Source organism: Pan troglodytes, chromosome 13, assembly GCF_028858775.2.
Source record: "Pan troglodytes isolate AG18354 chromosome 13, NHGRI_mPanTro3-v2.0_pri, whole genome shotgun sequence".
Lineage (NCBI taxonomy): Eukaryota > Metazoa > Chordata > Mammalia > Primates > Hominidae > Pan > Pan troglodytes.
In genome coordinates, this window is record NC_072411.2 from 91,079,266 (window position 1) to 91,592,432 (window position 513,167).

Consider the following 513,167-nt stretch of genomic DNA (forward strand, 5'->3'; position numbering starts at 1 on the left):
GCTACTCTCCCCATTTCAAGGTCAGTTGATAAGCAACCTTAATGCCTGCTGCAACCTTAATTGCTCCTTGCCTTGCCAAAAAATGTAATATATTTACTGGTTCTGGGGATTAGGGTATGAACATATTTGAGGGAGCATTATTCCACCTACCAACAATAGTGATGCAAAGAAGTAAAAAGAATTAAAAATCCAGTTTGGTGGTGATCACAGCTACAGTTGGGGCAGCACCGCCAGATATCAAAAGAAGCATGGCCAACAGTGCCAGAAATGGCATCCAGTGTCTTGTGTTTATGATGGCTTTGCCAGGTTGCTTTTAGGGTATGATTTTGAAGATGGCTCTGAATGTCAGCATTCACTTCATTTTTTGTTGATTTTATGCACCTGGATTCTATAGCTTTCTCTGAATTCCTCTGAATTTCAGATAAAAATCCATAAATTACATTTTTACTTCAGTGAGCTAAAGTTGGTTTAGATTGTTTACAACTAAGCCTGACTAGGCCAGCAATTGGTAACAGCAGGGCTGGCAGGAAGCAGAAATGCAAGCAAATGGAAAGACTCTGAGATCAAATGTTTGTACTAGTTAGGGGTAAAAATAGAAAATCCAGCTTGTATCCGGGAATGAGAATTTGGAAGTCCATGGAAATAGGATTAATCATTTATGATTACATTGAGTGATTTGCACTTTAAAGACAAGGCTTAAGGAGATAAGTGGCCTCTACTACACAACAGTATGTTTGAATTTCATGAGAAATTGCAGGACTGCATGTGAATGTGGCTGCTGTGAATGGTGATGAACAGAAAGAGAATGACGAGTTCAAATCCCTAACTTCTTGATTTAAGACACAGAAGAAAATCTATGCCCTTTCCCTGACTATGCTAAAATAAAAGCATACTATCTTTCTGGAAAAAAAGAAAAAAATTCATATTTTTGCCAAAGGTTTGAGATACTAAAAACCAAATACAAATCTTAATTCTGCAGATCACCAGACTTCAACATAAATCTAAATGGATTTTCCAATTCTCTATTTGATTCTCTATAATTGGGAAACAGCAAGACCCTGGAAATTTAAATGGGGTTTATGGAAGAACTCTCTTTAAACATTCCAGTTTCACATTAAGTTTCTTTAGACATCTGAAATGGGATCTGCATTCCTTGCCTGGTAATTGTTCCCCCATTCTGAAAATGCAAGCTGACTACAAGAAAAAGCCAGTTCTCTTCAGACCTCATTCCCACCACTGCTTATTGTCTCCAGATTTGTAACTGAAGTCAGATCCCAGAATGCCTCAAGGGGTAGCAATTTAAAGGTCAATCTCAGGAGGATGTTTACACATAAAAAGAATGGAAGGATTTAACTAATTTATATTGTTTAAAATCTGAGAAACGTGTGTAGGAGTGGATTTTGAGATACTAGACAAAAAAGAACAGTGAAATTTGGATAAAATGTATCAATATATGAATGTAACAAAGAGTTATAGGAACATTATAATTATTAACATGGTTGAACTGAACTCAGGCCTCAGAGGTTGCCCAAACTGAATGAATTTGAGACATTACAAACTTTCTGACAGGTGGAGAATGTAATTCAGAAACTTAAGAAGATAGAAATATTGGAATGAATTCATCATATGTGATACAACCATTCACCTTCTGAGTATATTCTCAAGGTGGACCAGTACGGTTTTGAGAAACACGTGGTGGCCTGCATGCTGGCACCTTTGAATAATCTCCTTGTGTGTCTGTAGTCTGAAGAAGGAAGTAGAAAAAAATCTAGCTGAAATAGGCTTCTTGATTCAATGGAGATGACAGGATCCGAGCTTGCAGAGGACAAAGGGCAACTCTAGACTGCCGGAAACAAAGTGAGAATGATATTGTACAAGATAGCAGGACTGTCATGGTAGAGAAAATAAAATGGCATAATTCAGAAGTAATGTTGTCGGTGGCTGATTGATAATGAGAATGATGAGATGTCTGGGACAGTCACATTTATGTCTTTTATAAACAATAATGACAAATATATTTAGTTCAGGTAAAAGAGACCTCAGATCAGCAACCACACAGGCCTCAAGACTTTCTTCAATTCCCAGACTATAAGATGGTTAATAAACCTAGTCTCCTTAAAGGAAGCAGAAGTTCAGTGCTTTGGAGGAAATCTCCTGCAATAGAATCACAACTGATAAGCACTTACCATGGGCCAAGCATTGTTCTAGTCACTTTAAACTTATTAATTTGTGTATTACTCACTTGTGGCATCTCATCTATTTCCATAATGCTAGTCATCAATTAAATTAAAGATAATTCACAAATTGACTTCTGGCTTTGTGGAACTAAAGACCCATATATTCTATGGACTAATTGAAATTCCCATCAAAGTTTTGAATATCTGTAATGTAACAAGTAATATAAAGCTTTTAAAGAGATCATTCCAGGAAGAGAGAAGAGCAATAGCATGAGGAGAGGAATGTTCTGGATGTGTTCAAGGAAAAACAAAGTGAATATGGTTGTGACAAAATCAGTATCTGGGGGAGGAGTACAAGAGAAAGCCATAGGAAAAGAGGAGACAAATCATGTGGAGACCTATAAGAAGGGTGACCATAGGAGCAGCTTTGCCTTGGAAAGTCAGTTTATGCCTATGTTCCCAATGTCTAATAAGATTTAGTATTGTAGAACTCAGAAATATCCTGATCGGATGACATTATATGGTCACCCTAATTTTATCTGGCCACTGAGGATATTGGCTGTTGCCTCAGTTAGATGAGAAGCCACTGTGATAATGGATGACACAATCTGGCTTGCAGTTTTAGAGTATTTCTGTGACTGCTGTTTAGAGATGACTGTGTGTTAAGAGCAGAAACCATGAGAACAGTCATGAGTCCATTGCAATAGTCTAAGCCAAGGATGACGGTCGTCTCCACCAGGGTGGTAATAGTAGAAGTGATGAAAAGTAGTCATGTTCTGGATACATTTTGAATACAGAGCCAACAGGAACTGCTGACAATTTGGATGTATGGTTTAAGAGAAAGAGAGATATCAAGCATGAATCCAAGGCTTTCGGTCCAAGTAGCTGGAAGAATAGAGTTGCAACTAAGATGGGGAAGACTAAGGTAAAAAATTTGAGGAACTCAGTACTTTGAAGCTGGGCATGTTACATTTTGGATGCTTATCGCTCTTTTAAGCAGACTTGCTGGAAATCAGAGGAGAGATCCAGGCTAGAGAAATAAATTTAAGAGTTTCAGCATATGGCTTTTACATCCTCAGAAATAGAAGAGATCAGACCAGGCATGGTGGCTTATGCCTGTAATTTCAGCACTTTGGGAGGCCAAGGTGAGAGGATCACCTGGGCCAGGAGTTCGAGACCAGCCTGACCAACATGGTGAAACCTCGTTTCTACTAAAAATACAAAAAATTAGCCACAGTGGCATGCGCCTGTAATCTCAGCCACTTGGGAGGCTGAGGCAAGAGAATCACTTGAACCCAAGAGGTGGAGTTTGCAGTGAGCCGGGATCGTGCCATTGCATCCAGCTTGGGCAACAGGAGCAAAATTCCGCCTCAAAAAAAAGGAAGAAAAGTAGAGAAGATCATGAAATAATAGAGTGTAGAAAGAAGAAAATATGAAAGCCTGGGATACTTTAATATTCACAAATTGGAGAAATGAAGAGGAAGCAACAAAGGAGAGAGAGAAAGAATGAAAGGAAACCATGAAAGTGTAGTGACTTAGGTGCCAGGTGAAAAAGTTTAAATTTCAGAATTGTGGCATTAAGGGAAGAAATGAATTTAGAGTCAATGTATTCCAAGACCACTAATTATAGATTTTTAAAAGCGAGGTCAATTAAGGTTATATCAGTTTTTCTGTCTATAAATGGCAGATAGTGATGCAATGCAATCCTTTATATCATAGTTACATTATCTCTTTATTATCTCTTTCATGATGGAGGATTAAATACAACTTTCTTCACCCTCAAACTGACATTTTAACAAAAATTATTTTACTTCCTTGACTAAAATAAAATGTATTTTATAAAGATTGAGGATGAAGTTAATGCAGCCATTATAACATAGTTAGAACATGCAGGAAACTAAGAAGAAAAATAGAGTATCCGTGTTCCAGATCAGTGGCTATTTCCTTCAAGTCTTCTAAGCATATTCTAACATAATTGGGATAATACTATTTATGCAATATTGTATGCTGCTTATTTTACTTAACATAATATTATTTTATCCATAAAAATGTATTTTTAAATTTTTGGTCAAATTAGGAGAAATATAGAGGAAACTGCTCTTACAGGATAATGGCTCCAAAGTTAGAAATCACATCAAAGGGAACTTTCTTTTATCTAGTGTATACTAAAATCCTATTTTTCTGGGTTCTGTCTTAGAGAAATGTGCCTATTTTTAAAAGTGAGTCTGAAACTATGAAAAAATATTTTCTTTTCATACGTAATTCTTCACTGAGTCATAACTCACTAAGATAGCTTGATACAGTATTGGTGAAAACATTCTGTACAACACAGCATACTTGAAAGATCTCCCCAAATCTCCATATTCTCTAGTCTGCCCCATTGAAGGTTTTCAGAAATCTTGCAAATAATCACTTGTTGAGTCAATGCCATAAACAAAAAGACTATCATCTATGGCTAACATTTTTTATTAAACAAGTTTTTATCTGATATTTTGCTCATCCTTTTTCTTTTCATTGCTTTAATCTTCCTGAAAAACATCTTTACCTTTAAAACTCCTGAATGTTTTCACTAAAATGCATTGAATTACTTTGCATTTTTGGACAATATCTGCTATGATATTTATTAACAGAAATCAGGTTGCCCTTTGAGGTCCATAAAATTTAGAAATAGGAATTATGATATTTCACACCAGTTTAGTGATTGCGTGGGATATACTTTCCATTATCTTTAAAATGAGATACCCCATAATGGAGTAGGAAAAGAAGCAAAAGTTAAGCTCTGTCTCTGGTTGAATTCCCTGAAAACAGAGTGTAAGGCAGCTAATGATGAGCAGAAGATTTACTGGGGAGTCATCTTGGGAGATACATCTGTAAGGAAATGAGAAACGTAGGTTTAGACAGAGGGGGAAGCTGACCCCATGCAATTGATGGAGGTTTCAGGGGACTCTGCAGGAAACTCTGGAACTGAGGTGGCCCTTCAGAGTTGCTATAATTCACAGTAAGAGGGATGGGTCTTTTTATTCCTGAATCAGACAGTCATTGACTGTGGGCTGAAATTTGGAAGGGGTGGAGGTTACATTTGTAAAGCAGTCTTCGTGACTGAGGGCAATTCTATGTGAGAGACACTGCTGTAAACTCTCAGTAACAACTATTTTCAGTGGCTGCTATCAGCTGCTATCAATGTTTTGGCTTTGAAAAGGGCATACATGTGGATTACCAAATTATAAGCTCCTCCTATATGTTCAGTACTCTTCTAAACACTATAGGGAAATATATCACATGATTGTCTGTCTTTAGGTGTGTGTTGTCTAGGGTAGATAGGTTGAACCCAAATGAAGTGGCACAAAAGCATTCAAGGCAAGCAATTAAGTGCTAAATTGTGCTGAGCTAACTATAAGAGATAAAGATAGTAGATGAGAAAAATAATTGGTCAATGATGATTATATTTTCAGGACTGTCTTCTTTAAAAAGATAAAATGTACAATAAAAAAGAGTGTTATTTGAGTAAACACTGGAGGAAAGGAAAACCACTTTGGACTAATAAACAAAAGAAGAGAACAAATAGAAGAATGATTATCCTATGTCCATAGCACAGTGAAGAACCCAGGCTACCTAAATCCATTCATTTTAATTCAGTCACAGTATTGAGCAATTACTAAATGCAAGGCTCAGAACCAAGTGCCCAAGATTATTCAAGGAGAAAAAGAGATCATGAAATTTAGTAAAAGTACAATGACACAAGCATGTCACAAGACTTAACATAATAATTTGAATTAGAGAAATACAAGGTACTAGTGACGGCAGCAGCTGTAGCCATCATGCAGGCTGCAGCAAGGAGGCACAAGGAGGCACGGCTGGGGCTGCACACTCCATGGAGCTGGTGGGAACCCTGCCCCTTCTGAGTTGGTGCAGGAGCTCCCCAGGTGCCACTGCAGCTGCCCAAACTGCAGCTGCAGACCCAGGTCTCCCACTCTGTGGAGCAGGCAGGAGCCCTGCCCTCCTGGGTGAGAGTATAGTCACCAAAGCTGTGGCTGTGGATCTGAGCCTCCCTGTGCTCTTCGAGGGGGCATGAGCTTCTCAGTTGCAGCTGCAGCTGCCCTCCCAGGCCCAGGACATGGACATCTCTGTAGCCTGCATACTTGAGGTCCCGGGAAGTTCCCCATCGCACATCCCCGTAGGCTTGAGGGTATCTACTCTGGCTGCTTGGCCTCTGTCCTCTGCTGCCGCAGCTCTGATCTCACCCCCAGTTGCAGCTGAGCCCTGGGGTCATGAATAACAGTGGGACACAGAGTACTGGGCAGAAGTTGGTGGGTCCCTGGTAAGGCCCCACCTTCAGGCTAGAGAGGGCCTAAAGGTTAGGGGCCAGGCTGCTTGTCCCATGGGCCAGAGTGGGGACTCGTGGTGCCTCTCCCAGGCCACCCATGGCCATCCATGACAAATCGGCAGGCACTTCCTCCCCTGTGAGGTCCATAAAAGCCCTGGGCTCAGCCAGAGCAGGGCAGAGGATGGAGAGGACAGAGAGAAAACAGGACAACCAACTGCAGAGAGGAACTACCCCTCTCTGCTGAGAACTTCAGAGACCTGCAGAGACGTCTGAATGATCTGCAGAGAGGAGCTACCCTCTCCAGGGCTTCTTCTCTGCAGAGAACTGAACACTCCACAGATGACTTGCCTGCGGAGAGAAGTTACCCACCATGGGTCTCATCTGAGCTGCTGTAATGCTCAATAAAGCTCATCTTCGTCTTGTTCACATTTCACTTGTCTGTGTACCTTGTTCTTCCTGGATGCACAACAAGAACTCAGGCCGAGGCACCATGGCTACAGGGGTTTCCAGCCAGAAAACTGACACCCCGAAGATCCCGTAACACGAGAATGGCACAAGGAATGAACAGTCATGTCCACTTGGAGGCTCTCAAGACAGGCTACATGAAGCAGATGACATGTGGGATCAACTTTAAATAATATAATGTTTTTCAGGTAGCAAGAGAAAGGAAGACCACAGAAAATACTGTAAGGAAAGAGGTGCAGAGTTGGGAGGCATACTTGGCAATTTAAATTATCCCAGTTTCAGAGGGAGCATGGGTGTCAAGCAGTGGTGTTGTGAGAGACGAGGCTGGAAATACAGTCTAGACATAAGGCCTTAGAATAGCAAGGTGATGACTTTTTATTTTGTCTGCTTCTCAATCTAGAGTCATAAAAAGGTATTAAATATTGAAAGGCTGTTGCTTGAGGAGAGCACAAAATCAAGGGAAACATGGGGAGCCATGGTCAGATTTACAGGCAATGAAGAGATACCCATTGTGGGAAGAAGGAGGCAGATTGGATCTCCATTTTAGGAAAGATGAGGATGAGACAAAACAATTTTAGCAGGGAATCAGAACACCGTTTCTTCAAAGACTAGACTGAAGAAAGAGTCACAGAGTGTAGACATACTTGCTGGGAAAATTAGGTTAAGGAGGGAAATGGGGTCAGGCTGAAGGAGAATATCAATAGTCAGGCAAGAGACGTTTCCATTTAATAAGGACTGAGTGGAAATTTACACAACTTCAGGCTTACTCGCAGCTTTCTACGTGGCAGTTAAACGTGGCTGTGATTCATTTGGAAGGGTGGTTGAACATGATAAAATGTGTGACTGATTGGAGAATACTAGGTCAGAGGCAGCTAAGTCTATTTGGAAATTATCCTTCTGCAGATGGTGGATGAAATCATCTGGCTCCAAGATGAAATCATCAGGGAGAAAAATTTCCAAAGGAAAGGGGAAAAGAGCAGCATGGTGTGTACGTGGTGAGAAGGAGGATGTGGAGGAAACGTCACCAAGGGTCTGATTGGGGATACTGTAGCTTTTAATCGTTTTTAAAATGGAGGATTCAATTTTGAGGGCTCAGGTTGTGATTAATCCAGGGCTATGAGGAGAGAGAGGAAACTGAACAGAAGGAGGGCTTCATTAGTGCTATTGATAAAAATGCTTTGGGACTGATTTTCAAATTTTGTCTTGAATTTAAACCACCTGGAGACTGTCCTCAGCAGAGTCAGCAAAAGCACAGCTTTGAAAGAGGCGATCACTTTCTGTAAGAACCCAACAAAGCACAGCATTATGCAAGGAAACATGTCAAATGTCTCTGGGAGGGGCTTGTACTTTAGCTTCCTTTGAGTCTTTAGGGCTACAATTCTGACTACAGATGTTTTCAATTTATGTTGTTTTTTTTTTTTCTCATTAAATTGGCTAACAATTGTGATCATTCTGTATCTCCAGCCGCCTTTCATTATAGGATCTCTCGTAACAGTTTCAACTGCTGGGAAAATTGTTCACATTACCAGTACAGTTCTGCCTTTCTCTATTTATTACCACTTGAATCTGCATTTGTACTTCACATATATGCAGACAAATTTTCTGCCATATCAATGGCATTTAACCATAACTGCTTATATGCATATGCTTTTGGTATGCACTCTTTAAAATGAGGTGAATCATATTCTTTGATTAAAATTAAATGCATCTGGGAGGTGAAGGCAGGAAGATCACTTGAGGCCAGGAGTTTGAGATCAGCCTGGCCAACATGGTGAAACCCTGTCTCTACTAAAAATACAAAAATTAGCTGGGCATGGTGGTGCACACCTGTAATCCCAGCTACTCAGGAGGCTGACACAGGAGACTTACTTGAACCCAGGAGCCAGAGGTGGCAGTGAGCCAAGATCACACCACTGCTGTTTAACCTGGGCAACAGAGCAAGACTCTGTCTCAAAAGAAGATATACAAATGACCGAGAAACATAGGAAAAAATGCTCACCATCACTAATGATTAAAGAAATGCAAATCAAAACCACAATGCAATACCATCTAACTCATGCAAGAAATGGCAGTAATCAAAAAATCAAAAAATAATAGATGTTGGCGTGGACATGATCAGGAACACTTCTACACTGCTGGAGGGAATGTAAACTAGTACAACCACTGGTGGAATACAGTGTGGAGATTCCTTAAAGGACTAAAAGTAGAATTACCATTTGATTCACCAATCCCACTACTTGGTATCTACCTAGAGGAAAAGAAGTCATTACACCAAATAGATACTTACTTGCGCATGTTTATAGTGGCACAATTTGCAATTACAAAAATGTGGAACCAACCCAAATGCCCATCAATCAACACAGTTTCTTTATTCACTCGTTGATATATATATGAGATATATATATGATGGAATACTACTCAGATATAAAAAGGAATGAATTAATGGCATTCACAGCAATGTGGATGAGTTGGAGACTATTATTCTAAGTGAAGTAACTCATGAATGGAAAACCACACATTGTATGTTCTTATAAGTGAGAGCTAAGCTATGAGGATGCAAAGGCATAGCAATGACACAGTGGACGTTGGGGAATCGGGGGAAAGGGTGGAAAGGGAGTGAGCTATAAAAGACTACAAATTGGGTGCAGTGTATACTGCTCGGGTGATGGGTGCACCAAAATCTCAGCAATCACCACTAAAGAAGTTACTCATGTAACCAAACACCATCTGTTCCCCAATAACCTATGGAAATACAAAATTTAAAAAAAAAAGAAAAAGAAAATCAAAATAAATGCAATCTTCAGGGCATTTTTTATCCTGTAAGATAGTCACATATGAATGAAATATCATTTGAGGTTTTTGTTGATGATAGCATCAAAATAAAATCCAGCAGAGAATTATGAGCAAATTTTTATAGGATTTTGCTAAATTTTTACAGTTTTATCTCTAGAGCTCCTTATTATGTCTCACTAATGCTTTTGTCTAGTTCAATTTTCAAATAGAATTTTCATTTTCTTTCATATTTCATTCTGTTGGTTTTATTGAATTTAGTCATTAAAGTATAAAAATGAGAATAAGAGATGCATTATAGCATTAGACATGGCTTCAACCTCTCTTTTCTGACTTCAGAGGTACCTCTAACATCCGAGGTTTAGAATTCTATGACTAAAAAGTAATATTCATATAATATATATTCCTCCTTCACTCTTTTCCTCTTGAACATCAGCATTCTCCAGTCGTCTGTTCCAGGCTCACTAGTCTCCACTTTTGTGAATGATTGCACTCACACTGAAATCTCAAACAATTACTGGATGTGATGGCTCATCTATCCTTATGCATAACCCTGACTATCTCAAGCTAGATGCCCCATGGACATAGAACACATGTCCTCAGGCTGCCCCCTTTGCTAGTCCCCATCTCAGTACATGCCAGCACCTTCCTTCCAGCTACCTAAGCCAGAAATTTGGAAATAATCTTAAAATCTTGGTTCCTCACCCTCACTCTTTCATCAGATTGCGTTGATGCTTTTTCTTAAATATCTCTCAAATCCATCTCTCTCCATATGCAGTGACATGAACTGCTCTTTCCTGCTTTTTTTATACATTGTTCGACTAATCTTTCTCTTTTCAGTCTTACTCACATTAAAAATTCTTCCTTCAGTATTGCTGCCAAGGTGATCTTTCTAACATGCAAATCACAACGTGTCTTACTTGCCAAAACACTTCAATATTTTGCAGTGAAACTTCTATTGGTATTTTGGGTGGTTCAGATTTTGTTCTAAGGGATTGGCCTACATACAAGAATTTCAACATCCTGGGCCCATCTACAAAATGCCTAAAATATTCCCCAATCTTTATTACAACCACTAACACCCCCCTCACACATTTCCAAGGGTACTCTAGAGGGTATGGTTACACACCCAGCTAAGAACCACAGATACTTTCCTTAAAACACCTTCAAAATAATTTTCAATCTCTTTATTTCTACACACAAGTCCCTTTATGAAACCTCAACCTGCTTCTCTAACTTCATCTCCCACTAACCCCTCGTGTGCAATCTATTACAGAAACTGCCCACTAGGGGCTCCCCAGGCAAGGCCATGACTTTTAAGAACTCCATGCCTTGATCTATGCTGTTCTTTGTGTCTTACCTTCTCTCACTGCTCAAGACGCTGTCTGTCTTTAACCCTCAAGACTCATTAAGAAAGAGTGTATTCCAGCTACTCTTCCTTGCTTCCTCTCCTCTCCAAATGCCAGCCTAGCTTGAATTTGGCTAGGTCCCATGCTTCCCATGTACAAACCTAATTAACATTAGTTATCACCATGTATTTATTCAGCTTAGTTGGTATGTTGGTCTGTTTTACCCACTAAATAGTATAAACAGCATATAAAGCATGGAGTGATTTCCTGTACCATGTGCTGGGTAATAATTTTACATTCCAAAGCAAAAATACCAGTATCTGACATGAAATCCACATGAAAAGCATGTACCCACAATAGATTCTTAGTCTGTAGTGTAAATAATCTGGCACCATTGTGAAATTGTTTTTGTCATGTTAATTTTTAAGTTCTATTCTCTTATATCTATATTTCTTATATTTACATTTCTGGAGCTGTTTTGTCTTTTGTTGTTTTTTGTTTTACAAATAATGTTTTAAGTTACTTGTCATCAGGTAAAATCAACAGCCCAGAGGACATCCTAGTGTGTACTACTCTATCCTCCACCTCTGGCTCACTTTTGGGCCTGCTACCTTCTCACATTTATGGGAACTGTGAATAAACCAATTAGAGAAAATGACTTTAACTATTCTTTCCACATTCCAGGGGAAAAAACAGGGGGAAAAAAGTGTATGTGAGTGTTTTTCTGCATCTTCTTTGACACTTAATAGTATCAGGTATTTTAATGTTTGTCAAATTCTGATAGAATTCAATATCTTATTGTTTCTGTTGCATTTTTATTTCTAGTGATATTAAATATCTTCCACATTTATCAGTTTTTATATTGTGGCTTTTGTAAATTACCTGTATAGGACTATGCATATTTTGGAGGTTTTTACAGAAACTGTATTAAACCATTTCTGTAATATATATTACATAAATTTTCCCAATTTGAACATGCTTTGAAGCATACTACTGACAGTTTTATAATACAGTTTTCTTTTTTTTTATGGTAGGATCTCACTGTCTTGCCAGGGCTAGCCTTGAACTCCTGGACTCAAGTGATCCTCCCACCTCAGACTACTGAACAGCTGGGACAACAAGTGATTAGTATTGTGCCTGGTTATGATACAGATTTAAGATGTATTATAGAATCTGATCTTTCATCATTTTATTATTTATATATTTTTTTCATTTCCATTCCAGGATTATTCAACTACTCAATAATTTTTATGCAAACATATTTAGAGGTTTTAAAAATTAAATTAGTTCATTTGGGAACTGTTTTGGTATAAGAATTAAAGAAATAAACATGCTTTCAAATGATAAATAGTTATAAATTTACTTTAATAGCATTTACTGGAAAAATGGGAATTTTTTTCTATATTAATTATAATACAGGTACATAGATTCATTTCTAAATATTTTTTGTTCCCTATGACTGGTAGCTTTTTATTATTTTTAAATATTTACTTGGACCAGGGCCCACCTTTATTCACCACTTCTGTTTTGGAGGGGATTTTCTAATCACTTTTCTAGCAAATTTTTTATTCCAATGAGCTTTAGAATAGTTTTGTCAAGTTTTCTGTTTTTATGATCTTATAGGGATTTTCAGTGGGAGTATTTATTAATTTAGGAAAAAAATTACATTTTTCAAATATTGAGCTTCCCTATGTTAAGGTAGGTTTAGCCCTAATTTTAATTTACATGTCTCAGTCAAGTGTTATGGATGTTTTCAATCACGTTCTGCAAATTTCTTGTCACGTTTAGGTATACGTTGTATGTTGCTATTGTTACTGGATAATAATCCCTTCTTCAATTGTGTTTCTGTCCAGTAGTACTAATAGAAACAGTAACATAATATAATGGTAATAACGATGTATGCTTCACACTAGTACAGAAATCAAGTATGATTACTCTCTGAATGTATTTTTCCAGTTACACATAGTATACAATTTTTTGTCATTCAATGAATGTATGTTGAGCATGCACAAATACTAAGAAAATTTTTAGATCCTGTGTAAACAATCCATGCCTTTGTAACAAATACAATAGAAAAGACTGACACCTACCAAATAATCACACCCTTTATAAAACATTCTAATTTGTGCTATAAATATAAATATTTATAAGAAGAAATACAGCGTGCCAAGAAAATTTAACAGGGACTATCTTACCTGAGTTGTGGTGAGGAGTGAGGAGCCTAGTAAAGATTTTGTGAGGATGAGGCATTGAGAAGAGTTCTGAAAGGTAAATACAAGTAAACTGGGCAAAGAGAATACACATACAAATGGTTTTCAGCAGGACAGGGAATCTAGAAGCTTTTAGAAAATGGACAAAATCCCACATGAGTGGAGCACAGAGTAACGGAGATAGTGGTGTAAGGAAGCCTGGGAAGAAGGCAGGAGTCAGGTCATGCCAGTACCTCATAGTTTGAAGATTTTTGTCTTTATCCTAGAAGTTACCACTGAAGCTTTTTATAATAAGATGAGTGCGTGTGTGTTGTGTTAGCTAGGGTGGCGGGGGGAGTGGGAGGTGACATATTCAGATTTTTATTTCAAATTGATTTCTCTGGCTGTAGTGAGAAGAATGGATCAGAAGAGGGCAAGAGTGCATGCCTGAAAACCTGTCGGAGGCTATTGAAAAAGCTCAGGCGAGACATAATATTCATGTGGACAAGGATAACGGCAGTGGAGATCAAGAGAAGGATATGACCTTAGGGAATATTTAGGGGACAGAATTAGAAATATTTAAGAAGGACAGTACTCTGGCATGGTCTGAGAGAGAGAGAGAGAGAGAGGTGACAAAAATGACTCTCAGGTTTCTGGCCTGCCTAAATGGATGGATAATGACGCTGCTGTCTTTTTTTAAATTTCTGTTAATTTTGAGAATTTTCATTTGTATTTTTTAAATAAACCAACAATAAATGTATGCCACCATCCTCCCCAAATGTAGATTATTTCACTTTTTATAGTGTAGAATTTGAGGTGTCTATGGGACATGAAAGTAAAGAAATCCACTGACAGGTCTAATATATAGGCAAGAAATTTGAGAGTTTTGGAATGGTCTGGGCAGGCTTTTATTGATAGCATTCCCAAAATCCAAATAAGAACTGTTATTTCTATAGTTGGAAATTGTTAGTGTTTGTGACTTAATAGTATTACCACATATTTCTGATTCATCTATATGAACTTATATAATCTTATATAGTTTGGACTTGGAAGTCAAACAAAACTCACACATGTATTTAGGCATATAAATACTCAAATTTAAGATATACAGGTCAAAATATAACCAGTTTAGGGGAAAATGATGTTGTAAACTAAATATTGAAAATGAAACTGAAAACAATTAGGCTAAATTCATATGTGATACACTTTGAGACGTATGTTTTATTATTACAGTTTATTCAGTCATGAAAAATCTATTGCTTGCCCTTTTTATCAATAATACTACTCTGACATTTTTAAGGGCAGAGGCAGTGATAATTGGTGTCATGTTGCCTTTGTGGGTAATGTTGTAGACAGATTTTCATTTATAAGCCAGTACATACATGATAGAAGGTATCTGTTGTATCTTTTAAACAAATGGCAAACAAAGTATACCACCACATCTCCTTTTCACTATTGGAAATGAAATAGATCTAATATGGTCAAAGGAATTTCACAAAACAAAAACCACTGACATGACAAAAGCGTGCATTTAATTTGATGCTTTGCAGAGATACATGACCAAAGTTGTATGCATGGCTTGTCTTTTGGGATGGTCCCAGCTGTTTATTTTAAAAGAAAAAAATTAAAATAGAGCCAACAAATGCAATTAAGAAAAAAAAAGTCTTGAGACACAAGGGGACCTACATGTTCTGGTCTAAGAAGCATGCTAGTATTACAAAGCATTCCAGATACAGTATGACAGAGGAACAGTGAACAAGCATTGGAACGATGCTCTTTCTTTCAGAAACGGGAAGTCTAACAGTTACGTTTTCACAATGGTAGTGATTAAACCATCTTTATTTTTAAGGAATTTTATAGGAAGAATTTTAGCACCATCATTAAAGGAAAAATAATAATACCTTTTTAGCCCTGCCTATCTCCAGTCTTGGAATAATAACAGAAGCATAGCACCTTTCAGTATCTAAAATATAAACAAGAATAGTAAGTCCATCCCAGCTTCTAGAGATGAGGTAGCTCATGCTAAGAAATGTTGGGTCATTTTTCCTATGAAAGTTCAAAGGCCAAATGGTCTAATTCCAATCATCACATTTGATTAGAGTCAGCTCCACAACTCAGTTTCTAGATCTTTTTCTTCATTATAGGCTTCAGGATGATGAGATTGTACATGTGGAAGAGTCTCAATTTAGAGTCCTTGGACATATGTTTGTAAAGTTCTATATGTCAATTATTTTGCATTCAATATCTTCTTAAATAAGAAAGTGTAAATGTATTAAATGGTATATACTAGTGTGACTTCTATCAATATTGATAGATTGATCAAGAGGAGAAAGATATCTTTAAATTTGAATGAGAAAGATGTCTAAACTTATAGTCTTTTATAAAAATTTAAGAAGTCGAAGTAAATTCACTTTGTTCTCCAAAATGCCACTGAATATATACTATTTAAAAATTCTATTTAAGACAGTGAGAAACGTTTTTTTTTTTAAGATTCTCCTTAAAGAGTCTCTATTATAGTTACACAATATCAAGACATGCATGTAGGTCTCAATCACAAGTTAAACATTTTAAACTCATTTTTAATTGACAATCTTGGAATGAGAGGTCACAAAAGGGCACTAATTTCTATTTTTCAACTGCAGCCAAGCAAAATAAACATGTGTTGTGGCTCTATATACCCCACTCTTTAAGCTACCTGCCAGGAAGAAGAATTTCCTCATAAATACTAAGCAACTTTTTCATTACACTGAAATAAATTGAAGAAAACGGAGATTTATTTATTCAATCAGTTTACTTTCTGCAAAGGTGGTCATTGTCATTGGTCATCTTAAACCTAAACTGTTGTATTGAAAAATATTTAAAATCAATTAAAACTTGAGGATTGTGAGTAAAATAAATATTCTGAAGGATAAGGAGGCCAGGCACTTAAGACCATATATACAATGCTGATGCAGGATCAGCCATTACTTCAAGAGTCTCAGGATCAACTTCAAACAGTCAAAGTTCTTGTGAATGGCGGTGGTCATTGATGGTGGTGCTCATTGTCGATGTGTCTTGGCTTACTTTACACAAAACAAACTGGCCCAATTTCAACGCCGAATTCCTGGTCTGTGCCGCCAACATCCACAGGAGCAAGATCTATGATGGGCAAGCGTGCCACATTCTGTGTTCTATATTCAAAGACAGTCTTGCCCACATTTCCATTCCGCTTCTGAAATTAAATGATGCAATGGGTTAAATGTACATACAATTTTTTCCAAGTATGTTAGACAGCAACCTTCCCAGACACTTTTATAATGTAAAGGCAATGATTTTTAGAGTACTACTTAAAAAAAAGGAATGAAAACATAAAGTGAAATATTAGTGTACTTATGTAACAGAATTTCTTTCATGCTTTAAGTAAATTTCCTTTGTTCTTCTGCAGCTTCCCAAATGGTCACTAGCAACATAAATTATGAAAGCTTTTTTGTTTTTCACAAATGAAACTATAATTCACCATTTAGTATTATTTTCGTTTTATATCTCAATATGCAAGCGGGGAGACTTACAAATTGGTGGAAAAAATAAAGTATCTTGGATTAATTACGCATTTTAGAAATAAGGAATTTTAAGCATGGGACTGAGATTCAGTAAGTTAAATAACTTGGAAAAGAACCAAAGAAAGTCTGCAGAAGAACTGGATCAGATATTAGGGATCCAGTTCTTTCTTTACTATATGGATTCAAACCTCTATCATGCTTCATGTGCTAACACACACACATTTACCCTAAGGAATGACTATAAACAAACTGCTATTATGCTCATACACAAGGTAAAATTGCCCCCAGTTCTAGTGCCGTAATAGTATTTTTAACAAAAATAATTTTTTTCCTCAACCAGATCAATGTAGATCAAAAAGTACTTACAGAGCAAGTGTCTTGAAGAACGATATACCGGAATCTAATATTTCCCTCTGCTTTGATATCTAAGTCATTTGCCCCTTTGAGAACCACAGCTTTTTTGAGGTTTTTAGCTTGATCGTCCATGTATCCTACACTGTTTTTACAGATGTAAGTGATGTTCTGGGAGGCTTCTTTTGATAAAAGGCGCAAAAAAGTCATCTGAGTAATGGCTGTATTAGGTGATTGGTGGTCTCCATAAGCGAACTAGAAAAACAAAGAGTCTTTGTCATACACAAGACTGAAGGGTTTCATAATGCCTTACACATGTATAGATAAATATATAAATTGATTTCAGATAAATCAATTTTGAAGAGTATTACTTTAATTCTTGTCATAAAGTAAGCTATTCTAGCTGTACATCTAAACATATCTTAAAATGTCTATGAATACTCAAAAGAACCTCTGTCCTTATTAACCCAAAGGGTAATGAAACCAATAATAACAATAATTCACGAGAACAAGCATAAGTATTTTTAAATCTGCTTCACTCACGTATCAAAAATAACTCATTTTTATTGCTAATTATAATAAAAATTAGAATTAACTAGTAGTATAAAATCTTTTGACCCCAACTATTACACAATTGTAGGAAATACATATTAAAAGTTTTCCATGTGCTAACAAAAATAAATAATCAAAAAAATTTTTCTAGAGACTCTTTCCTACTCACCTTCTACTTTAGCTTTGGTTTCAGCACTCCCATTTGGGGGTTTTATTTTACATATTATATTAGCTAAATTATATTTCAACTATTTATATTTAAAATTTAAAATTTTGTGCTCATTAAATAATGACAGATACTAGCTTATCTTGTATACACCCATAATGTTCTCATAATGTTTATTCTGAATGTGATTTCTAGGAAAAGGTCAGAAGCAGAAGTGAGAAGAAAATTTCAATTAGGCTGCCATAAAGAGATGCAGAATGAAATATTCACATTGCAACAGGCAGTGGAAAGGCCAGACAGTTGTCTGAACACCAGACCATGATAGAAACAGGGTAGACTGGGACTCAGAAAAATATCAATTGACTTCATAACATTACAAAAATGCCTTAAGTTAAATAATATTAAAAATTTTACAAAATGATTCAATTATTTAGACATTATTATAGTAGTTATCTAATATTAATTTACCATCTATCCCATAGTACAAGAGACCCTAAACTAAGAATTTTATATCCACATGGAAACTATGGAATAAATATTATCACCCTTAATTTAAACTGGCAAAACTGAGTCTCCAAAAAGTTCAGAGACTTTATAAGGCCCCAAAGTCAGTACAAGATCCCCGTGAGGTAACCAGATCTGCTGAAGCTGAATATACAGAAATAACTGTTTATCAACTATGGCACTATAGTTTATCACTTCTGGTACACTCCATAGTCCATGTCACATACATTAGAGGAACTTACGGTAAAAATAATTACTTTTCTATATTTCATCAATGAGAAAATTTTTAATTCAAAATTTATGTTAACTTCACTCATAGCAAAACCTTGTTTATGCAATGGTATTACAATTGTAACTAATGAGACTATATCACTTCGAAATAAACATGGTAAAATAAGCCTGGTTTAAAAAAATAGCAAAGTCCTAAATAAATCAAAAATATGTAATAAGTAGTAAAAAGTAAAGAATACAATTTTAAGTAAACATATTAAATTACCTGAGACCCTCTGTTCATATCAAGACCATACCAAACAGGTTTATTGTCAGGAGATTTACTGGCCCACCAGGTTTTACGTGGTACACTGGATGGGTTTGCTGAAATACATGTTTCTCCTGTTTCCATGTTGCAGTAAACTTTGATTGCATCTTCAACAGATCCTTGGTTAGGATCAATCCAGTATTCACCTATTTTTCAAAATAGAAATTTTACTAAATAAAGACAATCTCAATCATGACTATAAGTCTCCAAAAGAATTAACAGAGGGTTTGAAAATATACACTTACTGATTAAGGATTCTTTTAAGTGAGAGTGCCCCTTACGAAAAAAGTAACCGGTATGCATTGGGGGCCTTTCTACATTCTAGTCGCTATTGTAAGGCACTTTGCCAAACCATGTACTTAAGGCTCAAAACATCCATATGAAGGAAATATCATTACCCCCATTTTATAGATGAGAAAACAATACCGAAAAGAGAAAATCTATAGTAAGCGGCTTTACCAAAATAGATGTGTTTCCAATATTTTAAAGCAAATTAGAATGAGTGTAACAAAATAATGTAAATAATGTAATAAAATAATGTAACATCAAAACTATGAGTAAAGTGAATAAATAAGTTGAATTACAATTAGAATGCTATGAATCATTTCATTAGATCTTTTTAAAATTACTCTTCTCATATATAAGAGATTCTTAAAATAGGAAATACCAAGGCAGTGCCTGGTGGTAGGCATACAGTCAAATACACAATTTAATATGCATTTGCATACATGGGTGTGTGTATACATATATTTGTGTGTATATTATATAAATAGTATGTGAGAATTGCATTTTAAATGAAAGTGTCGGAATGTAATGTATAGAGTTAATAAAATTGCCCTTTCTTCAATGATAATAATTTTAACTATTCCTGTCAATGTCATTTCAAAGTTAACTTAAATTCTTAGGCTCTTTGTAGCTCATTGGTCTCCTGTGACTTAGGATCCCTCTTCTCTAGGTCATATTGGATTAATTAAAATGACAGAATAAGGTAAACTTTAAGCCTGGTACATGCAACTAGGGCAGAACAACTATTTGATTCCAAAATGTCTTGGAACCTCATAATAATATAATCCTGCCAGCAGAGATTCCAAAAGTATGACTCATAGAACATTAAACTACATGAAAGGAATTACATATTTAAATGTGGGAAATATATGCTTGATGATCCAGCAATATGTTAACATTAAGACACTTATAGGTCATGCAAGTAAATAAATATTTTGAACAATACTTAAGCAAGCATTTTCCACATTTCCACGAAATGCTTTTATTCCACAAAAATATCAATATTTTAAGATTTCTGGATGAAAATGGAACTACCATCATGAAACTGGATTATTAATAGGCTATATCATCTATTAAAGTACATTTTTTTAAAAGTTAACATTTATTTTAGATACAAGGGGTACCTGTGCAGATTTGTTACATGGGGATATTGTATGATGCTGAGGTTTGGGGTACAGATCCTGTCACCCAGGTAGTGAGCATAGTATCCAATAGGTAATTTCTCAACCCTTGCTCCCATCCACACCCTCCCCCCTGTAGTAGCCTGCAGTGTTTATGGTTTCATATTTATGTCCATGTGTGCTCATTAGCTCTTACTTATAAGTGAGAACATATGATATTTGGTTTTCTGTTTCTGTATTAATTTGCTTAGGATTATGGTTTCCCGCTGCATCCATGTTGCTGCAAAGGACATGATTTCATTCTTTTTTATGGCCACATAATGTTCCATCATATATATGTACCACATTTTCTTTATCCAATCTACCATTGATAGGCATCCGGGTCAATTTCATGTCTTTGCTACTGTGAGTAGCACAGTGATGAATACATGAATTCATGGGTCTTTTTGGTAGAACGATTTATTTTCCTTTGGCATATACCAAATCACAGGATTGCTGGGTCAAATGGTAGCTCTGCTTTAAGTTCTTTGAGAAATCTCCAGCTGCTTTCCACAGTGGCTGAACTAATTTACATTCCCACCAATAAGTGTATAAGCATTCCCTTTTCTCCAAAGCCTTGTCAGTATCTGTTGTTTTGTGACTTTTTTATTTTTTTGAGACACAGTCTCGCTCTGTCGCCCAGGCAGTGGCACGATCTCGACTCACTGCAAGCTCCGGCTCCTGGGTTCATGCCACTCTCCTGCCTCAGCCTCCCGAGTAGCTGGAACTACAGGCACCCGCCACCACGCCTGACTAATTTTCTGTATTTTTAGTAGAGACGGGGTTTCACCATGTTAGCCAGGATGGTCTTGATCTCCTGACCTCATGATTCGCCCACCTCGGCCTCCCAAAGTGCTGGGATTACAGGCGTGAGACACCGCACCTGGCCTGTTTTGTGACTTTTTAATGACAGCCATACTGACTCGTGTGAGATGGTATCTCACTATGGCTTTGATTTTCATTTCTCTAATAATTAGTGATGCTGAGCATTTTTTTCATGTTTTCACAAAATTGACTGTTTCCACCATTAAATTATAAGCTCCATGATATGTTTACTATTTTTATCTCAAATCTATCACTAAGTAGAAAGTCAGTAACATATTTTGGAATGCAGTTGAGAATAAACAATCAGAAACAACGGGTTTTGCTCAAATGGGCTGCTGTCTACTCACCACTCTGCTTTGCGGAATGGCAAAGCTTTAGGTCATCACACGTGCGGGCTGGGTGCTTTTTCGAGCCATCGGGGCTGCGCATGGTTTCAATCTGACTACTGAGTGACTTCAGGGTAGCATGAACCCCTGGGTCCGTTTTGTTTTTGTCATCAGGAGCCGCCTGATCTTCAGTAAACTCAGGAAGTGGATCTGGCATGCTTTCATCGTAGTGCCCCATGATATCCCCAAGAGCAGCTGTAAGGTGGCCAGGGGGACCCGGAGGGCCAGGTGGGCCAGGCTCACCAGGAGGGCCCTAATTAAAAAGAGATTGGAAAGACATTTAACACATTGTTTTTGTTTTACTTAACTGGTAGAACTTGGTTCATAGGGAGTTCCAATGAGACACTCCAATTTGACAGTAAAGGGAGATCTATGACTCGTGCCCTTTTGTAACTAGATGGGGGTGGTCTAACAGGCTGTAACATTCAAGGATGAGAAATGATGCTCAATCATTTTTCAGGAAACATATCTTCAAGTCAGCATCCAAGATAAATAAAGATCAAAGCACAAAATATTTGCTCAGGTGTTTACCTTGAAGATACAACATATTTTATGTTAATAGCATGCAGATATGTGTGTTCATTTGCAAACTATTTTCGTCAAGGTACAACCAAAATGTTTTAAAATTATTTTTGGACGAAGCTGAACAAAGCATGCAGGGGAATAGTGGCTGCTGGTTCTATAAGATTACATGTCAATAACAAGAAAATACCCACAGGAAACACCCACAAGAGAATCGTACTCCTACTTCTAAATGAGAGGGAGAGAAACACAGGAAGTCCTTTTATGTGCATTAATTCCTGTACAGATAAAAATTCTCTGTCCTAAGAAAAATTGAAGAAATAGTATTGGTTTTTAGAGACAGGGTCTTGCTACTATGTTGCCCAAGTTGGATTCAAACTGCTGGGCTCAAGCAATCCTCCCACCTTCACCTCCTGAATAGCTAGAATTACAGGTGTGTGCCAAGGTGCCCAGTATTCCTAGCCTTAGCCTTTGAATTGACATAAATAAGGAGCCCTCCTGCCCTTTTTTTTTTTTTTTTTTGCCAAATAAGACACACTGAAATGAGAGGGAGATAAGCACAAAAAGTGGCAGAGACTACGAAATGGATCCTCTCTATTAATTCCCTTCTGCACTTCCCCAAGGAAGAACTCAGCAACTTGAAAGAACCAGGTGACAACCTGAAGAGACACATAGTCCACATCTCATGTAGAGAGCAAGATCTGGGAGCAAGAATTCTCCAGAAGGCTGGAGTTCTACTATTGGCTCTGCCACTTGTTATATGGCTCCAGACAAGTTGCTTTTACCTTCAGTGCCAATGTTTCCTCACTCTAAAAGGGCTGTTACATAATTTTTTTTTCTTTCTGTCTCTAAGGTCATATACTGAGTTCATGCATTCCTTTACACTAATTTTAAGAGAAAAGAAAAGACTTTTTTCTAATATATCAAGGCCCACTGAATCACAAAGTAAAGTCAATCAACAGCCACATAAGCTGAAGGTATTCCAATTTTCTAGCTGTTTCCTATTCACAATTAGAGAAATAAATGAGTAGAAAACATATCTCTTGTCCATAGGAAATATAAGACTATTTGATCCACATAAGAAGTAAATATCTGGCTTAACAGTATTGCTAAGAAGGGCAAAGGAAAAGTAAGGAAGAGAAGGTAAAGAAGACCAATGAGGAAGAAACACCAGAGAGAGAAGCATAAGCTCATATACAAACACGCACATGAGTACACCTGTGCATGGAAGATGTATGAAGATGTTTCCCAGACCTGAGAAGCAAGGATCTAACTAACATAGTATACAGCTTTGTATCATCCTCAAGTCAACACTACTGAAACTTTTTACAAAAAGTTTTAATCAAAGTCCTCCCTGAATGTTTTCAATGGAGAAAAACTTCAATTTCATACTCTTCATTGTCCAGCATTTCTATGGAGTTTTCATGAAGTAATAACTATACCTCACAGACATTTAAAATATTGCCCTTGAGAGCAAATCAACATTTTCATAACTTTAATTATAAATACAATTATAACTTGTTCTTTGCTCTTGTTAGTATCATATTATGTTAATGTCTGGGTAGGTTGGACTCTGATTTTATGTGCTCTAACTTATCTGTATTAAAATACTTGAAATAGTTACTTATACTCTTGTGTGACTTCTAGGTTTGTTTTCAGGGTCCCTTAAGTCTCTTGTCAATCGGGCTGCACAGACATTTCTTGGACGGAATCTGAGCTATTGAATAAATAGCATTTCTTGCATGTAAACCTTTGTGACTTTACCTCAGGTCCTGCTTCTCCTATACTGCCTCGTACACCTGGAGGTCCAATTGGCCCAAGTGGCCCAGGGTTTCCTTCTTTACCTGAAGGACCAACTGGGCCTGGAGGACCCTGCAAGAAACAAAGACTGTAGTTTAGATTCTATGAAGGAAAAATTTTACAATGCCTTTCTCTAATCAAAGAACTATTTTACATATGGAGCTGTTACAGTGATTTCTAAGATTCATTTTCTTACTGATTAATAAATGAACTTCTGGTACTTTGTAACATTTAGGATTTCATCACATAAGAATTTTCCATCATCCATGCATGGTGAAAGACAAATATGAGTTTACATCTTTAATGGACTAATCACCTACTTTTATTGGTAGTAACTTTCATTAAACCTCACATATTGTAAACTTAGAAATTCAATTAACTTGAAATAAGAAAATGACAGAAGTTGGAGTGTTTAAGTGAAATTTCTGTGCTTATGCCTCAGAATACCATCATGTACTATTATTCTCAATTTTATGTATGATTTGTTTACACTGTATTCAGATATACCAAGATTCTTTAAATTATTTTTTCTAATTTTTTCTACAAAATATTTTCTATTTTCCTAAATAATTATGTCCACCAATTGTCTTATGCCATCAATGACTTATTACAAGCAACATTAATACTAATGGAGAATTTCTAAAAGCTTCAAATATTGGCTTCATTTTATTATTTACTTCCAAATTGGCTTTATGTAAACTACTTCTGAGGAACTATCACTATTACTTAAAAGACAAAATATATTCAGCTTCAAAATCTGTCTCCACTTCATAGTAAATGCTATTATATCATCTCAAAAAGTGAAAGTTGAATAGAAACTTAAATTAACACAATGTAACAAAATGAACTAACAGAGGAATATATCCAAACCCTAGGTAATAAATTTTATTGCGGGCCCATGAGGTAATATATCATATTTCAAGACATTTCTACTTAAAATTAATTGCTAAATAGCTTGTGTCATATGTGTGTTGCCAACCTCAGAGAAGATGAGCCAACTCCAGCTTCAATACCAGGAAAATGATACTCAAGCATTAGCAGTACATCAACAAAGGCATTATTATTTACACCTGCAACTTACTACTTTTTGTTACTTACTCTTGGGCCAAATGGTCCAGGGATTCCAGCACTTCCTTGTTCACCATTTGGACCCTAAGTAGGAATACAATAAAAAATGTTGCCAAAATATTTGGATCCTGCATTGTGCCATTCTCAAAAATGTGCTATCATTGACTTTAGCAGCATGAACTACTTTGATAAAGTCACCAATCTCTGCAATGTCTACATGAGTTGACCAATGTTAAAGACACCTGTAGGAGTAACAGTGCATATAGCTTTTGATTTATTTCCTCCCTACAAAATTATAGCTTATTATTGGCAATTATCACTTGTTATTCATCAAGATATTCTTTGAACTGAAAATAAGATACAAACATATCCACCTATTTTACAGACAGATAAATGTTCATGTCAAGATACCCGTGTATTTTCAACTACAGGGCAGAATAATACTTAAAGGAATAACTTACAGGAGGGCCAGGAAGACCCTGAAGACCAGTAAAGCCTCTGTGGCCCTTCTGACCTCTGTCGCCTCGGTCTCCATGATCACCTTTGTCACCACGAGGTCCTTGGGGTCCCTAGAAATAGAGATATGGCATGAAAATTACTTGCTACATATCATTGTTGAGACTAAAATTTACTAAAATTTTACTTTTTATAATTGTATTTACTACAATTTTGAACTTGGTATTTTATATGGATTAATATATTTACTTATCTAAAAATAGTATTAGACCTAGAAATTTCTGTTTATTTTTCCCAAAGAATGGTAGGTGATCACTGAAAAAAGATATAATAACAATACTTTTCTGAAGATTTATTTTTTAAATGTTTATCTTACATTCATACTAAAATTAGATATTTTTGTTCGATCTAGCCTATCTGAAATGTTTTTTAAAGATTATGCTTCACATATTTAGTTGATATTATTATATAAAAATATTGCTACCATATATAGATTCTTTTAAATTAAAACATTTCATACTTGCCGTGTGTAACAATGAAATGATTTTAAATTTACATATGCAAATAAACTAGCTGGATATGACAGCTGCGACTATATTAAGAAATTGGCAAAAACTTGCTTGAACAAATTAAACAGAAATATCATCTTTAAGCCACTTTCCTCTAAAGAACAAAGCAACTCTAAGTTATCCCATATCGGCAATATCTGTAACCAAATCCAGTGATCTTGATGCTGAGCTTGATCTACGGCTACAAAGAAAGCCGTAGTTAGGGATCTTATTTTGAGATAGAAGCTATACCCAGAGAAGAGGTGAAAATTATCTGATCAATCTCAGATGTTTTGTTATTGTTGGTGGTGGTGTTGGTTTTGTTTTGTTTTAAGTCCTGGGAAATTAAAAACAGCTCCAGGGAACGAGTGGTTCACAGTAAACTGACAAGTGGCATAGAGTCATCTACTATAGAACTGGATTCTGTTGCTTTTAGTGTTTTCCCAAAAGATAACTGAATCCCTATTTATCTGACTTTGGAAGATGACTGCAGTCATCAAATCAATTGGCTCTCAGGTTAATTTTTCCCTTATTGTTTTGATTTTGAATTTATATTTCCTAATTATCATACAGTATAGGAACCCATTTATAATAAAAATAAGATGATTTCAGTAGCTTTTGCATATTTTATATAACAATATAAATTTAAATACTATCAAAATCAGCCTGAAGTTTTTCATAATGTTCGAAAGGTTCTTTTATTTGGGGGATGACCCAAAGTTTCATAATTAAAAATAAACTAAATCAGAAGGCACCTATTTGAATTATTAACTACAATGTATTTATTCATAGAAAACAAAATTACAATGTTTCTATAACTGCTCAAAACACTGTTCACTTGACATGCTATGCAACTATAAAATATTTGCCAGTCAAGCTCAAATTAAAGAGGAGAATTATTTAATAATATGGCCATGATTTTCAAAGTATAATTGTTCTTTTTGAGAACAGACATTGATTTACCTGATGGGCATGAAAAGCATATGACCTATTAGATTGGGTGAGATGATTCATTCATGGTAAGACATCTATATAATAATGTTAACCTGAAAGTCACTGATTGCAAATAGCACAAAGATCAGAACATAGAAAGAAAAATCTAGTTGAAAATGAAACATAATATTTGAATAGTGCTTTTCAAGTTTACAGAGAGCTTTCAAATCCATTTTCCTATGTAGTTTTTAGAATAGCTCAGAGAGAAATGCACTATAATTCCTATTATTTTAGGAGAAACCTGTGACTTTAAAAACCTCCATGATTATTGATATAATTCATGGTTAAATTCAGAAGAATTGTGTTAAAATTATAAAAATAAACTCGTATTACTTTAAAAAATAAGAGTAAACTTATAATTTTTAATTAATATTTTTGTTCAAGCTTGAGGAATTTCATATTTTTCAGTTATGAATCTTAAATTATACTTCTTTGGGAGTATATTTTATATAAGAAAACATTTTTTAAAAAACAAAAAAAGAGAACTTACAGGTAATCCACGTTTCCCAGCTCGACCAGGTGGTCCTATAGGACCCCGAGAACCCTAAAAGAAATTTACAACAAAAAAAAATTGGCATATAAAAAAGATATTCACATATTACATAGATACAGGATGTCAACAATACGTTTATAGTTGGATGCATATATATATGTGTGTGTGTGTGTGTATGTGCATACTCTTATGATTAATTGAAATCAGGCAAATGTCCATGTGTAGATAAGACTGTGGTCACTATAACTTCAATGACACTTTTACGGTCAATTTTATTAATTGACTTCATTGAATAAGTATCACCTTAGTTGAATACAGTAAGACCTTATTCATTGACATTTAACATGATGCATACTTATTACATTCTCAAACTACAGCATTTTCAGATGATGGAAGTCAAAGCATCAGTATCTTCTATTCCCTCTTAGAAATGAAATTTTGCCTTTCAGACTAAGAAACATATAGTAGTTCATAATTAGCTGTTTACCATTCATTATTTAGAGTCCTTAACGAAGTGCACATGTATGACTATGTGTGTGTGCCTATATGCAGCTTATAACATAGCATATGGGTGTGCAAAACTGTCAGTGTGAAATTGACTCCCTCCTTACCGGATCTCCTCTTTGTCCTGCATCTCCTGGAGCACCCACAGGGCCAGGAGTTCCAGGGGCACCCTGAGAGCCTGGCAGACCTGCAGGCCCAGGGTCTCCACGATCACCCTGACAAGAATAACCATGATATTATTTTTTAACATTTATTCTAAAACAACAATATTCCATATGTTCATGTTATTCTTATAGTATTAATGGGAAAAAAATACCCTTTAAAACTTATTTTTACTTATTATTTTAACTATTTTACTTATATTTATTAATTAATAAATCAAATTGAAAAGAATAAAGTTATTTCTTCCTAATTTCAAGTCTCATCCTTTCCCTCACCTACTCCCTATTGCTCGCACGTCAAGATCATTGGAGTATAGGAGTGATCGCCTCCAGAATTTAACATGTTTTCTAGAGCACCAATCTTTAAGCTGGAATACTGGTATACTTGGAATACACAAAGACTTTCCAAAGACTGTGAAAACAAAGAAAATTTTAAGGAAACCACCTTCTAGATTTTCCTCTCCTTATGTATTCTTTCAGAAAACTAAATTTTGATTATCCTTCCTTACTTCCCCTAAATAATCCACCTTCTCTCGTTTTGTAAAAGAAAAGCAGAAATCATACCATCTGCAATCTTATTATGATGCAATGTCCCAAGGAATAAATACCTCTAGGCACTGAACTAAGGGACTTTTCCAGAATGCATAGTTTACTTGAGTATAAAGCTACGAAGGATTTGGAAAATAAAGAGGCTCCTTTTTATTTTATCCAGATGACACAATTATGACAAGGCTCCAAATATTACTTGTCTCCTTAAGAAGTCAGAGGTGAGATAAGCGTTATATGAACATGTCTAAACATAAATATTTGACTTGAAAAATTGAGTCAGACTGTATTTTCTGACAAAAAATTGTCTTATTTGACTGATAAATTTATCAACCTAGATAAACTTTGGCAATTAGGTTATAGAACAGACACATAATACATTGAATAAGCTGAATTGGCAACTTCAAGGTTTTGGAAAAAAAAAAAAAAAACTTGCCCGGGCACAGTGGCTCACAAAATGGGCTGTAATCCCAGCACTTTGGGAGGCCAAGGCGGCCGGATCATGAGGTCAAGAGATCGAGACCATCCTGGCCAACGTGGTGAAACCCAGTCTCTATTAAAAACACAAAAATTAGCTGGGTGTGGTGGCACATGCCTGCAGTCCCAGCTACTGGGGAGGCTGAGGCAGGAGAATCACTTGAACCCAGGAGGTAGAGATTGCAGTGAGACGAGATCGTGTCACTGCACTCCAGCCTGGCAACAGAGCAAGACTCTGTCTCAAAAAAAAAAAAAAAAAACTTAAAGCACTTGTACATTTAGAATTTACCAGGAATCACCTCCTTTGCAACTATTTAAACTTGTGATTTTAAAAGGGCGATGGCAACTTAAAATAAGTAGAGAGATTTACCGATTTTCATAATTACTTCAGCAAAACCTTTGAAGATGGTTGCACTATATAGTATATATTGACAAAGGAAAAAGCCCAAGACGCCAAGAGAATTTGCAGTCTGTGGATTATAGTAGATGAGCGGGCCTTAGCCCAAGCTTCCTCCAAATCCTTTCTTCCCCTTTTTTTTCAATATGAGGTTGAGTGTCTATCCTGTAGTGGAGTGTTTAAACATGTCATTTAATATACAAATGCCCAATGGCATATGTATTAATTATATTTAAAGCATTTGAAAATGGAGGTTCAGAAAATCTGCTTAAGATTACACAGCTAATTACTTAGGGAAACAATATTCCAAATCAAGTCTGACTGGCTCCAAAGCCCATTCTGCTACATGATGAGCTTTAATTACATCATAACAGACTTTGGAGTGGGGAGTGATTTTGCCTTTAGTGGCTCATCTCAGCAGCATGAGATGACTGTGCAACTACCAGAAGGGACTGGGGCTTCAGAGAAAGTTGGGGACATGTTCAGTTCAGCACATTCTAATTTAAAACACATCATGGAATATACAGTGTTTAAAAAGCCACATGGCTTATATTCTCATACGGCATTCACTTTAGATGGTGAATGGAAAAATTTAGACATTACACAGCACTATTTTGGCTTTCATGCTTTTGTTAATGAGTTTAAAATTTAGAACACTTCATATATATCCTCATCCAAAGCCTTTATGTTAAACCAAAGATGGAATCAATTTTATCTTCCTGCTCTGAAAAAATACCATCTTAATTTGTTGCATATTCAAATATCATTTCATTTACAAGATATAAAAATTATGGCTTTACAGAAACAGTTGTTATTCAGAAAAATCAGAAGTGTATTGGAACTATCAGGAAAAATGACAGTTTTTAGTGTAAATTAAAAAGATTTCAGATTTGCATGACTTTAGATTTTATAATAAGTGAAATGGCTCTTACACGTTCTCCAACAGCACCATCCCGTCCTGGGGTACCATCATTGCCAGCTGGACCCTATAAAGAATAATGGTTTGAAAAACTACTTAACTGAGTAATGAAAAAAATCCTCATTCCAATTGTCAAAAAATGACAGCATGTTTTACACCTGTGTTTTATAAACTGTAAGTTAGCATTTATGCAAATGTCAGCAGAAGAACGGTTTCTACCTCTTTTTCATTATTTTGAATTACTGTAAAATTAACACATTCTTACTTAATCCATATTCTTCATTTATATTTCTTATTTTGAAAAACAAAAAACCCACAAATATTTTGAAATAGATAACAATTACATTCTTGCCACTTTATGTTTTGCTTGTATTAACAATGAAAGGTTTTTCTTACATTTACTTCTTAAGATTATTCAAATAATATCCTTAAAGTTTTGAAATAAAATAACTGTTTCAATGATATTAAACTACTTTAAGAAATAGTCTTCCTTTTCTATTTTATTGTGATTTTTTTCATAAATATGTCTTTACTATTTGATCAAAAATTGTTCCAAAGGCTATTGATTCTTTCTTTCAATAAAATGTTACATTAACTGTTTGATGATTCACTCCTTAAAATCCTGAACAGAGGATATTCCAACCTTTAACTTCTCGAATTGCCTATCAAAAACTGATTTCCTCCCAAAAGTGCCTAAAGGAACATGATATCCATTATGTTACTTTATAGTGATATTTAAGTAAAATGATCTCTACTAACTTTGCCCTTTTCACAAGCTGGAATAGCTATATTAATCCTATCACCAAAAAACTTGGCAATTTTGATAAATATGCCATTACAAAATGAAATAATAACAAGGGGAAAGATGAATGGATGTGTCCTTTCACCCTCAAAACAGTTTGGCAACAGCTTAAATGAACTAAAATACTTAGCTCCAGACTAGATGAAGGTCAGTGCAAAGACACCGATCCTATTACCTTTTCTTTATGTCATCACTTAGCCAACTCTCTAGGGAAGTAGAGTACATCAAATAACATTACTAAGAAACTTTCTTAAGGTCAAATATGCAATAAAATTCTAAATCAATTGCTAAATGAAAAAATTGTTTCCATGACACCAGATAACAAGAGAAGAGTTATTTTCACTGTAGTACTCACTTCTGGTCCAGGTTCCCCTACAGGACCATTGGAGCCTGGGGGCCCCACAGGTCCAGGTGGACCTTTATCTCCTGTTGCACCAGTTGGTCCTACTTTTCCTGGTGTTCCCTGAAATAGAAGTATAAATGTCAAACACTTGTGAAGCAATTGAAGAACGCTAGTTCCCATAAAGGCTAAGTTTTCAAAATGGTGCCTCTGGGCTCCTTCTATAATAATAATTTTGCATTATCTTACAACACTCATGTAATCATAATGCTTTCTTAGAGGCCTGCCCACCTCCTATCAGACTCCTCTTGATGTATCTAAGGGACCAAAAACCAACCATCTGTTGCCACCAGCATAGGTGTGCATTTTGGGTTCTAATCATGTGTACCATAGGTGATTCTGGCTGCCCTTCTGGAATTTGCATCACTTTCATCCTTTTTTCCCGCTCTGCTTTGTCTGTTCATTTTATTTCTATATTCTGATACTTTGATGTCACTCTTGAGAGATTTTACTTTCACATCCTTGGCTCACGTCTGATAACAATAAGACATCCCTTAGCTCCTACTTTGTTGGTTTCATATTTCAACCCACATGTCTCCCAGTTCTAAGATCCCATACATCTCTCTGTCTACATTCCATATGAAAACATCATTAATTTTTTTCAAGCACTGTAATCTTTTAGCAATAAAATTTAGTCTCTTCAAAGCTAACTTTGAATCAAACTTTTATCCATACTCCAGGGAATATAAAATCCTAAAGCACCCTCCAGGGAACAGGAGATTACCTTCAGATCCTTCTTCAGCATTCCCCCTACATTCACCTCAAATATTACTTTAGCTCAACTATGTCTTCCCTTTGATGGTTTACTGTAAAATATGGTATTTTTGTTAAGCATGTTTACTTAAAAAGACACTACCTATTCACCAGGAGATTATCCCCCTCCTCTAGCTCCGGGATCTTTTTAATCTTTGAAGAAGGATTTAAAGGTCACCAAAAATCCATATCCTTATTTGCCTACTTTTCTAGTCTCAGGGTTAAACAAATATATATTTTCAAAGACTTTGTAAGGTAGTTAAGGATTTGACATTTAAGATCAAAAGATTTTTAAGAGACTCAAAAATTAATGTCCCTACAATACTGTTTAAATCTATTCATCAAGCAAAAAAAATAAAATCAATTCTCTAAACAATTTGTATTGCACATATGAGATAAAATATTGACCGATGCAGCTACTCACCGCTGGGCCTGGTAGGCCGGGCATGCCTCTCTCTCCACGTTGCCCAGGCATGCCAACAATTCCTCTCTGCCCGGTCGTTCCAGCTGGACCAGGGGGGCCATCTGGACCCTAATGTTGAGGACAAACTAAAATCAGAAACTATCCAGGGTAAAACTGTACCCAAGGAATTTACAATAAGTTGGGTACAGCTTTACAGGTTTTTCAGTATGAAAAAGAAGTTCTCTGTTTCTCAAAATCATACTGCATATGAGTAGTCATAAATTGTAATCCGCACAGAACCTCTAACATTATTTAAAGGTGAAAACAGCTCATCCGTTGGAAAGAAACTGAAGATTAATGTGAATACTGACTCAATAAAAGAGGTAACTTCAGAGAAATATTTTTTCTTCTTTATAAAAAGACAAAAAGAAAGTTTAACAATAAGGAAAAAAGAGTTATCTAAACACAATATTTAAAGGCATTTGCATATAAAATATAATATACATATATTTTTAGAGTTATTCATACACAATGAACATTTAACAAATAATTTTTTGGGGTTTAGTTTTTAGATACCATATCTATTACTGCTATTTTTAAAATCTATATATATACATGTTTTTCCTAAAGCCTTATAGATTTGTAAATTAAAATCTGTAGGGCATAATGCACTTTAAAATTTTTAGGAATGTGCCCAGCATAATATTTAAGCATTTTTGTGACACTGATCATTATGGGTTTCTATCTGTAAATATCTCAGTTGAAGGTGGTCTGGAACGGATACGCCAAACTTACAGGTTGCCCATCTTCTCCTGGGTCCCCTTTGTCTCCTGGGCCACCAGGGGGGCCAGCTGGTCCTCGATCTCCCACACGCCCATGAGAGCCAGGGTCCCCACGAAGACCTGGAGGTCCCTCCTTCCCGGGTTCCCCTAGGGGTCCCGCAGGTCCTGGAGCTCCCTAGTATAACAAAGAAAGAAACACCAAGGAGGGCAAAATGGAAGGCAAGTAAGAGTGATTGACATAACGCTGTCTGCCTCAGAGGCAGATGTCCAAGCCTCGCAGGTTCATTTTACCTGTTAGATAATCAGTCATTCTATAGGATTTAAACAAAACAAAACAAAAGAAAACACAGCTGTAGATTCATTCCCCAGGGGGAAAACTAAATATCATTTGCAGTCAATTCCCTTTGAATAATTTTTAAAGAGTGGTGCAACTAACTTGAATTTTCAAACTTATTTAAAGCTCCACTCCAATGATGAATATATAATACTTTATTCTGAGATAATTATTTATTCTTATGATTTGATCTTATAATGAATGACATTTATTAAAGAAAGTTTCATAGTTGCATCTTAACTGAAGAGAATGATTATTAGCACATAATACTGTAAGTATTCAGTATTTAAACAGAATAATAATAAAACATTTGGGCTAAAAAGAACTTGCAAATTAGCTCCTCCAAGAAATACTAGATTATTAAGGATGATTTGTTTTGCTGAAATACCAGCATGCATTATTGGAATAAGAGTTGTTAAATAAGAAAACATACCATTAAGAAATTAAATAAAATAATAAATTTAACTCAAATGTATACGTGTGTGTGTAATTATTTCATTATCAGTGACTTGACTCACTAAGTTGACTTACAGCAGGGCCTGGAGGTCCAACTCTGCCCGCAGAACCAGGAAATCCTGTAGCACCCTAGAACCAGAATATCATATAAGCAATTTTTAAGGTAATATAAATTAGTTACATGTATTTTCCTGGGATTTTTTTTCACAGGAAGACTGAAGCCTTTAGATTTCCTTTCATGTTGTAAGCAATATTTTTTTTTCTTCGTACGAATCCCATATTTTGGGGAATTAATCTAGATTAACTGGTAGGAAGGGCACTATTTTCCTTTTTCCATGCAGGTAGTACTAGAATCACATTGATATTTTATATAATCAAATTAAATAAAGTGCTTTCACATTGTTTATTTACTCTTTTATATAGGTAGTATGTTACTTACATTACAGGTGAGGCACCTGGGTCTCCAAGATTACAAACTTGCTTTTAACCCAAATCTCCATCTGAGTTAAGTGCCCTTTGCACTATAGTACAGTTGATACAGGTAATAATTTGTTATTTCAGTCTCAGATGAAAATTATCTTTTACATGACCAGGAAGCACTAGGTAACTAGAATTAGCTGTGCATACTTTGCAGAGCATCAAATAAACTTACAGGCGGACCTTGGGTTCCTCGACCACCTTTTAGTCCAGGAACACCATTAGGACCCTAAATAGAAACAAACAAAAGAGCACTACAGTGAAGCAAAAGAGGCTGAATGTACACTCCAAACATGGGGCACTTGACTCAAGTTATGCCTTTTTCTTGTTAACTTACATGAGGGCCAGGGGATCCTGCTAACCCTTGTGGTCCAGGAGAACCAGCATCTCCCTTCTGTCCTGGCTCTCCAGGTTCACCTTTCACTCCAGGCTGTCCGTCAGGACCCTATACAAAATTATACAAACAAGCAATTGATTATAAGACTTATAGACAAATTACTTTAGAGTAATTATTACTAATGTATCAATTAATCATATATTGTGAAACAGTGCTTTATAATCAGTATTAAAGCATACTAAAGGAAAAAAAGTACTCTGATGAGATCTTTCAAAACAGCCTAAAAAATAAGCTATCCCACTGCATTTTTATTGTAACAAATAATTATAGAAGCTCAACTAGCACAAACAAGTTTTGTGTCAGTCTATAAAAAAAGTATTGAAAATGAGAATATTGTCTAGAAAACTGTAAATTTTCCAGAATACGACTTCAAAACATATGACAATGATCATTAAACTTATTATAACAAGATAAGTGTTTATTTGTAAATTAGGGATATTTGAAAATTATACCTGGGGTCCGGCAAAACCAACAGCTCCAGTTGGCCCATTTTCACCTCGAGAACCCTAGGAGGAGACAAAGATTACTGTAGCTTTCACACATTATCCTAAACAGGAACAGTATTTTAAAATATGATCATATAAATCTGATAGTTAGACATGTAAATATAGAAAAATTACACATATTGCTTAAGGAAGGCCCTTAAGGATTATATAAAGATATAGGTCATAGAACAAAATTCCCAAGGTCAGAAGTCTCAAAGGAGCCTCCAAATTAGTTAGTAAACAAGCTGCCTAACTACACTTAATAGATTGTATAGCAGATAATTTTTAAGTTTAATTAGAAAAGCAAAAGCTAAAAACCAGGAAGTTATACATAACCTAAAACCAATAAGCATTGTTTTATATAAATATCAAAACAAAATGATTAATTGTTTTATTGCTCAATCTCACACTAAAGAACACCAAAATACTGTCACTTACAGGATTGCCCCGGGAGCCAGGAGGGCCAACTAAACCTCGAGGACCAGGTTCACCCTAGAAAGCAGATTTTAGATGGTTACTGTCCAAAACAGTAGCTAAACATAATTTTAGGACATTGGTCACTGTGTAGGAGGAGATAGTGGAAAAGAACTCTGAAATGATCTTGCTCAGATACCATATGTTATAAAATGAAAAGATTTATGAAAGAGCCAGCTATTCAGGACTCATAATTTTGAGTGTACAAATTAACAACTTGTGACTTACCTTTTCTCCAGTAGGACCTGCCGGACCTGGAGGGCCCAAAGGACCTGGAAGACCCTGTCAATTAACAGAACATAGGCATATTGAGGTAAAAAATGCACAGAAATCTTCATGCTTAAGCAAATCAACAAACAAAAAAGAAACGACTATTTTGTTATAATTTGGCTGCTTTTGCAAATCATTATCTATAATAAATGATATAATCTATATATTTTCAAGAGTTTTCTGTCTAGTTTAATACCATTTCCACCATATTTTCTCCACACAGTGTTTTAATCTCTTTCATGCAACTTAATTCATGCATACATAAAACTGTTTTCAGGCATTAGCACTACATTAATGCTAAGCTACAAAAATGTTTCTATTTCTTAGCATAATTAGCTTTGCTAATATTTATTCGGACATTTGACCACAAATTGAAAAGAGGCTTTCCTTCTTTTGCATATAATATTATATTCTTAAATTATAATAGCAAAATATCACTTTTTTACTTTTAAAAATTGAAATTGTGTTAAGGCATTTTAGGTGTTTTTTTTGTTTGTTTGTTTTTGTTTTTTGGCACAGGGTCTCCACTCTACGTTGCCCAGAATGGAGTGCAGTAGCCATTCACAGATGTGATCACAGCACATGCATCTTTGAACGCTTGCCCTGGATCACGTGATCCTCCCATCTCAGACTCCAGAGTAACTGAGACTACAGGCACAAGCCACTATGCCTGGCTTAGTTTTCTTCATTTTTTTTTGAGACGGAGTCTCGCTCTGTCGCCTAGGCTGGAGTGCAGTGGCGCCATCTCGGCTCACTGAAAGCTCCGCCTCCCGGGTTTGCGCCATTCTCCTACCTCAGCCTCCCAAGTAGCTGGGATTGCAAGCGTCTGTCACCACCACACCCGGCTAATTTTTTGTATTTTTAGTAGAGACGGGGTTTCACCATAGCCAGGGTGGTCTTGATCTCCTGACCTCATGATCCGCCCACCTCAGCCTCCCAAAGTGCTGGGATTACAGGCGTGAGCCATCGCGCCCAGCCAGTTTTCTTCATTCTTTTGAGATGAAAAGGAAAAGTAGCTAAAGTTTACAGCCTAAAACCCCAGCTACTTTGAGATTTATGGGCATAGGAGAGCTAACACTTAGAGGACAGTACAGCTAACACATGGGGACACAACCTGAGTCTTCTTGACAGGTAATCACAAACTTGAAACTGTGGGAATATTGAAGTCCTCTTTAAAACAAGTTCTCTATCTTATAACTGTGTCTTGCCTCTTCATATGCAGCCCAAATATTCTTTCATCGTTTAATTTCTGTATGTACAACTGAAGAAACTTAAGGAACAAAAATGACTTTAATTTTATAGATTTGACAAGAACATAAGAAATCTGTGTTCTTATAGTCTCTGGATCTACAATGGAATGATATCATTCCAATAATTTATGTAATATACTTCTTTAAAGGATTTGATGAAATATAAATATCACTTCATTACTTATGTTTATAGATTTTTTATACAAAGAAAACATGTTATTCATTTTTTCCCTACTATGAGATTGCAGTAAGTGCTTTGCTCTGCTTCTTTCCTGCAACAATGTAGTGTCCTCATTAAAAATAAAGCAGTCATTGCTTACATCTGGTCCTATCACATTGCAATTTCAAAGTTAGTTCATAGGCACAATTGATATGTATTTTGGATTTTCCCTTAAAACAAACTGCCAATGCATCGTTCCTATAAATAGTACTGCACTACTTATGCATTCCAGGACAACCATGATGTAAAATATTAAAAATATGCCAGATTTACTTGACTATTTTTGAAATATTAAATTAAATATTAGATTTAACTAAAAGGCAAGGTGTATCTTTTGTGCATAATTTGTTAAAAGAAGTGGTGCATCCTTAATTAAATTTGCATAAAAAGGACTAATTACCCTTAAGATGAAAATTTTCTACTACATTTCACTATATTTCCTTAATCTAAAGCTATTATAACCAATGTATTAACAATGACTCAATGTGCAGAACCAAATAGCAGTTCTCTTTTATTATGTTACAACTGTAATTGCCAGGGCACACATGACAACTAACAGCAAACCATGTCATACTGAAACAGAAATCATTAGTCAAATATCAGGTACTATTCCAGAAAATGATGGATGTTTAAGCCATTGTGACTAGCCACTCTTACATGAGGAAATCATTTATGTCTGAAAATATATTGTCCTTCGAGTCTGATTGTCCTTGGAATTGTAAATGCATTCTAATTTCAAAGACCTAACGCTTGTTAAATGTCAATTTCTGACATGACATTAAACAATGCTTTGCAGTTGACCATCCTTCTGGACATTCTGCTTGTTCAAACTCTTTATTAATGATAACATTAATGACGATTCACTGTGCAGTAAATTTCTCACCCCAACATCCAATATACTGAGAAACATTTATCACAACTTTGGTGACTCCACAAAGCTCTACTTGTCTATGCTGGAATGAAGTATTGGCCAGCTCACTAGATTAGCATTTTAACAGAAATAAACCTTGTGTATGAAATAAAAAGATGATAGAGAAAGATAAGGAGGGCCCCCATCCCCTTAAGGCACTTATCTCATAGGCACAATAAATATGTTTTTATTTAAGTTTCATTTAATTCAGGGTAAGCAAAATGAATAACCCATGGTTGAATCACAGCAGATCTCACATGCCATTATTCTCCAACTCCTGACTACCAAGGAAACATGACTGACTTTATTTTGGAAAGTTCAGGGAAACTCATATGATACTGTAATGTTGGTTCCTAGCCCAGCTAGAAAAGGAATACTTTCACTTACTCTCGCACCATCATTTCCAGCTGTGCCTTCAGCACCTTTTTCTCCTATGCCACCCTGGGAAAACACACAAAATACAATTGATTCATTTAATTGTCTCTTTCCCACACTTGTGTGTAAGTTTCATGAGAGTGAAGGCTAATTGTCATTTTCCTAGTCGTATCCAGGTGAGCCTGGGATGGTGCCTCACACTGTGCATTTTCTCAGTAAATGTTTATTAGAAGAATGAAAAATGAATGACTAGTGACTCAGGATGGCAGAAATAAAAGCCTGCTCAGGAAATCATTTCATTTTCAGCAGAAAGTCTGAATAAATGAACTGAAAAAAAAAAAAAAAAGGACTTACTCTGTCACCCTTGGGGCCAGGAGTTCCTGCAATTCCTCTTTCTCCCGGCATACCTTGAAGACCTGGTGGGCCTGTATCTCCAGGGGTCCCAGATGGACCTGGACTGCCCTAAAATGAACCAACATTAAGTGACCATACCAATAATATTAAGATTAAACTAATGAAATTGCTTTTTAGTGGGTCAAAAGTAGTTGTCAGCAATTTCATGTAGTTCAACTTAGTGCTTATATTTTTCATCTGAGAAAGTTGTCTCTGAATGAGTTGATATTTTGAAATTAAAAAAACCAGATTTTGTTTTTGATTGCTGCTTTATATTTTTAACTTTTCTCTTAAGAGGAAATTGAACGCTATTTCAAATAAAAAGGATAGAGTTGCCTTTTTTTCCCTCTGTTGGCAACATAATGGAACATATTAAGAAAGAAAGACATTACATTTAGAGAAATATTTCATTCTCTCTTTAATGAAACTGATATTTGATATTAACCTGGTTTTCAGGCTAATCTAGTGTCTAAATTGTAGTAGACTGCATCAATCACTCTAAACCCTGAAAATAATAAGGGGTCTCATGTCACATGACCATGAAAAATTCTACTTCAATTGTTTATACTGAAGTTGGCCACATTATTTTCTACCAATCACTAAATGGCACACATTTCTGCCTTATGATGCATTATATTTTCAGATTTTAAAAGTTCCATATTTTCACATATGTAGTAAGCAGAATTGTGAAACCTGAGACAAGGAAAATGGAGCATATTATTAGAAAAGCCTCCTAATAAATTATGCAATTTTCTATTTCTTTCCTCTGCTTATTCATAGAAGCCACTAATAAAATGTACATAAACATTAGAAATGTGTTTGTATATGGAAGTCTATCACCATGTGCACTAAACTACAATCCCCATCAAAGAAGAGAGTCTTCTTTTTAGCTGACACTTTGGTTGCAAGGAAAAAGCCTAGTAAGCGCTCATTAAATATTTGTGGAAGAAGAAAATGATATAATCAAATTATCTTTCAAAAACAAGACAAATGCATTCTCACACCATCATGCGTTTATTGAGCAGTAATTTTAAAGCATTTTAAAACACTGAGATCACTATGACACTTACTTTTGGGCCATCAGGACCATGTCCTCCAGCCATTCCCTTCTCACCAGGGAGTCCAGTTATCCCAGGTTCTCCTCTTTCCCCAGGATTTCCTCGTTCTCCCTAGCACAAAATTGGGATGTCAAATAATCTCAATACTTGATCTAAAAATAGGTCAAAATGTTTCTGAGAAATGGCTTCTACTGCGGAAAAATTCAGAAATGAGACATTACTAAATCTCAAATTTCTAATTTAGTGATAAGAAATAAATTTGAAGTAAGGATATGCTAGTTTCATAGCACAAAATATTTCTCATAAAATTAATTTTTATCCAGTCAAAGAATTTATAGGTTAAAATAAATCCCAGTTTAAGATTTTAAAAGACACCTTTTAAAACTGAAGCCAGTGGGAAACAACATTAATCATGAAGATTAAAATACTTACTCTAGGTCCTAACGGGCCAACTGCTCCGGGATCTCCAGGAACACCCTATAAACACATTTTTTTTTAATGGAACAAGAGCTTTGAGTTTAGGCATTTATCAGAAAACTTTCCAGTTCATACACCTAGTTTCTATTAATGTGCCATTAGAAGGCTGCATAAGCCAACAATTTAAAGAAAGAAAAGTACGTATATTTTTATAAATGAGGGAATATTACATGTTTTAGATGAAAACATTTTTCCAAAAAACTTTGTATTATACCTGAATGTTTGATTTTTGGCAATGAGAACATGCAAAGTACTATTTCACAAAGATAGAGCATCAGTTTTTTAGAGGCAACAAAATACATACTAAATGTCTTTTTTTAAAGTAATGGAAGATGAAAAAGCTTAAATAAAGAAAAGTTATATAAAAAGGGCTAAAGAGTTGGTCTTTTAAATAGAACCAATCCAATTCTACTCAATTAAGTAAATCTTTCTTGAGCCTATAATATGGACAAAGCACTCTACTAGGTATTGTGCATTCAAACCAGTGCAGTCATGTCTAAATTAAAAGTTTGTTTGTTCTTACATAAAAGAAAGTTTGTCAATTTGAAATTTCTTTCTTTGATAAAGATGATAACTTTATCAAATAGGCCTCCAATCTTATTCTCCGAAATGGACTGTCCTCACTGTGGCCTGATCTCCCTAATCTTATCATATTACTCCTTCCTTAAAAACCCTTCTTTTTTTTTTTTTTTTTTTTTTTGAGACGGAGTCTCGCTCTATCACCCAGGCTGGAGTACAATGGTGGCATGGTCTTGGCTCACTGCAACCTCCACCTCCTGGATTAAAGTGATTCTCCTGCCTCAGCCTCCCAAGTAGCTGGGAATACAGGCATGTGCCACCATGCCCAGGTAATTTTTGTATTTTTAGTACAGACGGTTGGCCAGGCTGGTCTCGAACTCCTGATGCCAAGTGATTCACCTGCCTCTCCCAAAGTGCTGGGATTACAGGTGTGAGCCACTGTGCCCAGCCTAAAAACCCTTCCTTAGCTTCCCATTACTCTAATGATGAAGAACAAATTAGAATCAAATTAAAGCCCTCCATAATCAGGCCCCTGAGTCACCCTGCAGCCCCCTTTCTATTTTCCCCAAATTACATTACCCACTCTGATTTGTAAGCTTGTCTCATTTCCTGGAGGTTTTTCCTATCTTCCCTCCTTCATCATTACCATCATTCATCTCTCAGATCTCATAAAAGATATTACTTTGTCTGGAAAACCTTTCCTAAAACCCCCAAGTCTTATTTAGGTGCATCTTTTTTGTTTCCATAAACATAGTACCTCCCCTATTATAGCATTTAGAGCATGCTATTATTGTAATTGTCCTATACTCTCTGAATCCTACTACACTGTAAGGACAGCAAGGTCCAAATCCATTTTGTTCAGCTGGTTCAGGCCAGTGCTTTGTAGAGGCAAGCACACAGAGTGTTCAGCAAATATTTATTAAATAATTAAATGAACAAATGAATCATTCAAAGAAAAATAAATAAATCTATGAGCCAGGAAAATGACAGAATAAAATTGTTAGTATTTGTCCATAACTGTTTATATAAAGTGGTTAAGAACACATCTTGGGAAGCAGATGACCTGGGTTCAAATCTATTAACTGTGTGACTTTGGGAAAGTTATCTAACATCTGTATGCCCCATTTTCCTCACTACAAAATGGAGATAATGATAGTACCTAGTACATAGGGCTGCTTTGAGAACTCAAAGAGATAATGTATGTAAAGGAAAGCACAACAGAGCCTCACACATAAAAAGTGATAATTGAGCCAGCAATGTATAGTGTTGCCATTATTATTATTTAAACACTTACTTGATCACCTGGTTTTCCACCTTCTCCAGGAGGCCCTGGAGGACCAGGAAGCCCCTAAAACAAAAGTAAGAAATAAAATTGTGAATCTGTGAAAGTTTAACAGGCTACCAGTGTTAACAGTTTACCTTTTACAATTCATGGGGTCTCCAAGACTATATTTTCAATGAAAATATATTGTTCAGACATTTTAAGTAAAAAATATTGTTCAGAAGCATTAAAAAAAGACTACCAATAAAACACAACAGCTAGTCAATTTATAGGATTGTATTTTCATCTGCACATCACTTAGCAAAAAAAGAGATAATGTAACAGGAGCTTCTTCATATTTATAGAGTTTTTATGGCTCTGTGAACAATATTTTAGACTGCTAGAATATTATTTAAAGTCAGTCCAGAAAGTTTTTTTTACAAATTATGATCTTCCTCCTATTAAATAATGTACATACTGATATATGTAGATAAATTATGAAACTTTGTTCAATAAAAAATTCTAGTCACTGTGCCGATAAAACTAAATCAGCCTCAAAATGGTTTCATAAACTTTGTTGAGCTATCAGAAACATTTTATTCCTGATATCTTTTTATTACTTTTTTGTTATTTTTTATTTGTTTTATTCATAATTTGCAGGTTTGATCAGTTTTTTTAGAAGCCCATTCCTTTACTTTGAACAAAAATGTTCGATTTTATCCAAATGTCTATACTATCTACTAAAAGAGGGATGACTTTTTGAAAACTGTAGAATTTCAAATCTTCTGACCATATCTTTTTTTTTTTTAAAGCATTTTAGTTAATGGAAGATGAAATGGAAAACCGAATTAGTGCATACCTGAAAACCTGTGGGGCCTGGAGGTCCTTGTTCTCCTCTTTCACCAGCTAGACCCTAAGTTGTGAAGGAGAAAATAATTGTGAATATAACCAGATCTTTGTCTGCTTCCTCTCTATGTGAACCACTAGAAGTACTGATATTTATTTGTATTTCTTCCAATCACATGTTTTTCTCTTTAGCCAGGTAATAAACTAGTATTAATAGTAACCAAATGGTATTGTTTGAAGTCTCTGGAGGTGAGAAAATATCTTCTAAAGCCAGTAACTGATAACATGTATTTATTTTTTGATCCAAACTTAAATGTCTGGAGCCAATTGTAAACTTATGGGGAAATTGGATTGAATATAGGAAAACCCATTACTTTTGTATATGTAATCTAAAAACATAATATTTTTATTAGAGTTTATTTCTGAATGTCTTAAGAATTATTTGTCAAGACTTCAAAAACAGAATGACTAAAGAAAGCAAAGCTAACATTTTAGAAAGATTTAAACTGTCCCACCCCCAAAAAAATAAATATGCCAAAATATTTCGGATAAACACTTCATTTGAAAATCCTAAAATGAAAATAGACCTCAAAGAATAAGTATTATTCCTTTTACCTCCTAAAAAATACCTTAAATAATTTTTTATTTTTTTTGGAGATGGAGTCTTGCTCTGCCACCCAGGCTGGAGTGCAACGGTGTAATTTTGGTTCACTACAACCTCCGCCTCCCGGGTTCAAGTGATTCTCCTACCTCAGCCTCCTGAATAGCTAGGATTACAGGCACATGCCACCATGCCTGGCTAATTTTTGTATTTTTAATAGAGACAGGGTTTCACCATGTTGGCCAGGCTGGTCTTGAACTCCTGACCTCAGGTAATCCACCTACCCTGGCCTCCCTAAGTGCTGGGATTACAGGCGTGAGCCACCATGCCTGGCCTTACATAAATTTTTATAAGATGCATTATTGAGAGAAGGTAAATAATTGAGTATTTAAATATTTTAAATAAAATATTTTATAAAATATTTGTTACACACTGTTTTCCTCAGTTGATATAGTCCTTAACTGTGACATATAAAAACCTTTGCAGTCAGAGTTTTACAGAAGTTTAAAGTAAAAAGATCAATCATTATATTTAAAAAGGCAGAAGACATTATCTCACAGAAATCAAAAGAGAAGGTATAACAGAAATTCTTCATTCCCATACATTCTTATTCACTTTCCCTGAAACTTACGCATAAGTCTTGAAAAAACATCATTGAAAAAATGCAATGTGTGTATATATATATATATTCTCTCACACACACACACACAAAAATCACATACCGGCGGGCCCACAGGACCAGAAGGACCAACTTCACCATCTTTTCCAGGAGCTCCCTAGTATCACACACAGATATTTGTGAGGTGAGTCTATGATAATTTAAATAGTACCTACATTATTTTTCTTTAGCAGAAAATGTATATTTACCCTCTGCCCAGGAACTCCAGCATTTCCTGCTTCTCCAGGTTTCCCAGGGTCACCCTAAAGAATAAATGAAACTTTTGTATAATTCCTTCAATTTGTCAAAAACATACCTCCTCCAAATGAGGATCATGATGAGGTGGCCAACGTATTATACACTGTACTCACACTGCTACCTTTGGGGCCTGGAAGGCCCATGCTCCCAGGCTGCCCTCTGATTCCTATGGAGCCTGGAGGACCTGGACGGCCATCTTCCCCTGGAGCACCCTATAGAATTGACAGGAGCCATGTAAGTTTCATGTAAGTTGTTTCTAAACATAGCATCACCCAAAGTGTCACTTACCTTTGCTTACTATCATGTTACATAAATTTTAAATTATCTTGCATTTTCATGTTAAAGAATCAGGACAGTTGAATGGGTTTTTTTTAAAAACACTGAAGTATTTTAAGTAACTAGAAGAGAGATTTTATTCTTATTCTAGACATGAGCTTCCTCATGATGTCTCCTGACAGTCATATTAATAGGGGAAATCTTCTTTCATTTACTCTGGTTTGTGGTAATGAAAATTCAGGACTTCTATTTCACATTGCAGGACAAGGGAAGATCTTAGAATATATAAGTTGTCAAAATTCATACCTACTTATCTCTTAAACATATAAAATTAGAAGGATATAAAAATGAGAACATTGCTAATAGACAAATTTCACCAACATTAAAAACTATATCATTTTAACATTTTCCCTGATGTCAGGCAGGGAAGCAATTCAATCTCAAATATTTATCTTAGTAAAAATTTGATCTACATTTTTGTCAACTTGAAAATAGATCCTAAGAATATGCTTCCAGAAGTTGGTATAAATATGTCAATATGACCAGCATCCATATAATCAAAAACATTAACCTAAATAAATATCATTTAAGTTGCATGTCTATTGAAAAATATTAGTGGTTGTGGACTTCTGTTTAAATTACTTACCAAAGGTCCAAGTTTTCCTTCAGGACCTTGAACACCAGGATTTCCTGTCAAACCCTGAAAATAAAAAAACAACTGTCAGTTTGTTGCTGATATGCAGTTGAAGTAAAGATTCTTAAGAGTAAAAATAGTGTTGCATTTTTGTCAACTGAATAGAATGACATTTCTGTAAATCAAATAAATTTTTAAGTGATGTTAAAATTTTTCAGAATTTCTCTGCCAAAATTACTTTATTTGCTATATTGCTATAAAAGTATATTTACAAATATTTATAAATTCTTTACTTGCTAACAAGTAAAGTTATAAAATTTGACAAACAGGATTTTTTTCTCATGCCAAGTGATAAAGCTATTAATACATACTGCTTTGAGAGAGACTAGAAGTTACCGTGTTTTCTATATATGATAAAAATAACAAACCAGTATTTTTTAAAATAATGAATTGGATCAAAACCATAAAAACAAAGAAATGTTCTAAACTGTAAAAACAAACTAAATTTAAAAACAAACAAAAACCCGACCAATGCATGCTCAGGAGCACTTCTCCCCATTGATGTAGCAAACACTTGCTACATTCTTACCCGAGCACCTGGAAGCCCAGGTTCCCCTGGACGTCCTGGATCCCCCTGGCTTCCTTTGGGTCCTGAAGAACCTACAGGACCCCGTTCTCCTTGAGCACCCTGTACCGAGGCAAAGCAGATGCATGAAGAAAAAGAGTATAGAAAAACAAAAGCAAGCAGAAGTAAAATTATCGTTTTACAAATCAAGGCACTAATATAACATACAAATCAAGGCACTGATATAACATATAAAATTTTGTCACCACATTCCTCCAACTAGCATCCTTCCCCCCTATGCCTCTTAATACAGGAATTACACAAGAGAGGATTGGGGTTAGGCCTGGTATTTGTATCCATCTCCTTTCTGGATCTGAGCCCATGTAGGCCATAGCTAGATCACCGTGCTGAAAAATGGCATCTTCTGGAGCACCCCCCACATAAGTATCAACATTGACAGGGCAACCTCACCTTTGGCCCAGGTAAACCATCAGAGCCTGGAAAACCACGATTGCCAGGAGCACCCTACAAATGACCAAAATGTGATTCTTAATTGTTGTTGATATTTTTGCAATATGTAATGAATAGGTGATTTTTATTTTTAGCACTATAAAGTTTTAGGAGCCATCATCAAGCCAACATGGCTATAGATATGCATGAGAAAAATCTGACTCGATGGAAAAAATTTAAAATTTTGAAGAATATATAAGTACTGAGCCAAATAATTCCTCAAATCAAGAAATATTCTGCACTTTGGGAGGCCAAGGCAGGCAGATCACCTGAGGTCAGGAGTTCAAGACCAGCCTGGCCAACATGGTGAAAACCTGTCTCTACTAAAAATACAAAAATTAGCTGGGTATAGTGGCAAGTGCCTGTATCCTAGCTACTCAAAAGGCTGAGGCACACGAATTTCTTGAACCTTGGACGCAGAGGTTGCAGTGAGCCAAGATGGTGCCACTGCACTCCAGCCTGGACAACACAGCAAGACTCTGTCAGAAAAAAAAAAAGGAAGAAAGGAAGGAAGGAAGCAAGGAAATATTCTAACAATTCATAGTAAAATTAAACAGAGAAAACTGATATCTAGAGATGAGAGGCATAGGTACCATCTATAGCAATTAAAATGTCAACAATGACATGCATTAGTGACATTTTTGTGAAACGCTTTGCGTTCTCCAAAGCTCTAGATAAATGTGAGATTACTGTTCTTCTTTTCAGACCTGTCTCACTGTGCTCCAGTCACAGCTACCTCTTCTGGTCTTTAAAATCACCAGGTCCTTTCTGCTCTCCCAGCTTTGCATTTGCTTTTTCCTCTGCTAAGAATGTTCTTCCTTCCAAGTTCTCTACTGGCTTATCATCATCTTCAGGTCTCAGCTAAAATGCTATCTTCTCAGAGGATCCTCTTTCCTAACCACCTAATCTAACATTACAACACTGACATATATGTGTAGTTACTCTCCAATGTGTCATGCCTTTATTTAGTGTGTGTATGGCACTTTTTAAAGTGTGTACATATATTTTTATTTACCCATTGACTTGTTTATTGTTTACCTCTCCACTAAAATAAACAACTATTTACTAGTCTCCACATGAGGACTAGGACCATAGCCTTCTTGTTCACTGATATAATTCCAAGCACAGATGGCTCAAATTGGCATAGACTAGTGATTTAACCAATATTAGTTGAATGTATGAATAATGATTAGTCAGTTGGCTCTTTCTATTTGCACATAACTGTACTGAACTGTGCAAGGAACCTGCAAGCATTTCTCTTAACTGTTCTAGTTTTCCTTACTGTTCTTAGACTTACACACATAATTCCCTCACAACTATAAGAATGTGTTGTATTATTTAAATTTACCCTTTCTCCCACTGGCCCTGGAGGACCAACTGTTCCTGGGTCACCTCTGGGACCTCTTTTGCCTTCTTCACCAGGTGGGCCTATCGGACCCTGAATACCATGTGGCCCCTGTTAAAAACAGAAGGACAGTTACCAGAAAGACCCATCCAACCAGTGAATTATAGTTGGAAGCCTAATTTAACGAAGTCAGTCACAAATTTTAAAGTATATGGAACAATGAGATATTTTCATCTCAAGCTATTATAATTCTCATTATTATTTTAAACCCTTGAGCATTTTGAGCTGTACACTTCCAGACAATACTATGTTCTACTTATCATTAAAACAATGAAACCTTACTGGTTCCCCTTTTGGGCCAGCTTCTCCTTTGAAACCTGGAACTCCTGGATCACCCTGAAAAAAATATATTGATATTTGTAAGAACCAGGACATTTAGCTAGTCCAATCTGCTCAAATTAGTTACAATAAATAGGCTTTAAAAATTCTCTCCAGTTGAGTTGGTTTTGCATCAGTAGTATAATATAATCATTTTTAAATGAATGCATGTGAATATGTTAATATGTGTAAATTTTTATAAAATTCAGTATAATTTGGAAGCCATTTAATTTATAGTGGTCTTTAAGAGATTTATTTTTAACATCATGTTTTTTATCATGTGTAGTAGAATAAATAGAATTATTGAGTTATTATTCAAATTTGAAAATTAAAATTGGAACTATCAATGACAATTTCTATAGATAAATATATTTAGGCTGTATTTTAGGATGTGAATTTGTTTACCCAGAATCAAAATAATTTTATATTTATGCTGTATTTATTGAGAATTTAGCAACTTCAAATAGGGCATTTCACTCTTGGAATGTTAGAGGGTTTTCTGTAGGTGTGTCTTTAAATACCAACTGAAATTTAAGTTGTAAGAACTGGATTGCAAAATTCAGAACTTGGTAAAATCAAATGTGACACTAGCAACACTAATGATTTAATAAATCTGTCACCAGCACTTTAAGAGAATTTATCAGCATGACCACATTACTTGGAACAGAATTGTAAATATGTATTTAAATATTTATTTTTATACATCAAGCTAAAAGCTATTAAGCACAACTTCTCAATGTGTTTATTTGTTATGGGTTCATCAAAATATTTTTTCTAATAAATAATTTCTGTAAAATATGAAAACATTCAATCTGACATTCAATCTGATTAATATATTTGAATCACTCTTTAACAATAACTCTGAAGAAACAGTTGTTGAACCCTAGCCTAATTGTCATTATAAATTCCTATTGAAGCTCCATATTCCTCACACTGGCTTGCATAATATTTTCATAATATTTATTATTCAATTATTCATAAAATTCTATGAGGTGAACCATAAAGTTATAACCTTATTATTTTAAATAAAAGAACACTAAAATTTAACATACTGCAATAATGTTCCACTTAGAATTTAAACATCTAAGTTGTACCTCAACATTTAGCTTTCACTTCACAAAGACTCCCATCTTCCCACATTTGGATAAGTCACGTTATCTATGTTTCATTGCATCACATGACATGTTATTACTCTTGGCCCTCGTAGTTAGATTACACTAAAGGATGATAGTTCTTTCAAAGGTCATTACCGGTTGGCCTCGAATTCCCTGAGGACCAGTGCTACCCTGAGGTCCTGGAGATCCAGGAGGCCCTGCTGAGCCAGGAGGACCAGAGGTACCCGGAGAGCCCTATTAAACAGCAAGAGTGATGTGGTAAGTAGAGACACAGGTAGCAGTCTGGGGCCAATGTCTAAAGAATCATGCCCATTTGAGCTCCACATGCCATAAATGCAGTACTCACCGTTGGGCCTTTGGCACCAGGAGTACCATCAGTTCCTATTGCACCCTAAAAGGTACATTAAAAGTATGTAATGAAATATTAAGCAATATATAGATACAAATGTGCTAGTATACAGATGTCCAGCCATCTTCAAAAAGGAAGTAGAAGCATTTTTTAAAAATCAACCACCATTATATCATAAAAATTACTTTTTTGACTACTTCTCCTTTACATAAAATAGGTAAAACTTACAGAGTTGACAAGGGAAATATATTTTTTCACAGTTGTAAGCACTCATTCAGAATTCAGAGAATATATTAAATTTTATATTTCAAAATAGCTAGAAAAAGAGGACTTAAAATGTTCCCAACACATAGAAGTGATATATGCTCAACGGGATGGATATCTTAAATACCCTGACTTGATTATTACACATCTTAGGCATATAACAGAACATTACAGGTACCCCCTAAATATGTACAAATATTATGTATCAATTAAAAAAATAAGTTGAATTTGTTCTGATGTTACAAGAAATGTCCAGCTTTCTGGGCTGGTTCTTAAATATGCTAGAAACTTACAGGAAGACCTGGAGAGCCAACTGGACCTGGGGGCCCAGTTTCACCTCTCTGCCCCTGAGGACCTTCAGGGCCTCGCGCCCCTGTAGGACCCGCTTCTCCCTAAAAGGGTGCAAAGGGAAATGTTAATTTAAGAAAAATACGAGAGTGGCATTGTACAAAGTTGACCGCTTATTTGGAATTTTACATTTGAAACCCAAATACTGAAAGAGGCCAAAGAGGATTACAAGAGATGTGTGCCCAACCAAGCTTAAGGAGTGCACTCACTTTCCCACTTCCTTCTTAAGGGATGACGCTGGTGGCCTCTTCACTAGGAATATTCTCCATATCCAATCTCCAGTTGAAGAAGCCCTACACCAGGGTTAGCTTAAGTTCCCTCTCCTCTGAACCTCCACAAAATCTGAAATTTTTCTTCCCACATCTATCAGAATTTACACTTATTACATATTAAACAGTTTAGATAATCTAAGTTCATAAAGAAAAACTAGAAACAGCCCTACACCTCAGGCACACTGAGTCTACTCAAAGAATAAGATAGTCTTAAATATCTTTTATTTAAGATATTTATCAAAGAATAGATATTCTTAAATCCGCATGGTTTACTTTTAATATGTTCTTACATAAATACTCAGGTTATTCAAGCCTATTTCTGTATAAACAGTGTATATATTCGGACTCTTTAACACAAATCAAATGAAGGAGAAAAACTGACCAACCCACTGTGCTTAAAGAGGTTGTTTCTGTTCAATGTAAAGCTAGATATTTCAAGTCTAGAAATTTACTACAAAATTAAAGCTTCATGCAATCATCAGAGGATAAATCATATTATTTTCCAATATTTATAAAACAACCTAATATCAGCTAAAATGTGCTGCAAGATTAGACAATAGTTTTCCAAATCTGTGAAACTCACTGTAAAAAGTCTACATAAAATTTCATACCATCATTACAGAACAATAAATTGTTTCCTTCCTATATAAGCAATATAACAAATCATATTTCAGAATATAAGATTTGAGTTGTAAAAATTCAGTTCCACTGACCTTCAAGAAAGCATTTATCAGTAAAGTGAAAAACATCTGGGCTACAACTTTATTTAAGTCTAATCAACTTAACTTTGGGCAGCATTATAAGCAAAATACCATCTATTTTTAAACCAAAGAAACAATACTTCTTTGATAAGAATTAAAAGATACTTTTTAAAGTGCAACATTAAGAGCAGAGTGAAGTGGTTAAGGTAACTTAATGGCTCCCTTTATTTCAAGCCAAGATAGTGAGTCCAGCTGGCAAATAAAAATGCCTAGTTGAGTTTTCATTCATATAAACAACAATAACTTTTAGCATAAGTTTTTCCCATGCAATATTTGAGGCATACTTACACTAAACATGTATTCTTTGCTCATCTGAAATTCAAACTTAACTTGGTTTCTGTATTTTATCTGGCTTATTATGTACCTATGTGGATCTAATCCTAAAGAGGCCTGGAAAACTAAAATTCTAAGCCTTAGGAATCTCATCAGTATCAGTAAAGCATATTGAATCTCTGTTTCACTTCATTGAAATGCAAAGAACTGGATTTGGAAGTTTATTCTTTAGTCAGAGAGCAGAGACCATGGCAGAACTTTGTAGGAAAAGCAGGATCCTGTCCAAAAACAAAGATTCAGGAATTTTATGGTGGAGAGAAGCAAGAAGGAAAACACAGAAAATTTCTAACAGAAACAGTTTGCTAGATGTTTGAGTTTTATTGAGCAGTTTTCAGTAGCCAACAACCAGTACCACAAACACCCAGGAGGAGAGAGAAGTAACCAGAGTGAATGGTTGTGTAAACTATGATTGCTAGTGAAGTTAAAGTAAACCCCATGAAAGTTGCAGTATAAACCTCTTTCTGCTAATTCATAGATTTGTGAGTATTTCCTTAACCAGAACTCAATTTGGGGACGCAGGGTCTCACAAAAAGAGGGAAGGGATTTTGCATGTTTTGATAGGGGTATATAGAGAGTCTGGGCCAGAGTCTGTGGTAGTGACATTATTAGGACTTCAGGGAGCAGATCAGATTCAGAGGAGAACCCAAGAAGATCCCACCCATTTGAGTTCACATTGAGTTCTCAGTGAATGCAGGGAAAGGAATTAAGGCACTATTTTAAAGCAGCGGCATCCCCATAGCCCAGTGTTTGAATATGTCATTAGAGAGAGCCTACAGAATAATTTGACTTGGTGATTCTCACATTTTCAAGGAATATCTGAAATGTCAGCTACAGACATTTTTCTTCTGGTTTGTTTCTAAGTTTAAATCCAATTTGAGTATCACAACTAATAAGAAGCATGAACCTACATTGAGGGTGTCCTCTGCATCAGGCCCTATGTGATGGGTTTACATAGATGGTGTCACATAATCCTCAACAAAATTCCATGAGAAAACAAAGTTTAGAGGGGCCAGGTGACTGTCCGTGACCGCAGTCATTTTTGTACAGCATAATCTTGTGCATAATCTCTTCAGGATTAAGAATGTCTTTGCAAAGGGAAACATGGCATCAGGGGAAATCAGATGTGTTATATTGCTTACAATTTGAAAGAGGTGTTCTGAATTAATTCACCAGTTTATCTAATGTAATCCTAATGTCCTTCTACTGTCATCCTTGAATTTATCCCAAAGTACTGAGAGAAAGAACCAATTGTGACTCACTACAAATGCTAAGTCATCCCACAGAATACTTTAATCCATTCCCACATGAAGAGCCAAATATTCTCCGTGCCCACTCCTTTAATGGCTGCATAGAATTGGATTGTGGGGCTGGGGGAGTGCAGAGTGATAACAAATGTTAGGTGAAAATGTTAGATGCCTTTTGACAGCATCTAATTTATTTTAACCTCCTAACCTCCTATTGTTTGGAACATTCTGCTGTTTATTACTTCCAGGTACTCTATTCAAGAATAGAGAATAGAGTTCCTATTCAGTTTAAAGCTCCTATTCCTTATAGTTGTTTTGACTGGCTGGCATTAGAGTCCTAACACATCAGGTTCTTTGATATTATAAGGGTACAATTATAAGTAATTCTCCTATAATTATATTTATACAGTTAATTTTATTTTTTAATGTATCTTTTTCCATGTAATAATGAAAAATAAGCATACTCTAGGCTCTTTCCTTAGTTAAAAGTAACTTCCACACTTTTCAATTAATTAAATGTCATTCTTCACTTTGGGACTCACGTAATCATGTAGCGTTAAATACTGTATATTAACATTAACATCTTACCTTCATTCCAGGATTTCCTGGAAAACCAGAAGAGCCTGGTATCCCAAGAGGACCCTATTAAAAGAAACCAGAAAAGTAATCAGACATGTATTCAATTAGTATCTAATTAGGTCATTTTTTAGAGTTTGGCGTCATTTTGTATTAGACACATAAGAATAACCTGCCTTTCACTTTAAAATTACAAAGATAATAGGCTAATTTCATTATAAGTACCTTCAACATCAATCTAAAGTAATACTAAAAGACATATCCAAGGTATTAAACATAATTGGATTACTCAATTAGCATATAGGATTAAGTCAATCACAAACATAAAGTGTTTCAAACAATTGCCTCTTGAGAGATGTACTTTCTTTGTGTTAATCAAATAATATAGTTTTTAGAAAGTTATGTTTTATATCAAAATCTAGTACTTCATTCTATAAAAATGATGCTTAAGAACCATCTGGAGGCCAGGCATGGTGGCTCATGCCTGTAATCCCAGCACTTTGGGAGGCCAAGGCAGGCAGATCACCTGAGGTCAGGAGTTCGAGACCAGCCTGGCCAACGTGGTGAAACCCAGTCTCTACCAAAAATACAAAAATTAGCTGGGTGTAGTGGCTGGCGCCTATAATCCCAGCTACTTGGGAGGCTGAGGCGGGAGAATTGCTGGAACCTGGGAGGTGGAGGTTGTAGTGAGCTGAGATCACGCCATTGCACTCCAACCTGCAGTCAGACTCCATCTCCAAAAAAAAAAAAAAAAAAAAAAAAAACCATCTGGATATTTTAGAGAGGTTTTTCAGGCAATAAGTGGATATTTATGGATATTTATATTACCCTACATTTGGGAAGGCATGCATAGAATTTAAACCATTGATTAAAAGACTAAATTTAAAAGAAGTGAGTATAAGAGGAATTCTAGTACAGATTACTCTAACTCCAAGGATTGTACTTTAGTCTCATCAGTTTTGAATTAATAGAAGCCCTTTCAAAGTGTACATATTTTTTCATCCTATGTTTTGTTTCCTACTTATGAGAAACAAGGGAGAAAAGATCCTTGGGGCAAATGATTTCAATTTCTATAATTATACTTTACTTTTGGCTAATAGCTTTAAATTTATTTTATTTTATGATCGTTCAGTCTTGGTCCACGTTGATCATGAATATTTCCTACAATACTTTCTCTCTTTCCCTCATAATATTTTCTTTTCTTGGTGTTTTGTTAGCATAATTTACCTTGTAGAGCTTGACTCAGTTTTTCCTGTTGCAGCAAAATAAAATTGTTCCATGGACTATTTATTTAGGAGCATTTTCAGTAACAACTTTGTGCTCAATTACTACATTAAAAAATGGCTATAGAAAACATTTTATAAATATATTTGTGCTATTATAAAACACCACTTCTTGGTTTCCTGCAACAGCTATCCACATTGATGACCCTGTGAAATCATCTGTAGAGCTTTAAAAAATACTGATTTCTGAGTCTACCTCTAGAGATTACATTTAAATTGGATTGGACATCAATATTTTTAAGTTTCCAGGTAATTCTAGTGTATAGCCGAAGTTGAGAACCACTAATTTCATGATGAACAGATAAAGTTTACTACATGATGCCTACAATATAAGTATGTACATTTTACTAGCAACCAGTGTTAATCATATACGAAATAATTTATTCTAGATATCATTACATCTTCCTTTTAAAAGTCAGGGCACCACTATTAAAGTCACATAATTTGATGGGAAAAGCACATGTATAATAAGTTGCTCTAAAGTTCAGAAAATAACTTTATGTCTTGAAGCTCTTTTTAAAAATTAAATTAGTTTTGTTTTGCTTGTAGAGATATAATTTAAGTGTCCTTGACCGAATAATAGTAGAGACCTTGATCCATAGCACTGTTACAATTAAAATCTACTTCAGTTCCACACATCTCTTAGGATCCTTTGTACCTCTCGGTAACGCAGCAGTTAATGGGCAGCAATTGAGGCTATTCACAAGGGAGAACTATTGCAAGTAATGGAATTTTAAAAAGGTAATATGTTTGAAATGTGTCAAATTTAAAATATTTGCCTTTGTTTATAATTTACATTTGATTCTATGTTTATAATTTACAGATGATTCTTTAGTCTTAGCCATCTTCATTTCATCATCCACATTACCTGGAGATGATCTTTCTGGTCATAAAGTTCCTATGTTTAAAATCTCTGCATGATCTCACATTAATTATTACAGAAAAGAGCTCAAAAACCCTTTAAATGGGTAAGTAAGTATAGCCCTTTATGATCTAGATCTAGTTATAAGTATTCAGATTTTCATCTTCAAGCGTGAATTAAAGGTTCATAGTTACAGAGGATTACCTATGAAATAGTGCAAGATGGTCTGAAGCAAAATACAATAGCCTTGTCCATACCAAGCACAAAAAAGCACAATGTACAAAATATTGGTACACACTGAGACCTCATCATTTCTCATTCCATGTTACATTTTTACTCCCACAGCTGTATTTATTGCCTGTATGTTAAAAATTTCCAAAACTACATTTGAAATTCAAATTTCTATCCTGAGCTCCACTCTTGCATATCTAATCACGAAATTGAATTCATTTATTCCCATTCTAAACTCAAACCCACAAACGGTATGCTGTTCCTCTTTCTTTATTTCCAATTTCAGATAAATTACATCATCCATCAAACACTTTAAACCAGAAATCTACTGGGCCATGTCCATGAGAGTTCTTAGCTCATTGACATGCAGTCGGCCTCTGTTACTACCATAATAACTTTAGTTCACATCTTTGTAATTTCTTTCTGGAATTATGCCAGTGGTATTCAAACTCATTCTTTATTCTTAGCTATCTTCATTTCATCTTCAACATTACCAGCAGATTATCCTCTGGTCATAATGTTCTTATGTTTAAAATCCCTGAATGATCTCACATTAACTACTATAGAAAAGAGCTCAAAAACCATTTAACATGGTAAGTATAACCCTTCATGATATAGCTCTCGCCTCTCAATCCAATTTTACCTTCCTAGAATTTTCTGAGCCCACTGTGTTTTGTCATCTATCTATCCTATGGACAATGCTATATTCTTGCCCATTTTATATATTAAATACTTATCTTTCAGGACTTGGCTTGAAAGTTGTTCCCATAACTGAAGTTGTATACTGTATTATGGAGTTAACAATTATGTTATACAACAATATTAATATCTCTCTCTTCCTTAATAGAACAGTTTTGAAGAAGTACTATGTGTCCATCGGCTTTTTATTCCAAGTGTCTGGCATGTGGTGAGTGCTCTGTAAATGTTTTTGAATGTACAAATGGAAGAATGCATGAATAAATTAATGAATTAATATGAAAATAATATAACTCACCATTGGTCCAGGTTTTCCAGGCATACCATGTGCACCTCGTTGTCCCTAATTAAGAGAAAAAGAGACAAGACAGGATAAGATTACATTTTAGATTATATTTTCTCTTATTTGCCTTATAAAAAACTTCCATATTGCAAATTGAAGAATAAATATTAAAGTTAACTGACAATAACCCTCACTCAGTTAATAGCAATATAAATACATTTACACAAGCTGATATGGTAGTCATAAATGCATCTATCCTTATAGCAATAAGAAATAAAATCAAGATTGAGAAAATGAAACTGATTAAAATGATTCTTTTACTTTAATGTATCATCTTCTAACATATGAACTCAGAGACAATGAAAATTTGAACACCTCAGTATTCTTAATAGCCAGATTAACTCAGAGAAGCAATGTCCAGAAAATAAAATACACAAGAGAGATAAATTAAGTTATAGTGAATTCTGTAGGTTTCACCCAGAGCTCCCTTAAGTACTGAAGTATTCATCCTGCCAGCTGGAAATATAACCTGCTGATGGCTCACTATTGATACATTCCCTAGGAATTGCCCTCAGCTAAAGGGAATTAGCTCTCTCAAGACTGTGCTCTTTCCTTGGTCAATGCAGGGATACAAAGCATTGGCCCTTATTTGACACAAGTCTGCAAGAGCCATCTCAGCTCCATAGTTCCCCTGAAATTGACTGAGATCTCTGTTGCAATTGCAACACAATTCAATTTCTCCCTCTGAAAAACCCTGCTTTTATTCATTCCTTCCTTCAAAAATACAGTTTCTAAGAGTACTCACCAATAAATTTCCTGTACTGTATACAAGTCACTTTTTTGAGGCTGTTTCCTAGGAAACCTGACCTAAGACCCTAAGACCATTAATGCCAGAGTGGTTACAAGAAAGCAAACTCTAAAATGGGATTTGTAAGCTGGATTTCCCACTGGTCAGCTGGTGACAGTTGGAGTATGAATCACCCTTGGCATGCCGCGATGGCACAATGGAAAATATTGTCACCAATGGTGAACAGAGATATTTTAAGGGAATGGGCTAGTAATGCAATATCTCGGGCATTTGAGAAGAATTAAGAAAATAACAATTATAAAGCTGATGGAATTGCATGGGTCTTGTATAGTGCATCTATTGGAGAAAGACACTAAAAGGCTGATGGTGATTAATCACCAAAGTAAGACTCCTTGGCAGCATTTTTTTTTAATTCTCATCTCCTGCAACCAGAGAGAAGAAAAAGCTGAATATCAGGCCAAGCACAGGGCTTAATGCAAGACTATGAGAGCTCTTGGGATGGCTGAATTCTCAAACCTAGAAAGTCTGTTACGTCACAGTCAGGGTCCTGGATTGGGAGGAGTCGGATTCTGAGATTTGGCAATAGGATATGTGGGTCAACACACTGAAGAACTTCAGCTGGGCCCGGTGACTCATGCCTGTAATTCCAGCACTTTGGGAGGCTGAGACAGGAGGATTGCTTGAAGCCAGGAGTTTTAGACAAGCTTGGGCAACAATGTGAGACCCTGTCTCTACAAAAAAAATTAGCCAGGAACGGTGGCATGCACCTGTAGTCCCAGCTATTTGGGTGAGAGTATCACTTGAGCCCAGGAGTTCAAGGCTACAGTGAGCTATGATTGTGCCACTGCCCTGTAGCCTGGGCAACAGAGTAAGACCCTGTCCTCAAAATTTAAAGGAAAAAAAAGAAATTTAAAATCTCAGGTCCATCTAAAGTCACTTGGCCTAGAGAAGTGGCCCATTCCCCCCATTAATAGTTGGTAGTTCTCTCTTGTTGAAGATGATACCTAAGCCTCTACTTTGGAAGACAACTTAAGCCTCACTTCTGGACACCACACCAATAACTAACACTACTCCTGATTTTTAAAAAAGATATCATACACCAAAACACCTATAAGACCTAAACATCGGGTAGAGGCGGGATCTGAGAAAGAATGTGTGGGTCTTGGTCCTGAAGACACTGTATCAAGAAAACAGAATACAAAGTTGGAAAATTTTAATGATGTGGATACACTGTCTCGTGATATTGCAATTTAATACCCTGGTAAGAGCCCTGAGAAATAGTGCTGACATGGGAGACAGTTCTTAGAAATGTGGGAAGAGCAATAGCCCATGCTGGGGCAGAAATGTCAGACCTCCCTTGGCAGACAGTAGAAGAAAGCACAGAGAAGTAAGCATACTATATTGATAGACGATGTTAGCCTAGATAAGCCAATAGCTGACTATATTCTATAATATTCTCTATATCCCCTTAGGACACTCTGCTTACTAAAGTGATAAAGAATGGCCTGGTGAGAGGGTCTTACACTTTCCAAATCACGGCCCTGAATTTGGTATTGTTGAGTAGCTCTGAGGTGGTTGCCCTATATGGGCTGGAGGTAATAGCGGAGACAGTGTAAACCCGCGATTGCTAATAGTAATGGGGATGATCGGATCTTGAAATAATACAGGAAAGGTGGCAGTCCTTAACTATCTAAAGCAAGGTAGGTCCAAAGTAATGAACTATAAGTCTGAAATATTAGTCAGCATAGCCTGATCTTCAGAGAATTGCGAAAAGAATAATTAGAATATGCCTCCTATACAGGTTCAAGTTACATAAATAGTCTGCAAGAGTATTTCTCAATCTGTATAATTAAAATGAATCAAGGACGGGTGATCAGGAGGCTCACATCTTTCAAAGAGTGCACTCAGAGTAACCACCTTTTAGGAGTATGAGGAACATAAAATGCTTGGAAGAATTCTTGGCATATAATAAGCTCTTTATAAATGTTTCCTATTATTGTAATTTTATTAGTATATGCAAGTTTGTGTTTTTCTATGGACTATATTCCATGCTGTTATATGTATTCATTATTTTCTTAATTTTTGTATTAAAGTAGATGACAAATGTACTGTGGCTATATGTTAACATTAAAGCAAAGGGAAGGTTGTTCAAGAATTCTCTGTACTTTCTTTTCAACTTTTCTGTAAACCTGACTTTATTCCAAAAGAAAAAGAAAAAAAAAAAGGTGACCAGTACTATTACTTTCATTTAAAAGGCAAGTTCAGTAAACCAAATCTGAAAATGAATTGAAATACACATCTCAGCAGTATAAGTAAAAGCAGATATACTTACAGGAGCACCCTGTGGCCCAAGTCTCCCTCTCTCTCCTGGCATTCCCCTCGGACCCTATAGACGATAGAGAAGAAATGTCTCTTGAAGCACCTAATTTGAAATGTAGAGTAGTCTGACTACCCCACTCAATCCAATTGAGATTCAAGATAATTGGCCACCAAGCAGTAGTATTTCCAGGGGCAATGTTGGGTTTGAAAAACTATCCCCATGTGGAGATAAATAACCTATCACCTCTTACATAAATAGATTTCACTTAACCTGGCTTTAATGGGCTAAATCTGCGATAATCTTGATTTGATCACTGAGTATAGAAAAAGAATAAGGGCATTCAACCGTTAAGAGAAACAATGAAATGTGGGAAACCTTTTCTGTTAGAAGGGCTCAACTCTCTTGTGCTTGTCTATCAGCTGGTAATCAAGATTATTTTACTAGCCAACATATGTTGTCCATTTATTTTTATTTTTCATTTAAAAAATCTCTTGTTATAATCTAAAAGGCAAGGAAATATAACCTTAGAAATTTAAGAAACAAGAAAACGAGCACATACCAGAGGACCCATGGCACCCATTGGACCAGTGGGGCCAGCTTCACCCTAAAAAAAAATGAGAATACATTACAGTATGAGAAGCCTACAACCGATACATCACTTTGTTCTGTGTGTGTAATTTTAAAAGCATATTTTCAAAGAGGACATATGAAAGATGTACTTTTGATATAGGATCTCAGAATGTTGTTTTATTACCTCTTCTCAAAATGCAATAGTAGTGTAGTTTTAAAGAAATACATCTAAAATAATATTGGGGACTTAAGATTGACGGAAACTATCATACCTAGCCACAGTAACTAGTCTCAGGAAAGGACTTATCTGGCTATGTCTGATACGTCTCAAGTAAAACTTTACAAAGCTAAAATTGATTGTAATATTATCTTAAGATCTATTCTAGGAGACTTAGAAATAAAAAAAATTTTAAAGCCAAATGATTTTCCACATTAGGTCATGATGCTTTCCACTAGAAATTCCTTTATACTTCCTTGATGTTTTTTTTCCCTGTAGAAATACAAATAAATTTTGAGAAGAAACAATGAGGAGAAGGTCTTGGTGTTAAAGGGGTACTCAGTAATGGGACTAATGAACTATCTAAACCTTTCAGATATTTTTTAAAAAGAAAAATGAATGATTGTATTTTAAAAGATAGATTCATAGTGCCATCTTCATATGAAGACAACACTCATCCTACACTGGCAGACACCCAGTGCCATGGAGGCTATTCTTGGAGGCATATCAAGTCATGTCATGGTAAAGCCATTGCCACTCATCTTTGAAAAATTATGTTTATTTACCTAACCATTTGTTTGTAGCCCTCTGTCCTGCTGAATTAAGGTGGTTCTGAAAAATGTGTAAACATTTGAAGCAAAACTAAGATGCCAAAGTGAGGTTACAGTGAGATAATTACAAGATTACCTTGGAACCAGGTGCTCCAACTTCACCTTTAGGGCCTTCAAGACCTTTGTGTCCCTGAGAATAAAAATGTAAATTTGTATTTGTATCCTGTTTTTTTCAATCCTCAAAGGCATAAGAACCAAAAATAAGCTTGCAGAAATTGCCTTATAAAAATGAATATCAAATTTAAAGTTGTTGCTCAAAATACTTTCAAATTCTCAAACTTTTCTGAAAGCTTATTCAAGGAAAATTAGAGTTTTCACCTTTAAATAACATTTTCAGCTTGCAATATTCTCACCCTTCAAACACTTGTGATTTTATAGAAATTTAATCTGTAGCTACAAATAAAAACCTTACAGTGGCTTTAGAGGAAACACATAACTACAGAGTTCATATTGTTATAAAATATCATTTGTATTCAAGGTGAATGTTCAAAATACTTAATAATGAGTATAGCAGCAGACATCTTAATCAAAATCTCAACTACTCAAAACAGAGGCCAGTGTATATTGATTGAATATCACTATTTGATATTATGATAGTTAGATAGATGATAGATAGATTCTACATATGTAAACAATATACAATAGTTACATCGTAATTATCTTCAGTAATAAGGAAGGCATTCTATTGCTTTCCAAGTCTAGGTAGACTGGGTCCCTTCTGTGACCTAGTACTCTCTATCTCTACCATGTCACCTATTACACTATACAGGAATTGCCTACCTTTTCATCCATATCCCCCATTAGCCTGAAGCTTCAGGCTAGAGATTTTTCTCATTCATCACCGTACCCTCTTTTGTAGCATAGTGTCCAGTACATAGTAAGAATTCAAAATATATTTCTTTATCAAATCAAATTAAACTCAAAGGAAATGTATTAAAAAATTGTGATTTCAGTAACCACAGATGAATACTGCAACCATAGACAGTTAAGGACAATTGACAAATTGACTTGTAAAGATTTTGAAGGTAAAGCTCCCCAGAGCCTGTTCACTAAACCACAGTATCTGAGAGGATTACAATAGATTGAACTTACTCGGTGACCCTTCAGACCTGGAAGACCAGGAGCCCCAGGAAAGCCACGAGCTCCCTGGGAGGAAAACATAGATAGGGCATTTTACAGTCATTAATAAGGATGCAAAATTCCTTAATATATCATTTTTTCCCCAAAAATAGCTAGTACACAGTTTTCCAGCAACATATTAAGAAGAACAAAAAAAGCAGTATACTTTTATCTGTCAAAATATATCTGGGTGATCAAAATTAGCAAAGTAAATATGCTATTAGAAATGGAAACATGACTTATACAAGGATACAAAGTAATGCCAGGTATTGAGTTCATGACATTTTGAATTTTTCACATGATATCACTGTGTTATAATTAGTAGTGAAAACAAAACATGAACATAAGCATGAATCAATATGTCCAACATGAGAATTGACTATACCAAGGTAGAAAAAAAATATTCAGGAGAGAAATTCAAGATAAAATATCCTTTTCCTTCTTTACTGTGCTTTATTTATGGTACAAGATTAAATGTCTTTGTAGCAAACCAATGTCTTTATTTTCTATGAATTTCTGAATATTGGCAGCAGAATATGATGGGAAGAACAGTATTATAATGTGGTCAGGAATTTTTAAAATAAATTGTTTAGAAGAAACTTTGTGGATTTATGATTATTTAAAAAACTAAATGAATAAACAAAATATCCAACAGAAAAGAAAGTCAAGAAATATGAGAATGCTTGGTTTCTTGACTAAATAATTACTTAATTTCTGCAAATTCGATGTAGCTTTCACCTAAACACATTAAATAAAAAACAATAGAAATACCACAGAAAATCAAATCCAGTGGTACAACTATTTTGAAATGATGCTTGAAACTTTTTCCTTATACTGTCTTAAAAGATACTAAGCTAATGACTTAATTATTTACTTATTATTATGGCCTATATTAATTTGATTTTGCATTGAATTTCCATTACCACTGCCACCAGTATATTGAGCACCTTGATAGCATTGATTGATGTGATCACTTATTGATTATTATTCTTAATTTATGTATAGCTGGCACTTAGCCTTATGTTTGGTTAATGGACATTCAATGAATAATCATTGGATAAACAACTAAATAAAGAAATGGTTTGATATTTCTTACTCTCATAGCACTTTAACCTTTCCTAAGGAACTTCTCTTGGCCTAGCATGATCTTATACAGATAAAAAATCCTTCTGCTCTGCAAATCATAGGTTTCATTCACTATTTCTAAATGGTTGAATAAGCAACTCAATGGATGAAATTCATATAACAAAATCAAAGCAATAATTCCTCTGTGACCTCTTGAAAGAAAATTATTTCTTTAGTGTTTTAGAGGGTTATCACAGTAGGGGTAAAACAAATCATGCTCTCTGAACAAATGAAGTCCCATTAATTCTTCTGTTTACACAACCCCGCTCAAGAATTCTTTCACATCAAGAACTCCCTTTAAGTGTTCAACTTAATGCCTCATTTTACAGAGATTTGTCTCCTCTCCATCCTTAGCAGGCAACTTAGTGCAGACCCGTCTAAGCCTATAGGGGAATTGCTGAGCTATGTTATTTCAAATAATTAGTTAACTTCAGTTTTTATGGTCTGCAAGAGAAATTCTCATGTGATTACATATCCCTAATGTAATAAGAAAATGAACCAGATGTCCTAATGCTCATAAAAATTCTCATTCTGCTGACCCAGGACTGTCATTACAGTGCAATCACACATTGCACTGAGCTTGCACAGTGCATCTGTGGTGTGCTGGCAGGGCACCCTTCCTCCCCATGGAGGGCCCACACTGTGAGCATGAGCAAGAGTGCAGCAGGACATGGGAAGTTCAAACCTGGATGGGTTGAAAAGGACATCTGTGCTAATGACTAAACCTCATGTCTCTGTCTGCATTTATTTCCCAGGCTGATCGAGGAGGAAAGCAGGGAGTTGGGAAATTGGTTTATATTTGCAACCAAATAATCCTTTGAGCCTTGCAAATTTCCCTTAAAAGATAAGGGAGCATTCATTTGTTTAAAACATTTCCTAGCATTGAACCTCATCAATTTTCAGAAAGTAAACAGAAAGTAATGTGGTACTGTTGATTGTATTGAGTGGCAGAAACATAAGGAAATTATAGGAAATATAATAAATGGGAGAGTGAATGTTTAGGGGCTGTTGAGCAGGAGAAACCCAAGAAGTAGGAATGTTTGAGGAGGACTTTTGCTTGCTTATCATACTCTAATTTTCCCCATGGCCAGTGTAACACATTCTAGAAGGGGGCCTAGCAAAGCAATTTGAGTGACAAGAGACAGGTGGGTTCAGAGAACGGCAAAGAGGCCAGGTCTTGGATTCTGGTGGAGTAGTTGCCAGGAGTCTATTCTTTTAGGGAGCCAAAGGGGAAGAAAACAGCTATGTTAGGAGAGCTGGAAATCAGTGTAAATTGTCATGATTTTAGGACCCAGAACATTAATCAAGAATTTCAGCCAAAATTAGGGTTTGGGGAGCAGCCAAAGAAGCATCCCATCCATAATTTACTGTCTCTAGTTGATAAAAAACAAGGCAACAAGCTTTTCTTCAAGCTATTATTTAGACATATGTGACAATATAAAGTAAAAATATTAAAAAGATTTTAAAGAGCTAAAATAGGATTGAAGTGTGAATTGTAAACAGGTCAAGCTGGTAACTCATTTTATGAAAAAAAAAAACTATTTTTTTCTGAATTTTCTGAGGATTTTAAACTCAGTTTGGAGAGCATTCATGTTATGTTCAATATACTTCTCTAGCTCCAGAAGGCTTATTTATGGTGCCAATGCAAAGCAGACAACTGGAGTTAACAATCACTCTGGCAAAACGTCCTGTGACATTTTACATTTTTACGGAAACAAACAATGCTGTTTGTCTCCATTTACTTAGTGCCTGATACATGTGCATACAGAGAATTGTGATTTAATTCAATGTTCTTTATTTTTTAAAGTTTGCCTTTATGTTGAGTATAAACTTACCGGAGATCCTGCAAATCCCACTTCACCAGGATTTCCATTTCTGCCAGGTTCACCCTTTATGGAAAAAAATGTAGGAGATTGGGAAGGCAAAAGTGATTAAAAGGTTCTTCTCTGAAACTAAATGATAAATAAATTACTAATAAAACAGTTTTCTTTAGAAAGCTAATGTACAATTCTCTAAACAGTGCAAAAAATAAAGTAAAAATAGGCTCTATTCCTTATATTCCTGATAGTACTCCATTCTATCAAGTTAGTCTGTGGCTTTCATTAATTTACCCAGAAGAATAAATTGTTGAAAATTTTCTTGGTCTGATGTAGCTCACTATTTTATGAACATCAAAATTTATACACATAAACATACATGTATGCTATAGGATATATACTATAGAATTCTATATGATCACATGACACTGAATTAAAGTATTGCTTCTTAAAATACTACTTTCCATTTCTTTCCTGTGGTTAAAAAGAAAAGACTACCAGAAATATGTGCTCTATGGCCAAATTTAATGTAACCTGTTTAAATAAATCTTATGACTCATAAAGAGAAAATATTGATTAATACTTGGTTTAGTATCATATAGAAATTAATGGCCTACCCATAATTTGATCCTCAACTTTGGTACAACTAAGAATCTAGAAATGTAAGTCTGCTATTGCACACTGTTCTCTGATTACATGTTCTTAATGTTAAAATCTGGAGTTGGGTCTTAACTTTAATTAAAAATCCAATTGAAGAAATCATTTTTTCATCATTGGGGAGCCATATTGGCACTATACTACTAACACGTTTTAAAAATTCCTTTTAAATAAGACCTCATAATGATGTATTGCCATCAGAGCAACATATTTTTTCTTTCAGGTAATTTCAGTGGTTCCACTAGGAAAAGTTGTTGCTACTGTGACAACAAGCCTAGCATCTAATGGAGAAATCTTAACAAAAACCCAGGGAATTCAGGAAGAGACAGTAGTACCTAATAACATAATACTACGCAAATTAAGAGCCCTTTTAGATATTTGTAAAATTCCATTCTGAGTGCTCCTGTTTACATTGAATTTAATGCAAGCTAAAAGGGTGGGGAAATGTAATGGAAATTAATACAGAACATTCTTGTTAACATTTTAACCCCTTCGCCTCTTCAAAACCTGAATGGAAAATGAGGAAAGGTAGCTTACATCTTCCCCAGGTTTACCAGCAGGGCCCTCTGGTCCACGTGAACCAATCGGACCCTAATAACAGAACAAAACAAAAGGAAAAAAAGAATATTTACCTTTACTTGCCAGTAACACAATTCAAAACATTATTGAGACAAATGAAATGTCAAACTATTATTGAAACAAATGAAAATGATAAATATTGTTGAGACAGAGAAAATAGTTTTATTAAAGTTTTGAATTTTATGTTGCATCCCCAGATCATGTGCTCAACAAGAAAAGAAGTATAATTGCACAAAAGCAAATCGCTCAGCACTGTCTAATGATCATAATCTTTGAATGTAAATATTCTTTGAATTTTTAAATTTAAATTTAAATAAATAAATTTAAATAGTCTTTGAATTTAAATATTCTGCTATGAGAAACATATAGCTTAAGAACAGTTCATAGAACAGGACTCCCAAACTGGATTGTTATTTCTTCCTACATTAGGGAGGACCTGGGAAGATAAATAACTCAATATTTGACATCATTATAATGGTGGACCCAAATGTAACTGGGTCTACATGCTTACTTGACATTTACCATTGGTCCAGGATCACCAGGTTCACCAGGAGGTCCTGTAGGTCCTGCACCACCCTACAGTTGAGAACAAAGTATATATACAAACCAAGGAAAAATAGAATATTAAACCCTGTACTCTGTCAATATACAGTGTAATTGTTTAGACAGTTGGCTCTGCCATCTTCCAGCTGTGTGACTTTGGGCAAGTTACTTAATCTGTCTGTAACTGTTTCCTAATGTGTAAAATCAGAATAATATTGGTACTTACTTTATTAGGCTGTTATGGCTGCTGAAGTAATTAATGTATGTTAAGAACCTAGAATAGTGCTGGCACAGAGTGTGTGAGTGCTCCATCAATGGTAGTTCTCCTCATCAACATCATCATCATCACCATCATCAACTACATTTTCTAGTCACTGATAGCTTGAAGTAAAACTCCACACACATGATAATGACAATGTGATAACCTTGACTGAACTAAAGGTTATTTTCATTCTTTCTTTTAAAATATTATTTCCTGATGCCTGTTAAATTGCTATAATAAATAAAAATAGTTCTACATCACTATTTTACTGGCATCTGATAGGCATTTTAAAAGCATATTGTATTATGTTCTTCCTAAAGATCCCATGGAACAAACATCTTGATTCTTATTTCTAATAATACCACACGGGGATTGCCTCCTATGATCTGATTTCATAGCTTCAGAGTTGGCATATAACCAATTGTGAACATTTTCATGACATAACATAATGAATTTCTTACTTCAGATGCAAAGGCATGTAATTTTGTTATCGAAGGTCAGTCACATAAAGAAATCAGATGATAAAAATTTATCCCAATAAACTTTGCAAAGACATGTGGCATATATTTCTAAATAAAAACTATTTAATATATCCTGTTTGAAGTGAGCATTACAATATAAAATTTTAAAACCAGCCAAAAGCAGTCATGTCACAGAGACCTTATGTAATATATGTGTGTGTGTATGTTTTTCTTACAGCATGTAATTAATTATAAAGAGACTTACTTGCTGTCCTTGTAAACCCTGTGGTCCCCTTGGGCCAACAGGACCCTTAAAAACAAATGAGGAGAAACGTTGCAAAGTACTCATGACAATTAGGTCAAATATTTCAAAAATGTTGACTCATCTCTAGAATCTGGAAAAGTGAAGTTTTGACAAAGGGGGATGATGACATTCTCCATCTGTACTCATTTGGAAGGCAGCTAAATTCAAGGAGATTAAAGCTTGGACAACATTTGGGATGATTTTATACATAACTTCAGTGTTATAAAGAGAAATGAGCCATATGTCTGTACACACCCAATGTCTTTAGAACAAGAACACTTGCATGTTTAATGGATGGTTCTGTTAAGTAAGAACATCCGAATAAAGAAAAATCTTGGCAGACATAAGTTAGTTCTCAAACTTCCTATTTAATTCTTCAGATTCACAGCAGATAATTCTTATAACTTAGATAAATAAGTTGAATTAAAGGTTTATGAAACATCAACAATAATGACTAGATTATATTAAATGTGAGTTGAAAACGATCTGGGGCACTGAGTTTCCTGGGTGATTTCTTTCTTTCACAACATAGATTGAAACTATCCACACAGGCTTTCCTCATTTAAACATGAAATCGTTCCACTGAGGCATAACAAAAGGAAGAAAACAAAAATGCGATTTTAGAACATTTATTATTATATGTATATTACTATTTTTTAAATATCATACTTTAAAAAGTAAAATAAATTAAAATCAAATTTATTCTTTTTGGATTTTTTTTTAGACGGAGTCTCCCTCTGTCACCCAGGCTGGAGTGCAGTGGCGCGACCTGGGCTCACTGCAAGCTCCACCTCCCGGGTTCACGCCTCAGCCTCCCAAGTAGCTGGGACTACAGGCGCCTGCCACCATGCCCGGCTAATTGTTTTGTATTTTTTTTTTTTTTTTTTTTTTAGTAGGGACAGGGTTTCATCGTGTTAGCCAGAATGGTCTCAATCTCCTGACCTTGTGATCCGTCTGCCACGGCCTCCCAAAGTGCTGGGAGAACAGGCGTGAGCCACCGCGCCTGGCCAAAATCAAATTTATTATTATGGCAAGATTTTAATTTTTTATTTTGAATGGAACATATAGTAAGAAAAGCTCCACTTTAAAAAAAACAACACATATGTAATTTAAACTCCAAATGGATAAAAACATGCAACTCAAAAAAAATTCCCAAAAGAATCACTAAATGATGCCATATTACTAGTAACTTTAAAAATATACAAATAATATTTAAAATGCTCACAACGCTGGCTTTAAGGATGGATAGAAGGGGTGGTTATCTATGAGGTCTGATTTTGCACTTCTTATTGCCTGAAATGCTATTAACCTGGAATTATTTTGAACTATGCTATGAGCAATAAAACATGGGAGAGTTGGTTTTAAAAGTGTTAATTTATTCAATAAAATTGTATTGCTCCAAATATCCAGGAAAAAAATGGGAGTCTTTCTGATGTTGAAGAAATTCAAAAGAAGGTAAGAATATTGAGAAGACTCAGCCAGGAAACCATAGAGCTGTTGGAATAAGGCAGCCAGAGGATATTAAGTAGAAAATAATAAAAATGAAAATAGCAAACCATCTCATTTCCAAATTTTACCAAACCACTGTTTCTAAGAGCACCATAAAATAGTTCTGCTTTTTATTTATAAAGGTTTAGGTTTTATTATTGTGGCTGTGGTTGTATGTCTTAAACTCCTTTATTTTCTTCCAATATTAAATAAAATGTACAGATAGACCTTTATTAATGTCAGCACTTTGCATAATTATGAATGAAACACACTGGGCTTTTAACTGGCATACAGTAGAGTAAATAAGTTAATTAAATGAATGGATGAATGAATGTACGACTGTGTTTAAGAAGATGCATGTTATTCTTTGACTAGTTAACTCTAGATTCTCTTTTTAAAATAATTTTTTTCACTGAAGTACTTCAATGATCAGTAAAATTTATGCTTACCACAGAGCCAGGCATTAGTCCTACTTGACTCCCAAGTCCAGATTTTTCATCCAACCCAGCCATTTGAGCTGAAAACGGCTGTAAAAGCGATATGTTGACATCATTTCTACAGTAAAAGACATACATCAACATCCTTTTCATATGGATAAATGTACACTCTCTAGAATTCTTATAGAATGACTCTTCTGAGAATCATTCTAAGTGCTTGACTTTAAAGCCTGGAAAAAGACTTAAGTTGCTTTGATTGTTTGTGCTTTTGATTGACCATTCTTTCCCAGAGTATTTTATAAGTATGTTGCTCCAGAGCAGTTTCTGAAACAGGGCAAATGTCTGATACTTGATAAAAGCATGGATTGTTCTGATAAGCACTAGCCAGTCTAATTGATTGCGGGTTTAAGTCTCTTTAACTGATTTCTTCCCACAGTTAGAGATGCCAAACATCTAAACAAAGCCTAAAAGATGCCTTTAAAACATTTGTCCTAAAGATTCCAGATTCCATTTTGGACTGTTTTTGGATGATATTCTTTCTTTGTTCAATGCCCAGTAAACTTTAAATTACATTTATGTAAGTTGATAACACTTTTATAGTCCTTTTAATGAATCCCTGAATGTTCCAAGTTTGGAAACAGTTTGACCTACTCTCTTTCACAATTAAAAAACCCTAGTAATCAAACTGACCAAAATTGTTCATATACATTTTAGTAGTCACATTAGTTTCCAAATTTTGTTAGGAAAGAATGTGTGTACTGTTTATAAATAAATTGGCAATTTATTCTACAATCTGTTGAGAAAAATGTGTATGAACTTTTGTAAAGCAAAAATCATATTCAGGCTTCATATGTTTCCTTGTTAAGGTCTCAATCTACAGGCATGCCTCATTTTACTGTGCTTTACCAATATTATGTTTATTACAAATTCAAGTCTTATGGCAACCCTGCACCAAGCAAGACAACCGGTGCCATGTTTGCAATAGCATGTGTTCACTCTGTGTCTCTGTGTCACACTTTGGTAGTTCTCATAATACTTTAATATTATTATTGTTCTTATTATATCTGTTATGATGATCTGTGTTCAGTGATCTTGATGTTACTAAAGTAGTTGTTTTAGGTGCCTTGAATGATGCCCATACAAGACAATAAACTTGATTGATAAATATTGTGTGTGTTGTTCCACCAACCGGGTGTTCCCCATCTCCCTTCCTCTCCATGGGCCTCCTTATTCCCTGAGACACAACAACATTAAAATTAGGTCAATTAATAACCCAACAATGGCCTCTAAATGTTCAAGTGAAAGAAAGAGTCTCACATCTCTCACTTTACATTGTAAGCTAGAAATGGTCTAGTAAGGAAGGCATATTGAAACCCAAGATAGGCCAAAGCTAGACCTCTTGCAGCAAACAGTCATCCAACTTATGAATGCAAAGGAAAAGTTCTTAAAAAATTAGAAGCACTACTTCAGTAAACACACAAATAATAAGAAAGTAAAACAGCCTTAATGCTAATATGGAGAAAGGTTTAGTAGTCTGGATAGAAGATCAAACCAACCACAACATTATCTTACCCAAAATCGAATCTAGAGCAAGGCCCTAACCCTCTTCAATTCTGTGAAGGCTGAAAGAAGCAAGGAAGTGGCAGAAGAAAAGTTGGAAGCTAGAAAATGTTGGTTTATGAGGTTAAAGGAAAGAAGCCATCTCCATAATATAAAAGTGCAAAGTGAAGCAGCAAATGCTGATGTAGACACTGCAGCAAGTTATCCAGAAGATCAAGTTAGCATCATTGATGAACGTGGCTACACTCGACAATAGACTTTCAATGTACACAAAACAGCCTTCTATTGGAAGAAGATGCCATCTAGGACTTTCATGTTTAGAGAGAAAAAGTCCATGCCTGGCTTCAAAGCTTCCAAGAACAGGCTTATTCTCTTGTTAGGGGTTAATGCAGCTGGAGACTTTAAGCTAAGACCAGTGTTTATTTCTTATTATGGAAATCCTAGCATCCTTAGGAATTATGATAAAACAACTCTGCCTGTACCCTATAAATGGAACAACAAGGCCTGGATAACAGCACATCTGTTTACAGCCTTTACAGCATTGTTTACTGAATATTTCAAGCCCACTATTGAGACCTATTGCTCAGAAACAAAGGATTCCTTTCAAAATATTACTGCTCAGTGACAATGCACTAGGTCACATAAGAGTTCTGATGGAGATATACAAGGATATTAATGTTGTTTTCATGCCTGCTAATACAAAAACCATTTTGCAGCCCATGGATCTAAATAAATTTCAACTTTTAAATCTTATTACTTAAGAATATAATGTTCAAAATAAATTGAGAATCTTCTGGAAAGGATTTATCATTCTAGGTGCCATTAAGAACATTCTTGATTGATTGGTGAAAATATAAGCCTCAAGAGAAGTTTGGAAGAAGTTGATTCCAACCTTCATGAATGAATTTTAGTGGCTGAAGACTGCATTGGGGGAAGTAATTGCAGATATGATGGCAATAGCAACAGTACTAGAATTATAAGTAGAGCCTGAAGATGTTGCTTAATTACTGTAATCTCATAATAAAACTTTAACAGATGAGGACTTGCTTCTTATGAATGAGCAAAGAAAGTCATTTCTCAAGATGCAGTCTATTCCTGGTGAAGATACTGTGAATATTGTTGAAATGACAACAAAGGATTTTGATATGGCAAACTTCATTGTTGTCTTATTTTTTAAATTACCATAGCAATTCCAGGCTTCAGCAATACCACCCTTATTAGTCAGCAACTATCAGCATCAAAGCAAAACACCCCATCAGCAAAAAGATTATGGCTTGCTGAAAGGTCAGATGATTATTAGCAATTTTTAACAATAAGGTATTTTTAATAAAGAAATATACCTTGTTTTTTAGACATAATGCTATTACACACTTTATAACAGACTATATTGTGGAAAAACATAAGTTTATATGCACTGGGAAACAAAAAAAAATTCACATAACTCACTTTACTGCAGTATTTCACTTTATTGAGGTGGTTTGGAACTGAACCCACAATATCTCCATGGTTTGCCTGTACTTATAAATCCCCTATGTCTGACACTAACAATTCAAAGAAGTCGGTATTGAAAGGCTTTTTGTTTGACTTTACTTCAAGTAAAAAAACTAAAATTGAAGAAATAATTAGGTGTCATTTTTAGTGTCAACTCAATGGCCTTCTCATATCCCTCATCATGGATGTGTCATCCTGTCTTGTGGAGGATATGGAGCAGATTTTGTTGGCATTCTGAGCCTAGAGAATAGGACAGATAAATCTCTCATTTCATTTAAAGAGGGGGAAAGCAGTGGTTCTTTAGAATCAATAGAAAAAACAAAGCACATAGAGTCTAGAGCTGACATTGAGAAATACAAACAATTTGAAGCAGTACTTTAGAAAATACTTCTTCAAATTTTTCCAACAATTCCCTGTGGGTTTATTAGTTCTACTGTCCATAGCAGTGTTGACCTTATTTAACTGCTCTTACAGTCAAGTGTCAATATCTGAACAGACACAATTTAAAATCCTAACAACATATCAATAATTTAAAACCTGACCTGTACGTGACATCAAACAATGCACACAACTCACCCTGCTCAAGCCATCGGGTCCTGGGTGGGACGGATGTCCAGGAGGTCCTGGAGCACCAGGTTGACCAGGAACACCTGGTTCTCCATCAATTCCCTGAGGTCCACGAGGGCCCTGGAAAACAAGCCAGTTAAAATTAGAACCCACTGCCAAATATACACTTAGTAGAAAGCTAAAGGCACAGACTTCTTAATGGCAAGGGAGTGTTTATTATTTTAAAAATACATGGCAATCTAGCCACTTAGAGTAATTTCATCAGCCATGTCACTACTGATTTCAGCATAGGTCTGAACTTCTACCATTCGGATGTGGTCTGGGTAAGAATTTTATGTGGTGTGTTAAATACCCAGAAATCAGCATTCTTAGAATAATTATTTTTAAAATTTTCAATTCAACAGTATTCTAAAGTGAACTTCCTTATTTGATTGAGTTTTTGCCGTGCAAGGGTATTTGATCAACAATTATAAATTCACTTGTCTGTCACTGAAATTACAGTGGATTGTCATTGGATTACAGTTAACTATGTATACGTCTGCTTAACTTCTCCCTTCCCCCCAAAATTCAAGAATCCCTTGATTGGAGTTTGTAGAGATTTTCTGTCTAATTGTTTAATGCTTTGCATAGTTCCTGGTACATACTAGACACTCAATAAATGCATATTATATTGTTACCTTTCAGTCCTCTTTAATACTTTAAAGCCTGGCACACTTTATTTTCCTTTCCACCCCCAGAGGAAGACTAGACCATTGAGAAATTAGAGGCAAAGGCACTGTGACCCAGCCAAGTCTAAGTTCTCAGAGAAGTGAGCAATGATTTCTAGCTGCCAAATTCCACCCTTCTCCTAACCCACATTCTGAAGGCAGCTTGGGGAACAGCCACGTCCTCAGTTCTGGAAATGCTCCGTCCTCTAACCTCATCATTCCCACAAGGCTAGTTAAGTATTTTCTGGCTCCTTAACCCTAAAGAATCTTGACAGGCTTCAAAAAGAAAGGACCAAAAAGTCATCAGGCAATATGCTTTTTATAATTATAAGCAGGGATCAAGGGAAATATGGTAAATGAAGTTTAATAGTTAAAAAAAGAACTCCCATGCTTAAACATGAGAATACCTATGGGACCACAGTAAGCAATTCAAATAGGAGCTGATAGTGCAGAGGGAGCAAACACAGGACAAGCTCAGGTGGCGGAGGTGGCAGTTTGTATATGATGGTTTTGGGGAGGGTGGCATCATAGCTATTCAGAAATTTAATTATTTTAATATATTTAAACATTTATATAGACATATTTACTTCTTGCAGTAGTGGGACAAACAAGCAAATTTATCTATTAAATAGAAGTAGAATACTTAGCCTGAAAAACTTATATTTAAAAATGATATCTTAGAAAATTATTCTCAGTTTTTAAAAATCAAAACTTTTCTGACTCCTAAACTACTAACAATTTACTTCACACTTCATTATACACAACAGAGGCTGATTTCAATTGTTCTCTAGGACTCCTGGATCATATGAATGAGAGTAACATGAACTGGATATGTATACGACAGCACAGACAAAATAATAGTCTGGTTTATTCATACAGCCTTGTGTAGAAAACTCTGATTCTGTTCTTGCAATGCTCAGTTGCTAATTAATAACCAGATATTATTATATACAAAAAGTGAACTAATGCATAATCTCTGCTCCCAATGAGAGTTCCAAAGAGACATACACAAAACTACATTTATTGTCAACAGGAGTGGAGATAAGTTTGAGAAATATTCATTAGTTCTCCAAAGAGATTGTGACTTTCTCCATTCTTCTGTAATTAACACTTCGTATTTCAAAGTCTGATCCTAAGATTGTTTTCATTGACTTCAGATTCATTATATGCCTCCATGGAATGCCCTCTAAATAGCTTATGAAATTTACTGTTGCACAGATTAAGATTAAAATTAATAAGAACGTCTATAAAAATTATCTAAAATTAAGTGAACACAAGAATGTTTACCGGTAAATATCAAAAGCAAATTAGAATTTGGGAGCTCATTAAAAGTATCTATTTTATATCTCCAAGTGAGCTGAATTACATTATTCTTATATTAAGGTAAATGTTACATTTATTATAATTCCCTTCCATTTCCAAGATACTCAAATATCTCCGCAGTAATCTACAATAAAAAAGTACTTTGAGGTTGCCACTAGGTGGCGATGTTTAAACATCCACAAGTAGAAAAGACGAATGACCAGGAACTGTCAAAGAACTTCATTTCTCTCGTTTCTCTCTCTCTCTCTTTCTCTCTGACACACACACACACACACACACACACACACACACACACACACACACACACACACACACATAAATGTTATAGATGTTAAGATCTAGTATATTTCCCATTTTACAGATCAAGAAACATACCAATAGTGGTTAAGTGTCATGTGCAACTAGAACTTAGCACATCATTGACGGTCCATCTCCTGACAGTTTGCTAGCTTGTCACTATGAAGTTATCTGAACAATACACTTAAAACTGAGGACGTGTGATGAGAGACAGTCATGAAAATCATTGGCTAATCCTGAAGGTCTTGTAGGAGTATCTCATACTGAACTACTGACATACTAGTTCTCAGTCCAGAGCTATTTTGCCTGGATTTGGCAATGTCAAGAAACATTTTTAACTGTCACAATTGTATGGGGGATGGCAGTTTCAACTGGCATCTAGTGGGTAGATACCAGGAATGCCGCAAAACTTCCTACAATGCATATGGAATTATTTGGCCTAAAATATCAATAGTGTTAACAGTGAGAAACCATGCTGTACATTGTGAGCCTTCCGTACTGTTTGATGGTAATATAATGGCGGAGGCGGGGGGAATGCTATTTATGATATTGTGACAGCCATAATTTTAGTCCAGCTAAGCAGCTCCCAGAAGGCTTGAGACATGAGGCAAAACATTCTACCTATGGGCATTCTGTTACATCATGCCCATCATTTCATATACATCATTTCATGCAAAGCTATACATCATTTCATATCTTGAAATCGGTGTAGGCAGGCATTAAAAGATTTGTTAAACACTTACCATCACACCAGTTCTTTGCTAGGATTAAGAGAGGAACAGATTTCCTACTTGGATATCTGCCAGGGTTGTCTCACTTGATTCCTCCTAAAAATCTACCCCCCTTTCTCCCTCTCTCTCTCTCGCTCTTTCATACACACACACACAAACACACACACACAACGCGCACACACTTATACCCAATTCACATTGATTGTCTCAGGCCTAACCAAGACAGGAAATTGACCACATCACAAAGTCAAATAGGGAAAATAAGTGAGAAGGGTTGGGGAGTAGATTCTTTGGATCTTAACCAGGAACTCTGGAAGTCTGGTCCTACAACAACTTCTACCTAGACTTAGGACCCAATGTTATCAATTACTTACAGTGTACAAATACACCAATGCAAAATCTTTTTTTTTTTTTCTGTCACGACCACCCATCCTCCACCCAACTGATGTTATTTTCTACCTATTTCTGTCTTTCTAGATCTAGGACAGACATCTGGAGACCTACAGCAGTGTTTAAGCTACCAACACTAGTGAGAAAACTCAATACAACCACAGTGAAGAATGGGGCATATAATAATCTGGACACACCCCAAGATATGGCCAATCTCTTGGGGCACTGCTTTGCACCTACATGCCTGCAAGTAACATCCATAGTGCAGCCCCGTTTAAGAAAAAGTACTGACATCACACTATATATGAGGTGAAATGAGTAGAAGGATAATGTAGTAACAAGAATGAAACTAGTGGCAAGAGTTCCTAGGCATATGATCTAAAATATATTTTATCCTCATTTATATATTCAAACTTGTCTGCTGTTTGCTTATCTTCTAATCCTCCCATTTAAATATGGATAAATATATATTTAAAAGGATAAAAATCTACTGAGAGTTTTAATAGATACATTAGAGAAAAAATTAAACAGTACAAACAAAATTTTCTAATTGAAACATGGGATAATGGGAGCAATATACAAATGAATACAGTTATTTAGTATATGAAAGACATTAGATTTTAGAAGTGATACATAAGAAAAAACGTTGTAGGGAGGCCGAGGCGGGTGGATCACATCCTGGCTAACACGGTGAAACCTCGTCTCTACTAAAAAATACAAAAAATTAGCTGGGCATGGTGGCGGGCAACTGTAGTCCCAGCTACTCGGGAGGCTGAGGCAGGAGAATGGCGTGAACCAGGGAGGCGGAGCTTGCAGTGAGCCGAGATCACGCCACTGCACTCCAGCCTGGGTGACAGAGCGAGACTCTGTCTCAAAAAAAAAAAAAAAAAAAAAAAAAAGAAAAAAAAAGTTGTAACTCTAACACTTGAGAAAAATATGTATTCTGTGCAGATAGGTAACAAAAGAAAACCTCTGGTATATATTATATAATATCCTCATGTTTTATCTCAAAGATATTGAGGTCACTATTTTATTGTAAAGGTATTTCACTTGTCTAGTAATGGGATTGCTGATTTTTAAAACTACTCCTTTGCTATCTCTGCAGTGGCTGCTGAGTGAAAAAGGCAGAGTGCTACCTGGGAAATAAACTTGTTGTGCAACCACTTGAAAGAAAATTTTATCCTCTAACAATTTTTTCCCGTATCCAGCTTGGTTATTCCTGTGGCAACCACAGATCACATAACTTGGATGTTTTATCTCAACAGTGCATTCTTGGCATTGCTTACTCATGAGTGAAACTCATGATATGTTAACTATGCTTCCTTAAGTTCTACTTTATTTTGATTTAACCTCATAAGGGACAAGGAAATATCATTTGTGTTATCTAATAAGATAATATACAATTATTATTGTATTTTTGTAAAATTTAATGGAGGTGAAAGAGGAATAGTGCTCCCAGCTTCTTGCTGCATTCAGAGAACACAGTGTAAACTGACTGGCTGTACGTTCCCCACAAGGAGCCCTCCTGTCAACTTACAGGTCTTCCTTTTGGCCCTCGCTCTCCTCTTGGTCCCTGTGATCCTGGAGGTCCCTAAAACAGAAAATGATGATTATGCATGCAAAAATGTATACTTCCTTATTGAATTTTTAAAAGTCTACTTGATAAAAGAAAATTGGAAAACAGAAATACCACACTTAATTCAGTTCAGTTGAAGACTATAGAGAATAAAGCCATGTGCATATAAAAGTTCTGTACGCTTAGAAGCGTTGTTTATGTTATCAGTGACATTTAAAGACCTATGAAGAACTAGGTGCACATTATGGCATCATGGAGCATAGTGAGCTAAATAGATTAGCTTGACTAGTAATTGCAAATTTTTAAGGATCATATTTGCTGTCTTCTCCCAGGTAAAGCCTTTGCCACTAAACTCTGAGCACAAAAACTTACAATTCTGATTTTGAAAATTACATAAATGTGCAAAATACAAATTATCAATTATTCCAGGGACTGTATGAAATCAAATTGGTACATGATACCCCAAAATGTTCATCACTGTTCAAGTTGCTGATAAAAGCAATGGAAAGGAAAGCCTCTTAGCCTACTACAGTACTGCTTTATGTACACTCAAGCATCTTTTCTTTTTACTTTACTTAGAATATTGCATTACTTCCCTTGTATGTTTAAAACCCACTTAGAAATTTCCAAATCTTAATTACAGTTACTTTTCCCTTAAATAACAAATGATTATTATATTTCAAAAGTGGTGTTATTGTGCTGATATCTTAAAATGTTCCCCCCCCCCCCCGCCCCGGGAAATGGCTGTTGCCAGGGGGACTTTGTTTCTCTTTAAAAGAGGATTTAAACTGAGTTATGAAGATTATATTGTGTATTTACTCAACCCAACATATAGCATCGTTTAAAAGTGAGGGCTTCAGAAGAACCAGAGTGAGTCCATTAAAGCTGACTTAGTATTTTAAGCTGATTTGATGTGTTTAACATTTACATGAAGTGTGTGTATATGTTATGAATACTGCTGATAATCCAAACTTGAAAAAATTAATCTTTTATACTAAGCCATAAATATGCTCTCCTGCTGTATGATTTCTCAAATTCTACTGCAATATATAATTTTATTAAGCAGATAAAACTAGCCTACCATTAATCATAGTCAAACAACACACAAGTATGCCCTAATTTCAGTGAACAAAGTCACACTAAAATTAACAAATGTAACAATAAAGTGTTTTGTCTTTTACATAACCAATAGCAAGACTAACATAATGTTTCTTCAGTTTCAGAATAAAATGATCCCTTATCTACCATTCATTGCTGCAAAGCAATGTCTAACTTGAAGATGGTTTAAGACAAAATGTTTTAAGAGACCAAGTATCATTGTTTAATTCTTTTATCTTCTCATGGATATAATATCTGCAAAGATTTTCAGTATCTCAAGGAATACAAGAGTACCATGAATATTGGGAGAAACTACTTACTGCCGGTCCTGGACGACCACGTATGCCTGTTACCTAAACAATAAACAAGAAAATTTGTAAAGGTAAAGTTTCTGCAGATATTCAGAGAAGTCAATAGTAACAAATAAGAATAACAACAAAAACCACAGTAATTTTTTTAAGAAATGGATGTTGTCAATTGATGACCATTTCCTCCTCTCCTTAAGATTTAAGATATTATCTAGTTTTAACTAATATAGGGAGGCAGTGCTGGCATAATGATAAAGAGCACCAACACTGGAGCCAAGGGGCCTGGGTTCAAATCCCAACACTACCCTTTACCAGATGTGTGACTTTGGACTAATTACTTATCCTCTCTGTTCTTAAGGATCTTAAGTGGAAACTTAAATGTAAAATGGTAGTGATGATTAGGTAATTACCTCCCTCATAGAGTTATGAAGACAAATAAATAAATATTTGTATTTGTAAAGCACTTAACACCTAAGACATAGTAAGCACACATAAATGCTTTTTAAAATTAAATAAAACAATATGAATTATTTAAGTTTTAGGTAATCTTCGTTAAAAAAAAAAACAAGCCAATTAAAGGCAAATAGAGAATGTAAACACTGCTAAATAAATCAACATGCATATTCTTCTTGTCTTGACAGACTGATGATAACACCTTTAAAACCTAGGAGAATGAGGCCAAGGTGGGTGGATCACTTGAGGTCAGGAGTTGAAGACCAGCCCGGCCAAACTGGTGAAACCCCGTCTTTACTAAAAATACAAAATTTAGCCAGGCATGGTGGCTCTTGCCTGTAGTCCCAGCTGCTCGGGAGGCTGAGGCACAAGAATCACTTGAATCTGGGAGGTGGAGGTTGTAGTGAGCTGAGATTGTGCCACTGCACTCCAGCCTGGGTAACAGAGCGAGATTCTGTTTCAAAAAAATAAAAATAAAAAATAATGAAACCTGACAGAATGACAGTTGAAGAGCTTTAATCCTGTTTAGTAACATACTTCTTGATCCATTTACAAGTTTAAAGAAGTCTTAGGAATTCTTATGCAACAGGGAATTTTGCTCAGGATCAGGGCATGATGTATTTCCAGAAGTGTGGAATAATAAACTACTATACTAACTAGTACTAATATTAACTATCAGTGTATATCCACATGTAATATATTTAACTTTTTAAAACAATGACTTTCTACCTTTAGTCATGAGACTATAAAAGTCAGGAACACAGAATATCAAATATTGTATTAAATAACTAATCTGTTCTGGTTTGCTTGTGTTATACTAAAAACTTGTTTTTAAAATAACTAATTTATTTTTGAAAGTATGTACATAAGCAATAATATACAATTATACTATAAGCTAAGTTTATTTAAGGTACAAGGAAACAATGATTATACATATACTTACAACAGGCACTAATCCTGGTTCTCCCTTTTGTCCCTGTGACATTAAAAACAATTCAAAAGTTCAATTAGCACAATATAATGGCTTGCTGGGCAAAAACATGTCACCCTAGAATATGCCATGTAAACACAGGGAATTTCTATGTAAGAAATGCAAAAAACTACAAAAAGAAAGTTAACAATTTTTAGGATATTTAGTCAGATATTATTCATTAAAATATTACTGCTCACCTGAAAGACATAAAAAAATCCAGCATGTGAAATATGTAAAGCTATTTTGCTTCAGTTTCCACATAGATCAAATCCAAAGAGTTGACTAGAGCACAAAATAGTTGCAACAAAAAGATGTAAAGACAAAGCACCAGAGGAAAAACTACTGAAAGACTGAAAACACAAAAAGAGCCAGAAATTGTAATACATAAAAATTAATATAAATTAATATATACAAATTTTCACACTTTTATCATATGACACATAGTTTTCAGGATCTAATCAGATGCCATTCCTGAACTACTAGCACCCTTTTTTAGTACTCATGGAAGGGCATTAAAAATGAGTACATGTGCTCATCTTTAATAAAAAGAAAGAAAAAAATAATAATTCCACTCAGATGATTCTCAATACCTGAAGAAAATCTAGGAAAAAAAATCAATTGACTAAGAAAATCAAAAACAACATAAGAAACTATCATGTAAGTAAATAGGGTCAGGTCAATATAATTGCTTTTATAATAGATATAGCAAATGTAATAGATGTAGATAGAATTTATTTTGATTCTTAGAACTTTTCTCAGAAATGGAATCCTCATTGCATGATATCAGGTACACAGATTAAATAATATTGGATGAATTGTAGCTTTATCTATTTCTACTTAATCATTTACTAATTTGTATTCTTCATTTCAAAATTTGTCTTCCAACAGATTTTGGTCTCCTCAAAGTCATGGTTGTGTCTTAGTCTACTTCACATGCTCAGCATAGCAAATGGAAGCATTCAATGAATTTTTAAAATGTATTACTTTCCATTAATATATTAAGAAATAATGCTTTTTACCGGGCAATTGTGTAGGATGAATATGAATTTAACATCTCTAAAATGTAGAAAAACACAAGAAGAATGAGTTCTAGTTTATTTTATTTCTCCTTTCATATATATTATCCTTTAATCTTATTATAAAAATACTATGTGTTCATAGCAGGAAATTTTGAAAATAGAAGAAATATTTTTTAAAAAACCCTAAATATCCTACTCAACACCCCGGAGATAACCACTATTAATGTGCTGGCATTCTTAGTTTTCCACCATCTACATGCACTTTGAGTATCTAATCAATGCCTCATTATCTTACTCTTAAATTTTGTTTTCATTTTTAAGTTTAAGAATGACATTAAAATGAATATCTTTGTTTATAAATGTGTCCATGGTATCTCTGATTAATACCTTATGATATGTTTTTAGAAGTTAAATTTGTGGACTAAAGACATTTTAAGTTTTTAACCCATATCACCAAATTGTACTACTAAAGATACAATCTACTTATATCCTTCCAATACTATCCTGACAAAACTTCATGAAGTGAAATGATGGACTTAAGGGCGGAACTAATAATAACTCAGTCACAGTTGCTGATTCTAATGTTGAAGCAGCGAATACTCTGGAAGTCAGGAATAAATTGAGAATCCAAAAGAAGGAAAGGGCTCTCCAGAAGCAGGAGGCAGTTCTATAGGGTAAGTTCAAGATTGAAACACTAGGGACTAATAGCCAACCTACACAAAGCCTAGGACAAGAAAGAATCAACATATATGGGCTTCAAAGTAAAATAGGCTTATTTCTGCATGTTCACATCCACTAACTTCTAGAGTCTTTCTATTTTAAAAAATACAAAAATAATAAAATTTAACCATGTAAGAGCTATAATAAAAGATATTTTTCAAAATGCTGAAAGAATTTGAATTGTTTAGAAAGGGTACATAAATTTGTGTGCAATAAACAAAGGACTTTATGATGCTGAAACAATGTTCCTTCTAGAGGAAGACTAGAAGAACAAATAAAAAGAGAGGACAAATTGTTTCAGTCAGAATGAGAAAAATGGAACAGCCTGCTAAGAATAGTTGTGAAATTTCCATTCTAAGAGACCTACAAGCAAAATGCACTTTATACTTGCTTTATATGTAGGGGAATAGAACTCTCTGATACCTGTCTTACCTAAATTGTAGGCTTTTTGATATATGACTGTTCTGTTGCTGCACAATATTTTAAAGGGGTTAAGTGTTCAATTATAAGTTTCTAATAATAAATTCCCTAATGATTCTATTCTTATTTTGGATATAAGCCACAAATGTAAATATTTGTTTCTATTGTTTGTATTAATATAGGCTTTGAATAAGTTAATTTGTATGGAATAATGGTTTGTCTAAAGTTTTACTAAATTTAATTTTCATATCCACTGAGAAACATAAAGTTCATGTACTCAGATCCAGATGTGCATTACAATTACTTGTCATTTAATACCATGTGGACATGCTTTGTAGAATGTCATTACCATGGAAGCAGTTATAGTGTTTTTCTCGCATTTGCATCATCTATACCATTTGCCTCACAGCCATATAAAAAAGGTTCAGTAATTATGTTGGAGTTAACATGAATTAATGAATGAATCAATCGGTCAATGAGTTGTAAGTAAATATCAAAATGGATATAAACGAAGAACAAATTGCATTTTTATAACATTGCTTTGCTCTTGTGTTTCTGATGATACCTGATGACAAATGAAAACAAGTCATGAAGATAGTGGCACATAACTACAGTCTGCTACATTGGCAGCTGCTTTGAGTATATTCTTCACCCAGCTCTCCCACACTACTTTTGGAGAAAGGCAGCAAATGACACAGCCTACCAGTTATCTCTCTAAGTCGGGTAACTGCTAACTGAATTAAAATGATTATTTCATGGCAGTACTCATTGTTAGGATTTTTTGTTGTTTCATAGATTGGTCTGTCTCTCTATCTGTCTATCCATGCATCCATGCATCCATCCATCTATCTTTCACCTATCTGTCAAGTTTGTTCAAGGCCTATACCAATCTGCTAAGTTTCAATTTATTTTCGTTTTCACAATAAATTAAATGTGAAATAGCATTTGCAGCCCTTCTCCTTTGACATATATTCATATCTAATTTATTCCAAATGAGACAAATTTATGATATCACCCTCTGAATCAAAATGTGTAAAACTGGCCAGGATCTCCCCTTGATAGCATCACTCTTACTTATCATGAATGTGTATTATTGCTTTATCTGTTATCTGATAAATCATTTTATTAAAGTTCCACTGTGTGCAAAAGTAAAGAAAATTTATGGAAATTGGGACCAGCAACAGTTTCTACTCCCTTGATCCCTGTGCCCATCTCATCTGGATACAATTGAAGCAAATGCCATAATTTTCAAGATAACCAAAAAACAGAGAGCACTCTTGGGCAAAAAGAACTATCTTCGCTTCGTAGGATTACCTTATTGATGGCAAGTGACCAAGCTGACCAACTATACTCGGGTCATGGATGCAGCCTACCCTGTTTTCAAGTGTAAAGCTTGTGTCCAGAATTAGATTTTAAGCTCTCTGAAGGTGAAGGAGGGGACAGGAGGGGAAGAAATGTCTGTTTGGTAAAATGTTCAATTAATTCTGGATCTTTACTTCCCAACCAATGAGAGAGGGGCTATAGGCCCATTGAAGTCAAATTGACATTCTTCATTCCTTCCTTCCTTCCTTCCTCACTTTCTTCCTTCCTCCTTCCCTTCCTCCTATCTTTTCTTTCTTCCATCAAATGTGTATTGTACTTCTAATATGTGCAAAGTATGTACTATGCAATGACAAATGCAAAGAATAAAAGGTTAATAAGACATTTTCAATCCCTAAAGATGTCACAACTTTCTGGCAGAAACAGATATACAAACAGAAATTAACCATAAAGTGAATGGTTAGAGGCATCTGTCCTTTGGAAACACAGTAGCTGAACTGTGCTTATATACTTGTCACAATGTATTTGTATGGTACTTTGTACTTTTCAAAAGCTTTCAAACGTTTCAGAGCACAGTTCTGTGTGGATAGTATTGGATATAAGTCTGCTTATGAAAAAGAAAATATGCAAAGTAACACTTACCTTTCTTCCTCTACCTGTAAAAAGAAAAGAGTAAATGTGTTATTTTATGAGGAAACAATTATTGAGAATCTGCTAAATATTTACTTTCAATAATAGATTTCTTCTGGAGTCAGAATTACAGTGATAGTGATTACACTATCAGCAGTAAGCAGAATTCAAAAGGTTTTGGATCAATACTTCCATAAAAGGCAAAAAATGCATCTTTTTGGAAAATTCTAACATGATATTAATATTCTTCACAACATTTATATGACATTTAAAGTTCATTAAATTATTAAATTAGCTATTAAAGCTATAATGAATTATCTTTCATCAATATTCTCCATTTTTGCTTTTTATAATTTTATGAGCAAGGCTGTTTATTCATATGGTTCAAAAGCAAAAATGTATTAAAAGTATACAATTATACACTAAAAAATGTCATTCCATCTGGTCCTGTGTTCCCTATTTCCACTTTACCCCCACCCCCACAGGAGGCCACTATTATTGGTTTCTCGTATGTTGTTCTCAAGTTTAGTTTGGAATATTTAAGAAAATTATTACAGACTCATTTCTCTACTTTTTCCATACTGTTCTTCACTTGTCTGTATATCACATAGATCATTAAATCTTACAGATCTTTGCTCATCAGTATATAGTTTCTTTATTGTTTTTCTTAATTTTTTAATAAGATTCCACTGTATTAATCTAACACAATCTATTTAACTAATTTTGACCTTTACCCATTAGGGACATTTGGATTGTTTCTAATCTTTTGTTATCACTAGGATGTACTTTATCATCTAACCAGGACACTTTTAAGGATGAAAGTGAAAGTTATTGTTTATTATGCCAAGAAAATTGATGTAATTTGGGGTTTTCCTGGGCAAGCTAGAATGAAGGTCATGCTGGCTATTAAAAATAATATTGTAATGAGTAATTGTTACGTATACGCTACATGCAAGTATATTTGTAAGATAAATTCCCCAATATCCTTTTTGAGTTAAAGGTATAGGCATTGGTAACTTGATAGATACTACCAATATCCTTTCATAGAAATTATACCACTTTACACTCCACAAATAATGGACACATTTCCCCACAGACAATATGCAGTGATACCCAGTATGCTATCAAACATTTTAATTTTGGCCAATCTGATAGGTAAAACATGATAGCTCAGTATAGTTTTCATTCACATATTTTATTATGAGAAAATTTGACAGTTTTGTCATATATTGAAAAATCATTTGTATTTCCTTGTTCGAATGATTAGCTAATTTCCCTTGCCTATATTTTTATTAGGTTATTGATATTTTAATTATTTATATCTAGTATTTCTTTATATGTAAAGAATATTAATTCTTTGTGAATTGAGTTGCAAACATTTCTACTTTGCTCATTTGTCACACAAATGTTTATTATTTTTGTACATTTTTATGCCTTCTGGGCTTTGAGTCAGAATTCATAAAGTCATATATTTTAAAAGACTATAAAGAAATTATCCTATGTTATCTTTGAAATCATTATGATTTAATTTTTCTCATTTAAATCACTGCTTTATTTAGAATTTGTGCTAGTGTAGAATATATTTTTATTATTCAACTTCATTTTTTTCCAGATGATTGCCTAGCCATTCCAACAAGGTTTATGAAATAATTCTTCTTTTCTCCACTGCTAAGATGCCATCTTTATTGTATTCAATCTGACCATGTATATTTGGATCTACTTCAAGATTTTATTTTATTCATGTATCTACATCACATTTTTTAAACTAATGAATCCTTTTTAAAATCTTGTAGGGCTAGTCATCCTTAATTGCTCTTATTCTTAAGGATTTGCCTGATTATTCTTTCTTGTGTAGTCTATGAAAATTTTAACTTACAATATGTCGAATTCTCAAAGAAAGTGTGCTATGTTTATATTGAGATCATGTTAAAATCACTAATTAACTTATGGAGAATTTATGTGAGTGTAATGTTTAGTCTTTCTAACCAAGGACATTCAGTTTTTTAAATACTTAGTTTGAATTAGCAGTATTAAAAAATTTTCATCAGATCTCATACATTTTGTGTTAAGTTATCCTTAAGTGTCTGTTGCTATTACAAATGAGGAATTTTTATTCCTATTATTTCTTCTATGATGTAATTGTTTATACATAGTAAACCTATTAATTTCTGCTTGTTAATTTTGCACTCTCATGTCTTACTAAATTCTTTTATTTTTTGTAGTTTTTTTTTTACTCAATTTAATAGGTTTGTAAGCATACAATTGTATTTTCTGCAAATGGCTAGTTTTTGCTCCTCTTTTTAGATTTTTGAAAACTCTGATTTCTTTTTTTAATGTCAAATTATTTATTCAGGCACATTCAGTACTGTTAAATGGTAATGGTGATAATGGATACTCAGTCTATCTTTGTGTTTAGTAGGGATGCTTTTAGTATTAAGCATAATGAAACTTTTAAGTTGAGATGTAAATATTGTATTATGTTAGTATCATTTATTACCAAGTTAGTAACTGTCTTTATCAAAAGTATTTACTGATCATTGTCAAATACTTTTACTTTAATTATGAAAGAATTCATATACTTTCTCTTCATAGATCTGTTAAGATAATTATTTTTATTAATAGCTTCCTTAATAGTCAATTATTTTGCACTTGTGGAATAATCGCCACTTTTTCATGAATAATTACTCTCTTAATATGCTAATAGACTTAATATTTTATTTAGAATTGTAAAAAAAATTTATGAGATCAGTTCATACTTTTGTGTGTGTGTCATTGTTATTACTTTTGCTGTAAATAATATACTTCCTTCATAGTAAAACTTTGAAAGTTTGCTGTCTCTTTCAATGTTCAAGAAGAGGATTTAAAAGCATTAAAACCATCTGATTTCTTTTTAAGACCTTTTAGTTGTTTGACACAACTGTGAAAGCACCTGGACTTGTTGCTTTGGGAATCTAGCTGCTTTGCAAATTTCTCTGTTTCTTCTAAGAAAATCCATGTTCTAAGATTTTCTGTTTCTACCAGAGCTAGTCTTAGTAAATTACATTGTCTTAGAAAATTATTCATATTAGTTTTCAAATTTATGACGATACAGTTGAATAAAGGGACCTCTTAATGATTATTTCATGTTGTTTTACTTTCATTAGGTAATTTTTTCTTTATCATTTTTTGCTTTAGGTTAGATCTTTTGGTTGGGTTTTTATAGGACCATGTTTTGGATTTACATATTATTTCTACTATATTTCAGTTTTCTCACTTTTCAACTTCTGTTTTTATCTTTAAAATTTTTTTCTTCCACTTACTTTCAGTTTATTTTGTTGACTCTTTTTAACTTTTTGAGAAAGATGCTAAATGCACATACTTTTATTCTTTCTTTTTATTTATATAAGCATAGAACTATGATTTTTCGTTAAAATTTTAAAAATAAAATGTTTCACTATGTTTTCAAGTATCTTTGTTTGGTGTGTTAGAACTTCTTATGTTTAAAAAGATTTATATATTAGTTCTATCAATTATATTCCATATTCTGTTAAATTATGTTAACATTCTTTTACATTACTCATAGATCTGTATTTGTTTAGACAGTTTCTATTAGTTCCACTAAAATGAGCAATGATAAAATTGACAGTGTTTCTTTTTTCTTACATGCCGCTCAGGTTTTCTTCTAGCATTCCATTTTAACAAGGAAATGTTCTTTTTAGCATTTATTTTTGTAGTGTTAAATGTGCCACTACTTTGTTCATGTGATTTGTCAGGTTTGAATGATATTATCTGACTTTCACCTTTAAAGATGAGGAATTACCAAACTCACTCTAGTTCATACTTTCTTTTGCCTCCCCCTTTCATTATATATGTTTTATAATTATTTCTGCATTGTCAGAAGCTATAATATTTACAATCCCATCTGTCACCCTAAGTTACACTTTTGTTTTAGTCTTTTTCTAGATTTAAATATAATAAATGCTCACATAAGTTCTTTGACAGTTTCTTCAATTAACTCTTGGTTGCCTTGCATTTAGCCGATGGTAGTTTCCCTGAGAAATTTATAGAAAAAATAACCCCACAGAAATGCTTTTACTGTAGCTTTTATATTTGAAGGAGAGAATGGATTTATATTTAACTTTAATTAACCATATTATCTCCTTAAGAAATATGTATATATTGCTCCACTGTCTTCTGACACTGGATACTGTGGAGAAATTTGTGACCAGTCTTAATAACTTTTCCCTTGAGAAATAATCTGTTCTTATTCTTTGACATTCTAAAGAAGTATTTATTTATCTTTAAAGTTTAATGACTTCATTAAGTTACATATGTCTCTGTTAACTCTTTTAGGTCAATTTTTCAGACATGTGGTTGCCATTTCAATATTGACATTAAAGTTTTACTTCATAAAATTTTTCTTGTATTATATTGTTATTTGTTCTACTCAATTGTATTAATTTTTTCTTTGGGTGCCCATCTTCAGGGTTATCCCTTGCTTGCCTTCTACATCTATTATTTTTTAACTCTTTAAAAATTGTAATTCATTATTTTCCTATTCTCATGGCCCTTGCTTTATTTTGTGTGATATCAACTTTCCTTATGATCCCTCCTATTTCATCTTCATTTCTTTGTGATGATTTGATTTTCCTTCTATTTCTTTTCTGACCATTACTTTTTTCTGCTTTATAGCCTTCTTTCTTAAAGATAATTACTTTATTAAGTTTTTTTTTTTTTTTTTTGGTTCACGGTAAAATGATAGGTCAGAATTTTCACATGGTCTATAGCAATATATTTTCTGGTGTGTTATCTCGTAAATTTAGCTGAACTCAACCACTTTTTATCTTATGGCATCTGTGCATAATGCAATTGCCAGCTCCTAGACCAACTATTTGAAGGAGACTGTACATTTTGGTGTGTTTTCTGATATTTGCCACCATTGTTCCCATTTGCTATTCACTTATCCCCAAGGATTTAATTTTACTTTATTCCGGGGCTGTTTTGATGATTGTATTTGCTTTGGGTAGCTCTTATATGTCTTGGTTTTAATTCTTTCTTTTATATATTTCTTATTACATTACTGAAAAGTGAGTGTAGGTATTTACCCAAGGCACATTGTTTCTGTTCAAGAAGCAGAGAAAAGGTAAGTTGCTATCTATTTCCATATACATACTGTTGAAACCTTTATTGTATTTGCTGTTTTTTGCAATGAAATTTTGAAAAAAAAATAAAGCCTTGATATTGTCTTGACAATGATGAATTAGAAGTCTCATGACTGCTAACACAAATAACCTGAAGGTTTAATATTGCTCTTACCTTGTTTATTGAAACCTATAAATATAAACTTGTTTCCCTAACATGTATCTTTAAAATATGTACTCATACTGAAATACATAATATCTGTTAAACACAGAAACTTTTTCTTCAAAGAAGTTTTAAAGTTTTACTTTATATTATTTTTTCTCCTGGAAATCTATTTCATTCTTTACCTAGCCAACATGAAAAGCATTCTGCATTTAAAAGCCAATGTAATACAGGGTGCTGTGGCACTGAATTACATTAGGAATAAGTATTCCATTCACTAGGACAAAGTTGGCATCATTGTAGATAAATGTGTTTTCTAGATCTTCTCTCAGGCATTAATGGACTTAAAGGGAAACTGAAAAATAACTTGGAGGCACTCATCATGCATATGGTAACAAATGATCATCTTAAGTGATTTAAGAAATTCTCAGATTAGACATAACCACCAAAATTCAGCCCCAAATGCTTCAGATATTTAAGAAGACAGGAAATTACTGTCTGCTTCTATCTAACTTTAGATAAAGTGAGTGAGCAAAATCATTAATCATTAACCCCAAAAGCCACCAAAAAAGCTGCTTAATTATTCTCTTGAGTTGCTGAATGCTGTAAGTGAAAAACACTGCAACTATAAAGGTGAGTAACTGGATCAATTATGAGTTGGCCCTAAACATTCTTACCAAAATTTGTATTGCCACCTCCAGGTGTTTGGGAACAGACAGGACAGCATTCCCCAGGGGGCGTTACAGGGTCGGCACAGTCCAGCACATCCTGGCATTCTATCTTGTCACAGAGAATGGCTCCATTGTCACAGACACAGATCTGACAAGGGGCAGGTTTCCAAATGTCCCTGTTTAAGTACATCTGGCCATTCTGAGTGCAGGCTATTTCTTCACCATATCCTTCTAAAATAAGAAGAAAAGAAAGAAGAGGTTAGTAATCTGAAATTATAGAATTGAGAAAATAAAAGGTGAGCCATCTTGTGGATTCTAAAAAATTCTGGACTAAGAAGTAACCTTCCAAGGAGCCAAACACAGATGAACTGATTTCATTTCATAACAAAATAATATGTAATTCACCATGAAATAATGATAATGTATCCTTGCATGATAGGGGAAGAAATAAAAGTGATACAATGGAGGTATATTTTTTAACCAGATAATGCTTCCTTCAAGATTTTATTCTTGAAGGTATGAATGATGAAACATGAGAATATCAATAAAGAGGGATAAAAGAGAACCATCTGAAAATGGGGAGAAAATGAATAGCTCAAAGGAGAATATATAATTTGAATGTTTGGTGAACCCTATTATGACTTGCAACTCACTGGAAACTTTAGTAAATTCCACAACAGGAGACAGTATGTTTTCATTTACCATAGAAAAAAACTTCAAAAAAGAAAAAGGTGTATATTTTTATTAAAATTATTTTTAAATGTACAGTAAAAAAGTATAACCATGTCCCATTTCATGGAGTAGAATTCTATTTGATATCCTAAATTGATGGTGTTTACTCAACTGTGGCAGAAATGCAAAACTTATGCAGATAATGAGTGAATTATGTTTGCATCAAAATTAATTAAGGAAAACCATAGCCAAAATAATACAGTGAGTTAATATATATTTGTCTAGTGCTTTTCTACATTTACAATTTAAGAAAGTTTGGGAAAATACACACACATATATGTGTGTGTGTGTGTGTACACATATTGCTCAAGAGCAGTTCTATTATACATTTACTAACAAGTAAACACATATATTACATCATTAACTTTGTGATTTTATAAGAAATACTACAGAATTTTAAAACATAATGTGGATCAAATCATCCTTGCTTAAATACATCAAGAACTTCCCAACTACTTAAATTCAAAACTTCCTTATAAAGGCTAAAGACCTTCTTTCCCATTTCTTGCACAACTTGACCACTTTTGCCCAGCACTACCTCTCCTTCCTTCATCCCAGGCCCACATGGCTATCTATCATTACTTACTTCAATGTCATCTCCCCGCGAAATTCTTTTCTGACTACCCTGCAAAAATTAGACTTCCTTTACCCAACAGATATTTTTCAGAGACCTTTTCAAAGAACTCATTCACTCAGCCATTCATTCATTTATTCATTCATTCATTGTGTATTATATGCTAGGTAATTGAAGAGATACTAAAATGTGAACAAATAGGCAAAAATCACTGCCCTCAGGAAGTTTATTAGAATGAGTATTAATTTTTTATTTTTGTTTAGTTTATCTCCCTCACTAGAGAAAAACTAGATGAAAGTAAGGACTAGGCATCTTGTTCATCACTGTATTTCTTTTCTTTTTTTTTTTTTTCTTTTTTAAAATGGAGTTTTGTTCTTGTCGCCCAGGCAGGAGTCCAATGGTGCGATCTCAGCTCATTGCAACCTCCGCTTCCTGGGTTCAAGCAATTCTCCTGCCTCAGCCTCCCAAGTAGCTGGGATTACTGGCACCTGCCACCATGCCCAGCGAATTTTTGTTTTAGTGGAGACGGGGTTTCGCCGTGTTTGCCAGGCTGGTCTCCTGACCTCAAGTGATCCACCCACCTCAGCCCCCCAAAGTGCTGGGATTACAGCCTTGAACCACTGTGCCCGGCCTCATCATTGTATTTCTAAAGCTTGATGCTATACCTTTCATAGAACAGCCATTTAATAAATTTGTCTACTGGATGGATATAATGAATGAATCTAAACTATGGTAAACTAGTTTAATTGCACAGCATGAACTTTGTACTTCATAAAAAGATGTTTTAATGTAGTTGTAATCAGTTTATGAAAGATATTATCATTTGGCATATAAATATATTCAAATGATAATGCAAAGCTACATACGAAAATTATTTTAGTTTACAATACAGATATTAATACAAAAATCTGCTTTATATAATTATTATTTGTCAATTATATCTTAATAAAGCTGGAATAAAAACATTTTTCTCACTGTCCTGTGGAATATTTTGCTTTATGTATTTAGTCTTTCATCACAGATATTTGGCAAATGGAAAATTGCTTTCAGAGAGTAACACTACTATATCCTAATGGTTTGTGTGCTGTTTTATAAGATGAGGACACAAGTTTCTAATCTGTTTTATCTTCATTAAAAGACTTGTATCACATAATACATATCTAATCAACAAAACAGTATTAGCTCTATGTCCATAGTGCTATTATAGTCATTTAAAACCAAGGTGAAAATAGAAATTATGTTTTAATATGCTTTTCTGGAAGATTATTTTGAAAAAATGAGAAATGTATTCATCAAATAAACAGTGTGACTTTTAGATGAAATATCACTTTAACACAGTGTAATTCCATGAATAACATTTCCAAAGACACAACCTGTATAAAAATGGGCTTATGTCTATAGTTCACTGAAAAATTCCATTAAGTAGATAACTTAAGGGTAACTTTGCTCATTAAGTTTTATGATTGAGAAGGAAATATCCACTTACAAATGTTAAATGCTATTACCTGAAAATGAGATACTACTTCAATTAGCTTGTTTCTCTCATTACACACTCTTGGGTGGGGGTGCTGGGAGTTAAGTGCATATGTGCCTAGTACTAATTGTGCAAAATATTGAAAGCATATGTGGCTGGGTGTAGTGGCTCACACCTACAATCCCAGCATGTTGGGAGGCCAAGGTGGGAGGATTGCTTGAGGCCAAGAGTTCAAGACCAGCCTGGGCAATATAGTGAGATACTATCTCTGCAAAAATTTTAAAGTTAGCCAGGCATAGTGGCGCGTGCCTGTAGCTCCAGCTACTCTGAAGGTGAGGTAGGAGGATGATTTTAGCTCAGGAGTTCTAGGCTGCAGTGAGCTATGGGAACGCTATGCTACTGCACTCCATCTTGAGCAACAGAGTGAGACCTGGACTCACAAAAAGAAAAGACAAGAAGGAAGCATATGTGTTCCTTTCTGTCCTCAAAATATATATTATTGTGGAGTATTATATATATTATATATGTTACACATATAACAATATATGTATGTTTTATATATATAACATTGTGGAGTGCTATATTTGTTATATAATAGATGAATATAATTAACTTATTATATAATTTTAATTATATAATATATGTTTGTTTATTGTATAAATCTTGAAGGAGCCATAGAGAACAGGATAAGTTATCCCCTGAAGATTTATAAAATGAATTATTATAACAAAATATGTTATTATTGGATATATATTATATATAAGGATATATATTGCTGATGGGATAATTAGATATTTGGAAGCAGAGAATATGAAAAACAAAAACAAGATGACACGTAATGATGTCAATTAAATATTAAAATATGTGAGGAACTCTTCAAGGAGTAGCTTATCTTCTTCCTTGTGGCTCCTTTAGGGTTGGAATAAAAAGACACATTGTCTCAGTCTTGTGTTAACACCTAGAAGAGCAGTTTCTTTCTGAAAGTTTAAGACAACATAACTTCAACTCAAGGGGCAAAGAAGTGGGCCACTGGATTACTTTCTTTAAATGATAATGTTAAAGGTTAGTTTTATACTCTGAGTCATCATGGCTTCCCTTCTCCTGAGAATTTATAATTAAATTTAAGATGATGTGGAAAGTTAGTTGGAATGCTTTTAAATAGCAAGGAGATGAAAAACCACATTCACTGTTAAACCTTGTCTTCTCTTCACTCAGACAAGAATCCATACACATCACAGAGGGCTCAAAAACTCAGTGAACTCTCATTGTCCATGTCTGAATGAAAGACATGTACAAAGAAACAGTGGGTAGAAAATACAGGGTGTCTTGCAGTTTTCACGGATCTACATGGTAGTTGTACACCATATGATTAAGTTGTCCCTTCTGTTTTCTACACAGACATTTACTTAAACGAAAAGAAAAGTAAAATAGAAAGCAAAATTGCAGCCAATTTGTTGAAAAATATTGCAGTAAAGTTGTCATAATAGAATTATTTTATAAATGACAACAGTATAAAATAACAAAAATTTTCAAATGACATTCTGAGAAATTCAATTCTGTCCTCCTGATTTCTCTATCCAAATCATAAAATTAACCCAAGCTGACGTCCAAAGCTTAGATTCAAGGCCCAGGACTAAAAAAAAAAAAAAAAAAAAAAAATGTTTCTTAAAATACCTGGATATTGGGGCCGGTCAGGGAGTAGGGTGGGGTTGCGGGAGGGAGAGCATTAGTAAAAATTAGAAAAAAATAGCTAATGCATGCTGGGCTTAATACCTAGGTGATGGGTTGATAGGTGCAGAAAACCACAATGGCACACGTTTACCTATGTAACAAACCTGCACATCCTCCACATAAACCCTGGAACTTAAAATAAAAATAAAATTTAAATTAAAAATTAGATAAACAAATATTTTTATATAATCTAAAAAAGAACGCCAAAACTATAATTTTGCATTACTTGTATTTTTTGCTGTTTATGTTTAACTTTCCTAAAATTGATTAGGACTGGTAGAAATCTGATAATATCATCACTATTTTGTAATTTTCATGTTTATCTCCCAACCTACAAGATTCTTTTACCCTCACCAAATGTTCCAATAAATTGAATCCATTGTGAAGTCATTCCCACAACAATTGTGGCACTGATATATTACAGAAAAGAGATATATTTTATCTGATCACATTTTATTTGAAATCAACTCAATTTTTCTGTTTCTCATATATCCTCATAGATTTCTCTTCTCATAAATCTTAAGTGCTTTTAAATTTAGTTGTAAGAATTCAGTTCTTAATCACTAGATGGCAGACCAAATCCACCATCTTATTATAACAATTAGAAACTAAATTATCACAATTGCAGCTTGCCAACTATATGGTATGCCCTGCATCCACATTTTTTCATACAATTACACCTGTGGGGGGGGGAAAAAAAAAGCCTGCATAGAAACGGCCATATTGAAACCTTGGACTGGCCAAGAGAGACGACTGTATTTGCATATTAAATTGTTGGAGTCTACTTACAGGCTTTGAAAAATATATGAAATAAAAGTCCCTAAAATTATGTTAGATATTCTCTAGCCATTAACTAAAGTTCTTTCAAGCAGAAATAATACACAGCACACACGTGTTATAAAAATTTTAAATCTCTTATTCAGACAAAGGTTTGTGCTGATCATTTTCCCCTGTGAGCTGTGAGACTGTGAGCTCCTCGACAGCCAGAACTGTGTTTACCTCAGCAACCTTCACATTTAATGTTATATAATCCGTCTTTGATAAATGTATGTGTAGCATCGATGAATGCAGATGTGAATGAGGAAAGTAATGAACTAGTTCATTGATATGCCTATTAAAAAGATAAGCACTTTTAGCTCTCTTTCCTCCTTCCCTAATCTTTCCAGAGAGGATGTGCTCTTAGGAACCCTTTTTTGAATGAAAGGGAATGGTCACTTGGTGGTTCTTACCAGGTGTGTCCCTGACATTCAGGCCTCTGTGTGACCAGAAAGGAAGAAGACTGTGTCAGTCACAACAGTTCATATTTTAGAACAACCTTCAGAAAGCTACAGCAACCCTTCAGCCTTCCTGACCCAGCAGATTTAGGTCCCTTTTGGGATTGTGAAGATCTGGGCTACCATTACTTAAAGTTTCTCTGACTGTAAAGGTCCTTGAGGGACTATAATCATGACACTGTCAGCTGGTGGCCTCATGAAGTGGAGAGAGAATGCCTTGTGGGACAAAGGAGGAGGTAATAAAGCCGCCCACGTGTCAGTCTGGATGCCACAGATGCTGCCTTTAGTAATGCACAGCAGAGCGTGGGCTGCTGGATGAGGTTCCAGAGAACCTACCAAGGAAATCCTTCCCTTCCTTCTGCTCTAGGGCACTGTTTATCATTAGAAGGGAAAGACGAAGAGGGACAGCATTCAATTCCTTCTTTAGACCATGCAGAGGAGATGCCAAAAATTCCACATTCCTCATTTTGCTTTCCTTAAACAACTCCCAAATTTTAAAAGTTAGATACATATGAAGCCACCAGGGATACCTGAGGGGGATCTATTACATACTTTGACAATTTTTTTCTATCTCAGCCTCAAGATCTATGGGATGGTGGGAGGATAAGTATGTATGGGGTAGGCCTATGGGGTTTTACATCTTCTGTTCTTCAATCCACTGCAAAGACTTTTACTTTCTAGTGAGCCCCGCAAGCTTAAATCTGGTTTTAGGATAGTTATCCAAATTATTACTTTTTCTGTGCCCTGCTCCTTTTTTTCCTTGTACCAACTGAACAAGAGTAGGCATTCAATAATTATTTGAGCTGAGTTAAATTTTTGTTCCACTAAGGACAATCATGTTTTATATTCTAAAGCAATATAATGACAATTTTGAAAATTTTCCTTGAAATCTGAAAAATTGAAAAGGAGATGACTCATAGAAAGCTTCATTTCAATGCATTTCAGTGAGCATATGAATTTAAAAAATTTGATAAACTGTCTGTGAAGGTGGTTGGTTTCTTCAGTGCAACCATTAAATGTTTTCCAATCTCATAAGCAAAGTTTTTCAGTTAACTAGTAAAACTGCTGTTTTTACTTTACTTAAAATGGAAAAAATAGAAAGGAAAAACTCTCATATTAGGTACTACTTAAGTTTTTTTCCATGTATCATTGTGAAATCTAAATGACTGTGGCCAAAACGTGAAACTAAAACTACACATACTGCACATGCAATGCTCATCTACAGTTCTGTCTGGAAGAGCAGATTTCAGTCTGCTAATGCATTTGACATAGATTTTTTTTTCCCACATACCTCAAACTACTGAATAGCTGCAAAATAGCACAAAGAGAATTGAGCCAACTCTATAATCTATACACTAGAAATTTCAGCAGTAATTTTTATAGCCAACCTTAGTTCTAATCTTAAATATTAATCCTCAGTGAATAAGTTTGGTACAGAGCTATGCCAAATGTGTCTGCCTACCTAAATACATGAAAAATTTGTAAGTGTTCTGAATGATGTCTACTTAATCTCTCCTAGCCTAATATTGCTTGAGATCAACAGGAGAGACAAAAATCTGCTTAACTGTTTCTTTTTCAAAGGAGAAGTAAATATTCAGTAATATATAGTATCCACATTCCAGATTTCCTTCATCTCCTTCCGGTCTTAGCTCAAATGTTACCTGCTCTGGTTCACCTTACCAAAAAAATTGCACATGACTACACACACATACAACCATAACACTCTCAATTCACTAATTCTTACTCTTTTTTTTCTTTTAATGTAGTAGTTACCACTTTCAAGCCTACTATATATTGAATTTATTATGTTTATTGTTTGTCACCCCATGATAGAATTATAGCTCTGTGAGAACACATATAATTTATTTTGCTTCCTTTGTTGATATATTCTGATATCCTAGAATAGTGTCAGGATCATAGTAAATGCTCAAGAAGTATTTGTTGAATTAATTTATTGAATATTAGTTGTTTGCTTAAGAAGCTTTATATGGTAAAGTCATTTCATAATAATCTTTTGTATATAAAAAGGGATTTTTATATCTAAAGTCAATTGTTAAGAATACCAAGTAAGAGATCTAGGCCATATTGAATACAAAATGATATGCTTCAACCCTGGGCTATTACCTGATTTTTAGAGAAGCGCCATTTTAGCTGCTTATTTAAATGTGGGCCAAACCTACAAAGCTTTAAAATACCATGAATTATAGGAATATGATGTATTATCATTTATTCCTGACATTATATCCTAAGAAGAGCATATATTTTTACTCATTTTTGTAATTGAAAATAATTATTATTGTATTTTAAGAGAATATTCATTATTGTATACTCAATGAGTATAAAATTAAATATTTTACATAAAACATTTTAGAATCAATTTAACTCTGTATTTTATTATGTCTTTGCAGCTGCATTTTGCCTCCTTTTTCAATTTTCCCTGATACAGAAGAATATTTAGGGCCTCTAGAGAAAATCCAGACATTGTAGTCAGCTTATTTCTTCCAATTCATTCTTTATTCTCTGCCCTTGCCTTGAGCAAGTTGAAATTTCTTTTACAATCCACCAAACATTCCACAGTTCTCAATGGCTCTTTGATCCCATTCATTTCAGTACCAAGGATTCTAAAATATTTTGAAGAAAATTTTTCTAATAGGAATTTAAAGGGATGCCTCTTTCTGCATTATTCCCTCTGGAGCTCAGTTCTGGAGGCATGGGTGAAAGGAGACTAGTGCTGTCATCCCAAAGGCCAATTTCTAATTTTATCCTCTTGGAAATATCTAGTGACTTGAATTAGTATTCAGTTTTGTTCTGCTTCACATAGATTTAATTTACATCTATTTTCTAGCTATTAAAAAAGTAAGTGATTTTGCTGAAGAACAAAACTAAAACTAGATTTTACTCTTCTTTCTGGCATTCCTTTCCAAGTCACTTCCAGAACAGGTAATAGAATCTTTAAAAAAAAAACTGTAATTGTTATTTCAGAACCTAAATTCATCTCTTAATCTTCATATTTAGTTTATCCCTTATAATGTGCATAATTGTATGGAAGCCAATTTATTTATTGCATGTTTAAGATCAAAACTCAATATGCTCTGAATCTCAAAACCAGCCAAATGCCATAGTCATACTTGGTATGAGAAAAAGAGTTGTTGCCTTTATTGGAAAATTATATCAATAACTTTTTAGATGCACAGCAAAGCTCTTCATTGGGTAATTTCTCTACTTGTAGGGAGAACAAAAGACAAGAAAAGCAAACAGACAAGGAGGATGAAGAGAGGAAGGAGGGAGAGGGGTAGAGGAAGGAGGATGAGACAATCATCTTCTTTCCATGTAACTTTACTACATCAAGAAGGAGGTTTTACAAGTTTCTTTAGAAAACAACAGAATTAACCTGAAGATACTTCTTTATCCTATTAGGGAAAATACAAAGAATGAATCGGAGATTTTTCACCTACAAATCCATGTGCTTCTAAGGAGAAGTTGCTATTTTCCTTAACAAGTAAACATGGGCAAACTTTATTAGAATTTCAAAAGTTTTAGATTATTACTTAATGTTATTCATTCAGTTTTTTAAATTCTGAATTTTATCATTATTGTATAATTCACATTTTAATTTATTTAAACATGGTGACTATGAATAAAGTATCTATAAAGGAAAACAATACTCTTGTCATTTTCTTTAAATACCTGTGGAAAGATTTAAAGTTTCTAAAATCTTTCAAAAATTTGCTTAACTCCAAGTAACTACAGAATACTTATTTCTTGCTAATACAGTCACTAGCACATGCTGAGATCAGAGGAGAAAAATATATAACATTTCCTAAACTAAGGAGTATAAAATTTAGTTTGGACAAAAGATTAACTAAGTTGTTTACTAGTCAACTGGTTATTACTAAATTAATAAATGAAAAGTGTGCCTCAGTTTTTCTACTTGTTAACATATAGAAAAAGATAAAACATGAGCCTTTACTTTTGCGGAAAAGAAATATTTAAAGATGTCATAAAGAAGTTTGCTTTAAAGTGTGTTTGAAAGCTCATCCTAAATTTGTCAATCTGGAAAAAGGAATAGAGGCATTAGTTAATCCATTTAATTGATAGTTATTTATCTAGCAAATATAATAACAATTTTATTAAATACTTGTTTAGTACAAAAGAAAACTTTGGATCAGAGAATGAGACATTTGGAGTTCAACTTCCTTGCCAAAAACAACCAAAATATACAGAAGCTGCAAAAGATAATGAATTTTTTGTAGAATAATTTTGCTCATATGTGTATTTCACTAGTGCATTCTGGAAAAATTACATACACATTGAAACTTCATAAACTCATTCTATTTTTTCATTTCTCTAACCTATATGTATCCTGGGGCCTTTTGAATTATTGGTCCTTATCTTGGAAATCTTCCTCTGTGTTTTGAGAGGTTTTGTCTAATGCTGTTTATTTTCATTAACTACAACTAAGTCTGGGGAACATCAACCTGAGGATTTCCTAGAATCCAAAACAAAAACAATCTTCAATCATTATGGAAATATAAAATTCTGTTTACAAAAGCAAACTCCAAATTAGTAAGGGTGAACAGAATACAGAATAACATTACATTCACTTATGAGTACATCATCTATTGATTCTCCTTTGGTGTCCTATTTGATAATGAAACATATTTTAAACCCTTAGACACCAAGACAGTCTGGATACATAGGAGAAAGTGGAAACCCATAAATGCAAATCATTCAATGATCCCTCAGAATATACCAGCCATAATAATGGCTAAGGCCACAGTTTAGAGATCCTCTGTGTGAGTTTCAGTCCTCCCTGTATGTTTTAGTCTTCCAACACCTTTGGCATTAAGAATGTGTTCAAATCATAAAATAAATACACTTATTCTTGAAGCAAACATCAAAATAACATAATGTATGCATTTTGATAATATTGTTTATTTATTCAACAAATCTGTTATTTTGCCAAGCACTGGGAATACAGTTAAAGTAATGAATTCCTCTCTACCTTTACGGAGTTTACAGACTACTGAGAGAACCAGTGCAGTAACAGATTATTAGAACATAATTCTTTAAATACAAAATTATAGGCAAATCTTGGTTGTTGTGGGAACATGTAGGAAGGGCATATCATCTAGGCTGGAGGTCAGAGAAGTCAAAAGAGTTCTGGGATTTGAGTTCTTTAACTTCCTTATTTCCTTTCTTTAATTTATTGTTTTGGGGGTTGCTTTTTTTTCAAGTGAGAAAATTAAAATCCAAAGCAGTTTTTTCCAAAAATTCATTTCCAAGGTGTATAATATTGTTACTCCTGGCTCCTTGCTGGTAATTGGCAACAGATTCCTTCTCTCTACCAACTGGCCAGGATGGATCTGAAGGAGCCCAGGTACTCCCTCTCAACCATGACTCTGATTTTAACTTCTTTACCATCTCTTCCTTTGCCTGAGGGTAAAATAACAGCACTCTTGTTTCTAAACCAACTGGTATGTCCATGGGAAGGTGCCTTTGAGGAGGGGTGGGGCTCTTGCGGTGGTGCGGGCCAGCAGTCCAGAAGCCAAGACAGTGGTGCACAGCAACATGGCAGGAACCATTTGTTGCCGATGACTAACTCACTCTAGCCACACTGGGACAAACTATAAAAGCATTTTTCAGGAGAATGGCATGAACCTGGGAGGCAGAGCTTGCAGTGAGCCGAAATTGCACCACTGCACTCCAGCCTGGGCGACAGAGTGAGACTCCGTCTCAAAAAAAAAAAAAAAAAAAAAAAAAAGCATTTTTCTAGGTCCAATTCCACAGTCTTTCTTCAATTGTAGATACAGAATTCTGGATTATTGTGTTTTGACATTTTAGGAAGTCAAAAAAATAGTATAATGTCTAGTTTGAAAGAAGCTGACTTTTGTAATTTAGAAAACACTGTGAAGTAAGATATTAAATACCCATACTAAAAGTTTATTTTACTTATACTTAGCACATCCACTTATACTCATTTTCATAGATTACTTAAGTATTTATTGAGTCTACTTACTGTATGCCTGACTATATACCATGGAAGAAAGATACAAAAGTTAAAGATACACAAGCTACTCCAGGGGAGCTTAGAGGAAAGTTTATAAAGTCACTCTTTTAACAAATATTTACTAAGAACATTCAAAATGTAAAGTATCTTCTATCCAGTTGTTTCTTCAATGACCACAATTAGTTGAGGTAGCAAATAGTTTATATAAGATACGAGGTTTGAGAATTACAAATAAGAAATCTGAAAAGATGGTATCACTATAAGCTGAAATTATCTGAGAAAGGGTGAGTAGAAGTGGGTTCTTAAGCAGGCCTTGAAAAAATAGAAGGTATTTGAGATGGTGGGGGTAAGGAAAACTCTGCCTGGGAAAAAGGCAGGGAACCACCTAAAACAGGAATAGAGAGGGAGGAAAACATGTCATATACATAGCTTCAGGAGGGGATGGTTTAATTTATCAAAAAAAGGAGGTGATGAGAATACTTGGTACATGTGATACCTCTTCCACTAGGAAAGTTTTAACGACATGCCCACATGGAATTTGGTCATTCTCTTCTCTTGCTCTCATCTCACCTTATCCGTACACCTGGCAAATACCTGCAACATTCTATTACACTTATTGGTTTGTTTGCATGTAAACTCTACTGGGCTGTACATTTCTTGAGAATGAAAAACATGTAATTTCTCTCTATATCATGAGTGTATTAAAGTGCCTGATACATGAAATGCTTGCTGAATAAATGAAAAAAGGTAATAAATAAAAGAATGTATAAGAAGCTCTCAGGAATATTAAAGTAACTACCTAATTAAAGATAAATCAGAAATAAATGAGACCAAAGGCCACTAGTGGAAAATGTTATACTGGAGTTAGGAGAAACAGTAGTTATGAGAACAGAGGTAAAGCCACGAGACACTAGGTAGAAAATACGAAGGGTTTGATGAAGTTTGGGTGGGATAAAGTATTTAATTTTTTTTTTTTTGAGATGGAGTTTCGCTCTTGTTGCCCAGGCTGGAGTGCAATGGCACAATCTTGGCTCACCGCAACCTTCGCCTCCTGGGTTCAAGTGATTCTCCCACCTCAACCTCCCGAGTAGCTGGGATTACAGGCATATGCCATCACGCCAAGCTAATTTTGTATTTTTAGTAGAGACAAGGTTTCACCACGTTGGTCAGGCTGGTCTCAAACTGCTGACCTCAAGTGATCCACCCACCTCGGCCTCCCAAAGTGCTGGGATTACAGGCGTGAGCCACTGCGCCAGGCCTAAACATTTTTAAAGATAATTTCAGAGTCTCAGAAATGAATGGAGGAAGAAATATCTACTGGGTACTTTGGGTTAAATTGTGCCCTGCTAAAAGATATACTGAATTCCTAATCCTCTGTACTTCAGAATGTGACATTATTTGTAAATAAGGTCATTGAAGATGACCTAATTAGTTAAGATGAGGTCATACTGGAATATGATGGGCCCTTAATCCAATATGACTGGTGTCCTTATAAGGAGGGAAGAGGGGAATAGATACAGAGACTCAGACACTCATTTCTGTTGTCATAAGCCACCCAGTTTGTGGTACTTTGTTATCAAGCACCCCTAGGAAAGTAACACAGGTGTATGGTCTAGACATCGAATGAAATAAAAGTTTTGGAGAGATAAACAAATTTTATTTTAAAAATCCTAAACTCTATTTAAGGCATTTTGGAGTGAATCTTAAGGAAGAATAACCCAGTAGAAATATTAATGGCAGCTATTAATTGTGTTCTAAAAGTTATGTTAAGTGCGTGATAAAAATTTTCCACATAGTCCTAACAACCATCCTGGTAGAGGCTTGGAGTCAATCATGATCACAAAGCTAGTGAGTGGCAGAGCCAATATTTAAAAAAAATATACGCCCATAACTATTATACATTGTGTTAGACAACCAGATTGCTATGTTAGAGAAAAGATAAGGGGATGGCACATTTACATGTACAAAAGTCTTAAGTCACACTCTAAATGTGGATTTTGACTAAGAGAGTGGAAAAGTGACAAATAGAGCTCCTGTGAAGAATGAAGAGCAATAGAAGCCTGGGTTAAAGAAAAAACAGGTAAAGCATGGTTTACCTTAGAGATGAGAAAAGGAAGCGATTAAGAAGGGTGTTTTAAAAGAAAATGTGTGAGAACAAGAAGCAATTAAAATATACTAAGATTGCAAACCCCATTCTTTCTATTCATTTCCCAACTCTAAATGGTGGAAATTTCATTTCCTGGTGTTCCGCCTGTGTAGCCACCAAATGTTACCATGCTAATATCCGGTGAAATTTCCCCTAGCTTTCCTGAGGCCTCACAGGATATTGATGGGGGAAAGACTATCTCCATGACATGAATAAGTCTTTCAGGTATTTTAATGAGTAGGGATAGTAAATGATTGCATACCAACTATTATTTAGTTCTGTTTAGATTAGTTTATAGGGCGCAGGAAATGAAATTTTTCCCCAGAATATTCAGCTTGCATTATATAAACATGACTCCGTTCAGCAAACAGAATGCACTATGCTTGCTATTTCACTTAAACTAAACAGGGGATGATAAAAAAGTCATTGAGGAAAAATTCAATAAAATTCAACATTATAAAATGCAATTTAAAGAAAACTATCAACTTCTGCTTTTTAAATTACATTACATTCATGATTTCATTTTCTTTCATTTTTCTGAAGTCTGAACTAGTATTTTAAAAAGTTCTTAACTGTGTTTTCCTTTTTTTTTTTTTAATTTAATCTTTGCTATAGATTTGAAAATGGAATCTTCCTACCAGGACCAACTTATAACTTCAATTTTTTCCTGTTTAGTAACGGTCAGGTTAGTCACAATAGATTTGACTGGCAATAAGGATTAGAAATAAAAGCAAATAATGAAATAAATGTAATTGCTCATTTTGTTTTATAGCAATAAAAGCATATGATCTAATAAAAAATTCTAAGTATGATCCATTTGCATACTGATTTAATGGCAGATAACTGAGTGAATCTGGATATTCTTATAGTGTTAATGGAATAGCAATGACTAAAAATTATTTAATGGAATTTTACGGGCTAAATATCAAGTATAAAGAACTATGGGATTTATTATGAACTCAACCAAACTTTTCATGACTGGACCATATTATCAAATGAGATGACAAGATGTGCTAGATACAAAAAGAAACTCAAGGTATGTATCCACCAATAGAAACTTCTCTGATGTTGTAGAGGTTCAACCATAAGGGAATAAGGCCATTCACAGTATCTGAATTGGTAAATAAAACAGTTAAGTAGATTTAGAGGCATTATTTTATGTCCAGCTGCATTTACCAATGACTTCCCTGGGAATTAGGAATTCTAAGGCATAGACAAAATTATTCTGCATATCCACACCAAATTGCACATACAGCAGTATTCACATACAGTTGAATCTTGAGCAACACAGGTTTGAACTGCATGGGTCCACTTATAAGGGGATTTCCTCCCACCTCTGCCACCCCTAGACAAACCCCTTCTCTTTCTCCTCCTTTTCAGCCTACTCAAAATGAAGATAATAAGAATGACTACATTTATGATGATCCACATCCACTTAATAAATCATAAATATATTTTCCCTTCCATATGATTTTCTTAAGAACATCTTCCTTTTTCTAGCTTCATTTATTGTAAGAATACAGTATATAACACAAACAACATATAAAATACATGTTAATCATCTGTTCATGTTACAGGTAAGGTTTCCAGTCAACAGTAGGCTATTAGTAGTTAATTTTGGGGGAAGTTGAAAGTTGTATGTGGATTTTCAACTGCACAGGTTATTGGCGCCCATAACCCCCATATTGTTTGAGAGACAACTGTATTCAACATGATTCTTCCTCATCTCATAAAATTAAGAGAAAGTTGCTTATTTCTTATGGGATCCAGGCTTTGGATTCTTTTAACTATAGACGGATAGGTGAAGAGTTTAGTCAAAACTTACAGGAATATGAAATCTGCAACAATAACCCTCTCTCAGCCATGACTTTATACTACTTTATACCAGCCTACATATGATAAATTACAAACTCCACTATATGTGTTCTAAAGTTTTCAGAAATTTAAAAATTGATTTTTACACAGGAACTATGTTATACTTAAATTTATTAGAGATTAATTTCACTTAACAATCATTCAGCTTGTTCATCTTAAGATTTAAATATTAGAAATATTAGTAAAGAAAAAAACCAATATGATAAAGTAGCAAAATGCATATTACCTAAAAGTCAGTATATGTGGATTCTTTCCAATGGTAATATTTTGTGTAATGAGAAGAGTTTATGGAAAATTTCTTTAAGTTGTGATTAAACCCAAAGTAATATTTTTATTTTAAAATGTTAATATCTAGTGTTTATTACCAAAAGAAATTATTTCTTTTTCTTAAAGTTATTAAAAATAAGTTTTTTTATTTCTTTTCATAGTGCTAAACAAGAATGAATTTCAAGAAAAGTGACAAGGCACTTAGAGCACATCAAGTGGAACATTCTGCAGAATTTCTTAAGAGGAAAGAGGAAATCAGCTCTTTGGCTTCTAAAACTCAGGAAGAATAAATTAGGCTTTTTAGTAAAGCATGTAAGTCAAATTTAATTTCCCCTACAGAGGTAGCATTATAATAATAAAATGCATTCCAAATCAAGGGACTAATAACAGCATAACAAAAATGGCCACATTTAGTAAATGAAATATATGCAGTCCAGTGTGCCATGTAGGGGATTTGAAGTAGTCTTGGCAGGGTGAGGAAACAGACTTGGGTCTCCAAAGAAATATCCACAGAAATACAGCACTGCATGGAATGCTAAGGCCATGAGCAGAGACAATAGTTTTCCATCCAACAAATACTGAGTACCTATTATGTGCCATTTCTTCTTTAGGTGCCAAAACTGAACAAAATGAAATCCCTCTAACTCCAAGTAGCTATATCCTAATTAGGAAGACAATCAGATAACCAAGGAACTAAAGTGCAAAACGATAAGCAACTTACAGAAATAAATTCAGAGTGCTAAGGGAGTGTGTACAAGCATTGCTTAGCCATTGTAGGGGGATTGGGATACCTTTTCTTGTGGAAGTGATGTATGAACTGAGAATTGAGAAAGAAGTAGAATTTATCCAGAAACGATTTGTAATTCAATACAGTTAAAAGGCAGGGAAAGAGAAGAGACAAAAAAAAGGAAAGCAAAATTGAGTGGTTAAAAAGGGACAGGGTTGGAAAAAATGGCAGCATCAGGTGTCTGGACCACAGATTTCTGATGGCCTTCAGTCTTCTTTCTTTGGCTTCATCTTCAGAGTGAGTAGGATTTTGCCAACCCAAATCAAAAGAATGAGAAGAAATGGAGGAAGAGAAAGCAAATTTGCAGCTCTAACTAATAGCCTTTCAGATGTATTTTGGCTCTTAATCTACTCACTGGAAACCCTTAAGAGGCAAAACGATGCAGGAGGAATGGAAATTGAGTAGTTCAGAAAACCTAGGCTTTTTAATTTATCTTACTTTTTCACACCAACACTGAAAATTACTTGCTATGTAACACTTGACAAATTACAATTTCTTTGATTGTCATGTATTTTCACCTAAAAAATAGGGATAATATACCCCCTTCCCAAGGTTGTTCTGAGAATCAAATAGATGTGAGAGTGCTTTGAAAAATAAGTATGTGTTATTTAGACACAAACCATTATTATTTAGCACAGAGGTTCCCAGATTTCTCTTGCCTGATTCAAATCCATTTACATGTGTATCAAATGTAGAGTCATGCTCACCTGTCTCCTCCTTATAGGGCCTATCAGAATCTGGAGTAGCATGAAGCAGGAGAGAAAAATCTACATTATATTGACAAAAATCCATTTATATAAGGCTATGATCATAGTGAAGGAGTGCTGCTTCTTCCACAAAACGCCCTGAGGTCAAGTCTGTCTATATAAATAAGGTCATAAAACAGAAGTGCACTCAGATTTCAAGAACAGAAATGGTAAGTGTAGGAAAGAGGGCAAGATAAATTTTTCTGAGTAAGCATATAATACTGCACAAATCCACTGCAGCAATTAGTTGAGCCTATTAATGCCACAGTACCTGATGTAGCTGCCCACAGCAATACACCTGTATTTAATGGAATCACAGCTGGAAGGCTTTTGAAGCTAATTATAAGGCACCTTGACAAGAGGCATTTTAAGCCATTGAAGTATGTTTTGTGACTTCTGCCAATATAACCCATACATACCTTGCTAGTTATGTTTGTAAAAAGTAGGTGGTATTTTGCTTGCAGAATTGGGAGGCAAATCCCAGTAATTATCTTTCCAAGCCATCCAAAGCTTCAGGTTATTTTTGTAACCATATATTTATGATCTTTCAGTTCTTCTGTAATTCAAATATTTTATCCAAAATCAGTTTCATAAAAATTATATGTAGTTTGTGATTTTAAATGCTGTGTATCCCTCATATTGAAGAGTTTGTTGTTTTTTGTTTTTTTCTTTTTAATTTCAGCCGTGATTTTCTTTTAAGTTGGTGCTCCTCAAACCTGGCTTTGCATCAGAATCACTCAGAGAATTTTTTTAAATACTGATTCCTAGACCCTACTTCTAGTGACTCTGATTTTGTTTTGAAACTGGAAACTTGTATTTTTTAGAAGCATCTCTAGTATTTTGATGCCAGATTCAGAAATAATTACTATCGTCTTCACAATAAGCACTCCAATGATGTGCAACAAGAAAACTGTTGTTCTTTAGAATGATCATTCCCAATTAGGCACCTTTCCTTCCTTACGTCCAGCTGTTAGAGAAGACTATATCTTCTGCTTCTTCCTTATAATAACAGAGAAAAGCTAAATGGGGCACTTGCCTCCTTAGGAAAGTTTATCACCGAAAACTACCATAAACCTGAAATCTCTCTCAATAATCATCTGTTGTAAGGCGAAAACCCTCTTGAATTAAAATTGCTTTAATCAATTAGGACTCTGGTATTTCGGTAACAAATCTCCATGGAAAAAAGTCTCTGATTTAGATTAGTAAAGTGAGATTCTGGTGTGAATATAAGAAGTCTCAAAGTTCTCCCAGATTCCATTTGTGCCTTTATGGTCCCCTGGTGAGTTTTATTACTGGGTAGAATTCACAAACCAAAAAGAAAAAAAAAAAGAAAAACATTTCACACAGGGAACTTAACAAGAAAAAACAACTACCTTATAGAAAACAGATGGCTAGCGATACTAAAGCCGAAAGGCTGTCAGCTGTGTCTTCAGCCTGTTTTTCTATGCTTTTATAAATTGGCAGGAAAAACTCCTTACATTTCACTAAAAGGGGCCCAGCCCATAAATGATTTGCTAAAGAAATCTGAAAATCCATGTTTTTCAATATGAAATATGTAAAATGTTTGAAAACTGATTTTTCAATGAGGATTTTTCAAGCTTCTATTTTGAGAGATGATTCTGGGACATTCCTTGAATTATTCAGAAATGAAGAGAAAATGGTGTAAATAAAATAATAATTTTATGTCAAATTTCCTTTTTTTCTCATCTTTTAAAATCTCTCTTTTACGTGCAAAAGCTACTAGGTACTAGGTGACATTTACTTTTGTAAATCACCTATTTGATTTCAAAAGGGACAAGTTATAGTGTATGATTTAGGAAATCATTTTCAAATTAGGAATTGAAGAGCAACTTATCTGTATCATACATCCATTTAAACTTCATCCATGTTAAGATTTAGGGGAAGAGGTTGGATTATAATTCAGCCATTTACCAAATACACATATTATGCAGCTACATTAAAGACTGTGTGGTGGGAGGTTTACCGTAATATAAAGTTTATGCCCTCATGTGGCTTACACTTGTTTGAAATTGTGCTCTCTTAATGGTTCTGCCTGCAGCAGTTATAAATTATATGAGCATATGTGACCTTGAAGCAAAGGAAGATGAAATAAATTAATAGTTAGCTAAAAATGTCTGTATTGTGATATTCTAGAAATCTTTTTGGCCATAGAACTAAAATCTTTTTCCCTCCTTATATTCCTTCAGTTTGATTCAACAAAAATGCATTTTCTGTCTTCTCCATGCCAGGCACTGCCCTGGATTGTGGTGATAGGGCAACGGACAAACACATTCCTGAATACTTTTATTTCTGAAAGAAACAGTCTTGTCTAATTTCACATGAGAATTTTCCTTCCTTTAGTAATTTGTGGGAAGATGGAAGTATTTTGTGGTTAGAACCTATGAGTATGCTTTTAGACTATTTACTCCAAATCCTTTTAGTCACTGAGATATTTTAAGAGGTGAGTCTATGAAATAGACTTCTAGAAGTAAGTGTCAGGATTTGAGTTTTGATATACAGCCTCTTTACAAATTTATTTACTGATTTATTTAACAATGATTTTTGAGCACCTAATATGTGCTCAATTTAAAAGGGCATTTACTTGTAAAGACACTCATCATATTTATTCCTAATTTTTGCTTTAATAGCTAGGCTACTCTCCACTGAAGCAGGGTATCTATGTGTTGTTCATAGCTGTACCCCTTACACCTAGCAAGGGATCTAGGACATAGTGGGTCTTCACTGTAGCCACATGAACTAAAAGGGAAATGAGGAAATAAAATCAGAGTATTGCCACCATATTTAAATAGCCACCTTGGCTCTGAAAAGATTTCAAACAGATCTAGCTAGCATGTAGTATCTCTTCTACACAGATAAGTTTCCATTCCATTTTACAAATGAAATGTTAGAGTATAAACCAGTCTACAAACCTACCTTTTACACAAGTGCCTGTGAAAAATTTAGTTTATAAAGCCCAAGTCACATCACAAATGCTTAATATATTTATTTTTATTTATTCAACACATTATTGACTACCTTCTATATCTTAGGCACCATATCAATGTTAGAAATATAAGTGTTAACAGACAGAAAAGATTTAGTCCTTAAAGAGCTTATACTCTAGTGGAAAGAAACAGGAAACAAGCAAATATTATACTTACTAACCATACAATATGTCTAGTAGCAAGAAGTGTTACCAAAAAATTCAGCAAGGTAAAGACAAAGAGCGCCAGGAGAAAAGTGAATTGAGAGGAGAGCGGGGACTGAGCTTAATTTTGAATAATCAGGGACAAGCTCACAAATAAAGTAGAATTTGAGCAGAGACCTGAGGGAAACAACATAGTATTTTCAAATGACAATTCTTATTGGAATAAATGTCATCTTTAAGTCCTGTCATCATAAAAAGTGGTATCAAGTTCTTTCTTGGGTTACCGGAAATAACTTTGACAGCTAAGTGAATTGTAAAGTTCATAAAATGGAACAATAAGTTTCTTTGCCTAGGTAATTTCCCAGCAAATAAAATTCAAAGCATCAAAAAGGTTTTTTTCTTCTTAAGCTGCTCAAGCCATTGTAAAAATTTCACGAAAATATGAAATTCGCTGAGAAAATTTAACATTTGTTTAATTTCTTGGGTGAAAAAAATGTCTTAATGAATTAGATAGTCTTAAGAGACCACAGACAATCAGGATACGTTATTGGACAAAAAATTTAGGGTCCAAGGTTTACTTTGAGATGCCATTGGACATTGAAAATTTCTTTGAGCAAAAACAGCAACTAGGCCTGGAGCTCAATAACAGCTCTGTCTGGACCCAAAGGAGGGAAAATATGTGATAATTTTTTGTGTAATTAGGCTTCAGGAAAACACATTGATGGTACCCTAATGAAATATGCATTAAAAAACTGAATTGTTGAAAAGAACAAATATATCAAGTATGATTCAATTAGTTTTAGAGTTCCTCTAAGAGAATTTCTTCATCCATATACATAATTTTTAGCTAAATTTACCTCTCATACTTGTTAAAACAAATTAGAGGAGAAAAAGAAATTATACGTGTAAATTAGTAATTATGTATTTCTCATAAGAATACCTAAATATTTCAAACAAGGCAATTCTATGTAATATAATTGATAAAATGTGAATACTGAACTTTGGGTTAATTCAGAGGCTGACAGATTTTGATTATAAGGTATCAATTCATCCACTGAGGTTCATATTTTGATTGTCTTGTATTAAAATGTCTGTTCTTTGAAAAAATAAGTCATTGAGTTGTATGGACATGTAATTAAACACAGTCATGGCAAAGTTCTCTGACCTCAAGTGGCCAGAATAGCCACGTTTTGCATCTATTTTTATGATACGTAATCATGGTCTAGTTTTTAGAGACATAAGTAGAAGTTTCCTACCACATCAACATTCCTAAATAACAGTATCATTTTGGTACAGACAACTTCAGAAAATCAGAGAAGAAAAAAGGGAACTTGTTTTTGGAAAGGTTACAAACCTGATTTTACGTTTTTCTTTTAATTTCTGTTAAAACAGAGGAAATGAACTTTGTGTATTTAAGGGAGCTGCATAGACTTATTAGCCCTGGCTGCAGATATTAAGTAAAAACTATCTTAACTTTATAATAATTTGAATGTACTTTTATTTAAATCAAGTATCTTTAATATCTTTGGAAAAGAAGAATAGTATTGAAAAACAATGAGTGAAATTCAAATAACCAAATCACAATGTATAAGAAAAAAAGATGCATTTCATGTAGTTTTTAACGATTCATCTCATTTATTGTCAAAATTAATAAAACAGGCTGGGTTCAGTAGCTTACGCCTGTAATCCCAGCACTTTGGAAAGTCGAGGTGGGTGGATCACTCAAGGTCAGGAGTTTGAGACCAGCCTGGCCAACATGGTGAAACCCCATCTCTACTAAAAATACAAAAATTATCTGGGTGTGGTAGTGCACACCTGTTGTCCCAGCTACTTGGGAGGCTGAGGCAGGAGAATCGCTTGAATCCAGGAGGCAGAGATTGCAGCGAGCTGAGATCGCACCACTGCACTCCAGCCTGGATAACAGAGCAAGACTCCATCTCAAAAAAAAAATTAATAAAACAATATTAATTGAGTGTTCCCTGGCTGAGTGTTCTGGAAATAACAGTTGGGGAGATATAAGCAATTTCTCAGAGATAAAGAAGTTGAATATAGGATGTTCTTGGGCAGCAGTGTAGAGATTAGTTTGAATTCATTAACAGGCAAACCAATCTCTACACTACTGCCCAAGTACAACTTTTTTTTTTTTTTTTTTTTTTTTGAGACGGAGTCTTGCTCTGTCGGCAGGCTGGAATGCAGTGGCGCCATCTCGGCTCGCTGCAACTTCCACCTCCCGGGTTCAAGTGATTCTCCTGCCTCAGCCTCTCGAGTAGCTGGGACTACACCACCTGCCACCACGCCTGGCTAATTTTTTGTATTTTTAGTAGAGATGGGGTTTCACCATGTTGGCCAGGATGATCTCGATCTCTTGACTGCGTAATCCACCCATCGCGGCCCCCCAACAAGTGCTGGGATTACAAGCGTGAGCCACCACACCCAGCCTATTCAACTTCTTTATGAAAGAAAGAACTTCTTGTGGAATACATGCCAGAGGGTGTTGGCTGCCTTTAATCAGACATCTTGAACATCAACTAACAGCATTGCATTTACTTGGTTGATAGTGATAGGGATGGCATGAAGTCTTTTCCTTTGTTGAGCTGCGAAATGGAAAAAGGAAGACTGAATCTTCTGAGATAACGGAATGAACTAAGAGCGTCAGGCAGCAGGGAAAGATTCCATGCAGCAAGCCAGTTAGGTGTTCATTACTCTAGGCCTAATGTAAATTGAGAAGGGTCCATCCTTATGACAGACGGGAAGCTAGAAAAAGAAGCTAGAGAGACCACTTCACCAACCAAGTGTTAATGACAGAATCAGAGGAGTTCAGAAGTTATGTTTCACACAAGAAAAAGATTTTTAAAGCACCATATCCTGCTTTGAATGACTACTTTAGTTTTCCTTCAGGTGTTTATTTCTGAGTGAAGGATTGGGAAGACATACATGAAATCGCTGCCACACCCTCTGCTTGAAAATGACCATGCAGTCCAGGGAGGACACAGCCATACAGAATTGCTTGACCCTTTATGAAAGCTCTTCTTTCACCAACAAAAAAGAAAAAAATACTAAAAATGATATGCTGATTGATTTCTTTGGAATCAATACAGGTTGTTAGATCTGTCATCCTCTTCATCCCACTCTGAGAGTTATTGGTATACTTGCCCTCCATTCTGTATTAAAGCCAGTCATGCAGAACCTTATGCATTCTCACCAGCCAGCTGGCCTTTACAGAGTTAGTTATAATCTAAGCCTGAAAATTCCTCTAAGGTAGTTGACAATATAAATATAACCTTTTGGCAATTTGCTAGACTCTATTTTTAAAGTACATCATTATCAGCTGGATGTGGTGGCTCACACCTGTAATCCCAGCACTTTGGGAGGCCAAGGCAGATGGATCACCTGAGGTCAGGAGTTCCAGACCAGCTTAGCCAAATGGCGAAACCCCATCTCCACTAAAAATACAAAAATTAGCCAGGTGTGGTGGCACGTGCCTGTAATCCCAGCTACTCGGGAGGCTGAGGTAGGAGAATCGCTTGAACTCGGATGGCGGAGGTTGCAGTGAGTCAAGATTGCGCCACTGCACTCCAGCCTGGGAAATAAGAGTGAGACTCCATCTCAGAAATAAATTTTAGAAAGTACATCATTGTCAACAGTTTTTGCATAAAGCAAATTCAAAATTGATGAACTCATAGAGTAAAAAAATCCTACATGAAAATACCTTCCTGGAATTTGAGGGTCAGCAAACAACAAACCAAGGGCAAATTTCAGGAAAATGAAATAAGTTATGTCATAAATGCCATTCAAAAGAGTTGCACATACTTCTCTTAAGCTTGGCTAAAATCAGGAAAATAGGGTGGACAATCAGTTTTTATTATTTAGAAAATGAAATTTCTTCTAATCCCAATTAATTTTCATTAGTAACAACATTAGCTTCTGCATGCCTTATTAACCACATGAAATTAGTACAGACTGAGAAGTTATACAAAGCATTAATTTTAAAGTTTTGAAAAGTTATCTTGCCTTTAAGGATAGTATTCATATCTCCAGCTCATAACGTTGGGTTGGCTGGACTACATATAACATATGTAATAAATCTTCAATTCAAGTCACAACTTTTCTTCTTGTTATTTTTCTATTCCTATTTTCCATTTCAGCTTACATCATGGCTGTAGTCAAATAATAAAAAATGACTGGCTTAATTTAAAACCATATACATTCTAATTCAAAACAACCAAATTATAAAAACAGAACTTACCACAGATGGTCATGGATTACTGGACTATTACCTCAACCCTATTAGCAACTTTTTTCTTCCTAACCTGGATATTTAAGTAATACATAACTTATAATGGAGATATTTTATGAGAAAATATTGCCACACAGTCAGTTGTGAGTTATTAAGAGTAACACATGGGCTTTGAATGCTCTATGAATCTGCAGAGTACATATCTGGTAAAAGAAATACTGCCTAAGCTTGAAAATGAAGTACTGCAATGATTTCTGACAAATCCTACTTCTCTGTGTCATAAATATTGGTTACAAACAGTGAACTGAAGAACAAAAGATAATACTCCACATGGCAGTTTATCATTCATAATCCGTAGGCTAATGTCTTTCAATTGTTTTGGCTTCAAGTAGTTGCAAACACTATGCTTATATCTACACATTTAGGAAATCTCCAGATTAATGAAAAAGAACACATATTTTATAAGAGATATTAAAAGATCATTCAGTTTAAAAGGATTTTGTTTAAATTGGTAGTAGCTATAATAGTGGTAATAGGAGAGGCAGCAATAGAAGCTTACATTCATTGAATACTTAATATGTGCTATATATTGTCCTAACTGTTTTATATTCTTGATCTCACTTAATCCTCAATAAACAGTATCATTCCCATGAGGCAACCAACGGTAGCTCACAGCAACTCCCATCCCTCATAAGTGATAGGCCCTGGATTTGAAACAAGAGAGTGTTATTGCAGGTGTAAACCTTTCATCAGTAAGGAGGATCAGCAGAGAAAGAGGTCCACCAGTCACATTTATTCCCTGGATGGGCTGTGTTCAGGGAGGTGTTAGAATAAAATGATTGCGAGTGGGATGGGACTTACTGAGCTAGGCCTGACTAATGCTCTGTTTTCTCAGCACTGAAAGTGCAGAAACTTAATAGTTAAGTCACCTTGTATTTATCAGATTAATTTTTAATGCTAATCTATGCTACACATGTTCATAGGAAATTAATTTGTGTATAAAAAGACAACATATTATTCTGCAAACCAGAAAGTTTCCAGTGAGCTAATCAGCATCTTCTAATGAAAACTTTATTGCTATGTACACAAAAATACCTGAGTACAAATTTACATGTATATAAATACATATTTATATATATGCTTATATATGTATATACTTATATATATGTAAAAGCTTCATATGTGTGTACTGAGGATATAGATATTTTCTTTTACACAGGTGTGGTTACACAGGTTAACCAGGAGGTAGTTATTATACACTCACATTTGGCATCTGTATTTTTTTTTATAAATATATATATGTATATAAAAATATCATACATGTATAACAATGGAGAAATCTTGTGTTTGTATGTTTACACAGACAGACATAAACACTATGAAATTTTATGATGCTAACAATAATACAATGATATGGAGAGTGGGGAAAAGAGATAGTCAAATTTCCAAACCTGATCTTTCTATACTTTTTAATGTTATATTTTATAATAGTTATTATATTTTATCTTACATTTATTTTTAATACTTGGAATTAGACCTAAATTCAACCTTATTCAAGTAATCACACTGCTTTTTTCCATTTTCTTGCCACAAGTACATTGTCTTGCCAAATATATTTAGTTTGGTTCAGTTAGTAAAACACGGCAAGCTATAAACTTGCTTCACTTTCAGCTACTTACAATCTGAACTTTATTTTCATTTTAACTGTTGATGGCCCAAACTTTTTATTGTCTGATAATATTCATCATTTTGAAAAATAGAAGCCAAATGTCAAATAAAATGCTGAATCTAAATTCCATCTCTTCAGTGTAGTAGAAATCGATATTATAGGTTCTATAATTACAATTATTAATCTACAATTAATAAATGTTTTCTTCGTTCGTGTTTATTCTGAATAAAACTAACTGGACCAATCTCTTCAAGCAAAAACACAAACATAATACATTAAATATAGCAATAGAATGTGATTTATGGATCTTGAGTGAATTATCATTGGTGTTTTATAGGAAATGACAAGAGGTATAAAATTATCACAGAAAATGAAGTCCTACTCTTACATGAGAGATGTCTTCTGAAGTTTTGAAATCTAATAATAACATATATATCAAGGCCACGCCTAAATCCAAATTCTGTATTGGCTCATGTTACTTGATGAAGTCATTTTGTACAAGTAGCAAGAAGGAAGACTTATGTTCTGATCACTATTGAAGAACACAGGATTAGAGAAATCCAAATTTGGTAAGCTGGGTTGATTTTGTACTGAAATTTTAAGTAATATTCTTTTGATGTAGTCACACATTGTGTATTAAACAAAAAATGATACTTTTCACTTAGAGGAAAATGCTTTCTCTTATCTTATTAATTTGTTAGCCATGGATCCAGGAAATATTTTCCTTTCTTCTCTACAATAGAAAAAACAGCAGCACATGGACTAGAACCTGAGCTAGCTTCTAACTGTGCAGAAGACAGTGAGCTGGGGGCGGGGGACGGGTAGACGGGCTGTTGAACTGGGGCTTGTGCAATACTCATGAAGGCTTGAACCACCATTCAGCGCAAGGTGATGGGTGCATAAATGATGTGTGCCTAGGATTTCTCAGACCTGGCAAATTTTAAAGAGAAGATAGAAATCAATATTTGTGTTTGACATCTCTCAATTGTTTGATGTTAATGATGTAATTCTAATAGTTTTTCCAAGCACTGTTTGAGCCCAGGAAAATATCTGTGTGGGCCTAATCCAGTTGAGGACTCCAGGTTTAGGATATACATATATAAAATGGAATCTTGCTCAGTCACCCAGGCTGGAGTGCAGTGGCGTGATCTCGGCTCACTGCAACCTCTGCCTCCCAGGTTCAAGCAATTCTCCTGCCTCAGCCTCCTGAGTAGCTGGGATTACAGGTGCACGCCACAAGGCCCAGCTAATTTTTGTATTTTTTAGTAGAGACAGGGTTGCACCATGTTGGCCAGGCTGATCTCGAACTCCTGACCTTGTGATCCACCCTCCTCGGCCTCCCAAAGTGCTGGGATTAGAGGTGTGAGCCAATGCACCTGGCCCGGTATATTTTTAAGGTATTATTTCCAGCCTCTGTCTAGCTCTACCCTTATCTTACTTATTAATATGTCTTGATTTGCTTCTGTTTATATATCACATATAGGAAAAATCTGAGAAGAAATGCTCAGATTTCTTCTCAGGCGATTCTACTGTCTCTGCTTCCAAATATTAACTCACACATGCTTAATTGAAATATATATAGATATTTGTATATACAACTATTAGTACACACATATATATTTCCTTGCTCTGTCAGCTGACAGAACACAGAAGCAACAACTCCCAAGTAGCAATGAACACACCTAGGTCCCAGATTGTGGTTTCTGATAGCATTCTCCAATATAAGGAACAAGAGCTCTTTGAATAAACAGCTGATTCTAGGACTGGGCCAATAAATATACAAAATGAACCTAGAACATCTTACAGTAACCGAAAGTAAAAAAGTACATACACACAAAAAAGCCCACATGATGGGGATATATCAAAGGGACACAGAATACAACTGAAAGACTTTCCAATGGCCAAAACTGAAACAGTTTGACAAATAAAATAAGCAAAGTAGCATTCAAATATCACCAAAAATGTAAAATAAATATCTATGAGTCCATACTGATGTAAATACATACAAAATATAAAATAGAATAGGACAAATCTCCTATGCAGAATTGCAAATGATTTATGTAGCTACCCCACCCTTTAAAAGTTGAAGAGTAAGTCTCCACTCCTTAAGTAAGAACTGTATGTACATAGTGGCTTCCTTCCAAAGGGTACAGAATGGAAAAGGGAGGAAATAGCAAATTTACAGTGAAGACACAGGACAAATACCACCCCAGACAGGTGATCAAATTTAACACCAGGCTTGGCGCGGTGGCTCACGTCTGTAATCCCAGCACTTTGGGAGGCCGAGGCAGGAGAATCACTTGAACCCAGGAGGCAGAGTTTGCAGGGAGCTGAGATCACGCCATTGCACTCCAGCCTGGGCAACAAGAGTGAAACTCCCTCTCAAAAATAAATAAATTAATTAATTATTAAAGTTTAATATCAGTAATAATAATTCATGTTGATAGTTGAGAATGGCACTTTACCTCCTCCCAACACCCAGAACTCCAGTCTAATCATGAAAACAAAAATCATACACATCCTAATTGAGGGACATGGTACAAAATATCAGGCCAGTACTCCTGAAAAATTGTCAAAATCCTAAAAAACAAGGAATGTCTGGAAACTGTCATAGCCAAAAGGAGCCTAAGGAGACATGCAACTAAATGTAATATGGGATCCTGTGAGGGATCCTGGAACAGAAAGAGGTCATTAGATAAAAACTAAGAAAATCTAACTAAAGTATGACTCTAGTTAATAGTAAAATATCAATATTGGCTTATTCGTTGTGAATGTAAGATGTTAAGAAGAGGGAAAATTGGGTCTAGATTATTTGAGAACCCTTTGTACTATCGGTACAATTATTTTGTAAATTTAAAACTTCTAAAATTAGAAAGTATATTTTAAAAGTGACCAGATATTGGCTGGGTGCAGTGGCTCACGCCTGTAACCCCAACACTTTGGGAAGCCAAGGCAGGCAGATCACGAGGTCAGGAATACGAGACTAGCCTGGCCAATATGGTGGCACCCCGTCTCTACTAAAAATACAAAAATTAGCTGGGCATGGTGGCGCGCACCTGTAGTCCCAGCTGCTCAGGAGGCTGAGGCAGAAGAATCACTTGAATCCAGGAGACAGAGGTTGCAGTGAGCCAAGATGGCGCCGCTGCACTCCAGTCTGGGCGACACAGAGAGACTCTATCTCAAAAAAATAAAAAAAAAAAAAGTGACCAGATGTTAAATCATGTTCAAAATACAATTGGTTAGCATTTCTATAATTCTCCAGTTATAAACATCAAGAATAAAAATAAGAATCAAAGTGTAAAATATGTATTTATAACAAAATAATCACACTTTAACATATGTACATACATGATACGATACCATATAGGGCAGAAAATAAAACTAATATTTTCCAGCAATTGTAAACAGAAAAAACATGCCCAGGGCCTCAATGCAGAACACAGCCCTCTGATTCTACATTGCCTTTTTCCCTTTACCTTGTCTTAAGCAGATTAGAGGACTCTTCTGAATATTAATACATTTTAAACCTGGAGGCACATTTGGCATTATATTATAAAACAAAGATATGTTTATAGACCAGAAATTTAAACAAAGAGACACCACTGTGCTTCAACAAAGCTTATAATAAAAATACAGAAAAATCTATGTATGTATATGCACATATATATATAGAAAGGAAGAAAGAGAATAGGGAAGTTGATCTTTATTCAAAATGTACAAAGCTATAGTTACAGCTTTACATTTCCTTACTATTTCCCTTTTCGGTTATTATCTGTATCCCCTCCCCTTCTTTTTATTAAATCTTATTTCTCATTGTAGAGGCTTAATGTATACTAAGAAAAATAGTTTCTAGTATCAGAAGACATAGCTCTAGTAATTACCATAGAGAGAACTTGAGTAAGTAATATATTTTTCTAAGGCTCAGTTCTTCCAAATTAAAAATTAGTTTTAATAATTCTTATTGCAAGTGAAATGGATAAATTACATGAAAAAAGCATTTTAAACTATTAAGCACCACACAGATATTACTTGTTAATTAACCTAGATTCAAATATTTTATTCTAAAATATACTAAAATTTTCACCTTGCCCACTTAAGATTTAAAAATACTTCAATGATAAAATCAGCATTCTTTTATTAAAAGGAACTATAAAATAGCCAGATGTATTCCTTTTAATAGAGATGTGCTTTCAGTGAGGTATTCTGGGAAATGAAGCAGGACTTTGACAGGCAGAGATGGGGCTGGGCAATATGAGCTGAGGATTCCCCATGGTCTGGTAAGGAAGCCGACTTGGAAGTTAGCTGGAAATATAGTGTGCAGTAGACCAGTTAAAAACATTGGTGAATTAATATGCGTAAGGTTACCATTAATAATAATAATAAAGACCATCTAGTGTTTACTTTATACAAGGTAGTTTTCAGATGTTATCTGATAAATGCTCACGACTATTCAAGGTAGAAATTATTTGCCTATTTTGCCTTATTACATATAAAGGGATTGGGGTTCACAGGGGCGAAATGATTTCACAGGCAGTGAAAAGTCAGTTTTCAGAGCCTTATCTTTGCAGATGCATTCTTTCTATTACTGTAACCAAAGACTATGCTGAGTATATATTAATATATACAATTATCTGACTGGGATAATTTATTTATGGCTCCGGTTAAAGATTTCCTCTTACCAAAAAATGTAAAATAAGTTCATATAGTCACATGGGTCATGTAGTTAATGCAAGTTTTAAAGTTAGCACGCTCATTTCCCAACTTCCCCCGAATTCTTGAAATTTACTAATGCTATTTCAAAATAGCGAAATGCACTGTTAAATTTCTTCTAGATTCTTAAGGTGTATTCTGACCTAAAAAATTAAGCGAACAGTCCTTTTAATAGGATCAAGGAGTTTATAGAGTTTAATAGTGAAGCCATCTCTTTTTCACTTGAAGAAATCCAATTCTGTATATTTCGCTTGCATGATTTGATAACGAAATGTATGTCAAGGATGAAAGACTAAAGGTTGAGCTTCATCAAACTAAGGAAAAATATTTAAGATGTTTTATGGATAGTAATTTTATAAATAATGTCAAATTATTTTCTGGAATGTCCTATGCCTATGGTGAGAGATAATATAAATCTGATATAATCAAGAGCTAGATTTTTCCCTATTATATGTAAATGTTAACATTGTATAGACTTGATAAGTTATCATTGGAATGGATATAGATTATTCCAAAATATTTAAAGTTTAATCTATATGTTTTCATGTTATGATTGACAATAATTTTAAACAAAAATGTTTTTAATAATAAAATACATTTTAGTGCAAAACAAGATTACTCTTCGAACTAGGTATATTTAAACATCTATACTTCCCTTGAAAATCCTTGTTTTTTTATTTCTAAAATACATACTTAACATTTATGATATATGTATACCATAGATTATATTTTCCATACTGCAGCCAACTAGCTCACCATAATTATAAATTTTTTATATCTGTGCATATCATTTACCAATATTTATGTGTTTTGTTAGACTAAAATCTAACATTATTTATACAAATGTACTATACATAGACTTAATAATGGAATGCACTTATTAAGCACTCAATAAATGGTAGCCTCAAAGTAATGATTATCATTATATTAATGAATGTCCACTAAAGAATATAATTTAAATGCTTATTATCTTATGCCCACTCTTATATAAGGTCAACCAAAAAATTCTCTCCATATTTTACCTTAATTAATTCCTGTTCATTCTGCTTTCAATAGGACAGACATCCTTCAGATTTCTTTATACTATGATTACCCTGCAATCTATCTTAAACATAGCTATCGAAACGTCTTCTTAAATGGCCCTTCAATTGTGTCACCTTTCTCAAACCTCAGCAATTGCCCTGAGTCGCACTCTGGCCCAATAAAAACTTTGTCCTCACCTTCAGAATTGTGTCATTTTTTTTTTCACTCTGGTTATTGTTCACACCTTACAAATCTCATCAACTGCTTTTTGACCTACTTGACTATTCTCTGGGCTATTCATTCTCTTAAATATTATTTTTATATACCAATGAAAAATCTACATTCTTAAGTAAATATTTTCCACATCAGCCATGATTGTTCGATCTCTCTCCTAATGTGTAACAAATAAATTTCTAGGTGCTTAGCCTCTAGCTTCATGCCACACAGAGTATGCAGTGTCAGCTACTTCATAAGCCACCAAGCTGCCTTGACTTGCCTGCATTATCTATATCACTGTTTGGAGGGCTGTTGTATATTGTTTGCAGTTTGTACACTTCACAAAGACTCCAACTGAGGGGACCAGTGGGAAATGACATTCAATCCAAGCTCTCCTTGTCATACTATGAACCCTAGCTTGGGGCTGTATCTACTGGAAGAAGGAATGCCTTTTATTTTGCTCCTGTCCACTTGCCTAGGGTCACCTGGAGGTGGCACTGTTTTCTATTTCAGACAGAAGTCACCCAGAGGTGGCACTGTTTTCCATTTCTATTTCTAATGTTACTTCAGACAAAAGGTGTATAAAGGCCTACTCTAACCCTGTAACTGAGGTCAATATTTCCCATTGTAAAATTTTCTGCCTAACTTAATCCCATCCTAATAAAGTCTCTCTCATATCCTCTATTAGAATGAGGCTTCTTTGATGGCATTAATGAAGTATTAATTCGACAACTAGGTTCTAAATATCCATTGTGTCCATTATACTATGATTACAAAACATATGAACAATCTGTTATTAAACAACTCATACTCTGATTAGGGAGCTAAGCCCATGCATGAAACTTTTAAACAAATATATACCTTGCTTTGGTGTGAAGTCTTCCAAACAATGAAAGAGAGACGTGTGGAGGTTAGAATAACTAGAAAAGACTTCACAGGGGAAACAGGTCTTAAACTGGACTTTGAAAAAGGAGTAAGATATTACTAGACTGTAGGAAGAAATGAAGACATTATAACAACATAAAAAAATCCTACAAGTGGTATATCATACATATTATGTGTTCAGTCTTTAAAAAATACATAGCTGCAGAACTGGAATTCTTAAAGAACTAGACATGGTAATGAAGATTAATATATTGAGATCGCCAGGGTAGAATTTTAAGTTCAATCTGTTTCCCAGATCTTTAGAGGAGGAAAAAAAAGAAACAACATAGTGTTTGTATTTATCATCTGCAAACCAGATGGTTATGGCAAGGGGTGTGGACATTCAAACACATTCTTCCCTGCAAGAAACCATGTTGCTGTGATGCAAGACTCTTGGGCCTCTGAAAACAGTGAACATAAAAGTATTTAAGAATTTTCTGAACAATTCAAAAACTCAAAAGACAGACAGATGAAAGAGAAAAAAAAGGTACAGTTTGACACACAGTTTCAGTAAACAAGTACATAGTTGGGTATTTGCTTAGTTTTACCTAGTTAGGAGAGTACAAGTTTTGTTTTTGAGCAAGAATCTTCTCAAAGGAGAGGGGAGAAAAACAATCAGTGTTTATTTACTGTAAATTTTGAATTAGAGAACTGGTCTGTGTTTGTATAGTCATGTATGTTAGCTTCATAAGGACACTGTAGGTTGCAGTATCCTTGTTGTACCCATACAATGCTGAATGAGTGAGAACAAACAAAAATATATGTGCATACATACATATATATGTTATATGTATATATTATATTTATATATTTTTCAAGACTGAAAAAATCCATTTGCCATCTTCTTGAATTAAAAAATACATATATTTTATATATATACTTTTATCAGAGTTTTTTAATCCTAATGAACTGGGAAGATGATAAGTGCTTATAATTCCAACAAATAATGTGAAACACCAGATGCACTAACCAGTCAGCGTGAGTAGAACATCCTGAGCAGTAAGCACAGTTGGGGCACTAAGCAGGCCTGACTTGCTAATGTAGATGAAGAATTCTCCATTTGGTTCTGAGTGGGAACAGATGCTTCATATCTTTTAGAAAGGAAATTACATTCTACATAAGAGGAACTCAACACTGCCAAATTAATAAGATGAGAGATTTCATCATCTCCTGGAATACATTAGCATGCAATTTTCCTCTTGTTCCAATGATCCTTTCTGAACTAGCCCTTCTTAGAGTTTAGAACCTCATGGAAGCCCGAGCTGACCTAGTCTACAACCAGAATTGCCTTCAGAGCATTGCAAAATACTTTCTTAATTCCTATATGTATGAAACAGTAGAAGCCATGAGTGTTTCCATGTTTGTATAAAAACTTTCTTACTTCAGACTCTGAGTAAGCGGGATGTGAGAACACAGAAGGATTCTTGCACTTAGAAAGGGTTAGAAATATGACATGGGAACTATACTCCAATAGAAATTTTACTTAAATGAGTAAAGTAATGTGAAAAATTGCACACGTCAGGAATTAAGAATGATACATTTCTTGACCATCTCTTTCTTCTTGTTTATTTTTTACATGGATTCAAGGCAGCGTTCACTGAATTTCCTATTTAAATAGTAAAATACAGTAATGCAAATATACTATAATTCCCTAAGATAATACAACTAAGCTGAAAATATAAAATATTCACTTGCATAACCCCAAATATCTATTGAATATCTAATTTACAATTATGTATTGCTATTTGGATCACACACTAAAACTTTATGAACACAAAAACCTGACCTGCAATTTTCTTGTTATATAATCAGTGTCTATTATATTGCCTAGATCATTCTGGGCTGTTTAAAAACCATGGCCAATTAATGAGCTGAAGAAGATCTTATTCAGAAGGATTTTTATTGGGCAAGTACCATATTTTAAAGAAAAATACATACGTTTCTAAGCTACTTAGAGTATAGGGGAAGACCCATATAATAGGTGAAACCAGGCTACAAAAGTATATGAGATAAGGCATAATTATTATTTTCTGAAAAGGAAAAAAGGAAGAAAATAGATAGATAGTCCTTAATACTGTGATCCTTCTTTAGAACCAAAAATCTTCAGTTAAATTATTAAATTTCCAAAAACTTGACATGAGTGGAGTTTGCCATGTACATGAGTGAGGTAATGACTCTCACATCTGGACTCATAAAGAGCAAGACAGTAGAATTACATTGAAGGCAAGGACCAAGGATTTAGGAAGGTTACATGCAATTTAACTGAAAAGGCACCTACAACTAACATCTTGATTAGAATGATGATATCTTCATGACATTGATCGGATGAACAATGAAGGAAATGGGAAAGGTATTCCAGAAAGATCTGGGAGAAGGTACAGTTGTGAAATTTTACCATTTAGTAAGAATTGTACTGCAAAAGAAAAGAAAAAGTTCAGTGGGAAGTGAATGAAGATAGAATAATTAGGGATCAAATTATGAAAGGCATTGGTTGTTAAACTAAAAAATATGAACCTTACTTATTCTATGGGCTACAGGGACACTATTTAAGCAAAATTATCGAAATAGTGTATAACAAGAAAGAAAGTGAAAACATTGGATAAAGTATAAATAAGGTGAATTTATATTGTAATCCCATCATAGACATACAGAATGCACATTGGAGTACAAGAATACAGATGATTTCAGACATCAGTTTGCCAAAATTGGATTTTCCGAGTCTAGGCAGACTTGAGCAGGAATTGATGAAGGTTGTATCATGGGTGCCCACTTCTGTCTACACAGTATTCAAAATGATTAAGCCTAGCATTTGGCAAGAAAAAAGGAATGCCATATAAAATAATTTAATTTTAGTAAAGGGAACTTAGGAAAATCTGGCCATTATTAAAAAAGAAGTAAAAAGAAATAGTTTAAAATAAAATGAACCACAGGACGTCTGGAGACTATTTTAAAATACATCATTAGAAGCCCAAGATGAATTTTTTGTCATGAATCATAAAAACAAGCCAGATGCATTAAAAAATGCTTTCACAGCAAACTATTACAGTAAAAGCTGCCTTCATAGGAAGAAACAAGCATCTAAATCAAATTTTCCCATTCAAGGAAGAAAGGGAAGCCTCTAAAATTTGACACATCAGACATAACTGGAAATTAGACCAGAAAAAGATTTGTGAAACTATCTTCGTGAAACTATATTTGTGAAAAAGATTGTGAAACAAGTAACTTCAAAGCCAACAATAAGAAGACCCTTAAAAATGTCAAACAGAGGAAGGAAACCAATTCCGGAATCCAAAGAAATCCTAAATATAAAATTGTATTATTGGGGTAATACTAAAAGAGTAGTTAGTTCTTTTCTCTTTTAATGTATTCTTTTGACGATTTCAACACCTAAACTACATATTAAATTATGTGTGTCCAAAATACTGGATCAAATTGCCAAAAATGCGTTGTTATATTTGACACAGATAAATACCTAAGATGCTATAACATCTATACGAAAATTATGAAAAAACTTAAGGGTTAAATGTTGAACAGTAAGCCAAGACATATAACCTACCAGTAACAAATTAAGCAAACCAGAAAAGACAAGTTGTCAATATGATCCCCATTCATAAAGACAGAATTCAGCGAAGACCCTGGAAATCTAAGGTTTACTTTCAACCAGGTGATCTGGTGGAATCTGTTACAAAGGAGAGAATAACTATCTTCTTAACACAATACAACTCACAGAGGAACCATGGTCCTGGGAGGGAAAATGATGCTTGAATACTTGTATGACTAGGTTCATACAAAAACTGCTTGAAGATTGAATCACCATGGGATTTGCAAAGATGTTCTAACATGCATAAGGAGCTGTCTTAGAGTCAAGAAACAAGTAAAGACCAAAAAAATATTTCTTCAGGTGGAAAAATTCAAATACTGAGGGCTTCCTAGGACTACAGTGCTATAACGTCTCCAGAAAAAACATTACCCAGAGAATGTTCTGGGCTTACAGATAATATCAGAGTGCTTCTTTACCTTGCAGGCCATCTACATGCCTTAACTAATACCCCAGGGCCCCAGCAAAGTCCCAAGGGTAAGGAAGTAGGTGGAGAAGGAGGAAGAGAAGCTTTATCTCCTCTCTGATGGTCCCGGGACTCTACCAAATGAGTTGGTGGAGAATTTCTTGAGGAGTCTATCACAGATCCTTAGAACCATTTCTGGATTATCCTAAACTTCAGACATTAAAAAAATGTCAATGATTATCATTAAAAAGCGCCATGATGCTCTTAGTATTAATAGAAAGAGGACAAATGAACTTCTTTGTGGAAAATGCACTTGCATTCACAAAAAATTATGTTACTATTCACTGGGGGGAGGGAAATCCAAATTTCACTTAGATGACAAGCTATATTATGATGTGAAAGACCCAGAAAATGATCTCAGAGTTTTTGCACAGTCATACTTTGAGATAGCCAAGCAAGATGCTAGTTTTACAGGCCAACAATTATTTGTCAAGAAAAAAATATGCATATATATAGTAGTATCTGACACTTAAAGTCATAATATGGGCAGGTTAGAAAAACATCATGTGGCATAAGTTGATACATGTAAGAAAAGACACATAGAGGTGGAAAGAATCAAGCAAAGGGCAACCACAGACCCAAGGGAGGTAAGGACTCTGGATGAATCCATGCAGAAGACACAGGTCTTCTAAGCTGGGAAGATGAAACCGAGAAGAGTGCGATAGGCCAGGGAAGTCTACTAAACTGTCAAGGGTGTGAATTGAGACTTAAAAGATGTAAAAAGAGGATTAAGAAGAGAAAAACATTATAAAGTTAGTAATAAACATGAGTCCATATTGCCCTCCAATAGGGTGTCAGAAAATTATGAAATGCTATAACAATCAAAAAGACTTAGCTAAACCTAGGAATGCATATTCTAGAATCATAGATTTAGGTGAATCTTCATTTTTCCATAAAGCACAAATTTAATCTCATATATGGAGTTACAGACCATAGCCTTAACCAAAAATGGAAATTCCCAAAATATATTAGTGGTCATTAAGCTCATTTTAATGTTGACATGGTCTTCAACATGAAATACTGATTATGGCCTGGTGCAGTGGCTCACGCCTGTAATCCCAGCACTTTGGGAGGCCGAGGCAGGTGGATCACTTGAGGTCAGGAGTTGGAGACCAGCTTGACCAACATGGCAAAAACCCATCTCTACCAAATATACAAAAAATTAATTGGGTGTGGTGGCATGCACTGTAATCCCACCCACTGGGGAGGCTGAGGCAGGAGAATGACTTGAACCCGGAAGTCAGAGGTTGCAGTGAGCCGAGATCGCACCACTGCACTCCCACTTGGGCGACAGAATAAGACTCATTGTACTCCAATAAAAGTTTTGAAAAATGAAAAATACTCCAGCCAAAGACATTTCAACTTCCTTCTTATCAAAAAGAAAACTTGATGTGCTAATGTTAGGTGAAGATTTTCCCATGATAACATCTTATATGTCGCTTCAAAAACTAGTGAAAACAATAGAAATAAGGTTCTATAAACTTCAAACAAAATTGTTTTAGAAAGTGAAATAAATGAAGTAATACTTGCTGATTAATAATATTGGAACCTTAATATCCGATTGATAACTAAAACTTTGGCCTCCACCATCTAAAAGAAATTATTGGTAAATATATTTAATATTGGCTCTATATTCCATTAAATTCTGAAAGTCTATGATTTCTTAAATAGTCACATAGAATGCAATTTCATTTGCAGAGGTCTTGTGTATATTTTACATTTTTAAAAATCGACTACACTATTAACCAAAAAAGTCACATATGAAAAAGGTTAATTATAAAATTAAATTGAACTTGGCTAAACATCAACATTATTCTGAAATTTCAAGAATGAAGAAACTATAAGTGAATTTTAAAAATCACTAATGTTTTCAAGGGGTTAAGATCTAAATTCCACATTTGCATTTTCCTAAGTGTTTAGTGGTTTCAAGACTGTTTGGAAGCCTAGCATTAGAAATTTCTATCATCAAGTCATTAACCTCCAGAATAAAAACAATGGCAATCCTCTTTCTTAGCCAAGTTTTTCTAGAGAAAACCTCCATGGTAATGCTTATTAAAATAGAACCTTTTATTTAGTGTTCTTTGTAAAGTCTTAGTAGAAACTTAAACATACACTTTTCAAAAATGATATATGTGTCTTATGGCAATATAATTTCAAGCTTGGTACAATGCAAGGGCTTTAAAATCTCTCTGTGAAGTGTATTTTATGTGTACCCTCAGTTGTTATGGTTTGCTTTAATTTATGTAATTATGTATGAGGTCAATATGGAAAACTAGCCCTCACTCATTACTGGCAAACATTCCTGAACAATGTGTGTGCCTTCAGGAATCAAACTAACAGGCTCACAGTCTATAATAAGGTCAAATGAAAGCAAGCAATTGTTCAAACACTAAACAGTTGTGATTGTTTACTGTATTACAATCGTACTTTAGAGATGACTTAACAGGCATTAAATTATATCCAGAATGCTCTCAGATGACAATCAACTGAGCACACAAGGCAAATAGAGCTCCTGCTAATTGCCAAATATCAGGACACAAATGCAACTCTCATTCTGTCATATCAATATAAAAGTCCTTAGGACACAGTGCTGAGGTGATTGCTGTTTGGAATTTAATCAACTGGAGTTCTCTTGGACATGCTAATTTTTTATGTAAATTCTATTTTTAAAAAATTCTCAAAAATTAAAATGTTTAGTGTGAAATGCCAGTGTCTCCATGGACTGCTATTATTTTCCATCTTATAATAAAATTAACCTAAATCAAGCTTGGATTTCTTGATATAACCTCCTACTCCCATTTAAAAAACCGTGAAAGATAAAAAGTTTTCTGTAGACAATAAATGTTTCTTGATGTTTATTGGAACCTCTACTATTTTCAGATCTTTGTTCTAGAATGAACTTAGGAAGCTTATCTTTGGTTCCTCAAACACTAAATTAATTTATACAGAGCATCAGAAGAGAACAAGAAGCTATTTAGTCCAATTTCTTAGGAATTTCTTCTATAGCATCCATAAGTGGCTGTAAAGCTCCTGCTTGGTTACTTCCAGAGACAGAGAATTCATTACCTCAAAGGGAATCCATTGTATTCTCAGTTAGGTCAAAGGTTAAAAAAGATTTTCCACAGGGAATCCCACATAACATTTTAGAAAGTGTTTCCATGCATAAATATGGAGGACAGTAGTCTGTAACGTAATTTGATGAAAAAATCATGGATTACCTGGCAGCCAAAATTGGCTTATTATTCTTTCTACCATAAGGAGCTACCATGGCCTATAATAAGAAATAAATGTAACCCATTTCCACACAGATAATCACTGCAAACATTTTAAGACACACTAACCCCCAGCATCTTACTCTTACATTCTTTGAAATGAACTCATGCCCTTCACCCCTCCCATTAAAATAGAATAAACACATTCTTACCTGGATATACATCCAAAATGTACCTTCTTTAAAGCAAACTAATTTCTATGGCAAATGGTGTTATAGTAGGTCTTTAAATTGTTTATGTTTTATATTTAATAAAGGCATAATGACAAATGAAGCAATCTTCAGAGCGAAGACAATCTAGATAACAGATCTTCACAAGAAAAGCAATAGTGATAATAATTGGGTTTTGAGTGTCTTTTCTGTTGAATCCATGACTGAAAACATACATGACGGTAAATGTTTAAACAGTAAGGATGATCTAGATAACTGGCAAATCAAATAAACACCTGACATTTAGTTTTTGCTTCTATACAATTCATTTCAGTTAGTTTACCTCTCTTCCATGATAAGTTGCCAAGGTGTGTTTAAAATATAAGCAAGGCCATAAAAACACATATTCATCTGTAACTCTTTTTCTTACCTTCTTCACTGTAAAACCCACTAGTGTACCTTCTCTAATTTTACTCTCTATAATTATTCTTAAAACTCTGCTGTAATGGAGCCTCTTCAACTGACTGCACACACCTTATATACTTCTCAATAACTTTGGTTAAACTCTATCCTAGTAAGAAATTATATACAAGCTATATTTATTTAAAAGCCACTTTACTTTAAAAATCACATAACCATAGAGTTCACTTCAAAGTGTACTGTTGGGTCTAAGACCCCAGTAGTTATATTAGAAAGATAACTATTATGCTATGTTGCTTACTTCATAGCTTAAAAAATTAATCTCTGTTTTTGAGTCAGTAGAGGGAAAGAGTCAAATAATTACAATGCAATATGAACAGAATTCTTCAAAATCTCAGAGGAGAACTAGGAAGGGAGCCATCTACTCTGCTTTAAGTACTTCAACACACATGATTTCATTCAATCCTTACACACTGCAAAGTAATCAGAGCAAGTATTCTCATCCTTTACATTTTTTAGATATAGAACCTGACACTTACATGTATAATTTAAAATACAAGATGATGCAGCTCATAGATGAAAAATCTAGGATTTAAGGTGAGAGTTTCTAACTTCAAGTACAATAATAGGTAAGGTCAGCACTGCATGCCTTCCGGGCTACAAGTTATGATACCAAAAAGTTCTAAATTGTATCTCTGTGATGTTTCCTCAGAGAAATTAAGATGTCAAAGGGCATGGACAGATAATATGGTAAGTTGAAATGGCAAGAAAGCCAACACACAATGTAGCTCAACTCAAAATACAGACTTCAAAACCTTTCCCAGAGAATTCACAGTGGAACACAGTCAGGTGTCCAGGTGTGGAATGAGCTAGTTCCCTACAGCGATCCCTTCCTGTTATCCTGGCTCCTGTTGCTCCACCCCCTGGGAAAATAGTTGCAGTATGAATTAGATTTTTAGGTTCCAACTCCCACAGAGGCTGGCTTTTTGGAAGAGCCTGGCTTTTTCTGGACCAGGACCAGGCCTAGCACAGAGATTGGAAAAATCTCTTTTTCAGAAAGGAGCTAGGGTGGAGAGCATTGTAGAAGTAAGTTGGGGGAGGGTGGCGAGGAATCAAAATGATTTAGAAATGAAGGTCAAAGATCTCACCAAGATGTGAAGGCAGATGGGGAATTTTATTTATCTTGAACTGCTTGGAACTGGTTGGTTTGGGATGGCAGTTAATAGTCTGCACTGTAAAATCAACACGTGTTTAAAAAAAAGTTGGGGGAAAAGAAACACTGCAGATATTCAGAGTGTAAAAGGACATATTCAATCAAGGTTGGATTTTTATTTTTTGTATTTTCTCATCTTTTAGAAAACAATCCCAAGTGGCTGCCTGATTTGTAGACACAGTATCTGGTTGCCTATATGATTCTAAACCAAGAGCCCACAAAAAGTCAACCTAGCTAAACATTTTCAATCTGTGAGTCTGCCAACATTACACGCAATTCTCAGATGTCTTCTGAAAATGTATTTTTCCTAACTGGGCAAAAAACGTAATGTTACTTCTGGAAATTGGTTGGAACGAGTCAGATGGAGAAGAAACCTATTCTTGCATGCTCTTCACATACATTATTTCATTTGGTTCTCACAACAGCTCTTTGGTAATAATATTATAACCTCCATTCTACAGATGAAGAAACTGAACATTCTAGAGCTTACATGATTCAGTCAAGACCATCCTGGTAGTCAAGAATGAACTCAAGATTTGAAGACAAATCTGCTTAACCCCAGTCATGCATGCTTCACTAACCCATAATATCTAACAAGCATATTAGCCAGGAAGAGTTTTCCCAATTAACATAATGACATCAATAGTTACAGGAAAGATAATGAAGAAAGCACAGGAAAGTGTAAGTGGGGTGCACAGGGGTGTTAAGCTTGGGTGTGCATCCTCATACAGAGGCAGATATGCTTTTACTACATGTAATTACTGGGGCTCTAAAGTTTGTTCTCTTGGCTCAACTATCTCCCCTCTCTGGTATCTCTCTATATACTCTCTGGTTTCTGCTTGCCTTGCTTTCCATGGCCTGATCCCTCTTACATCAGTGCTTCACATCCCTTTTGGTTGTTCTGGCAACACGTTTCAGTTTTCTGTAGCAGTTGCCAAAACAAGCATTTGAACATCTGGAAATCATCCTCCATCACTTTCACCGGTAAGACGCATTTTCCTTAAAAGGTAGTTCCCGTATAGACCCCCTAAGATTCTGCATTGCCTTTGAATAACAGCTTTCCAATATTCCCTGGCTATGGAAAATTGCAACCTACTGACTGCAAACTCTGGCACTTTCAGTCATATTAATAACTACACATTTTATGAGTCAATGTTATAGTGTCTTGAAGTAATACATTTTTAAAAAAATTAAGACAAGCAAACAAAAAAGGCACATACACATACACACATATGCATGCACATATGCAGACAACTCACAACTCTTTGGATACCTTAAAGGAGATTACTATATCAGAAACTCTATTTTTTATTCTCTAAGACATGATATTTGAAAGTCAATGTCATTAATATAAACTACACAGCAGTAATGAAATGAATGCATAGCAGTAACACCAACAAAACTATAGTATGAAGTTAAAGTTCTAGCTCAAAATTTATTCGCAGGACTTAACAAGGTTTAATAAGGATGCGCTCATTTGCTAGGAAAATCATAATTCATGACTCCTGCTTCTTCTTCTTCCACAAATATGATGTGGGTTGATACCAGAGTGGAATCAGGACCACAAAATGACCTGGCGAATGGCTCTGATACTGGACAAGTGGGCAGTCCCCAGCATAGCAGAATCTTGCTGGTTTCCCTCTTCCCTCACCCTCCCTAGCATGATGAGAAATTGCAGTTTAATTCTCCACCTACAGAATCAATGGCCTCTGTGGCCGTCAAAATGAACCATAATTTTTATTTATTTAGTTTTTTAGATGAAATCTCGCTAGGTTGCCCAGGCTGTTCTTGACTCAAGCAATCTTCCCACCTCGGCCACCCAAAGCACTGGGATTTCAGGAGTGAGCCACCGTGCTGTCCAAAATGAACCACAATTTTTAAAAGGAGAATTCTACTAGACTTTGGTTCTATGAGTTTAGCACCTCCATTATATTCACTTTTGTATATATTTTACCTGGCATAAAACTCGAAATAAAATTAGGTTGTAACTAAATGCTTGATGAATGAATGAATAAATTAGTGGTTATGAGTACCTTGAAATAAAATAATAATAAGGTCCCTAAAGTATCCTGACAGATTATTTATTTATTTATTTTAGAGAGAGGGTCTCACTCTAATGTGCAAGCTGGAGTGCAGTGGCACAATCAGAGCTCACTGCACCCTTGAGCTCCTGGGCTCAAGGGACCCTCCCACCTCAGCCTCCTAAGTAACTGGGACTAGACGTGCATGCCACCAAACCTAGTTAACTTTTTTAAATAATTTTTTTTTGTAGAGACAGTATCTCACTATGTTGCCCAGGCTGGTCTCGAACTCCTGGACTCAAGCTATCCTTCAACTTTGGCCTCCCAAAGTGCTAGGATAACAGGCATGAGCCATTGCACTAGGCCTTTGGGAGATTTTAAAATGCTTTACATCACATCTGTTTCATTTATTTTATAGCACATACTGCTCTACATTTTGCTCCTTTGGCCTTTCACCTACCTGATTCCTTCTCAGATCCTCATACAAACTGAATCCACTCTGTGTGAAGTAGTACCATTCTCCAGAACAGCACTGTCCAAGACAAGTTTCTATGATGATAGCAATGTTCTATTATCTGCATTGTCCAAGATAGTAGTCACTGGCCACACTAGTAGCACTTAGATTTTAATTAATTTAAATTTAAACAGCTACATGTGTTAGTGTATATTATATTGGACAGCACTGTTTCAGAATCCTATCCCGTTTTTAATTCCTTTATGGCACTTATTACTGGAAATTATCTTTTTAAAATATATATTTTTGTTTATTTATTATCTTTTATTTCTCTGTATTAGTTTCTGTCATAATAAACTAGCACAAACCTAGTGACTTAAAACACCAAAAATTCATTATCTTCTAGTTCTGGATGTCAGAAGTCTGAAACGGGTTTCACTGGGCTAACATCAAGATATTGACAGGGCTGCACCCCTTCTGGAAGCCCCAGAAGGAAATCCATTTCTTTGCCTTTTCCAGCTTCTAGAGGCCAACTACATTCCTTTACTCATGGCTTTCTCTTCATTTTCAGAACGAGAAGAGTGGTATCTTCAAATCTCTCTCTCTCTCTGGCTATGATTCCTGCTTTTGTCATCACATCTTCCGCCTCTTTCTTTTTTTAGAAGGATGCTGGAGATTACATGGGGCCCAGCTAGTTAATCCAAGATAATATCTGTATTTTAAAATTAGCTGATTGGCAATCATAATGTCATCTAAAAATTTAATTCCCCTTTTCCACATAAGGTAATATATTCATAGGTTACAGAGATTAGAGCATGGACATCTTTGGGGATGGCCATTATTTTGCCATTCGCACCCTGCAGTAGAATTCAAGTTCCATGAAGCTCAGAGACTTGTTCATTACTGTATCCTCAGAATGACAACATTGCCCTTAAAAATAAATATTTATTAAGTAAATAAATTTCAAAATTTCTTCTTTGGGGAACAAGTTTTGATATATACTGACAACTGCAGAATTTTAAAAATATAAAAATTACATTTGAAGACAAACTCATATATAAAATCATTCTTTTTAATATATTACTTTTTCACAAGGCTTTGTCAAGACTTGAAAGTTTCAATTATGCTCAGTTTACTGCTGTATATTGATAGTCTTGTCCTCATAAATTAATTTTAAAAGAGTCTGGCTATCCAGCTTTGTTGGAGAGACTGCACCAATAAGACATAGGCTTTTATAAGCAGAATATTATCACACATTGATGCTTTAGTATGAAAAATTAATATTATTTTTCTATAGCCAAAAATATGTATTGACATTTCTCAACTATGTTTTTGTGCTGAATATTTGAGTCTGTTATCTGATAAAAAGTTCCACCAAACTCACAGTGTAAAATCACATTATCTTCTGAAACTTCCAAAATAGCTAGCATAAAATCCACTATTAATTCACACTAGAGAATATAATAAGCATATATAGTCTATTCACTTACTCTAAGAATTTGCAATAAAATAGTGGAAATATGGCTGAAGATTAGTTGCCACAGTAGCTGAAAAATAATATCTATTGACAAAATGGTAAATTCACTCTAGGCAACTGTTAATATGACTATGTAATAGTTCTAACTACCTGTCTGTGTTTTTTACTCATCTCCACAATGGATAGCACTGAGGCTATACTGAAGCAAGTAGTTAAATATTCTGCAAAATTTAATGAAACTTCCAGCTGTGAGATAGATATATCTATATATCTATATATCTCTATATATAGATATATCAGAGATATATAGATATATAGATATATCTCTATATATAGATATATCGATATATCTCTATAGATATATCGATATATAGATATATCGATAGATATATCAATATATCTATATATCTTCATGTGGTAAGCATATATATATATCTATATATAGCTTAGCACATGAAGCCCCAAATACAAATAGTGCTAAGACTTATAGATCATATTTCACATTAAAAATGAAAGTTGTATAAATTTGCTTTATTTTTTAAATATATTTCTTCCAAGTGTGTTAAAGCATATACAAATAATCACACGTCTGGAAGTTTAACCCAAAACAAAGTTAAAGGCAAAAAAGAAAAGAGTGGTATAGAAGAATTTAAAATATTCATTAAATTGACAGAGCATGCTAAGGACATTTAAATAAAGAAGTCTAAAAAAAGCAAGAATATGATTTCATCATATATCTTCAACAATAATTACAAACACATAGTTCTGTTATCTTCTAGAGAAGGTGATATTTCACTACTCTGCAAACCTGACTGGACAGAGTAGACTACATGGAATCCCAATCCAGACTATTATCTACTTCAAAGTGTTTTTCACACATACCAGTAAAAGGAAGATTGGAATGTAATGTTTTTGGATGACAAAAATAAAATGTGGGCTAATTCTTCAGTGGAACTAAATGTTTTGTGGTATTCTTGTTTGAAATAAAACTTAAAGGCTTTGGTCAAAATGTTCTATTTCCTCTGGTATGTCTTGGTTTGAAGAAACAACTTAATATTTTTACTATCAATGAAATCACTGCAATAATAAACTACAGTATTTTTAATCTGATATTAGTCATACATATATTATTTGTTCTTGATCTAAACAGGAAATAATATTTTTGTGGCAACTAAATTTTCAAAACATTCCCATTCTACACATCTGTGTTTTTCTCTCTCTAGATAGACTTCAATGAAGGTAGAGACTGTGTCTTATATACTGTGGTATCCCTACAGCCTAGCACAATACCTGAAACATAGTACAGGTCCGATAAATATTTTCTGCATTTTAATTATTAAGTCATAGTGTTAGGTAATCATACAGTAATCAGTAGATGAGTTACTAAGAATCATTACAGTAATAGCTACAGATATGTGCAATGACCGACTCCATAGTAATGACTTTTATGAGTAATTTATGGAAATTTGGGGTTATTTAGGTTAACAACCAATATTATTATTACATAAAGGATTAAATATTAAGCCAAAACATTTTTGCAATTCTTTACTAAAGCCACTGATCACAGTCCTCTATTTTTGTAGTGCTTACTAGCACTATGAACATTTATTAGCACTAAAAGTATTAACACAGTGCAAATACCAATAGACCATAGCCATCATTTTATTAGTATTCAAGAGGTCCCTAACATTAAGAAACAATATAAAACTAAAAGAAATTAGCTGAGTACAATTTAAGTCAAATATATGAACCAAATGGCTACTGCGAAATTAGTTCAGAAATCAATATGTTAGAATATACAAGAGATTTAACCTCTGGAAATTTTACTTTGGTTCTTAACTGTAAAAACATCTACTCTCTCAAAAATAGTTAGAAAACACCACAGTACCAGATTCAGTATCTCTTCTTCATCCTTCCTTGGATCTCTGTGATACAGGAACTGTCAATCTCTTCTAAGAGTATCTCTGATACCTTCCATAACACTATATTCTCCTATCTGCTTCCTCTCTGAAATCTTTCACTCATTTCCCAACAACTCCAACTTTTCCCCTTTCCTGAACTGACTCTAGACTTATTACCAAAACTTTAATGTCTTTTTGTTTGGTGCTTATATATCCTACTTCTTAGCCTAATTATTTCAAGTGTTTATTTTGCAACTAAATTTGAAACTTCCCAAGGTCAGGAACCAAGGATTCTGCTTCTGAATTTCTTACTAAATATATAGATTGATTATTTGGGGCACCGAAGTCACACAAATATTTATACTCTACGGATTGATTTATTATAAATAGGCAGCATTCATACAAATTGATAAAACATTTCTGCAGATGATTACATTTTTAACTCAATTTTAACCACCCTCAAAGAAACCTGAACAAAGGTATTGATCATCTATGTCACTACATCAGGAAGAAAAATATTTTCTTAGCAAACAAACATTTTCATTAGAGAACCTCCTACTGAAAATATTTGGTTCAGATGTGGTCTCTGCTTAAGCTGGTCTACATGCATGTTGTTAGTTATATACCCATTGGTTCTCTTCACAGGAATCTATAGCTAATTGTATCTCTCATATTAGGTATCTAAGTAAGCCCACTTCTAATTCTTCTTTCTACTTGTAATGTCTAACATGGTGCTTAGAATCCAGAGACCCAGAAAGCACTCAATAAATATTTGGCCGATGACTGTTTCATTGATTTTAAAATCAGCAGTGTATCTAAAGCTAAGGCAGAAAATCTAACAATTAGGATTGTCTCACTGAATGCTGAACAAGCATTATATTTTTCTCAAAAGTCATTTTTGGCTCTTGCACTGTCACACAGCCTGTGATTACATTTGTTTTCAGCTCCAGATTCCAGCTACAATGTTGCTGCTTTTATTACAAGTAAATGTATTAGTTGAGTAAATTAAAAGTTGTGTGGTTCTATCTTCCTCTTTATGCATATTCACTGAAAAAATTATTTTAAAAAATCTAAACTTCTAAAACACTAAATTGGCCAGGCATGGTGGCTCATGCCTGTAATCTCAGCACTTTGGAAGGCCGAGGCTGAGGTATGAGAATCACTTTAACCCAAGAGGCAGAGGTTGCTGAGATTGAACCACTGCACTCCAGCCTGGGTGGCAGAGCGGGACCCTGTCTCAAAAAATAATAATAATAATAATTAAATTAAAAATAAATAAATAATTGTTTTAAATAAAACATTAAATTGTATTTTTTCCTCATTATTGCCTGCCACAGGTTTGGTCTCACTGAAGTCTCTAAGAACTCAGCACTGAACACAAATAATTTTCATGTAACATAGAGTGTTGTTCTTGGTGACTAAAATTGCCATCCTCCCTTTTTTCTCCTCTCTGTAAGATACAATTGAGAGAGCCCTGAAATAGAAGCCAGAAAACTGAAGCTCTATACTTCTGTCCAACACCCTCTGCATCATTCATTCCTTGTAGATTCAGTGTCCTCATCTTTAATCTGAGGTTCTGAGAATGTATGCATAAAAGAAGTGGGAATGCTTCATGAATTGTATAATACTACTTATATGTAGTGTGATATTATTATTTATAGAGGCAGAAGACACCAAAAATAAATGTCAACAGAGTATAGACCACTAGCCAACTCAGAAAACCCTGACTTTGTCTCTAAGAAAGCCTTTCTATATCTTGGGCAATCTTTATCCCCCCTTTTTTTCTATCTTCAACATCTTCCTCTTTATGGAGCTTTTTTCTGAAGCCTATAAACAGCCTACTCTGCCATCTGAAAATAAAATAAAACAAAAATCCTCACTGGACTCTACATCCTGTTCTGACTAGGGTCCTATAGCTCTTCTTCCCTTTACAATTCAGCTTTTTAATGCACAGAGAAGGAAAAATAAAGGTCTACACCCGCTGTCTTTCCTACTACTGAAGACTGAGTTCATAATTAATCAATCAATAAATTGCCAAAAAAATCAAAACTCTAATAATAATGTCTTCCTACCTTCCATTCTATGCTCTAAGACATTAAAGTAGTTGTAGTTTTCTGCAAAACAATGCTAATTAATATTCCTGAGAATTTCTTCATGTACTTTTTCTTTTCTTTTCTTTTTCCTTTTTTTTTTTTTTTTTTGAGATGGAGTTTCACTCTTGTTGCCCAGACTGGAGTGCAATGGCGCGATCTCAGCTTGCTGCAACCTCTGCCTCCCAGATTCAAGTGATTCTCCTGCCTCAGCCACCCGAGTAGCTGGGATTATAGGCATGTGCCACCATACTCAGCTAATTTTGTATTTTTAGTAGAGATGGGGTTGGTCAGGCTGGTCTCGAACTCCCAACCTCAGGTGATCTGCTCACCTCGATCTCCCAAAGTGCTGGGCTTACAGGTGTGGGCCACTGCGCCCGGCTGAACTTTTTTTTTATCTAGATGCCATCCTCTTGTCCTTCCTCTTGTGTCATTTCTGCTAGTTACTACACATCTATCCTTTACGTTTTGGATACATCTGCAAGAAACCAACCCATGCTCTCAAGGGTGGGCTGGATACTCCTCTTATGCCATTCTTTCTCACTGTATTTATTACACAGCATTATAGTTATTTGTTAATGTATCTATTCCTCTCATTACGTATTCCTTAAATACAAGATAATATGTCAATCATCTTTGTGTCCCTATACTCTGACTCAAGTCACTATAAATAAAACAAGTAAAATATAAATTTAACTTTGTTTCCATTTAATTACAGTGCTTTGATGTATGTATTTTTATAAGGCTTTGGACAAAAAGATGCTAAATATAGCTAAATTATGCATAAGAGCTGGTTCCATGTTTTTAAGCTCAATGCTATGTATATAAAAACTTAGGCAAGGTTGTGCAATGTAATTAGACAGCAATCTAACAACAGAGAGAAAGCACTTAATTTTGAAACGAAGAAAATATATTTTGCTTGAAATATCAGTCACAAACTTTTATTGAGTTTCTACTATATGCATAGCACTGGAGCTGGATCTGACTTTCTGGGTTTGAGAGATGGTCTTTACCCTCAAGGAGCATATGATATAACTAAAAAGTCAATGACATTTACAATAACTGTTATTTAGAAAACAGTGGGCAATAAATAAAAGGATTTATTGTGTGCTAAATGTGTTAAAGAAAGAGGAAGTGCTACCTTTTAGAGAAAAGAGAAAAAATATGTCTATGATGTTCAAAAAGGTTTCAAAGAGGATGCACATCAGACTTGATGGCGGACTTGAAAGATTTGGATGTGAAGGGAAGGAAAAAATAAGGGATAAGGAAAATAACAGAGTTCAGGTAGCGGAATGACTTCTCAGGTGTGCCCTCCACGGGAGGCCTTCCCTGAGCTCCCATCCCAGTCCTCCACCTCTCAGGCAGTATGTGGGAGGGAAGTCTTCTGTTATTCCCCTGATTCTTTGTCTGCCTCTGCCACAGCACAGACCACAAAGTATTATCCTTGTTTTATTTGTCTCATTCCCACTAGACGATTAACTTCTTGGGAGTAAGAATTAAATATTTGTTTCTGTATCAATCAATAAAGAACCTGATAAAGAGCAGGTACTCAGCACATGTTTACCAAATTAATGAATAAATGAAGGTAAATGCCTCATAACTTGCATGGTGGGGGATATACTCCTCTGTAGAGAAAAGCAAGTTGAAATCTCCATCATTTGAGACCAGAGCATCATTTTGTTTAATAAAACGTTGAATTTGTCAGAATCATCCAAAGCAAATTCTAATGTTACTGATAACACTTTAATAATGACTTCTGAAGATAGAATGGGATTTAAATCCCCCAAAGTAGTAAATTATTAGCAAGTGCTTTACGATGACCAAAGTATAACTCATTTATTGAGGAGTACATTAAGCTAGAATCTAACAGTTTTCTCCTACTGGAATCCCTGATTTAAACATACATGTGAGTATTTGTGGGTATACTGGAATTTCTAAAATATTATCAGATTTTTAATCTGAATGTTTCATGCACTTGAATTCCACACACACACTACTTGTAAAGATGTAAAAAAGAGGCTTGTTTTCTGCCCAGAATCCCTGGGAGAGGAATTCTAGCAGGACTTGAGAAGATAAATGTTTGCAGGACTCAGTCAGTACTAGTGAAGGAGGGAAATGGGGGAACAAACACAAAAATGGAGTCCCATTTTCCCAGAAGATAAAGGAGGGCAAGCAGCATATTCCAAAAAAATTCTGTGCTCAAGAAATATCAATGGAATAAATCAAATTTTCTAAATATTCATAGTAAACACTTATGTATCTCCCAAGAAACACGATTGCAAAGAAAAATAAGAAGTCAAGAAGAGGCAAAAAACAAGGAATCGAGAACAAATATGATCTACTCCTCAGGTAAAAGCCCACAACCATTTAATAATAATAATAATAATTCACCTTCTCTCTCGCCCCATTATTCTGCTCCTTCTCCACCTCTCCCATTGTTCTCCTTCTTTTCCTCATTATTATTCTTATTCTTATTCTGAATGAAATAGCAGTTTGGTATGTTCAAGGATTGTTGGAAAAAATAAGCATTGCAAAGATAAATCCACCAGCATCAGGGCAAGAAGGCATGCTGCTAAACTCTGACATCCCTTCTCACCAAAAACATTTAGAGAACACTGAGTCTGTGGTTAAACAGTATAACACAACACATGATGCATTTACATATTTTCTCTCTAATTGGAAAATTCAGTTAATATGAAAAATTTGATAGCAGATTATTTTGAATTTTTTTTACAATCATCTTTTATAACAGTGTCTAGGAACTTTATTGTAGAGTCACTCACTGAAAAGCAGATCAATTTACAAGTTATAAATTGGGAGCTGTGCTCCTTAAATAAACCATATTTAGGGACATAACTACAAATCTGAATTGATCTAAACTTCAAATGCAAACTCACAAGTACAGAAATGTATTACCATAGAGATTATGTGTGATGCTTCCAGTTACCAAAATGTGTAGGTGAGACTTTCCACTGTATTACAGCACAAATATGACTTAAATGAAGTACCTTTATCTAAATATTCTATAGTCATAGGCTTTCAAAGCAGACAGTAGCTCTGGGTAATGTATCACAGGTTTTGCAACAGAAGTAACTGAGGTCCAGAGAATTTAAGTCACTTCCACAAAATCACCAAGTTAGTCCATGACAGAGCTGCAATTATGATGCAGATTTCCTGTGTCCTGGTCCAGTTTTAATTTAGAAGCTTTTCTTTCAAATTATTTCAACAATTCATTCATGAAAGTAACAGCCTATTTAGTCAAGGCCCTCATATCTTTAACTGCATGTTTCTCTCTACACAAGTAGAGAGTCTTAAAATACCAGAATGTAGACAGGCCTGAGGGATGATAGGACTTTTTTCTAACCGTTTGGCTCAGATGCCTGTGGATATTTGTCACCAGTTTAAACTTCTAGCTCTAAGTCACCTTCTGACCCAGAGAAAAGGGATACCATGCTACAAACAGGCTTTTAGCGTTTAACTTTGAATTTGAGACAAGCTTCCTGATGCGAGATGAATAAAGAAAAAGTAATAATAATAGTGATTCAGGCTTCTGCCAGGAAGCTACATTTCACTTGTAGAGAGACTACAGTCCAGTTATAGCAGAAAAATCACATTTTGTTTTTCTATCTGTTCTGTTTTTCCTCAAGTCAAAGCCTCTATTCTTATTTTTTTTTTTTTTACTATTTAATTCCTATTCTGGGGCTTTGGGAGATGTTCTAGATAGTTATATAAGCAGTCTATTTTATTTTGCTAAATAAAAGATTAAAATATGATTTTGAAAAAATACAACTTTACCTTCTTTTATTTCTATGGAGAGTCTTATATTCCTTTTGATTATTATTATTGTTGTTTACTTCAGAGAAGAATTTTATTTTGCATTTAGCTAACTGTTCATTACAGTAAAAGCATGCTAAATAATAACACCTTTATGTAATATAATATATGCTTATGTAATAGGGTTTTACAGCTGACTAAGAATTTCTACAGAAATTATGAACTCTTTCTTTTGAACCAATAAGGTAGAAAAATATAAAGTATTATCTCTGTTTTGTAAATGAGAAAATTAAGACCCCAACACATCATGTTTATAAAGAATTTATAAGGAAAGAGAGCTTTATTGCAGTCATCTGACACAGGGCCAGTTGCTATCTGGACTCTATCCACGTTGAGTTAGTAGAAGTTGAGCAAGCTCAAACAGCTGCTTTCTCTTCATTGACTGCTCAGGCAAGGTGCATGCCATCCCTCACAAAAATACTGCCCCAGGGCTCAAATAAGTCTGTCTTGACATCAGTAAAATATCATTAAAGTAAACACATGTTTCATATCTTAAGCATATTTCCACTTTTCTCAAACAACTCTACCAAAGCCAAATGTGCAAACAATTGCCAAAAACTTTATATTAGAAAGAAAGAATTAAATTAAATGTGTATATGTACCACTTAATTTGCCAAATGCATTCTAATACCAAAGGATAATTTTTGGGGGTTTTGCTGGTTTGCTTTTCCTGAAATGCTTTGTAAATAATCAAGAGCTAAGCACAAACCTGCCCAAAGGGAAAAACATGAGATAAGTAAAAATAATTATGAATATAAATACATAGTAAATGAAAATTTACTATTGTCATTTCAAATCTCCCAGTTATAGTTTTTCCTCTTCCACTCCCTCCCCAATTTTGTCCCAGGTGCCTAGGATTCACTGCTCCCTTATCCTTCCTCCTATCAAACCTAGTAACTGGGAATAATCTGATAAAAATTGTTTTAGTTATTGGAGGAAAAGTCTGTAATGAGCCAATCAGGGAATCCATTCTAAAAGTACTAATAACATCCACATTTCTTCAGTGCCCATAAAGGCCATGCATTTTAATTTAACTCCTCAATATGCAGATGAGGAGAGGAAACTGAATCTTAAAGAAGATCAGGAACTTGTTCAAGGTCACAAGTTTAGCAAATGGCAAAGTCTGGACCCAAAGATGTGAATCCAAAGACCCTTCTTTTGTTAACTGTGTATTGAAAGTAAATGGAAAAGAAGTGCTAACTGTAAAAAGCTCTATATGTAGAAAAATGGTAACAGGAACTCTTGGGAAGCTCCCAAAGTAACAATTTAAAACAAAAACTCATTGCTGAGTCAGTGTCCTACTCCTACTGCCTGTAGGCCTAGTTGACAGAATATGTGCTTTTAGCCGAAAGAATATAGTATTGTGACACAGTTTATTTATTTATCTATTTATTTATTCTAAAATGACTATGTTTTAAAAATAGGGTAAAAAATAGAAGAGTCAAAGAACAAATGTTGAGAGATGTCATCTACTTTTCCAAATTTTTTGAAATTCACTAAATAAACCCCCCAAGACATCACTTAGATATGGTCATACTAAATTAGCATGGAGCCTTACATTTTAGTGCATTTCAATGATGCTATCTGAGCCACCTGTCCATTGGTATCACTTATATACTCTCGGAGAGCCCTTCTTCCCAGGCTCTTGCTGCTCTCCATACCCTCTCTCCTGTCTTCCACATCCTGCAGTCTCCATAGAGGCATAAGGTTCTACCCAGGTGTGACTTGAAACTTGCTTTTGAAGAGAAGAAAGACAGGTTGAATTTTTTTTTTTTTAAATCACCTAAGACAGGAAAGGGACATTACGGGCAGAGAACTACCTATTCTGAAATTATTCCAGTGAAATTGTCATCCTGGAAAGCATCTCCCTGAAATTCAACTGGCCACGTTAGGTCACTTTGGGCATATACCATGGGGCAATTTTAGGGTTCTATCCTGAAGAAACTCAAAATCCCTCTTCAGAAACAGTAGGAATCTGGCTGGCAAATTTCCATTTTGATTATAACCAGACAGCTTTCAGTTTCTATTAGAAAAGACTTGAAGTAATTTTAACATTTGGATTGTGGAACCCTCCGTGGGCAAGTAGAGTGTCTATGACAGCTGAATTTTATTCATCTGTAGTGTGAGCCACGGAGTCCATCTGGGATACTGGGGCTTTTACCCAGAGCCAGTATGTCAGTTGATTCTCGTGGCGAGAAAATATTGAGAAAAAGATCTTAAAAGGCAAATTACCATATAACAAGCTTGTATGACAAGAGCATAATATCATTAAATCTGTGTCCTAGGACACTAACTATAGGGCATCTGGACTATATTAGCTCCCCATGAGGCTCGGAAAGAAAAGAATGCCAAACAGGTAAATTGTGATAAGAGGTCAGGCTGGAAGGAAAAGTCTGAAATTTGAAAGAAAATCTGGGAAAAAGACATCCAGATGGAGCTTAGTGCAAAACACTGGAAAGGCAAGGATGGCCTCCCAATCTTGAAAAATGCCTTTCCTTCAGACAGAAAGGTGAATGAAAGCATATTTCCCTTAAAAACTAAAAATAAGCCAGGTATTCAAAATTTTTTTCTTAGAACTGGACCTGCTCTTACTCCTAGGACTTTAGCAAATGTTGCACCCAAAGAAAGTCAAGAGGCACAAGGTAGCTCAGGTGAGCGGGACACTTGGCAACTTTACAAGACGTATTTATATGCTGAATATACTAAAACTTACCAATTCTATTTTGTTATGTCATCCTTCCTATGCCCCAACACAAACACCCACAGTGAAACTTAGAGCCTATTCACTGATTTATCTTTATAGAACTAATTCTAATTCAATTTGTTGTCATCCTTTACATAACAGAATACATTCCCCCACTCCATTTTTTAAAACAAACAAACAAAAATGATTCTAAGTACTGTATAAGGAAATATTTCTAGGCTAATGAGAACTCCATTGGTTTATAAACCTATGAGTTGTGTCTAAGCAAAATTCAGTTCAGCTACACTGTGCTTAAGAGAGAACAACAAAAGCCACAAATAAAAAACTTGCCTAATCTCATCAACAATTATCAAAACTTAAGGAAAAATAGGGGAGGATTGAAGAAAGAAGTGATTTTTTTTTTTTTTTTAAGTCCTGGGAGCTGCTTTGTAAATCCCCGTGCAGTGAAGCAATGCCTCTCATTCCAAATGCAACCCAGAGCAATGCAGAGTGGAAAACAGGTTTCCAGTTTTTAATAGAGACTTCTATGACTATCATAGTTTCACAAAATAACACCTAGAAGGGCATAACACTGTAGCGCCTTAAAGGCTTGAACACCAGCTCCCTGATAGAATTTGCAGTTGCTCTTCATTCATCAGCCTCAAGTCTCTTTTTTCCCAGTACAAACTCCTATTTTTTTTTTTTTTTTTTTTTTTTTTTTGAGACGGACTCTCGCTGTCACCCAGGCTGGAGTGCAGTGGTGCCATCTCGGCTCACCGCAAGCTCCGCCTCCCAGGTTCACACCATTCTCCTGCCTCAGCCTCCCGAGTAGCTGAGACTACAGGCGCCCACCACCACGCCTGGCTAAATTTTTTGTATTTTTAGTAGAGACGGGGTTTCACTGTGTTAGCCAGGATGGTGTCGATCTTCTGACTTCGTGATCCGCCCGTCTTGGCCTCCCAAAGTGCTGGGATTATAGGCGTGAGCCACTGTGCCCGGGTTTTTTTTATTATTATTATTTAAATTCTTACAACAGAATCTCTCACTTAACATGGAATGGTCAGTGCCCTCTGTCCTCTCAAAGCAAATATAGCCCTTTTTGCTGAAACCTCAGAAGTTTTATGTTTGTAGCCAAAGATCAGAAAACTAGGAACTTTGCAGTTAATCTTTCCATGGTAGTCAGTTAACCTCACTGTCCAATCCACTTCACCAAAAATTCTGGCTGAAACTTCATCACAACATGAAAACCATAGTGCCCTGAATTAAACTGTAACTTTCCATTTATTTAATATAAAAATCTGAGAACGAAAGAATGAGAAAAAAAAGCTTTAAAATACTTCCAAACTAGCATAAATGAATCTGAGAGGTTCTTCTACCTCAAGAGCAAATAAGCCTATTACTATGAAAGCTAAATGAAAATATTAAATCTCTATAAATAAATTGTATTTGCTATGGGAACCATCCATATTTTCAGAATTCCATAATAAAAAAAATTTAAAGTTGATGACCACAGAACAACCATATTGAATATCAAAAATTTAATTAAAGAATTTCATAGCTACAAATTATCTGGTAAAATTCCACCTGCATCTCTCCTTCCAAGTTAAACCCATCATTTTTTATTATAAATTTGAAAACCTACAAAGAAAGAACAGTGCAGCAAAGTAAGGAAAGTGTGAGTATGAAAAATGTGCCAATATCCCATACCAGTTTCTGCTTTCTGGAGTCAATTTCATAAAAATCTCCTGGGAGTGAAGGGAGTGAGGTAAATTAACAGCTTTTGGAAAGTGAAGAGACTTGCTACAGAGTCTGGGAAAAGATGGTCACCCCTACTACTGTATCCAAATAGTCCTGGGAGCTGCTTTGTAAATCCCTGTGCAGTGAAGCAATGCCTCTCATTCCAAATGCAACCCAGAGCAATGCAGAGTGGAAAACAGGTTTCCAGTTTTTAATAGAGACTTCTATGATTATCATAGTTTCACAAACTAAACTCTGAAGCAGACAGGGATGGTAGACAGGCATGAGGTGGCACTGGGGCATGGAGTGGATCATGCTTGGCTTGCTCACACACTGGGAACCAGCACAAAGTAAATGTATGTGGGGCTGCGAAACAGGGGAGGGGCAGCGATGCTTCAGATCATGGGGCCATTAGAAACTCTCCATTGGGAAGTGCCTTTTGTTTTTCTTTCTTTTGTTTTTTGTATTAGTAAACCTACAAAAGGAAATAATACAATATGGCCTTTTTATTTGAACAGTAAAAATTTTAAATGGGTTTTAAAAGCTTATTAACACACAGATAAAATCACTGATATATTACCAAAATGATCACAGTAGAATAAAATATAAAAATTGCGTTTTAAAAGTTTTATGCTAGGCTTAATCTCTCTGAGAGCAAAAGTTGTTTCTTTATTTCTCTGTAATATCTAACATCTTGGTTCTCATAATCACCCAATAAGCATTTATTATCTCTATTATTATTAAATAATAATTTTTTTGAGACGGATTTTTGCTCTTGTTGCCCAGGCTGGAGCGCAATGGCGCGATCTCAGCTCACTGCAACCTCGCCTCCCAGGTTCAAGCAATTCTCCTGCCTCAGCTTCCCGAGTAGCTGGGAGCTGGGATTACAGGCATGTGCCACCATGCCCAGCTAATTTTGTATTTTTAGCAGAGATGGGTTTTCACCATGTTGGTCAGGCTGTTCTCAAACTCCTGACCTCAGGTGATCTACCCAGCTCGGCCTCCGAAAGTGCTGGGATTACAGGCGTGAGCCACCACACCCGGCCTGTTATTATTAAATAGTAATCTAATAATAATCATCTGCCATATTAATGAGTTCCTATTATTAGTTGGGAGTCACTGCTATCATGTAGGTGTTAGATAGATAGATAGTATTCATCATAATTATTTTAAGTATCATTCCAATTTGATAGATGAAGAAACTGTAACACAGAGAAATCAAAAAAATTGCCCGAGAATATGGAAATACAATTTCCAAAACCTAAATTTGAATTCGGATCACTCATACTTGAGTGAACGAATTGTGGAAAAAATTTTTCTAGATTTTCACAAATAGTACTCAATTGGCATTTATGCATGGGTGGATCTAAAATATAAAATGACTTCATGACATAGTCCCTATCTCCCAGGAAACTTATTCTTGGTTAACACCAACACACTTGCAACATAAGGACCATCCCTTGAAAGGAAAGGGGATATTTATTGCAGATAAGAATCTCTTAGTTTCTTAGAGGATATAAGATTTGAAGCAGAACTTGGAGGAAAACATCAATAGGCAGAGGGAAGATAAAAAGAGAAGCACTGAAGTACCTAAATCGCAAAAGTTAGATGTGGGAACAGTAAAAAGTTAGATCTGAAGTGAGAAAGGATGCTGCATGGTGTGCTGCAATCAGTAGTGTTAAGGACAATAATGGAAATCATAGTATTTGTTTAGATACAGTGGAGGAGAACATGAGCAGTCTTGCAAGGCAGCTGGATACTCTTGGCACTCTTAGGTAAAAAAAAAGTCACACAGAAGTAAGGTCAGTATAATGTGTTAAGTGTGATGCAACAGTCAATGGCAGCTTGGAATAAATTGTTAATGTTAATAAATTATATTAATAATTAATAAATAATTAATAAATAATGTTAATAAATTATGTCACTGGAGAGTGACATTATAAAAGTGGGACTTAGCCTAATCTGGTGGGAATGTGTAAAACGGATTCATGGAAAGAAAGCATTCTCAGTATGGTATTGTTCCTGCATGGCAGAGGTGTACTGACTATTGTGAGATGGCCAGAGGAGCACTTAGCTCAACTAATGAGAGAATGTCAGTTCTGGGTGGAATCTGGACAGTAGAGAATGAAAGAGGATAGAGAGAGAGTGAGAGAGAGAGTTTGTGTGTGTCTGTGTGTGTTGGGGGTGGCAGCCTCAAGCAATTCCTTATTTTGAGGCTGAGAATGACAGTTGATGCGACTAAAACTCAGAAATGGGCTAGATCAGCAGGATCTTGAATGTCACACTAAGAAGCTTGAACCTTATTCTTTCTACAAGTTACAGGACCCAATGAAAGTTGTTAAGGAAGGTAAATACAAAATTAGATAGTTTTATATCACACTAGCAACAGAAGGCACCAATATATGCGTTTGTTGGAAAGCAGATACATGAGAGGCAAGGAGATGAATTTAGATGCTATCACAGTAACTGAGGGATAGATGATGAGGGCCTAAACTGAGGCATTTGTAGTAGGGATGGAGAAGAGGTACACTTGAGAAATATTTAGCAGGTAAAATGGTAGATCTTAGTGAACGACTGGAATTGTGCTGATTGAATGACTGACTGAATGACCAGGTAGCATCATGTTGCCATTAACTGGCATAAGAGGGACTACATAAGCAAAATGACCAAGTCTTGAAGGGAAGCCAATAAATTAAGTTTTGGATACACTGAATTTCAAGTGGTTCTAGGCTGCCTTTGGGACAGCTGAATATATTTATTTATCTAAAGTTCATGTGAAAGATTGGGGTTGAAGAGATGTTATAATTATCAGCATTCAGCTGTTAAACAAAACCCTTAATTCTAGGTGGCCTAGGAAGAAAATATCCAGAGAGAACCAATGAACTAAATCTTGTAAGAAAAGCAAAATGCTACAGGAAAAGAGAAGAAGGAGCCCATGGATGAAGCTGAGAGGGAAAGGTCAGGGAGGTGGAGGAAGAACCTTCAGAGAGTAGCATTTTAGGAAAGCTGGAGTGGTCAATGGTCTCCAATAAAGGAGAAAGGCCTGATAAGATAAGATGAAAAGGGACCCTTGGAATATCACACATTTTAATCCTCACCATGCTAGACCAGCTTAAGTGGAAAGAGAGGCCAAGTGAGGGCATAGGAGGCAGAGACAGAAAACTGCACTGCTCCTTTTAAAGCAGCTGGGCTAAGAATAAAGACTGGGTGGGAGCTAGACACAGGCTGTGGGAGAGAGCTGAACTTGTTTACAAGCTAAAGGGAAAGAGCAGATAGAAAGGAAGTGGCTGAAGTTATAGAAAAGAGAGCATGACTGATGGAACAAGTTCCTCAGGGAGATGGAGAACAAATAAGATACAAAAGAACAAGTCCAGGAGGTGCTTCAAAACAATTCAAAGATTTGGTGAAAGCAATTTAAAAATACACCACTAGGGTTTATATCTGTGGTCAGTGAAGTAGATTGTAATGTCACTTTCAGTGTCTCATTTAAGTACTCTAAAATTACTTTTAAGTAAATTTCTTAAATGATCCTCCTAAGAATCCCATCAGATGACAAAGGTGCATACTATTTCCTCAACATTTCAGATGAGGACACAAATTCCCAGTGAGGTTAAGGACCCTCTGCAGGTAGCAAAACTGCTAAATAGAACGAGGACCAGAACCCAGCTGTTCTCTCACATGATGGCTGGACCAAGCTTTATTATACTTGTTATACTACATAGACTACAACGAGGCTATGATGCTTACGTTGCAAGTAGTGTTTCCACCGATAATATAGTTTGCTGTCATCTTAAAGCTGAATTCACAATTCGGATTGGGCATCTCAAATAAAAGGTAAAAAGGGGTACAAAACTGTGAGACTGTCTTTCCTCCTTCTTAATCCTAAACTTAAAAAAAAAAAAGCATGTAAACATTTTTGAGTTTGAACATAACACCAGAAGGCTATAGGAACAAAGTTTGATTAATTAATTAATATTAATTAATATTGTTACCATTTTTCCTCTTCTTTTTTTTTTTTTTTTGAGACGGAGTCTCGTTTTGTTGCCTAGGCTGGAGTGCAGTGGCATGATCTCTGCTCACTGCAGCCTCCCCCTCCCAGGTTCAAGCGATTCTCCTGCCTCAGCCTCCCGAGTAGCTTGAATTACAAGTGCCCACCACCATACCCAGATAAATTTTTTTGTATTTTTAGTAGAGACAGGGTTTCACCATGATGGCCAGGCTGGTCTCAAAATCCTGACCTCAGGTGATCCGCCCACCTCAGCCTCCCAAACTGCTGAGATTACAGGAGTGAGCCACACACCCAGCCTCTATCTTCTCTGTAGAAGGCAAGATTTAGATAGGAATAATCTTGCTTTATTGTAATTTCCCTTATACATTGTTTCTTAGTGAATATTTTAGTATAAGATGAAGCCACCTTGATTTATTTGAAGGGTTTAGTTTTTAAAACATTGATAAAATGAAATAAAAACCTTAAGGTTGCCAATATGGTCACACCTTTAAAGCAAAATTTTCCATAGGATAGAGTACTTCCCATGCAAATGCCAAGAGTAAATAGTCTTTTAAATATTGAATATCACAGCTCATTCATCTTACGTAAAATTTAGATATATATATATGAACTTTATATGGAGATAAATTTAAGAAAACTAGATTATCAGTATCTTCCTGATAATTTCATTCAGACTCCAAAAGCCTACTCAAGCTGTGACTTTTAGATATAAGAAAAGTTCAAAGACTTCATATTTATCAGTAAGTTGATACTGTCTCGTGCTACATTTTTAGTGAAAATTATAGTTTCATGGATATAAATAATAAAAAATATTAAATCAAGGAATATCTTTATATAATTCCAAGATTTGTCTTATATAAACTTGTGTAACTTGCCCAAATTTATACAATAGATCAATTAATAATCAACACTTCCAGTCTTTTCCCCCACCCTTACTATATCTCTAATGTATAAATCTAAGCTTTTCAATGTTGTGATCTCAGAGAAGAAAATCCGATTAAAGATCAGTTGATCCATGTCCATACATTTTAAGAATGCCATGTAAGGCCAGGTGATGATGCATTAATCATTCTTCAAACCAGAGAAAACTGTATGATTTTTAAAAACTACATTCTGTGGCCATAGATTAACATGATTCCAATCTTCTAATTTCCAGCTTCTTAAAACAAAGCTTCCTCTTTCTGCTTTTGCCTCACATCCTGCATTAGGTACCTGTCTAGAATGATGAACACAATGAATTTCAGGCCTGTAGCGATAGTGCTCAAAGTGTGAAGAGCAGAAAGTAAGAGAGAGGAAATACTGAAAATGAAAAACATGCATTCACCTGGAAACACATGCAAATGGCATGTGTCTTCTGCATAGTAGAATGATTCGCCTAATCCACCATGAGGGGTATTTGGGCCTTGAGTTATTTTTCCAGAAGTGATGGTGACTTTGCAATGGTTTACCTACAAACTTCAACTAAGCAGCCTTATAAGTAAAATGAATAACTAGAATAGCAAGTTATTACCAAAATCTTAATATGTAGCCTCGGAACATAAAAGCCAACAGGTCCACAACAAGATTCAGAGTGTCAGTCAAAGATTTAATACAGTGGTTCACCAATGTAAATCAGAGTCAACTGGAGAGCTCTAAAAACATACAGATGCCCAGACCCCATCCAAACTTCCTAGATATTTGGAAAGTAGAGGGGTCTAGAATCTATATTAGTCACAAGATCTTAGGTGATTCTTTATACCATTTTTTATCAACACTGATCTGTGGCTTGCTTACCAACGACCCTACGAGTCATGGTCCAAGTATACATTGTGTTAGTCAATATTAAAAATTCACTAAATCTATGAATCTACCAATGTACATATGTAGAAAGAGATATACTCTTCAAACTAAAGCTTCAGTTTAGTTTGAATAAAAGTTATAGGTGTCAAAATTTATCTAAAGACAAGAAGCAAAGAAAATGTAGCCTAATATTTATGTGCCATTCAGTCTTCTTGGCTTCACAGTCTACTCAGTAATGAACAATAACCAAAGTGGATCTAGTCACACAACTATATTTTGTCCACTGAAACCGTAAGATCTAGGCCACTAAAAGTAGCTGACCTTTTTGCTCACTGAGGTAGGGACCATAAAACTCCTAATAGTGGTGCTTCCTTTTATCCTTCATAGCAGAACTCAATTCAGTAGAGTATATTGCCAGCACCACCCAGGTAAGGGCTACATTTCCTAGCCCCTCTTGAAGTTTTGTGTGACCATATGACTAAATTCCGGCCAACTGTAAGTAAGTTTAAATGTTATGAAGACTTTAAAGTCTTCATAAAAGGGGGCAGGGTGGGGAATGGCTCACAGTTTTTGTTTTCCATCCTCTATCCACATGCCTAGAAAGTACATGCAACGGCTGGAGCTTCAGCAGCCATTTAGGACCATAAAAATAAATTAAAAAAAAAATACCTAGAGATATGGGAGCCAGGAGAGGTAGAAAAAAACCTCAGTCCCTGATGACTTTGTGGAGCCAATATGCCAGCCTTTCACTACCTGCTTAAAAGCATTTCTTTATATTTAAAAAAGAAAACCTTTTTTTTTTTTTTTTAGACAGAGTCTCACTCTGTCACCCAGACTGGAGTGCAGTGGCACGGTCTCAGCTCACTGCGACCTCTGCCTCTCGGGTTCTAGCAACTCTCGTGCCTCAGTCTCCTGAGTAGCTGGGACCACGCCTACCTAATTTTTGTGCCACCACACCTACCTAATTTTTGTATTTTGGGTAGAGATGGAGTTTCGCCATATTGGCCAGGCTGGTCTCGAACTCCTGACCTCAGGTGATCCGCCCACCTCGGCCTCCCAAAGTGCTGGGATTACAGGCATGAGCCACTGCGCCTGGCCAGAAAACCTTTTTTTGTTTGTTTAAACTACTGTGTTCTGCTACATGTACCCACTATAAAAGTCTGAATGTCCTACATGTTTCATAGCATGTATTTCAACAGTAATGAGTTTAAAACAATTTATGAGTTAACATGTATCTTAAGCTATGTATACATATTTATACATATTCTGTACCTCCTTTAAAATGATGTTATCCAAATACTACTGAGTGTTAAATATCTGCTTCCTGATTTTTGTATCGTAACAATGAGATAAATGGCAGACATATCATAAAAATGCAAGAGACCATGACATATAAGACTGTGAGCCCCTCATCTCTCAGTAATCAAAAGTTAGCTTGGGTCCAGGAGGATATCAGTGTAGGATTGCAACATGATGGCTGTAAATTCATGGGCCGGGAGCCAAATATATACTCAGATATATTTTATTTGTCATATGCAATATCTTCTGAAAATGTTAATTCTGAATGCCTTAAAGTGGACATGCACCTTCAGTTCTCCACAGGCCCCATCATCACCTATTGATGTACAAACACTGGCTTGCTTCACTTGTTTATATTACCTGCCTGGCCTCTGAAAGCATTGAGGTTTACAGTATTTGGAAACAAAATGATACATTTCTGCACCTTCCCTTCTCCATTGCTTATCCCATGTTGAATACAATGATTCATAACAAAGATTATTTTCTAAAATTAAGCATGCCTACTTCTAATAACAAGAATATATATAGCTCACTAGATGCTAGGCATTAACTTAGGAATATAAATACACTGTACATGCTCTAGCATTTTCCTTAACACAAATGTGGAATCTTTCGAAGACCACCACCCCAATGCACACACACTCTCACCACACGCACACACACACGCACACACACTCTTTAAAAGCTGATTTTGTCATTTTAACTCCCTGATTTTTCACACACACACATACACCCACACAAACTCTTTAAAAGCTGATTTTTTTCATTTTAACTCCCTAATTTTTGTTACGTTAGTTTTAAATAAAGTCAGCCCAACTCCCAAACTTTCTCCTTTCAGTTTCTTATAAATTTAGAAAATCAAATCAGTTCTTAAAACTCAGTGAGAATGGAACTGATTTTGGCTTAAAATGCCTAAAACTTTATTTATTTACTTTTATCTTCTCATTCATATGTTTCTATCAGGCAGGCACACTCAGATTATATTTTACATTTCTGGTAAATAACCACAGTCAAGTGAAGGGAAATATACCCTGAAGTCATAAAAACAAAGAAAAAAATAAAAACTTATTAATATGCACTTACATGCAAAAACAGATCTCCACATTTCCAAGAAGACATATTTGTACAAAATGTAAATATCACATTATGTGACTGTTATAGATAAAATTTGAAAAATGTACTTGCTTTTCATGTGTGCCTTAGATATTTCTTTAATTTAAAGCATCGATCTAAGCTTACTCTTCCCCAAACTCAAAATCAAATGGAGTTTCTAAATTATGACACCTTTATTAAGCTTGTGATAGGCCTGAACAGGAAAAAGAAAGTATTGCCAAGTATCCATACAATATCAACTTAAACCAAAATATGCATAGTAAGTAAGTACAATATAAGTTAAGCAGCTCTGAATATACTATACTCTGGAATTATTTTCTCTATTATGTTTGATTAGGGCAATGACGACTTTCTTTTGCTGTTGAATTTTTATCACTTATATTCTCTTAAGTTGAGAAATAAAATACTGGAATTTTTTACAACACATATGCAAGCAATTACACATTCTGTAAAATTTGATGTTTGGAATTCCATTTTCTGTGCTATTTGGTTATACCGTTCGTGGGGGGTACTGGGGTTGGATTGGAGTTGGGGACTTTTTTGCATCAAGCATCACATTCCTTACATTTATGTCAATTACTATTAAGAAAAATTATCTGCTCATTTTTCAAAAACACCTACAGAGTAATTATAACTATTTGGGAATGTCTTTTAAAATATGGCTTATTTCATGTACCTTGTGAAACAGTCCTTTCATTTATTCACATATTCAATTATTTCCATACTTTATTAAAGTACTTTATTCATTTTAACATAAATTAACAAAGAAAGTGGTATTAAAGGTTTTAAATTAAAGTTGGTTGTTTTGGTGGGGGAGGGGAGTAAACTGTTCTTTCTAGAGTCAAATTTTCAATTTCTATTGTAATTTTTCTGTGTTTTTCTCCTCCTGTTTTCTTACTTCTACTTTCTATTCAATTATTTTTGCCACCCTTCCAAACAACACATGCTTTTCATGCCATTACAAAGAAACTCAAAAGTTTTTACCTTTTATAAATTACCTCATATTTTAAAAACATAAAATGTAACATAAAGAGCTCCAAGTCTTAGAAAGTGCCCCCTCTATGGGACTCCTGACAGATTGTTGGATATTCATCTACAAATTCGTATTTTCACTTTTTAAGCTTTTTAGAACTTCTGATCTCTAGATTAATTTTATAAACTTTTTGAAATCAAAAACACACAGAAGCAGATATTTGTTCTAAAAATATAGATATATACATAGTATATATACATATATACCTGTATGTATGTGTCTATATATGAAAGTAATAGAAAAGGTTAATGAATGTCCAAAGTTTTAAAAGCTTGAGTTTGATGTTACATGGTTGAGTTGATGAAAATCTACAGTGGCTTATTTTAAAGGAGTACATGTCTGTATTTGAAATTGCAACCCTCAAGATTAAAGATTTAATAGAGGAATCAATTTAAATATTTTCTTATATACTACAACAGCTATGCATTTTTGCTTAACCATACCATATAACCCAACTGTAACATATGAAAATTGCATAGGAAAAAAATGTGGTCACCAGGCAAGATTTATCTTTAAAAAAAAAAAAAAAAAGCTTGTGTCTAAGGGGTAATGTCCATGCAAATATTCCATGCCAAATAAGATATATACAAGACATGCTGATTTCCTGCCTTCCGCCATCCAACCGGGAACCACCACTGTCCTGTTAATCAAGCCAGTAGGGTGGGAAAATACCACTGTTTAAGAAATCTGGCTTCTATCAGCCTCTGTCATGGAGAAACAAACGAGACTGCCTCCCAGTAAGCAAAAGTGATCACATTTTCACAAATGAAAATGGTAAAAAGAAGTTTAAATTGTTAAAGAGGAAAGAATGAGGAGCCAAAGACAAAGAAAAATCAAAGCTATCAGAGTTGCTGCAGAGGTTTTACTAAACAAAGAATTTTATGAAGCAGCTGAAGTTCAGTACAAAAAGACTCCACCCTACCCAGCTTCTGCCGCGACTTTTCCTTGCTCTGAAAACTCCAGCCCACAGAACAGAGCTCCTCTAACTAAAATGCCTTTAGTGCTCCGTTTTAAGCATTCACTCTTTTCTTATTTTAAACGTCCCACTCTCACACTCAGCCAAAAGGACTTATTGTAGGCTTTCCCAGAAAAATTTAGTAGTGTACTCTCTCCAACGGCGGATCTAGAAGCTCCGGATTTACAAACATCCCAATTGTCTTTCAAGTCGTTTTCCAGGTGCAAATCCGTCAGCCCCCTTCTCAAACTTCAAACCAGAACCTCCTCTTCACGCTCTTCCTGAGGCTTAACATTCCACCTATTTCCCAAACCGTGCAATAAACACTACAAGCAAAGCAAATGGCAAACTCACCATCCTCGTCTTCTTCCTGGGCTTTTATTGAGACAAATTGCCCTAATAAAACAATAAGAATGAGGAGAGGTCTTGCTTCCGCCCAGTTTGCCATCATGTCTAAATATTAGACATGTGGGTTCTCCTGAGAGTGAAAAGTAGATTCTGAGGTTATTGTAGCACCATGAAGTCAGCTGTGGGCTCTTCTTTCAGCACCAGCCCCAGGGCAGCCTCTGCAAACCCCCTTTTTCAGCACCAGCTCCAGCACAGTCTGCGAAAACTTTTTTCAAGCGATGCAGCTTTAAATAGGAAGAATGCTGCCTCCACTTCTTTTCCTGCCCCTTTTCAGCTTGTTCAGGCTCATAACCATCCAGTGTCTGCCAAGCAACGGTCTGATTGATGGTAAACAACCAAATCAGAACACGCGTCTCTGTGCCTGAACTTTCCCTATTTCATTTAACTTTTAAGCATAGATGGGGCTTAATAACAGAAACAAACATTTGTTTCTCTTTTCTTTTATTTTTTAAGACAGGCTGTTAGAAGAAAAGGGTTCTATTTTCCCCTCCCTAACCCTTCCCCCCAGATACACACCCTTTAACTTTTCCCCTATAAGCTGAAAAAGACATTCCGAAGGAAATCCAGCCTTTTACCCTAGTTTTTTTATATTTAGATAATTCAAGACTCTCTTCTCCACCTTAAATCTTTAAACAATCACATTTTAACCCTTTCTTTTGACTGAATAGGGAGTATTCTTATCCCCTTCTCAGATTCGGTTTCTTTTCCCATACTCTGGAAGGAGATTATTAGAATGTTGCCCAGGTAAAGTCCAGGTTAGAAAACCATTTTGGATAAATGAATTTGTGATACATTGTAATTTGAATTAAGAAGGCATGTCCTTTCCTAATTTCTCCACATCTCTTGTTAAAGGGCCACATCTTCAGGTTCCTCTTGTCCCAGAGAGTTTTACCATGTTGAAAAATAGTCTACTAAGCAGTGCAGAGGAATGGGAAGTACTCTACCTTTGGATGAAAAAAGGCTTGCTTCTGCCTTTTGTGAGTGGTTCTGCCACTCAATAATTTTGTAAATGTGCATATAGTCCTTTATCTCTGTGCACTCCAATTTTCTCATTTGAGAAAAGGGCTTTACCCTGACCAGTGTACAGGGTTTAGTGACACTAAAATGAGTAAAGTATTATTAATGAAGTTCCAAATTGCAAAGAGCTACATAAAAGCAGATGGTGGTATTATTAGCTTTAAGCCAGCTTTGAAGGGAATATGATAGCCCCAGTTGAACATGCATTTTTAAGGACAATTATCGATGAACTTTTGTGCCACCCTCACACTTGCCAAGATCTTAATGACCTCAGAGAGTTCTATACAATCTAATGTATTTGCCACCTTGAGTCTCCCTAGAATCAGGATGGATGTTCTATACAATACAAGTGAGTCAATTGTTTATAATTATTGGGCAACAGGTGCCTTGCACTGTGCTAAGCACTGGGCAGAAAGGATGACATAAAAGAAATAAAAGACATACCCATCACCTTCAAGGAACATATGTAGGTGTTGAGAAACTGAATTTACAAGAAATAAAGATCTATAAGCCAGAGCATATAAATATGTGAGGGATGCATTAAGCCCGGAGAAAGGAAAAATTATCAAATGAGATTAGGCAAGCAAGACATTATTACTGTTCTTAATAGAAGAAATCCAAGAACCTTTGCATTTTAGCTTTGGAACTAGACTCTGGATAAATATTCCAGTGGAGGTCAATTTTCCCAGTTGTTTCCAGCTTCTAACCCTGTACCTCTCAGTTTATCTTTTCATTTAGACATGTCCCATTTCAATGACTTCTGTCACCACCACACTGTTCTCAGGGGTGCCCTTCCACTTAATGAATGGGCTAAGTAAGGACCAAAAATCACCTTTCAGTTAATTCTTTCTAGAATATCTTAGAGAGGCTAGGACTTGAAATCCATCTGACTATATATTCAAAGATAACAGGAAGATAAGCAAATGTGGGGGGGAGGAATTAACCTTTCTCTGAGCTTGCCAGTCCTATTCTACCATGAGGCAATTTTAGACCAATACCACCCTGATACCGAAGGGCTGGCACAATTTTCAGGCACCTTGTGCAGCATTTTTACTGAAGTGCAAGACGGCAGACATTTATGGAGAATCTACAACTCTCAGATCCTATGCTGGAGATAAAACAATGATTAGGCAAGATTGCAGGACTTGTAGCAGAGTCAGTGTATGGAACACTCAGTGGCTGCTCAGATCAGTAGTTTAGTATCTGTTATCTGTTTGTTAATAAAGTTGTTTTAAATTTAACTATAAACATGGCTTATATAAGAAAGGTTAAAACCACCATGCAGTCTCTCATGGTTGCCACCAGTTTCAATCTCCTCTTCCCACCCTACTGAAAGCTCATGGTATGACAGAAGCATAGCAAATATTTGTCAGAAGACCTGAGATAAGTAAATATTCCATATTGTCCTTGTGAACTCTTGAAATCTTATTGCAATCAAGTCATAAATAGCAAAGTATTTTGCAACTTGGGCTTTTTCTCTATGTCTGGTTTTAGGGTCCCACATTACAATTTGGAAAAGACTAAAATATACACAGGTATTGACCAGGAATATCTGTTTAATATATGTGGTTGAATTCAGAATAGAGGACAATGCCATTTCTTAGTCCTTAAAGAACTGATTATAGACCTCACTGATGCAGTGGGGTACTCAGAAATCTGTCCCAATTCCAGTGAAGCCTATCCTAACAGTGTATGTTTTGTAATAATATGTGCTAGTGGGTGAATATTTTCCAATTCTCACAGCAACCCTGAAAGGTACTTATTATTTTTCTCAAATCATATATAGGCGATTACGGTTCAAAGATGTTTACTTGCTCAAGTTTGCTCACCTAATAAGCAGTAAATCTAGGGTTCCACTTCAGTGATGTCTGACTCCAGAGTGAATGTTCTCACCCCTTTTTAGCTCTTTTTAGACCTACTTGACACTCAAACTTCTATTACCACCACACTGTCCCCAGGAGGAGCCTACTTCCAATTAATGAATGGGCTGAGTAAGCACCAAAAATCACCCTTCAGCTACTTCTTTCTGGAATATATGAGAAAATCAGGAATTGTAAACCACCTTGCTAAATATTCAGGAAGAATAACAGAAAAACAAATAATAAAAATCAAAGGTTCTTGTATTTCTTCCACCAAGAAAAGTGATAATGCCTTACTTACCTAATCTCATTTTCTAATCTTCCCTTTCTCCGAACTTCTGCTGAGCTTAATGCATGACACACATATTTATATGCTCTGGCTTATAAGAAAAATTGTCTCAGCGCCCTTTCAGGGATGTTCCCTCCCTCTGCACTCCTTATCCCATTTCTTCAAATCTCCTTGCAGATGTTACTCTGTCAGTGTCTCCTTCTCTCTTCTCTACCTTCCACCTTTCTTCTTCTGCTAGTACCTTTCCTACAGCCTGTAAAGCTGCTCCTCACTAATAGCCAATCTTGAAAATAAAAAAAGAAGGGGAGGTTTCCCTTAACCCCACATCTTCTGTGGTCTCTTTTTCCCTTCCATTCCTTCTTCTTTCAGTAATCCTCCATCCCCATATCAGGATCTTATTTCTAGCACTCTAGTTTAGATTGCACTGGCAGAGACACCAACATCCCTTTGTTGATAAACCCAAAGATCTTTCTTCTTTCCCCTCCTAACAGTTGCCATTCTGATTACTCCCTTAATACTGAAACTCTTTCCATTCATGGCTTCCCTGGTCTCACATACTCCTTTTATGCCTCCTGCTTTGCTAGTCAAACTTCCTTTTCTAATTCCTCTCAGAAAGTCATCTATGCTCTCCAATCTTGCACTATCAGCTTTTTTCCCTTGTTGCCCATTGACTTGGGGTATATTAACTATTAAATTAAATCCCTTGACTTTATTTCTGTTTACATGTTAATTACTCCTAGTCAAGGCCTTCCTCCTGAGCTACAGACCTATATTTTTCAAGTGCCTCAATTAAACATCTCCCACTGGAGAAGCATAAAACTCAGAATCCAAAATGAAACTATTATCTGCAATTGTTCTTTATACCAATTAACACTACCACCACCATCTTAGTCCCAAAGATCTGAAATAGGGAAGGATACTCTTCATTTTCCCTCAACCTGCATCCTATTACTCACAAAGTCCTCTTGATTTTGTTATGCATTCTTTCATTCAATTACCCCCCTTTCTAAGAAAGCTGACTCCCAGTTACCTACAAAATACAATAACATGAGTTTAAGATAATAATAATAATGCATGCCTATTTCTTGGTTCCAGTCTTCTGCTTTCCTCTTGTTGTTTTATCCGGAGGAAACAGATTTTCCCAGACACATAAAGCACTTTCACACCTCATAATTTTACTCAGGCTCTGACCTTTGCCTGAAATAACCACTTCCCTGGTCTAATTTATTCCCTCATTTAACAAATATTTATTGAGGGTCTATTATTTGTCAGGTTCTAATGAAGGCACTAAGGATATATAGCTGTGAACAACACAGACAAGGTCCCTGATTCCACACAGCTTACAACCTTGAGTGGAAAAACAGCAATAAACAAGTAGGCAAATATACAAACAAGGTGATCTTAGACAATTAAATGCCATGAAAGAAATGAACAGTCAGTTATTTAACAGTTGCTCAGGAGTTGGTGGCAGAAGGGATGCTTCAATAGTGCCATTGGGAAAGATGGCATTTTAAGGAAGCAACAGTGAACTTGAGACCTAAAATTTGAAAAAAAAAAAAATCACCAGAAAACAGAAAAGGAGACATTTCAAGCTAAAGAAACAGCAAGTGGGAATGGCCTGGACTGGTGTATGTGTTTTCTATTGCTGCCATAAAAATTACTACTGACTATGGCATAAAACACTAATATCTTATATTTCAGAAGGTCAGAAATCTGACATGGATCTCGTTGAGACAAAATCAAACTGTTAGCAGGGCTGCATTCCTTTTTGGGGTGCTTGGGGAAAATCCATTTCCTTGTTTTTTGAACTTTTAGAAGTTACCTGCATTCCTTGTTTTGTGGCCCCTTCCTCCATCTGCAAAGCCAGCAACATAGCATATTCCTGACATGTCTTCGTTGTCACATTTTTCCATGGCTACAAACTGGAAAGGACTTTTACAGACCCATGTGACTACATTGGTCCCATCTGGATATTCCAGGATAGTTTCCCTCATCTCAAAGTCTTTAATCACATCAGCCAAGTCCTTTCTGATGTGTAAGGTAACATACTCACAGGTTCTAGGGATTAGGACGTGAGTGCATCTTTGGGGGCTATTATTCTTTCTATACCATAGACAGAAATAAACTTAGATTGTGTAAAAGTAGGCAGAAAGCCATTATGGCTAGCATGATATAAGATTAGACACGAGGTTTATCATTAATTCCTTGTCGTTCATGGGGAAGAATTTAAATTTTTTTCCTAAATGCAATGAGAAATCAACAAAGCGTTGTTATACAAACAAATGGCATACTCTAATATGCTACTTTTTTTTTTTTTTTGAGACAGAGTCTCGCCCTGTCGCCCAGGCTGGAGTGCAATGGCATGATCTTGGCTCACTGCAGCCTCCGCCTCCCGGGTTCAAACGATTCTCCTGCCTCAGCCTCCCAAGTAGCTGGGATTACAGGCACGCACCACTACGCCCGGCTAATTTATTGTATCTTTAGTAGAGATGGGGTTTCACCATGTTGGCCAGGCTGGTCTCAAACTCCTGACATTTTGATCTGCCCGCCTCAGCCTCCCAAAGTGCTGGGATTACAGGCATGAGCCCAGTGTGCCCGACCCTAATATGCTATTTTTTAAAAGATCTGTATGGCATGTAAGAAACGTATTATGTGAAGGCAAAGATAGAAGCAGGGACATCAGTAAGAAGTACTCTTACTACAAATGAGAAATAATGGAGCCCTAAAAAAGGACAGTGGAAATAGAAAGAAGCAGAAAGATTCAGGATGTATTTTGAAAATAACATTTCTGCTGGATTACAAAGAGCTAGAAAAAAAATGAGAAATTGAGGAAGACACTCTGCTGATTGAGTGGATGATACAGCTGGCAAAGCTCAACCATTGCCTCCCCTGACAAATGGGTCTGCTTCTTCATAAAACCCACGAGCATGTTCTGTGTAGACCTCTATTAACATCATGCTATATTTACCTATCTGTTTCCCTTATCATATTGAAACCTTCCTGAGATTAAAGGCATTGTTGGGTCATTGTTTGCTTGATAGCTATTTCCTGGACATACCTTGTTTGATAAGGAATCAATAGAAAATGATGATTGAATGACCATGAGACAAGTGGCAGTGAACATAAATAAATATGATTCCAAGGTGTCAATCCTGGAGAACCAGGAAAATGATTGTCCTAGAGAAAGAAATATCTAAGCAAGGAGGAGAAACTAGTAATAGAGCAGGAGAGCATAGAAATGATTAGGTGCATCTGTGCACATATATGCTTTGAAATAGCAAACCATAATTTTTTTTTTTTCTTAAGAGTGGTAGTCTTGCTCTCTCACCCAGGCTGGAGTGCAGTAGCACGATCACAGCTTATTGCATCCTCAAACTCCTGAGCTCAAGGGATCCTCTCACCTCAGGCTCTTGGGCACGCACCATCACAATCAGCTATTTTTTTTTTAACATTTTTGTAGAGATGGGTCTCTCCATCTTGCACAGGCTGGTTTCAAATTCCTGGGCTCAAACAATCCTCCTGCCTCAGCCTCCCAAAGTGCTGGGATTACAGACATGAGCCACTTTACCAAGCCAACAAACCATAATTTTTGAACAGAAAAAGACTGCATATTGTGAATATACTTTTTTCTCACTGAAACCCACTATGAAAATAATAACCAGAACAATAATAATAATGGTTAGACTGTATTAAGTACTTACTATGTCAAATACTGTGTTAGCACTTTATATGTATTAACTAATTTAATCCTAAAATCAACACGGTGGGGTAAGTACTACTTTTTTTCGTATTCTACGGATGAGGAAGGAAATTGAGGCTAATAAAAAAACTAATTTGCATCAAATTGCACGTCAAGGAATGACTATTAATAGATCCTGCTTTGAAATCCTGGCTGCACAGTTTTTTCTCTTAACAAGGAGGTTCAAAGAAATTATGTGATGTTTATTTTCTTAGCCTAAGCTCCATCACTGCTTTTTTAAAAAATTACAATATTGGGAGACTCACTCAAAATGTCATTATAATAATATCTTTTCAAGGAAAACAAATGCATGTACCAATGAATTTAATTATCAATGCTATCTATATCCAAACTTTATAAATATGTTACCTCTATCTGAAAATCTCTGCTGAAAATATATCTTTAACATTTAGACATTATTAAAGATATTTCCTTTTTTGTATTAGAAATTTTTACCTTCATTCTAACATTCTTACGATATGAATTTTCATTTTAGTCTGAATACTTATATTTTAGCTTAGTCATATTTTGAGAAAAGTTTGCATTTTACATTTTAGAATATTGTGCTGTCTCCTAAGGCATCAATCGTTACATTTAGAGATTATGGAGAGTCTTGTGAGCCAAGATCATAAATAATATGAGAGCTTGGCTTATGTAGCACTCTTTACACACTATTCCAGCTCACACATACTCTTTGAGACTTACAATAACTCAGTGAAATAATATGCACCAGATGATTGCTCCCATTTTATATTGAGATTCAGAGATATTAAGTGACTTGTCAGAAGTCACACAATATAATGAATGGCCTCATATATTGGTTTTCAAGACCTAGCACTCTATCCACTGTACCTTGATAATTAAACTGCAATTCAAATTTTATGAACTAGGAAGATAGCAACAAAAATGTCTGCAGATATGTGGTGGTTATGAGCCAGACAGAGTCTAAATGCTGGCCCCACCACTTACTACCTGGGTAATGATGAAAACATCACGTCTTTTCTGCTTTTCAATTTCCTCATCTGAAAAATGGGGATAATAATATTACCTACCTCATTGGTAATTGTTGTGAGTATTAAATGAGTTGAAATTTATAAAACTCTTGGAACGATTTCTGGCATAGAGGTAATATTACATAAGTGCTGGTTAAATAAAAATAAGAAACTGTTAGCGTTTCTTCTAAAAAACATATAATGTGTCATTAGTTTAAAATGTTACTATTGGCCGGGCGCGGTGGCTCACGCCTGTAATCCCAGCACTTTGGGAGGCCGAGGCGGGCAGATCACGAGTCAGGAGATCGAGACCATCCTGGCGAACATGGTGAGACTCTGTCTCTACTAAAAAAACAAAAAATTAGCCAGGCGTGGTGGTGGGCGCCTGTAGTCCCAGCTACTCAGGAGGCTGAGGCAGGAGAATGGTGTGAACCCGGGAGGCGGAGCTTGCAGTGAACCAAGATCGCGCCACTGCACTCCAGCCTGGGCAATGGAGCGAGACTCTGTCTCAAAAAAAAAAAAAAAGTTACTATTTAAATTTACTTAAAGACCAAAACCCCAGGCTAACTAGAGGGAAGTTTAATCCTGTACCACACTATGTTCCACTCACCCTCTCATTCTGCTGTGTTTTTCTTCTTTTATATTATGTTTATTGAGATGTGGTTTACATAATTTCATCTTTTTAGTTGTACAGTTCTTTAAGTTTTAGCAAATGTATACAATGTATACAATAATGTGACTGCCATTATATGACATTTTCTTCACTGCAAAAATTTCCACCATTTGGAGTCAATCTCTTTCTTCCATTCCCATCCCTGGCACCATTGAACTATTTTCCATTTCTTTAGTTTTGCCTTTCTACAATGTTAGAAAGGCAAATGAAAATGAAATCACACCATATGTAGCTTTTTGTGCCTGATTCCAAGATTCATCCATGCTGTTGCATGTATAAGCAGTTCATTCCTTTCTTTAAAGCTTTTATGTTTACATTTTTAAAATTTATTTCCTCATTCTTAATCATTCATCCATCAGTTATTTTTTAAGCCTAATAAATCTTGAGACATGGATGATTGTTTGTATTGGAATAGACAATTCTCTGTAGCTAAATTGAGAGTCCATGAGTCAAGGCTTCCCCTGAGAGAAGCTTTTTAAATGGCAGGACTAGGCACAGGCTACAAAGGGGAAATTGTCCAGAAATGCAATGGTACCAAAGACCTCCTATAAGAAATGAGTGTGCTATGCTCCACGTCCTGCTTTTAAAAAGTTAAAGGCCTAAGTCTCAAGTTGTGTCTCAACAAATAAGGAGTCATTCATCTCAACAGGATCTGAGTTCTAGCATTGTTCAGTTGACAATTATGTGGCGACCAGAGGTCTGGGAAACGTGTCTTTTCTTGCTATGGAGAGGGCAGCACAGGGCAGGGAAGTCAAAGTGATATATTTTTTTCATATTTAGTCCATCAGTATTTTGTTTAATACTTTAAAGACTTCTGTGTATTGGAGAAAACTATCTCTTCTACTCCTTCAGTGAAATTAATTCTGTTTTGCAGATTTATAGAATTTTCTGTCTTTGAGAGAAGAAAGGAGTTTTTTTATAAATTGGCCCTTGAGAGAAAAACAGAATTTTATATAAATCTGCCATTTTAAGTGCCATTTCTGTTGTATTTTTGTGTCCTGTATTTGAATGAAATAATTGCACTAGCCCTCAACATGCCAGAAGAATTCAATACCAAATTATTTGAAAACACTTTTTTAGAAAATCTGAGTAATAAAAATATTCATCCCTCTCTTCTTCTCCTGATAGAGATGTATCAAATGGGAAATGGCCAGCAGTGATCAAGTCTTGATTAATACTGAAAAACAGAAGCTTGTGCTCACAATCCCTGCCATTACAATTCTTTATAGTATGTAAGTACTTTAATAATCATTATGAAGCTAAAATGGCATTATTGATTTAAAAATATATGATGCCCCTGTAATTCCAGTTACTTGGGAGGCCAAGGCCGGAGAATCACCTGAGGCCAGGAGTTAAAGACCAGCCTGAGCAACATAATGAGACCCCATCTCTAAAACAAATAATAATAATAAAATAAATTAGCCAGGCATGGTGAGGACCACTTGAGCCCTGGAGTTTGAAGTTGCAGTGAGCTATGATCATGCCACTGCACTCCAGCCTGGGTAACAGTACAAGACTCTGTCTCTTAAGTAAAAATGAAAATATGTATGTGTGCATGTATATATATATATTTCATTTGAATTAGAATTTCTATTTAAATATCTTCAAGTAATCAATGAGTTCACATTGGTATAAATAACAAATACGCATTAAGAAAATCTCTGACCACAGCAATTGAAGTCTTAATTATATATTAAAGTATGGTCAGTATATAACCAAGTTTTTCAGTGTCCTAAACATCACAAGGACCCATGCATTGATTATACCGCTTAGAAATCAGCAGCAATCCAAATATTTGGCACTAATTAATTAAAACATGTACATATCCATACACTAAAATATACATGCAAAAAAAAGTTGGTGAAAGAGCAATTCATAAACTTGATTTTGAGTATGTTCTTAAATTATTGCATCTACATAAATCTGAGTCCTTCTTGACACCCAAAGGTAAGAAAACCAAAGGCCCTGTGAACACTTCCTACAAAAAAGGGGGGGTCATTTTTAATACACAGTAAATACTAAAGCAGGTTTCATTCACCAGTTGGAGAGTGTACTATTTTAATGTTTTCTTAAAGTATGTGAGTGATATCATCTCATGAGATTTGGAGGAACACCTGGATTTCATTTTGTTGTTTTACAGAGACTTACTTTTGTTTTCTCTGGAATAACTGCAATCAGAAGATATTATTGGAGGAGTGAGATTTTATAAATGTGCCTTGTCTTCCCTTTCAGCATCATCTTCACTTCCATAATTTTGGAATGAAAGGAATCTTGAAAATCCATAAATACAATACACAGCTAACACACTCAAGGGATACTTAGAGCATTCGGCAATTTGTCTTCCTGTTAATTTACTTTAAAAATAATTTATACACATTTATTTGTAAAAAGAGTTATTTTATTAATTTATGACTTGTAATCAATTTCTAAAGCCCAGCAGTTGACTCCAGAAACCACAATGTACTTAATTTCCTAGATTTTTCTCTGTATTCTACTCCATTTTTATAAATCTGATAAAAACTCTCCAAATAATTTGGGACACTGAAATTATCAATAGCAGGAAGAATTAAGAAGTTACTGTGCTCCTAATGCATGAGCATCAGTCATCACACCCTTGTTTCAAATGTGACTTATTCATCCTAATATGCTCATCCTTCTTAAGATGGGGTTTTGGTATCAAAAGTTACATGATTTATATGCAAATCAATGTAATGCACATTTGTTAGAGAGATTACTTTGAGAATGCAGATATGTACAGGATATAGTCCTGGCCCACCAAGGGCTTACGTGGTTTGGTGGTAATAGACGCAATCACTGATATCTAACACATAATAAAGGAATGAGTTCTATTATACAAACACACAGAACAATAATAGGAGAACAGCGTATGATAAAAGGACTTGAAGTCACAAGGAACTTGGAAAGAGGTTCTGGATGTGATAGGATTTAAGCAGAGCTTCAGAAAATGAATAGCACTCCAACAAAGATTGCCTGAAGGGAGATTAGGGAAACCATAAAAAACAAAAAAAAAAACAACAAAAAAAACCACTCAGGTGGCTTAAAGAAATTGGTTAGTAGCCTAGCAGAGTTAAGACAGCTACAACAGCAGGGACTAAAAACCTATTTTCAAATTCTAAGAGGAAAGCATGTTGAATTTACAGTAAAGGAGGTAAGAAAAATGCCAGGAAATATTTTAAAAGCTAACTGCAATAGGCCGGGTACAGTGGCTCAAGTCTGTAATCCCAGCACTTTGGGAGGCTGAGGCGGGTAGATCACCTGAGGTCAGGAGTTCGCGACCAGCCTGGCCAACATGTTGAAACCCCATCTCTACTAAAAACACAAAAATTAGCCAGGGATGGTGGGGGGCACCAGTAGTCCCAGCTACTTGGGAGGCTGAGGCACAAGAATCACTTGAACATGGGAGGCAGAGATTGCAGTGAGCCGAGATTGCAGTGAGCCAAGACTGCACTCCAGCCTGGGTGACGGAGTAAGACTCCATCTCAAAAAATAAATAAATAAATAAAGCTAACTGCAATGAATCTCAACCTTAACAATACTTTCATCTTTTAATGGTCTAGCCAGTATTTCAAGATAATGTATATATTTATTATTATACTTCAGAGTACTTTTTTTATGATTTTACTAAGCTAACAAACTACTGAACTGGATTCTTCAGAATGCTGTGTCTTGAGGGAGGCACAGAGAGACATCAATAATATCCCCACATCTTTACTCTTGTAAGAAAAAAAAAAAAAGCACTTCTACTACTCTGCATGGTTTTGTTTATTGTAGAACCACACCCATATCTTTGCTTCCAAAAGACATAGCTCAAGAAGAAATGTGGATGAATCAGTAACCATACATAGATTTGAATTCTGCTTTTCACATAACAACCTCAACCTATCTTCCAAGCTCATCTCAAAATAGTCATCTTTTTCAGCAGCCTGCATCAACACAGCAGAGAAGTGGAAGATACACACAGGTAGGTTCCTCATTTATGTAAATCTGTGAGGGTTAACCAGATCTGTAAAGTAAAATGCTTTACTTTAAAGACAACATATAGTTCTAAATTCCAAATCCTGAAGAAAAGGAAATGAATACCTAATATAATCAAAGTAATTTTAAGTTAAAAAAAGGAAACAAAAACTTACCTTGTGTCATTAAGAACCTGAAGTGTGACATTTCTCATAGGACTATTCTACAGAATATTCTCTCTGGAAGTAGGTTTTGGGAAACATGAGCTTTGGTCCTAAAAGCCTCTCACTAACCACTTTACATGAGGACAACCCCCTAGGTCCTTCGAGCCCAATTCCTTATTTGCATAATGAAATGGTAAAAGACCCTTAATATTTCCAAGTATTGTTACAGGAACATTCATGAATAAGTTTTCTAAATTCTATAAATTAATAAAATATGTTGTCATTCTCATTACTTATTTTACCTACATATAAAGAGTGATTCAATACAAATAGAGAAGAGCCCTATTCAATTTTTTGCTTAAGTATGAACAATATGAAGTTTCAAAGCTATTTTTGGACATTAAAAGTGTATTTTCAATGGGTAAAAGGACAAAACCAGTGCTACGGTTTGAATGTCTCCTCCAAAATTCATCTTGAAATTTAATTGCCATTGTAACAGTATTAAGAATTAAGATATTTAAGAGGTGATTAAGCCATGAAGGCTCTGCCCTTGTGAATGAATTAATGTCTTTATCTCAAGCATGGGTTCCTATCACAAGAGTGTGCTACTTATCACAAGAGTGCTACTTATCACAAGAGGATTCCTATCACAAGAGTGTGATACTTATACAAGAGTGCTACTTATCACAAGAGGATGCATTTGGTCCTGTTTTGTCTCTGTCACCCTCTCTTGCCCTTCTACCTTCTGCCATGGGATGACACAGCAAGAAGGCCCCTGCCAGATGCTGGCCCCTTGATCTTGGATTTCTCAGCCTCAAGAACCATGCCAATAAATTTCTGTTCATTATAAATTACCCAGTCTCTGGTATTTTGTTTTAGTAGCCCAAAGCAGACTAAGAAATCAATGAGCAATGCAATGTTGCTTGGTTTGACTTGGTTTTCAAACTGCCTAAACTCAGAAAGATTTTCCAACTTGAGCATTGATCTAATAGGATGAACTAAAAGAAGAACAAATTTGGAGGGAAAGAAAGATAAAGAATAATGAGGAAGACATCTAATATCCTGCTGGGAAAAAAATAGACATTTCATTTGCTTAAAAGTAATATGCAAAATCAAAATACTATTTATTTACCACTTATGACCATAAGAGTTTCAAATATATAAACTATAAATGATCTTTGTTGATGGAACAGTGATAATGCAAAAATGACATTTGTTGATCCTAAGTCTTTGTTCTGAAATTGCAAAGGACTTTCACAACAATACCCCACTGAATTCTCTCAACTGAAATGGGCAGCACAAACCTCATTTTATAGATAACATTTAGTTAAGAGGGATTAAATAACATGCAAAAATTACACAAGTAGTGAGTAAATCACTCAAGACAGAAACCCAGATCTGACTTACAGTTCTTCTTGTACTCCAGAGAAGGGCATAAGCACTCTCAGATGCTCCCAAGACGTTATTTTCTGGGGGAGAGAGGATGAGTTTATGAGATTCTTCCTTTTCCAGCTACAAATCTGCATAAGGCCAGATCTTTTCATATACTTTAACCATACCAATTTATGGCAACAGATTAAAATCAGATGCAATCATGAGAATTCTCATGCAATCACGAGAAAGCCAGATATTAAAGAGACTCAAAAATGAAAAATAATGCCACTCTTCTAATTAGTTGTTTTGATTCAGTAAACGCAGTTATTTTCATAAAATGCATCATTTATATTAATATGTAATGGGTATATTGTTGTTATTTTAAATAAGTTAATAAATGTTTAGAAGTCTTTCATCATTTTTAATTTCTAAAACGGTAAATGCCAATAGATATAATCCACCACAAAAAGTTATTTGGGGTCCTCAATAATTTTAAGAGTACAAAGGGCTCCTGATACCAAACCAAAAGTCTGACAAATACTGCTCTACACTATGGTCCAAGCGAGTCCATTTCTCATCTACATTTTTAATATAGCATTTAATTTTCAAGTTTACCAAAGTAGCACATGCTTTTCTCTCACTCATAGAAAAGGGCTAATGCAGAAAATATTTAAAAAATCATTTGACTAACAAACCCACTACCCTAATATAATCATTGTTAACATTTACAACATTTATTTCTCTCTGAGGTTTCTTTCTCACTTAGGAATACATTTTACATGTGATGTAAATGTTACAAGAGACATTTACATTATGTCTCTTGCTTGACATAATGCTTTTTTTCCAATTAACACTGTGCAAGGACTACTTAATGTGTGATGCTACAAATCCTATGTACAGGTCTTTTAATGGCTGCATAGTATTCTAACTCATATGTATAATTAATTTAGCCACTTCCCAGTTGTTAAATTCTTAAGCTGTGCCCTAATTTAAAATGTTATAAATGAGAGTGGTGAAAGAGGGCATCCTTGTCTTGCACTGGATTTCAATGGGAATGCTGCCAGTTTTTGCCCATTCAGTATGACATTGGCTGTGGGTCTGTCATAAATAGCTCTTATTATTTTGAGATAAGTTCCATCAATACCTACTTTATTGAAAGATTTTAACATGAAGGGATGTTGAATTCTGACGAAGGCCTTTTCTGCATCTATTGAGATGATCATGTGGTTTTTGTCATTGGTTCTGTTTACATGATGGATTACCTTTACTGATTTGTGTATGTTGAACCAGCCTTGCATCCCAAGGATGAACATAGTGCTAGAAGTTCTGGCAAGGGCAATCAGGCAAGAAAATGAAGTAAAGGGTATTCAAACAGGAAGACAGGAAGTCAAATTGTCTCTGTTTGCAGATGACATGATTCTCTATTTAGAAAACCCCATTGTCTCAGCCCCAAAACTCCTTAAGCTGATAGGTAACTTCAACAAAGTCTCAGGATACAAAATCAATGTGCAAAAATCACAAGCATTCCTATACACCAACAATAGACAAGCAGCCAAATCATGAATGAACTCCCATTCACAATTGCTACAAACAGAATAAAATACCTAGGAATACAGCTAACAAATAATCAGAAGGGCTTCTTCAAGGAGAGCTACAAACCATTGCTCAAGAAAATAAGAGAGGACACAAACAAAGGAAAAACATTCCATCTTCATGGATAGGAAGAATTAATATCATGAAAATGGCCATGCTGCCCAAAGTAATTCATAGATTCACTGCTATTCCCATCAAACTACCATTGACATTCTTCACAGAATTAGAAAAAAATTACTTTAAACTTCATATGGAACCAAAAAAGAGCTCGTATAGCCAAGACAATCCTAAGCAAAAAGAACAAACCTGGAGGCATCACCCTACCTGACTTCAAAGTATACTACAAGTCTACAGTAGCCAAAACAGCATGGTACTGGTACCAAAACAGACATATAGACCAATGGATCAGAACAGAGACCTCAGAAATAACACCACGTATCTACAGCCATCTGATCTTCCACAAACCTGACTAAAACAAGCAATGGGGGAAGGATTGCCTATTTAATAAACGGTGGTGAGAAAACTGGCTAGCCATGCAAAGAAAGCTGAAACTGGACCCCTTCCTTATGCCCTATACAAAAATTAACTCTCGATAGATTAAATGTAAAACCCAAAACCATAAAAATCCTAGAATAAAGCCTAGGAAATACCATTCAGGACATAGGCATGGGCAAAGACTTTATGATGTAAATGCCAAAAACAATTGCGACAAAAGCAAAAATTGACAAATGGTATCTAATTAAACTAAAGATCTTCTGCACAGCAAAAGAAACTATCATCAGAGTGAACAGGCAATCTACAGAATGGGAGAAAATTTTTGCAATCTACCCATCTGACAAATGTCTAATATACAGAATCTACAAGGAACTTAAACAAATTTACAAGAAAAAAACAACCCCATCAAGAAATGGGCAAATAATGTGAACAGACACTTCTCAAAAGAAGACATTTATGCAACCAACAAACATATGAAAAAAAGCTCAACATCACTGATCATTAGAGAAATGCAAATCAAAACCACGAGATACCATCTCATGACAGTCAGAATGGCGATTATTAAAAAGTCAAGAAACAATAGATGCTAGTGACACTGTGGATAAATAGGAACACTTTTACACTCTTGGTGGGGATATAAATTAGTTCAACCATTGTGAAAGACAGTGTGGCGATTCCTCAAGGATCTAGAACCAGAAATACCATTTGACCCAGCAATCCCATTACTGGGTATATAACCAAAGGAATATAAATCATTCTACTATAAAGACACATACACACGTATATTTTTTGCAGCACTATTTACAATAGCAAAGACATGGAACCAACGCAAATGCCCATCACTGACAGACTGGATACATATACACCATAGAATACTATGCAGCCATTAAAAGGAATGAGATCATGTCCTTTGCAGGGGCATGGATGAAGCTGGAAGCCATTATCCTCAGCAAACTAACATAGGAACAGAAAACCAAACACAAGTTCTCACTCATAAGTGGGAGTTGAACAATGAGAACACATGGACACAGGGAGGGGAACAACACACACCGGGGCCAGCCAGGGGGTTGGGGTGCGATGGGAGAGAGAGCATTAGGACAAATAGCTAATGCATGTGGGGCTTAAAACCTAGATGACGGGTTGATAGGTGTGCCAAACCACCATGGCAGACATATACTTACGTAACAAACCTACACATTCTGTACTTGTAACCCAGAACTTAAGGTAAAATAAAAAATTAATTAATTAATTAAAAAATTATCAATAAGGGAAGGTGCAAAGAGTTCCTAATGCTATTCCCTGTTTCTGGGTGGTAGATGAAGGCACACAAAAGAACTCGTATGCTTTGTTGTGGCAAGGAAGGATTTGCTAATGCAACTAAATTAGCTTTAAATAATGTCCATTTAGGTTAATTTATTTATTCTACAAATGATCGTTAAACTAAGATTCAAATGACAAAAAAAAAAGTAGCCAACTGTGAGAAATTCCAGGGAAGAACACTCCAGCAAAACTTCATACAAATACATCATTCAGGCAGGATCTGTTTGATATCTCTAAGGAACAGAAATTACCAGTATGGCCAGATGCTTCAAATTAATATTTTCCTCTTACGTGGCAAAAGTTTCTCATAGGCTCTTGTTTTTTTTTTTTTTTTTTTTTTTTTTTTTGAGATGGAGTCTCGCTCTGTCACCCAGGCTGGAGTGCAGTGGCACGATCTAGGCTCACTGCAAGCTCCGCCTCCCAGGTTCACACCATTCTCGTGCCTCAGCCTCCCGAGGAACTGGGACTACAGGTGCCCGCCACCACACCCGGCTAATTTTTTGTATTTCTAGTAGAAACGGGGTTTCACCATGTTAGCCAGGATAGTCTCAATCTCCTGACCTCGTGATCCGCCTGCTTACCTTAACCTTTAATATGATACATATTTAGATCTAGGAGTACATTACCCCTACCTGAAGAAGAGTATGTTAGTCTTTATCCTGGCCATTTTCCACATGGATGCTGGGAGAATGAATGCATAGAATATGTTAACTTTATATAATAAATATAAAGATGTATAAAGACAATTATGAAGATAAGTAATGCACTGACAAGTACAGAACCTAATCTGGCAATCATTTATGTTTTGCAGTACTGTTGGAGTAAAGTGGGATCTCTTATCTCTACTCAGTGATAATTTGATTATAAGCAAAAGATCATATAAATATAAAACCATATATAATTTACGTTTAACTGGATGGGATATGAATAGCAAAAGAGGAGACATTTAGTAGAAGGTACCACTTTTTGAAGAAATCCAGTGGTGAAGAAAAGACAGGGTAGAAAGTTTGTTACAGAGATGGGATGGACAAGAAAAAGTTGTATTTGTTGGTTTGAGACATAATGAACAGTCATTTATCAGACACCTTCATTACTGATATACCTGAGAAATCAATGTAATCAATTTCTGGATGCAGAAATTGTTTTCATAATAGTGAAAATGTGAAGTTAAAAGTGTGAAAATCAACTCTGTACCTGCCCCTGTAAAACATATATAAGTTTTCATTTTGAGGGATATAGTAAGGTAATAACAATATGCAATTATTGGAAATGATGGTCAACATCAAGCCACCATTTCTCAATCTGAAAGGTAAACTAAAAACTTTTCTCAGCAACAGTCACTTGTTTCCATTCCAGGTTGGGAAGCAAGAGAAAGTTGATAATTTTTATTTTCAGACTAATTCTACTTTAACTTACAATTTTTTTCAACCACTTTATATATTCACTCATTCGACCATGCTAACATTTCCTTCCCTAAAATTCTATAACACTTACTAACCTAAATTTTTAATTCCCTACATATCATATGCTGGTGTATACTATTATTTATCCTTTCATATGATTATGTTTATCACCTCAGTAGACTATGGCTCCTTAAGAGAAAAAATCAAGACTAAATCTTTTTGAAACTTTTTGTGAGCTGGATTCCCATAAATATGACTAATTGGTCAGTATATGATCAAAAAGCAACACTGGCCACTTTATTAATTCTATTCATGTTTAGCAAAGATTTGTATAACCTTTATCTAAGTAATAACTAAAAACTTAAATATAAAAGCACATGACTATTGCCAAAAATGGAGATAGATCATGGAGTAAGGCCATAATTATCTAAAGAGTAAGATTCACAAAGGTATAATACCTTTTAGTCAAGAGCTTTAATTTGTTTAGAGGGAAATAAAGCATTTATTAAAGTTACAATAACATATAAAAATGTCCATCATACTTTTGAAAGCTCTTAACTAGGCACAAGGGCAAAAAAAGGCATGGTCACACCCACTACAGGCAAACACATGTTTATAACCAAAGCAGAAAGGGACATAGAGGGGTGGTGGTGAGTATTCTCTTCAAAAGGTTTATCTTCTCTTTAGAATCTAGAACAGCCACAAAGTTGTTTCTTTAAGTCATCAAGCTGTACTGTGGCTAATCAAAAAGTAAAATAAAAGTCAGAACCCTAAGAATCCAATTATAAAAGCCTGTACAATTCAAAGTTCTAATTTTGTAAAAATACAGCTAAACAAAATTTTCTACAGATAAAATACAATAAATGCCCAAAGGAAGCAACATAAGTGTACTTGGTTTTCTCATTTTACTCCACCAGATTTATTCTCCATCCTTCTTTGTACATCACTATATCCTACAAGTTGACCATTACAGGTTGCATCAACAGACACTCTTGTCCTCTGGCTTTTTATTGGGGTTAGGCCAATGGAAAGCACAGTAGGGGATTGAAAGGCAGAAAGAGAATGAGGTCAGGGCACTGATTCTCCCAATCCTCTCTTGCCAGCTGTGGTTAGAGAGTGGCTACAGTCCAGTGAAGTAGCTTTTTCCTACAGTTACATCTCCTCAGGTTCAATAACTTCTCTCTTCCTTGCACCTTCAGGCTCAAGGGTAATAAAGGCAGGCCCTGGGTTCTGTACCATCTTTTTGGTCTTACTTTGATGGCATAAATAATACCTTGATGGTATAAAAAATAAATAAACTAACTAAACAACTAATCCAAATTAAGAGTTGGAGAATAGGGAGGCAGAAAGAAGCGGAAATGTACTAATTTTCACATCTTTAATTGCTCAAAGCTGTTAGATAATACCTCAAAATAAATATGGAATTAGAGGGCTTTTAACTTCTGACAAGAAAGTAGGAAGCTGCTAAGTGAATTACTCCTAGCTTAATAGTAATTAAATGCCAGATAACCTTCAAAATTATAATTTTTCCTTAACCCAGCAGAAAGTTTAGGTTATAGGGTAGCTAAGTAAGCTGGATTCTAACAATATGGGAAGAAGATGGGATTGCAATACAAATAGAGGGAAAAGAGAGAGAATAAAACAGAAAAAAAATACTGAAGAGATAATGACCAAGAGTTTTCCCAAAATAATAGAATATACTGATTCAAGTAGCTCAGAAAATGTCAAGCAGAATAAATACCAAAGACAAAACAACTACACACTTTGTATTTATGCTCCTGAAAGCCTTAAAAAAGAAAATGCAGCCAGAATAAAGAGATATAATACATAATGAGGGAAAAAGAATTACATGAAATTTCTTATCAGAAACATTGCAAGACAGAAGATCAATGGAACACCACCTTTGAAGTACTGAAATAAAAAAAAAGTCAATCAAAAATTCTTTCCCCAGCAAGCTATCTTTCAAAATTAAGAAGAAATAATGGCTTTCTTTCACACAAACAATAACTAATGTAAGTCCTTACTGGCAGTACTGTACTACAAGAAATGTTAAAGTTCTTCAGACAAAAGAAATATCATGGAAACCTGGATCTACACACACACAAATATAAGATCTTTAGAAATAGTTAAAGTGAAGGTAAACATTTTATTTAAAAAACAAAAAAGACTATTATTTTTACTCTAAAATATAATTGAATCTCTAAAGCAACAATATTAGCAATTATATAAAAAGTTAATTATATGATAAAGGTAGAACAAAAGATGTGAAAAGGAATTGGAAAAATACTGTTGGAAAGTTTAACAATAATATGATGATTAACCTTCATTAAAAATGCATATCCTAAAGCCTAGCAACCACTAACAAAATATTAAAAAGAGGTTTTAATAATAAGTCCATGAAATGATACAAAATACTTAGTTAATCCAAAGGAGGCAGACTTAACATATTTAAAGGGAAAATTCAAAAATTGGAAGATCCAAGTTAAGAAAATATACAGAATGCAACACAGGAAAACAATAAAATGAGAAACATGAAAGGCACAAGAAGTAATAGAGATTAGAGTACACGGTACTAACAAATATCTAATTAGAATCCTAGAAGGAGGGAAACAAGAAAATGGAAAAGAGATATTCAAAAAGATAATGGCTAATAATTTTCCAAAGTTAGAAATTACCTTGATTCTAAAGTTAGAGAAATGTAAAAAAACCTAAGAAGGATAAATACAAATAAAATAATCAATAAACACATTGCATTGAAACTGTAGCACATCAAAGACAAAGCATTACAAAAACAGCATGAGGAAAATAAAGACAAACTGCTTTGAAGGGAACAACATATAAGCTAAGAGCTAATTTCTCAACAACAATAAAAATCAGAAGGCAGTGGAATTCTCAAGGATATGCTTTAGGAAGAAAAAAGTTATCTCGGAAAAAACATCTGAGGTACAAAAGGAAAACACAAGCAAGGAAAAGTGATATACATATAGGTAAATCTAAATAATTCATTGATCATATAAAACATTTTTAAATCTAGTCTGTTAATAAAAATAGAATAAAACTAAAATTATATATATTATATATGCACATATAATAATAAATATATATTCATAGAATTTGAGAAGTAAAGTATTTTAAGCTCCTGTTTTAGCTGGTAAGAGATTAAAGATATTATTTTTAGGCTGTTAATTTTAATATGTGTGTTAAAATACCTAGGATAATAATTAAAAGGGTAAAAATTAAATGCAAAAAACAAAATCTAGCAGTGGGGGGAGAATACAATGTGAACCATAAACAAAATGCACTAAACTCCTCCCTGCAAAAGCAAGAGAGTAGAAAATAGGAAAAGAGAAAAAGTAGAATAAATCAAAAGAATAAAATGCAACATTAAATGTAATTCACAGAAAATGTAAATAAACAGAATTATGCATTTAAAGCAACAGATTATCAGACCAGCAATAGACTGTTCAGAATTCTCATGTGTTGAGAAAAGACAGGAGTTGGAATGAATGAAAGAGAGGTGAGAAGAACAAGTGGAGACTAGAATAACCTTGACTTAGTGAAGAAGCAGTAAGTAAACTGGTCAGATGTGGCAGAGTGTTCACATTCAGAAGCAGTAGAAATTAATTTCTCCAGGTTTAGAATTCATGTGGTAGAAAATTGTGAGCTACTGAGCAAAAGAAAGAATGATAATAGTAGTACATAAGTGTGGAGGGTAAATTGACATTGATGGGTTAGAGTGTGAGATTCCATAACTCACTCTGAGGAAGATAATACTATGGGCATGATGAATTTGAGAATCATCTTTAAAATCATTATCTTTGTTGGGAGATTTGGCAAGACAGTAAGGATGAGGATAAGAGGGCAGGAAAGTGGAATCAGAGACATAAAATTCATTTATTAACCTTTTCTAGTTACCAATTTTGATTTCACTACCTATTAAACTTTCTAATCTGAAAATGAACTTATTTATTCTTCAAAAGAGTTCTGCTTAACAGCTCACTCTTCCAGAATGATACAATTACTGATACATTTCAAACCCCTCCTCTAAGTATTTTTTCCTATGGTAGAATGGAAATGCATTAAAATGCTAAAAATGAAGTTCAAATTCAGTAACTTTCCATTGGCACAGATAAAATGTAAATCTGTAATGCAGCCCTTTAATGTATATTTTGGAAAGAAAAGAAAAGATGAGTACTTGAAACATATGTACAGGTCAAAGAAATACAATGAGGATATATCATGACCGTAATATAATCGCCCTGCCTTATTTATTTGCACCCTCCCAAATCTAAAAGTGGCATTGCTTTCAAGTTTTAGCCAAAAAAGCATAGAATGAACTTAAATACAATGTAGTCAAGAACCAAACACCAGAACTCTAACTTATAATCAACACACCCATCCCATAAATACAGGAGAAACTCTAGTGGAGTGGTAGAATTACAGGGAGCAGACCAGTATTTGCTTTGGCAGATGTGGAGTCTGTGCAAATAGGAACACAGCTGTATGCAGAATACTTTAGTGTTTCTAAAACTGCTGAATTAGACATAAAGAAATACCCAAAGTTGCAATGTATCAGCAAGTTTACAGAACAAACTGCCATTTTGATATTTTAAAATTTTTTTTACAGAATCTGTCATCTGTACTAAGCACTTTTGTCACCTTGTTAGCTGTAATGCAATACTTCCAGTTTCATGGTCGAGGCCACGCCCTACTTACATGGTTACAGTTCTTTTCTTACTTTAGAGACTTTATTATTTTCCACAAGTATATTCCGAACTCCAGAGGAACTGGTGACTCTTTAGCCTAAAAGAGACTTAATTAAATGTATAGTTACATATGTGTGAAAATTTCAATAAAAGTGAAATATCTCACACTGAAGTTCAGAAAAGCAATGCTAGAAAATTATTGAGAATAAAATTGGAGAACTCAGTCTGTAACTTTCCCTGTCTAAGAATGAACCATTTTCTTTTTTGTCTTTTTTTTTTTTTTCTTTTGAGACGGAGTCTCGCTCTGTCGCCCAGGCTGGAGTGCAGTGGTGCCATCTCGGCTCACTACAAGCTCTGCCTCCCGGGTTCACGCCATTCTCCTGGCTCAGCTTCCCGAGTAGCTGGGACTACAGGCGCCCGCCACCACGCCCGGCTAATTTTTTGTATTTTTAGCAGAGACGGGGTTTCACAATGTTAGCCAGGACGGTCTCGATCTCCTGACCTTGTGATCCGCCCGCCTCGGCCTCCCAAAGTGCTGGGATTACAGGCGTGAGCCACCGCGCCCAGCCAGAATGAAGCATTTTCACATAAAGCTCTTTGAATTCCCCAATTTTGTAAATTATGCTATTTTATAGAGAAGTTTAGGTCGCTTTAACATTTCAAAAATGAAAATGAAAGAGAAGCACCATTCCATTCATCAAGCAGGGCTTTGCCCAAAGATGTTTGCTAATTGAATAATGACTAAATATCCCCATAGTACCTTACTTCTCCCACTCTTCAAAATTTTAAGGACTTCTTTCTTAAAAGAATCTACTGCAACCTACGTTGTTTCTAAATTAGGAGTTCATGTGTGTCTACTTCCCTGCTGATTCAGCTTTAGATCTGTATGACTCATATTTCAGTAATTCTTAAATTGTCTTACATACACTTTCGAACTAATGAATCCATTTCATCTTTAAACTTTAATTTCAGCATGCTAGGGTATCTCTCTCCTTTAATTCATTTTTCCTTTAGATTTCTGTCCTAATACTATAAAAAATATGGGGACTTAATCAAAGACCACAAACAGGTTTCATCCTGTGGCTTAACTCCTGATTGATTCATGTGACTGCCTGGAGGATTGTAGTGGGAAGAGCCTGAGTACAAGTCTCTATCTTGTCTTGGATTAATTATGTTGTGTTGAATTAATTATGTCTTCTATGGGCTTGGAATGGTGGAGTGAGAAGTGGCAGAATACCTGCGATTTATCTGTGACCCCAGGTCTTGGGATCTCCTGGTAGATATTAATGTTTTATCTCATAAAACTCTAAACTAGTTAAAACTACCACACATCTTTCTGCAGCATTCTCTGTAGTTTTTCACACCTGGAAATAGGGAAGGAGACTCCTAACACCGTTATCCTAACAACAGTGACACTTGATCTCTGTTTCACTGAAGGATTTTATTGATAGTCACCTCTACCTCCCACCTTTATGTTGAGTCATTTATAAAGAAGCAAAGAAGTATAATTTCTTCACACAAGAATATGGAGACTCCTGCCTTAAAAACACAGCTTATTCTGTTTCCCATTTTGTTAGCCAAAAGAGAAGAAATCTTTAAAGAGGCCAAAATATCTGAATTAACCAAAGAACATTTGTGTTCACTCTATACCAGACACTGTGCTAAGTGCTTTATGTGGATTATTTCATTAGCACAGACATTTAGTCCTGGAGATGTTCAGTAATGTGTTCAGGGACCCAGTGCTGGTGAGTAGCAGAAAAGGAATATGAACCCAGGAAATCAAATCCCAAATCTCATGTTCTTAATTACAATGTGAGGTTACTTTTCTAAACAAGGCAATGGCCACTTCTAGTTTTCAGCAAAATAATGGAACTGAATGCTGATGTTCAGAAACAGCAGTTTATATTTGGCCTTGGGTTTGATTCTTATGTTCATAACCTACTTGTTACCTGAGTCACTATGAACCACTCTTCCCTTGAATGGAAAACAGAAGCAATGTTCCCTAAATGGTGAAATTAATATGAAGATTAGTAAAGTAATTGCATATAGGACACCTGGCCCATAGTAAATGTCAGTAATTATTGGTTATCTACATTCATATTTTAATTTCTTGTGATTCCTATAGTAATAAGACCTTTAGGTTTAAAAAAACATAATTTACTAGAGAAGCAAAAATAATGATTTTTTATGAATTAGAAGTTTGTATAACATAATAGAATTAGGATATCACATTTATTAGAAAAATTGGTGGAAGTTTTAAGTAATTATAGAACAACTTCTTATTACCCCACCAAAATCCTGTGTCTTAAAATAAACTGTTTAAAGTAGGAGAGCGAGAAGCTCCTCCCCATTTAACAAACTGCTGTTACCATTTCTTAAGTCTGCAGTAAACTTTTCGATGATTACTAGGTGTGTATATCACATAACAGCCCAGGAGTAAAGGAGCTAAGTAGGGAACAGGAAACTAGGGAAAAAGCTAGTTTAAGTGAATTCAGGCTCACTGGTGGACTCCATAGAAAGGATGTGTAGTTAGGACTATGTCAAAGCTGGGAAGTGGGGAACCGGGAAGGGCAGGGAGTTACCATAATCACATAAACAAATGGCAAGAGCAAGAGCAGCCAAGACTGAACCAACCATATGCTGAAAGAAGCTTAAAGGGGGTAAATTCAACAAAGCAGTAGATGTACAGCATCCCAGACCAAATTCTGCTGTCTTTATCTGTTATGACACTCTCAGAAACCTAAGGGCCTACACTCAGCTTGAACAGAGGGCACATATGCTTTCATGCTACATGTGTGTGCCCTTTAGACCAACTGCATGCTGAGGCACAAATAGTAGTTGCCTATATATCCCTGTATATTGTAATTTGAGAATATAAGAAGTTTCTTCTCCAAAATACACCCTGGGATGGATAGAAGTTCTACAAGCAAAGGAGTGGTCCCCTGTTAAAACCATGAAGGACTAGGGCCAAGTCTGAATAACCACCAGAGGAAAGGAAAATCTTTCCTTATTTGTCATTTACAACTTACCTGAAACAGTATCTGCCCAACCTATTCACACTGAGAGCAATTTTGAGGAAGTTGCTTGAGATCAATAAAATATGGGGGACACGGGGAAGGCATGAAGAGCCACAGAGGACAGCAGGATTGTGAAAGATGACTTTGGAAGATTTGGATAACAATGACACATACTCGAAAGTTGTGTAGAATTGGCCCAAGGTACTCTGATAATTTGTTTCAACTGAATTTTGAGCAGTGATTAAATAAGAACCTGTAAATTCTATTAAATGCAGAAGCCTAAATTAAAATTGTTTTATTTGTCTTGTAACATTGCCAACAATTTTTATAAATCATTCTAATGTACACTTTTAAGAATAACAAATGTACTTTTGTAAACATAACCTTGGATTTTATGCAAAAGACTGAAAAATAACCATGTTTGCACTTAAAAGATTGGAAAATATTTTTTGAAGTAAACTAGTAATACCAATGCAGATCAAAAGAAAATTTAGTTTTCTGTTTGGGTATGCTAAATTGGAATTAAATTAGGATATGTGTATGACTTTTCAAACTTAAACTAGAGGAATGTGAATTGGAGTTTCATATTATGGTATTTTCAAAAATTGGCTGCATTTTCTCATTGACTCCTCTAATCCTTTTTTTTAACTTTTACTAAACAAAATATTTTTGTACCACTGACCCATATGTTCAAAATTATGTCAAAAATAACTCAAGAAAAAAATTAACAAATATTTTAGCTTCCATTCTATTAAATGTAAGTTACAAAGCACTTGCTTTGTTATTTTACAATTTCAATTAATTCCCTTTAATAGCATTCACCAGTCATACAATTCTTTTATCAAGCATCCATTAAATGCCAGTTTCTGGTCTTAGTGCTAAGGTTTGCAAAGATCAATAACCTGCCTACAGGAAGTGTACATGCTAGCTAGTTAGAAAAGATAGTAAATAAATACAATACAATGAAATAAGTATTCTAGGTCACTTCTTCTAGCCAAATTTCTCAAACAACTTCTCCATGTTAGCTGTCTCCATTTTCACTACCTCATTCTTCACTCTACTCCACTTAGCAGAGCCATCACTCTACTGAAAAGGATAAAGGATCCCCCTATGATCATTAATGAGGTCACTAAATCCAGTGCAAAAATCTGTATGATTATCTTACTAAGCCTCAGTAACATTCAAAACTGTTGCTAATCCATCCTTTTGAATTTTTTTCTCACTGTTTCTGTTCCTCTTGTTTCTGATCACTACTCTTGCCATTTGGGGTCATCCTCTTTGACTCAACTTTAATTGTTAAAGTTATTAAAAATTTAGCCATAATTCTCTGTTTTGCCTTGCTCTCCTCTCCTACTAAGACCTTAGAGTGTGCATGCTAGAAATTCCAAATGTATTTCTCCAGTTAGCTATTACTTTTGAGCTACGAAGTCATTTATGCAACAATCCTCTCAACTCCCCTCTTAAATGTTCAAAGGAATATCAAAGTCAACTTGACTAAATCCAAATTCATTACTGCTCCCCTCCAACCCACCCTCCTTTGCCTAGTTACCCCCTTGTTACCTCCAATTCCAGTTCAAAAGTCACTTCCTCAGGGTACTCCACATAGCAGGAACCAAGGATGTTTTGTTCATTGTTGTACAGTGCTTTGCACAATGTCCATTACATAATAAGGAGTCCATACACACTTGATTTGAATGAATGAACAAACAATCTATAGAAGTACAGAGGAACAGGTCATTAATTTTGTCCAGAACTCTCAGTTTAATGAAGGAGTTGACTCTTAAAGAATGAATAGGATTTTGTCAATAAAAAGGATGGCAGAAGAGGCAACAGATGCAAAACAATGGAGGGATGAAATAATTCAGGAGAATGAAACAAGAACTGCAGAGCAAAGGTCATGGTGCAGAAGGGACTGGAAGTTAGGAGGTAGGATAAGGGCAGTGATAAGAATAGAAACGAAGGATTGGGAAAAGAGCTGAAAAATTCTATTTTGACCAGAGTTTGAGGAATCTGAACTTTATCCTACAGGCAATGAGAAGCCACTGGATGTGAAAGTTAAGGAAGAGAGATGATCTGTGTTTTAGAAAGTATACTACATTGGTTATTGAGCTATTGATTCTCATTTTGAATCCATACTTCTGTACCCTGTTCTGGTATGCTGACACAGGGATGCTGCAAATCTTCTTTTATCAGCTGGTTCTTTGGATTATAAAGGGAAACTGGAAGAATGGAAGAAAGGAAAAAAGACTCCCTTTCTCCTGTTTGCTTTGTATTTTTGTCAACATCCTCTTACCATGGCACCAGAACTTTTTTTGGCTTTCCCACAACTGGCCTCATCTGGCCCCCTCGGAGGTACCAGTAGCATGCAGGCAGTGCCCCTTCTTCCAAGTCTGAGCCCTGCTTCATGGGGGTCTTTATTTTAATCTTCTACTTTCTGAAAACTTCAGCCTTCTGCCTCTGTTCCCTGCACTGTATGGGTGGTAGAAGCTTCTACAGTGATTCCTTTTATTTTTTAAGTCCTCTAACAACTGATAATCAATACAGTATCAATTCTCTATATTGAAAAACTCAGTTTGGCTTCTGTTGCTCTGACTGGCCCCTGACTGACATAACCTCTTTACTATGGATTAGAAAATGGAGTGGGAAGAACTAGAATTAGGAGACCAGTTAAAAAGCTGTTTCAATATTCTAGCCAAGAGATAAAGTAAGTCAGTGGCTATCCGAGTGAAGATTGATTAAATGATAAAAATAATAATATCTAATATTTCTGTAGCACTTAACATACACAGGTACTGTTCTAAGTTCCATAATCCCCAGGACAGAGGTACTATACTTATTTCCATTTTATAGACCAGAAATCTGAGACCCAGGAAGTTTTCAAGTAATGAGCCCCAGGTCACACAGATAGTAGTGCTGGAGACAGAATTTAAACCTCAGTCTTTTGGTTCTAAAGAACTTCCTTTTAACAACAAAAAAGGGTTGAATTCTTGAGGTACTTCTGAGAAAGAAGCAACAATATTTGGATGCTAATTCAACAGAAAGGATCATGGAGAGGGAGAAGTCAGAAAATCTTACAGACTCTTAATTTTGGCTGAGTAGATTATGAAGCTTTTAACTGCAATGGAAAACAAAACAGAAAGATCAGTTTGGGGTTCCTGATAGGAATAACTAATTAATTCAGTTTTGAATATTTTGAATTAAAGATGCTTATAAGAGTGATGTCAGCTGAAAGTTAAATTTGAGTCAGGTCCTTTAAAAAAGTTGACACTGGAGATAAAGATTTCAGAGCCCTGAGAATAAAGAGGTTACATGAAGCCATGAAGGCAGATGGTAATGCCGCCCTGAAAGGGAAGCTAGGGAAAAAGAGTGAGCTGAGTTTTCAGGCTGTTAAATATAAATCTTCCTGGTCCTTTTTTCTACATAAAGAATAGCAAACAGTCTTCAGAAGAAATATATATTAAGCAACAAAATGAAGACATGAGGGATGAAACGAAATGTATGTGGCATGACACACAAGAAAAGTATGAAACTATTCAACTGTTTCTTTTTTCTTCTTCTTTTTTGGAGGAAACAAAAAGAAGAGGAAAAAAGGAAATAAAGAGAGTTTAAAATGAAATGCTTTAGTTCCTAACTGAAATGCAGGATCCCCAAGATTGATTATGCTCCTTAGAACGCTTTGGCCGCAGAGACTGGAATGACATCAGCAAACCAACCCTAGCCGAGGAGAATGAGTCATATTTTTGTCTGTTTTCACTTGATTAAAATATTTTACATTTGTTGAGCTTGAAAAAAAAAAAAAGGACAGAGGAAGCCATTGAAAGTGGAAAACTGAAAATCCAAATATGGTGAATTTCTGACTCACCAGAATTGCAGCATCATAGGAACTAATAACTTTGATTTAAAGAGACATTCACAAAACAAAAACCAAAAACTTTTATTCAATAAATAATTCTCCAAATTCCATCAAAGTGCTTTAGGGTTTTCTTTAATGTTTAACTTAATACCAATGGAGAAAACACTAAAAGAAGGTCATCTATAACGTTTTTCAAAGTATGAAGTTAAAATCTTGTCAACTATATTTAAGCATCATCTGGTCTTTATAACTCATTTTGTCCAGATTAGTATAAACTGCTGGTTTTGATGGTTCAAATGTATCTAAATATTTGCTTCTCTGGAACAGAGGAGGCAGGAAAAGCAGAGTGAAGGGGTGGGACCGAAGGTTTGCTTCTTTATGGGGATCTATGCCAAGTAATCTGCAAACAATCCACTTCCTGGCCAATGACTGCTAACTGATTTCCCCAGGATTTTTTTTTTAACTGTAGCTGCTAATACTGACCTTTATCGCCATTAGCAATTAGGGATTTATAACTAAGCAGACTTCACTTGGAAAAGAAATCTATTACTGCAGACTTCAGGCAGTTATTTTTCTAAGTATGTGAATTATTGTGAGGCTCAAATCATATAAGCGAAAGACGTGGGTAAATTGTGAAGCCCTATATAAACTTCAGTTATGATTTGTTTAACAGGCCAGAGCATATAGAGATCATCTAAAATGGGAGTAACACTGTTCGGTTTCATTTCAAATTAAGAAATCCTGATGCTTTCCAAAATTTCATTGTTCTTCATCCTATAATGACGTTCATTAAATATTGTTCATCAGTAAAACTTACCAAACTCTCCAACAACCAGTAGGTGGGTCTCTCCAATATAATCAAAACACATATTTTAAAAACTTAAAAACTTTTCTCACCTTAAGTTTAAAACTATATTGTGCCAAAAAATTAGATGATAAGTACTGCACTGTTAAAAATCATTATCATTATTATAGAAAGTGTAGACCAAGAGTTAAAGTTTATATATTAAGAATAGTTCTTATATATCAATGAGAATAAGGCAAAGACTCCAGTAGAAAAATAGGCAAAACTACAGACAGTCCATATATTTAAAAAATATAAATGGCCACAAATAAATAGATAAGAAAATAATTACCAGCTTACTAAAAATCAAGTAACAAAAACTAAAAAACAATGAAGTAATATTTCTTACATTTCAAATTAACAAAGATTAAAAATGAAAATACTCAGGGGGGAGGGAGCCTGTGAAGATGACAGATACAGTGACTGCATAGTTTTTGGCTCTAGCAGAAACCCTACATTAAAAGAGCAGCAAGAAAGTAAAACCAAAAACTCATGGACAACATTTTTAACAAAACTTGATGGCAATATATAAATGTGTGGGTACAAACCACCAATAGCCTCGAGCCTCCGTGATTTGAGAAGCTGTGCAAAAGAAAGCAAGGAAAGTGCATTTGATAGACTTGAGAAACGACAGGACAACCCCAAAACAGCTGCCAGCAAGTATTCACTTAAAAATCCCATAGCCCACTTTGAGATCAAAGGCTTAGAGGAGGAGGTGGCACAGTGAGGGGATTATTTTATCACTTACGTTGTTTAGAATCACCATTGCAGGCTGATAATACAAAGCAGATCAACCTTCAGTAGTTCATCTGTATTTTACCTCTACATAGACAACGTGGCCTCCTTCCTGCCTGTACCTAAGGCAAATTGCTTCCACTGCCACCTCTATACCTTGAGATGCTACCGAGCTTACTGGAACTAGGAGGCATTTTGTCAAATATGATAGCAAATGAATGAAAAAGGCCCATCAAATGGGCTGGGGCAATCTGTCTCCTGTGAATTCTTAAAACTTGCTGGGCGCGGTGGCTCATGCCTGTAATCACAGCACTTTGGGAGGCAGAGGTGGGCTGATCACCTGAGGTCAGGAGTTCAAGACCAGCCTGATCAACATGGTGAAACCCAGTCTCTATTAAAAATACAAAAAATTAGCTGGGCCTGGTGGTGGGCGCCTGTAATCCCAGCTACTCAGGAGGCTGAGGCAGGAGAATTGCTTGAACCCAGGAGGCGGAGGTTGCAGTGAGCCAAGATCGTGCCACTTCACTCCAGCCTGGGCAATAGAGCAAGACTCTGTCTCAAAAAAAAAAAAAGTATCTGCCAGGGCTCTCCTCCAGCACAGGCCCCTACACTGAGATGACACTGATAGGAGTGAAAGAAAAATTGAATGGTAGATGGGCAATAGAGACAAAGGAAAGGCAAGACCAAGATAAATTGGGGTGGCAAGAGGAGGGGGAAACAAGAGAATCAGGAACTCTCAAAAAGTAAGCTGCTATAATTTTTAACACTATAAATATAGTGTTAAATATATATATATACACACATATATATATTTTTGGAGATGGAGTTTCGCTGCTGTTGCTCAGGATGGAGTGTGACAGCGCGATCTGAGCTCAATGTAACTTCTACCTCCTGGGTTCAAGCAATTCTCCTGCCTCAGTCTCTCAAGTAACTGGGACTACAGATGCATGTCACCATGACTAGCTAATTTTTTAGATTTTTAGTAGAGACGGGGTTTCACCATGTTGGTCAGGCTGGTCTAGAACTCCTGACCTCAGGTGATCCATCCACCTCAGCCTCCCAAAGTGCAGGGTTTACAGGCATGAGCCACCACGCCCTGCCTTAACACTATATTTTTAAAAATCTTAAAGGGGGGAGTTGTATAAAAAGTTAGAAAAATCATCTGAACCAAGCCTCTTTCTAAAATTTCAGAAAAAACAAATTAACTTTAAAAAATGACCAAGAGAAAAGTATCAAGATTAAATGCTATAAAAAGTTACTATAACAAAAGGAGAATACAGAGAAGAATAATATTCCTACAAACACTGAAAGTGTGCCAAAACACGTCATAAAAACAGAGACAGCAAGACATTATGTGCTTCTTGAAGAAAGAACACATCAGCTGTGATCTTGCCATATGATTGAATTTAACTCTGATCAAGTCTCTAGATCCAGCTGTCAATATGCAGGAAATATAGAGGGAAGAGGAACTGCACCATCACTACGCAAGCAGCAAAATCCAGACTGTAGGAAACTACAGGCTATGGCCTGGGTTCCTCAAATTAACAGAAAGGGAGGAGGACTGGAGAGAGAATTTATAGATTAAAAGACTTAAGAGACATACCATCCTAAAATCATGAGCAAGAGTGAACCCCAATGCCTATAAATACATAGTTGGTGATGAAGACACAGAGAAATGCAAGAAAGGGATTGATACAAAAGTAAGGAGAGTCCCTGGATATTTTTCACAGTTCCTCTGCAGGAAAGTAGAGAGGAGTTGTGATCAGGATGGAACACACAGAAAGGCTTCTGGGTAGCTGGATGTGTATGTCTTGATCTGGGTATAGTGACAAGGCTATTTGCCTTATTATATTTCATATACACATATACATACATATGCATGTGTGTTTTTGTATCTGGATTATATTATACAACAAAAAAATGTTTTTAATGGTAGTACCTAGTGTAAACTAAGATGTGGGGTAAAAGATACACCTACTTCTACACTTCTATAATTATTTGTGTACATAGATTTTAAAAAATATGTAAAATGGCATATTAAACATATCAAAAAACCTTAAAAATATAGATAAGCTTATATTCATCTATTCAGCAATTCCATTTCTAAGAATTTATGCCTAAAAATATGAAGCCTGAACAAAGACATATTATTCACAGCCTTATTCTTTATGTCCAGGAAAGTAGAAATACCTTAATGTTCAACAATAGCAGCTTGATTAAATAAATTATAAATCCTATATAGATAATAAATTAATATAATGAAACTAATAGAGATGCCTAATTAATGACATGGAAAGCATTCATGTCATGTTAGACACAACATACTATATAAAAACAATACATATATCCTTATATTTGTGTGCATAATTTTCCCTTTATACATACATACATATAGGGAAAATTCCAAGAAGAAATGATGAAAAATCCTCATAGAGTTTGTTTCTGGGAAGTGAAATTACAGAGTAATTTATTAAAATTTCTCTATCTTCATTTTTTAATATTTATTTTAAAAAGTGTGGATTACCTGTGTAATTTGCGAAAGGCAGTTAAAAGTGATTTCTTCCTTTCTGATGAAAAAGGGAGAGCAGTAGGAGGCCAGGTAAGGCAGGGCAGGCAAGACAAAAGAGTTTCGTGGCAACCTTGTAGCTTGACTAACCAACCAATGTGACTAATTCTCAGTAGTAAATGGTTAGTTTCTTGTGGTAATTTGAAATTCTGCAAAAGGTACTTGTTTTCTTCCATATGGATAATATAAAGAATTCCTTTAGATAAATTTTGTACTTGAAATCTGTATCCAACTGCACCTATTATTATCAGCTTTTGCCAGGACCTGATCTAGATATATTTTCCTATGTAATTTTATTATAATCCTCAGGAACTTCCTGTGAGTTAAGTGGTACTATCTTCAGTTTAAAATTGTGATAACTCAGCCTCAGAAAAATTAATGGAATTTCTTATTGACACGCAGGTCAATAGTAATAAATAGCAGATCTAGCATCTGAACTTAGGTCTTCTGATTCATTCTCTGTTGAGTACTTCAAGCTACAGTGGAAACAAATCTATACATAGTTACACATAATAAAAGAAGAGCTAGATCTCGTAGGGTGATCTAATCATCCCTGTTTACCTGTGACTGTCCCAGTTTAAAAACTGACAATCCCATATACTAGGTACACCCTCAGTCCCAAGGAAACTGGGATGGTTGGTCACTCTAAGAACATGGCTGTCTGAAACAGTAGCCACTAAGCAGAAGCGTCTATTAAGCACTTGAAAAGTGGCTAGTCTGATTGTATTCTGCATGCTGTAAGAGTAATATATGCATCAGATTTCTCCAAAATGTAGCATAATAAAATATAAAATATCTCATTAATAATTTTTATGTTGATTACATGTTGAAATAAGAATACTTTGATATATTGGATTAAATAAAACATATTAAAATTATTTACACCTGTTTCTTTTTACTTTTTTTAATGTGGCCACCAGAAAACTTTATATTATATGTGCGGCTTGCATTTGATATCTCACATTACACATCTTTTGGGCGGTGCTATTCTGAAAAAACAAAATATATATATAGACATATACAGTGTTAAATTCATATCTATTTAAAACATTTTTGAAAGACTCTTAAGATTCAGTTTTCAAACTTTTAGTCTTCTAAAAGTAGTTTCCCTGTCCAGAATTCATCAAAATTCAATTCTACCTCTTTCGCCTATTCTAAATAAAAAAACTAGCTAAAGTAATAGCTAATGACATAGAACTGTAAGGGAATTCCCACCTCTTCCAAAGTAGGAAAGCTCCCAAAATTCAAATGCTTCTTCCCTGTAACTAGCACAGCAAAAATGGTTACAGGTGCAGATTTTTCTTCTTTTCACCTCTCCTCACTTACTTTGTGTGTCTCAATTACTAAGCTAGTCACCTCGGTATCAATAAACTAAACATGCTATTGAGCTTTGAGAAGAACTCATTCCTCCTATAAAATATAAAATAGTGGTTTCAATTATGTGTGAGCCCTGTAACAAACACTTCTTTGGTCACATTTTTAGCAAGTTAAGAAAGCAAGTCAAATTAATTGTAATAATATCAATATAATTTGCAAAATGAAAATAATATTTTTCTTCTCATGATTGGTACTATGCAATGACAGCTATGTGGAATGATTTGAGGGATAACAGTAATGTCCCAAAGGTTCTATTGCCTCCAAATACCTCCCACTTTAGCCTGGGAATTCCATATTAAGATTCATCCCTTTGAGTCAAGCCACTAATCTCTACTGGCTGCTGTTAGATTTATTCAACAACTCACTAACTCATTCATTCAATATTCTTTTCTCTAAGAGCTAGGTGATGCGAATTCAAAGGATGAAAAATCAAGATGCCTGCTGCCTTGGGATTTCAAAATCTAGTATGTAAATTAAAAATATTATAATTTAATTGATATTACAATCAAGGTTATATCTGTCACTAGGGTGAATTAACCAAATTAAATAGCAGTCACATTGGAGGGCAGATAGTAGGATTCAAAAAAAGTAATACAGTCTTAAGGTTAGGATCAAAGTTCAGGAGTCAAGCAAATCACAATTCTAATTCTGGACATTGCTACTTATGAGATGTGTGAACTTGGGTAAATTATCTAGGCTTTCTCAGTCTCCATTTCTTCAAAAAGGAAAAGTAGTAACTAAATAAGTTTAATAACACCCTGAGCCCTTAACATTGTCTTTGGACACATTGTGTATACTCAATAATGTATGATTTTTATTATTAATGGGTCTAATGAAACCTAAATTTGCTGGAGGGGAAAGGCATGGGCAGACCCATGGATACTTCACTGAGCAGTGAGGGACAACATGAAGAAATTGCAAAATTAGGTGAAGGTAACTCTCAAAAGAGGATAAAAAAGAGAGAGAGGGGGAAAGTGACAACAAGCATCGATATGACCATGTAGCATTCTGTCTGCCTGATTTGATAAAATAATTCTCAAAAAAAAAATTAACACTCTGTTTCATTATTTAAGAATGAAGATTCATTAGTTACAGATAATGAAACAGTTCCGTACAGTTTTTGCATTTATTCACTTTCTGAAGTAAGAAAGGCATCAGCATCTTGTTATCATAGAAAGATGCCAGGACTAGAGGTCATAAATTCCTTTAAAAGGACCGCAATCAGTGTAAAAGCAGAGTGGATTTGCCCTTCTGAGCTCTGGGATATGCCGTAGCAATGTGTGCACATAATCATATTTATAATACAAGTATAAAAAAAAGATATTTTAACTGTAATAAATTAAGACCACTCTGGCTTCCTTTTTGTCATTCTTTCCTTTGTGGTCCAGTGCTGTTGGAGTAGCCACAAGCATTTTGGGGATCCAACTAAGAAGCTGAATTGGGGAAACACTTACTTTTGATTTAGTGAGATTTGTGTGTGTGTGTGTGTGGTTCACAGTCCATTACACACATACGTTATGGCTAACAATCCTAGTGTGGGAATGGCTTCCAGAAATGCTCCTACCCATTTTACTGACCGAAGCAGCATTGCAACATAAGAACTCAGGGCTAAGCTTGATAAGAAAGTCTAGCAGAGGCACAGCTTCCAAAAGGGAATTGCAATGTCATTAGTGTAGCTGGGGCATCTCCACGGGTGGTCCAGACAGGCCTGGTATGTTTAGAAGCTTGCATATCCTGTTCTCTCCCTAGCCTTTTCCTGAGTAGCTTGTCACACACCCAGTGAGGAAGGGACTGTGATGATGACGCTCAGAGCACATTCGAGGTGTCCTGCAGAGTTCATGGAATCACATTCAGCATTAATATTTCACAGGCAGATTTTCTGGCAGATTTCCTTCAACAAAGAGCTGTTATTCTCAGGAATTTGGAATCATGGTCTTTTCATCCACGAAACAGCATCCATGTGGTCATGTGCAGAAGTGGTTTTCCTTGTGCTCACTCCACCTTTGCTGTGACCACTTCTGAGGTTTGCTCAGTGGCTCCTTTCTGTGATAGTCATGGAGTCTAAGAACGTTATGCTAACAGATACACTGAGGTGTTTGATGAGACTTTCTAACTAATAATAACAGATATAAGTTGCTGTTATAGGTTTTCATAATGGGTTGAATACTTTCTCCCTCAAATTCCCATTCCCTGGAAACCTCAGAATGTGACCTTATTTAGAAATAAGGCCTTTGCAAATGTAGCTAGTTAAGGCCACACTGGACTAAAGTAGACACTAAATCCAATGACTGGTTCCTTTATAGGAAGAGAAGTGAACACAGAGAGGAGAAGACCATATGACAACACAGCACAGATTAGAGGCATTGTGTACAAACTGGGAAACACAAACGGTTACTAGGAGCCACCAGGAGCTGGGAAGAGGCAAAGAACGATTTTCCCCCAGAGCCTGCAGATGGAGCATGGCCCTGCCAATACCTTGATATCAAATTTCTACAATCCAGAACTGTGAGGGAATAAATTTCTGTTGTTTTAAGCCATAAAAAAGGAAGAAACATCCAGCACCCAGGGCTGGAATTTATATATTAATATGAACATGTCTTATGGTATCTTGCAATGAAAATATGTGGGTAGTAGGGGAAAGATAAGGTTTAAAATGTATAAAACCAGCAACGAGTGTGTGGAAAATTCTTCCAGTCATCAGCTGTGTACAATTGAATTGGAACATTAGGTTCTCATTGACGCCTAGTCAAAATGGAAGTTCTCTAGAGTCAACAGTATGCTTGATATTTCAGTGCACACAATGATAAATGCACTAGATATTCTTTTTGCTCTTTTTGTGGAAAGCAGAAAAAAAAAATGAACTTCTCAGACGCCTCTATTTGAAGGATGAAAACAGTAGTAAAAACCAGAAGTTACTTCAGTGCACAGAAATGCTTGTTTTATGCATTTTGATATATTAGTTCATATTTTACTGTATCTGATTTACCTTACCCTGGCATAGTCTGGTACTTTCAGAGCAAACAATCCACAAAATTGCCACTGATGCAGCAAAAAAATTGCTTGAAAAAGCTAGTGTTCCAATAACAAAGCTAGTGCACACACATGTATCAGTCAACATACAATACAAAATAGCAGCCATTTAAAAATGCATTTAAATTGCTCTTGGTTATGCCTTACTTTAAGGTTAATCTTTTGTATTTCTTACAATTATTGATTATACCAAAATCCATATGTAACAGGAAGTGTTCTAGTAGGAGCCAAAAACATTAACATAAAAAAGACTGGTTAACACTCCAGTCAAAAAACTCTTCTATATTTGTATTTGTCAGGTTTTTACGTTCAAATTTATTATTTATTTTTTCATTCTAAATAAATATTCACTCTCATACCAAATTTATATTTGTAATTTTGTAGTTCTTTCCTTATAGAGAGTCTCTCAAATTGAATACATTTCAGGCCCCACAAAAATCTGGAACTACCTTTATGTAAGGGTGGAAACTGAATGGATTAAAATCATCACATTCATGATGACTTAGGCAAGAAAGTGTAGATTACACTATAAAACACTTGGAAATAACTTAGGTAAGATAGGATTATAAATCCCAGAGTTTCTCCTATCATGGTATTTAGAACTCTGAATGAATGGGAAAAGCACATAGTTTAAACTTTTTATTATAAAGTCTTTGAGATTTAGAAAAGTAAGCAACTTGCTTGAGTTAGTGAAATAAGCTGTGTACTAGGTTTGAACTACCGTGTAAGCCTGACATAACCCCTGGCCTAGCATCTGGGAGCTATGGAACCAGGGACAACTTCACGGATACATGACCTGTGCAGATAGAGTGCCCCCCCCACTCTTAGAAGTGTTCTTCGCTGAGTTTAATACCATACTGTCATCGTGAAATTCTTAATAATTTTTGAACAAAGGGGTCCACATTTTCATTGTGCACTAAGCCATAAAATTATGTAGCAGTTCTGTGTAGAGCACAAATGGCCTATTATAATGTCCCATGATGGGTCGAAATGCAGGCCTTTATGCCCACCTGGCTGTCACTAGCTGCAGCTGCCACAAGAAGGATATGACCTCAGGTGAAGAGACACTCTGCAGCTGAGGCCCACCCTGAAGGGGCTGACACCTGGACAACAAGACTTTTCTTAAAGGGAGATCCAGGTAGTATATTGCTGTGTCCAACACAGTCATAACACCCATTTTCTCTATGTGTGTTAACATCTTATCAGAAAACTAAAAATAATTTTCATTGCCCAATTTTCCCCTTCTTCATTATAAGTGTGTAAAGTTTACCAGAAAGTCTGTCATTTTCCAAAGTCAATGTCTTAGTGAGAAAATTCTTTAGAGAATTCAAATTAGTAGAAAACTGTTTCTTCAGAATTATTTTAATTGTATTTTACAGTTACAGCTCTAATAAGCTCGGTGTATTAACAAAAAAAAAAAAAGGATAAGTGCAAATGTTCTTCCATGGTTTGAACATGCCAATCACTTCCACATTAGCCAATATAAAAAGAAAATTTTTAGTCTCTGATTTTTTTAAATCAAATATCAGATATACATTCCAAATAAACTATTTCAGGTAAATATGTATTTTAGAAAGATCTTGAATTTAGAGGAATCTGGAAAAAATCAACATCTGTCATCTTGGTTATAAATTAGAAAATAAATCACCAGCAGTTACAATACTTAAAATTAAAAGCCCAAAACAATATTTTAGCATCTCAGTATCATTTCTGATGTACTGTGGTCTGTGGCAAGATCATGAGCATGAGGCCCATCACCCAGGCCTCCCCATCACTCGTACCCTGATCATTTTCTTATAGCACTAATTACCTTCTAACTTATTCTCATTTTTTAGTTTCAGTGCTTATCTCTTCCCTCTAAAATATAAGCTCTCTGAGCTCAGGGTTTTTTATCAGTTTTGTTCACTGTCATATCTCCAGGGCAAAAAGGAGTGGCTGGCCCATAATAGGTGTTCAAATATCAGTTAATGAATGAATGAATAAGTAAATCCATAGAAGGCTATTAAAAATCTTTCTAGAATTGCAACTAAAAATACTATCTGTAAATTCACATTTTCACGATTCACAAAGGTGGAGAGCTGTTATACTGGATCTCAACAGAAATCGAAATCAAAATGATAAGGCAATATTCATACTCTTAAACACTCTGAGTTAGAAAAAATAATTACAGCATAAACCAGTTTGAAGTTCAGCTTTTGTTCATGGATGATTACATCTACTCAGAATCATGCTTTTGTTGCAGTCTAATGGTTATCTTAAATAGCTGAGGAAGGTATAGGAAAGTTATTCTAATTCTTTTTGGAAATGGATAAAGACCTAGAGAATTGTATCCTGTGCTGGTAATAAAGCTTGGTTTCTACCTTGCTGCTCAGGATATGATTAAGGTCTTATCATTCACTGATACATAGGAACATAAATCCTTGGGGAAGAGGGGTGGGATGTTAGAATGAAAGGCTAAAATAATAATAATAATAATAACCATGATGTTAACATTAACACTGAAAGCACATATTTGATGTGAAGTCTATATTCAGACATTACAACCTCTTTATTATAAGATAAGAAATGTGACTGAGGTAAGCTTACATTTAGATAAAGGATTGAAGAAGGCACATGGAACTTAGACAGGAGTAGTTCTTGACCCTTGCAAAGAAAGATTTCTTATTCTAATAGATCATGTCCCTAAGAAAAATTCATTCACATTTTTCATATACTTCTGTTATCTACCCCTCACAGGCAGCAAGGGTAGTCAATGGCAATGTTATAAAAGTTAGACTAAAATTTGACAAACTAATAATGCTGGAACCCCACTATAACTGCATTTCTACAGAATGGAGTTTTCTATAATGTGGATCTATTCAAGATTTAAATCTAAGGATATTTGTCTTCTGAAATATGAATGTGTACATAAGACAGTTGTACCACACCCTGAGTCCATTCTGAGTCACAGGCCTGAGGCCTCAAAAAAAAAATTATAGGGCATTACTAGAATTAAGCACTTAAAAATGCATAACATTATTTTAGTTGATTCAGATAAGTCACTATCATTTTGTTGCTGTTTAACTTTTCTCTTATTCTCAAACAGATGCTAATTAGTAGGGTAAATTAGTCTAAATGTGCTTTTGAGTTTAAGCCAGATGTCCACAAATGTTAGTGTACACCAGAATCATCTGAGATGACTGATAAAAGTAGAAATTCTTAGGCCCCTTCCTTAGAGATTCAGATTCAGTAGGATTGAGGGTGTGGTCCACATATTAAGAAGTATTAGAGCACATATATATGAATTTCAAGCTCTTGTTGGTGTTAGAAATCATTTTAGAAACAATACTATGTAGCAAAGATAAGAAATATTTAATGAATAAATATGTTATCAAGTATGATTTTCATAATATATTCTCCAACCCTTGTACGTCAATGAAAAGTATTTTCTATCTCCTGCCAGTGATATCCTCCTATCCAGGAAAGGTGCCAGTTCAGGTTTTTTCTACAGAATCGAAAGAAACAGCTGTGTACTAGCAAATGCCAGAACAGAAATGACCGGGTAATTTCCTTCTTAGGCTACCAAGCAGACTGAAACTAGGCTAGGCACTTGAGAAAGCACTTAAGGGCTTGACTCCCGGCCATTGGACTTTGGCCAAGGCAAACCTGCCTGCTTTCCTCGTCAGAAGGGGCAGTTGTGTTTGTAGTTTAGGAAAGGAAATCACTAATGCCCAGTAGAAAGCCTCCCAGAATCCCAACAGTATAACTCTGTTACAGGCTGAATACAGTATATCACCAAGCAATGAAAAATAGATCTCAAGACTAGAGTAAGCCAGCATTGGTCCTGAAAGCTACTTCATATGAGGCTAATCTAGTCTCTTATGGTGAGAAATTCTCATTCACCCAGTGTGAGTGTTCCCAGGAGTATATTAGAATAATTCATGGATAACATTCAAGGCTATAAATAAATAAATACTAAATTTCAATTAAAAAGGTTAAATATCTGGGTTTTGTCTAAGTCAGTCCAGCTAAAAATGTGTTCCCATATAAATTAGTTTTATAACAAAATATCTTATCTTATGTTCATTAGACAATAAATTTCTTCAAATGACTTACACAAAAAATCTCCACCAAAATAATTACTGAATGAAGCCATTATGGAAAAGCCAGCTTTTCACCCAAATTTAACATTTTTTTCCTCCTCCAGACTATCTCACTTATAAGAGTTAATGCAACAAAGCCATACACTGAACAGAATTCTATGCAAATAGCTAGCCTGGCCTACACCTGCCTAATCCATATCCACTTCCTTTTTTTCCAAATTCAAATCATTCTCCTCATTCACTGAGTCTCTGTGAACACTAGACCAAGCTAGGCAGTTGGAAGCTCTGAAATAAACCAAGAAGTCTAGAAAAAGCCAATGAACTTGTAGAGGAATATGTGTGTTCATGAAAAGACATGCACAAGAATATTTATAGCAGAACAATTCTTAATAGCCAAAAGCCAGCAACCGCCCACGTGTGTATCAACAACATCGTGGATAAATAAATTTGTGGTTATAGTCATACAGCAATGAAAATGAATGATCTATAATTACACACAATTATGCAAAAATCTTTCAAACATGATGAGCAAAAGGAGCTACATTGTTATTCCATCCTGTATATTTCTATTTATATGAAGTAAACTTTGGTGCTACAATTCATAATAATGGTTAACTTGAGGGGAAGGGATAGATGGTACTGATTGGAGCTAGATACTAGGGGAGTATTCTAAGTTGCTCGTAAGATTCTGTTTACTTACCTGTGCCCTAGCTATAAGGGTCTGTTCACTCTAAGCAAATTTATTGTGTGGGTTGTACACAAATTATACATGTACTTTTCTGTATGTACACTATACTTCAATAAAAAGTTCAGTTAAGAAAATTCTGTCACATTGTGATACCTCTAAGAAAAAATACGTAAAATATATTAAATATGAAAATGAGAGATAACAACAGGGAAGGAGGGGTGGTGCCAAAGGAAGCTGAGAGAGAAGAAGAAAAAGATGAAAGGATGCTTTCATAAAAATAACTGCCTATTTCCTGTTGTGAAGAGGTAAACTGGGGATAAAATCTAAAAAAAAAAAGTTTCATCTCCAATGAGCAAAATGTATGTCAAAAATTAAACACAACCAAAAAAATAAATGACACTGAAGTCCCTGACTAATCATGTAAAAAATAAAGTTAGTTCCCTGTCTTACCCCAGGTAATTTTCCAGAAATAACTTACCATTCCAATTTAGAGAGAGGTAAAATATAGAACAAGATATAATAAAATATGAAAGAGGAAACTATTTTTTAAAAACTAGAAAATATGGCTGGGCACGGTGACTCACGCCTGTAATCCCAGTACCTTGGGAGGCTGAGGCGGGCAGATTTCTGGAGGTCAGGAATTCCAGACCAGCCTGACCAACATGGCAAAACCCTGTCTCTACTAAAAATACAAAAATTAGCTGGGCATGGTGGCACACGCCTATAGTCACAGCTACTCGGGAGGCTGAGGCAGGAGAATCACTTAAACACAAAAGGTGGAGGTTGAAGTGAGCTGAGAACATGCCACTGCACTCCAGTCTGGGTGACAGAGTGAGACTCTGTCTCAAAAAAAAATTAATATTAAAAAATAAAAACTAGAAAATACAATTTTGAAGCATGAATAGCAATTCTAAGCATGACATAAGTTTTTCAACTTGAAAAGTCAAAAATTTCTATGCATCCAAAAACCATTAAGTGAAAGTAAGAACATATTAAAAAAAAACTGGAGGAAATACTTGCAACTTATATGAAAGGCAGAGTCAATATACTTGATTTGCTAAGAATTCTTAAAAACCAATTAAAATCTTTTAACAGAAAGACAGACAAGAGACACAGCAGGCATGTCACGAAAGAATACAAGTTAATAAAAAATAAATCAACTGCAATGCATATCAAAACAATGAGATATTTTACAATTATAAAACTGGCAAGGAGTTAACACAGAGATATTACGGGGTATATATACTAAAACTATACTGAGGGACAATTAACCAAGCTTAATCAAAACTCTTTATACTGTACATCCACCAGTGGCTCGATGTTGACTCTCAGCAGTCTTCCTAGAGAATCAGAAGCAGGTGGTTTTGTGGTACGAGAGATAGCAGCAACTCTAGGATCCAAAAGCCTAATAAGGCTGCTATTGGGTATAGCACAGATGAGTGGCAGGTGGCCAGAGTTCTCAAGACCTTTGATACAACAGGAGTTAGTTCCTAATGAGGTAAAAATAAAGAAAAATATTCATATCAAACTGACCCAGATGGACTAGTTGAAAAATGGCAATCACCTCTCCCATCTTCAATATAGTGTTTAGTATTATCTTAACCTAAAAAACTCTTACCACAGCTTATTTTTCACAGTCAGACTCTCAGGGAAATCTGTATTCAAATTTGGCCAAACAACAGATTTCTTCTCTTTGTACAGTTTTGCTAAATGAAAAATCTGGTGAGGGCCTGTTTCATTTTCTCATTTATAACACAGAGAATATAATCAGTATTTTGGAGAAAAATAGTTTTTCAGCAAAAAGAGATATTTTCCAGCTATGAAAAACAAGAACATTAAACTGTTTAAAACCAAAACAAAAAAAAATAAGCAAACAAAAAACACCATTTCATATATATGTTCTAAGTTGAACACAGAATTTGGAGGGTTTTCTGATTTTTTTATTTGTGTGGTTGCCATACTGATTTGTTTTGTTTTGTTTCTTATACTTTTTCACTTGTAGAACAACCAGTGAGTTAAATTACATGAGTACAGAACTAATATGTGCTTTCTCTGACTCCTGGGTACAGACTCTGAAGTTGAACTGCCTGTGTTTAATTCCCAGTTCTTCTATTATTAAGCTGCATGACTTTGAGAAAGTTACATATTATTATTTCTGTGCACTAGTTTTCACCTTTACAAAATTGGAAAACAAAGGCAATATGCCTACAATGCTTTTATGAATATTAAATATCATCACATAAACACTTCAGGTATGTCCAGATGCAATAAAAGTGCTTAATAAATAGTATCTGTCATTATGTCTACATCTCCTAGCTATTTTCTCTACTACAGATAAAAATGATAGAGCATGATTTGTTAGCAATGACATTCCCCAAAACTCGGCAAACAAAAGCATATGTAAATAGCAAAACCTAATAGTAAATAGAGGAATGATTGAGGAGTGGCATCAGCAAGATGTAGTAATAAAAAGCACCTCCTTCATCTCACAAAACATCAAATCAATAACAATATATGGGCTAATTCTGTTTATGAGAAATCCCAAAACCAGTTAAGAGGCACCTGCATCCCAGGAGAACACAAAGCCAGCCACATTGAAGCAAGTAGAAGAATTTTTGTCACCCACTCACCATAGTCCCTCTGCCTGACAGAGCACCATGTGATTGGAGGGAAACTACCAGTTTTGGATTCGATTCTCCCTGGTGAGAGAAAGAGAAGACTAGCCCATACATCCAATGTTCTGACTTCTCAGGGAGGTTTTTGTCTTGCCTGTCTTGGAGCACTGATAACATCAGACATACTCTAGATGCTTGGGGGTCACTGAGAACAGAAAAAGAACTGGGTGTATGCTGCTACTCCAGAGGAACCACAGTATTGCAGACAGAGGCCTCCCCCTCAAGGAGGAAAGAGAAAAGTGGAACACATGTCCAACAGTCCAGCTTTTTGAGGGGCTGCCCAAGGGGCTGATTTCTTTCTTGAATTTCTGGTAATGCAGATGGGACCTAGCATACTCTAGATGCCAGGAGCCAACAAGAGTATAAAAGATTTGAGTGGCATGTTGCTGCTCAGATAGGATGGTCTGACAGCAGGTCAGAGGGCCCACCACAGGATGGCAGACATCAGAGAAAGCAAAAGATTATGAACTTCTGAAAAAAGGAAACTAGCAAATTCTTCTAAACAGAAATCTACACATGCAAAGCCCAGAAAAGACACATCCACAGAAAAACTTCGAGAGGCCTTCAGAATCTCTACTTGGGCCAATTGGTGAAAGTTTTTCTCTATTATAAAGCTAGTTTACAAAGAGTGAGAGAGGTGGTTTGTATTTTCAAATATCCAGACACCAACACAAATGGGGGGAAAAATGGCCCAATCAAAGGAACAAAATAAATCTCCAGAAATTGACCCTAAAGATACAGGTTATGAATTACCTAAAATATAATTCAAAAATAAACATCATAAATAAAGATGCTCAGTAAGCTCATGAAAATAGTGTATGAACAAATTAACAAAACAGCAATAAGTTCTCCTCTATCAGTAATTACTTTAAATGTAAACGGATGAAATTCACCAATCAAAATACAAAGTGGCTGAATAGATTAAAATAAAAAGAAGATCCGACTATGTGCCATCTATAAGAGACTCACTTTAAATGTAAGGCACACATAACGAAAGAATGGAAAAAGATATTTGACGTAATTGGTAACCAAAACAAAACAGAAGTAGCCATACTTATACAGACAAAATAGACATTATGTCAAAAACTGTAACAAGAAGCAAAGAATGATATTACATAATGATAAAAGGTTCAATTTACCAGGAAGATATAATTATAAATATATATGCAACCAATATAGAGCACCTAAATACATAAAGCAAATATTGACAGAAGTGAAGGAAGAAATAGACACCAACAATATAAAGTAGGAAACTTCAAAAACCACTTTTAATAATGGATGGAATATCCAGACAGAAGATTAATAAAGAAACAGAGGACTTGAAGAACACTATAGACCTAAGAGACGTATACAGGACATTTCAAGCAACAGACACAGAATATGCATTCCTCTCTCCAGTATAGATCACATACTAGGTCACAAAACAAAACTTAACTAATTTATAAGATTGAAATCATATAGGTATCTCTTCTGATCACAATAGAATGCAACTGGAAATCAACTGCAGAAAGAAAACAAAAATTCACTAAACAACACATTCTTGAACAACCAATGGGCAAAATAAGAACATGAAAAGTGAAATTAGAAAACATTTTGAGACATATAAAAATGAAAACAACATATTAAAAGTTATGGGATGCAGCAAAAGCAATTCTGAAGGAAGTTTAAAGCAATAAATGCCTATGTTAAAAAAGAAGGATCTAAAGCAACCTAATTCTATACCTTAGGAAGTAGAAATAGAAAAAAAAGCTAAACATAAAGTTAGCAGAGGGAAAGAAATAAATAATAAAACTTAGAGAGGAAATAAATGAAATTGAGAATAGAAAAACAATAGAAAAATCAACAAAATTAATTGGTCTTTTGAAAAAATCAACAAAACCAACACACTTTACACTTGACCGAAGAAAAAGAGTGAAGACAAAAAAACTAAAATGGACATCAAAGAGGAGACATTACAATTGATGCCACAGACAAAAAGAATTATGAGAGACTACCATGAGCAATTATAAGCCAATTATAGATTATCCAAATTGGATAGCCTAGAAAAAATGGATAAATTCCTAGAAACATATAGCCTATCAGAACTGGATCATAAAGAAACAGAAAAACCAAACAGACCTAAAAACCAGTAAAGAGATTGAATCAGTAATCAAAAACCTCTCCAAAAAGAAAAACCCAGCACCAGAATGGCTTCAATGATAAAATCTACCAAACATTTAAATAATTAGTGGCAATTCTTTGCAAACTCTTCCAAAAAATGGAAGAGAAAGGAACACTTTGAAACCCGTTTTATGAAGCCAGCATTATTCCGATACCAAACCTAGAGAAAGACATCACAAGAAAATAAAACTGTAAGTTAATATCCCTGATGATTTAGATGCAAAAATCCTCAAAAATATATGAGCAAACTAAATTCAACAGTGTATTAAAAGGATCACACTATGACCAAGCGAGATTTATCCCTGGGATGCAAGGATGGCTCATCATATAAATATCAATCAATGTGATTCACCACATTAACAGAATAAAGGATAGAAATCACACGATGATAGAAAGACATGTACAAAAAGTATTTGGCAAAAGTCAATATCCTTTCAAGATAAAGACTCCACGAACTAGGAACAAAAGAAAATCATCATAACATAACAAGGTTATATACGACAAGTCCACAGTGAACATCATACTCAACAATGAAAAACTGATAGTTTTTCCTCCAAAATCAGGAAAAAAAGCACAGATACCCACTCCTGCCACTTTTATTCAACACAGTACTAGAAGTCCTACCCAGAGAAATTAAGCAAGAAAAAGAAATAAAAGGCATCCAAATTGGAAAGGAAGAAGGAAAATTATCCCTGTTCATGGATGCATTATCTTGTATGTAGAAAATCCTGAAGATTGCACACACACACACATACACACACACACACACACACAAAACTTATTAGATCTAATAGACAAATTCAGTAAAGTTCCAGGATACAAAAATCAACATACAAAACTAATTGTGTTTCTATGCACTAACAGTGGACAATCTGAAAAGGAAATTAGGAAAACAATCCCATTTACAAAAGGACCAAAAACAATAAAATCCTTAGGAAAAAATTTAACTGAGGGACCAAAAGACTTGTACACTAAAAACTATAAGACATTAAAGAAGAAATGATAAAGGATAAACATGAATGAAAACATATTCTATGTTCATGCATTGAAAGAGTTAAGATTATTAAAATGTCCATACAACTGAAAGCCATCTACAGATTTAATGCAATCTCTATCAAAATCTTAATGACCATTTTTACAGAAATAGAAAAAAATTCTAAAATACACATAAAGCCACAAAGACCCCAACTGGCCAAAATAACTTTGGGAAAGAACAAAGCTGAAGATATTATACTTCCTGATTTTAAAACAAATCGGCTGTATTACAAAGCTACAATAATCAATAGAGTACGGTACTGCCATAAAGACAGACATATAAGCCAATGGACTAAAATAGACAACCCCAAAATAACATTAGACATTTATGGTCAAGTGATCTTTGAGAAGGGTGCCAAGAATACATAAGGGGATAAAGATAGTGTGTTCAACAAGTTATGCTGAAAAAACTGGATATTTTCATGCAAAAGAATGAAATTGGACCTTTATCTAATACCATACCCAAAAATCAATGAAAAATTGATTAAACACAATACCTGAAACTATAAAATTCCTAGACAAAAACATAGATAAAAGGTTTCATGACACTGGTTTTTGCCATGATTTTATGGATATGACCCTAAAAACACAGGCAACGAAAGCAAAAATTAAAAATGGGAATACATCAAACTAAAAAACTTCTGCCCAGCAAAGGAAACAAGAGAGTCAAAAGGCAGCCCACAGAATGGAAGACAATATTTGCAAATTATATATCTGATCAAGTATTCATACCCAAAATACATAAAGGATTACATATAAAGGATTCCTATAGCTCAATAGCAAGAAAATAAATGACCCAATTTTAAACGGACAAATGACTTAAATAGATATATATTCTAAGAAAACTTCAAAGCAGCTAACAGGTACATGAAAAAATACTCCTCACTAATTATCAGATAAATGCAAATCAAAGCAAAAATGAAATACCACCTCATAAGATGCTAAGATGACCATTATGTTTTTTAAAAATAACAGAAAATAACTAGTGTTAGCAAAGATGTAGACAAATTGGAACACTTATGCACTGTTGGTAGAAATGTAAAATAGTGCAGCCAGGATGAAAACCAGTATAAAGATTCCTTAAAAATTAGAAATAGAGCTACCATATGATCCAGTCAGTTCACTTCTGGATATTTATCCAAAACAATGAAATCAGGATACTGAAGAGATATTTGTATTCCCATATTCATTGCAGCATTTTTCACAATAAGCAAAAGGTGAAAATAACCTAATGAATGGATCAAAAAATGTAGGTGTATACATACAATGGAATATTATTCAGCCACTTAAAAAAGAAAATCCTGGCATATGCTACAACATGGATGAATCTTGGAGACATCATGCTGAGTGAAATAAGCCAGTCAGAGAGGAAAAATACTGCATGATTCTACTTATATGAGGCATCTGAAATAGTCAAACTCATCTTAGCAGAAAGTACAATGGTGGTTGCCAGGAGCTAGGAGGATGGGAAAATGAGGAGTTTCTTTTCAGTCATATAAAGTTTCAGTCATGCAAGATGAAAAACTTCTTAGAAAGCTATTGTATAACAATGTGCTTACAGTAAACAACACACTTAAAATTTTAAGAGGGCAGATCTCAAGTTATATTTTTTTTGCCACAATAAAAAATAAATACATGAAGAAAAGAACTTTAACTTTACCAGGGATAGTAGGAAAATAAGAGAATAAAGAAAGAGAAAGGTAAGCCCCTTCTGAAAGGTGGCCTCAGGAAAATCTGGGACTCTCATTCACACCTGGTGCCTTTGATCCTTTCTCTAAAAATGTTTTACATTGGGGAAAAAAATCCACAACATTGCGTTTAAGGCAACTACATACTGATTCATGTAGATACATATTATGTTCATACAGAACAAGCCTGATCCCCCAGCTTGAGTATCTTTTTTGTCTGATAACTTATGATCATCTGGTAACTTAAGAAAAAAGGACATATGTAGATATATATAGACAGAGATGATACAGATAAAATATTTAATGAATGTGTAGAAGCTATTAGAGCATTTGTGTGTATGTTTCTTATAACTAAAGAAGAATAAAAAGAGAAAAAGATACATTTGTGTTATGTTCTATTTTTCCATTCCCTGTTCCAACAAGACAGTCTTTCTTCATTGAGGAGATTTTGCTGTCTCAGGAGAAGGAAGTGGAGGCCTTTCTCAGATCTTCCTGGGAAAGCTGAGGTGGAGAGGAGTTTGTTGGAGGAATTCAGAGGGTGACACAGCAAGAGAGTAAACATTCCACACGACTAGAAAGGAAGAAAGGTCTCTGTCCTGCTCCATTTGGGCATGGCAGGAAAGTGGCAGGACTTTTAGAATGGTTCCTTGGTGGAAGAGGAGACCCTTCTGGGCCTGAGCATAGAAACAGAAGAGCCACTTGCCTTTAAGTAACTCCAAGGGTTTGGATAAGTGGAAAGTCCTCAGTGACCATGGTGACTCAGACACTCTCCTTCCATTTTCTGGGCACTTCGTAAACCTCCTGAATTTTTGTGCAAACTAGAGACATAGATAAGCACCTGCATTTAAAATTATGAGGTTCTAATTTCCCAGGTGGGTAAGGGACTCAGACTCATATTTTTTTTCTTTAATTGTGAAAATAACCTAATAGGCCATTTCTTCCATACCTCACATCGGGTAGTAACATCTATAATCACAACACATAGGAAGCTATTTATGACATAATTATTTTATAAGTGAGAAAGATAGGTTATAAAACACTGTATGATATAAAAGTCCATTTTTGTAAAATAAAATAATATACTGAGTTCCTGCAATAGGCCAGGCAATGAGCTGGTTGAGGCAGATTACAGAGGAGTGAGTTTCAGGGAAAAGGTTTTTCTGGAATATGTTTCTCCAGAACAATATATTATTCATTGCTGCTACAGACTGAATGTTTATGTCCCCCGCAAATTCACAGTGCAATCTAATTTTGAATGCAATTATATTTGGAGGTGTTTCCTTTGGGAAGTGACTGGGTGATGAGGAGGAAGCCTTGTGAATGGGATTAGCCCCCCTACAAAAGAGAAGCCAGAGACTTCCCTTGCCCTTTCTCCCATGTAAAGACACAGAAGAAGATGGCCAGCTATGAACCAGGAAGCAGAGCCTCACCAGATGGCACATCTTCAAGTTCCTTGATCTTAAACTTCCCAGCCTTGAGAACTATGAGAAATAAATTTCTTATGCTTATGAGAAATTAAAGGGTGGGTGGAATCACCCCTGAGAAAAATGCTTTCTGCTGAGTGACTAATATTGAAACCTAGTTTAGCCTTCAAAGCTGCTAAGGCCCAGAATCACTGATACATGAATAAAATTTAAGAGAATAAGCAGCTGGATTTCTAGTATACTTAGTTTTCTATTTCAGAGTTTTATCAAAATAGAGCAAGAAAACTTCCATCAAAAGCAAGCATGTAGTAATAATAGTCTCAGCACCATCAATACATATGGTCATTATACAGAGGGTACAAATCATTGTTTTCCTGTTGGCATCTGTGTCTTTTCTCTCACTGCTTTCATTTTGTTTCTAGGTAATTGAAGGCTGAGATCCAGGAAAGACAAACAGGGTTTTAAATGCTTCCATTAAAGAATAAAGTTATTATTGTTTCCTAAATCAAAGCTACATGTAGCCACAAGTTGAGGTAAACAATGACAATTAAAAATAAGACATTAACATTTCTACTCCCTGTAGCTGCTTGTCAATAAATGTAAATGCTGTAAATAGTCGACTAGAATTGAGACCCAAAGAACTCTAAAAAGTAGTCACCAGAAAAGCAAATGTAATTAGTTACTATAGGATCGTTAAATACAACTTTGTTACTACAGCTTTACCTTGGTATTTGAAAAAAAAAAGTTAAACAATATTTTTCTTTCAACTCAATATTTTCTTTAATGGAGTTTATTCCATTGTTTTATTGTTGGAAGAAGTGTACAGATGGTCCTGACTCACAGTTGTTCAAATTAAGATTTCTCAACTTTATGATGATGCAAAAGTGATATGCCATCAGTAGAAACTGTACCTCAAATTTTAAAGCGAGTCACAGCTCCCAGTCAGCCATGCAATCACGAAGGTAAACAACCAATACAGTGTGCTGTGTTACCAGAATTTTTTGGATATTGTGTTTCTCATGCCATCAGGGCTACAAAATGTCAATTTTTGACTTACAATATTTTCCAGTGGCAATGGGTTTATCAACACATACCCCCATTGTAAGTCAAGGAGCATATGCATTTGCTCTTTCAGTCATCTTATTTTAAAGATTGTTTTATTTTTGCTTCTCATCTATTTTCTTTGTTTTCTCTCTTTTATTTGATGGTCTATATTACCTGTGATATCTACTTTCAGCATATTATAAATCGTGTGTTCTGTTTTTAGTTCCACTAGTGTTTACCTTTGTATCTTTTATAACATTGATTAAGCATATACTTGTCAGTTTATCAAGTTCAAGAATGAAATAACATCTATTAACTTCCTCCTAAGTAAATTGCAAACTATACATCCTCAGCCTAGTCCCATTCCACTACACACACCCTAGTTTTTGTTTTTATACTCTGTAATTTTGAAATCATTATTATGGTATTATTTTATTCAAGAATTTTAAGGAATTATATTTCCCTTTTATTAGATTCATTTCTATGTTTACATAAACTCAAAGCCCACCATCAGCTTTTTCACACCATGAATTTCCCATTCAAGAATACTTTATTTTAGTTTTTCCATATATTGGCTGAATCGCACATTTAAATGAAGATTTTGGTAGGGTAGTTACATAAGTAGTATATTTTCCTGAGTCGTTGGATACATAAAAATATTTTCTTGTTGACTTTACATAGAGTTGACAGCCTGGTTACATAAAGAATACTTGGATTAAACCATTCTTCTCTGAAAATTCAGTAGAGGATGCCTCCTGGTCTTCTGAGAGTACAGCAGGAGGTGAAGAGCACAGGACCTAGAATCATGTAAACATCTAATTTTAGCTCCGCTAATTACTTGCTATGAAACCTTTGCAAATTACATAATGCATACTTTTACTTCGTTTCCTAAATCTCATTGTTCTTATCTGTAAAATGAGACTATTCCTTACTTCCCAGGTTTAATGTAAGGAATTAATGGCATGATCTATATTAGTGCTAATAAAAATATAGTGTAAACCACATTTATAGTTTTAATTTTTCTAGCAGTCACATTAAAAAGGTAAAACTAATTTGGATATTTATAATTTAAATAAAAATAATAATTATACTTAACCCAATAGGTTCAATAATATACATCATTTCAACATGTAAAACATTATTGAGATATTACATTCTTTATTATACTGAGAATTCTAAATATAGTGTATATTTTATACTTATGCCATATAGCTATACCATTCAGTTATAGCATTTGCATGTCACATATATCAATTTGGACTGCCACATTTTATGTCCTCAGTAGCCACATGAGTCCAGGGTCTGCTATACTGGAGAGGGCAGGGCTACATACTATGACTCAGTAGAGTTTCTGGCACACACATTCTCTAAATAGTACATATTTTTAATTGTTTTAATGGCATAGAGGAGAACTATCAGAAAAATCTCTCTTACTTTCTTACTAAATCATCTGTTCCTTCTGCCTAAATAAATATATGCAAGAGTCTTCATTATTTTTTCATGTTAAGAAATGTTTATTAGTAAACTTTTTATTGCTATAGTACATAATATTGAAGAGAGCAAAAATCATGTTTCACCCAAAGGATAGTCACAAAGTGAACATGTAATCAACACTCAGATTCTTAGTCTCCCTAGGTGACTTCAAACATTATGATGTTTAATTTCACCTAGTTTTGAACTTCCCACAAACATAAAGATGCAATATGTGTCCTTTTACATCTTGCTTCTTTTAGTCAGCATTATATCTCAGCCATATTGTTGCACATGTTTTTTGGAATATAATTCCCATTTTTTGTAAAGTAATCCATTGTATGAACATACCATAATTTATTTATTCACTGTTCCATTCGACTGCTCTTAGACTTTTTAGCTCCTAATTAATTCCAGTTTGGAGCTTATGCAGAAAAGAGTTAACATAGCAGGCCATACTGCTATCCCTAGACAAGGCTGCACCCACTGTTGGCCCTTGACTAGCATGTAAGAACTTGGATTTTGGAGTAAGTAACTGGTAATAGTGTCTCATTGTGCCCAAATGGTTTGTAGAAACAATGTGGTTTATGCTGAACACCTGCTTTCCTTCTGGGAGTCTGGAATTCTGCTACGTTCCAGGCAGAGGCTGCATATTTGTCCATCCCCCAATAAAAAAAAAAAAAACACCTGAACACCAAGTCTCTAATGGGTTTCTCTGGTAGACAGCATTTCACATGTGTTGTCACAACTTGCTGTTCAAAGGATTAAGTGTGTCCTGTGCGATTAATTGGGAGAAGACTCTGGGAACTTGCACAATGTTTCCTCTGGATTTTGCCCCATGAGTCTTTTCCTTGCCCTGATTTTACTTTGTATCCTTTCACTGTAATGAATCATAACCATGAGCATGACTCTAGTTGTGCTGAGTCCTGTGAGTCCTATAAATCATCAAATCTGAGTTCTTGGCAATATCTGACACAGGGCCATTACAAACAATGTTGCTATGAATATTCTTGCAGATGCCTGTTGGACAATATATGTGAAATATATATCGCAGAGTAGAATAATTGGGCAATAGGGTATGAATATGTTCATCACTACTAAATATTGACAAATAGTTTTCCAAAGTGGTTATATTGATTTACAACTCCTATCAATAATTGATGAGAGTTCTAGTTGCTAAACATCCTCTCCAACACTTGACATTGTCATTTTAGCCAGTCTGGTGGGTGTAGAGTGGCATCACATTTTGGTTTTAATTTGCAATTTACTTGATGACCAAATAAAGTTGAGATCCTTTTTATAGGTCTATGGGCTACCAAGATATCCCCTATTGTGAAGTGTCTATTCAAGTCATTTGCCAATGTTTCCACTGGGCTATCTGACATTTTCTTACTGATGTGCAAGCATTCTTTAAGTATTATGGATATGTAAGACCTTTATATATATAAGTATTCATATGCGTGTCAAATACATGACAAATAAACTCCCACTCACTCTTTTAATGATAACTTATGATAATAAGTTCTTAACTTTAATGCAGTTTAATTTATCAATGTTTTTCTTTATAGTTAGCAATTTGTGTATCTTGTTTAAACAGTATGTATTACTCCAGAATCACAAAGATTTTATTCTCCTATTCTTCTAAATGCCATACTTCATTACCTTTTACATTTAGATTAGAAAGGATTCTCTGTATGTTGTAAGGTCTTTCTTTTTTCTTGAAGCCTGATAATGCCAGGATCTGGCTCACAATTGAGTATTACTATTTTTATCTGGAATCTGGTTTACTCTTTTGATCTAGAGGTTTACTGTTTACCTGAGTTCAAGAAAGATTTTTTTAAATGTATACCTTAATAATTTCCTATTCCACTTGTAACTGTTTTTTTACTTCAGGAACACTATTTCCTCCACCATATATGCTTTATTTGTTAGTATTTTTTTAGAAGTTATGCCACCCTTCCCATTTTATTCTTTTATTGTTCTTTCAATTTTATCTCTTATTTCACAGAGTTTACAAAAGAGGATAAGAATAAGGTCTTAGAAATGATAATTTTGTAAGACAATAACAGCAAAAAAAAGACAGCTGGGCTCAAGCAAATGAATATAGTAGTCAATATTGCTGGTAAAAAAAGATTTTCTTAAATTATACATGAAATGATACACATAATAAGTGGCAAAGGAATTCATAGGACTGAGGAATGACATTGGTCTAGGGTAATTAAGAAATGCACCTCAGAGAAGTTAATGAGTTTGATGATATATAAGTAGAACATTACTGTGGTAAAAGCTAAAATATGCATAATTGCTGATATTATAGTGATTTTGGCAATATATCCAACCACTATAGACCAAACAAATTTGCAATGACAGACTGTAAGTGTGTACTTTTAATAATAAATGCAAATATAAATTTTTATTTGGCACAAATTTTCCATTTGTTCATAGAAATTTATGAAACTCAAAAAACAACAATTAAATGTGGCGAAGTAATTATAACTCTACATTTGATGAACTTTGGATTTCCTTGACACTATCTCAAGGCTCAGTTTTGTGTTCAATAAACTTAAAAATCACCATTTATATTTTAGAACCATTTTATAGCTTTTATCGGATGGGAAAACAGAGCTAATCTTAATCAGTATTTTCACAGAACAAAATATTTCCATCATAATTGAAATTGTCCATGGGTCTTGGGAATATAATATATTTGCGAGCTATTATAGTTTGCATTCAACATCAAAATAAATATGTATAAAACAAAATTTATTCTAATTTTCTGAAATAGCTTCAGCTATGTTTCTCCTCTTCTGTTTGAGAATTTTGTATTGCTCCAATATAAATGTGATAAATATGTCATAAAGATGAGTATGTTGGTTTATTTCTCTCTTGATGTTTTAAAATGCAAATGAGGCAGACAGCAGGACATCTCCAAAGAGATCCCACTGAGCATCGCCATCTTGTTAATTAATCACTTACCAGGAACTAGACCTCCATTTTGCAGCCTCAAAGACCTGATCTTTCCTGTACATTGAAAATGGATCATGAACCTGAAGCATTAATTCAAAATTCAAAAGGATAAACTTCCAGTAGGAAATAAGATTCTAAACAGAACTAGAATATTTGTTATGTATCACTAAGAAAATACAATATATTAGTCTGTTTTCATACTGCTATATAAAGAACTGCCTGAGAGTGTATTAGTCCATTTTCATACTGCTATAAAGAACTGCCTGAGACTGGGTAATTTATAAAGGAAATAGGTTTAACTGACTCACAGTTCAGCATGGCTGAGGAAGCCTCAGGAAACTTACAATCATGGCAGAAGGCAAAGGGGAAGCAAGCCACCTTCTTCACCAGGTGGCAGGAAGGAGAAGAGCTGAGCAAAGGGGAAAGAGCCCCTTACAAAACCATCAGATCTTGTGAGAACTCACTCACTATCACAAAAACAGCATGGGGGAAATGGCCCACATGATCCAACTACTCTCCACCTGGTTTCTCCCTTGACACATGGGGATTATGGGGATTCTAATTAGAGATAAGATTTGGGTGGGGACTCAAAGAAACCAAGTTATAATCAGAGGTCAGGTTTTAAAAAGGGTAATAATTACTTAGAAAAATAAAATATTTATTATACTCTGTTTAAAATACAATTAGGTATTCTTTTCACACAGAAAATAAAAATTCAAATGCTTTAGAGGTAATATCAGTTAGCAAAGTCATCCCAAATGAACTTTGGTCAACTGAAGTGCAACCAAGGTGTTTACAAAAGGAACTACCAGATATTCAATTCTAGCTGATCATCATCACAGGGAGTGTAGACCCAAGTGTTGACAGATCTTCTGATTTTTTTAAGAGACTCTGGAACTTTACATTTTTAATGTTTATCTTCAGATTTTTTTAATGTTAATAATTATAATAGAATAATGGCCTCACAAAATGCCCCTGACCTATTCCCAGGAACCTGTTACCTTGCATGCCAAAAGGGACTTTGCAGATGATCAAGAACCTTGAGATGGAAAGATTATCCTGTATTCTCCAAGTGTGCCCAGTGTAATTCCAAAAGTCCTTACAAGGGGCAGAGGGAGGCAGGAGGAACACAGTGAGGGAAGGGGACATGGTAACAAAAACAAGGGTCAGAGTCAGAGAGTGCGATCTGAAAATGCAACGTTTCTGGCTTAAAAAACCAAACACCGCATATTCTCACTCATAGGTGGGAATTGAACAATGAGAACACATGGACACAGGAAGGGGAACATCACACTCTGGGGACTGTTGTGGGGTGGGGGGAAGGGGGAGGGATAGCATTAGGAGATATACCTAATGCTAAATGACGAGTTAATGGGTGCAGCACACCATCATGGCCCATGTATACATATGTAACTAACCTACACATTGTGCACATGTACCCTAAAACTTAAAGTATAATAATAATAAAATAAATAAATAAATAAATAAAGACAGAAGAGGGGGCCACAAGATAAGGAATGCGGGAGGACCTAGAAGTTAGAGAAGACAAGGAACTGATTGTCCCCTAGCATCTCCAGAAGGAACAAAGCCTGCTCATACTTTGATTTTAGCCAAATAAGACACATTTCAGACTTCTTCCTCCAGAAATGGAAGATAATAACTCTGTACTGTTTTAAGCCACTAGATTTGTGGTCATTTGTTATAGCAGTGTTAGAAAACTAACACAATATTTTAAAAAACAACAAAAACCAAAAACCAAACAAGTCAAGTTAATGATATACGTGAGCCAAATTCAGCTTTAGGCCTTAAATTTAGTATATTTGAAGAAAATACTGAAGGTAGCCTTACCAAAAAATGCCTTAATTGGGTCAGGCTGCTATAACAAAAGCCGTTGGTGGCTTAAACAGCAAACATTTGTTTCTTATAGTTCTGGTGGCTGGGAAGACGAAGATCAAGATGTCAGAAGATTTGATTCTTAGCAAGGGCCCTCTTCATAGCTTGTAGGTGACCACTGTCTCACTGTATTCTCACATGGCAAAGAGAGAGAACACTTGTGTCTTTTATAAGGGCATGAATTCCATCATGAGGGCCTCATCCTTGTGATCTAATCTAACCCTAGTTACCTCCCAAAGGCTGCACCTTCAAATACTATCACACTGGGGATTAGGACTTCAATGTGTGAATTTTAGGGCTACACAAACATTTACTCTGTAGCAGACAGTAATGTTTAAAGTATTGGATAACCTAAAATGAGATCATGCCTGTAAAGTCCAGGGATGATGCTGTCAGTGTTTTATGTCTTGACTCTGCTTTTTCCTTTCTGAGTTTCTCTACCCAATCAATTCCTCTTGTGATTGCCTGATCCATGTTTTTCACCAGTCCTACTGGCCCAGTAGTCCTCCAGTGTCTTTAAGACAGTTCTGCAGGTCTCTTTTCCAAACCTTTACATGTTATTTTCATAATATAATCTTCAGATGAATAAATCTTACTTTATCTCCAGGTTCTCAGAGGAAGCTTCATGGTGGCTCTCAAGTGCAATCAATAAAATCTAAGACATAAAAGGAAAATCTAAGACACAAAAATGTGTTCATAAAATAGACTGCAAGAATAGAACCATATTAATAACATTTTTTCTTTGCTACTCATTGGTATTTGTTCCCACAAATTGGACTTCAAACTTCCAAATCTAATCACGTATTATTTTATCATTAAAACCAAACAGCTTGCCACGCAAAGTTAACGTGTTAAATCCTTTTCATTTTCATTCTTCAATCTTCTATAATGTTCAATAGTATCCTGTTTTATTTCACATCAGATATAATCAACAGACCCCACCACATATCCTCATTATTCTCTGACACACAACACAGCACTTGTAGACCATCTTCCCTTTTTTCCCTTAATTACTATTTTTTTTTGTAAACTTATTTTTCAACTATTTAAATTGAATGAACAACTACCTATTGGGTACGACATTCACTGTTTAGGCAATGGGCACACTAAAAGCCACTAGACAATATATTGATGTAACAAAACTGCACTTGTACCCCCAGGATCTATAAAAATAAAATAAAATAAATTGAATGAACATTGCTCTGTGTTACTGAAGATTCCTATTTGATTTACTTTCTCTACACACAAGCATTTGAATGGATTTTCCACGATTATCCTACTGTTCAACAATTATGCCTGGGCAACGTATTGAGACCCCATCTCTACAAAATAAATTAAAAAATTAGAAGGGCATGCACCTGTAGTCCCAGCTATTTGGGAGGCTGAAGTGGGAGGATCACTTGAGCCCAGGAGGTTGAGGCTGCACTGAACCATGATTACACCCCTGTACTCCAGCCTGGGTGACAAAGCAAAACGTTGTTCGAGAAAATAATAATAATATTTTCCCCAATATCCTTTATTCTCTTAGCTACTACATTGATTGTCCTATGACTAAAGGTTAAGAAATAAAATAGTTGGGTCCAAAGCTGAGTGATATTTTAAAGATTATTGACCATTATTGCCAAGTTAATTCCACCAAACTATACTCATTTGCACTGGTACTTTGCTGGTACCAGGTATTCTCCCCTACCCAACCTTTGCTAATTTGGCAGGCCCCAAATGGTATCCCATTTTATGTACTTTTCTTTGACCACAGTGAGGGTGAACATTTGTTCAAATGTTTATTGATTATTAGTATTTTATCTGAAAAGTGCACGCTTGAGCCCTTTCACACTGTTGTCTGTTGGGGTTCCTCTTTTTCTTATTGACTTATAAAGACATTTAAAAATATATACAGCCTATTAGCCTTGTCATATGTATAGTGTGAACATTTTTCATCTCCATTTTTATTTTGTTTATAGTGGGGTTTCAGAAAACCATTTGATACCTTTGTGCTTTCTGGCATGTCTTAATTTTCCTGTCACTGACACAGCATTAGATACTTACTATTTATTAAGTAGCTTCTATACATAAAACACTTTTTAGGTGTTTTACATACATGGCCATTAATATTTGTAAATAACCCTGTATGGTAGGTACTGTTATTTTATAGATAAGGATATCAAAGCTTAGGGAGGGAAGCTGTCTTGCTCACAGCTAAATAGCTAGTAATTGGCAGGATTTAAATACAGTTCTAGCCAACATGAAGCCCTTCTTCTTTTTACTGTATAATATGCCTTACACACACACACATGACCTTCTGGTTCCTGCTTCACTGTATTCACCCAAGTCATGACTCTCTAACCTAAAACCCCATCTGCCCAAACCCTATCCATTCTTCATGGTCTAACTCAAGTTTTGCTTCCTTCCATTCAAAGATACACTGTTTTGTGTGTGAGAAAGACCATGATATACTGTAATGCCAAAAATGTTAAGTTACCACATGATATTAAGCATAAACTATATTTTCAAACAAAGTATAAAGTGGGAAGTTTGATAAATTAATGGAGCAGGCTGAACTTCATGGTGTGAGGAATAAACAGGGGATAAGGAAAGAGTCTTTGAAAAGGAACCTGTCAGATGATCTTGGGAAAGCTGACTACAGATCTCTCAGTGCCCAGGAACTTCGAGGGTAAGTAGGAAGGGGCAGCCTAGCCAGTCCAATCCCTCGCTGTTTACTCATGGAGTCAGGGTACCAAATGGGGATACCAGAATAGATGATCAAAAAAATTTCCTGACATCAAAGTCTGCACTGTTTTGATGGGTTGGATGGAGGAGTAGATAATAAAAAAACAGTGAGCCTCTGAATGGACCAAGAAAATATCACCACTTAGGAAGAGAAAGGCAAAGAAAAGAGCAGCTTAGGAATGTTGAAGCCAAGTGAGTGATGAACAATCCTTTTCTATTTGGTAAGAAGAAAAGAGAGTAGAAGAACACTGGAAGCTTAAAGGAAGAAAAAGAATGAAGGAAGAAGGGAAGAAAGTGGGGGAGAGAGGAAGGAAGAGAGAAGGTGATTATCATTTTTAAGTTCAATCAAGAAAAAATCTAACATTGAACTATGGAATTTGTATTAGTTCATTTTCATGCTTCCAATAAAGACATATCCAAAACTGGGTAATTTATACAAGAAAAAGGGTTTAATGGACTTACAGTTCCACATGGCTCAAGAGGTCTCACAATCATGGCAGAAGGCAAGGAAGAAGATAGAGAGCTTGCGCAGGGAAACTCCCATTTTTAAAATCATCAGAGCTGGTAAGACTTATTCAGTATTATGAGAACAACATGGGAAAGACCCACCCCTATGATTCAACTACCTCCCACTGGGTCCCTCATACAACACATGGGAATTCAAGATGAGATTTGGGTGGGGACACAGAGCCAAACCATATCATTCAGCCCCTGGCCCCTCTCAAATCTCATATCCTCACATTTCAAAACAATCATGCCTTCCCAACAGTACCACAAAGTCTTAACTCATTTCAGCATTAACTCAAAAGTCCACAGTCGAAAGTCTTATCTGAGACAAGGCAAGTCCCTTCCGCCTACGAGCCTGTAAAATCAAAAGCAAGATAGTTACTTCCTAGATACAATGGAGGCACAGGCATTGGATAAATACGGCCATTCAAAATGGGAGAAATTGGCCAAAACAAAGGGGTTACAGGCCCTACACAAGTCTGAAATCCAAAGGGTGGCTTGCACCCTCTGAAGCCACAGCCTGAGCTCTACATTGGCCCCTTTCAGCCACAGCTGGAGAAGCTGGGACACACGGCACCAAGTCCCTAGGCTGCACACAGCATGGGGACCCTGGGCCAGGTTCATGAAACCACTTTTTCCCACTAGGCCTCCAGGCCTGTGATGGGAGGGGCTGCCACAAAGGTCTCTGTCATGCCCTGGAGACATTTTCCCCATTGTCTTGGGGATTAATATTTGGCTCCTCATTACTTATGCAAATTTCTGCAGCTGGCTTGAATTTCTCTTCAGAAAATGGGATTTTCTTTTCTATCACATTGTCAGGCTGCAGATTTTGCAAAATTTTATGCTCTGTTTCCCTTTTAAAACTGAATGCCTTTAACAGCACCCCAGTCACCTCTTGAATGCTTTGCTGCTTAGAAATTTCTTCTGCCAGATACCCTAAATCATCTCTCTCAAGTTCAAAGTTCCACAAATCTCTAAGGCGGAGGCAAAATGCTGGCAGTCTCTTTGCTAAAACATAACAAGAGTCACCTTTGCTCCAGGTCCCAACAAGTTCCTCATCTCCATCTGAGACCACCTCAGCCTGGATTTCATTGTCCATATCCCAACCTTTGCTCCAGTTTACAACAAGTTCCTCATCTCCATGTGAGACCAACTCAGCCTGGATTTAATTGTCCACATTATTATCAGCATTTTGGTCAAAGTCATTCAACAAGTCTCTAGGGAGTTCCAAACTTTTCCACATTTCCCTGTCTTCTTCTGAGCCCTCCAAACTGTTCCAACATCTGCCTGTTACCCAGTTCCAAAGTTGCTTCCACATTTTTGGGTATCTTTTCAGCAGCGCACCACTCTACTGGTACCAATTTGCTGTATTAGTCCGTTTTCACTCTGCCAATAAAGACATACCTGAGACTGGGTTACTTATACAAGTTATAAGGGTTTAATGGACTTACAGTTCCATGTGGCTGGAGAGGCCTCACAATCATGGCGGAAAGCATGGAGGAGCAAGTCATGTCTTAGATGGATGGCAGCAGGCAAAGCGAGAGCTTGTGCAGAGAAACTCATATTTTTAAAACCATAAGATCTCATGAGACTTATTCACTATTACAAGAACATTAAAAGGAAGACCCACCCCCATGATTCAGTTACCTCCCACTGGGTCCTTCCCACAACACATGGGAATTCAAGATGAGATCTGGATGGGGACACAGCCAAACCATATCAGGATTCATGACAATAATGTTTCTTATAATTTATAACAATTCCAGGTTTCTTGAGAGCAGTGTTCACGCTTTCTTTTTTTTCTATTTGAATAATTCAACAGGTCACAATAGAACCATAATATAGCAGTATTTCAAAAAAAGATGTTACTTCTTTGGTTTTACCCACTCCAGGCACAGAAACTTCATTGTAACAGTTAGATAAAATCTAATACCTGGAAAAGGTGCTTTAAATCAAAACTTAGTGATAGTTAATTTAAGATGATTAAGCTCAAACTACGGTATGCCTACTATATCTGTTTTATTTTAATATTAATTAAGGTATACTCAAAATTTTTTAAATAACTAAATAATATATAGTTGGGAACCAGTATGAACTTTCATCTTATTCTCCACCAAACAAGACAGTTTCAATCCTTAGCCAGAGTTTTTCCTTTGGAAGTCAAAGGAGAATTCCTCTTCCTGGGTTTCCCCAAAACTTTCTTTGTGTGCAAAGCTTTATTCAATGCCATATGAACCTTTTGGAATGTCACATGTGCCACTGGGATAGTTTTTATTCTCAGACATTCTTTAGGAATTTTCTCAAAGCTTAATTTTTATCAATTGATGTCTTTCAATATTGGCATTCTCCAGAAGTATAATGTCCCAAAGATCTATGCCTTTTCTTTATTTCTCTACAGATATAATCTTTCTCCATTTGGCCATGCTTTGATCTATCACATTCTTTTTTTTTTTTTTTTTTTTGAGACGGAGTCTTGCTCTGTCGCCCAGGCTGGAGTGCAGTGGCGCGATCTCGGCTCACTGCAAGCTCCACCTCCCGGGTTCCCGCTATTCTCCTACCTCAGCCACCGGAGTAGCTGGGACTACAGGCATCTGCCACCACGCCTGGCTAATTTTTTTTGTATTTTTAGTAGAGACGGGGTTTCACCGTGGTCTCGATCTCCTGACCTCGTGATCCGCCCACCTCGGCCTCCCAAAGTGCTGGGGATCTATCACATTCTTAACTGCAATATGGTCAAGGGAGATTTTTTTAAATCCATTTAGCTAAGAAGATTGTTCACCATTTGGTAGAGTAAGAGTTGAAACTGTGTTTCTTCTATTGATGTCATTACAACTTGTGTTTAGTACAACTCTTCTGGCTGGAGAAATTCATGGTATATGATGTTGAACTATTTCACAGCTAATATTGTGGAAGCCACGAAAGCACTCAGTTTAATGATAAAAACAAATTAGACTTCCATAAGCACAGGTTTGTTGACATTGTCAATTTTACTTAGGCACCATTGCAAATACTCACGATTTCATATTTGGTTATTGTAAACAGAAATACGTTATTTTATCTCTGAAAAAAAACATATATTTCAACCTTCCTAGAAAAAACTATGTAATGTGGAACTTTCCAATCATTCACCAATACATGAAAAATTCAGTTCTCACCCAGAATTATAATCCAGATTATGACAGGTTACACATTAGTAAATTACTCATAAGTTCTAGTTGGATATCTTTGTTTCACAGAACAATTTATTAGGAAAAAAAAAAAAGAATGTGATAGATCAAAGCATGGCCAAATGGAGAAAGATTATATCTGTAGAGAAATAAAGAAAAGGCATAGATCTTTGGGACATTATACTTCTGGAGAATGCCAATATTGAAAGACATCAATTGATAAAAATTAAGCTTTGAGAAATTTCCTAAAGAATGTCTGAGAATAGAAACTATCCCAGTGGCACATGTGACATTCCAATAAATTAACCATGCTAGAGGTAACGCTGAGAATTTTAGCAAATGGAAATAGGTGATATCCCAGTAGCAGTTAGCTACATACCTTGACTATAAGAGGCTGAGAAACCTCATAGAAAAGAAATTGAACTCTGTTCATATTTGGGTTTTAGTTATATACAGATGTGATAGACTGCAGTGTGAGAATGTGGTAAAATGTAATTGAAGCCAAATAATGGGCATACAGAGAGCAGGGTTCCCTTGAGAAAAAAATCAGCATAAATGGGGAATACGTTTGGCACAATGAGCCAGATATAGCAAAACATCTTCTTAGTGGGGAAAACTGGTGGTTGAAGACACAGCCTGAAGAAGTGTTTGAAGCCATAAGACTCAGCCCTCTGGACTGAGGAGAGCTGCCTATGGTCTTTGAGAAAGAGAAGACTGTGTAATAACCTGAAACAACACTATTGCTTCTACCCAAAGTTAATGAATTTTAAAATTTAAAGAGCTACATCAAACCAATTCATCTGAGGAGTAATAACTGTCCCTCTACTTCCACACAGAACAAAAAAAGCAAGATTGAGATGGAGGAAACGTTTCTGTCAGATAAAAGAGATTACCTTGGATCTGAGACAGGTAGAATGGTGATGAGGTCCAAGCACAGGTAATAGAGAAAAAACGGCCATGGACCAGCTGTGGCCTGAGAAGAGAACACTGTAGATGCTGCAAGAAGTGTAAAAGTGAGGAGCAAAGTGATGGATGCCAACAGCACAAGTAGATGGCAGGTACAAAAGTAAAGGTGCAGGGATACAGAGCAGATTTTAAAATGTACATTAATACATGCTTATGTTAATAGGTGCTGTGTACCCCATCCTTTCTCCCCAAAAGAAGCCCTGTGGTTAAACAGGATTGTGAAACATGCACCCATAACTCCCCTTCAAGATTCACAACACATATTTGAGTCTGAAAAGTACCACACAGAGAAACCCAACATGACCACATTTATTTGCCCCTGGGGCACTCTTATTTGCAACATGCCCACTGTCACACTGAGGAACAGATTACATGGCATACCAGGTTAGGAAGTCTTTTTCTAAAAAAAAATTTCTTTTCTTTTCTTTTTTTTTTTTTGAGACAGAGTCTTGCTGTGTTGCCCAGCTGGAGTGCAATGGCATGATCTCAGCTCACTGCAACCTCCACCTCCTGGACTCAAGTGATTCTCATGCTTCAGCCTCCCCAGTAGCTGGGATTACAGTACCGAGCTGCCATACCCTGCTAATTTTTGTATTTTTAGTAGAGACAGGGTTTCACCAAGTTGGTCAGGCTGGTCTCTAACTCCTGACCTCAAGTGATCCACCCATCTCAGCATCCCAAAGTGCTGGGATTACAGGCATGGGCCACTGCACTCAGCCTAAAATTTTTCAAGTTTTAAAACTACCACAATATAGCAAGCAACTCAATGTATTAAACAATGATAGGTTCTTAAGAAATGTTTCATGAATATTCAAAAGCTTTAAAGTCAATACATGTTCTAATTTTTCTAGAAATAAAATTAATTGTTATTAATTCACATGGAAATACTTTATACCCAAAATAGTTTAAGCTACACATTTTAAAAACATAGTTCTTACTACTAGCTCTAAAATATTCATTAAAAGGGAAGGTAAGTATTCAAGCCACAAAACGTTATAGTTTCTTTGATAATAGCAATGTGCTTTTTTTCAGTGTCACAAATTAGTAGTTTTCATTTGTTAGATACAGCTGCGTATTTCATAATTTATATTTGTGCAACAAAGTCTGGCATTTCAGAGAAGTTTCCCTTATCTACAGTTATTTCTATGTTTTAAAAAATTGGAGAAGAAACAGATGTTGAATAATGAAATTTATTTTAAACTATTTTAGAAGTATTTGGCAGCAACTACTAGAGTATTAGTAAGAGAACAGCGCTTGTAAAAATGGCAAGTTTATTTTGCATGTACTTTCTTGGAAGAAAAATAATTTAAAATGAAACAAAGAATATTATCAAATGTGTATCATAGAAACATTTATTAATAAGGAAAACAACTTTCAGTAAACACTGTATTTCATCATCATGAGTTTGAGTCCATAAAACTGTGCATCCATTCATAGATACAATATATTGAAGAAAAAACTACAAATTCTTTCTGCTTTTTGTAATATGTGGCTTTTAAAAATAAGCCTGGTGATTTTATCCTTTTTTCCCTACCTTTGAATTTATACTACAGCTTTCAAATTAACCCTACTTCAGAAAATAGACTAATTCATCACCCAATATTCTTCTGCAATGATTTCTGAAAGGTTTTGTGGTTTGAATAATAATTCAAGTTTCTGGAACTATCTGGCCATTTTGCATATGTTCATTTCATTCTTGGTCAACGTATGTTTCTACATCATTAATATAATTTTAAAGTATCCACAAGGCTATTTTTGTGGCTATCTTAAGAGATAATTCCAATAAATGGGAGGTGGTTATATTTCAAATGATTTGGGATAAATTAATAGTTGGCTTAACCCAAAATTGTACAATTTTTTTAATTATTTGTAACAAGATTAGCCAATTCTGCAGTTCTCTTTGGCAGACCAAAAAAGATTTTATTAAAATAAACTTTCAGGAAATGAAGTTAGCAATATATACAGTAGGCATATATTATCTCAGGATTATTTTCTCACTAAAATCCTCTAAGATGGCTATTGAAATTTCATACTAGCAATTATCATTAATTGCAAGCATAGACCAAAATAGACAAAATAGAGATAGTTTACATGTCATATTGAAATAAGGTAGCAGTTTTTAAGCAATGAACCTATCATTAATGAAAAGCTTAAATTCTTTCTCCAGTTGGTCTTGAAGTATGAGGTTTACAGTGTATGTTATGGCAAAACTCCAGCAGTTTTGCCTAATTTATAAATAGGGAGTAGATTGGTTATAGTTTCCTATGGTAATTCAGGATTCAAGTTTCTTTATTCAAAAATAATTTAGAAGTCATTAAGGGATTTGAGTATAATTGAAGTACAATAAATTGTCATTGCAATTTTATTCCAGAGTTCCAAATTTAGGTGTTAAAAGTGGTTCTTTTATCTATGATAATCTTGATTGAGTAATCCTGCTTAATTATTTAATTAAAGCATAAAACAATTCAAATAACACAGACACCACTCAATCCCAAACTGTCAGCTGAATTAAGGCCAGTGTAGTTATCTGTGTTTTTGGTTTTGTTTGTTTGTTTTGAGACGGAGTTTCACTCTTGTCACTCAGGCTGGAGTGCAGTGGTGTGATCTCGGCTCATTGCAACCTCCACCTCCTGGATTCAACTGATTCTCCTACCTCAGCTTCCCAAGTAGCTGGCATTACAGGTGCCCGCCACCACACCCAACTAATTTTTTGTATTTTTAGTAGAGATGGGTTTTTGCCATGTTGGGAAGGCTGGTCTCGAACTCGTGACCTCAGGTGATCCCCCGGCCTCGGCATCTCAAAGTCCTGGGATCACAGGTGTGAGCCACTGTGCCCAGCCTATCTGTGTATTATTCCATGTACATGAGTATGGTTGTAAATGAGGAAGGAAGAATAGCACTTTTCACTTCTGGTCTACAGCCAAGTCATGTCTCCCATGAAAATATTTACAATATGATAAGAATGAACAATATTCAAGATGCTTAAGGTGCTAGGGAAATGAAACACATAGCAGCAGCAGCTCCCACTTAAATAGGGCTTACTGTGTACAGAGTACAGGTCCTAGAACTTTGGATATATGAACTGATTTAATTTGCACGGCAAATTCATGAGGTTACTACTATAACACCCCGTTTTACAGATGAGGGCTAAAACATTGAAAGGGTTAGTAACTTGCCAAGGTCATGAACTTGGTAAATCAAAGAGCCAAAATTAAAACCCAGACAATTTGACTTCATAACCCATGCTCTTAGCCAAGTAACAAAGTTTAACCAGGCTAGAGAGTAATACTTGGCCAATTGTCCCAAATATCTGAGACCAAACAATCTGCAGTCACTTTAGCTAGAATCTTCAATAGAGTGGCTAACATTACTGATATTATTTTCTGCAACCTCCTTCCCTCCCTTACTTGAAAATTTATCTTAGACCTCCACTGATTTCTCTACTTTCTTCCTTCATTGGGGATAAGTATCCCTCTTCCTTTCCAAGGCTAACTGAACGTTCCACTTTAGCACTTAATTCCATCCCCTATCATACTCTTTAAATAACCTTGATTCTTAACTGCCCTGACCCTACTACACAGTACCTCTTTCTTCACCCAAGCCTATATATTTCCATCTCTACCTCTTTGAGAAAAGAAATAATCCCACAACCCTACTCCCCCATAGAGCTACCATACCATCTTCATTCCTTTACCCTTGATATTTTCATTTTAAGGAAAAGCGGCTAAAGTGGGTCCAAATCAATCACCATGCTTTAGTCAGAGACTAAAAAGGAATCATGATGTGAATTTTTCAATTTCTGTGATGTAAAGAGAACAGAACTTGGAGCCAGAAGTCTACTCTGCTTAACGGTATGAATTCTGGGCATCAATCACATGCAAAATGGGAATAATGACACTATTTCACTGGGTTCTTGTGAGGATTACATGTGAGCAAGTGTAGAAACAGCACTCAAATTGATGGGGGGCATGGCTTTACACAATAAAAAATTTTAAATATTTGTTGAATATGAATTAGAAGGATTATAATAATAAAGTTAGAAAAATATCCTCTAATAATCAATAAAAAGATCAAAATTGATGAAAAGGAGAGAGTGCCACTGTGTAAATGAGAGACAGATCAAGATCATGGGGGAGGAAATGATATTCTGTAGACACTAATACTCAAAAGGTACACTACAATTCATTCATTCAGCAAATATTAATAAAACACCTACTGTGTTCCTAGCAGTGGTCATGGCTAGGAGATTCATAGTGAACTAAACAGACAGAATCTCTCTGCCATCCGACTCTTCCCACTCCAAAAGATTAATCCTTCTAAAGAACCATCATGATGGGTTATTTCCTTGTTTGAAAGTCTTAAATAATTCTTTATTGTCTACTTAATAAATTCCAAGCCTCCTAACCTGTCATGCAATGTCTTTTATATTTTCTCGAGCTCAAAACATTTTTTTCAGCTTAATTTCTTACTATTTCAACTTTTCCCCTCAAAAGACAGTAAAAAAAAAACATTTTAAAAAGACCAGGACATAGGCATGGGCAAGGACTTCATGTCTAAAACACCAAAAGCAAAGTCAACAAAAGCCAAAATTGACAAATGGGACCTAATTAAACTAAAGAGCTTCGCACAGCAAAAGAAACTACCATCAGAGTGAACAGCCAATCTAAAGAATGGGAGAAAAATTTTGCAATCTACTCATCTGACAAAGGAGTAATATCCAGAATCTACAAAGAGCTCAAACAAATTTATAAGAAAAAAAACAAACAACCCCATCAACAAGTGGGTGAAGGATATGAACAGACACTTCTCAAAAGAAGACATTTATGCAGCCAAAAGACACATGAAAAAATGCTCATCATCACTGGCCATCAGAAAAATGCAAATCAAAACCGCAATGAGATACCATCTCACATCAGTTAGAATGGTGATCATGAAAAAGTCAGGAAACAACAGGTGCTGGAGAGGATGTGGAGAAATAGGAACACTTTTACACTGTTGGTGGGACTGTAAACTAGTTCAACCATTGTGGAAGACAGTGTGGTGATTCCTCAAGGATCTAGAACTAGAAATACCATTTGACCCAGCCATCCCATTACTGGGTATATACCCAAAGGATTATAAATCATGCTGCTATAAAGACACAAGCACACGTATGTTTATTGTGGCACTATTCACAATAGCAAAGACTTGGAACCAATCCAAATGTCCATCAATGATAGACTGGATTAAGAAAATGTGGCACATATACACCATGGAATACTATGCAGCCATAAAAAGGATGAGTTCATGTCCTTTGTAGGGACATGGATGAAGCTGGAAACAATCATTCTCAGCAAACTATCGCAAGGACAAAAAAAACCCAAACACCCCATGTTCTCACTCACAGGTGGGAATTGAACAGTGAGAACACATGGACACAGGAAGGGGAACATCACACTCTGGGGACTGTTGTGGGGTGGGGGGAGTGGGGAGGGATAGCATTAGGAGATATACCTAATGTAAATGACGAGTTAATGGGTGCAGCACACCAACATGGCACATGTATACATATGTAACAAACCTGCACATTGTGCGCATGTACCCTATTAAAGTATAATAATAAAAAATAAATAAAATTTTAAAATGTTATTTTTAAACATAAAAAATAAAAAGACTCTAGAACTGCTCTAGTTTTGGAATCAAAGTATATTTTAGTATAGCTGGGACATTTGAGAAGTTTGAGAAAGGAAGAATTGCAGATGATGGGACTGTGAAGAAAATTGGACTCCAGCCAGATTATAAAGGACATTATATGCCACACTAAGAAGTCTCAGTTTGTTCATAAAGACAACTGAACACTGTTATAACCAAGAAGTGTTATGATCAGATCTGTGTTATTGAAAGGTAATTCTAGGGACAGTTGTAGGATGAATTTGAAGAGATGTCTGGTGGCATGAGAAGCAGCTAAGAGAATATTGCCATAATGATGAGAGATGGTGACAGCTAAATGAATAATGCAGTGGAGCTCATGGCACGAAGGGCCCTATTCCTAGGAAACATTTCAGAGCTATTACCAATAAGGTCAGAGACAGGTTGGCAGAATGGTTTAATAGTTATGTGGTTCTGGAATCAGACTGCCCTTGTCTCAGACCTATCTTGCCCAATTACTAGTTTATGACTTTTGTCAAGTTACCATATCTCTCTTACATTCATTTTCCTCATTTTTAATGTAGAGATAAATACCATCTACCTCCAGAGATGCTATAAGAATTAAAGTCAATACTCCATACAGAGTTCTTGGCAACAAGCCGGCTAAGGAAGTGCTTTATGAATGTTAGCTATAAGCTGTAAAACGTAGAGAGTCAGAAGCATCATTTCCTCCCAGCTTTGTGTGTCTTTGAATTTGTTGAGCGTTCCTTATGCTGTACATATATTGCATGTTTACCTTTATTGAACCATTCTTCATGCCGTCTTTTTCAGTTCGATTTCCATCTGCTAAAATCCAACCTAATCCCAAGTCCTTGATTTAGTCATCTTTTAATTCCCAGTGCTTTAACACATTTTAGATTTCAATTAAATTTGGTCGAAGTTCTCTGAAAACCTCACCAAACATGTTTTTTTCACCCTCTGAACTTTCACAGGACTTCATATCATTCTTGACCCTTACCACAGATAATCTTGCATTTGAGGACTTAATGTATGTAACTAATCTCCCTTCATTGCTCTGTGAGACCCTTCCCCACTGCAATTCTTTTGGTGCTTTGCACCTAATTAGATTGGTCTCTTACAAGATAAGTCTGAGCATAACTGTTTAATGATTCACTCACTCACACACTCAGTGACAAATAATTCAAAGGAAAACCATCAACTAGATTTTAAGCACCTATTGACCTAAACCGATTCTCCTTGTAGTCAATACTTACTTCTAATGTTTCATCATCCTGGAACCTGTAGTGGGAAAGCAGTCTGAAAGATGCTCATTAAGTAATCTTGAATTCATACAATTTAGTTCTCTGTTGATTGCCCTTGGGCACTTTATTATTCTTACAAAACCTTTCCAAAAAGTAAAACTCAAATTTTCTCAATTTAAGATAATTTTAACTTTTAAGCAAACGTCGTGCTATAATTTAACAGAGATGATAGCTGTTTATCCTGATTGAGTCACATCACATTTCACTGTGTGGGCAGGCATCTGAATGTTTCACAAACAGCAGTTATGAAGGGTGTAAATATTGGTTGGCTTAACTTAGTTTAGAAACACAAGGCTGCTACGGCCAGTGATCTAAACCACCACCACTGTTCCACTAAAATATTTTGGGTAGGGCTTTAAAATGTTTTGGGAGGGCAGCCAGCCAAACACATGTGCCATCCAGATTTCCCAGTCTAGGAGTGGGAAAGAGGGAAACCTGCTTGAGCATGCGCAGAGCAGAGAGCAACCCCACAGTCACTTCTTCTATGCTCTAGGGCTGTGCCCCTGCCTGGGCCCCTGGCAGCACAACCGTCCTGACTGCAGCCACTCCAGGCCCTGTGGCACACAACATTCACCCTGACATTACGCCAGAATCAGGCTGCCTCTGCCTGTCACCAGGGGCCAAAAGACAGGATTCCACTGCATCTGAAGCAAATGTTGTTGAGGCATGCCAGGAAAACTGTGAATCAGAGGCCAATTTGGGAAGCAAACCACCTCACAGATTTCTTGCTCAACCTAGGAACAAAACTCCTATCATTTGAAAGCATCAATACACACCTCCTTCATTCCAAAGACATCATAGCCATTCTGTATCTTATAACCTCTATTCTGCTACCCACAAGTGGTTGTTATATTTATTCATCAGACACACAAATAAGTATCTGCACACTGCATCCTACACCCCTTCCCAAGGGTATGCCTTATGGCACATAGACGGCAAAAGCAATGTATCACTCCCACTTCTACCAATCAGAAAACAGGCTATCCACATTCTTTTCCATGTATTAGAAACATGTGCCTCTGATCCAAAGACTTTTGGTTGATAGGACTCTCAGAATGCAAACATAAGTTCCAAATATAAATTAATAGAATGTGTAGTTAATTTAAAAATAAACAGTTAAAATCCAAACATATTTAAAGTCCAATTCAAATATAAATTTCATGCATATCAAAAATTTGCACTCTCTAATTATTAAAACAGTAATATTTGTGTAGTCATTCAACATTTTTTCCAATGTACAATAAAATTTATAGGGTGATTTTAATGCCATCTGTACTTCTGCTTTTCTCCATCCAAATGGCAACCTTCTTTTCCCCAACCCCAACACCCAAAATCTCTTTGATGTTGGAATTCTTTTGCTGAAACCTACTAAAATTTGGACAACTGTTTGAAAAATTCAATATTCTCACAGAAAGACTACATTTATATTGCTCATGATAAAATAATTATTTGTGCATCAAAAGATAGACTGCTATCTAAATAACCACTTTTTAAAATGTGAGCATGATTCAATTTGATAAACATTAATTAACTTTACTATAGGTTGGTTCCAATGCTAGACATTATATGTAATAAATATAAGCCCCCTCAATGAGCTTATAATCTAATGGGTAAAATAGATATTAAAATATCTAACTATAACCTAAAATGGAATAATGTAAGAACTAAAGTGAATTATAAACATGTTATAAGATTAAAATGGAAAGAACTAATCATCTTGATGAAGGGATTAAGATAATGTTTCATAAAGGAAGTAGCACATGAGCACCTTGAAAGATGAGTAAGATTATGATAGAAAAGAGATGAAGAATCTTCTACTCTCTAAAACACCATAGCTTAAAAGTACAAAGTGGGTGCAGAAACTCACAAATAGCATGGAACGGCCAGAGGACGTGGCATGATTATGACCTTCAGCATTTATATGTTAGTTATTTACTACACATTCAGATGTCTCTATCTTGTGCCTGTTATATTCCAGGCAGAGTACCTGGCACTGAGGATTCAACAAGGGTTGAGATTTAGTCTTGCCTTCCTATATAGAGAGGATTTTGTAAAATTTCATTTTCGTAGGCAAAAAGAAGTTTGTGAAGGTTCTCATGGAAAGAGATGGAATAAATGAGCCTGTGTTTTGAGAGCACTATCCTTTGAAAACACATCAAACAGATTGGAGGGACAAGACTGAAAACGGGAAGAGTTTCAAGTATCTTGGAGGACACTTATACTCTGCAGTGCTATTTTCTTCCTGGTAGAATTAAGGCCACCAGCAGTATTACCCAAGGCTTCTCTTCTCACTGTGACATGGAGAAATGATTTGCCAGATTGGTGAATTTCAAAGGAGAAACCAGGCATGTAGAGTTCTGTTCACCCCTCCTCCTGATCTCCTGGGAAAGCACCTGACCTTGGAGATCTGTTCTCCTCATCTTCTCCAGGCTGCAAGTTGTCCACAGCTGACTATAACTGGGTGGGTAAGGCTGGCTAATTCAAAAGTTTATATTTAGGAAAATTTGGAGATCTTTGCAAATCAGAAAAGATTGTCCTCATATTTTTTATTTTATTTTTTTTGAGATAGAGTCTTGCTCTGTTGCCCAGACTGGAGTGCAGTGGTGCAATCTCAGCTCTCTGCAACCTCCACCTCCCAGGTTCAAGCGATTCTGGGACTACAGGAGCACACCACCATGCCCAGCTAATTTTTTTGTATTTTTAGTAGAGACAGGGTTTCACCATGTTGGCCACGCTGGTCTTGAACTCCTGACCTCAAGACCTGCCTGCCTCGGCCTCCCAAAGTGTTGGGATTACAGGCGTAAGCCACCGCGCCCAACCCCTGTCCTCATACTTTTATACCTGCATAGTATTCCCTTTTTGGATGCATCTTAACATTACTGTTGGAAACTTAGGTTATTTGCAAGGTTTCCTATTATAAACAATACTGCAGTTAATGACTTGTGCAGACCTCATTTCATATATTTATCCACTTATCTGTGATCTAAGTACCTAGAAGGAAAGTCTATATACATTCACAATTTTAGTAGACATTGTTCAGTTGTCCTCCACATGGTTGGACTAATTTATGTACAGCAATATATGAGAGCCAATTTACCCCACATTACTTGCCATTCCAATATTTAGATTTTTATTCAGGTTCCTCAGTTTATAGAAAATGTATTTTATAGAACATTTTCTAATCTTGGCACACTGTGAAAGTTAAAATTCTTATTATGTATGACAATTCTCTGCCTAAACAATTTGTGAGGTTCTAAAATATAAAAACATTAAGTGAACATCAAGGTGCATGGATCTCCTCACTTATTTAATTTTAATATTTTAAGATATATCTCAATATATAGAAAAACATACTCTGAGCTTCAATATAGTCAAATGTAATTTGACTTTAAAACAGATTTTGCTTTTCTGAATTGGAATTTGAAATGCCAAAATATCTAAGTTGTACTCACATGTAATGTTTATTACCACAGGTGTAACAACAAATGTAATTATTGTCAATTAAACAATTTTAAGATGTGTGATATGCAGGGAAATGGGCCAGATCTTGGAAATAGAAAGATAAATAACTGTTACCCCCTTCCCTCAAAGTAATTACCATGCATTAATAATTACTACAGAATATAGTAAAAGACAACTTCCAAGTGGAGAAGTATTTTATTTCAACCAATGAAAAGCCTTTTTACCTATACAATACTACCTCTTATTAAAATACATCTAGGCCAGGCGCGGTGGCTCACACTTGTAATCCCAGCACTTTGGGAGGCGGGCAGATCACGAGGTCAGGAGATCGAGACCGTCCTGGCTAACACGGTGAAACCCTGTCTCTACTAAAAATACAAAAAATTAGCTAGGCGTGGTGGCAGGCACCTGCAGTCCCAGCTACTCAGGAGGCTGAGGCAGGAGAATGGCATGAACCTGGGAGGCAGAGCTTGCAGTGAGCCGATATCGTGCCACTGCACTCCAGCCTGGGTGACAGAGCGAGATTCTGTCTCAAAAAATATAAAATAAAATAAAAAATAAATACACCTAATCCCTTTTGTTGTGAAATAAATTTATTTATGTTTGTCGTGAAAATCAGTTCTGTTGGGTTAATATCTATTATTTATGTTGTGAAGTTAATTTCTGTCCATGCAAAAGTATGAGTCCAGATAATTGCATTGATAATGCTGCAAATTTTGGCAGAGTGGTCATCTCATATTTTCTTCCACTGGTCCATAAAAACTAAAACATTGCAGCTGACAATTACCCTACAATATCTAATTTTATATCCAAAATAACTTATTTACGTTGTTGCTTTTTCCCCATAATTTTAAAAGACCAGTCTTTTCTGAATGGACATCTTAGCTAAAAACATCTGATCATTTTATTAGGAAGAGCAGATAATAACTAATTCAGTAAAAAGTGAAAGTGTTCTACTTTTGCTTAACATGATAACTCTGGTCCCAGAACTGCTGAAAAAACGCACTATGCAGTTTCATAACTAAGTCCTGTCCTCAAAATGAAAGATTGTAAGGAATATGATATGTGTTTGAGTCTGTGTGGGAGACTTGTAATGTTAGAAGAGTTCTTTTTTTCCATTCATATATGGGATTTAATTCCTCTTTCACTTAAAAGAGGAAGGACAGGGAACCTCAGCAGCCTAGAAAAAGCCACGTCGCCAGAGAGCAACATGGTGGAATGAGAAGAACATGGGGCCAGGAGAACCGGGTGCCAACCTCAGCTCTGACAGCCAATGAGCCAGGGCAAATTACCAGGCACCCAGGAGAAACAGGTGTCAACCTCGGCTCTGACAGCCAATGAGCCAGGGCAAATTACCTGCCAAATCTTCACTCATTTTCTCAGCTGTAAAGCTTCACCAGATGTTCTCTAAGACTTCCAGTTCTGATATTCTCATCTATATTCTGACATTTCCAACCTTCATCTTGTACTTCTTCTTCCCAAGAGAGCAGACGGGAAGATCAGAGAAGTATGTCATATCTGAGTAGGAAAGAAGTCAATCGTGACTTTCAGTACCTTTTGGACACTCTAGTCCAGAAATGCTTCTGGTGGCAGAACAGTGGCTACTTAAAGAAAAAAATGCACTAGGAGACAATTATGCAAGCAAAAAATGCTTATTTCTTTCCTTCTCCAAATGTGAAAAACAAAAATGTGACTGAGTACTGTATGCTGTTGTAAGATTTTCCATTTATAGAGTCTTATAGTAATATTCATTCAAGTCCTAATTTTCCAAGGTTATTTTTAACCTCAGTAACAGTATGATTGTTCTACTTCACTATGGTAACCATATAACATCAATTTTCCAAGACACCCTCAATTTTAATTGACTTGTCCCTAATTTAGACCAAATTTTAGACTTATCCCTTTTGTAAGTTTAGGGAATATGATTACCCATGTATTTAATTATCCCCTGTCTGTGTCTCTCTTTCTTGATTACAATAACAAATTTGACATGAAAATAAAAGAGTAAGGAGAGACCCAGATTTTAATATTTCACATCTTTGTACTTGGCAAATGGTCTCACAAGCTGATATGGTGACAGAAGAGTTGGAGGCTCACAGAAAATCTACCCATTAAGTAGACACAGATACTAGGAGATATTTGGCTACATTAACTGACCACACGGAGTTTAGAAGGCCTGGAAAGAAAAGTCAGGATTGTTTTATTTTTAGTGGCATTTTCAAGTGAAGATACCAGGGTCCCTATCAGGGGAGAGAAGCCAACTAAGTTTAAGAAGCCAGAAAGGCTGATAGTTGTCTTCTGGGAAAAATATACAAGGGCCACAAGACCTTGGTAACCAGACTGAGGTCCCAGGTACTACACAGGAGTCCACATAGAAAAGAGAAAGAAGAGGGCAAAGAAGGTTATCAGAAATGCCCAATGCTGGATACAACAATATATGGAAGAAAGGAAAATGTTTATTACTTTTTTATATATTGACTATAGGCATCATGACACTGTGTTCCTAAATCCTTTAGTATACATGATCAAAATAAAAGTAGTTTTTAAACTTTGTTGTATTATATTCCTCTTTCAAAAAAACTGCTATAAGCTATGAAGTCTTTCAGAAAAAAAATGCAAACACACAATATTGTACAGTTCATTTCAGGGGAATCACAGCTTCCCAGAAAGTCATCCACAGACTTCAATTCAAAACCTTTAGCAAACAGAGATAATGTCTTTTTAAGATAACCTAGGAGTACAGCGCCTGCAAATGCCAAGGCTAGTTGGCAACTAAGAGTACTTGGGTAGCCCAGTGACTGCAGGAGACTCATTCTAGAACTGGGAGGATAATTAGTAAAGTCAGTCTCATGGGGAGCAGAAGTTGTTCTGTTTGGTCTAGAAAGTGATGTAGGGCTTAGATTTGCGGTATGAAAATCAGTAGGCCTGGCTCTTGAAAGCTCAATCCGGCAAAGGCTGAGAAATGATGTGTTCGATGAGGTTGACATAAACAAAAAACCTACTGCCTGTGCACCATGACCTACACCACAGACAAAAATAAAGTCGGGTTTTTCTAAGGGTCAAGCATGAATAGTAAAGGTCAGAGAAGAGGGTTCTGCTAATGGCATTTGGCAAAAGGTAAAAGAAAGAAAGAAAGGTGGTGACCAGATGTTCTCTATTCAGAATATGTAAAAGGGAAATTACATTACAGTAGTTGGAATTCAAGTTATATAAAAGGAAAATCTTCCATCCAGTGAACTTTGTAAAGCATGAGACCTAGTTACTGATGGACAGACACTATTATTCTCCTTCCATGAATTGTTCAAAAATAGAACAGATATTTGTGTGTTTTAAGAGATTTGAATATAAAATTTCCAGAAACAAAAGTTCAGGTCGGGCATTCATGGAGATATTCAAATTCCTTGAAAGACTGACATATCCATCTATTTGATATTTATTTCATTATAAAAATTTTTATAATTATTTTTAAATCCATTGAATTCCTCTAATCTGACACTTCACCCAAACTTTTCCATAAAAAGTTACCGAGAATAAGAATTGCTTGATGTAATTCACAATCAATATAATCACGTGGATTCCATTCAGCGTCTTTAGTGTTCTTACTAATTCTAACTAACTTGTATTAAGAACAATTAATACTGAAACCATCAAGCTGTTGCCATCAAGTTATGTAACCCTAATTGAAATTATATTTTTAAGCAAAATGATTCTGATATCTACATACATATGTTGAAAATAATATCCTAAGTAAGTACATTCTGGAAAACTATGCAGAAAATAATGGAAAAGTAAATACAAAAGATGTTCTGGAAAGACTGTTAGAAAAGTAATGAGATTTACAGATTGACTAAAACACCAGGAAAACCTCCAAAGAATATTTGACATTTGGTCAGTCAGTCAGAGGAGAGTTGGCAGTTGGTCAGGAAAAATGTGAATCATAAAAGTCTATCTCTTCCATTATACAATGCATATGAATCAGACGTCTGTTAGCTCGTTCTTGGTCTCAAACCTAAAGTCAGCAACTGCTTTATTTATTTGGCTTCATGACCCAGATTAGATTTCCTGTTCTTTCAACTTGTAATACGTGTAGCTCACACTCACACAGAATTTGGGGTAGAGTGTAATGATCCTCCCATCCATTCACACCATCTTTTATTTTGGCCAGTTGCTGGGGCAAAATTGCCACGTCTATCACCTACAGCAGAAATTTGGTCTTCCAGCCAAATATTAGGAAGCACAGTAGTGACTGCTATGGCAACAGACTAAACAGACCATCTAAAAGGTAGTTGAAAGAAGAGGTAAGCTATTTCAAATACAGAGAGGTAGGAAAGTTTAAATTTCTCAAATCCTAAAATATTAAAACCAAGAGCATACACATCATAGTTATGGCAATCTTGATGAAAATATAAATAATTATTTTCTATTATTGTTTTATCAATATTACTTTCTAAGAATTTGTTAAATGACTTAATCTCAGCTTCTAATGAGCTACAAATTCAAAAGAAAATTTCAAAATAATAACGCTTGTCCAAAGTTTCCAAATGCTGACTCCTTAAATAAGATTACATACAAATAATTCGAAATGATTTCATTCCTTTAGAGTTGTTCCCATCTAGCCTTCCAGTTGAAAAGAAAAATATTAGCAGCACCAAATGTAAGCAACAAAGGAAGAAAGGACACCACCTGTCCAAACCCTACCTTCAGTTTTTTTCTCTGAAAGCTTTTAGTTTTCTTGGTCCTTCCATTATAAACAAACACACACACAGACAGACACACACACATACATGCACACACACACACACACACACTACCTTACCAACTTTTTATCAGGACAAAGTTTTTTTAGTCACTTGTACAAAAGTATAAGATGATTGCCTGCTGTATTTGTGGGGCTGGCTGAAACTTTAAAACTGATCACGAAGAGAAACAGCATTTATGGTTCACCGACTAGTTCTCTAAAACAGTGAATCTAAGCCCTGTCTGGCTCAGTCTTCTTTACAAAAAAATATTTTTTTAACATTCTTGTACTATCATGAAATTTTCAGAACATATAACTTACACACATACCTAATTTTAAATCCCTATATTGTTCTAATTACATAAGAACAATATAATCTAATTAATCCCTATATTGTTCTAATAAGAAATTTAAAAGGAATTTAAAATAAAATAAGTATTTCAATATTCAGATGCTCAACCATGATGACACTAGATGATGGGGAATAATAAGATTCTCATTATCAACCAATATGGATTTATAATAAGTAGGACAATATTCATCCGGTTATTGCAGATGCATTCTGATATTCAACATCTAGATATAAAAACTAAATTATTATGGTCAGATTAAATGTATGTCACAGTTGCATTCCAGAGAAATTTATTACATATTAAAACTATTCAGAAAATAGTTGGTGTTTGCATATATAATGAAGTTGTTCCTATGCTCAAATAATTACAAATGGATTTTGTAATTGAATGACTGGCAAGACCTTCAGTCAAGCAGGACATAGGAGAATTCTTCCCTGCATTCCAGGAAATAAAGCATCTCCAATTTCCAGCCACTTGATGTCGTTTCAATTGTTATAACAAATAAAATGCTCTCAAAAACATCCAAAATTCCCCTAGAGAGAAGTATCCCATCCTCCACCACCAACCTTGAGAACCACAGGTCTAGAAGGAGATAGCTGGGCAACTTTAAACCCATATTGGATGTAAGGTGGGACATGAAGTGTTTCCTTTGGGGAGATTATAACAGAATATATGTGTGCCATTACAAATACAGTCATGTACTGCATAATACTTTAGTCAACAGTAGACAATATATACAATGGTAGTCCCATACGTTTATAATGGAGCTGAAAATTTCCTATTACCTAGTGACGTAGCTTTCCTAACATTGTGGTACAACTCATTACTCACATGTTTGTGGTGATTCTGGTGAAATAAATCTACTATGCTGCCAGTCACATAAAAGTGTAGAGTAATGCCCTAGGTCTTCACATTCACTCACTACTCACTCACTCAGAGCAATTTCTAGTGCTGCAACCTCCATTTATGGTACATGCCCAATACAGGTGTACCTTTTTAAATCTTTTATATCATATTTGTTACTATACCTTTTCTATGTTTAGATAGATTTAGATACACAAATACATACCATTGTGTTACTGTTGCCTAGAGTATTCAGTACAGTAACATGCTGTAAGGTTTGTATCCTACGTGTGTAGTAAGCTATACTATCTAGGTTTGTCTAAGTACACTCTTTGATATTTGCACAGAAGAAATCACCTAATGAAGCATTTCTCAAAATATATCTCCATCATTAAGTGACACATAACTATACTTTCAAGTTCAAAGAATTGGAATATGCAAACTATGCTCTCTGACTATAAAGAAAATAAATCAAAAGTCAATAACAAAGATAAGTTTTAAATTAAGTATGTTCTCTGACTATAAAGAAAATAAATTGAAAGTCAATAACAAATATGTTTTAAATTAAGTATGTAAAAAATCAATTGCATTCTTACATACTAGCTACAAACGGCTAGAAAATATGTGTGTAAGATACAATTTATAATAGCAAAAATACAAAGAATGAAAGAAAATATAACAAAATGTGTAAAATAAGTCCAAGAGATATATTATAAAATTTTATTGAAATTCATTAAAGAAAATCTAAATAATTGAAAACATTTAGTATGGATATTGAAAGGAAAACGGTATTCTGACCATGTCTGTTTTCAAGTGACATAAATGTGTAACATCAAATGATATACTATGCAGTCATGAAAATGAATAAACTACAGCTTTTTGAAGCAACATAGATAAATCTTAAAAACGTGTTTATAGAAAGAAGGGAAATTCTAAAGCATGTATACTGTTTGATTATATTTGTAGTAAACTCGAAAACAGGAAAAACTAAACTGTATTGTTTAGGGATGCATACATGATGGTAAAACCATAAAGAAAAGCAAAGAGACAGTTACAGTAAATCAGAATGGTGGTTAACTCTAGAGGGAAACAGACAGTGTATAATCACGAATAGCTTCAACAAGATAAATATATATGCAGCCCAATAAAAAAACAGGCAAGATATATGAATCCTTGGACTCATAAAAAACAATAAAATTTAAATTTTAAGTTATTTCATAGTAAAACTGAAAAGACAAAAATCTTAAAAGCAATCAAAAAGAAAAGACAGATGACATACAAAGAACATTTATCACAAAATAACCTATTCAGAGTACTGAGGAAAAATATTGCCTAAAGAGAAATCTCCACTTAGCTAAATTATTGCACAAGCTGAAGTGTGAAAGAAAAATTTCAGAAAAAGACCTACTGGAAAATTGATCTTTTACTTAAGCAACCACAGTGGTATCGAGGAATATGTAAGATTGGTACTAGTTGCTTGAGCATGGTGAGGGAGCAGGCAGAGAGCCTCTTCAGAAAAGTTGGAAGGGGCCAAAGGTTACAAAAATCCCTGGGGGACCAAGATCATATAAAAACACTAATTCAAAATGAACCAGAGACCTAAGTATTATAAGAATAAAACTACAAAAATCTTGGAAGGAAGCATAAGAGTAAATCATTGTGACCTTAGATTGGGCAATTTCTTATGTGACATCAAAAGAACAATCGGCAAAAGAAAAAAATAGATTTACCAGATTAACATAAACTTGGTGCCTTACAACAACAGATATTTATTCTCACAGTTTGGAAAGCTAGAAGTCCAAAACCAAGGTGTCAGCGGAGCCATATTCTCTCTGAAGGGTCAAAGGAGCCCCCTTCCTTGACTCTCTTTAGCTTGCCACCAACCCTTTGTGTTCTTAACTTGTAGACATAGCCTTCCAATCTCCATCATCAAGTGACGTTCTCCATGTGTGTTCTGTATTCAAATTTTTCTTTTCTTATAAAGACACCAGTCAGTGGATTAGGGCCCATCCTAATCCAGTAAGACCTCATCTCAACTTAATTACATCTTCAAAGACCTTGTTTCCAAATGTGGTTACATTCAAAAGTACCTGGGGTTAAGACTTCAACAAATCTCTTTTGGGACATAATACAACCTTCAGGAATCTCAACTTTGATAAAATAATTTCACCAAAGAAGATACACAAATACCTAATAAATGTATAAAAAGTGCTCATTATCATTAGCCACCAGGAAATCAAAATCACAATGTAATACCACTTAACACTCAGAGAAGTGGCTAGACTCATAAAACAAACAAAAACAGGTATTGGTGAGGAAGTGAAGAAACTGAAACTCTCTCATACACTGCTAGAAGGAAGGTAAAATGTTGTAGCCACTTTGAAAAACAGTTTGGCATTTCCCCAAATAGTTAATCATAGAGTGACCATATGACCCAAATATTCCACTCTTATATAAATGAAAACATATGTTTACACAAAAGCTTGTACACCAAAGTTTATATCACAATTATTAATAATAGCTAAAAGGTGAAAACAAGCCAAATGTCCATCAACTGATGAGTGGATAAATATTCATGTGGTATATCCATGCAAGGGAATATTATTCAGCCATAAAAAAGACGTAAAATAGGCTGGGTGTGGTGGCTGATGTTTGTAATCCCAGCACTTTGGTAGGCAGAGATGGGCTGATCATGAGGTCAGGAATTAGAGACCAGCCTGACCAACATGGTGAAACCCTGTCTCTACTAAAAATACAAAAATTAGCGGGGCATGGTGGCATGCACCTGTAATCCCAGCTACTGAAGAGGCTGAGGCAGGAGAATTGCCTGAACCTGGGAGGCGGAGGTTACTGTGAGCCGAGATTGTGCTGCTGCACTCCAGTCTGGATGACAGAGCAAGACTTCATCTCAAAAAAAAAAAAAAAAAGATATGAAATACAGATATATGCAACCACATGGATGACCCTTAAAAACTTTCTGCTAAGTGCAAGAACCTTGAAGACACAAAAGGCCATGTATTTTATGATCCTAAATCTATGAAGTGTCCAAAATAGGCAAATATCTAGATACAGAAAGTAGATTAGTGGTTGTTAGAGGCAGGAATGAGGGGAAAATAAGGAATGACTGCTCATGGGAATAGGGTGTGTTTTGGGGATGGGGTGATGAAAATATTCTAAAATTACATATTAGGATGCTTGAACTCTGTGAATATATGAAAAAATACTGAATTATACACTTTAAAGAGGTGAATTTATGGTATATGAGTTATACCTCAAAAGATGTTATAAAAGATATGTTAAAATACTGCTCAAAAGCACTTTCTGTCACTAGGTAGTCAAATGAAATATATAGATAATCTATGACCAGTCATTCTACTCCTAGGTACATATATGCGAAAATTCTTGGACAGTTAACATAAAATCTCTAAAAATATTTGTTATATTAATGAAAATAAATATTATATTAAAACAAATATACATATAATATTAATAAAATGATAAATGAATTGATAAAAAGCATTGGGCTATGAAACCAACAAGAATATATAATACAATGCCAAGAATCTTATGGTGGTGGGTTTGGTTGGCCTATTTGATTTGATAGAGTTATTTTCATAGTTGGCCAAATGACTTTTAGTAAACCACTTATTTTTGACCCTAAAAGCATTTCTGTAAATATAAATATAATGTAAGACACACATTGCCTGCATCCATACTCTTGCCTTGGTAGGAGTCAGATGAAGTATACAGATAATCTATGACCAGCCTAGAAGGTATATTTTTCCAAAAATTCTTAGACTGTTACATAAAATCTCTAAAAATATTTATTATAGTGTAATATGTAGTACTGGCAAGTTGGAGGCAACCTGGGTGTTCATCGCTACATATTTGCTTATTAAAAATACAATCACAAAACATTCATCTTGCAAAAACACGTACAAATGAAAAGGAACATGCTAAATGCATTTTTTAAATAATTGCCTAAGAAGAAGAAAATAGGAGCAATAAATATAGGAATAAAAGAGAACTAATTATTTTCATGTAACGTACCCATCATTTTTAAAAAGCAATAGAATAAGAAGGCCAGGAAATTGGGGAATGAGGATACTGAATGTGGAGCACAGTGGGGTTGATGCCTGAGACTGGACTTTTACATGCTCCTGGAGACATGATTCACAAAGGCAGGCTGACTCCTACCAAGTCCAGAGTAAATGTGGGCAATGTGTGTCTCACATTATATTTATATTTACAGAAAAGCTTTTAGGGTCAAACATAAATGGTTTACTGAAAGTCATTTGGCCAACTATGAAAATAAATCAAGTAGGCCAACCAAACCCACCACCAAAAGATTCTTGGCATATATTATATATTCTTGTTGGTTGCATAGCCCAGTGCTTTTTTATCAATCCATTCATCCTTTCATTAAATATTTTTATACATTATGATTCCATCTGTATTATCTTTATTGACTATTTAATACAAAGATGCATCTCCAGATATGTGGGCTTTATATGTTTCCCTATCCCAAAGTGGCATTAAAAATTATGTTATCCACTGTCTTTTTACATTCAGTAAATAGTATTCAGATAGAGTTCTGGTTTTATTTGTTCCCATACCCTTTGAGTCACAGTACTTTTGAAATAAATTTTAAAAGGAAGTTTTTCATTAGTATGAACTCTTTGTTTAGTCAGAATTACAACCATCAAACTAAGAGTTCTAAGAAAATTGGCATTGTTTCCACAAGAAACAAATGGTATCACTTCATTTTTAAGATATAACATTCTCTTCTCTTTGGATAAAACATTTTGTTGCCTAAAATTGTCAGTAGTTCCAGCACCATTTCTCTGGCTAACTGAATATGTGGCAGAAGTTTAAATTGTTTCCAGACCTCATGCTATTTTTATATTAGTCATCAGAACAAATTCTACTCAGCATACTCTTCCCTCAGAAACAACTTTTCAGACAAACACCCTACATCTGAGAAGTAAGAAGCAACTGGAATTGGCATTCAGAGAAAATCCATGTTTAACAACTGCAGATTTGCTGCTAATGAATAGTTAAAAATAAATGAAGTTTCTTAACTGTTAAGTAGACATATACAAGACAACATGCTTTTTCTAGGAATGAACTATAAACAATACACAAAAAAGCACTTCATCTTTTGGCCAAAAGGTAAAAATCACCTCTTTTTAACAAACAATATTTAGAAAATATGCCACTATTAGTGTCTATTTTGTAACAATTAAACTCTTTATTAAAATAATATATCTCTTACATAAAGCTACATATTAGAAAAGAGGGAGAAGTTGTGTATCTTTTGGTCAAGAAGACAATTTTACATAAATCAGATTTGAGTGTTAGATCCAGCTTTGCTATTCAGCAGTTGCTTAACCTTTCAAAGACTTTGAAAAATAAGGATAATAAATAAGAAGATCACGTGTGTCTCTAAAACTTTGTAATACTCTGAAACCAAAACTGCGCCTTATCTTAAGGAAATGCAATGAGAGATTCCATAGAATTGGTCCATTACCATTACCAATTCCAGTACTTAACCATTTTCAATGCCAGGAAATTCATCTTAGCCAATCTAAATCTTAAGCCTTTCTCATAATTCTTTCCATTATGTGATTAGAAAACAGAGGGTTATTTTCCCTTGTATGGAAAAAAATTAATTCTATTCTTGAATATAGCTAATAAATTATTCCTCACATTTTCTTCTCCAGACTGAATAGTCCCAAACCTTCCTTCAAAAATCTCAATTTCCCAGAACTTCCAATACTATATTGGGCATCGTTGTCTTGTGGCAGTTTTCAAAGGAAATGCTTCCAGCTTTTGCCTATTCAGTATGATGTTGGCTGTGGGTCTGCATAAATAACTCTTATTATTTTGAGATACATTCCAACAATCTCTAGTTTATTGAGAGTTTTTAGGATGAAGGCGCGTTGAATTTTATCGAAGGCCTTTTCTGCATCTATTGAGATAATCATGTGGTTTTTGTCATTGGTTCTATTTATGTGATGCATTATGTTTATTGATTTGTGTATGTTGAACTAGCCTTGGATCCCAGGGATGAAGCAACTTGATCGTGGTGGATAAGCTTTTTGATGTGTTGATGGATTTGGTTTGCCAATATTTTATTGAGGATTTTCGCATCAATGTTCATCAGGGCTGTTGGCCTGAAATGTTCTCTTTTTGTTGTGTCTCTGCCAGGTTTTAATATAAGGATGATGCTGGCCTCATAAAATGAGTTAGGGAGGATTCCCTCTTTTTCTACTGTTTGGAATGGTTTCAGAAGGAATGGTACCAGCTCCTCTTTGTATCTCTGGTAGAATTCAGCTGTGAATCCATCTGGTCCTGGGCTTTTTTGTAGTAGGCCATTAATTACTGCTTCAACTTCAGAACTTGTTATTGGTCTATTCAGGGATTCAACTTCTTCCTGGTTTAGACTTAGGAGGGTGTATGTGTCCAGGAATTCATCCATTTCTTCTAGATTTTCTAGTTTATTTGCATAGAGGTGTTTATAGTATTCTCTGATGGTAGTTTGTATTTCTGTGGGATCGGTGGTGATATTCCCTTTATCATTTTTTATTGTGTCTTTTGATTCTTCTCCCTTTTCTTCTTTATTAGTCTGGCTGGCATTCTATCTATTTTGTTGATCTTTTCAAAAAACCAGCTCCTGGATTCATTGATTTTTTGAAGCGTTTTTCGCATCTCGATCTCTTTCAGTTCTGCTCTGAACATAGTTATTTCTTGTCTTCTGCTAGCTTTTGAATTTGTTTGCTCCTGCTTCTCTAGTTCTTTTAATTGTAATGTTAGGGTGTCGATTTTAGATCTTTCCTGCTTTCTCTTGTGGGCTATAAATTACCTTCTACACACTGCTTTAAATGTTTCCCAGAGATTCTGGTAGGTTGTGTCTTTGTTCTCACCGGTTTCAAAGAACGTATTCGTTTCTGCCTTAATTTCGTTATTTACCCAGTAGTCATTCAGGAGCATGTTGTTCAGTTTTCATGTAGTTGTGCAGTTTGGAGTGAGTTTCTTAATCCTGAGTTCTAATTTGATTGTACTGTGGTCTGACAGACTGTTTGTTACGACTTCCATTCTTCTGCGTTTGCTGAAGAGTGTTTTACTTCCAGTTATGTGGTCAAGGCAATCAGACAAGAGAAAGAAATAAAGGGTATTCAAATAGGAAGAGAGGATGTCAAATTGTCTCTGTTTGCAGATGACATGATTGTATATTTAGAAAACCCCACTGTCTCAGTCCAAAATCTCCTTAAGCTGATAAGCAACTTCAGTAGTCTCAGGATACAAAATCAATGTGAAAAAATCACAAGCATTCCTATACACCAATAATCGACAAACAGAGAGCCAAATCATGAGTGAACTCTCATTCACAATTGCTACAAAGAGAATAAAATACCTAGGAATACAACTTATGAGGGATGTGAAGAACGTCTTCCAGGAGAACTACAAATCACTGCTCAAGGAAATAAGAGAGGACACAAACAAATGGAAAAACATTCCATGCTCATGGATAGGAAGAATCAATATTGTGAAAATGGCCATACTGCCCAAAATAATTTATATATTCAGTGCTATCCCCATCAAGCTACCATGGACTTTCTTCACAGAATTACAAAAAAACTACTTTAAATTTCATATGGAACCAAAAAACAGCCCGTATCGTCAAGACAATCCCAAGCAAAAAGAACAAAGCTGGAGCCATCACGCTACCTGACTTCAAACTGTACTACAAGATTACAGTAACCAAAACAGCATGGTACTAGTACCAACACAGATATATAGACCAATGGAACAGAACAGAGACTTCAGAAATAACGCCACACATCTACAACCATCTGACCTTTGACAAACCTGATAAAAACAAGCAATGGGGAAAGGATTCCCTATTTAATAAATGATGTTGGGAAAACTGGCTAGCCATATGCAGAAAACTGAAACTGGACCCCTTCCTTACACCATATACAAAAATTAACTCAAGATAGATTAAAGACTTAAACATTAAGACCTAAAACCATAAAAACCCCAGAAGAAAACCTAGACAATACCATTCAGGACATAGGCATGGGCAAAGACTTCATGACTAAAACACCAAAAGCAATGGCGACAAAAGCCAAAGTTGATAAATGGGATCTAATTAAACTACAGAGCTTCTGCATAACAAAAGAAACTATCATCAGAGTGAACAGGCAACCTACGGAATAGGAGAAAATTTTTGCAGTCTATCCATCTGACAAAGGGTTAATATCCAGAATCTAAAAGGAACTTAAACAAATTTACAAGAAAAAAACAAACAACCTCATCAAAAAGTGGGTCAAGGATATGAACAGACACTTCTCAAAAGAAGACATTTATGTGGCCAACAAACATATTTTAAAAAGCTCATCATCACTGGTCGTTAGAGAAACGCAAATCAAAACCACAATGAGATACCATCTTACGTTAGTTAGAATGGCGATCATTAAAAAGTCAGAAAACAACAGATGCTGGAGAGGATTGTGGAGATATAGGAACGCTTTTACACTGTTGGTGGGAGTGTAAATTAGTTCAACCATTGTGGAAGACAGTGTAGCGATTCCTCAAGGATCTAGAACCAGAAATACCATTTGACCCAGCAATCCCATTACTGGGCATATACCCAAAGGATTATAAATCATTCTACGATAAAGACACATGCACACGTATGTTTATTGCAGCACTGTTCACAATAGCAAAGACTTAGAACCAACCCAAATACCCATCAATGATAGACTAGATAAGGAAAATGTGGCACATATACACCAAAGAATACTATGCATCCATAAAAAAGGATGAGTTCATGTCCTTTGCAGGGCCATGAATGAAGCTGGAAACCATCATTCTCATCAAGATAACAGAGGAACAGAAAACCAAACACCACATGTTCTTACTCATAAGTAGGAGTTGAACAATGAGAACACATGGACACAGGGAGGGGAACATCACACACCAGGGCCTGTTGAGGGGTGGAGGGCTAGGGGAGGGATAGCATTAGGAGAAATACCTAATGTAGATGATGAATTGATGAGTGCAGCAAACCACCATGGCACATGTATACGTATGTAACAAACCTGCATGTTCTGCACATGTATCCCAGAACTTAAAGTATAATTTTTTTAAAAAAAATCTCAATTTCCAACTATTTAGAAACAATTTCCAACTACTCATGCAGTGGATTTCCTGTGATTATACTCAAGTTTTTTAGATTTTAGCTCTGGATCTCAAAACCAGACAATGAAATTCATGAAAGCTCTGAGGAGAGGTGAGTGTTATTCTCCACCAGTTTGTGGACATGGATAAGTAACACAGATATTTCAGAAATGAAGAAAACCTTTATTCCTTGTACAGCATGACCACCAATTTTGTGAAATGATTATAACTTTCTCTTTGCCAAAAATGTCTTAGGAAATGACCGGGTGGTTCTCCTCTACCATCCACAAACTAAGAAGAAGGTACAAATAGCTCTTCTTTATAGTATTCTAAGGAAAGACAGATTTCAAACTAGATAGATCAAAACACTGGTTATTTTCTGATCCCTAACAATATATGATGCTTTTGTATGTGAAGTCTCAGATAAAATCATATTTATATGATGGAAAGCATTATGATGGCAGAAAGGATAGAAAGTTTTGAATGTGTGAGATCTGACTCAAAATTTATCACTTACTATCATGTGACAGCCTATGTGCTTTCCATAGCTTACCACTTGATTTTTCTGGGCATTACTTTCCTCAAATGCACTTAAGAGGAATGAGCTACCACTTCACACCTATTAGAATAGGTATTATCAAAAATACAAAAAAAAAGTGTTAACAGGGATGTGGAGAAAAGGGAGCCCTGGTACACTGTTGGTAAAAATGTAAATTAATACAGCTATTATTAAAAAAAGAAGGTTCATCAAAAAATTAAAAATAGAACTACCATATGATCCAGTAGTCTCACTACTGAATATATAGCCAAAGGAAATAAAATCAGTATGTTGATGAGCTATCTACACTCTCATGTTCATTCCAGGATTATTCACAATAGACAAGACATGGAATCAGCCTAAGTGTCCATCAAGTAAGGGAAAGAATGGATAAAGAAAATATGGTATATATACACAATGGAATACCATTCAGCCCTAAAAAGAGAAGAGAATCCTGTCATTTGCAACAATACAGATGAACTTGGAGGACATTTTACTAAGTAAGCCAGGCACAGAAAGACATATATCATGGGATCTTACTTATATATGAGATATGAAAAAGTTGAAGTCATGGAAGCAGAGGGTAGAATGATGATTACCAGAATTTTGGGAGCCAGGGGAATTGGGAAGATGTTGGTGAAAGGACACAAAATTTGACTTAGGGAGAAGGAGTAAGTTTGGGAGATCTATTGCATAACATGGTGACTACAGTTATTAGCTATGTATTGTATACCTGAAAATCACGGAGAGCAATTTTAAGTATTCTTACCACAAAAAAAATGATAAGAATGTGAGGTAATGCATATGTTAAATAGCTTGATTTAGCTGTTCTACAATGTATACATATTTCAAAACATCATTTTATATACCACAAATATATATAATTTTGTCAATAAAAATATTTTTTAAAATAATGATAGATACTTCCTAAGATTGTTGTAAAATTCTAATAAGATAAATAAGGTATAACCCAGATATACAGTATCCTTTTATCTACTCAGCCTAACTCTGGTACGACACTGATAGAAAATTAAACTCCTTCACAAGCATCCACAGAAAATCCATTTATAGCAAGCATATTGTACTTTGGGTATTTTTACTGAAGATTTACGAAGTCTGAGGGGGTCACATCACACAACACATAGCATTTCACTTATAGTTCTCTGTATGTTTTGTCCACAAGTTCTGTCTTCTCCTAACCTTGGGTTCAGCCTTACAAATGCTCCTTTCCTTCCTCTGGCATCCCCCTCACAGCCTGAATTGTCCCACCCTTGGTTACATGAACAATTCAGCCCAGCCTCAGCTTCTACACTAAAAACACAGACCTTTCTCTAGCAAAATGGTCAGCAAATTACAGAACACACTGGAGAATTATAGCTAACTTGGCTTTTTTTCTACTACATAAGCAAATAATTTTCTTGATAAAGTGCTTAAGGAAAGTTACTTTTTTTCATTCATCCCTGTGGGAAATTGTATCAAAAAGAGAATTACTATTTCATGCCAAAGACAAAAAAAAAAACCAAATATTGAATAATGATATATTTTTATCTTTATACTTTTGTTTTCTAGCTTTACAATTTATTGTTTCAAATATTTCTAGTGTTCATGGTTAACCTACTCAGTAATAAAAAATAAAATATAATGCATTGATACTCTTCAATGCAAGACCCGTGGGCAATAGTTGAATGAGCACAATTTTTATTGTTTTAGTTTGTGTATAATTATTTTTATCTTTAATCTTTTTCTTTACTTATGAAATTCCACTTTTTGCTCTGCTTGGTGACTTAATTATTTCTAGAAAAAAAGGATCCTTAACTGGAAAAGCTCTTCGAGGATTTTAGTTCCTTTGGCTATATTAAATCAAGCATGAGCCATATATCAGTGAAGCTTACTGAAGCTCTGAGATGATTAACAGAAATACAGTTTTTCGATTTACTTATCTTTCTATCACATGCCTTGCCTACTTTTGCATAGAAGTTATTAATTATATTGTATATTTAATTCTTAGACTACTTAATTTTAAATGTTAGCAAAGTATTTTTATTAGCATTAAATGATTCTCATAAAAGGAAAATGCTACCTTCTAAATTTCTGTGGCATAGTTTTCTCATTTTCCATTTGGGCATCTTTTTTCAAAATATCATAATTCATACAGTAAATTGTATATATAAAAATTGAAACATGGAGTATCTTTTTAATTACGTTAGTTTTCTTTCTTTCCTTTTTTTTTTTTAAGATGGAGTCTTGCTCTGTTGCACAGGCTGGAGTGCAATGGCACAATTTCAGCTCACTGCAACCTCCACCTTCCGGGTTCAAGTGATTCTTCTGCCTCAGCCTCTCCAGCAGCTGGGATTACAGGCACGCGCCACCACCCTGGCTAATATTTGTATTTTTAGTAGAGACGGGCTTTCACCATATTGGCCAGGCTGGTCTCGAACTCCTGACCTCGTGATCTGCCCGCCTCAGCCTCCCAAAGTGCTGGGATTACAGGCATGAGCCACTGCACCCGGCCTAATTACATTATTTTTCAAATAAAAGAGAATGCTTTCTTCTAAAATTCCAATCTTCTGGAATTAATGCTACTATCCATAATTTGGAGGCAAACCTTACAGATTACTATTAGTTTACTCTGTTTTGATTTTTAAACCTTCCTTTCTAAATACCCCCCAACTAATTTGTTAACTGAAAATACAAAAAAATACAGAAAGCTTTTTCCAAATAACACTATTCTTTTCGATTGTTTATAACAACCCAACATCATGTAGCAATTGATTGTTTGCATGAGGTTTAACATTATGAAATTTTCACTTTTTAGGTCAAAATTAGCTGAATATCAGCAATTTAATATGGTTTAGACTAATAACTATCTTTCTGTCCCAGAAGCAAAATATTGATACATATTTCTTCCTATCAGTTACACAACAAAACTGCTAGGAAATTGCGGTAATCTGTCTCACACACACTACACAGAATGCTTATGATTTCAAATTTTTATCTCATCAACCAAGTTCTACATTTGTTTTCTCCAAATTAGGCGGTGTGTACTCTGAGAACAGAGTTGAAGATGATTGTGTTAGGGCTTTTATTCACTATGTGTAATAACCACCACATGCTATTTAATGTCATAATACTTACTGGATTACATGTCTGCTGAGATGTCTTAGACCCTGTTGCTCACTTACAGTAAATTGTGTCCTGTGAGGTTAAGGGCATAGAAAAATCTGGGAAGTTTTTTCTGGTTTTATGAATGACATCAGATTTCCAAAAGACTGCTAAATATGTGCTGGAGTTTTCAAGTACATGCTGACCATATTGCATAAAATTATTGTCCGATTGCCACATTTAAATTTTCCATAGGAATTGCTCAGTTATGAGTCACATTACATAAGTTTGACTCACTTAAGGCTCTAGCATTTTAGAAATCTACCTTATAAAAAATATATTTAAACAAGTTGGAATATTTCTATATTGTTTCTGGAAAATAGCATCAGAACTTAGATTTAATATATTTTTAAAACCTTAGATTTATTTTCTCTTTTGCAATGATGTATTATTTCATACCTTCTGGTAGTTTTCTAAATTTTTGAGTTATCATCTCATTTCTCTTGGATCTATTACTTAAACTTCCTGCTCAATTGCCATAAATTCTGTCTAAAAAATAAGATCTTAATTTATTAGCATTTAGTTTTCTTATTTTGCTAATTTAGAAAAGGTATATTTTATGAATGCTCATCACTGTAGCCTAAATTGATATTTGGAGTAAAACAGATCTGCATTTGAATCTCAGCTATGCCATGCATCAACTATAAAACTTTGGGGACATTATTTTGCCACTCCAACTCTATTTTCTCATTAGTGCGATGAAGATAATAAAAACTATATGTAGAAATGAAACTAGGCAATATATAAAATACATAATTTGGGGACCAAACTATACTAAGTGATGAATAAAATCACTAATTATTAATAGCATTAATATTGTTTACCCAAAATCCAAAACAAGAAGCCCTCTGACCATAGGTCTTTTAATTATCTAAGGACTATATACAAATGTAAGCCAATCAAAATGTTCTTAACATGACCCCAAGATTCATGGAAACTCATCAGAAAATTAAGGTAAATCAAGTAAGCAAAAACAAGTATGGCTTGTTTCATAAAATAACAGGTTGAAAACGCAAAGGCTGGGTTAATTATTATCTGCGAGTTCGGGTCAATCACCATAAATTGTTGCCGCTCTCTATACCCCTTAAGAGCCAAACATCACAGACATTACAAAGGCATATCTAGCCATTTTTCCTAGACTTAAGAATCAGGGGATGCAGGAGTCTTTTCAGGTTATAGTTTGGGAAGACACTAGGTTTTAGAAACAAGAAAAGCCCTGCTAGCCACAAAGTACACCAGGATTCTATGGACACACAATATATTTTTAAATAAAATCAAAGTATATTGTTCCTTATTGTCATCAGATACAGATACTCATTGATCCAATGTCTTCATCACAGACTCACTAAAACTATTCTAAAAGAATAGCCAATTGTCAATGCCTCTATGTATTACTTGACAAAATACACTGGGCAAAACAGTGGTGATCTACAAGTCCCCTTTGGTAGTATATGCATTTGGGTTTGGACTCAGGGACTTTCTTTTCCCTTCAGGAAAAATTGAAATCTATTTTTCCTGGGTGGGAACAAGGAGGTCAATAGTGCCCCCAGAAATGTTACCTTTACTATTAAGTATAAAAGGTTTTTTTCTAGGAAAATAAATAGTCCCACTCCCAGAATGCCAGCAGCTGACACTGAAAGTTCAGGCAAGAACAAGAAACCACAGAAACCTTGGAGATGCACTGCTAAGTTGCTACAAAACAACTTTAGGGAATATTTTCTACCACATTTCTTCTAAATCACAATCTGATAGTGTTTTTCTTATATTCCTTCTCTCGATAAGCTGAACCAGATATTCTACATCTGGTCAGACATTGGGCAGTAGCTAGTTTCAGGAAAAAATATTTCACCCTCATTGGAGAATTAAAACTTGCTTAATTTCTGGAAAATTAATTAAGTATTTCTCAATTACAGTAGAGATTTTCATCTTATTGGTTTTTATACAGGAAATTTTGATGGAGGATAGTGAATGGCATTATCTTCTTGCTTGGTTAATAATTAAGGAGAACATTCAGTCAGTCAGTCAAGAAAACGTATTGTATATCAGCAATCTGCAAAGCATACTTTTTGGAAGAAACAGAAAATTAAACATCATAAGTCATAAACCATGTTTTCAAATAGTTTTTAGAATTTTTTCTTTGCCTTTACTCTTAAAATCCATTATAAAGAGTCTAACATTAGATTTTTCTTATATCCTGTTTGGCACACTCCGAGCTTTCAACCTGAATTCTTTCATTTTTCTTTGGTTTTTGAAAATCCCATGTAATTACTTCTTGAAATATTTTTATTTCTTCTTTTCTTTTTTCTCTCTCTAGGACTGCTCTTAGATACTGATACTTCTTTTGTTCTCCATATCACTGAACTATATTCTCATCATTCTATTACTTTATTCTAATGCCTTCTAGGAGAGTTCACTGACCTAATATTTTAGCTCATTACTTCTTTAGTTGTATCTATTTTTTGATTTGTTATTTTAGCAGTCATGTTTTCATAACTATCATCTCTAATTGGTCCTTCTTCATAAGAGTTTATTTTTGCCCTACATTTTGGTTACATTTCTTTAGATCTCTGAAAATACCTATTATACTTGTTTTAAATTACTTTTATCTGTTTAATTTGCTCTTCCTCTATAATGTGTTATTCAAGAAAACAACATCAAGAAATACGAATATCCTTAAATTAAATGCACTACCTTTGTTTTCCAACTCTATCTTAATTTTATATTTTAAAAATTCTAGTTTAAAAGAACAGAAGAAAGATGAGAAGGAAAGAAAGAAAGAATAAGACGAACTAGCATACCCTACTATGGCAAGAACTTGATAAAGAAAAGGGAAGGAATATATACTGAAGAAAGATAAGTATTCAAGATAAAAGGAATGGCAATAATTAAGCTTATAAAGTGAGAGTAAAAAAAAGAAACACAGACTTCTAGATGATAGCAAAGAGAAATCTAAATGACAGATATTTAAATGACGGATATTTTAGAAAAGAAACCTATGTCATATTAATAGAAAAACAATCATTTTCAATTGGGTGGTATATACAAAAGTTGCATAGATAGTTATAGATATTGATATAGATATACACAGTGTTGGCCAAAATCTTTACAGGGAAGATAGCATTTTTGTAAAAAAAAAAAAAAAAATCAGACAAGCCACAAACACTTTCAGACCAGATATCAAACCTAATTTTTAAAAAGTAAATCAAAACAAAATTTAAAAGTTAAAGATGTATTATTTTTATAGCTAGAGTATTATAAGATAGTTTATTTTTTAAAGTCTACAAAAATTGCTGAATTGAACTTTTGTCATTGCAAGTGTACCAGGATGCAATGTCTAAAATAATTTACAAGAACAAGACAGTTAGGAAGATATACTACTGGGCAAGAGAAAACTTGAAATTATTTATAAATAGATTTGATGCAAAAGTTTATTCAAACGAAAACTACTATAAACTGAATATCTGTGCCCCCTCAAAATTCAAATGTTGACATCTAATCCCCAGTGTGGTGGTATTTAGAGGTGGGGCCTTTGGGAGGTCATTAGGTCATGAGGGTGGAGCCCTCATGAATAAAATTAGTGCCCTTATAGAAGAGACCCAAGAGAGCTCTCTCATCCATTCAAGCATGTAAAGTTACAGAGAGAAGACAGCTGTCTATGAACCAAGAAGGAGACCCTCACCAGATACCAAATTTGGTTCCATGCTCTTGTACTTCCCAACCTCCAGAATTGTGAGAAACGAATTTTTGGTGCATATAAGTCACTCAGTTTATCTTATTTTGTTTATCTTATTATCTTATTATGGAAGCCTAAATGAACTAAGACAGAAAGTTTAAATTAGTTATTTTAATTTAAGCTTATCGTTCCAGCACAGATTTTCTTTTCCCTGAACTTTCATGATCCGTGTGCTTTCCTACAATAATTTAATAATTTCATTTAAACATTTTGCAGCATTTATTTTGCTATACTATAAATACCCTGTCAAGCTCACTCTTGTAGGTATAGGTGCTTCTACTTCCTACTATGCTTGAAATTACTGTGCAAACTCTCTAAATCCATTTTTTGTCTTATTTCTTACATTTTGCAAAATATGAAGGAATATACAATAAGAATTATACAGGTCTTTAGTGATAAATCATAAAAGAACAAAGCAGGAGACCTAGAGTATGACTTGTTTCAGAGAATTTTCTAATTCATTATAGCCCCAAAATGAGTATCTCCAATGTTGTTTCAATCATTTCTGTATTTTCCAGGACAAGGTATATACATTTTACATTTGGGCAAATACTGTGAAATATTTCTTATATTGAATAAGTCAAATAGATCAACTGAGGTTCATAGCCTTAATAACTTCTACGCATCTTAGGGATAAGACCCAAGCAAACAATTTCCCAGCAAGAATACAATTCTCAATGGAGAAGAAGCAACTATTTTACTTTGGACTCACCTGAACTCTTCCTCTTAAGAAAGCACAGGATTATAGTTTATGGTTAACCAGTAATTCTAATACTATTCAATAAATATTAGGTCAGTGCAAAAGTTATTGTAGTTTTTGCCACTGAAAGTAACAGCAAAAACCACAATAACTTTTGCACCAATCTAATACATTATTTTTCTTATGTAATGCATAAAAGTGAATTTTTAACAATATATTTGCACGTTGTGTGGTTAATTTGCATGATTTACCATAAATTTGAATATTCATTATATCTCTTAATCTTTAAAAAATTCTATGAGATTGTCAGAATGGATTTTTTATTATTATTTCCATTTTACAAATGAAAACCTAAAATGTAACTAAATAAAGTGCAATGCTCCCTGCAATATAACTAGTAAATTGTGGAATTAGGCAAGATGTCTAAACAGAAATTAGATTGAATGTCAAAACAGTTCATCATAAGCAGTAACAGTTTAAAGAACTTGGACTTAATGCATCAAACCACTGACCCAAAAATGCCACATGGTTATGAATAATTAGGAGAGAACCATGGCTGTGTGGCCTGCCTAGTGTAAAATTGCAATGAATGGAGCTGCTTATATGAGTAATAGACTTTGAGTTTACTGGATATTTAACAGACAGTATCTCAAAAAGTCAGACTCTCCAAATAGTGACAAAAGAAGAATAATATGGCAGTTGTCACCAACTCATCTTCATGTTTGATTCATGAGGCAAAGAAATCTTTTGATTAATAACTACTCTCTATGATCAGAATGATTGCCAGTAATAACATCTCTAAAAGCAGTAAGTTCAACTGTCTTTAAAAATTAATTCATTTAACAAATATTTACTGTGTACTACAAGCAGGACTACTCTAAGGAGATATAGCAACATACAAAACAAAGTCCCTGATCTTTCAGACTTATATTCCTCTGATAGCATCAATAAGTAAGAAACTAATAAGTACATAAGGGCCATTAACAAGAGTAAATTCTTTACACATCAGAGGCAGGCATTGGAACCCTACACTATGAAACACATTAATATTCCCATTATAGGCTGGGCGCACTGGCTCATGCCTGTAATCCCAGCACTTCGGGAGGCCGAGAAGGGTGGATCACCTGAGGTCAGGAGTTCAAGACCAGCCTGGCTAACATGGCAAAACCCCGTCTCTACCAAAAAATACAAAAATTAGCCGGGCGTGGTGGTGGGCACCTGTAATCCCAGCCGCTCCGGAGGCTGAGGCAGGCAGAATTGTTAGAACCCTGGAGGCAGAGGTGGCAGTGAACCAAGATCACGCCACTGTACTCCAGCCTGGGCAAAAGAGCAAGACTCCATCTCAAGTATATAAATATATATATATATATATATATATATATATATATATATATATCCATTATTAATAATCAAAGCATAAAATATAACAAAGAAAGATTAAAATTTGATTACATAATTTCTATGCCTCTATGCTAGCATTTTATTCAGCTCTAGAAATATATAGCATATTATCATGTATTTAAAATATTCCAATTGTTTCCCAGTGACTGGAATGTTAGTGCAAAGGTAAAATGCTGCTAAACATTTCAAAAGAAGCATGATAGTATAAAACAAGTAGAAACGTTGGAAATAAGCACCATTAATTTCATTCCTGTATCTTCCAGCTTCTCTGATGCAGTCACTTGCTCCCAAATGTTGCACTTGTAATACTGAAATAATAAAACTGATCAGAGTAAAGAAATTTATTAGGCAGAGAGGCTAACAGAAGACACACTAACACTAAGAAATTTCATATGACAACATACAAAATTAGTCTGTGTTCATCTTTAGTATATGTAAATGAAATGTATTCATTTTAGCCTTCCATTCTTGTTTTATACTGTCTGTCTACATTGATGCCTGGGTTCATCTTTTCTAGGTCATTGATTTTGATCTGTGAGTAGAATATTGAGCACAAGAGATTAGAACAAGTGGGTGGGATCAAACTAAATTGCTAGGTCCAATAGAGCTTTTGTGCCTCATGATCTTTAACACTCTAGAAATACTTAAATTCTAGGATAAATTCAAAATATTTACTATAGGTGCTAAAAATAACATGTATCATATTTTCTGTTAAAATCAACTTCAAGAATGTAAAAGACTACTATTATACCCCGAGTTAGGAATATAAGCAACATTCAATCACTGTCTACTCAATTTAACAAATATATAAATAAATTTCCTCCTGTGGCAACAAAATAGGTAAGTATTTTTAGTTAAATATGAAGGGATAAAGAGCTATGGAGTCTTCATGTGGGGAAATATAATACTGAATTAGTAAATGCTGTTGACTTGTTTGAGAATAAAGAGGAAGGAAAGAGGAAGAAAGGGAGGAAAGAAGGAAAGAAGAGGGGGAGAAAAAAGGGAAGAAGGAGAGAAGATAAAGAGAAAAGGAACCAGGGAAGGAAAGGACAACAAAGGCAGCAAAGGAGAAAAGATAAAATTTAAAGAAAAGAGAAAACGTTACCCTATGCAATTTTTTTGAAAGAGCAAAAAGTGAGCTTAACTCAATCTCTGTGGTCTTCCTCCCAAGAACTCATAACCCCAGTCTAATCATGAGACAAAAATAAAACAAATACTAATTGAACAATTCTACAGGACATCTGACTAGTACTTCTCAAAACTATAAAGATCATCAAAAACAGGGAAAATCTGAGAATGTCACAGTCAAAAGGAACCTAAGAAAATCTGATGACTACATGTAATGTGGTATCTCAGATGAGATCTTGAAACAAAAAAAAAAATGGGGGATTTTAGGAAAAAACTAAGGAAATTTGAATCAAGTATGAACTTAATAATAAAACATCAATACTGGTTCATTAATTGTGACAAATGTGCCATGTCAATAAAAGACATTAAATATAGAGGAAATTAGGTGTGGGATATATGGAAACTACTATCTTTACAAATCTTCCATAAATTAAATTGAATAATTCTAAAATTAGAAGTTTATTTTTAAAATATGAGCCTAAAATTCACTCTACCAACTTCAAAAAATACCACATGAATCCAGAGTTGGTATCTAATCTGAACCACATTCACCATTAATCTGGAAATATGTACTAAAATTACATGTTAGAAAAAATAATGCTGCTTAGCCTAACTAGTCAGAATCAGAATCAAGTTTCTTAGAATAGATGGCAAGAAACAATTCAGGTCATGAATAAGCATACTGATATTTATTGATATTTATATGCTCACATCATACATTGCTTATATCATATATATGATATGCTTATGTCATATATTGATATTTATAGTTTTTTCAAAGCAAAATAGGTAACAATTAGTTGGAAAACAAAAGTGTTTTAATTCTAATTTTAATTATCAAATATTCCTAATCAATGACCACTTTTATGTTTAATATGGCATCCAAATATATCCAGTTCTTGCAAACTCAAGTATATTAGTCCATTCTCAAACTGCGATCAAGAACTACCTAAGACTGAGAAATTTAAGAAGAAAAGAGGTATAATCGATTCACAGTTCCTCAGGCTATATAGGAAGCATGGCTGGGAGGCCTCAGGAAACTTACAATCATGGCGGAAGGTGAAGGGGAAGCAAACACATCTTACTACGGCAGAGCAAGAGAGACAGAGAGAAGGGGGAAATGCTACACCCTTTTAAACAACCAGATCTCATGAGAACTCCATCACAAGAACAGCAAGGGGGAAGTCCGCCCCATGATTCAATCACTTCCCACCAGGCCCCTCCTACAATACATGGGGGGATTACAATTCAACATGAGATATGGGTGGGGACACAGAGACAAACCATATCACCAAGTATTGACTAATTGACTAATATAGAGTATATGTTGCTTAACAACAGGGATATTTTCTTAGAAATGCACATGTAGGTGATTTTGATACTGTGAAAACATACAGTGTACTTATACAAACGTAGATAGTATAGCCTACTACACGCACAGGCTGTAGGGTATAGCCCATTGCTCTGACCACTGTTTTTCATGCAGTCCATTGTTGACTACTGTTCATGCCTTGTTATGTGGCACATGACTGTATAAGGTATGCTTGGATAACAAGTACTTTGCTGGGGTGTTTTATTACTTGATATGGGGTAATTCTTGTTGTTATTGTTTATTTTATGAATTCCCTTCCTCTATGACATCCATATGGACACCCCTGAGTCAGCTTTCAGTGTACTACTTTGGGAGCATGCACATGGTGTGTGTGTGTGTGTGTGTGTGTGTGTGTGTGTGTGTGTCTAGAAAAGAGTTCTCTTGAGGCTATATTCTTTATGAAGGAAGAAAGATAAAAACACAGAGCAAGGCAGTATGAACCCCTCTGCTTGTTCCTGCCCCCGAATGTGAGCATCTTCTTCTGAGACAGACCACTGTGACAAAAGTTGGCAATGCCAGACCATATTTCAAAACTTTCCCCAAGGCTCGACAAATCACAACTCTATTTTACCTGTTAAAGCCCTGAACCCACCAATACCTAAACATTGCTCCTAATTCCAGGACCTGCACCTCCAGAGAAAGTTAAGACAATCTGAAAAGGCCCCCTGAATTCTGACTAATAATAACCTACATCTACAGTGCAATTTCCCATCTGTATTATTTCATTGGGTGCTCACAAAAATCTCATAAGATGAGCAAGGCAAGAAATGTTTATTTTATAGAAAGAGAAAACTGAAGTTGAGATGAAATAGCTGATTTCCAGAAGGTCACATACCACAGCTACCACGGCAGAACAAGCAAGATCCCGGGTCATCTAACTTGATATTTTCCCACTAGCAGCTCTGCTTCTGATCAGGAACAATATCAAAGGCATAATTTCTGACTGATAAAAGTGGTCATTTAAAGTAAAAGGCAAGTTTTTAAAGATAATGTATCCCTGAAGAGATGCCTTTGATAAACTAAAATGTGCTTTAGATATTAATTTCTCTGTATTCTATGATATTTTTGCATTTTTATCTCTTATTAATTATAACCATGAAGCAAATGAGTGGCCAGATGAGGCATGAGTACTTGTGGTTGCACAAATCATTTAGGATGCTTATCTCCTCAAGTTTTCCCAATAAGCAGATTTTGGATCAATATCATAATATCACATTTGACAAATGTCTCTGTCACTGCCTTATTCCACCAAGCAGCTATTATCTAATTATACTTTGAAATTAAGTGCCTGGATTCTCTGGGTGGCCTAAGGGTACCTCTAGAAAAGCTCATACGTGGTTGAAAAAAAAAAAGACTGAAGACAAGAGAGTACTAAATTGACATAGGCAGGTCAGATTGCACAGTTTGGCATCACATTTAAGAAATTATAGTCAAGTGGCTTTTAGTTGCATCCTAACTGTCCATTTTCAGGTGGTACTTTTGCCAAACACCAGATCACTAGGGCTGTATTAAAAAGTTCAAATAGCACACTCAAATTTGAAACTATAGATTTTTTTTCTAGTTTTTCAGCTGGCACACATGAAAAGCACTTTTGAGCACCAAAAGAAGATGAAGAAATAACTTACAGTGAATGGAAAATGTTAGGAAAGCAAGGGCTAGACAATTCTATGAGTCACTACTAAGATAGCTAAAGGGATGGGGATTCCAGTCCACTCATTAAAGTGTGGGTTGAAGTGTTGCTTTATTTTTCAAGAATTTCCATGGGAGGTACTTGGAGGGAAAAACGGGAGGTGGTCAGACTTGAGTACAGACAGAAAAGGCCTATCTTAAGAGTAGTGAGATACAGGCATAAGTGGAAGACATGCCACAGCACAGAAGAGACTTACAGTCTTCAATGGTTTTAAGAGACTTTATGGCACTATTTCAAAAGTGAATTAAATCCTTAAAAGAATTCTTCTAAATGAGCAAAATGTAGTTTTTAAATTATTTTAATTTACTTCTCAATTCATAAATACAATATGGAATTAGTTTTGTCTGTGATTTTAAAATCTTAGAATGTCTATTTTTAACAACAGAGAAAAATATTCTAACATAGGAAATAATTTTAGATTCATAAGTTCCTTTGTAGGAAGAAATTTTTACCTATTATTCTTTCAAAAATCAGAAGCAAAATGTCAGAAGCAAAAAAAACTTAAGAATGAACATCTACTTTGTGGATATTAATTTAGAGTAATATCATAGTATCTATTACCTATCTCCTGGGAAAGATATGGTTTATACTTTTGAGACAACCTGCCCAAATTTAAGAAGTATCAGTTGCATCCCTGAGAAGCCATGGAATGCAGTAAAGAACACAGAACAAATCCTGGTTCTGTCACATAGTAGATTAAAATCTCAGAGTTCCATATAAAAATAAAAAAAAAATAGTACCAAATTGAGAGTTATTTTTGACTGAAGTAAAATAGCATCTGTGAAGTACTTGGCACATAATCAATGGTAGTTATCATTAAAGGTATAAAATTTTTTTACAAAAAGCCTAATGAATGACAGAATAAAAAATGTTATTTGCTTTCCAGTTTTGTTACTGACCACTGAGATATGGGCATGGAAGTGGCACAAGCACAATGGACACAGGATCAGCGACTTGGAAGGTGGGGAGGTTGGGGAAAGATGAATGATGTATGAGTGAAAAAGCCCCTTCTCTATTCAGTTCAACAAATATTTGATGAGCTCCCACTATAATCCCAGTCATCTCAAAAGATGCCTATCACTTCCTTTAAGAGGCTACTCCTGATGGTGAGACAAGACTTGTACCCATGGAACAAGGAAATATATGATGAGGTACTAAAATTAGTAGTAGTATAAGGATTATGCAGTGACTACTTACTAACAAACCATGTTAAATTACAAGATTTAGAGCAATACATATATAAAACCAGCTGCAAAAATCATTGCAATTACTCCCTTAAGATAATCTAAAAATGTTATATTCTACTAGTCTGCCTAGAAAAGATATAAAATCCTGACTTCTTTTTGTTACTTTATTTTAGACATCTAGTTTTTTAAATTAAGCAGAAAATCCACTTTGGTTTTATCTATCTGAATGTTAAATGTAGTATTTATCTCTTAATGTCTCACACATTTCAAAAACTTATGGTTATATTTCACCCTTTATGTGCCCAAACTATTCAAGGACTTCCAGAGTTGTGTATTACATACAAGCAAAAAACAAAGAGCAACAGCACTGGAGAATTCAACAGATGACAAGAACAGCTACACTAAAAAAAAGATCAGAAAAGAAAGTATGCCACCTGCTGTTTATGGAATGAAAAGAGGTCCCACAGTAAGTATCTGAATACATGAGTCAAAGCCAGAAAAAAAAAGACGTTTGGGCTTCTCTCTGCTTTCCTAGATCCTGATTTCAGCATGTTTTAACAAGTTTATAACCATGCATATGTTAACTAAAGTTATTGCAAACAAGTCTAGTCTTTGTCTTTCTCCTGCACATTATAAAGGTATTAGGGTTTTTTTCTATCTACTTGTGTTGACCTCATTTGACTTGTTAAGTCCCTGAAAGTAAAGAATGATGTATTTTCCTAACTATTATTGTATAGCTTTAAAAAGCACTACAAGCAGTATCAGGCAGTCAGTAATGTGATGACTATGAATAATCATACATCAACAAATTGTATAGCCTAGAAGAAATAAATTCCTAGACACATACAACCTACCAAGACTGAATAATAAAGAAGTAGAAAATCCAAACAGATGAATAATGAGTAAAGAGATTAAACCAGTAATGAAAAGTTTTCCATGAAAGAAAAGCCTAGAGCCTCGTGGCTTCACTGCTTTTACCAAACGTTTAAGAACAAATACCTATCCTTCTCAATTTCTCTAAAAAAACTGGACAAAAAAGAATACTTCAAAATGCAATTTATGAGGCCAGCGTTATCCTGATACCAAAGCCAGACAAAGACACTACAAGAAAAGAAAATTACAGGCCAGTATCCCTGTAAAAATTCAAAATCCTCAACAAAATGCTAACAAACACATTCCACAGCATGTTAAAGGGATCATTCACCGTGACCAACAGGAATTTATCTATGGGATCCAAGGATGTTCAAAAAATGAAGATCAATAAATGTGATATGCCACATTAACATAATGAATGACTAAAATCATATGATCATCTCAATAGATGCAGAAAAAGCATTTGACAAAATTCAATATCCATTTCGCTGAAAGTTTCAACAAATTAGGTATAAAAGAAATGTACCTCGACATGGCTGGGCACGGTGGCTCACACCTGTAATCCCAGCACTTTGGGAGGCTGAGGTGGGCAGATCACCTGAGGTCAGGAGTTCAAAACCAGCCTGGCCAACATGGCGAAACCCTGTCTCTACTAAAAATACAAAAATTAGCTGGGCGTGGTGGCGTACACTTGTAATCCCAGCTACTCGGGAGGCTGAGGCAGGAGAATCGCCTAAACCTGGGAGGCGGAGGTTGCAGTGAGGAAAGATTGTGCCACTGCACTCCAGCCTGGGCACCCAATCAAGACTCTATCTAAAAAAAAAAGAAAAAAGAAAAAAGAAAAAAAGAAAAGAAAAGAAATGTACCTCAGAACAATAAAAATCATATATGACAGGCTCACTTCTAACATCATACTCAATTGTGAAAAGATGAAAGCTTTTTCTCCAAGATCAGGAACACGACAAGGACGCCCACTCTTACCATTTCTATTCAACATAGTACTAAAAGTTCTAGCAAGAGCATTAGTCAAGAAAAAAACGATAAAGTCATTCAAATTGGAAAGAGAGAAGTTAAATTGTTCCTGTTTGCAGAAAACATGATCTTATATATTTTTTAAAAATCTAGACTCCACGGAAAAAGCTGCTAGAATAAACAAATTCCGTAAAGTTGCAAAATACAAAATAAACATAAACATATTAGTAGTATTTCCGAACACCTAGGTTTGTAAACCTAGTATTTCTGATTGATTTTATTCAATCAATCCAGCCTCATTTATATTAGCTACCAAAGTAATAAAATACTTAGAAATAAACTTAACCAAGGAGGTGAAAGACCTGAACAGAAATATTTTGTGTTCATGGATTGTAAGAATTACAATGTCCATGCTACCCAAAGTGATCTACAGATTTAACGCAATCCCTATCAAAAGTTCAATGACATTTTTCAAAGACATTTCTAGAAATCCTAAAATTCATAAGGAAGCACAAAAGACCTCAAAAAGCCAAAGCAATCTTGAGCAAAAAGAATGAAATTGGAGGCATCACACTACCTGACTTCAAAATATACTACAAAGCTATGCTAATCAAAACAGCATGGTACTGGCATAAACGCAGCCACATAAACCAAAGGAACAGAATAGAGATTCCAGAAATAAATCCATGCACTTATAGTCAATTGATTTTCAACAAAGGTGCCAAGAACACACAATGAGAACATCTAGGTTTGTGTAAGCACACGCTATGATGTTTGAACAACGACAAAATCACCTAAAAATGTATTTCTTAGAAAATGTCTCCATCCTTAAGCAACATATGACTGTACAACATTTAAAATCCAGCAGTGAATAATTTGACAAAGAAGTCTGAAAAGGAATTTTCTGAAAGGAAACCAAGAGTGTAGTGTCATGGCAGCCAAAGGAGCATTTGCTGAGATGGAGAATGCCCAGTAATGTAGAATGCTGCTGAGTAGTCAAATACGTTGAAGACGTAAATTATACATTGGGTTTTGTGACTTAGAGATAAACAGAGCAAGAGTTATTTGAGGTAGAATTGTTAGCAAAATAACCAGATTAGAGTGAATCAAGGGGTGAATTTGCCATGAAAAAGAGAGATAACACATGTACACAACTTTTTCAAGTTTACCTGATGGAGGATTTACTGAAGGGAGAAGTAAGATAGAAATATTGGAGGATTTTTGTTAATACACACACACACACACACACACACACACACACACATTATTATATATAGGAAAAGGAAACCTCAAATACATTTTAGAAGGAGGTATGTTAGACATAACAAATATGTGAATGGTACAATATCTCAAGACAAGGGAAAATATCTCTGCTTGTAAGAAAGGAGACCTTGATGAATTAAGAAGGCCATCAGAAATGTAAAAATTCTGAAAGAATGTCTTCATTGTAGGTTCTAAAATACTGGGCCTCATTCTTGGAGATAGGCATATATTAGTAAATTTAAAATGTTTCAGAGTTTTCTATACTGGTCTTCTTTATGTCAAGAAGTTATAACATTATCTCAAAGACACATCCAATTAAAATTTAAGAATATTTAACTAATACATTTAAGAACTCTCTTTTAAGGAAAGTCATAGTGACTTTTATCTAACTTCCATAGATTGATCCCATAAATCTCAATAAACATTTTGATTTTATGCACTTTGGGTATAGTTAGTCTTCTCACTTAAGAGATTTAAATAGATGCAAGTATCCTAATGGATATCTTTATATCCACTCAATAGAGAAGGCTGAAAGGTTAAAGTTTTGCTGCTGGTTTCTGAATCAGCATTATTAGCTCTATAATCTTAACTATATCCTGGCAAGAAACAGAAAACCATTTTGCTACACATTATTTCACCATTCACTAATTCCTACAATTTCATAAGAATAAAATGACAAATTAATAAAATTGTGAGACTCATTTTCATTTTTTTGGTTTTACTCCCTTATACTTGAAATTGATTATTTCATTCCTGGCATCTTTCCCCACAACTTTATTAGGACATTAGGTTAAATTTTTTTACATAAATTTTATCATGGATAAATTCTTTCAGAGTAGGTGTTACTTTCATGGCAGAAGTACTTCAGACATACCATACAACACGGTGGTTATAAACCACATTTGGAAATTATGACTCACTATATAGGCAAGATCATTTCTCATCATCACAGCTTGAATTTTTATATCTGGGTAAAATTTTTTCTCATTTTATACTACTGAAAATTTTTCTGCTATTTTTTCCTGTGGAAAATTAAGCTCCTTGGTTTAAAAAAAAAACTTGCTCTATTCTATACTGGTTTGTTCCATTTCTAGGATTATATTGAAAATGTATTAATTTAGCATCTTTGATGTATCTTCTGTAGAAACCTATATGGATATTTTTGGATTTTCTTTATGTTATAAAAATAGAGAGTCTAATTCCAAGGAATCCATGCACTCATTTTATTATGTGATCATAATTAACACCCCAGAAGGAAATCACTTTAAGCAATGGATAGCTCCAACCCTTATGAAATGGAATTTTGCATTTCCCTAGAGAGAAAAACAGTAGTCTACTCCAACCCAAGAAACTCCACTAAGTGATCTGATTCTTGGGAACTGGGTAAACTAATTTGATATCATTGTCAATATATACCATGGGTAGATGAAGCCACATATATTGTATGGAAGACCGCAGCTTATTAGTTGATAATTTACTTTTGAAGCGAGAAAAAAATCTACTTAGGAAAATTGGCTCATGATTAACATCTATTTTAGGTAAGAAATTATCTAAGAGCTAAACTGAAACTATAAGGAAGATATCTCACCCTTATACCTTGACATTGGCCATTCTGCTGCTTCCAAAGGTTGAGGGCTTTACTGGTTAGAGCCTGCAAACAAACAACCCCATCAAAAAGGGGGCAAAGGACATGAACAGACACTTCTCAAAAGAAGACATTTATGCAGCCAAAAAACACATGAAAAAATGCTCACCATCTCTGGCCATCAGAGAAATGCAAATCAAAACCACAATGAGATGCCATCTCACACCAGTTAGAATGGCAATCATTAAAAAGTCAGGAAACAACAAGTGCTGGAGAGGATGTTGAGAAATAGGAACACTTTTACACTGTTGGTGGGACTGTAAACTAGTTCAACCATTGTGGAAGTCAGTGTGGTGATTCCTCAGGGATCTAGAACTAGAAATACCATTCGACCCAGCCATCCCATTACTGGGTATATACCCAAAGGAATATAAATCATGCTGCTATAAAGACACATGCACACATATGTTTATTGCGGCACTATTCACAATAGCAAAGACCTGGAACCAACCCAAATGTCCATCAATGATAGACTGGATTAAGAAAATGTGGCACATATACACCATGGAATACTATGCAGACATAAAAAATGATGAGTTCATGTCCTTTGTAGGGACATGGATGAAACAGGAAATCATCATTCTCAGTAAACTATCGCAAGAACAAAAAACCAAACACCGCATATTCTCACTCATAGGTGGGAATTGAACAATGAGAACACATGGACACAGGAAGGGGAACATCACACTCTGGGGACTGTTGTGGGGTGGCGGGAGTGGGGAGGGATAGCATTAGCAGATATACCTAACGCTAAATGACGAGTTAATGGGTGCAGCACACCAGCATGGCACATGTATACATATGTAACTAACCTGCACATTGTGCACATGTACCCTAAAACTTAAAGTATAATAATAATAAAAGAAAAAAAAAAGAGCCTGCGTGCACTGTGCAGAAGTCAGACCAGAAATGCTTGAGAATTAATACTCCCATGGGAGCAATTCTCAACCGGTGACTAATGGGAGTTGGTACATAAACATCCCAGTTAACTTTTCCCTCAGCTAGGATAAGTCTGAAGTATTCTACTGTATCCCCCAGAATTTTCCAGTAGGATAGAACAAGTGGTAACTGGTTTAATAATACACTATTATCTGACTGTCTGTGTCTCCCCAGAATTGTGTTGAAATCCTAACCCACAAGGTTAGGATTAGGAGGTGGAACCTTTAATAGGGAATTAAGTCATGAAGGCGAAGCCCTCATGATAAGGATTAGTACTTTTATAAAAGAGACCCCAGAGAGCTAGCTATCCCCTTCAGCCACATGAGGACAGGCAAAAAGACAGTTGTCCATGAACCCATAAGCCAGTCGTCACCAGACACTGAATTTACTGGTGCCTTTTCTTAGACTTCCCAGCCTTTGGAACCGTGAAAACTAAATTTCTATTGATTAAAAGCAACCCAGAGGGCCAGGAGCGGTGGCTCATGCCTGTAATCCCAGCACTTTGGGAGGCCGAGGCGGGCATATCACGAGGTCAGGAGATTGAAACCATCCTGGCTAACACGGTGAAACCCCATCTCTACTAAACAAAATACAAAAAATTAGCCGGGCATGGTGGTGGGCGCCTGTAGTCCCAGCTACTGGCGAGGCTGAAGCAGGAGAATGGCGTGAACCCAGGAAGCGGAGCTTGCAGTGAGCTGAGATCATGCCACTGCACTCCAGCCTGGGCGACAGAGCGAGACTCCGTCTCAAAAAAAAAAAAAAAAAAAAGCAACTCAGGTTATGGTAGTCTATTAAAGCAGCCTGAACGGGCTGACAGCACACTATTGCTTTCCTTCCCTTCAGTGTCTCACTCCCTTACAAGTGTTTCCTGGAATTGGCATTCAAACTTGCACTATCAACCTTGTTTCCAGGTCTGCTGTTGAGGGAACATAAAATAAAATGAAAGCTATTTAATATTTTCTTCCTCCAGTTTTGAAAACTGTATTTATATAGCCTGTGTCAGCTGGCCCTGTGAAAATATATGTACTATATAATGAGGCAGAAACAGTCACATCACATTTACCTTAATCAACTCTAACATTTGATTAGAGTCGATTAGAGGAGGAAAAATCTGATACCCCTTTTTATTTATTTCAGAGACTTTATTATATTCCTAATAACCTGTTATTCTTGGAATTTATCACATTTGTCAGTGCAATCAAATATTCTTAACATAATCACTTTCTAAAATGGAATTCATTTTTTAAGTAGAACATACTCATAAAAACTCATTTGAAAATTTCAAAGCAATAGCCAATATATTTTCATTACGTACTGGGCACTTTAAATGTTTGCCAAGAGAAGAGCTAAAGCTATATTGCAATTATGTTTTCATTTCTACAAAGATACCCTTAAATATCTATGAATAAAAATATGTCTTCCACATTTTTGGCCTCAATTAACAAATTACATACTCTTTTTTGTTTTGTTTTTTGGCACAGAGTCTTGCTCTGTCACAAAGGCTGGAGCGCAGTGACACAGTCATGGCTCACTGCAGCCTCAATCTCCTGGGCTTAAGTAATCCTCTGATCCTCCCACCTCAGCCTCCTGAGTAGCTGGGCTACAGGTACATACCACCATGCCTAGCTAATTATTTTTAATTTTTCTGTAGAGACAGGGTCTCGCTTTATTGCCCAGACTGGTTTTGAACTCCTGGGCTCAAGCGATCCTCTTGCCTCCACCTCCCAAAGTCATGGAATTACAGGTGTGAGCCACCACACCCAGCTACACACTTTCTTTTATTTTTTCTAGAATAGAAAAGATTCCTAGAAAGTTTTATTACCAAGAGGGCATGTTTGAAAGCATGTTCCTCTGAATATTAAATATTATTCCCTCAAAATGTTCCATGCAAAGGACATTGTGGCAAATTAAGCTTGAGAAATGATTCTGTTTATCCCTTTAAAGATTCTGAGTCCAAATTAACATACTAAAGATTCCCTGGCTGGGGACTGTGGCTCAAGCCTGTAATCCCAGCACTTTGGGAGGCCAAGAGGGGGTGGATCACTTGAGGTCAGGAGTTTGAGACCAGCCTGCCAACATGGCGAAACTAAAAATACAAATAATACTAAAAATACATAAATTAGCCGGCTGTGGTGGCACGTGCCTGTAATCCCAGCTACTTGGGAGGCTGAGGCAGGAGAATCACTTGAACCCGGGAGGCAGAAGTTGCAGCGAGCTGAGATCACACCACTGCACTCCAGCCTGGGTGACCGAATGAGACTCAGTCTCAAAAAGATTCCCAGAGGTCCTGAAGAAAAAAAATTATTTAACTTAGTTTGACAAAATTGAGTTAGCCACGCGGATGTATACAGCACATTGACAACATGGATACAAATTCTGGTTCCACCGTTTCTAGCAGTATAAACTTGGGTGAGTTAAACTTAAATTCCGTGAGCCTCCTTTTTTAAAATTGAGATCTACAAAGAGTAAAATTGATAGATGAAAATGTACTGTTTTATAAGTTTTGACAAACATATGTTCCTGTGAAATCCCACATCAATCAAAGACAGAACATTTTCATCATCTTTTTTATTCAACAGTTTGATGCTCACAGATGTGGTTTCTTTGTATTTATTCTTCTTGGGATTTTTTGAGCTTCCAGGATTTACAAGTTACTGCAGTTTTTTAATCAAACTTAAAAAAATAGAAAACATACATTTTCAGCCTCATTCTCTTCTCTTCTGAGCCTCTAATTACATCTATTCTAGGCTGCTTGAAAATGCTCCACAAGCACTAAAGCTCAGTTCTTTTTTTGTCTTTATGCTTCAATGTAGGTGTTTCTCAAGTTTAGCCAAAAATTTCGCTGCTGCTTCCAATCCACTGTTAAGGCCATCTGAAAAAAATTTTTAAGTTTTAATACTGTATTTTTTTTCTTCTAGGACTTCTGTTGGTTTTTGTTTTTGTTTTTTTTTTTACAGTTTCCAAATTCTCAAATTCCGTATCTCTTCACACATTATGCCCATCTTTTAAATTTATTCTTTTATGTAGTTATCCTGCTGGTCATTTTAAAGTCACTCTGCTTATTCTACTAACATCTATGTCTGTAGGTCTGTTTCTAGTGACCAATTTTTCTCTTAACAATAGATCACATTTGCTGTTTCTTCATTTGTCCAGTTATTCTAGATTGTAACCAGCTATTACTGATTATAAATGGTAGAGGTCTTTCATTGTATTACCTTCCTCTGAAGAGTGTTAGTTTTGTTTCAGCAAGCAATTAAATTATGAGTAGAAAGGTTTTGCCTTAGTCCAAATGTAAATCCCTTATTCCTGGGATGTAGTTATTTTTTAAAGTATAGTCCTTCTTGGGTTTCAGTGAAAACCCTGAAGTATTTACCAAGATTCTATAATCTGATAAGACTGGAACTCCAAACTCTGTCCCTCTCAAAATATCAGCTCATCCTTTTCAAACCTTCAGCTGTTGTTTTCTTGTTGCACTATACAGTAAGACTTCTGCATATGTGCAGTTGAAAAGTAAGCCAAATAGTTGAGGAGAGTAGGGAATTTGTATAGATTTTAATGATTTCCCTCTTTGGCTTCCAGTTATTGGATTCTGCCACCAATTTCTAGCCAATCTGGTAGCCCCCATCCTCTGCCTCTTCAGGCTAGTAAAACTGACTTTCTGATCAAATTCTATATACTCTGTGCCATGTCTTGAAAATGCTCCCAGTGGAAAAGCCATATAAATGTTGATCTCAACCATAGTGGTGCTCATCTTTGAAGAAACAATTCTCCTCCAGTTTTATCTGCTTTTGATTGATTTCCAGTAACTTCAAAGATTTTTAAAAGTATGCAGTTTGTAATTATTATCAATAGGATAATTAGTTCAATACAAGCTACTGCACCACTACTGGAAACCAGACTGCACCTCTGAAATATCTTTTCACTATTTATTTCTAATTTTATTACATTATAGTCAATGCAGTCTTATGGCTACATTAAATTTGTCATTATTTTAGGGCATTTTTTAAAACTCTAAAATGAGGATGATTTTTGTGTATGTTTTGTCTCTTTGAATGTGAGGCACTTTATATGTTATTATGCATTACATGCTAGTACCAAAATATCTCATGTATCCCATAAATATATATACCTACTATGTACTCAAAAAATTAATTTTTTTAATTTAAAAATTGATACATAGTGATTCACCTTTGTACTCATATAACTGACAACTTACTTATTATTTGATGAAGAGAAATCCAGATGCTTTCATATTGTGTGAGCTTTTCTTTTAAATGTTCTTACATAGAAGTCTAACCCATATAAAACCACAACCACAAAAATGTCCTTCACATCTTTGATTGTAACTAAATACCTACAGTCTTGAAATTCTTACTTTTTCCAGAAGCTGAAGTGAAGTAGAGGTGGCCCCTCAATGCACATTTATGCCATGTTATTTCTCCACTCTATCTGCCAAACCAATGAAGGACATTTTCTCAAAAATGAATACCACTGTGAACTCAAAGAGTTGGAATTTAAACATAATATCATTTATTTTTTCAACCACTGTTTTTAATAATACTTTGTCAAATATTTTTCTCATTCCTTGTTATATTTGATAGATTCCATAACTTTCTAGTAACTTTTGGTTATTAAAATCCAGTCCAACGTAAAGTTGCAATCTCAAACTCAATCTAAACTTTCTTGGCCCTAAACATGAGGACAGAATTTGACTGCTAGAGGTAGTGATGGGACAGGAAACAGGGACAAGCCTGCATGTATGTATTATTCTCTCCCTTCATCACTCTTTCTCTTCAAAGCCTAGCTCCTTTAATGGGTTGAGGGTAGGGAAAATGGAGAGGGAGAGAAACAAGTGCGTTTTTGTTTAACTGGCTGCTATTATAACCCTCTTTGTGACAGATTTCTCTGCTTCTCTGGCTGGGCACTGATGCCTTATGCATGGAAGCCATCCAAATCCTGACTCTCTTGTGACGGTTGTATGAGTTCTTAGAAAAGCCTTGAAGAGTTCCCTTATAACACAATTCTCTGCTGAAGTACCTTAAGCTCCAGGTCAACCTCATTTTCCAATCCCATCTCCCTCCCATGGCTATACATCTACTGCCTCTTCCTGCTGGGGTCCCCCTGACCAGCAAGAAGCTAAGTAGGGTGGCCAAAGTCTGCTTACCTTCTATGATATATGCCTGACTTCATCTTTGCTACACCAGATGGTGGGAGTGCAGTCTCTCTCCATTCTGCCAACAATCTCTTATTGTATTCTCATTCATTGAAATAGACCAAGAGATAGATTAGCACACTGGCTAAGCAGACATTCAAACAGGAAACAAAATCCCAGCCAGTTTCTCCTTCTGGTAGGAACCTCCATTCTTTATGAGTGACTCTCTTAGAGCCCCTCCTTCTCCCAGTTTGGCTTTAGAAAGAAAAGAATCTCCATTTCTCCCCTAAGGAGGAGTAAGGGATATATCTAACACAATCACTGCATGTATGACACTTTCTATCTCTCTAACCTATTCATTTCATATAAGTGAAAGAGCATAATACAGAAGGGTTAGTTCCATCACTTACTACTAACTCTGAAGGAAGTGTAAATTATGGGTACTTAATACCTCAGACTTTTCAGCTTTGACCCTAAACATTGAACATTGAATCCCACTGAATATCCTGATACAAAAGCAAAATTTAACATTTTTAATGCTATCCCACAGCTTTTGTCTACCATTTTCTGAAGTTGTATTTTGCTTTGTTTTTCTAAAAGCAGTCAGGAAAATAAATATTGTATTAAACCCACAGTTATTTGCATACAACTAATAATTGAATTTTCCAGACTACTATCCAAGAAGTATATTTACTATTTTGCTGGCTTTAAGCTAAAGTTTTTAAACCATTAGTTTTTAATATTCATATTCAGATATACAATTCCATTGACTTTAAAAAAAACAGAATTTGAAAACTGCATTAATTTAAAGAGGTCCTGATTGTGTTAATGCTATCATTTATTAAGATCATCTTTTTTGTTGTCATATAGACATATCATCAGGTTTAGGAAATATCTGAACCCCAGACCCATGAGCCCACCTCGATACATGGCTCAAATGCTAACTAACCTGCAAAGAAGAAGAACTGCTGAGATCTGATATCAACATTCTGCCTATAATTTGTGGAGCAAACATATTTTAATATTTTAAGAGTATACTCCCTAATGGTACAATATAGTCATTTTAGGACATGAAATATGATGGGTGTCTGTCAAATATTACTTGAAGATACCAAGAAGTTATGGGAAAGATGAAGATTAAATTGCATTGCCCTTTTTATGCTGTTCCTGGGCTGATGTTTAATGAAGTTCACAGCATCCATATTTCAGTATTGGAGGAGAACAATCGATCTGTTTTGTTTCAATTCCAAAGCAAGTCATGGTGCTTGCATATTGCATTTAAGTACTGGCTTTAAGCAAAAACTTAATAAAAAATGACCCTAAATCAAGAAGTTCTTTCTTAATGTAGATGAGACCCCATGACATCTTAAAAAAAATAGCAACACCCAGAATTATTAAGAACTAACCTATTGTGCAAAGTGGAACTAGAGACTTGTGTAAGGATGCCTTCTATGGCCTTTAAAATTCATCATAAGTAAGCATGTACTGGCGGCAGTTCTCATGAAAGAAAAGAAAGAATAGCCTGTTCAGCAAATCATTCCATAGTATGCATCAATCTCCAGGTTAGAGAACCCCTTTAGGGATTGTTATACACAGATACCTGAGCCAAGCAGGGTCAAGATTCTCATGACCAAGTAATAACACTTACAGTCTTCTGACTGAAAATGCAAATTCCTTGCCAGTCAGCATATTATACTTTCTTTACAAATTATCTTTTTTCCCTGCAAGAAAAGTTGGGTGGACATATTTTTATGGATGTTTCTGTCTTTCTCTCTGTGACTGTATTTTTTAAATCCACTCTATACATTCTCAGAAGAGAATCAGAAATTACATCAGAAACTATTCTTCTAGAGAGACTGTGTAAAATTGGAAGTTTTTATTATATCCAGGTTTTCTGTTATCATCCATATTTTCTTCACTGTATTTAAAAATTTTTTAAATGTGTGTATATAGCAGCAAATGTGGAGAAACAAAGAAGCTTTGTGTTTAGGACAGCAAGAAAGGAAGAAGGGTAAAACTGTATCCCCATTCTTCAGTCAAGTCTTGGAAGGGGAAAAACCCCAAAGAATAAGATGACAATCTTCCTGAGGGAGGAGAAATAGACATGTCCTTGAGGAGCTACAGCCAGAGGCGGGACAGCCCTGAAGACTGGGTGTGTCTGAGAAGTAAGTAGCAATAGCAGTAGGCCTAGATGGTCCCAAAATGTGCAAAGTGGCATCCATACTGCGATAGGCATTGGCCATGGTTCAGACATGTTGGAGTTTTCATTCTAATGCTGCCCCAAAGAATAGAAATGTGACTTTGGGGAAGTCAGATAGTCTCTCTAAAGACTTTCCTTAAAGGAAAATGATCATGTGTTCACCATCTCAAAGGATTTTTTGTGAGAATTAAAGAAAGATGATCTGGCTGCGCATGGTGGATCACACCTATAATTCCAGCCCTTTGGGAGGCTGGGACAGGAGGAATCCTTGAATTCAGGAGTTTAAGACCACACTGGGCAACATGGAGAAACCCTGTCTCTACAAAAAATACAAAAATTAGCCAGTGATGGTGGCAAACATCTATAGTTTCAGCTACTCAGGAAGCTGTGGTGGGGGATTGCTTTGAACCCAGGAAGTAGAGGCTGCAGTGAGCCATGATCATGCCACTTCACTCCAGCCTGGGTGACAGAGTGAAACCCTGTCTCAAAAAAAAAAAAATGATCTGTGACAGCATCTCCCTCAGTCCATGTCTGCCACATTAAATGTTCATGGAAATAAAAGGTAAATATAAATGTAATAGTGTTAATTACACTGGAACAACAATATGCCTCAAATACACCTTTCTGATACCCTACCCAATTCACTTAAACCACTTAAAGCCAAGTAAAATAATGTATTATCTGCTAAATCAGAATCATTAAATACTTGGGAAATAAGAATCTCTATAGTTTTATCTTAGAAGTTACCAAATTTGTATGTGTTTATTTGTATTCTTTTAAAAATCTATCATTTTTACTGTTTTTTCCTCACAGTGCAGTGAATTACACCAAATTTACAAATCTATATGAGATTGTTTGCCCAAATTTTATGGACGATCATGTTATTAAAGATTGTCACTGAAAAATAGTTAATAACATGGTAAACAGCTCCACAATCTGGTTTTATGGCATGAGTTACTCAAAAAATGAATTTCACCAGAGATTCAATGTATTTATCAAACTAAAGGATAAAATGCCTTGAATGCAGAAGAAACCACAAAATAAAATATTCTCCACATTTATTTGACATATTCATAAAATATTCATATTATTGTATCTTTCTTTTGTTAGAAAACTAATTATTACCTAAAAATATATATAGAAAGAGTTTCCTGAGGGAAGAATTTTGTGCTAACACTAGTCTGTATCTAAATCATAGAAAAGTAGAAATCAAAACACAAATACAAATTTTTTTTCAGACGTCACAGAACATACGTAGTGATTTAGCCAGAATTAAAGGGGATAATACTATATCTCCAAAAATTGAATAACTATTTATTTGAATAAAGTTTTCTATGAATTTCCTCACTTAATCTGATAATTTCATTATGAAGATCCCATTTCTCTATATCCTAAATTTACAGTTTACTGAAAATCTACTCTAATTTTTGTCACTAGTTGCAATTAACCAAATTAGTGTGTTTTAGGCAAATTTGCCTGTTCAAAGTAGTAAATACTGAAATTTCCCAGTGATTTTCCTATGAATCACATAATTCTGAGATGTAAACATCTCCCAATATTGTCCACTAGCATTTAAAACTCGAAAGCTTCTCTGAAGTTAAGGGGCTGTTTGCTTAGCAATATTTTAGGATAATGGCAAAACATTATAGTACGAGAAGCCTGAGCTTAAGAAGCCAGATCCTTACTCTACAGACCCCTCTCAATTTCACCCCAACAAATACTCAGAATATATAACTTCCTGAACAGGTGGTAAGCGGCAGGGCTCTCTCATCCACCTCACTCTCTCTCTTCCTATTTTCTTATAGGTCATTCTTGCCCAACAACCCTGATCTAAAGTGCACTTCAAAAAATAATATCTTAGAATTACAGAAATCCCCATTATGTGTGGTTTTGCTTTTCACAATTTCGGTTACCTGTGATCAATCAAGGTCCAAAAATAATGAAAGGAAAATTCCAGAAATGAACAAATGCATTTTAAATTGCCCACTGTTCTGACTAGCATGATGAAATCTTGAACTGTCCTGCTTCATCAAGCCCAAACGTTGACTCATCCCTTTGTCTGACATACCTACACTGTCTACACTCCTGGTCTGTCAGTCCCCTAGTAGCTGGCTAGGTTATCAGATCAGCTACTGTGGTATCATAGTGTTTGTGCTCAAGGAACTCTTATTTTACTTCATAATGGTCCCAAAGCCCAAGAGTAGTGATGCTTTCAATTTGGATATGCCAAAAAGGAGCCATAAAGTGCTTCCTTTAAGTGAAGAGATGAAAGTTCTCAACTCAATATGAAAACAAAAAAAAAATGGTGTGCTGAGATTGCCAAGATCTACATTAATAAGAAATCTTCTATCCATGAAATTCCGAAGGAAAAAGAAATTTGCACTAGTTTCACTGTTGCCCCTCAAACTGCAGAAGTTACAGCCACAGTGCATGATAAGTGCTTAGTTGAGATGGAAAGGACATTAAATTTGTGGGTGGAAGACATAAACAGAAACCAACTGACAACAATTGGTTTCCAGTTCAGCACTATCCACAGTTTCAGGCATGCATGGAAATCCTAGACATTCCTCCCAAATAAGGGAGAACTACTGTATTTCTCTTACATTCATTTCTTTTATATAAAAGCCCTTTGTAAACTATAACACTGTTCAAGACTTGCTTTCAGGTGCATGTTTCCATTCATATTCTCTTTTCAATAAATTTGCCAGTCACTGCCACCTCTATAGGCCCCCGAAAACTGTTCCTGGATATTCACCCTGGAGTTGGTCCTGTCAAACCATGTAAAGAGCTGGGAACATGACGAATATTCCATACTAAATCCTCTCCTGCTTAAATAAGTGTTAAAGCAAACTAAATATGGCCTGAGAAGGACTCTGTACTTCTACATTTGAGTCCTTGTAGATGAACTGTAACCTAGCTTAATAGTCAGACAAAATTCAAAGCCTAACTTAATAGTATGCACTTGTAACAATAGCTGAGTGTTGGCCAATCCCAGCAGCACACTTCAACCACTCATAGACTGCTGAATGTTCAAACTGCGTTCAAATAAGGCAAACGCGGAGCTGTAACCAATGTCACTGTTTCTGTACCTCACTTCCAATTCTTGTATGCCACTTTACCTTTTTTGTCCACAAATCTATTCTGACCACGAGGCATCCCGAGAGTCTCTGTGAATCTGCTGTGATTCTGGGGGCTGCCTGAGTCACGAATCGTTCGTTGCTCAATAAAACTCCTTTACATTTAATTTGGCTGACGTTTTTCTTTTATCACAAGCTAGAGTAGATTAGGTCTCTGCAACTAAAGATGCTAGCAATATGGTCTTACATTTTATGTTCTGTGAAGGTCTTTTTCTGTATCTCAAAATTTTGCTATATTTTAAGGCTTGTATGTATGTATAACTATGAGTTTTTTTCCCATTGCCTTTCTAATTAAGTTTGCTGTTATATAAAATAGTCACATTGTTCAACTGTTTTACAAGTTCTAATTATTATACAAACAGTTGTCTTGGATTTCATAAGTAAATAATCATTTTACCAAAAATAACAAGGATTTTATTTCCATTTTTCCAATATTCATAACTCTCATTTTTTTACCTTGTTACTTTGGCTAAGATTAGCAGCACAATATTCATTAGTAATAGTGATACAGATAATAGTTGTATTAGTCTGTTCTTGCATTGCTATAAAGAAACACCTGAGTCCAGATAATTTATAAAGAAAAGAGGTTTAATTGGCTTGTGGTTGTTCAGCCTGTACAGGAAGCATATTGCCCGCATTTGCTCCTGGGTGAGAGAGAGTCAGGAAGCTTACAAAGGTGAAGAGAGAGCAGGCACATCACATGGCAGGAGCGGAAGCCAGAGGTGGGGGAAGGTGCCACACTTTAAAACAGTCAGATCTCATGAGAACCCACTCACTGTCACAAGGACAGCACCAACACATGAAGGATCACCCCCATGACTCAAATACCTTCCACTAGGCCCTAACTTCAACACTGGGGATTGCATTTCAACATGAGAATTGGGCAGGGACAAATAGCCAAACTATATCACCAGTCATTCTTATATTTTTCTACATGTAATAGGAGGTGCTTCCAAGCTTCTGGTAAGTAATGAAGTAAATAAAATTTAATCACTTTCTTCTCAGTGAAAAGTATATTATGCCTTGCACTATGTGCTAAGTACAAAGTTTTTCACTGAGAAAGTGATCAAATTTTATTAATAATGCAATCAAATTTTATAAATAATATGAATAAGTCAAGTCAAATAAGGACTGAGAAATGACTGCTTATGAGGCTCATAAAAAAGAAAACAAATATATTTAAATTTTGAAACAAACAAAATGGAAAGAAAAAGATCAGGAAAATACTAACAAAAGCTAACAGCAATTTTTAACATTAGACTCCAAAACAAAATTTAAAAGATGGAATATTTCTTATTGCTGCCAGAAATAAAATAATTGCTATCCACTTGGTATCAGCAGCCTCACAAATCTACCATCCCAGTAGTGGCATGTGAATAAAGTAGTTCTGGTAGGAAATGCGTGGGCCCAACAGCACAGCTTCGCATTTACGAGCCTGCTGCTATGATTTGAATGTTTGTGTTCCCTCCAAAATTTATGTTGAAACTTAATCGCCAATGCAGGAGTATTAACTGGTGAGGCCTTTAGTAGATGATTATTTCATGAGGGCTTCTCCTTCATGGATAAGATTAAAGCCCTTATAAAAGAGACTTCACAATATATTCAGCCCTTTGGCCCTTCTGCCTTTCACCATGTGAGGATGTAATAATGAGTCATTACCTTGGAAGCATTGAGTAAACCCTCACCAGATACCAAACCTGACAGCACATTGATCTAGAACTTCCTAGCCTCCAGAACTGTTACAAATAAATTTCTATTGTTTGTAAATACCCAGTCTTTGGTATTTTGTTATAGCAGCACAAATGAACTCAGATAGCTGCTTTGCCTACTTATGCCACCAAATGTCCAATCTGCCAGTAGGAGAAACCTACACTGAAACTCTTATACAGCACTATTCCTTGAAGAGATCAACGGGCTAATTGGTGACAAGTTGATTACACTGAATATCTTCCATCCTGGAAGAGAGAGATATTCAATCTAAAAAAAAAAAACTAGACATATATGCTGGATTTAGATTTGTTCAACCTCCCTTCAGGGCATCAGTCAGCACCTCTTTCTATTAGGACGTGTTTGATCCACCAGCATGGGGTTTCTCAGAATAGTGGATTCACTTTACAGGAGAAAAGTGTGGAAGTGAGTCCAATAGTCTGCTGGAGGTCATTTCAGTTTTCTCTTGAAGGACTATTGAATCGAAGCACCAGCTTAGCTCAGAAGCAATGTTCTCTGAGAATGGGGTGCCATCCTCCAACATACAATACAGACATTAAATCAAAGAACTTTGTACTAGTATTGCGCCATGCACTATGTGCTATGTACGTTTGTATGTTTCCAATAGGAAGATTGAAGGGTTCCAGGAATCAGGGAGGGAAGCAAGGGTGGCCCCACTCACCATACCATCGTCCTTAATCACCCACTGAGGGACTTGAGCACATCTTTCCTATCTAACATGCTCCAGAGCACTCCCCATGGAGTTGATTGAAACTTTGTTGGGTCTGCATCACATATTAGCTTATCTGTCTATTAAATCCTATTTCCTCCCAATTCTTTCCACAGGTGTTGATCCGTAATCATTATCCTGTACTCCAAACTCCATCTCAGAATCTGCTTCCACATAACAGGACCTATAATAAATGCATCTTCATCATGTGCATTTTTAGGAATGCTGTCAGAACCATTTTCACATTTCTAACAATAAACAAACTGGTGTGCTCATTAATGAGGGAATTCTGGTGCATGGCTTCCTCAATGAGGACCTGTCTTGACAATGGGAAGTGACACAGATTCTATTAATGTTAGCTTGTTTTTATTACCTAACAAGTCACCATGCTTAATTCAGCTGTCATTCTTTCTAAAATAAGAATGCCATTACTTGACATTGCTTTTCACAGGGACTATTTGACAGCCTTACAGATCTCTAGAATAATTTCGCTTTCTTTCTTTGTAAGTTACAGGAGTTCAAAGTACAACAGTTTATCACTTGCTCTTGGTTAAAGTTTATTTCTTTGTATTGTTGGTGTGATGAGTGTTTGAGGGATTGAATGAACAGTGTGTTAAACATTCTAAGTGTAAAATGTAATTATACATAACCCTCCTCCTTCATTAACCAACATTATCCACCCACTTCCTCAAAATATAATGCGACCCAATAAGTAAATTTCTAATATGCCTATTTTGTATGTCTGTGTTTGCCTTAAAGAAAATACAAATTACTGGAAAAAAGTTCATTGATATATTTCTTAAAACATTAAAACATGCTAATATGAATTCAGTCTTCAAAGGTGAAAAAGAGGTTCCACATATATAACACATCTGAATTCCTTTTACAGAAATTATTTTAATTCATTTAGTATTTATTTTTCTTCCCTTTACACTTAAATTTTAATGTTGGGACAGTAATGATTATGAAGCAATTGTGTACTCTGGTTACATTTCTTCAAACAAAATCGAAATATGGTGAGATTTTTAACTTACTTGCTATCAATTAATATTCTACCTATATATAAATTATACATATAATACTTAGAAAATTTTGAAAAAGCATACATGAATAGCACATTATAAGGAGGTAATAAAAATTAAAAATTAATAAGCAGAAAGAAGAAATTCAGTATACAAAACAAAAATTAGACAATAGAGTCCTACCACTGCACATTTTTAAATGTGTGTCAATCAGGATTAATAATGCCAGGTGCTATAACAAACAATATCTCAGTGGATTTGTCAGAGGCCATTGAACCAGAGCGACTCCATTTTGAGTGAGGGCTAGGAAAATGAGGATGGGGCTTGCTGAGCTGCATTCCCAGAAAGTCAGGTATTCTTAGCCTCTAAATGTTTACAGTTAAGGGAACAGATTGATAATGTTTACTAAACGAACCCAGATTTGGGAGTGTCAATATCTTGATATCTTGAGAACAAAAGCATTCCTAATTTTGCTTTAAAGATGACAATATTGATTCTTGCAAAATATAGTAATTAAGAAAATAAATCCTTTATCACAAACCCTTGTAGCAGGGCACATCTGCCCATGATCTTTTTTATGCTGTACATAAACAAGCATTGTACCTAGGGTGGACATATTCCTCCTCTTACTTTTGGGAATGGCCTACTCTGTTCTATGGAATAGCTGTTCTTTTACTTTACTTTCTTAATAAACTCGCTTTTGCTTTGCACTGTGGACTCACCCTGAATTCTTTCTTGTGTGAGATCCAAGAACCCCCTCTTGGGGTCTGGATCAGGACCCCTTTCCTGTAACAGATTTGGGCAATAAACTGGGGTGTGGGTGTGTAGGTGTGGGTGTAGGGATGTGTTTTCTCATGGAAAATCTCATGTGTATTGTAAGCCAAAAATAAAATTCTAAGCCCTCCCCCATCCCTCTCAGCCAAGGGCATTCCAAAATAAACCGGTTCAGGCCATGATGGGAAGGAGGAAGGAGGGTCAGACATGCCTCATTATACCCTCCTCCCTTTGGCACTCAGGCACAGCTGACCAGCATTAACATTAAGCAATAAGACACCAAAATCCAGCCTGACTCTCTAATATAGCATCACATGACAGATAGCCGGCCCTGAAAGAAATCAAAGCATTTTACCCCAAAATATATTTCTTTGACATATTTTGAAATGGCCCTGCAAAGCTATCTCTTAGGAGGGAAAATCTACTTTTTGTAGAAAATCCCCATTCCTGTCTAGGCCTTTTCCTTGATCCAGGAGAGAATTAACTTAGAGTCTGGCACCTTTTTGGGTCTGATAAGACCTCTGAAGCTGCTACCAGGAGGCTTTATCTGCATGATAAAACCTTGGTCTCCACAACCCCTTATCTTAACCCAGACATTTCTTTCTATTGATTCCAGGTCTTTAGATAATAACTCTTTCAGCAACTGCCAATTAGAAAACCTTTGACTCCATCTGTGACCTGGAAGCCCTCCCTTCAGAGAGAGGGCTTCAAGTTGTCCTACCTTTCTGGACCGAAACAAATTCATGTTACACACATTGACTGATGTCTTAAGTCTCCCTAAAACATATAAAACCAAGCTATAGCCTGACCACCTTGGGCACATGTTTTCAGGAAGTCCTAGGGCTGTGTCACGGGCCACTGCTCACTCATATTTGACTCAGAATAAAAGGCTTCAGATATTTTACAGAGTTTGATTCTTTTTGTTAACAGCATGTTTCTGATTTGGTGACTCTCTTGGGCAGCTCTGCTTCAAGTAGTGACTTAGTGATCACAGCTCCTTTTGTTACAGGAGGTAGCTTGTTAGGCATGAATAGGGCATGAAAGGGTCTCTCCCCGACAACCTCATCGAGAATGTCAGGCAAGTATCAGGTGATGATCAGGTGATTGTTACACTGTTTCTCTAAAATAATAATTGGTCACAGCCAGCACCAGGAAAAGGGAGTCTCCCAATAAATAGAAAAACCTGAAATGTGATCAGTAGCATCCCGATAAGATCTCAGGAGTTGGGTAAGTGGGCTCAAGCATGAGAACTAAGAGGCAAAATGGCTGAGTTTAACTGATACACGACCTTCTAGGAGCATTTGACTGGTAAGAGAAGAATGCCCCAAGTAAGCATGCGTACAACTCCAGTAAACACACTGCACGTATGGTACCTCCCAAGTGCTGGCAGGCCACTGCGCATGCAGACTGCCCACCCCAAGGAAATAATCAGGGGAGAAGTGACACATGACCCTGGAAGTATGCCAACAAACCATGCACTTGATCTCTCAAGTCACCTGTTTGGCCCTCTTCTAAATGTATTTTACTTCCTTTTGTTCCTGCTCTAAATCTTTTTAATAAACTTTCACTCCTGTTTTAAAACTTGCCTCAGTCTCTCACTCTGTCTTATACCCCTCAGTTGAATTATGTCTTCTGAGGAGGCAAGAATCAAGGTTGCCGCAGACCTTTATGGATTTGCCACTGTTAAACACTGTGATGTGACCATCTGCCAGACTTTTGTCTGTGCTTCTGCTAGATCCTCTACATTCAGTCAGTTCATAAGCACAGAGAAAGCATGTTTAAGTTTGCAAGATAATTTAGAGGTCATGCTTAAAACTGGCATACATCCATTCATATTCTGTTGACCAGGCTTAGTTACATGGCCCCATGTTGGTGCAAGGTGACTGGAAAGAATAGTATTTCTCTATGACTAAAAGAAAAAGAAAGTAGTTTGTTAAACACACAGCAATTCCTCTGCTTTACAAGGCAGAATATATATAAATAACGAGCTTAATCATTCTTATTTTCTTATCAGTGGAAGCAAAGTTGTATGTGAGGAAAAGAAACATTTCTCTATTAATAAATGATTTTTTAAAATATGTATCAACTGAGTGCTAATACAAGGAACATTAATAATAGATAATGCCACAAAGTGGTTTTCCAGAAAATATAAAGGTAACAATCCAATAAAAAAACTGGCAAAAGATTTGAATAGATGTTTCTCAAAATAAGACATACAAATGGCAAACAGGCATATGAAAAGGTGCTCAACATCACTGATCATCAGAGAAATGCAAATCAAAGCTACAATGAGATATCATTATATCATTTGGATATAAAATGGCTTATATCCAAAAGACAGGAAATAACAAATGCTGAAGAAGATGTGTAGAAAAATAAACCCTTGTGCACTATTGGTGGGAATGTAAATTAGTACAACCACTATGGGGAACAGTTTGGAAGTTCCTCAAAAAACTAAAAATTGAGCTACCATATGATCCAGCAATCCCACTGTTGGGTATACATATCCAAAAGAAAGGAAATCAGGACCTTGAAGAGATAACTGCACTCCTATGTTTGTGGCAGCACCGTTCACAACAAGATTTGGAAGCAACCTAAGTGACTATCAATAGATGAATGGATAAAGAAAATGTGGTACACATACACAGTGGAGTACTATCAAGCCAAAAAAAAAGAATGAGATCTAGTCACTTGCAACAACATGGATGGAACTGGAGATCATTATGTTAAGCAAAATAAACCAGGCACAGAAAGACAAACATCACATGTTCTCACTTATTTCTAGGATCTAAAAATCAAAACGATTAAACTCATACAGATAGGGAGTAAAAGGATGGTTACCAGGGGCTGGGAAGGGTAGTGGGGAGCAGGGGGAGGTAGGGATGTTTAATGAGTACAAAAAAAAATTAGTTAGGAGTGGCTGGCTGGAGTTCCAGGCCAGTGGGTCTTATCCTGTAAAGCACCATGCAAGTGGGGTGACTCTTGCTACTCAGCGCCCTGGATTCAGCCTCATTCCTAGGGAATTGTTTACCAGTTTTTGAAGTATCCAAGGCAACCAGGGGCTGAAGTGGACCCCCAGCACTGCACAGCCGCTTTACAAAAATGTGGCCAGACTATTTTTTTTCACCTCTGAACTTTTTATTGGCCTCCTGCTCCCCAAAGGGTACCCTGCTTCTGCTGGCTTAATGTTTCAGAACTTTGGTGTCATTGGTCTCAAACACCACTTGGCCATCCACTATCTGGCAGGTGGTGGTGTTTTGGATGGTTTGCATGGAGTTGCTGCTGTCCAGGGCATCACCAAGATTGAAGTCCTCACCATCTTCCAGCAGGCGGCGGTAGGTGGTGATCTCAGCCTCCAGCTTGACCTCGATGTTCAGCAGGGCCTCCTATTCCTGGGCTTGGCGCTGTCCCTCTGCCCGAGTCTGTGCCAGCTCTGACTCCAGGTGCAGCAGGATCCTGTTGAGCTGCTCCATCTGCTGGGCGTAGTGGGCCTCCACCTCCCTCAGGCTGTTCTCCAAGCTGGCCTTCAGATTTCTCATAGAGTCCAGGTCCATCTCCAAGGACTGGACTGTATGTCTCAGCTCCATGAGCATCATCTCAGCAGCTCCAACCTCAGTGGACGGCATGGTGACCACTGTGGTCTCTCCTCAATCTGCTGAGACCAGTACTTGTCAAGCTCCTCTCGGTTCTTCCAAGCCAGCTCGTCACATTGGACCTGGATGTCTGCCATGATCCTGAGATTTGGGGGCATCTACCTCCACGGTCAACCCAGAGCTGGCAATCTGGGCTTGTAGGCCTTTTACTTCCTCTTTGTGGTTCTTCTTTATAAAGAGCAGCTCTGCCTTGAGAGCCTCGATCTCTGTCTCCAGCTGCAGCCGAGTGACATTGGTCATCAGTGACCTTGTGGAGGCCATGGATGTCACTCTCCACAGACTGGCACATGGCCAGCTCTGTCTCATACTTGACTCTAAAGTCATCAGCAGCAAGATGGGCATTGTCGATCTGCAGAATGATGCTGGCATTGTCCACAGCATTTGCGAAGATCTGAGCCCTCAGGTCCTCGATGGTCTTGACGTAATGACTCCAGTCTCTGACCTGGGGTCCCTTCTTCTCCAGGTGCTCCCGGATTTTGCTCTCCAGCTTCCTGTTCTCAGTCTCCAGGCTCCTCACTCTGTCCAGGTAGGAGGCCAGGTGGTCGTTCAGGCTTTGCATGGTATCCTTCTCGTTCTGGATGTCTCCCATTCCTGCTAGACCCCTGGCCATTCCCATGGTCAGGCCCCCGGATCCCATGCCGCCCCAGAAGCTGGTGGAGCGGGACATGGAGATCCAGGAACCAGAGCCCCCAGTGCCTGCATAGACACTGGCTGCACTGCTGACCGGCCGGGCGCTGTAGCTGGGCACCTGGACAGAGCCCAGGGACCGGTAGTTGGTGAAGGTGGAGCGAGTGGTGAAGCTCATGCCGTCCCAGGAAGAGAGCAAGAGGACAGGACTCAGGCTTTGCCAATGACCCAGACAACTTTTTTAAACAGGTCTTTGATCCCATTTCTCCTGACTGGGTCAGACCTCCGATCTAAAGTCGCCAGCCACCTCCCACAGGTGTGTTCAGGCTGGCAACAAGTTTGTACCTCCCTGAGATGGACCTCCCAAAGGAAGGGGCAGGCTGCCATCTTTGCTCATTCACAGCCTTCACTGGTGATACGTCTAGGTACTGGAAAATCTGAGTTGATTAGGGACTAGAGAAGACTCTCAGCATACCACAGAAGCCCTACTGAAAAGTAGCTAGACTGTTAAAGGAAAAAAAAAAATCACCCAAAAGTCAGTAACCTCAAAGATAGAAGGTAGATAAGCATACAAAGATGAGAAAGATTCAGCACAAGAATGCTGATAAAACATTGCAGGAGTTGACAGACAAAATAGCTGGTATGAAGAAGAATGTAGCCAACCTGACAGAGCTGAAAAATACCCTACAAGAATTTCATATTGCAATCACAAGTATTAATAGCATAATAGATCAAGCAGAAGAAATAATCTCAGAGCTTGAAGACTGCCTGTCTGACAAGACGGGAGCAGACAAAAATAGAGAAAAAAGAATGAAAAGGAATAAACAAAACCTCCAAGAAATGTGGGCTTATGTAAACAGACCGAATCTATGACTGATAAGTTTACTTACAAGAGATGGGAAGAATGGAATCAATTTGGAAAACATACTTTAGGATATCATCCATGAGAATGTTCCCAACCTAGCTAGACAGGCCAACATTCAAATTTCATAAATGAAGGAGAAATAAGATCCTTTTCAGACAAGCAAATGCTGAGAGAACTTGTTACCTCCAAAACTGCCTTACAAGAGATCCTGAAGGAAGCAATAAATATGAAAAGTAAAGACCATTACCAGTCATTACAAAAACACACTGAAGTACACAGACCAGTGACACAATAAAGCAACTACATAAACAAGTCTGCAAAATAACTAGCTAACATCATGATGACAGGATCAAATCCACACATATCAATACTAACCTTAAATGTAAATAGGATAAATACACCAATTAAAAGACACAGAGTGACAAGCTGGATAAAGAACCAAGACTCATCAGTATGCTATCTTCGAAAGACCCATCTCACATGCAATGACCCACATGGGCTCAAAATAAAAGGATGGAGGAAAATCTACCAAGAAAATGGAAAACAGAAAAAAATCAGGGGTTGCAATTCTCCTTTCTGACAAAACAGACTTTAAACCAACAAAGATCAAACAAGATGAAGAAGGGCATTACATAATGGTAAAGGGTTCAATTCAGCAAGAAGAATGAACTATCCTAAATATATATGCACACAACACAGGAACACCCAGATTCATAAAGCAAGTTCTCAGAGACCTTCAGAGAGACTTAGACTCCCACAAAATAATAGTGGGGAACTTTAACACCCCACCAACAATATTAGACAGATCATCAAGACAGAAAATTAACAAAGATATTCAGGACCTGAACTCAGCAGTGGATCAAATGGACCTAATAGATATCTATAGAACTCTCCACCCAAAAGCAACAAAATATACATTATTCTCATCACTACATGGCACTTACTATAAAATCAATCACATAATCCGAAGTAAAACACTCCTCAGCAAATTCAAAAGACCTGAAATCATAACAAACAGTCTCTCAGACCACAGTACAAATTTGAAATCAAGACTAAGAAGTTCATTCAAAACCATACAATTACATGAAAATTGAATAACCTGCTCTGAAATGACTTTTGGTTAAATAATAAAATTAAGGCAGAAATCAACAAGTCCTTTGAAACTAATGAAAACAAAGGTACAACACACCAGAGTCTCTGGGACAGTTACAGCAGTTTTAAGAGGCAAATTTACAGTACTAAATACCCACATCAAAAAGTTAGAAAAACCTCAAGTTAACCTAGCATCACAACTAAAAGAACTAAAGAACAAATAGTAAACAAATCCCAAAGCTAACAGAAGACAAGAAATAACCAAAATCAGAGCTGAACTGAAGGAGACTGAGACGCAAGAAATCATTCAAAGCTTCAATAAATCCAGGAGCTAGTTTTTTGAAAAATTAATAAAACAGATCACTACTAGCTAGACTAATAAAGAAGAAAAAGTAGTTTCAAATAAACACAATCATAAATGACAAGGGGGATATTACCACTGACCCCATAGAAATACAAACAACCATCAGAGAATATTATGAACACCTCTATGCACATAAACTAGAAAATCTAGAAAAAATAGATAAATTTCTGGACACATACACCCTCCTACGACTGAACCAGGAAGAAACTGAATCCCTGAACAGACTAATAACGAGTTCTGAAATTGAGGCAGTAATAAATAGCATACCAACCAAAAAAAGCCCAGGACCAGATGGATTCACAGATGAATTCTTCCAAATGTACAAAGAAGAGCTAGTACCATTCCCTTTGCAACTATTCCAAAATGTTGAGGAGGAAGGACTCCTTCCAAACTCATTCTGAGGCCAGCATCATCCTGATACCCAAACCTGGGAGAGACACAACAAAAAAAGAAAACTTCAGGCCAATATCCTTGATGAACACTGATGCAAAAATCCCCAACAAAATACTGGCAAGCCAAATCCAGCAGCATATCAAAATATATCAAAATAGCTGATCCACCACAATCAAGTAAGCTTCATCCCTGGGATGCAAGATTGGTTCAATATACACAAGTCAATACATGTGACTCATCTCACAAACAGAACTGAAGGCAAAAACCACATGATTATCTCAATAGATGCAGAAAGGCTTTTGGTAAAATTCAACATCCGTTCATGTTAAAAATTCCCTATAACTAGGTATCGAAGGAAAATACCTCAAAATAATAAGAACCATATATGACAAACCCACAGCCAACATCACACTGAATGGGCAAAAGCTAGAAGCATTCCTCTTGAAAATCAGCACAAGACAAAGGTGCCCTCTCACCACTCCTATTCCACATAGTATTGGAAGTTCTGGCCAGGACAATTGGGCAAGAGAAAGAAAGAAAGGGTATTCGAATAGGAAGAGAGGAAGTCAAACTATCCCTGTTTGCAGATGACATAATCCTGTATCTAGAAAACCCCCTTGTCTAGGCCCAAAAGCTTCTTAAGCTGATAAACAACTTCAGGAAGGTCTCAAGATATAAAATTATTGTGTAAAAATTACTAGCAACTCTATATACCAACAACAGTCAAGCCAAGAGCCCAATCAGGAATGAACTCCCATTCACAGTTGCCACAAAAAGAATAATTGGAAAAAAGCTCAATATCACTGACCACTAAACGAATGCACTGAGATACCATCTTACACCAGTCAGAATGACTATTTAATAAATGACTTTTTAATAAAAAGTCAAAAATAATAGATGCTGGCAAGGTCGTGGAGAAAAAGGAATGCTTATACACTGTTGGTGGGAGTGTAAATTAGTTCAGCCATTGTGGAAGACAGTGTGGCAATTCCTCAAAGACCTAAAGACAGAAATACCATTCAACTCAGCAATTCCATTACTTGCTATATACCTAAGGAAGATAAATCACTCTGTTATAAAGACACATGCACATGTATGTTCCTTGCACCACTATTCATAATAGCAAAGATATAGAATCAACCTTAATGTCCATCAATGATAGACTGCATAAAAAAATGTGGTACATATATACCATGAAATACTATGCAGCCATGAAAAGGAATGAGATCATGTTCTTTGCAGGGACATGGATGGAGCTGGAGGCCATTATCCTTAGCATACTAATATAGGAATAGAAAACCAAATACCACATGTTCTCACCTATAAATGGGAGCTCATGCAGGGTTTAATACCTAAGTGATGGGTATATAGGTGCAGCAAACCACCATGGCACATGTTTACCTGTGTAACAAATCTGCATGTCCTGAAGGAAAAAAATAAAAATTAAAAAAAAATAAATGGGAACTAAATGATCAGAACACATAGACACACAGAGAGAGCAACACAAACTGGGGTCCTTCAGAGGGTAAAGAGTGGGAGGAGGGAGAGAATCAGGAAAAATAATGAATGGTTACTAGACTTAATTCCTGGGTGGTGAAATAATCTGTAAAACAAACCCCCATGACACAAGTTCACCTGTATAACAAACCTGCACTTGTACCCCTAAACTTAAAGTATAAGTCAAAATTTATTTATTTATTTTTAGTCACTTAAAAGCAAAAAAAAAAAAAAAAGACTGAATAAGACCTACTATTTGATACCACAACAGGGTGATTATGGTCAATAAATTAATTATATATTTTAAAATAACTTAAAAGTGTAGTCAGATTGTTTGTAACCCAAAGGATAAATTATTGAGGAGATGAAGACCCCATTCTCCATGATGTGCTTATCTCACATTGCATGCCTGTATCAAAACATCTCAAGTATTTCATAAATATATACACCTACTATGTACCCACAAAAATTAACAAGAAAATAAAAGCGTACATTCATATTTTTATTCATTTTAGTCTTTATATAAAGCCAAAGGTATATTATTTTTAAGAAAACTTATGAAGTCATTTCTATAGCATAAGATAATGTTGTTTTCTATTAATCAAAATGTCACAGAGTTCAGGTTCCTAAGATTACTTTATGGAGATGTATACCTATGTACTTCAAATATCAATTTTCTTACCTAGAATTTTGTCAGAAATAAGATTTTCAAGTAATTTGACTTATCCTGGCAGTATTTCCTCTATATAAATTATAAGAAACACTCATTTGATTTCAATGTTATTTCATATTTTCAGGTTTTCCATTTTTTAATAGAATTTCTTCTCTGAAAGCAAGAGTTGCTAACACTTCTATAATTCTTCCTATAAGGCAGATAATGTTCCAAATACTTTCTATGTACTGTTAGGTTCTGAGATTTGAACTGAGACTGTCTGGTTTAAGAATCCATGCTTCTAATCACTAACAAGGACTCTTAATAATATTCTTGATTTAAAAGAATATATGAGATTAATAAATAGTTTATTTCTACATATTACCAAATTTACAAAACCACTCAATATGACAGTTTTATTACTTAGAAAGCCAAGAATTTATTTCATCCACATTGATGAAATAGGGAAAAATGTATATAATTCCAAAGAGTAGTTAATCTAAAAGTTAGGTATGTGGCTTTCATATACTAAGAATTTTTTTTATGTTTGAAGTACAGATTCACTCAGATTGCATTATAGGTAAAACTTATTTGCAGGTGATGAAAGCAGCTATGCCAACAATCAAAACTATTCAAATTGAAAGGTAAAATTGACTAGCTGGTATTCAAAATTATTTGACTGACCAAAATATAGGAGCATTAAATGTGATCATAATTTTAATGAAATAAAAATGTAAGCACTCACTTGTTCCTGACAAAATTTTCCTCTTTAGTACTAATTTTAGGAAAGTTTTTTGTTTGTTTGTTTGTTTGTTTGTTTGTTTGTTTTTACTCTCAGAGCTCTGGAATTCTCTAGAAAAGTGCACAATATACAGAACCGAGATATTATCGTGCTGTTTTTCTAAACTCTGTATCTGACCCTGTAGAACACCTGTGTCTGCAAACACTGACATGAGTGGTCCCACTCAGGGCTGACTTCAAACTGCATTGATCTTTCAACTCACTGCAACATCTGAGAACAGAGTTGGCATGTACTGACTTAAGAAATAAGTTAAAGTATGACAAGGGGATAAAAAATACCAATTAAGTTTTCTCACCTGTAGTGTCAACCTATATAATGCTGACTTATCCTCAAGGATTCCATCACCCATTTTACTAAATTTCCTTCTCTTGCCTCACTTTAGCCTTTGATTTCTATGCCAGCCTTGAATTAGCCAACTCCCTCTACACACCTTATTCTTCTAGTTATTTGGTTCAAAATTTATTTTAAAAGGGGGCTAATTCATTGCCATGAGCTTATAAGATAGTAGTCCCCTCAACAAGAATCCCTTTCAACTGGACTCCACAGCATGATTTTTTCTAAAGCTTCTCATTCTCCACAAACTCCTCCAATTAATAGTACCTGATAGGTAAATGGTATTTTGACAAAGCCATTTTGACAAGAGAACACTTTGAAGCAGTTAAAAATAAAATTATTAAACTTTTCTTAACAATTTTTATTTTAGTTAATTTGTGAAGCAAATATCATCACTTCATCTCCTCTCTCAGATCTGGGGGAGGACATAGAAGAAGAGCCAAGGATAACGTGGGGCTTGGGGGTGTCAGTTGCCACACCTGTTTTGAATAGTTTTGAATTTTGACACAGCTGCTTTAGTCACCTGCAAATAAACCTCTGCCAGAGTCAAACAGCTGCCTCCAAATGGACATCCTGCATCTGATTAAGCTTAGTTTATTATCATTATACATCTGCACTTCTCAAAGTATTCATATCCCCAGGATATGTGGTACTGTGCCAAGGAGACACTCAGAAGCAAGGCTCAACATAACAGCTGCCAGGGATGTCTATTTTAGACATATTTGAGAAAAAAAAATAACCTTGCCTGTTACTGTTTTTATATTAAAACAAACATGGATATGGCATGAAATTAAATGAAATTTTGAATAAATTATTAAAATAAAACATGACATGTTAAAGAAAGAGACTGCAAGATGGCCGAATAGGAACAGCTCCAGTCTACAGCTCCCAGCGTGAGCGACGCAGAAGATGGGTGATTTCTGCATTTCCAACTTAGGTACTGGGTTCATCTCACTGGGGCTTGTCAGACAGTAGGTGCAGGACACTGGGTGCAGCGCACCAAGCGTGAGCCGAAGCAGGGCGAGGCATCACCTAATCCAGGAAGTGCAAGGGGTCAGAGAATTCCCTTTCATAGCCAAGCAAAGCTGTGACAGACTGCACCTGGAAAATCAGGTCACTCCCACACTAATACTGCGCTTTTCCAACGGTCTTAGCAAACAGCACACCAGGAGATTATATCCCGTGCCTGGCTCGGAGGGTCCCACGCCCACGGAGCCTTGCTCATTGCTAGCACAGCAGTCTGAGATTGAACTGCAAGGCAGCAGCCAGGCTGGGGGAGGGGCGCCCGCCATTGCTGAGGCTTGAGTAGGTAAACAAAGCGACCAGGAAGCTTGAACTGGGTGGAGCCCACTGCAGCTCAAGGAGGCTGGCCTGCTCTGTAGACTCCACCTCTGGGAGCAGGGCATAGCCGAACAAAAGGCAGCAGAAACCTCTGCAGACTTAAATGTCCCTGTCTGACAGCTTTGAAGAGAGTAGCGGTTCTTCCAGCACAGAGTTTGAGATCTGAGAATGGACAGACTGCATCCTCAAGTGGGTCCCTGACCCCCAGGTAGCCTATCTGGGAGGCACCCCCCCCAGTAGGGGCAGACTGACACCTCACATGACTGGGTACCCCTCTGAGACAAAACCTCCAGGGGAATGATCAGACAGCAACATTTGCTGTTCAGCAATATTCACTGTTCTGCAGCCTCCACTGCTGATATCCAGGCAATCAGGGTCTGGAGTAGAACTCCCGCAAATTCCAACAGACCTGCAGCTGAGGATTCCGACTGTTAAAAGGAAAACTAACAAACAGAAAGGACATCCACACCAAAACCCCATCTGTACGTCACTATCATCAAAGACCAAAGGTAGATAAAAACCACAAAGATGGGGATAAAACAGAGCAGAAAAACTGAAAATTCTAAAAATCAGAGTGCCTCTCCTCCTCCAAAGGAATGCAGCTCCTCACCAGCAACAGAACAAAGCTGGACGGAGAATGACTTTGACAAGTTGAGAGAAGAAGGCTTCAGATGATCAAACGTCTCCGAGCTAAAGGAGGAAGTTCGAACCCATCGCAAAGAAGTTAAAAACCTTGAAAAAAGATTACACGAATGGCTAACTAGAATAACCAATGCAGAGAAGTCCTTAAAGGACCTGATGGGGCCGAAAACCATGGCACGAGAACTACGTGACAAATGCACAAGCTTCAGTAGCCGATTCGATCAACTGGAAGAAAGAGTATCAGTGATTGAAGATCAAATGAATGAAATAAAGTGAGAAAAGAAGTTTAGAGAAAAAAGAATAAAAAGAAATCAACAAAGCCTCCAAGAAATATGGGACTATGTGAAAAGACCAAATCTAAGTCTGATTGGTGTACCTGAAAGTGACGGGGAGAATGGAACCAAGTTGGAAAACATTCTTCAGGATATTATCCAGGAGAACTTCCCCAACCTAGCAAGGAAGGCCAACATTCAAATTCAGGAAATACAGAGAATGCCACAAAGATACTCCTCGAGAAGAGCAACTCCAAGACACATAATTGTCAGATTCACCAAAGTTGAAATGAAGGAAAAAATGTTAAGGGCAGCCAGAGAGAAAGGTCGGGTTACCCACAAAGGGAAGCCTATCAGACTAACAGTGGATCTCTGGGCAGAAACTCTACAAGCCAGAAGAGAGTGGGGGCCAATATTCAACATGCTTAAAGAAAAGAATTTTCAACCCAGAATTCCATATCCAGCCAAACTAAGCTTCATAAGTGAAGGAGAAATAAAATCCTTTATAGACAAGCAAATGCTGAGAGATTTTATCACCACCAGGCCTGCCCTACAACAGCTCCTGAAGGAAGCACTAAACATGGAGAGGAACAACCAGTACCAGCCACTGCAAAAACATGCCAAATTGTAAAGACCATCGATGCTAGGAAGAAACTGCATCAACTAATGAGTAAAATAACCAGCTAACATAATGATGACAGGATCAAATTCACACATAACAATATTAACTGTAAATGTAAATGGGCTAAATGCTCCAATTAACAGGCACAGACTGGAAAATTGGATAAAGAGTCAAGACCCATCAGTGTGCTGTATTCAGGAAACCCATCTCACGTGCAGAGACACACATAGGCTCAAAATAAAGGGATGGAGGAAGATCTACAAGCAAATGGAAAACAAAAAATGGCAGGGGTTGCAATCCTAGTCTCTGATAAAACAAATTTTAAGCCAACAAAGATCAAAAGAGACAAAGAAGGCCATTACATAAAGGTAAAGGGATCAATTCAACAAGAAGAGCTAACTATCCTAAATATATAGGCACCCAATACAGGAGCACCCAGCTTCATAAAGCAAGTCCTTAGACTTGCTACTTAGACCTACAAAGAGACTTAGACTCCCACACAATAATAATGGCAGACTTTAACACCCCATTGTCAACATTAGACAGATCAATGAGACAGAAGGTTAACAAGGATATCCAGGAATTGAATTCAGCTCTGCACCAAGCAGACCTAATAGACATCTACAGAACTCTCCACCCCAAATCAACAGAATATACATTCTTCTCAGCACCACATCGCACCTATTCCAAAATTGACCACATAGTTGGAAGTAAAGCACTCCTCAGCAAATGTAAAAGAACAGAAATTATAACAAACTGTCTCTCAGACCACAGTGCAATCAAACTAGAACTCAGGATTAAGAAACTCACTGAAAACCACTCAATTACATGGAAACTGAACAACCTGCTCCAGAATGACTACTGCGTACATAACGAAATGAAGGCAGAAATAAAGATGTTCTTTGAAACCAACAAGAACAAAGACACAACATACCAGAATCTCTGGGACACATTTAAAGCAGTGTGTAGAGGGAAATTTATAGCACTAAATGCCCACAAGAGAAAGCAGGAAAGATCTAAAATTGACACCCTAACATCACAATTAAAAGAACTAGAGAAGCAAGAGCAAACACATTCAAAAGCTAACAGAAGGCAAGAAATAACAAAGATCAGAGCAGAACTGAAGGACATAGAGACACAAAAATCCCTTCAAAAAATCAATGAATACAGGAGCTGACTTTTTGAAAAAATCAACAAAACTGATACACTGCTAGCAAGACTAATAAAGAAGAAAAGAGAGAAGAATCAAACAGACTCAATAAAAATGATAAAGGGGATATCACCACCGATCCCACAGAAATACAAACTGCCATCACAGAATACTATAAACACCTCTACACAAATAAACTAGAAAATCTAGAAGAAGTGGATAAATTCCTTGACACATACACCCTCCCAAGACTAAACCAGGAAGAAGTTGAATCTCTTAATAGACCAATAACACACTCTGAAATTGAGGCAATAATTAATAGCTTACCAACCAAAAAACGTCCAGGACCAGAGGGATTCACAGCCGAATTCTACCAGAGGTACGAGGAGGAGGTAGTACCATTCCTTCTGAAACTATTCCAATCAATAGAAAAAGAGGGAATCCTCCCTAAATCATTTTATGAGGCCAGCATCATGATACCAAAGCCTGGCAGAGGCACAACAAAAAAAAGAGAATTTTAGACCAATATCCCTGATGAACATCGATGCAAAAATCCTCAATAAAATAGTGGCAAACTGAATCCAGCAGCACAAAAAGCTTATCCACCATGATCAAGTGGGCTTCATCCCTGGGATGCAAGTCTGGTTCAACATACACAAATCAATAAACGTAATACAGCATATAAACAGAACAAATGACAAAAACCATATGATTATCTCAATGGATGCAGAAAAGGCCTTCGACAAAATTCAAAAGCGCTTCATGCTGAAAACTCTCAATAAATTAGGTATTGATGGGACGTATCTCAAAATAATAAGAGCTATTTATGACAAACCCACAGCCAATATCATACTGAATGGGCAAAAACTGGGAGCATTCCCTTTGAAAACTGGCACAAGACAGGGATGTCCTCATAGTGTTGGAAGTTCTGGCCAGGGCAATCAGGCAGGAGAAGGAAATAAAGGGTATTCAATTAGGAAAAGAGGAAGTCAAATTGTCACTGTTTGCAGATGACATGATTGTACATCTAGAAAACCCCATTGTCTCAGCCCAAAATCTCCTTAAGCTGATAAGCAACTTTAGCAAAGTCTCAGGATACAAAATCAATGTGCAAAAATCACAAGCATTCTTATACACCAATAACAGACAAACAGAGAGCCAAATCATGAGTGAACTCCCATTCACAATTGCTTCAAAGAGAATAAAATACCTAGGAATCCAACTTACTAGGGATGTGAAGGACCTTTTCAAGGAGAACTACAAACCACTACTCAATGAAATAAAAGAGGACACAAACAAATGGAAGAACATTCCATGCTCATGGATAGCAAGAATCAATATTGTGAAAATGGCCATACTGCCCAAGGTAATTTATATATTCAATGCCATGCCCATCGAGCTACCAATGACTTTCTTCACAGAATTGGAAAAAACTACTTTAAAGTTCATGTGGAACCAAAAAAGAGCCCGCATTGCCAAGTCAATACTAAGCCAAAAGAACAAAGCTGGAGGCATCACACTACCTGACTTCAAACTATACTACAAGGCTACAGTAACTAAAAGAGCATGATACTAGTACCAAAACAGAGATATAGACCAATGGAACAGAACAGAGCCCTCAGAAATAATACCACACATCTACAACTATCTGATCTTTGGCAAACCTGACAAAAACAAGAAATGGGGAAAGGATTCCCTGTTTAATAAATGGTGCTGGGAAAACTGGCTAGCCATAAGTAGAAAGCTGAAACTGGATCCCTTCCTTATACCTTATACGAAAATTCATTCAAGATGGATTAAAGACTTAGACCTAAAATCATAAAAACCCTAGAAGAAAATCTAGGCAATACCATTCAAGACGTAGGCATGGGCAAGGATTTCATGTCTAAAACACCAAAAGCAATGGCAACAGAAGCCAAAATTGACAAATGGGATCTAATTAAACTAAATAGCTTCTGCATAGCAAAAGAAACTACCATCAGAGTGAACAGGCAACCTACAGAATGGGAGAAAATTTTTGCAATCTACTCATCTGACAAAGGGCTAATATCCAGAATCTACAAAGAACTGAAACAAATTTACAAGAAAAAAACAAACAACCCCATCAAGAAGTGGTTGAAGGGTATGAGCAGACATTTCTCAAAAGAAGACATTTATGCAGCCAACAGACACGTGAAAAAATGCTCATCATCACTGGCCATCAGAGAAATGCAAATCAAAACCACAATGAGATATCATCTCACACCAGTTAGAATGGCGATCATTAAAAAGTCACGAAACAACAGGTGCTGGAGAGGATGTGGAGAAATAGGAACACTTTTACACTGTTAGTGGGACTGTAAACTAGTTCAACCATTGTGGAAGACAGTGTGGTGATTCCTCAGGGATCTAGAACTAGAAATACCATTTGACCCAGCAATCCCATTACTGGGTATATACCCAAAGGAATATAAATCATGCTACTATAAAGAGACAAGCACACATATGTCTATTGCGGCACTACTCACAATAGCAAAGACTTGGAACCAACCCAAATGTCCAACAATGATAGACTGGATTAAGAAAATGTGGCACATATACAACGTGGAATACTATGCAGCCATAAAAAATGATGAGTTCATGTCCTTTGTAGGGACATGGATGAAGCTGGAAACCATCATTCTCAGCAAACTATCGCAAGGACAAAAAAATCAAACACTGCGTGTTCTCACTCATAGGTGGGAATGGAACAATGAGAACACTTGGACACGGGAAGGGGAACATCACACACCGGGGCCTGTTGTGGGGTGGGGGAAAGGGGGAGGGATAACATTAGGAGATATACCTAATGTAAATGACGAGTTAATGGGTGCAGCACACTAACATGGCACATGTATACATATGTAACAAACCTGCACATTGTGCACATGTACCCTAGAACTTAAAGTATAATAAAAAAAAAATATATATATATATATAAAAATAAAAAAATAAAGAAGGAGACTGCTTGGGTCACTTCATCCTTTTTCCCCATCCTCCATGTTCCTTCTCCTCTGTTCCTAGTGGTCCTTCCACAAAAATGTTTGAAAAGCACAGCCATAAACTATTCTATACCTCCCCAAACAGACACACACACACACACATACACACATACACACACACATTCAGGGAGAGACAGAGAGACATTCTCGTGATCTACCTTAGCAATTAATCATTCATATGTTTGTGTGTGTAATCTGCAGTAATTTTTCTTGTCATTTACTCTTATTTGTTTGTATATATTTGAGAGTATTTCTCTCATTGATAGCAACATCAAAGGAGGAAAAATGTACTTATACTTTCACTCTAACACTTTAAATTTTCCAAAGAACTCAATTCAGAAAGTTCCAGAACTATATATGGGTGTTCCTCAAAAAGTTTAAAGTCAAAAAACATTTACCATAGAAAAAGGTTAGGAGGCCGGGCGCAGTGGCTCACACCTGTAATCCTAGCAATTTGGGAGGCCGAGCCAGGCGGATCACTTGAGGTCAGGAATTCAACACCAGCCTGGTCAACATGGTGAAACTCCATCTCTACTAAAAATACAAAAATTAATCCGGCATAGTGGCACACGCCTGTAATCCCAGCTACTCAGGAGGCTGAGGCAGGAGAATTGCTTGAATCAAGGAGTCTGAGGTTGCAGTGAGCCGAGATGGCGCCACTGCACTCCAGCCTGGGTGACAGAGCAAGACCCTGTCTCAAAAAAAAAAAAAAAAAAAAAAAAGAAGAAGAAGAAGGTTAGAAATGGTGATGAGAATTGTATGTGAGATCACAACAACATATTCAATCCATTGTGCAGTTAAAATATATTTTCAATGCAATGTTGAATAAAACCAGTTTATTATAATGATGATGATTATGAAGAAGACAAAAACAAGCAATTCAATTAATAATTTATTTTAAAAGTTTAATTTGTAGGATGATGGTGGGGAGGGAAGCAGCTTCAGAGGCAAAGATGTAGAAAGAAAATTTTAAAGAGATTGTAAAACAGACTTCTAAGATATTTAGACAAGAAGGTTATTTAGGTCAGGTGTAATGGTTCACACTTGTAATCCCAGCACTTTGGGAAGCCGAGGCCAGGAATTGGAGACCAGCCTGGGCAACATAGTGAGACCAACATAGTGAGACCTTGTCTCTACAAGAAATAATAAAATTAGCTGGGCATGGTGGTGTGCGCGCCTATAGTCCCAGCTACCCAGAAGGCTGAAGTGGAAGGATCACTTGAGCCCAGACATTCAATGTTACAGTAAGCCAATCACACCATTGCCCTCCATCCTGGGTGACAGAGGAAGCTCCTGTCTCAAAAAAATTATTATACCTTTTCTGGTGGGGAGTGGGGGGAGTTCACCCACTCCCCACTAGAAAAAGTATAATAATAACATCTATAAAAATCAAAATGAGGCCAGGCGCGGTGGTTCACACCTGTAATCCAAGCACTTTGGGAGGCTGAGGTGGGCGGATCACTTGAGGTCAGGAGTTCAAGAACAGCCTGTCCAGCATGGTGAAACCACATCTCTACTAAAAATACAAAAATTAGCTGGATGTGATGGCACACACCTGTAATCCCAGATACTCGGCAGGCTGAGGCAGGAGAATGGCTTGAACTCAGGAGGCAAAGGTTACAGTGAGCAGAGATCACGCCACTGCACTCCAGCCTGGGTGACAGAGCAAGATTCTGTCTCGAAAAAAAAATAATAATAATAATAAATAAAAAATAATGAAAAAATAAAAAAGTGAAAATGAAAGCGTAAGTAACACAATTTGAATTATATTCACTTTTTTCAGATTTTCTTCTAGTCCTTATATATCTGACTACAGGAGGTTTAAATGATGCTGATTTTCACTTAAAACATATGCTTTCTCCTTCCTCCATACTTAGGAATCACTAACTTTACTTTTTAAATGTTTTGTAATGTCTGTATGAATGTTTTTAGTTCACAAATAGCAAGAAGGAAAAAAATTGTTGAGGGTTGGGCATGAGAATAGGAAAGAAAGAGAGAAAACAGGAGGAAGAGGAAAAGGGGGAGAAAGAAGAAGAAGACAGAATTAGAGAGAAAGGGAACAAGAACAGAAAAAGTACAGATTGAAGAAAGGAGGAAAACTCTTAGGTAATTGAAGAAGAATTAGAAGAGGGGGAGATGTGCAACTAAAGAGATATGTGCGAAATCAATGGTCTATGGTGCTTCCTTTTGGTGCATTAAATGAAATAATCAAATTTGATGACGAATCAAATAAAGAGTTGAAAGATAACTTGAACTAGGTTGTCATATAACTTGATGAAAATTTACTGATGGCCACCCGTACATAATAAATTACTCAAATACAAATAACCATATAACTAAACATGATCAGTTATTTTCAGGTAGAAGTTTAAAACAATACTGAGTTATAGACTTAGAAATTTATAGTTAATCTTGATCCTACATAATTGGAATGTTCATGTGCTTATTTGCAAGATGGAGTTCATGCTGAATCAATTTAGGGCTCTGAATTATCACAGCATGAAATATGTTGTAATTTTCCAAACCATTATACTCTTTTCAAGCCACTTAAATACTTCTAATGTGATTTAAAATTCTGGAATTTAATGGCATGTTTATCTTCTGAGATACTCAGCTTGCATATGCAACACACAAATTCCTACAGAGTCCATATGAAGAGCCAACTTCATTCTTTCTCTATTTCATAGCAATGCTCTCAACTAAGTTCCCCTGTGCCTTATCCAACAAAGCTGGCATCCTGTAGTTATGCGATTCCAACAAAAAATAACAATGAACCCATTTTGAGTGCTTATCATGTTTCACTTCCCATGCCAAGAAATTCACATTCACTAACTGATATGTAACTAATAATACTTCCATGAGCAAACCACTTAACCAAACCTTCTGCTTTTCTACACAATGTATCTTTAAAACTGTATTCAAAAGTTACAAGTCCAAAGTTAAAAACACATGTTTTTTGGCAGCAAGTAGATACAGCTTTGACTCCCAGAGAGCTAAATCATTGTACAAAATTCTTATTGAAGTCCCAGCAGGCAGCACGTCCCTCAGGCCCAGGCAATCCAGCATGCAAGAGAGGCCCTGATGAGCCTCCAGAAAACAAGGGTCAGGAGATAGTCTGACTTTTTGGACATACCAGTTAATTCTCCCCTTCCATGTGGAAATAGATACAGGTTCCTCCCAGTCCCACAAACTTGTTACCAGTGTGTCAAGCCTTTAATAGAGGCCAGCACAAAAGGTAGCAGCTGCCAAAACATCTTAGACATGTGGAATACATGCATAAGAACAGGATTTTGTTTGCCCCACTGCTATAATAAAGTCAACTTGGTCTCAGCCAGTCAACAATGCCAAATTGTTGGTCATCATGGAAGACAGAAATACAAAAGCCTGGTGAACTATCAGCCAGCACTGAAAGCCTGTGCCTGTAAGTGGTGACTGTCACATAGTATGTGATAAAGTACTTAAGTTTTGGAAGTGATTGAAAACTTCATAAAACTTTTGCCTTACAGAAATGTGATGGTTGAATCTCATTAATTAATGTTGGGAAGTCAAAAAAATTACAAATAGAACTACTATATGATTCAGCAATCCCACTTCTGGGTATGTATCTAAAGGAAATGAAATCAGTATGCACTCTCATGTTCACTGCAGCATTACTCACAACAGCTAGGATATGGAATCAACCAAGTTTCCATTGATGGGGAAGTGAGTAAAGAAAATGTGGGATATATACATGATAAAAAATGATTCAGCCTTAAAAAAGAAGGAAACCTTGTCATTTACAACAACATGCATGAACCTGGAGAACCTTATGGTAAGTGAAATAAGCCAGGCAGAGAAAGACAAATACTGCACGATCTCACTTAAGTATGGAATCTAAGAATGTCTAACTCATAGAACTCATAGAAGCTGAGAGTAAAACAGTAGTTACCAAGAGGTGGGAGAGATAGAGATATATTGGACAAAGGGCACAAAGTTTCAGTTAGATAGGATGAACACGTTTTATACATCTATTGTACAGCATGGCGACTATAGTTAACAATAATGTATTGTATAATTGAAATTTAATAAGAAAGTAGATCTTAAATTTCCTCACCAAAAAAAGACAACTATGTCAAGTAATGAATTTGCTAATTAGCTTGATTTTGGTAATCATTTTATAATGCATACATATATCAAAACATGTTGTATAGCATAAACATATATAATTTTTATTTCTCAATTTTATCTCAATAAACCTAGGAAAAAAAATAAAGTGAATCTCAAACATTAAAAAATAAGATAAAATAGAATAAAACCTCTTAATCTCTCAAAACCTCAATTCAGTTTAAAGTGTGTTTATCATTGCTGTATTTATTTGCTTCAGCCTTTAAATATGGTAGAGAAAGAAATAAAATATTCTTTCAAACAAAAAACTTCAAAAGTCTAAAAATAATGTGATGTCCACTTAGGGTGTAGTCAGAAGAGATTGTCACTCTCACTCTAACCAATACAAAAACAGAAAAGCTACCAAATAATGTTTTTTTTTTTTTTAATTTATGAGCGGTAAGAGAGAGGAAAAAAATCTTAATGATACCTGGAAACATAGCAGGAAGAACAAACTCATAATTAATAGGAATAAGGAAAAACTGCTGAAGTGTTAATAAACTTCTAACAGTACTGTGTGGGCTGGTCTAACAGTCTAGAATTCTGGTGTGCCTTATAAAAGAACAAGTCAGCTACACACCAATTCCCCATTTGACCTTCGCTAAATCATGTCAATAGTGTAGCAAACGGCAGGGGCAGGGCAGGAGGTCTGAAAGAAATCCTCCTGAAATGCACTGAGCTTTGACCAAGTACACTTCAAAATGTAGGAAGAGAGCAGAGTAAAAAATCCTCTGAGCCACGCTGGGCCGTCACTGATTGCAAGGCAGAAGAACACCAAAGGCTAAACACGGGGAATGAAAATTGATAGAGGTCGCCCCAACTCACATAAGGTAGGTAGAGCAATGGCAGCAGCCTACCAAAGGATGGAGACAGGGCAGGATAACTGAAAGCCCGGAGGTTCACAGGGCTTTTACCAAAAGCAAAGCTGCAAAACCCAGAAAGCTGAAATAATATATATCTATCTTCTGAGATGTGGAAAGTTAGGGGCAGAGCGGAGAGCAAAGAAAATTCTTCAGTATCTCAAAATATAGACAGCAGGCCTGGGAAGCAGACAGAAATCTCTGTCCGTTGAGAAATCTGACAACATGAGTGAAAAACATAGTGATGTCCACAGTCTTACCAATGCTCAGGTCCCAAGCCATAATTTAGGGAAATTCCTGATCTTGCCCTCAAAAACATGTGAAGCTAGTGATTAAATTAAGTACAAAAGCTGCAACAGAGCACAGGCTCATTGCAATTACAGACTACATTGACATAGCCCCTCATCCTTACAACTTGTTAGAAGTAGTGTGCCATTTTCTTGAAGAAAATATTACCTTCAATTTAAACTCTTCTTTGACACAATTTCTGTTACACAATCAAAAATTATGAGACATGCATAAAACCATGAGTATATATGTGATCCAGAATCAAAAGGAAAGTAGTTAATACAAGCCAACTCTCAGAGGAGACAGATGTCAGAATTAACAGACAAGAGTTTTAAAACAACATAATAAATATTTTATGAGATTGAGAAAAATGTGTAGTTAATTTACATGATAATATAGAAAATTTGAACAAAAATATTAAAAATAGAAAAAGAATCAAATGGAAATTATAGAACTAAAAAATACAACATTTACAAAATTAGATATGAAGAAGTCATTTGATGACCTAATAGCAGATTGAATGTGGGAAGGAAAAGAATCAGTGAAGTTGAAACAAAAAAATTAACCAGGCCAGGTGCAGTGGCTCACACCTGTAATCCCAGCACTTTGGGAGGCAGAGGCAGATGGATCACGAGGTCAGGAGATCGAGACCATCCTGGTCAACATGGTGAAATCCCATCTCTAATAAAATATAAAAAATTAGCCAGGCATGGTGGTGTGTGCCTGTAATCCCAAATCTCATCTTGCATTCACATGTGTTGAGGGAGGGACCTGGAGGGAGATAATTGAATAATGGGGGCAGATATTTCCCTTGCTGTTCTCATGATAGTGAATAAGTCTCATGAGATCTGATGGTTTTAAAAATGGGAGTTTCCCTGCACAAGCTCTTTCTTTGCCTACTGCCATCCATGTAATACATGACTTGTTCCTCCTTGCTTTCTGCCATGATCGTGAGGCCTCCCCAGCCATGTGGAACTATAAGTCCATTAAGCTCTTTTTCCTGTATATGTCTTTATCAGCAGCATAAAAACAAACTAATACATATATATACTAATTTTAAAAATGGTGAAAAATCCTGGCTAACATGGTGAAACCCCATCTCTACTAAAAATACAAAAAATTAGCTGGGCGTGGTGACGGGCACCTGTAGTCCCAGCTACTCGGGAGGCTGAGGCAGGAGAATGGCATGAACCCGGGAGGAGGAGGTTGCAGTGAGCGGAGATTGTGCCACTGCACTCCAGCCTGGGTGACAGAGCAAGACTCTGTCTCAAAAAAAAAAAAAAATGGTGACAATAAGGAAGTTGGTGAGATTATATAAATATATACCGAGACATTGTGACTAGACATTGTAGACTTTGTGACTAGAGGTAAACAGAAAAAATGACAAAATGTAGATTTATCAAGAAGATGCAGCAATATAATAGTGTATGTTACAATAATAAAGCCACCAAAGTACATGATTAAAAGATTGAGACCTAACAGAAGAAATAGATAAAATCACAAATTAGTTGAGGACTATAACATTCTCTTGACATTGATTCGTAATAGAAGCAGTTAAAAACAGATTATTAAGGGTATAGATAATGTGAGTGTTATCAACCAACTTGACCTACTTGGCATTAATAGAGCACTATAACCAACCTCTCCAGAATACACATTATTTTCAGGAATATATGGAACATTCACCGTGATAGAACATATACTGGGCCATAAATCAAGTCCCTGTATATTTCAAAGAATTGAAACCATACAGTTTGGCTGTGTCTCCAACCAAATCTCATCTTGAATTCCCATGTGTTGTGGGAGGGACCTGGTGGGAGGTAACTGAATTATGGGAGCAGGTCTTTCTCATGCTGTTCTCATAATAGTGAGTAAGTCTCATGAGATCTGATGGTTTTTATAAAGAGGAGTTTCCCTACACAAGCTCTCTCTTTGCCTGCTGCCATCCATGTAAGATGTGACTTGCTCCTCCTTGCCTTCTGCCATGATGATAAGGCCTCCCCAGCCACATGAAACTGTAAGTCCATTAAACCCTTTTTCCTGCATAAATTACCCACTCTTGGTAAGTCTTTATAAGAAATGTGAAAACAAACTAATACAGTAAATTCGTACCAGTAGAGTGGGGCGCTGCTGAAAAGATACCCAAAAATGTGGAAGTGACTTTGGGATGGGGTAACAGGCAGAGATTGGAACAGTTGTGTTTTGGAGACAACATTATTAAATCTACAATTAATGTAAAAATCCTCAAATATTTGGAAATTAAGCAACACTTCTCAAAAACTCATGGATCAAAAGAGAAATCATGGAGAAAACTGGAATTATTTTAAGTGGAATAATAATGAAAATACAACACATCAGTGTTTTACATAAAGCATATCTCACAGCAAAATTTATAGTAATTAAATGAGAATATTGGGGAAAAAAAGAAGAGTTTAAATTGAATTATCCAATCTTACTCTTTCGGAATTTGAAAAAGGAAGAATAAATTAGAACCAAAGAAAGTAGGAAAGGTGAAAATTTAAAGATAGAAATAGAAATCAATGAAACAGAAAACGCACTAACAATAGATAAATCAACAAAGTCAAAAGACCATCCTTTTTAAAAGATTAATGAAATTGCTAAACTTCTAGCAGGACTGATCAAGAGGAGAAATAGAGTAAGTATAAATTACTAATATAACAGATGAAAGAGGGACATCACCTCAAAGCTTGTAGATATTAAAAGTATTATAAACAATTTTATTCCAATGAATTTGACATCTGAAATAGTATGAGCAAATTCCTTGAAAAATACAACTTAAAACTCGCACAAGAAAAGAAACAAAATCTGAATAGCTATATGCTATGAGTTGAATTGTCTACCCCAAAAATTCTATATTGAAGTCCTAACCCCCAGTACCTCAAAATGTAACTTTATTTGGACTTTGGGTCTTTAAAGAGGTAATTTATTTAGTATGATGCCATTAAGTTGGGCCCTAACCTAATATGACTGATGTTCTTATAAAAAGATAAAATCACAGATATACACAGAGGGAATACATGTAATAAGAGAGAGAACTCACCAATCTATCAGTCAAGAAGAGAAGCCTCGAAAGAAACTAATCATGCTGACACACTGATGTCAGACTTCTAGACTCCAGAATTATAAGAATATAAATTCCCATTGTTTAAGCCACTCAGTCTGTAGGACTTTGTTATGGCTTTCCTAGAAACTGATACAGCATACTACTGGTAATGAAAGGAAGACTGCAAAAAAAAAAAAAAAAAAGATATAATGCAGTCATCTCAATATATTTAATTGATATACTGATACAATGTATCTCAGCATAAAAATTAAGATATAATACAGTAATCTCAATAGATTTTTTAAACTATATTTAACAATATTAAACACCCAGTCATAATTCAAAATTCTTAGCAAATTAGGAATAGATAGGAATTGTTTAAATATAATAAAAGGCATTTATTTTTAAGAACTCACATCCTATATAATAGTAAAACGCTGAAGGCTGTCACCCTAAAACTGGGAACAAGGTAGGGTGTCTTCCCTCATTACTTCATGATGCTATGTCCTAGCCAGTACAAAAAATCAAGAAAAAGAAAAATAGCCAAAATATTGGAAAGAAAGTGAAACCATCATTATCTGCTGATAACATTATGGTATATGAATAAAACTCTAGGGAGTTTCCAGAAATAAACCAAAAATAAAAAGTGAATTAGCAAGGTCTCAGAGTACACAAACAGTATCCAAAAATTAACCCTTTTAAAATATTACCAACAATTAGAAATTGTGGTTTAAATATACTACCATTTACAATGGCATTTTAAAAATTACATGCTAAAGACTAAATCTAACCAAATTTCAAGATCTTTATTAAAAAAATAAAAATCATTGCTCAAAGTAATTAAAGATCTAAGTAAATGTGAAGATATACTATTTCATAAAATTGGAAGACTAAAATTTGTAAGATCTCCTTTCTCCCCAAATTGATAGATAGGTTTAATGCAGTCTCAGTTAAATGTAAGCAGGTGTCTTGGACAAAATACAAGCAGTTTCTAAAATTTGTATTGAACGACAAAGTATTAGAAAAGCCAAAGCAATGTTAAAAGAGAACAAAAAAAATGTTTAAGGGCTTGCATTACCTGATTTCAAGGCTTACTATAAAGCTACAACTATCATGTGATGTTGACATAACAATATATATACCTACCAATAGAGCAGAATAGAGATTTCAGAAATAGACAACATACAGATGGTCAACTGGTTTTTTGAAAAGGCATCAAGATAATTTAATAGGGGAAATTATAACGTACTCTAAAAGTCATATGAGAACTGTCTATCCATATTTTAAAAAATCCTTGGCAGTTACTTCACATTATATGTAAAAAAAATTAACTCATTACTGATCATTGATCTAATTGTAAAAGCTAGAATCATAAAGCTTCTAGAAGAAAAAAGTAAGAGAACATCTTCATGACCTTGAGGGTAGTCAAACAGTTGTTGAACAAAACATAAAACAGAAGCCATTAAAGAAAAAAAGTTAACACTATCATCATAATAATCAAAAAATCATTTGTCATCAGGGAAATGCAAATCACAAACCACAATCAACAGATTTTTTTTAAAGCAGACAACAACAAATATTGGCAAAGATATTGAGAAATTGGAAACCTCACACAATTGCTGGTGGGAATGCAAAATGGTGCAGTTGGAAAACATTTAAGCAGTTCCTCAAAAAAAGTGAAAAACAGAGCTGTCATATAGCCCAACAATTCCATTCTTAGAAATATACTTGAGAGAATGGAAAACTTAAGGTTACCCCAAACCTGAACATTGATATTTATAACAGTATTGGTTGTAGTAGACAAAAATGGAAACAACCCAAATGCCTATCAATTGATGAATGAATTTTAAATGTAGTATATCCATACAGTGAAATATTATGCAGCCATAAATCATGCTAAATGAAATAAGCCACCTACAAAAGGCCACAGATTGTATTATTCCATTTATATGAGCTGTCCAGAATAGGAAATTCTGCATGATTTTTTTAAGTAAATTACCAGCTGCCAGGGTCTGGGGGAAAAGGAGAATGAGGAGTGAGTGTTAATAGATATGGGGTATATCTGAGATGTGATGAAAATGTTTAGAATTACATAGTGGTGATGGTTGCACAACTTTGTGAATATACTAAAAAACACTGAATTGTTCACTTTAAAGAGTGAATTTGATGGGATGTGAATTACATTTCAATTTTTCTAAAAAAGAAATCATTAAGAAAATGAATAGACAAGACACAGACTGGGAGAATATGTTAAGAACATTTATCTGAAAAAGATCTTTTACAATATAGAAAGAATTCCTAAAAATAAACAATACAAAGACAAAAAATTAAAAAGGGGTAGAAGAATTGAAGAGACACCCCATAAAGGAAGACATGGAAAGGCCAATAAACACATAAAAAGTTCCTCAACATAATTCTTAAGCAGAGAAATGCAAATAAAGCCACAATGTGATAAAATTTTAATCTCACTAGAGTAGTTGAAATAAAAAAGATAAATAATACCAAATAATGGCAAGGATGTGGAACAAATGGAACCTTCATACATTGCTGTTGAGATTGTCAAATGGTACAACCACTGTGAAACACTGGCAATTTAACATAAGGTTCTGTGATGCAGCAATCCCACTGCCAGGAATTTATCCAAGGAATATAAAAACATTACGTCCATAAAATGGCTTTTACAAGAGTATCTTAGTGCTCTTATTTACAATAGCCCAAACTGGAAATAACAGAAATGTTCATCATCAAGAGAAAGGAAAATGGTGATACATTCATATAACAGGAAATTGCTCAATTACAATTTAAAAAATGAAAAACTGATCCATGCAAAAATATGGATGAATCTTACATATATTTTGACTCAAGAAGCCAAACCCAAAAGAACAGATACTGTATGAATCAATGTATATGAAGTCCAAGACATGCAAAACTAATCCATGTTGTCTCTGGTGTTTGGAGGAGAGTAATGGTAAAGCAACTAGGAAGGAACACAGGGAGCATTCTGGGTGATGGAACTGTTATGTATTGGTTTGAGTGGTGACTGTACAGGTTTGCACAATAGTCAAAATCTTTGGAATTGTAAACTTAAGACCTTTCACATTCTAAGTACACTACTCTTTTAAACATTAAATAAACATAAAAAAACGTAAAAACCTAAAGAGTAAATCAATTCAGAAGTTATCCAGACTCCATTAAATATCAAAGAGTTTAGATTCAGGTTGAGTTTATGGCCAAAGTCTTAGGAACTATTTTTTTCTGGCCTACTTTTTTATTCATTCTTTACAATAATACCATGTTTGTAAGATATGCCTTTGTGTACATATTTTGCTCAATACAAGCACTCATATTTAAACTAGATTAAATGACCCCAGTGCACACACGCATACACATTCAGAAATACTCCTTTCTAGCAGCATTATGAAGTGTTTTTTGACATCATTTTTCAATTAAATAAAAAAAAGTTTTCAATTACCAGTACTATAAACTTTTAGAATTGTGGGATTAATCCAAACCACTTCCTTCAAAGACAAGTGAATTAAATATACTCATGGAGGAAGCATAGATTAGAATCATGATTTTTATCTATTTTAAGAGAATAGAAGAACAGAAGGGGTTACAATCTTGTAATATTATGCAACCCTTCTGCTCTAATATATCAAAAACTTGATGATCCAAGATCATGCAGAACAGCTGAGAAGAAATCAAAGTAAACAGTGTACCTTGCAGCCAACAGATCCTGCCAATATGAGATTAGAACTCTCCATCCTAGCAAAAAAAAAAAATGGTTTTGGAAAGTTCCCTGCAACATTTTATGACTCACAGATATTCCCAGAGGTTCCTGTTTGCATTCTGCAGTAGACAGTGTTTGAAGGAAGACGTGCAGTTCTAGTCAACTGTTGTTCTTAGGCAACTTGGCTGAAAGATCTGTTTAAAAAACATTTGTTGGAAAGATGATATGTTTGGTTGTTTTAATTTTTTTAAACAAAATTGCAGATTTTAAATTTGTTTAACTCTTAATTCAACATTGACTAAAAGTACAGCCTAAGAAAAATTACTATGTTACATAATATATATTACAAACGTAGCAACTTTCTCATTCGAAAATTCCCAAACCAGGGGGTACCTATTCTTGGCATAGTCCCCCTTGCATATCCTTCCAAACTGCCTCCAGATCCCTGGCTCTGTATTCCATAGCTCTGGCTCTCACCTTTGCCACCCAGTTCAATATCCCACCTTGGCTTCTACTTTGACCAACACTGCCAAGTCACCTCCCATCCCACCAGGACTTGATTCCTGGCTAATCTCCACTTTTGTCTAACCCCAGCTCTCTTGTTTGCTTCTAAGTATTAAATACCACTCATGAGCTACATTTCTCCCCACCCTCAACCAGCTCCACTCCACTCCACCTACAGGTTAGTAGTCTTCATTCCCCCAAGGCCTCTTCTCCGTTCCTAGCCAGCTCCCCCATTCTTCAGGTTCTTTTCTCCCCAAGTCCCCAAATAATAAAATACCTGGTTCTTAACAGTTGCCATCATTTACATAAGGTCATGTGTGGCTTTTTCTGATAATAACTATAAAGATATGGATATGAGAGAAGGTATAATATTATAAAATATGTTTTTATATTTTAAAATAAAAATTATTATTTTATATTATAAATATATTTTATATTATAAAATAAAATATGTTAACATTATCCCAGTAAAAGCCATTCTTTCATTTAATTTGCATGTTAATAGAAGGAAGACTGATCTCTCCTGACTCCTTAAGTGACTCATTGCTGCTGCTGCTCTACTACCAAGCCCAATCTTCCATTTCTCGTTGACTCTTGGCTATTCCCTCAAACTTGCTATCTTTAAAAAAAATTTGCTCTCCCAGGTTCACACCCATACCTCCCTTGATTCTGTTGTGAATCAGACTCTGCATAGATGTGGCAAAATAGATCTAGCCTAGACACATGTTTAGTGTGACTTACACAGCATTTTAGATTTTTTCAGGTGGGCACAGTGGCTCACACCTATAATCTCAGCAATTTGGGAGGCCAAGGTGGGTGGACCACCTGAAGCCAGGAATTTGAGAGCAGCCTGGCCAACATGGCGAAATCTCGTCTCTACAAAAATACAAAAAATTAGCCGGGTGTGGAGGCATGTGCCTTTAATCCCAGCTACTCAGGAGGCTGAGGCATGACAATTGCTTGAACTCTGGAAGCGGAGGTTACAGTGAGCTGAGATTGCACCACTGCACTCCAGCCTATACAACAGAGTAAGACTCTGTCTCAAAAAAAAAAAAAAAAGATTTGTTTCAATTTGCTGACTGTTTAAAAATTGGAAAACTGAGCCTACAAATAGAGATTTCCAGCTTCACTTGATGCTCAGATCATCCAACTCTGGATTTACATTTGTGCATAGCAGCATCTCTTATCAAAATACCAGGGATTCAGGCTAGGTCCTGCTGCTCACCACACAGAAAGCCAATCACTGAGCCAAGGAAGAAGGCTTTATTCAGATGCTGCAGCTGAGGAGATGGAAGATCAGTCTCAAATTCATCTCCTCAACCAACTAAAATTAGGGGGTTTTACAGCAGGAAAGAAATGTAACTATGTGTGGGAAAATAGGAATTAGAGAGGGGTAAGGAAAAAGAGTTGGTCAGCAGGAAGCAAGTGGTCAGTTAGGCAATCATGACAGGTGTGGGGTCTGACATCTCATTGTCCAGATGCAGTAATTTCCTAACTTTCAGTTCCTTGGAACTATTTGGGAGGCCTGATGGTTGATTTTTCTGAGAAAGGAACTCAGATAAGACAAATATAAGTTTCTCAGGTTTTAAGACTGAGAGGATCAATGTCCATGTTTATTCAAAAGAAACCATAAACATCAGTTCTATGGGACAACTGGGCCAGTTTTAGCCCCTTCTTTCTATTTATGAATTCCCCAATCATGGGGAATCTGGTCATCAGTCTTTCTGACTGCTTCATGCTGAGAAGGGGTGTCATGGGATAAGGCTAAGAGTTAACCCACTTCTGGGGCTCTGTAGACCATCAGCAGGGTAAGGGGCAAGACCTTTTCCCAGGTAAGACTGGTCTCTTGACAACTGGGTCCCCCTTGGCCACAAGTGGCTCCATTCAGTCAGTGGGGGGCTTAGGACTTTTTGTCCCATACCATTGCTGGAGTAGTGTGCTACATGCCCCGGGTTCACCCTGTTCCTCAGTGGGACCTCTATGGCCAAGGGAATTAGAGTCAAGACTTATAGCAAATTAAATGTCCTAGGACAGATGGGATTGGAGGTGGGCAGATACTCATAATCTTTAAAACTATTTAAGCAACTTAAGACTTAAAAACTAAAAGACAAAAAGTAAGGTTACAGTATTGTTTACAACTCAAAGGAATCTCCTTTGCCATTAAGAGGCCACACTCTGGCCTGGGAGGCTCAGCTCCCTAGGCTCCCAAACCACGTTGTGTCTTCAACCTTGGCCTAGAATGGTGAGCTCTTTTTAAGGTCTACATAAGGGCACATAAACCCATCACAAAATAAAATATATAACTAATTTTAGTACTCAAAATCTCACACATCCACCTTTTCCACAATAGTCCCTGGGCCTAAGGGGATTGAATAGTTTTCATTTCTGGCCCTGTGTCTCACAAAAGCAGCTCATTTTGATTGTCACCCCTCCTGGGTTTCTGAAGTTGAGGTTTTTTTTTTTTTTTTTTTTTTTTTTTTTTTTTTTTTTGAGACGGAGTCTCGCTCTGTCGCCCAGGCTGGAGTGCAGTGGCGCGATCTCGGCTCACTGCAAGCTCCGCCTCCCGGGTTCACGCCATTCTCCTGCCTCAGCCTCCCGAGTAGCTGGGACTACAGGCGCCCGCTACCACGCCCGGCTAATTTTTTGTATTTTTAGTAGAGACGGGGTTTCACCGTGTTAGCCAGGATGGTCTCGATCTCCTGACCTCGTGATCCGCCCGCCTCGGCCTCCCAAAGTGCTGGGATTACAGGCGTGAGCCACCGCGCCCGGCCCGAAGTTGAGGTTTTGACTGATGTCAGTGTTCAAGATTTAGCAGGTGTCAGTGTCATTTGCAGACCCAGGAGTCAAAACCTGGTAACTTAGCAGCACAAGGATTAATTAATAGGATGTTTTCCAAAGATGTTTAAAGGCTCAAAACATTTGATCAAAACAGAATTACAGGTCATTGTAAAATAATAATTATTCATTTAACCAAAGTTAAATCAAAAAGACTTCCAAAACAATATAAAAATAAAGTTACAATATACGAGCACTCTACCTATGATATGCAGATAGACTACTTTGGTGTAAAATAAGTTTCTATCTTCAATATAAATGATCAAGTATAGTATATGCATTTATGATAAGAACAGAAGCCAAAGCTTAATGAAATGTTTACGGACATATATAAGAACATCTAGAAATTTGTGGTTCAGTTTACTAATACTGCAGAAAGTCCCATAATTCTAACATGACTCTAGATGTCATGTAGAGTGACTAACATGTAGAGTCACTAACATGACTCTAACATGTCACAAATTAAAACACTGTCATTTGGTGTCTAGTAGTTGCCGCCTGCTGCACTTCAAACCACTGTATTAAAGTGGTTAGGTTACTACTTCCATATGTCTAATTGCTAGCATTCTAGGGATGCAATTGTGACCAAAAGCATCAAAAATGTGACAAGTCCTGTGACAAACTTATCAATGTGCAACAGTTATCATTTTTTCCATCATTAAAAAAATGGTAAAAGCAAATATCAGTTTTGGAAATTCAGTATGAAGATAAATAATCTCCTTCCACTTAAATACTATATAACAAAACAGGGACAAACTAAGAACAAGCACACAATAATTTGTTTTCAGCTATTTAAGAGTATCATCACTTCCAGGGCTGGTTTCTAGTGCAGCACTAACAAGTGATTAGGTGACATTCACCACTAGAATCATCAAACCAGGACATCACTTATACATATTTTGTTTTTGTTTTCAACTACACACACTAACAGTGATAAAAACCTTGAGATTAAAAATCACTAGAAAGTCTCATATTTTTAATTACTACTTAATCAAAGTGAATATCACTTGATTTTAATAATGCTACTAAACACAACTAAAATAATTTGAGTGAAATTTGTTAATATAATTTCCTTAAGAACAAGGCCAATCTTTCCTAAACATTAAAACTTTGTATCCATATCACAGTCTTTCCGTATTATCTAAAGAAAAAGATCTGAAACTAACTCAAATTATTGATTGAACTGAACTACCTGAAATAAGCACCATTTAAACAATTTTATTCTCAGCTACTTTCTTAAATAACAAAATAATGTACTATTTCTGTTTAGAATTTATAAAAATAAGTCAAGTCTTTTAATTTTGGCCAGAAAACTTAAACTCTTAAAGCTCTCTAGATCATTATAGGTAAGCAAAACCAATTCAGTTTTAAATGGCTAGTGTGCTTTTTTTTTTTTGGAGACTTTACAAAGGTAGCTTAGGAATTTTAGATAAATAGAACAAATGATGAACTGTTAGAAATGCACAGGAAACAAAATGACTACTATATATATAGAATCAAATGCAAGTCTTCTGTTAGAAACTAAAAATACCAATAATTTTATATATATAATTTATATATTTATTTATTTGCTATTTGTTATATATTTATTTGCTATCTGTTCTCCTTTGGGTTTTACATATATATGTATAGATATGCTTATATATTTATGCTTCTATTTATTTATATATGCATATGATATATATGTATATATACATATATATAAACCCAAAAAAGTACAAATAGCAAATAAATGAAAAATGAAAGCAAAAACAAATAAAAAACCAACCCCAAATTTTTTTCTATTCAGTTTACCTTAGAGGCTACAGTGTTACAGAGAGCTAAAACACACACACACACACACACACACACACACAATAAATATGTTGTTTTTGATACACAAATTAATGTCTTTACGTCCACCAATACCACTATACATTTTGTGTATTTGAGAAATTTACTTTAGGCACTTGGCAAGTAAGGACTTTAGTGCTAGTACCACCAATGCAGAATAGTAAACACAGTGTGAAATCAACCAACAGAAGCATTTATGTGAAATTTGACTCCCTGCTAAATCTAGCTTCATGCTTAACTATATTTAAAAAAAGATTTGCCAAAATGCCAGTGTATTTCTTTATATTTCTTATCTTACCTTTATCAAGACTAAGAAGCTTTAACTATGAGCAATGTTAATTAGCCTAATTTCTCCAATTTCCTATCAGGTTTTTACTTTTTCATCTTTCTATTTTCTCTGTATGTGCCTGAAGACAGACATACACAGAAACAGGAGAAAAACTACATATGACTTACACAGACAATGTATGACATGCTTGAATTTTCTGCTTGGTCTTAAATTTTCTCGTGTTAAAAAAAACAGTCATTTTATTTTAGGACAAAAATTTACCATAGTCCATAATTTGAATCAACCTTTAGATAAATTCTGAATTAGACAAAATTATTCTTTTTTCATAAGGACAGAAATTCTCTGGCACATTTTATATACAGAATTATATGTTAACTACAGTTCTTATTCTTAGTAACCTTAAATTTTAGTGAAAATCACTAGGAAGTAAGAAATCCTGAACTATAAGATATTAGTATTTTATATTTGAGAACATTCTACAGTTTTTAAAAATACTTTTGTCTATATCAAAACCTTTTTTAAATGAAAATGACCAGACATCCAAAATAATTTGGATGACTCATCATCAAAATAATTAAGATTTTAAATTACACAAAAAGTTCACCTACAAGCATTTATCCTATTTACATGTACTCAATTCTTTCATTTTTTTAAAAGTTTATCTGGATTACTTCTGAAAACTGAGACATTAGACAAAGCTAGTGGTTAGCTCCTCATTAACCATTTCATAACCTGAGAATATCAGGTGTTCATCTAAGTAAGAACCTTAAATTCATGGGTATTTTTGCTAATAACTCAGAAGGTTCAACTGTCTTTATTAAACTAACAACATTAAATTTGTCCAAAAAGTCACACAAAGGTTACTTGTGTTTTGGCTGGGTTTATAGTTTTATAACCTTCTGTGCCAAACCCTGACACCTCAAAATATCTAGCAGAGACAAATATAAAACCTAGACAAAAATGTATGCTGACAACTCCAAAGACATTTCTATTTCTATCTTAATAATTTTAAAGCCAGCTTGTTTATTAAAGAATTACTTAAATCATGTGAACTTGAAAATTGCTTGGACTTATTTACTTAATTTACGACCACTATTTATAAGCCAATTTAGTAGACACAACATATAACATAATAAATGTACGTACACATAAACACATTGAAATGTGTATACACACACATAAACAAAGATCCAATAGCTTTTATCTCAGAACTCCAGCCATAAGATAGCAATAAAAACTCACTGTTTTATGAACATGTTTACATGGCTAAACTTTGCCCCAAGAGGTAATCCAATGAAGGATATGAACCAGAATGTTGGACGAAACAGTTTCCATGGCAGTTTGAGTTTTAAAGGCCAAACCTTCCCAGACTCCAAAAAACTCTCGGGTCAAACAGCATCACAGAAGAACCTCATGTACTTACAGACCTGAACCTGCTTAGAATAGCAGCATAAAAGCCTGGATACACAGAACCCCATCCCACTTTCCTGTTCAATAGCAATGAGGCTTATGGAGATGCCAAACCGCTCCAGACACCAAAGAATATTGGGAAGTATACTGACACACACACATAAACAAACAATCACCAAAGCACAATCCACCTGCTGCAGCAACAAACAAGTCCCAAGAATATCTAAACTGAAACAGTCAGGATGCTTCCTCTCTCCATCGGTTGGGCTTGTTCATCCTGCAAATGGAAATTCTTTTGGAATTCCCCAAATTGAGAAGAGCACATCCCCCTGTCTGGTACCCACAAAAGACACTAACCTATCCAGACGCAGATGTCAAATATCAAAGGCTACTCTTCCTAGGCAATCAGGAATGTAGTTGGGGCTGGCAGCAGTGGGACCAAAGAAAGAGAGACCAAGACTCACCTCCGGCCAAAAATAGGCAGGTAGCTGCTTAGGAGGGCTTCTGAAACCCTTTTGGCCTGTAGCAGCCAAGCCACAAGCAATGTATGCCTGGTCAAGGAACCAAAATGTGTTACGGAAACACCAGCGGTTCAGACTAGGTCCCGCTACTCATCACACAAAAAGCCAATTTTCTAAGAGGAGTATTGCCTGGAAAAAGGCTTTATGCATGTGCTGCAAAAGGAATTAGGGAGGGGTAAGAAAGAGGAGTTGGTCAACAGGTAGCAGGAGGTCAGTTAGTCAATCACGACAGGTGAGAGGCTATGATTCAGTTCCCCTATATTGTTTGAGAGGCCTGATTATTGGTCTTACAATTTTAGATGTATAAGATAAGACAAATGTAGCTCCTCAAGTTTTAAGACTGAGAGGGTTAATTTCCAACATCAGTTCTATGGAACAATTGGGCCAGTTTCACCTTGGTATAAGTCAAGCAAGATCTATGTGGATGCAGCAGCTTTCCAGCAGGCAGCTGGACATAAAGATCTGGAGTTCATGGAAGTGGTCTAGGCTGAAGATATGGATTTAGGAGTCTTCAGAACATAAATAGTAGCAGAAGGCCTAAAGGTGGGCTAAAATAGGATCATGTGGGGGAGAAAATATAGCAAGAAGGTCACAAGACCAGGAGCAGAGCTCTGAAGACCACTGATATTTAAGATTCTACCTAAGGGATATGAGAAATAGCAGTAGGAGGAAAAGGAGGATAACTTATTAGAGAAGTATCTCAGGAAAAAAGGGAGAATTTTCAGGAAGGAAGGACTGATCAAACAGTATTAATTGCCATAGAAGTGGGTCAAGTCAAAATCATAAAAATATTTATTGGATTTGGCAATATGGAGGTTACTGGTGAACCCACTGGTTGTTCAAATAGAGAAGGGGCAAGAACCAGATTGTAGAGGTTAAATAGGGAAGACTTGAGAAAATAAGATAGTTAATGTAGCCCAATTTATGCAAGCACTCCCATGAATGGAAGGAGAGAAGAGTGACAGATCTAAGACAGTCAAAATGACATTAATACATTGACCTAAGTCATTATATTACATTACATTACTGCATATTAGTAAGTGTTAGTTGACTGAGTGTGAATGTATGAATAAATATTAATTATAAAGAAGTAATTGACTTTAATAGAAAGGTAACAAGTTCTCCAACACTCCTTTCCAACTTAAGTTCATCAGCATAGTACAATAATATAATGATGATTAGTTTAAAAAATCCTGGATTAGTTATTTCATTTATGCTCATTTCTTGCCAAATGCTAGCAAATGCTTGCAATGGATACATCTAAAATCATGAGCAACTATAGGCAGCTTGAGGCAAAGTAAAGAAAATTGGATTGGGGTCCACCTCAGGTTTCCAACCACTCACATGTATGATGTTGAGCAAGTCTCTTCATCTCTCCAGCTCTTAGTTTGCTTTCTGTTTAATGGAGTATGAGCTAAACAAGGATAGAAAATAGACAGCAAGTCATTTCAGTAATTGTAAAACCTAACTGGAACTCCAGGATAAGATCTTTTTGCAAGGAAAAATTACTATCAATGTTCATACCAATTTTTGCTTTGGTTACATTTGGAGCTATGTATACATTTCACAAGATATACTCCATATCAAGCCATCAAAATCGTCACATATATATGACATGCTAAAAGCCCAAATCAAAAAAGCATTTTTAAAATATAAATCAGAAACACAATGGAATTAATTTGTTATTTGCTTTTACTATTTTTAACATTACATATAATTTAAAATATATATGACTATGTACAGATATATTAGACAAGTTTAGAAAACAGAAACCAAATTGTTTCCAACAAACAGGATTTAATGGAAGAAACTGGTTTCACAGGTGTCAGAAGGTTGAATAAGTAAAGTCACATAAAGGTAACTCAGGAAGAAGCTACAATGCCTGAGGTTAGGGAAATAAATGGGAAAAGATGGGGATAACAGGAGGAGGGGCCACCAGACCTGGTGCTCTAAGGAAGAGGCTTGGGTTGGCTGCTGCTGGCTCTCTGAGGGAAATGTTCAGGCATTTCTGGAAGTGCCAACAGGAACTGGAGGCTGGAGCCACTTCCACAATGGAGGCCACCAACTAATGCTTAGGAGAACTGCCATTTTAGAGTTGAAGCCAGCAAGAATAAAACAAATTTTAAAACAGGAAGGAAGTCTTGTCTCCTCTTCCAATCCCCATTCCTCAATAACTTCAAGTCTCACTCCAATACTTTCAAAAAGCTGCCAAGGGAATCAGAGGTATGAAATCTGCAAAGTCACAGCCCTAGCATTACAAACTAGTGTCAAAAAAGGAGGACACGTTGCTGAGAGACAACAGGCAAATTACTTGCACAACTTTGCTTTTTAAGAAAAGTAAAGGTTAATTGCATTGTAGTTAATAGCACAAAAATTAACACTGAAGAAAGTATCTTGCAAAACATGAGAATTATGGGGACGCTTACATGAACAAATAAGCACATATAAGCAGAAAAGAGAAAGTTGTCCCATGATTAGGAACAGAAAGCAGAAAGAGGGAGGTAAGAAAAAAATATGGACTTCATGGAAAAGATTTATGTTAAAAAAGGAAAAATGACACTAATGTTAAAATACAATAATCATAATATTAAAAGTTCTATATAATTAAATTAGGTTTCAGGTATAAGAAATTGACCATTATATTGGTGCCACAAGTCATCATGAAATGTCTAAAATCTATGATTACTGGGCTTCTAGGCTCATGGCATTTGCTTTGTCAACAAGTGCCCCAGAGTTAAGATAGACCAATAGTGACATCTGCTGCCATGGACTTATTTTTAAAAGGGCCAGTCTTGACATTTTCAAGTTAAGATTCCTGCCAAACCACTGGGCTTCTGCTGTGATGAGTCAGCATTTCTGGAACTCCTGTTTGTCATCTGTGCTATTAGAAGATTTTCTAAGGCGAACACAGAACATGGGAAAATGAGAGAATGTTTGAAAATGTAACTAAAACAAACAAAAACAGTAGGGACAGAGGGAGTAAGTGACGAGACAGAAACTTCACATTGTCTTTTCACATCCTGTTTTTCCTTTGGCTAAGTAAGTCCCAATTAATCTTGCAGTTGTTAGCAAGCATAAGCATGTTTTCAGTGAAAAGAAGGATTAATTTAACTGTTGCCAGCTTCAGTGGATTCCAACCCAAAATTTACAGCATAATATTTAGACCAGAAAAAAAAATTAAAGTCCAACAATCAAAGGAGGGTATGTGGGAAATTTTTAGAGCAACCCTTGCTTAGGAAACCACTTCCTAGCTAAGTGTTTACCTTGATTATACCTCTTTCAACATCTGCTGACCTTCTGCTTCTTCCTTTTTCCTCTCTGAAAGGCAAGAGAACATAAGGTTTGAATCAAAAATATATTTTTCATATTTAAAAAAACATATTATCACCAGTGTAAAGTGGTCAGTGTGGCTCATTTATATGAACCCACAAATATTACCTCAGGAAAATCATGAGTTAATTTATTTGCTCTAGAAAAAAAATGGCAAATTATATGAATCTCTACCCCAGTTATGAAAGAAGATGAATAAAAGAGACAGATGTTTCAGCTGATGGAGAACTGAATTAAGAGTTCTGGATAGTACACATTCTAGTCATGAAATAAGATGAACAAAACAGACAGATGTTTCAGCTGATGGAGAACTGATGTAAGAGTTATGACTTCTAGTACAAGGTTCTGACCATGCCTCAATGTGTCATCTTGAGGAAATTACATAACTTCTCTGAGCCTTAGTTTTCTCTTCTGTAAAATGAAAGGATGAGGCTATAGAGGGATGAAAAAATGGGATGCAACTCATTTCCCTTCTTGGGTTAACTGGCAATAGTTGCCTATGAGTTAATTGCTGTAACTCATAAGCTGCATCCAGACTCCATGGAAAAGAGTGCTGACTAATTAGCAGGGTCTGCTGTGGACAACATAAATGTGAGCAGCTGCATGCACATCACACAGATATCAATTCACAAACAAGACAATTTATTACTTTTTCTTTAGCTGTAGATTCTGTTACCAGCCATCATTTTTAGTGCCTACTGTATTTTAGCTGTGCAAGATGCTCTAAGAACATTATTTCTAATCTTCACATTTTAAAGACAAGAAAACCAAGCCTCAGAAAAATTAAATAATTTTTTCAAAGCTGTATAACATAGCTGGACCCAATTACTAACATAATCTCCCAACATTCTCCATTATATATAAAAACTTCTCATATTTTGGATCACATCCCCTAGCCCTCTCAAAACACAAAAGCTATATTATAACATAATGTTGTCAGATGATTCCTTAATACATCTGTATACCTACCTAAAGAAAGGATAAAGGTTCAGACATGAAATTTGGCTGGCCTACATAAACATAAAGGGCAGGGGAGGAGTCTCAGGGCAAACATGGCTAAGAAAATGGTTTTTTCCAACAAACAAACTGAATGTATGCTGAAAATTAAAAGTGACAAAGGAAGGAACAATAACTAAAAGTCATGTTTAACTTTAAAGCAAATAGAATTCTACACAAATAAAATTAGAGGGATACCAAACCCAAGTTGAAAAGAACCATAAAAACAGGATACTGTGTATTGCCTCAATCTGGAAAGCATAGCTCACCTAATTGGTATAGCAATCTGGGGTGTAGCAGACACACATGGATGTTCAATAAACACTATTTGATGGTGATGGTTTATAAGTAATTCAGACAATGGATTCCTGTTGAAAAATATTTTTTGAAGCTTCTTTAATTTGATACAATATCTCGTAAATGTTTTAGGTTATGTTGTTCATGTTTATGTTTAGGTTTAGGTTTAGCTTATGTTGTTTAGGTCCAGGTAAAGTAGAAAACAAACACGTTAACTTTTTATTAGAACAAACTAACTCTTCTCATCAGATAATAGAATCCTCATAAGTTTTTAAAAGTAGCATCACAAAATTGGTCTATATTGACCAGTTACAAAATTACATACTGATGCTTTCAAAGTAAACACTTAGAAATTTACAATTGCCTTTGGAAAATTACTCAGCAATATGCATTAGTAAAAAAGCTTTAAGAAAACCAGATGCAAGAATGAACCCATGGCAGGAAAAAATGAGTGTTAGTGGTTAGATTGGATCTCATATCAAAGCACCTTGTGTTCCTGTAATTAACAGACCAATTTATTCATATTATAAACATTTATTCTTCACTTATCATGTACTCAGTACTCCAGCAGTCACCAAGAATATATTTATAAAATAAAACAGTCCTAACTTTGAGGAGTAGACATCTAATTAGAAACAGGCATATAAATAAATTAAAATACAAAGTGACAAGTAAATCAACTGGATTATATTTGACGTACATATGTATTACATGAAAGGGAAGTAATTAATTTTCTCTCATGTGATCAGGAAAGGATCAGAAAGATACAGAAGTACAGGAACAAAATGAAGGTCAATCTGTTTCTTAAGACACTATTAATTGACATGTTGTTTACATAATACTAAAATACTCAAAAATTTAAAACTTTAAGTCATAGACTTTTAGACAGGCCCCACTCATATATAAGAAAGCTCTAAAAAGAATACAGTCAATAACCACATGAAAAATAAAATGTATATAATTACATAAAGCAAAGTGTTGCACTATTTTTCATCCCTACTATTCCAAGCCAATATCATTCCAAGGTGTGAAGGCCCGTCATGATATCATGCACTAAGAAAGTCAACACAAGAAAGTCCTGCAGAGTGTTATTCCACATGGCTTTGTGACTAATTCTGTTTGTGGAATGAACTGAGCTGTGGTCATGGGTCACTTTCAGCCGGGCCAAGAGAATGTTTCCAGAGTGTAATTGTTCTGGGCATCAAGGCACTTTACAGCATGTTCCCAATGCCTTTTGATACTTTGTGGCCAGGAGACTGCTGAGAAAATATTATTCACCAGAATTAGACTGGACTAGTCAACCTCCCGGTTATTACATCTCCATGTCAACACAAGCCATGTCTGCAACCAAATTTACCAGATGTTTCTAATTTCTCTACCTTCTGAACTACAAGTTGAATTTTTTTTCTGACTTTGAAATATTTTAAACAAAGGACTTTCTGTGATGTCTCAGAAAAACTCACAAAATTAAAACCCTGGCTAATATCAGAATAAGAGTCCTGGCTCTTCTGCACTGCCACAGGATGGGATTTCTTGCTTCTCACTGCCTATGACATTTTCTCAATAGGGTTTTTACCGATAGGAGTCTCCTTCACTCTCTGGAGATTCCCATATGGCTAACATGTAGATAAACTTCACTAAATTCTGGAGTTAACTACACATCCTCTGTTGCTGTATTACCTAAAACAGATGCTATTTCAAATTAAGGCCTTAACATCTATACAAATCATCAACTCACATACCCTTTCAAAGCAACCATTGCATTTCTAGAACATCATCCAAAGATTGTACACGTATTCACAATGAAGTTTTTGCAAAGATATTCATTACTACTTTCTCAAGACCTGGAATTTGGAAACAACCTAAGTCTTTATTAGTAGGAAACCAGTATGATATTTTGTTCTATGCCCACATAAGGAATAATATTGAGACCTTAAAATGATTAGACAGTTCTCTAAATATATAATAACATCAAAAATCTCCATAATAATTGTTAGGTAAAAAACAAGATGAAGAACTAGGTTGATATGTGTGGGTGTGTATGTGTATATAAATAAACAGTCAATACTTACATATATATTGTAAATTTTGTGTCATTTTGAATTTTAATTTGCTGCTATGTGCAAGTATTGTTTATTCAAAAATAAATAAATTTGGGAGAAATAAAGTAAAATAAAAATAAACAAAAAGTGAGATTTTGAGGAAAACACACAGTAAATTAATGAAAAGGGGGCAGGACGGAAGGAAGAAAAAAGGAAGCAGAAACCTAGATTCCAAAACCATGGATGGATCTGTCTCCTTTTTATTCTAGTTATTATACTTTAAGTTCTGGAGTACATGTGCAGAATATGCAGGTTTGTTACATAGGTATACATGTGCCATGGTGGTTTGCTGCACCCATCAACCTGTCATCTACATTAGGTATCTCTCCTAATGCCATCCCTCCCCCAGCTCCCACCCTCAGACAGGCCTAGTGTGTGATGCTCCCCGCCCCCTGTGATCTCATTGTTCAACTCCCACTTATGAGTGAAAACATGCAGTGTTTGGTTTTCTGTTCTTGTGTTAGTTTGCTGAGAATGATGGTTTCCAGCATCATCCATTTCCCTGCAAAGGACATGAACTCATCCTTTTTTCAGGGTTCCATAGTATTCCATGGTGTATATGTGCCAAATTTTCCTTACCCAGTCTAAAACTGATGGGCATTTGGGTTGGTTCCAAGTCTTTGCTATTGTCAACAGTGCCGCAATGAACATACGTGTGCATGTGTCTTTATAGTAGAATGATTTATAATCCTTTGGGTATACACCCAGTAATGAGATTGCTGCGTCAAATGGTATTTCTAGTTCTAGATCCTTGAGGAATTGCCACACTGTCTTCCAAAATAGTTGAACTAATTTACACTCCCACCAGCAGTGTAAAATTGTACCAATTTCTCCACATCCTCTCCAGCATCTGTTGTTTCCTGACTTTTTAATGATCGCCATTCTAACTGGTGTGAGATGGTATCTCATTGTGATTTTGATTTGCATTTCTCTAATGACCAGTGATGGTAAGCTTTTTTTCGTATGTTTGTTGGCCGCATAAATGTCTTCTTTTGAGAAGAGTCTGTTCATATCCTTTGCCCACTTTTTGATGGGGTTGCTTTTTTCTTGTAAATGTGTTTAAGTTCTTTGTAGATTCTTAGCCCTTTGTCAGATGGATAGATTGCGAAAATTTTCTCTCATTCTGTAGGTTGCCTGTTCACTCTGATGATAGTTTCTTTTGCTGTGCAGAAGCTCTGTAGTTTAATTAGATCCCATTTGTCAATTTTGGCTTCTGTTGCCATTGCTTTTGGTGTTTTAGTCATGAAGTCTTTGCCCACGGCTATGTTCTGAATGGCACTGCCTAGGTTTTCTTCTGGGGTTTTTATAGTTTTAGGTCTTACGTTTAAGTCTTTAATCCATCTTGAGTTAATTTTTGTACAAGTTGTAAGGAAGGGGTCCAGTTTCAGTTTCTGGCATATGGCTAGCCAGTTTTCCCAACGCCATTTATTAAATAGGGAATCCTTTCCCCATTGCTTGTTTTTGTCATGTTTGTCAAAGATCAGATGGTTGTAGATGTGTGGTGCTATTTCTGAGGCCTCTGTTCTGTTCCATTGGTGTATATATCTGTGTTGGTACCAGTACCAAGGTGTTTTGGTTACTGTAGCCTTGTATTATAGTTCGAAGTCAGGTAGCGTGATGCCTCCAGCTTTGTTCTTTTTGCTTAGGAATGTCTTAGCTATGTGGGCTCTTTTTTGATTCCATATGAAATTTAAAGTAATTTTTTTCTAATTCTGTGAAGAAAGTCAATGGTAGCTTTATGGAGATAGCAAAGAATCTATAAATTACTTTGGGCAACGTGGCCATTTTCACAATATTGATTCTTCCTATCCATGAGCACGGAATGTTTTTCCATTTGTTTGTGTCCTCTCTTATTTCCTTGAGCAGTGGTTTGTAGTTCTCCTTGAAAAGGTCCTTCACATACCTTGTAAGTTGGATTCCTAGGTATTTTATTCTCTTTGTAGTAATTGTAAATGAGAGTTCACTCATGATTTGGCTTTCTGTTTGTCTGTTATTGGTGTATAGGAATGCTTGTGATTTCTGCACATTGATTTTGTATACTGAGACTGCTGAAGGTGCTTATCAGCTTAAGGAGATTTTGGGCTGAGGGGATGGGGTTTTCTAAATATACAATCATGTCATCTGCAAACAGAGACAATTGGACTTCCTCTTTTCCTATTTGAATACCGTTTTTTTCTTTCTATTGCCTGATTGCCCTAGCCAGAACTTCCAATACTATGTTGAATAGGAGTGGTGAGAGAGGGCAACCTTATCTTATGCCGGTTTTCAAAGGGAATGCTTCCAGTTTTTGCCCATTTAGTATGATATTGGCTGTGGGTTTGTCATAAATAGCTCTATTTTGAGATACGTTCCATCAATACCTAGTTTATTGACAGTTCTTAGAATGAAGCGATGTTGAATATTGTCAAAGGCCTTTTCTGCATCTATTGAGATAGATGTTTTTGTCATTGGTTCTGTTTAGGTGATGGATTAAGTTTATTGATTTGTGTATGTTGAACCAGCCTTGCATCCCAGGGATGACACCAACTTCCTCATTGTGGAAAAGCTTTTCGATGTGCTGCTTGATTTGGTTTGCCAGTATTTTATTGAGGATTTTCGCATCAATGTTCATCAGGGATATTGGCCTGAAATGTTCTTTTTCTGTTGTGTCTCTGCCAGGTTTTGCTATTAGGATGATGCTGGCCTCATAAAATCAGTCAGGGTGGATTCCCTCTTTTTCTATTGTTTGGAACAGTTTCTGAATGAGTGGTACCAGCTCCTCGTTTTACCTCTGGTAGAATTCAGCTGTGACTCCATCAGGTCCTGGACTTTTTTTGTTGGTAGGCTATTAATTACTGCCTCAATTTCAGAACTTGTTATTGGTCTGTTTAGGATTCAACTTCTTCCTGGTTTAGACTTCGAGGGTGTATGTGTCCAGGAATTTATCCATTTCTTCTAGATTTTCTAGTTTATTTGCATAGAGGTGTTTATAATATTCTCTGACGGTAGTTTGTATTTCTGTGAAATTGGTGGTGATAGCCCCTTTATCATTTTTTATTGTATCTATTTGATTCTTCTCTCTTTTCTGCTTTATTAGTCTTGCTGGCATTCTATCTATTTTGTTGATCTTTTCAAAAAACCAACTCCTGTATTCATTGATTTTTTGAAGGATTTTTTGTGTCTCTATCTCCTTCAGTTCTGCTCTGATCTTAGTTATTTCTTGTCTTCTGCTAGCTTTTGAATTTGTTTGTTCTTGCTTCTCTACTTCTTTTAATTGTGATGTTAGGGTGTCGATTTTAGATCTTTCCTGCTTTCTCTTGTGGGTATTTGGTGCTATAAATTTCCCTGTACACAATGCTTTAAATGTGTCCCAGAGATTCTGGTACATTGTATCTTTGTTCTCATTGGTTTCAAAGAACATCTCTATTTCTGCCTTCATTTCATTATTTACCTAGTAGTCATTCAGGAGCAGGTTGTTCAATTTCCATGTAGTTGCACAGTTTTGAGTGAGTTTCTTAATCCTAAATTCTAATTTGATTGCACTGTGGTCTGAGAGACTGTTTGTTATGATTTCCATTCTTTTGCGTTTGCTGAGGAGTGTTTTACTTCCAACCACGTGGTCAATTTTAGAATAAGTGTGATGTGGTGCTGAGAAGAATGTATATTCTGTTCGTTTGGGATGGAGAGTTCTGTAGATGTCTATTAGTTCTGCTTGGTCCAGAGTTGAGTTCAAGTCCTGAATATCCTTGTTAATTTTCTGCCTCGTTGATCTGTCTAATATTTACAGTGGGGTGTTAAAGTCTCCCACTATTATTTTGTGGGAGTCTAAGTCTCTTTGTAGGTCCCTAAGAACTTGCTTTATCAGTCTGGGTGCTCCTGTATTGGGTGCACATATACTTGGGATAGTTAGCTTTTCTTGTTGAATTGATCCCTTTACCATTATGTAATGCCCTTCTTTGTCTGTTTTGATCTTCGTTGGTTTAAAGTCTGTTTTATCAGAGACTAGGATTGCAACCCCTGCCTTTTCTTGCTTTCCATTTGCTTGTTAAATATTCCTCCTTCCCTTTATTTTGAGCCTGTGTATGTCTTGCACATGAGATGGGTCTCCTGAATATAGCACACTAATGGGTCTTGACTCTATCCAATTTGCCAGTCTGTGTCTTTTAAATGTGGCATTTAGCCTATTTACATTTAAGGTTAATATTGTTATGTGTGAATCTGATCCTGTCATTATGATGCTAGCTGGTTACTTTGCCCGTTACTTGATGCAGTTTCTTCATAGTGTCAATGGTCTTTACAATTTGGTATGTTTTTGCAGTGGCTGGTACCGGTTGTTCCTTTCCATGTTTAGTGTTTCCCTCAGGAGCTCTTGTAAGGCAGGCCTGGTGGTGACAAAATCTCTCAGCATTTGCTTGTGGGTAAGGGATTTTATTTCTCCTTCACTTATGAAGCTTAGTTTGGCTGGATATGAAATCCTGGGTTGAAAATTCTTTAAGAATGTTGAATATTGGTCCCCACTCTCTTCTGGCTTGTAGGGTTTCTGCAGAGAGATCCACTGTTAGTCTGATGGGGTTTCCTTTTTGGGTAACCTGACCTTTCTTTCTGGCTGCCCTTAACATTTTTTCCTTCATTTCCACCTTGGTGAATCTGAGAATTATGTGTCTTGGGGTTGCTCTTCTTGAGGAGTATCTTTGTGGTGTTCTCTGTATTTCCTGAATTTGAATGCTGGCCAGTCTTGCTAGGTTGGGGAACGTCTCCATTTTCCCCGTCACTTTCAGTTACACCAATCAAACGTAGATTTGGTCTTTTCACATAGTTCCATATTTCTTGGAGGCTTTGTTTGTTTCTCTTTATTCTTTTTTCTCTAATCTTGTCTTCTCGCTTTATTTCATTGAGTTGATCTTCAATCTCTGATATCCTTTCTTCCACTTGATCGATTCGGCTATCGATACTTGTGCATGCTTCATGAAGTTCTCATACTGCTTTTCAGCTCCATCAGGTCATGTATGCTCTTCTCTAAACTGATTATTCTAGTTAGCAATTCATGTAACCTTTTTTCAAAGTTCTTAGCTTCCTTGCATTGGGTTAGAACATGCTCCTTTAACTCGGAGGAGTTTGTTATTACCCACCTTCTGAAGCCTACTTCTGTCAATTCATCAAACTCATTCTCCATTCAGTTTTGTTCCCTTGCTGGCGAGGAGTTGTGATCCTTTGGAGGAGAAGAGGCATTCTGGTTTTTGGAATTTTCAGCCTTTTTGCACTGGCTTCTCTCTATCTTCGTGGATTTATCTACTTTTGGTCTTTGATGTTGGTGACCTTCAGATGGGGCCTCTGAGTGGATGTCCTTTTTGTTGATGTTGATGCTATTCCTTTCTGTTTGTTAGTTTTCCTTCTTACATGCCCCTCTGCTGCAGGTCTGCTGGAGTGTGCTGGAGGTCCACCCCAGACCCTGTTTGCCTGGGTATCACCAGCAGAGGCTGCAGAACAGCAGAGATTGCTATCTGTTCCTTCCTCTGGAAGCTTTGTCCCAGAGGGCCATCGACCAGATGCCAGCCAGAGCTCTCCTGTAGGAGATGTCTGTCGGCCCCTACTGGGAGGTGTTTCCCAGTCAGGATACACAGAGGTCAGGGGCCAACTTGAGGAGCCCCTCTGACCCTTATCAGAACTCGAATGCTGTGCTGGGAGATCCACTGCTTTCTTCAGAGCCGTCAGGCAGGGACGTTTAAGTCTGCTGAAGCTACACCCACAGATGCCCCTTCCCCCAGGTGCTCTGTCTCAGGGAGATGGGGGTTTTATCTATAAGTTCCTGACTGGGGCTACTGCCTTTTTTTCAGGAGGAATCTAGAGAGGCAGTCTGGCTGCAGCGGCCTTGCTGAGCTGTGGTGGGCTCCACCAAATTCAAACTTCCCGGTGGCTTTGTTTACACTGTGAGGGTAAAACCGCCTACTCAAGCCTCAGCAATGGTGGACACCCCTCCCCCTACCAAGCTCAAGTGTCCCAGGTCAACCACAGACTGCTGTGCTGGCAGCGAGAATTTCAAGCCAGTGGATCTTAGCTTGCTGGGCTCATGGGGGTGGGAACTGCTGAGCCAGACCACTTTGCTCCCTGGCTTCAGCCCCCTTTCCCAGGGAGTGAACGGTTCTGTCTCACTGGCATTCCAGGTGCCACTCGGGTATGAAAAAAAAAAAAAAAAAAAAAAACTCCTGCAGCTGCTCAGTGTCTGCCCAAAGGGCTCCCCAGTTTTGTGCTTGAAACCCAGGACCCTGGTGGTGTAGGCACCAGAGGGAATCTCCTGGTCTGTGGGTTGTGAAGACTGTGGGGAAAAATGCAGTATCTGGGCCAGAGTGCACTGTTCCTCATGGCACAGCCCCTCACGGCTTCCCTTGGCTAGGGGAGGGAAAGCCCATGACCCCTTGCACCTCCCAGGTGAGGTGACACCCCACCCTGCTTCAGCTCACCCTCTGTGGGCTGTACCCACTGTCCAACCAGTCCCAATGAGATAAACCGGGTACCTCAGTTGGAAATTTAGAAATCACCCACCTTCTATGTCGATCTCGCTGGGAGCTGCAGACTGGAGCTGTTCCTGTTCGGCCATCTGGTCAGCAGATCCAATTTACTGAATATTTTAAGCCCATTGTTGAGACCTACTGCTCAGAAAAAAAAAATCACTTCAAAATATTAGTGCTCATTTACAATGCTCCTAGTCAACTGAGAACTCTGATGGAGATGTAAAAAGAGATTACTGTTGTTTTCATGCCTGCTAACAAAACATTTATTTTGCAGCCCATGGATCAAGGAATAATTCTGATTTTCAAGTATTGATTTAAGAAATACATTTCATAAGGCTATAGCTGCTGTATTTATGACATTTTTGTGCTGTTTGGGTTGCTATAGCCTTGTAGGATATTTTGAAATTAAGTAGTGTGATGCCCCCAGCTTTGTTCTTTTTGCTCATAGTTGCTTTGGCTATTTGGAGTCTTCTGTGGTTCCATATAAATTTTAGGAATTTTTTTCTACTTCTGTGAAGAACATCTTAGGTGTTTTGACAAATATTACAATGAATCTGTAGATTGCTTTGGATAGTGTGAACATTTTAAAAATATTAAGTCTTCTAAGCCATAAGAAAGTGATACTTCCCATTTTATTGTGTGCGTGTTCTCTTCAATTTCTTTCATCAGTATTTTACAGTTTTGTATAAAGATCTTTCACTTCTTTGATTAAATTTATTCCTAGGTACTTTTTGTAGCTATTATAAAAGGGATTGACTTCTTGATTTTTTTTCAGATTGTTTGCTATTGATGTATAGAAGCACTACTAATATTTTTATGTTGGTTTTGTAACCTGCAATTTTGCTAAATTTGTCTATCAATTCTAACAGTGTTTTTGGTGGAGTGGTTAGGATTTCCTATATATAAGATCAAGTAGTGTGCAAACAGGGACTATTTAACTTCTCCTTTCCCAATTTGAATACCATTTTTTCTCTTTTTACTGATTGCTTTTGCTAGAAATTCTATTATTATGATGAGTAGAAGTGACAAGAGTGGACATCCTTGTCTTGTTCCTGATCTTGGAGAAAAAGCTTTCAATTTTTCACCATTGAGTATGATATTAGCTGTGGATCTGTCATACATATATGGTCTTTATTTTGTTGAGGTATACTTCTTCTATATCTAATTTGCTGAGAGTTTTTATCATAAGCAGATGTTGAATTTTGTCAAATGCCTTTTCTGCATCTACTGAGATGATTGTTTGATTTTTGTCCTTCATTCCATTAGTATGGTGTATCACATTTATTGATATGCACATTTGAATCACCCTTGCATCCCAAGGTTAAATCTCCCTTGATCATAGTGAATAATCCTTTTAAATGCTGTTGAATTCAATTTGTTAGTATTTTGTTGATTTTCGCATTTCTGCTTCTCAGGGATATTGGCCTGTAGCTTTCGTTTTTGGTGTGTCCTTGTCTGCTTTTGACATCAGGGTAATGTTAGCTTCATAGAATGAGAATAGAAGTATTCCCACCTCTTCAACTTTTTGGAATAGTTTGAGTAGAATTGGTGTTGGCTCTTATTTAAATATTTTATAGATTCAGCAGTGAAGCCATCAGGTCCTGGGCTTTTCTTTGATGGGAGACTTTTTATTACTGTTTTAATCATGTTATACATTATTGGTCTAAACAGGATTTCTATTTTTTTCATGGTTCAATCTTGGTAGGTTCTATATGTCCAGGAATTTATCTATTTGTTAGTAGGTTTTACAATTTGTTGGCATATAGTTACCATAGTAGTCTCTAATAATCCCTTGTATTTCTGTGTTATCAGTTGTAATGTCTTCTTTTTGATCTCAGATTTTATGTGAGTCTTCTCTCTTTTTGCTTAGTCTAGCTAAAGATTTGTCAATTTTGTTTATCTTTTCAAAACACCAACTTTTGTTTCATTGATCTTTTTTAAGTCTCCATTTCATTTATTTTTGCTCTAATCTTTATTATTTCTTTCCTTCTACTACTTTTACGTTTGGTTTGTTCTTACTTTTCTATTTGCTTGAGGTGCATCATTAGGTTGTTTATTCAGCCTTTCTACTTTTTGATATAGGTGTTTATTGCTAAGAACTCCTGTCTTAAGGATATTTGTCAGTAATATTCACTACTGTATGCTCAGCACCTAGAAAAATTTATGGCAAATAGGATACATTTTTAAAATTTTGTTTAGTTAAAATTTTAATTAGGATTTTGCCTATCTTAACAACATTATATTTCAACCAGTAAATAGCAGTTTCAAGCAAAAACAAAAACAAAACTCCCCTCCTAGAACTGCTTTTGCTGTATCCCATAGGTTTTGGTAAGTTGTGTTTCCATTTTCATTTTTCTCTAGGAAATTTTTAATTTCTTTTTTTATTTCTTCATTGACCCATTCATTATTAGAGGCATGCTATTTAATTTTCATGAATTTATAGTTTCCAATATTACTTCCATTATTGATTTCCAGTTTATTCCACTGTAGTCAGAAAAAATACTGGATGTTATTTTGTTGTTTTTTGTTTTATTTTATTTTAACTTCTGGGATACATGTGCAAGACGCGCAGGTTTGTTACATAGGTAAACATGTGCCATGGTGGTTTACCACACCTATCCATCATCTAAATATCAAGACCCACATGCGTTAGCTATTTATCCTGATGCTCTCCCTTCCCCCACCCCTCCAACAGGCCCCAGTCTGTGTTGTTCCCTTCCTTGTGTCCATGTGTTCTCATTGTTCAGCTAATACTTATAAGTGAGAACATGTAGTGTTTGGTTTTCTGTTCTTTTGTTAGTTTGCTGAGGATAATGGCTTCCAGCTCCATCCAAGTCCCTGCAAAGGACATGATCTCATTCTTTTTTATGGCTGTTCTGTTTTTTTTTTTTTTTAATTTGTTAAGAATTGTTTTGTGACATGCCGTGTGGTCTGTCTATCCTAAAGGATTTTCTGTGTGCTGTTGAGAAATATGTGTACTCAGCAGCTGTTGGATGGAATGTTTTGTAAATGTCTGCTGTTAGGTCCACTTGGTCTAGAGCACAATTTAACTCTGATTTTTTTGTTGGTGTTGATTTTCCCTCTGGACAATCTGTCCATTGTTGAAAGAGGATGTCAAAATCCCCTACTATTACTGTGTTGCAGTCAATCTCTCCTTTTAGGTCTACTAATATTTGTTTTATATATTTGTGTGCTCCAGTGTTGGGTGCATATATATTTATGATTGTTATATCCTCTTGCTGTGCTGACCCCTTCATTATTATATAATGGCCTTCTTCGTCTTTTTTATCATTCTTGACTAAAAGCCTATTTTATCTGATGTTAAGTATAGCTCCTGCTGCTCTTTCTTGGTTTCCATTTGCATGGAATATCTTTTTCCATTCCTTCACTTTCCACCTGTGTGTGTCTTCATAGGTGAAGTGATCTTGTAGACAGCATGTAGTTGGGTCTTGTTTTTTTTTTTAATCTATTTAGTCACTCTATGTCTTTTAATTAGAGAATTTAATCAATTTACATTCAAATTTATTATTGATAGGTAAAGGTTTACTATTGCCATTTTATTACATGTTTTCTGGTTGTTTTACAGATTCTTTCTTTCTCTTTTCCTCTTTTGCCATATTCCTTTGTGCTTAAGTGATTTTCAGTAATACATTTTGATTCTACACTATTTATTTTGGTATATCTATTATAGGTATTTGCTTCGTGGTTACCATGAGGCTTACAAAAAGCACATTATAACAGGTTATTTTAAACTGATAATGACTTACCTTTGATCACAAAGAAAAGTAACAAAAAAAATCTCTGCACTTTAATACCATTCTCCCCCACATTTTGACTTACTGATGTTTCCGTTTATATCATTTTATGTTGCCTATCTCTTAGCCAATTGTTACAGTTATTGATTTTAATAATTTTGCCTTTTATTCTTTATACTTAAGACATAGGTGATTTAGTTACCCCAACTAAAGTATTAGAGTATTATAAATTTGTCCGTTTCTTTCTTTTGTAAGGTGATTGCTTTCTTTCATAGGCTAGGATGCATAGAATATATGAAAATGAGAAGACAACAATTTTAAGACTACAAAATTTTACCATCTTGAATCTTTTGAAAAAGCTACCAATCATCTCCACTTACAAAGCTTGAAAAGCAAAAATTTTACCTATATAATTTTTAGACAATCATATAACGGCTTTACAAGGCCACCAGGCTATTAAAGGAGAATGCAGAGTATTGTAGATGCTTCAAACCAATGAAAAGTATTCAACTTATACCTAAAACAGAAAAATTATTTTCCCTTTACCCATAATTTATCTTCTAATTTTACCAGCAGCATTCTGTCAGCCCAGTACACTAAAACCACATTGATAGGAAAATGTCAGTCATGTTTTCTTCTTAGATTCTATGAGTTATTAACCAAGAGCACAGCTGGATGATTAACTACTTGTCTTAGTGCAAAATGTTCCAATTGCACCCTGACTGCCAGAATTTTTTTTCATTTTTTATTTATAATTTTCCTGGCAAGCATATTGTTAACTTTACCTCTCTGTAGTTAACTGCCAAATGTGAACAATAAGTTATTCAACTTATCCGCTTTCCTATTCTTCCTATTCTTCTAAGCAAGTCTAGTTTCTGCTTAAAGAGGAAATATTCACTAGAAAGATTTTAACAAATGAAAGAGTAGAACAAAGCAAACAACATAAAATAGAGAAGATAGTCCTTTGAAAAATATTTTAAGATACCAAAATGTCTAATACTGATGAGAATGAAAAGGCATATGATACAAATAAAATTAAGTAAAAAGGGGAAGTAATTAGATATGTAAGTTTTTTTAATTATAAGCCAGTTTTTGGATCAGCTATATGCTAGTAAATTTTAAGACAGAAGATATGCATAAGTTCCTAGACTATAAAATTACAAGTTGACACAAACAGAAATACAGAATTTAAATAGAAGAAAACATACTAAAAAATGTAAATAGTCAAAATAAATATTCAAAATCTATAAAATGACAATTTTTTTCCTCTTCCTTTCCAAAACTAACAACTTTCATTAACTTAAAAAAAAAAATTCTTTCTGCATTGTGTAGGAACTTCAATGCTCTCAAATACAACTAGTAATGGTGAAATCCTTGTCTTCTTGCCCATCTGGAAAGGTAATGCATCTAAAGTTTCTCCATTAAGTACAATACTTGCCAAATGTTTTTAATAGATCACCTTTACCAGGTCCAGGAAGCATATTTCTTATAGGTTTCTGAATTTATAAATTTACAAATGTCTTCTAAACTTTATCAAATCCTTTTTTTCACTTGTAATTAAAATTATCATTATCATATGTTTTTTTCTCCTTAATCAATTAATGTGGCAAATTAGTATTATTGCTTTTTCTCATGCTAAAGCATCTTCACATTCCTAGGATAAACCCTATTTGATTATGATATATTCTTATTCTTATTTGTATTATTTATCAATTTATTATCAATTTTTTCAACATTATTACTTACAGAAATAATAATTTCAATTTAAATTCAATGAATTCACCCACCTAGAAAAGTATGGTACTAACAGCCTCTTAATACTAATAAGAGATTTCAGAAAGATTATCAAATACTAGATCAACTTCCTCTTCATTACCATCTCTCCCAAGTCATGAGTGGCATTGGAAACTGGCAAGAGGAAGTGGAATTGATGATTCATTTAGTTTGAGTTTCATGGAGTAGATCTAAAGTTCACAGTCACTCCCACATAGACTGAAGTGATTGCTAGCCTTCTCATAGTAGGAATGACTTCCATGAATCCTGCTATAACCCACCGTGTTGACCCACCTGTCATGTAGACACAAAGGCATAGGCAGACTGTCTTACACTGGGGAAATATGTTCATACAGGAAGGGAAACAAGGTCTTAAATGTAGAAAACCAGAAATTAGTCTAAGGAAAATTCTTCCAGTCATCATATCTAAAAAACGCAAGCAATGAATCCAGCCTCACCTGTGCCTAGTCAAAAGAGAAGTAATCTGTCAGGAACACATGCAATAATGCAATTAATGCAGTTATTACATGAACACACATGTTCTCCTTTCTGAATTTTGTGAAATAGTATTTATCAGAAAGTCCAGGTTTCTTGGACAAAAACCTGTAGCTGCACTACTAAGAGTATATCTGCTTGTGATACTATGTGTTCTCTGCATTCCAATTATCAGTAAGAAATTATTTTGATTAACTATACAAGAGAAAGACTGAATTACCTTCTTACTCTCCCTACATATAGAATATAACAAAAATTTCTACACTTGAATAGGTGATTAAGAAGTATATAGCAAGGTTGGGCCCGGTGGCTCACGCCTCTAATCCCAGCACTTTGGGAGACCCAGTCGGGTAAATTACCTGAGGACAGGAGTTCAAAACCAGCCTGGCCAACATGGTGAAACCCCGTGTCTACTAAAAATATAAAAATTAGCCAGGCGTGGTGGTGGGCACCTGTCATTCCAGCTACTCGGAAGGCTGAGGCAGGAGAATCGCTAGAATCCAGGTGGAGGTTGCAGTAAATAGAGATCGTGCCACTGCACTCCAGCATGGGCGACAGAGCAAGACTCTGTCTCAGAAAAAAAAAAAAAAAAAAGTATGTAGCAACTTCCAGTCTTGGCTGTGACATATAAAGAACTTGAAAATTCTAATAGAAGTGCATTCTGCAAAATACTTGACCAGTATTCCTCAAAACTGCCAACGTCATCAAAAATAGAGTCTGAGAACAGAAAAAGACTTCAGGTAAAAACTAAGGAAATCTGAATAAACTATGAATCTTAGTTAATAATATTGTATCAATATTGATTCATTAACACAAAAAGTGACAAATGTACTATGTTAATAATAGGGGAATCTGGATCTTAACTTCTCCGTAAATCTGAAACTTTTAAAAAGTGAAATCTATTTTTTAAAGTATGTAGCCAAAGAATATAAGAAAAAATATAGAGGGATATAAGATAGTATCAAATACTTTTTTCTAAATCATGTGATGTCTTTGGAATTTTTCAGCCAATCTGTAATTTGTTATAATTTTCTTTCTCAGTTTAAATATTCACTTTCATCATTAATTCTATATAAGCAGTTTATATTCCATTTGTTTTAAAAGGGCTGCCAAAATTATATGAGCTTCAGACACCACCCTAGCTTTAAGTCATGGTTAGTTATTCGCAGTTGCTTTCTACTCACTGAATACTCCTCATGCCTCTATATTTTTGCATGTTGAAATTTTCTCTAATTTTCAAGGTAAGTCCATATTGAATGACAGAGACAATTTATCCAAAAACAATGAACTCAGTATGGTAAAACCTGGATTGTCTTCCTAAATCAAGCCTTGTTCAGTACTAGCACCAACTTTACGGAGACACTTAACTTCTTCCTATGAAGAATCTCAGTTCTGCCACTTGTCAGTTCTATGGCCTTGGCTAGCTGTTTAACACATTAGTGCCTTAATTTGCTCATCTGTAAAATGGAGACAATAACACTGGGCAAGGATAGGGTTATCTTATGGCTGCACTGGGGCAGCTCTGTGCTTATCTCCACGGATGCCTGGAAGTCTGTTACTGATCCTTGGTCAAAACAAGAATGGGAAGTAATAGCTAGTGATTTAGAACATGTCACTTAAAGTTCAAAACTCCCCTGGAGGCACTCCATATTATCTTGTCTACATTATTTAGGATATATGGATTGATGGTTTGCATCTGGTTTAACTTGTTACACAGCTTGGCTGTAGCAAAGTGACCAGTAAAGGTGAAAAAGGCCCTTCAGTAAACTTGCATTTGAACTATGCTGAACTTAGACACCCCACACATATCTGAAAAGTGCATAATCCAAAGATGAAATGTCTCATGTGCAACTGAGAAAAGACCTTGACAGGTCTGCAGTGGGTGTTTTCAGACATCCTATGATTGCCTACACTTTCCTTCTCCTCATATCCTATATTATTTGCAATCATTACAGCCTTACATGAGTGTACCCTGTGGAGTCTTGAAGAGTTCTTTTATTTTGAGACCTTGTATAGCACCATCAAAAGGCCCTTGTAAGGATTAATTGAGCTAAGAAATGTAAAGCACTTAGCACACTGCCTTACCAGTAATAAGCGTTCCATAAATGACAGCCATGATTATTCATATTTTCCCTCTTTCCAATAAGGTCCAACCCCCACCCCATTAATGACAACATTGAGATGGAATTAATTGCTTCCATGAACTATTATTATCTGTAGCAGTGGTTCTCAACAAAGAGCTATTTTGCCCCTCAGGGGACAATTGGCAATGTCTGAAGACATTTTTGGTTGTCACAACTGGGAGAAAGGTACCATTGACATCTGGTAATTACAGACCAAGAAAGCTGCTAAACACCACCCCAGGACAGCCTCTCACAACAAAAAATTATTTAGCGCAAAAAGTCAATAGTGCCAAGGTGGAGAACACTGGTCCAAGTCACTCTTATTGTTTATCTTAATTACCATCACATTCCTTAAGCACCAGGCATAGATCCCCGCAGGTGCGTGCATGTGTGCATGTGGGTGTGCTTGTGGGTGTGCTTGTATTCAGTAAAAGTCAAACCTATAAGACGGCCTGAAAATTTCTCCTGCCTAGCCAAAGAACTACCTCTCTTTATGGCAAGCTGACTAAAGAAGGGCCTCTTCCTTTTGCTGTTGCTGCTTACCACAAGTGTTAGCTACATGCAGGGAATCAAAGAATGAGAACTTTGTGCTACAATATCAGCTCTTCTGGAGGTTTGTGCGTCTTCCCAATTATATCATCGTCACGACTTTCTCAAATCAGGCGAGAAATGCTTTTCCACTCTCTGGTCTTTCTTTCATCCCTAGAATGAGATTGTGCATCCTCCACCAGAAACTCTCCCGAAGGCTGTAAGTGTTGGCAGATGATCTCACTTTATTTCTATCCAATGCCTGCAAAGTGAATCTAGCGCATAGGAAAACAACTGTGACAACCACATACTCAGAAATTCTCCCTCACTCTTGCTCCTCACAGAAAACTACGTAAGACTATATTCCAATGACATTCTGGAGGTCATTTTTATTTTTTCCCAGAGTATGTTCATAACACTTTACACAACCCATACCCTAGGAGTATATCTGATATTTTCCTTTTAAGGTGACCAACTGCCCCAATTGGCCCAGGACTTTCTCAGGTTGAGCATTGATAATCCCATGTTCTCAGAAACCCCTCTGCCCCAGACAAACTATGATAGTCAGTCCCTCAACTCTTACTCAAGTGCTTCTTAGCATGTAAAACAGCTACATTTTAATAAATGTTGTGATAAAGCAAAATTCCACATATTGACTTCCATGTTTTATTGAATGTAATTACTACATTGGAGTGGTTCTCCAGGACATTCTTTCTCCCAGATCGACTACACTACTATTGCCTTTATATGGCCAGTACTGTCAAAGCACAACACTGAGGTCACTCACACTAAGAAGCCACTTTCCACATTATTTACACAGTGGATAGGACAGAATCCAGAACTTTACCTAAACAGCTTCTTCCCCAGAGCTTAGCTCCAAGACAAGCATCTTATTCAACATAAATAACAACTGAAACACTCTATCTACTGTCACAACTACTAGTAATCCAACGCATCACTCTAATTTATATTTCCAGTATCAAGTCCTTCAGATGTGTGTAATTCATCTTCATGTGACAGCAGAAAGAATTCATATTGCCCGCCATGGGCCTTCATTACTGAAAATATTACTGCAAATATTTTAAATTATATTTACATTATAATTATAATTACATTATTACTGAAAATAAGCAGCCATCTGTTTTTACGGCAGTCTTTACTTGGATAGGTCCCATTTTTAAGCAATCTAGATTTTAATGGATTTTAGCTTTTAAGTCAAACATCTTCATTTATAACAGATTTATTTTCCAACTCTTCTACCTTCAAACGCCTTACAATAGCCCCACCCTTATCCCCATTTTTATTATATAAACATATAACAAATAATTGTGTTTCTTTTCTCTTGTTTCTCAGCAATCCTGTGAATTAGCTAGCTCAGTTATTGTTATTCTCATTTTAATTTTTATAGATGAGCAAACTTATTTGACATCAAAACAGAAAAAGATAAGTTCCCTTTGAGAATGTATAACTGTGTTATTGTACTTGCAGTCTAGAAACATACCTTAAATTCATAGTGTTCCATTCAATCCCTCTGAGTTATTTCAGTATCTCATTTGCTATGATAACATCATTAATAAAAACCATCCACATCACCAGCCACTGGCTGATCCAACTTCAAGTGCTGATACACCTCACACTGCACAACATACATCGGATAGTAAATGTTAAGAAAAATCACTGGTTTTCCGAGGGGGAAAAAAAAACACTAGAATTCATCACAAATGAAGATCGATTCACATTTAAGCAAATACCAAAATTATTCAGCAGTTGAATTCCTGTTAATATACTTTCCTTCATGCATTACCTAACACTGAAGTCAACATCTCTAATGTAAGATAATTTTCAAAAGTCTACTATATTAAATCACCAGTAGAATGCATTCATTAGATAAAGTTAACTGTAGTATTAACATAACTTGATACAAAATAGCAGTCTTTGTACAACATAAATGGTGAAAGGACCTGGATGAGTTTATACCAAAGGAAAGTCCTTAATTCTTTTGCCACAGCCAAGACTTTCTCCTTTCCTAATGCATGATTCGGATTTCTACACCCTACCCATTTTGTAGGTACGCAGTAAATCAGTTGAACCATGTACTATATAGTTAACTCAGCCTATTCAGGTGATCATAAAGAAAAAAGGAAAAGCTTGTTTCTTGAGAAGTTCCATCCTTCTAAATTTACTTCCTCACTAATGAACAGAGGTCACCTATCCACTACAATACAGTAAACAGAAGTGATTTCATTTGTGCCATGAGAATGTGTCCTGCTTCAGCTGCTTACAAGCAAATAATAACACTAAATGTTTGTTTTGTCTAGACAACACATTAAATTCAAAACATGGCTTCAAATAAAATAAAACATGAAATATATAAGCATTTGTAACTAACTGGAAGAAGAAAGTTACTGTGACTTACCAAAGATTTAAGTTAGAGCATGTATCACTAATACTGAAAAATCATATTATAAATGTATGTTTTGAACTAGTCTTACCTAATTTTGAAGACTGTCAAGTTTTTTTTATTAATATCAGTACCCTCCAACAATCTTAAAGTATATTTTATCTGACATTAATACAGCTATGCCAACTTTCTTTTAGTTTGCATTTGATTATTATTTTTTATCTTTTTATGCTTAAACTTTCTGTATCCCTATGCCTCAGATATCTATTTTGTATGTAGAATATAGCTAATTTCATTTTTCCTTTATTTTTCAATCTGCTAATCTCTATCTTTTAACTGAGGGAGTTTGATACATTTGTTTTCATTGAGATTATTCAAACTCCTGAAAGTTTTTTGAATATCTATATATTCTGAATTTTATATTAATTGTTAACTTTTGTGTGTATTACCTATGAATTTTGATTATTATAGTAGAAGGACATTTGTACTGATAAAATTGAGAGCCAGTATTCTACGATAATGTGACTAAATAAACTCTTGAGTCATTTCTAAGAAAATTACATAATTCCAAAACAAACATTCCAAATATATTTGTAATAGCTTCATCCCAGCAAGTCTGTTATGCTGCCACAATGGACACCAAATGACTCCCTGTTGCATTTAATTTTCTCTGTCATCTCATCTCTACCTCTAATTGTACTTTTTTCTCTCTCCATTGTCTTTTTTCTGGCTTTAGGAATGGGTGGTGTGGTAAAGCTGAAAGAGCAATGAGTTATGAAGTCTAAGAAATGCATTTCAAATCCCATTTCTAGTACCACTTGATGGCTTGGCAACCTTGAACAAGTTCCTATTCCCCTCATCTGCAGAACAACAATAAAAATATCTATTTCATAGAGTCATTATAAGAATAAAATAATGTGTGAAAAGAGGTGTTCAATGTGTTTTATTTCTCTCCTCATCATCACATTAATAGTGTAAAGTCAACAGAATTATATAAACTTGTTATAACAGCAACATAAACTTTTGATATATAATTTCAACAAGTCATTTTCAGAGATGTCATCTCTGGCTGTCACATTATCTAAAATAAAACACACACACACAATCACACTCAACACATAAAGCCACACACAACACGTGACACAGAAAATGTATACACCACATACAATCATACTCAACACCCATACAACATGCACATACAACACATACAACATACATAGATAATAAACAATCTTCTTCTATAAACACATATACTCACATACATAATTTCATAGGCCCAAAACGTATTTTATTTCCTTTATAGGATTTATTCAGTATCTGAAATTATACAATTGACTGACTGACTTATTAAATACCAATGCTCACAGGAACAGAAACATTAATGGAAAGGGAAAGTGACACAGCTAGCTAGTATGTGCTAAAAAAAAGGCTAAGTCTGACAGGATGTGATACATTATGGAAATTTGTCTCCTCCAAATTTCGTGTTGAAATGTAATCCTCAATGTTGGAGGTGGGGCCTGGTGGGAAGTGTTTGGATCATGGGTGCAGATTCCTCATGAATGGTTTAACACCATCCCCTTGGTGATAAGTGAGTTCTCCCTCTAATAGTTCATGTGAGTTCTGCTTGTTTAAAAGAGCATGGCACCTCCCCCTTCCCCACATCTCTTGCTTTTGCTATGAGATGTGCCTGCTCCCCCTTTGCCTTCCACCATGATTGTAAGCTTCCTGAGACCTCACCAGGAGCAGATGCTAGTGCCATGCTTCCTGTAAAGCCTACAGAACTGTCAGCCAAATAAACTTCTTTTCTTTATAAATTATCCCGTCAGGTATTCCTTTGTAGCAATGCAAAAACTGACTAACATGGAAAATTTCTACCAAGAAGTGGGCATTGCTATAAAGATGGTAATGTGGAACTGGCTTTGGAACTGGGTAATAGGCAGAAGTTGGAAGAGTTTTGAGGTCTCAGAAAAAGATAGATAAGGGAAGTTTGGAACTTCTTAGAGAAGTGTTAAGTGATTCTGACCAAGTGTTGATAGAAATATAGACAGTGGAGGCTAGGCTGAGAAGGTCTCAGATGGAAGTAAGAAATTTATTGGGAACTGGAGTCAAGGTCACCCATGTTATGCCCTAGCAAAGAGTCTGGCAACACTGTGTTTATGTCCTGGGAATCTGTGGAAGTTTAAGCTTAAGAATGATGACTTGGGGTATCTGGCGGAAGTAATTTCTAAGTAACAAAGCATTCAATGTGTGGCCTAGCTGCTTCTAATAGCCTAAAATCAGTTACAGGAGCAAAGAAGTGACTTATAGTTAGAACTTACATTTAAAAGGGAAGCAGATTGTAAAAGTTTGAAATATTTGTAGCCTGGCTATGTGGCAGAAAAATAAAAACCATTTTCAGGATTGGAATACAAGCATGTTATAAAGCAACCACTTGCTAGAAAGATTAACATGACTAAAATGGAGCCAAGAGCTAATAGCCAAGATAATGGGGAAAAGGCCTTGAAGATATTTCAGAGATCTTAGAGACAGCCCTTACCATCACAGGTCAAGAGGCCAAGGAATAAAGAATGTTTTCAGGGGCCAGGCCCAGGGCCCCATTGCCCTGCACAGCCTGAAGACACTGCTCCCCACATCCCAGTTGCTCCAGCTCCAGCTGCAGCTCAAAGGGCCCCACATACAGCTCAAGCCACCGCTCAAGAGGGTGCAAGCCTCTAAAATAGAAATTCCTAATCCTGCTCCACAGAAATGGCATCAGAATTAAATTAATGGATAGAAAATATGGGAAAACACTTAGAACAGAGACAAGTACTCAATATATATTTATAGAGACTTACTTATATTTAGAATTCTCTAAGACCAGTAGTACCGGATGATCATTATAGTACAAATTTTAGCCACTCAAAGTACTTGCTTTCAATTCAGTAAAACATTTAGTATTAGTTCCATAATTAAGTAAAATCTGTATCATTATAAATAGTTAAAATCCATTTACAGACATATATCAAGCTCATTATGTTCAGTTTTTAAAACTGTCTAATATTCTATAATGGCATACTTTATATACATATAAAACATTAAAAATAAAGAAGTTCATCTCTCATTGTTTATGTTTAAATACATATTTAAGTTCTGGAATCATATTTTAAAATATGTAAAAAGCTATAAATGGTAACATTTCTGCAAGTGGACTAGCAGGAGGATTTTTTACTTTTAATTTTAAGCCCTTATGTATTGTTTAAGGATTTTACAAACAGCATATATAACTCACATACTTAATCAAAATAGCATGTATTTTTCCAAAAATACAGTCATTATAAAGTGGAATATATCCTTTTTCTGATGAAGCATTTTTAATAAGTAGGTATATTTAAAAAAATACATTTTGAAGGACAAGAGTTGACTTGTTAAGTCATTACATCATCTTCTGTTTGTAGGCTTTTATTATACTCATACAAACAAGCTTTATTTTGAATACTTTCATGAACTCACACCTCTCTCATCTGAAGCTAAGACTGTTCCAAAAGTTGAATTTTGCAAGCCAGTCAATTAGTAGCAAATGCAATGACTTCATATTTTGGGAAAGTTGACATATTTTTAAAAACATTTTTTTTCCATATGCTACACTTGGCACTAACTTCAAAATGCTCCAGATTGTTCTGGATCATTTCATGGCAAAATTCATTTCTGTATTACCTCATTTTCTTCCCCAAAGGATGCCTTTTTTCTGTTCAAGTTAAGCAGACATTAATATCTCAGCAGGGAAAATATGACTCTTGTAATTTTTATAATAGCCTTTTCAGTCCCAAATATTAGAGTGGTATTACAGTTACTGCTCTATAACTATACAAGATTCCTTTAAGTTTAGTTCAGTTCAACAAATATTTATTGATCATCTTATATGCCACAAACTAGGGTAATTTTTAGAGTTACAAAATTAGCTCAGTGTTTAAATGTTCTGCTGTTCAAATATTCATCAACCAAAGGGGAAAAAGATATCTAAAGAGAATTTTAATATGACCCCTGAGGGTCAAGAACCCACAACGGAGGGGAACCTCTCTGGTTTCTATTTTTCAAAATAAGCATGCACTCTTCCACTCAAATTTATATTTTTGTCTTATAGGTTCCTACTAGGTAAAGTCACTTTGTACCTTTCTTTGTACCAGGCTTTCTATATAGCTGCAAATAATCAGACTCTGAATAATATTCTGTGAATAACAATAATTAGTGTCTGGAAAAAAATATGGCAAGGACATATACTTTGGGTCTCACAATATGTGAAACTAAATCCAGTATGAGAAACTTAGATCCTAAGACAGCAAAAACGAATGCAGCTGATAGAAAGAAGAGTGGAGATAAAGAATGAGGAAAAGGAGAGAAAATGAGTCAGTTCTATAATTCTTCTCTCCTATAAGCAAAGACATCTGCAACCCAGGAAATGCCTTTAATCTCCCATGTAACTAAGGTCATAGCTTTGCTTTCACGTACCTATTTTGAACTATTTGTCTAAAGCAGTGGGACAATGTGCTCTTGACTGTTGCTGTGAAAACACACAACATGAGAAGAACTTAACCTTGAAATTGAGTCCATTTTTGAAGGAAAAAATGTCTTATGGGGGAATAGAAAGCAGTCTGCATGAACCTTACCTGGGAAAGCAGCCATAAAAGACAGTGTTGGTTCAAAGGACAGTTGTGACTTAGAAAAAATATTTTACTATAAAAATATTATAGTAGGAAAAATTAAATGACACATACTGCATGAGTGATGAGGCATAGAGTAGGGCACAGGTTTCTCTAAATACTGAATTAATTATTGTTTTTTGCATATCCTTTTCTTTACTAAAAGCAATTTCAAAGGTTAGATATCCTTTTTTTTTTTTGAGGGAGAAATATTCAGATTCCTATAGTTTCTAAAGTCTCTGTGACCCAATTTTACCCTTTTGTTAGTTTTGAGATCACTATTAACAACAAATCAACCATGACCTCAAAATAATTTTAATTACTTTCACTTATCATATTTAAAGAGATGACTGCTAGAGGACTAATTTCATTAAAAAAACTGAAAAGCCACATTTACAAAATGTGTGTTGTATGAATGCATTGTTTAAAAAATTATCAAAGATCTACTTTTTACTCAGTATTATATATGGGGCACAAAATGAAAGCACAGGTGGAATCTTCAAAGATTTTCTACAAAGAATTTTTTATGTCATGACTTAAAAGTGAAAGCATCTCCATCTAAAATTCTTTTCAGGTGAATATACTGTTGCATCTTACTGTAACATGTATTCTCTAACTTGAAAGTATGCCTTCAAGTTAAAGGAAATCTGAGCTAAAGATTCTATGAATGAACAAATAAATATAAATGGATAGAAATAATCACTCTATAATTGTTTACATATTTTCCTTTCACACTATGGATCTTTTTAAAAATACTTTCTAAACAAAGAAGAATGAAGCACCTTTATCTTCAACAAAGTTAACAGGAAATATGACCATATAGGAGATTTAGTTGTCAAAATATGCCCTCATAATGTAAATCTGAACAAAATGTTAAATCGAATATATATATTTTTATATCTTTTTTTTTTTTTTTGAGATGGAGTCTCGCTCTGTCGCCCAGGCTGAAGTGCCATGGCACAATCTCAGCTCACTGAAACCTCCACCTCCCAGGTTCAAGTGATTCTCCTGCCTCAGCCTCCTGAGTAGCTGGGATTACAGGCGTGCGCCACAAAGCCTGGCTAATTTTTTTGTATTTTTAGTAGAGATGGGGTTTCACCATGTTGGTCAGGCTGGTCTCGAGCTCCTGACCTCGTGATCTGCCCACCTCGGCCTCCCAAACTGCTGGGATTACAGGCATGAGTCACCGCACCCGGCCTATATTTTTATTTCTAAACCAATGTAATTTACCAAATAGCATTACTTCATAAATATATTTTGCTAGCTAGCTTAGAGATCCTATCTTTGATTTGTTGAATGAGGTACAGACTATAGTTTATTGATTTTATGATTCTGTTTTCTCATCTTCACAATGGCGACAATGGCTGCTTCTGTCAGGTAATATGATGACAGTGTTTTGTCATAAATTGTACAGTTTCTCAATGTTTAAACTCTTTCAGAGATAATGTTATTTCTCAAGTTTGTCAAATTAGGATAATAGAAGAATTTTCCAAGTACAGTATTATCTGTCTTTAGAGTACACGTATAGGTCTGGAGGAATATCATGCTTAATTGATTCAAGATTTTTGCAAGATAGATCCAAAGTGGTTAATAAGAAATACAACTTAATAAAAATAATGATATTTGAAAATAATTATTTAGACATCTGGAATTCAGAAGAAAGTGAGTGAAAAGGAAAAAATTAGTTTTATTATGTATAACCCTTTATATTAGCATGTTAACAAAGTTCCAAGATTAGCAGAGATCAGAATAGTGGAAAGAAATCTCCAACTCTTCCTGGGGAAGCTTTTGACTCAGCCCACACTTCAACTTGGCTCTCATTCTTCTTGTCCTCTACAGGAAAAATGAGATCTTTTTGCCCTTTTCTGTCTTTCTGCCATGCATGGTGACTTAGAATGTTAATGTAGCTTTTCCACAATGTGTGTAAGCAAATACTGTCTTTGTGGCCTCAGGAAAATATGACACCTTGTTTTATTATGTGGCTCTGTTATTGAATACTTGTGCATTAAATTTTAAAAATTCTTTTAAAAAATACTTAAAATTTTCGCATATTGCACTGTTTGTTAACACTGGTATTTGAACACTTTCTAAGATCTTGCATTTTAAGTTCTGCCTCTCTTTATCTACATATCCTTTTATTGCCTCACTGTCAATAATGAAAAACTGATGTACTTATTCCATCACCAAGTACATTTATGTCTTTCATAGTTAACTCTGCATGAGATTTAAGTAGATGGGGCCAGACTACTTCAGTTAACTAATTTCCTACCATATTCTTGATACGTTTGAAAAAAAAAGATAAAAATATACTTGTAGGATAAACAGTGAATTTTGACTTCTCTCCCAAAGTACATAACCTAGATGAGAAAAATGTGGCTTCAATTACAATTGCTAATTATTGTAGCATTCTTTCCCTCTGCACCCAGGTACAGAGTCTTTTTCAAGTAATGTTCAAGGTAACAACTACTGCTCTTTAACTGTTGGCACAGGAATATAAATGTATTTGTATTCCCTAATATAGAAAGGTTTGCACAATTTTGAATTTATATTATCTATGCAGTTGTAAGAATCCTATAATTAGTAGTTCTCAGTTTAAGTGGACAAAATATTGAAATAAATATTTTACTTTTCCCTTGGTAATCACTGACACAGGCAAAGCACTTATATCCGCCTGAATTATTTAGAAGTAATAAGCAGTTTTCCATAAGGCCAGACAAAGGCACTATGTTCCACTTTGCAAATTATGTAAAGTTCCAATCCCAGGAACTAGAGACTAGGCAGGAAAAAAATGCTGAATTTTAAAAATAAACAGCAGTTGCTATTATTTTGTTAGAATTATAAAATATATTTAATATATTGTTACCAATTACGTGCATGAGTGATCTGTAACTAAGGCTCATATGATCTTACAGGACAAAGTCCAAATACCTGAAAATAATCAAGGCCCTTTATAATCTGATCCCAACTTTTCTGCTTCATCTTTACTTTCTACCTTGCTTCCACCAAAATGTAAGTTAAATTGTAGCCTGCAGTTCCTGCAGAACCGTACCCAGGCATGGTATGGCTTGTCACATTCCCAGACATTTGAAAGTCACTCCCCACCCCACTGCCTTCAGTGCCCTTCCCTTCTCTACTTTACAATTCCTACATATTTGTTAAGACCCAGGTCAAAATCAGCTCTCTGAAGCCTTCTCTAAACTTGGACAAGCTCAAACATTTCACGCCTGTATTACTGGAGCACTTTGTACAGACCTACATTATACCGGGTAATGATAATCACTGGATAATCACATGACTATTAATCTCCCATAAACTAGATACATGGTCCTCAAAGACAGGAATTCATGGTGCTTTCATGTTTGTGTTTCCAGTTTCTTGAATAGTACTTACACAAAATAGAAGCTCAATAAAAACATTTTGAATGAATAAATGTTTGAATAAATCATACACTAACCTAAAGTAAATTTGAGTTATAACCAAGACCTTTTCTTAAGTCCACACTAATCTCCCTACTCCATTATCAAATGATTTTTACTTTTTTTGCAGGTCCACCAAAAGTGACAATCTTGCAACTTCTGTATTCACCCATCCCAATCCCTCCACTTTCTCCTCCTTCACCTAGAGGAAGTTATGAATATAAAACTGAGAGATTTAGGGTAAAAAGAATCATGCATCACAGAATAGACACATTACAAGCATGATTATTTGTTTCTCCTTGCGAACCAATTATTTGTTTCTTCTTGCAAACCAATTATTGAATAATTTGTATTGAATAAATGAACTGGAATGTTCTGAGGGACCCAAAGTGCACTTATTGGGTCACAGCTGACCCATTTTTAAGGGTATAAATAGCACCCTACAGCTGAGAAAATTCCTTATAAGAGTTACCTAACTTAAACTTGGAGAGCAACGAGCTGCTTGTAATTTATTATAAAAGAAGCTCTCATCTTTTGTTGGGATTCTCTCTCTTCCCTAAAGAATGTATACACTTTAATCATTGTAATAAGAGAAATCTTCCCATCATTTACTCCTCCATGGCCAATTCCAAAGGTGATTTCTTTTTTAATGCATATCTATTATATCTTAACTGTTTACATTAAGGATATGAGGCAGTTTAGACAACAACAAAAATGCATATAATAAAATATAATTAGAAATAGAAAATAGTTGTCATAGAATAGATAAGGTAAATACATAATTTGTAAGAGCAACATAGATGCCATCATTTAGCTTAAATTCTGATTTTAAGTTGCCTGAAAAACAAGGTAAAAATGAAGGCTAAAATGAGTCATCTAATTCTCATTGTTTAAAAAGGAGAAAAGCGGCCGGGCGCGGTGGCTCACGCCTGTAATCCCAGCACTTTGGGAGGCCGAGGAGGGCGGATCATGAGGTCAGGAGATAGAGACCATCATGGCTAACACGGTGAAACCCGTCTCTACTAAAAATACAAAAAATTAGCCGGGCATGGTGGTGGGTGCCTGTGGTCCCAGCTACTCGGGAGGCTGAGGCAGGAGAATGGCGTGAACCCAGGAGGCGGAGCTTGCAGTGAGCAGAGATCACGCCACTGTACTCTAGCCTGGGCGACAGTGCGAGACTCCATCTCAACAACAACAAAAAAGAGAAATGCTAACATTGCAGATACTAAGAAAAGCTAAGATTTTTCTGACTCCAGATTTTAAAAGAAAATTCTCATTGTAACTTTGTATATGAAATATGAGATACTAAGTAATTAGTAAATTTTACCCTCAACAATTACGCTGGAAAATCTTATGACTATTATTTATTTTATTATATGATACAGGCTTATTATTAAAATTCAGTGAAGATGATTATACATCAGGTCAAGTTATTATGGTCTTCTTGGTCTAATTTCTTCCAAAGACCACTGTTAGAGTAGCTGGGAAAGTAGTTCTAAATTCTATGTGAGCTATGAACCCTTCTAAGAATCTTTTGAATACTACAGACCTCTCAGCACAAAAATGCACCAGCATACTAGCTTTGTATACAATTTCAGGAAGCTCATTCATCCCTTGAAGCCCATCCATATGTCCTAAGGACCAGAGTATAGATGGATTACACAGTCTTTAAATTTGCAGGCTTAACACTTTTGATTTAAAAAAAATGAGGAGTAAATGATTCAAGGCTGTAGTTTTACTGAAATTCCTAAAATATTTCTTCTGAATCACTCTGTGAACCCACAGGGCAAAATTCCTTTTCTCATGCTAAAAGTATACTTAACTGCTGAGACAATGTCACTTTTGCTTTCCACAGGCATTTTTTACGGCTGGATGAAAGGGTATCCTTAGGTGCTGGTTGCTAAACTGACAGGTCATAAAACTGACATCTCATTATCAAAGGCCACAGAGAGGCAGGGTGCAGAGGTACCTAAGGCAAAACAAAATTTTCTTCAAAGAGATACTCGAGATACTCAGCTCAAGACATGTTAGTGGAGTGTTTTCTATGTCCTTTACATTTTGTGTACATTATTTCATTTACAATAAATTAGTCATTATCACACTATAAATATGAAGCAACCAAGGCTCAGAGACATTAAATAACTTGCTCAACTTTTCATAGTTAGTAACAAAGCTAAATTTCAATCTGAGATATATAACTCCAAGCTCGTGGTCTTTCTAGCACACACTATTTTGATTTGGGAAACTCTACATTCTAAGAGACTCCTTTCATAACTCTGCTCAGAAAGAAGGTAAATAAGATGAAGGTTTTTTGTTAAGATTTAAACATTGGCATTAGGTTAAGGGTATTCCCTGAATGGACTCTCCCATCTACTTCCCTAGTAGTTATGTAGTCATTTATTTAACCAGACTTGTCCAATATGCACTGGTTGTTTGTGGGTTTTAGAATATATAACTCCTCTTAAAGGGAGTGAAATATTTTATATATATATATCAGCAGTTAAAAATGCTGTTTGTATAAGTAATTACCATTATTGTAGTGAATTTTGCCTGTGGGCAAGAAGTCAGAAACATACACATAAAATATTTTAGGAATGTCAAAGATGAATGGAATGGGATAATAGGCTCTATCTAGGGAAGGTAGATGAGATATTCCAGAACCCACTAGGATGAAATAAAGCATCTAATCTCCCTTATTTGGGATGTACTTAAGTTCAAAATTGTCACACATAAAGTTTTTCCTCTTTTCCTTTAAAATATCTAAAAGAATAACAACAGTAAAATGTTTTAAGCTAAAATATTTTAAGCTAAGAGTAAAGATAATAGAAAAAGTTATAAAAATTTAAAGCTAAAATCAAAATTAAAATATCACTGTAAAATGATCAAAAAATGAGAAAAAATAATAAAAACAGATTTGCCTGTTGGGTCCCAATATTTTTAATGAAAGGCAAATGATGTGTTCCATCTTAAAACATAATTATTTAAAAACCTCTAGTACAAATAAGTAATTAATATAGATATAGTTATAATTTATACATGTATTTATGCTGTTCAATTATTTTTCTGTAAAAAATATTAAAAATTTTTTAAAAGAATGATAGACCAAAGAATCCACCCATTCACACAGAAAATAAAATAAGTCATATACAGGGGCAAAAAAATTAAGCTAGCCTCAGACATCACACCAACAATCTTTAGTACCAGAAAATAATAGAACAGTATCTACAAAATTCTTCTTAGAAGTATTTTACAACATTTTATAATTTGTAATTTGTAGAAATTTTGAATTTGTAGAAATTCAAAAACTCAGAGAATATAATATCTATGAGTACTTATTGACAATGAAATTCAGCCATCAAATATGTGAATGAAAACAAGGAACTGAAGAATGAAGAAGCTGTGATAAAAAGACTGGTAGAGAAAATGAAATTCATTTAAATGTAAAGCCAAAACTAAACCGTGAGAATTACAGCTATAGAACTAAATGGTAATGTTATAAAAGCTGAAAAGTAAACATTATATTACATTGAGTAAAAAACGGAAACAAAGAAATGGGTGGATGAAGGAAGAGTACTCACTTCTTCACCTTTCACAGCAGAAATCAGTCAATAGGGTATAAAATTGAAACATAAACTTAAAGAAAACTTTTTACCATTTCTCATCTTTTTTAAATGCAGAAAGCTTTTAGGAAGACTATCTCTGATGAAGAAACATCTATCAGAAGCTTAAAAAAATCTTTCATTTTCCTTTTCTTTTGTTAAATTCCAGCAAATTTAAATTTATTACTTTTCATGTAAAATGTATATTTAGATTGCAATTTTTATGCACTGTTTCCAATCATCCATAGCTGTATTCTTATCTTTATAGATGCATTAAGCAATGTCTGGAAAGATGTTCTATATTATATTAATTTTTTTCTGGGTGATTGGGCATGGAAGGAAGATATTTTGTTCTCTTGTACATTTCTTAATTGTTTAAATGTTCATAAAGAGGGTTATTATTTCTACGAAAAATAATAATTCTACAACATTCTACTTAAAATCATGGAAGTATCACAAAAGAGGGTAGTAGGTAGATAATCTTGAAAATAATAAATACTTGCGGTATGTTATGCATTCTTCTTTATATGGAAAGATTGTGCAGTAATTTTAGAAGAAAAATTAAATTTAAAAAGTGAAATAAAATTGTATTTCTTCTATCACTTAAAGCTGTAAGCTGACATCTCAAGTTAACTTTCCTAAATCAAACATCCTTTAAACAGAATTCAAAAATCAGATTATAGATAGAAAATAGTATTGTAATATAAACTTTATTTTTAGTAAAAGTTATTTGAAAAATAGCCCTTTATTATTGTGTCATTAGATAATGAAATTAGACCACAATATAAATTATTTACTTTCAGATTGTTTCTTAGAAAGCATGTTTGTTGAAATTCAATAAAATAAAGAAGGTATTATGTAATAATTTCCTGCTGTTGTTGAATATTTTTCCATATCCATTAAACTTACAACTTGAATAAATGACTACTCAACAATTAATATTTCTAACAACTTAAACTGTTCATTTTAATAAGCTAAACAACTCACATGCTAACTTTTGTCAGGGCAGCAATAAATAAAAGGTGATATACAGCTCAGTGTTTCTATGTTGAAGCTAAAGAATTCCTCTTTAAGACAATTAAAAATATTGAGGTGGAAGGATCACCTGAGCCCGGGGAGGTCAAGGCTACAATGAGCCATGATCATGCCCCTACAGTCCAGCCTGGGTGACAGAGTAAGACCTTGTCTCAAAAAATAAAATAAAATAAAAATTAATTTTTAAAATAAAGATTTTTTAAAGACAAAAGTAAATGAAATTATAGCAAGTGTTTACTCAAGTAGTTAAAGATCAAGATATTAAAATCCCACCTTTGTCATATAGTTAATTCTATTTATGGAAGTTTTTCTAATTTCTATTTATAGGTGATTATAAGTCATATAGAAAAAAGTTTCTGGTTCTTGTATAATTATCTTCTATTCAGCTGTTACGCACGTCCCTATAAGAGACCACCTAAGCAGGCTTAGTGTGAGCAACAAGGCTATTTATTCACCTGGGTGCAAGTGGGCTGAGTCTGGGAAAAGAGTCAGCGAAGGGTGGTGGGATTATCATTGGTTCTTATAGGTTTGGGATAGGTGGTGGAGTCAGGAGCAATTTTTTCAATTTTTTGCAGGTAGGGGATGGATGTTACAAAGTACATTCTCAAAGACAGGGAGGATGTTACAAAGAACATTCACAAGGGTGGGGAGAGTGTATTGTCACAAGGGCAGGGAAGATGTTACATAGTACATTCACAAGGGCAGGGAGGGTGTATTGTCACAAGGACAGGGAGGAATGTTACAAAGTACATTCACAAGGAATATCACAAAGTATATTATCACAAGGGTGGGGGAATGTCACCATGGCTTGACCATGGTGAGGCTAGCTCAGAGGACCTTACATCAGCCATTTAACCAAATTCTCTTGCTACAAACAATTTGTACATTTTTACTAACATAAGTATGTCACAGGTTCTGTATTACAGTAGTTTTTGCTTAGGCTGACATAACAAAATACCACAGAATGGGTGGCTTAAACAACAGAAATTTTCTTTCTCACAGTTCTAAAGGCTGTAAGTCCAAGATGACGGTGCCAGATGCATTGGTTTCTCCTGAGGCCTCTGTCTTTGGCTTGCAGGATAGCCACCTTCTCACTGTGTTCTCACAAGTTCTTTCCTTTGTGTGCACTCTTCACTGGTGTTTCCTCCTCATTTTATAATGGCATCAGCCATACCAGATTAGGATTTCACCTTTAATGTCCCTATTTAATTTTAATTACCACTTTAACGACCCCATCTCTAAATACAGTAAACTTGGGTGTCAAGGCTTCAACGTATGAATTAAGTAGGACATAATTCAGTCCATAATAGGTTCTAAAAATACTAAGATAACATAGACAAGAAAAGAAAATCATTTTATGTTTCCTTTTCCATTATTTTAGGTGTTATTTCATTTGTATTAGTGTTTTTTATTTTTATTTTTATGGATATATAATAGTTGCACAGTATTTATGGGGTACATGTGAGTTTTTAATAATAAGCATACAATGTGTAATGATCAAATCAGGATATTTATGATATATATCACCTCAATCATTTGCTATTTTTTGTGTTAGGAACATTCTAATTCCACTTTCCCAGTTATTTTGAAACATATAATAAATTATTGGTAACTATCGTTGCCCTATTGCACTACCAAACACTATAACCTATTCCTTCTAACTATATTTTTGTACTCATTAACTAACCACTCTTTATCCAACCCTCCCCCCCATTCAGCTTTCCTATCCTCTGGTAACCATCATTCTACTCTTTATTTCCATGAGATCATTTTTTTTAGCTCCCACGTATGAGTGAGAACATGCAATATTTTTCTTGCCATACCTGGCTTATTTTTCTTAACATAATGCTCTCCATTTCCATTCATGTTTTTGCAAATGACAGGATTTTATTATTTATATGGCTGAATAATATTCCATTGTATATATCTACCATGTTTTCTTTATCCCTTCATCCACTGACGGGCACTTAGATTGATTTCATATCTCGGCTACTGTAACTAGTGCTATAATAAACATGGGAGTTCAGATACCTCTTTGATACCTATTTCCTTTCTTTTGGATGTATACTCAGCAGCAGGATTGCTGGATCATAGGGTAGTTTTATTTTTAATTTTTTTAGAAACCTCCATACTATTTTCTGTAATGGCTATACTAATTTATATTCTCACTAATAGTGTATAAGGATTCCCATTTCTCCACATCCTCAGCAGAATCTGTCATCTTCCGTCTTTTTGATAAAAGCCATTTTAACTGGATGAGATAATATCTGAATGTAGTTTTGATTTGCACTTCTCTGATGATTAGTGATGATGAGCACTTTTTAATATACCTGTTGGCCATATGTCTTCTTTTGAGACAGGCCTACGCAGATCTTTTCCTCATTTTATAATCAGGTATTTTTTTGCTATTGAATTGTTTGAGCTTCTTATATATTCTGGTTATTAATCTCTTTTCAGAGGGATAGTTTGCAAATATTTTCTCCCATTCTGAGAGTTGTCTCTTCAATTTGTTGATTGTTTCCTTTGCTGTGGAGTATCCTTGTAGCTTGATGTGATCCCATTTGTCCATTTTTGCTTTTGTTGCCTGTGCTTTTGAGGTCTTACTCAAGAAATCGTTGCATAAACCAATGTTCTGTATTTTAAGGAACTTTCAAAATCATGTTGAATCATATTGAATACTAATCATTTCCCTATTCTTTATCATTATAATGGAAATGTCTACATTCATATTAAACATTCATCATTTAGGATAATATTTGCTATTTATTTCTGATAATCTTTTTTAAGCAGCATTCTAGTATTCATATTTTCTTTAGACTTTTTATTAATAGCATTTTTTACTCAAGGCTTTTCAGTGTCTATTCATATACTTATATTGTTTTCTCCTTTAATTGATAAATATAATGAACTAAGTTCATAGATTTCTTATATTGAAATAACCTCACCAATCAGGCAAGAGAAAGAAAGAAAAGGCATCCCAATAAGAAAAGAAGGAGTTAGACGGATGATATGATTCTATACTCAGAAAACTCTACAGACTCTGCCACAAGATTCCTAGAACTGATAAATGACTTCAGCAAAGTTTGAGGATGCCAAATCAATGTACAAAACTCAACAGTATTTTTATACACCAATAACATTCTAGCTGAGAGCCAAATCAAGAATACAATCCTATTTATAAAAGACACATACAAAAAAACCTAGGAACACATCTAACAAACGGGGTGAAAGATCACTACAAAGAAAACTACAAAACACTGCTGAAAGAAACCAGAGGCAGCAGAAATAAATGGGAAAATATTCCATGCTCATGGATTGAGAAGAATCAATATCATTAAAATTGCCATACTCCACAAAGCAATGTACAGATTCAATGCTATTCCTATCAAATTACCAATGCCATTTTTCACAGAATTAGAAAAAACTATCCAAAAATTCATATAGAACCAAAAAAAAAAAAAAAAAACCAGCCTGAATAGCCAAATCAATCCTAAGCAAAAGAACAAAGCCAGAGGCATCACATTACCTGACTTCAAACTAACCAAAGGTTGTGGTAACCAAAACAGCATGGTACAGGTACAAAACCAGACACAGAGACCAATGGAACAGAATAGAGAACTCAGAAATAAAGCTGCACAATAAGTACCAGGTAGACAAAAATAAGTTTATTCATCTGTTCTCATGATGCTAATAAAGACATACCTGAGACTGGGTAATTTATAAAGGAAGAGATTTAACTGACTCACAGTTCCACATGGCTGGCGAGGCCTCACAATCATGGCAGAAGGTGAATGAGGAGCAACTCATGTCTTACATGGTGGCAGGCAAGAGAGCTTTGCAGGGGAACTCCCATTTATAAAATCATCAGATCCCATGAGATTTATTCACTACCATAAGAACAGTATGGAGGAAACTGTCCCTATGATTCAATTATCTCCACCTGGCCCTGCCCTTGACATGTGGGGATTATTACAATTCAAGGTGAGATTTGGGTGGGGACACAGCCAAACATATCAATAAGCAATATCAGTAAGCAATATCAATAAGAAAAAGCCCTCTTAATCAATAAATGGTGCAGGAATAACTGGCTACCCATATACAGAAGAATGAAACTGGACCCCTGCCTATCACCATATACAAAAATTAACTCAAGATGAATTAAAGACTTAAATGTAAGATCTAAAACTATAAAAATCCTAGGGAAAGAAAAGCTAGGAAATACCCTTCTTGATATTGGCATTGGCAAATAATTTATGACTAAGTCCCCAAAAGCAACTGCAACAAAAACAAAAATTGGTAAGTGGGACCTAATTAAACTAAAGAGCTTGTGCACAGCAAAAGAAATTATCAAGAAATTAAACAGACAGCTTACAGAATGGGAGAAAATATTTGCAAACTGTAAGTCTGACAAAGGTCTAATACTCCAGAATCTGTAAGGAACTTAACAAGCAAAAAACAAATAACCCCATTAAAAAGTAGGCAAAGGATATGAGCACATACTTCTCAAAAGAAGACATACAAGTGGCCAACAAACATATGAAAAAAAATGCTCATCATCACGAACTATCAGAGAAATGCAAACCAAAACCATAATGAGATACCATTTCATGCCAGTCAGAATGGCTTTTGTTAAAAAGTCAAAAAAATAACAAATGTTGGTGAGGCTGTGGAGAAAAGGGGATATTAATACACTGCTGGTGGGAATGTAAATTAGTTCAGCCACTGTGGCGAGGAGTTTGGAGATTTCTCAGCAGAAAAACTGTTCGACTCAGCAACTCCATTACTGAGTATATACCCAAAGGAATATAAATCATTCCACCAAAAGGATACATGCACCCATATGTTCATTGCAGCATTATTCACAATAGCAAAAACATGGAATCAACCTAGGTGCCCATCAATGGTGGATTGGATCAAGAAAATATGGTACATATACATCATGGAATATTATACAGTCATAAAAAAGAATGAAATCATGTCCTTTGCAGCAACATAGATGCTGCTACATGCCATTATCCTAAGTAAACTAATGCAGAATCAGAAAACCAAATACCAAATGTTCTCATTTACAAGTGGAAGGTAAATATTGGATACACATGGACAAAAAGATGGGAACAATAGACAGTGGAGCCTACTAGTGATAGAGAGAGGAATGGGAGCAAGGGCTGAAAAACTACCTATTGGGTACTATGCTCAATACCAGGATGACAAGTTCAGTTATGCCCTAAACCTCAGCATTATATAATATACCTCTGTAACAATCCTGCACATGTACCCCCTGATTCTAAAATAAAACTTTAAAAAGGGAAAAAAAGAAATAGCCACGCATTCCTGGAATAAGTTCTACTTATTCATGATGTGTTATTCTTTGGAGGCATTATTGTATTCTGTTTGCTAATATTTTACTTAGAATTTTTGCATCCAAGAAGATTACAATTTTATATAAACTTTGACTCAACAACTCCACTTCTGGGACTCTAGCCTATAAACAAAGTTGCAACAGGTTAAGATGTTTATGCTCGAAGATATTAATGCAGTGCAGTTTACAATGGCAAAAAAATGTTGTTGTTCTATAGAAGCCAATTTTTAAACTGCAGCTTCAAACTAGAGGGACAGTGTTCTCAAAGTTTTATATACTAGTAATCTTACAGAAAGATGGGGTGCAGTGGTATGATCTTGGCCCACTGCAATCTCTGCCTCCCAGGCTCAAGCCAGCCTCCCAACTCAGCCTCCCAAGTAGTTGGGACTACAGGCACATGCCATCACATCTGGCTAATTTTTGTATTTTTTGTAGGGACAGGGTCTCACTATGTTGCCCAGGCTAGTCTCAAGCTCCCGAGCTCAAGCAATCTGCCCACCTCAGCCTCCCAAAATGCTAGAATTACAGGCATGAGCCACTAAGCCCAGCCTGTTAGAGCATCTAAATGTGTAACCAAAAATTCCATATTGTACACGTTCAACCTGTGCCAACTTCTGTTCTAGGCATAAGAACACAGCAATAAAAATGGCTTTCCTGGAGGATGATAAGATAAAGTAATTACTGCTATATGAAAATAAAGAGTGACAAGGCAGGGAGTGCTAGAGGGAGCATTTTCAACTAGGATGGGTGATCAAGAAAGCCTTCTCTAAGGAGGTGAACTTTAAACGGAAAACTAAATGATGGAAAGGAGACAGGAAGGTAAAGATCCACCTTCCAGGCAGAGGGAACAGACACTATAATAGTCCTGGGGTGGAAACGAACTAGAAGCAGATAGAGTTCTGCATGACTGGCATGCAGTGTGATAGGCAAAGAGCCTTGAGGGATGAGGTTGGATAAGTGGGCAAGAACCAGGCTGAGCACGTACTTGCAAGCCAAGATAAATGGCGGGATTTTGTACTAACTACAGTAAACGGGCATTACAGGATTTCAAAGCAGAAGTGTGACATTGTGTGATTTGATTTTAAAAGGTCATCATTGTACAAAAAATAGATTGCAGTCATATAGGGTTTAAGTGGGAGCAAAATAAAATCAAGAATTAGGAGCCTAATGTATTCACAAACTATAAAGGAATTATGCTCCCTTTGTTTTTCTAACATTAAGTAATAGTAATGCTGATCAGAGAGAAGTGATTCAGTCCTCTGCTTGGCATATTTCCTCTCTTCCATTCATTCACTCTCATTTATTCATTCTGCAAAGATTTTCTAAGCACATTTTATGTTCTAGGCACTGATACTAATCAAGAGAACAAGATGGTTTAGGCAGTTCTCCTGATCTCAGAAAATGCTAATGGAAGAGCCACTGAAAGGTTCCCAACATTCTATCGCAAGCAAGCTATATTGAATAGTTATGATCAAATATTGTAAATCAGGTATCATCTGGTTCTAATGTTCTATTAGTCTGTTATAGTTCTATGTAAATTTTTAGGAGTTTTTTTTTGATAGCCAATTTTATTTTTGGAATCAAAATTAGTAACAAGTCATCTATCAAGGGAAGATACAAGTTATGTTTAACACTCTATATAAAGTAAGCCCTTCGCTGTAGCTAATAGTACACTTTCTTACAGAAAATTTTATGTTATGTGACAGTAGACAATAAGTCTCTATCAGTCAGCACTTCAGCAATATCCAGCATATGATTGATGGCCATAATTCTATAAATTCCTATGACCCTTTCAGCAGCAAAGCTTAAGTTACATTATTGGGAAGCAATGTTCAGACAAAAATACAGAGAAACAATTATAAGATACATTTTATTCATCCTACCAAAAACAATTTTTAATGAAATCATCATAAACAAATGGCAAAAATTTTAGGAGTTTTTTTCTAAGATCTTTTTTACCTTCTTTCTCAGACAATTTATCTGCTCCAGTGACTTTAGAATGCCTGAATCCATGCTGTCAGTACAATCTTTGGTGTAGAATCACTCCATAAATTTTAGATTGGAATAAAGCAATTTGGTCTTTCAACCATATGTATAATCTGCTGGAAATCTGTAAAGGAGTTGTGACATTATTATTATTTATTCCTATTGTATTCACAAGAGACAAAAAATAAGATTAGTTACAGTTCCTAATTCCCACATCTCATCACATAACATGGTTTCTCTCATTAATTGGATCATTAACGGAAATAAATGCTATTCCAATATAAACCGAAGATCACTGCAATGGACAATGTTAACTTCTTTTGACCTTCTAGCATTAAGGAGTCTGTAGTAAATCTAAACATATCCAAAAACTGGACAGAAGATATTACTGCATCTAGAAGCTACATTCCACCAACATATTTTGTCTTTTGCTAAATTTCATGAAACCTGGAAACACTGTGAAGCATTTTGTGAAAACATATTGGTCAATGGACGCATTGGTTTCTATCATTCTAATGAACAAAATGACTGAGCCCTAGAACAGATTCAAGTTCTTTTTGGCCTCCTAGATCTCTAGGAACTGCCCCAAATCTAGCAAGTCCAACTTAAAATATGATCAAAATAGAGCCGAAGTAGGCCCCCTGAGGCTGCCTGTGTGTTGAACTGTAGACTCACCATCTTAGCAACCCCAGTCCCCTGGAGCTCACCCGCACAAATCACAACAGCATATGCCCAGATGGTTTGGTCCTTCCAGCAAATATATACATAGTCACAGCAGAACATACCTACATGGTTGATCTGACTTGAAAGTCATGAACAGTGTTTGTAAATACAAAAAGAGGTCAATAAATCTGTCAAGATGATTGAAATCTTTACCAAAATGTCTTTACCAAAAGAGTAAAGGTAAACTTGACTAGGCATACTCCCTAATAGAGAGAAAGTCCCCAAAAGAATGGCACAGAAGACAAGTGAATATCAATGTGAATCATATGAAATATGGTTGTTGCTGCCTAACAAGGCTTATTAGGGTTGAGATGGAGGAAGGAAGGAAATTAGGTTATGAGATAAAGGCAACAAATAGAGAAAAGCTAGGCATAAAAAGTTTGGATTAAGAAGATATCCAAATATAATGGCTGCTGTCAAAGATCATAGGAACATGTGGTACGGACCATGATCACCTATGTTCCAAAGTTGTTAAAAGATATTAGTAATTAGTTCCCAACTGCAATCTTCACTTTACAGTCTCACTAAACACAAGAAAATAAAAGATCAAAAGTAAGGATAGAGGTAGCAAGTACTTAAAAGCCATTTCCCCAATTTATTCAGCAAATTGAGCAATTTATAACACTTAATAAGGCATCCATAATTTATTTCTGGAATTCGCTAAACTTGAATTATTTACGTGTTTTGAGACTGTCACATTGGAGTGAGATGCTAAAAATACTAATAGAAGCTAATTTCTTAAAATAATAAAGTTTTCCTTTTGGTCATCGGGTTTGTTTAGTTCAAATGCAAGTTTATTAAAGTTGGCTTAAAAGGTAAGTCATTAGTCAGGGAAACTTGTGATTTTTAATTTTGAAAGATTTTTTTAAACTACTTATTTTTGAAATGTATCCAAAGCAATAACACTACTATGAAAGTAACAAATGCTCTGAGACCCCAAATTTGGCTGGGTCTTGTAAGATGGCATTTGAGGTTTAGATCTGAAATGTAAGTAGGATGGCAAGATGCATTCTACTCCTGTATTCCACACACAACATCTGACAGATATGTTATATAGGGAATTCAGTTTAATGTTTGAGCTGCACATGCTCTTAGGCTGTATGGTAGTAGGAATTACATAAACCATCTCTGACTCATGGCTAAGTCTCCTCTGATGATGACAAACTTAAAATGAGAAACCACTGCTCTCATAAATAAAATGTTGATTGCTTTGGATCACAAAAATGCAGAACTAGGGTAAACAAAGTAATAGTTGAACAAAATAGCAATCTAGTGTATCAGAAGAGACGATGTGCAAAGTGTAATTACTCTGGATTGTCTTTTACCAATAGAAACTAATAAAAGTGCTTCCTTCTATCCCATCTAATGTATTCAACATACTGTCCTCAGAGGGCATCCACCAGATTTCTCCTTCTATTAGAAGGAAGTCATTCCTTCTAAAAAGATGGATTTATAAAGTCCTTTTAGGTATACTTACATACTGTCTTTTACTTATTTCTGAAATGTAAAAAAAAAAAAGGTTAGAACTTGCTTCAAAAAAGATTACATCAAATTTAGCTCACTCTACATACTAAAATTATTTGATTTTTTGTGGTTGATGTGATTACTTATTGGCCCTTAGTTCTTTCCTTTGGAATGGATGTTTTCCTTACACTAACTGTGCATCTCAATATTATTAAGTTTGACATCATATTGAAATCGTGTTTCTATTAGGGAACTAGTCTATATAAGTTATTAATGTTCGGTTGAGATATTAGTTTGTCCTTTATTAAAACATTTTGCCATGGTAATACATGATAATATTCCTTTATTCTCACTATTTTTAAAAATAAAACAATTTTGAGCAACGTTAATATTGGCATATACAAATGCATTTTTACATTTATGTATCAAGTTATAAAATATCTGAGAAGTTTAGATATTGGGCTTAACTCAACTGCTCAAAATTCCACATAAACCTAGGAAGTAAAATTTGGGGATGTGAATAACTGCCAATGCAATCCCTAGAATGAGTACCTTTACAATGTTGTTAATAGATTTTGGACTCAACCAGAGCTGGAAATATGTACAACACTCAGGAACTACTTCCTAAAAGATGTCATACTGACTTTGACCTTATCCTCTATAGAAATAGTTATGCTCTCCTCCACTCCTGATTATCCTAGTCTTTCACATATCAAATGATTATCTGTCCCTTTTCTTTAACTCATAAAATAAAATCAGAGTTTATATGTCCTTACTCCTGGAAGTAAAGAATGTTCCTTTCTTCTTCCTTTAACTTTATAGGACAAATGTACTTCCACATGCCCCTATCTAAAGAAGCAAATCATCTTACTTTATCACCAAGAAAAATGCTTTCCTTCATCCCATTACTCCCAGGCTGTAAAAAGCTTAGTCCCAGCCTTGTAGCAGGGAGGAGGTAGGGAAGATGGGAAAAAATAGAAACAGGGCAAGAATTCATTGCAGTGTTAACAGATGTGATAGGCACAGTAAATCATACTCATCAAATGGCCCAAGGTGCGGGTAACCATTTGAAGGACCATCTATTTTCTAACCTTGCCTAGAAGCCTTGTTAAGGATTTAGTCTAGTGATGAATTATCCAATCACCTGGGCAGACTAAGTATCTACCCTAAAGGTACTACCAGTAGGTAAGAAGAATTAATTTTTGGAATTACCACATTTATCTGGAAGAGAAAAAGTCTGTAGTATCAGTTACATCTATGTTCCCCATATAGTCATATCTTATTGCTTCTGTTTACAGAATAGAACTCTACGCATAAATAAAAGAAAAAAAACTTTACTGTAGGAACAAGTAGTGAAAATAATTTATTTGCCAATTTGCATTTAATTAACAATGTCATTTTAGCATCATATGTGTGCCCCTGCAACTCACAACCTCCCACTTTTTCAAACTTTTTTTTTTAATCTTCAAATCCTTTTTACAGAAAAACACACAAAAAAATTGCTTTCAGCTCTGACTTCATTCTGTATGTCTAAAAGTACTATGATTTTCCAATCTTGGGTCTGGCAATATCATTGTTTATTCTTTTAAAAAATTAAGTAAAAATGAAAGAAAACTAATAACTAAATTGGATTACACTATGTCCCATTTTGTAGTCACTGGAAAACTTCATATGCAAATAGCTTTTACACAATCTCATTAATTCTTTTTTTAATATGTTTTTCAGCTTAAATACGGACTAGTACTACAGAGACCCATCTTTCTATAGTTTAATTAATATCTCCATTTAAATTGTATGAAACTTCCAGAGAGAATGTGAGTCATTGTCAAAGTAGTATCTGTATAACATCTGATGGTTAATGAGATGGTTTTGTGGTTTGAGGAATGCTGTTTATAACAGGGAGATTTAAAGTTGAGTTCCCCTGGACAACAGTGACTCAACTCTTTCCCAACTTACAAAGAAGCATTAGTTATGAAGTGATAACTGGATCTTTCAATAATTAGGTCTTATTCCTTCATTCTTATAGCTTCTATTAGATCTCCCATTTCTAAATTGCCAGAAGAAATGAACTTGCAAGTGCCTTTACTTTATGCCAAATTTCCCTCAATATTTCCTAGTTACAGTAGCAAAACATAGTAATGTCTGGCTTTTCACAGCATGCAAGACCTTCGCCACAATAGTTTCCAGCTGCCTGCCTGCCTTTACAGCCTTAAAAGACATTCCGTCCACTTAATTTTCATTTCTTCTCAGCCAAAGATGTATGCTCCCCATCTGTTGTAGGCCATTTTATTCCATTCAACTTTATTCATCAGAAGCTAAATGAGGCCTCACCTTGAGCATACCTCCTAATCACACATTCCTATGGCAACCAATTCTGTATAACTGCTTGAGTCCTTTAAGGTCATTATTGTGTATTCTTTCCAAGGGACTATCCTTCTAGGAGAAAAGATAAGTTGTTCTTGGATAATGTTGATTTTAACCTAAAGTAGGTAATATAGTAGGAGAAATAACCACATAATATGAATTGAAGAGTATAAGAAAGATTTTGAAAAAAAAATTAACTTTAGATTCTTCATACAAAGCCTTTTTTAAATTTAAATATGAATAGTCTTGGGAGAGTTGCTATGGACTGAATGTTTGTGTCCCCCAGAAATTTATAGGTTGAAAACCCTAATACCCAATGTGATGGTATTTGGATATGGGGACCTTTGGAAGGGATTAGGTCACGAAAGTTACCTTATAAAGGGATTAGCGCCCATCTAAGAGGAGACACGAGTGAGCCCACTTCCTCTCTCTGCTCTCTAACATATTCTCTGTCTGCAAACCAAGAATAATACTTTCAACAAGAACTTGTCCATACTAGCACCCTCATCTCAGACTTCCATCTTCCAGAACCATGAGAAATAAATGTTTCTTGTTTAGCTATCCAGTCTGTTACAGTAGCCTGAAGTGGGTAAGGCAGCTTAATTCAGCAAAGTAATCACATAATAAAAACAGAGACATAAAACCTCTGTCTCCATGACAGGCTCATAAAGACACAAAGTATGAAAGGCACAATGAAATAGAAAAAAGGTATACAATAAAATGAGGTAAACCTTGCTGAAAGATAATTCTATCTAATTGAAATGTGGTCCTTTCCCAGAGAGTCACTTTTTTGCTCATAGACTATAAATAATGTAAATTAGATTGAACAATAACTAGTTTTGAATTACATACTTTATTTTAATCATTCATTTTAGGTTTGTCTTTTCAATGAGATGGTTTACAGCCAGAATTTGTGTTACTTCCTTAGAGTACAATGCTCATTTTTGAAGCTTCCACAAACCTCCTGGATAAAAAGAGATCAGAGAAAAGTATCTCACTATAAGCACCTAAAAACATTTCAGTCAATAAAATTACTTCTAGATGATGCTATTAGAATAATGGATTTTAAATGAAGGATGAAAGACTGCCAAATGTACCTAAGATTTTAACAATTTCTGTGTCACACTTTATTTTACCATTTTTAACATTGTTTAAAGATTTTTTCATACCTTTCGTGGTCTTTTGGACAAAGATAATGTTTACATTATGAATTAAAATGAAATAGATTTATAGGAAAATGCATAGTATGAATAGAAACTGGAAAAAAATGTTCATCAATTAGTAGTTTACCAAAGCATATCACAATTTGTTGGCCAAATTTTAGTATCTCTTTTTAGGCATATACTTGAAATTCATAACAAAAAATACAAGCTTCAATAAGTTCCATAGGCCTCCCTTTTGGTTTTTATCTTAGAGATACCAGATGAAACTTGAAATTTTTTATAACAACTAAATTTATATTAGTTAGTAATGAAAATATAGCTCACAGTTTACATTTCTAAGTACAATTTGGAGCAAATATATTATAAAAGCCATTCTTAAGAAGCTACTGGTGGCTGGGCATGGTGGCTCACACCTGTAATCCTACTATTTTGGGAAGCTGAGGCGGGTGGGTCACTTGAGGTCAGGAGTTCGAAATCATCCTGGCCAATATGGTGAAACCCCGTCTCTATTAAAAATACAAAAAAAAAATTAGCCAGGTGTGATGGCAGGTACCTGTAATCCCAGCTATTTGGGAGGCTGAGGCAGGCGAATCACTTGAACCCAGGAAGTGGAGGTTGCAGTGAGCTAAGATGGTGCCACTGCACTCCAGCCTAGGCCACATCTCAAAAAAAAAAAAAAAAAAAAGAAGCTATTGACTAATTTTGCAATTTTACAAGAAAAATGTAGCTACAGTTTTTGTTTTGTGGGTAATTGTCAATACTATTTACAAAGAATATATACATAGCATCTACAGGATGGAAATCAGGATATTTGAGTAAGAGTAGAAATCAAGACCCTTATTTAGAATACAGGAAACTTTATTAGTATTTAGTCCCAATTTCTCACTAGTGTTGGCTTAAGAAATTTATAGATATTTTTCTCAAGGATAAATATGATAGCTGTAAAAGCTAAAGTGTGTGATCTCAGACAAATTACTTAACCTCTCTCATTCACAGTTTGCTTCTAAAATTTTCTTTTCTCAATTCTGTACCCCAAAGAGTACTTGCAGACAATTTTGGAAATCACTGGTATAGTGAAAAGAAATAGGCTTTAAAATGTAATGCCTTCATGAGACTAAAAATACCACCCTCATAAAAGTATAGTTAAGAATAAATGGGCCGGGTGCGGTGGCTCACGCCTGTAATCCCAGCACTTTGGGTGGCCAAGGCGGGTGGATCACGAGGTCAGGAGATTGAAACCATCCTGGCTAACATGGTGAAACCCCGTCTCTACTAAAAATACAAAAAAATTAGCCGGGCGTGGTGGTGGGCGCCTATAGTCCCAGCTACTCGGGAGCCTGGGGTAGGAGAATGGCGTGAACCCGGGAGGCGGAGCTTGCAGTGAGCAGAGCTCGCGCCACTGCACTCCAGCCTGGGTAACAGAGCAAGACTCCATAAAAAAAAAAAAAAAAAAAAAAAGAATAAATGAGGCCGGGCGCGGTGGCTTATGTCTGTAATCCCAGCACTTTGGGAGGCCGAGGCGGGCAGATCACCCAGATCACCTGAGGTCAGGAGTTTGAGACCAATCTGACCAATATGGTGAAACACCGTCTACTAACATACAAAAATTAGCTGGCCATGGTGGCGGGCACCTGTAGTCCCAGCTACTCAGAGGCTGAGACAGGAGAATTGCTTGAACCCAGGAGATGGAGGTTGCAGTGAGCCAAGATCGTGCCACTGCACTACAGCCTGGGCGACAGAGCAAGACTCCGTCTCAAAAAAAAAAAAAAAAAAAAAAAGATAAATGAGATAATTATATAAACGTTTCTAGCATAGAGCCAGATGTGTGCCTCAGATTCATAGTTTCATAGGTTGAAAACCCTAATCCCCAATGTAACAGTATTTGGATATGGGGAACTTTGGAAGGAATTAGGTAATGAGAGTGGAGACTTTATGAAGGGTAAAATTAGTACCCTTCCAAGAGGAGACACTTAGGCCTGATGAAGGCACACAGTAAACAGTAACAGTTCTCTTCTTTTTTAATTCAATTATTCAACAAACCTTTATTGACTAATTGTAAATAACTGGTGCTGGATGCTGGGAATACAAAGGAGCTTGTGGTTTAATGAAGAGACAGACGAATAAACATAAGCAATGTAGTAAGAATATTTTAATACTAGAGACCTATTCCTTCAACTGGTATTATCTGAGCACTGCTGTGAACCAGACATTGCCAACTTTTAAGGTAAGACTTAATCCTAGTAGGAAAGGTCTCCAATTATTGATTCTATTTCTTTAATGAATCCAAGAGGATTAATGTTTTCTCTTTTAATCATGTCAGTTTTGTTGAGTTTTAAGAAAATTTTTCATCTATATTTTCAAATTTATTAGTAAAAATTTATGTATTTCTTTATCATTGTTTTAATGTCTGTACAATCTGTGATGATGTCTCCTTTTTCATTTCAATATTAAACATTTGTGTCTTCTTTCTCTTGTCTTTTATTAATAACACCAAAGATTTATCAAACTTAGTCTTCTATAAAATTAAATTTTGGCTTTTTAAAATTTCTCTTATAAACTTGTTTTCTATTTTATTAATTTCTATTCTTATCCTCATTATGTTCTTCTTTCCACTGTTTTAGTTTAATATTCTGTCCTTTTCCTATCTTATAAAGATGAATTGTTGATTTTTAGCTTTCTTCTATAATAAATTTATTCAAAACTATGAGTTTATCTCTAAACAGGGCTTTATATGCATTCCACAAATTTTAATATGTCATATTTTTATCAGCATTCAGTTCAAAATGTTTTCTAATGTCTGTGGTAATGCTTCTTTTAACCCATGGATTATTCATGATAGAATTACTCAATTTCCAATCACTTAGAAATTTTCTAGTTGACTTTTTTTCATTAATTTCTAGTATAATCCAATTGTGCTCACTGAATACATGCTGATATTCAATCTGATGTTCATCTGCTTTTCTATCTGATAAAATGTGTTGAGCCGGCCAAGCTATGGAAAATGTTTTATGTAAGTTTTCTTCAGTTGCTGAGTGCAGTCTTCCATGTGTAAATACATATTTATATGTTAGATAATGTTTGCTATTGCTCAAATCTTCCATATTCTTCTCTGCTCAATCTATCAGTTACTTAGAAATGTTATGTTAAAGTCTTCCACTTTAATTGTTGTTTTGTCCATTTAGTACTGTCAATGCTTGCTTTATATATTCTGAAGCTATTTCATTTGATACATATGACATGGAAATTATTATATCTTCCTTAAAGATTGAAACTTTTACCATTATTACTTATCTCTCTTTATCACCTTATAATGCTTTTTTGCCTTGTAGTCCAGTTTTTCTGATGTTAATTTCATTATATCAGCTTTCTTCTCGTTGCTGTTTGCATGACATATCTTCTTCAATCCTTTTTCATTCGACCTTTCACTGTGCTTATATTTAACCTCTGAGTAGCAGAGCAAAATATTTATCTTTGCATCCAGTCTTACTATCTTTGTCATTTAATTGGTGTCATTCATCTGCTCACATTTAATGTAATGATTGATCTGAGTTAAATCATCTATACTATTGTTTTCTTTTTCTTGCATTATTTTGGATTGTGTGGTTGCTGTTATCTTTATTCCTCTCTATTCACTAGTTAGTTACACATTCTTTTTACTACTAGAGGTTATTCTATGATTACAATATGCAATCTTAATTTTTTTAAGTCTAATAGTATTTTTACCATTTCTTAGACAATAGAACCATAGAATAATTGAATTCCATAAATTCTCTCTCATACTTTGTGCTGTTTTGTTATATACTTTTAAACCAGCAGCATATAGTTAGCATTGGTTAATACAATCAATATTCATTTGGATACATCCATATGTTTACTCTTATAGCTTTTTATTTCTTTCTGCACTTTTATGCTTTCAATAGGGATTATTTTCCTTCTGTGTGAAGTACTTCATTAGTGGTTCTTGTAGTACAGATCTCCTGAAGATAAATTCTTTCAGTCTTTGTTTATCTTAAAATATTTATTTTACGTTTTTTTTTGTTTTGTTTTGTTTTTTTGTTTTTTTAAGATGGAATCTTGCTCTGTCACCCAGGCTGGAACGCAGTGGTGTGATCTCAGCTCACTTCAACCTCCACCTCCCAGGTTCAAATGATTCTTCTGCCTCAGCCTCCCAAGTAGATGGGATTACAGGTGCCTGCCACCAAACCCAGATAATTTTAGTATTTTTAGTAGATACAGGAGTTCACCATGTTGGCCAGGCTGGTCTCAAACTCTGACCTCAGATGATCCACCCAGCTCGGCCTCCCAAAGTGCTAGAATTACAGGCGTGAGCCACCGCACCCTGCCTACATTCGTTTTTGAAGGATATATTTTGTAGAATAGAATTTTGTGGCTGATTTATATATTATATATAATACTTTTTAGAACTTTGAGTTATAGTTTCAATGTCTTCTGCCTTCCATTGTTTTTGTTGTTGTTGTTCTGGTTTGGTTTTGGTTGGTTGGTTATCTGTTTGAAACAGGGTCTCACTCTGCTGCCCAGGCTGGAGTGCAGCAGTGTGATCATGGCTCACTGTAGCCTCAATCTCCCTGGCTCAAGAGAGCTTCCTGCCTCAGCCTCTGGAATAGCTAAGACTAGAGACACATGCCACCATGTCTGGCTAATTTTTGTATTTTTTTGTAGAGACAGGGTCCCATTATGTTGCCCAGGCTATTCCCAAACTCCTGGGCTCAAGCAATACTCCTGCCTTGGCCTCTGAAAGTGCTGAAATTACAGGTGTGAGCCACCATACCTGCCCTTCCATAGTTAAAAACTCAACTATCAGATTTATTGTGGCCTATTTGACAGTAATACATCTCTTTACTTGATCTAATTTTATGTTTTTCTTTTTTGTTTGTTGATTGGTTTGGTTTTTTGCTATGGGTTTCAGCAGTTTTATTATTATTTGCCTACATATGTTTTTCTTGATACTTATCCTGCTCTGAGTCCTTTGCACTTCTCCAATATGTGGCTTGAATTCTCTAATTAGTTTAGAAATTGCTCAGCCATTATATTCTCAAACATTGCTTCTGCGCTATTCTCTTTCTTCTTCTGGAACTTCAACTACACATATGTCAGACCTTTGTCTCATATATTTCTTATATTCTTTTCTACATTTGTTTCTTTTATTCTATATAAACACTTCCTTATTCTCTACATGCCAAATTACTTTCTCTTTAGCCATACCAAATATTCCATTAAGCTACCCATTAACTTTTTTCAGTTATTTATTTTGACTTCTAGAATTTTTACAGGATATTTTTTGCAATTGCTAGTTCCTCCTTGACGACTAATTATAGTTATTATAAAGTCCATGTTAACAGAAGTATCTGGATCTCTTGAGAGTGTATTTCTATCATTCTTTTTTTTTAACTTCGAAGAGTTTATTTTAATTATTAGTTGGTACTGCATTTCTAGAAACTTTGGTGATCCCAAAACAGCACACCAATAGACATGACCGATATGATACTGATAAAATGCATATCTCACTGGTCAAGCAGAAATATTTCCTTTTGCAAATGTTCTGAGGAACAATGATTAAAATTATACAAGGACTGAAAATATAATTTTAATAAAGCAAACATAAACTGCATGTGTAAAGGGGAAACATCAAAGCTGGCAAGAGTCTTTTGGCTTTCTTAAAAATCGTATCCTTATAATTCACTAACTCTCAGAGGATGAAGTATCATTCTAGGAAAACAAAAATGATTGCAGATTGTTTTTCCTATGACGCTTTATGTATCAGAGTAACTTGTAAATTCTGGTCTGCTGTTATTTGGCCATCACTCTCCTTGTCCGAGTCATTCTTTTCTTTTTTTATTTCCAACTTTTATTTTTAAGTACAAGGGTACATGTGCAGGTTTGTTACATAGATAAACGTGTGCCATGGTGGTTTGCTACACAGATCATCCCATTACCTAGATATTAAGCCCAGCATCCATGAACTATTCTTCCTGAGGCTGTCCTTCATTCTCCCTCCTCCCACTCTCTGACAGGCATTAGTGTGTGTTGTTGCCCCCCTTATGTGTCCAGGTGTTCTCATCATTCAGCTGCCACTTATAAGTGAGACCAGAAAGTATTTGGTTTTCTATTACCATGTTAGTTTGCTGAGGATAATGGCTTCCAGCTCCATCCATGTCCCTGCAAATAACATGATCTCATTCCTTTTTATGGCTGAATGGTATTCCATGGCATATATGTACTACATTTTCTTTATCCAGTCAATTATTGATGGACATTTAGGTTGATTCCATGTCTTTGCTATTGTGAATAGTGCTGCAGTGAACATACGGGTGCATGTATCTTTATAATAGAATGATTTGTATCTCATTGGGCATATACCCAGTAATGGGTTGATGAGTCAAATAATATTTCTGCCTCTAGGTCTTTGAGGAATCATGACACTGTCTTCCACAATGGTTTAACTAATTTACACTCTCACCAACAATGTAAAAGCATTCCTTTTTCTCTACAACCTCACCAGCATCTGTTGTCTTTTGACTTTTTAATATTAATAATAGCCATTCTAACTGGGGTTAGGTGGTATCTCACTGTGGTTTTGATTTGCATTTCTCTAATGATCAGTGATGTTGAGCTTTTTTTCATGTTTGTTGGCCCCATGTATGGCTTCTTTTGAGAAGCGTCTGTTCATGACCTTTGTCCACTTTTTAATGGGGCTGTTTTTTCTTGTAAATTTGTTTAAATTCCTTATAGATGCTGGATATTAGACCTTTGTCAGATTAATAGATTGCAAAAAAAAAAAATTCCCATTCTGTAGGTTGTCTGTTCATTCTGTTGCTGGTTACTTTTGTTGCACAGAAGCTCTTTATTTTAGTTAGATCCCACATGTCAATTTTTGCTTTTGTTGCAATTGCTTTTGGCATCTTTGTCATGAAATTTTTGCCCGTGTCTATGTCCTGAATGGCATTGCCTAGGTTTCTCATAAGGTTTTTATAGTTTTAGGTTTTTGTTGTTGTCGTTTCAGTTTTTTGTTTGTTTGTTTTTGAGATGGAGTCTCACTCTATCACCAGGCTGGAGTGCAGTGGTGCGATCTTGGCTCACTGCAACCTCCGACTCCCTGGTTCAAGTGATTCTCCTGCCTCAGCCTCCTGAGTAGCTGGGATTACTGGCACGTGCCACCACACCCAGTTAATTTTTGAATTTTTTTTAGTAGAGATGGGGTTTCATCATGTTGGCCTGGATGGTCTCGATCTCCTGACCTTGTGATCAGCCCCCAAAGGGGCCAAGCCACAGGCATGAGCCACCGCGCCTGGCCTATAGTTTTGTGTTTTACATTTCAATCTTTAATCCATCTTGCATTAACTTTTGTATATGGTATAAGGAAGGGGTCCAGTTTCAATTTTTTCATATGGCTAGCCAGTTCTCCCAGCACCATTTATTAAAGAGGGAATCTTTCCCCATTGTTGCTTTTGTCAGGTTTGTTGAGGATCAAATGGTTGCAGGTGTGCAGTCTTATTTATGGATTCTGTATTCTATTCCACTGGTCTATGTGTCCGTTCTTGTAGCAGTACCATGCTCTTTTGGCTATAGTATAGTATAGCATAGTATAGCCTTATAGTATAGTTTGAATTCTGGCAGCATGATGCCTCCAACTTCTTTCTTTTTGCTTAGGATTTTCTTGGCTATTCAGGCTCTTTTTTGGTTCCACATGAATTTTAAAATATTTTTTTCTAATTCTGTTAAGAATGTCAATGGTCGTTTAAAGGGAATAGCACTGAATCTATAAACTGCTTTGGGCAGTATGGCCATTTCCATGATACTGATTCTTCCTATCCATGAGCATGGAATGTTTTTCCATTTGCTTGTGTCATCTCTAATTTCTTTGAGCAGTGGTTTGTAGCTCTCCTTGAAGAGATTTCTCACCACCCTGGTGAGCTGCATTCCTATGTATTGTATTCATTTTGTGGCAGTTGTGAATGGGAGCTCATTCGTGATTTGGCTCTTGGCTTGCCTGTTATTGGTGTACAGGAATGCTAGTGATTTTTGCACACTGATTTTGTATCCTGAGACTTTGGTGAAATTGCTTATCAGCTTAAAAAGCTTTTGGGTTGAGACGTGGGCTTTTCTAAGTATAGGATTATGTCATCTGCAAATGGTGATACTTTGACTTCCTCTCTTCTTATCTGAATACACTTTATTTCTTTCTCTTTATTTCTTGCCTGATTGCCCTGGCCACAACTTCCAATACTATGTTGAATAGGAGTGGTGAGAGAAGGCATCCTTGTCTTGTGCTGATTTTCAAAGGGAATGCTTTAAGCTTTTGCCCATTCAGTATGATATTGGTTGTGGGTTTGTCATATATGGCTCTTGTTGTTTTGAGGTATGTTCCTTCAATATCTAGTTTATAGAGAATTTTTAACATTAAGGGATGTTGAATTTTATTGAAGGCCTTTCTGCATCTATTGAGATAATCATGTAGCTTTTGCCTTTAGTTCTATTTACGTGATAAATCACAATTATTGATTTACGTATGTTGGACCAACCTCACATCCCAGGGATGAAGCCTACTTGATTGTGGTGGATAAGCTTTTTGATGTGCTGCTGAATTCGGTTTGCCAGTAATTTGTTCAAGCAATTATCCTGCCTCAGCCTCCCGAGTAGCTGGGATTACAGGCACGCGCCACCATGCCCAGCTAATTTTTGTATTTTTAATAGAGACAGCGTTTCACCATGTTGGCCAGGATGGTCTCAATCTCCTGACCTCGTGATCCACCCACCTCAGTCTCCCAAAGTGCTGGGATTACAGGCATGAGCCACCAGGCCAGGCCCAGCTCTTCTTTTAAAGGACTCACTTGATTAAGTCAGAGCTACCCATAATAATCTCTTTTGTCATTTAAATGTAACATGATCACATGAGTGATATGATTAATTTTGTGTGTCACCTTGACTGAGCTAAGGAATGCCCAGAAAGCTGGTAAAATATTATTTCTGAGTATGTCTGTGAGGGTATTTCTGGAAGAGATTAGCATTTGAATCAGAGATTAAGTAAAGAAGATCTACCCTCACCAATGTGGGTAGCCATCATTTAATCCCAAGAGGGCCTGAATAGAACAGAAAGGCAAAGGAAAAGCAAATTCCCTCTTTTGTCTTGAGCTTAGAAATCCATATTCTCCTGTATTCATACATTAGCGCTCCTGTGTTTCGAGCCTTTGGATCCAGGACTTACATCAGAAGCTGCCCACCTCTACTCCACTCCCAACTTCCTTATTCTCAGGCCTTTGGTCTCAGACCAGAAGTTACACCATTCGCTCCCCTGGTTCTAACAGACCTGCAAACTGAGACTGAATTGCACCACTGGCTTCCCTGTTCTCCAGCTTGCGGTTGGCAGATCATGGGACTTCTCAGCCTTCATAATTGCACGAGCCAATTCCCATAACAAATCTCCTCATCCACATATATCCTATTGGTTCTGTTTCTCTGGAGAACCCTAACTAATAAAAGTAATGTCTCATATTCACAGGTTCTATCCCTACTCGAGAAAATTATACAGGACTCATACATCCAGAGGTACAAATCTTAAAGGCTAGCTAGTATCCTACTTACCACAATCCATGTTGTTGCACGTATGAGTGGTTCAGCATTTATATTGCTGAGTAGTATTCTACTGTATGAATATACTACGATGTGTTTATCCACTCTCCTGTTGAGGGACATTTGGAGACAGAGTACAAATATTGGTTCTGCCATTTACTACCTATGTGATTTTGGATGAATCATTTAATATCCATATGCCTCAATTCCCTCACCTACAAAATGATAATTGTACCTATTTTATGGGGTATCTATAAGAAGTAAATCAGATAATCCAGTAAAAGTAGCTCCCTGGTACACAGAAAGTTCTTTATAGGCATTAACCATTATTATCAATATTACTGCTAACTGGAAAAATATTACGATTAATTGAATGAAAATAAATAAACACATTTAAAAAATAGTGACATTAGATATTTATTTTTAATTAAATGCCTTTTTTTTTCTTTTTTTTTTTAGATAGGGTGTGTTGCTCTGTCACCCAGGCTGGAGTGCAGTGGCACAATCTTGGCTCACTGCAACCTCCGCCTCCTGGGTTCAAGTGATTCTCATGCCTCAACCTCCTGAACATCTGGGATTACAGGTGCCAGCTATGACACCCGGCTAATTTTTGTATTTTCAGTAGACACAGGGTTTCGCCATGTTGGTCAGGCTGGCTCAAACTCCTGACCTCAAGTGATCTGCCCACCTCCCCTCACAAAATGCTGGGATTATAGGTGTGAGCCACCATGCCTGGCCTAATTAAATTACCTTTTAACAAGTTTAGTGTCACAGAACTTGTTTAAGATTATTGCATTCTGCAGACTATTTTGTGTATTGGCCACTGGGGAAGCATGCAGGAAATACAGACCAAACAGAACTAGGTTAAAAATACAAAGGAGAGGTATATAACATAAAACTGTGCTAAATCAAAAATATGACTATTGCACATGATTTATGTCATGCTCACAGTGGAAAATGCATGTGAGACCAGAATGAATATCTTTAACCATGAACCCAATTTGGAATTATAGCACATTTTAGTCAATTATCTCTATTGTCCCAGGGTTCTTCTGACAATGTGTAAAACCCATGTCAAGACTTGGTCAGCATTTGTGATCCTTTAGGAACTTTGTTTTAGGCTAATAAATTAATCTGTTGCATCATTTAAAATCCCCATTTTCTATTTAAAGCAATTAATATGAGTAGGTTAGTTCTTTCTAGAGTCTTTGCAACCACTTCATGGAGTGATTAAAGGAAAATATATAGATAGCACCTATCAGCTATCAAAGCACATTCCCGAACAATAATTAATTTTCTCATTTCCAAATGCTAAGATTAAATTTTTACTAAGTGAATGACTAATAAAATTTAATAACAGAAATAAAATAAGTTCCAAGTAACAGAAAAATATCATTATCAAACATGTGTTAGAAATTGAGAATTTTAATTTTAATCTCATTTTAGTTTTTATACTATACTTCTGAAAACTTGAAATTGATGCTTTTAAAATATATTTCTTCTACTATTTTATATTTTTGGTAACAGCATATTTCACAAACACATGAAGAAGTGGTAGACTCCATCTTTGGGATAATACCATCACTGGGATAAGACACTACTAAAAGTTGGCTTATGTTTAGAAATGTCTAAGATCATCAAAAAGCATATATTGCTAAAATTGTTAACTGGTTTTAGTGTATTTTTCCTGCCACAAATTAGATTCTTAACATTGTACCCCTCCTTATTCTAAAATCAAGTTCTTCTCCCTGCTAAGCTTCACCAGAAAATGTACTTCTTTGGCTCTTATGAGAAAATTTCTATCTGGAAAAAGTTCTATAACTAAACATGATTGACACAGATCTGACCTCTGGCCATGTAACTAGGAAAATTACTTGAAAATTGTTTAAAACTGACCGACTTATACATTAAAAGCCTCTTGAACATGATGTTATTCAAATACAAAATGCCAAAAAGCAGCGATTAATTTGTTATTAGAGTTTCTAAGGTGTGGGAAATTCAGCAATGATGATGCAAGATAATCTCTTGTCTTAACACTGTTGAGACAAAGTACACACAGAGAAATCATCACAAAAGCACTGAGAGAGATGGAGATGTAATTTATAGGTGCTGAAGAAACTGGAAGGATCACTTCCTATAAACTAAAAGGAAAAAGAAACCTAATTGGCTTGCCTGTTTGAATATTCAAACAGTTGATGAATGAATATGTTGAATATTCATTCAAATATCTATTTAACATGTATTAACTTATACCGTCCGTACTGGCCAAGTTCATTCCAAACAGGACATGCATTTGAAGATTTGTTAGTGGCTGTATCTCAGAAGGTGTTTTAAGCTTATACTAAATTTTCAATAAAATGGTTAATGTTTTTCACTATTTTTAGGCAATTTGCTCCAAGTAAGCATCCAAACTCCATACCTGTAAAGGTTTTTTTTACAAAGTGCTATTAGTTAAAAAGGTAAATGATGTAGGAAGTACATGATAAGAAGAAACTGCAACGTTTTAAAATCCCTTGCCTTGAGCCTGGAGAGCTTAAGAATATGGGGGAGGTGGAGGGAAGTGTTTATATCACTCAAAACATAGCTACAGCTGTTTTGAATCACAGGAGAGATTTTAAAAATGTTCTTAAAACTGAGCTCAGAATACCTAAAGAGAGGTTCCCTACACATTGAAAGGGACATCTACCTTCTTCAAAACATAGTTTTCTAAGTTACTACATTATTTGGCTTTGTTTTAATGTGACCAATTTAATGTTTTAATGGCAAAAGATAAGACTCTTTCTGCCTTTGAAAAATCCAAAATGCTCCATTGTCCCAGCAGCTGTGTATGATTAAGAATGTAAATAGACTCAAGAGGCTGATTCCATCTCCAGGTCCTCTGTTCATGAATCACCTACCCAGAGACATAATTTTAATGGAAATAGAATTTCTTTCTAAAGCAACAAATAAATTAACTTGCAGGAATACTGCAGCAAGACAACTCCTCTTTACTAGCTTTGTTATACTGAACAAAACCAGGCTCCATTTTCTTTGTTTTAAGACATTTTTAACAGTTGACCTGTAGTCAGGAAATGAGAATTTCTCTGTTTTTCATTTTCTGGGAAAATAAAAATATTAAGGTTGCCTTTCCAGTAACAGCAGCTTAAATTCCAGACCTCGCTATGGCAAGTGAAAGACTTTTTACTGAGGATGCAATATTTTTGATAGTGAAAGTAGACTGCATTACTTCAGGCTGTTCAAACCAAGATTGAGTTGACTGGCTCTGCTTACCTGGCCATCCTTGACCTAGATTTGTGTGTTTGATTTACAGATCCAAATGAAATCCTCTCTAATCTGGGGCTGCAAAGAAATTGTGCTGTATTATTTAGCCAATTGTTTAGTGCAAAGGACCCATTTCAAGTAAGTGAAGGACAATCCTAAATGAATACAAAACTTCAGTAAAAATAATAAGTTATCTGAAATCAGAGGCTCTAGCTGGAACTGAAGCTAAAGGCAAATTAATTCAGTCTCACAGACATTACTGTACTGCCCATTAAATATAAACCATAGTGCTTGGCCATACACCCAGTTTTGATTTCTGCCTCTCAGATGGTGTGATGTGGGAAGAAAGTACATACATGGCATTAATATGTAAATAGAGTTGCCATACTACATTAGAATCAGACTCAAAACATTCTGTGACTACTAATTCTTAATACTGGTCTGAAGACCACAGGATATGAATCATAAAAAGGAAAGCAACTCAGAGAATAAAATTCAGTGGCCATGGTGACCATTAATAGTCATGTTTTAGGTTGGAATTTAATAAATATTAAAATAACATAAATTATATGTACTAATTTATCTTTTTACTATCACCCTTACTTTACACCATCTTTCTAAACACTGGCTAAAAGTCATACAGGATACAATCACCATCACTAATATTCTGTTGGTCTCATGTAGAACAGCGGCTGATAGTGATGAAAGGCACTTCATTTAATATGAACACGATCAATTAACCACATTATACTGAGTTATCCAGATATATTTGTGAGTCTGTCAAATTTTTTGATATAATGAACTGAATTATTAATTCAACTGGTCCTCTTGACTTTGGTTGCAGAAACCCAGCCTGAAAACAAAGTAAAATGGAATAGTAGTGTGTCCACAGTCTGATTACAAGTATAATTTTTGTGACTATAGTCATTTACCTGAAAAATGCACCCATTAATTCCCTTATTTGAAGTTTCATTTATAAATTTTCCACTCCATGGCATTTATCCTTCTTTAGAGATATACTTTCTTCTCTTCTGTGAAAATCACTATAGGTTTTTGTTTCAACAGAAAATTACACTCACAAAATGACACAAGATAGATTCTGCTCACAGAATTCTAGAAAAAGCCTGACATTTTATAGATTTTTATAAACTTACTCTTTTTTTTTTTTTTTTTTTTAGAGATAGGATCTGGATCTGTTACCCAGAGATGAAATACAGTCACATGATCATAGCTCATTGCAGCCTTGAATTCTTGAGTACAAGCAATTTTTCCAACTCAGCCTCCTGAGTAACTGTGACTACAGGCACCATACACCTCACCCAGCTTAAATCCACTCTTAATGCTAAGGCACATGCCCTAGTCAGTCAGGAATGCAAGTTTCATTGTTCAATTAGCATTTTCTATAGTATTCTGTAAGGAATTAATGAAATAAGAAAATTATCGTTAGTTTGTCATTAATACTTTCTGTGAGAAGTCTTAGAAATGAGATTTAGATTTTTACTTCTAACTGGGAAACAAGATGGAAAAACTTCAATAATTGCATAAATTCAGAATAGAACTACTACTTAATTTCTTAAAAACTATTCACTTAATTCTAAAAATAGAATTATTTTAATGGAAAAATAAAAATACAAGCTTTATAACACCTTTTTATAATACTGAATTTATTTGTGACAAATTAACCAATTATTTTTTAAGTGGCTTTCCTAATGAAATTACTGAAGCTTTGCTGTTTATGTATGAAATCACTCAAGCAGACTTGAAAACCTAAAGAATGTCATAATAGTTTTCCATCCACACCCAAACCACAGTTTGATGGAAACTTTAAAATGGAAAGCAGAGCGCTTAGAATCTGTTTGCTTTATAATTATAATTCAGGCTGAAAAAATAGAGTTCAATGTCATGCAATTAATGGAAGAGAGCAATATGAAAGCTTCTCTCTTAGAAGTATGTTGTATTCTGTACATGAAATACTTTGAGTCACACTTTCAATCAGAAGTAGAGGAATTTAACTTATTTTTATAAGATAAGTTATGAAAAGAGAGAGCTACTGAATCATTTCCATCAGTGATACTAAAAGCTAGATAAAATAACATAGAATTTATTTTTTAACATAACTTTCTACATATACACTTTGAAATTTGTTTTACTTTGAGAGGAAAATATTGCGTAATTAAATTATTTCCATCATATTTAATATATCCTAGAGATATCATTTAGTCATCAAACTTGGCCATTAACAAAAGACAACTTATGCCATGTAATCCCAGAGCTTTCAGAGGCCAAGTTGGGAGGATTGCTCAAGGCCGGGAGTTCAAGACCAGCCTGACCAAGACCCCCATCTCTACAAGAAAATGAAAAAAAATTAGCCAGGCATGGTGGTGCATACCTGCAGTCCTAGCTGCTGGGAAGTCGGAGGCAGGAGGATTGCTTGAGCCCAGGAGTTCAAGGCTGCAATGAGCTATGATCACACCAATTCACACTAGCCTGAGCAACAGAGTGACACCCTGTCTCTTAAAAAAAAAGACCAAATAACTATCAAATAAACACTAATAGAGCATTATAATCACATATCTGCCACATTTTTCAATAATGCTTTGTTTTTTTAATCTAGAAGTTAGATATATGGACTTTAGTGATTTGATATAAAGACAAACTCAAGGCTTGTTTATGTTTACATAACAAAACAAAAATTATGTGAATATATATGCAATTGCCTAAATTTTTAGTGAATTGATGTATTTTATGAATGCAATTAGAAGGTAACTCACTAACATTAAGAATAACTAAATTTTTACAGTACAAATGGTCACATATTATCCTCTTGAAGTAATATGTCAAAGTACTTTAAAATTATAATTATTAACTTTAAATTAAAGAAAATTTTGCATTTATATTTCCAACTGTTTAAGCATGACTAAATCTGGCCTCACCCTTTCTTTCTATTCTCAGCACCGAATTACTCCCTCCATGTGTCTCTAAGAAAACCGTATCAGTGTTTTTTTATGTTTCCCAAACCCATCATACTAGTGCTCATTTCATTCTGCTACCTGGAAAATACCTTCCCTTTTACTGCCTAGATAAATTATACTCCATCTTTAAATGATGATATTAATAATATTGATGCCCAACTCCAATATCACCTTCTCTGTAAAGTCTTCTTTATTTTCTCAGAAATATAGATTGGCTCTTCTGTGCTGACAGATTTTTGTCTTTGCCAATATAATAATAAATTATGATTTGATGTCTATGTGCTTTAAACCTAAGTTACAACGAATGTTCCTTAAGACTAGGACCTGTTTCAATCGTTTTTTTTATTGTAGCACAGTACCTGAGATAGAATCTCAACAAATATCTTTTAAAAGAGAAACAGAAGGGCAGAGCAAGAAGGAAAAGAAAGTAGTTAGGTGTTCATTCTAATAACTCCACCTACTTTTTTTTGGAAAATTATCAGAAGCACAAATTACCACATGGTTGGAAATCTATGAACTATCACCAGCACAATTCAGATGTCGGTAGACTTTCAAAGTATTTCACATATCAATATAGCATTTTAATATTTGGAACTATAGCAGTAAGAAGTTATATAGGTGTTGAATCAACATCTGACTATTACTGCAAGTCTTTGGGAAAATAGAAGTTCTGAGTTATTACTCAAATGATAATATCAATAAGATCTTATTGGATTTTTTTTAAAAAGCACATGATTAGGGTGAACAGCTTTCTAATTAAAAAACAGTTAAATAAAACTTGGCATTTATAGGAAAGAAAACCATATTGTTTTTAAGAAAAGAGTTTCAAGTACTATCTAACATTTACTTCAAGCAACAGTTTCCCAGGAATGAATTGCTACATACTAATGGGGTCAAAGACACCAGACGATTCTCCAGAGGCCCTTTTCTATGGAAAGGGGCTTCCAAAATAGTGGGAGTGGAAAAAGAAGCTAGGGAACTGTTTCTTCATGCACCAAATGCCTTCTCAGAGTACTAACATCTGTTTCAGTTTACATACTTTAAGTATGACTTTACACATGGAAATTAAACTTAGGCATCATGCCTAAGAAGAGGCCTGTCTGCAAAAGAACAACGTGTACTATCACCAGCTGGAATTTGTATAGGTCCACATTCTACAAGCACAATATCCTGTGAGCCGCAGTCCCAAAATCCAAATGTCACAAAACATCATCCTAATGTTCATGAAATGTTTATAGTAGAGAGGGAAAAGACAGTGAGAAAGAGGAATATGATTGAGAAACAATATGGAGAAGTTCTAGAATTTAAGATGCAAGAAATACTTTTGTACATAAAGACCACTAAAAATCCAAAGATCTTTTTGCATTTATTTATATTAAGAAATACTCATTCTATAACATTCCACTAAGTTTATTTATTAGACATTTACAATACTTTTTGATTCACTAACAGAATAATTACAATCTCTGGTTAGACAAGCGTAATGCAAACCTGCAAAAATAATGATGCACCTTTGCTGCCACCATGTGGTCTATCTGTATTTTTGCAGTTGTGGCTTCAGTTTCTAAATAATTTCACATTTGGTTCTGAAGCCATCAACATCAGCTCAGATCTCTAGTATGAAAATACCATTAAAAACTTGAAGAATACAAGATCTTCTGCAATGTCATTTACATACCAATGAATTGCCAATCAATTGATAGTAAACAGGAGCCAACAATATAGGAAGCATTGTATCATGTTACCTAGAAAAACAATACATTGTCTTGTGTTCAAAGAGCACGCATCTCTTAACATCAAAACATAGAAAAATCAAGGACTAATACGCAACGACTCAAGAATTATCATATAATTGGATGGCAGTGAGTCGTAAAGAAAACTTCCAAGTTCTCTGAGTGGAAAGTAGAAAGGTGCCTGAGAATGTTTGTGGAAGAGAATGGAAAAGTTGCATGGCGTTAGAAGAGAGTTAGATAGATAGTATGAAAGCAAGAGAGCATTTTAGGTAGAGGTAACATTAAGTAAAGGTCCAGATGTAGAATCTTTAATGAATATTCACAGAATAATTCCTATAGTGAAGTTTATGAAGTCAAAACAAAGAAAATAGATTAGAAAGATAGGTCGGGTCAACTTATGACAAGCCTTTATTGCCAGACCAAGAAGCCTGGATTTTAGCCTATAGATCAGGAAAGCTATTGATTCAACATACAAATTTTTTCCCATTGTAGATATAATTCTTCTGCCACATGAACATCTATGAATGTATGTAAAAATAACTTATTTCCCAAACAGAGAATACTCCAGCAGTTAGGATCCTCTAATCACTCATCCCAAGTAAGTAATTTATGGTTACAAGAGCCCTGAAATCAAAGTCAACCAGTAAATCACTGCCAAATCTCCAGGGAAAAAAAATTAAATAAGTATTAAAAAGGATGACGACTGGGCCCAAGGAGATGTGAGACCTTCCTAATAGTCCACTGAGGTCTTCTGTTTTGAGAAGATAAGGTGTGCATTGCAGGGAAGAAGAAGAATTTTAACAAGGAAAACAAAAGAAATTTACGCTCATTGGAACCTTTCACAGCGAAGTACAATGTAATTTGTGTTAGGGAGGGGCCAGGTTCAGTAAAAAGGAATTAGCGGCCTGGACAGGCATGAAGTAGGACTCAGATGTCCAGGTAAAAGTAACAATCCCAGCATTGAATCCATTCACTTAAAATGATTGATGAAAGATTCACAAAAGAAAAACAGCTTCCTTGGTGTCATTTTGTTTTTTTTTTTTTTTTGAGACTCAGTCTCGCTCTGTCGCCCAGGCTGGAGTGCAGTGGCACGATCTCAGCTCACTGCAACCTCCGCATCCCGGGTTCAAGAGATTCTCCTGCCTCAGCCTCCCAAGCAGCTGGGATTACAGGTGCCCGCCACTGCGCCCAGCTAATTTGTGTATTTTTAGTAGAGACGGGGTTTCACCATGTTGGCCAGGCTGGTCTGGAACTCCTAACCTCAGGTGATCCGGCCACCTCGACCACCCAAACTGCTGGGACTACGGGCGTGAGCCACCGCGCCCAGCCTTGTGTGTCATATTTTATTGGATGCTACATTGATTTATTTTCAAAAATGAAGTTACAGAGCACCATGAGGAATAAGGAATCTCTGGAATAAAGTTCAAATAACAGCTCTTCAATCTTCGCAAGTGTAAAATCAAAGGGGAAATTTACATATAACCCTCTTGAGGAAAAATAGTAATTATCAAAGAAATACTGTAAAAATTCATATTGTAAATATAAACATTTTCCTAATTGTAACATAATATGCACAGATGGTTCCTGCTCATTATTACAAAAACAGCTCTCTACATTAATATTCGAAACAGCAATACTCTTTCCTTTATTCTTGGACAGCTTTCAAACTGCTTTCTGGGACCCTAAAGACCCTAAGAATGTTTCCCTTCTAAGCTGGGCGCAGTGGTTCTCGCTGGTAATCCTAGCACTTTGGGAGGCCGAGGATCACTTTAGGTCAGGAGTTCGAGACCAGCCTGGCCAACACGGCGAAACCCCCATCTCTACTAAAAATACAAAAATTAGCCAAGTGCGGTGGCATGCGCCTGTAATCCCAACTACTCGAAGGCTGAGGCCTGAGAATGGCTTGAGCCCGGGAGACAGAGGTTGCATTGCAGTGAGCCGAGATCGCACCACCCCACTCCAGCCTGGGTGACAGAGTAAGACTCTGTTTAAAAAAAAAAAAAAAGAATGTTTCCGTTCTAGAGTCTTCTACTCCTCAGTGACTTTTCCTTAGGCAAAGGACACAACAGCATTAGATATTAACGTCTTTTCTTTAATTCTTATATTTTGGATACATAAAATTCATAGGCAGCGCTTACTCCATACGACAGAAAAGCAAATATCCAAATATTAGAATTAAATAATAGGCGTGAACAAAAACAAAGGAATGATATTCCAAACTTCTATTAATAAGAAGCATTAGTGAACTACAGTGGAAAGAACTCTGGACTGGGTTTATCTTATTACTTTCTTTCTAGTCTCTTAAGTTAAAAACTTAATTATTTTCCGTCGTCTTTGTGCTCTAATAAATGCCACTGAAAGATATAAACTTTCCTCTGAATATTGCTTTCTTTGCAGTTTTGGTAAGCTAGCACTCCTATCATTTATTTCTAATAGTGATATGTTCTATCATGATGACATTTTAACTTCAGTTATTTAGGGGAAATTTTTTTAAATTTTCAAATAGATAATTTAATTTTGCTTTCCTCAATATTCTTTAGACAATTATTTATAATTTCGAATTTTCTTGAACTGTGGTCAGTAAATATGGCCTGTAGGATGTATGCTATTATCCTTTATGGTCTAAACGATGGTCTTTTTTTTAATATTCCATGTGCGTTTCGGGAAAAAAGTATGTTGTCTATTGAATATGTATGTAAATTAGATCAATCTAGTTAATTGTGTTATTGAAGAATTCTGCCTCTCTACATTTTTCTACTTGGTCAGTGGATTTGTAATTGTTAACTTCACCTTTAATTTCTATTGGTCCTGTTTCAAGTAGTTTGAAGCTATGTTGTTGAATCATAACATGTCCATAAAATATCTTCTTGATGGAATGGAATATATATACATTTTTTTTTCTTTTTGGAGACAGTCTCGCTCTGTTGCCCAGGCTGGAGTGCAGTGGCACGACCTCGCCTCACTGCAAGCTCCGCCTCCCAGGTTCACGCCAGTCTCCTGCCTCAGCCTCCCGAGTAGCTAGGACTACAGGCGCCTACCACCACACCCAGCTAATTTTTTTGTATTTTTAGTAGAGACGGGGTTTCACCGTGTTAGCCAGGACAGTCTCGATCTCCTGACCTCGTGATCCTCCCACCTTGGCCTCCCAAAGTGCTGGGATTACAGGCGTGAGCCACTGCACCTGGCCAATGGAATATATTTTTAAGCAACATAAAAGTAACTGTTTGTTCCTTTAAAAATAATTTTCCCTGAATAATACTGATTAATTGTTAAAACTACATTCTACAACAGGTGCTGGAGAGGATGTGGAGAAACAGGAACACTTTTACACTGTTGGTGGGACTGTTAACTAGTTCAACCATTGTGGAAGTCAGTGTGGCGATTCCTGAGGGATCTAGAACTAGAAATACCATTTGACCCAGCAATCCCATTACTGGGTATATACCCAAAGGATTATAAATCATGCTGCTATACAGACACATGCACATGTATGTTTATTGCGGCACTATTCACAATAGCAAAGACTTGGAACCAACCCAAATGCCCAACAATGATAGACTGGATTAAGAAAATGTGGCACATATACACCATGGAATACTATGCAGCCATAAAAAATGATGAGTTCATGTCCTTTGTAGGGACATGGATGAAGCTGGAAACTTATCATTGCCAGCAAACTATCGCAAGGACAAAAAACCAAACACCGCATGTTCTCACTCATAGGTGGGAATGGAACAATGAGAACACATGGACACAGGAAGGGGAACATCACACTCTGGGGACTGTTGTGGGGTAGGAGGAAGGGGGAGGGATAGCATTAGGAGATATACCTAATGCTAAATGACGAGTTAATGGGTGCAGCACACCAACATGGTGTATGTATACATATGTAACAAACCTGCAGGTTGTGCACATGTACCCTAAAACTTAAAGTATAACAATAATAAAATTTAAAAAAAAATTCCTTTTATAGTATCTGTTATATTTTTTCCTGACTTTATTTCAAAACTTCTGTATTTTGTTCTAGACTATGTCTTTTGGAAACACATTTGTAGCCCACTGAATTTGCTCTCCTAATATTCTTTGTCTTTCTTTATTGGGTTGTTTAGGGGACTTTTGGTCAATGCATAAGATAAGAGCTTTTTAAATTATTATACAAACCCTTTGTCATCTGCTTAAACATTTTTTTCTAAATCTTTCATATGTTCACTTATTAATTTGTTTATGGTGTTTTTGCTACATAAGGGATTTTTATTTGTATAAAGTTAAAAATACATAGCTATTTTTTATGGCATAAGGATTACCAGCCTTGGTGAATAAGGTCATCTTTCCCCTAAATTTTAAATGTTCTTCTAGATTTCCCTGAAAATTTCTAATTGTTTTGATGTTGCAATTACTTAATTATTCCATCTGGAATTTATGGACTAAAACAGAAGTCTATTTTTATTTTATTGCAATTGTTAATCAGTTAAGATAGTACAACATATTACGGAATCACTAAATATGATTTCTTACAGAACTGATCTACCAACTTTGTCATATATAAAATTTCTGGAATCTATCTCTATATTAATTATTCCATTTTAATGATAATTTGTCTCTTTCTAGGATAATAGTGACTGTGACATGTTTTGATTTCTGGTAAGTTAAGTCTTCCTTACTATTTTTTTTTTTCACATTTGGTTGACTATTCCATGGTTTCATGCTTCTATATAAATTTCCAGATTATTTTGTTTAAACACAAATAAATCCCTGTTGGAATTCTAATTGGAACTGAATTTTATTTATACATTAATTTGATGAGGGATTAATATTTTTATGGTATATAATCTTCCCATTCAAGAATATAAAATGTTCTATTCACTATTTCTATATCAACTTTTTTTCATTCCCACACATGGATGAGAATATGAGATATGTGTCTTTCTTTGTCTGGCTTATTTCATTTAACGTGATGTCCTCCAGTTCCATCCATGTTGCTGTAAGTGACAGGATTTCATTCTTTTTATGGCTGAGCATTGTTCCATTGTGTGTGTGTGTATATATATATACATATATGTATGTGTATATATATGTATATATATACATATATGTATGTGTATATATATGTATATATATACATATATGTATGTGTATATATATATACACACACACACAATACTATTGTTCCATTGTGTGTGTGTGTATATATATATACATATATGTATGTATATATATACATATATGTATGTGTATATATATACACATACATATATGTATGTGTATATATATATATACACACACACAATACTTTCTTCATTCATTGTTGGACACTTAGATTGATTCCATATGTCAGCTATTATCATTAATGCTGCAATAATCATGGGAATGCAGATACCTCTTCAACATACTGACTGCTATTTAATTTATATTTATTTGTATTGAAATCTTGTCCATTTATTTTTTTAATTTGTAATATATTCATGTGGGACAGAATTCAAAATGTACAAAAGGAAGAGTTATCTTAAAAGATTATGAAGTATATGACTGATTTATGAACTCACCAATAATGAACAGCGAAAACACATGGATAAACAATTTGTAAAAGAAGAAAAAAAATGACATCTCTTTCCATTTGTTTAAATTTTCATTTTAATAAAAATTTGTTTTCTCAAATAATTTGTAATCTTGTCATTTCCTGAAACTTTTCTATCATCTGCATAATGAGTTAATGGGGATATGATAAGAAAATCTTGAATGGTGGCACCAGTATCTATGACTCCTCCCTGAGGATGAAGTTTGGCTTTGGTTTATTATTTTGGAAAGGAGAAGGAGCTCCAAAAGTTATCACTTAGTCTTTTCTAACTCAGTGACCATGACCTACATGGAAAAAAGAGCTAAAATAGGACATCTGCTTTTGCTGAGTATACTATTCCAACTATAAGTTCAGGAACTGAGAAAATAACCACAGAACAGGTTTGTGGAGTCACTAGGCCCTTGTAAGATAGACATGGACCCGAAGTCCATTTTCCTCTGATTTATGGAAAATAGTAGCTATGCAGGCCTTTAGAGATTATCAATAGTTCAGAGCCAGTATTAATATTCTCAGAGAAGTCTTTGTACTTCCTTTTCCCAGAGCACAATTATCCTGATAAATGGCCACTTGATCCTTTTAAGTAAGACTAGGGGAAAGATCTCTAGCATGTAATCTGATGTTATGGTTAGGTCTTTCCTCAGCAAGACTCAGTCCCTCTTTAATTCTAAGAATGAATACACCTGAGTATGGAAAATGAGAGAGGACCATAACCCAAGTCTGGGAATTGGGGGAGTCAAGTTAGGCCTCTGTTCATAAGACCAAGGGATTTCTTGGCTATACAGATAAAGTATGACTTAGTGGGTGATCCAAATGTAATAGTTACAGGAACCTGAAGGCCAAATAGTTACCACCAAAACCCAAACTCCCAAGGGTAACCCACAATCAATACACAGAGCCCATCAGGAAAATCCTCATGTTGATCCTCAGGAAGATGATTCTGAGAAGCATCTTCATGCTCTTTAAATGTTCTGGGTAGGATTGAGTCCACTTGCTCATGGGATGACCTCAATAATGTCCCTTATATTGACTTTTCTTTCTCTCACAATCTCTCTAGTCCCTCATTTCTGCTATCTAGAATTTATCTCCTAGTCTACCAATGTACAAGTTCTTATCCCTGGTCCTGTAAATTGCTAATTACAGTATTTTAACAATTAACAATGTACTCTACACGTACACAAAAGTCACTAATGCAGGAAAGAATAAAATCATTAGTTTTCAATTTTTTTAGGCAATCTAGAAACAAGATGTTAAAATTCATCACAATATTACAAAACAAGTAGAACCACAACAACTGCCTGGAAATTGGTCTTGGTTTTATTTTTAAGGTTGAAAGTCAAATAAAAATAAAAAATTAGGCCAAGTACGGTGCTCACAACTGTAATCCCAGTACTTTGGGAGGCCAAGAGAGGAGGATCACTTGAGGCCAGGCATTCAAGATCAGCCTGGGTAACAGAGAAAGACCCCATATCCACAAAATAATTTTTTTTTAATTAACCAAGAGTGGTGGCACACGTCTATAGTCCTAGGTACTGGAAAGACTGAGGCAGGAGGATCGCCTGACCCCAGGACTTTGAGGCTGCAGTGAGCTATGATCCTACCACTGCACTTCAGCCTGGGCAACAGAGCAAGACCAAGAAAAGAAAAGAAAAAAAACAGAAAAGAAAAGAGAGGAGAGGAGAGGAAAGGAAAGGAAAAGAGGTGAAAGGAGAGGAGGAGGAGGAGGAGAGGAGAGGAGAAGAGGAGGAGGAGAAGAAGGAGAGGGGAGGAGAGGAAAGGAAAGGAAAAGAGGTGAGAGGAGAGGAGAGGAGGAAGAGGAGGAGGAGAGGAGAGAGGAGGAGGAGAGGAGAGGAGGAAAAGAAAGAGAAAAAGAGAGAGGGAAGGAAGGAAGGGAGGGAGGGAGGGAGGGAGGAAGAAGGAAGGAAGGAAGGAAGGAAGGAAGGAAGGAAGGAAGGAAGGAAGGAAGGAAGGAAGGAAGGAAGGAAGGGAGGGAGGAAAAATTACCAGTACCTTTAAAAACAGATATTAGAAATTCTCACTTTGGCTAATGCTGTCACACAATTCATTTTCAAACAGTGCATCCATTCTGCATGTTGAGTTCATGATTCCATGATTCCAAGTATTAATGGATAATGGAGAACTGATTTAATTCAGATTTTATGAATTATGAATTACTTAGTAAACATAATTAAATTTTAAGAATGAGGAAAAAAACCAGAGTAGACATCAGTGACATGTAATCAAGAATCTGGTGAAGTCCCACAGTATTTTGGAGAGCCAATTTGCTGTAAAATACAGGCAGGAAAATAATACTGTATTATAGATGCCAGGAGTTTTCTCCATATTCACAATCATTTTAAGCAACTAGTCTCCAATCTCGTTTAATTGTTCATCCCAATAGTTTTAAAAATAATTTTAGTATATGTCCCCCAAATATATGTATATTTATATATGTATAAATTAGATAAATAGGTCTGCACTAAAATATACAATATTTTAGTATTAAAATAAAATATTAATTTAAAAGAATGAAATCAGAGAAGCCACAAAGATAGATGAATGAAATCAGACCCTCAGTAGAGGCAGTGACTGACCACCCTACTCCAAAGGCAGAAAGACTATTCCTTAGAGCTTTCCTGTTCCCATCCTCCATCAGCCCCAACTATACTTTTTACAGTCTGTTTCCATAAGATTTCCCAAATCTCTTGTCCTCGCCACCTTTCAACTAAGAACATCAATTAAGGACATTTCTGTTTCTTACAACCAAATGATACCTAAAATAACATTTTACACGTAAACATTGTTCACTTATAAAGCATTGTTCTTGTCTTTAATTTAAATATATTTGAAATATTCTGATTAAAATAATGCTATTGTTTAATACTAAAGGAAATAGTAGAATAATCACTATACTAATAATTTATTTTAAAAAGAGAGTTGTATGAGCTCACTAATCCAGGAATAATTTTAAAAGCTAAATTTGGCAATAAGCATTCTATTTCTTGCAATTTTTTTTAAAGTACTAATACTCTTTACTTAAAGATAAACACATGGCCCACCACACACCTACTAAATTAGGATATTTCTTTCTTATCTCTCTCCTGCTCTCAAATAACCTCACCTTACGAAACATAACTTGCAGGGAAAGGGAAGAGTAAGATGGCAGAATAGGACTCTCCACACAATCATCACCCCACAAAAAACATTAATTTGAACAACTATCCATGCATGAAATTACCTTCTCAAGTGCTAAGGAAAGGTGGTGAGAGATCACAGTACATGGTTATAGCATAATAATAATAAGAAAAGACACACTGAGGAGAGTAGGAAAGATAGTTTTATGTTACCTGCAGCACCCCATCCCCAACCCCAGGTAGCACAGTGCAGTGAAAGCCACCATCTGCTTGGGGGAAAGAGAGAGAAGTAAGCAAAGGAATTTGCCATGGACACTAACACAGGGACCACCACAGTAAAAATCACTACCACACAGACCCCCACAGCCCCTGACTCCAGGCCAGTGCCCACAGACCTAGCCTCAATGACTGCCCAGGGACCAAGTGGGAACCACAGCTCCCGCAAGACAGACTCAATCTGCAGTCTGCATCACCACTGACCATCTACAGTGGCCTTGGGCCTTGCGGAAATCTCAGTGGCAGACAGGAGGCAGACCTCAGCAGCTGTGGGCTTCACACATGTCTTAGCAATGTACCAGCCTCTATGACTAAGGATTTCTAGCACATCCCAGCTCCACACCAGCTTCAGTAACCACAAGATTCCAGCCTGGCATTGTGCCAGCCATAGCAGTCCAAGCTTATGATGCTCCCTAGGACTGCAATGGCCACGGTGGTCCCAAGAATAGCAGCTATACCAGATGATCTGCCCAGAATCTCTGGACAGGCTTACTATTGGAAGGCATTCTTAGACAAATTCAGTCTATGAAGACTGGAATAAGTACCTACTTCTTCACATGTGCAGGCATTATCACATAGCCACAATGACCAAGAATATTTAGGAAAACATGACAACACCAGAGAGAAAAAATAAAGTGCCAGTGACTGGCCCTAAAGAGCTGGAGACATATGAACTGCCCAACAAAACATTTATAATAACTGTTTTCAGGAAACTTGGCAAACTTTAGGAAAATAGAGAGAGATAATTCAAAGAAATTAACAAAACAATAAGTGACCAGAATGAAAAATTTAACAGAGATTGAAATAATATTTTAAGAAACAGAAATTTTGGAACTAAAAAAATGCAATGAACAAAATGTAAAATATAATAAAGAGCTCAAACAGCAGAATTGATCAAGCAGAAGAAAGAATTTGTAAACTCAAAGACTTCAATACCCTGCTTTTAGCAATGAACAGATAATCCAGACAGGAAATCAGTCAGAAAGCATAGTATTTAAACTACTATTTAGGCCAACTGAACCTAATGGACATAAGCAGAACACACATTCTCTCAATGGCACATGGAGCACTCTCCAGTATAAATCATGTGTTAGGCTACAAAACAAGTTTTAAATTCAGTAAGATTGAAATCACATTAAGCATTTTTTCTGACCATCTGGTATAAAATTAGAAGTCAATAACAGGAGGAACTTCAGAAAATTCACCCAAGGCCAGGCGTGGTGGCTCACACCTGTAATTCCAGCATTTTGGTAGGCCAAGGCGAGCAAATCACGAGGTCAGGAGTTCGAGACCAGCTTGACCAACATGGTGAAACCCCGTCTCTACTAAAAATACAAAAATTAGCCAGGCATGATGGCACACGCCTATAATCCCAGCTACTCAGGAGGCTGAGGCAGGAGAATTGCTTGAACCTGGGAGGCGGAGGTTGTGGTGAGCCGAGATCGTGCCGTTGCACTCCAGCCTGGGCAACAAGAGTGAAACTCTGTCTCAAAAAAAAAAAAAAAAAAGAAAGAAAAGAAAATTCACCCCAAAAAATGGATATTTAAAAACATACTGCTAAACAACAAATGGGTCAATGACAAAATTAAAAGGAACTTTAAAACATATCTTGAGACAAATGGAAATGAAAACACAGTATCAAAAGCTATGGGATATAACAAAAGCAGTTTTAAGAGGGAAGTTTTCAGCACTAAGTGCCTATATCAAAAAACAAAAATTTCAAATAAACAACCTAACATTGCACCTTAAGGAACTAAAAAAATAGGAACAAATTAAGCCCAAATTTAGTAGAAAGAAGGATAAATGAAATAGAAACTAGGAAAATAATAGGAAATTTTTTTAATGAAGAGTTAGTATTTTGAAAAGATTAGAAAAAACATTTAGCTAGACTAAGGAAAAAAGAGAAGAAAACAAAAATAAAATTTGAAATGAAACAAAAAATATCACAGTGGATAACACATAAATACAAAGGATAATAAGAGACTATTATGAGCAATTATGTGCCAACAAATTGCGTAACACAGAGGAAATGGATAAATTCCTTGACACATACAAGATTGAACTATAAAGAAAAGGAAATTCTGAACAGATCAATAACAAGAAAAGTGATTGAATTTGTAATAAAATGTCACCTATCAAAGAAAAACCCAGGACCTGGTGGCTTCATTGCTGAATTCTACCAAACATTTAAAGGATAATTAATACCAACCCTTCTCAAACTCGTCCAAAAAACTGGAGAGGAGGGAATACTACTAAATGTATTTTATGAGACTAGCATACCAAATCGGACGAGGGGAAAAAAAAAAAAGCTACAGGCCAACATCCCTGAGGAACAAAGATGCAAAAATGCTCAACAAACTACCAGTAAACCAAATTAAATAGTATCTTAAAAAGATCCTTCACCATGATCAAGTGGGATTCATCCCAGAAATGCAAGGATGATTCAACATATGCAAATCAATAAATGTAATACACCACATTAACAGAATGGAAGACAAAATTATATCATTTCAATATATTCAGAAAAAGCACTTGACAAAATTTAACATATTTTAATGATTAAAAAACTGTGAATAAATTAGGTACAAAAGAAATGTACCTTAACACAATAAAGGCCATAGCTAACAGAATATTCAATGGGGAAAAATTAAACTTTTTCTTTTAATACCTGGAACAAGACAAACATGCTTATTTTCACCACTTTTATTCAACATAGTACTGGAAGTCCTAACGAGCAGTTAGGCAAAGGAAAGAAATAAAAGCCATCCAAATTAGTAAGGAAGAAGTTGTCTCTATTTGCAGATGACATGACTTTATGTACTCTTTAAAAAAACTAAAAAATCTTCCAAATAATTGTTATAACTAATAAACAAATTCAGTAAAGATGCAGGATACAAAATCAACATACAAAAGTCAGTGGTACTTCAGCAATCTACTTGAAAGGGAAATCAAGAAAACAATTCCACTTATAGTAGCTACAAAAGAAATAAAATACTTAGAAATAAATTTAACCATGGAGATGAAAGAAATCTACACTGAAAATCATAAAACATTTATAAGATAAATTGAAGAAGGCATAAATAAACAGTTGTATTCATGGACTGAAATAACTAATATTGTTACAATGTCCACACTACCCAAATATATTCAATGCAATCCTTATCAAAACAGCAATGGCATTCTTTACATAAAGAGAAAAAACATTCTAAAATTTGTGTGGAACAAAAAAAGACCCGATTAGCCAAAATCATCTTGAGCAAAAAGACCAAAGCTAGAGGCATCACAGTACCTGACTTCAAGATATATTACAAAGCTCTAGTAACCCAACAGCCGTGGTACTAACATAAAAACAGATATATATACCAATGGAACAAAATAGCCCAGAAATAAATCTGCTCATTTGCAGCCAACTTATTTTTGACAAACTACACACAGTGGGGAAAGGACAGTCTCTTCAATAAATCGTATTGGGAAAAATGGATCTCCTCATGCAAAGAAGGAAATTAGACTCTTATCTCACAGCACATGCAAAACCACAAGGAGGTATCATCTCACTTCTGTTAGAATGACTATTATCGAAAAGACAAAAGATAACAAAAGTTGGCAAAGATGTGAAGAAAAGGAAACTCTTGCACACTGTTGGTGGGAATGCAAATTAATACAACCATTATAGAAAACAATATGGAGTTTCCTCAAAAAATAAAAAAATGAAACTATTATATGATCAAGCAATCCCACTACTGGGTATATAGCCAAAGAAAATGAAATCAGTATGTCAAAGAGATATCTGCACTCTCGTGTTTATTGCAAGCAACATAGCTGAGATATGGAATCAATTTAAGTATCCATAAACAGATGAATAGAATTTTTTAAAGTGGTATATATACACAATGAAATACTATGCAGCCATAAAATAAGAATAAAATTCTGTCATTTAATACAACACGGATAAACCTAGAGGACATTATGCAAAGTGAAATAAAACAGGTGCAGAAAGACAAATACCACATGATACAATTTGAATTTCTGTCCCCACCCCAATCTTATGTTGAAATGTAATCCCCAGTGCTGATGGTGGGGCCTTGTGGAAGGTGCTTGAATCATGGGGGCAGTTTCTCATGAATGGTTTACATCATCCCCCTGATGCTGTTCTCGTAACAGAGTTCTCACGAGATCCAGTTGTTTAAAAGTGTGTAGCACCTCCCTCCCATTCTTGGTCCTGCTCCTGCCATGTAAGATGCCTCACTCCCCCTTTGCCTTCTGCTATAATTGCACATTTCCTGAGGCCTCCCCAGAATCTGAGCAGATGCCAGAATTATGCTTCCTGTATAGCCTGTGGAATCCTGAGCCAATTAAACTTCTTTTCTTTATAAATCACCCAGTCTCAGATATTTCCTTATAGCAGTAAATACAGAAAATTGGTATTCAAGAGTGAGGCATTGCTATAAAGATACCTGATAATGTGGAAATGACTTTGAAACTGGGTAATGGGCAGGTTGGAAGAGTTTGGAGGGCTCAGAAGAAGACAGGAAGACAAGGGAAAGTTTGGAACTTCCCAGAGACTTGATAAGTTGTTATGACCCAAATGTCTTTCTGCACCTGTTTTATTTCACTTTGCATAATGTCCTCTAGGTTTATCTGTGTTGCATTAAATGACAGAATTTTATGGACAAGGAATTCCAGACTGAGGAGGTCTCAGATAGAAATTAGGACCTTACTAAGCTAAAGGGAAAAGTCAAGCTGGGAACTGCTTAGGACTGCCTCCCATTCTATTCAAAGCCACCCCTCTGCTCACTGAGATAAATACATTTCTAATTGCATCCTTTGGAGAGGCTAATCAGAAACTCAAAAGAATGCAACCATTTGTCTCTTATCTGCCTATGACCTGGAAGCCCCCTCCCTGCTTAAAGTCTTACCATCTTTGCTTCGAATTTTCCCATCTTTTCAGATGGAACTACTGTTCATCTTACATATGTTGATTGATGTCTCACGTCTCCATAAATGTAAAGCCAAACTGTGCTCTAACCACCTTGGGCACATGTCATCAGGACCTCCTGAGGCTGCGTCATGAGCATGTGTCCTCAACCTTGGCAAAATAAACTTTCTAAATTAACTGTCTCAGATTTTCAGGGTTCACAAACTTCAGTAAAGGTCACTTCCGCTATGCTTTAGCAAAGAATCTGACTGTATTGTGCCCGCTCTAGCAATGTGTGGAAATTTGAACTTAAAAGGGATGATTTAGTGTATCTGGCAGAAGAAATTTCTAAGCAGCAAAACATTCAAGATGTGACCTGGCTACCTCTAACAACCTATGCTTCTATGCATGAGCAAAGAAATGATCTAAAACTGAAACTTATATCTAAAAGGGAAGCAAAGTGTAAAAACTTGGAAAATTTGCAGCCTTGCCATGTAGTACAAAAGAAAAGCCCATTTTCAGGTGAGGAATTGAAGCAGCCTGCAGAAATTTGCATAACTAAAAGGAAGGCAAGCGCTGATAGCCAAGACAATGGGAGAAAGACCTCAAAGGCATTTCAGAGACCCTCATGACAGCCCCTCCCATCACAGGCCCAGATGTCTAGGAGGGAAGAATGGTTTATTGGGACAGGCCCAGGGCCCCTCTGCCCCATGCAGCCTCAGGAAACTGTTCCCTACATCCTAGCCATTCCAGCTCTAGCTGTAGCTCAAAGGGGCTCAGGTACACCTCAGGCTGCTGCTTCAGAGACTGCAAGCTGTAAACCTTGGTAGCTTCTACATGGTGTTAAACCTGTAGGTGCACAGAGTCCAAGAGTTGAGGCTTGGGAGCCTCTGCCTAGATTTTAGAAAATGTATGGAATAGCCTGAATGTCCAGGCAGAAGCCAGCTGCAGGGGCAGAGCCCTCACAGAGACCCTTTACTAGGACAATGCAGAGGGAAAATGTGGGGTTGGAGCCCCCACACAGAATCCCCAATGGGGCACTGCCTAGTGGAGCTATGAGAAAAGGACCACCATCCTTCAGACCCCAGAATTGTAGCTCCACCAACAGCTTGTATCATGCATCTGGAAAAGCCACAGACATTCAATGCCAGCCCATGAGAGCAGCCAGAGTGTGTGAACCCTGCAAAGCCACAGGGACAGAGCTTCCCAAGGCTTTGGGAGCCCACCTTTTGTACCAGCATGCCCTGAATGTGGGACAAGGAGTCAAAAGACATTATTTTGGAGCTTTAAGATTTAATTACTTTAAGCTCTCAACCCCCTGCTGGGTTTCAGACTTGCACAGGCCTGTAGACTCTTTCTTTGGCTGATTTCTCCCTTGGAATAGAAGTAATTACCCAATGCCTGCCCTGCTGAGTTTCAGACTTGCATGAGGCCTGTAGCCCCTTGGTTTTGGCCAATTTCTTACATTCGGAATGAAAGCATTTACCCAATGCCTTTACCCCCATTGTATCTTGAAATAAACTAGCTTGTTTTTTATTCTACAGGCTCATAGGCAGAAGGGACTAGTCTTGCCTCAAAGGAGACTTTGGACTGTGGACTTTCGAGTTAATGCTAGACTGAGTTAAGACTTTGGGCCATTGTTGGGAAGGCATGATTGTATTTTGAAATGTGAGAGGGGCATGAGATTTGGGAAGGGGCAGGGTGAAATGATATGGTTTGGTGTGTGTACCTGCCCAGATCTCATGTTAAAATGTAATCCCCAATGCTGGAGGCAGAAGGTGACTGAATCATGGGGGGTGGTTTCTCATGAATTATTTAGCCCTATAGCCCTAGTGCTATTCACATGATAGAGTTCTCATGATATCTGGTTGTTTAAAACTGTGAGCCAAGCATGGTGGCTCACACCTGTAATCCCAGCACTTTGGGTGACCAAGGCAGGTGGATCACGAGGTCAGGAGTTTGAGACTAGCCTGGCTAACATAGTGAAATCCCATCTCTACTAAAAATACAAAAATTAGCTGGGTGTGGTGGCATGCACCTGTAGTCACAGCTATTTGGAAGGCTGAGGCAGGAGAATTGCTTGAACCCAGGAGGCGGAGGTTGCAGTGAGCCAAGACTGTGCCACTGCACTCCAGCCTCAGTGACAGAGTGAGACTCCGTCTGAAAAAAAAAAAAAAGTATGAAGCACTTCCCCCATCTCTCAGTCCTGCTTTTGCCATGTAAGATGTCTCACTCTCCCTTTGCCTTCTGCCATGATTGCAAGTTTCTGAGGCCTCCCGAGAAGCTGAGCATGTGCCAGAATTATGCTTCCTGTACAGCCTGAAGAACCATGAGCCAATTAAACCTATTTTATTTATAAATTATCCAGTACCAGCTATTTCTTTATAGCAGCACAAGAGTGGCCTAATACACCACATGATCTCACTCATAATGAGGCAACTTAAAAAGTCAATGTCAAAAAATAGAAAGTAGAATGGTGGTTACCAGAGGCTGCAGTGATTGTGGGAGTGGTGGTTAGGGAGATTTTGGTCAAAGAACACAAAATTACAATCAGGCCGGAAGAATAAATTCAAGAGAGCTATTGTACAGCATAGGGACCATAATAAATGGCAATATGTTGCACTCTTGAGGAATGCTAAGAGAGTCAATGTTAAGTGTTCTCAACACAAAAATGATAACCATGTGAGTTGATACATATATATTAATTAGGCAGGTTTAACCATTCCACAAGGTATATGTGCTTCAAGTCATTGTGTTGTACATAATAAATACATATAATTTTATCTGTCAATTTTTAGAAAGTGTTAAATTTTAAAAAAAGAAAGAAACATAACTTACAGCATCAGTATCTAAATCCTTGTGGTCCTCAGCTTCATTTTCTGTGTCCCAAATTCTTATGTGGGAGAATTTGATTGGCTCCTTGGTTCACATACCCTCTCTAATTACCTGTGTCTTGGAGGGATTTCTCTGAGACAGTGGTTTCAAAGAAGGTTGACTCTAAGATGATGCCTGGGGGTATGAGATTTTAAAAGTATAACTTCAGTTTCACCTTCACTACTTATTTCATTTACTTCTCATCTGGAAGGTTCAGGGGTTGCCCTACTTAAGAGTCTCATGTCCCACAAGACACTATATCTCTTGTAGCAACTCCACAGGCTTCCAGGATTCACATGAGAGACATACCCAATTACAAGAGTTAACACACTCAGGGAAGCCCAAATTATAGCACTCTCATCAGATATTTATGGGACATTTATAATTCCTCCTTGTTTAGTTGCAATTTATCAATCAGGGATAATATTACCATAGGCAATATTGACTGTAACACAGTTGACATTCTATCTTCAGGTATTTATGGGACATTTATAATTCCTTCTTGTTTGGTTGCAATTTATCATTCAGGGATAATATTACTGTAGGCAATACTGACTGTAACATAGTTGACATTCTAGCTTCAGATATTTATGGGACATTTATAATTCCTCCTTGTTTAGTTGCAGTTTATCATTCAGGGATAATATTACTGTAGGCAATACTAACTGTAACCTAGTTGACATTCTATCTTCATCTGATTTCCAGTGGAACAGAGAGAAAATTAAGTAAAGGTCACATTCTTATGGTATAAAAGGAAAAGCCTTTATTAATTTTTACTAACTCTGCCCCACAGTTAGTTCTTTAATGTATTTACTGGCATTGACAGATTTGCTTTGAAGTTGCTCTCAAAGAAGTAAAACATGGGCCACAGCATATTAGTGGAGTTAGGCCAACTCCTCTCCCTTGCACTGCACCTACCTCCCAATTCTCCTGCCCAAGAATGCTTAGGGAATATCTTGATTATCCAGAAATATCACAACTTGCACAGGACTCTGAAGTCCTACAGAAAAAAAAACTATCCCTATTCACAGTTGAGTTGAGATATAGATACTCATCTAATGGAGGGGTTCTAAAGAAGATGTGTGAAACAAAGGAAGCTAAACTAAAAGGAGATACAGCTACATGAGTGAGAGGAAAAGATACCCAGGACTAACAAAGATGTTAGGGCCTGAGGTCACCTCACCCAGGAAGCACAAGGGGTTGGGGGATTTCCCTTTGCTAGCCAAGGGAAGCCATGACAGACTGTACCTGGAAAAACAGGACACTCCTGCCCAAATACTGTGCTTTTCCCAAGGTCTTAGCAACTGTCAGACAAGGAGATTCTCTCCTGTGCCTGGCTCCGCAGGTCCCACACCCACGGAGCATTGCTCACTGCTAGTGCAGCAGTCTGAGATCAAACTGCAAGGAGGCAGCCTGGCTGGAGAAGGGGCATCCTCCATTGCTGAGGCTTGAGTAGGAAAACAAAGCAGCCAGAAAGCTTGAACTGGGTGGAGCCCACTGCAGCTCAGCAAGGCCTACTGCCTCTATAGACTCCACTTCTGTGGGCAGGGCATAGCTGAACAAAAGGCAGCAGACAACTTCTGCAATCTGGCAGCTCTGAAGAGAGCAGTGGTTCTCCCAGCATGGTGTTTGAGCTCTGAGAACGGACAGACTGCCTCCTCAAGTGGGTCCCTGACCCCTGTGTAGACTAACTGGGAGACACCTCCCAGTAGGGGCCTACAGACACCTCATATAGGTCGGTGCCCCTATGGGACAAAGATTCCAGAGGAGGGATCAGGCAGCAATATTTGCTATTCTGCAATATTTGCTGTTCTGCAGCCTCTGCTGGTGATACCCAGGCAATCAGGGTCTGGAGTGGACCTCCAGCAAACTCCAACAGACCTGCAGCTGAGGTACCTATTAGAAGGAAAACTAACAAACAGAAAGGAATAGCATCAACATCAACAAAAAGGATATCTACACCAAAACCCCATCTGTAGGTCACCAACACCAAAGACCAAAGGTAGATAAAACCACAAAGATGGGGAGAAACAAGAGCTGAAAAACTGAAAATTCTAAAAACCAGAGTGCCTCTTCTCCTCCAAAGGATCGCAGCTCCTCACCAGCAACGGAACAAAGCTGGACAGAGAAAGACTTTGATGAGTCAACAAAAGTAGGCTTCAGGAGGTCAGTAATAACACACTTCTCCGATCTAAAGGAGCATGTTTTAACCCATCACAAAAAAAGCTAAAAACCTTGAAAAAAGGTTAGTTGAATGGCTAACTAGAATAAACAATGTAGAGAAGACCTTAAATGACCTGATAGAGCTGAAAACCATGCCACGAGAACTTCATGACACATGCACAAGCTTCAATAGCTGATTCAATCAAGTGGAAGAAAGGGTAGCAGTGATTCAAGATCAAATTAATGAAATAAAGCGAGAAGACAAGGTTAGAGAAAAAAAGAATAAAAAGAAACGAACAAAGCCTCCAAGAAATATGGGACTATGTGAAAAGACCAAATCTACGTCTGACTGGTGTACCTGAAAGTGATGGGGAGAATGGAACCAAGTTGGAAAGCACTCTTCAGGATATTATCCAGGAGAACTTCCCCAACCTAGCAAGGCAGGCCAACATTCAAATTCAGGAAACATAGAAAACACCACAAAGATACTCCTCGAGAAGAGCAACCCCAAGACACATAATTGTCAGAATCACCAAGGTGGAAATGAAGGAAAAAATGTTAAGGGTAGTCAGAGAGAAAGTTCAGGTTACCCACAAGAGGAAGCCCATCAGACTAATAGCAGATCTCTCAGCAGAAACCCTACAAGCCAGAAGAGAGTGGACGACAGTATTCAACATTCTTAAAGAAAAGAATTTCCAACCTAGAATTTCATATCCAGCCAAACTAAGCTTCATAAGTGAAGGAGAAATGAAATCCTTTACCGACAAGCAAATGCTGAGAGATTCTGTCACCACCAGGCCTGCCCTACAAAGCTCCTGAAGGAAGAACTAAACCAGTACCAGCCACTGCAAAAACATGCCAAATTGTAAAGACCATCAATGCTAGGAAGAAACTGCATCAATTAACGGGCAAAATAACCAGCTAACATCATAATGACAGGATCTAATTCACACATAATAATATTAACGTTAAATGTAAATGGGCTAAATGCCCCAATTAAAAGACACAGACTGGCAAATTGGATAAAGAGTCAAGACCCATCAGTGTGCTGTATTCAGGAGACCCATCTCACATGCAGAGACACACATAGGCTCAAAATAAAGGGATGGAGGAAGACCTACCAAGCAAATGGAAAGCAAAAAAAGCAGGGGTTGCAATCCTAGTCTCTGATAAAACAGACTTTAAACCAACAAATATTAAAAGAGACAAAAATGGCCATTACATAAAGGTAAAGGGATCAATTCAACAAGAAGAGCTAACTATCCTAAATATATCTGCACACATACAGGAGCACCCAGATTCATAAAGCAAGTCCTTAGAGACCTACAAAGAGACTTAGACTCCCACACAATAATAATGGGAGACTTTAACACCCCACTCTCAATATTAGACAGATCAATGAGACAGAAAGTTAACTAGGATATTCAGGAATTGAACTCAGCTCTGCACCAAGTGGACCTAATAGGCATCTACAGAACTCTCCACCCCAAATCAAAAGAATATACATTATTCTCTGCGCCACATCGCCCTTATTCTAAAATTGACCACATAATTGTAAGTAAAACACTCCTCACCAAATGCAAAAGAACAGAAATCACAACAAATGGTCTCTCAGACCACAGTGCAATCAAATTAGAACTCAGGATTAAGAAACTCACTCGAAACCGTGCAACTACATGGAAATTGAACAATCTGCTCCTGAATGACTACTAGGTAAATAATGAAATGAATGCAGAAATAAAGATGTTCTTTGAAACCAATGAGAACAAAGATACAATGTACCAGAATCTCTGGGACGCATTTAAAGCAGTGTGTAGGGAGAAATTTATAGCACTAAATGCCCACAAGAGAAAGCAGGAAAGATCTAAAATCGACACCCTAACATCACAATTAAAAGAACTAGAGAAGCAAGAAGAAACAAATTCAAAAGCTAGCAGAAGGCAAGAAATAACTAAGATCAGAGCAGAACTGAAAGAGATACAGACACAAAAGACCCTTCGAAAAATCAATGAATCCAGGAGCTGGTTTTTTGAAAAGACCAACAAAATTGATAGACCACTAGCAAGACTAATAAAGAAGAAAAGAGAGAAGAATCAAATAGATGCAATAAAAAATGATAAAGGGGATGTCACCACCAATCCCACAGAAATACAAAGTACCATCAGAGAACACTATAAACAACTCTATGCAAATAAACTAGAAAATCTAGAAGAAATGGACAAATTCCTGGACACATACACCCTCCCAAGACTAAACCAGGAAGAAGTTGAATCTCTGAATAGACCAATAACAGGCTCTGAAATTGAGGCAACAAGTAATAGCTTACCAATCAAAAAAAGTCCAGGACCAGATGGATTCACAGTCGAATTCTACCAGAGGTACAAAGAGGAGCTGGTACCATTCCTTCTGAAACTATTCCCATCAACAGAAAAAGAGAGAATCCTCCCTAACTCATTTTATGAGGCCAGCATCATCCTGATACCAAATCCTGGCAGAGACACAATAAAAAAAGAGAATTTTAGACTAATATCCCTGATGAACATCAATGCAAAAATCCTCAATAAAATACTGGCAAACCAAATCCAGCAGCACATCAAAAAGCTTATCTGCCATGATCAAGTTGGTTTCATCCCTGGGATGCAAGGCTGGTTCAACATACACAAATCTATAAACTTAATCCATCACATAAATAGAACCAATGACAAAAACCACATGATTATCTCAATAGATGCAGAAAAGGCCTTCGAAAAAATTCAACAGCCCTTCATGCTAAAAACTCTCAATAAATTAGGTATTGATGGGATGTATCTCAAAATAATAAGAGCTATTTATGACAAACCCACAGCCAATATCATACTGAATGGGCAAAAACTGGAAGCATTCCCTCTGAAAACTATCACAAGACAGGGATGCCCTCTCTCACCACTCCTATTCAACATAGTGTTGGAAGTTCTGGCCAGGGTAATCAGGCAAGAGAAAGAAATAAAGGGTATTCAATTAGGAAAAGAGGAAGTCAAACTGTCCCTGTTTGCAGATGACATGATTGTATATTTAGGAAAGCCCATCGTCTCAGCCCAAAATCTCCTTAAGCTGATAAGCAACTTCAGCAAAGTCTCAGGATACAAAATCAATGTGCAAAAATCATGAGCATTCCTATATACCAATAACAGACAGAGAGCCAAATCATGAGTGCACTCCCATTCACAATTACTTCAAAGAGAATAAAATACCTAGGAATCCAACTTACAAGAGATGTGAAGGACCTCTTCAAGGAGAACTACAAATCACTGCTAAACGAAATAAAAGAGGACACAAACAAATGGAAAACCTTTCCATGCTCATGGAGAGGAAGAATCAATATTGTGAAAATGGCCATACTGCCCAAGGTAATTTATAGATTCAATGCCATCCCCATCAAGCTACCAATGATTTTCTTCACAGAATTAGAAAAAACTACTTTAAAGTTCATATGGAACCAAAAAAGAGCCCTCATTGCCAAGACAATCCTAAGCCAAAAGAACAAAGCTGGGGGCATCACGCTACCTGACTTCAAACTATACTACAAGGCTACAGTAACTAAAACAGCATGGTACTGTTACCAAAACAGAGATATAGACCAACGGAACAGAAGAGAGGCTCAGAAATAACACCACATGTCTACAACCATCTGATCTTTGACAAACCTGACAGAAACAAGAAATGGGCAAAGGATTCCCTATTTTAAAAATGGTGCTGGGAAAACTGGCTAGCCATATGTAGAAAGCTGAAACTGGATCCCTTCCTTACACCTTATACAAAAATTCATTCAAGATGGATTAAAGACTTAAATGTTAGACCTAAAACCATAAAAACCCTAGAAGAAAACCTAGGCAATACCATTCAAGACATAGGCATGGGCAAGGACTTCATGATTAAAACACCAAAAGCAATGGCAACAAAAACCAAAATTGACAAACGGGATCTAATTAAACTAAAGAGCTTCTGCACAGCAAAAGAAACTAACATCAGAGTGAACAGGCAACCTACAGAATGGGAGAAAATTTTTGCAATCTACCCATCCGACAAAGGGCTAATATTCAGAATCTACAAAGAACTCAAACAAATTTACAAGAAAAAAACAAACAACCCCATCAAAAAGTGGGCAAAGGATATGAACAGACACTTCTCAAAAGAAGACATTTATGCAGCCAACACACACATGAAAAAATGATCACCATCACTGGCCATGAGAGAAATGCAAATCAAAACCACAATGAGATACCATCTCACACCAGTTAGAATGGCAATCATTAAAAAGTCAGGAAACAACAGGTGCTGGAGAGGATGTGGAGAAGTAGGAACAGTTTTACACTGTTGGTGGGACGGTAAACTAGTTCAACCATTGTGGAAGACTGTGTGGCGATTCCTCAGGGATCTAGAACTAGAAATACCATTTGACCCAGCCATCCCATTACTGGGTATATACCCAAAGGATTATAAATCATGCTGCTATAAAGACACACGCACACGTTATGTTTATTGCGGCACTATTCACAATAGCAAAGACCTGGAACCAGCCCAAATGTCCATCAGTGATAGACTGGATAAGAAAATGTGGCACATATACACCATGGAATACTATGCAGCCATAAAAAAGGATGAATTCATGTCCTTTGTAGGCACATGGATAAAGCTAGAAACCATCATTCCCAGCAAACTATCACCAGGATAAAAAACCAAACACCGCATGTTCTCACTCATAGGTGGGAATTGAACAATGAGAACACTTGGGCACAGGAAGGGGAACATTACACACCGGGTGCCTGTTGTGGGGTGGGGGGAGCGGGGAGGGATAGCATTAGGAGATATACCTAATGTAAATGACGAGTTAATGGGTGCAGCACACCAACATGGCACATGTATACATATGTAACAAACTTGCACATTGTGCACATGTACCCTAGAACTTAAAGTACAATAATAATAAAAAAAAGATACATGCATGTGTATGTTCACTGTAGCACTATTTAAAATACTGAAGACGTGGAATCAACCTAAATGCCCATCAATGATAGACTGGATGAAGAAAATATGGTACATATACACTATGGAATACTATGCAGCCACAAAAAGGAACAAGATCATGTCCTTTGCAGGGACATGTATGGAGCTAGAAGCCATTATCCTCAGCAAACTAACACTGAAACAAAAAAAACAAACACCACATGTTCTCACTTATAAGTGGGAGGTGGTGATGAGAATACATAAACTCATAGAGGGGAACAACACACACTGGGGCCTGTCGCAGGGGTGGCCGGGTGGAGGGAGAGCATCAGGAAGAATAGCTAGTTTGATGCTAGGCTTAGTACCTAGGTCATGGGTTGATCTGTTCAGCAAACCACCATGGCACACATTTACCTATATAACAAACCTGCACATCCTGCGCATGTACCCTGGAACTTAAAATAAAAGTTGATTTAAAAAAAAAGAGAGAGAGAAAGTCTGAAAGAGATAGTCTTTGAAGCAGACACTGCTGTGTTCCAAGATCAGCGCTACTGATTATAAGCAGAATGATCTGAGGTAAGTTAGCATAGTAAGTCTCAGGTTTTTCACCTATAGAACAGAAATACCACCTCCAGGGCTGTTGAGATAATTAGAAATAGATGAAGCATCAAGCACGTGGCTGGCCCATGGGAGGCACCGAGAGCCATTTGTATATAGAGCTGCCATTAGATTATTTTTTAAAGTAGTACTTCTCAAACTTAAATATGCATAGGAATCACCTGCAGATCTTGTTAGAATGCAGATTCTGATCCCACATATCTGGGTAGGGCATGAGTTTCTGCATTTCTAACAAGCTCCCAGGTGACACTGCTGTTGCTGGTCCATGGACCACACTTTGTGCAACAACATTTCAAACCATTCTAAAATTTCGCTTTAGCCACTGGGTACAAGAGATCATACAATTTTAATCTATGGGTTTAATCATAGCCAAAACAGAAAAGGTGTAATTATAACCATGAGAACTGTTAGCCTTAAATGGAACATAACCCGCTTGTGTTAATCATCACTTAACTGCCTGAGGTTCCTAGGGCAGAGGTATACACGAGAGAAAGTGCAGAATGAAAAATACATAGGATAGATAAGGATTTCAGCATCATAGGAAACCTAAGAAGAGATAAAAATTGCACCATCATTAGGGAATGAGGAAACACAGCAGAGCCCAAGGGCCTATCACTAAGTAATTCATGACATTAATACAAAATTAATGTAATCTGCTTGAAGATGTCTCCTATGTACATTATGCAGGGTAGTGGTGTGAAATACTGTATATGGTGTTTATATCTGTTGAAGGGAACAGAAACATACATGAAGATACTAAGCAGTAAAAATGTGACTAAATCCTTCTCACTAATGGGAAAGCTTTTAAAAATTTTATTAAATAAAAAATAAATAAAAATAAAAATTTTAAAAGAGAATGCTCAAAACTCAACAAGAAGATAACCAATAAAGCAATGCGTGAAGGACTTGATGACACTTCACCAAAGAGGATATAAAATGATGCTCAGCATTAGTCATTAGGGAAGTGAAAATTAAAACCACAATTAAATACCACTACAAACTTATTATTATGGCTAAAAAAAAACAAAACAAAAAAACCTTGACAATACCAAGTCCTGACAAGGGTTTAAGTAACTAAAACTTTCATACATTACTTATGGAAATGCAAAAATAGTACAGTAACTCTGGGAAAAAAACAGTTTGGCAATTTCTTAAATAAACATACACTTATGATTTGAGCAATCTCATTTGCTGGTATTTATCCTAGAAAAATAAAAGCTTATGTTCACACATAAACCTACATATGAATGTTTAGAGAAGTATTATGCATAATTTCTAAAACCTGGGGGTAAAATACATTCAACAGATAAACTGTGAAATAGCCATACAATGGAATACCACTCAGCAATATAAAGCACTGATGCACATAACATAAATGCAATATGCTAAGTGAAAGAAGCTAGACTGAAAAGGTTACATACTATATGATACCATTTATATGGCTTTCTGGAAAAGGCAAAACTAGGGATGGAGAACATTAGTGGTTGCCAGGGGATAGGTCTTGGGGAGGGGAAGGAGAAGTACTGGGGAATTCTCTGAGGTGTTGGAATTCTTCTGTATCTTATTTGTGATGGTGGATACAATAATTTGTGCATCATAGATATCAAAGAAAGCAGATTTTATTGTATGCAAATTTTTAAAATTAGCCTAATCGTTTCACTTTTTAACACAAAGGCTACACTGTCTCCAATTTCAGAGTAAAACCCAAAGCTGTTACAATGATCTAGGAGACCCTATGAACTGGCCTCTTATTACCTCTCTGACCTCATCTTTTACTATATCCCCTTGATGATTATTCTCCAGCCACACTGGCCTCTTGACTTATCTTGAACATGGAAAGGAATACTCTTTCCTCTGGCTGACTCTTTCACCAAACAGCTCCATGCTTATTCACACTCTCAACCTTTTCAGGTTATTTCAAATGTTACCTTCTCAGTAAGGCTTTCCCTGAAAACCCATAATAAATGTGATCAAACCCTTATAATCACTTTCTTTTCTACTTTGAGTTTCCTCTTGGCACATAAATACATCAAAAGTATAATAAGTTTTTGTTTCTACCCATGATAAGGTAAGGTCCAGTAACATACAGATTTTGTTAACTATTTTTCTCACTCCAGTATTCCCAGAGCCTGAAAGAATGTCTGGCATATACTAAGCGCTTAGTAAATATTTCCTGGATGGAAGATGCCAAATAAGTGTTTCTGGAAAATCCTTTTCCTTCTGTATATAGGCTATGCTCTTTCTTGCTATTCCCTTATTTCTTCTAACTGAAAGGAACATGAACTGTGAGCATAAGGACAAAACCAATATGGTTAAGGACAATAACGCAAAGAACAAAGTAGAGAAAGCACAGGTCCCTGGTGGCATGAATGATCCACTGCACTAGCCCTATTCTGCCTACCTCAGCCTTCCTGTTACATGATAAAGACAACGCACTATTAATTAAACAGCTGAAGGTGGGATTGGTTCCTTAAAAATTATGTAAAAAGAAATCAAAATACAAATGACTTATCTTTCTGGGCCCTTCAGTAAATTAAAACCCTGTGTAAAATAATCCTCCTATACATTTATCAATCCAGCTAGTTTTCGTCCATATCAGGATTTCTGATTCTTTTCTGAAAAATCTAAAGTTACCATACAGTAACATACAACTAAAGTCACACTAATTTGAGTGAAAATATTTATTTTGTTTCTTGGCTCAGGCCCTAAGGAAAAGCCTGTATCAGGTTACAAAGTACCCAACAAAGTCTTTAAAAGATTTATTGTGCATACATCAAGAGACTAAACAAGAAGAGGTTAAGGCTGCAGAATCAAAAGTGATATTTTACGCTCCATCCACTGTGACAAAGGGTATCACAGTCATGAAAGAGAAAGCTGGTTACAGCTTGAGATAAACCAAAATTATTAAATATCTCCCTTTCTAGTTCTGGCTCCCCAAATAATAAAGTTTTGAGCACTTTAATAAGCTAGACTCCTCAGTAAAAAGTAAATTTATCCCTGATTTTTACAGTGGTGCTGTCCCAGGATATGTCTTGACCTTTGTGAATATTGTATTTCTCCACAATAAATAAACTTATAGGTATAATCATGTGTGGCTTAATGATGGGGATATGTTCTAAGAAATGCATTTTAGGTGATTTCATCATTGTGTGAATATCATAGAGTGTACCTACACAAACCTAGATGGTACAACCTACTACACACCTAGGCTGTACGTTATAGCTGATTGCTCCTAGGCTACAAATCTGAACAACATGTTACTGTACTCAATATTGCAGGCAATTGTAACAGAATAGTATTTGTGTATTTAAACACATAAAAGGTACAGTAAAAACACAGTATTATAATCTTACGGAATCACCATGTTATATGCATTGACTGAAAGATCCTTATGTGACATGTGACTATACTTGAGACCTTGGTAATTTTGTGGTAAATCCACAAATCAAGAAGCGAAATCAAAATAGGCAACATAATATACAGGGTCCAAGAACATGATACGTGTAAGTTTACAAAGGAAAACTGGAGATAAACTGGCAAAAATAAACATGTTCGGATTTTAGGGGTTCCTAACCCACAGACTCTATCCACTAATGGGAAAAGGTAAAACTCAGGAAACCAGAGACCAGCGCCCCGAAACCTGGCGGGACTGGCCGAATGTCAGATTAGCCCGAGCAGCTACACTGAACGCTGCGGAAGATGCACCAGAATCCCGGAGTAGGAGCCAGATTTCCAAAGGAAGAAAGCTAGGCCCTAGGACTGTGGAGATTCTGTAGTAACCTAAGCGATGTTCACAAGAACAGAAGAACGGCTAATGAGAGGAACAAAAAGCTGTACAAGGAAGAGAAAGCTACCTTTCCACCCAATAACTCAACGCTGCGACAGAGAAAACCAGGGACGCCAGAGGCTCGCGTCATCCTGCAGCGCCGACACCACAGACACTAGAAAGCGACGCCTCCGGTGGGACGGCTGGAGGTCACGTGGTACACTGTACGCCACCTTTCCCTTCTGGCGGAAAAAGCCATAGAGTCAGGTTGACAAGGCCTGAGAGAAATATGTCTGTATTAAATAATTGTGTATAGGTATATAATAAAAACTGATTGTCTCTAAGTCTCTGTTTTGCTTTCACCTTTTCTTACAAGTGTCTTAGTTTGACATTGCCCACACAAAAGATGCCTGCACGGAAGCGGAGTCCTACCACCGAGTCTCAGGCCTAGAAGGGCCCGGGGGTGGGTTCTGTGGGCTGGGAACAGCCGTATTACCCGGCTCAACGTAGGAAGTTCAGGGCGAGACCAGAGATTGGCCATTCTGCGACTGCGCAAAGATGGTGGAAGAGGAGAACATCCGCGTGGTTCGTTGTGGCGGCAGCGAGTTGAACTTTAGGAGAGCTGTGTTCTCTGCAGATTCTAAGTATGAGGGGCACCGCGCTTTGTCGGCTGAGGGGCGGGGCGTGAGTTTCTCGAGGGTCGGGGAGAAGGAATTGTCAGTCGCGTTCGGACTCTCCCGCCTGGCGGATATCGGCTTCGGGTAGAGCACGCGCCTGTGGGGGATCCCCAGGGTACCCGGGAGGTCCCGTTACCACTGCAGGTTGGGGTGCGTCCCCCGATTCCTGGACAGTTTACCTGCAGGTAGATTGAAAGGCCCTGGAGCCGGTCTCCGTGTCGAGGATCTGGAAGGTGTTCGGGCGGCTGGAAAATGGTCCAGGGGTGGATGTGTATGCCACTACCTTTGCAGTACCTACTCTTTCGTACAGAATCATGTTTTGGAGTGACTAAAACCTAAAACCATTCCGCTTTTTCTACCCACTCCTCACTCCTGAAGCATAGTGCATGAAGCATAGTGCAGTCTTTTCGGAACTTTACATGAAAACAGATGTTAGATTCTTTATGAGATAAAAATACGCTAAGACTTGGTCTCTTTTCTCAGTGTAGCTGGAAACCAAACCACTCCCTGGCTTCAAAATCCACTTCTTACATTATGAAACCTTTGTAAGTTTCTTAATCTTTGCCTCAGTTGCCATCATCTGTAAAGGGGGACAATATTTAGTTCATCTCACGTGGTTATTGGGAGGATTAAATGCCTCAATATGTTAAAACTACAGACAACAATGCCCGGCACATAATGGCTCAATGTATGTAGCTGTAATCATTATTACTGTATTGTCAGGTTTTCAAATAACTTTAGGTAGAGTGGCACTTAATAAAATCAAAAAACCCTTTCTGCCTTAGAAGAGTAGAGATAGTATTTTATGAAAGTTTGTAGCCTCCACAATATATTTTTTTTTTTTTTTTTTTTTTGATGCAGAGTCTCACTCTGTCACCCAGGCTGGAGTGCAGTGGCTCAATCTAGGCTCATTGCAACCTCCGCCTCCCTGGTTCAAGCAATTCTGGTGCCTCGGCCTCCTGAGTAGCAAGTATTATAAGCGCGGGCCACCACGCCCGCTAATTTTTGTATTTTTAGTAGAGAGAGGGTTTCGCCATGTTGGCCAGGCTGCCCTGGAACTCCTGGCCTCAAGTGATCTGCCCACCTGAACCTCCCAAAGTGCGGCGATTACAGTGAGCAACTGTGCCCGGCCCACCCCCACAATATTCTGCATATGAGTGTACGACAGGTAGTTGTTGAAGGTAATGCAAGCATGACTGGAAGAGCTTTTATAAATTGCCTTAGAAGCCAAAAAAAAAAATGAGTCCTTTGGCTTTGTTGACATTGATCTTATGAATCAAAGGAAGAAACAGGCTTTAAGAGGCTGTCACACTGTGACGCTTCGGACTCATATCCATGTAACCAGTACTGTTCCTATACCTTATTCATTATAATGAGGTCCATTGTGTGTTTGATTTGCTAAGCCCAACAATTCATTTTTTAAGTACTTGTCAACTATATATTATGTATAACATGCTGCAGTGACAAAAACTAAGATAATTTTAATATTGATCCTGCCTTCGAGGAGCTTACAGTCTAGTGAGGAAAAGGAATACTCAGTAACAGATTTTTCTTACTGTGGTCCTGTAGGAAGGAGCTCGTAAGAAGAGATTACTTCCCAAACTAAGAAGGACGGAGAAGATTGCTGAGCAAATGACATTTGTGCTAGGCCTAGATGATATTTTAAGTGGGGAGTATGGACAGAAGACATTTCAGGTGGGGAGGACAGTGTAAGCAAGAAAGACAGAAGTGATTTCTGTTGAACAGGCTGGTACAGTTAGCTAGTAAGAATGGTATATATTAAGGGAGGTAGTGGGAAATGAGGTTGGAAAGGACACGTGCAGCCAGTTGTTGGTTGTTGTTTGGACCAAAGAGAATGGTTTTTTAATTCTTTAAGGGGACAGCAGTAATCAGTTGTAATTTGATTGTGTTTCTTCAATAATGTTAACCTGAAAACTGTAAAACTCTATGATACATGTTGGTGAGTGGAGAAATGAGAGCTGGGTAGGCTGATGTACACAAAGTACAGTGATGGCATAGAAGAGGGAGTTACATAGTCAGTTTTACCTTCAGTAGTGGTTCTTGCAGCAATGGCAAGAGTTTGCCTCACCAGTAATACAGGGGGATGGAATGCCAGGCAAACAAGCTTGAAATCTGGGGGCCTTGAAAACTGGGGGGATTGAGCCTTCTATGTAAAGTCAGTGTAATTGCAGCATAGGGTATAAGAGATGGCAGGAAAAGACTCTGGAAGAATAGAGACCAGGGGTTAGAAGACCAGTGCAGGCATCCAAGCAAGAAATCACTTTTGCCCAAACTAAGGTAATATTGAACATGGAGAAAAGAGACAGGGTTTTAGAGTGATTTCACAGTCAATGTCAATGGGGAGATAGAGTTCAGTTCGGGGTTATTAACTCTAAGGTACCTGTAAAACAACCAGGTGGATATAGCTAGTAGTAGGTAGAAATTCAGGACTGAAGTTTGGAGAACTTGGTCAAGATTTAGAGATTTTTTTTTTGTCATCTATATATAAGCTAATAATTAAAACCATTTATCTAACAAACGACAGGATTTTAATGAACTCAGCAAAGATTTGAATATTATCTACAAGGTACCACAAGGGATTGGCTGCCTTATACAAAGAGGAATAATTTTGTATTTTACCTCAAGGTGCTTATCAAGAAAGCCAAAATCATAAAAAGACAGACTTGTGGAATTTTGGCGGCTTCCTCTTGAAACTAGAACAAAAACTCTGTTCTAGGTACTTGAGTAGGTTGTTCTGAGGGGCATGTGGGTATACGTGTAAGTTCCTGGTGTTCCCATATTAGATATTACTGACTCTCAGTCCAGTTCTGTTTGCATCCCATTCTGCGGCATCCCACAGTTATATGGTGCTGTGAATTATTGCACTGGGGTTGTTAGGGTAGAGAAAACTGAAACAATGAGTCATCCTTGCCTTTCACTTTCCTAAATTGCCCACAAGCTAATGTCCCAAACTCAGTATTTTTCCCTTACAGATCATTCTGAGTATTGCTGCTGTAACAATTTTCCTAAGTTGTTACTGTTATAACATTATTACTCTAACTCTTATTTCTAGTCTTGCTCTGAACTTTTTAACAGTTTTTTGTTGCCTCCTTAACTATAGCTCCTCTATATGGCTTTCAATCCCTTCTCTGATATAGCTCAACTCTTCCTACCCAACTGTTTCCTGATACTACCCATTATAGACACTTTGCTTGTCAGATAAGTACATTATCTGTGTCTTGTATATAATCATACCATTTCCTTGCTTTTGCTTATGTTGCTATTTTTTCTTCCCACCCCTTAAATCATACATCCTTCAGAGTCTAGTTTAAATCTTGGTTCCGACTTGAAACATCCCTAATTTCTTACTTCTTCACTTTCTCAACAAAGTTGAATCCTATGTGACAGGTGTTGTGGTGGGTGCATTACACACCTTCCAGTCTACAAGGTTAAGGTATTATCCCTATTGAGTGAGTGCTTGCTGCGTATGCTAAGCTTGTATTTGCATGCAATGTTTCACTTAAACTCTATGAGAACGTGTTATTTGCATTTTACAGTGGCTAACTGTAAGTGGAGATGTGAAGTTTAAAGAGGTTAAGTAAATTCTCCAACATCATTCAGCTAATACATAATAAAGCTGACATTCGAATCCATTTGTGTTTGACTTATTATTGTTTCTAATCAGTGAAAACACAGTGTCTCACCTCAAAGACTCACAGTCTGGTAGAGGAGAAACATAGTACACAGACAGTCTTAATGCCTTGTGGTAAGTTCTGTGATGGAGCTAAGCCCACCGTCGTGTAGAAGCACATTAGGACGGGTGCTGATCTAGAATGAGAAGATGAGGAAGGGCTTCCGGGAGAAAATTCTGAGCTGAATCTTAAAGCAGTAGTCAAGAGTTCTGAGAAATGGGAAAGACTGAAAAACTGTCACTGATTGGAAGGTTCTGAGAAGATATGACAACTAATGTGGTATGCTGGACTGGGGTCTAGGAACATAAAAAAGACATTAATGGAAAAAGTGAAGAGCTCCAAATAAATTATGTAGTCAATAGTCATGTACCAGTGTTAATATCTTAGTTTTGACTAACATGCTGTGCTTATGTAAAGTGCTAACATTTGTGGAAGCTAGGTGAAGCGTATGCTGGAACTCTGTAATTCTTCTGTAAATCTAAAATTATTTCAAAATTAAAAGTTAAAAAATAAGCTTACTCTTAGGAAATAAAAAAGAAGTAATTAGAAAACGTGTTCTATGTAGATAGCAGAGAGTGCAAAACCATGGAGAGAAAGTTGACTTTGAAGGGTTGCGTTTAAGTAATTGAAGCCATTGTTCTATGCTGAGAAACAAGAAGAGAGGATATTCCTTTTTTCTGAGGAAGCTTATCAGAATCAAATAGGGAAAGTTTTCTTGGCCAACAGTAGCCCCCTACCCACCACTGTCTCAAGGAAGCCATATCTAAAGGACCTCTTCATATTGATAGGGTGTGTCTGGGGGATGGGGGAAATTGTTGGAGTTATGAACTATTTTAATAGAGCACAGTGTTAAGTGAAAAAGTAGTTCAAGTTAGACTGGGATCAGACTACCAAAGCCTTAAGAATTTGGATAGTTTCCTAAAGTCAGAGGGAAAACAGTGAAGGATTTTAACTTTATCTGAGCAAGTAATATGGTCAAATTTGCAAAATTAGTCTGGTGTGACTGTGAAAGCTGCATTGAAGGACTGTACCTGGAGACTGTAGGAAGCCCTGAAGAGTGGCCCAGGCTGGAGATGTTAAGCTTCTGAACTGAAGTACTCATGGGAATGGAGAAGAGGCTCCAGCCAAAGGGCAGGTTATATATTGCAAATGCTTTGTTGCTCATACATTCTTGATCTTATACCATTTCATACAACCATGCCTCCTGGCTGACAGCACTTACAAGAGTCCATTGATTATAAGATGCATTCTAATTTCAAAGAGATGAACATGTGAAAATCAAGTGTCTTGAACTAATAAAATAGGATAGTAGTGGTCCCAGTTTGCAACAAATTTAGTGTGTTGTAATACAGTAGCTCTCCCTTGTCCACAGAGGATATGTTCCAGGACCCTCAGTGGATGCCTAGAACCACAGGTAATACCAGACACTCTATATAGTAAATGTTTTCCTATACATACATACCTATGATAAAGTTTAAGTTATAAATTAGGCACAGAGATTAACATCAATAACTAATAAAATAGAACAATTATAACAATATGTCAGCATCACTACCCTTATACTTTGGGGCCATTATTAAGTAAAATAAGGGTTACCTGAACATAAGTACTTCAGTACAGCAGTAGTGGATAGGATAACCTAGACAGTTTCTACGTGACTAACGGGCAGGTGTGTCTACAGCAGAGAATGCTGGAAAAAGGAATGATTCATGTCTCAGGTGAGACAAGGGAATTCACTACTGAGAATGGCATACAATTTTAAACTTATGAATTGTTTCTGGAATTTTCCATTTAATATTTTCAGATTGATCTTGACTGTAGGTAATTAAAACCAGGGAAAGTGAAAACATAAATAAGAGAGTACTGCTATGAATATAATAGACACAGAGCAAATACTTTTTACTTGGAAGATACAAGAAGATTTATATTTCTGCGCCTTGTTCTGTGATAATATCGTGAAAGTAGTCAAACAGTGCCCCAAGTAGCTTAACCACTTTTAGTAATTTAGTAGCTGCTGCTACATGGAAGAAATCCACAAATCCAGAAAGACAAAGCAAAGCTAGCATTTCAGCAACAAGAAACAAAAATGGAATAAAGTCTTTGTATTTTTCTGTACAAAAGGCCCAGACCTCACCAACTGGAGCAGAACCTTTGACTTACCATTTGTAAGCTGGTGTTGCCAGTGAACCATGGAGATGTTGGGGACATGGAAAAACACTGCTGTTGGCAGTACTATTGAAGAGTAATAGTTGATAGTGACTAGTACAGTGTCTGCATCCATTTAATGAGCAGGCAACTTGGTTAAGCTGGCTGTTTTTGCAGGATAATTCCATTTATAGCCTCTGTCTACAAACAGTCAAGAGATATGATATTGGCATCATTAATCTTTTCTGAGTTAATAATCTCTTCTGAGTTAATGAACTGATTGGTCATAGATGTCCCCATAGACAAAAGGCACACAAATTTGAGTATACAATTCTTAAACTATACCAAAAGAAATGTCTGTTGCATTTTTATCATGGACAATAAAAAGATCCTACTACCTATTGAGTATGTGATATGGTTTGGCTGTGTCCCCACCCAAATCTCATTTTGAATTGTAGCTCCCATAATTTCCACATGTGGGAGGGACCCAATTGGAGATAACTGAATCATGGGGGCAGTTTCCCCTATACTGTTCTTGTGGTAGTGAATAAGTCTCACGAGAGCTGATGGATTTATAAAGGGGAGCTCTCCTGCACAAGTTGTTTTTGCCTGCCACCATGTAAGACATGCCTTTTGCCTTCCACCATGATTGTGAAGCCTCCCCAGCCACGTGGAACTGTGAGTCCATTAAATTTCTTTCCTTTATAAATTTGAAGAGGGAGATGGTAAGGGTGAATGAGATATGTAAAGCAGGTGCTAGGCTCCCACCTGTAATCTCAGCATTTTGGGAGGCCCAGGCAGGCGTATCACTTGAGGCCAGGAGTTCAAGACCACTGAAACAATGATGAAAAATGTCTTTTTCAGCAGTGTGAAAACAGGCTAATACAGTATGTAAAACTTACTTTTCTTTCTTTTTTTTCCAGGTATATCTTCTGTGTCTCTGGAGACTTTGTTAAAGTTTACAGCACAGTTACAGAGGAGTGTGTACACATACTGCATGGACACAGAAATCTGGTGACTGGAATCCAGCTTAACCCCAACAACCATCTACAGGTGTCAAACAGTTTATAGCTGAATACTTTAAGATTGGCTTTGTTCTTGACAGAAAAATTTGAGTTGAATTTGACTGAGAAACTTTCCAGGTTATAAGTAAAACATTTGCTTATTTTCAGTTGTAGGGTATTTTCCACTTGCTAAATTACATTGCCTATAGCGTATTCTGTGAACCATTTGTTCCACAGAATGCTAAGAGGTATTACTTGAGAAGGATATTCTTGGCTGTATGAGTTTCTGAAATTCAGGGCTAGGCACAGTTAAATGTATTTGTTGATTGTAATCTTTTTAGGTTCCCTTACATGCATTGCGAATATCCAAAAGAGGTATGTAGTATTTGGTGTTTCTCAAACTTACTTGACTTGTGAACCATTTGGTTTCTGGAACACATTTTGAAAAATGTTGGCCAGGTGGTATTGATTTGGTAGATATGTTCCTTTAGAAGTAAGGCTCTGGCTTACACTAGATATTGCCTAGTCTTAAGACCAGTGTCTAGATAAGAAAATTTGTTTGGTGAGTGGGTCAACTAGTTAGTTTCAAGACAAATTTGGGAATTTAATTTAGTCCAGATTTTCCCACGTCCCCCACAAAGCAGCCCTTCTTTCTCAGTATTTAAGAATAATGAAATGGTCATGTTAATTCTGTTCTTAAGTTTCGGCAAATCTACTAAAATTTTATCTCAACAATATTTTGTTCTTGCTCTTATTTTTAATCCAATTCCATTTTCCTGGATTAGTCACAGCCAACTTGGAAGTTATTGATTAAGGATGGATTTGCATTGCCATTCACTTTTATTCCAAAGGAAATAAAGTAGCACCGATCTTTTCTTTCCAAAATTAAATGAGCTACTCCTAAAAATCAAAGTTAAGTAACTTTTCTACGGGATCCAAGTACATATTTTATGCTTGCCGTCCTCTGAGGGTTTGACAAAAGTTTATCGCTGTGTGTAGTATTTGAATGTTTTTAATAGCAAAACTATTATTTTGTTAAAATTGAAATTTGTGAAGTCCATATACTAAGTTTTATAGCCAAAAAAACATATACACAATTCATAAAAGCTTTGTTTCGGATGACTGAAAGTGAGTAAAATTAGAGAAGGGCAGTTTTATCAGATTTGGTTGAGGTGCAGGGGCAGCAGTTCTGGACTTAGGAGTCATAGTGTTTGTGTATTAACCATTGTTTTGACAGTAATTATATGTTTGACTTGTTACATTTAACTAGTCCATATTTATGATTCTCATATGCAGTAATTGTGATATAAATTTCCTAGTTTGTATGATTTTTTGACTTGGATAGATAATATGGTTTTACTCCAACATTTTTACATTCCTCTTCTCTGAGTCCATGTCTCTATTTGCAGAAATCCTAAAATTGCCACTTTCTTTAAAAATATTAAAATTCTTTGTAAACATTATAAGCAAAGTATTTTCCTATAACAACGACAACAAAATCTAGCGGAAACTTAGTATTAATAAAACTAAGTACACTGGGACAAAAATAAGCCTATGTGTTAGTAAGGTCTTCTGGTGCTACCAAAGTATGGTCCACAGACCAGTGTCCTAAACCATTAGTTACCATTCTGTATAAGAGTACAGAATGTGAGTGTCACAAAACACTTTGACATTGCCTCAGCATCCAAGCATATTATAATTTCTATTGTATTTTATGAAAGTATTGGTCCTTGATGGATTGGAAGAAATTTTTTTAAGCAGAATATTCTTCAGTCACTTGAGAAGCACTCCCTTAATGCTCATATAAGGTGAAAGGAGTTTGGCTAATAAAACTGAGTAAGCTGAGTTCTGGCAGGAAGAGCAACAAGCTCTTGTGTGGGTGTTTTTGTTTTGTTTGGTTTGGTTTTGGTTTTTTTTCTGGAGAGTCTCACTCTGTCTCCCAGGCTGGAGTACAGCGATGTGATTGATCTCAGCTCACTGCAACCTCAGCCTCCCAAGTAGCTAGGATTACAGGGATGTGCCACCACGCCTGGCTAATTTTTGTAGGGGTTTCATCATGTTGGCCAGGCTGGTCTCGAACTCCTGGCCTCAAGTGATGCACCCACCTGGGCCTCCCAATGTGCTGAGATTACAGGTGTCAGCCACTGCACCTTGGTGCTTTTCATATCTCATTCAAAACCTTACCATCTCCCTCTTCAAAACAGAAAGTTGGCTTTTTTCCTCTCTCTTTTAGTTAAAACTTGAAATGGATGGATCTGCTTCTTGCAGAAAGCTGTGAAAAGATTGTTTTGCAGAAGCAATATAAATAAATGACTCTACCTCTTTAAGGTTAACAGTGAATTAATGAATAGAAAATGCCCCTGATCAACATTTAATTATTCATTTGATATCTTGATGAATTTCTTTTTTTTAAAATCAATTTTGTATTGTTTTACCCTTTTAGCTGTATTCTTGTTCCCTTGATGGCACAATTAAACTGTGGGACTATATAGATGGCATCTTAATAAAGGTATGTGGATTGATCTTTACTTTTCCTTATGTGAATAAAAAAAGGCAATGTAATTTAATGGTAGATGTACTGTTTCTATAAGGCCAAATATTTAAGTAGACTTCCTAAACAAGTTACAAAATAACATCAAAAAAATTAATTTGACTATATAAAAATTTTCCACTTATAAAAGACAAGTTAAAGCTGGAAGAAGATATTTACAAAAGATATTATTCCAAATATACAAAAATCTTCCCAAAAACCAATAAGGAAAAACTAATAGCCTGGTAGAAGAAATTGGCATAAAGTAGGAATATGTAAATTCACAGAAAAGAAATACAAATAGCCAATAAATATGAAGAGATGCTTAAACTCATTAATAAAGAAATCTAAATTAAAACAAATGACACAATATTTCCCCTCATAAATTTAGCCAAATTGTAGATTGAAAAAAAATCTAGTGATAGGTAAAGTATGGAGAAACAGGCACTTTTTTACCCAATGAGAGTTAAAACTGAAAATCAATAAACACGTTTTGCTACAGCAGTCTCACCTCAGAATAATGGCCTGTACACAAAGTCCTTATAGCATTGTTTATGGTAGGAAAAAAGTTAAATATGACCTTGATGTCAGTTAAAATTATGATACATTCAATACAATACCATTTCAGGTCTATATGTAGGAAACTCGAAAGAGTATTTAACAAATATGTATTAGTTGTCTTCTGTAGGCCAGGTACTCTCCTTATGTTGGGAATACAGCAATGAGCAAAATACATAAAAACCCCTGCCTTGATGGATCTTATGTTCCACTGGAGGGAACAGACAGTAAACACTATGGTGCTCTTTATCTTTCAGACTTTCATAGTTGGATGTAAACTTCATGCCCTCTTTACTCTTGCCCAAGCTGAGGATTCTGTCTTTGTTATAGTGAATAAAGAAAAACCAGGTACGGTATAATTAACTTACTATATATGGCATTGAGTGGCTCTTTACATTTTACAGTTCCTCAAAATTTAACATTTTGGTTTTAATCTGAAGCCAACAGTTTTTAGAATGGGCATTTAAATTGCTTTTGTCATTATTGTGCTCATTTGGAGATGCTTTGTATGAATTCTGAAATATGCAGTGAGGGAGGGATTATTTTTTATGTGGTTGTAATAGTAGATTGCAGACCTCAAATTTTAAATCTGCTTTACAAAGGTAGATAGAATTTTGTCTTTCTACTGAACTTAAATCTGTTATTAAGCATCACTATCATTTATCTATCATTGAACACTTCTCACTTTCTTAAGTCAGGGTGGAAATGGCATAGAAAATTGGTTGATATTGGCCAGGTGCAGTGGCTCACGCCTGTAATCCCAGCACTATGGGAGGCCGAGGTGGGCAGATCACAAGGTCAGGAGATCTAGACCATCCTGGCTAACACGGTGAAACCCCGTCTCTACTAAACAAAATACAAAAAATTAGCCGGGTATGGTGGCAGGCACCTGTAGTCCCAGCTACTCGGGAGGCTGAGGCAGGAGAATGGCGTGAATCCAGAAGGTGGAGCTTGCAGTGAGCCGAGATGGCGCCACTGCACTCCAGCTTGGGTGACAGAGTGAGACTCTGTCTCCAAAAAAAAAAAAAAAATTGGTTGATATTAAGAACCAATAATGTGACTAAGTTATTATTAATTACATTTTCACTGTCTTTGGAACAATGGTCCATTGAAACTGCTGTGCATCAGCATTTTAGGAATTCCTAGAATATTGTCAGTGATTAGAAATAATTGTCCCTTACCATAGAGTTTGATAAAACAGAACACTGACATGAGGACACATCTATAGAAATTTTCTGATCCCCACATTCAGGAATGCCACTGTATGCTATGGTGTCCTCCATAAAATACAGTTGTGTTCAGAATGAAGAATATGAAGCAGCTTTAAGATGATAGTGGGGCCGGGCATGATGGCTGACAACTGTAATCCCAGTGCTTTGGGAGGCCAGGGCAGGAGGATTGCTTGAGGTCAGGAGTTTGAGACCAGCCTAGGCAACATATACCATGACCCTGTCTCTAAAAAGAAAAAAAGAAAGAAAAGTAAGTTAGATGTGGTGGCTACAGTCCTAGCTACTCAGGAGGCTGAGGTGGGAGGATCACTAAACCACCTCCAAAGGACATTTCAAAAAATGTTCTGGAGATGGCAACGTTCTTAAAAATAATTAAGTCATCTTGCCAGATGACTACTTCAAACATAGCACTCTTTTTAAGTTCGGTTTCGTATGTTGAATACGTGGATTTCTGATAACAGTTCACATGTTTACGAAAAATTCAGGTTCCTAATCTTCCTGACAGGTAGTTGATCACTAGGTTTGGGATGTACTTTAGGAATCTGCATTTTTAATATCATCCCAGGTGATTCTGCTCATCACTCGTATTTGGTAACAACTTCCTGTACTCACTCCATGATTCCTCACTTGGAAAAGTAGTTGCCAATAGCTGCTAGCAAAACTTTTTACCCATGATTCTAAACACTGACTACACATAAGAATCACATGAAGAACTTAAATAGATTCTGTGTGCTGGGGCCTAGTTTACTGAAAAATTTCTCAGTTGTGTCTAATATGCAAGACAGGATGGAAAACGACTGATCTAAAGTAAAGATCTTGTGTTGTAATCTAAATTCTTCTCATAATGAGATCTATTATTAATCTTCAGTACTTGGCATATAATGGGCACCCAGCATAAGAAAATCTGGATAGCTGCTACATAAAAATGTCAGTCAGGCTTGAAAAGATCCCCTGTGCTAGCTGGCTTGCTTACTGCACCACTGGCCTCTCATACTCAAATACAAAAACATGTATTATACATATATATATGTGTACCCTTTTTGTGTTATCTGTGTTCCACAGCCCAAAACCAGACTCTCTGATAGAAAATTGAATAAATCATGTTGCAGTTACTTCTCTGGTTTAAAAACAAATTAGCCTTTCATTTACGTGTTATTTTTGATGGTATTATTTCTTGACTATGTGTCATATAGTCATTCAACACCTAATTGAGCACCCACCGTGTGCTAAATACTGTTATGATTGCACAAAACAAAACACTTCTAAGTCCCAGTAGTAAACTGACTGGATTAGTTAACATGATACAGTAAGATGAAAGGTGGTCTAGAGAAAAATAAAGCAGGGGAGGGAAATGAGCAACATAGGAGGAGTAAATACTAAATGAGAGGAAGAAGGGCTGTGCAGCTGTGTTGGAGAAGGGAGGCCGGCGGAAGTGAGCCAGTGGAGAATAGATTATATTTAGCATCATAGGCTATTGGAAGGACTTTTGCTTTTACTCTGAGTAAAAAGAATACGCTTAAGGAGATATTTTTTAAAGGGATATAAAGAGAAGAATGTGTCGGTATTACAGAAAAGGAGATTTTACCCTAATATTATGGCAGGCCCATCATAGCATTTCTGAAAACTCTCAGATGATTTGTTGCTTTTAGCTACTCAGTTGACCAACATTCATATTCTTTTTCCATTTTAACACCCAGCTTAATACTTTGGAATGTAAAATGCACCAGTAAGATACAAGTTGATTTGTATTTCTTTTTTTTTTTTTTTGAAACAGAGTCTTGCTCTGTCGCCCAGGCTGGAGTGCAGTGGCACAGTCTCGGCTCACTGCAACCTCCACCTCCCAGGTTCACGCCATTCTCCTGCCTCAGCCTCCCGAGTAGCTGGGACTACAGGCGCCCACCACCACGCCTGGCTAATTTTTTGTATTTTTTTAGTAGAGACAGGGTTTCACCGTGTTAGCCAGGATGGTCTCGATCTCCTGACCTCGTGATCCACCCGCCTCGGCCTCCCAGATTTGTATTTCTATATATTTGGGGCATTTATATACATGAGTTATGGAATTAGACTTCCATTTAAAACTTGCTCATTCAAACAAAGAGTCCACCTTTAAGGTATGTTTTGTTCAAGATTAGCCTAGAATTATTATCTTGCATCAAATAAATTCTAGAGTACTGATTAGCAGTTTCATAGGGCCAGGCACAGTGGCTCACACCTATAATAGCAATTTGGGAGGCAAGATGAGTGGATCACTTGAGGTCAGGAGTTCGAGACCAGCCTGGCCAACATGGTGGAACCCCATCGCTACTGAAAATGCAAAAATTAGCCAGGCTTGATGTCACATGCCTGTAGTCCCAGCTACTCAGGAGGCTGAGGCAAGAGAATTGCTTGAACCTGGGAGGCAGAGGTTGCAGTGAGCCGAGATCACGCCACTGCACTCCAGCCTGGGCGACAGAGCAAGACTTTGTCTCAAAAAAAAAAAAAAAAAAAAAAGAATAAATTCCTTGCACATGTTTGCTCTCTCTAGAGAAGCTTTATATTAATATAGCTTTCTTTGGCTAGATATATTTCAGCTGGTTTCAGTGAAACTGCCAAAATCATCAAGCCAGGAAGTAGAAGCCAAGGAGCTGTCCTTCGTTTTGGATTACATAAACCAGTCACCCAAGTGCATTGCCTTTGGAAACGAGGTAAAGTTTGTTTTGTTCGTTTTCTGTTTTGTACCTAAAATTTATTTCCTGCAATCTCTCTTCTGAGCATTTTATGTTACAGTGATTTTATATTCCCTTGAATTACTATATTTGTGTTAGTAACTAAGAAGCCTCTTCATTGCTTTAGCATGTATTTATGGTATAGATTTTTTAGGACTATCCTTATTTTTGTGTGTTCTGTCCTATTGCCTTTGTAAACTCTCTTAGACTATGTGTCTTTAGAAATCATGGCCTCCCATATGTTAATTAATTAATGTTCATAATTAATATGCCCACTATAGAAAATTTGGAAACTACAGAAAAATATAATAAGGAAATAAAACCTATAATCTCACCAGTGATAACTAAAGAATCTCTTTCTAGGCTTTTTTCTTAACATTCATAAAATAACTTTGCCCGAAAAGAATTAAGATCAGAAGTCTTTTCATCTTTTTTTTCACTTAACATTGCAGCATGTGTGTATACTAACATGTTTTTCATAAATTATAACTGATGTTTTTATACTGTGATTTCTTCAGCCATTCCCTGTTAACAGTTACTTTACTATTTTAAAATCAAATGCTATGAAAAGCCTCCGGACATCACTGTAGCGGCATGCTTCTTTAGTCTTAAGTTTTGTAGCATTATTTTGGCATTATTCTGAAAAGAGTTAATTTCTCAGAGTAAACTTCTTTAACATCATTAATGTCAGCATTCTTCAGCATTGTTAGTCATCAAATAAATACTAATTAAAACCGTAGCAACATACCACTTTAGGTCCACTAGAATAGCTAATGTTGACAGGATATAGAGCAAAGTTAAATACATTTACCTAGCGATTCCATTCCTACATAAAGAGATGAAAACATAACCACAAAATGATGTGTAGAAGAGTGATTATTCATAGTAGCTCCAAAATGTAAATTAACCCAAATATTCATCAGCAAGAGAATAAACAAATGTGATATGCATACAATGGAGTGCCGCTCAGCAATAAAAAGGAGCTAATGACACACATGAGAACGTAGATTAAATTCAAAAAGATGATGGATGATGTTGAGCCACAGAGGACAAGCAGAAAAGAGTGTATATTTTACCATTCCATGAATGTGAAATTCTACAACCGGCAGAGAAATAAGCTATGGTGATCGAAACAGATAGGTGGGATGGAAACATTGAGGAATGACTGTAAAGAGGGAGGAGGGGGCATTTCTGAGGAAGGAAATGTTCTAGATCCTGATTGTGGCAGTGGTTATGTAGACGTACATGTATATCAAACATTGCATTTTAGTGTATATAAGTTATTCCTAATTCTAGTCATTGTACTTTAAGCTTGAGAGTCTAGTTTTAGGATTTAGGACCTAAGTTCATCTTTTAATTTTCTGTCATTGTTTCAATAGTATGATTATTCTTTCTATAGCCAAAGTGGAATATATCATATTAATATACTCTTATCAGCTGAACAAAGTTACTGTTAACTTTTGTGGGGGAATGTTTCTTTTTAAACAGTGGTGGGCCGGGCGCAGTGGCTCACTCCTGTAATCCCAGCACTTTGGGAGGCCGAGGCAGGCGGATCACCTGAGGTCAGGAGTACGAGACCAGCCTGGCCAACATGGTGAAACCCATCTCTACTAGAAATACAAAAATTAGCCAGGCGTGGTGGTAGGTGCCTGTAATCCCAGCTACTTGGGAGGCTGAGGCAGGAGAATCACTTGAACTCGGGAGGCAGAGTTTGCAGTGAGCTGAGATCGCACCATCGCATTCCAGCCTGGGGGACAAGAGCGAGACTTTGTCTCAAAAAAAAAAAGAAAAAAAAAAGAGTGTTGACTATTTTTGTGAATGTTTATCTTCTTTTTGAAATACTAGGGAGTGTATGTTGCTGCAGTACGGGAATTTTACTTGTCTGTTTATTTTTTCAAAAAGAAAACAACATCAAGGTAAGAATTATTTTTTATTAGCTTTATTTTATTTGCTCAAGAGTTCTTTATAATTTTATTTCTTCCTAATACCTATAGTCCAAAGCTATTCCTAGTTTTAGGTTGCAAGAGAGTGTAAGACTGTGAAGTATGGAGGTACAGTTTTTAACCATACCGTATAGTTTTTAAGCATACTATTAGTCACCAAAACCTAGGAAGCTTTTTCCAGTCAAAAGCCCTATACACCTGAATTCTAGTCTGCATTCTTGAAGTCAAAGTTGGATGTAGTTTGACAGGGTTTCACCACATGATTCTCATTGTCATTTTATGAATGTAGGAATGAATGTAGGCTTTGAGATATGTAAGTTTTAATTGGATCAGATTTAGTCTATTTGATCCCCACTGCACCTCAATTTAAAACATATTTAAAATAGAGATAATATCTACCTAACAGAGTTGTAATGATGAATGAGGTGACGTATTTAGAGCAGCTAGTGCTAAGTATTGAATAGTTAACTATTTGAAAATAATAACTACCTCTTCCCTTTTACCCTGCCAAGATTGCTTTTTTTTTTTTTTTTGAGATGGAGTCTTGCTCTGTCGCCCAGGCTGGTGCAATGGTGTGTTCTCGGCTCACTGTAACCTCCGCCTCCCGGGTTCAAGTGATTGTCCCGTCTCAGCCTCCTGAGTAGCTGGGACTACAGGCGTCTGCCACTAGGCTGGCAAATTTTTGTATTTTTAGTAGTGACGGGGTTTCACCATATTGGTCAGGCTGGTCTTGAATTCCTAACCTCAGGTGATCCACCCGCCTCAGCCTCCGAAAGTGCTGGGATTACAGGCGTGAGCCACTGTGCCCGGCCAATTGCTTTCTTTTTAGCATAATATTGATCCTGACTTCTTCAGAGCCTTAAGATTGGCAAGTATTCAGCCAAAGAATAGGAAATAGGCTAGATATTATAACAAGTAGATTGATCCCTTTGGATTTGTCCTTTCAGATGCATTAGCCATTTGTCTCAGATCTAATGTCTCAGGTTTGATTATGCCTCATGCTAAAATGTAGGTTCAGTGAGAAATTTGAACAAGCTTTGCCCAGGCCAAAAAAAAATCACTAAAATCTTTACTTAAATGTCAGTGGCTTCCATAGATAAGTTATTATGGTAGAATATTAGTTACATGAAGTTCATGTTATATATTGATATATGTTTACAAAACAGAATGCTTGATTCTTGATCAAAATTTTCTTTTTAAAAAAAATCCTGCAGTTATATTTATTGAATTCTGAGCTCTACAATTTTGGTTGCTATTGCTGGGAACTCTCTTTTACTTAACTACATCACCACTTATCAAGAGACTTTAATAATTAAGGGAATTTGTTTTTTTTTTCTCCTAGGTTTACTTTATCATCATCAAGAAATAAGAAGCATGCTAAAAACAATTTTACATGTGTAGCATGTCACCCAACGGAAGACTGCATCGCATCTGGTCACATGGATGGCAAAATTCGTCTTTGGTCAGTTTGCTCATGAAGAGCATTTATGTACTATTTTACGTTAGTCCTGTAGAACAGGGCTATCTCTGGGTCCCAAGAAACAGCCTCCCTTTCCTTTTTTGTGTGCTTTTCATTTCATACTTACTGTTTTAGGATTTCTAGCCTTGGACTTATAAAGTGAGTGAAACATTTTTTGTTGCCTGTAATCATTTTATTGAAGAAAACTTTTTGTTTGCCTTTCTCCAAAAAGGAAAGACTGACAATAGTGAATATCTAGGAGGGTACCACAGATGGCATATTATTTATAGAAGTCAGTCACTCTGGTTAGAAATAGAAAGTGTGCACATTAAGACCAGAAGCCTTTATATTATGATTTATTATGTTTGGTATATATTATGTTTATTGTATTTGGCATGCCATTGTTTTCCTAACTTAAACCTATGGTCAAAATAAGAGTTTTGTCTTTCTCCAATAGGAGGAATTTTTATGATGATAAGAAATATACGTACACATGTTTACATTGGCACCATGATATGGTTATGGATTTGGCTTTTTCAGTGACAGGTAAGTGCGGGTTTAATTATTAAAATGAACTTTTGAAGATATGATTCAAGTGTTTTAATTCACTGTATTTTTAGTTTGGAAGATTTAAAACTGCATGAGCCAAATGAATTCCAAACACTTGTGTATTACCCCTGTATTTTGGGCTTTGCTCAGCACAATATGCTTTAGGTTTTGAAGCCCTTCAAAGTTCTAAAGTGTACATTTGTGATAAAAATCTCTGTTGTTTACATAAATAACCTATTTAAATTATGTGACTTTTTGAAGGTATATCTGTCTACATAACTAAGTGTGTGTGGTCCATAACTGTAGCTTATCAGGTGCAAGTAACTATTCTAACACTACATCCATTATCTGATTTAATCATTGGCCGTAGGAAATGAGTGGCATTATACTCATTTTACAGGTAAAGGAAGTAGGATTTGGAGTTGATAATTAACTTGTCTAACATGACATGGTGGGTAGGTGGGTTTGGACCTGGTTCTGATTTTAGAGCTCTTGTTTTTAACTGTTACATGGCCTTATTTGACATTAGCTATTTTAAATTAATCTCCATCATTGTTTCATTTAAGCTGCATGACTTCTGTCACAGCTTTGTGTAGTGTAGCTATAGCGAGTAAAAATACCTTTAAAGTAAAGTGGTCTTCAACAGAAATACAGGGAAGTACATCTTGTCTTTGTTTACTTTTAGCATCCTCACACCCATGTGGTGAGAGTTATGTCAGTTTATTTGACTGGTTCTTTAAGAAAGTTACTACATACTAGAGAAGATTGTGTGCCTAAAAAATGAGAAGCCAGGAAAAGTGATTTTTCTTTCTGCAGGTCTTCCTGGAGACTGACAGGACAAGTCTTAGATGGTACCATATGCTGTGGTATCCTTAGAGGCTTACTTGGGTGTAATGCCCGGAAGCCCCAGGAAATAGGAGACACCTTCAACCCGATTATGGTTTGGGGAGTAATGACTAGTGTATGGAGACAATGTAGGCTGCTCATTTGTATTCTCTACCCTCCTTCCCACTCCACACCCTCAAAATACTAGTGAGTGCTTGGTATCCATATGTATGTGTCTGTATATGTTCCAGGCAGGGGTTTTTCTTTTTTTAGACAAGGTCTCACTTTGTTACCCAAGCTGGAGTGCAGTGGCACCATCTTGGCTCACGGCAACCTCGACTTCCTGGGCTCAAGTGGTCCTCCCACCTCAGCCCCCTAAGTAGCTGGGACTACAGGCACGCACCACCACGCCCAGCTAATTATTTGTATTTTTTGTAGAGATGGGGTTTCACCATGTTGCCAGGCTGGTCTCAAACTCCTGACCTCAGGCGATCCCCCCAGCCTCCACCTCCCAAAGTGCTGGGATTACAGGCGTGAGCTACCATGCCCGGCCATTATTTGAATTCTTGATATTATATTTCAAGTAGCATGAATATTTTTAAATGAGAAATAATGGTTACAGTACATAGTTGTCAGTGAAATGTCCTTACTGACTGTGTGGGTATGAGTTATTAGAAAAAGAAAAAATAGCTGTGTAAATATAAAAGAAATACAGATTTTAGTTGTTTTTGAGAACTTCATAACTTGAGGCATATATGAACTATATGCACAATGTATCATATGTGTATATATCAGATTAAACTTCTTAATTTTGTTTGTGTACATCACAACTACATACCTTTAGTCTTCTGTTTAGCTAGATTTTATCAGCTTGCAGCTTTAGAAAATTTGATAAAAACCCCATTATAAACCAGTGATCTTTAAAACCAGTTGTTTTAGATTCATGAAAGAATGAAAAATGGTTATTTGATGGAATACTTTTGAGAAAACAGTCTGAAACAGTGTCCTATTTATCCATTGAGTCATTAAGGTAGTCTTTTGCAGGCTTTTGTTAGTTTTCAAACCATTAGATTTAATTGGCCACATTTGACTGGTGGCTACCGTGTTGACAATACAGCTGTTGCTCTATTTGAGGAGAATTGATGTTTTTATAGTATTGAGTATTTTAATTTGTAATCATAATAAATACTTTTCCACTTCTTAGGTCTTTATATCCATGAGTTAGGATTTTTTTTCTGTGTGGTTCTCATATATATTTTTCACTAGACATTTGATGGTCTTTTGATAGTATGTTTTACTCTATATTTGACTTGCTAGTATTTAAAAATAAAATTGATTGTTGTATATTTCTCTTATAATCAGCTAAATTTACTTATTCCATAAGTTTATCTATAAACTATTTTGGCTATGCCTTGATGTAGTCATGCTGTCTGTGAACATGGAAGTGATTATTTCCTTCTTTCTAATCCTTAAGCCTTTCTGGTTTCATTTCAGTGCACTAGACGTCCAGTTAATGTTGAATCAAAATGGTAATAATATTCTTAATCACAAAGGGAAAGTTTTCAATAGTTTAACTTTTAGTGTGGTGTTTGCTATAGATGTTATCCAAGTACTCTTGATGAGATTCAAAGGGTCCCATCCATTCCTGAGTTTCTGAGAGGTATTATCATGAATACGTATAGAATTCTGTCATTTGCTTTTTCTGCATCTATTCAAATAATCATGGTGTTTTCCTTTTGTTCTGTAAGTGGGGTTACATCAATTTATTTTTCAGCTGTTAAGGTAATCTCATTCTTGCAGTAAACTGCGATGACATGATACCCTTTAATATATCATTGGTATAGTATTTTGCTTAAGAATTTTCATCTGTCGTGAAATCGGCTTTTTTTATATATATATATAATATTTTTGGTATAGTATTTAAATGTTTAGAAAAATTTATCAGTGAAGCTATCTTGGCCTAAAGGATATTTGTTTGTCCAGCTTTTCTAGTTGTCAACAGAAGAGTTGGTCAGCAACAAACTAATCAGATATCACTGGAAAAAAAATTCCTGAACCAGTGATCATTTGTCTTCAGAGTATATTAAAAGATACGAAGACACTTTTTGTAGCTTTAAATGAGTTTATTTCTCTAGTACGGTAGGAAAAACAAAAGTGTTAATTATATTTTTCTTTCTCTTTTTTCCTCAAAACACCATCCTTTTAATTTCCTTGAATGGATATGAAGGCACCAGTCTGCTGAGTGGCGGTCGTGAATCTGTACTTGTAGAGTGGCGCGATGCAACAGAGAAGAATAAGGAGTTTCTCCCGCGTTTAGGAGCTACTATTGAACATATCTCAGTCTCGCCTGCAGGAGATTTATTCTGCACTTCTCACTCTGATAATAGTAAGTCTAAATTTTTTATTGTGAGGAAATATATAAACACCATAAATTAGCTAGCATCTGTAGGGAACAGAGAATAAAGAGACCTAAAACTAAGAGTAGCATATGAGATTTAATGAGCCTTCTTTTCCTTGCATTACTCCTCTCTTTTCCACCCCTCTCTACCCCCAGGCACCACCAGAATTCAACATTTTTGAGAATTATTTTTATAAAATGGAAGGCTAAGTGTATTTGGTTATTGATGTGCCACTTACATTTTCAAAGTCTTTTAGTGTGGGATGACATGAGGAAATAAAGGGAAGGTTTGGAAGTGGACATTGGTGCTTTCATAAACCTTCCGTTTTCAAAAGAATACTGCAAGATTCTCTTTTGATACAGCTGTTACCTGGGGGCAAGAGTCCTGTAGATTTGATAGAAATAGAGGCAGTCTTATATTTCTCCAAAACTTTGTTCATCCAGTGACTACTCAGCCTAGACTAGGATATCTTTGTAAATCCACTTCCTTTTCTTTCAAAAAAGAACATAACTGTGAGCAGTCCATTTAGTGGCATGAAAAAGTTAAACTATCTTTATTAGATATACTCTTTATAGATTTTGCATTAACACTTAAAATGTGTTCATAGGCACAACTGATAAAAACTTAAAGACTCCAACAGAAAAGCCCCTATCCCCACCCCTAGATTTTCCACTAACTCACAAAATGTATTCCTGATTTTCTAGTAGTACTCCGAGTTCATTGAACTTACTGGGTTGTTTTGTATTCTGGTATATTTCAGAATATAAACTCAGGTGACTCCTTCACCTTCAAGCTCTAACCCAGGGGTGTCCAATCTTTTGGCTTCCCTGAGCCACATTGGAAAAAGAATTGTCTTGGGCCAGACATAAAATATACTAACACTAATGATAGCTGATGAGCTAAAAATAATAATAATAATAATGTTTTCAGAAAGTTTATGAATTTGTGTTAGGCTGCATAAAAAGCCACCCTGAGCCACAGGTTGGACAAGCTTTCTCTAACCTATTGATATTTAAATACCTATTTTTTTCTACCCACAGAGATAATAATTATTCACCGAAACCTTGAAGCATCCGCAGTAATTCAAGGCCTAGTGAAAGGTATTGCAGAACTCAGTGGATTTGGAATCATGAACATTTTAAAGAGTGCATATTTCTCTTATTTCACCTGTTATTTGTCACTACTTCTGCAGATAGGAGTATCTTCACTGGTTTGATGATTGATCCAAGAACTAAAGCTTTGGTTTTGAATGGAAAACCTGGCCACCTGCAGTTTTATTCTCTCCAGAGTGATAAACAGTTATACAATGTAAGATTTTGATTCATTAGCCTTGAAATTAATGAAAGCTCTTTACAGTACCACTGGAGTCAAGCAATTTGTTTAGTAGCTTTTAAAACAAGATCCTGTGCATATGTTTACTTGAACATAGTATTATCCGTGGTTACTTAGTTCAGTTGTTCAGAGCATAATTCCATTGAGGCCACAGTTGCAGATTACATGTAATCCAGTTGGCACTCCTGTACGTGCTGTCTCTGTCTTTTGTTTCAGAATGCCCTCCTATTAGCTATCCCATACATCTGTGCTTTTGAGTCACAAGGATAAAGAAACAAAAATAGGTAGATTGACAGTACAAATTTGTATCTGCTTCGTGGTGAAACACTATCATATTCACATATTGAAGATAAAATTTTCAGTGTAGATTAAAGAGGAACATTTCTTCCAATCCTGATAAGTCCAATCCAGATGTCCCACTTTTCTTGTGCCCCACAGTACTCTTTACAGATCTCTGTCATAGCAACTGTGACACTAGCTCTTTCTCACCGTGGCCTTTAGACCCCTCAAAAAAAGGAATTATATTAATCGTTTTATGCTTATCTCAAGTATAATGCCTGTAAATTGTAGGCATTTAGTACACTTAATAGTAGGCATTTTATTTACTTAATATAGGCAAGGAAATGGGATTTTTTTTAAAACAACCATAAATAAATGCTGGCCTACTTACATTGGCTATCTTTTTTCATTTCTTAAAGATTGTAGGTTTATTTCTGTTCTGCTTGTTTCTGTTGATAGAGAATCTAGCCTTGAGATGATGTAAAGCTGTTTGTTCTTAGAAACAAAAGAAAAGCACTACTATAAATTAACGGTTCTGTTGTATCATATAGTGGGTGTTAGTAATCGCTAATATTCAAGGTCATTGAAGAATAATTACCACCAAATTGATACTATTATAATGTGTTCCCTTTTTTAATGGCAATTTTGGTGTCCATAGTAACAATTAGTTCATTTTTGCCTTTATTTAAAAATCTATTACTATACAGTACAGAAGTTGTCTTGGATGTAGTTAATTATCATTTCTTGAATGCTGTAACATTTGTGTATTTATGTTAATAAACATTTTGGTTTTTTGGTTTTTTTTACTCATCAGTTAGATATTATACAGCAAGAATATATTAATGATTATGGTCTGATCCAAATTGAACTAACAAAGGCTGCGTTTGGCTGCTTTGGTAACTGGCTTGCAACAGTGGAACAGCGGCAAGAAAAGGAAACTGAGCTTGAATTGCAAATGAAACTGTGGATGTATAATAAGAAAACACAAGGGTAATACTATCTGTGTAGCCACTTAATTTCAAAGTATAAAATATTTCACTTCCCATTTTACAGTTTCAATTGTCTTTAAGATGTTTCATCTTGACAAGGTTTAGATTTAGAGATATGGGAGAGGTTTTATTCTAATAAAACCTTTAAGCTTTCTGCTCTGAGAAGACATTGATGTCCTCTAAGTCATAATGTCATCTCATAGTGAATAAAGAAACATGGAAAAGTGACACCTCCTCAAGGGCATAATACCGAATTCTAGGCAAATCCAGGGTTAGAATCCAAATGTTCCCTTGCTCTTCCGTTAACAGCATACTGCCTTTTGAAAAGAGGGAGTGTAGGTAGAAGTGTAGCATAGTATAATGTAGCATGGATGTTGTGATTAGATAAGGAATCCACTCTCGTACTGTGGCTATAATAACCACTTAACAGATCTTTGCTGTGTGCCAAGAACTTGGCTTGGAGCTTTGTACCCATTATCTTACTCTTCAAAAGAACACTGTAAGATAAGCCTGTTGTCTATATTTTATAGGTGAAGAAACAGGCCCAGAGAGATTAAGTGGTTGTCCCTAGTCACTGTTGTTATAACTTGTGCTTTTTTAAAATCACAATCCTATGCTGCCTTGATGTTCTTTTAAGAACACAGTCCTAGTTGTCTTTCATTCACAGCGTTGCCCTCTAAGCTCGAAATAAGCTTTAAGAAGTCATTTAGGTGACTAAAAATAGTAAATAATGACCAGCCAGTTTGACTAAGTAGTTTCCTGTCTCTTTTTCCTTGCCCCGAGTGGGGCGTTTCACGGCCTTTACATTTTTTATTTTCAAAAGTAGGCAGGAATCTGGGTTCTATACAAGTTTCCTACAGAGTTTGATACAGTAGGCTTTTGAGTATCATTGATTGGTGACCTGTTTTATCCTCATTTTGTACCAATGTACTAGTGGGTTGACGACTACACAGAATGTTCTCTAAAGTCACACAAGGGCAAAGGTGATATATTAGAACTCTTTGCGTCCTGTGGCCATTAGAGGTAGAGCACTCAATTGTTTGTCATTCTACGTGATTATCAGTTGCCTGTTGTTCAAGATGCTATTGTAAAATGTACAGCATGTCAGAAATTCTTATATACATCACTTTGTCCTCATGCAAGAATAAATTTGTGGTTTCCTTCCCGCTAGGTTTATTCTTAACACTAAAATTAACATGCCACACGAAGACTGCATTACAGCTCTCTGTTTCTGTAATGCAGAAAAATCTGAACAGCCCACCTTGGTTACAGCTAGCAAAGATGGTTACTTCAAAGTGTGGATATTAACAGATGACTCTGACATATACAGTAAGTTATTAAATATGTTATGTTTAAAGTGTGCACAATTTTAGGAATTAATTTCTTTTTCTCATGACTTGTATCCATCCTGGGAGGACATTTTCTACTTTATTGAATTCTACAGGATATTGCTTAATCTTAATAGATTTAAGAGATTACATTTTACATGCCTTTTTCCTCAAATCTGTTCTTTTTAAATGGCATTCTTGATTAATCATGTGCTGATTATTCTGTTTTTTTAGGGTAAAGGAAAAGGGGCTTTTACCAAGAGTCCTTTCACTCCTCCACTAGAGGGAGGTCAAGGTCTCCAGGAGAGGGCATAAATTTCAGAACAGTCAGTATTTTGTAGCAGTTCTGACTTAAAGAAGTTGTGGGGAGCAGGTTTTCTTGTTTTGTGTCTTTGTTTCTTTTTTATTTTATTTGTTATTTGTGTGTGCATCTTTGTTTCTTAATCCCTACTGCTTATAATGTCCCTCATTTAGCAGTCTCCCTTTAACAGTGGGGGATACAATCCAAGACCCCCCCGCCCCAGTTGATGCCTGAAACTGCAGATAGTACCGAACCCTATATATACTGTTTTTTTCCTATACATACATACCTGAGATAAAGTTTAATTTATAAATTAGGCACAGTAAGAGGTTAATAACTAATAATAGAATGATTACAATAATATACTGTAATAAAAGTTAAGTGAATATGTGCATGCTCTGTCTCTGCCTTTCTCTCTCTTTCAAAATATCTTTTTGTACTGTACACAGCTATTTTCAGACCTCAGTTGACCCCTAGGAACTGAAACCACAGAAAGTGAACCCTCAGATAATGGGAAACTAGGGGGAACTACTGTAGCATTCTCTAGCATTTACACAATTTCTGAACATTATGGCTTATATTTCCACAGAAAAAGCTGTTGGCTGGACCTGTGACTTTGTTGGTAGTTATCACAAGTATCAAGCAACTAACTGTTGTTTCTCCGAAGATGGTTCTTTACTAGCAGTTAGTTTTGAGGAAATAGTCACAATATGGGATTCTATAACATGGGAACTTAAATGTACATTTTGCCAACGAGCTGGGAAAATAAGGTAGGTAAATCTTCGGGAAGTATGTAGTACTATTTTTTAACTTATTTAAACAAGTCTTAAAACTTTAGTAGTCATTTATGCCCTCTCCAAAAGTAGCCTGAAGGTCAGTGGGGCAAGCAGCTAATCAAAATGCTGGAAAGCCAAAAATTCTGAGTCCACAAACTGTGCCAACATTTCTGAAATTCAGGTTAACATTTAACTCTTGGCCTACATATTTTTTCTTTGGAATACTTTCATGGATGTGCTGAATGGTAACAGAAGCTATACATAAGCCTCGGGATCCAAACCTTATTTTCTGTGTATTCCCATAAAAACCGTGTTATGCGCCAACCTCATTGTTTCCGAGAGGTGCAGGGGAAAGTAGCAGCAGCATTTTCAGGTCCTGCTTCAGGTAGTTGGGCCTGAGGACAGAATCAGATGCCTAATGAGATCGTCTGTAATTCCCAGCATGTCTGATTCTGAATTTACTTTGTAAAACTTTCTTCACAATTGAAATCGCAAGTTTTCTTCTTCTCGGTAAATAGGATTTTTGTCAGATGACTGTACATTTCATGTACATTTTCTCCGTTAGATGTAAATTGGTATACCGCACAGTGTGTTAAAGAATTGGTCATCCGATCTGTTTTCCTAAAGAAATAGCTAACTAGACCCTTCCTTTTGTACTCCTTAGACACTTTTTTCTTCAGGATAATTATAAACAAAAACATATGTGTCTATATAAAAATCTGCATTACATAGAACTAATACAGCCGCTGGAAGCCTGCAGTTCTTTGTAACTGAATTTGCTAGAACTGACTGTTGCTAACTTCCTTGTGGTTTTAATCTAGGCACCTTTGCTTTGGGAGATTGACATGTTCAAAGTATCTACTTGGTGCTACTGAAAATGGCATTCTTTGCTGTTGGAATCTGCTGAGCTGTGCATGTAAGATATTTTTTACTCTAAAGTGATCTGGCAAAGCGCATAAGGAGTTGACATTAAACTTTGGCATTTTAGGACTTAGGGATCATATCATCAGGTCTGTACTTGGAATAGTCAGTTTTTTACGTGACATATGATGCCACCAAAATTTGGAATACTGGGCCTGTAATAGACATTATTTATTAACTGCTTAATTGTTGGTACGTCAGCTTCCATTATCCTTACCTTTTTCTACTGTTTTCAGTGTGTGTGACTTTCTGATGCCCTCCATATTCCCCATCCTCGTAACAATTTGAATAATGTTTTCTGCTCATTTTTAATGCTTACTAATCTGCATTATCCCTGACAGCTTAAATTCAAATGTAGTCTATCACAGTCCTAACAAATGTGAACTTAGTGGCATTTTACCCATTTGAGTGTATGTTTGGAAGGCATAGTAGCTGCTTATAAATGAATGTGTATGGTAACTTTTTTCAGTATTCTTTACAGTTAACTCTGGTTAACATACTGTACACATTTAGCAGCATCAGAAAAGCACTAGACATAAATTTCAATGAAATAATAATCTGTTCATAGTTTGTACAAGGAGCACTACAGTTCCAGTATGTTTTTCTTTCGGCCTCTCACTTTAGTGCAGCATTCTACAAATCATTTCAGTGTGTCTCCATGTGTGTTAGTTGGAAGCATAAGATTCCTCTTCCTAAGAATAAGAGAAGTTTTTTAAAGCTTTTGGTAAATCTTTCCTTAGAAGTGAATCACCTTTTTTTTTCCCCTCAGTGGAGTGGAATGCAAAATTAAATGTTAGAGTTATGGAACCCGATCCTAATTCAGAGAATATTGCTGCAATCTCTCAGTCTTCAGTGGGTTCAGACTGTAAGTACAAACCACACTTTGTAGTAAGAGAACATCTATGACCTAAGTTTTCTTCTTAATATAATTTGAGCCAAACTTGCCTTCACATCAGATGTTAATTGGAAGCCATTTTGCTTGAGGCACGGCCCTTCTTTGCCCCAACACTTTGTCATTGTGTGCGTCCATACTTAGTTTTAGGAGAGCTCCAATATGTTTCTTATTTTTCCACAAGCCAATTTGTACTCAATCTTTAAAATTCAAGAGATTTCACCAGTTTGACATATTTCCAGCTGCCCCTGAGAAGCTTTAATTGGTCATCCTCTATGTTCTTGAAGCAGTTTCTACATATCTCATTTCTAGTACTTACAGACAAAATACTACTGTAATAATATTTTGGTTTCTGTCTTCTGCAGTGGGCCCTGGCCTCTGGAGCACGAATTCTTCTTTCTGTTTTTCATCCTCATAGCCCCCATTCCTAACCTGCCTGGCCCATAGTAGGGACACAGTAGATACCTCTTGAATCAAAGCCTAAAACAGTCATGACTTGGGCCAGTTACTCAATGGGGTGAGTCCCAGGATTAGTGTGATCTGCCAGTCTGAGGCTAGAACTAACCTTTTCAGGCAAAATGTTATTGTTTCTTTGTTTTTTCCCTCTAGTGTTTGTATTTAAACCTAGTGAGCCAAGGCCGTTGTATATTCAAAAGGGTATCTCCAGAGAGGAAGTCCAGTGGGGAGTGTTTGTTCCACGAGATGTCCCTGAATCCTTCACCTCAGAAGCTTACCAGTGGCTAAATAGATCCCAGTTTTACTTCCTAACAAAATCACAGGTAACTGCCTCCCTCAAAAAAGGCGATCACTTTGTACATGGAATTTTAGACTAATAGCCCATGACTATTGGTGTGAGTTTGTTTCTAGGTGAAATAGCTTCATTAAAGGATTATTTCCCAAAAAATTGTCTAATATGCTCAGTACAGCAGCATTATTAATGTAAATGTATTACCGTTTTACCCCACACTTTTGAGGTTCCTTAGGTATTGCTTGTATTAACTCTGTGACAGCAAAAAAGCAGAAGACAACTAAAATACTTTAAATTGCATGATTCTTTTTTCTTTTTTCTTTTTTTTTCAGTGTTTGATTTGCAATTTTTAAAATGGTGGCTTGAGTTTGGTCTGTCAGTTATATTTTTTATTCATTACCATTTCTTAAGTATCTCTCAGACATAATCTTGTAACTCTCATCGTGGTTATTAAATAGGTTTAAATCTTTTATTCCTTTTCCATTGTCAAATATATATATCAAAGTGAAAAATTTGACCTTCTCATTTTTTAACACCCTGTAACACCTTGTTTAGATTTGCACTCTACAGTTTGTCTTTTGCATCATTAATTCTCTCTTTTCAGAGTTTATTGACATTCAGTACAGAGTCTCCAGAAGAAAAACTCACACCAACAAGCAAACAGGTATGTTTTAGCCATTCATAGCAGGATGTATTGCCTCCCTAAAAGGATACAATTACCTTTTAGAAGTCAACTATGAAAAAAATATTTCACTTGGCCCTAAAATAGAATTAAAAGCCATATACTTATAAACTGATATGTGTCTCTTGAAAGTTTTAGTGCTCTTTTAAAATTATTTTAATTTATAATATCAGTAATATATAATTCTGATTTAAAGAGTCAAATATTTTTACAAGGCTCTTCAGAAAAAACTTCTCCAACACCACTACCATTACCCACAAAGACAATCACTCTCAAATCTTTTAGCTGAAGTTTTTATTTAACTCTGAATCTCTAAGAAATCTCTAAGAAATGTTTATATTTCTAATTATAGGTTTTTCAGATTTAGGTATTATCTGTTAACTCTGATCTATTGACGCTGAATTTTTAGCTGTTTTTCACATCAGCACTCCCTGCATATACACAACGCACTCTTTCCCTACTTGTCCCCCAATTTTCCCCATATGGGTAAATGTTAAATTGGTTAGTTCAGTAGTCATTGTCATAGCTGTGTTAACACAATTCATAGCCAAGCCATGTAGTAATAGGCAGATTGTTTTTCCTTTTGTGACCAAGTTTTTATTTTCTGTGGAGTTATTGATTGCCTTGTTTTTTCATTTGCTTAGTTTTCTATTCTCATGTAATTCAACCCCAAATTCTGCTCAAGTTGTGTAAGTATTCTCTCAGTGTTTTCAGATACATTAGGTATTCTTTCAAGTCATAAAGGATTATTTCCAAGGGCCTTCTGACTGTCTTCAGTCTGGACTGATTGCTCTGGAAACCTGCTACACAGTAGTCATCCTAGGATCTATATTCACCATCATTCTGGGGATTTGTTTGACCTCTACTCTATTAGTGGTGTGGTTTTTCTCTTTCTTTGGTCACTCCCCTGTTTTGGTGAAGCATTCTTTTAGTGCATTGGAGGTCAATTTAAGACCTTGCATGTTTGGCAATGTTTTTATTCTCTTTCACTTGATTATTATAGAGTTGTAGGTTGAAAATCATTCTCTCACAACTTTGACATTATTGTCCTATTATTTTATGATTTCCATTATTACTAGAAGTCCAATACCATTCTTATTCTTGTTCCTTTGTCTGTAACTTGGCTTGTTTATTTTCCTTTAAAACTCATTGGATTAATTCAATAATTTTTTGTTAATTATTTACTGTACGCCAGGGACCATTGTAGACACTTGGGATACAGTAGTGAGAAAAGTAGTCAAGTCTCTAAACTTGCGGTATTCACAGTCCACCAGAAGATAGAGACAGTAAACAACATGCATTAAGTAAAATATGGAGTAGAGAAGGTGGTAAGAATTGTGGTGGGGTAGAGAATAGACGAAAAGATGGCATGCATGGGATGCAGCTTGTAATTTTAAACAGGGAAGTCTAGGTAGGCCTTATTGAAAAGATTCTGACTTTTTCTCTGAGTTACATATAGGGCCCCTTGGAGAGTTTTGAGTAGAGAACTAAGGAGGAGCTAATTACTTCTTTCTCTATTCTTTTTCTAGAACTCCTATTATTTAGTGCTGGACTTTCTAGAATGGTTCTCTATTATTCTTATTGTTTTGCCTATTTTTTGTTTGTTTTCTGGAAGATTTCCTCATCTTTATCATCAAATCTTTTTTTCTTTTTCATGGTCTGTTTCCATCACATTTTTTTTTTTGTTTTTGGTTTGTCTTGGTTGCTGCCTTTCATCTAGAGGTTTTCATCAGAGTCTGATGATTCTTGGCTGTCTTTGGATTTAAAAGTGGGTTAAAAAGCCACTTGGAAGTTCTCTGCCTGTGCAGAACTTATCCCCTGGCTTCCACTATCTGAGCTAATTTATTGAGACAGTCTCAAATGTCATTACAATTGACCCTTGAACAATGTAGAGATTGAAAACCTATGTATAACTTTTGACTTCCCAAAACTTAACCTGAAGCCTTACTGATAACAGTTATTTGTATTATATGTATTATATACTGTATTCTTACAATAAAGTATGCTAGAGGAAAAAAAAAAAGTTAAGAAATATCATAAGGAGGCCGGGCACGGTTGTTCTTGCCTGTAATCCCACATTTTGGAAGGCCAAGGCAGGTAGATCACTTGAGGTCAGGAGTTCGAGACCAGCCTGGCCAACATGGCAAAACCCCATCTCTACTAAAAATACAAAAATTAGCCAAGCATGGTGGTGCATGCCTGTAATCCCACCTACTCGGGGGCTGAGGCAGGAGAATCACTGGAACCTGGGAGATGGCGGTTGCAGTGAGCCTAGGTCACACCACTGCACTCCAGCCTGGGTGACAGAACAAGACTCCATCTCAAAAAAAAAAAGAATTATAAGAAAGAGAAAAATATATTTATTCATTAAGTGGAAATAGATCATCACAAAGGTCTTCATCCTCATCTTCACATAGAGTAGGCTAAGGAAGAGAAGGGGTTGATCTTGCCATCTCAGGTCTGGCAGAAATAGAAGAAACTCCACATAGACGTGTTATTCGAACCCTTGTTATTCCAAGGTTAGCTGTATCTTTAGGTCTTACTTAGGCTGGTCAAATTAACCATATAAAATTCTATGCGTTCCTGCCTAAAGGATTTAGACCTACCTGTCAGTGTTCTGAGAACCCCCTACATGAAGTACAACTGCCTAGATATGAAGATACCACCACCACCACCACCGCTATCCATACCTAGCCTAAAGATGTAGAGCCCTCTGCTGGGGCTGAGGAGGAGTTGTGGGGTGCTTTCTAAGTAGACTTTCCACCAGCCCGTCTGGTTTGTCTAGTCCCATTTTCACCCCACATCCAGAGTTACTATTATTACCAACTCCTGAGCATTTGCAGGATTCTGTAGTATGAATTGGGATGCTGCTTGGCTTTCCCTACAGCCAGCTTAGAATTGTGCTTTCTCAGGTCTACTAAGTTCAATACCATCCTTCACCCTGCTCTCCAGTTTCCAACATGTTACTGTTAAGGCCTTTTCCCTCATTTTCTATCATTGTGAGGATGTGCCCTTTGAAAACCCTTTTGCTGTCATTTTTGTGGGATTTGGTGAAGAAGCAGTAGTAAATGCATGTATTATTCTGTCATCTAAGTGTTCACTGTTAGCTCTTCTCATAAGTGGGATGCTAGGCCTCAGTTGCTTTCTCTGTGAAATGAGAGGATCATACTAACTGGATAATTTGTAAAATTCCTTTCATCCCAGAATTTTTATGATTCCGTAGTACTTACTGTTAAGTCAAACACAGTTCTTCCTTTTTTCTGAAATAATTTCTCTTTGTCTTAAATCCTTAAAGCTGCTAGCAGAAGAAAGTCTTCCCACAACCCCATTTTATTTCATATTGGGAAAACACAGGCAACAGCAGGATGAAAAACTAAACGAAACTTTAGAGAATGAGCTGGTACAACTACCCTTAACAGAAAACATACCCGCAATTAGTGAGGTAAGTAATTATGAAAACAAACCATGTGAAACAGATTAAATGCACTTAAAGCACCTGAAGTTGGAGTTTTGACACAGTCAATCTGTAATTTGTATGCTGTACAACTTTAATACCCAAACTAAATAACTAACAACAAACCGAATAACTTAACCTTGTGATCTGGGATTGTTTTGTCCTGGACCGGGTGTAGGGATAGGGATGGTTGTTGGCATAAATGTAGGAAGGTAGAAATGTATTTTTCTTTGGTTTGGCTTTTGTATAGGGAAAGCCTTTTCATGTTTCACTCTTGGCATTTACAATAAAAGGGACTCCGTGAGGACACTGTAGGAACAGACTGTGGTGGAGGATAAGCTTTTTAATTGCAACCGTGTTTTCTGTTTGACTCCAGCTTCTTCACACTCCAGCCCATGTCCTGCCATCTGCTGCTTTCCTGTGCTCCATGTTTGTAAATTCATTGCTGCTGTCTAAAGAGACTAAGAGGTAAAGCAGTTCTTAAGACAGGTTTGGACACTTTCTTTTGGGAAACAGGATCATTTGTGTTTATCCTTTTTTAGAGTATTCTTCCACTGTATTTCTTTTTATTTCATAAGTTCTAAAATAGATTTAAAGGCTATAGGATTATTAAGTCAAGTAACATACATTGAAAATAAGTTTCAAAAAAGATCTTGTATGTGTGTGTTTTAAGGGCTTGGTACATAATTTAAAATTACATTTTTGTAAATTCACCTGCTCTTTTATAAATAACCCATAATTTTTAAAGTGTACTTAGTAACAAAATTCTTCATTTACTTTGTGTGATTATATTTCTACATAGGTGTCAAATTAGAAAGTTACTGTTTAGAAACATTTAATAGTGTTTATATTTTATTCTGTTATTGTTAAAGTGCTAAGGAAATTCCTGAAGATGTAGATATGGAAGAAGAAAAAGAAAGTGAAGATTCAGATGAAGAAAATGATTTTACCAAAAAAGTCCAGGATACAAGTAACACAGGTTTAGGAGAAGACATTATACATCAGTTGTCAAAATCTGAAGAAAAAGAACTGAGAAAATTTAGGAAAATAGACTACAGCTGGATAGCTGCCCTTTAAGCCTTGGAGATGGGGAGGATCCTTGGACTTTGTGTTTTTGATTGTATGTTGATATTCCAAAAACATCTATTTTAATGTTATTTCTGTTCCAAAAATAAGATAATAAATATTAACAAACTTTGCTTTTTTAAAAAACTGATAATATGAACATGTATTTGCATCATGCTTTACAGTTACTGGATCATTGATATACCACATCATCTCATTTTTTTATTTTGAGTCACACATCAGCCTTATAAAACAAGTAGGTATTTTCTTCACAGGTGATACAGCAGAACTGAGACTTGAACTGTACAGCATATGTCCCCTTAGCTGCAGTTTGGAGATACGAAAAGATTTGAAAGTTAAAAGGCTTTGTTGACATAACTGTTTTAACACAAATTCATTTGGTGGCCAAATGTGACCTGAGCTGGAGTGAGGTTTCTTTAGTCCTGATTTATTCCTCTTAGTGTATTTATTTCTCTCAGAGAAATTTAGAGACGAGTTGATTATGTGGTGTTCCACAAACCTCACTGAGGATATTATATAATAATATGGGCTGCCTAAAATTCTGAATTCAGATGATCTGACCCAAAGTCCAGTTGCTAGTAGAAAACGATCCAGGTCCCCTGTTTTAGTTAAAGCAGTGAAGCTGCTACATCTTAACCACCTAGCATTTTGAGTTTTCCACTTCCCTAATGCACTTTTGTAAAATTTATATTTAGAAGTTAGCACAAAAACAAAGCGTTTGTAAGAGCACATCTCAATGAATGTTCACAAAAATTGCTGCAAATGGCTTTTTAGTTTGTGCTGTAGACCAAATGTTTGTTGTGCCCCCCTAAAATTCAAATGTTGGAATCTAATCCTCAATGTGGTATTTGGAGATGGGGCCTTTGGGAGATGATTAGGTCATGAGACTGGAGCCTTTGTGAATAGGATAAATGCTGTTATAAAAGAGACCCTGGAGAGCTTCTTTGCCCCTTCTAACACGTGGGGATACAGCAAGAAGAAAACTGTCTGTGAACTATGAAGTGGGGCCTCACCAAACAGCAAATCTGGTGCCTTTTTGTTAGACTTTCCGACTTCTGGAACTGAGACATAAGTTTCTGTTTATAAACCACCCGGTCTGTAGCATGCTAAACAGACTTAAAGTGTTTTTGAATCACTATTTATGTAAAATCTTAACTTTTTTTTTTTCAAGTCCCCAACCCCCACCTCAGACTCGTAAGTGGCTGGGACTACAGGCACTCACCACCACACCTGGCTATTTTTTAAATTTTTTGTAGAGATGTCTTGCTATGTTACCCAGGCTAGTCTCAAACTCTTTGGCCTCAAGTGATCCTCCGACCTTGGCTACATTTTTAAAAAATAAGCTACATTGAGATTTGAGATGTAACTCACAAACCATACAATTCATGCATTTAAAGAGGATAATTTAGTGGGTTTTAATACGTTCAGCCTTGGACACCATCACCACAATCAATTTTAGAACATTTTCATCACCCCAAAACTAGCCATTTCCCTCAGCCTCCTTCACCTCACCAACAATGCAACAACTCATCCTATCTCTGTAAATTTGCCTATTCTGGACATTTCATGTAAATGGACTCATACAATATGTGATCTTTTGTAACTGGCTGCTTTCATTCAGCATCCGTGTTGTAGATATATCAGTACTTCATTCCTTTTTATTTTCACTTTTGTGAGTATACCTATGAGGGGAATTACTGGGTTATTTGGTAACTATGTTTAACCTTTTGAAGAACCACCAGATTTTACCTATCAGCTGCAGCATTTTACATTATTTACATTATGGCACATAAATTACTCCACAGTCATCCGTTAAATTGAGTCCCTTTCTACTGGTGGTGGGTTGGAAGGTGGAAATTAAAAAAAAATTGAGATCCCTTTCAGGGGTGCTTTTGTTGTTTTAAGTCTATTTTTTTAGGGTAGTTTTAGGTCAAGAAAATTGAAAGTACGGAGATTTCCCATATACCCTCTCCCCCAACGCATGCAATAGCCTACCCCATTATCAACATCTCTGGTGCACCAGAGTGGTACATTTGTTACACTTGAAGAACCTACCTCAACCCACCATAATCACCCAAAGTCTAATTTGAATTAGTGTTCAGTCTTGGTGTAATTCTGTGGGTTTATGCAACATATAATAATATGTATCCATCAGTATAGTATTACACGAGTATTTTCACTGCCATCAAAATGCAGCGTTAGTTGTTGAGGCCAGCCTTTGAGGTTTGTTCTGATCCCAGGAGGACCCATTTTAGCTGTCTCTTTCCTTGTTTTCTTTGTTTCTGATAAACTAGCTAGTTTATGGTCTAGCTTGTTGTTCTAATGGAGCTACCAGTCTCCTCTTAATTGCTTACCACCCAAATCCCCATTGTTTTTGAGGCTTATGTCAGAACTGTATTCTTATGGACTGCCTCTTGCCCCTGGGCAAGATCTCTGAGCCACTGCTCCAGAACCATGAGTAGGCACAAAGGCCCAGTTCTCTCAAGAGTGACACCCCTGCTTTACAAATTGAGCAGAGGCAGTAGCCTACAAGCAAGCTGGGGCAGTGGCGACCAGAGCTCCAGTATTCTTAGCCTACCATCCTTGGAGTAGAGGCTCCACTCTGTGAGTAGGGTCTTGGTGAAGGAAGAGAGATTCCAACCTCTGGCCTGGAATTTAGCCTCTGCAACAGAGAGTTGGAGGCAATGAGAAATGCTCACAGCTGAGGGGAGAGGAAGCTCTGTCTTTTTGGCCACGGCTGCCCAGAATGGAGTTCCTATCATGCTGGCTGAGTTGAGGAAGGAGAGCTTTGTAACTTGAGTGTCACTGTTCTTGCCACCAAGATTTATTAGAATTTCTTGAATAAATGTTTCTTCATTTGCTGTATACCCTTAAAACAATTTCTGAAGACTTTTTAAATTTATTTTTGAGACAGAGTCTCCCTCTGTTGCCCAGGCTGGAATACAGTGGTGCAATCTCGGCTCACTGCCACCTCCGCCTCCCAGGTTCAAGCGATTCTTATGCCTCAGCGTCCCGAGTATCTGGGACTACAGGCACCAGCCACCACACCTGGCTAATTATGTATTTTTAGTAGAGATGGGGTTTCACCATGTTGGCAAGGCTAGTGTCAAACTCTTGACCTCAAGTGATCTGCCCACCTGGGCCTCCCAAAGTGCTGGGATTACAGGCCTCAGCCACTGCACCCAGCCAATTTCTGGAGACTTTAAATGGCTAGGTTTTTTAAAGTAACTTTTACTGATTACAGTTGTTCTGAGGAGCAGGTCCATGGATCTCAGACTGCCATTGAAGTAGACCTCTCAAGTCTCAGTTTACATTTTCTTCTTTGCCTCTTTTTTTTTTTTTTTCGTTTTTTTCTTATTTCTTTCTGTGCACAATTTGTTGAAAAAATCAAGTTTGCCCTGTGAGTTCGTCACTGATTTTGCAGATTGCTTTCATGGCTTTTAACATGACCCTCTGTATATTGGTAGTTGTATCTAGAGTAGCACTATGCAATAGAACTATAATGCAAGTCCTATGTATAACTTTAAATTCTCTAATAGTTACAATAAAAAAGTAAAAATAACCAAATGAAATTAATGCTAATTATATATTTTCTAAAACCCTACAATAAATGTTTTATTAAGTTCCACGTATCTAAAATATTTCAACCTATAACCAAGTTTTAAATGATTTATTGGGATATTTTATGTTTTTTTCCGTACTACCTTCAAAACTCAGTGTATATTTTATACTTAGAGCACATTTCCATTTGAACTAGCCACATTTCCAGTACTCAATTAGCTACCTGCACCTAGTGGCTATGGTTTTGGACAGCACAAATCTGGAAGCTTGATCAGATTTACTTGGAAATTTTAAGTAAAACAAGAAAGATTGTGTCAACATTCATTTTGATCTTTTCAGCTTCTCCCTCCCTCTTCCTTTAGGAGAGTGGGGCATATTAACATAATTACAAATAAATTTTATTATTTTGCCCTATGCAGACACTGACGTGGTACTTCCAAGTACAAGAAATGTTTATTTTTTGCAATTGTACATGAAAGATTTTATACTTTCAAATCAAATTACTTAAATTCGAGACATGTCTTTTTAAAACAGTGGTTACTATATAACCTGAAAAATCACTGTGTAAGTGTGGACTTAATTACTTTTTCTAAAAATTTGATCACTCTTACACTAAAACGTTGCCAGGGAAGATTATTTTAATTCCTCCTTCAATATTAACAATTCTATTTTCAAAGAATACTATACAAATAATAGAGAAATGGCTGCTTGATTTCTTAAAACCTGGACTTTCATCTAGCCATTCTATAATGCTGTCCCTCAGTTCCTTTCCTACTGGAAACTGGTCCGGTCATAGAAGATGAATCCATAAAGACTACTCACCTTCTATCCTTCCTCATTGTTCATTTCATTTATCTATCAAGACGTGAACTGCTACACTTGGTGCTCTCACTGGTATGTCCATAATGAAAGGCATAGCCTATAATTCAGGAAATATATAATCTCAACTTCACTGGGGAATGGACCGCATGTTAGTCACCAACTATGTGCTATGCATTTCACACACATCATACTTTGTCTATAATATCATGTGTCAGGTGTTACCCCAATTTAACATATGAGGAAACTGGTTTCAGAGAGATTAAGTAAATCCTATTTAGGTCACTGAGCTATCAGAGGTGGGGCTATAACAGGAGGACCTCTGCCTATCAAATCCCAAATCTTATGCACTTCTAGAATAACATATTGTCTACCAGACACTTAAAGCAGCTAATTGGCATTACAGAGGGATCTATAATTGGGGAGGAATTATGATAAGAATCAAACAAAATAGCCCAGATCTAGAGCTAATCTCAGCTGTAAATGAGCTAGCTAGCTCTGTGACCTGGCTATAATCCTTTAAACTGTCTGAGCTTAAATCCCCTCATCAGTAAAATGTGCTCTTGCCCCATGCAAATGGTTTTGTTTACCTGACTAATATGATTATATTGCACACATAGGAAATGTGTGTAAAGTTGGAATATTGTACAAGATTATACACTTGAGTATATATGAAATTTTAATGAAAAGTCTTCTAATTGAATGCATATTGATTAAAATAGCTTCGTTGTTAATGTGCTGAAACAACATTCCTCTTTGGTTTTTTCCTCCTATCATAGACTAGCACCCAATATAGAAATGTTAGAATATGTTGAAATGTTGTGGATAATGTGTTTTAAACAATTTCAGTTCTTTGTACTATGACTATAATGGAGCCTTTAACAGAAACCTATTAACATAACTATCTGGTTAAAACTAACTAAATCTTGTAAATGGCATCAATTTTTCTTTGAAGCTGCTCTGTCTGACCTACTACTTCTAGAAATTGTGCTTCCTCTGTTAGTTGTGTTTCTCGATAGCAACAAAAATGACAAAATCACCTTAAGACACCAAAGCCATAATTCTGTCACCACACAATCTTCATAGAAATGGGAAAAGACCTGGGAAGGATTTTGGATCCCAGGTAGCTTATTTATTCCTGATGAATACCTTTGAGATTAAAACAAAATAGAAATGAAAGTAACTGGGATTTGATAGTAGTACACTATGACAACAGGAGGTGAGTAGACTGGAATGAAAATGAACCACTCAACCACAGAGATGCAGTCAATAATTATGTTGCTCAGATTGCTTTGTTTTTCAAAAACCATGAGCAAACCACTTAATCTCTGAGTCTCAGTTCCTTCATCTAAATTGCAGAATTAGACAAAGTGACCCTTCCAGCTCTGATATTCTGTGACATCAAAACTTAGATACCAGAATATTGCAGCATAGGTCCCACATCCCATCCCATGTCTCAAAATGCCAAGAAACTGGTCTTGCAAGTATTAAATTTTTGGTGCATGTATATAAATAGGTGGAGAGATGGCTATCTTAGTTTTCCATCTTCAGGCATGACATACATACCCCTGGCTTAGAAACTCCCTGGGAGATCAGAGCACTTGGTTCACAAAATGAAATAATCAGACATGAAAGTGCACCAGTTCCTTTCATTGTTTTGTTGAGTTTTGATCATCCTTGTTACTCAGTGGTTGTCTACTTTAACGGAAGGATGAATATAAGTGCTCTGAAAACAAGCACTTTAAATGCAAATATTTGGATATTATGCTCTAGCTCACATAGGAATGTAAGTTAAATTCATATTCCTTCGGAAATGCCTGTCTGCAGTTGTGAAATTGAGTCCACTAGCCCAGCTCAATGTGGCGTTTCTGCCAGAAAGAGCACTGGTCTAGGAGTCAGAAGACTACTAGCTCCAGTTCTGCCTCTGCCTAGATTTGAACCTCTCAAGTTATTTGAGGTCTTATGGTTTGAATCTCTACGAAGCCTGGGTTTCATTAGATGGTCTTCTGAGCCCCTTTGTTGACTCTCAAATTGTGATTCTCCAAAATGCCCAGAACTCTGTTAGCCCTATCCAAAAATATATGTGTGGCCTTGCTACTTAATTGCAACCTTGGTGCTGGACAGAAGAGAAAAGCAGCTTCAAAGACTACATTTCTGAATAAGAGAGAAGATCCTGCACTAATGAAAGAAGGCTTGAGGTATCCTTTGCCTGAATCTCTTTAGACTTTACCCCAGAGAATAGGCTTGGAGTCAGAACTCCCATCAGCAACATGTCCAGAGAAACTATGAGCTAAGTATTTAATACAGCTCCCAGGGGCAGGCTGACCCCGCAGGGCTTAAAACATGGAATAAGGGAGCAGGCTGTAGGACACAAGGAGCTCTCCTATTTGTTGAATGAAGATGGCCATAGAATGAACAAGATAAGAGCAGGTAGGTTTGTTAAACTCAACAGTCAAGGTGAAATGAAGGGCCAACGCTTGTCTTTATAAGCAAATCTTTTTCCCAGGCTCCAAGTACCCCCTTAAGCCACTGAAGAGTGATATATTCTGCAACATGAGCAAGGATTTCATGAATTTTAGGCAGTGAAGGGATTTTTGGAACTGCCAACTAAATATGTCTGACTTCATTCCACTCCATCCCTCTGCTATGTCCGACCTGTGTAACACTCCTCTCATCCCCCTAATTCATGACCTTGGCAGAAAATGTCCTCTTGACTATATAAAACAAGCTAAAGGAAACACTGAACACCACAAGATGTACCACATCTGTGCAGGTCTTTTAGATAAAGGGGCAGAGAGAAGCATCACTGGCTACTGAAAACCGAACAACACAGAGAACACAACTGTATTGGTATGTGCTAGAATTGGGAATATCTTGAGACAAGGACAAGAAATTCCTGTGTTATATTTGCCTTTGCCTTCTTCCTGACTCATCTAACTTCCTCTTTTAGTGGGAAATTGGACTACTCTGAAAATGTCTGCTTGTTTTTGGAGAATATCTACAGCAGAAGAAATTTGCACAGCAGTCACTCGGTCCACATTTACTCTTCAGGATGTTGTGGAATGTACCCCCAGGTTGCTTTTGGAGTGCAAAGAAAATGTAGCTCAACCCCACCTCAGCCACAGTGGCTCTGCTGACTTACTGGGAAAAACACTCAAACTTCCATGGGCATCCCTTTCCTCATCAGTGAAGTGAGAGGAGGCTGAGGCACCTCAGGGGCCTTCCAACTCTGATAGTCCTTGATTGCAAGTGTACTACGTAATACTTTTTGTAATGAAGAGGGTAATTAATGCATTGATAATGATAATTCATTGTAGAATATGGTAATAGAATAGAGAATCTTACTATGTTGGACAGAATTTTTTATACAACTAAAAATGGAGGCATGGACATCTTCTCCCAGCATAGAACTGCAGTGACACCCACGTAGGACCGGCTCTAGTGGTGCTCAAGCCCGGGTTTATGTACGTTGTTGGGGTTGAGGTCGGAGGGTGGGTTAGACATGAATAACTTATGGCAGCGATTACTGCAAGTTTCTTAAGGGCCCCAGAGGTATAATAATAACATAATAATTATGAGAATATCCAGCGTCTTTCTAAAGCTCATCATGTGCCATTTAATCCACACCTTAAGATACATGTGAAAATGCAGTTTTGTAATATCTAGTTCGCAGAGTAAGACACTGAGAACCAGGAAGGTTTGGTGAATTGCCCAGGGTCACAGCACTAGTAAATGGATGAGCCAATGCTCCAGCTCAATTTGGCTCTAGCATTCATTCCTTAGCCACTGTGGTCCCCAAAATCAGCAAGAGGGCTTCTTCACCACCACCCTCAGGCCTCCTACAAGTGCAGCACCCTGGGTCTGGAACATTCCCATTCTGATGAGGCTGGGGGGAGGGGGGGTCTCTGCCCCACCTGGCCTCAGGCCATCGTTGAGTGATGTCTGCCTGCACCACTGTCCCCACCCACTGGAGGCCATTTGGTCTCCTTTGTACCTCCTCTCAATCTTACCATAGCCTCAGCTGCTCTGCAGATCCCAGGCATCATCCTGAAGCTGCTCAGGTGGGTGAATGAAAGCCTGGACTCTTTCCCTGTGGAAGGTGAATGCCTGCCTGGGCAACAGTACTGCTGCCATCTCAGCTAGTGTGAGAAGGGCTGTGGGTGTGTGCCTGGTACAGAGCACCATTCAAATGCGTGCAGGCCTTGCTGCCGGTGCTGCCCAAGAAGCTGCAGGCTGCCTATACCCTGTATCACTACCCTCCCTGTGACACTGCTAGACCAGCTGGGCTGCCTCAGCACAGCCTGGCACAATACATGTGTGGAGGACAAGGAGTCCATGGACTCACCTGGTGCTCATCTCCGGGATTACCTTCCTCATCCTGGAACTGACTCTGATCCCTTCCTACTGCATGGCCCTCATCGTCATCTGGGGCTTGAAGTCCCAGATTACTTGCTCCTTATGTAAACAAAATATTTCCAGGGGCCAGATAGCCTCACACAGCTCAGCTTTTATGGCCTAGAGATATCTCCCCGGCCTGTGTTTCATCCTGCGACAGCGCTATCATCTTCCTGGCCCGTCAGGGCTTAATTTAGGAACTGTATTTGTCAGGGTTCTCTAAAGGTAGACTGATTCAGGGAACTTGTCTGTATTATAATCATTTGGCTCTCTCAAGGATAGAAGAGAAATTGCACAATCAGTTCAGATAGGAGCAGTTTTGTTGTTGTTGTTGTTTTTTTTGTTTGTTTGTTTGTTTTTTTTTTTTTTTTTTTGAGACCGAGTCTTGCTCTGTCATCAGGCTGGAGTGCAATGTGCAGTCTAGGCTCACTGCAACCTCCGCCTCCCGAGTTCAAGTGATTCTCCTGCCTCAGCCTCCCGAATAGCTGGGACTACAGGTGTGTGCCACCACACCCAGCTAATTTTTGTATTTTTAGTAGAGACGGGGTTTCACCATGTTGGCCAGGCTGATCTCAAACCCCTGACCTCGTGATCCACCCGCCTCAGCCTCCCAAAGTGCTGGGATTACAGGCATGAGCCACTGGGCCAGCCCAGATTGGAGCAGTTAATTAGACAAGTGGACATAGATCTAATTCTCATGATATGTGAAGAGTGTCAGGAGGCTAGGGTTTGTCACAGGAAATTAAGAAATCCAGGGAAGCTTTTTTTTCCCCCTCAAATAACCACAATGTCCTAATCATACCAAGGAGTGCCTAGAAATTTCTAGGATACAAATTTCAATTTTTTTCAATAAGTTTTTGAGTTTATACTTTGCATAAAAGTGCACAAGATCCAGCTTCTATCCTTAAGTTGCAACAGTCTATATGGTCAATTTGTTATAAGCCCCTGATACCCGAAACTATGCCTTCCTCAGTTTCAGAGTAGGCCCACCATCATCACAGATAGGCAGGCTTAATGTTAAATAGCAAGAGAAGATTCTAACCAGATGTCCTGCCTTCAAATAACCCCACGAAAATTGCTGCCTCACTGTCACTGCACCCAGCTGTTCTGGGAGCATGTACTATTAAAAGAAACTTGTCTATCCAGACTCCTCTGCAGTTTACAAAATGCCAATGCGCACTGAATATCTCATCAATCTCAGTAACTATAGACAGAAGAGTTACATAGCACAGAAGCTGTTACTTCCCCAAAGTCAAATGATGAATAACTGATAGAATTCAAATCCTAATCCAGACCTTTTGACTACAAAACTGGAATTCTTTCCACTTCCTTTGTTCTATGTAGACCCGCAGTAATGTTAATAATACAAGGTTAATTATTGAAATAGTTGTTATTCTCATTCTACTTCTTAGGAAATTAAGATGTCAAAACTTTTTAAAACAGACCAGCTTAAAAAATTGTATAAGAATTGAATGGCATTGAATTTTTGGCCATAAAAAATATGTATATAAATTGAAGCCCCACTTTTTGCCATATGTCACAACTCTAATACTAGGAACTGATGTTAGTAAGTGGACTAATTGCGTAGTAATCTAAGACAATATCACTTTGTTTTAACAAGGGTATTTTATAAACACTTTATTATATGAATGCTTGAGTGCAAAATGTTTAACCCTTAAAATTAGCAAAATTTCATTTAAATTAAAACTCCATTTAACGAAAAATGGTTAACTCTGAGAATTGTATAGTAGTTGACTTCTGCTATACAATGTCAAGCCTACGCAATACAATAAGAACTGCATCATGGCTGTTTATTTTCTCCATTGCTCTTCTGAAACTGTTCCAAAGGAGTGGGAGAAGGCTACTAGACAAACATGAAACAAAATGCAGCTCAAATTAATTGCCCAGAGTGACTCCTAATAGTTGCAAGTACATTTTGACTCAGTTGTCCAACCAAATAGCTGGGGGTTAACTGCAGGTATTGTTCCAGAGCTGCCAAGAAATTTTGTTTTTAGAGCTTAGTAAAAGTTCTGCAGTAGATGAGAAGTTGCAATTTAAAGCTCCATATTCTGTAGTTACTACTCATACATACTTATTATCTGTAAACACCATAAATATATATTAAACAGAGTACTCTCGCCAGTCAATACAGTTTAAAAATAAAAGATGAGGTAACATCATTCTCAAAGTCCACCAGAATCTTGCCTGAAGACTTTGAGCAGCTGCCAATATTTCATTTTCATTTGTGCGTGGATAGAGGCATCTCTGACGGACTTTAACAAAACTGGATCCACTGGTTTTTAGTATAGCAGCAACATCTTTCAATGCGTGGTAGATAACGTACTTCACCTGTAATACATCTTTGTGATTGGTATGAATCTGTGACAGATAACGGAATTCCTGTCTAAACCAGGAGCATTGTTTAACATGCTCTAGAGAAACAAAATTTTCAGTCATTTTGATACCACTATGTAAGTTATGGGCCTGATGTGGAGTTCCTGCTGTGATAAACACTGCTTCTCTGAGAAATTGTATAATAGCTCAGCCTTGACCTCCATACTCTTCATGAAGATGCTTTCTTAGTGATCTGTCTAAATACCAGCTCTGATCACAAATAGGATCATGGTCTGCTGGATTTTCTTTTCTTTTCTCTTCTTTTCTTTTCTTTTCTTTCTTTTCTTTTCTTCCTTCCTTCCTTCTTTCTTTTCTTTTCTTTTCTTTTTTTTGAGAAAGGGTCTCACTGTTGCTCAGGCTGGAGTGCAGTGGCACAAACACAGCTCACTGCAGCCTCGACTTCCTTGGCTCAAGCCATCCTCCTGCTTCAGCCTCTCCAGTAGCTGGGACCACAGATGCACACCACCACACCCAGCTAATTTCGTTATTTTTTGTTAGAGATGGAGTTTTGCCATGTGGCCCAGACTAGTCTTGAATTCCTGGGCTCAGCGATCCACCCATCTTGGCCTCCCAAAGTTCTGGGACTGCAGGTGTGAACCACCACGCCCGGCCTGCTGGGTTTTCTTGAGTTTGTTGTGAGTTCGTCAGCATTCCATCTTGGATAGTTTTAAGGAGTTCTTCACGGTCACACTATCCTTTGGAAATTTCCACATAGACCATAACACTGGCTACACCAGATATATCTAAATAAAGACTTGAGGCTCCATATTTCCAATCTCTAATAAGCCTGTAAGCATTATGTATCTTCAGAACCAGATCTGGCCAAACAAAGTAGTTTGGCAGTCTAGAGAACAAATTTAGTTTGCCATCTCATTTTGTGTACTCAAGTGTGCTCAGGCAATGGAATGTTAGCAATCAGATCATCAAACCTGGAAGCGATCATATCTCTAAAATCTTCTCCTTGTGGCTAGTCCTTAAGTTTCCACATCATTATTTTTCATTTTAAAGCTTTTTGGAATAACTTCAAACCCGCTCTAGAAGTCTACTGTGGCTTCTGTGATCATTTCATTAGGTCCTGCCATTAACTATGTTGACTTCCATATCCCCTTTGGTGAAAGATTCAGGCTTCCAAGGTTCACCATTTAATTTATGATGCACCCCACAAACCCTCACTAGCTGCCCTATTTCCATCACTCCCTGAACACATTCCAGTTGCTCCTGTTGGGATCTTGCAAACATAGCAGGCAATTATCTTATAGCCAGGTATGAGGAGTGTCAGCATGCTGGCTTGTCATCAGTCCCTGAGGGTGCTTAGCTAAATCAGAGGACATTTTGTTTTCCACTAAAGAAGCACAGATGTCATCAAGGATTTTTGGTGTATTCTTGAGTCCATTTTCTGTCTTTGTTTGTCTTGTTGACGTTCCCACCGGTTAGGTAGGTCAGTCAGTCAGTTTAAAGCAGATGTGCTGGCTGGACAGGCAGACTTTGTGCCTCTGGCTGGCTTGGAGGCTACATCTCCGCCCATGGCTGCTGTGCTAATACTGAGGAATTCTGCTGGAGCATTGTACCAAGAGTAGGTTTTTCTCCAACTATGGAAGTCTGCTTTATGTCTTCCTTTGAGATTGGCTTTGTTAAGAGCTTGGATTGCCTGTTTGAACAGAAACAATCTGCCTTTATTCCACATTTTGCTCTTACAAAATGAACAGTCTCCAACAGCATGGAGAGATTTTCCAGGAATCATCATATAAACTTTTATATGACAGTGCTACCAGTCATATAAAAGTATAGCAATACAATTATTACATATAGCCATTATATTTGATAATAATAAATGACTACATTACTGGTTTATGTATTTACTATAGTGTACTTTTTGTTATTTTAGAATATACCTTTTCTACTTACTTAAAAAAAATTCCTATAAAAAAGCCTCAGGAAGGTCCCTTGGGAAGTATTCAAAAAGAAAGCATTGTTATCACAGGAGATGACAACTCCATGTATGTTATTGCCCCTGAAGACCTTCCAGGGGGACAAGATGTAGAGGTGGAAGACAGTAATATTGATGATCCCATTATCAATATGTGGGCCTAGGCTAATGTGTATGTTTATATCTTAGTTTTTAACCAAAAAAGTAAAAAAAGTTTTTAAAAGTTTAAAAGTAGAAAACAGCTTATAAAATAGAATATAAAGAAAGGAAATATTTTTGTAGCATGTGTTTATATTTTAAGCTGTGCTATTACAAAAAATCAAAAAGTTAACAAATTAAAAAGTTTATAAAGTGAAAAAGTTACAGTAAGCTGAGGTTAATTTATTATTGAGAAAGATAAAATTTTTAAATTTAGTGTAGCCTAAGTGTACAGTGTTTGTAAAGTCTACAGTAGTGTATAGTAATGTCCTAGGCCTTCAAATTCAATCACCACTCACTCACTGATGCACCCAGAACACTTCCAATGGGCGAGCTCCACTCATGGTAAGTGCCCCATCCACAGGTGTAGTATTTTTTATCTATCTATCTATCTATCTATCTATCTATCTATCTATCATTTATTTATTTTGAGGCAGGGTCTCACTCTGTCAGGCTGGAGTGCAGTGGTGTGATCATGGTTCATTGCAGCCTCGATCTCCCAGGCTCAAGCAATCCTCCTACTTCAGCCTCCCAAGTAGCTGGGACTAAAGACACACCACCAGGCATGCACCACCATGCCTGGTTAATCTTGTAAAAATTGTTTGTAGAGACAGGGTCTCACTAAAGTTGTCCAGGCTGGCCTCAAACTCCTGGGCTCAAGTGATCCTCCCACCTTGGTCTCACAAAATGTACTTTTAGCCAGGTGCGGTGGCTCACACCTGTAATCCCAGTGCTTTGGGAGGCCGAGGCAGGTGCATCACCTGAGGTCAGGGGTTCAAGACCAGCCTGACCAACATGGAGAAACCCTAATTCTACTAAAAATACAAAATTACCCAGGCAAGGTGGCACATGCCTGTAATCCCAGCTACTCAGGAGGCTGAGGCAGGAGAATCACTTGAACCCGGGAGGTGGAGGTTGCCGTGAGCCAAGATCAAGCCATTGCACTCCTGCCTGGGCAACAAGAGTGAAACTCCATCGCAAAAAATAAATAAATAAATAAAAGTATACTTTTAATCTTGTATACCATATTTTAACTGTACCTCTTCTATGTTTAGATCACAGACCCTTGCATAGGGTTACAATTGTTTATAGTATTAAGTACAGCAACATGGTGTACAGGTTTGTATCCTAGGAGCATATAGGTTATACCTTATACAGGCATACCTCAGAGATACTGAGGGTTTAGTTCCAGACAACTGCAATAAAATCAATTATTGCAATAAAGTATGTCACACATATTTTTTGGTTTCTCAGTACATATAAAAGTTATGTTTAAACTCTACTGTCACCTATTAAGTGTACAATAATATTACACCTAATAAAAATGTACATACGTGTACAGACAGGGGAATGTCTGGTTGGTGGATTAGTCAGCACACGTTTACCGATTAAGTTCACCTTTTTCTATAAGCGTGGTTCATGGCACACAAAAACAATTACAACAGTAACATCAAAGATCATTGATTAAAGATCATCATAATACATATAATAATGAAAAATTTGAAATATTATGGGAATTACCAAAATGTGACATAGAGACATGCAGTGGCCACAGTCTGTTGGAAAATAGTGCTGATAGATTTTTATCAGGGAAGCAAAAGCACTTCCACAGCAGAATCTTTATATATTCATTGGCTAAGATTGAGTCATTTGGCCAAGATAATCTAGAAATCAAGTGTCTGGAAAAGAAAAAGAACAACAGGATTATAGACTGGTTATAGTGCATCCTCTGGAGCTGGGCAGATTGCTGCCTGTAATACTGTGCTTCATAACAAGCAATTCCCCAAACCTTTGTGGTTTATAAGAACAAGCATTTGTTCCCCGCTTATGGACATGTAGGTCATTAATGACTCTGCTAGTTTTGGTCAGGACTGACTGGGCTTGGATCCAGGACATGTATGGTACGTGTATGTTTTTATGTCTGCCCTGCATATAACTTTTTCTTTTTTGAGACATGGTCTTGCTCTGTCATCCAGGCTGGAGAGCAGTGGCATGATCACAGCTCACTGCAGCCCCAACCTCCTGTGCTCAAGCAATCCTCTCATCTCAGCCTCCAAAGTAGCTAGGACTTGACTTTAGGTGCAAGCCATCGTGTCTGGCTAATTTTTGTACTTTTTGTGAAGACAGGGTTTCACTCCATTCCCCAGGCTGGTCTCAAACTCCTGGGCTCAAGAAATCCTCCCATCTTGGCTTCCCAAAGTGCTGGGATTACAGGCATGAGCCACCATGCCCGGGCAACTCCACATATATGTTTATTATGGCACTACTGGCCACCCATAGTATGTTCTTCTCATGGAAAATGGGAGAAGTGCAAGAAATCAGATAAAAGCACACAAATACATTTACAATCTCTGTTCATGTGATATCCAGTAACATTCCATTTGCCAGACAAATCACCTGGCTAAGTCCAACAGAAATGGGGTGAGGAGACATACTCTGTACACTCCATTGGAAAGTGCTACAAAGTCGCATGTCAACAGGTGTATATGTATAATTCAATTGTAGAATGGGAATGGATTGGGAACACAGATCTAATCTATCACCTCATTCCAAACAAAACTGGTACCCTGACAGCAAGCAAGAAAGGAATGATTATCGGCTAGCCATGCAATTGTATCTTCACATTTGAGTAGTTGAAAAAGCCCTTAGGAACTTAACTGGCAGGAGAAAAAGGAGAAAGTAAGGAAATGGTTGAGTGACAAATTGCTTTCCCAGGCAGAGGTTTTCAGCTATCACATTGATGCTGACTTCAGGAGTGCAGAGCTAGGTGCATCTACCCCAGAGAGTGAGAGTTCTGAGAGCCTTCTACCTTCAACTGCAAGCTCTCCATGTTGAATTAAAAGTATTTTTTGAGCATGAAGAACATGAGCCTCAAACATAACATTTCCTATGATTTTTTTTTTTTGTATTTTTAGTAGAGATGGGGTTTCACCATGTTAGCCAGGATGGTCTTGATCTCTTGACCTGGTGATCCACCCGCCTCGGCCTCCCAAAGTGCTGGGATTACAGGCGTAAGCCACCGCGCCCAGCCATACGATTTTTTTAAAGTCAGGCTTTCACATACTTTCTAATTCTCCCATCTCACTTTTTTTTTTTTTTTTAAGTAATTTGGTTGGGTGCAGCTGCTTATGCCTGTAATCCTAGCAATTTGGGAGGTCGAGGTGGGTGGATGGTTTGAGGCCAAGAGTTCTAGACCAGGCTGGCCAACATGGTGAAACCCCTTCTCTACTAAAATTATAAAAACTAGCTGGGTGTTGTGGCGTGTGCCTGTAATCCCAGCTACTTGGGAGGCTGAGGCAGGAGAATTGCCTGAACCTGGGAGGCAGAGGTTGCAGTGAGCTGACACTGGTCCCAATGCACTCCAACCTGGGTGACACAGTGAGACTCTGTCTCAAAAAAAAAAAAAAAGTAATTTGTTTTGAGTCATCACCCTTGGAGTTTATCCACCTAAGAGAGAAACAAAGAAATCAAAAGTTAAAAATGCAAATCCCTCCAGAGTTTCCAGAGTTTGCAGATATTTTAAATGTGCTGAAGCAGTGCTGGTTATAGTGGGAGCCAGCCTCCAACATGGTCCCCAACGATCCTCTCTTCCTAGTATTCACATCCTTGCATAGTCTCCTTCCACATTGTGCCAGACTTGGTCTGTGTGAACAGTAGTATACAGCGGAAATGACAGTGGGTCACCTCTGAGATTAGGTTATAAAAGGCACTGCTGCTTCTGTCTTGAGCACTCTCTTACTCTCTCCCCTCGATTTCTCTCTCAGATGACTCGCTTTGAGGGAAACCCATTGCCATGTTGTAAGCAGGTCTGTGGAAGGTCCAACATGGTGAGGAATTGAGTCCTCTCACTAATGGCCACCTGATAAGGCATCTTGGAAACATATCCTCCAGTTCAGTCAAGCCTTCAGATGACTACAGACTTAGTCGATAGCTTGCCTGCAACTCTGTGAGAAACCCTAAGAGAAAACCACCAGGCTAAGCAACTCTGGATTCCTGACGCACAGAAAATGCCTAAAATATGTTTGTTTGAAGCTGCTAAGCATTTGGCATAATTTATTACACAGCAATAGACAACTAATACCATCACAAAAATATGCAATCACCAAGACCCCATTGGAAATGTTAACTCAAGAACACAAAGACTTACTTGGCACTCACAGATAAGGAAACTGCCACTGTCAAATCTGCTGCCCAACATTCATAAAACTAGTGCCTGAACACTGAAGGGCTCATGTAATAAAAAGCCAATACCTAGTCAATGACCACATTGGCACGCAGCAACAGTTGAAGCAAAAGATTGTGACCTAGGCCTCACTTTCTCTTCCAAATCTCACATCTTACACAACTATTTGGCAAAACCTAATTTGCATCTAGATCAGTAACTGCAAGAAAGCCTTGGAGGTACAAGCTTTAGCTTTCCAGGCTGTGTTCTATGGAAATGCACAGTGGAAGGAAATTAAATGGATATTGAGTGATGCTTCACTATATCTACTATACTGGGCTACTGTGAGCTAATTTTTTCAAACATTTTGAAAATCTTAGATTTAAAAAAGATAAAATTTAAAACCAAGACACTTATTACCAAAATTGGCTCAGGAAGAAGTATAAAATTGGAATAAATCATAACTATTAAAGAAGCCAAAATAATCCAAATTCTTCCTCAAAAGTTGCTAATATGTTGACAGTTTTATAACCATGCTTTATCAGACTTACAAAAAAAGTTAACCCCTATCCTAAAACACATTTTTTAAAAGAAGAGCAAATATGAGCATATACAAAGCTACTTGACTTATTTCACAAAGCTGAGATAATTTTGACACCAAAACCTGGACAAGGATTGTATAAGAAAAGAAAATCATAGGTAATATCATTGATAAATACAGATGCAAAACTCCTAAATAAACCATTATTAATTTGCACTCATTTAATGTACAAAAATAGCACTATATTATTTGTGGATCTAGGAATTCAAGGATTTTCCAGCATTGCCTGTTTATGGAGGTCTTGGGCATATAAGTAATCTTAAAATTCTTGGTAATAAAAGAGATTCCCAAGGAAATAAAAAATAGACTAGAAAAAGTGATTTTTCTAGTTTTCTAGTCTAGAAAACTTGAAGTGATTTTTCTAGTTTTCTCTTTACTTAAACATCTTGCAGAGGAGACCTCAAAGGAGCAGCCAGTGAAATATGGGCAGGGCTGGGAAAGAGGGATGTGTGGTCTCCAGATAGCCGAGAGAAGAAAGTGCACCAAGTGCCCTCATGCTCAGACGTCAAATAAGATGAGGACTGATAATTACTATTGCTTCTGTACTATGGTGGTCACTGGTTCTATGATAAGCATAAACTCAGTGGAGTGATGAGACAGAAGCCTAATAGGAATGGGTTGAAAGAAATATAAAGTGAGAAAATGGAGCTGAGATGACAGAAAATTCACTTAAGTGAAACCCTAAAGAAGAACAGTAAATGGGTTGGTAGCTTGACTCTTAAAAGGAATGGGATAAAAGAAAGATTGTGTTTGTATTTGTTGTTGTTATTTAAGAATGACAGATACTGCAGCATATTTGATACCAAAGGAAATAATCAGTAAGTAAAAGTTAAACGGTGCTGAAGAGACGAGAGATAATTTTGGGAGCACTCCTTCTCCCTCAGCCATAAACACCTTGCCAATTTCCAACTCAGGTGAAACTCAACTGTCTGCCACTCTCCTGAACTCAGCTAGGCTGAACAGAGGAAGAAAAATACACAGCTGATCTCACTTAAAATCTGTGACCACATATCTCAAATGGGCATTTAACACCAACCAACAATCCTACCATATTTCCTTATGATGGTTTCTCCTGTCTCTGAAAACTTATTCATGTCCTTCTCCTCCTTCACTTTTAGTTGTTCACTATGTCTCATATATCACAGAGAAAATAGAAACTATTAAACATTGTCTCATTGTCCCCCCACCAAATCCACCTGCTTTCTGCATCTGCCTTTTTTCTTGTCTCTCCAAGTGCTCCAGACTCCACTTCTTTATAACAGGAAACTGGCTGAAGGATAACTGCACACATTAACTCAGAACAAGTTAGGCTTAGAAGAAATAATAAACACAAAATAAAACTGAAAATCACTAAGCCCATATACAATAAAAATTTGAATAAAATTAATGAATGAATTCAATCTCCTTGAAAAGATTAGATTTGCAAAATTTGACATAAGAAAATTAAATTTGGTAGTAATAACATTATATGGTCTGGCTCTGTGACCCCACCCAAATCTTATCTTTAATTGTAATTCGAATTGTAATCTCCATGTGTTGGGGGAGGGAAGTCATGGGAGGTGACTAGATCATAGGGTTGGTGCCCCCATGCTGTTCTCATGAGAGTGAGTGAGTTCTCATGATGTCTGATGGTTTTATAAGGGGTTTTTCCCTGCTTCGCTCTGCACTTCTTCCTGCTGCCATGTGAAGAAGGACATATTTGCTTTCCTTTCCACCATAACTGTAAGTTTCCTGAGGCCCCCTCAGCCCTGTGGAATTGTGAATCAGTTAAACCTCTTTCCTTTATAAATTACCCAGTCTCAGGCAGTTCTTTATAGCAGCATGAGAACAAACTAATACAGTAAATTGGTACTGGGAGTGGGACACTGCTATAAAGATACCTGGAAATGTGTAAGCGACTTTGGACTTGAGTAACAGGCAGAGGTTGGAAGGGTTTGGAGGGCTCAGAAGAAGATAGAAAGATGTGGGAAAGTATGAAACTTCGAGAGATTTGTTGAATGGCTTTGATCAAAATGCTGATAGTGATATGGACAACAAAGTCCAGGCTGAGGTGGTCTCAGATGGAGATGGGAAACTTGTTGGGAACTGGACTTGGACTTTTGGTTTAATGCTGAAATAAGACTTTGGGGAACTGTTGGGAAGGCATAATTGTGTTTTGAAATGTGAGCAAGATAAGATTTGAGAGGGGCCAAGGGCGGAATTATATAGTCTTGCTCTGTGTCCCCACCCAAATCTCATCATTAATTATAATTCGAATTGTAATGCCCACAGGTTGGAGGAGGGACCCCATGGGAGGTGATTAGATTATGGGGGTGGTCCATCTATGCTGTTCTCATGATAGTGAGTTCTCAAGAGATCTGATGGTTTTATAAGGGGCTTTCCCCCACTTCACTCTGCACTTTTCCTTTCCTTCCCCTTCCACCATGGTTGTAAGTTTTCTAAGGCCTCTGCAGCCCTGAGGAACTGTGAGTTGATTAAAACACCTTCCTTTATAAATTACCCAATCTCAAGCAGTTCTTTATAGCAATGTGAGAATGAACTAACATAATGCACCCAAATAAAGGTCAAATATGAGGTGCCATCATCAACAAAAATCTTAATTGTAAAATTTACACAGAAAAGTTGTCTCTCAGAGAAAATATTTTCAGTAAAATTAAAACGAAAATGGAAAGTAATATTTTAACTGCAAATATCCATCAAAGCTATAAACAAACATGAAAGTGCCGATATTTAGAAACAAAATCAAAACAATCTTGTACAAAAATATTGTGAAAAAAATTGTCCCACAGAAAGGCCAAAATATCCTATACTAATGTGATGCATTTCTTCCCAGACCTTTTCCTACGTTTTCAGACAGAACAGTGGAGTCCGGTCCCCATTTCTTCAGTTTAGGATTCCCAAGCATTTGTAGTTTGTCAGTCCCATCTCTTTCTTGCCACTGCCACACCAATAGGTTCCTTAAGGCTAATAGGTGTTCTCAGGACATCGTAAGAAGATGTCTAAGGTGAGAAACCCCATGGTGGCAGAAAGAAAAGGCTTGTGGCATTGGGCTGGGCATTGTCATGATGGATGATCAGCTGGCAAGTCTGTGGTTCAGATAGAAGACAGTTCCTCTAGAGAGCAGATTGAAGGCACAGTCCCTGGAGGTGAGCCATGTGAAATACTCTGTCTTAGGAAGTGTGGATAGTTGCCTCACTGGCAAGGTCTCTGGTCCAATGTGGCTCTGAGTACTCACAGCAGTGCTTTCTTAGACCTACTGGCCTTCCACCTTCTGGAGAGGGGCCCTCTTCTGGGTGACATTTTCTATACGGAAACTCCTGGTGTCCAGGCTGCAAATTTTGCCTTCCTTTCCTAGCCCCTGACTTCCTTTGTCTGTTCTTTTTTGCCCTATACACTTCTCCAGTTTCTCTTGTAATATCCTTTAATGTTCATTAGCAAGAACCTCAGTGTCTCATTAAAAACTCAACTCAAATCACTTGCAGAGATCTCTCTTCCTCCAAAGGAGTCCTTCCATTGAAAAAAGAAAAAAATTTTCAAAGCAAAAGTAAAAAATCAAAGTAAGCTGAGAATTTATTTTTAAGTATATTTATAAAATAGTATTTAATATATTATAAAAATTGGATATATCAGCCAGGCATGGTGGCTCACGCCCGTAATCCCAGCATTTTGGGAGGCTGAGGTGGGTGGATCAGCTGAGGTTAGGAGTTTGAGACCAGCCTGACCAACATGGTGAAACCCCATCTCTACCAAAATACAAAAATTAGCCAGGTGTGTGGCAGGCACCTGTAATCCCAGCTACTTGGGAGGCTGAGGCAGGAGGATCACTTGAACCCAAAAGGCAGAGGTTGCAGTGAGCTGAGATTGCACCATTGCACTCCAGCCTGGGCAGCAAGAACAAAACTCCGTCTCAAAAAAAAAAATCAGATATATCATAAACGTTCTCTTATAAACATATTTCCATACCAATAAAATCGATTACATCATAATTTTAATGCCTACATAGTATTCTAATAGACTAATGCATTATATTTTATTTATACTATCTCCCATCTATGTTTTAAATTCTTCACTATTCTAAAATAATGGTACAATAAAAACCCTTACAGAGATTTCTGTACTTGGATGATATATTTCTTTGGGTTACATTTCTAAAAACCATTTGCCAGAAGTTCGGAAATAATAGATTATCAGTATGTTTACTGAATAACTCTGCTGAAAAGTGAAGAAAAGGATGGAGACAAATGTGGAAAGAGGAGAAAGTCAGTCAATCTAGTAAAATTTATGACCATATATTTTTATTTTATCTCCTCTTAAAATGTTTTATATTAACTTTTGAATAGGTAATAGATGCATATGGTTAAAATGTTCTTGGATTTTGAAGAATATGTGGAAGTAATTGCCTGCCTGTCATATGTCTTCTAGTTCCCCAGTTCACTTCTCCCTAGTTTCTCGTTTATCCTTTTAGTTATTAGGGTGAACCATGCAGAAAAGCCATTTTACAGATCAAACATGGTTTAAGAAAATATAATGTGGTTCTATTCAATATTAGATGCATATACTTTTTAAAACATATGATCATAATATACTCATGATTCTGCCATGTATACCAGGGTATTTTGCCATAAATCTCTTTTCTTAGTAGGGATAAAGTATCTGAAAGGCAGTTTTTAAAAATTAAAACTGTCAAGGAATGTTAGATAAGTGGAGTAGAGGAGGGGTGTGGTGTTACTCATTTCCCTAAAACAAGTAACAGTTTCCTTTAACTTGAAGAGGGAGCAACACTTTTGAAGTCTATAACTTACATAAACAAATGATAAGAAAACATATTGTATGAAAAAAATTTCCAACTAACAAAGTCCAGCGGTTACAGAATCCTAGAGCCCGGCCTCTGGCTGTGCAGACATGCAGGCTAGAGGGTGCTGTGGTTCAATCCTAATATATTTGTTCCTGTAGCCAAGATTTGAGAATAAAATGGGCTAGAGGCTGGGCGCAGTGGCTCATGCCTATAATCCCAGCACTTTGGGAGGCCGAGGCAGGCGGATCGCCTGAGGTCGGGAGTTTGAGACCAGCCTGACCAACATGGTGAAACCCCATCTCTACCAAAAATACAAAATTAGCCGGGCGTGGTGGTGCATGCCTGTAATCCCAGCTACTCAGGAGGCTGAGGCAGGAGAATGGCTTGAACCTGGGAGCGAAGGTTGCAGTGAGCGCAGATGGCGCCACTGCACTCCAGCCTGGGCAACAAGAGCGAAACTCCGTCTCAAAAACAAACAAACGGCTAGAATAGTTTTTGCACCAACAGAGGACTGTGAGTGAATAGTTTGTCTAAAACAAAAACAAAAACAAAAATCAAAAAACCAACCAAACAAAAAAATGGCTAGAATGGTTTTTTGTGCCAATAGAGGACTGTGAGTGAATAGTTTGTCTATTGCAACCCAACTTCCTGAAGCAGCTTTTCTGATATAAAAACCAGAGTAAATGACTAAATCTTCATAGTTCCCTGGTTTGCCTCCCCCTAGTTTCTTACACTACTTACACAAAAGTAATAAGTAGAATAATGTCTTTTAAAAGAAAATTCAGATTATGGAACTGGAAGAGACCTTAGAGATCATCCAGGTACATGGGTATCAGTAGGTAATCATATCAGCATTGCCTGTGGCATTTTGTTTAATTGTCCAAACCACTGATTAATGGAATCCTATCAGTTAACAGATGAGGAAAATGAGTCCAAGGGCAGGAAAATAATTTTTCTTTTTTCAAGTTTGAACCCAGGCCTTGGACACTGCAGCATTAGAAAGTGATCCTTCATTTATTAGTCTTCCAGTCTTGTCAAGTTACTGCTGAGTCACCTTCCCTCAAAAGATTCTCCTTATTGTTTTCCCCTCAAAGCTTACCTGAAATCACTACACCATGGTCAACTCTGCAAATCCATAAACACATTTCCTCACCCCAATCTCCCAAATAACTTTATTTGTATACAAAATAAAAATTCTATTCATGTATTTGGTTTATTTCATTTGTTTATTATAGAGATAAGGTCTTGTTCTGTTGCCCAGGCTGGTCTCAAACTCCTGGCCTCAAGCAATCCTCCTGCCTTGGCCTCCCAAATGCTGGGATTCCAGGCATGCACTACTAGGCCCAGCCTTGGGTTTGTTTTGATCTTCCCTTGCCTCTCTGTTATACACTTATGTTTATTTCCTGACTTAAAAGTATTAGGTTGAGTGTTAAGCTGATTGTTTCAATGAGAAAAATGTGTTCCTGTGTCAGATTAGAAAATGGTGGTTGGGCTTCAGTGAAAACTAAAACTACTTAATCTGTAATTTACCTGAGCCATCATGCTGATGACCCTTTCCAATTATACCTCCACATCTTGGATAGGCATTGAGTAGAAATGCATTGGAATATTCTGATGTGCTCCTGATGTGAGACACCAGCAAAAAAATTTATCTTACTTCAGTAGAAAGCATGACCGTTGACTGTAGAGTAAAAAATGATTGCTGGGCATCCATCTCAATGTCCACTCACCATATCTGAAGTACTCCTGGTCCTCAGGTGAACTCTTGCACACAAAACAAGGTATAACTTGTTTTACCTTGTTTATCTATTATTTTGATAAATGGTGTGTAGTGCATTTCAAGCTAATTAAATAATGAAAATGTGACAAAATCGAAGTGGATCAGTCAGTTCAGAAGATATTTACTTTAGTAATTAAATGAGCTGAGCCAAAGTAAGTCATCCTACAAAGCACAGCCACCCCAACGGTTTCCTTTTACTGGAAGGTAGCCGCAGATATGTAGCAAGAATTCAGGCAACAGAGAGAAGAAACTTTGAAGACTTCCGTAAGTCTTGCACAGAATTCTCAAGGTGGAAGTAAAACAGTATGAGGAGAAATTTAAGAAGGAACAAGATAATAAAGGTAATCTGGGTGCCCTTGGTGAGGAGTGTGGTCAGTTCCCCGAGCTCAGTCAGGTGTGGTTGGTTCTAGTTCATTTGCAAATGATTTTATTATATATAAAAGCAACAAGGATGTGTCTGCTGTTTTACCAGTTTCATTACCCCATAAACAAGAACATACCTGGACAAAATTAAAGACTCCAGGTGCAACTTACATTCCTAACCCCATACCAGCTTTCTCTCGAATTGCTTGTAAGATCAAAGCAATGAAGCAAACAAGTGTGACTGGATCTGTGAAAATCCATCATTATGAATGGGAAAACATATGCTAATGTCTGGTCAGTGAATCAATCACATCTTATTTTAAGGACAAGACTGAGAGATTTATTGTGTGAATAATGGTTCAATAACAATTTTTTTTTCCAAAGCATTACCGCAACTGCTAATAAGCGGGAGTATTCATGCACAAAGACAAATATTCTCATGCTGAGAAGTTAAATATTGCTGCCAGTGTTTTCACTCTCAGATGACCCTTGCCATATGAATAAAATACGGAATGATGGGGAAATAGGGAGGATAGATTATGGAATAAATAGCAAATGTTTCCTGGTGGCTGCTTTACATAAGATTAAATGCAATTACCTGTTCCTCTGACTCACTACAAAGTTTCTCAGTCCAAGAGGCAAGGTCTACACCTGGGATTTCAGGGAAGCCACGGGTCTTTCTGAAAACTTACCGGCCATAATAGCTATCCATGATTCCCATAAAACTTTAGCACACATCAAATATAGTCACCTGAGAAAAAAATATGTCCCTAGAAAAGTCAAACCTGTTTAGGCTGAGGGGTGATAATAGAAGGTACGTGCTATAGAAAGGGAAAGAGTTTTCACATTATACAATTAGAGGAAGTTTTCTTAGCTGAATTCAGGACACATTGTGTAATGAAATACAGCTAATAAATATGCAGTAGCAGAAGTAATAAGTATAAGTTCTTTGCTAGAAAAACAGGTGCAAAAGAGGCTAAGATCTTTGAAGATGGTTTTTTTTTGCCCCCACCATGGAAGCATTTAAGAATGCCCAAGCTTAGATCCCACAAGCTTATTCTGAGACAAAAGGTACTATACACTTCTTAAAATTACTGCACACTTCAGTATATCTTTCTGCCAGGGAAGACCTTGTATTACCATCAAACAGAATCAGTCGTATTCTTCCTACCTTGTATCCTATGTAAAACCACACACTATCTTCATATCCTTGAAGATGTAACAGGAAACTTGCACCCCAACCATGTGATTTCCATCATAGTAAGAATCTATTTCTAGGGATCTAAAAATGGATCTAACAATGACAAGCTGTATCAATTATAGAGTAAGAAAAAAACCTCGTTCAGCTCTGCTTAACTCACTTTAATATATATTTGTCTAATGTTTGATCATTTTTCAATTAGGAGGAAAATGACAAAAATAATAAAATATTTGTTTGAAAAAGTTTGACTTTATAGTAATTCAACAATAATCAAAAGAGATCTAACTTGATATTTTGACCAGTTGGTATACACCAAGTGCATTGTGGTTTTTTAAAATAGTGACTCGTTTTAATATAAATTCTATTAACACTTTCTTCCATCCAAACAATGAAAGACAGTTTAGAAATTTCATTCAAGGGCATGATTTCTCTCAACCACTGGCTATAGTATAAGATGATTTTAGGCAAGAGATAATTTAGAAGGAATTTACAGAAAACAGACTAATGATTTTTCTAGGATAAGCATGATTTAAAATCACATTTATTTTCTTATGATTTTCCCAACTGTAGCTATTCACAAAAACTTTCTAAGTTTTAGCCAATTGACTTTTAGTAATACAACATTTTATCCCACATTGAGACTAGAAAAAAACTTTCATCATAACAGTTTCAAAACATTTAAACTTCTGAATGAGCCAATGCCAGTCATACAGTCTTCATTATTCTCCACCAACATCTGGGAGAGTCAGTCCTTCAGCATGAGTTTAACAGGTTAGCTTTTTAATAATGCACTCCAATTTGGTCAGGTGACAAAACACGAGATAAATTTTTTTTCAGCATAGCAAATTAAACCCATATAATTTGTTAACAGTAAATTTTAGTCTGATTATAAATGTTATAGATTTCATGATCCCATTATGGCACAAATGAATTAACTTATATTTTCCATTTTATGAGTCTATTTTCAAGCCAACCATCTGAAATTACAGTATTTAATAGGAATATTTAAGAAGTATATTATTGTTTTAAAAAATATGCAAGATACAAAAGTTTTTGCTTAATTCTTCCTCTATTCATATTTAAGAAAGAATCTAAAATGTTTGGGAAAATTTTTAAAAGAAAATGTCTAGTTGCTAGTAATTACCCATTATCTAAAACTTTACATTTTAAAATGTTTAGCTGCGCACTGTCATGAGGTGTTTGGCAAGCAGTTTTGAAGCTCAGAGGCCTGAAACTCTCTGAATTGACATATTTGGTAAACAAAGTCTCTTTGAAGTGCCTTCCTCCAGTGATTCAGTCTGAATAATGTAAACAAGAAAATAATTGGTAACACAGAATTAGCTACCAGACTTCCTCTATCCTAAAATGCACTTTCCCCTTAAGCTGGTAGGGGGTGGCGGGGGCATGTTTTTGTTTGTCTGTTCATTTGTTTTTATTAATTCCCTCTTTCTTCAAGGAGACCTGGTGGGGCCTGGCACTACCAGACTCCTCAGGCCCATCATCTGCTTACGGCTTTCTTTTTTTGAGACGGAGTCTCGCTCTGTCTTCCAGGCTGGAGTGCAGTGGTCTCGGCTCACTGCAACCTCCGCCTCCCGGGTGCAAGAGATTCTGCCTCAGCCTCCCGTGTAGTTGGGATTACAGGCACGCGCCACTACACTCGGCTAATTTTTTTGTATTTTTAGTAGAGACGGGGTTTCACGGTGTTAGCCAGGATGGTCTCCATCTCCTGACCTCGTAATCCGCCCCCCTCGGCCTCCCAAAGCGCTGGGATTACAGGCGTGAGCCACCACGCCGGTCCTGCTTACTGCTTTCTAAATGTGCCATGGCACAAAAAAAGTAAAGAAACTGTTTTCATATTAGAGGTAAATCTTACAATCAATGATGTTTGCCTAATTGGCTGCGCTTACCAAGTATATTAAACAAACTCCTTTTAACCTCTTGCTTTCTTGAGACCTTGCAGAGAATGTGTTAATTACATTAACATTATTGGCACTAAACCATGACCTAAGTTTACAGGTGACCTTCAAATAAATATTTCTGTAGCCAAGAACTAGACTTCTACTGCCACCATAAAGCTTGCCTGAAGGAGAAGACTTTCTTGAAAAAAATCAAAGTAGGCACAAATCAAAGAGACTCATTTTCTGTGCTGCAATTATTTTTCTTAGTTCCTCTGAGGCAACTAATCTGCTATTCAGATTAGTTGAATTCAAACTTCGAATTCTGAAATAGACAACCAAACAAGATGGTTTTTGTGCAACTAAATGACCAGCCATAAAAGACCAAGCTGCAACTGTAAATCTGAATGATTGACATATGTTCTTCTTTTCTTTATACTGGAAAACAAAGTTTTACTCAGTTTAGAATGCCTAATCAGCTGTTATAAAGACTTCTCAACTAAATAATTGGTTTATATTTTGGATTATTACCTGAAATAATATATGACTTGGTATACTTAAAAAGTAATGATTGAAATAATAGGTATTAGCCATCTTTCCATCAATTTGAGGATTTCCCTATTGTTTTTTAAACCTGGTTAACAATTCCCCTGAACTTTAATTAAAACAAAAAAGATATATGGTCATTTCACAAAGATAACTGTATAAATCAACCATCTCACCTCCATTATATATATATAAAAAAAAAAGCTAATGCAGATGGAGGCACCCCTAAAATTAGAAGACCTATATATAATGCCATGACACACGCTGCATAAGTAGCTTTGATGAGAAGCTGTATTTTTCTAGGGGTATTTTTAACCAAGTGAAGAGCAATTATTGGCCGTGGAAAGACAAAACTTGGTGTTGCAACACCTGGGGTGAAGGCCCTGCTCAGTCCCTTATTAGCTAGGAGACGTCAGGTTAGTCACTTAATCCTTCTAAGCCTCATTTTCCACAGCTGTCAATTAAGAAAAATAGATTACTTCAGAGAGTGTTTGGGGATTCAAATTACATAATGGAAATGTATATGCTTTGTAAATTATAAAATTATCTATGAATGTTACTTAATGACATTTTAATACTAAAATCTGGCTGTACAGGTTTTAGGGATTATTTAAATAATCGGAAAAGAAGGCTGGGCGTGTTGGCTCATGCCTGTAATCCCAGCACTTTGGGAGGCTGAGGCAGTTGGATTGCCTCAAGTCAGGAGTTCGAGACCAGCCTGGCCAACATGGCAAGACCCTGTCTCTACTAAAAATACAAAAATTAGCTGGGCGTGGTGGCTGACGCCTGTAGTCCCAGCTAATCGGGAGGTTGAGGCACGAGAATCCCTTGAACCCAGGGGGCAGACGTTGAAGCGAGCTGAGATCGTGCCACTGCACTCCAGCCTGAGCAACAGAGTGAGACTTGGTGTCAAAAAATAATAATATAATAATAATAATAATCAGAAAAGAAGAGCACCAGAAATTGAACTTGGCACAATTAAGTATGAAGCCCTCACAAGCCATGCTTGCTCCCAAGGCTGGTGGACCCACTCCAGGACCCCGTGCCCTCTGGCTGTGGAAGACGCACTCCATGGAGACCTGCAGGCTGAGGAGACAAAGTTCAGGCTTCTTGTTGTTAGTTGGCTTCCTCACTCACTGTGCTGGGTTCTGGAGATATAGTGAGCGCAAAAAGCCAAGGCACCTGCCCTTCTGGAGCTTAGCGTCTAGTACAGGAGACACACATTTATCAAATAACCACTCAGATACCTAAAAACAGGAAAAAGCCTTTAAAGACAGAGTTCAGAAGTTCTGAATAGTGTGAGAGTTGGACTTAATCTATTTTTTGATGTTGTCACTGTGGTTTCCAGAGGAAGTAACATTTGAACTAAAATATAAAGAATGATTAGGCGACAACTAGATTTGGGGAGAGGAGCAGAAATATTCCAGGCAGGGGGAAATGCCTTCTAAAAGGCCTTGAGACAAAAGGACCTGGAAGGTGAATGTGTTGTTGGAGCCCAAGCCTGGTGGCTGCAGCAGAGGCCAGCAGGGGCCGTCTTTATCTAAGAGAAATGGGTCTTCATTATAGGATTTAAGGGAGAAAAAAGATAAGATTACTTGATTTAAGTAACACTGTGGACAATGGATTGGGGGATGGGGAGCAGGAGTGAATAACAGGAAGTTTGATTAGTATGATAAGTTTAATTTGATGAAGAATTTGATAGTGTCAAAAGAAGTAGGAGTGATATCCCGTATCTATGGACATAGATTACAAGAGTTTAGGGATAAGTCTTCAGGGCCTTCAACTTTAAGGTCTCAGTAGAGAAAGACAAGACTGAAAGGAAGTGGTAAGAAAGCAAGAGGGACCTTTAGAGGGTTTGTTTGGAGTCAGGAAAAAAAAATGCTACTGAGTGTTCAAATAAGACCATGACTGAAGAAAAATGCTCATTGCATTTAGTGAGTGGAGGTCATTAGCAAGAACTATGTCAGCAGACAGATGGGGACAAGAGCCAGATAAAGACTGACAGGGATTAAGGAAATGGGATCAACTTGTTTTTAAAAATTGGTTGTGAAAATTAGAAGTAAAAGATCATAACAGCTGAGAAGAAAACTGGTGGGGAACTATTTGGGACATTTTATTCACCCCTCAAATTATAAGAGCCACGTCACTTAGTTTATTGGTCTAGAATGTCTTTCTCCCTTCTATTTGGGGTAAAGTTGGTCCTATTTAGACTATAGCCTTAGAGAGTATTTGAGGAGGAGGATGGAGATTGGATGAATATATATATAGACTATTAAATTTAAAAGATGAGTGAGTTATTCATTCACTCACTACCAACAAGCCCCACACCAGGGCTTATGGTTTCTAAAAGCTGCTTTCAATGGTATGGTTGTGGAAGAACAAAAAAAGACGCAACATTTCTTCACGTAAGTCTGGAGCTTCCCTCTCATTCAAAGACTTCTTTCCTCACAACTATGCACAGCCATGTCCTGTTGCTTCCTAACACCTCTTGTGGGTCCATCTCACCCATCTCTGTCTTCAATGACTTGGAAACTTTCCCCTTACCTAGTCAGGTAAGGGCCCTTGGGGCCCCACTACTTGCTCTGTCTCAGTCACCATGATTCAGTCCTTCTCTTACTGAGGGGAGACTTCCTCAAGCCTCTAGCCCTTGGTGTTATGCTAGTCTGTGCTATGTTAACCAAAATGAGATTGCAGACCTTCTTGTCACTCTGATAGCTTTCCACTATGACTCACTGATAAGACACATGTCAGAAGTTAACAATTGGAGCTTGTCTTGCAGTTCCTGCTGATCCCAGCTTACAAACATAGGTTCAACACCTTCTTAGACTCTGCGGCCTTTTCTGGGAGTTTTCTTCTAGCTGAACAGACCTGTTGTAGGGATTATAGTATATTCTGCAACTCTGATGAATTTTCTAAATGTAAATTTATTTTCCATTACTGACCTAATTTATTGGCTAGTTAATGAAAATAATGAGAATCCCTAAGGATCCCAAATACTTCATGAAATTAAAAAAAAATTAAAGAGTATTCTGGAAGCCATTTCCCTACTCCTGGGCTGCTGAGCTCTCAAGTGAATCTACAGTACAAACATGAAGGCTGTATCTGTGGGGAATGTGTTGGCTTCTGTCTTTGAAAGGAAATAAGACAAATAACTTGTACATGGTATTAATATATTTTCCAATTTGGAAAAAATCCATAACTTAAATCAGAAAATTGTACATTGTAAAATAAAGGCTGGGCACGGTGGCTCATGCCTGTAATACCAGCATTCTGGGAGGCCAAGGTGGGAGGATCACTTGAGCACAGGAGTTGGAGACCAGCCTGGGCAACATGGCAAAACCCTGTCTCTACCAAAACAAAAAACAAAAAACAAAAAACAAACAACAACAACAACAACAAAAACAGGCATGGTAATGTGTGCCTATAATCCAGCCCCTGTAATTCCAGCTACTTGGGAGGCTGAAGGAGGATCCTTCGAGCCCAGGAGGTCGAGGCTGCAGTGAGCTATGATTGCACCATTGCACTCCAGCCTGGGAACAGAGTGAGACCCCTGTCTAGTATAAATAAATCAATAAAATACAATACAAACCAGGACAAAAGACGTGAACAGATATTTTTCTGAAGAGGATAAATGGATGGCAAGTAAGCAGAAGAAAAGATACTGAACATCATCAACCATTAGAGAAATGCAAATTAAAACCACAATGGAGGTCAGATGCAGTGGCTCATGCCCGTAATCCCAACTTTGGGAGGCTGAGGCAGGCAGATCACTTGAGTCCGGGCATGTGAGACCAGTCTGGGCAACATGGCAAAACTCTGTCTCTACAAAAAATACAAAAATTAGCCAGGTGTGGTAGTGCACGCCTGTCATCCAGCTACTTAGGAGGCTGAAGCAGGAGGATCGCTTGAGCCTTGGAGGCGGAGGTTTCAGTGAGCTGAGATTGTGACACTGCATTCCAGCCTAAGTGACAGTGAGACCCCTGTCTCCAAAAAAAAATTTTAAAAATGAAATAACACTACATACTTAACAGAATGGCTAAAATTAAAATAATGACAACACCAAGTGTTAATGAGTATGTTCAAAAACTAGATCACATATACTTTGCTGGTGGGAAGGTTACTTTACTAGAAAACAGCTTGGTAGTTTCTTATACATTTTAACATGCAATTAAAATTCAACCCTGCAATTGCACTCTTGGGCATTTATCCTAGAGAAATTAAAACACATGTTCATACCAAAACCTGTACATGAATGTTCATAGCAATCCTTATTTGTAATAGCCAAAAACCTGAAACAGACCAGATGTCTTTCAACGGATGACTGATTAAACAAATGGTGGTACATCCATACCATGGAATACTACCCAGCAATAAAAAGAAACAAACTATTGATACAACTTGGATATTCAGATAATTGTGCTGAATGAAAAAAGCCAATCTGAAAGATTATATACTATATGATTCAATTACTGTGATTTTTTGAAATGATGATTTTATAAATGGACAGATGAAAGGTCTATACATAGAGAGAAGTGAGTGTGGTTACAAAAAGGCAACAAGGGGGATCCTTGTGATGACAGAATTGTTCAGTATCTTGACAGTAGTTGATATGGTTTGGCTCTGAGTCCCCACCCAAATCTCATCTTGTAGCTTCCATAATTCCCACATGTTATGGGGAGGGATCCAGTGGGAGATAATTGAATCATGGGGTTGGTCTTTCCTGTGCTGTTCTCATGATAGTGAATAAGTCTCATGACATCTGATGGCTTTAGAAAAATGGGAGTTTGCCTACACAAGCTCTCCCTTTGTTTGCCACCAACCACATAAGATATGACTTGCTCCTCTTTGCCTTCTACCATGATTGTGAGGCCTCCTCAGCCACATGGAACTGTGAGTCCAATTAAACCTCTTTCTTTTGTAAATTGCACAGTCTTGAGTATGTCTTTATCAGCAGCATGAAAACGGACTAATACAGTAGATTGGTACCAGGTGGGGGATGTTACTGAAAAGATACCTGAAAATGTGGAAGCAACTTTGTAACTGGGTAACAGGGAGAGGTTGGAACAGTTTGGAGGGCTTGGAAGAAGATAGGAAAATGTGGGAAAGTTTGGAATTTCCAAGAGACTTGTTGAATGGCTTTGACCAAAAGCCTGATAGTGATATGGACAATCAAGCTGATAAGTGATAAGGTCCAGGCTGAGGTGGCCTCAGATGGAGATGAGGAACTTGTTGGGAACTGGAGCAAAGGTGACTCTTGTTATGTTTTAGCAAGGAGACTGGCAGCATTTTGCTCCTGTCTTAGAGATGTGTAGAACTTTGAACTTGAGAGAGATGATTTAGGGTATCTGGCAGAATAAATTTCTAAGCAGCAAAGCATTCAAGAGGTGACTGGGGTGCTGTTAAAGGCATTCAGTTTTATAAGGGAAGCAGAGCATATAAATTTGGACAGTTTGCCACCTGACAATATGATAGAAAAGAAAAACTCATTTTCTGAGGAGAAATTCAAGCTGGCTGCATAAATTTGCATAAGAGGAGTCGAATGTTAACCCCCAAGACAATGAGGAAAATGTCTCCAGGGCATGTCAGAGGTCTTCACAGCAGCCCCTCCCACTGCAGTCCTAGAGGCCTAGGAGAAAATGGTTTCATGGGCTGGGCCTGGGGTCCCCATGCTGTCTGCAGCCTAGGGACTTGGTGTCCTGTGTCCCAGCTGCTCCAGCCATGGCTGAAAGGGGCAACATAGAGCTCAGGCCATGCCTTCAGAGGGTACAAGCCCAAAGCCTTGGCAGCTTCCACGTGGTGTTGAGCCTGAGAGTGCACAGAAGTCAAGAATTGGGGTTTGGGAACCTCCGCCTGGATTTCAGAAGATGTATGGAAATGCCTGGATGCCCAGGCAGAAGTTTGCTGCAGGGGTGGGGCACTCATGGAGAACCTCTGCTAGGGCAGTGCAGAAGGGAAATGTGGGGTCAGAGCCCCCAGACAGAGTCCCTACCATGTCACCACCTAGTTGAGCTGTGAGAAGAGGGCCACTGTCCTCTAGACCCCAGAATAGTAGATCCGCCAACAGCTTGCACCATGCACCTGGAAAAGGTGCAGACCCTCAAAGCCAGCCAGTGAAAGCAGCTGGGAGAAAGGCTGTACCTTGTAAAGCCACAGGAGCGGAGCTGACCAAGACCCTGGGAACCCACCTCTTGCATCAGCGTGACCTGGGCATGAGATATGGAGTCAAAGGAGATCATTTTGGAGCTTTAAGATTTGACTGCCCTGCTGGATTTTGGACTTGCATGGGGCCTGTGGTCTCTTTGTTTGGCCAATTTCTCCCATTTGGAATGGCTGTATTTACCCAATGACTGTACCTCCATTGTATCTAGGAAGTAACTAACTTGCTTTTGATTTTACAGGCTCATAGGCAGAAGGGACTTGCCATGTCTTGGATGAGACTTTGGACTGTGGACTTTTGAGTTAATGCTGAAATCAGTTGAGACTTTGGGGGACTGTCGGGAAGGCATGATTGGTTTTGAAATGTGAAGACATGAGATTTGGGAGGGGCCAGAGGCAGAATAATACAGTTTGGCTTTGTGTCCCCACCCAAATCTCACCTTGTAGCTCCCATAATTACTACATGTTGCAGGAGGGACCCAGTGGGAGATCACTGAATCATGGGGTGGGTCTTTCCTGTGCTGTTCTCCTGAGAGTGAATAAGTCTCATGACATCTGATGGCTTTAAAAAATGGGAGTTTGCCTGCCACCATCCACGTAAGATGTAACTTGGTCCTCCTTGCCTTCCACCATTATTGTGAGGCCTCCCCAACAACGTGGAACTGTGAGTCTTTCTTTTGTAAATTGCCCAGTCTCAGGTATATCTTTATCGGCAGCATGAAAACAGACTGATACAGTAATAGTAGATACAGGATACCTACATGTGGTAAAATTGCGTAGAACTACATGCACACGCACACACACACGAGTATAACTAAAACTGAGAACATTCGGATAAGTTCAGGGGATTGTATTAATGTCAATGTCCTGGTCGTGATATTATATTACAGTTCTGCAAAATGCTACCATTTGGGAAACTGGGGAAAGTATAAAAGGAGTCTCTCTGTATTATCTCTTAAATTGCATGTGAATCTATGACTATCTCAATAAAAAGTTTCAAATAAAATCGAATACAAAGCAAATTCTTACCGCAGTCTGTACCATTTTTTGCTTAGATATGCCTCTAAGCAAAATGGTGATGAGGAATGTTCATTTTTAAGCAAATATTTTGCCATGCAAAGGTTAAGACAGCTGTGTCAATAGGCTACCCCACCACACAAGCTGGAAAGTGATAGTTTAAACAGTCTTTTTATTCAGATAGTCAATGAATACTTTATATTCTTTTCAAATAACATGCCAGTAGCCAATTCACTATATGAAAACCACAATCATTAATTTTTTCCAAATCTGCTTTTTTTTTTTTTTTTTTGGCAATCCACTTCTATGAAAATGTAGTAGGAATTGCCATCTGGGCAGGAGTTTGCAAAAGGCTCTTTAATTTGCCCAACAGAATGCTGACTTTGCTTTCTACACAAAGAGTAGTTATGTGAGGAGCTCCTATTAACCTACAATCCATAATCCTATGATTTTAGGAGCAGGCTTGGTTATGAATTCCCTTCTCTGCTCCTCTGCTCATAAACTCATCTAAGATATCCGAATCATGAGAAGGGCACTCATTCCTCCAGCTTCTCAACAGTTTGCCACCATAGCAATCAGATCACGTGTTTAAAATCCCATTACTAACTCTAACACAGACACTTTCACGAATGTAATTTAACATTTTATCTTCTATTTTAGAAAGGGTTGTTCATAAGAAATAGCCATATGAAGACTTTTTTTTTTTTTTTTTTTTTTTTTTTCCCAAGGCAGAAGAATTTTTCTTAGTACAGAACAAAATGAAAAGTCTCCCATGTCTACCTCTTTCTACACAGACACAGCAACCATCCGATTTCTCAATCTTTTCCCCACCTTTCCCCCCTTTCTATTCCACAAAACCGCCATTGTCTTCACGGCCCGTTCTCAATGAGCTGTTGAGTACACCTCCCAGATGGGGTGGTGGCCGGGCAGAGGAGCTCCTCACTTCCCAGTAGGGGCGGCCGGGCAGAAGCGCCCCTCACCTCCCGGACGGGGCGGCTGGCCGGGCGGGGGGCTGACCCCCCCCACCTCCCTCCCGGACGGGGCGGCTGGCCGGGCGGGGGGCTGACCCCCCACCTCCCTCCCGGACAGGGTGGCTGGCCGGGCAGAGGGGCTCCTCACTTCCCAGTAGGGGCGGCCGGGCAGAGGTGCCCCTCACTTCCCCGACGGGGCGGCTGGCCCGGCGGGGGGCTGACCCCCCCACCTCCCTCCCGGAGGGGGCGGCTGGCCGGGCAGAGGGGCTCCTCACTTCCCGGTAGGGGCGGCCGGGCAGAGGCGCCCCTCACCTCCCGGACAGGGCGGCTGGCCGGGCGGGGGGCTGACCCCCTCACCTCCCTCCCGGACGGGGCGGCTGGCCGGGCGGGGGGCTGACCCCCCCACCTCCCTCCCGGACGGGGCGGCTGGCCGGGCGGGGGGCTGACCCCCCACCTCCCTCCCGGACGGGGCGGCTGGCCGGGCGGGGGGCTGACCCCCCCACCTCCCTCCCGGATGGGGCGGCTGGCCGGGCAGAGGGGCTCCTCACTTCCCAGAAGGGGCGGCCGGGCAGAGGCGCCCCTCACCTCCCGGATGGGGCGGCTGGCCAGGCGGGGGGCTAACCCCCCCACCTCCCTCCCGGACGGGGCGGCTGGCCGGGCCGGGGGCTGACCCCCCCATGTCCCTCCCAGACAGAGCGGCTGGCCGGGCAGAGGGGCTCCTCACTTCCCAGTAGGGGCGGCCGGGCAGAGGCGCCCCCCCCACCTCCTGGACAGGGCGGCTGGCCGGGCAGGGGGCTGATCCCCCCACCTCCCTCCCGGATGGGGCGGCTGGCCAGGCGGGGGGCTGATCCCCCCACCTCCCTCCCGGATGGGGCAGCTGGCCGGGCGGGGGGCTGACCCCCCCACCTCCCTCCCGGATGGGGCGGCTGGCCGGGAGGGGGGCTGACCCCCCCACCTCCCTCCCAGACGGGGCGGCTGGCCGGGCAGAGGGGCTCCTCACTTCCCAGTAGGGGCGGCCGGGCAGAGGCACCCCTCGCCTCCCGGACGGGGCGGCTGGCCAGGCGGGGGGCTGACCCCCCCCACCTCCCTCCCGGACGAGGCAGCTGGCCGGGCAGAGGGGCTCCTCACTTCCCGGTAGGGGTAGCTGGGCAGAGGTGCCCCTCACCTCCCGGACGGGGTGGCTGGCCGGGTGGGGGGCTGACCCCCCCACCTCCCTCCCAGACGAGGAGGGAGGACGCTCCTCACTTCTCAGACGGGGTGGCTGCCGGGCGGAGGGGCTCCTCACTTCTCAGATGGGGCGGTTGCCAGGCAGAGGGTCTCCTCACTTCTCAGACAGGGCGGCCGGGCAGAGACACTCCTCACATCCCGGACGGGGCGGCAGGGCAGAGGTGCTCCCCACATCTCAGACGATGGGCGGCCGGGCAGAGACGCTCCTCACTTCCCAGATGTGATGGCGGCCGGGAAGAGGCGCTCCTCACTTCCTAGATGGGATGGCGGCCGGGCAGAGACGCTCCTCACTTCCTAGATGGGATGGCGGCCGGGCAGAGACGCTCCTCACTTTCCAGACTGGGCAGCCAGGCAGAGGGGCTCCTCACATCCCAGACGATGGGCAGTCAGGCGGAGACGCTCCTCACTTCCCAGACGGGGTGGCTGCCAGGCAGAGGCTGCAATCTCGGCACTTAGGGAGGCCAAGGCAGGCGGCTGGGAGGTGGTTGTAGCGAGCCGAGATCACGCCACTGCACTCCAGCCTGGGCGCCATTGAGCACTGAGTTAACGAGACTCCGTCTGCAATCCCGGCACCTCGGGAGGCCGAGGCTGGCGGATCACTCGCGGTTAGGAGCTGGAGACCAGCCCAGCCGACACATCGAAACCCAGTCTCCCATATGAAGACTTTTTCTGCATTTTTTAAAGTATGAATACAATGTGTTATCTTCTATATTATTAAGTGTCTCATATATAATGAGTTTTTTAAATCAGGAATTTCTTTTTCTTTAGTGTTGGGGAAAACAAAACACCCATTTGGATAGAAAAGTATAATTCCTTAGATTAGATAATGAGAAACATATAATCCAACATGATTTATTTTTGCCCTGACTACCGAGAAACTCAGATGTTTTGTTCTCATTTACAACTTTTAGCCTAGCCAAAGCTGCTCTCTCCTCTTATTCTAAGTATAAAAGTTGAATTTTTAAAAATGTTTAGATTTTAGCCAACTTGACTTTATTTGAATCCTGACAATTAAATAAAATCATTTTTGTAATACAACTTTAATTCTTTTTTACAAAAAGATAAACAATATACTTGAAGGAAATAAGCCTATTAAAAGAATATGTGAGGGTTACTTCTTGTGCTTGTGTTTCCACTCGAAAACTTAAGACTCAGCGATGTTTAGTTCCCCATTTTAACAATTTCATGTATTTTTCTTGATTTAAAATAAATTGATTGCTCAGATGTGAATCTAAATAACTAAGCCTAATTCATGTAGTGGACCTTAAAAAAAATAAGAAGAAAACACCCTGTCAGAGATTCTCCAGATGGTTTTGTTTCTGACGATAAATAAAATAAATGACTCGTGCATAAATATATATTCTGCTTGGGTATAAGCAAAATCACATAGGAAGAAAACTTATGATAATTAAAAAGGTGTGTATTAATTTTTAAAATGACTAGGATGCAAAAGTCACCATTGAAAGCATCTTTTTTTTTTTTTTTTTTTTTTTTTTTTTGAGACAGAGTCTAGCTTTGTCACCCAGGCTAGAGTGCAGTGGTATAATCTCAGCTCACTGCAACCTCCGTCTTCTGGGTTCAAGTGATTCTCCTGCCTCACACTCCCAAGTAGCTGGGATTACAGATGCACACCACCACGCCTGGCTAATTTTTGTATTTTTAGCAGAGAGGGGGTTTCACCATGTTAGCCAGGCTAGTCTTGAACTCCTGACCTCAGGTGATCTGCCTGGAATGCATCTCATTTCTAATCTACCAGTTTGCAAACCAAAAAGCAGTGATAAAGGACATCACATATTTCTTGGCTTTATGGAGCAATCTTTGTTCTGACCCTCTTCCAAGAGTTCAAGGACAGGTTTTAATTCTGTAACAGTTGGTCTAAGCTCCTGCCAAGAATCGTTTCCCAATTCCTCTCCATCTTTATTTCTGGTCTTATATCAAGAATGACTTTTATTAGAATTTTAGAAAACACTGGATATAGACCACTGGGCTATGTGATCTTCCAACCTGATCCTCTATCTCCCCTTTCAGAGGCCACTTCCATCTTGAACTTCTTAGCTGTGATTTTCACTGGTTTCTCTTGACAGAAGTTCCCAATGTCAACAGTTCTGGGTGGTAGATTTTGGTAACTTCTCTGGTTTACCATGGCTTTCTTTGATGAGGACTCTTGCAGGTGATAGTTCTAATAATGACCAATCTTTCAACAGTGTTCCTCACTTTAGTACAAATCTACCATGACCTTACATCTTAACTGAGGTCTGTTTGTGCAAGTACAGACCAATACAGGAAAACCCAAACATTATTACTCGGCTCATTGCAAAAACTCCAGACCTCTACCTTTTTGCTCATAAGCTTTTTGATCCCCTTCATCTTATTCCCGGATTCCTGCTTGATTTTTGGATGCATAACTGATGTGTTTTTTGTTTGTTTTTTCTGATTTTGACCTCAGCACATTTCCTTAGATATATACTATAGACTAAGCTCTCTGGGTACTTCCAATTCCTATAGCTAAATAGTAACGATCTTGTGTAGTACCCCATAAGCCTGTCCCACTCTCCCTTTAACTCCATTATGAGGCGCTACAGTTCTTTCAAGGATCATATTCAAAGCCTCTTATGAATGCTAATGTCCAGTCCTTTAAGGAGGCTAGCCCTAGTAAAGGTAGAGAGGAGATACTCAGAGCTGCCGCACAGACGTCTGCTTAGACACAAAGCAGAAATCCAATTCAGATATAAAGGAAACTTGACCAAACACTCAAATTCTCTTTCATTTTTCTTGCTTACACAGGGCACTCATCCAAATTGGATCACAGGAGCACCCTTAGCTATTTTTTGGTTCCCCCAGCTGGATAAATTAACTGATCTCTAATGGTCAAATAGGATACCGCTTATAAGATTGATTTTAAATATTTTACTTAGGTGTTCCTACCACAGTGGCCTGCTTTCAATTCCCCATGTACACCAGATTCAATTCCTCATATACACCAGATTCAATTCCTCATATACGCCAGATACAATCGCTTACTAGGAATTACACAATCTGGCTTCTATTCACTTCTCCATACTCATCCTTTGCCATTTCCCTTCTCACCCCAGCCACAGTGATGTTCTTTTAGTTTTTCAAATGTTCTCACTGGCATCTAGGAATTCATAGCTGCATTTGCTTTCAACTGACCTTTTATAGCCCCAGTTCTTATTCATCCTTAGGTCTTACCTCCCTTAACAACACCTCCTTAGCCCAAGTTTGAAATGTATAGTCCAACTGTATGTATACATGGTGTGGGGCTGTAGAGTATCATTATTTAACAAGAATTAAAATAACATTTGTTTAGCATTTTCAAAATGTTATCTGTTACACCTGGTTACTTGATAGTCTCTGTCATTAGACTGCAAGTTTTGTGAGGTCACAGGCTGTGTCAACATGGAAAATGGTCAATACGTATTTGTTAAATGAATGAATAATCAAACTATAATTTTCCAATAAATCCCTCTAATGAAGTGTCTTACTTCTACTTAGATTGGCTACACTATGGGAATATTTATGTTCTTTTGTGAACATGAAAAGCTTACCCTGCTGACCTTGTTTGACCTCACCTCCCTATATCAGTGTTATAGCTAGGCTTTGTTTTGACAGTGAGAAGTAAAATGTGGTGGCCTTGGTTTTGAAGTAAAATAATATCCCGAAATAAGAAAAAAAGCTCAGACAGCAGCTACACCACCATAATCACAGACTGAGCCTGTAGGCTTCGATTGAAAGATACTTGAAAAGCCATTCCGTTCTGTATCCTTTAAGTATGAAAACATTGATTTTGACAGTTTGTAGTTCAAAACACAGAAACCTCAAAGTTGGCAGAGAATATTATCTAGACGGCAATGTCTTCTAGATAGGAATGAATTATCATCTCATTCCCACAAAATATCCTATCAGTCACTTTTGTTATGATTCTACCACACATTTGAAATTGAGAGGATTTTAATAAACAGTCCAACTTTTCCTCTTAACTTTAAAACAATGTTTTTGAGAGTCAGTGGAAATGACAATAAAGATTTGAATTTGTTTTCCTCTGGCCAACGCCAAACCCATTTTTGCAAAATCACCAACTGTGGTATGCTCTGCTATTTTCCCCCCCACAGAAAAGTGTTTATGTAGCTAACCAAAATAGAAACAATCCCTGTAGTCAGTTCCCTTGGAAATGAAGAAAACATTGGCTCTTCCTTCAGAAAGAGGATGTTGGTCCATGGGAACAAGTACCAGCAGTGAGTCCTGACCAAAATACAGGGAGCACTGAGGTTTTTTTAAAAAATCAGATATTTGTATCAGAACAGGATTCAGCTACTTCAGAAGGTTTAATACCTGTTGAGAAGAAATACATTTAAGTCTTGAGTTCATCACATCTAATTAATAGGTTCAGTTAATCAAATTTTTGAAGATGTACCATTTTACCCCTAAATCTTTTAGCAATGAAAAAAATAATCATTTTAACCTCTAACTTCAAAAATCTAGAACTTTCAAATAGTTTTATTATTAATGCAGGCAACTGCCCAAGCAAATACATTAATCTTATTCAACATCTTCAAATCCCCAAATATTGTCCTGAGACCTGAGATCAGAACATTCAAACCACAGATCCTACAATTCTCAGATTCGTTCTAAGGTCCTGGAGCATGGCTAACTCAAGAGCCAGTATAGTGAAATGGAGCAAAGGGATGGTTCAGTGAACAGTGAGACCAGCCCACTGGGAATCAGATATAGAAACAACTGTTAATGATGAGAAAGAAGAAAATATGGCCAATTCTAGACTTGAGTTGAGCCATAGACTATCTTAGGACACTAACCCAAGGAGAGATGTCTGAGGCAGATAACTCATTAGCATTCTTGAGTTGAGAGCAACTTGACCAAAAAGGGCCAGCCACAGGCAGGAAACGTTCTGCTTATTGCTCTGAGCAAGATGGTCTTCTTTTTACCTGTTGCACATCCATCATGTGTGCTATCTAGTGACAAAGCTGTCTTTTTATGCATCTTGAGGCCAACATCTGTGCCTTATAATAATCTATACTACCATGTAACAATGCCTGGCACAGAATAATATGCAAAATTTTTTTAAATGGATGAATAAATGAATGTCTATAACACTCAAGTTACAATACTTGAGCTTCAATGGAACAAATCACTGAAAAGTATACCTTTGGCATCATTCAAACTGTATATTTAGATTATATACAATATACAATTTGTTTCTTAATTAATGCCTTTGAATTCACAACTTTAAGGAAAACAGTAAGTCACCAACAGAAAAATGTGAGACCATGTCTTCTTATTTGGAGTATGCTGGTATTTAAATGGAACAATACTCAGCATTTTAAAACACACAGTTTGGAACTATTTCTGCTCTCTCATGTTTGCTTATCTTCATCCTTGTCACCAGCACGGTCACACCCTGTTTTTATTCTACAGCATTAGTTCACCATTAAGCAAAATGTAGTGCTTCCTCTCTTTGGCAATCTTCTGTTCGAGCTTCCTCCACAACTACCCCCATCATGCTCATTAAAGCCACCTTTCACCATCACTGTTCAACAAAACATCTATTAGCAATAAGAACAATATTCATTGGCCTTTATTATCTCTGGAACATGACAGACATATTAGATTAACTAATCTTAAAATAATATTTTACAGATAATAAAGCTAAGAGTTTAGAAAACTTACATAAATTGTCTATGATCACATGGATGTCAAAGCTGCTGTCCTTAAAATATAAATGGAACTCAAAAGAGGGGTTAATGTGGGAGTAGTAAGTTTGGCATTGGCAGGTGACAACACATTGGTAATTGTTGAAGCTATGGAAATGCATGAAATAACTAATTTAGGGAGACAGCACTGAATAAGAATAAAGGATGCCAATGTTTACAGCAGCACAATCCACAATTGCAAAGAAAAAAAATTGAGCAATAGCATTGATTTTACAAAGAGGTCAGCAAAAGTGAGGATTGAAAAAGAGATTCTGGATTTGTCAATTATAAAGTTACTGGTAATTCTAACAAGGTCATTTTCTAAGAAGTTGTGGAGATAGAAGTCAATTTGAATAAAAAGATCATGAAGATAAGAGAGCAAATATAGACAAACGTTATACAAATTTTGGTTTCAAAGGGAAGAAGAGACAAAGCAGTAATTTGAGGTAAAGGCAGAATCAAGGGAAGATTCTTTTAGTCTTTTTTGGCTTGTTTTTAAGGGGGAGGAGACAACATATAAAATATGAATATGAAGCCACAGATAATTGACTGAACAAAGGCCTAAAGCGGGAGGGGAAGGATTAGCTTCGGGACATGAGGTGGGAGGAGGTAGTGGTGGGTGACATTATAAATACTGGAAGGATAGAGAAGGGAAATAATGGGCTTTATTTTATCCATGACTTCAGAGGTAACATCATACAGTTAAAATGAGAAAATGAATAGGATAAAGAGTTACAGGAAAATTGAAAACATTTGGGACTATCTTAGCATAGAAAAAGAAAAGAAACTAAAAATAAATAAAGGACTGCCTGGAAGAAACAAGAGCCCTGATGGAGAATGGGAATCACCATAAATATCTCAATTTTCCCTACAGAACCCAAGGTTGGCAAGTTACCTGTCTTAAAATCATTATTTCTAGTAAGAGGATTTGAAGATGGAAGCCAGATTGGCCAGGTCGGGAGGTTCCACTCTGTGAAATCAGCCGCATTCAAGACACAGTAAGGGTTTAAAAGCCAGATGCAGTGCTCAAGTGGTACGACAAAGTAAACACCTAACTTTATCTTTGCCTTCTCTACCTCCATCTCTTAGTCATTCCCAGAGTATGGTTATCCTTAACTTTCCTTTCTTTCTTCTTACCTATTTTTCCCCAAACTCTACCCAAGTTGTGCCAGTCATAAAAATTACAGCAGAGAAATGCATGTGTATTGTTTACAAATCTATCACATGGTTGGTGAATATTTTTATTTTATGTTGTCTCAAGTCAATGTGGAGGATAGAAAGCCAGTCACAAGACTGAGCAATCATTCCTAAGACCTGCCAAGCAAAGAATCCTGTTGCAGAAATGTTGATGATGTGGGAGCACTTCGTGGTTTAACTGGGTTGCTAATCATAACATTGCAACTTTGAAGATTTTCTTTGGACTTGTAATTCCACATGTATTAATAGCACTCCCATGTCTACAATATGAGTTTAAAATCATTTTAAATTAACTTGCATCTATGTAGTAAAAAATTATATTTAAGTATCCCCCAACCCCAACACACACACATTCACCTTTAAAAATTATCAACTTCTCGCTTAGTGTTTTATTATAACTTTATTTTAGTTTTATCTTTTGAAGTATAAATTCACTTTGTTCCTAAGAAATTCCTGAAAATAAAAACTTATTTCAAAAGTGTCAATCTATAATGCTTTGTTTTGTTTTAGATCAGAGGTTTCATTTTAAAAGAAGTAATTTTCAAAAGCCATGAAAGTTCCTGCCTCATAGCCAAGTTAAAATAAAGAAAAACCTTTACCAGACAGCACTTTTCAAGCCATGTATGAGATAGTCTATCTACTTAAATAAATCACATCTGTTATTAAAAGACAATAATAATTTTAGTATTTACATTTTACATTAATTCTGTTAAATTATTTTTATTAATTTTTTTATTTCTTGTGATATAATTTTAATGGAATTTTACTGTAAGTTAAATAACCTTAACTTTCTCTTCTATTTCAGAGTACTTGCCTAATGATGAGCTCTCTAAATTTGCCATTTCTGGAATCTACACTAATTCTGTTAATACTTTTAGAATGGCCCGATTATAATTCTCGATAATGCTACAAACTTATTCATGCTACAAACGTAATTTGAGGACTAGCCGGACACTGTGATAGACATGATAATCCAGAAATGCACCCTACCTTTGCCCTGGAAAGCCTCTCTTCCCTCTCACAGACCCTAACCCTCTGTGTGAGGGATCCTCAACGCCTTCTCCTTCAGAACTCGGCTCAAACATCCCCTTGCCAGAAAGGAGACTCGTGCACTGCCCCCATTGAGCTGTGACAGGTGCTCCCCTCACCAGCACGTACTTTGAATTACTCTTATAAAGTCATCTTGCTGCATAATAATCTACTTTTCTGATTGCCTCCTTCACCCAAATGCAAGCTCCTCCAAGGCAGAGTGCATTTCTGGACAGCAACTGGGGATCCATGAAAAGGTCAATATGGCTGGATTTTTGGGTGCAAAGGAGAAGGGGAGGGGCTTATTCTCCCTGACTTTATAGTTAATTGAAGACTGAATTTTAATCCTAAAATTCAAGTTGCTTCCACATTGAAAAGAAAAGTTATATCTAAGAGTTTGAAGTCACAGCTCCTCTGTTTTTGAAAACAAGATGAAAATTTGTCTTTTAATCATTTTTTAACTTAGGGAAAGGAAATGTTCAAAGAACAAAATTTTAAACTGTGGCGCCCTTCTGAGGAGGAAAGTCACATACAGCAGAGGGAGCAGAGGGTCCGCAATGCGGGCCGAGCAAGAAGCAGGGGAGCTTCAGGACTGTGAGTGAGTTCTTTCAGAGCATCAGGCTGCAGTGGCTTGACAGGGCTGTCCCAGAGATGTTTCCTAGTAATGAAGGAAAGCCTTACGAAGGGCTGTCTCCTTCCTGATTATTTTACTTTTAACCCAACACAACAAATAGAAGGCAGATTTCCCAAACACACCAAGGAAGTTGAATGGCCTGAAGAAAATCTGACATCTGCATATCAGCATGGACTAGCTCTCAAATACTTTGCATGAATAATAAATTTAAATGGCAGCTCAAGCAGGACAGGCAGATGAGAAAAACAAAAAAACGAAAACCCAAAAGCCTGGCCAGGAGATAAGTACCTGATAAAATCATTCTTTTCAAGGAATGCCAGGAACCCAGATTTGAAGGTTGACCATGTCAACCTCTTCAGTCTCTGGCTCCTCTCAAGAAAAAAATGTGATAAATAGATAAGACTAAATTATAATTAGCATTTCAGTAGTTGTTTATACAGTACTTCAAGGTCCTTAAAAGCAGTTCTTTCTAAGCCTCTTAAATGTTTAGGCATGCTATTAATCTGTGTTATAAAGATGACAACTTATTTAGCAAATGTACACAGCAGTCTAGCCAATTATGACGAACTTCAAAATAGCAGAGTCCAAACCAATAGACTTTATTGATGTGTGTTTGCCCATGCTACTAATTTAGCATTTGAAGTTAAATTTAAAAGCAAAGCGCTTAATGTGAAGCTGCATCAGTTATTAACTAACGACTTATACATTCTTACACATTAAGTACATATATACAATGCATTTTAAGATGAAAAGAAAACTTTAAATAGGCCGGGCGCAGTGGCTCAGGCCTAATCCCAACACTTTGGGAGGCCGAGGTGGGCAGATCACCTGAGGTCAGGAGTTCAAGACCAGCCTGGCCAACATGGTGAAACCCCATCTCTACTAAAAGTACAAAAATTAGCCGGGTGTGGTAGCAGACCCCTGTAATCCCAGCTACTCGGGAGGCCAAGGCAGGAGAACGCTTGAACCCAGGAGGCGGAGGTTGCAGTGAGCCGAGATCACACCATTGCACTCCAGCCTGGGGGACAAGAGCGAGACTTTGTCTCAAAAAAAAAAAAAGAAAAAGAAAAGAAAACTTTAAATAGACTATAAAGTGTGATGAACTCCCTAGTCAACTGGCAAGTGCTCTCTTTTCCAAAAGATTCAAGCAGAGGAGGATCAGTCATCAGATAGGAGGTGTCCAAGGCTCCCACTGCTTGGGAGGCAGAACTCTCTAGATCTGGGAATCGCAGCTCTAGATAGGGGCCAACTCAGGAATTACTGCGAAGCCCTTGAAATCTTCAGATACAAAATATACCTCAAGACGTTCTAATAAAAAGTTTTGGGTAGAGTTCTAGAGACAGCAGATTTAAAACATGGGTGAGGCTCTGACAAAACTTGATGATAGTGCAGATAGTACACTTTGCTGATGATTTCAAAATCTAAGCTAAAGCACTGCTCCCAAACTAAGAATTAATGTGCTGCTATAAGCCTAAACTTATAAAAATCATTGTTAAACTCTGCTTTCTAAGTAAGACCTTTAGGGGTACTTTGACTCTTTTAGTTGTTAAAGCCAGTACTAAATTGGATATTATCTCCATCCAGCGTAAATGTGTTCACAATTTTATAGATGGGAAGCATGAAGCCAGAGAGATAAGGCATTTTCCCTACATCATACAGCAAATAAATGACAGTTTGTAATATAATTCAAATATCTCCATTCAATAACTAGAAACCACAACAGTCATATAGCTAACCATTCTTGAGCATGGTTTTTAATTCTTTACATGATTTTTTGTATTTATTTTCCAATCTATAATGTAGGTACTACTGTCATTCTCATTTCACATCTGGGGAAATGAAGCACAGAGTGGCTATACAGCCTCTTCGAGGTCACACACAGCTAGTAAAAAGAGGCAGGAGTGAAATTCAGCCAGCCTATCTCCCCAGTCCATGGTCTTAACCACTATACCCTCACCCTTTATTTTTCTACCAACTTCCCCATTGTAACCGTTTGTGGGTGCTGTATCTATTAGATAACCATAAATGACCCAGGTGTAGAGCAAGTCCTCCAACAGTGCAAAGACAAAATGAAACCACTAGGGTGTCTTTTTGTCTAATTATCAATAACCAGGATCAGCCCAAAGGAGGCAAATGTACCCCCAATTCCCCAACTAGCCACAATTCTTGTCATCACTTGTGGTCTCTTGGTTCAGGGCCTCAGTGCTCTGAGAATTTCTAACTCTACCAGCATTCACATTAATTTTACTGAGGCATTCTCTCCATGTACACAGTTGTTTGTTTTATAGAAATGTAAACACATTTCACCACTCACTGTTGCTTAAATACCTTCTATGATATTCTTGCCAAATGGCCTGGAAATTTGAAACCTCCCATGGTAGCTCATTCCATGTTTGGACAACTTTAAATGTCAGAAATTTCTTCCTCACATTGAAACTAAATCTATCTGTAGCTGCCTTTTATTTTCCCTAGTTAATAACTTTTAGGTTTAATCTGATTTTTCTTATTTTGAGCATTTAATAAAAATGACAGACCTTATCTCCAGGAAAAAAAAATTTAGACATGAATAAAAACTTGTACAATCTTTGGGGAATTGCAGCGTTCTGAAGGCCTATGAATGGTCTATGGACTTTGGACTTAGAAACTCTCTTTTAATAACAGCCCTTCAAATACCATAAGGCAAGTGTGTTCCCCCCCTTTACTGATGTACTGTGTTCAAGTACTTATACCTGTCTTCTCTCTCCACGGAACTGCATCTGCTTAGATTTTGCTGCCCATTTCAGCCCATGGAAACCTTTCTAAATCAAGTTCTATGATCTAATCTATTCACTTCCCCTCCTTGGAGTTGTTTTTAGGCTTCATCAGCATGCTCTAGTCTTTTCAACACAGCCAATGGAAAGATACGGGCTGGGAAACAGCTGGAAACAAAGCACTGTAGTTGGCAACTAGCAACCTGCCTCTCAAAGAATGTCATTCAGTGTAAATAGGATGTGTCCACGACATTTTTGCAAAGATCATTTACTGCGACCAAAGTCCATGAATACACAAGGAAGTGTGCATATTTAACAAGCAGAATATAATCATACGCAGTTAACTTTATTCCCAAGAGAGACCTGCTTTTGTTCTGTTTTCTTCTAGGTTGGCTAGGTCAGGAATTGGACTAACCAACTCAGGGAGTATGAAAACATGTGAGCCACATGATTAAGAGCTTAAGTACTGATTGCAAAATTTCCTTTTATAGTCTAGCATGTGACCTTATGAAACTCACATATTTTCCCAGGTCTGAAGACCCCAAAACTTTTAGCCTTCCTACGTACATAGAATGGCTACCCAGTGGCCATTCTTTTGGCTTGAAAGATTCTCATGGTCATTAATTTAAATGCCATGTTTGGTATTAGGGGATACTTTAGTAGTTTAATTTACTTGTTTTAAAATAAACTTTTTCATGGCTTTGAGGGCAACTTTTACTTCTAGTGTTCTAGAGTTTTATGGACAAGTTCACATTCACCCTGTCCATGTACTCCATAGATTTTATAAATGAAGTCATATCCCTTTTAAAGTTTATCACTTCAAAACTAAGAGTTGTAAGGAAGCCAGCATTGAGGAGTAGAAAGAAAATTGAAAATGATCTGTCAGGGGACCCTATTCTGTTATTAACCACCCAAGAGATTGTGGACAATTAAATTATCCTTTCTGGGCCCCTTACTTCTCATATGTAAAAAAAGAGGTTGTGACTTCTTCTCTAAGGCCTCCTCCATTTTTCAAAATTCTGTCATTCTCATTTTCTTAAATTAGAAGGGTGTACTAAACCATCAGAAGTAAGACAAACAGGCCAGGTGTAGTGGCTCACCCCTGTAATCCTAGCACTTTGGGAGGCCGACGTGGGTGGATCGCTTGAGGTCAGGAGTTGGAGACCAGCCTGGCCAACATGGAGAAACCCCGTCTCTACTAAAAATACAAAAATTAACCGAGCATGGTGGTGGGCGCCTGTAACCCCACCTACTCAGGAGAATCACTTGAACCCTGGAGGCCGAGGTTGCAGTGAGCCGAGATCGTGCCCCTGCACTCCATCCTGGGAGACAGAGTGAGACTCCATCTCAAAAAAAAAAAAAACAAAAAACAAAACTAAGACAAAGAGCAACATCTGGATTCCTTTCTGTGCATTAAACTTCAAAACAAAGTATTATTTTAATATACAAGGGCTATCATACAATATAATTTCATTTTATTCATGGTACATAGTAGATCACAGGATACAATCCCTCTAACCCAGTGGTTCCTAAACTTGGTTGCAGGTTGGAAACACCTGGGGAATTTTTTAAATGGCTTTTGCCTAGATCTTACTATATTAGCCCATGTTCACACTACCATAAAGATACTACCTCAGATTGGGTAATTTATAAACAAAAGAGGTTTAATTGACTCACAGATCTGCATGGCTGGGGAGGCCTCAGGAAACTCACAATCATGGCAGAAGATGAAAGGGAAGCAGACACCTTCTAGGCATCAGGAGAAAGAACGCCAAGCAAGTAGGGGAAACCTCAACCTTTAAACCCTCAGATCTAATGAGAACTTGCACAAGAACAGCATGAGGGAAACCGCCCCCATGATCCAATCACCTCCCACCAGGTTCCTCCCTTGACACAGGGAGATTACAATTCGAGATGAGATTTGGATGGGGACAGAGAGCCAAAATCTTACCCCCAAATCGTCTGATTTAATTGGTAAAGGGTAATAAGGCCAGATAGAGCAGCAAGAGTATAAAAACTTCTGCAGGTGCAAACAATTGTTCAAATCCAGAGTCCTCAATTCTGGCTGCATACAAGAATCACTCGGTGATTTTTCACACCTGCCAATGCCCAGCCCCACCTCCAGATTCTGATTGAATTGGCCTGTGGGACCTGGGCCTTGATAGGCTTTAAAACTCTCCAGGTGGTTCTGATGTGCAGTCAGCGTTGAGAACCATTCTTCTATTCCCTACCACACAAGTTCTATCTAGTTGATCATCCTGACCTCCTACTCCATCCCACAGTGGCCACTCATTGAATGAAAGAACCTTGGACCTTATTACAAGGTACAACTCTACCTTCATTATATCAACCTGGTGCCAACTTCCTGCTTTTTCTCTAGAATCATAAGCCTTTCATCTTGTCAATTAACCAAAGCTCCCTATCCTGTGACTTGACTTGTTTTTTGATCTCTCAAAAGCTTCTTTTCAGATTGCAACCCCGCTCCTTTCTATCACCTCCTGTCTGCTTCATTCATCACTCTCTCCAGTAGTTTGAGTGCTTTTGCCCATTACTTCAAACTTCTGGATTATCCTGACCAAACAATTGTTCAAATCCAGAGTCCTCAATTCTGGCTGCATACAAGAATCACTCGGTAATTTTTCACACCTGCCAATGCCTAGCCCCACCTCCAGATTCTGATTGAATTGGCCTGTGGGACCTGGGCCTTGATAGGCTTTAAAACTCTCCAGGTGGTTCTGATGTGCAGTCAGCGTTGAGAACCATTCTTCTATTCCCTACCACACAAGTTCTATCTAGTTGATCATCCTGACCTCCTACTCCATCCCACAGTGGCCACTCATTGAATGAAAGAACCCTGGACCTTATTACAAGGTACAACTCTACCTTCATTATATCAACCTGGTGCCAACTTCCTGCTTTTTCTCTAGAATCATAAGCCTTTCATCTTGTCAATTAACCAATGCTCCCTATCCTGTGACTTGACTTGTTTTTTGATCTCTCAAAAGCTTCTTTTCAGATTGCAACCCCGCTCCTTTCTATCACCTCCTGTCTGCTTCATTCATCACTCTCTCCAGTAGTTTGAGTGCTTTTGCCCATTACTTCAAACTTCTGGATTATCCTGACCAAATTTCTCCTATGATTCCAAGCAACTACTATTAAAGAGAATCTAAAAGAGACATCAAACTGAAAAAAATCTCATTATGGCCAACAAACCAGCAAATGCTGGGCATAATATAGCAAGAGAATTAAAAACTCACACACATGCATTAGAATGATTTATAAAACTATGACACTTTCTTCCATGGAAACTTGGTTGTAGTTTTGGCCATGTGCTTTAAGAAAAATAAGGATCAACCCAGAAAAAGAACAGAGATGAGAACTGCATATTATCAAGGGAATTAAGAAGTTACCAAAAGAAGATGAAAGCAAAAGTTAGAACTTTATTATAGAAAAATGCAGGCTGAGGGTGAATCACTTGTAAATGGGGACTAAAATTATATTGTTTCAACTATGGAATACAAAGGTGAAAAAAGAATGTTCTAGGAAAAATGAAAGGTAATATCACATAGTAATTATTTTTAAAACCCTAAAGTGCTTGTACAAGGTAAAAAATAAATAGGTTTGCTGAATGCTTAGGTAACTTTGATTTTTTTTTTTTTTTTTTTTGAGATGGAGTCTCACTCTGTCGCCCAGGCTGGAGTTCAGTGGCACGATCCTGGCTCACTGCAGCCTCCACCTCCTGGGTTCAAGCTATTCTCCTGCCTCAGCCTCCCAAGTAGCTTGGGACCACAGCTGCACGCCACCACGCCCAGCTAATTTTTGTATTTTTAGTAGAGACGGGATTTCACCATGTTGGCCAGGATGGCCTTGATCTCCTGATCTTGTGATCCGTCTGCCTCGGCCTCCCAAAGTGCTGGGATTACAGGCGTGAGCCATTGCACCCAGCCAAATTTGACTATTGATTGAGGCATAGCGGAGTTTGCAGAATGTAAGAAAAAACATACTAACATGCACCCACTGTCCTGCACCCACTGTCTGGCACACCCCAGTGAGATGAACCCGGTACCTCAGTTGGAAATGCAGAAATCACCCGTCTTCTGCGTTGCTCACACTGGGAGCTGTAGACCCGAGCTGTTCCTATTCGGCCATCTTGGCTCCTCCCCCAGGGAGACCTTTAGGAGTTTTTAAAGCATCTTCATATGCATGTTCTTCTTCAAGTCTTATAGAAAAATCAGAAGTTAGTGGTGTTCTGAATAATTTGAGGCCAGTATTGTGAAGGCATCCATCATCCGCTCCCACAAAAGTGCCTTTAAGATGCTGTCTGAAAGTCATACTGTGCCAGCCAGACCTTTACTCTAGTGGTATTTCTATTCTTGTGACCAGAGGTGAATTTACCACGAAGCTAATGAAGCTTTAAGGTTTAACCTCCTTTTTTGCAAGAGGTTCTTTCCAAAGCCCTCAAGAGCCTGGCAATGGTTCCCATAGTCATATGTTTTTGTGAAGTAGCAAACATAAATTATTGTTATTTGTTGTAATTTTTTATCTTAAATATTTACTTTTGTACATACTCTGTATTGGTAATTTTGTATTATTTTTCTTAAAGATGGAATATGTACTCACTTCTGCTTATGATCCATTATTACTACATCATAGTGTCCTGCTAACCACTGAAAGACCATTAATATCCCCTCCTCCTTCTCCATCAACACTCAGCCTTTGCATTTTAGCCATTCCTTGCTCTCTCATCAGCCATCTTCCTCATTTCTGATGACGGCCTCCTCACAGAGAATGTCTTTCCAGAGAAGACACAAAGCATTAAGTAAAGCTTTCCAATGATTCTTTTACTCTCTAAGTGGTCTTTCCCTGTACCATTTCTCGTCCTTTTCCTCCATCTTAGAGAAGTTGAAGAACTGGACTTCCACATCGGAACTCCAACCTCCTCCTTGAAGGACCAGCTCTCCCCTCTCAGTCCAGTCACCCTCCCTTCTCTTGCTATGACGGAGGGAGTGGGGGCTTTCCTGCTGCCTTTGGGTACACTCAGCGTTTTCAGCTCTTATGGTCTCATTTAGCAGTTTCTCTCTTCTGATTTTCCACGTCTTTAACCAAAAGGAAAAGTACAGCAAAAACTGAAAATGCCTTTCATCCTGAGCTGTTTTGGCACAAACGTCCCAGAAGGAAGTGAGGGAAGAAGATTTGTAGCAGCTGATCCTGGACCAAGCTTGGGAGCATCTAGTGCTTTCCCTCGCTGTAGATGTTGCCAAAATAGACAGTGAGAAACATAAAAAGGAGAACAACGACAACATGATAGTTTTGTGTCCTCCCCCCCGCCCCGCACAAAGTGTGGTTTACGCACACCTGGTTCTGAAGTCAGCCTGAGTTAGATAGAAAGGGCAGTCTGGGGATGCGCGTCCCCGAGGAGGGTTTCTTTACACACCCCTGCATGCCATAGAACCGGGTCAGAATCACTGCTTAGCACTGATTCCAAAGTTCAGCCATGAAGATTTGACTGTGTTCACACCACACTACCCACCCAACACAGAAAAGGGGTAATTTTTATTTAGCAAAGATTTCATAACACAGGCTTAAGCACAAAGAGCTGTAGTACTTAGAAGTTTGTCTAGAAGATGTATTATGTAGATTATCTCAGAATATTTTCGTTATCATGGTTTATTCTGCATTAACTGACACTTAATACTAACTAGTGGTTCTGCAAAATGTTTAAAATATGTTATAATGCTATAATCTCTTTTCTTCCCAGCAAAAACTTCTGTTTAAATCAGATTAAATAAAGATTTTAATAAAAAGACATTTAAATAAGAGTTCAGGGAGGGATTAGCATTGTGGTTGAACAGAAACACACAGTCTGCCAAGAGAAAAAAAACAGTTGAAGGGGTTTGAACTTTGCCCTAGATTTCAGTCTATGAATTTGCAGTACTTTAATGTGGCTTATTTTGTTCAACCTAAAAAAATCCACAATGTTTATAACAGTCCAAGAGAGTGAAGTTTTTGTTGCTAAATATTTAGTACAATAAAATATTAATGCTGTGCTAAAGTTATATGTTTTCACTTATTCAAGAAAAAACTGCTGATTTCCTGGGTGCAAGAGATTTAGTAATTAAAATAAATTAAATTACAAGAAAATGCATAACCCTAGATATTTTTTCACATGCCATTTGATAGTTCTCCAGTACTAATTTGAGTACTGCTGTGCGGGGGATTTAGAAAGAGCATACAAATAGTAA

At 36.3% G+C, this 513,167-nt stretch overlaps 2 protein-coding genes, 1 non-coding gene and 1 pseudogene across 6 annotated transcripts; 1 reads left to right on the forward strand and 3 right to left on the reverse strand.

Moving 5' to 3' along the window:
* Positions 1 to 14,804: 14,804 nt before the first annotated feature.
* COL5A2 (collagen type V alpha 2 chain) lies at positions 14,805 to 423,256 on the reverse strand. 4 transcript variants are annotated; one of them, XM_063790630.1, is made up of 59 exons: positions 423,167 to 423,256; positions 411,513 to 411,683; positions 371,483 to 371,633; positions 340,395 to 340,501; positions 330,414 to 330,468; positions 328,495 to 328,564; positions 176,093 to 176,154; positions 92,522 to 92,754; positions 82,431 to 82,463; positions 81,047 to 81,079; positions 79,590 to 79,643; positions 74,614 to 74,724; positions 70,999 to 71,076; positions 69,023 to 69,067; positions 68,014 to 68,067; positions 67,450 to 67,503; positions 66,274 to 66,327; positions 63,287 to 63,340; positions 62,271 to 62,324; positions 61,356 to 61,400; positions 60,809 to 60,862; positions 57,684 to 57,728; positions 54,326 to 54,379; positions 51,073 to 51,171; positions 50,513 to 50,557; positions 50,302 to 50,400; positions 49,016 to 49,069; positions 48,677 to 48,784; positions 47,290 to 47,343; positions 46,843 to 46,941; positions 46,266 to 46,319; positions 45,457 to 45,555; positions 45,295 to 45,348; positions 45,150 to 45,203; positions 43,840 to 43,893; positions 43,014 to 43,067; positions 41,156 to 41,200; positions 40,736 to 40,834; positions 39,627 to 39,734; positions 39,285 to 39,338; positions 36,476 to 36,529; positions 36,212 to 36,265; positions 35,741 to 35,794; positions 35,229 to 35,336; positions 35,067 to 35,120; positions 34,490 to 34,543; positions 33,638 to 33,799; positions 32,864 to 32,971; positions 31,642 to 31,749; positions 30,498 to 30,551; positions 28,092 to 28,199; positions 27,478 to 27,531; positions 25,452 to 25,559; positions 25,021 to 25,074; positions 23,887 to 23,994; positions 21,562 to 21,853; positions 18,903 to 19,090; positions 17,200 to 17,439; positions 14,805 to 16,505 (listed from the first exon to the last, which is right to left on the reverse strand). In XM_063790630.1, the coding sequence occupies exons 8-59, from the start codon at positions 92,711 to 92,713 to the stop codon at positions 16,359 to 16,361; spliced, it is 4,356 nt and encodes a 1,451-aa protein (XP_063646700.1). In that variant the 5' UTR covers positions 92,714 to 92,754; positions 176,093 to 176,154; positions 328,495 to 328,564; positions 330,414 to 330,468; positions 340,395 to 340,501; positions 371,483 to 371,633; positions 411,513 to 411,683; positions 423,167 to 423,256; the 3' UTR covers positions 14,805 to 16,358. The 4 variants fall into 4 exon arrangements, with proteins under 4 accessions (XP_063646700.1, XP_063646701.1, XP_063646702.1 ...); XM_063790631.1 differs by lacking the exons at positions 371,483 to 371,633; positions 411,513 to 411,683; positions 423,167 to 423,256 and adding an exon at positions 241,260 to 241,421; XM_063790632.1 differs by lacking the exons at positions 340,395 to 340,501; positions 411,513 to 411,683; positions 423,167 to 423,256.
* MIR3129 (microRNA mir-3129) lies at positions 115,321 to 115,430 on the reverse strand. The gene has a single exon (NR_106628.1). It is a non-coding gene; the product is annotated as a microRNA mir-3129 (primary transcript).
* On the reverse strand, positions 293,450 to 294,836 carry LOC470604 (keratin, type I cytoskeletal 18-like; annotated as a pseudogene).
* A 281-nt stretch (positions 423,257 to 423,537) lies between the features above and the next one.
* WDR75 (WD repeat domain 75) lies at positions 423,538 to 457,707 on the forward strand. Its single transcript, XM_001164827.5, has 21 exons — positions 423,538 to 423,722; positions 430,516 to 430,645; positions 433,040 to 433,105; positions 433,942 to 434,032; positions 437,473 to 437,597; positions 439,464 to 439,534; positions 440,904 to 441,023; positions 441,478 to 441,566; positions 444,622 to 444,780; positions 445,834 to 445,893; positions 445,986 to 446,101; positions 447,219 to 447,394; positions 448,565 to 448,722; positions 449,612 to 449,792; positions 450,620 to 450,714; positions 451,489 to 451,584; positions 452,221 to 452,390; positions 452,964 to 453,023; positions 456,337 to 456,483; positions 456,872 to 456,963; positions 457,368 to 457,707. The coding sequence occupies exons 1-21, from the start codon at positions 423,637 to 423,639 to the stop codon at positions 457,570 to 457,572; spliced, it is 2,493 nt and encodes an 830-aa protein (XP_001164827.1). The 5' UTR covers positions 423,538 to 423,636; the 3' UTR covers positions 457,573 to 457,707.
* The last annotated feature ends 55,460 nt before the right edge of the window (positions 457,708 to 513,167 follow it).

Bases quoted from the DNA above. Each gene is read 5' to 3' on its own strand.
- COL5A2 (XM_063790629.1), bottom strand. From the start codon at position 162,020: ATGATGGCAAACTGGGCGGAAGCAAGACCTCTCCTCATTCTTATTGTT. The intron at 34,544-35,066 runs GTAAGTTTATTT...TTCTGGTTCTAG, and splicing joins GAGGAACCCAAGGTCCGCCT to GGTGCTACAGGATTTCCTGG. The intron at 28,200-30,497 runs GTAAGAGCCATT...TATTCTTGTCAG, and splicing joins ATGGTGCTGTTGGAGAACGT to GGTGATCGTGGAGACCCTGG.
- WDR75 (XM_001164827.5), top strand. From the start codon at position 423,637: ATGGTGGAAGAGGAGAACATCCGCGTGGTTCGTTGTGGCGGCAGCGAG. The intron at 439,535-440,903 runs GTAAGAATTATT...TTTTTCTCCTAG, and splicing joins AAAAAGAAAACAACATCAAG to GTTTACTTTATCATCATCAA. The intron at 445,894-445,985 runs GTATTGCAGAAC...CTACTTCTGCAG, and splicing joins AATTCAAGGCCTAGTGAAAG to ATAGGAGTATCTTCACTGGT.